The sequence below is a fragment of the Equus asinus genome, chromosome 9 (assembly GCF_041296235.1).
Source record: "Equus asinus isolate D_3611 breed Donkey chromosome 9, EquAss-T2T_v2, whole genome shotgun sequence".
Lineage (NCBI taxonomy): Eukaryota > Metazoa > Chordata > Mammalia > Perissodactyla > Equidae > Equus > Equus asinus.
The window spans coordinates 62,543,955-63,120,670 of record NC_091798.1 but is presented as its reverse complement, the minus strand read 5'-3'; the positions used below and the strand labels follow the sequence as shown (position 1 = coordinate 63,120,670).

Here is a 576,716-nt window from a genome sequence, read left to right as displayed (position 1 = left end):
TAGGGGTTTTATTTTATCTGGATAGGAAATGAAGTTATGAGAGTGGGTGAACCCTCCGAAGGAGAAGCTTTAAATAGGGAAGATCTTTGCAAAAACTGACAGAGGTGATTATCAAAGGTAGAAAAGATTAATTCAGAGAGATTTCAAAAACTCTAGATTAGTAGAGAGTCACAGGAGCCAACTGAACATTTGTCTAAGATGCACACTCACCAGACCGCAAATTGCTGTGTCTGAATTCTGTATGCATCTTTACAGTGATTTTCTTTCCCGATCCTTTTATCTGTTTCCTTTTAATTATATGCTCATTTTGATAGTATTCTAATGTTTGGGGTTCTCTCGTTGTAAGAGATGCTAAGGGTATCTTTTATTGCTCAGAGCATTTATGTTGATGCAAGTGGGAAAGATGAGGTTGCATTTTAAATGCCTATTAATATTTATTATTGTCACAAAGCAAGAATATTCAGCATTATTAATAGCTCTGTCACCTAAAAATCCCCTGGATGTATTATCAGTTATGTTTCCTGAAAGAATTTTTTCAATGTCATATTATGTAGTGTCCCTCACAGAGATCAGTGTTAAAATTTGGAAGGGGGATGATAAAAACTCCCACATAGACATAAAAGATAAAATATACAGGAATAAACTTAACAAGATATATGTGAGTCCTGTTCAGTGACGTGACAGTATACTTGAACACATAGAGAGATATTCCTTGCTCTTGAATAAGATGAATAAAGATCATAAAGATATGAGTTCTTCATAGATTAATTTATAAATGCAATGCAACCCCAATATAACTAGTAACCTTTGTTTTCCCCCTGGAACTAAGTTGATTTCAAACTTGCTATGGAACCCTTTCAGGAGAGGCTTAATGAAGAAGAATTTGAGATGAGATGAGATGAGAAAAACAGGAGAAATGAAGGAGAAGCTACTCCATTCAAAATTTAAACAGAAGTCTCTAGAACGAAAACAGTATGATACTGGCACATGAATGCTTAGTTAGAACTATAGAACAGAACAGAAAATCCAGAAGGAGATGGCTTATGGAAATTGAGTATATGTTGAAGGTGGCATCTCAAAACATTAGAGAATAAATAGACATTTTAGTAAATGATTTGGAACAACAAGACAGCCTGTTGGAAAAAGATACCAAACCTCACATACACAGGAATAAACTGCAAATAGATCAGCGATCTAAATATTAAAATAAAATAAAACTGTAAAAGGACTAGAAGAAAACAGGTAAATTCCTCTGCCCGGAGTACAAGGAAAACTTTCTAACTATGACTCAAAATCTAGATGCAATAAAAGAAACAATTGACAATTTGGACTACATTTAAAAAACAAGGAAATTCTTTTTCACAGCAGAAAAACACCATAAGCAAAATCCAGGACAAATGCAAATTTGGAGAAAAGAGTTGCAATATATAGTACAGGTAAAGAGCTATTATCCCTAATATGGAATAGAATTCTAAAAGGTGGAGAAGAAAAAGAGAAAATATATAGATATACATTTTAGAATATATATTTATATATGTTAGGATATATTAACATATATTTACATAAAAACATGTTTATATATTAGAAAAATAGGCATATGACGTGAGCAGACACAAAAGACCTATACAAACAGCTCTTAAACACAGGAAAAATGCTCAACTTCACTCATAATAAGATAAAGGCAATTTAAATTGAAATACCATTTTTCACCTACCAAGTTGGCAAAATTTTAGAAACTTGACAACACAGAGGCAGTGGCCCTCTCACTCGTCACTGGTGGGAATGCAGAATGTCACAACTGCTCAGGAGGGGAAGAAAGCGTCACAGACATTTGTTCTTCAAACCAGCAATCCAACATCCAGAATTTTCGCCTAAAGTTATACCTACAACAATACAGAAAAAAATGTGCACAAGGTTACTCATTGCCTGTTTGTAGTGGCTAAGCATTAAAAATGCCCACATGCTGTAGATGGGTTGGATAAATGCTGATACAGCCACATAATGGAGTATTATGTTGTGGTTAAAACATTGAAGAAGACCTGTATTAACTTATATGGAGTGATTTTCAGAACATATTGCTAGCTGAAAAAAGCAAAGTACAAGATAGTGTATGTGATGTACACATATGAGGGGGTGTGCGTGTGTGTGTGTGTCTGTGCATGAAGAATAATCAAACTAATGAAATCTGTTATGTGTGGGAAGAAATCTGTCACATATAGAGAATCTGCGGGAACAGAGTGGAAGCTATAGAGAATGGGATAGAATTTCACTGAGTAAGCCATCTTATATAGTTTTGACTTTTGAGCCATGTTAATATTTTATATATTAAATAATAAACAAATAATAAAGGATGGGGGATCCAAGATTTCATACAAACAGAAACAAATGAATCTAACTGTATATCAAATAAATAACATAACTGCACAGAAGAAAATAAAAAAGAATCAAGTAACTTCTAGAGTATGAGGTCCCCAATTGATGCTCTGATAAGAACACAATGTTGTCTATGTCAGATGCCTAAGAAGAAATGTGTGCCCTGAAAATAATCACAAGGAAACAATCAGACAAATCGAAATTGAAGAGCAATTGCAAAACAACTGGTTTGGATTCTTCAAAAAATGTCAATGTCATATAAAGAGAAAAAATTTGAAATACTTGGGCATTGTTCTAGATAAAAAGGAGGCTAAAGAGACATGACAATGAAATGCAATACATGCTCTTAATTGGATCTCAGATTTTAAAAAGGAAAAAAAAACTTTAAAGTTCCTTATTTGGGGCAGTTGGTGAAATTAGAATATGAACCATGCATTAGATAATACTATTATGTAAATATTAAATTTCATTACTGTGACTGTGATCATTGTATTGTGTTTATATGGGATTTGTCCTTTTTTTTTTGGTGAGGAAGCTTGACCCTGAGCTAACATCTGTTGCCAATCTTCCTCTTCTTGCTTGAGGAAGATTGGCCCTGAGCTAACATATGTGCCAATCTTCCTCTATTTTGTATGTGGGACTCCACCACAGCATGGCTTGATAAGCTGTGTGTAGCTCTGTGCCCAGGATCCGAACCCACGAACCCTGGGCTGTTGAAGTGGAGTGTGCAAACTTAACCACTACACCATCAGGCCAGCCTGTGTCCTTTTTTTTAACAGATACACATTCAAGTACTTAGGGGTGAAGTGTTATCATGCCTGTAATTTGTTCTCAAATCCTTTGGCAAATAAATGAATTAATGATTGGATGAATAATGTGTGTGTGTTTATTGCAGAGAGAGAAAGAGAGATGAAGCAAATGTGACAAAACATTAACAATTGGTGAATCTAGGAGAAGGGTATGTGAGTGTTATTGTGTTATTCTTGCCTTTCTTCTTTAAGTTTGAAACTTTTCAAAATAAAAAGCTGGAGGAGAAGAACATACATAGGCCTACGCATTAGGAATAGGCCGATACACAAGAATAGGTGTGTGTATCTAGCCCTGTCCCACTCCTTGCCTGCTTGCGTCAAAGAATATACATCCCCAGCTAACCCTGTGGATGAGTACTGCTGCCTCTGATAACACAGCCTTGACAACAACATAGTTATATTCCATGCTGTCCCAGATTATCTCTACACAGGGAGAGAGAAGGAGATTCATGTGGCCTTAAAAATGTGTGCTACGCTTCATCAAGCAGAGTGATGGACCCACTGCGGAGAAGGCACAGGCCTCCAGCTCTCTTCCGTGAGGCATAATAAGTTTACAACTGTGTGTCCATGTTCTGTTGTAGTAATCAGCAGCCTTTACAAGGGGTATGGAGAAGAAGGAGGAAGAGAAAAATAATTTCTCACCAAGTGTTATTGGTGGGTGGTGAATTACTCAGCATACTTGTTACAACTGCCAGCCTTGGAGATCAACTTAGCCTTGAATTCTTGATCCAACATGGGAAGGATGCTAAGCATCTAATTCAGGCCTTCTATTCCTGCCTATTTGGATTCTGGTGCCAATCCAAAAGTTTGTCCTTTTTTATTTTTTTTAAGAGGAGGAACCAGTTCTTCTCTATTATTAGTTTGAATGGGTCCCCTCTAATCTTGCTCTCAGAAATGGACCAAAGTGAGGATTGGGTCACAAGCCTGATCTGAACTTACATGCGTGAGTGGGGTAGGAAGATGTGTTTTAGTGACAGGTTTCTGGTGTGGGAACAAGACCCCCAGAGATCATGCTTCCTGAAACAGAGCCCTGAGACCTGCCTCAGTCCTGCCTGGACCTCCAGGGAGAGCCAGTCTCGATGTGGCTTTTGGCTAGAGAAGAGGGAACAGCCTGTGCTGGGGAATTTGCTACTTGGAAAGTCTATTTTAAAAAAATGTGGGCTGGTAAATTTTGATGTCTTTACAAGCTTGCATGTAAGATAATTAAACCTAATTTATCTTAAAAAAAAAAAAACTTCATATATCTGACTATAGACTTCAGTTTAAAAATGACACCTAAATAAAATCTTACCCCTCTTAGTTGTTGACTCAATGTTAAACAACTGGAAAGTCAGAGATTCTTTATTCCAGGCCCAAATTTAGTGCAGACTCTCTTATAAGATGGAAAAAATCACTAACTTTATTACGTCCCATCAGGTTATTCAATCATTGGGGAACAACAATCATAACCTTTCTTTCAGATGACTCTTAAGAATAACTAATAAACAGGAAGGAATCTTGCCTGGAAGTTACCAGATATTACGTAAATTCATATTGATCAAAACAATTCAACCAATTTTATCATACTAAGGTTTTAAACTTCTTGGAAATATTATTTTAAAAATCTCCTTGCTGATTTTTTTAAACAAGGAAATTGTCACTTTTAAAGTAGCAAGTTTGAAAGACAATTTTTAGAGTGACAATAGTAGAAGGTGAAAATTAAGTTTCTTATATAGGATTGAGATAATCAAGTGAAAGTTATTCTGATGCTTAGGAGCCCTAAAGAAACTTAAAGAAAAAAAGAGATTTCAAGGACAATTTGGAAACATTTGCAACATGCCTTACTATGCACATTTTATAAGTTTATAAAAATTTCCACAGAAAACAAGTTCCATGAGTGAAGTTAACCTACCAAGATGGTACTTAAAAGAGGAAAGGCTCATCTTTATAACAAAATAAAACTCTTCATTCTCAAGTAGTCAATTAAATAAGGCATAAATGTGGTTTTCCCTTTGGGGGAAGCATGAGGATGACTTTTTCTCCTGCCATACAACTTCTCCATAGCTCTGTACCCTCTTTTGCCTCTAGTCAGATACACATGGTCTTCTTTCTGCCTGGAGCAAGAATCTTCTCTCATTTCTTTATCTAGCTAAGCTTTAATTGTCTATGAGAATGCCACAAAAGTTTTACCTCTATGACACACAAGCCTGTGTTAACTTATCCTCCAATGGGCCACCATCCCAGGGCGTTCTCTCATTCAGAATCTTTCCCACACTATTATAGTTGCCCCTCTGTCTCTCGCCCCCACACGCCCCCACACCCCCCGCCCCGGGTTGTAATTCTCTGCCAGGGAGAGGACACGTCTATCTCATTCAGCGTTATCTCTCCAGCTCCCAGCACAGCGCTGGACATTTGATGTTTAAAACAAAACCAGAAACTTTCTGCTCAGTCATACCGGTTAATCAGGCAGAACTGTTGAGTGTTGTTCTTTTTTGTTTAGCAGCCGTTCTTTGTCCCGGAGCTGAGCTCCCTGCCCTTTTCCCCTCAATCTCATTCTCCACTTGGATAATTTTTATTTAGCCCACATGTCTCAAATTTATAATATGCCCTTTTACGAAGCCTTCCTCGAACTTCTGGTCAGGGTGTGGTACCCCTCCTGTGTGCTGCCCCAGCACTCCACACTTCTCCTGTGACAGCCTTTGCTGTTCAGATTGTGATGCCATTTTGCTTTTCTGCATCTTCCACCAGAATGTCATCCCCATGATGGCAGGGACCATGTCACATTTTTAACCTTTGCATTTTCAGCCTGAGGTATGTGCTGGCATGTAGAGCGCACTTAAGAAATATTTGTTGAGTAAGTAGTATTATATTACTATAATTTTTTAATAATTACGAATGACTTCCTCCTCATCAAGTTCTCATCCTCCTCTCCATCCTTTGTACTACTGCCAGGTTGGCCTTTCTTAAATTCTGCCTTCATCAACTTACTGCTCAAAACCTTTTAATGCCACTTAATTTACTGCGTAATGAAACTGAACTTCTATGTCTAGATGTTAAGGCACTTTTTAAAATAAGGCTGCTTCCTACTATTCTCACCTGAAGTCCCTCAACTTCTTATTCTATCTTCCACTTGAGTTAAGCCAATCACCTTAGTCTAGGTTTATACGACTTTGGACACAACTGCATGTTCATTTGTAATTTTATGATCTACTGTTAGTTCAACCCTAAAAGTGCCTGCTACATCCATAGTTCCCTTCTAAGGGGTTTTACTACAGCCTCCCTTCCAAGGAGTCTTTTTCATAAAGATCACTACGTTGATACACATAAATTTTGCCACCTTGCTGACCCAGCCCTGTGTGTGTGTGTGTGTGTGTGTGTGTGTGTGTGTGTGTGTGTCTCTGTTCATGGAAGGGAGATTGATAACATAACATCCAACTTCTAGATGAGCTAGATTCTAGGAAGTAGCCCTGGGTGCAAGTTCTGACTAATATGGACAATAGCAATCTCGGAACCAATCAGACCAATCTCTTAGGGAAATCTGAGTAAGACAAGTTAGCCAGGAAAATATCCAGACTGATATGGGTAGACCAAGGGAGAAGAAAGAAAATTGGAATAAAGAGGAAGCAGTAGATACACAGAAGAAAAGCAGGCAATGAGCCATGTGAGCAGAGCCCATGAGGCAATAGAAGCTGTGAGTAAGAAGCAGAAAAATATAGAGTGTGAGGTGTTTGGTAGCAGTTGAAAATCAGGAATTAATGACCCTCTACTGGTGTGGAGCAATGACATAGCCCGGTCACAAGTGCTGTGCTGGACTCTGAATCACCTTTCAGTTCCTGACCCATAAGTCAGTTTCCACAAAATTAAACTGTACAACTCATTCTGTTTCCATGATGCCCAGTGTGTGGCCAGCATCTGAATCTTCCCTATTTCCACATGTACTATTATAATAATCATATATTTGATTTAAGATATCCTGAGTGAGTCTCTGTTACTGACACTCTGAAAAACTTGAGATAGATTCATTTTGCCTTTATAAAACAGTGAAATTCAATTTCTTTTGGAAGAATTCCATAAAATTGAAATAACTTTCAACATGTAGACCACAGTATAGTCCCTGTGTTGTGTAGTTTCTGGAAGTGAAATTTTATAAGCTTTTCCATCACTGCAAAGAATGAATGAGCATCATGCTTTGCTAAAAATGGTTTCCCTCTTAACAAGTTTCATACCTATTGAGTCTTTTTTTTTTGTAAAAAGTTGTTGCCGAATTGTGTGAACACTATAATTATATTTCACCATTGACAGGTAAGATTGAATGTTAACTGAAGTAATTCTTTCAAGTACGCTACAAGTACCGCATACTTATTCGAAATTACTTGGCTTATCTGGTCAATACTCTGTAAATTAATTGAGGGAATTGATTCCTAGTTTTCACTGGGGAAAGAAAAACCAAGCAGGCTTACATGAAATAATTGTAGAACAGGAAACCACACGCTGTTGAGAAAAACAGTACAATAGTGTGGAATGAACACTGCACCTGTACCTCTTAATCTTCTCTTCCCTTTTCTCCCCTAACGTCAGATCCCTCGAAACATTATTTCCTTCTATCTCCAGTCTGCATTCAAAGTGCCTCACTTCAAGCCCTCTCTTGCCATCAGCCTGAATCTCTGGGTTCGCCTGCCCTTGTGCCCACCATTCTGCAAGAGCTGGGCTCAGAATAATCCTTCTGAATTTGCCCCTCCTATTACTGGAATTCTGAGCACCACTGAGAAAATACAACAACTGTGAAGGTATGTGCCACTACACGTGTCCTGTTTTCATCCACGGCTTGGTAAACATAATCATGTGATTGGTCAGCTGTCACTCCTACTCCCATTGTTCTTTTTGAGTCCCCTAACTCAGGCCCCTCCTCTTTCAACAAGGACTTTGCTATCCCTTTCATACACACACACTCAAAGTAGAAACCACTCGGCGTGCCGTTCCTCCTGAAACTTCGCCGCCTCTGAACCTGTCGCAGCATTCCGTCCAGTCTCAGAGGCTGAGGACTATCAAAGCGCTATCTCATCAACTCCAGAAGCGAGGGCTGAAAACAAGAGAGTTCTGGGAGTTTTCTGGAATGGGACAATACCTGGGATATTTATTCTTCTCTTGACATTAGTGAAGCCTTTGTTCAGAGACATCAGTGCTCAACAAGCTAAGGACTGATTGCAGTTTTTATTAGTTCCAGGTTATTGGGGATTATCATGAAGGGATTTGTTTTCTATACAGCGATGAATAACTAGAATGAGAGTCAACGATCTGATCCTTTTTTGTTCTTGTTCTCACTGATGACCAGTCCTGGAGAGGCGATCATAAGTTCACAAAAAATAAACAGAACTTTAAAAAATATTGGGGACTAATGTTTTTCAATTAGATGAAATTAGGCTCAGTTTGTTTCATCTCGATTTGATCCCTGAAAATTTTCTGCAAAAGTCCCACTCTAATTTTTAAGAAAGTAAGATACTGTGGCTTAGATAGCTTTAATATTTGCTTTAACCTCAGCAAAGATCACGATATATTATCTTTGAAAATAAAAATATTTTAAAATGATAGAAATGCATTAATTTCTTTATTTAATATAGGTCAAAAGGGAGAATGAAGGAAAACTGCTTTGGTACTACTGTTAACACAAAACAAGACCCAACTCTGTGTTATAATCAACATCTTATTGAGCAATTTAAGCCAATGATTTAAAAGTAACAGATTTTTAAAATTATATAAAACAAATCTTTTATCTTTACCTCCTTCTTCTAATAAGTCATACCTATGACAAGCGCTTGGGACCCTTAATATTCTACAGGGCCTTATTCCCAGATTGTGTAACTCAAAGTTGCCATTTCTACTTAAAGTAAGTGGCAGTTCTAATGTAGTAATAATAGTCACTTCATTGTTATCATTAGTTACTATATATACTATATGTTGCAAAGTATCATTTGTATAATATTAGTAATAATCTTACTTAGAACTTTGTATGTGTCACAATTTCTTAAGAGTTGAGTATGATTTATTCCCATTTTGTAGATGAGAAACTGAAGATTTGAGCAATTAAGTAACAGTAGCTAGTACATTGTTGAGTCAGACTTTAACCCAGGCCAGCCTAACCCAAAACGCTAGCTTTTAATTACTATGCTGTATTTTATCTTACAGGTACGTTACCATTTGTGTTCACATGCAGTAAGAATATCATTTGATGTTGAGAGTCAACATGTAAAGTAGGCATTGTCATCTGTGTTCTACAAATTGAAATTCTCAGTCCCAGAGAGGTTAAGTGACTTTCCCAAAGTTACTTTGCTGGTAAGTGGAAGGGCTGGCCCCTTGATGGCAATTCCACCTACAGACTTTTCTATGAAATGACCTCAAGGCATATAGCATATATGGTTAGAGGCAGAAAGGAGTCTCTCTTTAGTTGTTATACTTTCAATAAATAATCTTAACAACCCTTAAAATATTTTTTCCAAAGTTAGAAATTCTCATAGTTCTGTTTGAGGATAAATTGTGACTGCTAGTGATAATGGATTAAAAATAGAACTGACTGTGTTCTAATGTGTCATCTCCATTTGAGTTTCCAGATACACCTATATATTTTTAGTCTTTTATTTGAACTTCCAATTTTAGAACATTTTCACAGCCTTAAAACCAATTTCTGTAAAAAACGAGCACTGTCCAAAGTGTACTTTATAGATGATCATGCTACATGATATATGGATCATACTCTTTTTACTAACTGATCTTTCTGAAAGGAACTGGTTGTTATGGTTATAACAGAGAGGAAGTGAGAGAGAGAAAGAGATCACTTTAAAAGAAAGTGCTATAGAGTTTTGTTTTGAGTGATAACATTAACAATTTCCTAGCTGACTTATCTCACCATCCTTTCAGGAAACAAAGGATTAAATACACAAGCATGGAAAGTGCTATTTCTTAATTCTTTTGGTATCTGATATATTCCAAATTCCACGGATGTGGAATCTGCCTTTGCTATTCTTTTGTGGGCATACTCTTAAGTAGTTTTAATTAACTGTTACAGGACTAAATTCTGCAAATGTCTGAGAAAGAAGAGAGGGTCTTAAAACCTTCAGCCAGTTCTTCTTTGTTGCCAGGGCATTTGTCTGGTTAGGATTCTGCTGAAGGCTGGTACTTATGTGCAAATCAAAAAGCATGAATTTCAGTTATGCAAATATAATGTCCTTAGACTATTTGATACGTTTACTTGGGACACTGAACACCTGCAGATATGATCACTAAAAGAAAAATTATTCAAAGGAGTTAAGTCTCTGACTTATCTATTTATATATACAAATTTTCAAATATTTAATCAAGATACAAGGAACAGGTAAGCATTCAAATAAGATTTCTTATTCATCCTTGTACCAGGATGTATGATGGAATATAATAAAGTGAAAATAATTATATACCATTCCCCAGAGCTTAATATTAAAAAAAAAAAGGCAAAGACATAAAAATAGCTATTTTATCTCTCCACTGCCTCCCATACCTTTCTTGTTCAGGGGATGGGTGGCTTAGCCCTGAGCTAATATCTGCTGCCAATCCTCCTCTTTTTGCTGAGGAAGATTGGCCCTGAGCTAACATTGGTGCCCATCTTCCTCTATTTTATATGTGGAACGCCTGCCACAGCATGGCTTGATAAGTGGTGCATAGGTCCGCACCTGGGATCTGAACTGGCGAACCCCAGACCACCGAAGCGGAACATGCAAACTTAACCACTGTGCCACCGGGCTGGCCCCCCAATAACTTTCTTTTTGATTAATGGACAGATATTTACTGAGCATTACTATGTACCAGGCACATGCTGGCTACTTTGGAGGACTTTTGGGGGTATTGACGCTAAACAGCTCTCTCACTGTCTGCTGGGAGAGACTGGGATTTGAAGAAATAGCCAAAGAGACGTGGAAAGACCAAAAGAATGGGGATGTGTGTAAAGGATTGGAAGGGCAGATTACTCTAGGAGTTAATGAGAAGAAATGGGTTGGTCTAGGGGCACTGGGACGCTGCTAAGTAGTTGGTAAGAACTGGGGAATATTGGGTTTAAAAGGAATAATAGGGAGGCTTTGAAGTCAGTACAGGGAGAATGAAGAGTAGGGAAGGAATGAAAAGAATGGGGTAAACTAGTGCGAGAGAAAAAAAGACTGTGGAATATTAAAGGACCTGGGAATACAGGAAGAGATTTGGACCTATCTCAAGAAATCCTATAAATAAATCCAACATTTAGCTGAATTTTGCCCTTAAGGCATTTGCCAAATCCTAAACTGTATGGGGGCAAAACTAGAAAGAAACTTGTTACATCATAGATTTTCACAGTTTTATAGGCAAAGGGGAAGAATTTCAGTCCTGGATCTACAAGCAGGACATGGCTGATTAAAAACCCAGGCTTTCAGTGGACAGTTGAGAACCCAGCAGGCCTATGCTCCAGCAGTGAGAGAAAACTGGAAATTGACAAGCCTGAGATTCAGCTTTGGGTCAACTCCCTTTTAGATTGGATTGAGATCATTCTTTAATGCATCTCCAGTAGAAAAGTAAATCTTCACTGAAGATAGATAAAGATATCTACAGCCTATATAATTTTACCAAAAACTTTGGTTGTCTTTCCATGAAAATTACCAGACATACAAGGATTATTATACAAAGATTTGTAAAACCATTATAAAGATGTTGAGGAAAATAGATAAAAGATGAATTTTTCACCAGAGAAAGTATGAAAAATCAAATGGAAATTCTAAAACTGAAAAATAAAATCACTGAAATAAAGAATCCGAAGGCTGGATGTGGGAGAAGATAAGACAGAACAGAAGAAATGGTTAGTAACATAGAAGATGGATCAGTAAAAGAGACCCAAATGGAAGCATTCATAGAACAAGGAACAGAAAATATACATCAAGCCACAGATCCAAGATTTATAAACTCTGAACAAGACAAGGTCCACGAGGAGCACATCTAGTCATATCAGAGTGAAACTGCTGAAAATCAAAGACAAAATATTCTTAAAAGCAACTAGAGAAAAAAAGACACAAGACTTTCAAAGGGCCAATAGTAAGACAAACAGCAATATTTACAATGGCCAAGAGATGGAAACAACCTAAATGCCCACCCACAGATGAATAGATAAAGAAAATACGGTATGTATAAATGCAACGAAATACTATTCAGCCTTAAAAAAGAAGAAAATCTTGACATTTGCAACAACATGGATGGAACTTGAGGGTATTACGCTAAGTGAAATAAGTCAGACATATGGGAAGCTTCCTAACTCAATTTACAAGACCAATATTATCTGGATACCAAAACTAGACAAGGACAGCACAAAAATGGAAAATTACAGGCCAATATCACTGATGAATATAGATGCAAAAATCCTCAACTAAATATTAGCAAATTGAATACAGTATGTTAGAAGGATGATATGCCACAATCAAGTGGGATTTATTCCAGGGATGCAGGGATGGTTCAACATCTTAAATCAATCATTATGATACATCACATTAACAAAATGCAGAATAAAAATCACATGATCATCTCGATAGATGCAGAGAGAGCATTTAACAACATCCAACATCTGTTTATGATAAAAACTCTCAATAAAATAGCTATAGAAGAAAAGTATCTCAACATAATAAAAGCCATAAATGACAAACTGACAGCCAACATCATACTCAATGGAGAAAAACTGAAAGCCATTCCTCTGAGAACAGGAACAAGGCAAGGATGCCCACTCTTGCCACTCTTATTCAACATAGTACTTATATATACTTACATAGTTTTAGCCAGAGCAATTAGGTAAGAAAAAGAAACAAAAGGGATCCAAATTGGAAAGGAAGAAGTGAAACTCTCACTATTTGCAGATGACATGATTCTATATATATAGAAAACTCTAAAGAATCCACCAAAAAACTATTAGAAATAAGCAACAAATACAGCAAAGTTGTAGGATACAAAATCAACATACAAAAATCAGTTGCATTTCTATACACTAATAAAGAACTAGCAGAAAGAGAATCCAAGAATATAATCCCATTTACAATCACAACAAAAAGAATAAAATACCTAGGAATAAATTTAACTAAGGAAGTGAAAGACCTATACACTGAAAATTATAAGACATTATTGACAGAAATGGAAGAAGACAAAGAAATGGAAAGATATTCCATGCTCATGGATTGGAAGAATAAACATAGTTAAAATGTCCATGTTACCTAAAGCAATCTACAGGTTCAATGCAATCCCAATCAGAATCCCAATGACATTTTCACAGAAATAGAACAAAGAATCCTAAAATTTATGTGGAACAACAAAAGACCCTGAATAGCCAAAACAGTCCTGAGAAAAAAGAGCAAAGTTAGAGGTATCACACTCCCTGACTTCAAAATATACTACAAAGCTACAGTAATCAAAACAGCACATCTATAGACAGCTAATCTTTGCCAAAGGAACCAAGAACATACAATGGAGAAAGGAATGTCTCTTCAACAAGTGGTGTTGGGAGAACTGGACAGCCACATGCAAAAGAATTAAAGTAGACCATGATCTTACACTATACACGACAATTAACTCAAAATGGATTAAAGACTTGAACGTAAGACATGAAACCATAAAACTCTTGGAAGAAAATATAGGCAGTACATTCTTTGACATTCATCTTAGCAGTATCTTTTTGAATACTATGTCTTCTCCAGCAGGGGAAACAAGAGAAAAAATAAACAAATGGGACTATGTCAGATTAAAAGCAAAGCAAAGGAAACCATCAACAAAATGAAAAGACAACCCACTAACTGGGAGAAAATATTTGCAAATCATATGTCCGACAAGGGGTTAATTTCTAAAATATATAAAGAACTCATACAACTCAATAACAACAAAATGAACAACCTGATCAAAAAATGGGCAGAGGATCTGAACAGACATTTTTCCAAAGAAGGTATACAGATGGCCAACGGGCACATGAAAAGATGTTCAACATCACTAATTATTAGGGAAATGCAAATCAAAACTGCAATGAGATATCACCTCACACACCTCAGAATGGCTATAATTAAAAAGACAAGAAATAACAAGTGTTGGAGAGGATACAGATGATACACTGCTTGTAGGAATGCAAAATGGTGCAGCCACTATGGGAAACAGTATGGAGATTTCTCAAAATATTAAAAATAGAAATATAGTATGATTCAGTTATTCCACTACTCGGTATTTAGCCAAAGAATATGAAATCAACAATTCAAAAGGATTTATGCACCCCTATGTTCATTGCAGCATTATTCGCAATACCCAAGACATGGAAGCAACCCAAGTGCCCTTCAACAGATGAATGGATAAAGAAAACATGGTAGATATACATATATATAATGGAATACTACTCAGCCATAAAAATGACAAAATTGTGCCATTTGCAACAATACGGATAGACCTTGAGGGTGTTATGCTAAGCGAAACAAGTCACACAGAGAAAGACACATACTGTGTGATTTCGCTCATATGAGGAAGATAAACAAACAAACACATAGGTAAGGAGAACGTATTAGTTGTTAACGGAGGAAAAGGGAGTAGAGGAGGGCAAAAGGGGTGAAGGGAGACGTGTATGGTGACAGATAAAAACTACACAGAAACTGAAATATAATAATGCACACCTGAAATTTACACAACATTAGAAGCCAATGTGACCTCAATAAAAGAAAAAAGAAATGTCAGACAGAGAAAGACAAATACTGTATGATCTCACTCACATGTGGAATCTAAAAAAACAAACAAAAACCAAACTCATTGAAAAAAAGATCAAACTTCTGGTCACCAGAGGCAGAGGGTTGGTGGGGGGAGAGAATTGGGTGAAGGCAGTGAAGAGGTACAAACTTCCAGCCATAAGAGAAATTAGTACTGGGGATGTAATGTACAACATGATGGCTGTAGTTAACACTGCTGTATGGTGTATTTGAAAGTTGCTGAGCGAGTAAATCCTAAAAGTTATCATCACAAGGAAAAAAATTTTTTTGTATCTGTATGAGGCAATGGATGTTAACTAAACTTATTGTGATAGTTATTTCACACTATATGAAAGTCAAGTCATTATGCTGTACACCTGAAACTTGTATAGTGCTGTAGGTCAATCATATCTCAGTGAAAGTGAAAGAAGAAAAGGAATCTTATAATCAGTAAAAATATTCACCAAAAAAATCGTTATATTTTTATCGAAAAATTTCTTTCCAAAAGAATTTTGAAATGAAAAATACAAATTTTTCAAATAAATATTAACAAAAAGAATTCACTGCCAACAGGCCCACATAGAAAGAAATAAAGCAAAAAGATTTCTTCAAGTAACAGGAAAACGATCCTGGATGGAGGCACAGTAGTGAATGAAAGAATGAAGAGCTCCAGGAAGAGAAAGAAGGCAAATCTAAATGAATGTAGATGTTTAAACCAATGATAGTAATGTCTTGTGAGATTTAAAATATATATAAACTGAAAACACATAGCAATAATAGCAAAAAGGTGAAAGGTCGGTAAATGGTTTTAAAGTATTTTTAGGTCCTTTCACTGTCTGAGAGGTGCTAAAATTGCTAACATGTTAGACTCTAATAAATCAAAGTGTCTTTCATACTACCTAGGGTACGTTAAAAGAGTAACCAGTAATGTACAATCAATAAGCTAAGAGGAGGAAAATAGAATGATAAAATAATAGATTAATCCAAAAGAAAGCAAAAAAGAAAAAGCTGATAATACCAAAAAATATTAACATGATAGATTTAACTGAATCACAATTTTATTACATGTAAATGGTCTAGTATTTCCAATTAAAGTTCTAAGGTGCCTAGACTGTGTAAAAATAAAATATTAACTATAACAACCAGGAAACTTGAAAGTAAAAGGATGGAAAATGATATATCATGGAAACACTAACTAAAAGAAAGTTGCAGTAGCTATACTAGTAACCAAAAATATTGACTTTAAGGTAGTGAGTATTACTAGAAATAAAAGGGACAGATTTATTTTTACAAAAGGTCAATTCAGCATGAAGATATTACATTTCTAGATTTGTGCATAACTAAAAGCCTAGCCACAAACTATAGAAAAACAAAATATTACCAGAAATAAAAGAAGTAGATAAATGCAATAATGGGTGGAAATTATATACAAAACTGATAAAACAAGTGGAGACAAATATATCAATGAAAACAAAGACTCAAACTACACGATCAACAAGTTTGATTGTCATAATTACATAAATAATACGCAATTTTCTCAAGTACAGAGAGAATATTTACCAACTTTATCCTTTGACTGGGCCATAAATCAAATTACAGCAAATCTTAGGGGAAAAAAGATTGAAATCATAAGGAGTGTGATTTTTTTGATCTCAGTGGAATTAAGCTGGAAACTAATTTAAAGAAAACTAGAAAATCGTCACCTATTTGAAAACTAAACAATGTATTTCTAAATAACTTATGAGTTAAAGAGAAAATCACACCAGATGCTTGAAAATATCATGAACCAACTGATTTATTCCTAGATATTTGATGTATTTTATAATTTAAAAATTTCACTTTCTAATTGTTCATCTCTATTATATAGAAACACAATTGATTTTCATGTATTGATCTAGAATCCAGCCATCTTGCTAACTTCACCCAATTCTTGTATTTTATCTGTAGATTATTTTAATTTTTTCAACAAGAAAAATTATATTGTCTACAAATTATGACAGTTTTATTTCTTCCTTCCCAACTCATAAATTTTTTATTAATTTTATTGCCTTGTTGTACTGGCTAGGAACTCAGCACAACATTGAATAGAAGTGGTGATAATAGACTTCCTTTACTTGTTCCTGATCCCAGAGAGAAAGTTTAAATTTTTACCAGTAAGTGGGATGTATGCTGTAGGATTTTGTAGATTTTGTCAATCAGATTAAAGAGCTTCCTGTCTATTATGAGTTTGAATTTAATTTGCTATTTTCTTCTCAATTGCTGTCTAAATATTCATTTTCAGCCTTTCTTCTTTTTAAAAATGTTAGAATACAAAAAATGTTCTACATTTAGAAGAGTTTACTCTGAGCTTGCAAGTTCAAGCAATGTACAAAGAGAATATTTTCTCAATAAAAATATTAGATCAAATCATATGAAAGAGCCATTTTTTTATAGGTCAAAGACACTGAATATCAGAAATTTCACAAATTTCAATTAGTTACTATGGCATACTCAGAATAAGCAATTGAAGTTATCAGCTATTTCAAACTTGTTAATTGCAAGATGCAACTTTAAAGAAGATTACAGGAAATTTTGTAGGAAAAAATTTTAAATAATAAGACCATACATTCAAAAAATATTTTTCAGAAAATTGCAGTGACAAGATATTACAAGTTAATTCCATATGATTCAATCTAATATTGTAACTTTCTGTGAAGAGTCATTTGAAGGTATCAACAATTTGGAATTTATTAATTATAAAATGCAACATTTAAGAAATTTCAACAAAATTTTAAAGAGATTTCTTTTTTAAAAATCAGCTTTAAAAAATACATTCTTCAGAAAATAGCAGTGATGTGGTGTTATAGACAGATATGAGTAAATACAGTCCTTGATTATGTACCAAGAATAATCATTCCAATAATATTATTTTTAGTGTTCATATAATCATAATGAAGTTTTTCTGTTTTGTTGTGTGGCCAATGACATTGATCTGCAAGTTGGCTGGCTGAGGTTAAGGTTATAGTTTGCGGAAAGCATACATTTTACCAACTAATGTAGGGAGTTAGTATATCTCACTTGAATGTGAAGAAGATGTATTAGGATTGAATAAACAACTTTTCTCAAGTATTTGAAATAACACTGACTAAAGAACTGTGGCCTTCTAAAAATGTGCCAAAGAGACACTCTCATGGATATGCACAAAGAGACGCGTAAAGGTATTTATTGTAGCATTGTTGGCAAAAAATCTAAAATAATCTGGTTGCAGTTATAAGGATAAATAGACTGTGGTCTTTTTGTATAGTGGAATTTAGAGATTAAAATGAAAGAATTAGATATTCATGTGTAAATCTCAACAGCATAATGTTGAGTGAAAAAAAGTAACAGAAGGATAGGTAGAGTAGGATAACATTTAAACGAAAAATACCTAACAAATATCATTCATTATTTATAAACACAGTTGATTCTAGTTACGCGTGGGAGTTGGGTTCTATAAAGCCATCATGAACACTGAGTTAGCAAATACTGAACCATGGCTCCTAGGGGAAATCCAGGGGTAGGTTCCTGCAAGCCTCTGGTCACAATATTGTCATAAACCAATGAATATATAACTTTGTTTTATGTGTATTTCTGCTTAAAGACATCTGATGTAATATATATTATCAATTCACTGACGTTGAAGTCACAGCCAAAAGCGCCACAACTCATGCCTGAACAAAGCTTATGTAACACACGGATTTTTCTCTGTGAGGCACACTGCAGCCCTCCTGCACTTGGGAACACTGGACAGCACCTCAGCACTACTTGGGGGACATTCTGAACAGTGAAATCACCAACAAAAAGCACAAAAATGCAGAACGTGGCACAAAACAGACCAGAGAAAGGATGCTTGTTTACAGGATGAGAGCTGAAACGAGAAGACAGGGTTGCCCTGATCCATCTCAGCTTAAAGCGTGCATGTCAGGTGACACATTTTTCACTGCCCTGTGCGTGTCTGCAAATGACTGCAGAAGCTTTGTGACTGTTGATTTGGGGGTTACAAATGAGTTTAGCAAGTAGGCAAATTTGCAAATGTAGAATCTACAAATAATGAGGATCAACTGTATATACGTATATAACACAATTACCAAACTATGCGTGAGAACAATAAAAACCAATTTCAGAATAATGCTCTGTGGGAGGAGAGAGGATGGACAGGGATGGGGAGAACCGTAGCATTTGCTTTTTGTTTTTAGTAGACAAAACTGGTGCCTATATGGCTGATCATAGCTGTATGTTATACTCTTGTAGTGATTTTCCACATACTTAAAATATTTCATATTAAAAAATAAGAAATTATGGAAGTGTTATCTGTCTTCATTGTTTTATTTAAAGACTAAAAAAAAGCTTAATTCATAGCTGAATGTCATATGAGATAAAGAATAATTTATGATAAAATTTGTCAAGGATTAAAGTGGATTATTGAGAAAAGATAAGGAAAACCATCTATTGAAGATGATGTCTGAGAACAAGAAAAGCCTAAATCTACAACAGCATTTTAGAAACAGAGGTGGGAATGAATTTGATGAGAAGTTTCCAAATTTGATTGCACTGCAAAAACAACCAGATAACTTTAAAAAATATAGATAGGTCTTTGGGTCCCAACCTTTCAGATTCCAATTCAGAAGTTCTGGAGTCAACCTTTTTGAAAAGCTCTCTAGAGGATTCTGACATACAGTTAGGAGTGAGAACCAACAGACTAGATGTTATCCTTAGACATGGGGCTTCTGCCCTGTAATACTTCAGACGATTTCATGCATGTGGTCCATGATTGATTCCTCCTGGAGCCGTGCAATATGGCAGTCCTGTCAGACGCACGTGCTTTCTCTGTCATATTATCTTTATATTCCTGATTAGAATACTGAGGAATTATGAGATCTAATGACTCACTCAAGAGTGTGAAATATGAAACATGAAATACATACATTTTTAGTTCCATTTTGTCATACCCTTCTTTAAAAAAAATCAACTCCCTTCTTTGGCATAAATGAGCTGCTTAAATCATGCATGTGTGCGTGAAAAAAAACCTCACAAGTGTGGTCTAAAATAGATTTAATGTAATACAAGTTAAAGTCATTAATGGAATCATATTTAGGGACAAATTTATACTTCTAAATCTGAATCCAAATATGTAAAACAAATCAAAGTACAAGTATTTAGGGACAATAAACATCAACAAACTTTTCTGACAAAAATGAATACTAACAGTTACTCTATTAAAATGTCTGTTATTGGTATTTCTTAACTGAACCTTCCTTTTTTTTTTTTTTTAACATATTAAAACAAGAAGCAAATAGGGAAGAGATGTAACTTTAGTTTCATGTCCCTTTTTCTCCCTTTCTCTCCTCCTTTAATTCACTCAGCATCATAGTCCTAACTCTCATGTTGGAAGCTCCTTCTTCAATTCCCTTTTCCCTTGCTATTTGCCTGGCTATGGCCTAGGGCTCAAAGAGGCTGTTTACAGGAGAAAAAAATGTTTAGGTTGCTTTTTTGAAGGTGCAAAAGGATCCCACATTGCTGTAATACTATGTAGGTTATGTTGCTTTCTGAATGGCACAAATAACTTCTTTTATTATGAAAACACTTGAAATACTTTCTGTATATATATTTTTAAATGCACTTTTTATTATTTTTAAGCCACAATTAATTTGCAAATTGGTTAATCAAATTCTGTGTTAGCAAGACTTGCTTATATATCAATGTACATATATAGGAGCATAGGCAAATTCCAGTTAGGATGGACTGGCTTGTTTCAGACCAACTCTCCCATTAAAACAACCAGAAAATCTGGAAAAAATGGAAATTAGCTCTTTGAAGGCACAGAGAGCCACCAGAGTAGTCAAAACTTGAGAATTCAAGACCTGGAGAGAAGGGAAGTATAGAATAATAAGCCTAGCATTTGGTGTTTCTTTTCCCTGAGGATATTTGTCAATTTGCAATAGACATCTGAAGGACTGGGAAGGTGGAGATAAGCGGCAGAGACTGAGAAGATTTGGGACTGAGAAGCTGAGTGGAGCTTTAGACAGTCTTATGGAATTAGGGAGACAAAAACTAGAGTTAGGGCCTGCAAAAGAGGAAAGGCCTTGATAAAGACCCCTAGACTATCAGTTGGGACCACTGAGGGCGACATGCTGGAAGTAAGGTTGAATGGAAATAGACCAATCCTTTACAAAGACCAAAATATAGTCTCCTATGTGTTTCCTATCAGACTGGATTAAGGTGATTTGCCCTCACTCTGACTGCCTGCCAAAATCCAAAGTAAGTACTCTCTGTGGAACATAAAATCATTCAGAGCCTGAAATTTTTTCTACAACTTTCATAGACATTGTCCACCATGTCATAATAATTATAATTTAAAAAATGCCAGGCATACCAGGCAACAAGACCAAATAGTCAAAATCAATAGCAAAAAAGTTGATGATAGGAACAGATCTGCAGGGCATCCAGATATGGTAGTTATGAGACATAGAGTTTAAAATACTTGCCGTTTTTATGCGCAAGAAATAGATGACAAGATGGAGAACATCAACAGAGAACTGGAATTTACAAAAATTCTGCCTTCAATTAAAACACTCATGTATATTTATCCTTTATTTTTCTCTAATATATTTTTCCCCTAAGGAAGGAGAGTATCTAATTCTTAAAATAGAATGCAAAAATAGTTCAATAAAAGCATTACATATACCATATACTTCCAAATGTGTATGTTATTGATTAGTAATCAGACAGATAAAAAATTATTCATTAACTAGCATTGTTCATAATTCCATTATTAATGAAAAATATCTATTTATTTGAGCTGAACTCTCTTTACAAGATTATAGCTTAATCTGCCTGTCAGTCACAGATAAAGTTTTCGGGTTTCAAAATATCAGTTAATTCTCATTGCTTTACATTTCCTAGGAGGAGTCCAGAGTAATTCAATATGTTCTCTGAGTAAAAACTCTCAGATCCTTACTTAACCTAATAAAATCATTATCCTATTAAGTCAGATGACAAGAGCCTAATCAATTAAGTTTCTTAATAGATATTTCCTAGTTACAGATGCATTTTTGAGTATTTTACAAGTTTATTTTTAGGGTAACATATCTATTTTTAAATTAGTTGGATTAATAAAATGTACCCTTATATTCCAGAAATTCTGAGGGGCCAGAGGTGGGAGTGTCAATTAAGGAAAAAGAGAAAATAAATAATATTTATTAATATCTAAACCCTGTAAAATAGGTATTATTTTTTCCATTATACAGTAATGTTCGGAGAAATTAAGTAACATGGTCATGGCCACAGACCTAGTAAATGGCAACATTGGAATGCAAACACAGTTCTATTTGATTTCAAAGCCTATGTTCTTTCAAGTACATTGTGCTTTCGGTCTATAGACATAGATAGTTGGGTGCGCAGATTTATGTCACAATTGGCTAGGATATAATTTTGTTAGAAGTTTAACAGGATTTTTATGTGAAGTCTATTTACTTTCAAATTTGAGTGTGGCCAAAAAGTTCAAAGCTGGATCTCATATTTCAAAGATGTGTACAATTCTACACATAATTTTTGCATCTACTATTTACAATTTTCTCCAAGTAAGTTTAGTACACAATGTTCCAGGCATGTAACTTTAAGTGCATAGGGTACACGTTATTTAAAATAAATTCTGTGAAGTAGAAAAGGAATAAGATACAGGTCTTTATGTAAAGTAAAATGAATGGTTCAATAAATGCCTTACATATACCATTTATTTTCTTATCTATGTTGTGCTTGAGCTAATTCATAATCGGAGGAGAGAGATAAGACTCCTCATTAACTGTTTCCTATCTAGTCAGAATTGAGGACAATGAAGTTGTATTACAGCTAAGAGATGTGTATGTTATATAGTTATCATGCAGACTCTAATTTCCCTTTGCATTAAAGTGCTTTAACATTCTGTTATTTTACATACTCATGAATAGCAATATTAGATCCTTTGACATTCAATGGATAAAAAATAAAAACCAGAGCTTCTCTATATCTTCAGAAGAGACGCAGCCAGTAATGCTCGTACTGAAGCAAGGTGTTCATTTGTTTCTCCCTCTAGTACTCAGCTGCAAATGGATTGATAAGTATTCAGGGTGGGATTTTCGGGCAGGGTCACAGCTGCAAACTTCAGCTCCATTATTTTCCATATCTCCCTATGCTTTTTCCATTTTAACTCCACAATGGCAATGACATGTTTTTTATTCTGTTTGTGGTTAATGTCTATCTCCCTTTCTAGATTATGCCAAAGAACGGGGAATATGTGATTGGTACACAAAAGACACACAGAATTCTTGGTTACAAACAACAGAGGACACTCCAGTTTGTTGAAATAGAAGGGATTTTTGGTAGCTCACCAATCTGCAGGAGGGCTAGAGAACCCAGCCAGGAACAATGGAGGTAGGAAAAATGCCCAGTTCATACCACAGACAGTTCCAATAAACCACCGCGGCTGCAGCCCAAAATTTAGCACTGAGCATGCTTAGATGTGAACACCACAACTTCTACCACAGTGATTCCAGAGGAACCAGCCTCCAAGTCCACTGTGCCTGTCAGAAGATGTATTCTCTCTCTAAGGCCACAGCCTCAAGTTTCTCATTTTAATATTCAAGTCTCCTTCAGGGCCATCTGATTGGTGGCACCTAGGTCACATGGCTGCATTGTAGTTGCATGGCAGTATGGAAGTATAACTTTTAGCTTTTCAGCTTCTTGAGTGGAAGAAGACAAGTTGGAAGAGGGTTGACATGAGTGTTGAATGAGTTCTTGTGCAAGGTGGGTTACGATACCCAATTAGTATTTGTTGGATTTCCTTCACTGTAACTAGGATTTATTTTCTTATTTGAAGCTATATTCTCATGCACTAGAGTAAAAAGAAAAAATGGATATTTTCTTAAAAACCAATTCTGATTGCTTGTTAGTAGCTGGCTTTCCCATGCTCAGTGGGAGAATGTTATGATTGATTGGTGATCTCTTCCTAATATACTGAGGGATCACTAGTGCTCTAAACATATAAGTTTGATAAAACTTCACTGGGGCAAGAATGGGCATGACTGCACAGTATTTATCAATGTAAGGGGCGCATACTTTTGGTTTGCTTCTTACATACACTTGCAGTTTAGCATCAGGGAGCCTTGAAGGTCAATGTGTTACACCAGAAGGGTTGTTACGGGATGCCAAAATTGTCTTAATTCCACTTCAATAATACTTAGCATGAAGACAAGCGTCACTGGCAAAGTCAAAGATTTTATTACAAAATGGCCACTCAGCGTGGAAGATAGTGAGAAACCAGGCAACTCTCCAAAGAGACGAGGTCTTCCATCTACGGTGCTTTTCCAGAAAATGGCCATGTCAGGTGCTGGCCCTTCAGGTTGAATAAATAATGTGCATCCTCTGGAGATTCAATACACTACTAAGTGCACTAGAAGGTTTTCCAAAGATGCCTTCAAAAAACATTTCAAATAGTGCTTCCATAAGTATCTTTCACATTTATAGATAACTTGACACAAAACCTCTATTTCCTTTGGATATTTGTTTTGTGGGCAATGGGTGAACAGAAAGGTAGGCATGTTTGTGTGGAGGAGGGGCGGGGAGGAAGGACGTGCTGCATTTGGGAACAAATAAGAGTGCTGTAGGAAAAAATGTAGTTAGGATACGTATGATCTATGTGTGTCTTTAAAAAAATCACACACAAATATTCATTCCCTAAAACAATGTTCACCTGCTGTCCCTTGGATGACTTCAGCTTAATTTCACACTTAATAATCTTAAACATTAGAGTGCTTAATTACAGCAGTTACTGCTGATTGCTTTGGAAATGAAAAATGGATATCTAATATAAAGTCATTAATATTATACTTGATGGATTGGTGTTATTATTCATAATAATCCAGACTCTTGGGCCCTCATCTGATGTTTTTTCTTTTTTTGAGGAAGATTAGCCCTGAGCTAACATCTGTGCCCATCTTCCTCCATTTTTTTCTACGTGGGATGCCTGCCACAGCACGGCTTGATAAGCAGTGTGCAGGTCCACGCCCGGGATCTGAACTGGCAAACCCTGGGCTGCCAAAGCGGAGCTCGTGGACTTAACCGCTGCACCACTGGGCGGGCTCCTCATTTGATTTTTTAACATGATAGATGAAATACTTATTCTTCAAGGAAACAATTTGGTACATCATAAAGATGCTAATGCATTCAACAAATATTGAATAAGTACCTACTATATGCCAAGGACTGTAGTAGGTGGTGGGGCTACCATAATCAACAAGACAAGTTCCCTCAAGAAGGTCACAGTCTGGTGGACAACACAGGCATAGACACTGCACTAACACAGCATCATAATCAAAATGTGCATATGTGAGCACAGCCTGCTAGTTAGAGAGCTGTTTAGAGGAGGAGACAGTTGAACTGAACCTAGTAGTTTTCCAGGCAGAGAAAGACAAGGTCATTCCAGGCAAGGAAATAAAGGCAAATTGGCATGAAAGAGCATGGTGGATTTGGGGAAAAACATATAATTCTGTGTGGCCAGAACATTGGGTACATGTTGGGGATACACAAGGGATGAGGTTGCAAAGCAGACTGTGTTCAACTTGTGAAGGACATTAAATGTCATATAAAAGAGTTTAGACTTTATCCTTTCACAGTGAGAGCCCAAAGGAGGGTTTTCAAGAGGTGTACTGGCATAACCAGATTTGTATTTCATAAATGGAATTCTGGCAGCCACATGGAGGAGGAAGTGGCAGGGGAAGAGGCCGGAGTAAAGGAAACCAGCTAAGACTCTATTTCAGAAGATCAAGTGAGAGATGATTATCTTGAACCTGTTCCTCCAAGATAGTTTGACAACCACTGGCCCCCAAAAACAATGTTTCTTGATACTTCTGGCTTCTTCCCAGTCTGCGCCCACATATACCAAGTTCCATTTGGGTTTTTGACCTTTGATTCCAGATTCTGCCCCTTTACTCCACTCTTTCTGGCTTCTAAACTCATTCCCCCTGTCAAATTTCTTGTTTCACAGATTTTGTAGTTTAGAGGGCAAGTACCTAGTAAATGCCTGGTGTCTGACCCTGTGAGTCCACATCTTACCTGAACTTGACTTGAACTTACCGGAACTTAACATCCCATTGATGTTGCTATTCCTGTCCCATCAGCCAACTTTGGTCACACCGTTGTGGCCCTTGAAACTAATCTGTGTCGTGTTTCCTGTTTTTTAGAGTCTGAAATTCCATGAATTTTATTGCAAAAACCACTCAACATTGGGCTGGTTGTAAAGGTATTTGATGAGCTTTTCACTCTCCCTACCATCCATGGACATCCTGTCCTGTGGAGTGTTGGAATGACTCTCTCTAAAAACAACCCCAAAAGATTTCTGACTCTACCTATCTCACCTCCTGGTCCACACACTTTAGCAAGGGAGTTTGTTCTCTAAATGTGGTTGACCTCAGAAAGGAATCATCTTCTCTCAGCCACTTCCTCAATACTAATTAGAAAGAAAGGATCAAGGGGTTATGTAGATCTATTTTGAAAACTTGCAACTCCATCCTGACAATTCTCAGACATGGCATCTTATTTCTTTCCCCTAATGACAAACTCAGGCGTACTTGGTTGGTACACCTTCCTGGTGGCAGCCGGAATAGGGCATAGAGAATTCAAACTTAAGCATGGTGTCACCATCTGGTTCTTCTGTGGGTTTGACATGGTCCTATATCATAAGGATAATGGCCACCTGGTTGAGTACACTGCTTGGTGAGTGCCCCATGCAGGCCAAAGTGGTGGACATACAGAGTCTCTGTAAGTTTTATAACTCTTTACCCTCTTGCATTGAAACCTTCTATAAGAAAGGTCTAAGGATGAGTAGGGGATGATTTGAAACAAGATAAGGTTACAGCTACTGGTATGGGACATACTGACTTTGTGACAGTGGAGGGAGAGCTACAAGCCTGGCCACAGGGGAAGGCACATATTAGACCTTGACAGGTACAGAAGGACGACATTAATGATCTTTGTCTTTCAGAACCACCCTGGAGCCTTCCTCCAGAAGGAAAATGCCCTAGTGTACCTCTCTCTGACTTTTACAAACATTTTAAATTTAACTAACTGCTGGGTCTGCCATTCCCTACTAGATGGTTCTGACCTTGATTTAGCTACCATTCCTTTAACCTTACTAAGAAATCTCAGAAACAGCAGGGGAAAGCCCTAGGCTCTGCACTTTCCATGCAAGACCGCTGCCAGCACCTCCAGATCTCTCTACCACTCCCATTGCCATAGCTGATACTGAGTCATTCCATGGGTTGGACTAATCCTACCTCGGTGGTACCAGGGACATATAGGTCAGGTTGGACTCCCTCAGATAGTTCTTCCAAAAACAAGGATTAGACTTAATTACTGTTAGTAAACTTGGAACCCTAAGCTGCCCAGGAGGCCAGATTGGAGGCACTGTCAACCTGTGCCCCTGACTGAAATAGGTCCCACTTTGTAGGCCCCAGTGATTGTAAACAAGAGTTATTTCCCCAGGCCTGTACTTCTTTGTGGAAGCCAGGCATTAACTTGCCTCCCTCCTTTAAGAAGAGTGCTTTCTACCTTAGAGATGGTCATAAGAGACCTGAAAGTGTTTAAAGAAACACCACTTCTAGATCAGGTATCCTTCAGACAACTGCAAAGATCTCTCCAAAATAAGGCTAATTCTAGTTCATCAGGGAAAATTCTTAGATGGAGAACTGACTTATTATTTATGGGCGTGCTCAGGACAGATTTCCCACAATGGGAATCCTTCAGTTACAGAAGACAATACAAATTTTTCCACTGACTTTTGCTGAACTGAGTGACGACACCACTTTTGCACTGGAAGGCATTTGGGTCAGTCTCAATCCACAGACAGGAGTTAGTTTGGATGACAGAATTGTCCTAGACTTCCTTCCTCCTTGCAGGCCAAGATGGAATCTGTCCAAACACTAATACATCCCATTGTATGTGGATTAATGCCTCAGGCCAAGCAATTTAAGGAGAAACCACCTGACTTTCTATGGTAGACACTGATGGTTTATGGGATTTGTGAAGCTAGGTGGGTCAGAGGCCCTGGGGACATGATTGATGTTAGCTACAGAATAGCATCATCCTGTCACTTGAAGTCTTGATGAGAGTAGCCTTAATTAAATGCTATATAAGACTCCTTGACAGATTTGGTCCTAGCCTCTGTCAGTAAGATTAATCAGAGTGGCTGATGGAGTGGCATACTCATGAGAAAATTCACCAAAACCCAAGGCAGCATAGAAATGAATAAGAAGGTATTAGTGGGAGACACTACTCTGTGTGTTCCTTTTGTTTTTCCATGTCTTGTGAGCAGAGATACTATCTTTGTTTCAGATTATCTTTTCAAGGATACTTGTATATGTTTGCACAGCAGACAACCTTGGTAAATAGAGATGATGTCTTCCCTTAGAGCAAAGGGCAGGCAGCTTTACTGTCTATTATAAAAGATTCAAATTCCCTAGGCTCTGGGTTCCCTTCTATCACACCAACCCACTGTGAGTGCCGATGTCACCTGGCCTCCTTTGTGTTGCCCTGTGGGAATCAAGGTTTAGGAAACCAGTGCAAATGCTGATACTCCGGCTACTGCTATGGCCAAGAGAGATGAAGTCCTTTGATCCTAACCCAGGAATTTCACATCTTCCATCAGCATCCATGAAGCTAACTTGTAAGATTATAAGTATGGTAAAATTTCAGACTCTTCATAGCTCTTAACAGCTATCCAATGGCAATTTGGCAAATCCATTATCAAATACTGTGGCTCCCATGAATTCTGTCATTGATCTCCATAATTCTTCCAAAAGTAGAACAATGAATTTTGTAGTTGAAGAACCAAGACAAAGAAATAATTATTTTCAAACTAATATATTTTAAGTGCCAGGAAAGACAGACACCAGGTCATAGATCAATGTAAGGAAATGACAAATGCAGTAATGTTGGAAGCATATCCAAGCTAATAAACTATTTTACAATACCATAGTATTCCAGCTTTTGCAGTCTTCCCTTTTTCTCTTCATGTACTTTTTCTATTTATGCATATAATTCGCATAATGAAGTTGAAAAGGTGTTGGGTGGAATACCAGGAAACCTGAGTTCAGGTACCAGTTTTGCCAATTACTGGCCGTGAGACCTTGGACCAGTTACCTCCCACTTCTCTGGCTACTCCAAACCTTAGATTCTTCATCTTTAAAACGTGAATTACGATAGGCAAAATGAATGGGCTTTGCTAGATGATTTTAAAGTTTTTTTTCCAGTTCTTATTTTCAATGAATGGTAGAAAGAATTTATAGCCAAGATGGGTAATTATGAGTTTTTTTTTTCTTTTTCCTGTTTGCTTTAGCAGAAGGTTCAGACACTGGAATAAAGATTTCCACAACCATCTACTTGTCTTCGTTCTGTGAGCATGATCTGTGTCAACCCTCTTTGAATTAGGGTTTACATTCCAAGGAGGTACCTCCTGTGAAATGAAATGTAAGAGAGGAACATTCTTTGCACAGAAGGTCTTTTCATTTGCTGCCTTCACCACACACAGCCATCTTTCCTTTGGCCAGCATATTACACAAACAGGAAAATTAGTAGATTTCCTACTCAATACATGACAAGACATTGCCAAGGTCATGCTGCCCTTGCCAGGGCTGGCTACAGGAGAAACACACCCATTGGCTTGAACTATCATAGGATTTTTCCTGGGTACATTGCAGTAGCTATAGATAATGAGATGGTCAGTCTCATCTGTTGATTCATTCATCTATCATTTAAAGCTTTTAGGACCTACCATAGCCAGCCACTGGGAATATGTATATTATTAATAGGAACTTGTACCTATCCAAAAGGATCCCACAATGACTTGGCGAGGCAGATCTGCTGACAGATAATTACAGTACATCTGGTACCATGTGAAATTATAGAATGGAGGAGTGATCAGCTCTTCTGTGGAAGTCTTAGAAGACTTCTCAGAGGAAAGAATGCATGAGCTGAGACTTGAAGGCAAAGAATGAGGGAAAGAATGAGAGGATATTCAAGTAAAAGAAAGAGCAAATAAAAAGCAAGAAAGTGAGGTGAACCAAGATAGAAGGTCAGATATTTCAGTATAGTTGCAACATAGCTTTAGGGTTGCAAATAACAGGAGGTGAAGATGGAGAGGCAGGTAGGAGCATTCTGGGACAAGAGGGGAAGAGGGTTTCAAAGACTTGAAACACTAGCCTGTTTATATGCTGAGTAGAAGGAGCCAAAGGAAGGTTAAAGATAGAGGGAGATCATTGCTGAATCAAGATCCAAGAGAAATTAGGAAGAGATGATTTCTAGATGAAAGATGAGTGGAAAGGCTAGTCTGAAATTGAAAGCGGGTCTCTTCTTCCTCCTAGAAAGATGAACAAAGAGAAAATAGATGCAGATGAAAGTAAGCTTGAAAGAGAAGTATGGAAAGCCAAGAACTTAGGCATCATGGCCCTAGGAGCTGGAGAGGAGATAAGGTTCCTGCAATCTGGGTGATCAGCAATTCACATGCTTATTTATTCAGTCATTGCTTCCTTCATTCGTTCAAAAGTATTTACTGCGTACAGAAATACAATGATGAACTAGAAATTGATTCTGCTTCCAAAGAATTTACAATCTAGTTCAGATAAAAGGGCACAAACCTTGGTAGGTAGTAGGTTCTTCATATGTGTTTATAGAATGAATAATAAATAAAATAATAAGTCCCACAAGAAAGGCAGAGATGAAATAGAATTAGAATAGAAGGAGAAAGTAATATTTTCTAGGTCTGTGTGGGTCCTAAAGAATGAGTGGATCTGAATATACAGAGACTAGTAAGAGGTGGGAAGGATCAATCTATGCAAAAGGAACACAAGAGCAAAATTCTGGAGGTAGGAAACGGTAGGAGCTAAGACAGGGAACAGCAAATCTCTCCTGAGGAATGTGCAGCAAAATAAAGTTTGGAAACAATAACACAAGTCTTTCTTTCCTTAAGTTTCCCTTGGCCCCCTACATCAAAATTAGTGGTATTTATTACCTTAGATAGCAGACAAAACACTTTAAAAAGAAACTAGCAGTAAAGTAGAAATAGGTGGTGAGAAATAGGAAGTCAGTCCCTTGAAACTTTCAGAGCCCCAGAGGAGGGCAAATTTTTATACATCCCGGATGGGGTTGGCACTGGTTGTGAATGGATCATTAGACCTGGAAATTCCCAGCAGTTGGGACAAGGAGCACACAGAGTGGTTTGCAAAGACCTGGTGACCAAGGAGGAGAGAGAACATGTACATTTTAGTTGTGGAAGCTGCTGAAAAGGAGCATCTTGTGTTTTCATTTGTGAAATCTGGCATCCCACACGTGAATAAGACATCTCTTTCTAGGTGTTAGGACAATGCAAAACACTCCTTCCACACTAACCTCCAAGTCTGTACCATCTTTGGGGAAAAGGGAAGGATTGAGAGGAAGGAGGGAGACCTAAATTTGATTGAATTTTAATCCAATTAAGCCTAAGAAAAATCCAGAAGGAGCTAAGTTTACTTTGACTGGCATGATGTAGTTTTCTGACATCAGTGGAAATTCCAGTGGAAAAACCTGAGTTACTTATAGGGAAATAAAATTCCATTTTTTTACCTGTAAGTTTAAAACTGTGAAATTCAGTTGCCGTTATAAGTAAATAAAGAAAAGTCATGATTCTAAGCACAAGATCTTGGTTTCTAAATACACATGCTAATGCAAGCAACCAGAGCTTCCTGGAGAAACGACTGATTGAAGATCTGAGTAGGAAGATACAAGGTGAGTCTGGGATATATTGTGTGCTAAAAAGCAAGAAAACTTTCCAGGATTGATGAGCTTGTGTCAAAAGGACACTGGAATCATATTGAGGATCCAAGCTGTGAAAATTCAAGCATCAAAAAGAATAACAATTGAAGTCATTTGAAAGGTATTCTGTACGTGAAGAAAATCCATGAGTTCATAATGATATTCAAAAAGCAGAAACCAAGAAAAAAGTAATTTGTTATCATTTATGGCATCTATTAAGTCAATTTCTTGCTTTGAAAATTGGCAATTAAATGAAAGAGATAAGAATTTATCCCACCTTTCCAATAAGATTTCATAGCAACCAAATGGCCTGAGTTAAACGAGAAACTTCTACTTTACAGAGTAATGACAATTAATTATGTGTAAGGAATGACAAAATTGGCAATTAACTATTTTGAAATCTCTGATGAAATGATTTATTTAAGCAAGGATTATCAATTGCTATTGAAACCATTAGGTGAATTGTTTTTGAGAAACTAGATGTTCTTATGGTGGCAAAGTAATAACCACCAGAGGATTATTTTCTGGTCACAAGGAGAAAAACATAATTTTACCGTGGAAGAATCAAAAGGTTATCCCCTCACTCTAGTGGCCAAACTCTAAACCACTAATCGTATACAAGATAATACTTTCTACTGCCATATGAAGCATCATTACAGTGCAGTCTTGCTGGGAAAGTTTATCTTTAATCTAACCAAATCTTTAGAGTCTCATTTCTAGATTACAGAAAATACAGAGGCTAGGGCATTGCTACCCAAAAGAAATAAAATGTTGCCACATATGTCATTTTAAATTTTCCAGTAACCATACTTAAGAAAGTAAAATGAAACAGTGAAATTACTTTTAGCAATTAATACATTTTATTTAACCGAACATATGTAAAATACTATTTCAACATGTAATCAATAACAAAAATAGCTAATGATAATAATAAAATTATTAATGAGCTAATTTACATTCTTTTTATTTGCACTATGTCTTCTAAATTTGGTGTGGATTTTACAATACAGCACCCCTCAATTCAGACTAATTACACTTCAATGCTCAATAGCTAGTGGCTGCCATATTGGACAGCACAGGGCTAGAGGAATAAGCTAAACACCACCATGATGGTTAGTTTTATATGTCAACTTGACTAGGCTGTAGTACCTAGTTTTCAACCAAACACTAATCCAGGTGCTGCTGGAGGTATTTTATAGATGTGGTTAACATCTACAGTCCATGACTTTAAGGAAAGGAGATTATCCTCAGTAATGTAGGTGGGCCTCATCCAATCAGTTGAAAGGCCTTAAGAGCAAAACTGAGATTTCCTTAAAGAAGCTCTTGCCTAAGAGTTTCTAGCCTGCCAGCCTGCCCTTCAGATTTAAGACTTGCTGGCCCCTTCAATGCTATAAAGCATTCCCAGAATTACATCATTCACACACACAGAGGTGTATAGATATCTATAAGATATCCATCTCTCTAAATATAATCTATATTTACAACTATATATTATAAACCACCTCCAAAGGACATATTGGAGACAAGTGGAAAATTTTGAATATGGACTTAACTAGATGATTAAGAAGATACCATCAATTTTGATAGCTGGATAATGTTAATTTGTCAGTGGAGGAAAAAGTCCATATTTTTTAGAGATGCCTGCTAAAGTATTTAGGGATGCGATGCCATGATGACTCTGGATTATACTCTATTGATCATATCTACATGAAATTATGACTTTTAGTAAAATGAAGGAAATATAGCCAATCTCCATCCTCATTGTCATAAACTACCATATCTCTAGCATAACAAGTAGTAGTTAACAAAGTTTAACCTAATGTTTAACAGAGTTTTGCTGCATGATGAATTGGTTTAAAAAATTAAATGAAAGCAAACCTAAGGCTGTGATGCAGTTAGCTCTCACTAGCTGGGGAACCAGAAGGCATTCTACTTCCAGAGCCTGGAGGGGACAATGACCAGAATCATAGAAGGTGACATGGATGATTCAAAATGTGAGTTTTTCCCATTTGGCCCATGTCTCCACATGACACCCAAGGACGTCATGCCTCAAAATGATGACTCTTTCAAATTAGCTATAAAACCAGTATTTTGGCTTTCTGTATTGTTTTCTTAGGAGTGCAGATGTCCTGGCCAAGTTACAGTATGTTCTTACCAAAATTCTCCCATACAACTGAAACGACAAGATATTTTCCCTTTCATTCCTGTTATTAAATTGTAATGAAGTATTATGGCCTTGCTGTTATGGTTACTGTTATTGCTATGGCGATAGTCTATACATTCCAAAAGAAGAAAAACCACATTAACCCAGTGTATAACATTATTTTTTAAAGATCCTCTGTCAGAAGTAGAAGGCAAACTTATTTTATTATATAAATTCTAAATAAATATTTGTGTATCTACTATGTACTTAGTTCTGTGTGGGATAGGACAATATTTTTCTGTTTTGTGCATAATTTAGTCTACTTACTAGTTTGCATGGCATTTTACAAAGCTCTTTCACATATATCCTATTTGAACCTCATGCAACTGTGTAGAGTTAGCAGGCTAGGTATTATTAACTCCATTTTGCAGAGTGGGAAAGTGGCAGACACCATTAGGTGGCCAGCTGACATCCATTCATCTCAACATCCCATCGTCATTGCTGACAAAATCCTGATTATTTTTGAAAGAGAAACTATCCTGCCTTGGTCTAGGTATTCATTTCCCCCAGCCCTGCTGCCAGGGGTATGTGCTACAGTTCAGGCTCATGACTCATAAAAAAGAAATCTGCTGGAGTTTCTAGGACATCTTTGTTTGTATATTTGTTGGGTTTTGTTTAAAGGAACTGCCCCAGCTATCTCTGTCCTCCACTCTCCTTCCTGCTTTGTACATGAACGTGAGGACTGGAGCTGCCACAGCCGTTATGTGCCCAGTAAGGAAAGGCAAAAACACTAAAAGCAGAAATGTTGGTTCAGCAGCTTATTTTTGGACTTTATTATGTGAGAATACAAACCTGTATGTGATTAAGAGACTACAGTCGAGTCTTCTGTTATCTACAGCCAAGTGCATTCCCAACTGAGGCTGAGACTGAATGTTTAAAGGACATTCCCAAGGTCACATAATCTATAGGGGGCACAGATAAGACTAATTTAAGTCAATTACCCTTTACTCTTTACAAAGCTGTCTCATCCATTCAATGGTTAGCCATAAAAATGTTGAAAAGGTCGGGAGCAACTGCTTTAATATATCCTCCTCATTGCACAGATGAGGAAAATAAAACCCAGACCAAATGAGATACCCGACACAACCACTTATGCGATAAAAAGGTGTGGTAAACTGCACAGTAGCCCCCAAAGATAGCCACATCCTAAGCCCTGGACCCTGTGAATGTTGCCTTATATGGTAAAAGGGGCTTGAGATGAGATTAGGTTAAGGATCTTGAAACAGGGAGAATATTCTGGATTATCCATATGGGCCCTAAATGTAATCACAAGGGTCTTTGTAAGAGGGAGACAAGTAGGTCAAAGGAGAAGTAGGAGATGTGATGATGGAGGCAGGAGGCTGCAGGGATGTGAGTCAAGGGAGGGAGGCGGCCTCCAGAAGCCAGAAAAAGCAAGGCAGCGGATTCTCCCTTTGAGCTTCCAGAAGGAGTCAGCCCCTGACTTTGTCCAGTGAAACTGATTTTGGACTTTCGACCTCCGGAACTGTAAGAGAATAAATTTGTGTTGTTTTAACCCACTAAATTTGTGGTGATTTGTTGCAGCAATCATAGGAAACAATACAGAGGTGTCTTGCTGTTATTACATTTTAGTGCAACAGCTTAGCCTCTCTTAGACCACAGTCTATTCTGAGTTGCATTTGCTTGAGAATAACAAATCTTCGTTTCTTTTAAAAAATATTCTACAGTTCACTTTCCGCTAATTCAGGTTTACCTTCCCCCTGTTTTTTCCCAATCAGTGCTATTTCAGTGTTTTTCTCTGTGACTCTCTAGCTGTACTGTTTAATGAGATGATACAAAATCACCTGAGTTTGTTCTCTGGATATGACATTTTTTTTCATCAGCTAACCATGCCTAAGGCATATTTAATAACTATTTGTATATAATTTAGGAGAACTTGATTAGAAACCAAAATGTGTTTATTCACATTCAAGGTGCATTCATTCATGCATTAATTAAACTAATGTTTTATTAAGGATCCACCAAATGTCATAAAATCAAGCAAAAAGACTCGGGGGACCAAATGCTAACAAAGGTGCTTACCTCATCCCAGAGGCTTCTCAGCCATGAGAGAGACGTGGCCTCTTCAGTTTCATGAGGCTACTGATAGATTTTTTTAAATGAAGACATGAAAAGCGTGTTTTGTTTTCCAAGCTAAATAGTTACATTTAACAAACCAATGCTTTTTACGCACACGAGTCAATGTGATATAGTTATGCTCTCCATGTAATAATGATGGGATTTATAGACTATACTATCCCAGAGTGCTCTGCAAAGCAGTTTGTCCAGTAATGGACCAAGTTTCAAGTTATAGGATGAATGCCGAATGGTTCCAATTCTGTCAGCGTGTCTCTGGCTCTGTATACGCTTATTTGGAGACAAGGTCAAATTTCTAAATTTGCTGCCCTTTGTGAATGTGAAGTCCACGCCAAATGCCCCCGCCTGACCACAGTTATTTACTACCAAATTAGAATAAACTGGATACAGAGTCACCACTCACATAGTTAACTATGTACAAATAGAATTCGAAGTTTATATTCATACCCATAAACTAGTCAAAACCACTAGTTTCTGAGAGGAAATATACATGTGTCCTTTCTGTGTCTTCCATTCCAAAATATTGCTGGAGGATACTTGCTGGTGGATTTTCCAGCATTGCCAGAGATTTAAGAACAAGCAAATCAGGAAGCACTCTGCCTGTGGAACGTCCTGACCCTGAGATTCAGCAAGACTCAAGGGACTGGGTCCGGAGGGTTTGGTCCTCCCCAGATTCTCCCTCAAAGGGAACACTACAAATACTCTAGGTCAATAAATGTCTGGTTTATGGCTTTGGCTATCTGTGTCTAACTGATGACAAGAAGAAAAATACAATTAAAAGACATTTTTGATTCTTTGTCATAATTTTAAAAGTTAGTGATCTTTTTCTTTCACATAGACTATTTTTAGACACAGTTGGCAAGCCATATGGATATATTTCTGGTTCTTTATTTCTAGTAAGGTTTTATTAAAAAAGAGAAACACAGACTAATGCTAGAGCTTTCAAATTACTGCAGATATCAACGCTAGCCATTTAGATGCTCACAGGAGGCCTTCAACACTCTCGTTTGCCCACATGGGGAGAAAATGTATTTTTCCTCTGTAGCACCTTGGATCTACACCTGCCTGTTTGAAATCAGGCATACGAAAGAGGAAGTGCTGATGAATTTGGTGCTGTCTAGACAAGTATACTAATGTGCAGTGTTGGGCTGGTGGTTGCCATGGTAATAAGCAAATAAGCTCTTACAGCTCTGCTAAATAGTGGGTTGTGGATGCTTCCTTTACAATAGGCAATTTTCCCTCCCCTGAAATGGGGATTGCCAAAAACAATCCAACTAACTGTAAGACATGGAATCATGACAGCCAACAATGTTTCGGGTTGTAAGATAAATGCTGCACTCTAATGTTCCTGTCAAAGTAATTCATTTTCTTTGCTATTTGTCAGCATATTAACATGCTCCTCATTATGTAGCGGAGGGGCCTGAGCCCCTTGCTTTGATAAATAATAGCTTTTGAGTCTTTCTCTCATTAGAGTTATGCCCTTCTGTCATTCAACCAATACTTTGGATCTCCTACTCTGTCCCAGGCCCTGCGCTAACCTCTGGGCACACATACTTGCATAAGGGGCTACCTTTTACTTCAAGGGGCTGAGAGTTTAGTGGGTGACAGAGAAGCCAAGCAGTACAAAGCAGATTTGGATAAGTGGTACATGTGACCTGCAAGGTACTTCCAGAACGTGTAGGTATGGCACAGAACTCTGGCCTGGAAAATCAATGAGAGCACCCCAGCGGACATGGAATCTAGCTTGAATATGGATAGGAGGAATGCAAGCAAAGTGGGGAGAAGTATCCTAAGGAGAGGCAATAGGAGATTCGACACCTCAGAGGGAGGGGAGATGAACACTGCATTCCAGTCAGTGAAAGAAATTGAGTGAGGGAGGAATGTAGGGTATAAGAGGCTGTGTGAGGGAGGGGAGGAGAGAGAAGTAAGACTTCAAAGGTAGGTAGAGTTCTCATCATGAAAGCCTAGCTATGTTTACAGTTTTAGACTTCATCCTAAAAGTACTGAGGAGTCAGGGAGGTGTTCAATCAGAGGAGTAACACTTTAGAAAATTCCTTCTAATTGCAGCATGGACAATGGATTGGAATACAGCAAGACTGGAGGCAGGAAGAAAAGTTAAATAGGCTTTGTAGTAACCAACGGCTTGTCAAATTCAAGGGTCTTTTCTAAACTGTCATTATCCTTTCCATTCATGGTGAAGACAGCTGGTGGTCCCCCAATATCCAGCCTTCCCTTATCACACAGGAAGAAGTTGAAATTCAGTTGGTCACGTGGCTGTCCAGCTGAAGATTTACATTTCCCAGATACCCTTATAACCAGGTGTGGCCATGGACTCTAAACTGATGTGTGCAACTTCTAAGGCAGGCCTGTCCCATCCCCCTTTTCCTTTTTCCTGCATGCTTGAATACAAATGTGACTGCAAGAAGTGAAGCAACTTAGACCAAGAGAGGAGAGCCCGGTATCTTAGTCACTTTAGGCTGCTATAACAACGTCCCACAGACTAGGAAGCTTATAAACAACAAAACTTATTTCTCACGGTCCTGGAGGCTAGAAGTCTGAGATCAGGATGCCAGCATGGTCGGGTTCTGGTGAGAGCCCTCTCCTGGGTTGCAGACAGCTGTCTTTTCACTGTATTCTCACGTGGGAGAAAAAGGACAACAGAGCTAACTGGGGTCCCCTTTATTAGGGCACTAATCCTTAATTATCTGTTACCTAATCACCTCCTCAAATCCCCCACCTTCTAACACCATCACATTGGGGCTAAAGATTTCAACATAAAAATTTGAGGAGACACAAACATTCACTCCACTGCACCCAGTGTTAAGGACACAGAGCAGTAAGGTAGAAGGAGACTGGGACTCTGATGACTGTGGACTCACCATACCAGCCCTGAACCATTTACTGCTGCCATTTAAATTTCTTGGTTACAGAATGTCAGCTAGTATCCTGACTAATACACTGTCTTTATGTCATTTGACAGTGTTTTTCCCCACACACTGTCTACTGTCTCTTCTTCATGACAGTTCTCTATCTCTCTATTTATCTATCGTCTCTGTTCTCTTTCTCCTTCTAAAACTACTCTTTATGTAGCAGCTTCCTGGATTCTCTTTGTCTTTCTATCTCCTACTGTGGGTATGATTCAAGGCTGTTCTACACTTCCTCCATTGATGGACTCATGACTTTATTCAGTGTAGAAGGCTTCCAATTTTATATTTTAGCCTGTTCTTTGGCTAGACTCATATTTTCAGATGCCTGCAGCACATTTCCATTTATGTCTCCAGCTATCATTTCCAAATCAACATGTCCCAAACTGAGCTTGTCATCTTCTTCCCCTCACCCACATGATTCTATTTCCCAGGCCTGTCTTTCCTTTCCAAGACAGTATCACCTTTTTTCTACTCTGTCAGCTCTCAGATCTTATGATTAACTTGAACTGCTTCCCCCACCTTCATCTCTCATGTCTAACCTGTCCCTAAGCTTTATTGCTTTGGTTTGTCTCAAATACCGTTTATATTTGTCCTTCCCATCATTGCTGCCACTATTCAATTCAGCCTTTTTAGCTGGGCCCCTAACATTCCTTCTCATCCTTTCCTACCCTGTCTTTAAAGTGTAATACAGTGAACAACTTCCTAAATCACTACTTTTCCCTCTCCCTCCTTAAGAACTGAGGATTAGACTCACACCTGTCCCCTAAGAAAGACTGTGACACAGTAGAAAGAACAGGGGCTTTCCAGGCTGACAAAAAATGGCATGAATTACTAAGCTATTGAATGCTAGATGTGTGACTTGAGCAAATTTCTTTACTGCTCAAAGCTTAAATAGTCACTTGTATGAGACAGAGGTAGGAAGAATTCACACTGGAGATCGCTGTCAGACTTGAGTGGGATGAGTGATCCTTGTGGTGTCTGGCAGGTGGAAGGTGTCAGTAAATGTCATTTCCTCTCTGCATCTCTGCAGTCTAGCGCTGCTCTACACCATGTCTAAATTCCACTCTTATCTGCTTCAGTCTGGCTGACTGTGCTCGGTGCCACCTCTGTGCCTCTGCCCTTACTGTCCCAGCCTTAAGATACATATTTTCCTTCTTTTTTTATTCAACAAATATTTGTTTGTGCTAGGAACCAGGCACTGTTTCTGCCACTTACTTAAACCCTGCTCATCCCTTCTGATGTGGTCAAACTCCACGAAGGCTTCTGCAGATCCATGTCCCCAACAGAACGTTCTTCTCTCCTAACTGCTACTAGCCTAACCCTAGAGGGCCTGGCTGTCATCTGCTTGTTTGCTGGCCATTTGCTCACGTAGTCTATAAGATAGTTGAGAGCTGGAGATTTTGTTAACTACACTCCTTCCCATTCCAGCTGGGTATTCCTTCCCTACTAGGAGCCAATAGACAAATACTGCTGCTGAATAAATTAATTCCACCTCCAATATTTATCTCTTAATAGGGGAACCTCTTTGACTGCTTCAGCTCTTGTTTAGGAAAAGTTCAATTCAAAAGAAGCAAATGTTACAGTCACACTAACAGGTTATACAACAAGCCATCATTATCGGCTTATGTAAATACTGTCAGAGACTAGAACCATCTTTTTAGCCTACCTCCCTACACTGGATATTCATGATAAAGACAATGTCCTGAGAGACTTGAATCCTTTCCTAAATGATCTTTCCTTCAGAGAAGCCAGGCAACCTGCTAACGAGATTTCAGTCAGGAGGCAAGAGTTCTAGACATCGCCTCTGGGGATGGGCTGTCAACAGTCAGACTTTTTTCTCCAAGGAGGTAATGGAAGGTGAAGGAGGGGGAGAAGTGAGGCAGTGTTGTGTAATTTTTCCACCTTCATGCATATAATCTATTTTTCTGTATCTCTTGCTGCCAAGCCAAAGCCCCAAAGGACACTTTATCAAAATGTTATGCTGCTGCCCCACAGCTTCTACTGTACGTCAGGCTTTCTTCACAACCTTCTGACCGGGGCAGCAGTTGCACATACTGGCATGGCCTCAAAGCCTGCAGGTGTGCAGTATCTTAATGCTTCTCAGACTTACAGTCACCGTGGCTTGTCATCATTTCCCCGGAGAACTTGCAAATACTTCAATTCAAACGAAGAGACATTTATGAAGTGCCTATTATGAGCAAAGCATGTTCGAGGTTGTATTTAAAGTTGGGAGTCCTGGGTTCTGGTTCCATCCTACCACTCACTTGAGAAAGCCATTTCTGTTTGGAGGGGCCGTGTTTATTTCACCAGTAAATTGGGAGATTTTTCTTCAGAGTACTATGTTGTATGACACAATGAAGTGCCATTGTTTTTGGAGTATACAAGCAGGACATTAAAATATTACAACCAGGCGTTAAGAACATGGGCTCTGGAATCAGACCACCAAAGTTGGAATATTGGCTCCACCTCTTTCGTCACTGTGTGCACCTGAGCAAATCACTTAACCTCTCTGTGCCTAGACCCCTCGTTGTAAAGTAGACATAGGAAGAGTGCCTTCTTCAGAGGTTTTTAGTAAGGATGGAGAGTGTACACAGAGAACTTAATCCAGAGAGGCGTGAGGGGCCTACTCGGGGTGACAGAAGCAGGCTATATCATGATTGTGGAGGCTGTTATATCACTGTACACATTTGTAAAAACTCATAGAAGTATATACCTAAAAAGGGTGAATTTACCTCGAGAAAAAAAAACCCAGTTTTAAAAATAAAGGCCTACTGTGTGATTCTAATGATACGATATTCTGGAAAAGGTAAAACTATGGAGACAGTAAATAGATGGATGGGTGGCAGGGATTACTTGGGGAGGCAGGGATGGAAAAGTGGAGCACAGGGCATTCTGAGAGCAGCGGATCTATTCTTTACGACGCTGGAACAGTGGCTACATGGCATTGCACAGTTGTCAAAACCCATAGAATTACAAGGAATGAACCCTAATGGAAACTATGGACTTTAGTTAATAATAATGTATCACTTTGGCTGATCAATTGTACCAAACGTAGCACAAGAATGAAAGATGTCAATAATAGGGAAATAGGGGAAATTTCTGTACTTTCCACTCAAACTTTCTGTAAACCTAAAACTACCTTATAAAATAGTCTATTAATTAAAACCAAAGATCTTTAACAGAAACAAGCACTTAGGAAGTTAGATACTATTATTACTATTCCTTCCTTTGAAAACAACAACCAAGGTTTTTTTCTTCAAAATATACCAAGGCACGCAGGCCTGGACTGCATCTTGGATGGAGAAGAGTATACAAATGAGCAACAAAGACTGGCCCCTCCCAATGCAGACTTCTTAAATGTTGATTTTTTTTTTAAGACGAATGTAACTTCATAGATGTCTCTCCTCTCTGAGCGTCTCTCTGAGGTCTGAAGTGCATACAGAAGCTGCTCTTTTCTCCCGAGCTGCTCCCATTCTCCATGATTCAGCCACAGATGCTCTTTCTTATTTCATGATTGTGTCTGCTGTTTTACCAAGGCACTGAAGACATGGAACAGCCAATTAAATATCATCACATTTTCAGTGCCCTTGGGAAAGCCATAGAGGAAACAGACTGTGTTTATATCTCACACCTCTGGGGAGGCTGCATAAGCTGAAAGCAATGTAGGATTTTTCCTTCTCTTATTCTCAAAGAAAAATTAAAAACAAAAAAATCCAAGCCTCACAGCCACCCAAAACAAACAAAAAAAAATGTAGTTTCAAATATAGAAACACTCTCCTTCTTGATGAATATGTATGTGGGAGAATTGTCATAAAGTCTGTGAAAAATCTGGCCAAAGGCTGTTTCCTTTGGGGGGGCTCAGCAGCTCTCAGTACTTAGGGTGATTAGAGCACAGACACCAATGTCAGTGAGCATGCGACCAACCTCTCCTTGGCTCTGTCAGGCAGCTCGTGACCCATAGGTCACTTGCCAATGGAGCACTGGTTGATGAGCTCATAGTGAGAGGTGTGAACACTACCTAAGAGTCAGAAGGTTATAACCCAGGCTCACGTGCTGATAACTCTCTGGGGACCTTACATATGCTACATAACCTCCTTGTGCTTCACTCTCTTCATTGGTGAAATGTGCAGGTTAGACTAGAAAATCTAGACTAGCCCCATCATCCTGTGATTCCAAATTCCTATTGGGGTTTTTCCCAGAGCTGAAATACTGCATTAAAAATACTTCTAAACAATTGATTTATTTATATGTCTATCAATTTCTATTTGTTTTTAACTGTATAAGTAAAACATGAAAATGAATAAGGAAACATAAAAAAAAGAACACTTTTCACTTAAGGCCAGAACCCGTCTGATTACTATCTCCATTACCTTCCCTTCCACCCCTTCCTAGAAATAACCACTATTATTATTCTGCATGAATCCTTACAGATCTTTTCACATCCATACAGATGCAGAGAACATAGGCAGTATTGGTTTTGTTCTTTTATGTAAATAGTATTATACCATTTGTTTCATTCTGCAACTTGCTTTGTCACTCAATAACAGGTCTTAAAGATCTCTCCATAATATGCCTCATTCGTTTTTAATAGCTATGTGTTATTCCACAGTCTGAGAACTGACGTTTATTCATCCATACCCTTACTGGCAGATATTTAGGTCGCTAATACAAACAATGGTACAACCAATGCCTCATGGTGAATGAGTGAGTGTATTTCTACAAGGTAGACATTAAGAGGAATGGCTGAATTAGCTAATTAGTGTCTATTTTAATACATTTACTAAATTGTTCCAGAAAGTGTCTATGTCAAATAACACACCTATAAGGAGCACGTTTTCAGAGGATCATACGCAATAATGGTTAAAAGAACAGGATCTGGAGACAGACCGCATGCATTCAACCCTATGCCACCATTTATAGTTCTGGGGCCTTGGTCAAGAGGCTTTCTTTGTGCCTCAATTTCCACATATGTAAAATAGGGATAAAACGTTATCTACATGGCAAGTTGCTCTGAGGATTAGTAGCACCATCACTGGCACATAGTAACATTAGCTTTAATCATCATTATTTTTACTAGCTTTGCTTTGAGAAACTTCAAGCTACTTAACCAAATGGGTCTGCTGTCCCACTTCCCAAATTACTCCATGAGACAGGATTTTTCCACACCCGGAGGTTAAATGCCTGCTGGGCTCATTTAACTCACACTTCTGAGTCCTCCTCTGAAGTGAAGCCAGCAGGGCCCTGACTGACAGGCCGCCAGAGCCTGTGTGTACAGCAGTCTCTGCTAATGTAAATAGCTAAAATGCAAAGTGCAACATCTAAGAATCTTCAGGGGATTGGAGGACATTCTTAAAGGAGGCTGATTTCATTAATATTTCAGAAGCAAAACACCTCAAACGCAAGCCACGCTGACCCCACATGCAAGGCCATCCCTAGGGGTTGCAGGATGAGCACAAATGGCACAGGGCCACTCCTCCCCAACAGTGCTTTTAGGCAGGTGAAATCAGGTTAAAATGAACACCAAAGACAACTTAGAGGGGAAAAGAAAGGTGAAGAAAACTATTTACAGCTGTAAGGATGTTTGTAAAGAGACAGAAGTTCTGTTTTATCCACTTTGCTTTGTTATCGAAGAGGACCTGAGCGAGAACAGACTACAGGTGGACCAGCTTTGGTTAATTTGCTGAGCACCAGCTGGAGAGGCCTCACTCTGTCTTTTTCCCTTCTCTCTTGCTAGTTGTATGCTCATCCACCTGCCATGGAGGGAGGGGAAATCAAGGTGGAGGTTCTGGAGTGTTCCATGCAGGATGCTGTCTGCCCACATAGATGATCCTGCAGAGGGATACTGAATCTACCGTGTCACCCCTGTTTTCAACGAGATGGAAAATATGAATACAGATTTTTTTTTAACCACATCTTTACAGAAAAGGATACTGACGCCCAGAGAGTTAAGGCCACACAGATAGTGTCAGAGCCACAGTAGGCCCAGGTGTCTTGTCTTGCAGCCCAATGCCCTTTCCGTACATAATAAGCCAACTAGACAAGCAAACTCATATCCTCATATTGAGGTTCCAAAGACATCAATTCATTCTCAGACGGTTTCCTTGAACTTTGTTCTTCCGTATAAAGGACTGTACTTGAAGCAGAATGGGGGGTGATTAAGAACAAATGTTGGGAGTACTTTCAACCTCAGTCTGAATTCCAGAGCTATGCTCTTCACTGCTCTCCACACTGCCTTTACTAGAAGAAACACAGTCCATCCTTAGCTCAAATACCTGACCACTGACAGTGCCCACTGGTACCCAAATAATCACCAGGTTGATTGGCAAGGTATTCAAACTTACCCATTTTATGACATAAAAATGGCAAAAATGAAATGGATTTGATAATTTATTCCAGAGTTAGTGAAAGAACGTTCCAACTTGAGTCTTTGTCTTCTTTTCAGCTTCCCTCTGACAAAAAGAGATGAAATGGTGTATGGATTGGTTGATTGATTATTCATAGTTTCAACATACAGTTGTCTACTGTGTGCTAGATTGTTTTTGTAAGTTTGATACCAACTTTGGTATTTCTTAATTTTAAGTTGCTTTTGTTTCTGTATGTTTCAATTTAGTCTCCTTGTAATTTTACCTCAAATTTTTCTGTTGATAGAAACATGCTAGTTAAATATTGCTGCACAATGACAAAACACAGCTGTAATAGGAATTTCCGCAGAATTCAAAGCGCGTGTGCTGGATTTCCAAATTGAAGCTGGCCTGCAAATTTCCCTGGAAAGCAGGGTTAAGAGTGCCAAGAGTAAGCATGGGAGTCTTTAGTTGAAAATGACCAAGCGTTTGTCACCCCCACATCGTGGGCCATAGAGGTCACCACAACCAAAAGTTTATCTGGGCAGAAACTAGGCCAGACACTGGGGGCATGGAGTACAAAGCAATGTGGTGCTATGTGGTACTGGCTTGCCCATAAGAACAAGTGGTGCTCATTAGAGACAAGAGAGCAGAATCCAAAAGCCAAACTGATAGTTCTTCAGCCCATGTGATGATTTTCCCCTCTAAACTATTGACCTTAAAATTAGTATCATACAACTTAGCACTTAGTGAAAAATGGAACACTCTGAGAAAAAGACTCCTTGACTCACTCTAGGATTCTTTGAATTGAGTTTCACCATGCTCTGGAATATAAACTCCATGAATAGATGGATTTCTGTGTTGTTCATCACTAGATCCCCAGCTTCTAGAAAAGTGAATGGAACATAGTAAGAATTCAATAAAATATTTGTTGAATCGAAACATAAATGAATGCATGTGGGGATTCTTATTGTCCTCTGGATGGCAGCAGAGAGGAGGTGAGTAGCTGACTACCTTCCTGTAGTACACAAAAACAACAGGAAGTGACGGTAGCTACTGTCCCAAGTGGCAGTCCCTTCCAATACCAAGCCTAAAGCCAAGTGTAAAGGACATGAAAAAATGACTCATTTTATCCTCCACTATTTGAATCTACTTTAGAACTAAAACACTCACTTTCAGGCCACAACACTTGAAAATGAAAAAATTACTTAGAGCAGTGGTTCTCAAAAGAGGTCCCCAGAAACAGTAGCATTAGCATCACTGGGAACTTGTTAGAAATCAAACTTTCTGGCATTACATCAGACCTATGAATCAGTGACTCTGGAGGTGGGGCCAGTGATCTGTGTTTTAACAAGCTCTCTAGGTGATTCTGATGCAGGTTGAAGTCTGAAAACCACTGACCTAGCGTGATCCTTTTCCATACTCCACCCCCTCCACCCCCACGGAGTGAGGCTCCTTTCTATTTTATTCCTTTTTACCTCTCTCTATCTATGTGATCTGGAGTTTCCACAGCCAAGTTCCCTCCTCCCGAGTCAGATCTCCTGGTCAAGTCTCATCCTATACATCCTGGAGCATCTGTCCAGCTTTTGCCTGGGAGGAATAGGCTTATGAGGGGACTCTAGATACAAACTTTAGCAAAGATTCATAAGAATCTGGGAGCTAGTAGGGGCTTTGGAAATTGTAAGTTCTGAATCATGCATTTTATATAGGAGGAAAATGAATCTTAAAGAGACTAACTAATTTAGCCAAGACCAAAGACAGTTTAAAGGCTAGAACTCAATCTGGTCACTTGTAGGCAAGCTTCCCCCACCATTACTGCAAAATGTCCCACAGTACCTCACAATTACACTTAAGATGTGTATTTCTAGACCATCCAACACCAACAAGATTACATGGAACATTTTTATGTCACAATGATTCTCACAAAAACCTCTGTATTCATTCCCATTTCCCACTAAGAAAGTTGAAGCAAAATGAAAGGCCACATAGGATAACCAGCCAAAGGATTGATCTTGAAAAATGAATGACCAAGTCAGGAAGAGACTAAATTCTTCTACCTTCTACTCTGTAGCTCTAACGGTGGATCTTGCTGCCCAGGTGCCTCTGCTAAGGTCTACCAGGAGCTGACTCACATAATGTGAATTCTTGGGGCTGAAAATGTGGTTAAAGAGGTCATTCCTTCAAGTGATAGCTAGACAGCATGCTCACTTTTCTCCCACACACTGAAAAGCCTTTATCTAAAGAGCCATTCTGAGCAAAGACGTTTTTCTTTGGCTACTAGACACAGTGCCAGGTAGACTCTAGTTCTAGCTATCCAAAGAAAATCCCAGGCACAACTGAAATATTGCAGCAAAAGATCCATCCATAGAAAGGGAAATGGTAAGTTTAGACAGGACAAATTGCATTCAGAATGAAAGTTTGTGCCAAGTTGAAGAAAGGCAATATTTGAGTCAGAGATGAGAATGTGCCAGGCAGCTGTGTCCCACAGTATCTCTCCTTGCTATTTAGTGTAAATTAGGAAACTAAAGCTCTCTGAGGCCATGAGGGATGAAGCCAGGAGGACAGGTCTTAAAAGGGCAATGCTAATGTGCTCACAGATCTGCTGGGGATCTGGAGCCAGGCACAGACTTGCCCCCTGCTGGCTCACCTCTCTCCTACCCTAGCCTTCTGTACCTGTTGGTATTTATTTTTCCAAGGACTGCAGGAGGAGGTCAAGCCTGGCCATGCTGAAAACAGAATGGTTCCAAGAATCTTGCTGAGAAGTCCAAAAATATCTACCATCCCACGGGCAACTTTATCTGCCCCGTCTTTTTTAATCAGGTCATGCTACTACTAACAGTGCCTGGTAAAGTTTCTTGGGGCTGTGACATAAACCTAAACTAATTCAGGATCAACGCACAAGTCAAGTCATACATTTTTATTAGTATTCTTATTTCTCACCAATTTGGCTTTACAGGATCACCAAAATTTCTTTCAGATTTCAAGTCTTTGGGCTAATTTACAGGGCAGGCAGATACTTTGGAGCCTGACTTATGACTCTCCTATTACATGCAAGTTGCATAATCACGTTGTAAGTGAAAAATGATGTTGTAATGAAATCCTTCTAGGACTTCCAGGAATAAACTTTCTTGGATGGAGTCCAAGATGAAATCACCTTACGCTGAAATCAAGGCTTTGTAGCAACTGTTTCAAGGCACCACTGAGAGTGTGTGTGTACTTGGGAAGTAGGAGACACTCCATTTGTATTCTTTGTCTCCACAAATGATGCCACTGTCTTCTTCAGATTACACTGAAAACCTTGGAGTCCCGTTTGATTGCCTCTTCCCGTCACTCGCATGCAACATTTCACTAAGACTTATCATGCATTTCTTTAGAATATTTTTTTCATTTATACTTCTTGCCCATTCTATTTGTGCTTTAATACCAGGGTTCATCCGTTAGTACTTGGATTACTGCAGAAATCTCCTAGGTACTCTCTGAGAGTCCAATTTCTCCCTCTTTTGATTTGTCCTAAACTCAACTTCCAATCTATAACCAAAGGAAAAATCTCTTTGCTTGTTTTGCAGGGCAGTATCCAACAAGGTTCATATTCCATATTTTTAACTGTATTTCTTATTCAACACCCAGACAATAGATATCATTTAAAAAGAGCAAAGTGAAAAATAGTTGTGTAAAGAAGGAATGGGATAATTCAAATAAAATTGCTTTACATATTCAGAAGCATTAGACCAATGTAAACAATTAAAGAAAAAACCTTTCAGAAACACTTGGGAAACATTTGTAACATGGCTTATACATAATTTTACATTTCGTTGCTCATAAAAACCTTCAATAAGGAATGCTCCAGCAAATGGATCAAGATGGTTCCCTGAGAACACAAAGCTGTGTCCACTCCTGCCCCATATCCCTAGAAATGGCAGCAAAGAATCTTAAACTCCTGAAAGCAAAGGAAAACAAGAAATGATGAGGAATCCCTGAAAGCAAAGAGAGGAGAGAATCACAAAGGAGGAAAGCACAGCCTGGAGTGCGTTTAGAAGGGAACAGCTCTGAGAGTGGGTGGTGCCACAGGCACCTGGAGCCAGAGGCTTAGGGTCCAGGGATTGGGAAGTGTGCCTGGAGCAACTACCATGGTGGTAGCTTTGAGCTCTGCTGTTGCAACAGCCAGATATGCAGTGTTCGCTCTCTAACTTCAGCTTGGGCCAAGCAGTGGCTACAGAGGTCTTAGCCCCCAGGCTAATGCATGGGATGTTTGGGTCAGAAAGGTATGGCAATGACTCTGGTTGCTACTGATACACAAGATGGGGTGCTAAGAGAAACTGATGCCACATACCTGGAGAACTCAATGCAAGATCATCTTCTCAACGAAGGCTTTCTTGATTTCCCCAGAGCTGTGAGGCTCCATTCTTCTCTGTGCTCTTTGTATCTTCTACAGATCTCCCTGATATCAATGATCATATTGCATTTTATTTGATAAAGGAGCCATAACAAACATAACTGTGTCATTTTGTGATTATATTTCAGACCTATAAGAACACAGCAGCTGTTATATTGCTATAGAGAACAACTTGACATGCTTTTCATTAGGTTTCCTTAGACTGTAGTCTAAGAAAGTTTTGTTTTAAATATAGGAGAAAGGCCAATGACAGTAGTTTGTATATAGTAGGTATAAAATAAGTATTGATTAAAGATAATGCTAATCGTGTTACCCAGTAAAATTCTAAATATCCCACAAAAGCCTTTATTAGCAATGGGAACCATAGCCCAGAGAACTGTTATAGACGACATATGTAATATATAATCTACAGGACATTATGCCATTTGAATATCAGGTAAAAACTGAAATGACTGAAACAGTGTGAATAGTTCATCTACACATGATGATTTTCTTAATTACCTTTTCAGCATAAGAACTATTTTTTATATTCCCCTAAACAATTATGGAAACTGCTTGTTTTTTAATAAATTATGAGTGTAATTTTGAGAACATATGTATTTTTATCAATAGAAGTGTATAAAATCATATCATACAAGAAAAAAAACAACCAAGTGAAATTCTTTGTATAAAACTTCCATTGAGAATGAGTTCACTTGGAAATTATAACTTTGGTGAGATATCTATATTTTGGGCAAGAATTGAAACCCCCTGAGGATAGTCAACTTATCCACTCAAAAAACCTGTAAATTTCTCCAATAGTAGGTAGGTTGACAGGTGATGGTGCATGGTGGTGCAGAAAACAGATTGTGATTGAAATGTTTCCAAGAACACAGGTCAGATGGCAGAGAAGCCACAGACATCAATATTTGACATGTACAGTCCTATTCATTGTAATATGTTTCATAAGCAGAAAAGATTGGAAACAACCTAAACACCGGTCATTGGGATCCTGGTTAAGCAACTTATTTAAATTTACAAAATGAAATACTATGTACCCATTAAATACATGATGAATTATTCTTTCACTATAGTATTATGGAAATATTACCATGAGACATTATTGAGTTTAAAAAGCAAAGATCGGAGCAGTATGTGCATGTTACCTTTTACGTAAAAGGAGGGAAATCAAATGCATTTGTATTTACTTGTATGTGTATAAAACACCTTAAGAACATGTATTCTTAGTGTCTGCTCTCACCCCCAAGGGAGTAAAAATTGGTTTTTGCTTGAGGAGAATCTTAATCTTTTTATATATAAAACACAGATATACATAGAGTGTAAAACAGATATACAATCTATCTTTGTATTAAAATTGGGGGGTAATCAGGAAAAATGTAATAAAAGGCTGCTTATGTAAGTGATAACAAAAAAGAAAGGCTAAGAAACACTGTTCTAGAAGGGCACAAGGGAGTGAGTCTAAATGGTTGCTTGAGAGAGTGCAATAATTTACTGGGAGAAGGAAGTGATGAGAATAAGTATGTTCAGTGTGTACTTTTTTCATATTTTGTGATATTAGAACCATGGGAAGATAATGGCTATCAAAATTTAAATTAAAAAATTAAATTTAAAACGAAGGTTATCCATTTTATTTAATGATATGGTATTACTGAATATGAGCTCTTTTAGCAGGCATAACAGTTTATATAATCTTATACTTTTAAAAGTCTAGTCTGGGCAGGGAATTAGTAATTTCACTCAGCTGTCTTGACTGTTCAAAAGGGAAGCTGGTAAAGTACCATTTTATGCAAAACTTTAAAGTCAATTATTGTTATATATTCAAGGGAAACAGTTTTGAAAGACAGGTTAGTGTGGGTACCTGGTTCATACTGAAGGGATAGAGAGTGTGTTCCTCTCCTGGGGGTGTGAAGGACAGCTGGAGTTCTTCCAACATTAAAGTGTTCCTTCCTTCACATCCCAGGACAGGAGAAGCAGCTGTAAGATTTGGAATGGTGGGTGCAATGTGAACAATAAACATCATTAGCAACACCTACATTTGCAAAAAGAAAAATTTTTACATGTACCAATGGCACAACTTACACTACAGAAGAATTTGGCCATGGTAGATACTTGGTGATTTTCCTATAGGAGGGCACACCCAAATGGAAAACTGGCCAAAGAAACACATTGTTGCTGGAATCTCTGCTCCTCCACATTGCAAATCCACAGTAGGGTTGCAGCTCTTTAATGCTGAAGTCACCGGAGGATGAGCAACATTAGACTTGACCTTTACATGTGGATGACAGCATGTAACACTGGGAGCTAGACCACATCTTAAGTGAGGGAATCAGCCTCACCCAGTGTCACAGGCAGCAGCCAATGGCACAGGCTACTATGAGTGATACAGGGTGGCCTGAAAAGATGAGGAGGAGCCTTGGAAGCAGTAAAGAGTTATGGCTCAGCCAAATACTGGTCTTGCAAAAGAGAGGCAATTTTGTCATCAGAGTTCCTATCTCCCTCCAATGATCCCAACTGATATTGATGAAGCTGACTTAATTGCATAGAAATTCTATACAGAGTACATGGATACAAAGCACTGAAAATAATTTTAGAAGTCCACTTAGACCATCCATTATTCCCCAGATATACTCCCAGGTCACATCAAGTGCAGTTCTGATCACAACTGCCTTTTAGAAAAGAATGTGAATACATGTGGTACAGCCTAAACCATAAGTTCTGCTCAACGATGCATAAAAGTGAATGCTAAAAAGCACCATGGGGATCCATAGCCACTCCCTGCCAACTTTGGGTGCACTCCATTGCCTTGAAATATAGAGCTCTCTTGTGAGTTTCTCTATGGACACAGCTAGGAGTTGTTAGAAAGAGAACAGTAGTTAATTCTCACTAACCTTCGTCTTCGTCAGCTCAGGCTGCCGTAACAAAATACCACAGACTGGGTGGCTTACACAACAGAAATTGATTTCCTTACAGTTCTGGAGGCTAGAAGTCTGAGATCAGGGTGCCAGCATGGTCAGGTTCTGGTGGGAAATAAATCATTTCAAACTGTATAATTCAGTGACTTTCAGTACCTTCACAATGTTATGCAACCATCACCACTATCAAATTCCAGAACATTTTTATCACTCCAAAAAAGGAGACCCTGTACCTGTTAAGTAGTCATTCTCCGTTCTCCTTACCCCTGATCCCTGGCACTGGTCTTTTAAAGTTCAGGAAAGAAAGTTATGAAGATGTGCTTTTGCTTTTTACTGAAAAAAAAAAAAACAAAAAAACATGGTGCTATTTTAAGAGCTTCTGGTACCAGTCTCTCAGAGAGCTTAACGTAGAAAACTGAGTCTTTGTCTTATCTCGTCAAGGAAAGGAAAACTTCATAGAAACATGGAGTCAGAGGTCATAGAGAGGATCTCAGTTTCCAGTGTATCTCCAAATCTGTAATATCAAACAGTTAAAAAAAAGTTATAGATGTCATGTCCTCATACACCCCCCTCAATAAAGAAACAGACTTTTGTTGAAATATGTTTAGGAAATTCTAAGTTAAACTGTTGACAGATTTCTTTACTGAGTAAGGAGGATGGTTAGAGCACTGGGAGGGAGGTTTTGTTTTTTATTTTAATTATCAGTGCAGAATACCAGTTGCAACCTGGTGGTTTTTCACAACAAATGGAACAAAATCACAGATGGATTTCATTTTTCAAAAGAAATTGAACCAATAATATAATATCTGTAAATTTCACACAAAATGTGTAGGTTTCTAACTTCACTTAAAAATACTGAGTTAAGTGGCAACTCTGGGTCCATACAACCATTGGCAACAATTGGGTAGAGATGAGAAGGAAGAAGAAGAAGAGCTGTTTGGAAGGATCATGCATATCTGAGTTTGTTACAGCCCGCATCTACTCCTCTTCGCTCATGTGTTAACTGCCTGGCCCCTGATGGCACTTGAATTTGTATCCTCTATTGTAGAACAGCCTTTTCAGACAGATTGCAGCGGCAGATTCTTTTAACCACACTTCAAGCACAAAGCCATCTACAGCAGGCAAACTTGAAGCATCATGCAGGTTTTTTTACCACAATCTTGAACTTTCCATATTCAAAATGAGTGCTGGGCGCTATTGCTGTGGGCCTAGCAACTTGAGTGGGAAGTACAAGGTTTTTGAGTGGTGGACCAATAACTGAACCTATTTTGAAAAGTATACAGAGATTTCTACTTGAGCGTCAGATGGCCATTGTATATTGGTGCACACAAGCTCACTTAGAATTGAATAAGAAATTTGTGAGCGCCATGAGACGGGAACAATTTGAGCAATCATAAATAGTTTACAAAAATTAGTCTATTCGCATGTGGATGTCCCTCTCTCTCGTACAGATACAGATATAGGTATAATTATAGAATCTCCATACTCATACTGGTGAAGGAGGAGAGCCCACTTGGCAACATCAGAGGAAGCAAGTGAAACATAGAGGTTTACCCCAAATTACACATCTGTTCAGAGGACAAACAATAGCTAGAATTTCCTTAAATTCCATCTGTTGACATGCTGCTTGAAATTGTTCTAAAGTTATCTCAAATATACATATCTCTGACTACTCCATTTAAATAAAAAAGCAAAGATTTTTCCAAAATTATTTCATTTACATTTCTTCTCTCCTCTAAAACCCAGTAGCATAGTGGCTCTTAAATTAATAGCTGTTAATCAAGTTTTAACTAAATATCTCCAGTCTCGTCAGCAGTTGCCTACTGCACTGTACTTACTTTATGGTCATACTGTTCTTGGTGTTAAATAAGGTACTGCCAGTGATCCAGTATAATGTCAGGGTTGAAAGCTCAGGCTTCGGTCAGAGAGATCTAGATTGAAACAAGTACGTGGAAAGAGAGAACAAACCGAATCTTGAGGATTCTTCTTAGGAGGAGCATTGGATTTGTTTGGAAGGGGTACTTTGAGAAGTGTTAGGAGCAAAGAGTGAGACAATGAGCATGCCAAAAAACAACAGAAGCAGGGGCAAAGAGAGGAGTTTGTTTCTCTTCTGATAGGAAGAGTGGGTAAAAAGAGGAAGAACTAGCCTAATGTTGACCAAATGCAAGAAATATTTTGTGTGAGTCAATTTTTTATTGGAGAAATATGAATGTGCAGCTAAATCAATGGAGGACAAAGATATAGTGCCAGGAGCCATGGCTACATCATTTGATGGGCTGTTTGACAGGGTCCAGCCGATTAATGCCTAGGGGTGCAGGGTCGCCCCTTGGTGAAGAATAACTGGCCAGCCCCTCACATAGTTCTGAAACCTGTACTGCTTCTAATTGCCCTTCATTCCTTTTCCTTTCTTAACCTCCAGTTTTCACTCCTTTGGGTGGCTGCTTGGGAGGCACTATCTCCCGGGAAAATTAGATATAGTAAGAGAATGTGACCACCTGCAGGTAACTTTCAAGATATTTTTCAGTTAATTAATGGAGGAGCACACAGTCCCATTTGAGACAATCAGAAAGGAATCCTGCCCAGATAAGATGTCAAATTAGGTTTATGGCCTCCATCTGGTTAATGTTTCCTTCTCCCTCCGTTCTTTGTCTAAATATATATATGCATCGTCCTTCTAAGTTTGCTGGTTAATTGGATGATCAAGAAGTATCTATATATTATTCTTGACCTTCTGCTTTCTGTTAAAATGTTATAGAGGTTTTCTCCTAAAAGCAATAAATAAGAAATAATTGATGAGTAGAAGGGCCGAGGGGTGCAGGGATGCCCCTCGGTGAAGAATGGCTGGCCGACACCCCTGATATTTTCTGAATTATATGCATGCTTTCTAGCAAGGTTATGTCTATACTTATTTCTGTTTTTCATTCTTGAAGATAGATAATTTAGCTTAGCTTTTCAGCCCTTTACTTTACTAACAAAATGTTACTTTCTCCAGCAGTGTGCTTAAGGGACTGTTAGCTCCACAATCTAAAAGACAAAGGAATGCTTTCACCCCCTAAAGGGAGCGAAAATGTAAAGATGTTTAACTGCCCGCTGAGAATGCAGATAGCCATGGGGATAAGATACCCTGGAGTCTCCTTTTGTTCCCACTAACCATCTACACTAATGGCGTAAATGATTGAGGGAGGCAGGGATGGCTCCACCAGGATGTAACCAGAAAGACTGCTGTCCTGTCCGGAGGCCTGGACCTTCTCTCTTTGATTTAACTTTACCATGAATTACAACAGGTGTCTAGGTACCTATCTCTTTTAGCTTAGAGACAACAAACACTAGTTAGTTGCGGAGAAGACGATCATTAACCTTATGCTATATAGAATGGAATGCTAATAAATATTCTTGTGCTCGTTTTTTTTTTACTTCCTTATCTCTCCGAGAATATTTGTAGAACCATTTCTGTACTAATCCTGAAAAATATATAAACGACACTTGTGCACAGTAAAGTCGGACTTGCTAACACCAACCCAAGTCTCACGTCCCCTTTATTTTCCCCTCATTGCGCCGACGCCGTCCATCCCTCAGGAACCTGGACTCAGCCGGGGCGGGACCCCGGCAATATAGTACTCATTAGAGTGTCTGTAATTTACTTTGAACTTTCTTCAGCAGAGAGAGTGTGATATTGTGTGTATGCCAGTTAGTTTAAATTTCAATTCTAGAGCCAGACTATTGACCTAATAATGTACCATTCAGGGGTGGGCAGCTAGCTTGTTCCTATAGCTATCCATGTCTCCATCAACATCTGAGGCTTTTTAGCATGACTCTGGAATTAGCACATCAAAAATGGATTTTCTTTGGTGAAATTAACGTTTGAATTGGCATGATGAATTTTTAAAAATGAATTTCATTGGTGAAATTAAAAGGGCTTCATTACATGTAGATTGGTTGAAATATTGTATAAATGGGTTAAATTGTGTCCCTTAAAAAGATATGTTGAAGTCTGAACCCCTGGTACCTCAGAATGTGACCTTATTTGGAAATAGGGTTACTGTAGTTGTAATTGGCTAAGTAAAGTCGTACTGGAGTAGGGTGGGCCATTTCCATTACGATGGGTACCCTTAGAGGAAGAAGAGAGAGAGACACACACACAGGGAGAATGCCAGGTGAAGATGAAAGCAGAGATTGGACTTACACGGCTACAAGCAAAGGAATGCCAAGGATTGAAGGTCACCATCAAAAGCTAGGAAGAGGCAAGATTCTACCTGGAATCTCACAGACAACATGGCCCTGCCGACATCTTGATTTTGGACTTCTAGTCTCCAGAACTATGAGAGAATAAATTTCTGTTGTTTTAAGACATCCAGTTTGTGGTACTTTGTTACTTTGAAATTAATACAACAAGATATAAGATTCAGGAGACAACCAGACCCTGCATGCTTAGGGATAGCATCTGTATTAGTCAGGGTTCTCCAGAGAAACAAAACCAGCAGGGGATGTGTGTGTGTGTGTGTGTGTGTGTAAAGAGATTTATTATAAGAAATTGGCTCAAGCAATTATGGAAGGTTCCAGATTCCAAGATCTGCAGGGTGAGTAGGCATTTGGAGATCCAGAAGGGCTGACGGTTTAAGTTCCAGTCTGAAGGCTGGCAGGTTTGAGACACAGGAAGAGCCAATGTTTCCATTCCAGTCTGAAGGCAGGAAAAAACTGATGTCTTGGCTTGAAAGGTGGTCACGTAAGAATTCTCTTACCCGGCAAAGAGTCAATCTTTTTGTTCTAGTCAGGCCTTCAACTGATTGGATGACGCCCACCCACATTCTAGAGGGCAATCTTCTTTATTCAATCTACCAATTTAAATGTTAATTTATTTTTTTTTATTATTTTTTTTAAAGATTTTATTATTTCCTTTTTCTCCCCAAAGCCCCCTGGTACATAGTTGTATATTCTTTGTTGTGGGTCCTTCTAGTTGTGGCACGTGGGATGCTGCCTCAGCGTGGTCTGATGAGCAGTGCCATGTCCGCGCCCAGGATTCGAACCAACGAAACACTGGGCCGCCTGCAGCAGAGCGCGCGAACCCAACCACTCGGCCACGGGGCCAGCCCCTAAATGTTAATTTAAATATTAATCTCATCTGAAAACACCCTCATGAAACACCTAGAGTAACGTTTGACCAAATATTTGGGCACCCTGTGCCCAGTCAAATTGACACGTAAAATCAACCGTCACAGTGTCCAAGCTTGATCTCTAAGAAGTCCTTTGTCCCACTTTTATTTCAGGAGCATTGATGGTGGCCTGTGCCGCCTCTAAGGGTAACAGAATCTTGTTTCTGGAATGTAATCATATCTGCTTGAGTGAACCTTTTGGTACAAGGTGTCATTGGAGCAACTAAAAAGACAAAGTATGAGAATTTGCCAAATCATAGGTCTGTGAATTGTGTTAGCCCTGCATGCTAATGAATGTTTGTTTGATAAATGTCTGTGTTTGCGGCAGAATTTGAAGTGAGACTTGTTTTCATTTATATCCTGATAGCTCGTTTTGGGAGGAAGTAGTTAACCCTCACTGTTCTCAAACTTCTTCTGTACTACATTAGCTATTGAAAAGAATATGAGCGTCACACATGATCAAATTTCTGGGAAGGGCTCTAGATTTTCACAGGCTGAGAAACTGTCAGTGTTCCAGCCACTTTTACTTGGATGGTGGGGATAAGGCATCTCCAGTTGACATCTAGGTCATATAACTTATTTAATTACAGTGTGACGTTGGGCTATTAACCTTTCCAAGCCTTAAGCGTTTGGTCATCTGTAAACTGTGGAAAATAAAATTACCTACCTCAAGTGCTATTGTGAAAATTAGATGTAATAATACAGGTGACATATTTATAATTCCTGGGATATTTTAAGCACTCATTAAAAGTTGCCATTATTATTTTTTAATCTTAAATGATGTTTGACAGGCCAGAAAAATAACTGAGGAGAGACAAATGGGAGTGATAATAAAACAGACAGAGGGAATAAGGGATGTGTTAGTTTTCTCTTACTACTATAAAAAATTATCATGGATTTTGTGGCTAAAACAGACACAGATTTATTATCTTATAGTTACATATGCCCAAAATCTAGTAGGTTCTCACTGGGCTAGAATCAAGGTGTCTGTAGGCTGCATTCCTCTCCAGGGGATAATCCATTTCCTGCTCATTCAAGCTGTTGGAAGAATTCAGTTTCTTTCAGTTGTAGGACCAAGGTCTCCAGTTTCCTGCTGGCTGTGTACTGAGTTCTGTTCACAGCTTATAGAGGCTACCTGCTTCCTTGACTCATGGCTCCCTTCCTCCATCTTCAAAGACAGCAATGTCTGGCAAGTCCTTCTCACGTCTCATCTCCTGACCCACTCTTTAACTTCCTCTTCCATTTTCAAGGACTTATGTGATTAGATTGGATCCATTCAGATGAATCGGGATAATCTCTCCATTTCAAGGTCCTTATCCTTAATCACACCTGCAAAATCTCTTGTACCATGTACGGTAACCTTCACAGATTTCAGGGGTTAGGATGTGAACAACTTTGAGGGGGCCATTATTGTGCAAGAGGAAAGAGGGAAGGTAGAACCCAGTAACTCCATGAAACCTCTCATCTTCTCCTGATCTAGACATCTTCTCTCGACTCCGTCTCCATCCCTGCCCGACTTTCTCTCCTCAAACCAAGATAGTCAAAGAGTCTCCAGTGGATAGAGACGCATGAGCTTAAGGATCAGACCACTCTATTTGGGTTGGCGATTTTTGTTTTGAGTGATAATACAATCTCATCTCCTCAGGGACTGGGGGATGAAATGTTGATGAGGAGAGTTGGATGTATGAAGAGAATTATCCACTTGTCTCAGAGCCAGGTCTATGTGGGGTATTTGAGTTGTCACAAAGTCTCAAGATATAACATATTGATTTCCAGATATGTGTTAAAGTATAAGCCATGTTTTTGAAAGCTCTCCATATATTGCTGTCCTTATCAGTCCAGATGCTAAAATGAGTCACCTGTACTAACACCACATGTATGCTCCCTGGTAAGATTGAGAACCAAATCTGGAAGAAATTAAAAAAGAATCATTTCACAAGTTCAAGATGGAAAAGAGTAAAATCCTTTACTGATTGAGATCTATGGGTTTTGATTCCTAAAAGAATGTTCCTCTATCTGATGATTTGATCCTAAGAAGCAGTGTTTCCCCATTAGAGTTCTTTCTTGCTTTGTGGAGTTCACAATAGGTCGGAGTCAGGTTAGCCCTGTCTAGGGAGGAATTTTGTGACTTGACGGGCTTTTCTAGACTGGCTTGTTTGGGTCTGCTAACATAGGGGGCCTAATTTTTGGACTACACATTAGAGTTGCAGGTGGCATAAATTTTTGGAGGAAGTCTTCTGAGAACAGCATGGGGCTGGGGGCTGAGGGAAGAGAAATACTTCTCTCTCCAAACACACCCATTCTGAACGACTTGTGAAGCATGGCTCCCTGCTACCTTATGACCCATTTGTAGGGCTGTCTCACTGTGGCCTTGCTTCTGGCCACTTGTCACAGAAGGGAGTACCTCAAAGACTCTGCTCTCTTCTACACTCTCCACTAACAAAGCAATTTACACAGGATGATTTAGATGGATTTGGCACACCAGATATGAAACAATAACCTCTTTTTACTCATAAGTTGACTAAAACGTCTGAAATCACATTCTTAAAGAGTCGTACTTTGGACTCCTAACTCTGTTAAAAGCAAATATCACAGTCAAAGGAAAACAAACTTTGCCAGCCGATTACCTCTTGAATAAGAGAATGATTTTACCAGAACCTTTCTAAAGAGCAGATTTTTATAAGGAGAATTACACAGAAGGAGCAAAAGTGGGGGTGATCAGTGCTTTCCAGAAAAGTGAAATCCTAAGTACCAAAGACAAGGTGCACTACTTCAAAATTTTGCCAAGGGATAATTTTTTCCCTCATTTTGTGACTTTCTTAGCTACAAAAATCCTTAAAATCTTCTCTTCCCAGACTTCCTCTTAACTGTTCAATTTTAAAATAATACTTTTCCTAAAAACATCTTCTAATAATAGGCTTTATGAGATAAATAGAGGTAGAAAAGGCTTTCTACTACATCTGAAGCTGTCATTTTAAAAAAAATGCCATCATTACATTTTTCCTGAATCACTTTTCAGAAATGTATCAGAAAAAAATAAAATTTAGATAACATGGAAAGCTTATTGTGGTTTCCACCACTCAGACTATCCCGCAACAATTTACATAATGGCTCTTAGACACAGAGCTCTGCCAGCTGAAATTCCTCAGGCCAGAAGTTTACTCCCAGTCTCTTTTTTCTCCTCAGTATATCTCCTTATATTATAGATAAAACAGTATTATAATTCAGAAACAGCAGACAGAAACAATCAAGTTAACCCATCACTTCCGGAACATTCAGCTTAACTCTCATTATGCTTCTTACTGGTAGAGGTAATTTCTAATTGGTTGAAGGAACTTCTTTCTTCCTCTTCCAGGTGTGGAAGCCACACTTGGATTTCACTGGCTATCAGTGATGATGAGGCTCAAAGGTAAGAGGAAAGCCTGGGTACCAGTTTATCAACTCTCCTCCCCTTGACCATGAATCCCAAAGCACTTCAGAAGGGCAGGTCATTAGTGTCCAACGAGGCACAATTCCCACCCACAGTCCCAGGATGGGGATTGGTGTTCTTAGGCTCTGAGTACCAAACCCCTCCACTTCCCAAAGCAAAACGAAAGAAAACACAGTCCACCAACATGAGGAGAAATTATTCTACATCATTCTTTTATTTAAAATGTATCTCCAACTACAAAACTTGTGGTCTTGACAAGGCTTGTGACAGTAAGACACAAAGCACGACAGAGACTCACCAGTTTGACTGTTCATATTTTTAATATTAATCAGATCTGTTTATGTACTCATTGTGAAGTAATTACTGTCTGTCAGGCATTGTTCTAAGTGTTTTACAAATATCAACTCAGTTAATCCTCATGAAGAGCCTGTGAGGAAGGAAATATTATTAAATCTAATTTACAGATGAAGAAACTGAGGCACAGAAAGTTAAGTAACTTGTCTGAAGTCACAAAGCTGGTAAGTGGTAGAACCCAGGACGTAAACCTAGGCACTCTGTGCTCTTAACCATTCTACTAAGCTGGCACTCATTCTCTAATAATAAAATAGTGGAGTATGTTGTATAACTTAATATTCCATTACTGAACTCACCATCTTTTCTCAAAACCTGCTCTTACTCCTGTGTCGCTGATTGTGGTTACTGGTATAACCCATCTAAACCAAGCCAGAGACCCTCTTCTTGATTCCCTAAGGATAATCTGTCACTACATCTATCAATTCAGTTTCCTACTTGTCCCTCAGTCTGTCCTTGCTTCCCTATTGCCTCTGCTGTAGCTGTGTCAGCTTTCCCTGGGCCCCTGCAATTACCTTCTTCATGGTTTTCTGCCACTTCTTTCACATCCTTTATCCATTCTTTCTCTAATCATTCTAAAATACAATCTAATCATGCTACTCTGGCTGATAAAAACCCTCTCATGATTTCCTATCCTCTATACCAGTGACTCTCAAAGTGTTTCTCTGTGAACCACCAACATATTAGTTATCCAAAGGATCTTTAAAAACTTAAGATTTGTGGCTGCTGCCCTAGGCCTCTTGAATCAGAATGTCTGCAGATGGGTCCCAGGAGTCTGAATTTTAATAAACTCTTCAGGAGATTTTTACATGCACTAAAGTTAGAGAATCATAGATCTCCTGAATAAATATCAACTTCCGTCACAGGGCACAAAGGTCTTCCAGGATTGGTCCTTGCCCTGTTCTCCAGTCTCGTCTCCTCTTGTGTCTCCCCCTCACTCTGCTCTCCAGCAAAACTCAACTGTTCCATGTCCATCCTATGCCATTCACATTACCCTTTGTGTGTGTAGCTGCCTGTCTGTCCTGTCTTGTGAGCTCTGGCCATCTTCTGAAGTACATCTTCTGCATTGCCTACTCTGTGAGGTCTTCCTTGAATACACCATGCTAAGCAAATTAATCATTTTCTCCTCTCTCCCTTCGATGAAAACTTCCAGATGGCACTGTTGCTATTTGTTTACCTGTCTACCTCTCCTCCTGAGCTGAGAACACCTTGGGGGAAGAAACTGCCTTTTTCAGATTTTATCTCCACTCCTACCTCTACTCCAGGTTCCTACAACGCCTAGAATATAGAGATACTGACCAATATTTGCTAATGAATGCTCTTGAGTTTACAGAGCTCATGGAAGCCCATGGAACAGGTAACTCCACATCAAGATGAAGCAGCAAGAGTGGATATCTTTACAGGTGACATTTGTGTCAAGAAACAGAGCATCATCACACCACATTCCAGTCGTCCTTTTCCTACCTAAAGCCAAAAAAGCCTATAAAACCTTCCCCATTGCCACATTCAGGGTCAGTCAAGGTGAAACATCTTGGCAAAGCTGTGTTTATCACAGTTTCTTTTTCCATGTGGTAAAAATTTTAGACAGAAATTGAAGTAATATTTGAAATATAAGCCTGTGTAGTTAGCACAGAAAACTGCTCTTTAGAAAAAAACTTTGAGCCACTGAAGGCAGGAAGGTTAAAATTGTGTTAGTTAGGCTGATTTTGTAATCACATGACAGAAACCAACTTGAACTAGTTAAGTGAGAAGGAAAATCTTATTTATAACGATGCTAGAGTACTTTACAAAACTCAGGCTTAAGAATGCAGCTAGAGACAATGGGCAACTTGAACCAGGGACCGGAGCACTGTTGAGAATCTCCCCACTTCTCAGCTTTGCTCTATTCATCACTCTTGCTACACAAGATGGAAAGCATGGTTGATATGACTCCTGAGTTTTAGGTCTTATAGTTGTAGATTCTGAAGAGATCCTGACTAAACTCTAAGCAAAGCAGCTCAATGACCAATTTGAGTCAATGTCCAAGTTCCCCCCCTGGCCAATCCAGTGTGACCAGGACCACCAGCAGAGCCACATTGGAATATGGTGCCCCAGCCACAGCTACGAGAAAGGGAGAGAGAAGTGGAGTGGACAATCCCTTAGGTGCCAGCACAGAGAATAACTTCACTGCTATTGGAAGCCAGGAAGATAGTTTAAATTGTGGGTAGCTCAGATTGGAGATATGGAATGGGGACAACTGAACAAGAGGACCCAGGCCAGGCTCAGGCCAGAGACAGTATCAAAATCTCCCCTGGTGAAGGCCTTTACCAGCAAACACCATAGTGAGAAACTGATCATTAAGCCCTAGGTTATCTGTATATTATTTATCATTTGCCTGCTAAAGTTAAATGTTAATATATTCAATAAGAAGTTTGTTTCATAGAGTAGTTTTAGTTTTTAACTAATTCTTGTGTCATCTTTTTTAAAACCCTAAGTAAAGAAACCTTTCAGAAGAGAGCACAGATACAGTGAAAACAGTAAGAGGCTTAGAATCCCATAGGCCTGGCTTCCCGCCTGAGCATGTAGGCTCTGTGACCGTGGAGAAAGTTCTGATTGTCTCTGAGCCTTAGATACTTGATATGTTTTTCTCGATCATGGCATCCTGTTCATGTGTTTTATGTCATTTAGCCCAAGCTGTAATTACTCATTCAGCAAGGATTCTTTGATCCCCTAGTATGTGCCAGACCCTGTGCTAGTAACTTTGGCTATAGCATTGAAGAAAATACAGCTCTCTGCCCTCATGGATCATTCTAGAGGAGAAAATAGTTAATAAACAAAATACATAAGCAAAATTATAATATGTTAAAAAGTAATCAATAATAAGGATAAGTTCAAAACACATTATCAGAAAATATTTGTCTGTGTATTTACTGTCTACCTGACCTCTTAGACTTAAAGTACCTTGAGGGCAGGTATGGTGTCTGATGGCTCCCACTATATACCCAGCACCTAGTCCAGTGTGGTAGATGTTGAAGGAGTATTTGTTGGAGTCATGAAGGATAAAGAGAATAGCATGGAAGTGACTAAATCAAATGCATTAGATGATACTTGTATTAGTCTGTCCATGCTGTCATAACAAAACACCATAGACTGAGTGGCTTAAACAACTGAAATTTATGTTCTCACTTCTGGAGACCAGAAGTCCAGTATCAACAGGTTTCGTTTCTTCTGGGGCCTGTCTTTTTGGCTTGCAGATGGCTACCTTCTTGCTGTGTCCTCACACGGTCATCCCTCTGTCTGTGCATGTTTCTGGTGTCTCTCCTTGTCTATCCAAATTTCCTCTCCTTAGAAGGAAACCAGTCATATTGGATTAGGACCCACCCTAAAGACCTCATTTTAACTTAATTCTTTAAAAACCTTATTTCCAATGATAGTCACATTCTGAGGTCCTGAGATTTAGGACTTCAGGATATGAACGGCAGGTAGCGGGGCACCATGGACACAATTAAGCCTGTAATAGCAGGAATGCAAACCTTTTAAAACTGTTTTTGGTCTTCCTAGCAACTTTTAACATGGCAGGGAGACTTGTGTTACCATTATTTCCAGTACACGGATAAGAATACTGTGGGTAACAGTAGGCAGAATCATGACTCCAAATGAAGTGCCCAAAAACCAAAATCACATACCTACAAGCTGTCCCTTCTATTAATCTCAATGAGATACAATTATGAGCTACTGACGTCCAATTTGGGCCAGGCAGAGCAGGACTGCTGTGGGACAACAGCCCTGAACAATGTAGAATAGTAACCTGTACTTTGGACAATTTAATGGGTATAAAAAAAGGAAAAATGGAGGTTAAGTGCCTTGAAATATAGCTGAATGCCTTGTCATCTGGGATTTTCTTGGCCATTTTTCACTGAGACGGTTCAAATCCAACCAAAGTCATCCCTGACAGATTTTACCCAGAAAACTCTAATTTAAAAAAGTGCTGACATGACCATGGTCATTGGTCTTGAGATGTAGGCAGACCTGATAGCAACACATTCACCTTTTTATAAAGTCCTGCTCCAGCTTTTTCCAAGTACAAATTGGATTCAGCCTTCTTACAGCCACCTAGTTGACTGGCCCAGAAAACACAATTCTGATTACTTCATAGCAGTATTCCCAGAGGTGTCTTGTTAGAGCAATCACAAAACCATTTGAAATCGAAGGGAAAGTCCTGTCAAAGGAACTACTAAAATGGTTGCACTTTGCAAGGCTCACATGGCACAGTCTCATGTAACCCTGAAGAAAAACAGTAACCTTGGAATGGGATCCCAATGGCTATAGGCCTGGGGCGAGGATCAGCTAAGACAACAGGCCTTTGGTTCCAGAAATGTTGTCATGCTTTTGGGTTGAAAGTCAATCTGTTGCCTCTAAATTATGAAACAATGAGATTGCCAGCACCTACCTTTTGTTAGATGCAATCTTTCATTTCAGTCCGTCTCACTCTTAGGTACTGGGTTTCAACAAAAAGTTTATGGCCAGTTGCACACAGCTTACCATCAGTAGGAATGTCTTCCACTTTTTCTTTCCTGCTTCTCATCCTTGTGCCCCAAGATAACTATGTTGCACTACAAAGGAGACAGATTGAGCTCCCGTTCAAATATTGGACTGAATACACGTTTGCCTCCATTGAAATAAAAATTTAGCAGTACAAAATGAATAAACATAGAACAGCAAAGATAACAAGCATGGTGTGCTGATTATCAGTGAATTGATGGATTTCAGACAGTATATGAAAGACAGAAATGGAACGATGTGTATGGCCTATGACACACTCCTGGGATACATGTCAGAGAGAGTCTCCCTTAGATCTCTAGGGGACCTGTGCATGGATGATCTTGGCACATGTACTCAATGGTCATTATGGTAGTGAGGAGCTGGAAGAAACCTAGGGAAATGGATAATTAAAGGGGAGCGAGTACATTCTCTGAAACACTGGACAGCAACAAATAGAAAAGTGAGATACAAAATAAGTGAGAATTTAGTGAGAACAGTCAAAACAGAATAGAAAACAAAATATCACTTGTGTAAATTAAAAACTTTAAAACACAATAGTGCACATTCTAAAAAAAATACATATATATTTTAAGGACATGTCAATACATTACTGTAGAAACCCATGGGGAAAAGGTGGTTGGAGAGGAATGAGAGTGGAGATTGGGGAAGAAGGGAAACAAATCCAACAATAGAAAGTACCCCTCTGAATTACTAATAACAATGCACTCCACATGTGGTACCTGGAGTCCTATACAAAAATATATTGAATGTAGTGGATTGGAGGAAACAGGGAAGGGGAAGTCACATCTCAGAATGCACTAGAAAGGAACCAATCTGTGCCCTATAACATCAAGACGATCCCACACATTAATACTAAGAACTTAGTTGAAGATGCACTCTAACTTTTCATTATAAGCAAGTTTAAACAATTTTAGTTTTTCACCATGATGCGTATGTCACAGAGAAAAAATTAAAATGAAGAAAAAGAGGGGTTGTGATACACAACAAAACTCAACTTGCTCCCTTTTTTGCAAAAAACACAAATAAGGAGAGAATGTCTGAAGGAAATATAAGTTAAGACTTTAACATGCAGAGTGCCTACATTCCTATTTATTCAAAATCTTGACTTTCTCTTCTGTATATACTAAGAAAACCACTCAAAAAACACAAGGAGAGGCTGTGGAGAGCGACCGCCACAGGACAGCCATTCAAGACATTGGTTTGGGCTTCCAGAAACCCAACGAAAACTTGGGTTTCCTAGGATCTGAGTGTTAGTGGATCTTTTATTAACAAAAGTCAAGCCCACCAGCAATATGAACCTTCTACTATGTGAAAGGAAAGCACTGATGAACTGAACCAAGCATTAAATTGGAAAAAATCTAGAACTCCAGTGGAAAAACATCTTTATTGATTCCCCATGTTTGCCCCTGACGTCCCAACAGCAGGTCTCATGATCTTACACAGGAAGTCCAGCTCAGTGAGAGGGTTTGCTTTGCTGTAGGACAGTTGCAGCCAGATCTTCCTGTCTAGATGGAGATACCATCCAAATCCCAGGAAAACAAAACAAAGGGTAAAAAGCCCAGCAGCTGCAAATAATTTCTGCCCAGTCATCAGGATGGCTTTTTGCTTTAATTGCAATTGACATACAAAAGTTCAGAACTAAATAGGGAAATAACACACAAACATTAACTTGGGCAATCCTCAGACAGCTGGTAGATTCTATGTGTGCTGTAAGTTGAGTGAAGAAAATAATTGAGGGCTTTTAAGACAAGAAACAGTGCAGCTGTTTCATTGAGCAAAGAGAAAAAGGGTAAATCCTTAAAGCTCATTTTCTTTCTTCTCTAGGTTATCACTAGGCACTGTCTCAGGGTGGCATTCAAGTATTATTTTAAAAGGTTTCTAGTGAAACTTTATTCTATAGTTTCAAAGCAAAGTGAAGACTATTTACATCAAGAGAGCTATAAACTAAGTTTAGAACATGAAAATAGAGAATTAAAGACAAATAAAAAGATGTAGCAAACATTCATCTTAAGGGTTAAATCTAAGTTGCTGTGATTTCCCACTTAATTTTCCAGGGGACCTGAGCATCTGCAATTCATTTTACACTCTTATAACTGTCATGAGGCATAAAGGGATGCAAGCAGAGTTTTTACAGGGAGGTCTAAGAAACGCAATGACTTTAATCTATGAATTGCTTCAGTTTTTGTGAATAATAATGTAATAATAAATTTTCCAAATAAAAACTCTTGGTTAATCTTAGTTCAAGTGCAGGATGTTGAAGAGAATCCACTTAAACAGCTCTGTTTGTGATGGACAATTTTATTATTTCAAGGGAAAACTTTTTGCTTCTTTCAATGGACGTTTCTGTGATGAACGCTTACACCTAATTCATTCTGATCAGGTTTTCTGTTAGCATAACGTTGAAGGGCTTTCTTTTTCTTTTTTCCTTAGTTTGAGGTCCTGCTGGAACAAGGCTAAATATGATAGGATTTGAGGATTCAGTTGTGATTTTCCTTGAAACGTTATCTTTCAGAGTCAAACCAAATGGAAAACCAGCAGCTTTCCAAAAACACAGACACCTCTGTGTTGAAACATGATTCTCCAATTCCAAAGACAAACCAACCTACTGATTTAAATCAGCTCAGACCTTGGCCCTGCTCTTCACTGTCCTGATGACCCGGGCTGCCTGCATGACTTTTTCAGGCTATGAGACCGTGATCGTTGATGCACAACAGCAGACGGCCCAGTGGGTGTGGACCTGTAGGTCCTGACAAGAGTTGGGTAATCTCAAGGCCAGGATGGGGGAGGCCATTCACATGAATAAAGAACCATCACAATATTTATACAGTTATCACGGCAAATTGAAATCAGCTCTTCTGCAACAACATTGTAAGACATTTATCACCAGGAAAGTTATAACTCAAATTAAGCAGAGGATGCCTAGACCAACAATCTGTGTGAATAGCCTTTAGAATACCATCTGAGTAGAAGGGTCTGGGGAAGAGCTTTCTTTGGCTATCATGCCTTCGAAGCTGCTTTATGTTGCTGATCCTGGGGATGTTGAAGAAATGGTCGTTTTAATTTAGAGACAATCTGATGGGGACCAAAAACAAATCAATTCACTTTCGGCTGTTTTTATTACTCAATGATGTGTGAAACAGATACACTTATTTTACCCTTAAACCTCACTACATCCTTTAGAGATTGAGGATGGAGTGAAGCTCAGGAATAGGGGGTGGTGAAAAACAAGTGAGGGTGGCAGGGGGGAGGGAGGAAGAACGCATGGAGAGGGTACAGACAAACACTGTGCATACTAAGGCTCTCCAGGCTGGGGCAGAGAAACATTTCCTTCTCTTAGGCAGCTTACATTCTAGGTGAGAGTGGCAGAGAAGAAACAACAAATAACTAAACAAGCTAATATCAGATAGTTTCAGCGCTATGAAAAAGAATTGAATAGATGATGTGATAGACAACCCCTGGGTGGTATAATTTGCCAGGCAAAGCAAGAAGGCAGTGGTGCATGAGTGAGGGAGACAATGCTTCAGACGAGGCAGGCAGGGTTGGGTGGGTTGTCTCAGGGTGTCTCAACTTGGGCATTATCGACATTGGGACCAGATAATTCCATGTCACAGGGGCCTGTTCTGTGTCCTGTAAAATGTTTAGCACTGTTCCTGGGTTCTCCCCAATAGATGCCATTAGTACTTCCCAGTTCTGACAACCAAAAAATGTCTCCAGACCCCTCCAAATGTGCCTGGGATATTTGAGACTCTCCAGTAGAGAACGACTAGCTCATGTAGGGCCTTAGATGCAGGAATAATAAGCAAAATATTTAGCAACTCATGTGGCATGAGCACCAGCCAATCAGAATGGGCACTGTCTGTGAATAACCCATAAGGCTGTACCAGTGCATCCTGGATGAATATCAGCCCTGCTATAGCTCATGGTAAGGAGTTTGGATTTTTTTATAACTGTGATAGAAAGCTATAGTAGTGATTTAAGACAGAAAGTGACATAATTTCTTTTATGGTTCCAAAAAACCCACCTTTGCTGCTAAGTAGAGAATAGATTTGGGGGCAGGGCAGCATGAGAGGAAGCAGGGAGACTGGTGGGAGGCTATTGAAGAAATCTATGTGCAAGATGCTCGTGACTTGGACTCGAGTTACAGAGATGGAGATAAATCAAAGTGATCACAATACATTCCAGAGGTGGAAGGCACCTGAAGAATCAAAGACTATAAATAATTTTGACTTAACAATTGAGTGGATGGTAATCATTTACTGAGATGGGGAAGAACAGATTTTAGAGGGAAAATCAAGAATTCTGTTTTAGAGATGTTAAGTTTCAGATGCCTATGAAATATCTAAATGAAGTTGTCCAACAGGTACCAGTACCAGTTGGGTTCTTGAGTCTAGAGGTCTGATAAATGTGATAATCACCAGTGTATACAATATTGGAACAATTAATATCCAGAAGTCTATGTTTACTTGGGTATTCAACACAGGAGAGGGCACCAACCATTCAAATCGGCGTATCTGCTCATTTTCTGAGGAATAACTTACACATTTCATGGCCAGCCTCCCATAACCTCCAATTTCCTCCCTACATTTGACAAAGATCAGCCTCATTTAATTTCAATTAGCGAGTAGACTGACCTTTGTACTTTGTTTTCTACTGAAAACTCTTGTGCAAATACTCCTGTGCACTTTTCAAGGTTTTCCTGATAATGTATAACTGAATGCAAATCTATTAGGCACTGGGGTGGGGATAGGGGCGGGGAGAGGAACACATAGAAGATGTTTGGGTCACAGTATGGTTCCTTGTTCTTAGTCCCAGGCAGCCCAGGAACCCACAATTAAATACCATCTATTTTTTCAATATTCAATACATTTTATAAACATACATTTCACTCAATACTAAATTCTTGATTATACAGTTGCTTTTGGAGGACAAGTCTCACTCCATTAGGTTCAAATATGGTTCTAAGAGATGTCAGCATATACCATCATTAATAATAAATGAAATTTTATATGTAAATAACACATTGTGGTTTTCAAAGCACTTCCTATGCTGATAAAATTTTATTTTCACCACAATTTTGTGACATAGGAAAAGCAGATATTTGCATACCTGTTTTAAGATAAGGAAGCTATTGTTCAACTAGATTAAACGATTTTTCCAGGGGTCCTACAGTGGTAAATGTTAGGAAAATTATTGGAACACAAGTGTGTTGACAACTAATTCCATACTGAAAGAGAAGAAAGTATTCTGCCAGTGTATTCTACAGTGTAACTCACACTATATGACACCAAAAGTGAATTCTTGTTTGACTTTTTCCTGAAGATGATCTGAGCTGGTTCTCAACCCAGGCATATTTTCCTATGTTCCTTCGCTGTAATCTAACTTTTCCATGCTTGATAAAATTCATGTGGCTGCCTTCTGTGTAAAACATGCTATCTTTCCTTCTGCTTTCTTGGCTTGTCTCTGTCCTAGCTAACAACATCTTCCTGAGACTCCTTTGCTGGCATCCTAATTTTTCCCTGATTACTTCAATCCTGTCGTGACTAATACAGCGGCACACACTATAAAAATTAAATTATATTCTCCTCGTTTCCCATGCTTAGTGGGTTTACTCTAGCTTTGTTCTCCATTATTAAAAAAAGTCTCCCTTTTTCTAACCTAAATTTTTCATTCTGCATTGACAAAATTTTCTTTTTACTGATTTCAAAACTAAGATATGATATTGTGGAAATGACATAAAAGCGCAAAGAAAAAAATATAAATTACCCACATTCCCACTAACCAAAGGTCAGTGAAATTTGATTGCTTGATTACTTTTGTTGTTTCTTAAACTGAATGCTTAATTAACAATTTTAAATTATTTCTTATTAATAGTGAAGGGATTCAGGTCTATGAATTTTACTCAACCCTGCAACTCTAGCCACATTTCATAACTTTGGGAGAGAGTGGTAGAAATAAATTCAGAGAGGCAACATGGCAGACTGTGTAGGACCTTGTAGACCATTGTGAAAACTTTAGCTTTTACTGGAATGAAGTTGAGAGCCACAGGAGAGCTCTAGGCAGAGCACTAACACAATTTAATTTAAAGGATCAATTAAATTGCAAAGTAAAAAGTGCCACTTTAGGAATGTGAACAATGCCACAGAAGTACAAAGAAGTCTAAGAAAATTAACATGCAATTAGCCTTCTCTGTCTGTAGGTAATGAGCCCTGTGATTTAACAGAAACCTGTTTTATTGTCTATAATTGCAATAACCAAAGGCTAATAAACATTTAAGTAAATATTAGTTATTACATTTTCATCTGATCCCAGTGTTTTATATCCATAATGTCTAGACTACAAATCTTACACAATGAGTACTCAATAAATACCTGTTGGATTAAAAAAGGAAGGAAGGGAAGGAGAGAGATGAAGGGAGGGAGAGAGTGAGGGAGGAAGGGGGAGAAGGAAGGAGGAAAGGAACAGGAAAATTCTTTAGAATATCTACTTCTACAAGTAGGTAAATACTTGCATTGTTTAGGACAAATAATTAGGCTAATACATCTACTAACTAATCTCAGTATTTAGAGAATACATAATATGATGAGCCTATAATTTAAAAACAAAGAACTGAGAAATCTTTTATTCCTTAAAATTACTCTTAACAACTCACTGAGCTTGCAAGTGTCTGTTCTTATCTGTAAAATATTTGTTTGCCCTGCTTTTCTCACTAATATGGATTAAGAAAGAATAGTTACATTCCTAGGCCCCATCTTCTTATATACACACAGAGAAAGACAAATTCCTGTGAAAAATGAAGATCGTGCAAGAAGATGAACATAGAGCTGAGTTTTTTCCCTTAATCAATGCAGAACAAAAAATGAAGTGTTAATTTGCACATTTGGAGTTGGTTTTGTTATCACTATTTCAAACATCGATTTTTTTACAGTGATGATTGTTTAATGAAAGGACTTGGTATATATTAAAGAGAGCTATTTGATACATTTACAAAATGAAATACTGTATGATCAGCTTCTCTATTAGTGTATTTAGCAGCTCAGGATATCACTGTGACAAATTTGCTTTCGCCAGGTGAAGCAAACCTACTTCTGGCCCAAATGGCTTCTAAGTCTTCACTACCTGAAATCACCAAAAAGAGAACAGAGTTATTTGAACTGAAGTTACAGAAGAAAAATATTTTTGTGTGAATCTCCATTTATCCTTTTATAATGGCTTGCACATCAAATGGATCCCATCTTCACAGCCAAGTTTGCATTTTCTAACACAAATTCTACCCAGAGCCTCAATACCAAGCTGTGTTCTCTCAGCCTTTCCTATCAACGCCAGATAACAGATCTAGCAGTAACAATTCATCTGATAGTTTTGTGATGAACACGTGAGGCACAATTGGATACAGATTGCTCTGCCATCACTGCATTTCCATCCCCACAATTCTAACCATAAAATCCTCTTTTCGTGGATTAAGTAGGCAGTTATGATTTAATGCCTGGGCCACAGCTTTATTTGTCACTTCTTTCTTTCTTTTCACGTATAAGATTGACTTGATTAGTAAGTCTCAGGCAGGCACAATATAATTTATTGTTATCATAGAATGCACATTTACAAAAGAATATAAATTACTCGATTTATTGTAGAATAGAGTGATGTTATATTTTCCATTTCCTTAAATTCAATTATCCTCAGCTGGTCAAACTTATCCAGATTATATCCTGGTTAAACCATCTGCACTTCTGATTGTCCATATACCTCCCTGAATTTTCACTCTGGATACCAGAGAAGAATAGCATTCATTTTAGTCTCTGACATGGAAGCATTTTAAATTTTTATAAATACATATTGAACAAAAAACTCGCCAGCTACTTCTCTAAAAGGGTAAGTTAAATCATCTTTTTCTCTTTTTTCTGTAATGAGAGTTCTTGCAGGGAACATCACAGAGGGTCAATGTGTGGGAATTAATAGGCTGCTGTCGTTATTATGGGAAATTGGTCGAAGGTTGTCCTCACAAACAAAAAGATCTTAAGAACTGAACAACTCGGAAGGACTCATTATACTCATCTTAATTGCCTTTCTCCATGAGAAGAAACTTATGGTAAATTGTAAACTGTATCTAAAGATAAGATTTAAAAAATATGAAAGGTTCTAAGGATAGAAATGCTTGCCAAGTATGGGTTGAGGCATGATGTTGCTTGGAGCTGAGGAACTTGGCCTCTGTGACTGCAGGAGACTCGAAGCTCTCCCAGGAGGTGAGCCCTCTGACGCCATTGGAGTTACTCCCAAAAAAGAAAGCACCATGAGGGAGGGCCCTTGTCTATCTTGTTCACTGCCATAATGCATTGTTAGTATGCCCAGCATTTTAAACACAGGTTTCCAAATATTAAATTTTCATTTCTTACTAGTCCATTATAGCTACTGTTGTGAGTCCCCTGAATGGTCTCCTGTCATTCCCAGCCCCTTCTTGGTCCTGGATGCTTCAGAGGAGCATCACCTGGAAAAGAAGAGCACCTCCAGGACACTGCTCTACCACCACCACCAGTGTCAGCTCTGATTAGTACTCAAGAGATACTGGCAGTGAAGGATTCTAGAAATCATGCATGTACCCACTGTTCTGAATATATCCAGTGCACAGAGCAGTGTCGGCCACATCGTGGCTGCTCAGGAAGTTTTTCTAAGTAAATTGATGAATAAATGACCTATTTACCTTACTTATTTTACGTTTTATTTATACATGTTCCCAGAAACATTACCTATTTTCTAGTTCAACCTTACGAATATCAAATATCTGCATTAGTATCTTCCACATTTCCAATGCCCTTCACCATGACAAACACTGGCTGAGCACCCACTCGGCGGCAGAATCCTTCTGCGCCCTGCAAGGACCCTCCAGGAAGCTGAGTGAGCTGGAGATGTGTTTGGACTTCTTCCCCAAACCACAAACCCCATAAATAATTCACAAATAACAGAGAAAAATAGATGCCAAAGAGATTAATGACTCATAAGCGTGTTACTATTCTTCAGGTTCAACTTGACTTCTTTTTGGCTTTGGTCATAGAGTCTAAAAGTTATTTTCATGACCAGCAAAAGACATAAAAATAGGCACAATCATATGGCAGGTTGCATAAGCTTGAGGAGACCTCTAGGCAGATATGTAGAATTCAAACCCAAAATAACTTATGCTTATTGCCCACCTACCCTGTGCCAAGCACTGTGCTGAGCTGTATACACACAGTGTTTCATTTAGTGCCCAGAACCATCCCATGAGCAAATAGTAGTCTTTGCCCCATTTCACCGATGGCATAACTAAGTTGTGGGGGTGCTAAATAATTTGTCCAAAGGTACACAGCTGATAAGTGACAAGGACAAAATGTAATCTCCTGTCTATCTGCCTCCAGAGTTCAGGTGGTAAGTATGCACCACCTGCCTGGTAAAGATAAAAATCTAGCACACTTTGCTTCTCTGAGATTACAGATTTTATGCTAGAATATCCAATATTTAAATTAGAGTAGTCCTTGCACTTTTTGGGGCCACTTTAGCTTTTCTTCCCAGCTTATGAATTGGTACAAGTTGCTATGGCAACACTCTCCAGCTTTTTCCTTCCCCTCTTCATTCATCATGCTCTTCTCTCTGACTTCCTTATCCAGTCTGGTGTGGCTCCCATAAGTGACTGAATCCACCCTGGCAAGATGGGCCAGGGTCTGCCCAGCCACATTTCAAATGGACATGGATTTACTAGTTGAATCTCCTCACTTCATCCGCCCAGCACCTTGCTCCTTCCCCTGTTCTCCTGATGCCCTTGACTACTGGTATGCTGCATACCTATTATGTCCATATACTGTCTTTACCATCGGATCTTGGCTCATAATCTATGCTTTCCATGTATATGAAAATGATCTCTTCCTCAATTTTCCAAAAGGATATAGATTTGTATCTCTTCTTTGGCTCTGAACTTTCATGGAAAATCTTGAGATAGGATCAAGATATTTTTGTCTCCCCTGCCTTTCCAATACCCTAAATACCTAAAGACTTTATTTGCCACACTCAATTGTAAGTCAACATGGGACTATGTACTACATATCTTTGTATACCGCACGGTATCCAGCCTAGCCATTTGTACCTAATAAGTACTAAATAAGTGAATAAATAAATGAATGGATAGTTCACTGGTGGATGAATAGACTAGAGAAGAACTGATGTAGTGCATAGGTGAAGTAGAATCTAATTTGAGGTACCACTTATTTTTTTCCTTCCGTACATAGTGTCTAAGAAATATTTGCTCATTAAGATTACCAGCATTACTTTGAGTCATTTACTTGGTTTACGTCATTGTTAACATATTAGCTACAATATGTAAGACACCTAATGTATTTCAGACACTAACCTGGTACTCTTTATAATTTTTTATTATTATCCCCAAAAATGTGGAAGGTAAGTGTTAGCATCCCCTTTTTATAGTTGTGTAAAGGCAGGTTAGCAGGTTCAGAGAGGTAAAGTAACTATGGATGGTCTCTTAGGGAATAAGAAGGAGAGATGGATTTGATCCAATGTCACTCTAATTTCAAATCCAGGATTTCACTCATTCTACTGTACCACACAACCTCACTATTGAGAGAGTCTTATAAAAATACTCTTTTTTAAATTTGCAGGTGTTTTCAGGAGATAGAGAACTAGTACATTGTCTTTAATCCATTGCCACAGATTAGTTGACAAGAGCATCAAACTATCTCCTGGCAAAAAGAACGACCTTGTATAAATCAAACTCAGGATGGGTAAATTTTGAGAGGAGAAAAGGAAATTTAAGAAGGTCCAAATAGGTATCTTCCCAGATTAACAGGGGGTGAGTCCATAGTTCCTGGCCCTACGTGACCAAGGTGTAAGACGAGGACCCTGAATGACAAGAGACGTAGAACAGAAGCCAAAAGAAGAAACTAACAGGAGAACAGGATGGGGGGAAGGGACTGGTGCTGAGAACAGGTTTTCCTGCCTCGCAAGGGAGAAGGAGCAATTTCCCAGTTCTACCTTTTTCCCCATCTCTGGCTCCGATTATGGGGATGGTTCTATTCCTGCAAAAGATGAACAGGGTAGAAGAGGCTCCACACTGAAATAACATCAGTTTTAATAAGTTACCTAAGGATGGATGAGAGCAACTTAAATTCAAATCAAGCCCCAGAAGTACTTTAAAAACTAAAAGCATGGCCAGCTTGAATTAAAGGATAAAGGGAATGCAACCATCCTTAGGCATCAAAAAGCAAATTATTTGGTGGTCACTGGTACTTTTAGACGAGTCGACTAACAGAAAAAAAATGAAAATTGCAGTCCCGTGCAAAAGTAGGTACTGGGCTAAGGGATATATTCCCGCCTGAGATCCAAGGATCACCACAAAGAGCTGCCTTAGCATGATGGCTGGTAGGTCTTTAGCTGAAACACTTACTGTCAAAGAGTGTTCTCAGCCCCTTCGCTATGCTTACAGAATACTTCTTTAAGACAGAACATTTCCGTCTTAGGTGATTAGAGAAGCTTGAGAGGCTTAACAGAGCAACTTTCTCTGATAGGAACTTAGGAATATGCCCCAAAGTTATTCTGAGGGAGAGGCCTTTCATTTCTGTAAAAATCTTGCTGTTCTCTTCTATTGATTATTCTCTTGAACTATGTCTATGCATTAATAAAAGCCCTTTTAATTGTAGGCACAGAGAGCCACTCAAGCCAGCTATAGCAGAGGCTACAAATCCAGCTCAATGCCCTCAATCCCTTTGACCATTTCTGGGTGGTTTTATGCTGGTATTGTTGCTATTGCTTTCTGTGGCCTCATTAGTGACTTTTCTTTTGAGGACTCCCCCAGGCTACTGAGGTGTACACACAGGGAGCTGGACATGCCTGGGAGTTTGCATCTCCCCAGGGTGGCTCAAAGCCAAAGACTGATGGGACAGGACAATGAAAGACCAGCTCTCCGGTCTCAGATTGAGAGCTCTGAGGCTGAAGCTACCCTCCATAGACTGCCTGAAATCACAGCTTACTCTCTTCCTCTCTTCCAGTGCTGTCTTCACTTCTTCCGGCTTCTCCTGGAAGTACTTCCTTAATTAATCACTTGCACATGAATCCTCATCTCAGAGTTAGCCTCTAGGGAACCCAACATAAGGCACTAGCCCAAATAAAAAATGGCCGGAGTGGTTTGGATAAGGCTGCAGGAGACAATCACAGACATGGAAACAGAGCACAGGACCATCTTGGGAATTGGAGCTCGAGAGTATCTGGGTCCTAGTGCTTCTCTCCCCAACACACCTCCATGTCGCTCACGTGTAATGGTTTAGCATCTTGTGTGCGCGTGTTTCTCTCGGCATCTACCCCATTCCCCACCCTGCAGATCACCTTGCCAAACTTCAGGCAGCCAGGTCCAAGGATGCTCAGGTCAGAAGTATACGACTGGTCACCTTGGTGTTTCCTTTCATCAGAGGCACAGATACACACACACAAACAAACAAGTTAAAGTTGTAAACTGTCCATGTGAATGAAACTGACTGGGAGTAGAAAAAAGACAGGTTTATGAAATACGGATGCATTGGCATATTACAGATGTACTGTAAATATTGTATACTTGAAAATACGCTAGTAATTATATAGTATGGAAAACTTGTATGAGAATAGAAGTATTTAAGCATGCCAACTTACAAGTTTGACTAGCCTTTCACACAAGTGTAGCTACTTTATATTCTAGATTGGATGATTGAGAAATAATCTGTCTTGCCTAAAAAAGGTATGTTTGTGGCAGATGAGTGGGTGAAGGGTTAATGTTAATTGCAGCCTCTTTTTCAGCCTTACAACAGTGGGAGTGAATATTCTCATGTTTCTTGGGCCTGCCTTATGTTTTGTGGTGCAGATAATCATTGAGACAATTCAGAACTTTGTCTCCCAACCCTTCCCTCTGCTCTTCTGCCAGAAGATGTGACACACTGATCATTAATCACACCTACCCTATGGACAGTTTTCAAACATTTGGGGCCCATGGTAACACCACAACCCAATATATGCCCACACACGCACATACATACAAAACACATAAACACAATCAAAATGAACATTTCGTGAAATAATTCTGTTCTTCCTACCTGTGATGTACTGTTTTCCATTGTTTTCTGTTATAATTGAGTCTATTTCTTTTTTTCTAATGCTAGCAGCAACCAACTAAATTGATTTCAGGGCGCACTAATGGGTTACAACTAATGCCTTAGGGATGTTAAGGGTTCGCATCTAAATGCTAATATTATTAGAAGCATTGCTGCTATAAGTCATTATCATCCACTAACACCTTGTTGTACATCAGTTCATGATTCACGTAATAAATGTGTTTTGAGCACCTGCTCCGTGCAGGGCTTTTTGCTGGGAGCCAAAAAAGATATAAAGATGAAGAAGCACCCACCCTCACCTTTAAAAGCTCACCATCAGGGTCCTAAGTTGCAAGCAACAGGAGCCTCTTCTGGCTGATGTGATATATAGGAGCAATATACTATACCCAGTATATAGTTATAAATGTAACTAGAGAGACAGAGTTTTATACTTACATAGATATAAGTTGATAGCTACATAGCTATATAGTTGATAGTGGCTTTCCCAGGGCTACCAGGAGAGAGAGAGAACCAGGTAGAGAGTAGTTTGACCAAAGCCACAATCATAGTCACACCCAGTAACTGGCACACCAGGCTGTATATTGTATATGGTCAGCACCTTGAGCCAGCCTTGGACCCCAGTCATAATCACTGGCCATCGCTGCCATTGCTGCCCTGGGTTCATGTGGAGGCTCTGGTGGCCCTCCCCAGTCCTAGCTGTAGTCTCCTATCACTGCTTCTCTGAAGCACCAGCTCTTGAATAAAAGTCTTCAGTGATTCTATCTGTTTGAACTTGGGTCGTGTGTCTTTGCATGGTGACTTGGAGCTTAGACTCTGGAGTCAGATTCCTTAAGCTCAAATCTTGGTTCTTCCAATTACTTGCCGTGTGACCATGGGCACCATACTTTCTTTCTCTGTGCTCAGTTTCCTCAAATGTATCAATTTGACAATAGTAGCACCTACTTCACAGGGTTGCTTGAGGATTAAATGAGTTACTACTTGTCAAGTAATTAGAAGTGATGTCTATTACTAAGAGGAGATGGGAAAAGGAATATCTGGAGCTTTCTGACGTTACCATGGGAGATGGGCTTAGCATACAATCAAGACTCAAAAGATAGGGAAATTTCCAAACCACATGATGAACAGTCAAAAAAGAATGGCCAATGTCCATTAAACAGGCTAGTAGAATAGTTTAAAGGATGAGTAGAATGATTAGATACCTGTTCTTGGAGGTCAGGGCTCTGAGGGAGTGAAACCCAGAATGGGATGGAGAGCAGGGACTGTGAAAGTTCTGGAGTTTTGGGGTCCTTGGACTGGGGAAGCCTTCCTACCAGAAATCTCTGAGGATAACTCCAGGGAAAAGGCAGAATGGGGAGAGGAGGTGGGATGAACACCAGAGGCTCCCTCCCTTGACAATTTTGCTGTGGCCTTCTCCTGTTCCTCTCCAGCCTCAGATCGTATGGCCTCCGAGAGCAGTAGTCTTCAAATATTTTTGCTCATATGTCCCCTAAAAGAATTTTGTAAACTGTCTACATCCCACAGATTTTTAAGTTAACATCTAGGATTTTTTATAATAAATTTAAATAGTTGAAAAGGTTGTGATTTCTTTCATATAATACACATGCTTTAAATATATTTTCCTTAAAATTTTGAAGCGCCAGATTTAGCTTTTCCAGTTTATTAAAAATGTCTGCCCTTCTAAGGAAAATGACAAATAAAGTTCTCAGTTTCAAACCAGTTGGGCAAAGCAGACTTAGTTTTTGTCAGAGAAAAAGTGTCCAACTTTGTATTTGAATTGAAATTCATGAGTTAATCTGTGTTCCTGGGTTAACCATTCAACTTCTGAATTCCAATTCTAGAAGCGATAGAGAAGGCATGGAGCCTTGCGTTGAGTTTGGGGCCTGAAGAAATAATGTGTTTCTCCTTTAAGGTTTTTCCACTAGAAGCTGTTGGCCAATTTAGGATAGAACACATTTAGAAGCTAAAGAATGGAAGTTTATTCTGTAAAATGATCCCAGCTTACATACTCACTGGAAAAATCTTCATGTACCCCCTAGAGTGTGTCCTAGTTTAAAAAAAAAAAGAAAATCCTTTTTCTAATGATATCTAACGCAGCACTTTTTATATCATTCTATGCATATTTTCCATTAGGATATGTATACATATAGATAGATCATAAATGTATATGTTTTGTATCTAGAGTTTGAGCCAATCAGGGCCAATGGGTGGAGTGGGTGACGCTCTTCTCCCCACCCCTCCACAACCAAAGAAAAAGGGTCGTTTAGCAAATGGGGCTAATATTTTAGATTACATGTTTATTTCTACTGTCTTTACTAGTCGCTTAACTTCTTAGGGGGCCCTACAATGCCTGTAGTTCCAAATTAATCTCGCCAATATATGGCATTTAATTGTTAAAGGATATGAATATTTTATAAAGTGCTATGCTACTAGAGCAAATATATAAGCCAAAAAGAGGCAAACAGTAAGCTACTAAGGAATTTTGCCAAAGCATGCTAAAGGGGAGAGCCAATGGGTTGGGGAGTCACTGAGTCCTTAGCCCTGCACCTACCCCTCCCACCCCCACACTGCAGTCAGCCTCAGGGCTTCTGGAGTGAACAGCAGCAAACCACCTCTGCAGAGGCCTGGCCTCCGGGCAGCGACCTTTCCTCACCACATGCTCTAAGAAGCTTGCGCTGCCCACAAATATTTAGACACTTTAAGCTGGATTCCCTGATTATTGTCAAATTGATTTTAAATAGAAATCTTCTTTTCTTTTTATTAACATGTGCTTGACTGGCACAGCATTCGATAGGAACTGAGAAATCTGCACAGCAACCCGGACCCATTTCCAGGACAGGCAAAATCCTTAGGGAATTAACTCTGTGTCCTGGAACTCCTACGTTACTCAATTAGTCAAGGCAATTCCTGTGTGGCAAGCAATGTTTTCCACTTCCAGTGCTTCATTTGCCCCCTGAATGATGGGAAACTGAAGTCCTCAGTCAGATAGACTCAAAGCTAAACAAATGAATAAATGAATGAATGAATGAAAACCTATAAATGCAAAGCACCTAACCAAATTCCTTTGGACTAAGTAAGTTTTAGCCCTCTTCTCAAGGGGGCAGATTATGTCTGCTTTTTCCTCTTTCTTGTACTCCTCTGAATTTGTCTTCAGGCAATTATCCAGCAATTGTAAAAACTCGATGAAGTGACCAAAACAAAGTGAAGCTGAGACATGACAAACTTCTGGGGAGATACACCTGGGGTGAGCAAAGCTGAAATCACCATGAACAGCTTTGCAGCTCTCAGGAACAGAGAGAGGCAAGAGCAACGAGGCCTCTGGCCCTCAATCGCCTGCCTCTGATTGAGCAAACATGCTCTGACTGAGCAAGAGCATTAAGGAGACAAGGGGTGGGAAGTAGAGGAGACATAAAATATAGACAACCAGGGCCAGCCCAGTGGCGTAGTAGTTGGGTTCACGAACTCTGCTTCGGCTGCCTGGGGTTCTCAGGTTTGGATCCCGGGTATAGATCTATATACAGCTCTTCAAGCCATGCTGTGGCAGTGTCTCATGTATAAAATAGAGGAAGACAATCTCAGGGGCAATCAAGCAAAAAAAAAAAAGGGGGGGGAAGATTGGCAACAGACGTTAGCTCAGGGCAAATTTGCCTCACACACAAAAAAATATATATATAGACAACCAAATTTAATACTAGACCGTTAATATACAGCCCAAGACTTCTCTTTAAATGGTCAGGTCCTGTAAAGACAAATGACAAATTTCACTCTATCTGTTAATAACACCAAATGAGAACAAATGCAGGCCCCTCCACCTCACCCCAGGTAGAGTAATGGTTCCTTTGTAACTGGTAAATTTAGTTGAACCTCTAACTCTTCTTTCCCACCAACACCCAATATTGTTAAAGATGTATTTTGAGATTTCATTTTCTGAACTTTTTAAAAAACTTTTTAACTAAAAATAAGTTTTACATCAAGTGTTACTGAGAGGTTCTCTAGACTTGATCTTCTGTCTCAAGTGTAAGTAAGCCTTTATATTCTACAAAAGTTGTGACGTTGCCCTGTACACATGGCATGGAGAATGGAAGACCATTATGGAAGGAGGTCAAGGATCCACAGCTAGCTACCTGTTTATTGCCAACCAAGTAGCCACTTTCCTCTTTTCCTTGTAAAGGGTACTCTGATTTGTTTCAGTGTCCACCTCAGGACAGTTGTCCTGATCCCTAGCCTGGGAATATATCTTGATCTGTGTAAGTCATTCATGGCAATCCCAGCCCTCTGGCCTGTGTTGGGTTTAGCCTTGTGTATGTGATGCAGTTCTTGTCAGGGAGATCTGACCAGAAGACAGGAAGTCTTTGAGGGCTTCCAGGAAGGGTTTACTTACTCAAATATCACGTCACAAAGAAGACACAATCCATTTGTCCTGCTGGATGTTGTTGCAACTAGACATGATAGTTGGTACCTGTGCAGTCTTTTGGCATCTATGTGGGGAACCAACCCGACCACAAAGCCAAGGCACCAACCATGGCAGAACAGAAGATGGAAAGAACTTGGATCTTTGATGATGTCATGGGATATTGAACTAAATAATCCAGGCACCGCCCTATCTTGCCCCTTCTTCTCATGTCCTTATTATTTAAACCTTCTGTGGTAGCTTTAGAATATGTCCACAAATCTTTGAATCTCTTCCTCATAAAAAGTAAAGCTTAGATCTCCTCCCTTGAGTGTGAGCTGGACTTAGTGACTCGCTTCTAACAAATAGAATAAAGCAGAAGTGACAGTATCCAATTTCAGAGACTAGGTCTTAAAAGGCTCTATGGCTTCCTCTTCACTTGTTCTCTCAGATCACGTCATGAGGACATCCAAACAGCTAAAGGCCCAGGTGGTGAGGAACTGAGGTCACTTGCCAACAGACATGTAGGTGAGCCATATTGGAAGCAGCACTTCCAGTCCCAGTCAGGCCTTAAGATGAGTGCAGTCTCTGCCTGCATCCTGACTGCAACTTTATGAGACAGCCAGAACAGTCCAACTAAACCACTCCTGAGTGTCTGACTCATGGAAACTATGACATAATATATATTTGTTGTCTTAACCCACTGCATGTTGGGGAGACTGTTACTCAATAGTAGATAACAAAGACACTTTTTAAGATTTGGTTCTCTAACCTTTTCAGACAAAGGTATATTAATTGATAAAATGTTCTAAAAGGTTGTATCTTCAAACCAGAGAATTACAGGGTCATCTATGGGTCCTCTGGTTCATTTTTCTCTCTCTTTAGGAGATTGTATAATGCTCTCTGAGATAAATAGATGTCTTTCTCATAAGGCCTTCCGAAAAAGGAGATAACAGTTGTTCTAGGACTTTACTTTCTCAGCCATCTGGTGAGAGGCTGGAATCCCTCTGGTTATGATTAAAGCAATTGCATCTCATTGTATCTTTAGAATCAAGTAGTGTTTCCCAAACTTTCGTACAGGAAAAGTATTCTGAATAACATTAACAAATATTCTACAAAAAACCGGGGGAGGGTAGAAATTCAAAATATACAGGGAGCGTATTAAAGACTTTGGAGAAGTCTTTCTGCAAAGAAATCTGTTTAACTTTCGTTTCACTCAGAATTTCTCAAATTTAGGTTGACTCTTGACTGTCCCCTCCATGCTCCTTCCCCCCAATAAAAATGACTATGAGCATTTCCTGGGCCATAAATGTTCTGCAGAACATAAGGAAACAAGAATGTGGATGAGAAAGAGCTCATCATAATACACTGAATGACTGTATTAGCATGAATGATCAAAATAATCCAGCACGATACTCAAAATACCACAGCCATCCTACAGAGATACAGTCACATCCATTATCTGAGTAATCCAAAGCGTCTAAGTTTAGACTTAGATTTCGAGTCAGAAAGGGTACAAGTCAAGAATTACCAACATGCAATTAGTAACAAAATAGGACTCATGCAAGTTTACTCAAAAAGACTAGCCCTTTTCTCTAAAGTTCCAAACTTTCAGATTAGTTTCTTCTTTCTCATTAAACAACAAAATTTTTGCCCCTTCCCTTTAAAATTTTTATTTTAATATTTCAGGAGAAAGTTTCCTGTCAAATATTTGGTACAGGGGAAAAGCTTCTTACAGAAATTTCTGAAATATTGATATCTGGTGTCTAAGATCCCAAATTAGCATGCCAACACCAGCTAAAAGATCAAATAATTCACCGACGATGCAGCCAGTACTGCCAAGGAAGCCAAGCCCTCTTGGCAGTACCAGTCTCTAGATTCTGTCCTTCTGTTAAGCCCCAAAGCCAAGTGAACAAAGCCCCACGCTCATGAGTGAATAGGAAGATCACGCACAGCAGCTGATTAGAACCTGCCCTAACCAGAAAAGGTCCTGTAAGGTAACGGCTCTGCCCGGGGCTGGGCCAAATCTGACATGCCCAGAATACCTCTGACTTCTCCTTAGTGTTATCACTTTGAAGGAATTTCTTTGCCTCTTCAAATCAAACCATCAACCCGTTAAGACCAGCAGAAATGGGATCTGTGGAAATGAATATATGCAAGCCCATAGATGAGGAGTCCCACTTTCTCCCTCCATCCTCACGGCTCTCTATCTTTGATTCCTGCTGCTGTCACCATGCCCACCACCCAGAAAGGGAGGCTGCTTTTTTAACTGTGGTTCAAGTGAGGACACAAATGCTTTTCCTTGGTTCCCTCAATACAAATAAGATATGCTGTCATTTAGGAAAGTATCTGGTATCTAAAAAGGGAGCCCCAAGGAAAAGAAATGGAGTAATTATGAAGCAATCTTTGAGTGATCATGTTTTAAAAGGATGGGATTCTGATGCTACAGCAACTGCATGTTGGTCCTATTGGTTGATAAATCTGTTTGGATTCCTTCCTGGTTTCTCGTGTTAGTTAACCTGTCAACTGGCTAACCCATTGCTTATAATCCTTTATTGAGAAAGAGTATTACCATCTGGGCCAAGGATAGAATGACTACGTTCTTTCTCACCCCAACTGTTCAAGTTCCATTTTTTCTCTGATACGAGAGATTCCTTGTCTACAGCTTTTCCAGTTTCCCATATTCAGCTGGTCAGCAAATCCATGAAGGGTATTGCTCAGTCCCAGAATTTCTAAAAGCTTAAGAGTAATTGTACCATTCTTTTTGCTTTGCTTGAGGTAAAGATGGACATTACATGGTAGACTGCATTCATAAAGAGAACCCACAGCTACTAATCTAGAAGCTAGGGAGGATTTGGGTGGTCCCAGAAACCAGAGTGGGTCCATTGAGTAGAGCCACACTGCACCTGAAAAGATCTAGGCTACCTGTTTTCCTCCTCGAGCCAGACATGAGCAGCTCAGAGACTTCTCCTTGACTCTCAAAAGGAAGAAGCTGCGGCTACAGTTCCCTGGTGGGAACCAGCCCACATTGCCTACTTAAGCAATGAGTTGCTCAGTATTTGTTATGTGAGGCCCAAAAGAGGTTTGTCCCAGGTGGGGAGTTCTGCCAGCACAGGTGGCTGAGCAACCTGGAGACAATAGGACTGTCCTGGAAGCACAGAGAACCTCCTGGGGGGACAAGCAGGAACCTCCAGATGAGGGAAGCAGTAACTTCAGCCAGAGTTACCTACACAACTTTGGAGAGGCTGGAGAATGTACCACCCACACAGGCAGATGCTGCTTTGCCTGTGGGAGTTACTGTCCTTGAGGAACATATTCTGGATGGTGACCCAAATTATGGTGAGGTGGGTGGGTAGGAAGAGCATGAGAGGGCCACCTTGAAAAGAAAGAGTACTTTTGTAGGTTTTTTTGGTACTTTTAGTAATTGTTTTTCTAGAAAATAAATGTGGATGTACAGCATTTTTGAAAACTAACTGATAATATTCCCCCCATCCCCTTCCCTATCTTACATTCAGAGCAGCTAGGCTGTGTTCATAACCACAAGGGAGGGAAGTGACAGCAGAAAACAGATGAAAATAACTATTCCAGCCAATCCCCAAGCACAGAGAGAGAGTAGCTGTTTACCGAGTGAAGGAAACAGGACCTTAGACAACATCTCAGAGATGTCCATAGCCCAGCACAGCTTAAACTTAGCAGAGGGCATGAAAGGACCTGGAGGGCCAGGAGCAAAGGAACAAGGGAATCTCAGCATTGACTCACAGAGACTAAGGACAGAGGCCCAGAGAGGAGGATGAGCGTTCCCAGCAGGGAAAGATGCCGCCAAGACAAATGCAGCCTTACCCCCGTCCATACTCCAGTTTGTACTACACATAGACTTTGAAAACTGTAAATCCTGGGGCCAATTGAGGGGAATCAGGGGAATGAGGGAAACTTGATCAAAATTAAGCTTCTGCCATCTCAAAGGAGTAAAATAAAAATCAATTTAAATATGGAGAAAATAAGGTCATACCTGGTTTGAGGTGAGATTATTCCTGCAACAATTACATTTAAAACATAGACTAAAATTGTAATGTCCACTCTTTTTTCAAAAATGTGAAGTGTGCATCTTAGAGTAAAGGAATACTAACCCCTTTCTATCATTTCAATCATATGTTCTAGGCATATGTGAACAGGAGGCTGTGCTAGTTTCCTAGGGTTACCACAACAAAGGACCGCAAACTGGGTGCCCTAAAGCAAAAGAAATCTATTCTCTCATAGTTCTGGAGGCCAGAAGTCAGAAATCAAGGGGTCAACAGAGCCAGGCTCTCTCTGAAGGCCCTAGGAGAGAACCCTTCCTTGCCTCTTCCTAGCTTCTGGTGGTTACTGGTAATCCCTGGCACCTCATGGCTTGTAAACACATCACTGCAATCTTTGCCTTCATCTTTGTCTTCCATGGCATTCTCCTCCATGACTGTCTCTGTCTCTGTCTTTGTGCCTCTTCTACTCTTCTTATAAGGACACAAGTCATATTGGATTAAGGGGTATGATCACGTTAACTAATTACACCTGCAATGACCCCATTTCCACACAAGGTCACATTCTGAGGTTCTGGGGGTGACATGAATTTTGGGGGGAAGTAGTAATCAACCTAGCACAGGATCCATTGCCCCTCTTCCCTCACAGCTGTTCCCAAACGCACAACTAAAAGCCTCTTAATTCCTTGGAGACAGAGAGGAGAGACCAAGTGGCTACTTTGACAGTTTTTCTACTAACGGTACATAGAAAAGTAATGGAAATACAGCAAAGAAAATTAATTACAACCTTACTAGCCATGGCTCCTGTCAAAGTCAGCCACCCCAGGCCCATCCAGGTGCCTCCCTGACTAATCCAAGAGCTGCTTCCATGGACAGAAACCAACTTATTCCCACTGATGGAAGTATTCTTGACTCTGCCCTTGGAAAGCAGCCTTACCCGAGGCCCCCAGAGAACTGTTTCTCCCTCCCTATGGTCCAGAGTCTACCTTCCCTGTCTTCATTTCCTGCTCTGGGATCAATTTCTTTACACGATAATTGACAATAGGACTGCCCACCCCCTTCAGGAGAATAGCACCTTTCACCTGTGGAAGAGAGTGGTCTTACCTGATAAATAAAGGTCTTACTACCATCCATAACATAATTAGAGCAGAGCTTAGAAGTTAAACTTCAGTATATTCTGAGGCTTTTCAGTTTTAAGTGACACCAAAAGTTAAGAATAGGACTTTACTGAGCTAACTTAGCAGATAAATGTAACCTCTAGCAGCCCAGGAGTCACATGTCTTTCTCACTGGAGTGACTCCCACCCTTAGCAGAGTCCTGCATGTACTGTTTGACCATGATTCATTGAATGGATGATTCAAAGTTGAATTGCTCAAGACTTTCAAATGCTTTTTATGGTCTCTTTTCCAGCATAAGGTAAACATTATTCTACTCTCCCTTTTGAATACTAATATCCTATACAAAGCTCTCAACACTTACCTCCCCTCTCCCCCCAAAATCATATATAACCCGAGGGAACAAGCATCAGCTTAAGGCATAGCTATCTAACTGCATACAGAGGAAAAAATGTTAAATATCCCCTTCCCAAAAAAGCAACAAAGTTTTAAGAAACATAGCTCTGGTTAAAGATAAAGCAACCATGTAAACTATAAAATAGAAATCTTGGGTAACTGAAGGACTCATCTTTTTTCCCCAAAGGAAAAATCTCCTTCCAGGTCTCCAACTCTATTAGAAATGTTTAAAAGGTATTTTTTCTTGCTTCTTTATTGCTCACCCTTGTGCCTGATCTCCCCCTCCTCCTGTCCTACCAGTCAGCTTTTCATCTGGGTTCACGCCAGCCTCTCACCCACACCTTTTGCATGGTCACTTTCCCAGGCTCTGATTCATCTCATCATATGTTTCAGACTTAGGTTGGTCAAGGCTGAACTCTGACTTTTGACCAGTTTTGACTTCTCTGTCCTCCCTTTTGAAATGTCCCTTGGGCTGACCTCTGCGCCTGTTTCTGCCTGCCCTGTCTTCTTCACGTAATCTGACCTCAGTGTCTATCTGCCCCTCTGCTTTTTGACTCCTTTCTGGCTCAGCTTTCCCACAGGGTTTCCCCAGGCCCTGTGTCCACCCAGCCCTTCTTAGATTACCAGTGACCCTGGCTTTCACCTCTGAGTCCTCGAAGTAACACCTCTCTCCCTGGTCATCCTCCCTCAGGGAAGTGGACTTGTTTCCCCCTTTACACACCTCACTGGGCTCTCCACGCCCTTGCCCATATTCCTTGTCTGTGATATTGCTCTACAAGAGGGTTATCAGATGGATCACCAGATTACTGAACACTGTTGGATAAGCATTTTATAAACCAAACTATTGAAATCTCACTGTGTACAGTGAGAAGTTATCATCAACAATTGTGTCCTATTTTTATTCTATTTCATAATAGATTATGTACCTATTAATTCAATTTTAAAAATTAATCCTAGCATCCAGACAAATGATATTTGAACTTAAAAAATTTTAAAGCTCTCTTCTTCCTTGAGAAAGAACAGCATGTGTACTGGCTAAGAGTGTGGCTCTGTAAGCACGTGGCCTGTTTGAGTCTTCAGTCTGTCACTCACTATACTGCAACCTCTAGAACAAGTTAACTAATCTATGCCTCATTTCTTTCATCCACATACTGGGTATGATACAATTTCCAACCTGAGAGACCTATTGTAAGGTTTAATATGCCTTCATACATGTAAAGTGCTTACGACAGAATTTAGGGCATAAAAAGCCTTCTGTGAATACTAGTTACCATTATTATCGTTCCTGATTGAGGGTTCAGTTTACTGCAGTCATCAGTTCAGAGGTCATCCATGAACTCTAACACTCTCAGAACCTTTTGGCAAAGCAAGCAAGAAAGATGATGAAGTCTCTATAACAAATATGAAGAAATAAGTTCTTTATTGGGAACAAAAGAGTATAACCCTGCCAACATGCCTTACAATAGCTGGAAAAGCAGCCTGGATCAGTCCATCATTAGAGAGGATCTGATCTTACTGTCTTACTCATAATCTATCAGGGACAGACTCACAGATAGATTTTTTTGGTTTTTTGTCAATGGCACCTAGCAACTACCCTCTCTCTTGGTCTTGGTCTTCTTTCTTTTTCTACTCTTCTCCTCACAACTACTTTCATTCCTGGCAAAGCATCCAATGGTCCTCACATCCTCTGGCATGAAACACCACCTAGCAAACAAGCCAAATTCCTTACCAAGACTGATGCCTTCTCATAGCGAACATTTGATACATTATGTAGGCTTACTGGGCAGGGATTCCCTGTCCCCTTTGGAATGATGGGGTAGCGAAAATACAAGGAGCTTTCGTTCCTTACAGAGACATGAATATCATAACCATAGTACCAATTTCCTCTTAAAGATATTTTAGAGCAATTGGCATTTTTCCCAGATGATACAGTCAATCCTCATTATTTGTGGATTCCGTATTTGTGAATTCACCTCTTGCTAAACTTCATCTGTAACCCCAAAACTATACCTGTAGCACTTTTGTGGTCACTAATGGGCATGAACAGAGTGCCAAAAATTTGATTTGCCCATGTACAAGTTTCCAGCTGAGGTCGAACAAGTCAACGTTCTGTCTTTTTGGTTCAGCTCTCATGCTGTAAATGTGTCCTTTTAGTGATCTATTTAGTATACACGTTTTGCATTTTTGTGCTTTTTTTGGTGATTTCACTGTTTAAAATGGCCCCCAAGTGCAGTGCTGAAGTGCTGTCTAGTGTTCCTAGTACAAGAAAGCAGCAAAGTGCCTTAGGGAGAAAATGCATAAGTTAGAGAAGCTTCCTTCAGCTGACTTATAGTGCCGTTGGCAGGGAGTTCAAAGTTACTGGATCAACCATCACAATATTAAATAAGGTGTCTTTAAACAGAAACACACACAAAACAAGGTTATGTATTGATCAGTTGACAAAAATGCCGTGACCAGGATGCAGAAAACTAACCCTGTATTTCCCTTAGGGGCAATGATTCAGTATTCACTGACTCAGTGTTCATGGCAACTTTATAGAACTTAATCACAACAAATACTGAGCATCAACTGCATATCCAAATCTGAATTAATTCATTCCAAAAAGAATTCTTATTGCTAGGCACTCTCCAAGCATGGTGTGGTAGATTTTGAAAACAAAACAACTCCTCCAAGGTAAATTTACTTGTTACAGAAAGTGAAAAATTGATTTAAGGCAGCCAGCCTTTTGTGACGAGACTGGAGGATTTTTTTTTTTTTTTTTTTTTTTTGAGGAAGACTAGCCCTGGGCTAACATCTGCCAATCCTCCTCTTTTTGCTGAGGAAGACTGGCCCTGAGCTAACATCCGTGCCCATCTTCCTCTAGTTTATATATGGGATGCCTACCACAGCGTGGCTTGCCAAGCGGTGCCTTGTCCGCACTGGGATTGGAACCGGCAAACCCCGGGCTGTTGAAGCGGAACATGCGCACGTAACTGCTGCACCACCAGGCCAGCCCCAAGCCTTTTGTGACAAATATATCTAGTATACCTTACCTGAAAGAGGACTGTGAGATACCAAAAACAAAATTTAGTTTAAGGATGGGAATAAAAGATAAAATAAAACAAAAACCATTATTGAAATACTATTCCCTCCCTCTCCACCTACTGATTTAAATATTGCCCCTCTACCCCATTGCCCCACCAGATAGTTGCCCTCATCTCCCTGCTACAACAAGCTGTAGTAGGCATGAGGTTGTATTGGCAAGGGGATTAGAGTATGTTTGTCTGTCTCCCCATGTTCCAGGCCCATAGGAAAAGAACTCAGTAGACACCTATCTCCCTTCCCTCACAACTTACAGAAGGCTTGAAGGGGAGAGTGTGGCTTTTCCTACCACCCATCACCAGCTACTCCGTCCCAGCAGTGGAGTAGGGGATTCAGAGTTAGAGTATGGGCTCTGGCTCTCTGAGACAGAGAGGAGCAGCAGGTGACTTAGCACAAAAATTGGCAGTATGCAAGACCACGCTTACTTCTGACACTTAATGCAAGGTCAGAGGTCCTCAAGACCACCTTTACTTCTGGCACCAACTGCAAATTTAAGATTCCCCAAGACCACCCTCAGGTTCAATAATTCACTAGAAGAACTCAGATAACTCAGCAAAACCATTATATTCATGGTTACAGCTTATTATCATGAAAGGAGACAGTAAAAATCAGCTAAAGGGAAAGGCACATAGACCAAGGTTCAAGAAAGTTCTAGAAATGAGCTTCCATTTTTCCTCTCCCAATGGAGTAAGGCAGACAGTGCCTATTTCTCCTAGCAATGACGTGTGACAATACACATGGAGGACAGAGTATTAGCAACCAGGGAAGCTCACCCAAGCTTTGATGACCAGAGTTCTTGTTGGGGCTCAGTCATGTAGACATAGTTGACCACCATATTATGCGGCCCAGGGTCCCCACCATAAATCACATTGTTATAGTAGGTTGTCTGCGATGGCCCAAGGCCCCCAAGGAGTGAACAAAGATGCTCTTATTAAGAAGGACTTAGAAGTCACCTCTCAGGAGCCAGGGGAAAAGCCAAATCTTTCTTTGGGCAAGACTAATAGTTTGCTGCACATCCAGTTGGAGTTTTCTGCCCATCCTTCTGTGGATGTGGCAATCGCTACTCATCTCTTCCACAAACCCAAGAGCCATTGTGTTTTGACTGATGGAGAAGGACTCTTGCCTGGTGAACCGGGGTAGGTGAGATGCAGAGGAGGTAAGGCATGAATCTCATAGAAGAGAGGGAGGAGACGCTATGGTGTATCTTTTTTACAATGCTGCTGTAACAAATTAACACAAACTTAGTGGCTGAAAACAACACAAATGTATTCTTTTACAGTTCTGGAGGTCAGAAGCCCAAAATCAGTTTCACCGGGCTAAAATTAAGGTGCTGGCAGGGCTGCTTCTTTCTGAATGCCCTGAAAGGAGAATCTGTTTGCTTGCTCTCTTCAGCTTCCAGTGGCTACTTGGAATCCTTGGCTGCGTCCTCTTCCTCCAAGTTCAAAACACAGCACTCCCATCTGTGTTTGTATCATCACATTGCTTTCTCCTCTGACCCTGACTCCTCCTGTGTCTCTGTTATAAAGACCCTTGTGACAGGGGCCTGTCCGGTGGTGCTGCGGTTAAGTGTACATGTTCCGCTTCTCGGTGGTCCAGGATTCGCCAGTTCAGATCCCAGGTGTGGACATGGCACCACTTAGCAAAAGCCATGCTGCGGTAGGCGTTCCACATATAAACTAGAGGAAGATGGTCATGGATGTTAGCTCAGGGCCAGCCTTCCTCAATAAAAAGAGGAGGATCGGCAGTAGTTAGCTCAGGGCTAGTCTTCCTCAAAAAAAAAAAAAAAAAAAAAAGCCCCTTGTGATTATTCAGGGTAATTTCCCATCTCAAGATCCTTAACTGAATCAAATCTGCCAAGGCCCTTTTACCCTGTAAAGCAACATTCACAGGGCCCAGGGATTAGGACATGGACATATTTGGGGGGGCCATTATTCAGTCTACCATAGATGGGTTGTGTGCCGAAAAGCCTAGGTACCACAAACAAATAGTGTATTTTATCTTTCTTGTATCTCACCCACACTAAGAGATCTGCTATGAGCAGCAAATATTTGTTTCTCAGAAACATATAATAATTTGGAGAAAAAAAATCATTTTCCTTATTAGAAAAAATCCCTTTCTGAGGAGACATATATACAGGGTAAATATTTTAATAACCCTGCATGTCAGCTAGTCCCAAAGATTGAAAGGGCTGGGATAAAACTAAGTAGCTCTGCATAAAGAAGAGAGCATGGGGAGGAATTAGAAACTACCTAGGGGACGGGGGAGAAAGGGCGGATCAGCGGAGAAACCAAAATGATTAATGGGAATTTGCTAAGCAGTGTGTGATGCAAATCTTCTCCCCTGTATCTTCCAGGAAATCTTCAGTAAAATCTACAATGTACGTGTATGTTTTATGAAATGGATTTCTTTATTTGGGTAAGGGGCAAACTCTGATTCCTGCTTCAAAGTTGCTGCTGGGAAAAAACACTATGGGATCCCAACAACCTCTCGGTTACAATGAATAGGTGGACATCAAAATTTCCCTTCCCAAACCAATTGCAAACTGTGAAGGAACAAATCCATGAAAATCTGGGCATTATCAGTCATATTTTCTGGTTCTCTAATTATCTTCTTAGAATCTGGAGTTTAATCCCTAGCATGAAGGCTCAGCGTCATACCTTTTTGCATTAGTTTGCTAGGTCTGCTATTAACACAGCACCATGGAGTGGGTGCTTAAAACAACAGAAATTTACTTTCTCACAATTCTGGAGGCTAGAAGTCCATGATCAAGGTATGGGCAGGGTTGGTTTCTTCTGCAGCCTCCCTCCTTGGCTTGTAGCTGACCGTCTTCTCCCTGTGTCTTCACATGATCTTCCCTCTGTGTGTGTCTCTGTCCTAATTTTCTCTTACAAAGACAGCAGTCATATTGGATTAGGGTGCACTCTAATGACCTCATTTTAACTTAGTTATCCCTTAAAAATCCTATCTCCAAATACAATCACATTCTAAGGTACTTCAACAGACAAACTGGGGGGAGAAACACAATTCAGCCCATAGCACTTTTATAATTAATGAATACAAGGCTGGTATTAGCATTTTAAGACAGGACATCTAGGAACATAATTGATAGCTAAAAGCCTTAGTGATTCTGGCCCAGAGCATAGCATACATGTCTTAAAACTGATTTAAGTGATTGACCTAACAGAATCCAACCAATGGAACGTAAATCGTTAAATTCCATCACCCTCTACATAGAGTCCATCCTGCTTACAGTTGTCCTCCTTCCTGAACATGTTTAACTTTTCCATCAACACAACAATACACTCACTACTGCTTTATCTGCATTTAACACCGTACAGGGACTCAGGATTTGATTCTTGGTACATTCAATCCAACATTTTGTAGAACAGCAAAACTAATTTTTATTATTTTTTTGCTTTTGTGATGAGTACCTGTCTCAGGGTACAAACCCATAAGGGATTATCCTATCCTCATAAAAATAGTTATACTAATTTAGCCTCACAAAAGACATTTTCTCTATTTTCTTATGGTAATCATCTTAGGAAATATTGTTTGCTAGTATTTAATAGCTATTTGTTAAAATTTTAATCCTGACACTTACCGTAAAATGTTCAATATTATTTAATCATTTTTTTTGAGAATAACACCAAATAAGACTAAGACAAAAATGATTCATATTTGCTTCAATTGTGGATATTCTGAATTTTCTCACTTAAAAAAGTCTCATGAGATTTGCATTCCCATCTGATAAGTGAGAGTCATGGTCACATGTGACGGAGTCATTGCTCAGATCCCTGGTGTGGGTTAAAAACAGTCTCTAAAATGGCTCTGTTGCTTTTCCTGGTGTCTTGGCTGCATCATACCACATCTGCAATACTGCAGGTGTCTTTCATTCACTGCAAAGCAGTTTGTGCTATCAAATAACAACAGCATATATGCAGCAAGATCAAAATTCAGCAACAAGGTACAAAATAATTACAAATAAATCTGAAATGATGTAGAAGTTAATATTCTTGTTTAAAGACTTCTAAAACACTAATTTAAAAAAAAAATAGCATCAGATTATGGTACCAAAGAAGCCTTTGAAATAGATGTTTTATTCCAGATTTGGTTAAAAAAAAAAACACAGTCATTACTTGTTTAATTAAGAGGCTGTGCAGACAAGAGAGTACACACATGGAGCCAGGAGTCAGATGCTTGGGGTCAAATCTTGTGTTCATCCCTTCGTAACAGTAAACGTTAGGCAAGATACTGGAACTCTCTCTTTCTCAGTTTCCTCAACTATAAAATGTGCATAAGCGTAGTACTAACTTACTTCATAGGGCTGCTGTGAGATTGAATGAGTTAAAGCACTAAGAATAATACTTGGCACTAGGCCATACTCCATTAACGGGGCTAAAAGTGCTATCCTCTCCTCATCCTTCTCTCCTCTGATCTCGCTTCCGTCCATCACGGCTCTCCCATGTCCTCCTCTTTCTCCACGTTCAGCTTTCTATGCAGCTTTCACAATTGGTTCCCTTTTGCATCTCTGTTCTGTCCCCCCGTGAATTCAATATCACATTAAGAAAGCACCCTGCTATTACTCACTCTTCCACAATAACAATAGCTAACATTTTTCAGTATATACTATGTTCCAGTTATGCTTCCTTCTGTGAAATACATCCTACTCCCCAGAACATCTTCTTCCCTGAACTCCCATTGGAACACACTGTCCAGATTTTCCTTGCCTCTTCTGCCTTTCTCCTAAACACTGGGCTTCCTTGGCATTCCTTCCCCAGTCCTTTCTCACCCTACACACTTTCCCTTGGTGGTGAAGATTGCATACCTTCAAATATCAACTATGTGCTGATTATTTGCAAAGCCATATCTCCAGCTCAAACTTCTCCCTGAGCTCCAGAACCTTCTATTACAGATGTGAACAGAACATCTCAACTTGTATGTCCCACTGTACCGCAAAGCCAGCACAGCAATCTGAATTCATCTTCACCATAAACACTCTCCTCTTCCTGCGTTCCTATATGAGGACATAGTATCATCAAACCCACTGCCTCTCGAGGTGGAACGTGTTACATGCTGGTTTGCAAAAGTACACAGCACAGAAATAGGCTCTGCCCTCATCGAGCTTACTTAGCATCTAACTGGAGGATACAGTAGAGGAGACAAGTAAATAGGCCATACTTAGTTTCTTGTCTTGTGTATTCTGTTCTTGTGATTTTTCCATTAGCTCTTTATAAAACTGATGAACTCTGTCATATTTTGCTACACATATTTTCCTATTCAGTAACTTGCATTTTTTGCATTCAGACTTTATTATTTTTATGTGATCAAATCTAATGAGATTTTCTTTAACGATTTTTTTCCTACCATTTCTAAGCTTGCAAACATTTCCTCTATCAGGAGATCTGATGAATATTCAATTTTTATCTCCCAGTCTTTCTATTTGTTTATGTCTCATTCTTTTGTACTTAGAATTTATTTTAATGAGATACCAGTGAAATTTAATTTACAAAGATTTCCAAATCTTCTTAAGAGATTGGATAAGATATTCTTAGACAGCATTCTCTTTCATTGCTGAAATATTTGAGACCACAAAGTTTTCTGTCTTGAAATTTGAATATTCCTTGGTTTATCAGTACAGCTTTTTTATTTTTTTCTACTTTTTCAACTTGACATCTCTCTCCTATTTTCTCATTCTTCCTTCTCCTTTCTCCTTCTAATTGTATTTGTTCCCACAGCTAAAGTCTTGGATATCTGTTCATATCTTGATTGCATTCTTTGACTCAATTTTGGCCCATAACATCAAAGATACTTTGATTGGGATGACTTCCAAATTGATATTTTAGGCAATGATGTCTCTGAGTTCCAAACCTGGTTCTTCAAGCCCCTTTTCAAATTCAGCAAGAACAAAACTCAACCTACAATCTCCCGCAGTGTTCAACTAGTTCACCCTCCTATTTCTGTATTTATAATAATCCTGTGTTCCATCAAAGTCCTAGTCATATGTATTCACAACCTCAAAGTCATCTTCAACTCTCCTTTACCCCTCTTATTTGGTTAGTTAACAATTTCATCGATATTTCTCTTAAATATTTTTATTATTATCTGTATCTACCCCTACATCTCTATTCTCATAGATTAACACTCTAAGGCAAGAACTATTCCTTGTAAGTTTGTAAAACATCCTAATTGCTCTTCATGTATGTTCTCTCTTTATTCTTCGATGTTTATTATGCACTTCCACCAGAGTAATCATCCTCATGTACAACTCTGTTTATGCTACTTATTTCCAAAATAAAAAAGCTTTAGGGTATAAATGATAAAGTTTAACATTGTTATCCTAGTTTTCAAAGCCTTATATTATCTGATCCTATTTGCTGTAGTTTCTTATTAAGGATCTTTAAAGTAAGGAGAAAAGGACGAGAAGAAAAGATAAAAAGGAATGAGAAGGAAAATGAAAAAGGAAAGAATAATAGAAGAGAGGAAAGTGAAAAAAAGTATTGTTTTTGGAAATGACAGACACCAATCTCAAAACAAATTAACCACAAAAATGAAATTGTTGACACATATAACTAGGAATGTAAGAGCTGAATCTGGCTTCAGGATAGTTGGATCCAGGGTCTTACATGATATCATTGGAACACTGTGTCTCTCTCTATTTCACAGCCCTGTTTTCCACAATATCCGCTTTATTCTAGAGGGTCTCTGTAAAAAGATGGAAAAGATCTGAATAGCTCAGCCAGCCCATTTAGATAGGATCAGCAAATTCCTATCATTAACTCCGATTGACTCACCTTGGATCTTGTGCCCAATTCAGAACCAATCACTGTAACCAAAGATAATTAGTACTTTCATTAAGCAGATCTGGAATACATCCCCGTCCCTGGAGCTAGGGAGTGTGAGCCCCACGGAACCAAGAGGATGAGACTGGGGGAGAGGAGACTATCCAAAGAGATTCTGATATGCATAACACACACTTATGTAAGAAAAATTAAATTTGAAAGAGCTGGTGAGCAGAATAATCTACTAATCTGGAATTGCCAATTCTGCTAATCACCCATTTGGTGAGATCTTGTCAAGTAAATTCAACTTCCTTTGTGCTTTAGTTTCACAACAAAATGGGCACAGAATTTATGCTACCAGCTGCTCGCAAAAAACAAGATCCTCAAATGAACCTTGACAAAGTACTGCCAACATCACAAATGGCAAATGTTTATAGAGTTAAGTATGAGCCTTACACTGAAGTTCTTCACAGTGTTAATTTATACCTGTATGCATCTTTTGATTTTAAAGCCCTTTCACGTTTTCTTGCTCAATTGGAATAACACCACAATGGAATACACAGTTTTCTATTTTACACAGAATGCATTTGTTTCTCAGGCCATAGTAAAAGTTAGTCCCCTGAACACTTCTCAGCTGTTGCGTAGAATTGGTCTTTTCCTCCCTGCCTACTCTCATTCTTTCCAGTAAAGTCACTTGTAAGAAGGCTTATGGAGGTGCCTCAGTACTGCCTCTATCAGGATCCATGTTTTTAAGGGGCTGACATTTGTCCAGAGGGCACTGTATTTCCTCTTTACTCTCCTCCCCAAATAAAAAATAAATTCCCGTTGACCCCCACCACCCCAACCCCCACCGCAAGAGCAGCCACAACTTTCTCCAAAATTATCTTCTCCTGCAGTCATACATCTCCTAGAGTTTTGTAGTCAACCAATTGGGAAGCCAAAACCAAACCAATCAACCAAGAAACATATAAAATTTCCTATAACTAAGAAAAATAAGAAAATACGTCTCCTCACTTTTATTCCAAAATTTTTTCCACAATATCATCTAACTAATGACTTTAACTCTCCTAGGGCAATGGCTATTTGTAAGATTCAGAAATACAGCTTACAGTTTAAATGTTCTCAACAAGAATAACTGACATTTTAAAAGGTATAAATTGAAAGAAATAGTGTATTTCTATGGAAGTCCCTATTTTTGTATTCCTACCTCCACAATATTTCATAGTTGTTTGCACACAGTAGCTACTTTAAAATGCTTTCTTAAAATTAACTAAAACATTATCTTTGGAGATTCTAAATACCAAACTTGATAGAGAAAAAACTCTTTAATTCAGATCTCATTAATTCAGATTTTGTGCTCTTTCAACTAAGAACTGAATTGTCTACCTTAGTACTCTTAATAAGAAATGTGGCATGGTAAATGATGGTCATATTGAACTGAAAGATAGAGGGATATTTATCAACTTTGAAAAAGAGTTTTCAGTTTTATTATTTACATATCAATTATATAACTTAATCATAATAGATATCATTTGTGGGGTGCTAATTGGGAGTGCCAGGAATTATGATAACTACTTTATATTATCTTATTAAATCCTTAAAACAAATCTATGAGGTAATTATTTGAATCCATTCTTTACAGATGCAAAAACTAAAATTCAGAGAGAAACCACACCGGCGGTATCTACAGAGGTCAGAACCCAGCTCCAAACATCTGGCTCTTAACCAGTGCCCTATATATATTCTTTCTTCTTCTTAGAGGTGACCACTCTTCAGAAGAGTGCATTAATGTAGATCGTTTTAAATTATTTTTATACATACCTTAAAGTAAGTCATCTTAGCAAGCAATATTTTGGTAGTATATTTTGTTGTCATGTACCTTTGCAAGTAAACACATTTCTTTCTTGCTGTCTTCTCTATTTGTCTTATGAGTTGCTGAGAGTTTCCTAGACTCTATTTATTACCAGTTAGGATGTTCACACGCTATATTCCATACCTGTGACCCTCACTCACATTTCTCATAATTTCTAATTCAATATTTGCTGCCACCTCAGTTTTCAAGAGCCATATTAAATTCTTGAATATCAAAGTTATATTTGTTTGGAAATATATCTATTAGTCCTAAATTTTAAATAATGAAGATAAATTGCTGTTGAGAGAGGTTGGGAACTAATCGAAGTAAAGAACTAAGAAATACTTAATTTCCCACAAAAGCCTTATTCTAAAAATTTCTCCTTTCCTGTAATGCTATTTCCCTGGTGGGAAGATCAGGTCAATGTGTTCCACATTTTTTGGACAACTTGTATTTTGGATCAGAAATGTATGGCAGTGAACAGCTGTGGAGAAAATAGAATGCAGTGTGCTGGATAAATGCTGGCTAGTTCACACTGAAATGAATTCTTACTATTTTAGAACAACGACCATGCAAAACGTGTGCTTCCAATCTTTGTTGTAACACCACCCTGCCCTTATAGAATGCATATGAGAGATGCCCCGGTGGTATTCGCTTCCATGTCAACAATCGGTAGGCTAGAATCTGTCTGGGATATTTCAATTCTTTCAAGTTCAAAGACCCTTTGTCTTATATGCCCAGTAGAGACAAAAACAAGAGTCTTTCCCAGACAGCTGTGTCTAAGGGCCATGCAAAAGTCAGCGGTAGTCCAAGGCATATCTTCATGGAAAAAATTCCTCAGCACTAAAACAAATACAACACTTCTCTCTCCTGCCCTGTCAGTCTGTCACCTTTCCCAAGCACGGAACAGCTCACTGTAAGTGGACGACATGTTCCCAGCTGCAGCTGACTCATGTCATGACTGTGAATCCAAGGCAGTGTCTTTCCAATGTGGGAAAAATCTGAACTTAATCAATTCCCCATGTAGAAGGCATTTCCAATTTCTCTCATCCTCCCTAGAGAACAAGAAAGCCACCTAACGTGGAGATTTGATGACCTAAACTTGTCCAGCTATGATGTGAAATAAAAGACAAAGACTGTTGGTGAATCTCTTACTAGAATGTTCAAAGAGAAAACACAGAGAACAACAATGAAACCATGGAATCTGGGCGAGAATGCTGAAGTAATGGTAAAGTACATAAAGACAAATAAAGAAAGAACAAAACAAAACAAAACCCTGAAAACCCTTTCTCCCCTCAACCAGCAATTTTCCATAGCAACCTATTCCAATCACAAATAAGAGTGCTGCTGGAAGATCAAGGCTACTGAAAGCATTTTCATTGTCCAGCACAAATGTTCTCATGTTAAATGTGCTAGCAAACAGGCCCCGTGGATGGAACATATGGGCCACACCAGTGAATGAGACATTAAGATTCAAGGTAATTGCAGCTGTGTATCAACAATGGATCAAAACTTTGAACACAAAGGCATTCAAAATTTAAAATCCTAGAAATATTTTTAATCATAAAATCCTTGAGACATACAAAAAGGTCAAGGATATACTATAAAAAGCACTCATTTACCTACCATTTGTGTATCACCCATGAACAAAGAAGTAAAACATTAAGTTGGAATTTAAGTCCCTTTTGTGCCCCTCCCTGACAGCACTATCTTTTCTCTCTGCCATAGGATATCACTACCCTAAATTTGGTGTTTGTCTTTCCCATGAGTGTCTTTATACTTTTACTATCCACATATATACATATCTCAAAAGAATATGTTTGTTTTATACAATTTAAAACTTTAAATAAATTGTATCATACTGTCTGCATCCTTCTTGCTTGAACATTACATTTGTGAGATTTCTCCATGATGATATAAAGGGCCCTGTTTTCTCATTTATTCTCTTAGAGCATTTCATTGCACATACATATAATGATTCATTTCTCCATTCTTCTAGTGATGGACATTTAGGTTGCTTCTAATTTTTTCTGTTGTCAACAATGCTGTTATGATCATTCTTGTATATTTATCTTGGTGTATGTGATTAAGTGTTGCTTTAGGGCAGGAATGAGTAAACTATGCCTGTGGGCTAAATCTGGCCTGCCATCTGTTTTTGTAAATAAAGTTTTATTGGAACATAGCCATGCTTATTTGTTTATATATTGTCTATTGCTGCTTTCACACAATAGTGGCAGAGTTGAGTAGCTGTCACAGAGAATGTATAACTTGTAAAGCTGAAAATATTTATTAGCTGGTCCTTTACAGAAAGTTAGCCAACCCCTACTTTAGGCTATAAATTTAGCAGTGACATGTTTGGGTCAAAGACTACATAAGTATTCAATTTTACAAAATGTTGCCAAATGTTCTCCAAAGTAATATACCAATTTATACTCCCTTCAATAATGTAAAAACATCCCCATTCTCGTTGTTCCTCATCCCCACCAGCACTTGAAATCTCAAAAATTTCCAAATCGTGTCTACTTATCTTGTGATTTCGCTTCAAACATTCTGGAGTTGTTTTAATGGTGCATATCTATATTTGTGAGGTATACCATGTTTCAGGGTAATAATTGAAATGGTAGAGCAATGGTATAACTCCATCTCAAGGTCAGGCCGAGCACAAAAGCGCCAAAGGACATCTTCCCATTTGGTTCCACATAAAATTCCTCCTCCCCAAACCCTACATTCTCTTTTGTGACACCCCATACCCCAGGGCACACTATCTCTAAAGATCTGTCAGTCTGGATCATGTATACCAACTTCTTCTATCGTTCTTAATTTACCACCTGCTGAGTACAACTTCTTACTCCTTCCCTTCACTGACAAATTGTATTACTAAACACAGTTCCAGAGGCTTCTCTTGAGTGGAGAGAAGGGAGGAGAGAAGTCCTACCATTTTCAGTATGGACACCTGGTCTCCACATTGCACCACCTAAGAGCAGTTTCTACCACCTACACATGAGGCCAGCCAGGGAGGCAAGAGTGAGAATATGGTGAAAGAAGAAAGGACTCATCTGTGCCTCTGGCTATTCTGAGGGTGATGCTCCCTGTCAAGATACTTCTAGGATTATCTGGCTTTGATCATGCTCTTTGATGGAAGAAAATCAGCTTTTTAATTTTCTTTATCTTCCCAGGGCCTGAGATATTGTTCTGGAACACAAGGTTGATTTACAAGAGTTTAAATTATTATTATTTCATTTATTTAGTTGGCTATGATAGGGGAAATTCTCTTCCTTGTGGATATTTCTATAACTTGGGTAGGTAACTGAGGTACGAACATAGCAGGGACTAGGCAAGAGATGAGGGAAGAATTTCATATGTGCCAATTGTTGGAACATACCCAGAGCACTGGAATCCAAAGTTATGCCTTGATTTTACAGTAAAGGCTATTGATCTAGGTGAATCTAAGGAGGGAAGAGGAGACAAAAGAGAAGAGGGAAGGAAGAGAGAAAATCATGATGAAAGAAGAGAAAACCAGCATGAAGGAAGTTGAAGAAGAGGGCTAGTAATGAAAGATATGATCTGGTAAATAATGATTAGCCTAATTCTAGCAACAGTGAACTACATGCATGTGTGCCAATCCTTAGACCAAGCGTGCAGAGCGGGGAGCAGGGAGCAATGACCTCTGTCTGGGGGAGTCGAGGAATGTTTTTCAGAATATTTGAGCTGGGTTTTGAAGCATGATGGTGAAAACGGAGAAGGGTGGTCTAGGTAGAAGGATCAACACACGCAAAGGCAGAATGAGGTGGAAACACATGGCATGTTTAGGGGAAATATTTTGAAATAATCACTCCCAGGGGGTGGGAAGTCCCAGTCTCATGTCCTTGAAGTACATGCACAAGGACCTGTGGAAGAATTAGCAAGTTTAGGAGTGGTTAGTGCCAGAGAGGGAGGTATATGCCAGCTAAGGAATTGTGACATGATTCTCTAGGGCCCTGCACATCTCACTAATTTGAATTTAATTAAAATGAATCGACATCTAACTTCCAGCTAGGCACATGATTAAGTCTCTCATGACATTTTTTTGGCTGGAAAAATATGGCCTCTATCATGACGCATTTGATATATCACTTGATCATCTTCAGATATTAAAAGAAGCATCAGGTGGAAGAGGAATCACATTTTTTTCCCAGATCCAGAAGCAGAGCTGGAACCAATAAACTAAAGTTACACAAAAGCAGATTACTGCTCTGGGTCAGAAAAAAGGAAATTTCTAGGCAGTATCTAATTCATTATTAACAATCTAATAATGTGAAATAATTATGTTAATGGGGGAAAGGAACTGTTTCCTTGTTCTTGGTTTGGCAGAAGTTGTCAATGTTATCATGGTTTTAGTAGTGATACATTTTTGATTGACTTTTTCTCTTTTTTTTCTTTTGAGGAAGATTAGCCCTGTGCTAACATGCGCTGCCAATCCTCTGCATTTTTGCTGAGGAATATTGGCCCTGAGCTAACATCTGTGATCATCTTCCTCTATTTTATATGTGGAACGCCTGCCACAGCAGGGCTTGATAAGTGGTGTGTAGGTCCACACCAGGGATCCGAACCAGCGAACCCCAGGCTGCCAAAGTGGAGTGCATGAACTTAACCACTGCACCCCTGGGCCCCCTGCTGATTTTTTTCCTGGCCTCCCCAAACTGTCAAAGAATGGCATTTTTTTAGAATCCCAAATAGACACATTTTAGTATCATTTAAATGACTTGCTCTAACAAATGGCAAATTTTCTATACTTCAAAGTGTCCAGTGTTATATTGGAGAATACTATTTTCTCCTTAGCTCACAAATATATATTGAAGAGGTCAAAGGGAGAAAAAAATAAAGAGATAAAGAAAGAGAACAGGAATGCAAAGCAAGAAATAATAAAAATGGAAAATGGAAAGTGACAGGTTCCCTCCGTGTTACAGTGAGGACAGGGAGGCCATAAGCAGTTAACTGCCTCCAGCGTTTGCACAGAGCTAGAGCCTGGGTCCTCAGATTGTCTGGGGTCTTGCCCTGTGATCATGCTGCACCCACCTCCTGCTAGGAGCAGAGAGAGGGCAAGAATAGGATGTATAATACTTTTTTGAAAAAAGTGTTTTGATGAATATTGGTAACCAATAGGAAAGGTCGATTAAGTGTGGAATGTTGCAGATGATGTAAGGACTAACCTACTGTCAGAAGGAGATTAGAATTCTGTTAAGAAGAAAAAGAGAGTGTATGTGTATTAGTCTGCTAAGGCTGCCGTAACAAAATACCACAGACTGAAGGACTTAAACAGAAGCTTATTTTCTCACAGTTCTGGAGGCTGGGAATCCAAGGTTAAGGTGTCAACAAGATTGGTTTCTTGCCTCTTTCCAGGGCTTGCAGATGGCCAACTTCTTATTGTGTCCTCTCGTCGCCTTTCCTCTGTGTGCACACATCCCTGGCGTCTCTCCCTTTTCTTATAAAGGCACCAGTCCTATTGGATTAGGGCCCCACCCTAATGGCCTCAATTAATCTTAAACCTCCTTCAAGGCCCCATCTCCAAGTTTAGTCACATTAGGGGTTAAAACTTCAATACATAAATTTTGCAGGGACACAATTCAGTCCATAACAGTATGGAACATGCAAGGAGGCAGGCCCAGATAAAAGACAGTAGTGCCAGCATTACTGTTCCAAAGAATTAATTCCAGGGTCTACCTTGCATGCCCCGTGGCAGCATGCTGATGTCCGACACCCTACTTTTGCCTTTGAGAACTTGTCAAAATAACTGTATTTAATTTTTGACTTTAAATCTAGACTCAGCTTTTCAGCTGTTGCCTTTGGAACTCTGAACTGTATTCAAGGACCTGGTACCAACCAGTTTCTAACACATATACTTCATTGCCTTGAACTCTGTCTTGGTCTTGCCCTGTTTTGACCCCTTCCTATACAGTGACTTGAGTATGATTATCTTCCTTTCTAAGCCCCAACCACCTGTGCCTGCCCTCAGGCTTTTGAGGGGGCCCTATCTGCCAGCCTAACTTCTTAGTGGAGGTTAAAATATCTGCCAGCAAGTGTTCCTCCACCCACTAAACTGAAAGGTCGTTGAGACAAGGACTGCATCTCGTTCATATTTGTGTACTCAATACCTACAATAGCGCTTGAGCACATAATTTTCTGAAAAATGTTTTTTTGAATAAATGACAAAGAACAAATCAATTTTCCAATAGAAATACAAGAGGAAGAAGGCTAAATGAATTTGATAGTGAGTTTGGATTTTTTGTTTGCTCTAGAAAGGAGAATGTGTCTCCACATGCATTGATATTCTCCTCTACAATCAGACTTACACTCTGCCTGCCTGACATATAGATGAAAAAAGGAAGCCTAAGTAAAGGGTTATGGTGAGACTCAAACTCCCAGAGCTTCATTCCTCCACTCAACCAGTATTTATTGAGCACCAGTTACAATCCAGAAAGTATCACAGTCTGTATGTATTCGAAGAGGAATACCGTTCTTATACTTCTTGAGGTCATAATCTATTACGGTTAACAGATATAAGTTAATAAAATGATAATAATGCTTGAGTATTTTATTTATATACTATCTCAGTCTTCAAAAAAATGAGAAATTTTACAAAAATTCATGTAATGTAGAAATATAAAATTAATAGTTGAGAGTCAGCAAAAAGGAAAATCTCACATAAATGCATGCCATCTAGGACTCTGTATCTCTAAGTGCTATATGTGAGCAACAAATTGGGCCATAAACTACCTAGCAGCTAATACAGAGACAAAACATTCAGTCACAAGATTTGTGGTAGGAAACACCACTTGTCCTTATGTAGAGACTCATATGTAATTTCTTTCTGTGTCTGTAGTAGGGGAACTCGGTGGAGATTTCCAAGTCAAGATGACATATTAATTACACACTGAAATCCTCACTTCCACTCAAACAACTAGGAATACTAAATAAAATATATTAAACTGCACTTATCTTTATGTATATAGCCTGGATGAAAGGAATAACGAGAAATACCCAGGTGCCAGAAATGTAGTGATTTTGAGCTGAGGTCTGGCAACTCATGGTATGAGAGGCAGATCCTAGCAGCGAACAGAGCCACAGGGAACATATTTCAACATCACCCTGAGGATGAGAGCTGGAGTTACCAATCTCACCCCTCTGGTGAAAACCAGAGTTGGGCTTCCTGGGAGAGAGCAGGATCTGGTAAGCAAATCATCCACTCGAGCCATGGTGGGAAATAGTTTCCCATGTGATTCCAGAATCTTGGATCTACGTCATATGATTGTGATTGGATAGAGATACTGTCTAAGTCCAAAAAGTCCACAGCCAAAGCACAAACATACAAACTTGCCCTGAGACAGTGAAAGTCCCTAGGGAAGGCCACAGATGGAAACCTCCCCGACCCAGGGTATGCAAGAGGGAGCTCAGAGAGGAGATCATGCCCCAGGAAATTGAGCTCACAGACAAGAAAGCCAAAGCATATGGAGATGTTCGCATCAAGAAAACAGACAACTGACATATCTCACAGCAGAGAAATAATAAGACAAGGATAAAGGGATTTTAAAATGAGTACTTTTCATTTTTGAGAAAGATTAGCCCTGAGCTAACATCTGCTGCCAATCCTCCTCTTTTTGCTGAGGAAGACTGGCCCTGAGGTAAAATCCGTGCCCATCTTCCTCTATTTTATGTGGGACGCCTGCTACAGCATGGCTTGACAAGCAGTGCATAGGTCTGCACCCGGGATCTGAACCAGGCCACCGAAGTGGAACGTGTAAACTTAACTGCTGCACCACCAGGCCAGCTCCTAAAATGACTACTTTTAAGAATAAGAAATTCTTTTTGTAAAACAAAAACAGAAAGTTATAAAATAGTACAATGATATTAAAAAGCTCAATAGGAGAATTAAATATTAGATTAAAGCAATTAAAAAGAGAATTAATAAATTTGAAGAGAAACCTAAGGACATTTTCTGGAAGGAAAGAGAGAAAAATAAATTGAGTTGGATTTCTTTTTTTTAATTAAGACATGAAAGAGAGTATGAGAAGATTTAAAAAACATCTAAGAGACATTCCAGCAAAAGATAGTAAAATTGGAAAGAGTCAATATTCAAAAAAATAATAGTTGAGAATTTTCCAGAAGTGAAGAAAGATGTGTCTTCATTTTTAAAATGCCAATTAAGTACACTCACAGTGTAGCTACATTGCAGAATATCAAAGTCAAAGAGAAATTTGCAATTTCCCAGAAAGGAAAAAAAAGAGATTTCTTCCAATGAACAACAATAAGGTGGTGCGGGAGCACACAAATTAAATATATCAGGAATGAAAAGGGGTACCACCATATTTAATTGTGATTTGACAAAATAATATAGATACTTTTAGAATTTAATACCAACAAATTTTAAAATTTAATAAAATGGGAAATAGTCTAGGAAATGTTGAACTACCAATACTAACCCATAAAGGATTTTGCTAATCTCAATAGATCAACATACATTAAAGAAATTGAACAAGCAGTTTACCTCTTCCCTCAAAGCCGGAACACATAGTTTTATCAAATGTAAAAGCACAGATAATTCTTGTCTTATATAAATTCTTCCAGATAATGAAGAAATAAGAAATGCTATCTAATTCATTTTATGATGTTAGCATATTTTTGCCAAACCAAGACAGAGTACAAAAAATAAAATTTTAAGTAAATCTCACTTATGAACATGGATTCAGAAATTTTAATCAAAATATTAGCTAAGCAAGTCTAACTTCAAATTTAAAGATATATATAGCTTTTTGTAACAAAATACAACATGACCAAGTAGGCTTGGAAGTATAGCTCACCACTGAAAGCTTATCAAGGTAAATACATCAGGGAAACACAGAGATTTTAAAAGTTACAAGAAAAGCATAAAGGACAAGGTAAATACAGTTGATGACATCAAAATTTAAAATGATCTCAATAGATCAATAAAATATTTAATAAAAATGCAACAATACTCATTCATGATTCAAAGAAAGAAAAACAATCCAGCAAAATAGTAATAGAAAAGAACTATGATAAGAGGAGCTTTCAAATACGAGTAGCAAACATTTTATGTAATGACAAACTTCAGAAGCATTCTTAAGAAAGCAAGAATAAGAAGGAGATATTTTTCATTATGTATTAAAATTTATGTGCAAAATTGAGGACACATTTTGACTCACACAAGAGTAATGTGATATACTCTGTTTTGTTATGTTTTATATAAAAATATCCTTGTAAATTGTTCAGAAATAAAATATTTGACAAATTCTAATGCTACAATTTTTCTAGTTTACATAAATAAAGCTAATTTTCTCTATCCATAAAAATTTGGACAGCTATCCTATCTAATGCAATAAGAAAAACAAATGAGATATAAAAATGAGAAAAAAGAAACAAAACTGTCATTATTTATAGATGGTATAATTTACTACATAGAAAATCCAAGAAAAACAAAAGGCAATGATTTAAAGCTAAGAAGATAATGCAGCAAAGTTGCTGGATTCAAAATTGATATTCAAACACAGATTTTTACACTTAATAATGAATTAGAAGTTATGGTAGAAAAAAAGTCCCATTCAAAATAGTAACAAAAACTCAAATGCCTAGAATTAAGCCTAATCTAAAATACACAAGTGATTTTTAAACTTGCTAAAATATGCAAAAAGCTATTATACTGAAGATGTCAAGGGGAATTAAGTTATTAGAAAGACAAACCATGTTCATGGATAGGATTCAACATTTTAAAAAATGATGTTCCTCTCCCTAAATAGTTTATAAATTTAACGCAATTCCAATAAAAAATCCCTGCAAGAATTTGCAAAAGACTTGACAAACTGATCATAAAATTCACCTTGGAAAACTGTGTGAATATCAAGAATTTTTTTTTAAGGATACTGTTAGCAGAGAAGTTTGTGCTACACATATCAAGACATTATAAATAGTTTAAAACCACGTTATTTTCACAAGAATATACAAATAAATAATGGGACAGAATAGATAGACCTACGGTAAGTCACAAATCACTGGGCAAGGACACTCTTCAAGGTACTTTTAGTACATTTTGCTTTTCAGAAAGAAAAAAATTATAACCCTATTTCACACAATAAGAAAATCAGATGGGTTAAGGAACTAGACGTGAAAGTTAAAACTGCAAACCTAGTAAAAGACAACATGAGCTTCAGATGGGAAATGTTTTCTTAAGCAAGTCACCAAAAAAAGTATAAAGGAAAGATAAACATATTTGACTAAATAAAATATATAATGGCTGAACATCAAAATATACTCCAACGTACTCTATAAGTTCATTTAGGCAAATTTTAAAAGCAGGCAAAACTAGTCTATAGTGACTGAAATCAGAATAGTGGTTACCTTTGAGGAAGGGATGGGTGGTTGGTAACTGGAGGGGGGTGCAACGCGCCTCTTAGTGCTGGTGAGCTTCTTTCTTCTGCTCTGGGTGATGATTACACGTTTTGAAAATTCATCAGGCTATACATATATGTGTGCACTTTTCTGTATGTGTACTAAATAAATTTAAAATAGACATAGAAATCTAAACATGATTAAAATGCATACACAGTATTGGAGAGTATTTGGAGTGTATATAAAGGAAAGTGAGTATCTAGAATATATTTCTTTTGTAAAATCTCACAAAATCAAATTAAAATATACCAATTTTTTTTACGTGTAGTATTGACATGAATTTTTAAGACCTCAAATGTCAAGAGTTAACAAAGAAATGGGAAAAGTCGTATTCTCATATGAAAACAGTGGAGAAATAAACTGGTTTGAACACATTGAAGAGCAATTTAGCATCATTTCTACTAAAATAGAGAGTTCATATTCCTCACAACTCAGTAACATACACCAAAGAGCAATGTTTTTAAAACTGTATGCTGTGACTCATAAGGTGGTTCTTAAACCAACTTCATGTATTATAACCAGGTTTTTTTTTTCATGAAGTAAAAATAATAAAATATTTGAATAGAATAATACCAAAATGCTGGTCCAGGGACAGCTGCCAGTCCGAGACATGCTCTTCGCTGAACCAAATGAAGAAATAAAAAAGTCAAGTTTTTCATAAAACTAAATTTGTTAATTTAATATTTTAAATTCTGAGATTGTCCTTACAACCTTTTTAGTACAAAAAAGTTCATTCTGTTATAAATTACGGTGACTGTTAATGTTAATGGTGGCTGTAGTTGTTTAATATTCGCACCTAGCGAAATCAAAAGTTGGTGAACCTGTGTGTCGCCAAATTTTTTTTCTGAAATTTCACTCTTCTCTGACATCCCAAAGTCTGAGAATCACCATTCTACTCCATATCTCAGCTGTTGCAAACAGAACAAAGTCACAGACTGAACCTTTCCTATTGTAACTTCCAAACTAATCACTCACTCATTCTTTAACACGTTCAGTGGATGAATGTTGAGGAGGTTGAAGAATATACATCAGTAGCTTGATTTAATTCTACAGTTAAGGCCTTTTAAAACTGTGTGCCATTGTTCTCAAGGACATGGCACTGGAGGTAGATGGATTATTGCAAATCCACCATCACTGTGAAAAACAATCATCTGTATTTGAATATGATAGCACATGAGTACAGTACTAAGTGATCTGAATAGGCAAGAATGTAGAAGATCAAAGGACAGGAAAGGTCTAGAGCCCACTTGAAGTAGCTTGCTGGAGTGGCTGTGACAAACAGGAATGGAACGAGCTTAGTATTCCAAGATGGAATTTACACTTAACTCTGACTCACTCTCATTGTATCTAAATTTAAATTTACAGTTTAGAAACAGATGTCTATACATTGTTTGAAAGTTAAATGCTTTGTAAGTTTTATATAAAAAATGTTAAGCAGTTAGGGGTCTGTAAAGCTGTAGAAGATAAAAAACTGATCCTTCAGTTATGTAAAGAATATAAAGCGATTTTAAAAATCAATCCACAAGCCAAAATAGCCTCCAATATTACCGATTTTTTCAAATTTATTGAGTCATAAAATGTTGACAATAAGCACTCGCATGGCAAAAGTTCTGGCTTGGTCATGTTTTAGATTTCTACCCATTGAAAAGTTGCTTTTCACTTCCAACTATAAACCTAGAGGTCATTTATCTCAATCTTTCCTATTTTGCAGGTAAAGAACTGAGGCCCAAAGAGGCACCATGACTTTCCTACGGCCACACAGTCATTAGGCCAGAACCAAGTCCGGGTGGTTCTCAGTCTGGTGCTGCACTAGCTGCACCGCTTTGTTTCTTACAGATGATCTGTCAGCAGGACAGAAATTACCTCATTCAAGAAGAACGCACCTCACCATTTCAGCCACCAGTGCCCACTGGGTTTAAGTTTGAAAAGGAAAACAAATGTTGGTAATTAGCAACTAAATGTTGTATTTTTGTCCATAAGAAAGCAATAAGTGCTATGCTCCATTGACCTGTGGTCCAGTCAGAAGAGCTTTCTCAATCTGACAGTAGAATGAAATAACATTTGATGGGGGACAATTCTCCCTGAGGTTTACTTTAAATGGTAAAAACATGCTCTAAATATTATAGTTTTATCTATAACATTTTCTGTTCATTTAACTTAACTTTAAAGGGTTTTATATAGTATTTTAGGATTATGAGTTCTATCATATTTCTACAGTGAAAAATACTCTCTTTTATTTACTCTACATTGATGATTTTCAAGTAGCCCTCTAGTTCCTGTGTATAGGTTACAAATCCTACAGTTCAGGAAGCATCGAATACTGCTAATTTCCTAATCTCTCCTGATTCTATAAACTAGAAGTTCCAAATTTGACTGCCCTTAGGGACTAAGCAAAAACATAAATATATGAAGTGACAATTTGGAGTGGTGAGGACTTGTTGAACAGGAGAGTCACCGTGTGACTTTTCCATGTTTTTGTTTTTGTTCTACTTGGATTTTGAAAACATATAGAATTCTAACAGAAGTGTTAGAGAGAGTATCAGTGAGCAATTAGCTAAAATCCTCAGGAAGAACGAGAGACAAACTGAAATGGTCCTTTAGAAATGAAGGCCCTGCTTTCTTAAATTTAGGGCTCCAGTCAAGCATAGAGTCAAGCCCAGAGGCGGCGCGATTCACACTATAGCGGCCTCTATAAGGACCAAGCTCAGGCTGCCTCAATAGTTTAGTGCTGTCTTCATTCCAAATCCACGACTCTTTTGTTCTAGCTTTGACCAATGATAACCAAACTGTGTTTTTAACCACCTACAGTTCTTTTCCTACACTTTATTTTGTTTGAGAAAATCCTTTCACTCATTATCTTTAGCTAAGAAGAGACAATCCTAAACTTATATCATTGAAAAAGAAATCTCTGATACAGGTGGACGAGCCAAAGAAAAGTGATCTATGACATAAAACTGACGCACTCAGAACATTCCTAACATTCTCTAGTCCTAAACTCTCTGTTTTATCTACAAGAGGAGAAAAATCAGTGTGACAGAAGAAATTGTCAAGTACCTTTTTCTTTCTTCTTGAATAAATGTTTCCCTAAATACCCAAAGAATCTCTCAGAGAAACTCTCTGAAGCATAAGCCACAAGCCTGAGACCAAAATATCGTTCCACCAAGAAAGCACAGAACAAGAGATTTTAAAAGAGACCATCAAAATCCAGTTCAGAATGAGAGCAAATGGAGAGAGCAATGGGAGCACTGAAGGCAGTCAATTCAACAAGACTGAACTTCTTCCCTAAGGCCCTTCCTAGAGATCTACGTCTGGGCTTTCAAACAGCCCTGCTGATTTCAGAGTTGTATTTACTACAGAAGTTTCTGTGGCACCCTGCTCAAATTCACAAGTTTCACATAGTTTTGACTCAAGACTAAGAGCTAGTAAGCTTGAAAAAGAGAGGAAAAGGCAGAATGAAGTGATATCTAATGGAAAAATAGAAAATTACGGTAAGAAGTGACCCAGTTGGTTCTACTCCACCATTTTACAGAGACAGAAACTGAGCACTTGGTAGTGACACGCTCCAAGCAAGAATAATGTGAGAAGCAATCTTGGTTTAAATTTTTTTCAGGTCACATCCAGTTCTTTTTCTACCACACAACACTGTATTGGTAAGGACTTTAAAAAAATTTATTGAAGGATTATCGATGCATACAGAAGAGCAAATTAAACGAATGTGCATTTTTAAAAATAATAATAATAAAGCAAGCTCTTGTGAAACCACTACCCAGGTACAGAACTGGAACACTGCCAGTCCTTTGGAAACCCTCAAATTCGGCTCCTTATTGCACCCTCTTTCCTCCCGTCAAAGGAAGCCACTCTCTTGATAACTGTTCACTTACTTTATAGTTTTACTACTTAGATATGTATCCCAAACAACATATTTTTAGTTTTGTTTATTTAATGGAATCACATTATTATATGTAAACTTTTACGTCTGACATTTTTCATCCAATATATATTTGTGAGATTCAACTAGGTTGATATTTAGAGCTATAGCCCATTTTATTGCTGTAAAATATTCTACTGTGTGAATATATTCTATTTCATTAATTCATTCAACTGTTGATAGACAATTGGATGTGTCCAGTTTGGTACTGTTATCCAAAATACTGTTACAAACACTCTTGAACATGTCTCATGACTTACACGTGCAAGAGTTTCTTTAGGGTATATACACACCTGTAGAGAGTATAATTCCCTGTTTGTAGAGTATGCAAATAGTCTACTTAGAATGCTTTCAGGAGGAAAAAAAAATGTGACTCAAACTTAAAATAGCTTAAACAATAAGAACATTTACTATTTTATATAATAAGAAATCTAGACATAAGGAAAATCCAGTGTTGTTTGTTTCAGCTATTCCACTTCTGGGTATTTATCCAAAAACATGAAAACGTTAAGTCACAAGGATACTTCCACACCTACGTTCATTGTGGCATTATTCACAATAGTCAAGACTTGGAAACAACCTAAACGCCCATCAATGGATCAGTGGATAAAGAAGATGTGGTTTACATACACATAGAATACTACTTAGCCAGAAAAAAGATAAAATCTTGCCATTTGTGACAACGTGGATGGACCTTGAGGGTATTACGTTAAGCAAAATAAGTCAGCTAGAGAAAGTCAAATACCATGATTTCACTCCTAAAGGGAAGATAAAAACAACAACAAACAAACACATAGATACAGAGATTCAACTGGTGGTTTCCAGAGGGGAAGGGGGGAGAAAGGAAGGCGAAGGGGATGATAGGGCACACACGTGATGGACGGTGATTAGTTTTTGGGTGGTGAACATGATGTACTCTAAACAAATAAATAAATAAAGATAATGACGTGTATTTTTTTATTGTGGAAAATGAAATTTTAAACATATACATAAGTAGAGAGAAGAGTATAGTGAACAGAATAATAAATCTCATCCCATGTACCCATCTTCTAGCTCCATAATTAACTCATGGCCTAACTCTTTTCATCTATAGCCCATTCACCTCCCTATCCCCACACCCAGATTATTTTGAAGCAAATCCAGCTGTCACGTCATTTCATCTGTAAATATATCAGTTTATATCTTTAAGAGATAAAGACTCTTAAGAAACAAAACCACAATGAAATTATCACATCTAAAAAAAAAAATGTTTCCCAACATCAACAAATACCTGTCAGTATTCAAATATCTCCAATTATCTCATAAAACTGTGTGTGCAGTGTGTGTGTGTGTGTCTTGAGTTGAGATCCAGATAAGTCCCAAACACTGCAATTGGCTGATATGTCTCCTAAGTAGGACCAAATATTCCTGGGAAAAAAAAAAATCAGGGTTCTATAAATGAGGAGGATGGGCAGTTGTGGAAATGGGAGCACAAACTGGAGCCTCCAGGCTAGCAGGTTCCACCCAGGCTGTGGATGGTCTTCTTAAAAGACCCACTGAGTATAGTCAGTGGACACACCTCGAAATGCTGTAGCAGGGCAGTCAGATTACAATCTAATAGAACTTTATCCCTCGAGAAATATTAAAGATTCAGATCTCTTAGGAAAAGCATACTACAAAGAAACAAGGATCATCAAAAACTGAGTGGGGAAGAGCATGGAATGAATGTTAACCCCACTACAGAAGGAATTTGTTTTTAAGAAATCAGCCATTAGCAAGAGATTAATAAAGGTGGCGAAAGACCAAAAAATTATAGTCCCCTGGTGAATGATACCTATTGATTAAAATAAAATTAAAAAGTATAAAAGATAATGGCTTCAACCTCACCACTTCTTTGTAATCAATTTTGATTTAATTTACACTTAGTTTTTTTTTAATTAGGTTGCAAATACTTGAAATAATTGGTATTGAATTTGAAATTGTGATCTTTTTTTTTTTGATGTGGAGTTAAACTGCTCACAGAAAGAGAAGTGATATAGTGCTAATAAGATTTTTTGATGTTTGTTTATTAATACCTCTTCTGCTTCTAAAACTGATTTGCAGCAGCAAAATATAATGTATAAGACTTGATAAGATTATAAAAACATCAGAGCAGAGTAAAAAGGCAAAATTCAAGAAATGAGAGGAGGAGGAAAGAAGCAGAATAAGCAGAAAACATGGGCTAAAGGAAGGAATTAATCAAACAGAAAATGAGGGCGAGAAAATCCTTATAACCGCCATAAAGTAAATCACACTTTAGTTGCATAAAACATTCACTATTTTAAAAATGGTAAAACTTGTAAGTTTGTTGTCCTCTTTCTCCTTTTTTCCAACCTATTTTTTTTCTGTCCGACAGATGCAAGTCAGAGGTGGTAGTTCAATGAGCAAAAAAACTGTTGACTCAGCACAGCTGCTCCAAGGGCTGGGCGAGGGCGGCCGTGCCAAACAAAGAGCTTAGGGCAGTGGTTCTCAACAATTTTGCCCCCCAGGGGACAACTGGTAATGTTTGGAGACATTTTTGTTTGTTGCAACTGGGATAAGTGTACTATTGTCATCTAGAGGGTAGAGGCCAAGGCTGCTGCTTAACATCCTAGAATGAGTGCACAGGACGGCCCCCCAAAATAAAGAATTATCCAGCCCCAAATGTCAATAGCACCAAGTTGAGAGTCCCCACTAGGGTTGGAGATGTAGAACAACTCCAAGGCACCAGCCCGTCAAGCACCATTAACATAAAACAGAATGACTTCTCTCTCCTTTGCCCAACAAATGCTCTCTCAGATTTTCTTTCCTTGTCCTTACTTTCGCCACAATCAAAATGCGTGCTTTAACATCTCGTTTCTGGTTTACTGCAAGCTCCCAGCTGATCTCCTGGCTCACTTCACTTCATGAGCACACAGCTGCCGATTAACTTTTTTTCTAACATTGTAATTTGCTCCCTCTCACCTAAGAATTGCAGTGGCTTCTATTTCGTCTACGATGTCAAAGCTCAAGTCCTCATTCTGACATCAGACTCATCATCCATCATGGCTAATTCTTCACTTTTGTAATCTCACCTTAAATCCCCATCGCTCCTTAAATCCTTTGCTCTGGCCAAGACAGCGAGAGATCTTTTTCCCTCTCATCTCCTTCACCCAGTTCAACCTGCCTCCTGGTTGTCTCTTGCTGGTTTGGTAAAGAATAATTCTGAAAAACCAGATTGTTTTTTAATTGCTTCCATCATGGATAAGCAGGACAATAGCAGAATCTACTACAAAATTCATGAATTGAAAAGAATTTAACTGTGCTCCTTCTAATATGCTATGTCAGAAAACTGTTTTCAATGTTAAAGGCCAAAACAAAAAACATTTTCAGGCAAAAAAAAATTTCAATTAATCATAATGTTTCCATTTTCCAAGAGGTCTAATTAGTGGAGGTTTTTTCCCATGAAAATCTTGGCTTGGAAGCAAGGAAAATTAGGGAGATATCATTCACAGCTTTTTTAGAAATCTGGCAATTTTTTAAATCTTAAAAAAGATACTTCAGGAGGAAAAGGTGGTTTTTTTTCTCTTTTTACATATTGAGCTCTCCTGGCACAAAAAATAAGATCAAAATAAAATATGAAAATTGAATTTACATTTTCCCAGTAAAGTCTATTGAATAAGAGAGTTACTCTCTTATTTCAGATAATGCTAAGTCAATAACATTTCTAGTACGGAAATTGGAAATGTTTGGCCTGAATAAAAGAAACATGGGCACTATTTTAAAATATTTAAGAAGTTGTTATACAGAAAGAGGAATAGATAAACTTTCAAAGTTGCTCACAAGGAGAGAAGCAGGACGACTAAGAGGCAGTTGCAAGAAGTAAGATTTAGGCTTATTATAAGGAAGTCCTGCAGCTACTATTTTGAAGGAGCTTTAGCAATGTCTCAAGACTTCTAGGCCCTCTAGGACCATTTCAACTGACTTCATCTTATCAACAGAGTAACTAAGAGTGGTTTTTCAGGAACTGAGAGCCCCTGTCCAGTTCAGGCCAGTTGAGACCACCAACCCCTCAACTGGGTCTGTGCAGATGAACTTCTTTACATCAAAGGGCTGAAAACTCCACCCTCAGATCATGATAATGCCACTATTTTGTGAACATGTGTCCTGTGAAGAGCCATGAAGCTTGACTATGCTTGTGTAGATCATTAATTACCTCCCCTCTTATTACTTCCAATCATCTATCTCCAGACTTCAAACGCCCTGCCCTTCATCCCATATATTTCACCCCAAGGCCTGGATCAAGGAGGCAGACCTGAGGGCATATGCCCCCTGTCTCCATACAGATCAATCTAGCAATAAAGTTGTTTTTCTCCCCAAAAGCTGATGCCATAATTATTGGCTTTTTTCATGCACGTCGGGTTGGAGAACCCCAATTTTGTGCAGTAATCACTTCAGTTAGGAAAATGTGCCCTGACCAAAAACTGACAGCTCAACTTCAGAATTCTATGCTTGATGTATTATGCCCATAGCACATGCCAGCTCCATTACTTTGTATCCTCAGCCCTCTGGGTGCCAGCTTCTTTCAGGATCCAGGCAGCCCTCAGCCCTACACATCACACTTAAATGTAATTATGCTGCTCCTTTGCTCAACTGCAAGGGTCCCCTACTCTGCAAAACAAAGTTATAACCCCTTAGCACTATTTTCAAGGCCCTTCACAACCCACTTGATATCATCAACCCCACTGTACCACGCCAGGTGGATAAGTAAAGATTTTGATGTAAAATAGGTCAGATTTCTTTTTATTTGTTGTTATTTTTATTATTTTTTTTTTATAAAGTTAAAGGACCGACTTAGGGAAATGTTATAGATACAATGTATCCAGATAGTATAAAGGGATTTAACAAAGACTCCCATAAGATCTTTATGGTCAAGTTAGAGAAATGTGAACCAGATACTAGGACAGTTAGGAAGATAAAAGTGACCATCAAGTACTGATAAATGGATGATTGCCAGCCTAAAGGGATTTCAGGTGGTGGAGCACAGACTGCTTCCTGTCCAATGATGTGGTTAAAAACATCAAACTTACGTTCATCACACTTGCAGATCATGATGCTGAGAGGGAAAGAAAGCAAAGAGAGCGAATGGCAAAAACAGGAGACAAAAAGCTAGGGGGCCAGAGCACTGGATGGAACAAAAGAAGATGAAATTCAACAAATTCAAAAACCAAACTGCAAATGTACAAGACAGGGAGACAGTGATATCGCAGAACGATTTGTGGAAAAGGCATAAATATTTTATTCAATTGCAAGCTTAATATAAGTCAACATGTGACTCTCCCTCCAAAAAAGAAACTAATATGACCTTGGGCTGTATTAATAGACATACAGTAGCTATAATAAAGGAGATAAATGTTCCTCTGTCCTCTACAACCTAAATGGCAAAGGAACTGGTGATATTTAGCCTGAAGAAAAAAGGTGGATTGATTGTTCTCTTTAAATATTTAAAGAGGTGTCATGTAGAAGCAGCCCTCAGAAGTTCAAAATAAAATGGGTAAAATATATGAGGAGATAAATTTGGATTTTCTTCCTGCTAGTGAAAACTGCCATGGGAGAGAATAAGGTCTCCATTACTAGGCTGGACCAGTTTTATACATGCTATAGATTAGATTCAAGTCCTGGAGAGGTGATCAAAATAAACGACTGTTAGGTATTTTGAACTCTGAGATTCTGTGATTTGGGGTAACCCAGAAAGCTGGGGGTCATTGGGTGAAGCCGTGATAGTGGTGGATTGGGCAGCGTGGGGCTGGTAAAGGAAAGGTGCTCCATGCTTGAGAATTACGGAGCAAAACTCTTGCTGTCTCTGAACAAAGTTTTATTAGAGATGAACTGCACTTCCACACTCATCTGATACAAAACCTAATAATAGAATTATAGGAAAAATTCTCTTTCCATTTTATGCTTTATAAAAGCTTAAAAATGTTTCCTCTTCCTAAACCTGCTCTGCAAGATCTCTTTTCTGAGTTATGTAAAATGTAGATTTTTTTTGGCATTTTCCAGGAGTAATTTTTCAACTGTAATAAGTAAAAGCCTAACAATGAATTGTAAAATAAGTCTGGTTCTTAGAACTAAAATTTGCAGTTCTAAATTTTTTCCCTTTCAATTTATTTTTTGTTCCCAAGACATCAAATAGAATAAACCTATCTGCTCACACAGATAGGTCTCCTCTCCTTACATCAATGTCAAAATGATGGTTTTGGTCTGAATGTTTTAGCTCTCAACACTAGTGACAGGCATTTGGTCAACATTCCTTTGGGATTTTCCTGTTCTGGCTTTGTATCAACAATCCACAGACGTGCTCATTCTCCCGGGCTTATGGGGACTTCTGGGCCTCTAGTCTGCATTTACTTTCCATTCTCACCACTTCATCATGCATTTCTTCAAGGCAATACATATATCTAGAACTCTTCTAGCCATATCTCTTATAACTTCATTTGCCTGCCTTGCCTTTCTCTTGAGGTCGTAGTTCTCAAACTTAAGAGTGCATCCCCTGGGGAGCTGGTTAAAAACATGGATTCCAAGAGCCAGTCCTGATGTTCTGATGGTTAAGGTTGGGCAGTCTCACTGCTTCAGCAGCCTGGGTTCAATTCCCTGGCATAGAATCACATCCCCGTCTGTCAGTTGCCATGCTGTGGTGGTGGCTCACATAGAAGAACTAGAAGGACTTACAACTGGAATATACAACCACGTACTGGGGCTTTGGGGAGAAGAAGAAAATAAATGGATTCCAAGATCTCATCCTTGGATGTTCTGCTTTAATAGCTACTTTGAGAGGGGGACACAATTTTTAACAATCCCTGCTTCCCCCAAAGAGGTGGGGCTTTTTAAATTTATTTTTTTACACAGGAGGTCAACAGATTACACTTTGAGAAACAATCTCCAAAGGATTCCAGATTGGTATGGAGAGATGTACAAAGTAGTATGTTTTTCATCAGACCTGAGAAAATTTGCTGATGCTGTACCTCTTTGCAGCAATGACTGGTTAAGTTAAAAGATGTCTCCCTCACCCACAAAGAGAGAGCAATAAATATGGTATCATAAAAATCTGCTATTCAAACAGTGATCTGTGTGGAGCTTGTTAGAAATGCCCCACCCTACACACACTGAATCAGAACCTGCACGCTAATAGGATGTCCAGGCAATTTATATGAACACTAAGATTTGAGAAGCAGCCACTCTAGACCGCATGAAAAAAGTGACAAGTAACATGGGTCATCACATCAGGATTAAATTCAGCTTCAAATAACAGAGAGCAAAATAACAGTAGCTTAAACAAGAGAAATTATTTCCTTCACACACAAAAGTCCAGATGTAGGTGAACTGGGACAGTTATTGTAACTTTTTGCCATGAGGGCCCAGGCTCCTTCTAGACCAGGCAGTTGAACAGATAGGTGAATTATGACAGTTTTCCTGTATCTAGCAATAAAGGATTTACAGAATAAGTGCTTTTTCTAAATCACAAAAACTTACTCTATGGGCTGACAGCAGAACAGTCTAGCTTTCTGCTCTACTGTCTCTTTGTCCTTCTGCTAAGTTAGATTTCCAGACATCAAGACATCACATTCACTTTTCAAGCAGAATCCTAGAGGAAGGGGCAAAAAGTGTGCTATCTAGTGCTGCTAAATTTATCTGGTGCTGCTACAGTCTCAGCATACATCCCATTGATCAGACTGAATCCCAGAGAGACGTAGCTGCAAGGAAGGCTGGGAAATATAGTCTTTATTCTGGGCAGTCATATGCCTGGCTCAAAAGTCTATAATGAAGAATGGAAAAATGGGTATGGGCAACAACTAGGAGTCATATATTTGAGGACAAAGCCATGCATTTCTGAGATTAGTATCGCGAAATAGTCTGCCCTTTCAGAAACTGCTCGACTCAAATAGATAGTTCTAGTTCAAAGCTGAGCCTCTCCAAACTGCGACATTTGGTATAGCAACTTCAGTAACATCCGACTGTATCAATTTTCTTTGCTTTGTCCTGGAGGGGCAAGGTAGTGAGGCTAGAGAGGGAGCAGAAATCCAGGTACTAGAACTGAGGTTTAGAGGAGATGAAGGTGAAAGGAAAGTAGAAGCTACCATCAAAAGGAGACTAGCAACAAGGTGACAAAATCAATCCTTAGGGAGTCAAGCTACAGCTTCTTCAATCCTTTGTGTCCAAGGCAAGGATTGTCCTAAAGGGAGGAGGAGAGACTGCGTGTACTCACAGAGAGGTCTCACTCTGGGGAGCAGGACTGGCTACAAAATTTGTGGGACCCAGTGCAAAAGAAAAGTACAGGGTCTCTTGTTCAAAAACAAGGAAGAAAGTGCAGTTAACGGTACTACAATATAAAGCTTTTTCCTTTAAAAATATTTTATTACTTATAAAATGTAACAGGAGTAATAGCAATTCACAATGAGTAACATAAGTAACAACATAAACTTACAAACTATAAAAAAAATATTTTGGTGCATTATTTTACAATACGATAAATATTTTATTAATGTAGTATCTTGACTGATATAAGATTTGTTGGGTCATTTGTCTGCAAATTCATTTATTAGGTCATCAGAATACTTCATTTCCAACTGATATAATTGAAAGTCACATACGTTGTTCCTGGCAGATAAACAATTGCAAATAATTGCTTATAATATTGTGAGAAATATAAATTGTGAGAAACAGCTTTCAGCTTACACAATTGTTACCAGAGCTATTGAGAGTATTTGATAGACTGTATCAACATTGGGGTAATTTTCTGATAAATTATTTAGAAATATAAATTTTAGTACCTCTAGAGTCAATGGTTCACGCAGAAAAAAATTTTTAAAGATTTAATTCCCCAGACAAATCAGTTTCATGCATCTGAATTTAATTATAAATGTAAATTAGTACAATGGCATTTAAGTGTTTCCTCTAACATTTCCAAAAATGGAGGTTGTAGAAGAAACCAAAAATGGTATCATGAATTTGTAAATATTCAGAACAACTGCTTATACATTCTATCATTGTATTTTCAATTAAAAGGAAAAATCAACTTTAGAATTGTCATCCTCATTAATAATCGGTTCATCTGAAGCTTCGTATGAAGAAAGTGTTCTTTTCCATCAAATAGGACAAGCTCCAAATTTAATTTCTATCTTTAAGCCCGTGGATATGTTTTTTATAATGTTGCAGCAGTTACCAAACCCAAAGATTCTAACTCTTTGAAAAAGAATAACTCTCTAAATGCTTTATTGCAATGTCCATGTGTATCCTTTTACTTTGCAATCATTTACTGGCAAAATTTATTTCCTCGGTGTCACAATTCCAGCGCACAATTTAGAGAATTAAGTTGTGCAGAAGCCCTAGGAACAAGCTCCCAAGATGGACGGCCCAGTCGGCGTCACAGCCCGGTGCCGGTTCTGCCCCGTGCCATACCCTCCTCTTTTCCAACGCCACAGTTCTGCGGTTGCCACCGCAAAACCAGACCCACGTCCCTGCCCGGGCTGCCCTCTCCGGGCCCCAAGGCATCCTGGACCGCCCCAGGCACGCGCATGCGTACAGAGTGATGCTTGGTGTGTACGCTGCTGCCCACTGGCCCCGGTGCCTGCGTGCCTGTGTCCCCCAGTGCACGCCCTGGAGTAGCTCCTCTGCTCGTGCACACGTTCCTTGTCCCACTGGACTCCACTTACAAAACACAAGTTCAAAGGTAAAATTAAAAATGTCCAAACGACAACAGCAGAGCATTAAACCAAGCCCTGGGACTCTTCTAGGAGCCGGGCCGCGTGCGACTGCGTGGATGCACACCCCTGAGGCTGCCCTGCTGGGGAGAGAAGCCTTGCAGTTGCTGGAAATTAAATGGGATGCAGTGATGTTATGCTGTCATCCCAGGACCGCAATAGGAAGAGACACTTCTTTCCTCTGTATTTTACTGTGCTCGATTCCCAAAAATACAGCCCTCAGCATTTCTTTTGATCTTGTAGCGCCAGAAGCAGAAATCTTAATTTATAATTTGCCCTACATGGCAAATTTGCCATCTCTTTTTTTTTTTAATTAATGGTTGAATCTACTTTTCTTTTTAAGATGAAATCCAATGGACCTGTGATGCTGTGCTAGCTCTTATCCACGTGTAATGCTTGTAGGCATTAGGGGGTTTTGAGGAAAAAATAGTTCTTCTACATTTCTGAGCTAACCAAAGCTATTTTTAAATAATACAGGTAGCCACAGTCATTTGACCAGAAGGGAGGCTGGTCAGGGTTTTCATGGCAGCACACTTTATTCGCTCCTCAAAAGTCTTGCACCCTGGGAAAGCAATTCCAACAAGTCTCTCAGCAGCCTGCCGAGCCCTGAGACCCAACCTTTCTGACATCTCTGTGTTCCCCTACACGGCTCATCCAGAGGTCACTCTCCACCTTGCTCTCTTCATTAACTGGAGTGACGGTCATCCCAGCCCCGGCTGGTAACTGCCTTGGTATTGTGCTTATGGTCTGTTATTTTTGTGATCCAGTTTCTCACCTTTAAGGACCTCTCTCCTTTCATTTCTCTTCATAAGCGTAGATCAAAGTTCTGAGTTTTGAATCCTTCATTTGTATTTAGCAAAGAAGGCATATTTATAAGTTATTGAGTATATACTTATATTTAATTTCTCCTTTTTCTATACAAATTACCAAGTTTAATACTATCTACCCCTAATTTGTTATAAGGCAATTTGTTTCTGAAATATTTTCCCAAATCACGTACACACATATCAAGGTATGCATATAGTCCATTTCCATTCTCTATCGCTGAACATCTTTTCCATGCTCTGAATGCTACCTATATTTGTAGGCACTCAGCCAACAAGAATTGAAACATGTGCTGGAAAAACCCTTACCTCTGAGTGTGTTGTCTTGTTTTGCTACAGCTGGCGTGTTCTGCATGGTGTCTTCTTCCCTCAGTCTTTATTTCTGCCAATTATTTTGGGTCCGGTCAAGAGTTTTTACTCTTAATGGCTAACAAAATGTTTGAAAGTGATACAGTTACACTTGCCCCAAAGAAAGCAAGGAAAATATCCTGCTGGATGCCGTATTTACACAAGTTTTAAGGCAGCTCATGTTACTCTCAAAGAAATAGATGTGAAAACATAGGGTGAAGCTCAGCAGACAATTCAGAGATTGGTAGAAATATAGTGACATTAGAATGGCATCATAAACATCTTTGTAGCCTGCGATAATCGACCTGCTATTGTTTGAAAAAAAGAAAACCAGGCCAGAAGCATGTCATAACTTCAAGTCATTTGAAGAGAAGGAAGAGGTATTATTGATATCAAATGTCAGGAATGCAGAGTCTTGACAGCTGTGCCGTCACAACCTTATGTGGCATCGTTAGTGGTCCTACTTCCCCAAACACAACCTCCTTGCCAAATAGGGTGTGTATATATCATACAATAGCATCTCTATGAAAGACTCATAACTATAAGAACTATTGCTATTTAATTTAACCTAATTCTAAAATAATTATTCAGCTAGCATGAGTTGATTATCCTTAAATTCATTTTCCATTTAAATTGTAGTCTCAAGATTATCATATATCTATAAAATAATAGTTGGCAATATCACCTTTGTCAAAACCAAGAGCCTACAATATTTAAGGCACTGGAGAGACAAAAAGGTAGGATATATTGCCTCAGCGCTCAAGGAGTTTACAATCTAGTTTGAGGGAAAGGAAAGTGCCAGTGAGTATGTGTTGAGAACAAAGGCTCCATGAGTTCTGAGGATAGAAAGAATGCCCAAGTAGTCAGGGAAAGATGTAGAGGGCAAGTGGAATTTGGGCTGGATGCTAGTAAGGGTTGGCCTTCCATAAGAGGAGAGAATGATGAAGGTCCCAATGCAGAGGTGTGGAGGAAGGGACACAAATGGAGTTTAGGAAGCAGGGTGAAGAGCGCAAATTAATTGAAGCACTTGTATAGGGCAGTAGTGAGGATGATTGCGTTAGTCAGGAATTGCTTGGTTGCGTACGATAGAAACCCAATTTGAACTAGTTTAATCAAAAAGGGGAAATCAGGATAGCAGAAGGTATTACACAATTCAAGAACAGAAATCTGGCACTGAACCTGGGAACAACTGGAACCAACGACTCGTTGTCTGTCTTCCTGCTCCTCTGGGCTTGTGCTTCATCCTCTCTTCAACCCTGAAGAGAAGCCAAAGTAAGAAACATGAGTGCTAATACTGCACCCAGTACCACATCTTATAGCCTCAGCAATTCAGAGTGAGAGGGGGAGAATGGGCTTTGTTCCCATGTCTAAAATCCTGAGGACATTACTGGCTAGAGTATAGGATCAGTAGATTAACATGGAGACTCCTTCAGGAAGCTGAGGGATTAATGCAAGGGATGCAGGGTAGTTAAGGAAGGGATGTGCTTCTGAGAAAAGTGTTTGAGAAGGAAAATAGTTATATTAAAAAATGTACATGTTACATGTAGAAGTAGTATCCATAAGCATAGAAATTCATACTAAAAATGCCACATTTTGTGTTTCTTACCTTGGAATTACAAATGCTTAAAACCTCACATCAAAATGCCAACCTAAAATAGAATTGATTCATTCCTGTTACTCTTTCCCCAAAATAGTTAATTTCACCTGCAATTATTAGAATGAAATGCACTTACCTTAAGGACTGGCTGCTGTTTGTGTTCTCTGCCAGCGTTTCACCAAATTCACATTCCATCCTCCTGCCTTTCTGTCTTTGTTTAACTAAGGCAGCAGCATATAGAACTCTTTTACAAATTAAGCTGCTCTTTCTTCTAGTTGGAGTGAAACCTTTTTATAACGATAATTGAGGAGAAATGAGCTAACCCTGAAAGTATAGATCAACTATGTTATCTCAGGATTTTATGGTGCATATTATGTTTTGAAGGCTAAGATTGTACTAATTTCATATAATAAGCCATATCATAAGAAATCATTACTGCCTTCATCTGAAAAGGTTGTGTAACAGCTTCTGACTTAAGTAGGAGCTCCAAATATTTCAATGCTGTGGTGAAAAAGTATAGTTGGAAGCGTGATAGAAAAATTGGTCTGTGTTTTATGGCATCCTTGATACTTTAAGAAATGTAGGTTCTACATCCAGTATTCCCTTTGGAACAATTTTGCCATTTGTTTCCTGGAACATTCCTCGTTGCTGCACCCTAGTGCCTTCAATCTAAGTCTGTCCTACCAGGTACCCCAAGGCTAGGTCTCAGCCTCCACAGAGCAGGAACTTCACTGTGTCCTAGCACCTAAAACAGTACCGGGACCATAGGAGGCACAGGCACTCAGTAAATACTGAATAGATGAATGAATTACATAGAGTGTTTGTATTCACAAACACAGATTCATAAACACAGAGTAAAAACATCCCGCAAGTAAAAAGAGCAAGATTAAAATGGAGAGGTCAGTGAGGCAGAGACAAAACATCCTATAATTGCTTCCTTCCTTTAAGAATGTCACTTCATATGCATAAACAGTAAGTTATTCTTCACATACCAAAGCTGAATAGCTTCAGCTCCTTTCATTCCAATTTTGTTGGAGTGCTTGGAGATGAAGCTCAGTCTCTAAAGGACAGAGAAGTTTCTTGCCAAAAGTCAGCCAGATGGCTCGGGACACAACTCTGAAGTCCATTCTGATGTCCAATGTTTCTTTTGATAAATAGCATGATTGTGCTGCCTGGAAAAGTAATTCCTTCTATAAGAAGGTGCTGGCAACAGAGTCATTCTGGACCATAAAAACTGTAAAAGGAAATGATAAGAGTGTCAGCAAATTCAATCAGTAGGATGAGATCAGCTCTCATTGGGTTCCTTGGATAGCCAGACAGCACATAGCAAACTCTGTGAATTAAATCTATCCAAGCCCAAACATCCAGTTTCATGCAGCACACCACATGTCTTTCTGCTACACCCGAGACATTTTCCTAATTAGAGAAAAAGAAGAGCATATGGCGGGAGGGACAGGAAGAGCAGGCACCAGGATTTTGAGGTACCTATGGGGCACTCCAGGGGAGAAATGCATAGCAGATATAAAAGGCTAAAGATCAGTAATGGGCTAAATCATAGTGACATGCATTAAACACTTGCTAGGCTCTGTGCTAAGAGCTTCACCTATGTGACCTCACTTAAACCTTGCAAGAATCCTCTGAGTACGCTCTACTTTAATCCCCATCACACAGATAAGGAAACAGAGGGTTAGAGAGATTAAATAACTTGTTCACAGCTAACAAATGGTAGAATTGAGATCTGAGCCAACGTCTTTCTGAATCCAGAGTCTGCACCCTTAATCCCCACATATACTGCCTTATAGCAGAGGGTTCTAGGCTGAATCTCCTCTTTCTCTGCCTCCCTCACAGCCAAGCCATTGTCTCTCTCCTTCACGTTCAGTTTAATTGGACCTCAACAAAAGCTGTCACTTCCTATCCCAACCACCCTACCTGTTCTTGTTGAGTGTACTGGTTAGGATGTTTTGGGATGCAACCAGCAGAATGCTCAACAGAAAGTAACCTTAATAAAGGGTTTGGTTGTTGTGGTGGTGGTGTTGTTTTCACATAACAGGAAAGCCTGAAGCTGGGCAGGCTTAGTATTTGTTTAGTAGTTCCATAATGTTATCAGAGATCCAGCCTCTTTCCATCTTTCTGCCCTGCCCTCTTCAAAGTGTTGCCTTTGATCCTCCAGCCTGTTGCCCCACGATCATAAGACAGTTGCCGTCCCTCACCCACTTGCACCCAAAGTGAGGAAGGAAGGGACAGGAACACTGCTTGGACATTTTTCCTTTTGTACGAGGCAAGAAATTAATCACATTTCCCTTCGTGTCTCATTGTGAGTGTGTTTTAGGGTCATCTCTAGCTGCAAAGGATGCTAGAGAAGCAAATATCTGGCATTTTTACAGTCTCAGATGTGGATGTCAGGTTAGGACTGACCAACATGAAAGAAGGGAAGGATTGTTGGGTAAACACTTAGAAGGTTCTGCCCCCTGTCTGCTAGTCCAGAGCACCCTTTCTAGCCCTTGCTAGACTGGCCTTTTCTTGCACATGACACTTTGCCAAATTTCCTACTACTTTAAACTCTCTTTCCAGGCCCAGCCTCCTGCCTATCTTGCCTCCTACCTCATTAGTCACTCCTTCTCAGTCTCCTCCCCCAGTACCTCTTCATCATAGGTGAAATAAGAACACTGGACTCATTCTGGATCACACAAGTGCCTCCAGGGACTAGGCCAAAAAAAAAAAAAAATGGTGGGGGAATGAGTTATGGGGAGCACTGAGGACTATGGTAAACTGCAGAATGCATGCCTGTTTAAAAACACTCAAATTCACATTTTAAAAGCTCCGGCCTAAAAAAAACTCATCTGTAGGCCGAATGTATCCTGTGGATCTTCACTTTGCAACATCTGAACGATCTCCAACACTTCAGTTCTAACATTTCTGCATGAGTTTCTCAAAGTAAGTTTAATGCTCACAGAAGCCCATTGACACTCTGAGGCCATAGGTGATACGTGCTTGTATTAGTCTGCTGGGGCTGCCATAACAAGACACCACAGATTGGGTTGCTAAAACAACAGAAATTTATTTTCCCACAGTCCTGAAGGTTAGTAGCACAAGGTCAAGGTGCCAGTAGGGCTGGTTTCTCGTGCAACCTCTCTTCCAGGCTTGCAGAAGGCCACCTCGTCACTGTGTTCTCGCATGGCCTTTCTTCTGTCCATGCATGGAGGGAGCAAGCTCTGGTATCTCTTCCTCTTCTTATAAGGGCACTAGCCCTATAGGATTAGGGCCCCACCCTCATGCTCTCATTTAACCTTTCTTGTCTCCTTATAGACTCTATCTCCAAATATAGTCACACTGGGGATTATGGTTTCAAGATATCAATTTGGGGGGGACATAGTTCAGTCCATAACAGTGCCAGTCACTGCTCACAAAGCTGAAATTTGCCAAGTAGTTTTGGCGGGGGCACTGGACAGAAAAGAGTCGTGAGGACAATCTGACTCATTTTAGAGCCACAACTACAAAGTCAGTCAGGTCATCAGAAGGTGGTGATATAGCACCTTAATGCTTACAGAACCAAATGCTTTCTTCAACCAACCCAGCCTTATAAGAAGGTAAAACGGTTGTCACCCACAAGACGTGATTGGAAAATCACAGGGCAATGTTCCTACTGAAAATGTCCTTAATAGTTCTATCTGAAATTTTATAGTTAGAAATTGATTCATTTAGAATGTTCTGATTTTGTGTTTTCAAGAGACTTTGGTTATAATGCAAATATCTATGGGCAGACTCTTACATTTGTATCAGCTAATGCCTTACGATAGCCAAGGGCAATAAATAAGGAGTAGAGAGAAAAAAGGAGGTGATAGAGAGAAAGTATATAAAAATCTGCAGCGCAGTTGGTTCTAAACACACACACACACACACATACACGCACTAGAGATTTTGATATGTCACCTCCCTTGAGAATCACTTCATAAATTACAGGAAACCAAAATGGGCAGTTTTTATTTTATAATTGAGACTATATATTGAAAATGGAGTATTTTACATGTAAATCCAGACTCTTGTCTTCATTTGAAAAGTCAGAAGATCTGGAAACACCGAGTCTACATTTCTTCATGGTAATCAGTCAGACCTGAGTAGTAGCTACTCCTATTAGATGTGGCATGCACTCTCCCATTTGTCACAGTCCTTAAGCCTATCTATTGTTATCCCTATCACTAAGAGGAATGTCAGCTGCCATTTATTGCTGTGTTTTTACTGGGGCTTTTCTATAATTAAGAAATATTTCTTATAATTATATCTATCTAAGAGTGGAAAATAAAATATTGACTAGGTAGGGCATTTCCAAAGTATGGGGAAAAGCATATGGTAGAGATTTCTGGTGTTCACCAACATCTGTGTTCTCATCTTCTTCCTGGGCCCTGCATTTCCCAGCCCTTTTGGATCTAAACCAATGGAATGTGAGCAAGTGCCACAGTGACACAGGTTGAAAGGGTTTAAAATGGATGTACCTTCTTCATACTTCTCCTCTAGACAAATGCAAAAGACTCAATGGAGGACTAGGTGATGGTGGAGCCACAAAGTGGACGTGGACTGGATCCCTGAATAACAGCCTGGAGCAGAGCCCCCTAACTTACTCTGCTCTGTAACATGAGTGAGAAATGCATTATGTTAAGCCACTGAGATCTGAGGGCTGTTTGTTATAGCAGTGAGCTATCTTGACTGCCTTGACTAAAACAGAACATCCTTTTTTTTTTGTGGAAGTGAAAACTATTTTACAAGTTTAATAAGCAACAAAGTTTGTCTCCTATTGCTTCGTACATTCACATTACCTTTCAGGTCTCTGTAGGCATCTCAACCCCGGAATAAGATAAGATGTGTAGCTAAAATTTTGTCAATTTTGTTCATCTTTTCAAAGAACCAACTCTTAGTTTTGTTAATCTTTTCTATTGTTTTCCTGCTCTCTATTCCATTTATTTCTGCTCTAGTCTTTATTATTTCCTTCCATCCGCTGACTTTGGGCTTAATTTTTCCAGTTCCTTGAGAACTAGAAAGTTAGGCTCTAGTTATGGCATTTATTTGAGATCTTTCAATTTTCTTGACGTATGAATAAGGTGTGGATGAAGAAAGATGGGTTATAACAAAGGCAAATCAAACAAGATTAGTTGCAGGAGTCAAGACTTATAGAAATGAGATGAAGATGTGTGCCTGCAGAGGGTCTGAAGAGACATAAAGAAAATCTATTTCACAATTTTTCTCAGAGCTGACACTGGCTGATTCCTTGAACTCTCCTCCACTCAATGACCTCTCTCTCCCACATACACTGTCTTTCTCTTTTATATTCAATCTATGCACAACATTTGCACTTTTTACTTCTTGATCTTGAAACAACCTTTGGATATTGGAGTTGTTTTATACACTCTCTGTCAACACGAAATGATGAATTTAAGCTTCATGGCATAGCCATTAAGGATGATTATGTCACCCTGCCTCTCCAGCTAAAGAGATTCTCTGTTTGGGAGAAAATGACTGAGGTCCAGAGCGGAAATTTCAGTTGGTTTGAATTAAGGTTTTGGAAACAAAGAAGACACACTCACACAGTCTATGTCAAGGAAAGTGGGTTAATTATAAAAAGAAACAAAAACAGAAATCTCATGGGAATCCAAGAACAGAAACAAGCAAACCCCATGAAGACAAGAGTTGCACTGAGGGAAACTCTAGGAACGTTTGCAGCAAAGTCCACACATCTTCCTTTCTATGGCAATATCACTAAAGGGACTCAGTTACTCTCTATACCTCTGTTTCTTTTGGTACAGATTCTTTCTTTTCAGCTTTATTGCGATATAACTGGCATATAACATTGTGTAAGTTGAAGGTGTACATGTGTTGATTTGATACACGTGTTGAAACGTGATTACCACCGCAGCATTAGCCAACACTTCCGTCACATCATGTAATTACCATTTCTCTGTTGGTACAGATTTTTAATTCTCCTGCATTACTAATTGACTTCCTCAGCATCTACTCTGTAACTTTTTCTACCTCAGTACTGATTCTTTCTTCTACTTACTGATTCTTTCTTCCTTATAAATAACTTCTTTTTGTGCATGACCCCTCACAACTCCTTTTTTATCTCATGACATTTACCTATGTGTGATTTTAGTCTCCCCTCAACTGCACGATCAACTCCTACTGTTACTTGCTTCTGTTTGGCTCAGTCAACCAAGAACAGATAGAGGCCAGGAATTGTGCTACTGAAAATGGCAGCCTGGGGCCACAGGGCTGTGGTCCTAGTAAGCACTGGGACTGACATTATCAAACTATTAAATCCCGATGGATAAGCTTCACAGATCTGTGGCATGTAGTTTTATCAGTGTTTATGTTGAAGCTTATGTGAATAGGCAAGGCAGGATATATGCATTCTTCAGTAAATAATCATAAACATTGGCCACAGCTAAATGTGTGAGAATACATAGTTGTCCCTAGCAGGGCTCAATCTGAAATTAATTTCACAGTACAGCTGCCTATTCCTACCTTCATCTACCAACCTTACCTGCCATGTATACATCCAGTAGTTTTTAAAATACAGGTCATTTTTAACATTTTTTGACAAAGTAATACATGCAAATAGAAATTTTCAATTATACAAGGATACCCTATAAAACATTAGGTCTCCCTGACCTCCTACCCCCGTCTCTTATTCCTTCTCCCTAAAGGTAACCATTGTGCTTCCATGATTTTTATACAAATGCATTCTTATTTAAGTGAGCAATAGTACTGTTAAAGGGAATATAAGGGAGAAAAGCAATCCTACTCAATTTGCTTGGACAAATGTGGGGGATTTATGGCCCTGAAGAATGGGCTCCTTTTCTTCTACCAGGGACACTAATGTGTCTCACTGTCCAGCTAGAAACCTCAAAAGGGAAATTCCGCAGACACAGCTGAGTACCTCCACCATGTCCCAGCAAAGGTTCTCTGTGCAAGGCAGGTAGCACCTATTAGGCTCCCTCCAAAATATGCATGAATTGTTGAATTCAAGCCAGCTTGCAGCCCTTTCAAAGAAATTCCAGATCTTACAGCAAAAACGGCCCCATTATATAAAATTGCTGCAGGAAGAAAAATCTGTCCATTCAGTAAAGGACCCACAGAAGCCCAGCCTGATAAATCAGAATATCACCTAGACCTTTGGTCCTCCCACCATCATTTGTATACCCCACTAAATTTTTCTGTCTCCAAACAACAAATGTTGAAGTTCTAAGTCAAAATAGACTTTGATGCTTTGGGAAATCCCATAAACCTTTTGACGATGAAGACAACATCTCCTTCTCTCTACTCCCATAACACAAAAATCTATGGAATTACTATGACCATCTAAAACCTCTATGGAAACCCTGTCTCGGGTTCATGCCTCCACATAATCCTCTCTCTTGTCTTTTGAGTCCAAGTAATACACTTCTGTTTGCCTCCCTTGTACTCAATTCCCAATTCTGCAATAATTTCTCAGACTGCCCCACAAGAGGAAGTTAATATTATCTTGCCCAAGAAATATCACAACATGTAATTAGCCCTCTAGATGCTGATACCCTGCCACTTCTTAATGATGATCTTGGACAGGGGTCCCCAAATTATAGCCCACAGGTCAAATCTGGTTGTTTACTTATTTATGTAAATAAAACTTTATTGAAACACAATCACACTCCTTTGTTTATGTATTGTCTGTGGCTGCTTTTGTGCTACAATGGCAGCACCGAATAGTCACAACAGACACAGTATGGCCCACAAAGCCTAAAATATTTACTATCTGGCCCTTTACAAAAAAGTGTGTTGACCCCTGGTCTGGGAGGTTAGAGGGACACTCTATCATAAGGGTGCGTTCAGCAATATACCTAAGACATGACCAACAGTGTTCTTAACATAAGAATATTTATTGCTTTCCTAACCTAAAGTCCAGAGTAAGCCAGGTTCCAATTGGTTTATAGATTCAACAGTGACACCAGAGACTCAGGATCTTTACCCTCTTCTACACTGGCATCCTCAGCTGGTTGACTTACCACTTCAGCTACAAGCATTCTCATCAGAGAGCATCCAAAAAAGAAGGAAAGTAAAAGGCAAAAGAGATTTTTTTCTTATGAAATTCTTTTTTCATCAGGAAAGTAAAGCTTTCCCAGAAAACTTTCATAGAAATTCTCTAATTGGGTTGCATGCATAGCCTTAGACCAATCACAGAGGGAACTGAGCTTGTCATGATGGGTTTGGAGCCAAGGTTGTCATGCTTGCTTGCATATTAGAATTACCTGTTGAGTAACCAGCAGATTAAAAAACACCAACATCTGTGCCCCATCTCAGACCAATTATGTCAGAATCTCTGAGGTGGGTCCTAATAGTGACATTTTTCTTTAACTCCCAAGAAGATTTCAACGAATAACCAGGAATGAGAACCACTGGTTAGACTAATTATGATTCATTTCCTGGAGCTAAGCATATAAGCATATTTTGACATGAACAAAAGCAGAGTTAATTTGTCTGGGAAGAAGATTGAACAGCTAATGGCTTTTGGGTAAGCAGCCAATAGTATTTGCCACAGTCGTGTACATGGACACTGAAGTAATTCAGGTAGATGGTGGGACTTAGGGGGAAGAGATGGTGAGCAAGAATCCACCCAGAATCCTCAATGAATGAGGAGGAGCACCCAGAAAGTTTCTGGGCAATAACTCCAAAGAGAGTAGAGCGTCATGAATTACAATGGTGAGGAACATGCGCTGGAGATCACAGGAGCTGGGGAGTATCAAGGGAAGCAAGGAATACAGGAAAGAAAGGAGTGCTGAAGATATAGTTAGTTCAGTATTGGTATGTTGAGGGTAAAGTGTCTATGTTATTTCAAGGTTGAGGTGTCTAAAAACACCCATCAGTCTGGAGTTCAAAAAAGAGTTCTTTACAGGACATTTTTTTGAGAATGGTAGGTAGGGGCTGCTAATATTTTCCCCAGAGAATAGGCATAAACTAGGTATGTCCCAAGAAAACCTTATCTATGGAGATGGTGGAAATCATGAGCCTGGGTGAGGTTGTTCCAGGAGATGTGTAAAATAGAGAGAAAGGTATAGGTCTGCACCCTGGGAAACAAAAAACATACACCGAGTCTGCTGCCGCTTGTTAATAGACTGTAGATGTATAGAATTACCCTGAACTCCTTCTTCTAAAGATAATAGAAATTTGAATGTTTTACTTGACATATTTTAAGCCATGATGCTACAATGAAATCATACTGTTTTAAGCTAATAAGAATAATATAATTGCCAGGACAAAACCAGGTCTTCTGGTTCCAGATCCCTTGGATTGAGTCCTCACTTAATCCAGACTGATTTGCACATGACTGGTAACTGCAGAATCTGAGTGACCTTTTGGTCTCCAATGAAACACCCTGGGAAAACGGTTTGCCTGCACTCAAAAACAGTGACTGCTCTACATCATTGAAGATCTTTTGTCAAGGGAATTCAATTAGCATCAGCCTGAGGTCACCTCAGGACTGCTTAAACTTTTCATCCTGTAAACTCCCCTGGGTTTTCCATGACTCATATCAACTGTCCACAGAAAAATAAGTTCACTTTTCATCTTACAGGTTCTGCAGTAGCTCTGGTCTCTCCCTCAGTATCACATCAAATCTGAAAAGAGGAAGTGCCCGAGGGGAGGCAGTAGGTGGAAAATGCCGGGTCACACATAGTTCACAGCCTTTTCCCCAAGCAGCTATTCAGAGTGCTGGGCTGCAGTCTCTGTGACTTCCTGAGAACAGCCCATGATCTCCCTATGGGTCAACTCCCAGTTTAGAAAACGCTGGGAAAACACTGGACATCTCTTCTGTATGATAACAGACTGTAGGTTCAATAGAATCCAGGAATGCTAAAATAATAACATTTGCCAAATTTGCTGTGTCAATGATTAAAGATATTAGCTTAAATCAATAGGCAAATATTTAATGTTTGCTACTTATTAGTAAAATTAAATATGCTACCTTCATTGAACTATCATAAGCTGAAAATGCCGTTCATTCAGCCTTTAGTTCAACACATACCTGAATGCCTACTATGTGCAAGTCATTGTGCAAGGCCCAAGGTGTGAAACACAATCCCTGCTTTTCAGTAAATTTAAAAGTCTAAAATCTAAATAATACCTTTGTTAAAAAACAAAAGAAGTGATATGTTATTATAATATAGCACAAGGTGTCAGAGTAAGCCCAGCGCTCATGCTAGAATTCAGATGGGTTTGATATCATGGGCCCACCAGGAGTCCACCGCATGAGGCTCTTCCTATAAAGGCATCATGAAGACAGGATCAGGCAGGTAAGCCCAGCCTGGAGGAAATGTCAGAGGGGTGCAATTCTGACAGCCTGTGGCAATTGAATGTTTCCTTTGCCTTTTGAGTAAAAGCAGAAAGAGCCACCTTCACCAACATCTGTAGGCTGTTGGGCCAGACAAGAACACAGCTTGGTACCTTTTTTCCAAAGAGGAATGTCTATTAATATGACCAAATCTCAGACAAATTCAGTCATTCAACAAATATTTATTGAAAGCCTACAAGGTGGCAGAAACAGTCACGGGGTTGTGAGGCCTAAGAAAAATCCGGTAACAAATGAATAATGTACATAAGCCACAAAGTAATCAAGCTGATGTATTCTAAATTAATGAGGCCCTTATTGGAATGGAGTGTCCAATTGATGATAAATTTTTAAAGGATGTGTGAAAGCTAAGGCAGATTCAAAGAAGAATCGTAAGGATGATTAATTGAGAAAGGAAATTAGGTTCTGTGAGGAAAAGTTAAATTAACTCCAGTTACTTAACTTGGAAAAGAGAAGACTAAGGGCTAACTTGAGTACTATCTTTATGATCAGAAAGAATTTTATGCTTTTCTTTTCCTTAAAGGCTTAGACATGAAAAAATGGGATAAAATTAAAGCATTCATTTAGGCATTGATTCAATCAATAAATACACATAATATGGGCACCTGCCTTGTTGCCTAACACAATAGGAGACTGCAGGAGCATGAAGATGAATACAGTATAACGCCGACAATAGAAGGTATTTCATCTAGACATAAGGAGGAACTCCTTTGAACAACCAAGTGATAAATCTCAAGAACTGACTGAAAGAGCATATGTAGTATAAATGCCTAGAGATTGTCAAGAAGAATATTGACTGTTATTCAAGATTATCATGATTGTTATGATCATAGAATTAGATAACTACTGAATTTCTTTTCTAGATCTGTGATACTAAAACCTGTACCCTAGTTTTACAGTCAACAATTTCCTACAAAGCAATGCTAAAAGTGCTACATAACTACAGTATATATCACTGGATTTATATTTGCCCTTTGACTAATAGTATGATTTTATGTCAAATATTCTTATGTTCATATTTTTTTTGCTGAGGAAGATTGACCCTGAGCTGACATCTGTTGCTAATCTTCCACTTTTCTTTTCTTTTCCTTCTTTCTTTTTTTTTTTTTTTTTTGCTGAGGAAGATTGACCCTGAGCTAACATCTACACCAATCTTCCTCTATTTTGTCTGTGGGGCCCCGCCACAGCGTGGTTTGATGAGCAGTGTGTAGGTCCATGCCCAGGATCCAAACCTGCGAACCCCAGGCCACCAGAGCAGAGCATGTGAATTTAACCACTATGCCACAAGGCCAGCCCCTCTTATGTTTATTTATAATTAATCTTTAATTAAAAGCAACACCTAACTCCTTAGATTTAAGGGAAAACATCTGATAATCTCTCTGACAAAGAGTTAAGAATTTAAACTCTAAATCAAGATTATTGTCAATAAACAGATTGCAGCTATAAAATGGGAAGACTGTTCAGAACGTGATAATCAACTCTATTTTAATTTGGGGTTGTCAGGTTGAATTTCCAGTATTACAGACTAGAAAACGGACTACGAAAGCTTAATCAAGTCCTTTTCAAGAAATGTATTTAGGTACATATAACCTTGAAGCATAGAGTCACACCTGGAACATTTGTTGTTTAACTAGAATGCTAGAGAGAATAGAAATATTTGAAGTTGCCTGCTAGGTATTTCTATCCGGAATCCCAGTGACGTTTCAGATTCAATACAACAAGAAAAGAGAGTGAGAAAGTAAGAGAGACAGAGAGACCTTATCTACCTTAACTCAAATCAGTTCCTTATTTTTATTATTGGTATCACCTTCTTCCCAGCGTACATAATACACAATACTCTCTATATTATGTACTCTTCCCATAATACATTATTCTCTTCTACACTTTGCCCCATTTCCTCTAGCGGTAACACTTTGCAAAACTATAGTCTATCAAACCAGGATATTTACATTGAGTCAATTCTCTGGTCTTATTCAGATTTCCCCAGTTTTGCTTGTACTCATTTGTGTGTGTGTGTTTAGTTCTGTACAATTTTATCGCTCATGCAGGTTCCTGTATCCACCATCACAGTCAAGATACTGAACCATCCCATCACTGCGAGGGCTATGTTGCCCTTTTATAAGCACACCTAACTCTCTCCCGTCTCCCTCCTCTATTCCTAACCCCTGGCAGCCACTGATCTGTCCTCGATTTCTAAAATTTTGTCATTTCGAAACTGTTACACAAATGGAATCACACAGTATGTACCCTTCGAGGACTGGGTTTTTTTATTTTTTAGTATAATACTCTAGAGATTCATTCAAGTTATTGCATTTATCAATAGTTTGTTCCTTTCTATTGCTGAGTAGTATTCCATGGTATGTTTTTACCGCAGTTCGTTTAACCATTCACCTGCTGAAGGACATCTGTGCTGATACTAGCTTTGGCTAATCCAAATAAATCTGCAATGGACAGGTTCATTCATGTACAGGTTTTTGTGTGAGTATATATTTTCACTTCCCTGGGATAAATTCCCAGGAATACAATTGCTGGGTCATTTGGTAGTTCAATGTTTAGGTTTTTTTTTTTTAAGAAACTACCAAACTGTGTTCCAGAATGACTGTACCATTTTACAGCCCCACTAGATTTGCATGGGTAATTGAGTTTCTCAGCATTCTTGCCAGCGTTTGGTGTTACCGCTATTTTTTACATTAGCCATTCGGATTGATGAGTGGTGCCATGTGATTAGTTTTATAAAAGAGGGATGAACCTGTGTCTCTAGGAGGTGGGGGGGGGGGGTGGAGGGGAGGAAAGGTGTGGGTAGAAAACACCCATAAAGGAGATAAGATTTGAGTTAGGTTTTTAAAAACTGAGTAGATCTTCAGAAACTAGAAGAGAAAGGAAAGATAGATGTGGGATAGCAAATAAAATGCTCAAAATGGGAGAGATATGAGAGAGCATGAAGAATGGAGAGAAGATGCACAGGGGTGGAGCCCAGAGTGCCGGGAAGGGAATAGGGAAGGGAATCAGTGCCGATGGAAGAAGACTTTTGTGTGTCATGTCAGGGATTTCAGCTGTGCTGCAGGTAAGAGGCGGTCTAGGCTACAATGAGGCAGGCACAGGATTGTTTCCGGTCAGTGTCCATGTGCTCCCACATTGTCTCCCATATCTGTCCCCTCCTCTCCTTTCTTACTGCCACTCTCCTGCCTCAGAGGCTCACCTGGAGAACCCCGCTTCAATCTACCCTATGCTGATGCCGGAGCCGTTGTCCTAAACACTACAGTTCACCGTGTTTGATTTCTCTCCTTGGAAATCCTCACTGACCCTCCTTCTCATGCAGAGCAAACACCAAACTCCTCAGAGCAGAGAGCAGTCCTAGAACAGAGGTGACGTGACCCCCTGCTCCCCTCTAGGAAGGTAAGCACCAGCTTTACGGGACTGATTTCTAGTCCCCATGTGCTAGTGCCTTTTCCAGCTTCCTGGCTGGAAACTCATGTTTCCTCTGCCTCCTTCTGAGCCTGTGGAAATGCTCCTGATCCTTAAAGAGTCAGGCTCAATATGGCTTTCTTTTGTGAAGATCTCCTAATCCCTTCCCCCCCACCCCCTGACTTTATGCTATTACTCTTACTTTAGGATCCCCATCATTTTGCCTATATCATCACTAAAGTATTTATTTCATCCTGCCTTGCATTATGGTTTACAAGCTTCTCTCCTCCGATAGACTGTAAACTGATTCCAGGTGTGGTGATATGGATGTAAAGTACAAACTTGAGTTGTCGGCCATTTATCGAATATCAACACACCTATGTGCCAAGGATTTGGCTGTACCCTGGGGAAGGGATACAAACTCTCGAAGAGTCTGGAATCTAGGAAAGCGATATGATATGTTAAAAATAATAATAACACAGGCCGAATATGATTTGTCTCGAGTACAAATAAAGAGCTATTTTTATTCCATGTATATCTAAAATGTGATTCCGTGTCTAACTTTGTTTCATTTGAGGTTCCCTAGAAAGATTTTCCAACAATAAAAAAACAGAAACAAAAAAAAAAAGTACCAGGCTTGTCAAAAATGTGGCAAAGTCTTTTATTAAATTTTTAGTCTTCGCTTCTGTTTATTTAACTGTAGTGTAAACTTGCTATTTTCTCACAAATAATTAAACATGATAGTGTATTCAAAAGTGTTTCTACACAATGAGGACACTTAGAATAAGAGGAACAAAAAAGAACATGGTATTATAGTTTAAAAACTCCTTGTAACATATTTCTGTGGACCCGAAATCCACTTCCGACAAATTTGTGAAAATGCAGAAAGCGAGCTGCACATCAAGAATGTTGGCAGCTCCAGACATTTTTCAAATACAAGGTCTCAAATGACAAGACTCCCAAGAGGAAGGTCAAGGTGACCACTCTATCTGTTAGATGTGACCAGACTATTTTTTAATAGTTTTCATTAACAATGATAAAAATATAATCAGAAACATTAGAACAAATATATACACGATGATGGGCCAATGAATGTGTTGATCTAACTTGAAATTTGTCAGGAAAACTTGACGTCTCCTGCCCCCTTTTTTTTTCATAATTTACATAAGTTATTCTCTAAATCAAGACCAAGTAAATGTCACCTTTTTCTCTAACAGAATCAGTATTCTATTCCTATAGTGTACTGATGGCACTCAACATGTCTTCAATTTAAAGAAGGGATATGTCATACTGCCCTTTAACGGATATAAGATAAATACCATAAATATGTAGAGGTTACAGGATTGGTGGTTATTCTCTTGCCTGGACACACAATCATTAGGAGCCAAGTGCTAGGACTATCTTTGGAGTTCTCACATGAACTAGATTTTTATTTGTTTTTATTTCCTCAGGTCAAGCAGATATTCTTTAGTTTCAAAAGAAATTCAGAAACACTGAGGTCATGATTTTTATTAACTCCTAAAATCATAGCCAATATTTCAACTGCATCTTTTGATGGACCCTTAATCAGTTTTTAATCACATTCGCCACAAGTACCAGGCACTGTAATCAAAATTTCCCTCTAACTTATTGGACCTGAGAGGAGAATAATCTTTTGGAAATTTCAACACATGCTTAGCTGAACACAGATATTCCCTTGGAGCCAAATTTTATTTTAGCCCTCTTTTCTGATTAGAAAATGAAAATGAAAAATATTTAACCATTAAGTGTATCAAAAAAATTGAATGGCTGTCTGTACCTTCAAGGGGAAGTTTAGCCATTAACAGATCATAGTTACGAATAAAACTGATTCATATAAATGTTTCAACTTTTGTGCTTTTCTCCTTCTCCTTTAATATTGAAGAAAGTCAGAAGGAGACTAGAGGAAGGGAACAAGGAAGAACCTTGGAGGGAAGTCAGAGGGTAGAAAGGGAGCCATGGTGGGGAAAAGCAATCAAAGTTTTTGATGGATCTATGTCATTGTATTAGAGTGTAAGAAGAAAATAAATTCAAACAGGAAAAAAGGAGAGAGACTACAAAACTCTGCCAATGCTTCAATAACTATAAAAATAAGGCTAATACAAATGCTTCCCTTCTGGTTAGTGTTTCGAATTTACAGTGCACTTTCACCATACGCAGTGTTTTCCCTAATCTTCACAATAACTCTTCGAGGTAACAAAAAATTTAGTTTCACGCCACCTAATTCTGCAGCATTCAACCACAGGAATGGCATACCTTCTCTCAGTGGCTCTCTGCATAGAATCTGCATTCTCTGTCTTTAGATATGCAAGCAGAGCAGTGGACTCAAGCAAACATGGCATGAATAAGGTCGGATAAGACTGTATTGATCCGACAAGATCAATACAAGGAAACCATTGTTGGTTTCCTGTGTGTATCTGACCCTACTGCTCAGTGCTTAGATCAGATGATGTCCACATTCTAGAAGCTGCTTCTTTACTCAATGTGACTTCTGATAATGTGGTCAGTGCAAGACGTTCTCCCTTAATGACAAATTTGATGGAATTAAAAGGCAATGCTGGGGGTTTCTCTATGAATAAGACAATTCTGCAGTGTTATCTGACAAATCTTTAATTTTTAATTTAATTTGATCCCAATTAAATCCACATGAATGGAACACTAACTGAAAAACTCTTGCCAAGCTCTTCATCCTATTTGTGAAATTTAAGCCTCCAAACAGCAATTAGTGAGTAGGAAATAAATGATAACAGTTTCTAACAGAGATGGATTTACAAAAACATTTTACATCTTTTGTTAGTTTGTCATCTAGGACATGTTTAGTCTAAAATAAAGCAGAAGCCATGAATATTATCATTGTGGCCTGGGCTCTGGCTACACGAGACACATATGGCCTCAGACAGAGCACATTGAGTCAGCACTGTGGTCTAAAACGAGGAGAAATGAGTCCTAGACTGCAGCTCGTGTCCATGGAGTGGAGCCCCACGTGGACTCAACAGCTAATGGAGTTGAGTCATCAGTGTCTAGGGACTAAGCCAATTATTTCCCAACTGAGGAGCTTTTTCAGGATACAGATTCCCAGACCGTACCCTGAATCTAATATACCACATCTCCTGGAACGGGGCCTACGGATCTGCACTTCTCAAAAGCTTTCCAGTTGATTGGACAATCAGTAAGTTTTGGGAAACAGAGGGCTAAAACTAAAATTATTCTAAGTGGGCATAAAGGGGAGGGAGGAGTTCTCCATCTGCTCACAGACAGAAAAAGCCTCCTTAAACTATTTCTCCAGCATCCAGTGTTGCTAACTAGAAGTCTGATTACAATTTGACTCTGATTCCTTTCTCGGCCATCTGTTTGTTTTATTGATTGATTGATTTTCTCTCTGGAAGCTTTAAAATTTGGAGACCAGAAGTTTCATTAGGATGTAGCTATAAAAGGCCACTCTATTAATCTGAACACTCAAAACCTTCAGCTCAGGGGAAATTCTGCTCTCTCCTTTTCATCTCTTCCATTTTTAAAACAACTCATGTTTTAATTTTTCATTCATTTTCTTCCATCATTTTCTCTTTTTTCTCCAGGTTTTGAAACTTTATTGTCCAGAATACTAATTCAGCCTTTTGCAACATTCATTGTGTTTTTCATACATTGCATTTGATTTTTTCTACTTTGCCACTGAGATTTTTAATTTCTAGAATCAATTTATGTCCTCTAATTTATTCATCTTCATAGGAGCCTTTTCCTCCCCTTCTCCATCTTCCTCCTTCTTTGCCTTTCTTTTAATGGATAATAGCCACTTGATTCTCTCTAAAGATACTTTAAAAGTGTTTTTTGTTAAGTTTTCTTCTCTTCCTTGAATTAGTTCTCTTATAACCTTGAATCAATGGTTCTGTTAGTTCATCTTAGTCCTTCTATTGGTTTCCATCAACTATCTGGTGATATGTGATTGCCCCTTAATAGCTGGCATAAGATTACTTCTGCAGTGATATAATTCTGATGTTCCATCGGGTCTCAACTTTGATTGAAAACCCTGCTCCTAGTCTTTACATAAATGGTTAAGATGCGTCAACTGGACAACATCCCTTAAGGCTTCCTGGCATGGGCTGGTAGGTAAGCTAGGTACCCATCCTCTTGACAACTTAAGAAGATAGGCACTTTGGCCAAGGAGCACTCCAGAGCTTGAACCTCCTGGCAGAGCAATCTGTCCCCTTTTTTCCTCCTTGCCTGTAGTGTCTCAAGTCACCAAATGATCTGCTCTCCTTTTCACTCACACCTCTAAAGGATTTATTTTGGTAATGTCTTTTGGGTTTATCCTGACATTGAATTCCACTTGCACCTGTCCTTTAGGATAGTGGAGGAAGTGAAAGAACTGCACCATTCTGTTGTTCAGATTTCAGCTCCTGTTTAATTGCTCCTACGGTTATTCCTTCTGCCCGCTCTCCTCTATACGGGGTCACTCTGAGCTTTGAGGTTTTCAAGACTGCATCCTTTCTAATTTGCAAAAATTCTCATGAATTTCTGCCTGTTGATAACATTCTTCCTCCTTTTCCAACATTGTTCTCAATATGTATATATATTTTTCAGCCACATAAGGGATTCCGGGGCAAGAGGAAATTTAGATGTGTTCAGTCCAATCTTCTCCTACAATATCTTCTCTTAGATTCCTCCCATATTAAACCACTGACACATTCAACCACAGGAAGTCACAAACACAAACATTAAACCCCATCATTCCTAAAATACATAAGAAACCAGTAAAAAAAAAAAACCCACAAAACTCACAGGCTAACGATATCTGTTTCTTTGTGAAAGCATAAATAGATGAATTATCTTATATTTAGCCATTCTTTTTTTATTTTCTTTTTCAAGAAAAGCAGTTCTATCTGACAAGATATCTTCTTTGGTAAAGAGGAACATCACTATAGTTGATAAAGGATACCATTCAACTACATATAACAGTTTCTATCATTTTCAAAATATTTGGTCTCAGAGAAACCTAAAGTGAATTCATCATCACGGTCCATTGTGTCATATAAGTTTATAATAGGCAGGATGCCTACAAGATATTGCGAAAATCTGCCTTAATCATCAGTCTCTCAGATGGTTATAGACCATCTGTAGTTGCTAGTTACACAAGGAAACTGTCTCTTGCCAAAGCACGGAACACCTGCAGAGGATTACAACCTCCTATTAATCTGCATACATGCTTCCCTCGGACGTTGAATTTTGCAATCACATTATTTGCAATTTATAAATGTCACTCAGACACTTATTATTGCCCATCTGCCCAGAGTGCAGAATCAGGAATCCCTCTGAATTCACACACCAGTTCTATGTGTTCACAGTAACATTAATCATAAGTATACATATCATCCAGTTGTGGCGTAAACTCAAAAGTAAGGGCTTTAGAATCTCCTTATCCTATTTCCAGTTCACTTCTAGAGGGTAAATAGGGAAAGAAAAATGATCTGTGACAAGAACTTGTCTGTCATCCACTCATGACATGGCTTTCAATTTGGCCTTGAGGTGATGGGAGACGACATTCTATGTGGACAAAAGTATAAGGGAGAGAAGCAAAGAGCATCTATAGTAATCGGTAAGTTGTCCAGATCGCCCAGAGTAGCAAACTGAAATGTTTAAAAAGGGGGCCAAAGAGCCATCAAAGTAAGTTAAAAGCATTTCTAAACACCAAGAGATGGAAACAGAGCTGAATTGACAGTGCCAAAAATAGTGATTATTCTTTTCCCTGTGAATTTATAAACATTCTTAAATCAGCCATGTCATAGTAGGCCTCTCCAAAGTTATGGATTAATAGCAAGCCACCACGTAAGTATAAAGGAAAGAATCTGAAGAAAATCAATGCACACGCTAGTGGAAGATCTTACAGCATAAGTACTATGTAGGCAAAACCTGCCTTGGGTCCCAGAGAGCCAGGGGTCTCATAATGTTAAAATGACACATAATCATATGCAAAGACAATTGATTTCATTTTGATGGCCTAAGTTTAAAATATTTTCTGGTGAAGATTGTGTATGTCATGTCACATTGAATTTGGAAAGTGAAGTAATTGTATTATGACCTTTTATTTGTGTATGGGAATGTATTGGACGAAGAAATCTAAAAATGTATGAGGTGTTTCAGGCAGGAAAGTCTGGAGAATAAGGTATCCCTGCTATATTAGTTTGCTAGGGCTGCCTTCCCTCTGTACCCATGTCCAAATTTCCCCTTCTTATAAGGACACCAGTCATATTGGATTAGGGCCCACCCTGATGGCCTTATTTTAACTTACTTACCTCTATAAATATTCTATCTCCAAATATAGTCACATTCTGAGTTACTAGCTGTTAGGACTTCAACACATGAATTTTTGAAAAGACACAATTCAGCCCTTAGCACATGGTATATATCTTTACTAAGTTGTTGTTGTTTTTTTTTTTAAGAGAGCCACAGTGAATGGAGGGGAAAGTCTTACCACTTAATTCCAAATAAATAAGTTCACCAGAGCCCACATAACTGCATTAAATGTCAAGCAAGAGCCCACACTAGATGAAGAAAGGAATTCTAGATATTCTCGACTGGAAAAGAAGTAGTCACAATCTGATGGAGACATGTTGGTCCTTGCACTTGGCTCTTACAGATTCGTACTAACAATGATAATATCCAAAGGTATAGATTGCCCAACAAATTAGAGGGACATTTTTAATTGCAAGTGAACAAATAATCTAGGATTATTTAAGATGAGATCAGAGTGAATTATGTATGAAGCTCCTTTACCGGAAACATGATAAAGTATTCATGGTGATATCATGATATGGCATAACAAATCAATGATATGGTCTATCCTAACTTTTTCTCAGTTTCTGGTATCTGTATATAGATTGATTTTCATTATTAGGATAAGATTATTGATTGAGGCATTTCGCTTTTTTGTTTTTAGGGTTTTTTTCCTAGAGGAACGTCATTGAATAGGATTGAGTAGGAATATGAGTAACATGAAATTTCCCGGCTTTTTGACCCTTTCTAAAAAGTCAGGCAGACCTGCCAAGATAATGAGTGAGGGCTAGCCTATCACTTCATGCAAACATCTTCCATTCCAAATTTTTCACCATGAAACATCCAGGCATTTAAAATAAAAAGCTGTAACAAATCTGCTTCAATCGAGTTTTTTACTTTAGCTTCACATTCCCCGCTCCAGACCTCATCAGCTGTCTGGAAATGCCACCAAACAGTCTAGGTTGAAAAAAGTCAAAAGCATTGATGCTTCTAAGCAAACACACAGTCCTCCCTTCTGACTATCAATAGCAGCTTCAAACACCATGAGGTGATGCTGGGACCCGCTTGATTTACCTTGGGATGTAACCTGTTTTAGCTCTTGTGTTGGCGACTCACTGAACACATCTCTTTTATTAATCCTTGTATCTATTGCTATCAATCAACACTGGGGCTGAAACAGCTTTCCCGAATGTCAGAAATAAACAGTGTTTTCCTGTAAGCTCAGAGGAAAAAAAAAAAGATCAGGGCATTGGATATATAAAACCATATGCTGGATGCGTTTGGCTTAGAAAGCTAAATGTTTTTGAAATCTGTCCTTTAAAAGTTGGAGCCTAGTCTAAAATTTTGCTTGTCCCTACCCAGCTTCTAGGGGACATAATTTGTCTATCCGAGTTCTTTTCAGTTTTCTGGTATCTATATAGAGGTTTATTTTCACTATTAGGACAAGATTATTGGTTAAAATGTTTTTTGTTGCTGGTTTTTGCTTGTACGTTTGTTAATTTGCAAGAGTTCCATTTCCCGTTCATTGGTTTTTCCTGAACAGACCTCTGTCTCTGCTTACCATAGTTCATAACTAGAGTTACTTTGAATCTTCTCTTTAAGTGGGAAGGGAGTTGGGGACTTGGTCTCCCTAAGAAAGAGACAAAATACAAACAAATTTAATAATGAAACCTTCTCTTTGGTATAAATCTTAGAAAAATCTTCATGCGTGTGCTCAGAGACATATAAAAATCCTTAAGAAATATTGTTTGAAGTAGCAATAAATAGGGCAACTGTGTCTGCTGATGGAGAAGTGGTGAATGAACTGTGGGATCTCAAAGCAGTGGACTACTATGTGGCAGTTAAAGGAATGAGGTGGACCTGCACGATGCAGCAGATGTTTACCAGATCTCTGCGTGTGTTTTGTTTTGCTTCTGGCTATCCAGCTTGCAGACCCATTTCTTATTTGAAGGAAATTCTCCTTTCACAAGATAGGAACACTTGGTAGACTTGATGTGTGGCTTGCCCATCCCCTCTATGTTCCCCTGGGTGGGCTAGAAAAACATCCTTTATGCCAAAGCCTTTGGATATTTGGTAAAGGAGATACCAACGTCCAGGACATTTAGAAACAAGTATTAGAACAGTACCTGAAGCATAGTAAGTGCTCGAGAAATGTTAGTTAGTCTTATTATCCATCTATGCAGAAACCTACAGCATTAACTGGGATAACTTTGCACTGGGGAATGTGAAACCCAAACTTTTTGTAATATTCCACTCTGACTCTGAGCGAACACTAATTCCTGGGGGCCCAGAATACACTCTACTTGTCAGAGCGAGGGTGTAGGGAATTTGGATTAAAAAATGGAATGTTGGCAGGCTTATAGGTGGGTCCAGGAGGGCCCTGAATTACACGGCTTTTGGTAAATACAAACTTAGGAGCTGAAGAACTTATACCCTTAATCAATCTTAGAGCCCTCCATATTAGCTTCCTTATTCACAGAGTAAAGAATATAGGAGTAAATAACAAATGAAATATTCTGGGGTCCGGCCCGGTGGCGCAGCGGTTAAGTTCACACGTTCCGCTTTTCGGCGGCCCAGGGTTCGCCGGTTCGGATCCCGGGTGCTGATATGGCACCGCTTGGCAAGCCATGCTGTGGTAGGCATCCCACATATAAAGTAGAGGAAGATGGGCACGGATGTTAGCTCAGGGCCAGGCTTCCTCAGCAAAAAGAGGAGGACTGGCAGTAGTTAGCTCAGGGCTAATCTTCCTCAAAAAGAAAAAAAAAAGAAATATTCTGGAACACCTCCACCTATCACAATATTCAACCAAAAGCCATACTGCAATTCTGGGAGCCGGCCAATGTGGTAACACCAGTGAAGATTTGAAATATATGGGTGGAGATTTCTATTCTGCTGTCGTTTAATTCTCCAGCTTGGTTGGTCAAAGAAAGAGATGGATGGATGCTGGAGAGTAACAGCAAGGGAATATAATCCATGAAGTAAAGCTGCTCGCAGAAGCACTCCATTATCAAATATAAGTGGATTTAAGGATGAGGTTTGAGCAGTTCTGAAAATCCAAGTAAATTGAAAAGAAGATTGCATATACTTATTCCGGTCCAATTGCAAAGCTGTGGTATTGCTGAGCTGGATCTTGGAAGCTATTGCCATCAGACTGTGACTACCCTGGCCCATCTGGCAGAACCATCCCTCTCAAGAGAAAAGGCATCACATATCCCTGGACTGGTGCCATTGCACATTGAGTTTATTTAAAGCCCCCTTGTTCCGAGTCCAGGATCACCAAGAAACTCTGATTCCCAAGTTATTTAACTTTGGGAAAAGAACAGACTGATGACACAAATTTTATTCTTGAAGTCATTGTATTTTTTCCACAATTTCTAACCATGATGAAGCTTCTCCTGGAGGTTTGTCTACAGGGAAGGAGACTGTTGATCATGCTCTCACGTGTACTGCCAGACCACATAGTTGTATTTTCCTTTGTTAATAAATAAATTACCATTCTTGTGTCTACCTCAGTCATGCAAGTATTTTGGTAAGTATGAGTCAGATACTCAGGGCTTGGTTACTCCTGGGAAATACAAGTAATTGGGACTTGAAAAGATGACCAAATCTAGCTGCCCTCTCTTTTAGATGACACGGCATGCAGAAACACATGTCCATTTGGAACATCTTTAAATTTTTTCATTTCCTCCCTCTTCCTTCAGCTGTTAGTAACATTCATTCTGTACCTGAGCTTAAATTTTTATTCCTTCATCCCTATTGCATGATAATTTGATTTCCATTTACACTTCTAGAAACTTTAGTGTGAAGACCTTTGCTGGGAACCCATGGTTTTGTTGATATTGTGGTTGTTGCTGTTTGTCACATGATGGAACATTGGTCAAGGCCCAATTTTTCCTTCTCTATCCAGCTATGTCTAGAAACAATTGTTACTTGATATCCACATCACTAGAAAACTGGCTTCTTTGTGGGTTCATGGGATTTTTTTCCCCACAGATACATATGCTTATTGGTGGCTTTCTCAAGAACTCCTTGCATCTGCCTGATGCCCAAACCTGCTGCCAAAGCCAATACTCTTTATTTCCTGAGTCTTACTTAAATACATTAATCTGGATTAAATCAAGCAGTTTTCTGCTGACCCATCAAAAAGTCAACTCCAGAAATGATTAAACTTTTCTCGAGTCCTCTTACAAACAAGTACTGGGCTGCCCAGAGATTTATCTTGGCAAAACTTCAACACAGCAAAGCTAGGGCATGCTGGGTAGAAACCCCATCACTAATCCTCAAAGAGGTGACTGAGTTTACTTGGTATTCACATTTGGCCTTTGGCCAGACGTGTAGAAAGTTTTCCTTAGTGACAAAATAGAACTAAAGGCATTCAGGAGAGAAAGGGAGAAATGGAGGGGAGGGAGGGGGAAAGGAGAGTAGAAACACATAAATAAGAAATATGTGGCTTTGGACTTATGTGTCAGAACAATGTGTTACACTCAAATCCCAAATATGGGTTGAAATTTGTTTTACATTGTATTATTTTTCTAATTGGCTTGCTGAGAGTGAATTCCCAAAGCGGACCTGCTATATCCTGAGATTTAACAATGGAAGAGGATGGAACTTTTAAAAATTGTTTTAAAAATCATTAGTTCTCCATTTCATGAGTTAGCATCTGAATCATAACAGAATAAATGTCTCACCTAAAAAAAGAGAGATGTGTTAGAATTCCCATATAAGGTTAGTATTTTTGAACTATTTTCAAACCTAGTAGTTGTATCACCTAAGATTGGGTTTAGATTTATTACATTTTGGAAAGTCACTTTTTTCAAAGGTAAAAGGATCTTAAACTAGAGTAGTTAGTAAATAATTATGCTTCTTTTTTTTATGGTTTGGTCTGCTTGGAAGATGTCCCATTTTAAAAATATGCTTCAATTAACTAATCACTTTTGTGTGGAACAACCTAAACATCACAGTGGTTATATCTGAATTTGAACTTATCCATCTGAAAAAAAATTAATTAACATATAGGACATTTTAATTTTTCAGGCCTCCTCGACAGGAAAAATTTGTCCTAAATCAACAAACTAGAAATTTAAAAGAAAATACACAACACACACTTATATAAATATAAAAACAATAACGAAGATGGAATTTACATCTTTAGAAGCCAGCTAGCTCATTTTGCAGATGAGAAAACTGAGATCCAGTGAGTTATAAATAGATGACTTCTGGTTTCAAAATAGTCAAAATATTTTTGTCCTCTTCTTTTAAAAATCACTCTCAAAAAACATAGATAACAAAAAACAGAAACAAAAACTTTAACTTCAGTGCAACTAGGAGATCTCTATAACCCTGAACCAAACGTATGAAAGCAGAGACCGGATGGAGAAATGGTAAATGACGTAGCAGGCAGCAGAAGATTAAATCTACAACAGCATGATACAAATGAGAAACAAGCCCTTCTGATCCTCAGAATCCTGGAAGGTCTCAGGAAATGGTGGCAGCAGTCCTATGGAAGCCAGTTGGAAAGTCTGTTCAAGGAGTGGTGAGAACTTTAGGTTTCCACTTCAGGCAACACACCTTTCCCATCACCAACAAAGTACTGAACAGAGGCTCGAGATGGGGACCCAAGCACAGAGGAGGGGGAGATGTGGTGCCTTGCTGAAAACTGGAGGATTAAATTTTATCTGCATAATAAACAGTGAAACTTCCAGACCCTCTGCCTGCCCCAAGTTAGCATGCTAAAAGCCATTGTGATACCCTTGACGCAGGAAGTTGGAAGATCCTCTTTCTGAGAATTGTTCCAGAATAAAATTCTACAGAAACTCACATCTGGAAGGAAAAGCCTGCTGACCATCTTGATGATATCCACCAGTCTGTAAGCCCCAGCCAAATACACCAATTCCAATCAGTATTTTGCAGCTTCCCTCTTAAATATAAACAGTCAAGAGTGATCAGACATTTGAGAAATGTGAAAGCTGGAGATCAGATCTGGCTTGGTGGGCTTTGTGATAATTATGACAGCCCAAAGAGAAAGCCCAGAGGGAAGCCAACTTCTAGAGGGATGCAGAACCAAGACTGAAAAAATAATTTGGTTCTGATTATATCAGTACCTTGGATCTAGCAGTGCTCAAACAAGAAACACCCTGGACTTTTCAGATATACGAGCCAATAAGTTCCCTTTCTTGCTTAAGCCAGTTTGGATCAGGTTTCTATCACTTGAACTAAAAAATCCTGACTAATACAATCATGCATTTATATATAAGTAGATTCAAGATAAAACTTTACGGTATAATCTCCTTCCTTAGATTATGTAAGCTAAACCTCCCATAGATGTGTCACATCCAAATAGTCTTCCAGCACAAATATATATCATATTAATAGTAGAGCCTAAAAGTTCTTTTTAATCTAATTCCCCAACATCAAGCATACTTAATAAGGAGTGAGAAATGATCAATAAATGTTTATTGAATGATCTGAAAATAACAGACTGAATAAATGAATAAATAATGTAGACCCCTGACCTTGTCTAACATCAATCCACACAATATAGATTCTCTGTATAGATTATCATTAATCCTAATTTAATGATTTCCAGGAATCACTGGAAACTCCTGTCTCCTTCAGTGGAAAGAAAGATATTCAATTAGCTTTATCTAATGCAAATAGGATGTGCCTACAATATTCTTAGTGCTTGGTTAAAGATTGGAAAAAAGCAAGTTAAATTGGCATGGTTCTTGTCACCCAGGAACTCGTCAGTTAGTATGGATGATGCATAGGGAGAGCACTCAGAAAATATGAATATACAACTATATGTACGTTGTTAAACATAATTATTTTTTCAAAAATTCCTCACATGATACCAAATCCCTTCACCATCCTGGGAGTTCTCCTCTAAATATGCACCAATTTGTTTGCACAATAGTAATAATTGAATTAACTTAGTAAGCAATTACTCTGTGCCATGTATTGTGCTAAGTTCTTTATATACGTTACTATTTAACTTCTCATAACAATTGCATATGATAAAACAGAAGATAATTTATCTGAGAGTTTAAAATCATAAGCACTCAAATATCTAATTTATTCATAAAAAAGAAGTTTTTCTCTGATCGTCCATTTTTAGTCGCTCTATGTAATAATAGAAGATCACTTGGCTACAACATGCTGTGCTAAGAGATGGTGTGATCTCCAAGGCTGCAAATGACAGGCAGGTGATGAAGAAACGGACCAGGTGGTGTGGATTATAAAGGATGGTTAGAAAATGATTCTGACGAGGCTCTTTGATGCTGTGAAAATTTCGTAAATCCCTTGGAACAAAATTTATTCACTGGTGAGCAGAAGTGACTCCAGATGTAGGGAGGCAGAGAGCCTTGAAAATGAAGGACGAAACAGCAAGCAGAAGCGCCTGCCTGATCTTTTCAAAAACCTATTGCATCGTCCTCTCCTGTGGCTGCTAGGAACAAGTTTCATGTTTTAAAATAAATTTTGTTTTCAAAAATATTACTACACGCTTTTTTTTTTTTTACCACTTTTTAGGTAATGACTGTGGTTTATAAATTTTGATTTTGCAGTAAAAATTGGTTAGACAAAATATATTAATTATATATAATGTTTACATCATTAAAATGTAGATTGTATGTGATATATATTTTCCTTTTACAGGTAAACAAATGTTTTCGTTCAATGCAAAACATCCACAGATGTGCAATAAATTCTTTAAGTGATTCGCATGACACTTAAGGCAAAAAAAAAGATTCTGTAAGGCATGTATGCGTTTTTTTTCTTGAGAAAGATTAGCCCTGAGCTAACTGCAGTCAATCCTCCTCTTTTTGCTGAGGAAGAGTGGACCTGAGCTAACATCCATGCCCATCTTCCTCTACTTTATATGTGGGATGCCTACCACAGCATGGCGGGCTAAGCGAGTGCCACGTCCGCACCCGGGATCCGAACCGGCAAACCCCGGGCCGCCAAAGCAGAACATGTGCACTTAACCGCTGCGCCACTGGGCCGGCCCCCATGTATGCGTTTTAAATTTATTTTTGCCATATGTGACATCTCATATTATATACCAAAACTATCAGACTAAAATATCTTTTGTAAATTATTGTCTTCTTTTGATGTTAAAATACCCAAATTAAGAAACATTATCGAGAATGGGTCAGGCCCTGACAGTCTAAGTAAATAATCTTTCACTGTAGGTATTAGTATTCACACTTAATTGATGGGAAAACTGGGGCTCAGAGATGTTAAGTAACTTACCCAAAGTCAAACAGATAATAGTTGGCGGATTCAATTTCAAATTCTTGTCTCTGTTATTCCAAAGCCCATGCTATTAACCAGCGTGATATCCGATTCAAAGAGTAACAAGGACCAAACGACCAAACGAAATGCAATCTGACTGGTCTGGCCTGGCCCACATGCAGTACAGCGTATCGTGCCAGGTCAGCAGTGTATAAAGGATACTAGAATAACTCCACGAGCTCAAGGAGTTTTGCCTGTTTTGTTCACTGTTTGTTCCAGAACCTATGACAATTACTAATACATAAGAAGCACTTAATAAATATTTATAGAAGAAATGGAAAAATAATGACTTCCCTTTACTTACTGTTAACACATCCTCATGCTTCACTTGTTCAGCAATGAAGAGATAACAGTGTATTATATTTGCATCTGACTAAAACTCCTGTTTTTTTCTGACAAGCAAATGCTAAGTCACAACTCTTCCATCACGTAATTGTAAGTGTGTTAAAATTAGTATTTATTTATTCATTCAACAAATATTTGTTAGATGCCTACAATATGCTGGCATATCTAGGTATTTGAGATGCGTCAGCAAACAGATCAAAAAACTCTGCTCTCGTGGAACTTGTGTTCTTGAGGGGGAGAAAGACAACAAATAATAAATAATATAGTATTCTGGAAATACTATAGTAAATAATATAGTATTCTGGAAAATAACAAGTGCTAGGTAAAAAGAAAAAGCAGAGCAGGATCAGAAGTGCCAGGGGTTGGGTTAGAAGGTGCCATTGCCAGTATTTAGTAGTGTGCCAGAGTAGACCTACTCAGAAGGTGACACTTGAGCAGAAAGTGGCAGAATTAGGCATGTAGGCGTCTGGGGGAAGAGTGCTCCACGCAGAGGGAAGAGACAACTCAGACCCTAAGGTGGGAATGCGACTGGTGTGTTTGAGCAGCAGCAAGCAGGCCATTGTGACCGGAGCAGAGTGAGCAAGGGGAGCCCAGGAGATGAAGCAGAAGTAGTGGGAGGAGAGGCAGAGCACGCAGGGTCTTGTGGCCACCGTGAGGTTCTGACTTTTACTCTAAATGAAAGGTAGCAGGGTTTTCAGCAGAGGCTGCCAGGCTGAGCGTAGACTAAAGGGGCCAAAAGTAGAAGCAGAAAGACCGTGGCGAGTTTATTGTGGTAATCCAGCCTAGAGATAATAGTGCCTTGAATCAGGGTGGGAACAGTGGTGGTGATGAGATGCAATGAGATTTTGCATATATTTTGAAAGGAGTGTCTGTTATTAATTATATTAAATTCTTTTTGGTGTAACATAATTGGTGTATGATAAAGACAGCATTAAATCAATCATTCATTCATCTATTCAAAAAATTTTACTGATAGATACTAAGCACCAGATGCTGTGGATATAAAGTTAAATAAGATTGGTCTTTGACCTCAATAATTTCGCAGGCTAGGGGCCAGCCCAGTGTTGTAGTGGTTAAGTTCCCACCCTCTGTTTTGGCAGGCCAGGATTTGCTGGTTCAGATCCTGGGCATGGACCTACACACTGCTCATTAAGCCATGCTGAGGTGGCGTTCCACGTAGAAGAACTGGAATGACCCACAACTAGGATATACCACTATGTACTGGGGCTTTGGGGAGAACAAAAAAAGAAAAAGAGGAAGATTGGCAACAGATGTTAGCTCAGGGAAAGTCTTCCTCGCCTAAAAAAAAAGCATACCCTTAAAAAAATAAAATAAAATAAAGCACTACACTGTTTAAAAAAAAAAAAATCCCACAGCCTAGCAAAGGAAACAGACAGGTAAATGAGGAATCACAGAACAGTGTGGTAAGCACCATGAAAAACTGCTAGAGCAGTACAGAGGAGAGACCTCTAAACCAAACTAGAGGTGACAGAAGATTCCCATAGGAGGGGATTCTGAATCGGGGTTTTGAAGATCAAATAGGAAATAGAAAAGGGCCTTCAGTGGCTCATTCAAATTCTAAATCGAAATGCTGACTGAGTCTGGGTCAAAATAGCAGCTTGAGGCACAGCCCTAAAGATCAATTCCTAAATTATATCATTTCACCAAGTAGCCATAACTGTTCCACCGGACATGGCCACTTCACCTAGCTCTGTTTTCTCCACCTTGTCCGTGAAGCCATCTTGAACAATTACTTAAATGTCTTACGGGAATCAAAATGTTCTAGGAAGTTTCTCCGACCTCCCAATGCAGGGAACCTGTCTAAGGGAGAGATTGGTTTGTCATTTCTTAGAAAATTCATGCAGACGCTCATAATTTACCACTGACTTTTTCCTAAGTGCTAACACACCACTTGTTTAATATTCTGTTTTGGGATTTTGCCACTAACTGACATCAGATTCATCAATCTGTAGCTTGCCTGTTTACAGAGGATGAAATCAGGTTGGGAATCATTACCTTCTTTTGAAAATGTTTTAAGGAGGCGATAGTGTTTGAGAATCATTTTCATGCTGAGGGCATTGAGAGGAGAAAGTACAGCCTAAGACAAAGGTTGAAGACAGATAGGGCAAGATAAATGGATGGAAAAGACGGAACATTGGCCTGGGGAAATGGAGTGTTATTTAAGAAGTTTGCATTCAATTAATGAAGGGGAATAATCTAGGTCAGCCTGGGTAACGTCCTTAGAAGTCAAAGATAATGTCCTGGCTCTGACATCTGGTGAAGGGCTTTCTTAGAGCTTGAGATGAAAGCCAGACTTACTGGGGAAGAACTTGGAAACCACTTTTAAATAAAACAAAGGAAATTCTTTTCTATGACATCACACCAATTCTGCCAAATCCCACTTTGCCAATGCTTGTCACAATGTTTACAATTAAGAATTCAAATACATAAAAGTCGTTGGTTCCACTGCAATTCAGCAAGGCTGCCAAGAATCTCGGATAACTCCTTCAAGGGAGAGAAAAAAAAAACATTAAATTCATGACAGACAAAGAATCACAGCTCAGCCCAGATAACAGAGACCAGTGGATTAAAGAAATTGCATTAAATGGGTCAGCTGAGGCCTATCTGATAGCCAAGCTGCTAATTGCTTTTTTCTTTCCTTAATTGTAGAAGTTTGTTTCCAAGTTTTGTTTTGATTCCCTTAGTGCCTACATTAATTTTTCAATCTTAAAATCAAAATACAGACTTAATCCTACTTTTATCAATGTTAAAAGCAGTGCCTGACCAGCTATGAGGGATGGCCAAGGGAGAGACTTCCTTTGATTATCTTTTGGGTAAATTTCACTAAAAAACAAAAAAACAGGAAGAAAGAAAGTAATGCTTGGGCCAAATATCTGATAAGTAGAAAATCCAATATTCTCTGTTCAGCTTTTGCTGGGGAAGCAAGAGGTAGAACTTAGAAATCCTGAAATTGCCAAAATTAAAAGTATGATTAAATTTCTTCTCAACTTAACATTGGAAACGATTTATTATTATGCCAAGACTAGCCAGCCTTGAAAACAAATATGTTTCCTTTAGGGAAAGCAGCTAAGGCAATTAGAACAATATGCCAATTGTTGTAGTTTAGAAATATCATTGAAATGCTCTCTTTCCATTTCAACAGAAAAAAAAATTTTTTAACCAGCATTATTTATGAAACCGCAGCCAAACGGTGTGAATAATTATATGAGTACATATTCCACGGATGGATATTGTCTTCTCTACTATTTCATATGCTCTAAAGCAAGAAATTTTGAAAACTGAGCTACATGAATAGTTTAGATTGAAATGAAATCAAAGGTATGCAAAATTAATCTGATATATTTAATGATGATCATTCTTATTGTGGTTTTATGTTATCAGCAATTATGCACCTCAGATTTAGGCCCCAGGCTCTAGTCTCAGGACCTCTGTGCCCCACAGGGCCTTGGCCATCCTATACCACCATAGCAGGTCTCCAAATGCCATTTTAACTACTTTCCATTCAGGACTCTAGAAGTCCTGACGTCTGAAGAGTCAAGAGAATGAAAATGTAGGTGATAGGTCTGTCTAGGAGTTGGTGATATGGCAAGCACATGCTGGAAGCAGTGTAGAGGGAAGGGGTGAGGGAGCAGGTCAGTCAACCTGGCTGGATAAAAAGGGAAGAGGAAGATGCCAAGGAGGCAGTAAACGTGGAGTTTCTAAGCCTGGACCCTGATACCTTGGGAGAAAACACAAAGCTGCCCCCATTGTGGGTTTTTTTTCCTATCTACTTTCTCCCTGACATTTAGCCTTAACATTAATTACCAGATGCCTTAAAAAGAAGGGATAGCTTATCTCCACATTATTTCACAGACATCTTTTTGATCTTATGCACTACCTAACACCAGGACTTAACATAATGCTTCATGTGCTGTAGAAATTCAATGAACAATTACCGAATACATTACTTGTAATCATTTTTGAAAGAAACTGCTCCGTGTCAGGTGTATATTGCTCACTGATTCACTTAACCGAATAGCCATGGATTACTAAATCTTTGACCCGGGAACAGCCCAGGCATCAAGGGGCAGCAGGGAGAACACGTGCCGAGTCCAGGTCTCGGTTGTTCATCCCGTGTTCTAGGTACACAACAGGTAGAAATCTATTTTTGCCTCAAATCTATTTTTCTCTTAAATAGCTGAGTGAATTTGACCCTAGTAGCAGCTAGCTGCTTGATCTGAAGGCAGACAGTTATTATACTACCTAGGTTTTCTCATCTTTAAAAAGAGGGGCTTGTTCATTTAACTAAACTTTATTAAGTGGGTCCTGCCATCAAAGCAATGTGGTAGACACTTCCGTAGATGAGAAACATGACAGTTTAGTGCTCTGTATTTTCTTCAGGGCTGGGACCATCCAAAATAGGCTGGTATCTATCTTCATCTAAACATCCACAAGGAAGTATATTTAGGAACATCTCTTAATAAACGGTGTTAACAATAAAAGTAATTCTTAACTTCCACTTTCTTTGCCTTAAACGCCTTTGGGGGCTTAGCAAGGACACTGATAAAGCACTTTACATTGCCTAGAGTTAGAAAGCTTTTTATTTCTAGTCTAAATCCTGCCTGCTATAGCTTAAATCCATTTCCTCTTGTTCTGTTCTCATGGAAGACAGAGAAAAACCATTCATCCTCCTCTATATAATAGTCCTTCATGTATTAAAGATTTTAGCCTTCAGTTCTCCAGGTTACATAATGCCAATTCCTTTCATTTTACTCATATATCTTATTTTCTCAAGCTTTTAAATTAATTCCATTGTACTCCTCTTGGACTCTATGGATAATGAAATAGTCATGCAACCCCTTTCAGATTCTAATTGGGTAATATACCTTCAGGGAGGGAAGTATTTTTAAATCTCAAATCAGGATCTCACATGATCTGAGGTTTAAAACATTTTTGGAGAGCAGGAGGAGGCTGGAAGGCACATGTGACATTGGCACGGAAAGCATGGAAAGAAGGGGGAAGGTTCCATTTGGGTGTTATTATTTTATAAAAAGGAAAACTAAGGCATGTGTCACCACAAATAAGGAAAAGATGCAAGATTAAAGTCACAATAAAAATAACCAGCTGCTAATTCCTGGTTTCCTACTAAATTGCTGCCAAGTGACTATGATCTCTAATCATAGCAATCTAGACTGAAGTTAAAAAAAAAAAAATCACATTATCACAACTTAACTGGGCAGTGGGAATTCACTATACACTGTGTTGATATTGTTCTTCTGGAAAGTCTTCCAGTTTTCTCTTCTTTACTTTCTAACTAAGTTTTGCAAAAAGAGTTCCTCTCCACTGATAAATTCTACAGAGAGAAATAAGACCTCTGAGATTCTTAATTTATCAGACCTTACGACATCTAAAATCAATTAGCATTTATAGGAAATATTATTTACCTAAATGTCCATCAATTGATGGACGGAAAAATAAAATATGGTATATCTATATCTATAAAGTGGAATATTATTCAGCCATAAAAAGGAATGAAGTACTGATACATGCTACAGACCATAGATAAACTTTGAAAACTTAAGTGAAAGAAACTAAACATAAAAAGCCACATATTACATGATTCCATTTGTATGAAACATCCAGAACAGACAAATTCATAGAGACAGAAGGCATATCAGTAGTTACCAAGGGCTTTGGGAAGAGGCATGGGAATAACTGCTCGATGGGGGCAGTATCTCAATTTGAGGTGATGAAAAGTACTGGAACTAGATAGGGGTGATGGTTGCACAACATTATGAGTATACTCAATGCCACTGAACTGTACACATTAAAATGGTAAATTTTATGCTATATGTATTTTACCACAATAAAGAAAAAACTATCTGTGTTCTCAGAGACTGTATGTATTAACAGAAAATGAGGCAGAGATAGAGGTGGGACAAAAGAGGACCCTCTTGCAAGTTGGTAATCAGCCAGTTGAGAATTTATTGCGAGCCCACTCAGGGCAAAGTACTGGGCTGGGTGTTGAGACATAGCAGCAAACAGAGACAGACAGTTGAGCATTTCATCCATTCTTCCGTTTCTTCTCTCCTGCCAGAGATACATTTATTCTTAGAGGAAAAATAAGAGAAAGAAGTAATGATTGGACTCTACTGATCCACCAAATATACCTATATATATGAAAATAAACAAGGAAAAATGAAGCAAATAGCTGCTTAAAGACATAAAACCTATTGGATGCTATAACTTTATTGGATGCCATGGAAAGAAGAAGGGAGAGTATATTTGCGTATGATTTCACAGATAGACATCCCTTTAAATATTATATACCATTTATCATAAAGAATAAAACACACAAGATGGTTTGAGTTATTGATCAATAAATACTCGCTCCTTCTACCCTCCCCATCCCTCCACAGACAGGGTGTGTTTCCCTGCCCTGTGCATTCTGGGCTTGGCCATGTGATTGCCTTTAGCCAGTGGAACATCAGAGGATGATGGGCATAGAGGCCTTAAACGTGTTGGCTCAGTTAAGTTTGGCTCTTATGCTTCTGCTCTCTGCCACAAGAATGTGCTCTGAGCGACACTTGTCCAAGAGCAGTGAAAGGCACATAAAGCAGAAAAAACCCAACTAGTAGCCTGAAGAAGAGTTGCTCAATTGTTCTGGACTAGATCAAACTGCAGTCACATATAGACCTTTGAGCATGAAAATAATTTCATGCTGTTGAAGGGAATGAGGTTCTGGAATAGTGATGCAACATTATTGTGGTAATAGCTGATTGATATAACACATACACTGAAATAAATGCATCCATAATTCTCCCACAATATATGATGTTCTAAATACTTAGAAACGTAACCATCAATAATAAATTCATTTTTCTCTCCATATTCTCCTATTCAGTTATAGATTTAGTATTAAAAATTGTCAGCAGTGTAAAACGGAAGTTTAAACTAAGTAATCCAACTTTTATCTATGAGTATATCTGGTAGGATTTGGAAGGATGTATTACTGGGATGTTCAGAAATAGGGAAGCTATAATATTTGCTGCATATATGCTGATATAATCAGGTTCCAATAAACAACTTGATAAAGCAAATTAATCACTAATTTGACATTTTCTTTCTGCAAATTAGCAAGATTAGGTTTCACATTAAATGAAAATGTGTTTGTACTTAAGTACTCCATCAAAGTGGTATCTGTCTTGGCACAGCTAAAGGGATGTAAAGCAAGTAAATCTCCTCACTATATTATTCTTCCATTTCAGACATTTCTGTTCCTAATTTTCATGTTTTCAGGCCCCAAGCAGGGTTCATAGAGCAGTATCACCTTTTTTGTGAAATTTTCCCTATCAAATATTCAAGAAGTTTATAGGGAAAGCATTTGGCACATTCAGAAACCTTATGATGTCATTCTTTAACGTGTGTCCTTCCATTGGTCCAGGGGGAAAATTGAAAACACTATACTGTGACTATCAAGAAGATGTTTATAAAAACATTGAGTCTCTTAAAGCAGTGTAATTCATCTTTAACTTTTCACAGGGCACAGGGTTTTTTCCTAATCAAATGCTAGTTTATCAGATAAACGTTGTTTATAAACTATGATGGAGCATATACTGAAGGTGATTTTCCTCTCATTGGACATTCTCTGCCATTCACAAAAAGTTCATTTGAATGGGAAAAGAATGCAAAATAATACCCAAAGAAGAAGAAAATGAAACAATGTTCATTAAGAAACACAAAAGAGGGGCTGGCCCAGTGGTGCAGCAGTTAAGTTTGCATGTTCCGCTTCGGCAGCCTGGGGTTTGCCATTCGGATCCCAGGTGCAGACCTATGCACCGCTTGTCAAGCCATGCTGTGGTAGCCGTCCCACATATAAAGTAGAGGAAGATGATGTTAGCTCAGGGCCAGTCTTCCTCAGCAAAAAAAAAAAAAAAAAAAGAGGATTGGCGGCAGATGTTAGCTCAGGGTTAATCTTCCAAAAAAGAAAGAAAGAAAGAAACACAAAGTAATTTAATTTTTATGATAATTAGAAGAAATACTTGAGGACAGATAAGTAATAGAGGTAGGCAAAGAGACATAGTATTCTACTTGCCTGAGAAAGCTGAGAGTTAAAAATGACCATGAAAAGACCAAAACACACCCCTAAATAGCCAGAAAAGGAAGTGTACCAGAAACTGTTATTTATTCATTCGTTCAATAAACATCAACCATACACTATATACTTGACTAGAAATTTAAATAAATCAAGGAAGTGAAGATTACAGGTTGTAGGAATTCTGAGAAATTTATGTACTGGGTAGAGTAGAAAAACACATCAAGGAATCACGAGTTCTGCCCTGGAGGAAAGAGTAGTCAGGAAAAACTCCAGTGGCAGGTCCCCAAAACAAATTCATTGCATGTTTCCTTTGACTAAATTAGAGCCATGAAACCTTTCTTTGTATGTCCATGCATTGTAAAGCAGTTGGCCTGGTGATCAGGAAGAAAACATAAAGAAAGCAAGAAAAGAAAGTATTTGAGGAGAATATCAGTTTTACTGTTGTAAAAATTGATAGATGAAATATTTTGCTGTATAAATTCAGAAATGCAGTGGACTCCTAAATACATCAAAAAAAAACTACAAATTTTTAAGGAATTTCTAATATCCATAAGACCAAGTTAATCTTAAGTCTAAATCATTTAAAATGTTTAAATGACTTCCAAAACATTTTTAAAGTTTTTAATCTCTGTGGTAGTCAGAAGTCTAAGTTTGCCCCCAAGATTCCTGGCATCTGGTGTACACACATTTTCTCCCAGTTATTTAATCAAACACTAATCTAGGTGCTGCTGTGAAGGGATTTTGCAGATGCAATTAAAGTCCCAAATCAGTTGACCTTAAATTAGGGAGATTATATGGGTGGGCTGGACCTAATCACATGAACCCTTTAAAAGCAGAGTTTTCTCCCACTGGTCTCAGAAGAGAAAGTCAGAGTTTCAAAGTGTGAGTGAGATTCAGTGAGGGAGAATTTCCCCATTGCTAGCTGAATTCACTTCTTACTGCCGCAGTAACAAATCATGACAAGTTTAGTAGCTTGAAACAGTGAAAATTTATTCCTTTATAGTTCTGTAGGTCAGAAATCCAAAATGAGTCTCGAGAGGCTAAAATTAAGGTGTCCGCAGGCTGGTTCCTTCTGGAGGCTCCAAGAGAGAATGCATGCCTTGCTCTTCCAGCTTCTAGAGGCTGCAGCATTCCTTGGTTCCTGCTGCATCCCCTCCAATCTCTGCCTCTCACTGCCTTCCCTCTTCTCATTGCCTTCTCTCCTATTAGGACCCTTGTGATTACATCAGCCCCATCCAGACAATCCAGGATAATTTTCCATCTCAAGATCCTTAACTTAATCACATCTGCAAAGTCTCCTTTGCCATAGAAGGTAACACATCCACAGTCTTCAGGAATTAGGACATGGAAACCTTTAGGGTGGGAGGTGCATTTATCAGCCTGCCACATTGGCTGTGAAGATGAAAGGAGTTACATGGTATGGAATGTGGGTGGCCCATAGGAGCTAAGAGCAGCCCCCAGCTGATAGCCAGCAAGGAAAGCAGACCTCAGTCCTACAACTGCAAGGAATTGAATTCTGCGAATAAGAATGAGTTTAGAAAGAGATTTTTCCAGAGCCTCCAGAAAAGAACTCATTCAAGCCAATACCTTCATACCAGCCCTGTAATAATCTGAGCAGATAACCCAGGCATGACACGATGGACTTCTAATCAACAGAACAGTAAGCTATTCCACGGGTATTGTTTCAAGCCACTAAATTTGAAGTCATTTGTTGCACAGAAACGGAAGACTAATATAGTCTCATACATTTCAACATCAAAATATTTTGAATATGTTTAAAATACTTCAAATTAGTCACAGTGCTCATGATGCTATGCACTAGTAGCTTTTGAACTTCATCTTCAAGTCTAAAAAATGTGAGTAGCATGGATATGTGCAGGCATTAATATCACCTAATTATTCATGTTCTTTGTTGAGATCAACATAATTATTTTAGTCAACACATACTCTAGCAACATATGAATGAAAGCCTTTGAAACCATAACACTGTTACATAGTTAGGAAAAAGAGACACAAGCAAGGACTTGCAAGAAGACGGCACCATGAGAGCATGAGTGGGTAACCACCCTTCTTGAACTCTATTAAAGTAAATAAAATGAAGCTGATTTAGATACAAAAATCTCATCTATATTACTACTATGGTACTACCACAATCTATACTAAAAACCTCCAATAATATCTTCTCTTCCATATACAACGGAATTTGGACCCAACCACAGCAGAATGCTGAAAACTGAAATCCATCTCCATAATCTTGATCACAGTGCAGTTTTTGTTTTGTTTGTTTAAAGACAGTATCCCTTAAGTAGAAAGGGAAAATACCAACGGCCAGATTGAACCATGGAAAAAAGGGAAAAAAAAGCATCCTCTTGAGTCATGTTTGCATATCCAAGGACAAGCAATGAGGCAGGGTTCAAGAAGGTACTATGCACTGTGCCATCTTTATTTTGTGTGAACCTAACTGGGGTAATCCATCATTATGATCTTGAAAACAAACAAAATTAGAAGATTACTCTTTTCCCATATACTACCCTAATCTCACCCCAAACACACCCCCCCAGAGTGAGACCTGTCTCAAAGCAAATGATTCGTCAGATCTGGAAAGTGTTTAGAAACAGCATACCTGAACCATGGCTATGGGCTGCCTGCTATCCTAGCTCACACATCACTGCCTCCCCTCAATACACACATACAATCTTACCTTCCACCTAAGTTTTAAGGGCAAAATTTAAACAATATCTTAGTAAACCTGATGGAGATTTTACCTACTCTCTGACAAATAGCACATCACGGGTCCCCATTTATGATCCTATCCCCAGTCATCAGGCAACAAGAAGGCTCATTCACGGAAACTGGGACCTACCCTCCCCTAGGTCTTCTAGCTAGATTATCAGTGATGAAGAGAGGGGTCTGAGTATTTGAAGTAACAAGCTCCCCCAGAATCCCAACTCCACTAAGATTCAAGGCAGAGCCTCTCCCGTCAAAAGCAAACCTTGAACTGTGCCTAGGTCAAGGAAATGCCTCCCCTAAGCTTTCTAATCCTTCAAAATAGGATCAATTTGGAGTCCATACACTGGGTCAAAGACCCACTTCCCCATTTCTTGTTGCTTTCATCAACAGGGATCAAGAGAGAGCCTCAAGCACCCAATTGTTCCTGCCCAAAACACTCAGCCTTACTACCGCTTTCTGCCTTGAATCAATCAAGATGAATCTCATTATGGCCTTTAGCCTTGTCTGTTAATCCCTACAGCCCCAGACATCTAGGTCCATCCTCATCTCCTACCTTGCAATCCTCATAAGGCTCTGATAACTCCTCATCTATTTCCTTCTCCCATCCCTCCTAAAATCCTTTCACTAGACTCAGAACTCAATTATTGGCACAATCCCAAGCATCCCCAGCCCCTTCTCTGATACTCTATCTTCTCACTCTAAAGGAAACCTGGCACTGCTCTGAAAACTCTGCTTCCTGCACAGGCCTCTCAAGCAAAGTCTGATTTTCTCCCACAACCCTCATATCACTGAGCCTGAGAAAGAGGTGGATAGCCTCTCTGCTGTTCATTGCTTTCTCATTCCCATTTACCTAAAAACTTCCAGCTTTATATTTCAGAGGATCAGATTATATTATCTCCTCCCCCTCAATATTGCTCCATCAGCAGACCTCCCTCCAGGTTTTTTATTCTCCCTCACTTTTCAAAGACTTTCACTTCTGGCTCATTGTGCTCTTCTGCATGACTGCGCCTTTCTTAATTTTTGGAGATTTGGATATACATGTAGCTAATCCTTCAAATTCCCTGGCTTCTCACTTCCCTGAACTCCTCTTTTCCAGTGATCTCGTCTTCCACATTATTTTAGTCATCTACTCCCATGGTCATACCATAGACTTTGTCATCATAACTTTAACCTCTCCCTAATCATAATTTTGTATATTCTACTGTGGGATAACCATTTCCTTTTGTTTTTCTCACTCAATCTAGCACCCCAACTCCAACAATCCTTTGGCCCCACTAGGACTCCAGACCATTGGTCTTACCAGCATTCCACTGTACCTCATCTCCTTGATATTTTTCTCCTTTTCTTAATCCGCTTTACTCTCATGGCCAGTCATTATAATCCTTCCTGCTATACACCCTTAGCTCCCTTCTCCTCCATCATTATAAACACTTGGCAAATTTCTAACCCAGGTTAAAGCCAACCTTTCAACTCCACATGCTTGCACTTCTGCAGCTGGATGTGGCTGGAGAAAAACAAATTGATCTGACTGGTCTCACTTTAAACTCGTGGTCACAAACCTCAAACAATCCCCTAATGCTCTCTGCCTTTCATACTACACTTTGTTAGCCTGTTCATTTTCTACGCTACTGGAAAACCGTTTTACTTTTTCTGCTTTCTCCTCAAGACTTCACTTAAGCAACACTGAAGACCAAAAAGACAAAGGAACTACAGACATTTCCTCCTGCTCTGTGAATGACAGGCTGGCTGGATATATAGTTTTTGGATCCCATCCCTTTCCCCTCAACTCTCTATAGATATAGTTCCACAATTATTGGTTATTTTAATTTTATAGACCTACTTCCAAAACATCATCAAAACCCAACAACTTCATGAATAAATTGTTTCAAATCCCTAAGGAATAAAATTCCTAAGCTATTTAAACTGTACTAGAGCACTTAAAAAAGAGAAATGCTTCCCAGATTATTTATAAAATTAGTATATCACTGCCACCACAATCCCAAAAAGGCAGCTTCAAAAAAGAAAATATAGGTCAATTTCACTTATCTGGTTTTAGTCATTACAGGAAGGCAGGGATGGATCAAAATTAAGAATTCTATTAATAATATTCATCATATAGTCATCCAAATAAGTAGCAAAAATGCATTTGATAAAATTTAATTTTTTATAAAAATTGGTTTAAAAAATCATCGATTCTTGATTTTTTAAATTTCAGTAAAGTAAAAACTTATAATTATATAATTAACATGATAGCATATATAACCCAAAAGCCAGCATCAGTCTTAATGTTGAGACACTAGAAGCATAACTATTACAGTAAGGAGTAGGGTGAGAAGCTGCCTAATATTACCACTGTAGCTTCACTTTGAGAGAATTCTGAAAACAGAGCACTGGAGTAAGTCTTAGAAATATCAAAAAAAGAAGGCAATGTTATTACTGTTTACAAACATATGATTGTCTCTCTGGAAAGCCAAAGGTAAGCAACTGAAAAAGTACTAGAAGAAAACAAAGTATTCAGCATTTAGCTGGATCCAAAATTAATATACAAAAAACCAATAGCTTCTCATTTTCTTATGAAACATAATGGAAAAAATATATTTAGAATTGAAACAAAAACTACAAAACATCCCAGGGAAATTTAACCAGATATACATAGTCCCTATAAGAAAAAGCATATAAAATTCCACTGAGGGGCATAAAAGAAGACTTGAAAAACTAGTTTCATTTTATTTTTGGATAGAAAGACCCAATAGCTTAAAAGTATTGTTTTTCATCAAATTAATCTATAAATTCAACATTATAAAAATCAATATTCCCCACTGTACTTTTAAAGTTGAGTCCATAAGTTGAGCAAAGGAAAGTGGAAGGCCTCTCAAATATTCAAATATATTGAAGCTATAGTATGAGCACAGAAATACAGCCAGAATTAATACAACAAAATAACCTGACTATCTGGAAATGTCATGTTTGATAAGGGTGGTATTTCAAATCAGTGGAGGGGAAAATGGACTATTGAAGGAAGCAGGTTGTACAATGAGCCAGCCATTTGGAAAGGGATAGCAATTTGGAAAATAATTAAATTGAATCCATACTTTATATCTTGTTACAAAATAAATTCCAGAAGGATGAAAAATTTACATACAAAGCAAAAAAGTAAATTTACAAACAAACTAAAACAATGGTAAATATTTGTTATAAACTTAGAATGCAGGAGGCATTTCTAAGCATGTCATGAAAGCTAGAAACAATAAAATAAATAATGGATAGGTGTATTCACATGAAAATTTGAAAGTTCTGCAAGGCAAAATGTGCCATAAACAAAATGAAGAAAACAGAGGCAATCAGGGAAAAGCATAGACAATACAGAAAAAAGACAAAAATCTAATATCCCTAGTATATATTAACATATATATTGTAATTTACATTAAAATCAGTATTTAAAAAGGCAAATAACCCAATAGGGAAAAAAATGCACATGAAAGGCAACTCATAGAAAAAACACTGTGGGTCAATAAACTTATAAAAAGAAGCTAAATATAACAATTAAACAAATTTAAACTAAAACAGGATTAGCAAAGATTAATGAATGATACTAGCCGGTATTGATGAGTGTCTGGAGAAATGTAGCTTGATACAACTTTACTTGGTAAAGTAATTAAGAACCTATTGATTGGCAAAATATTTATTGGCAATCTGCTAAAATTTTCTAAGTTCAGAATCTTTGAACCAGCAACACCACATATACTAATAAAGAGTACAGAAAACAAAAGAAGAGGAGTGGGGGAAATGGGAACAAGAGATATGGGGAAAGGAGTAAGAGAGGAGAAGGAAGGGGAGGAGGATGAAGAGGAGGAGGAGGGGAAGAAGAGAAGGAGAGGAAACCAAAGGAGGAAAAGGAGAAGGGAGAAGAGGGGTAAATCCCATCCAAATTAAAAAATGAACTTGGAAGAATATACACAAAATGTTAGTGACAGTTACTTCTGGAGCATGAGATTATACGAAATTTAACTTCATTGTTAAATATTTGTGTGGGGTTTAATTTTTAACAAGAATATGTTACTTTTGAAATAATCAAATATTTCAAAGTAAAATGAAAATGCAAGTATGCTTAGAAAGAGAGCATTTCTCCTAAGTTCATTTCTTTGCTACTTTTTTACTGCCAAGTACGTAAGCAGAGCCCCCATACATACAATTTCTGATTTCCATCCCAATGTGACCATTCCATTCCCTCTATTCATGTGCTGCAAAAATAGAGAAGAATGGAATGGTCTCCATCAAAGCTTTACCCATGAACACCCAACAGTGACACAATCTATCTCCCCAAAGTGCTCAGATTGTTGATTTTAAGAGGCATTAGGCAAGAAACATTGGAAAGCTAGTGCTGAGTTATATAAATAATGATCTGAAAGGAATGAAAATGATTATGCTTTGCCAAGTCAGCCATCTAAGAATTCTGTTGGGGAAGCAACAGAAAGTTGTTTATATCAAGACGGTTTTTGATGTTCCCAATAAAACTAAAAATCAAAGAATTTACTTGGACAGGCCTGCTCCTTATTAATACTTTGGAAATGTCTTATCAGCAAAAGGCCTCCTAGGAACTGTTACCCTTGCTCAGTGGAGTGAAAAGAAGGGTTTTTACCTTTTGAACTAAAATTTTTTAATCTTTCCTAGCCTTGGTTCAGTACCATAAAAATTCAGTTTAATATTGACTTCTACATGGTAAACAATATATTAAATGGACTTATACATATTCATTTGTATGCCTTTACATATTTGTATTTTCACAGCATAGGCAATGAAAAGAATGATGAAAGGAACTTGGAAAAATATAGTTTAGTAACCAACTCTCCCAGTCAATACACAAATTATTTCAAAGACAGAATCAAAGTTCCCTGAGGAATAAGCACAGAGATGACTCACAGAAATAGAAGTCAGCACCAACCCATCTTCTGTAACTTGGAAATAGTTTAGGGATGAGTATACTGGATGGACACATCCATACTTTGGATGTCCCTGGCTGTCCTCCATGAAGAAAAGCAACAGCTTGCCTCTTTTCACCCTTCTCATCTTCTGGATGACATCTCTCATAGTTGCTACTTAATTGTACCTCATAGTCACTTAATTCAAATCTCATTTATGAATTTAAATGAAAGTAGTGTTTGTCTTTTGTAATCTGCTTCTAGATTGATCTTCAGGTGAAGTATGTGATCATCTTAAGACAGATCCAAAATTCAAAATGAGGACTCCTCTGTGAGCAAAACTCCACCATGGCTGACCTGGGAAAGAAAGAAATCCTGGTACCAGGTGTTCAAGGGTTAAAATTAGAGGCAGATCATGGCTGAGTATCAACAGAAAGTATACAGAAAAGAAACAACGTTAATTCATGGAATATCTTGATCTCATTCAATTTAGGACAAAAAGGAACCTTAAACTATGGTAGACAATATCAGGGCTCACTAATTTTCAGGTCTACCACCTGGACACAGATGACTACCTCCAGGCACACTTGTGATTGGGTAGGGCCTAATAACTAAATCTGGCCAATGTTATGAACAGAAGTGCTGAGTGCCTCTACCAGGTGGAAATATTTAATCACTGTCATGAGACCCTCCAGTGTTCTCCACCTGCAGCATAGATCATATAAACACATTACAAAATGGCAGTGTCATGAGATGGTGGTACATTCTTCTTCCTGTGCCCCTGAATGACTGTGAAGAACAGAGATCCACTGCTGGACATCATTGAGTGTATTCTTGTTTTAAGCCACTTAAGATTTGAGGGATCTCTTGCAGCTGCATAACTCAACCTGTCTTGACTGACAAACATACTTAATCAATTATCATGGTAATAGATGAAAGATCTTTTTGATGTCATCATTATGGCTAGGAAAGACAAGTAGGGAGCTTAGTACTATTATTTCAAATCTAGAATAAAGTTCATGACATAGTTGGCTACACACATAAATGAGCATAGAAATAAATAGGTGGATAAAAAGAATTTTGTAGGTAATTTACATAAACTAATAATTGGAGGTTTTATCAATTTGCCTTTTATTTCCAAATACTTTGGTTTAATTCTTTTAATGAGTTATATTTAAAGAGAGAGGAGATGGGGATAAAAATATAAATTCATCGTTATCTAGTTAGCAGCATGTATACAGGTAAGAAGAGTGCTTTCTCTCTATTTTAGTAGTGTGAAGGAGATGTCGTTAAATCAACATGACATGTTTATAAGCCACAAGATGTATCAGATAATGTTAGGATACACACTTAGCCTGAGAGAGTTCTGTTCTAATGAGACAATTAGCTAGTGTACTGGATATTTTCTACTTGCTTAATGCAGATCATTCTCTCTCCTCTCTACCCTGCCCATACCCAACAGACTCTCATGTATTTTGGCTTCTGCTTCCATTCAGCCAACAGGGATGCTCAGGCAGAAAATAAAGAGGAAAGAAAATATACTCAGGATATTATTCCCTTAATTCTCTCCTTGGAAAGTCACCTCAACCTGGCTATGTCCTTCAAAAGAAAGACATTGGTTCTCTCAAGGCAGTGTGCCCTACTCTCATCCTTCTGGCTTCCAGTAACCTCACCTTCCCCCTGTCGCCTCCAGCCTAGGGGTGGTAACAGCTCCACTATTCCCAGCTCCAGGTTCATGCACTTGTGGGTCCCCTTGTGGGTCCCCTACACACCACCTAGAAATTTGTAATTAGTCCCTCATCAAATTTCCCAATTTGTATATGTCATTATTTCCTTTTGAGACCCTAACTGATTCAGTTAGCCTGTTACGTACTGTACCAAAAGATTAATGATGATAAACAGTTGTGCCTGAAATAAACAGAGGTCATGCAGATGCAATTAGCAATGAATTACAGTGAGATTTTCCCTACATAGTGAGAAATTACATGAATATTTTAACTACATATATATGCACGTAAGTACAAACATACATATATGTAGTTACATATATATATATATATATATATATATACACACACACATATATTTAGTTGCTCACACAGACACATGCCAGGCCCACTTGAGCATAGAACAGAAAGCTAGGGCAAAGAGCTTGCAGTGTGAATTCACTGTTCTGAGGGGAAGGAAGTGGCCCACATAGATCAAGACACACTGAATATGGTGTTCTGCTGAGAGGACCATCTTCCCAGCAGCTGGAGTTCTCACTGAGCTAATCAAGAAAGACTGCAGGAGTGGGAGCCGCAGCCATTCACAATGTGCCCATCAGGAATGGTCAACAGTTAGAAAGGCCAGAATCAGTGGACTTGCTGAGATACAGCCAGAAGCAGCTGCTCCCGCCAGATATAGTCTTGAGAAATGGTGACATTAGGGTACTTCCAAGAGGGGTCTAGCAAACACTGACAAGTTTTCATATCTGAATATTTACACAATCTTATCTTTCTTATCATCCTCCAATCTTCAATTCTGCTATTTAACCTGTGGATTAGTATATATAAAAAGAGAAAATATAGTTTTAAAAGAACAAATCCACTAAAAACAAAGAACTATCAATTTCTATCACACATTTGGGACAATGGCCAATAGCTGTCATCATAATCTCACTGTTCTAGAGATATATGTTTCCCAAGATTTAGGAAGCAATGAACTATGGGACTAAAAAATTCACACAAAGAGCAGAAATATGAATTCGTTTTATTTACATCACATTATTTTAAAAAGTAATATCCAACACCTTCTAAGAAAACAGGGAATGGACTAAAATTCCACAATTTGTCATAGTTTGATTTCTCTATATTTTTTAAACCTTGGCAATTGACTTGAGGCCCCTTGGAGTGGCTGAACATCCACTGTTCACGTCAACTTTGTGGGAAATAGAGTGCAGTCTACACAAGATTTTCCAGAAGTTGGACTACGCATGAGCCACTTAGTGTATTCATTCATAAAACAGCCTCTAAATTTTCTTCTCTCTCATTAAAAAGGTATTGTTTATAAAGTAACACTCTTGTGGAATTATCTTTAACTTTTTATTTATTTTTCTAGTATAATTCTGATATTAGGTAACAAGCGATATTGAGTCATGCGTATATGTAAAAACCAAACATAACCAAATATGACGGTTATAGCATTACCTCAAGGAGTAAGTGATATAATTATCTGTTTTTGTATTTGTCCTGTTGTGTTGAGGTTCTGAGAGTTGGAAAGGAGAAATAATAAGTGATAAAAGGGAATAAGTATTGAAATATATAAAATTAATTTTGATATCTTACACAATTCTACAACAGATCAGACTTAGTAAAAGAAATGTTTAAGCATGGGTTCTTACTGTCTATTGAGTTGGGGAATAAAGTATTAAGTTTTTTTTGAGGATGATTAGCCCTGAGCTAACATCCACCACCAATCCTCCTCTTTTTGCTGAAGAAGATTGGCCCTGAGCTAACATCTGTGGCCATCTTCCTCTATTTTATATGTGGGACCCCTGCCACAGCATAGCTTGATAAGCAGTGCGTATGCCTGCGTCTGGGATCCAGCCAGTGAACCATGGGCCGCCGAAGCAAGCACATGATCTTAACCGCTGCGCCACTGGGCCAGCCCTATTAAACATTATCTTTGCCATTGAATCACAACACTTGATTTTAAAAAGAGAAAAATAACACAATGTATTATTTATAAAAGAATCCAATTTGTTTTTTCACTACAGCTATCTCTTCGTGTTTTATGTATTAAAATACTTTCGTAAAGAATCTCCCTGAATCTCTACATAAAAACAGCAGCCAACTAGATGGGAAAACAAAACTTCTGCAACAGAACCAGTTGACATAATAGCCCCAAACATCCCCAAATACAAACAGATAACAATACACTAACAACATCCACAAGATTTACATGGCGTCAGTGTCTGTGTGGGAGAACAGAGAAGGAAGCAGCAGGATGTCTGAAGGGTCTGAAAGTGAAAGAGTAAAACAGTGCACAGGTATTCCCACAAAATAACACCAGCCAATTTGAGAACAGCAGCGAAAACTGGAAAGCATTTTGCCCAACCCAATAATGGATGACTGCAAGGGGCCCAGAGTAAAGTCTGAAAAAGACTGATGCGTTCTGGGCCACATGAGTTGTCAAAACCAAACAGCCAAAATTCCCTTTCAAGAGAGAGCCCCACAATGGGAAGAAACTTCTTGGAGAGAAATTAAAATTCAGCAAGAATTTGGACAAAAAAGACAAATGAAAGAGAGGGTCCAGACAAGTAGAGAAGGGAAAAAGAGTTGAGAAATCTCAAAAAGTAAGTGAATTTACTTTTTAATACTTAAAAAAAAATTCTTATTAAAGAAGTGGGAGCACTAAAAAATTAAGAAATCTACCTTGAGCAATGGAGTGACATCTTCTTAAAGTTTAAGAAAACTAGTTTCACGTAAATGTGAGGAACAGAAAAGCACCTAGGTCAAATCCAATACAGAGTTACAGAAAAAAAAGGAGAAGAAAACAGAGAATAACATCCTCTGGACAACGAAAACATTTCATAAAGACATCACCACAAAAACAGATCCAATTATGACCACCTAGATCAAAAGGCACCAAAAGTTAAAAAAAAAATTATGTAAGACTAAAAAGAACCACATAAATCAGAATTTAAAAAACTCAGAAATTAGGTGAAAAATTTAAGGAAAGGATTATAAATTAAAGAAAAAGTAATTTTAGAAATGAAGATTAAACCAGAAGAAACATAAGAGCAAATAAACACAATATATAATACCTGAGAAATGATAGTTGAAAAGAGAACAGAGATAAAAGGAGTCAGAGAGAAAGTAACAAACACCGAAGACAAGCCAGAAAGATCCAACCTATAGTTAATAGGACTCCTTGCATCTTCAAAGCAAAAATAACAAATACAAAAAGATATAATTTGAGAAAACTTTCTTGAATTTAAGAAAAAGAATAAAACTACACACCGTTCATGAGAATAATGACCCAGAATGACTGACTCCAAGAAACATTCTTACAAAATTATGAGACTTTAAAGAAAAAATTCCTTGAGTATCTAGATAAAACAGAGAAAACTTTTAAAGGAAAAATGTAGATTATAAACAAATTTCAACAGCAACGTTTTATACGAGAAGAAAGAGGAATATCCAAGTTATTCAAGGAAAGAAGGTACAAGACCAGGCATTATATCTAGAAAAACTGACTTTCAAGTGTGAAGGCCATATCCAAGCTGTTATCAACATGAACGAATTCAGAAAACTTATTTCCATGACACTGTCCTACAGAAGAATTTTGTATAATCTAAACGTCTAGAAAGACATCCATATAAGGATTGTTGGTGAACATTAAATATACACTTACTTATAGAAATATGATTAAATAAGAATTAAAGGGGAGAAATTAAAGTATGTAATGATTATGTGATTTAACAATGTAGATATACCAAAACTATCTTTTTAATGGGGAGAGCATCTGTTAAAAAAATTTCACTCTTTCCGGAAATCATATGGGTGGTGGTAGTATTAGTATCATCATTCTGAGATTATTGTGTATGGAATGTGGGATGTTCTAATTTTAATCCACTGTGCCCTTGAGATTCAATCCTTAAGAATTTAATGTGGAAAACAGGGTATTCAGATGTATTCTAGAAGATGACATGTAAGAGCCCTAAAGTCTTGAATTTGAATTGGAAGTATCAGAATGAATTCTGTCGCCTGAAAAGGCCTAGAAACAATGACCAATTCATAGCAATGTGCATCTCTGGTCCCAGATTGTGGTCTTGAAATACAATTTCCCACTGAAAGAAACGAGAGGCACTTGGAGAAATGGTTTATTCTAGGTCCAGGCAGGAAATGTACAAGATGGCCCCAGAAAATCTTGTCATATTGTGGTGGGTTGCATAAAGTCTCCCAAAGATATCTAGTCTTAGTCTCTGGAAGCTGTGAATGTTACTTTATATGGCAAAAGGGACTTTGCAGGTGGGCTTAAATTGAAATTCTTGAGATTGGGAGATTATCCTGGATTATCCATGCAGCCCTAAATCTAATCATAAATGTCCTTGCAAGAGGGAGGTTGGACACAGAAGAGAAGCCAATGTGCTAACTGAAGCAAGATGATACAGGGCTGGATTTGAAGATGGAGGAAGGGGACACAAGACATGGAACACAAGGAATTCTTCTAGAAGCTGGAAAATGCAAGATAACAGGTTTGCCAACAGAGCCACTGGAGGGAGAATAGCTCTTCTGACCCCTTGATTTCGGTGCAGTAAAACTGATTTCAGACTTTTGACCTCCAGAACTGTAAAAAATAAACGTGTGTTGTTTCAAGCCACCAAGTTTGTGGCAATTTGTTCTAGCAGCCATAGAAAAACTAAGACCCATACCAAATAGGAAGGTTGTGACCGAAGACTAGAGTCAGGTCAAAGAACACAAAAGCCAATTTGCAGAGGCTCTCACTCGGCAAAATTAGAAAAATTTGAACTTTACTAAGGAGAATAATTACAATAGATTGAAACCCATCAAATATATTTAAATCCATTTGTTCATAATGATATTAAAAACTGGATACCTGTGGAAGATGATAGAGAGCAAAATCTTTATCAGAAAAAATGTCAAGTAAGTGGGAAGAATTAAGTCTTAAGGCATCCTTTACTTTATGAAGTGCATCACTGGATAACCAAATAGTAGATGAGGGGAAGCATCTCTTTATAAAAGTATTTCAGCTAATAAACAGAAAAGAAAAAATAGAATTGAACACTATCATTTGGCAACCTCCAATGTATTAATGGATCTATACATAAGCACCAGTGTCTAGTACCATCACAAAAAAGGAGAGAACCAGGGGCTGGCCCCGAGGCGCAGTGGTTAAGTGTGCACGTTCTGCTTCTCGGCAGCCGGGGTTCACCGGCTCTGATCCCGGGGGCGGGGGCAGGGGCAAGGGGGAATGTGGCGCCGCTTGGCAAGCCATGCTGTGGTAGGCGTCCCACGTATAAAATAGAGGAATATGGGCATGGATGTTAGCTCAGGGCCAGTCTTCCTCAGCAAAAAGAGGAGGATTGGCAGTAGTTAGCTCAGGGCTAAAATTCCTCAAAAAAAAAAAAAGAAAGAAAAAAGGAGAGAATCAAATATTATATGCCTCCTGGTGACAGAATACAGCACCACCTATAGTCCTATCAAGGGGTTTGAACCGGATTTCTCACCAAGCTCTGGATCCAGCTGTCAGTTTGCAGGAAACACATAAGGTAGAGAAACGTGTTGAATTACACCATGAGTCCATAATCAGCAACATCCAAACTATGGGAAACTCTGCAGGTCTTTCCACAGATCTTTCCACAGATGATGTAATAACGAAAAGAAAGGACTGGAGAGGGAATTTGTGAATTAAAAAACTTGAAAGACATATCCAATTTTTTAAAAAGTGAGTATGACTAAGCTACAGTGTCTAGAGATGCACACTAGCAATAAGCTGGTTTTAAAATGCAATAAGTTGGTAATGTCAGATTAATGGCTATTTTTTGTTGGAAGGAGTTGCTTGTGATAAGGTCCAAGCACATGGAAAAAACACGTATTTCTTGACTTGGGGTGATGGTTACAAAGGTGTGTACCTTGTAGCGATCCATTAACTATGTACTGGTTTTATGTGGTTCTCTCTAGGTATGCTGTATTTACTATAAAATGATTTTTAAAAGAAATACAAAGAGCAAGAATGAGCTATAAAGCAACCATAAGTTTTATTATTTATAAGACTGCATTGGAGAAATGGTTGATTCCAGATCCAGGGAAGGAAATATCCAAGATGAAGCCAGAATATCTTGTCATACTGAATAGCAAGACCATTTGAACCACTCCTCCCTACCACCTCGTCACTTTTGAGTAGTAAGTAATATGTTTGAAGTTAAAAATAAGTGAGAAATTAGAAGGAAATATTTACAACATATATAATATACATAGAATTAATACCAAGAGCTCCTAAAAATCAACAAGAAAAACATAACCAACTCAATAGAAAAAGGGAAAATGGTAAGAGAAGGTAATTATATAAACAGCCAATAAATATATGGAAAGACATTTAACCTTGCTAAGTATCAGAATCCAAACAAACCATAAATTAAAACAAAAATAAGGTTGAATTTTTCATCCAAAAATTTAATAGGTTGATAATATCCAGTGTTGGCAGGAATGTGAGCAAATGGGCACTATTATATCCAGTAGCGGGAATGTAGGTTAGCGCAGTCTTTTTGGAGGGTCATAGGGCAGTATCTTCCAAAATTTTAAAGGTGCCTACCCTTTGATCACTTCAAGGTGTCCATTCTTCATGTATACGGATCACTGGAACATTATTTCAAAAGGTGAACAATAGCAAACAGCCTAAATAACTCTCAATAAGAGAATAACTAACTATAAAGCCATTTTATGGGTATAATACAATAGAAAACAAGAATGAGATGGATCTATTTACCTACATGGATTAGCAAAATGTTTTGTGTGAAGAAAAAGCAAATTTCAGAACAACATACACAATATAATGCTCCCCAAAAAGTTCTACATATTTTCACATGTACATATATGTGCAGAGAAAAACTCTGGAAGGCTACGTGGCAAACCCTCAACTCAGGACAGGAAATGGGAAATGATCATGGAGAAGGCCTTTTGTTTTTCTGTTGACTGAATTTATGTATTTCTTGTATGCTTAAAATACAAACAAGAACTACCACTTAAATGCTGGGCAGGAAGCTTCAATTTCTTTTCCTATACTTTTGTAGATTATCATTGTATTATACTTATCATGGAGGTTACTTCCATTTGGTTTACACCTAGGTCGGATTACAACTGGCTTAAAACTAGAGAATAATTTTCCTGAAACATCTGCAACTCGGCGATGCCACGCTCTTAGGGCCCAGGCTGCATGCTGATCACAAACTAACAACCAGCCTATTTCCAGTCCCTACACGCATTTCCTTCAGTGCAAGTCTCATTTCAAATAAACATTAAATAAAAAATGTTTGTGTGCACATATCAAGCACTCAATAGATATTTCATAAAATGGGAAAAATTGTTAAGAACGTCTGGTTTGATATTTTTATTTTTTATACAAGAGAAAACTAAAACCCAGAGAGACAAACTGATTTGCCCAAATTCACATATCCCAACATATTGTCATTAGTTGCTTGAATGTTTATCTCCATGCTGGGACTGTGACTTATTCATCTCAAAACTTCAGCATATAGTACAGCACCAAGTACATGGTAAGCACTCAGTAGAGTTTTGATGAATAAATAGCAAAAGTCTGATTAGGGACAGAGTTAATTGCATTTATTCATCTAACAAATACTCAGTGAACACACTCTATGTGCCAACCACTGTTCTAGTCTTTGGCAAAACTCTATTGGACACTATGGACCTCCTCTCAAGGAATTTATAGTCTACCTTGGGCTGGGGGTGGGGGGATGAATCAGAGAGCAGTAAGTGCTATGTCAAGAACTTTAAAAGGATGCCGGTGTGATGGACACTGAATGATGGCTATATGAAGCTGCGTGGTGAGGCATGGCAAGGTCCGATTGCATAGCTCAGTGGGTTTGGTTTGGTTTTGTTTTGTTTAACTCATCATAATGCCTGGGAGAAAAACTATACTGGTCTACCTGTATAAGATAAATAGAGTTTCTCTGAAAATACAGGCCATTTTAAAAAAATTAATTTCATTACTTATATTTCCCCCTACTCCAGAGATTTTTAAGTTTCTTGTTGATTTGCCTAGGCACTGCTCCTCGGGGAAGCTGTAAATTTATTTGCTTCTCTAGCCTCTGTCAAATAATTAATAACATTTAAACAAACTCTTAACTAAGAACTAGAATTTATAACATAAAGGATTTAAAATGTATATGTGCTTTTGTGACTAAAATAATCACCTTATTTATGTATTGTAATTTTGGGTTTAACGTGTAGTGAGGGCTTCCCCCCCCCCCATAAAAATGGAACAAACTGAGCTTGGCTTATGTAACAAGATTGTAAGTACATCTTTCCCTGTTGCCTAGAAGTCTCAGCTTAGACCCCAAAGCTAAAGACAGTGGGTGTTAGGAGTTCGTATATCTAAACTGAGCTGTCAGACCATTTACACTGAACTCACCATCACACTGGCTCTACACCCATCCACCACCACCTCCCTTCCACCAATCTACCGGAGAAGTTGAGAACAATGGAGAGGTGGCATTGGTGCCAGGTCAAGAGGCTCCAAGGGCCCTAGCACAAGCCTGCAGCTGAGTATGTGGGAAGGAGTTCTTGGGAGAACCTGATCATCTCCCCTGGAACCAGGGGGTCACAGAGCTTGGTTTAGAACTCTCACCTGAAGATGTCAGCTGGCCCTGAGGGAAGGTGAGAAGAGCCCCTGGTGGGAGCAGGCACACATCCGCCAATGACAGGCAAGAGCATTGCCTGCAGGGAACCAGCTCCACCTGAAGCAGGCTGCCATGGACCACCAGAGGCTAGACCTGATGGGAAGTTTGAAAGCATCAGCAAGAAATACATCACCTGCACCAGGGAACTGCAGATGGAAGGTTCCCTACAGTGAAGCTTCCTAAGAAGTCACCAGAGTGGCCTACGAGAGGAAGAGCATTTGGGCAGCTGCCACACAGGGACACTAACACCAGCTTGGTCAGTTTAGACTCGCCTATCTCATTCCCTCTCCACCCTCTTCCCCACCCTCACCATGGAAGGACCAGAAACAACCTTGAGGATAGGGAAGAAGAGGTGGAAAATCCAAGAGGTGTATTCAGCGGGCAAACTTGTGCTCCCCTTGCCTTCTAAGGGTTTCCAAGCCTGGGTCAGGAGCAGGCTGCAAAAGGGGAAAGTTTTTAATTGGGTAAGAGATACATGTTTGAATTTAGACAACACTGAACATTCTAATGTCTGAAAATGAGACAGTCTCTAATTCCTGAATATGACTAGAAAACTATAAGATCTGCCCAAGATAGGTTCCTGGGGTGGAGAAGGCAGATGAGACAGAAAGGGCTCAAGGACAAGGTAAACATAAATAATGTAGTAAAGTTGCTTCCTGCTGGCATCCTAACAATGAAATGTTCATATGGCAACATTTCTGGATCCAGCACAGAAGAGCTACTCTTTCTGTGACTCTCAAGGAAAGAAAATTAACGTAGTGAGGACTGACTCTGTACCCACACTCAGTGTGTGCCCTTTGTCCTTACAACCTAAGAAAGATAAAGTAAGAATTCCTAGGTCCTAAATCTTACAGATGAGGCAACTGAGACTCAGAAAGTTTATGTAAATTTCCCAAGCACACGGCAGATAATAACGGTGGCTATAACATTTGCCGAGCAGGCTGCGCCAGCTCTATGCTGAGAGTTTTTCCTGCATTTCTCATTGAATCCCAACAATACCCTACAGGGTAGGTTCTATTATTGTGCCCAGGACAGGAAGTCAAACTCAGGTCTTCCCTGCCTCCTCCTGCTTCACCATCCTGGGTGCCTGGTGCTCTAGCAAGCCAAAGAGAAGGTTAGCGCAAGAACTCTGCCCTCACAGGCTTCAGCGTATTCTTCAGTGAGGAAAAGTTCTCATAGGCACCCTCAGAGCTAAAGAAAATGTGTTCTAGATTTAATGCCCACTTTTCTTTTCACGTCAGGAGCAGGTAGTTGCAACAAAATTACAGAATAGAGTAGATTTTACTCACTACCCATTTGTAACCCAAAATTACTTGATTCACACCAATAGTCACTGGGCTGTTTCAAAAATACTCATTTTCTCTATTTAAAGCTGTCAGACACAAACTCTTGGGTTGCAGCCTGATGTAAAATTAACTACCAAGCATATTTCTACTGCCAAGAATAAAAACTTAGAACCATAAAATGTGGATGGTTTACTGTGCTATAGTTAACTTTATAGTTAGGATTATTAGTTTCCTTCCTAAGGCTTGGGACATATGGCTCAGTGCCAGGTAGTCACAGAGAAACATTTCTACAAGTCATTGAAACTGTCCTCGCTGGAGAGGAAGGATAGATAATTGCAGTGCACAAGTACACAAACTACACAAGTCAGAAGGACAGTGGAGCAGACAAGAAGATGACCATCCTGGTTTTCTTGGGGTGGTATAGATTGTGGCATTTGTAAATCTTAGATATGATCTGAAACCTACAAAGACACTGTCTGTCATCACTTTATTATTTTTAGCTACAAGGCAAGTTTCATTCTGCTCTGTTTCAGGAAACAAACGGAATTTGTTTTCTGTTTTCTAGGTTCTATTGTAATTAAGAAATCCTACTACACAGAGACTTAAGTTAATTTTTTAGAAGTTAATTTTATAATCAAGACTGTGTCCCCTCCACCCTTTGGCCAAGCTTGTTTTTGGTAAAATGTATTCTCTAGCCAACATCTTTTGTTCCTTTGCTGTGACAGGATTTGTTTTCTAAGTCCTTAGCACATAAGATATAGATACATACCTTTGCTGTTATGGAATTGGTTTTCAAGGTGGGCAATGAGAAAAATAGAGGATTATGAAATGATCCAAAGCAACCAAGAAACTTTGTTGGACTTCTTAAACACTTTCGACTTAGAGTTTGCTCACGTTGTTGTCCCGTTTCTTTCCCCCTCATGATGATTAGTTGTTAACCCATTAAACAAAAAGATTCTGTGTTCTGTCTTTGGGTACAGAAAGCAAAGGAGTGCGGGAAGGACTGCATGTGAGTCCTCAGCCAGAATCATGGAAAGAGGAAACACACACATGATGTGTAGTAGCATCATTAAACGAGACAGGTGTCTACACTCGGGCTGGGCCAGGTTGGAGTGAGGGGAGTGTCCCATCACAGCAGTTACAAGTGTGCCAACAAAGGCCTACCAGCCCTTGTTCTTCCTTCCCTTTTGGAGATGGTGTGGATGGGTTCACATATCAGTAGAGCACCATGCGTACCCAACCCAGCCAGGTCATTTACAGAAAAATGCTTCTAATTGACTTTCTCTGTCTTGAAGGAGATACGGCCAGACCACTTCTCCCTACTCAGAGAGTTTGGTAGAGAATGTCCCCCACGTTTATTCTTCTCTGGTACTGTGGGCCTATCAAACTAAACCAAAAAAGCCCCTTAAACTAAAGAGCTAAAGTGATTCTCCACGACTTGGTGTATTGAACAGTCTCAAAATCAAAGGGTAATGGATACCAGAATTGGAAAGTGGGTAGGAGAAATGATAACTGACTGAGTCGTTGTATAGAGAAGTTCCCTCTACAAGAAGCTTTTTTTAACAGCCCTCCCAAGAGAAAGCCTTCAAGGGGAAAGGAAAAAAAAAAAAAGATTTGTGTACTTCGCACATACACATACTTGGATGTTCATATTTGGGAACATCTTTTGAAAGCTTCATCAAAATGGCCACGGAAACTTGGATAAACACTCACAGTTTTTGAGTAATAACTGCTCCTTCCAAACCAGTCTCAGAAGCAACAGAGTATAGTAATGCAAGGACTAATTCAGCAGTCCATAAAAGCAATTCTGCCTTATGAAGGTGGGTGATACTCATGTATTACAAGAAACAAGGGAACATTCTCTGTTTCTGAAGCATTTATGGTTCATGTGTTAATATTTATACTAACTTGGATTATTCCCTCTTTACTTTCAAGTACATAGTATTATCTAAATTTAGGTCTCTTTTTTTCCTAGTCACATTTTTCTTTGTCACGTTTGCTCTTGGATCAGCATTAATGCTGCAGCACAGAAACACATGCTGTTAATTATATTTTCCTTACTATGTGTTTTGTATTAATTCTTATGATCTTTGTCATGAAAGCCAAGCAAATCAGATTTATATTCATGGAAATATAACAAGAATTCTGGAAATATTTGTAATTGACTCCACATGTTCCACATAAAGCTAGAAGAAAATTTTAAGAGATCACTTAGGGATTTTAGAAATGCAATTTTATGTGGTCTGATATCATTTACTAATTTTCCAGAAGGACAGATTGCCTGAGCAAATGGGTAGTTTCTCTTAGGTCCCTAGAGTTCTCTCTGATAAGACTGAACCCATTCTTGTGTAGGAGAATACACTGTTTACAGATAAAGGGAATTCTGATGTCACTCTTGTGAATGTACCAGAAGACAAATGGCGGATACCACAGAACACCTTGAACAATTCTGGTATCAAGAGGGATAGATGACACCAGAATTCCCACCAACTAAAGGCATAAAAACATCTAGGAAGCATGTAAAAGTAGTCATTATTGTTTCCTAAGTGCACTAGTGATGCAATATGCAACATAAAATAAAATATGCTGAATGTCTGCTTTCTGCACGGTGGATCTACAAGGCATGATCCTGCTCAGTCACTCTTCAATCAGGAAATTATTTTATTATTTGGTCTCCCAAACGTTATTTGCCTGGAGGAAAACTGAAAAAGTTCACATTTAGGCCAGCCCCCTGCTGCTTGGGTGTCCATATTTAAATCACCCAAACTAGGTTCTTGTTTATCTAATTTCTAAACCCCTTCAGAAGCAGGAATCTCATAATCTTCTCATTATACTAAAATGCTTCCTACATGTAAATTTGCTCTTTGGGTTACTGCCAAACTGACTATAGTGAGAGTGGACCTTACTGTGGCAGCAGATAGACTTTGTTAACTAGTAAAGAATTGACAGTGCATGGTAGGGAGCAAGGAGACAGCTGTAGAGAATAAAAAAGAATGGCGGGACTAGCTTATGAGCGCATGGGGCACAGCAGTGCTTCTCAAACTGTGGTCTGCATCAGAATCACCTGGGGGGCTCATTAAACAGATTGTGGACCCGCCCCCAGAGTTTCTAATTGGGTAAGTCTGCTGTAATATAATGCCAGAAAGTTTGCAATTCTAAAAATTTCCCAGTGAAGTTGATATTTCTGGTCTAGGGAACACACTTTGAGAACCACAGGGCCTTCAGCATTTGCTCCTGTAAAAAGCCCTAACTTCCTGAGACACAGGAACGTGTACAATACAAAGACAGAAAAATCTTAGAAAAAAGAGTTTGCTTTCATTTCTCTTAGAAACACTTTTCACAAACCATAAGGATTAGATCTGCAACCACTTGTTTCCCTGATGATGGAGCTAGTTGCTCTGATCCCAAAAGATCTCAAATGGTTACAGCCCAGACTGGAGTGTTATCTCCCTAGGTATTTACATTTCAAGGAGGTTTGAGGCCCAGAACTTGGAGACATCTCTTGGTGGTAAAAGCCAAGAAACACAGGGCATTCTGGCTCCTGGAGCAATTTTATTTATAAACCAAAAGGTTGGAGTAAGTATTCAGCCAGTATGTTTCCAAGGAGACCCTTTCAGGAGGGGGAGGGGCAGCTGCGTCCTTCCCTATTATAAGCAGAGGAAAATCATTTTCCTTGTCTCTCAGCTATGGAGTGTCCAGCCACCCAAGTAGGATATCTGGCCCGACTTTTATCACCTCGCCCCAGAGATGAGTTCTGGGGCAAAAGGGTCTGATGTGCTTAAGAAATCTCTTATCCAGCATGCTTTGTGTACACATTCAGGATAAAATTAATACAAACTAATATTAAAACCCAACCCTAAATCAGCTCTAATGTGATTAGAATGCCTAGCACCTCCTGATAACAGTCAGGACTGCACCCAATTGATTCTGTAAAAGGAATATTAGGAAATTTTATCCAAATGATTTCTATCTGGTGGAATAAATAACCCCATATGTTACAGTTTATTGCCTTTTAGGCCATTAACCAGTTTCTAATCTAACTTAGCAATGTCATGCTAACATTCTGTTATCAAATTTCCTATGGAAACCCAGTTTCTCAAAATGTGCTGGGAATCAGCTTTTCATCTTACTGGTTCCTTTATTAATTGATACGCTGAGTGAAATTATTGACAGGTATTTATATTTGCATGGGTTACACTTTTAACTTTTTGAAAATTATATTGACGGGAGGGTCCAACAACCATCATTCCAACAGAGCCTGTGGCAGCTGGGCCTGCCCCCGGTCTGCGCTGCTGTTGCATCTCTGCTACCTGCTCATGGAAGTATTGTCTCTTCTCTTGACAAAAAATGACTCTGTTCACTTGGGTAAGCACCATCATGCCTCTTCTAATATCAATATCTACCCAATATCTAATATCAATGTCTACCCTGCTTGAAATGGGGGGAAACTTTAACCTTTATATCTGGTGTTTGGCAAAAGGTCCTCCTAGAATTTCTCAGTAGCACAATTCTAGGAATCCTTAGACAGTCACACAAGATTCCACTTAAATGATACCCTCTAGAGTTGTACAATGTGGATGGCTCTGGATTCGCCCCACAGGGTCTTGCCTTTGAAGGACAAGAAAGATCATTAAAACATATTTGTACTTTATCCATAGTCTATAAGCCTGTGGTTATAGAACTACCCACCCATCCAGAGGAAAAAGCTACTCTAGGTCCGCATCTGGAATTATATAACTAATGAAGAAAGAGGTAGTTACAGGCTGCTTAAATGTGTATTATGAGCCTCAGTCTTTTCCATTTGTCTTGCTTTCATGCAGAAAGTCCTTTCCTTTTCCACATAAGTAAATGCATTTAGTCACTTCTTGACTCTCAAGCACTGAAGAAACACAGATGTCCCCAAAGGCAGGGCAAGCTCAGTTGTCTCTACTTATTCCTTTCCAAAGCGCCTTTGCCTCAGAAGCAAATTCTGGCTCTTCCATCCAGCTGTATACATGGTTTGTAGTATAACAGCCCCTGGTAGGAATGATTTTGCTGAATTGTTCTTGGGTGTGAAGCCACCGCAACCATGGAAGTCCTCTTTTGAGAATATCATTTGTTACATCACACAATGCCATCTCCATTAAGACTTCAGGAAATACCTGCCTGTCCTTGGCCTCAGGGATACTTCCGTACCTCCAGAGCCAAAAATATGTTTATATACAACTGACCCCATATACCTGTTTTCTGAATGGCTTCTAGGATATCAGACACAAACTTGAGGCCTTCTGTGGGTCTTTGTAGTTGGCTTTTTTTTTAATGACTGTCATTTCTTGCTCCATCTTAATATCCATGCTTTTGTGTTGCCTTCTTCTCTTTTCCTTTAAAATTATATTATTTTGCTTTCTCTTTGTTCTCATTCTCTCTCTCTCACTCTCTCATATACACACACATACACACATCTATGAACTTAAGATCTTTCTGGAACAATGCAGGCAGTAGAAGAAAGAAATTGTGAATTCTCTAATTCCATGATTTAGTACTTAGACATATATTAACTTATGCCCTCATGACTCCATACATCATTCATCTACGATCCCCACCCCCCATATTTTGCAGGCTTTCTTCTCTTCTTTTATCATGAGCACTAATCAGCTTATCCAATATTCAGTAAATTTTCAAGAAATGCAGTTTTTGATATTAGATAGTTCTTTTGATGTTGTCAAGAAACTGGGACTTATTGTTAAGAGGAGTTGTTTGTTTAGGGGGAGTGGTTTTTTGAATTAGTAGGCAGTAATTTGCATATTCATGTCTCTGAGCAGCAAAAGTAAAATTTATTACTGCAGAATATGTTTCTGATTGTGCTTTAAACTTTCACTGACCACCAGCAGCATATGAAGTACCAGAAACAACAACATTAGACCGAATTACAGCCCAGTGTGCATGCTGCCTAAAATGGTCATTTTCTTACTTTTGTCTAATATAGTTCTATTTATTTGGCTTACCCTGTCAATTTAGGTTTTATTTGTCCTCTCTTATTCATCATTATTTTTAAAGCCCTTTAGATATCACTAAAAATTCTCAAGCAACTCTAGTCGAGTGAAGAAAAGAAAAATCTAATTTGTAGAAAATATCTGAGTCCCAACTTTGTTATAAATTCTGAGATTTATTTCTTTAATAACGTATCAAGACAATTTGAATAATAGCTTTTTTATAGGTTTTAATGTTAAATTCTAGATGTTAAACTTTTTGATTTAATTCTTGTTATTTCCAGGAATTCAAGGAATTTGGAAGTTGTTCCTTCAGGTACATGCCTTACTAATGCATTATAATTTCTTGTGTATCGTGATTACATGTATAAAAGCGAGGACAGGCTGAAGGTTACCCTTTGCTCCAAAAGAGGCTGTGGTCCCGTGTTTCATACTGCACAAACACTGCCTAAATATGTGTTGACTGTGACAGGAAGACATACCTTCCAGGGCCCCCTTCCATCATTCAGTCTCTCCTCTGGCCTCATGATGCTTACACTGTCTGCAACAGCTCTAACTTGCCCTGACCCGCATTCCCTTTCAGCCTCCCGTGATCTTTGGCTCACATGCAGACAACATAAGTGGGAAGCATCACTAACATCAAACGTGGGAAAAGGCGGAGAAACAGCAATCCCTCTTCCTTTATTTAAACTGCACGAAGCTTCACAGATTGATCATATAGAAATAAATCAAACAGCTCCATGGTTAGCTGTAGAAGCCCCCACACCAGGGCAATGGTGTCAAATGTGAAACATAACTCAGCCCCCCCACGCTTGCCCCCACCTGGTGGTATTCCAAACTCTTCCAAGTTCTAGGGTTGGATCAAGAATTCATGCTTGTCACTGGCTATTTCTAAAAGTCCCAGATAAGTTACAGCCATTTGGACATGCCTCCTTCTTTCTTGAGAATCCAGAAAGGAAGTGACCGACATTTAGGACATCGCTCCCTCCCACCCCCACCCCCACCCCCACCCCCTGCCGCCCCTCCAAAGCATCAGGAGAATTTCTATTCTGGCAGTTTCCATTTCCCCTCCTTGTCTCACATTTGTGGCAGTTAGAAACTCATTAAAAAGCTTCTGGTGGGGCGGTCCAGTGGCACAGCAGTTAAGTTCACATGCTCTGTTTCAGAGGCCTGGGGCTTGCTGGTTTGGATCCTGGGTGCAGACCTCTGCACCGCTATCAAGCCATGCTGTGCCAGGCATCCCACATATAACACAGAGGAAGATGAGCATGGATGTTAGCTCATGGCCAGTTTTCCTCAGCAAAAAAGAAGAAGATTGGCGGCAGATGTTAGCTCAGGACTAATCTTCCTCAAAAGAAAAGAAAAGAAAAGGCTTCTGGTTACACCTGGCATAAATAGACCACATGCATTTACCTAGCCTACCCCCCAAACCCTACCAAAATGACATGGAAGGATGAAAAAAACCAAACTATGCCTTGTTTTAGTTTCCTGAAGCTGCTGTAAAAAAAAATCACAAACTTGGTGACTTAAAGCAAAAGAAATTAGTTCCCTCAAAATTCTAGAGGCTAGAAGTCTGAAATCAGTATCACTGGGCAGAAATCAAGGTGTCAGCAGGGCCTCTGGAGGCTCTAGAGGAAACGCCATTCCTTGCCCCCTCCAGCTTCTGATGGCTGCCAGCGTTCCTTGGCTTGGGGCTGCATCACTGTAATCTCTACCTCCAGAGTCACATTTCCTTCTCCTCTTCTGTCTGTAACAAATCTCCCTCTGCCTCCCTCTTGTAATGACACTTGTGACTGCATTTAGGGCCCATCCGGATATCCAGGATAATCTCCCACTTCAAGATTTTTAACTTAACCACACCTGCGAAGTCTTTGCCACATAAGGGAACACTCACAGTTTCCAGAGATTAGGACAAGGATATCTTTTGAGGGGGTCATTATTCAGCTACCACATGCCTGAAAAAATGTGAGGAGAGGAATCAACAGCACCTAAGAAAGCGCAACTTTTTAGAAGATTACATTAGATGCAGCAGTGGGTACAGAATGGGACAGAAGAAGAGAATGCTAACGAAAAAGTGAGCTGGGGCATCTACCCAGCTTCCCTCTCCCAACCCAACAAGACAGCAGAGATTATTCTCTGGAGAAATAATCAGAAAGGCCTCACGGTTATGGCCATCACACAGCATGGAGGAGAAGAGTGTGGCACATGATGCAAACTAGGGGATGAACTCAAAGTCTACATAGTGAGCTAAGAGGCTTGCGAACGCTTTCCTCTGACCCAACCCCAAAATGCCACCATATAGGCCAAAGTCAGAGAACTGAGCGATTCCTTTCTGGAAGAAAATAAACAATTTCAGAGAAATGCACCTCTAAATAATAGCATTTGGGGGTATCTCAATGAAAAGACCAGCTCCTTCCCTTAAGCCCTATGGCAGCAGTTCTCAAATTTCTTGGTTTCAGAATCTCCTCAAACTCATTAAAATTATTGAAGACTCCGAAGTGCTCTTGTTTATGCAAGCTTTAGCTATCTAATGTTAGCATTTTGGAAACTTAAAAAATAGTTACTAATTCATTTCAAAATAACAATAATAAATCTACTATATAACATAAATAACATTTTTATGGAAAATAACTAACATATTTTTATGGAAAATAACTATGTTATCCAAAACCAAAGAAATTTCAGTGGAAGAGTGGTATTTTCGGCAACCTCTTTAAAGTCTGTCATGATAAAATACATCTGGGTTCTCATATCTGCTTCTGCATTTAACCCGTTGTAGCATGTTGTTTTGGTTGAAGCATATGAAGAAAACGTAGCCTCACACCAATACATAGTTGAAAAATGGAAGACTACTTTAATAGCTTTTTGGATAGTTGCAGATTGAAACTACAACACAACTTGAAAGGCAGTTGTTTCTTAAAGGGTAGTTTCAGGGCAGAATCTGAAACCATATCAGTGAACTTTTTGCAATCTGTTACATAAAGTCTGTATTGCACTTTGAATGTATCTTTGACCCACGCTTGACTTTGTAACACCATGCATTTATCATCTGGTAAATCTTTGCTCACTCATTTATACAGATCTTCCAAATCTTGACACATTTTATTATACAATATCAAAAAAATTACATTTGTTAATATTACCACTGATCTCATCAAAAAATTCTGTAAGTATTGGGAAGCTGTCAAGTTTCCAGTGGCCAATACAAGTTTTCCAAGTTCTGATTTTTCTTGAAATGTTGAATTTTATCATTGGCAATAAATATTGTTGCATTTTTTTCCTTAAAGTGACAGGCTCGCTTTATTCATTTTCGAGAAAATGTCTGCCAAATACCCAAGTCTGAATAACCATAGTTTGTCTGTCATTCTTTCAAGTAAACATAATCTCCATGAAAAAAATATGATGACTTCAACTCTCAACCCAAACAATTGTGCTTTTCCTTGAGACAGCCATTGTATTACAGTATGCAGCAGAAGTGCTGTAGGCATACTTGCCGTTTTCTCACCAAAATATTAAAAGATGTGTATTCACTTCATCAGTTTTTCTGCTTCACCAAGGTCAACTGTAAGTGAAACCAGCACAACAGTGTGTGGTGGTAAAAAAATACTGATATAGCTTGGTGCTATTTCCTTTGTTCATGGCAAAGGCTTCAGCAGTTTTATCCATCAATGTTTTGCACCATCAGTGCAAATGTTAACATAGTGAAAAGGAAAATAAAATCTGGTATTAATATGAAAATATTTTTGACCTCATGAACTTCCTGCAAGGTTCTCTGACATCTCAAGTGTCCTTTAACAAGACTTTGAGAACCATCACCCTACAATGAAATGAACAAACCCTGTCTTCACGTTCTGAAAATCCATATTCTTCCATAAAAATATGAAGAGTTAGTTAACAATCAGCTCTGTGTTGGGGGTTTCCAAGACCACCTTTAGGCTCAATGATTCACTAGAAGGACTCACAAGACTAGAAAAGCTGTTACATTCATGGTTGCATTTTATTACAATAAAAGATACAGATTAAAATCAGCAAAGGGAAAAGGTACATGGGGCAAAGTCCAAGAAAAACCAGGCACAAGCTTCCAGATGTCCCTTCCCAGTGGAGTCATATAGGGATATAGTTAATTCTCCCAACAATGAAATGTGACGGTTCATGTAAAGTGTTGCCAACCAGGGAAGCTCACATGAGCCCTGGTGTCCAAGGTTTTTACTGGGGGTCACTCACTTAGGCAAGCAGGTCCTGTCTGACTGACCTCAGCTACTCAGACTTCAGCCTCCCTCCCCAGAGCAAAACCATGCATTCTCCATGAATCATATTGTTAGCATAAACTATAGGATCAAACTGGTATTGTGTGACCCAAGGCCTCAGGCATACAAAAATCAATCTTATCAGCCAGAATATTCCAAGGGCTCAGAATTTATCTGCCAGGGGCCAGCCAAGGGCCAGTCCTGAAGACACGCCTTTCTTTGAAATGTGAAGCGTTTAAGCAGCACAGGTCTGCCAGGTTAACTCTTTCCTGCTCACCCTGCCTCCAACATGAAAGAAAAAGATAAAAACAAAGAGCCGAAAGGAACATAGGAGAGACTGAAACAAAGCAAAAGCAGAGAAAACTTCAAATAAATTATAAATAATATCTTCAGTGAGATAAGAAAAGATATTGCATTCATAAAACCATATGAGGAGGCTAAACAGTGATTAGAGTATAAGAAAGAGCTCTTGGAAGTTAACCATCATAAAACATTCAAAACAAAGAAATCAATCAGACATTGAAAGATACGACACCACCAATAAAATAAAACAAAAGACTTAAGAGTCAGAAAATATGAAAAGAAGGGTAAAAAAAAAACCACACACACATACAAATGCATCTAAGAATTGATCTGGAAAGGCCAATGAGTAGCAGGAGTACTAAAACAAGAGAACAGGAAGGATGGTGGGGAGAAATAGTTCAAATACGTAATGCAAGAGACATTTTTCCAGAACTGAAAGAAAAGAGTCTACAGTCGGAAAGCGTCAACCAGGTGACTGGAACAATGAAAGAATACACATCATTACACAATTTCAGAATGCCAGAGATAATGAGAAGATCCTAAAAGCTTCCAGAGAGCAAAGCCTGTCAATACAAAAGAATAAGAATCAGATTTTGCAACAGCAATACCAAATGCTAGAAGAAAGTGGAGGAGTGCTTCAAAATCGAAGGGAAAATAGTTTTTCTACTTAAAATTCTGTTCCAAGCCAAAATATCAATCAAGTGTGTAGATAAAATAGAGACGGTTTAGACACAAAAGGATTTTTTAAGTGAATGTCCCATGCACCTCTTTGAAGGATATGCCTCAGCAAACAAGACAATCAGTCAAGAAGGAAATTTGTGCATTCCAGGCTCCAACAAAGTAGAGTAAGAGTGCCAGAGAAGAGTCCAGAATGATTTCAAACATCATTCTGTTTTCTATTACAAGTAGGATAACCATACAACCTCTGTTTGCTGGGACAGTACCAGTTTACACAAGTTTATTATAAAACCTCCTTTAACTCTCAAAAGTGTCCAGGTTTGACAATAAAGTATATGGTCACTTTAATTATAAGCCAATACAATTTAACTTAACTAAGACAGCTTAACTAAATTATGCTGCGATAACAAATGACCCTAAAATCTGAGTGGTGACGGCAACAAGAATGGGAAGTAATCCATGGGCTCACGATGAGTGTCTCTTTTCTGCCTCTTCATTACAGGATCAAGGTTAAAGGAGGAGCCCCTAACTGGGACATGTCAATTTTGCAGCAGAAGGAAACGAAAGACTGCAGAACCACATTACGACTCTTAAGGTCTCTGCTCAGAAGTGGCACATATCACTTCTATTTACATGCTATTGGCCAAAGCAAGTTATATGGCCAAATCTGAGACCACTGTGTTTAGAATTAAAAACTTCCTATAGGGGCTGGCCTGGTGGCATAGTGGTTAAGTTTGTGTTCTCCCTTTCGGTGGCCCTGTGTTTGCAGGTTCGGATCCCGGCATGGACCTACCCACTTCTCAAGCCATGCTTTGGCGGCATCCCACATACAAAATAGAGGCAGACTGGCACAGATGTTAGCTCAGGGCCAATCTTCCTCACCAAAACAAAAAACAAAAAAAACCCTACTTCCTGTAGTGTGGGGCCCAGTAAGGAGAGAATCAGTTGGCACTGGTGGGACTAAATTATTTTCTAATAGTAATTTGCTTTACCACAGGTATTTAGAATTATTTAGTTTTAAAATTCTGTACATTTCACTTTAATCAAAATAAAAATTGACTTTAAAGTAGCAATTTATGAAAAGCCCTGACTCTTGTCTAGAGAGCAGTCACTTCGATAGTTGTGCATTAAATCATATAGATCTAATCTTGTTTCGGGGAAGTTATAAGTAGCACCAGAGCTCTCCAAGTGAACAGTCTAGACCACTAGGTAACACTCTACTTGCTCATCATCTACCACCTCACAGGCATAAATTTTCATCACAGTCATGTGGTAACAAATTGACATAAGTCTGCTAATTCATTCATTCCTCCATTCAGCACACATCTACTAAACACTGAGAATCCAAATTCAAATAAGATTTTATAACTGCCTACAAGAAGCCCTAAATCTGTTGAGGAAAAAGCTATGAAAGTACTAATAACACAAGGGAATGTATTCTATCATGTTTTTAACAAAGTACTTTGTGAGCACTGTTGGGTTGACCTTGTTGGTCTGTATTGTACTATCTCCCTCCTGCTATGTCCTAGTTGAGGTACTTAGAAATATTTGTTGATTTTTAAACTACATGGCATTTTTATAAACTGGTTTAAATATCCAAATATTCAGTGATAGACTTTTTCTTAAATTCCATGCTAAGTAATCATCTCATGCCACCTGCCAGAGCATCTTTGTCTGGATTGATAGCCATTGCCTATAGCACAAAGAAAGTGACAATAACACAGAAACACTGTTGTAGAGGATCCCATTTCCCAAGGAAAATCTGATTCCAATTAGATCCATTTACGTAAGAATTCTGGTTAAGGGAACCTACAATTTCACAATTGTAAAAACCCAGATTACCAGCTAACATGTAAATTTAACCTTTCAGTGGTAAGCAGAAAAACAACAACAACAAAGTAGAATGAAAGTGTAGAGCATCTTAAATCAAGGCAGAAGGTGAAGCAGATAAGAACTGGAGTAGGAGAAATGTCAGGCTCACGGTGACGATGCTTCCCTAAAGACGCCTCCTCGTTGGTCCATGCACTGAATCAGTGAGCAATAATTGAGTTCTTTCTCTGGGTTGAACATTCCTAGCTCTGCAGCACATCTCTTCCATCATTCCCTTAACCTCTATTCACTTCACGAAATTGGCCAAGCCTGGTATTCCTAAGAGTAAAGGCAGATCTCAGGCATCACCTCCATAATCTGGGGGACAATATATTTTCTTTAATTTTCCCAAAGCTGTCATCCAAGAGTAGAGAAAGACAAGAAAATATAGGCAAAAGCCTTCTGAGAGCTGTGTTTTATTACCCACTGGGAATAGCTCTACGTGCTTTTCATGCAACATCTCATTTTATCTTCTCAAGGGACCCACGTGAACTTCCTAATCTCTGTCTTACTGACGAAAAAAATTGTCTTCCAGATAAGTTAGTACTTTGCCCAAGTTCACATTACTAGCAACTGGTAGAGCTAGGATTTGAACTCATGTAGACCTCAGAGCCCACGCCCTTAGTCATATACTATACTACCTCGATGGTAGCAAATGTGGAACAAAACGTAGTGATAGAAATTATAGCATAGTGAATATCTTGAGTATGTGCCAGTTTGAAAGTCAGTCTGCCGATAGTTACCAAGGAGCTAGTTGGAAACTTCTGTACTGTTTTATGTGGGACAGCCACCTTTCCTTTCAAACAACCCCGGCAAGAACAACTGGCCAAGTGGCTTGAAAAGAGAAAAACATTAATAAATACTAGTTGGGTGAATTAACTCAACAATCTCAACAAGAACCTATCCAAAATATCTTAAGAGCTAAAATGTTTCCATAGCTGGTTCACAGAGCCAGTATCGCAGCAACGGTTTGTTCCCTTTGGGGAAAAAAGAAGTCTTATCATACAGTAGATCTCGTATGCACATTCACTCCAAGTTAGCATGAAGTTTAAGCAGGAGCATTGTGGGAGAAAATAATGTTGCCTTTTAATTGATAGCTAAAGTGTTTAGTTTTGAAATGTATCATTTCTGTTCAAGTTGTAATTTGAGCAACATACGCTGGCAAATGCTAAAACAAAAATTGTCTTAATTGATTAATAACCATATTTTGTAAAATCAAGTTTTTATTTATATTTTTAATATATTATCAGTAAGGAAGAAGACATATAACAACACACATAACATTCAAAAGTCATTTTTCAGCAGAGATAATCAAGAGATTTGTATTTCAAATGTTACACATATTTCACATATCTAAACCCACCTGTAATTATTCTTTAAAAGAAAAAACGACAGGAAAAAAGGTCAATTTTTAATTTCACAGAACATTAGTGTATACTTTGAAAGTATTGATTTTGCCTCTGACAGAGTTATTTCATTCCATTAGAAAATTATGTCTTAGAGGCTATTAGAAACACAGCAGAATGTTACATGTGCACGATGGCAATTTATTACTGAACTTTCTCAATTGTATTCCCTCTACATTTCCACTTTCCTTTATGCAGACATGCAGACATGCCACACTACAAAGTAATGAAAAGAAATTTTAATTGAATTGAATTAGAAGAATTTTCAGAATCATTATTCAGACCATTGGTATATTTCAAGTTATATTATTTACATATTCTAGGAACAAAACTAAACATAACAGAATTTTCATCAATGTTCATGGATCTACTCATAGAAGTATTCAAACTAGATTATACATAGCAAAATTCTTCAATGTTTACCTTGATTAGGAAGAATCAATATCTCTAAGTTGTTTTTATTTCCCAAATTCAACTAAGGATGGAAATTATGTTATTTTTAGAGGCTGTATTATCCTATCCCAAACATATTGCATGGTATTTTTTAGAATTGCAAAATGGAATAATGAAAAAGAAGTCTTGAGAAACTTAATTATTCTTGGTCTGTTTAATCTGGAAAGAGAAAAGGTAAGGAGAAGGTAAGGAAATCATCTGGGATAATTCATGTACAAACTCTTTTAAACTATACAGCACTATGCAAACTAAGATATTCTTTATTCAGAAATCTTGACATATTTTTCCTTTAATTGGTCAGTATCAAAAAAGGCAAAACATAATTCTTTAGAAATTTGGAACTGAACAGGCCCTAAATACTTTAGTCCTTCTGAAAAAGGTGAGGTGGGCTGTATAACTAGTTGACATCAGAACTAAGACTGTTTCTATAATTTCACTCACTTTTTACTTGACATACTCATTTTTATAATATTTCTGTATTTCTATATTGGTTCTTTCTTTTTTTTAATGTTTTTTAAAATTTTATTATTATTATTTTCTTTATTTTTCTTTATTCCCCCCAAAGCCCCTCAGTACATAGTTGTATATTTTAGTTGTGGCTCCTTCTAGTTTTGGCATGTGGGACGCCACCTCAGCCTGACTTGATGAGCTGTGTTAGATCCACACCCAGGATCTAAACCGGCAAAACCTTAGGCTGCCGAAGCGGAACATGTGAACTTAATCACTTGACCACAGGGCCAGCCCCTGGTTCTTTCTTAATATACACATATTTCGTCACTGAACATATCAGCCACTTCCTTGCCGATTTGAAGATTTTTATAAAAGTGCAGCAAGAAAACATTGAAGAGTTTTTAAAGAGAAAATGACACGACCCAAGTTATGTTTTTAAAAGGTTTGTCCACTGCATGAAGAATGGATTAGAAGTACGCAAGAGCAGATGCCAGGAGACAGGTCGTGTTGAGACAATATAGCTAGGATTAGGGTACGGCTCTACAGATGGAGAGAAGTTGACAAATTTAAGATATATTTGAAAGTACAGTCCCCAAGACTCAGTGACAAATCTGATATGTGATGAGAAAGAAAAAATAACTCTTTGTTTTAACACTTTATCAATTAGGGATAATTTTATTTTGAGTCATTTTTTCTCTACATATGGGGAACTTGTATCTTCACTATATTAATTCAGAGCATACTTGACTTGACCTATAATTCAATTTTCCCCACACTTCACCAATCCATCATACAGTTGATTTCACATGATCAGTGTTACTGTGTTCTTGTTGCCCCACGTCCTAACAGAGGATCTCTCACCATCCTCAAAGGAATTATTGCAAAGGGGCTCTCTCAAAGGCCTGGGGAGACAGAGGTCTCACATAAGCATTAAAACTCCATAGCCTTGACTTAAGAATAGATCACATATAAACAAAAGGTTCTATCTTCACCTTTCCTGGAAGACAGTTCTCTTTGGAGGAAATATAATGGTATGCTGATATTTGGCTATATTTAGAATCCAGTTGATTCTATTTGAATCTGCTCATATTTCATAATTTGTCTGACTTTTTTGTTGTTGTTGAACTGAGTAACCACTAATTTTAACAGTTTTCATAAAGCCCTTCTAAGTGTCAAATTCTAATAGCTTTGATTATGAGTATAATAGAAATTATGTAATGGTATGTAAGATCTTATTAAGAGTAAAGATAACTGTATAACACAAAGTAGTCTTACTTCAGCTCAATAAAAGTTCTACATTATATAAGAAAGTAAACTGTCTCCTTCCAAACAGAATGGAAGATCATAAAATAAGTTGCGAATAGAAAACTCATTTTGTCATAAATTGCCATTTATGTGCTTCAATTATATCTGCTACTAAAATATAAAATTTTAAATATTACACAAGAACTTCATGAAGATTCTTGCCGTGGAAGAAAAATATGATCACTGCTTATCACATTGCATGTGGGTCAACTGAAAATGGAATTTATAATGCTGCCTAAAAAGAGACCAAAAAGACATTCTAAAATACTAATTCTGGTTAGTGGTATTAAAAGTGATATTAATTTTTTATTTATTATACTTTTCAATTTTCACTATTAGTATATAAAACATTTGAGATCAAATCAATGTTATCATATTTAATGTAAAAAATAAAGGACATACATCCTGATTTCAAAACTTACTACAAAGCTATAGTACTTAAGATAGTGTGGTACTGGCACAAGGATAGACCTATAGGTCAATGAAAGAGAATTGAGAGTCCAGAAACAAAACCTTATTTATGATCAATTGGTTTTAACAAAGATACCAAGACAATTCATTGGGGAAAGAAAAGTTTTGCAACAAATGATTCTGGGACAACTGAATATCTACAAGCAAAAGAATGAAATTGGACCCTATCTCACACCATAGCCTCAAAAATGGATCAAAGCCCTAAATGTAAGAGCTAAAACTATAAAAGCTGCTAGAATAAAACCAAGGCATAAGGCCTTGAGACTTTGAATTAGGCAATGGTTTCTTAGCTTTGACACTAAAAGCACAAGAAATTAAAGAAAAATTGATAAGTTGGACTTTTATGAAAATTAAAAATGTTTATGCTTCAAAGGACACCATCAAGAAAGTGAAATGACAACACAGAATGGGAGAAAACATTTGCAAATCATATATCTGATAAGGAATGTGTATCCAGAATATATAAAGAATTCTTACAACTTAACAATAAAAAGACAAACAGTCAAATTTTAAAATGGGAAAAGGTTTTGAATATATCTTTTTGATCCAAAGAAGGTATATGAGTGGCCAATAAACACACAGAAAGATGTTCAACATCATTAGTCGCTAAGCAAATGCAAATCAAAACCACAATGAGATACCAATTCACACCATTAGGATGACTATTATCAAAAAGACAAATGATAACAAGTATTGTCAAGGATGTAAAGAACTTGGAACTCTCATACATCGCTAGTGGGAATGTAAAATGAAACCACCACTCAGAAAAACAGTTTGGCAGTACCTCAAAATATCATACATAGAGTTACTATATAACCAAGCAATTTTGTTCCTAGGTATCTATGTATAAAATTGCAAAAACTTAAGTCCACACAAAAACTTGTACATGAATAGTGGAAACAATCCCAATGTCCATCAATTGATGAAAGGATAAGCAAAATATGGTCTATCATAGAATAGAATACTACTTGGCAATAAAATAGAATGACTATTGATACATACAATGAGGATAAACCTTGAAAACATTACGTTAAATGAAGGAAGCCAGACACAAAAGGCCACATTTTATATGATTCCATTTATATAAAGTGTTCAGAATAGACAAATCTATAGAAACAGAAAGTAGATTAGTGGTTGTCAGAGACTGAGGGAAGATGTGCAGTGGGGGTGGGGAGGAAATATTAATGGGTACAGGGTTTCTTTAGAGAATGATGAAATGTTTTAAAATTAGATTTTGGTGACAGTGTCACAATTTTGTAAGTACAATAAAAACCGTTGAACCATATGTACACTTTAAATAAGTGAATTTTATGGTATGCAAATTATATATCAATAAAGATTTTTTAAAAGAATATTTACAGCAATAGTGTTTGTAACAGTAGAAAACTGAAAATAATCCAAATATCCATAAACAGTAGAAAAGATAAGTAGACTTGTTTATACTCTGCAACATCCACAGCAGTGGAAATGAGTGATCTATATATGTACTAAGAGTATAAATAGAGAAGAATTTCAAAAACATATTGTTGAACAGTAGAAGGAAATTACAGAAGTACGCAGAATGAGTCCATGTGTACAATTCAAATAGGTAAAACTAAACGAAGTAGCTCTTTTCTGACTTGATTACTCACTTAAAGAGAAAAAAATTGTTAACAATTTGGTCATATTATAAAATCTTTAATTTTTAAAGTTAAGGATTATTTTGCCATGAAAGAAGCCTTCCCTAAAAGTAGACATCATCAGTATCTTTACTTCATTCTGTATTTTATTTTACCAAATTCTTATTAGAAGAGAGTTAAAAAGAAAAAGAAATCTCTTGACACCAGAAATGTCAACATAGGTGATGAATAAATATTAAAAGTTACAAAAAACTCCCCCTAAAGACCATGAACAAAAGGGGAAGTCCATATTCGGTCCCACAGTGAGTGATGGCGAGATAAGACAGTGCAATCAAGGACGCAGAACTTCTATTCCAGTTAGTCATGGAAGATTTCATAGAGCCTCAAAATACCTCAAGATCTCCTGTTTTGAATAGAAACAGGTTACGAAATAGAAAACCTTCAAAACTAAGCTGTCTTATTTTGAGGCCGTTTTCTCTTTTTAGAATTCTCTGCTCATATATTTAAAGTCTGATTAAATGAGAAATAAAGCTACAGTGCCCCCATACTTACCAATCTCCTATCCGGTTTACAGATGGTTTAGATGGTATCATTTCTGAAAGAGGAGTGATAGACAAAATCAGTGGAGTCCTGGGTTCCACTAACAGGAGATTCTGATTCAATGAGGTTTATACATCTGTATATTTTGAAAGGCACCATGGGGAATTCTGAGGAAACCACTGAATTAGAGACTTTTTTTTTCTTTTTTTTTAGGAAGATTAGCCCTGAGCTAACATCTGCTGCCAATCCTCCTCTTTTTGCTGAGGAAGACTGGCCCTGAGCTAACATCTGTGCCCATCTTCTTCTACTTTATATGTGAGACGCCTGCCACAGCATGGCTTGACAAGCAGTGCGTAGGTCTACACCCAGGATCCAAACCCGCAAACCCCGGGTCACCGAAGCAGAACGTGCGAACTAAACTGCTGCGCCATGAGGCTGGTCCCTGAACTAGAGACTTCTTAAAGTTTCAGTTCCAGTTTTACATTCTAAAATACAATAACCATGTAAAGCAACTGGTTAACAATATCACAATGGTACTGGGCTGGTCAAGTCATCAAATCACAGGTCTTGGAATATAAACACACTCTGCTTTGTGATAAGCAGAGTAGCTGTTTTATCTAGTGAGAAAAACTGAAACTACATCCCACTAGGAAAGCCCAAAAGGTGTTGGATATAAAATCAGTAACCAGAATTCATTCCTTAAATAATGTACATTCTTCAAGGCTCTTAGTCACAGGTAAAATGAGAAATTATGTGATAAGGAGTTCTCATTCTCTAAGTGTGTGGCAATATTTTTCTTTTATATATGTGTAAACAATCTCTATGCTGTGATTGGGTCTCAGTTTTTACCCAAAAGTTTTCATACTGCTCTGCAAAAATGGGCATTAGGAATCAAGAGAAAATTATCAAGATCCAGATTCCTCTATTTCTTTAACTTGGCAATGAGGCAGTAGCATGGTATGTCAAAAACACCAAGAACTAAGGCACAAATTTAACTCGGCGTACCTTATCCATTTATGCTTATTTAGATAATAGCTCCTCTAGACTTCTCAGAAATTTTAGAAGTCATCTGATTTTTTTTTTTAAAGATTGGCACCTGAGCTAACAACTGTTGCCAATCTTCTTCTTTTTTTTTCCTGCTTTATCTCCCCCAATCCACGCCACCCCCACCGCCCCCCACCCCCGTCCATATATAGTTGTATATCTTAGGTGCAGGTCCTTCTAGTTGTGGCATGTGGGATGCTGCCTCAACGTGGCCTGATGAGCGGTGCCATGTCCGCGCCCAGGATCCGAACCAGCAAAACCCTGGACCACCGCAGTGGAGCGCATGAACTTAACCACTCCATCATGGGTCTGGCCCCTGATTTTTTTCCTAATGGTTGTCTCATATGGTGCTTAAATTCCTTTCAAGGATAGATTCTCTCTTGGGTTTTCCATGGATTTCATTGCCTGCAAATACATGTTGATGCAGAACCAGAGGAGTTACCCAAATAGGATGGAGAGAGGGTCAACCAGTGGTAGTCCAGGCCTGTGACAGAGATGAACCTCTTTTGGTGTCTACCAATTCTCAACCCCAGTCCCAACAAGTTCCTCTCCAGCACAGCAGGTCTGCTTCTGACTGATTCTGCAAGGAGGCACATCACAAAAAGGTTTCCTCTCATCCCCTTATTTCTGCCTTGGACTAAGTTATCAGTTCAGCTCCTTTAACTTTCTTTGGAAAAGAAGTTACATAAATAAGAACTTTCTTCTGGTTAGGACATATTGACTACAAAAGGTTATCTTTGATTCTGAATATACTTTGAGAGAATAAATACTAACAATTAAATACTAAACATCAATATGCCTTTTGTTTTCATTCTTCCAAGAGGAATAAAAAATATCTGATAATAGGAAAACAAACAACTTCATTAAACAATGGACCAAAGAACTCAACAGACATCTCACCAAAGAAGATATGCAGATGGCAAATAAAGCATATGAAAAAATGCTTCACATCATATGTCATCAGGGAAAGGCAAATTAAAACAGCAATGAGATACTACTACATACCTATTAGAATGACCAAAATCTGGAACTCTGACAACACCAAATGCAGGCAAGAATGTGGAGTAACAGGAAGTCTCATTTAGTGCTGGTGGGAATGCAAAATGGTATGGACACATTGGAAGACAGTTTGGTTGTTTCTTACAAAACTAAACACACTCTTACTCTACAATCCAGCAATTGTGCTCCTTGGTATTTATTCAAAGAAGCTGAAAATTTATGTCCACATAAAAACCTTCACACAGATGTTTATATCAGCTTTATTCATAGTTGCCAAAACTTGGAAGCAACCAAGACGTCCCTCAATAGGTGAATGGATAAATAAATTGTGGTACATCCAGACAATGGAATATTATTCAGTGTTAAAAAGAAATGAGCTATCAAGCCATGAAGAGACAAAGAGAAAACTTAAATGCATATTAATGAGTGAAAGAAGCCAATCCGAGAAAGCGACACACTGTATGACTCCAACTATATGACCTTCTGGAAAAAGCCAAACTATGGAGACAGCAAAAAAATCAGGAGTCAAAAGGCAGCGTCAGGGGGACATGAATAGGCAGAGCACAGAGGGTTTTTTAGGACAGTGAAAATAACTGTATAATATTTAATGATGGATATATGTTATTACACATTTGTCCAAAACCACAGAATGTACAACACCAAGAGTGAACCCTAAGGTAAACTATGGACATAGGCTGATTACGATGTGTTAATGCAGGTTCATACTTGGTAAAAAAAAGTGTACCATTCTGGTGAGTGACATTGATAATGGGGGGAGGCTATGCATGTGTAGGAGCAGGGGGTATATGGGATATCACTGAACCTACCTCTCAATTTTATTGTAAACCTAAAATTTTAAAGTTGTCTTTAATAAAAGCAAAAAATAATAATATTATTAAGAGACTAATTTGTCAAAATATTAGTATGTGTTTTTTATTCTTCCATGCATACATATTTTCCCCTCTCCATCCCAAAGAGGTTTCTAAGCTTATGTGTTCCCTTGCCTTGCCTCAAATGTTTTTGTGTCCAAATATAAAACAGAAGCTATTGGGTAGAAGATAATAGTCTCTCCTGGCTTTTATATTCAAAAACTTAAACTCATGGAAGGACTTACTGGTCATTCCAGAGAAAGAGAAGAGGGAGGAGAGAGCTTTGAGTTAAGGGAGGAGGAAGTAGGAGACGTTCTCTTGAAGAGTTGGGGGACCACAGCTCATCTCCACTCACATGCTCTCCCCAAAATGTGACTAGCCCTCTGACGGGTCTTGAAGGTGACCTGTGGAAGACTGATGGGCATAGAATACTAAGAATCATGTCCATGGGCACCTTGGGGAAAGATTTTGTGTCCAGTCTTGGCCCAGAATTGACAATGCTAGCATGTGCCTTAGGAAATGAGCAGTCTAGACTAAAGACTGAGGAACATAATGTTCTGGACTGTGAAGGATCCTTAAAAGCTTTGGTGATCAGGATGGCAGGAAAAGAGGCTTAGTAATGACTGAGACTGAATTTCTTGGGAGTCCACCAAGGTGGGAGCTTGAGAAAATCTGACCTAGAAAAATAAAGGGGATACAGCAGTTTCTTACTGCCTCATGTTATAGAATAAACACTAAATTTTCTACAATAACAATATTTGGTAGAAAACCTCCCTGTATATACTCCTTACCTTTTCAGCCCAAGTTTAGACGACCAGACAGAACACTTCCAGAAAACCACTAATCAATGTTTTCAATTTAAGAAAGGTTGTCTATAGAACCATCAAGATATTTAATACAGTAGCCACAGCACGGACAAGCCTTGCGTACACAATGAAGAGACTAAAATATAATAAGTTGCCCTGAGTTACACGTAAAAGCCAATCACTTCTTCTCACTCACAGTGGAAGAAAACCAAAAAGGAATAAAATATAAAAATGCCAGACTTTCACTTCTAAAAGCATCTTGTGAATAGTACCTGGTAAAGATATAATGTATACTTACCAAACAAAGAAAAGAGTCACTCTAAATGAATTCAGTTAACCCACAACGCAACTATGATTCAAGTATGTTTTTCTTCTTTTGAATACAGAACTTCAGAATTTAAGAAGATACCTGGGTTAATCTCACTGAAATATAATGTTGGGAGTAAAGTAGTTTAAAGTGTTCTAAGAGTGTTTGAGTGTTTTACAGATTTAGTTTTATACAGAAAAATATTTCCTGTTTTTACTTAAAATTTTCCAGTTGAATAAACCTTAACATCTAAATACAAAGCTTTGAAAAATGTTTTCCTTTTGATACAGTAAGCCAACTTCACCCCAGGTGGGCTGCACAAACCCATCCCACAAGGAGTGAAGAAATGCTCCCACAACCTTACCCTGAATTGCTCCTTCACTGGAAGAAAAGTACATATGTATTTAAGTTAACTTCCCTCAAAAAGGAAGCCTATGTGTCTGTGATGAATTACTACTCATATATGCCATCTCTGACTTCCACAGAACCACATGTTCAAATTCCTCACAAATTCCAATGTCACAGAGTATTTCCTATAACTTGATACCAAGCACCAGATATAGGTAAAAATTGCAACACATAATTTTGAGTTAGACTACGGAATAACCATGGACTGTCCCTGGAAAGAAAACAAAGGAATATTCCTAGCTCCAGGCAGAAGAACGTAGGCTTGACAAGAACTACTGAGGTACATATTAGGAGGACATAAAATCCTCTGAATTTCAGGATTGGATTTTTTTTTTATGACTTTAGATACTAATTAGCTTCTGAAAGCTTAGGCAAGTAGACTCCTTGGTAGGACAATTGCAGCCACCAAAAGAAAGAGTGCAAAAAGTATTTGTTGTTCAAATGGTGGGCTTGTTCTGGGAAATTGCATTGATCACAAAGTAGTGGAGGCTGTGGAAAAGAAATTGAACGAGTGACCAAAAGGCATGTCCTAGTAAGACTATAACTAAGACCCTAAGGGTCTTCTCTGATTTCCCATCTGTAAAATGGGCCTAACAGCTCCAGATCTATCTATTTCACAAGCACATATCAAAACCAGTACATAGATATATGCAAGGCTCTGTTCTTATTGCTTAACATTGAAGACTCAGGTCCACTTTTTAGTTCTTTAGTGATATATTTAGGTCACAAACAAGTGATTTCTTGAGTTATTGTAACATAGACAGATTATTTCAGGGATTCAAATCCTATCTTTGCTTAATGATATTCAACAGGTCTTTTTACATACATTTTACCAAACTAGAATCATAAGATCAACAAATTGCCTCTCATTTTCAGCTATAATTAAATAGCAAATGTACCCTGAAACCTTTTGATAGGAAGCAATCACCTTTTAAGAAGTATTATGTGTGTATGTGTGTATATACGTCCGTATTTCCTAGCTCAGCCTCTAGGAGGGCCTAGATTCAATGGCACATCAGTAGCAATGAGTATGTCTGGCACCCAGAACTTGTTTTCTAAATACTACTCTCCACTCCTGGGAACAGGGCTCTGGGGAGAAATGGCTGATTCAAGGGACAGAGTAGGAAAAGTACAAAATGAACTTAGAACATCTCGTTGTTTCAGAAAGTAAGAAATGCTCAAAATATGAACAAAATTGGGACAGTTTGAGCATTAAAATAAATATCATCACTAGATTATAATCCATTGGATAAAATAAGAATCTATGATTGCATGCTGAAATGAAGGAAGAAAGGAAAAGAGGGAGGAGTGGGGAAGGAGAGGAAAGAACTTTTTTGACAGTAGAATGCCAACTAATAATAGTAGAGAAAATAATGGAGTTAGATAAATCCCTATTTTTTAAACATTATAGTACTAATTGATGGATGCATTTCTGAGAGAGCAGTGAGAAGCCAGCTCTCTTCCTCTCTCTCAGGATTTGAATGAGGAAGCATGGAATCCTGGGAGCAACTGGCAGACATATTGTAACATTTTGTAGTGTCTCAACATCCTTTTCAGTTCTCAACTTTGAAATAAAGATGGAACCAATACTATGAAACAAAAAAATGGTGGGAAAATGGGACCTTAATACTATTTTTGAGTTGGAGAATCAAACTAACCTTAAGTCTGCCCTAACTCAAGACTTCCAGTTACATAAATCATTAAATGTCCTGTATTCTTTACCTCAGTTTTCTTGTTACCTGCAAGCAAAGCCCACTTACTGATACAGACTTGTGATTTCAAAGTTTCAGCTTGCCTTTTTACAAGTTTGTTTCCTACGACATAGTTCAATAGAATCTCTCTAAGATCTAGTCATGATCACTACACAGACATTAGACTTTTCAGGGCCTCAGTCTCATTATTTGTTGATGGCTTTGACTGTAATAAATAACGTCAAGTCAATGGAAATACAAAATGCAAAGTTTTAAAATTCAGTAAGTCTCTGAGTTGAGAAGACCTGATTAATGACAGCAACAGTGATTGTGTCAAAATATGATTCTAAGTAGTGTCCCTAAATCCCAGTAGACAGTCTATACTATGCAGCCAAAAGTTTTCTTTCTCTACTTTTTCCCACAAAATTTTCCCACAGATATGCATACCAAAGCTATATCCAAATGTGGAATTGAAGGGTCATTCCGGGGCGGGGGGGGGAGGGGGCGGTGTGTGTGTGTGTATGTGTGTGCGTGCTTTACTTTACTGTGGAAGAGAAATACGGAAGTATATTAATGGCATTCTGGTTTTTTCCAATAGTTACAATGTTCTCTGGAACGACCTCCACAATTTCACCACCCAAGTATTTCCTTCTTTCTTTCTCTCTTTCTATCTCTTCTTCTATTCTCCTTTACTGTGTATTTTTCTTTCCTAAATCTATGACGCTCTTTGGGTCATTCAACAGTTTTCATAATTCTCCTTGAAGATTTTGATCCTTGGAGCACATAGATTCTTTCAGTGCCAATTAATAAATATGTCTTCAGAACAAATTCTCCTTGGTTTAATAAAATGAGAAGCAATAGAAAATGAGAATGACCTAACTGGGAATTAGGCATCATTAAAGAATAGAAGAACAAATAAATCACAAAAATTGTTTAGATATCCAGCCTAAAATCCTGGCTCAGATAACCTGTTGCTGAAATAAGAATAAATTAATTCATTTTATAAATTCAGCTAGCAAGAGATATTTCTCCAAAAAGAAAATGACAAGTTGGCCTTTACATTTTATGAACACATTTTTCTTTCAAAACCAAACAAGGGAAAACTCTTATTCACATTCTTTTGATTAGCTTATTATGTTAAAATAAACAAATATAGTAGGCCATGCATTGAAAAACTTTAAATAATAAGCTTCTCTAGATAAAGAAATGAACCCCCCCAAAACAAGAATTAATTGGCTTTCATACTTATTTTTGCCTTTTTTTTTTAAGTCTTTCTCCCTTGGCTTTAAAAGCTCTTGTTTCCAAGCTCAACTTGAAGGAAACTAGTGAACAATGAAAAATTATTTCACTGTATGCTTAGTAGAACTTGTTGAATTATGCTCAACAAGATTACAACTTCACGTTTTTAATACACAATTTATGGATTCAAGGTGCATAGAGAACTGTCCATTTGATTCAATTAAAGTCAATAAAAATATATAGAGGTCCCAAATATTTCAAGTACTCTGCTCATTAAGTGCTGGTACATTTACCCTTATTATCAGATCTCTTTGAACATAAACAAAAGATTTGATGATTAAACAAATCAACAGGGCCTTTGGTTGTCTGATCTCTAAAACAAGGGAGTTAGACTGAGATTGTTCCTATGATTCACATTCGTGTTGTTTCATTTTCAGGTAAGCAGTGCTGTTGCTCCAGCCTGCACGGTAAATGGTAAATGTCAAAAGTATTTTATGAATTCTGAAAAATAATGGTAAGAGCAGTGGCATAGTTTTTGAATCTTCCAAAGACTCTCATAGAAAAGAAAGAAGAAAGAAAGGGCAACAAAATAGCAAAACCAAAACAAACCATTGACAATTCTTATAGCAAAAGTAGATGACAAGATATTCCCATAAAGCCCGAAAGAGAAACATACGAGGAGAAGCCTCCAAGATCCACAAGAGACCTGCATGTTATCAGCGTCTTTGCGGGAAGAAGCAAAAAGTAATAACAAAGTAGATGAGGAACCTGAGAATGGGAGAGCCCCCCAAAAGTCAATAAGTATTCATTGGAAAGCACTGCAAACCAATTTGAGAATGCAGGCTGAAAATGGCAAAGTTTCTAAATCTAAAACAGGTGAGAGGAAGAAATACCTGGCAAACTTTGAAGAGACTGGAGCAGTCTACAAACTTCCAGAAGTGATCAGCTGGGGCTCTTTTCTGAGACAGAGCTGCCACAGTGAGAGGAAATTGCTGGGAGTAGATCATATAAAGCAGTATAGTGATAACAGAGACAAAGGAAGAGAAAGAGTTTATGGGAACAAGGCAAGAAATCTCAAAGAGTAAGCCACCATATTGCTTAACACTACCTAAAAACAATAGAAGTAGGAACTACATGAGTTAGAAATACTATCCTGATCCATACCTCCCTCTAAAAGTTGAGAAAAGCTAATTTTTCATAAAAATTTAGAAAGACAAGCATTGAGGTCAAATCCCATACCTTATTATAAGGAAAAAGGGGCAAAAAAAACACAATGATGAAAGCATGTCAGAAGAATGTGCCCACATATCAAACCAAAATTACTTCCAAATGGACGAATAGATAGTAAGAAATGGTACAAAATATGAAAGAACAACATCAGAATAAGAAAAAAACCTCAGAAATGAAGTGACAGTGCTCATTAAAGAATTAGAAATAAATTTTTAAAAAAGCATTTCAGTAATGAAGAATAAACTAGAAGGAGCAGAAAAGCAAATAAACATAACATATAATGTCTTAAAATTATAAGGTAAAAAGGAGTATTGTATTAAAAATTAAAAAGGAATAAAGACAAAAATCAAAAAGGAATGATGAAGGGCCAGCTCTGTGGCGAGTCGTTAAGTTAGCGCGCTCCATTGCGGCAACCCAGGGTTCGGATCCTGGGCGCGGACGTGGCACCGCTCGTCAGGCCACATTGAGGCAGTGTCCCACATCCCACAACTAGAAGGACCTGCAACTAAGATATACAACTATGTACAGGGGGGTTTGGGGAGATAAAGCATGAAAAAAAAAAAGAAGATTGGCAACAGTTGTTAGCTCAGGTGCCAATCTTTAAAAAAAAAAAAAAGGAATGACGACAGAGTTAAAAAGGACTTAAAAGAAAGTGACAAATATTGAATATAGACAAAGAAGATCCAATACTGATAATAGGAGTCTGAAAAAAAGAAAACCTAAGCAAGGTTTGAGCACATTTGCTAAAAACTATCAATTCAATAAAACTTCCCTTAAAAATTTCCCTGATACTACATGTTGAAATTTATAATTACCAACACCAAGACATATGCTAGTAAAATGATTAGAATTTAAAGAAAAAAAGAGAGACATCCTTTGGGCATTTAAAAGGATGAGCGAGTAACTTAGAAAGGAAAGAAAATTAGATTTTCATCTAAATAATTGTCATCCTCTGGCAATTTTATTGCTGCAAGAAAATGAAGTAACACACATAGTTAGATATTCTAAGAAAGAATATGTTAGCCAAGGGTTTTGTTCAGCCCAAACTAACTTTCAAATGTAAAGAACTCAAATTAATGTCAATGTGCGAAAACTTAGGGACTAGTGTACCCACGAGCCCTCCTGAGGAATCCACTAGAGAACCAGCTTCAGATAACCGGAATGACCACAGAGAGGCTACCGTAAGACATAGTGGTAAGCATTAAATAGTTTCACGCAGAACTAGAACTAAATGAGGATTGAATGGAGGATAGTACTTAATGGCTGAAAGTTCATACAACATAGATAGTAGAATCATCTAAAAAGGAAGGAAGGGAGGAGGAAGAGCAAGTAGAGCATGTGCAGAGCCAATTTTAACTGTTTGGAGTAATCATATTTGTAGTAGCATTAGCATTGCTATTGTGAGTTTGTCGTAATACAATGTGGGATAAAGCAAGGGAATAATTATGGGATCCTCAGCGTAGAAGAAAGGAAATGCAGGTGTAGTAATGAAGTTAAGAAAAACCCTACAGTACTGAGATATCCCTAGTGCTCAGATCGTGGCAGTGAAACACTCCCACCAAAACAGGGCTTCTTAGGGCATGCCCTCACTAGGGCAATATCACCCCCCAAGGGAGAGAAAATTGGTTCTGGGAAGATGAAAAAATCTTACATTACAATGGTTTGTGGTCTTCCAAAGCTGAACTCTACCTGAAAAAAATTTTATTCTTTAATATTTCATTTCTTTCATTAAGGACATATTCATTTAATTTTAATTTAATTACTTAAAATTTAATTCAATTTTTCTCTTTGGGGTTGTGATAATTTTTTAAAAGGTTGAGAGACACTGTCTCAGAAAAAGGGCTGATTCCAGGACCGGGGAGGAAATATATAAAATAAATCTGGAACATCTCATCATGCCAGAGGGGAGGAAGACATCAAGATCATTAGGGTTACGTCTAAAGGACTCAGGAATCAATCTGAAGAGGTTCCCACCTGCCAAAGATGGACAATTTGAGCTCCAATAAGGATAATAATTGTAATGGATTAAAATTCACCAAATATATTTAAGTCCATAAGTTCATAACGATACCAAAAAGTAGTCAGTGGTCACCTTCAGAGATTGATAGGGAACTAATTGAGTTCTATCTTTCTATTACGCACTATACCACTGGGTAATTATTATTTTGTAAACTCAATGAATTAAGAGATATAGACCTATCACATCACAAAAATAGAGACAAAGAGACATTATGTGCCACCATAGTCTTTCCCACCACCAATTAGAGTCTTACTAAAGGGATTAAACTTGAGTCTCACTAGGCTTCTGGATCCATCTGCCATATTATGCCATGAAATTAAAGTGATTTTTAAAAAATGATGAGTTCTTGTCAAAAGAACACTGGACAGCTTGAAAGTTCGTACTGTCCAAAACTGCATCAATTTGAGCATCAAAATAAATAATGATAGTAATGGATTTTAACTCATTGAATAAAATAACAATCCATGTGTCCTCCTTACTGAGAAAGAAAGAAAGGGAGAGAGAGGGAGGAAGGATGGGCAATATATAATGATATATTTATTCAAAATAAATATCAAAGGAATGATGGAATTAAAAACTGCAGCCATGATAGTAATAATTGAATCAGGCAAGAATCAACAATGGGTGCTAAAACTAATAGGAGAACATTTGCTGAGAAATATGATATTTACATAATCTCAACATATTTCACAAGTACTTACTAATTACAAAGAGGAAAAAAATACATCTTTACAATAGAGAAAACTGACAGACACTGACCGCCTTACTCAACTAATTCAATTTAACATCACCAATAATGGGACAAATTGACATTGTGTGCCTGCTGATACGATATACTGAGCAAAACAAAGTACCGGTGTAATATTACTGCCAAAAATGCGTAAATGGAATTTAATAACAAAGAAATATTAGACTGTTAAGTTGAGGGACATTCAACAACAACAACAACAAAAAAATGGCCTGTACTCTTCAAAAATGTCAAAGTCATAAAAGACAAGGAAACACTTCGGAACTATTCTAGACTGAATAAAACTTAAAAGACATGACAACTAAAGCAACATATAATCCTGGATTTGGTCCATTTGCTAGAAAGGGCATCCATTGGGACAATTAGCAAAATTTAAACAGGGTCTTTAGATCAGCTGGTAAAAGTGTATCAGAGTTAATTTTCTCATTTAGACAGCTGCACTGTGATTGCCTAGGTTGTCCTGTGGTCCTTTGGGAAACTGCATACAAAATACTTCATGGAAAGGATATTTTGCCTGTAACTCACTCTTAGTTGATTCAGAAAAAGGAATAGTATGTGTGTGTGAGTGTGAGTGTGCGTGTGTGTGTGTGAATGTGTGCTTGCAGAGACAGAGACAGAGAATGATAAAGCAAATGATAACAATTGGTAAAACTGGGTAAAGGATATAGGGTGGTTCTTTGACTCTTCTTGTAACTTCTTTGGAAGTTTGATATTACTTCAAAATAAAATGTTAAGAAAAAAATCTCTCTGTTAAACAACTCTTGAGTCAAAGAGGAAACGAAAACCAAAATTGCAGAATATCTTTTTAGAAAATAATAATAAAAACACTATGTTACAACCAATGAAGAGAATCTATGCCCTGAAGTACTTACATTGCTAATAAAAAAGAGAAAATCTAAGCATTACAGTCAAGAAATTAGAAAAGGCAAGCAAAATAAACCCATGAGAAAGCAAAAGAGATCAAATAATAAACACAAAACCAGAAGTTAATGAATTAAAAACCAGAAAATGAGTAGAACTAATAAATAAAGATCAGGTTAACTAAATAAAAACAATAAAATCAGCAACCCAAAAATGAATTTATTCAAGGAAACATGCAAGTTACAAAACAGCACATAGTGTATCTTCTACACTTCTTATGTCCTGCCACACGCCCTCTCGACCCCCCTCTGACTCCAGCCATTGCTGTGGTAACCAGTGCACACGGTGCAGCCTGTCCCTCAGCTCTACCACAGGGTACTCTGGAGCTATGGCCAAGACAAAACAGCCGTCTGAGAGCTTACCAAATTCTCGATTCACTGGCGAAAGATTCAAGGCAAAATTTTACAATGAAGGAGGTGCAACAGTGGGCACATGTCCACAAGGTAATAGAACAATAGAATAGCTTATTAAAAGTTCAGCTACAGTGCCAGTTCTAGGAGGACACTGTGTGGGGTCAGGGGACTGTCCTTCCAGACGTGGTTATACGCATTGACCTGATGTTCAATACAGAAGGCTATGTTGCCTGTAACTGGAATACACGACATGGGTGAAACGGTGCAGGTACAATTGGACTCTCTCACTATCACTTCAAAGGACCCATTTGCTTATTTGTGCTTTCTGTCTCCTCAACCTTATCCTCTACTGGAAAGTTGCTTCCAGAGACTGAACCTGAAGCTTTGACTACCGTGTGGACTTTGTGAAAACAAGCAAAGAAAGGAATCACCATATTGGTGAAGATAATTGACTCTAAGTACCACGAAGAGCTAGGGTTGCCGCTACACAATGGGAGCCAAGAGGAGTATGTTTGAAACCTAGGGAAGCCTCTGGGACATCTGTTGGTGTTTCCATATTCAGTGATAGCTGAAAACCATGACCCAACAAGGGAAAAGCATTAAGGACTTAGACCTTTCAGGAACAAAGATCTGGATCACTACACCTGATAAGTAACCTAGACCCAGTGAAATGTCAGCTGAGGGTGAGGGAAGCCAGAGCAGGTAATAGAAGTGGGAGATGATAAATACCAAGTATAGGCTCAGAACAATTGCAGCAACAGGAACTGTGGCTCTTTCCACTATCTTCTATTAAGTCTTTCAGAAATGCTGGAGCCGGCCACCATGTTGAAGTGATTTAATGGAGGGAGGAGCAAATCTGAACAGTGCAAGGGATGGATTATATTAGATACGTTTTGTGTCCTGACTCACATCTCTCAGCCTCCCTTTTACTCCAGCCATTGCAGTGACAACCAGGTGACAGCATCTTGCCTCAACGGCACATGTATCTCTCTTCTGCTCAAGAATTTCTCTGAATCTGCCAGGTGAGACACTTGCTGGAACCCACTTGACCTGTCTGATGCGTGAAGAAGCCTGAAGTGTGAGGGAATTAACAGTCCATAGAGAAACCCTTGACCACGAGGGCAGGAGCTGAGGGATAATCGCTCTCCTCTTCTGGCTCTCAGGTAGGTAATTCTGAGGCACATTCCTCCCAGCTTCTCAGAGGGTCCCTAGCAGCATCAAGCCCCAGTTACACACAGCAGTGACTAAGTCACTGTCACACATTTGATTGGCCTCCCTCTGTCCCTGTTCACTCATCCCAGTCCATCATTCTCACTCCCTGAAACCACTTCCCAAAATACACTACCTGCTGAAAGCTTTTTTGCAAAGTTTTTTGTGGTAACAACAAACAAAAAAGTATATATAAGCAAAGAAAGAACTAAATACAGTTTATTCTTATTTTCTTCTTTGTGGATTCTTAATGTTATAAATTTTTCACAGTGAGTAAACAGTAAGATTTTCATCCAAAAATGTTATGTAAAACTAGTGCTTTCAAATTTTCTAAGGATTTGATTATAGCACCTTGAATTAATAACAAAGACTTCAGAAACTTGAAGATAAATTAGTACACAAATGTGTTGACACCAGGTTTCTGGGCAAATGGAGTATATTCTCATCTAATTAACCAGATACTTTTTCTCCCGATTTGGTGCTACGATTTGAAAATAACCAAAGTTGTGTCCTTACACGAAAATTATTGTTACTTTTTGAATTATTTGTTCATTTTGAAGAATTGAGCATTTCTGACTTTGAGTCTCAATGAAATTTCAAACTAGTGTAAGCAAACCTTAACCTGGTTCAAAACAGGGATTTTTAAAAATTGGTGCAAAAATAGTCATGGACAGTCTGTTTTATTGTAGAAATGTTCCTTCACTTGTATTTTAGGTTGCTGTGTGAAAACAAGAAACTTCTGAGCTTGCCATGTCAGTTCCCTCCATTCTGTTCCTGTATTTTCCAAGTGCACATATAGGAACACAGTCACAGACACAACCAAAATTATTCTTCAAACAGAAATCATGGATTCAACATAGGGACACAGTGATCAGGACCATTCTGGCAGAGATTCATACTGGGCAAATCACTTCTCAACCGTCCTTCCTCTTCCCATCCCTGCCAAACCGTGCCCTATTCTACACTGTTAAGAGTAAGAGCACCAGGTATTTCCAAACTACAGTCTCCTTCACAGTACCTTGTACAATTTGATCACCAAATTAACTCTTGAAAATGAGTAAATGCCTGTTGTCTCTGCTAGACTGGAACACAATGATGAGAACCATGTCTGTTTGTTCATTGCTGTCTCTGGAGCACCTAGCACAGAGCCAGCACAAAGTAGATACTCAAGTATACTTGTGGACTAGGTGACACGTACACTAAACGCAGCCTTGAAAGAGAGGTCTGCATAGAAATAAAAGAGATAGTACCACTTAATTTTTCTTGGTGAAAACAGAGGTGATTAAATCTGATTGTACGTCACCCCCATCTATTAGCCAGTCAGAATGGTCCTCTAATTCCCTACTCTGGGAATTTTTAGGAGAATAGTAGTTGTCAACACAACATTAAGGAGGAAAAAAACGTCCATTTCAATAAATATTCCTATGCAAAGAAAACAAATTCTAAGTAATCTTCTCTTTAATGTATGAGGTCCTGGTGGATTTAAAAAGAGTCATAACTTGCAAGTGATTTTGTACTACCTTTTTTACCATGTTTGCCAAATTAGTCATTCATTTTGTTTCTCTAGAACAAAACCTTTTGGTCAAAACTTCTTTAGAACAAAACTTTAGAATAATATTTTTTTATTATACATCTCTTAATATATATGTAAATGTATAATGTATAGATGTATAGTTCAATAGCAGATTTTTCCCAAGCAATATTGACAAATCAAACTATATTTTATAAAGACAGTCTGAAAACATAATTGATGCCTTCTACTTAATGCCCAAGTCTCAAAATGTCAACTAGTAGAGACACAGTAGAAACCTCCTCCAGAATGGTCCTGATCACTGTATCCCGATGTTGAATCCGTGGTTTTTGTTTGAAGAATAATTTTGGTTGTGTCTATCACTGTGTTCCTATGCCTCAAAAGTCATAAAAATACAGTTTTTATAATTCTTATAGCCAAGGAACAACCAAATTAAGGTCTCAAATTTTTGTGCTTAATTTCAACTTTCCTTTAGCTGTTGCATATAATGTTGTTCTTCTCATGTGAGTGGAAATAGTCTAAACTTTTGAACAGTCAGTTCAATTTTTTTCTATGAACAGTAGGCTACAATTGGCAGAAATAATCTCAGAGAGAATTTATCTGTGTTTATAATATATCTAATTTTCAACTATACACTTTTAAATTTATTTGACTATTTTTATAGGAATACTACAGTACAAAAGGTAACTATCTTTATTGGAATTTGTAACTTACCAAGTCTGATGCTGGAGACCAATCTCAGGAACAGATATATTGCTTGCATGTTTAGTTATTTCTTTATACAGTGTACTTTTTTTTAATTGAGATCATATTGGTTTATAATGTATAATTTCAGGTGTACACTATTATATATCAGTTTCTGTATAGACTGCATCATGCTCACCACCAATAGTCTAGTTTTTATCTGTCCCCATACACATGTGCCCCTTTACCCCTTTTGCCCACCCCTCCCCACTTCCCCTCTGGTAATCACTAACCCGTTCTGTTTATCCATGTGTTTGTTTATCTTCTACATATGAGTGAAATCATACTGTGTTTGTCTTTCTCCAACTGGCTTATTTCACTTAATATAGTACTTACTATAATATCCTCGAGGTCCATTCATGTTGTTGCAAATGGGACAATTTTGTCTTTTTTATGGCTGAGTAGTATTCCATTGTATATATATACTATATCTTTATCCATTCATCAGTTTATGGGCACTTGAGTTGCTTCCATGTCTTGGCTATTGTGAATAATGCTGTAATGAACACAAGGGTGATTAATCTCTTTGTATTGTTGATTTCATGGTCTTTGGATAAATACCCAGTAGTGGGATAGCTGGATCATATGGTGTTTCTCTTTTTAATTTTTTGAGAAATCTCCATGTTGTTTTACATAGTAGCTGCACCAGTTTGCATTCCCACCAGTAGTGTATGAGGGTTCCCTTTTCTCCACATCTTCTCCAACATTTGTTATTTTTCTTCTTGTTAGTTATAGCCATTCTGACAGGTGTAAGGTGATATCTCACTGTAGTTTTGATTTGCATTTCACTAATAACTAGTAATGATGAACATCTTTTCCTGTGCCTGTTGGCCATCTATACCGTGTATTTCTTGAAGGCAACAGATCATTCACATGGTAACCCCCTTTGCCCTAGTAAATTGCTTTGCACATAGTAGGCACTCAACAAATCTGTTTTGAATTGAATTCAACTTTTTTCTCAAAGTTTAGGTTCCTACCCAAAAATAAACTAACTGTAGTAGAAGTTAGTGCCTCTCCCAGATCCCCTTTCATGTTGATATGCCCATATTCCAGCTTCTGAAGTTGCTAGAGCTAACAGCTTATACCTGTGACCTTCTCCAGAGCATTTCATCAACTGGAGATGCCTGAAAAATTATATCACCATCATCAATGATTGGCTGATATTGGGTATAGACTCTGGTCCTCTTGCCTCAAGGCAGAACACCTCTAGGTTGGACCATTTATGCTCCAGAGCCCTCTGTAAATCAGGCTAAGGCTAGACTTAACCCAAGACTATATCATTGCTCAATTCCTCTTCCTTCCCTATCCCACTTCCTTCATTCCCTTGCAGATTTGTCCTGAAAGCACTTCCTCATTAACTCACACATACCCAAATCTCTGTCTTGGGTATTTTTTTAGAGAATGTCATCTGAGACACAGTCTTTCTCTCTTTCTCTTCTCCTTCCACTAATATGATTCAAACCTTCATAAGTTGGGTATGAGTTTACCTCTGCTTAACTTTGTTTAGTAAGTATTGACTATTGCTGGGTTTCACCAAACAAAGACAAAGCAGTGGTTCATAAAAAGGCAGAGGGTCCAGAACAGGCCTTAGAGGCTGGTCAAGAGAGAATCTTGAAGTTTGGTCCTGTAGTATCAAGATTACTTGAAAATGTAGTTGGCAGTTCTAAACATAACCTAATGTAAGGCTCAACTATACAGGTCTAGATTTCAAAACAAAATTAGCCTCCCAGCTCTGTGGAAAAACTCACATTAAAATGACTTGTCATTCGTTAGTTATAACTTAAGATTGTCCAGTTATTGGAAAGACCAATAAGATAAGAATCTGGTGACCTGGTTACCAATAAATACAGTATTTAGTTGGAGTATTGTACAAAAGTTCATAGTAAACTTTTTGTCACATATATACATAGACCATAAAATTTGATATTCAAATTAATACAAGCTAGAACTTTTTCATGACATCTAGTAAACAGAAGAGTTGAGGTCAAATATAGTTTTTACCAACAACAAGGATGGGAAAGTAAATGACCACCTTCAACAGCCAACTCAATCAGTCGTTTACACTTCCAGTCCTCTCCCAATGTTAATAATCAGATGACTTTAAGCTGCATCTCTATAATTCTCTTGCTCTTCATGGTCTCAAAGTGGATACAGAAGCTCCAAATACCATGTTTCCACCTTACTTCAAAGACAAAAACATAGAGGGGTAGCTTTCTTTCATTGAAGAAGAAATTTTTCCCAGGTGTCCCCAGCACATGTTGCCTGGCCGAAACCAGGTCCCATGAACACTCCTAGGCCGGAGGATGGACCTATTTTGCCTCAGTTCCTTTTCTCTGCCTCAAATCTGAACAAAATGGAGGAGATGATGGAAGAAAAGTTTGAGGCCAGGCAAAAAATAGTTCTGTTATAGTCAACATAAAAAGTCAGAGAATCTCCTTTAGCAAAGCTATTTCTGAGTCTCCTTCTCAAAGTTATAAAGAATCATTTAGCCAAATTCAAGGCTTTTTCATCTCAAATGAGGTTCATTTGGACATTTCTACATGGCTAGTTGTAAGAGAGAGAAATTCATTATAATTCAAAGGTGTAGACAATGGTATCCTGTAACTTTACTCAAATATGGAAAAAGGCCTAAAAATAGAATTGCTTTCCTCTGTACATTTTACAATATTATATTGTGTACTTGTCTACATATAACAGCCACTTGACTCATGTTGTCCACCAAGAGGGGGAATGGGTGCAGAGTTCAGAGCACAGAGAGCCAGACAGATGTCAGCTCAATCTAGCCTCGTTCACTTACCAGCAATGCGAGCCTGGCTTAGTCATTTTGCCTCTGTGTGCATTCACAAAAGGGTACTATCAATCCCTACCTTGCTCTTTTGAAGATGAAGATTATGTCAAAAAAAATGCACAATTTCTGGGCCATAGTAAGTAGTCAACAAATGATATTATTATTATTACTTCAGGAGTCTAAAAGCTGAAACTATGAGAGTCACCTAGCCAATTCCCATTCTGCATTGGCTTCATCCTTTTCTAAACAAGGTTCTTCTAACCTAAAAGTTTCTGAGAAGGTATGATTCACTGGTAAGAATCTAAAAGCCTGAATGATCCCTTCAAAGAAATTTCCCAAAACATGCCTCCTAGAATATTTGTGATTCACTGGACTTTGTTTCTATTATTCCCATGAACTGTAGCATGAAAATACAAAAGTGGCTAATCCAATTTCAGTCCATTTTTCATCACCACTAATGGCTTTCACATATCTATTCCTCTTTCTTGGTCTGAGTGGTATGGTTTTACGTGAATATCTCTTGTTTCAAATGTAAAATAATTGCATGATTATAATAAACATAAGTTCTATCCTGTAAGCCTCCTAGACAGCATCAGTTACCCATGTGGAGAAGGGAACTCAGTATTTGAAAAGCCTTCGTGCATTTCAGAGATGCTATCATCTGTGGTACAAGATATATTTTTATTAGTGAAATTTCTCTAGATGCCTTTTTTTCTCTGCAAAGTTACACTAACCACACATTAGAGTAAATGGCTTTTGTAACCATACTAATAATTTTACAATAGAGTTTAAATTTCTCTTTGCTATTCCAGTTCTTGTACCAAATAAACTATGTCGGGGACTAACAAAACTTGGGCTCTTTAAGTAACTGAGGAATTATATAAGCCAACTCTCAGTTCCTAACCCCATAGCTGTTCTGGATTCATTTGTATGGGTTCATTAGTGGAAAGAATCACAACTCACCCGGCATCGGGTGCCTTCTTTTTGGAACAAATATTTTTGGTTTAGAGAAACAAAATATCATGAAATAAAAACAACAATTTCCTGAAACATTATGAAAAATACATCAAATAAGAAATTAAAATCTCTCTCAAAAAATGGATAAAATTCAAGTAGTTGGATCAATTACATAACCAAATGGAACAATACAGGTAAATACATTGCATGGTGTTATACCAAACAAAATATATATGTCAGTTAGTTTTTGCTGCATAAAAAACAACCACAAAATCTCAATGATAGGCAACAGTGGCACTTATTGCTTGCTCACTGGTCTGCAGGTCAGTTGGGCTTCAACTAAAGGCCCTGCATTGCCAGGCTTGACATGAAACTGTGGGTTGATTCCGAGTCAGTTCTAGATACCAAGTCCATGTCTTTCCTTGTTTCAGGCCCAGCAGATTACCCAGGGCTTATTCTCATGGAGATTGCAGAAGAGCACAAAAGCAAACCCAACTACCTATGCACTTTTCAAATCTTTGCTTGTATCATGTCTACTAAAATCCCCTTAGCCAAAGCAAATCATATGGCCTCACCCAAAATAAAAGGGAGGGAAAGCGTACTCTGCCTTCCATGAGGCCTTGGCAAGAGGGTGCCTGTGTATTACTAGTACAGGGGAGTAAAGATTTGAGTCTCATAATTCAATCTACCATAAGTGTAGTAAGCCCTAAAGTATCTCTGGCACATGTACACAAGGAAACATAGAGAAGGATATTTACATAGCATTGCTCATATGAGCAAAGAGTTAAGTATAATCTAAACGTTCATCAGTAGGGTATGGGAGAAGAAATTGTAGTTCACTCATATAATAAAATTCATATGTTAGTTAAAATTAAATAACTAATGACTTAACATGGCTAAACATAAAAATAGCATTGTTGGGAAAATAAGAATAATACATATAATACTATGTACTATTGACACAAAATACAGAATAGTATATGTCATACGATACCACACATGAAAAAGTTTTAATAAACATAAAGCAATACCACGCATTCTTTAAGGGTATATACATATAATGAAGAATAAAAACATGAATGGAAAAAGCACAATGATTTCGATATAGTGAAATGGAGAAGACATGAAGCTGAAGTTTTAGCTGTAACGGTAAAAATTAACTAAAAAAGAAAAAGAGAGCCTACAAAAAATATGGCAAAATGTGAACATCTCTTAAATGTCAGTGTGTGGTGAGTAAATGGATGCCTATTCTATCTTTTGTGTACTCAAAATTAATTCATAATTAGGAATTATGAAAGATTTTAATTTTTTAAAAAAACAGCATAAAGTCTAACCAATTGCCCATAATACTTCTGGAAAACGTTGTCTCAGGGGAATCATAGATTCGTTGAGCTGAAACAATATCTGAGACAGCCTGAAAACTCTACAAATGCCCTCAGTAATTTGTCCATATATTAACAATTCTCACTGTCTGGGGCTACCTCTCTTTTCACAGGAATGAAAAGGCTTTGTTCAAAACAATTACATAATTTATGAGAAATCTTGATGTTTGGTGACAACTTTGTGGAGTTGACCACACATGCTGAACAATCTGATATTTTCTGGATTTTGTCATATTTATAACTCCCCAGGGATATTTTTAATACATGGAGACTGGAAGTATCTAACAGAATGATAGCCAAATTTGATCATCTTTGTTTTAAGGAGAGCTCTTATTGGGTTGCAAATATAAGCTGAATTAAAATCTGGATGTGTCCACAAAGAGAGAATGCTTTAACCTGAAAATGGAGTATTCTGCCAAATTTCAGCTGAGGAAAGAGAGCTACAAATATTAAATACCTACTACATATGTCAGGCATTTGTTTCACATGTCTTTTCCCACATAATCTTTGCAACAATTCTAAGATAAAGGAATTATTTTCTCCAATGTGGTTGAGAATGACAGGGCAGAGATTTAAGTCCAGATCTCTCTGACACCAGAATCCATTTCCTTCAATCACATTATTCTGCCTTGGTCGAGGTACTTAGAGGAATCTTAAGAGGTTGCCCCATCATCATAAGAACCCTGCTGGAGGGGCCGGCCCTTGGCCGAGTGGTTAAATTCGTGTGCTCTCTGCTTCAGTGGCCCAGGGTTTCACCAGTTCAGGTCCTGGGCACAGACGTGGCACCGCTCATCAAGCCATGCTGAGGCAGCGTCCCACATAGCAGAAATAGGACCTACAACTATGTACTGGGGGACTTTGGGGAGAAGAAGAAAAAAAGAGGAAGATTGGCAACAGATGTTAGCTCAGGGCCAATCTTAAAAAAAAAAAAAAGAAGAAGTGATACGGCAATAGTACATGTGGGTTCGAAAAATTTTGATAAAAAAGAACGCTGCTGGAGAAAATGTCCATCCATGTCATCTACACTTGAAAAACCCTGGGTAAAATAGTAGAATCAATGCATTTGACCTCTAGAATACTCCAGCCTCTTTTTTCTTGACTGATTTAGAAACTTGCCTTTTTCAGGCTTACGTTGCTCTTAGGTCACCCCATTGTTGACCAGACACCCAGCCCAGGCCTATTTCTAATTCAATAAAAGTATCTGTTCCTCCATTCTCACTCTAGGTTGAAATTACCCTACCTTTGTTGTCATAGTCCCAGCTAAGTGTCATAAAAACAATTTTAAAGATTGATTCATACTAACACGTGACCAATGTACCCAGCCCTGGAAGTGTAAAAACAATGTTATTAAACCATGACTTAAAGTGAAGACTAGCTATAATTTCCTTCAAAAGACATAAAATAGTACTACAGTGGAGAGACATATGAAGGTACTCTAAGGCAGCTCTGTGTAATAAATAAACTAATTAAGCTTATTACTTTTATTTAGAAAATGATTACAGTTGTTCATGGATAATTTTAGTGAATTTTGAATTACTGTATCTTAGAATAAATATGGCCAACCAGACAACTCAGTGTGTTCCTTACCCTAGAGAAGCCAAACGAAGATACCAGGTGAGAGCAATGGCCCCACAAGAGCACAATCCCTCTAGATGATAAAATTTTATGTAAGAAGAAGAATGTGCAAAACAGATACTAGTGAGCAGGAAGTTCTTTCTATTTCCCCGGCAGGAACATGTCACAGCCCTGGATTATTCACCCAGTTTCTCACTTTAAGCCCCAGAAGGCACCAGCAACAAGTCTTCTAATCCCATGGAAGAAACTAACATTTTCCCTTCTATGTAGGCTTATTCCAACCACCCAAATAACACAACACACCAGAGGAGCCCTGAATAACAACATGGATTTTAAAAGCCTTCTAAGGCAAATAAGCCCCCTCCTGCTCAGAAAACAAGGCTAAACCCACTGGAAACAAGGATATTACTGAGTACTCTGTGGTCACTACACTCCTTCAACAAGTATTGACTGAGCACCTCCCATGTGCCAGACGTTATCCTAGACCTCAAGGATACAGTAGATGGATGGTAGGCAGCCTCTCAGCCCCTAGTGATCCCTACCCGCTGCTATTCGTGCTGTGTAATCCCCTCCCCTTGAGTGTAGGCTAGACCTAGTGACTCCCTTCTAATGAATAAAAATGGCAAAAGTGATTGGATGTCACTTCCAAGATTAGATTATGAAAATGCTGTGGCTTCTGTCTTGGATCCTTTCTCTCTCTCTCTCTCTTTCTCTCTGATCAATCACCCTGCGGAAAGCCAGCTGACACGTTGAGAGGCAGCCCGGCCCACATGAATTAGCCTGGAGGTAGATTATCCAGGTCTACCAACAACACAGATGTGAGCTTGAGAGCAAATCCTTCAGCCCAACCTCAGGAGAGATCTTGAGCCAGAGGCACCCAGCTACGCCACACCCAGATTCCTGACCCATAGAAACTGTAAGATAATAGATGTTTGCTGTTTTAAGCTACTAAATGTTGGGGTAATTTGTTAAGCAATAATAGAAAACTACGCAATGGTTTATAACACGAACAAGGTCCTGGCCTAAGCGGAGCTTACAACTGAGTGGATAGAGACGGATGATAAACACAGACGTAGATAATATAATTTTGCATAATTTTAAATGCTAAGGATAAAGTAAAACAAAGTAATGGGATAGAGGCTGACTGCATAAACGACTGGAAAAGGAGGGCCTCTCCGCAGAGACTGGAGTGAAGCTGGCCTAAGCATTCGAGGCAAAGGATATGCACTATTGCAATAAATTAAATGAAAAAGTGGATATGAGAATGCAGCAATCTTCTGTTATGCCAAACATGAAAGAAATTTGCAAAAATGCAAAGCAATGCCATTCTTTTCAATAATTTTTTATTTTGAAAAAGTTAATTTTTCATTAAAAATGTTACATGTACAGTGTATTATTTTTGTTTCAAAATGAATTAATAAATAAAATTTTCTGTTTTAATTTCTAATACAGTAAATATAAACAGCTATAACTCACATAAACCAAGTCTTTTGAGGCTTCTCAACAATGTTTAAGAGCATAAACCGGTCCTGAGACCAAATTGAGTAAGAACTGCTAGTGCAGAGTATTATTGGTTGTGATAGGGAGTATAGATTTTATTCTAAAGTGAATGGGACTAAAATCCATCGAAGGATATTTAAGCAAGATGATATGACCTAATTTAAATTTTTATAAGATTATTTTGGGTTTGGTAAGGAGAATGTACTATGTGGGAGAGAAATGTGGAAATCTGTCAGTGCTTGGCAAATAATTACCCACAGATGTCTTCGTGTGGACCTGAAGAGGACAGTTCTGAAACTGAGGGTTGAATTTTTCACATTAGAAAAAGAAATCCCATGTGAAAATAACTGATATCTCTACTATGCAACTGAAGATTTCCTAGTATCATATTAATTAAAAAATATAGAAATAAACAAATCATGATTTAGAATGCATCATGGAATTTCCTTTTCACTTGTTGCTTACGCCCTGGTGGTTTATGTCAAGCCTTAATGTTATACTCTGTGGATTTGACCTCAGCATACCATATAATTTCTAAGCAAAATAATAAAATTATACTTTGGTGACATTGTCTGCAAGATCAAACAATCAGAAAACAGGGCTACCTGCTGGCTGCATTTGGCTTTGCTTTTGCCTTTATGAAATTCATGCTTCTGTAAATTATCAGTAATAGAATTTCACCTGCCTTATAAATGGCACTTTATTTTTTCTTTGAGGAAGATTTGCCCTGAGCTAACATTCATGCCAATCTTCCTCTATTTTTTAGTATGTGGGCCACCAGCACAGCATTGCTGCTAACAGAGCAGTGTAGGTCCACGTCCGGGAACTGAACCCAGGTTGCAGAAGCAGACGGTACCAAATTTAGGCACTAGGCCACCAAGGCTGACCTATAAATAGCACTTTTTGAGATGAATAAAATATCTCCAATAGTGGTGTGCTACAGAAATAGAAAACAAACAAATCAAACAAAAAAACCTCTACTTTTTATTGTTAGGTAAAATGTGTTGGGGTTGTTTTCTGCCAAATATCAACCCATAGAAACAACAGGATCTAGTCTGAAGTTCTATAAAGTAAGAAATTCAATTAAACTGAATTACTATGGGTGTGTTAGATATCTTTACTGAGCTTTTCTGCCTACTCTAAGGAATACCCAATGCTGTCAATGACTAATAAGTTCTAGTTTGATTTTTCTCCCATAAGTAATGTTTCAGGAAATACAGGTAAAATGCTAAGAAAAACAGAAATTTTATGTCTTTCTGAATTATTTGAATTTCTGACCTTGTTCACATCCTTCTTTGTGAAACATTGAGGTAAATGCCTGCCTTGTGTAGCCTAAATACAATACCACATCTTTCTCATTATCCTCACCAATTTCCCCTACTTAACTTTAGAAATGTAAAAAAAAGAACCACAAAACAAAACAACAGAAAAACCTCCAATAATTCTATTTTTTCTGAGTAGAAAAGAAGAAGCTGGATGGCATTAAAGAATAAAATGTAACAGCACAAAGAGAAGTGAAAATCTGCTAAGGATTTGGTGTAATGTGCCTGATTTGGGTTACAGAATACTATTTTAGCCTAAATTGCTCATCCTGGCTTTCAACACTGAGAAAAGCAAGCAGAAGAAAGATCAGATTTTTTTTCATTCTCTTTGGGCCTGTGTCAGGCAAGCAGCTTTAATATATTGACCAGTAGCAGAACAGAAATTATTTTCCTGTACATGTGATTATGAAATCAAATGTGGAGTAAATGCAAACAAACCTGATATTAAAAGGTATAACTTCTAGAAAATGAAAGTGTGATTATTTTTTTAAGCACTCTTTGCAACCTAATGGAAGTTACCAGAGTGAATTTTAAATAGTATGTTTGAAATAGCACTTTATTTGCAGAAATTCATTTCATGCAAATTTTCAAAACTGTATTTAAAGTAAAGCACATCAGAGTTATTAAATTATTTGCATGATAGCTAGTACAAGGAAATCCTGGAACTCAGTTTAATTTCCTTCTACTTCTTTCCAACCCACATCCTTTCTCTCACTCTTATCGATGAGTTCTCAAGACCCGAATGCTGATGCTCTGTAGGGTGGTAATTGCCAGACAAAGCACGAAGGTTTAAACAGAAGAGGCGTTAAGTATGCCAGGGCCAAGCTTAGTGTGACAGCTGCCAGCATCATGTGATTTTAAAAGTTCCAAAAGGCCTCACTCCGCCCCCCCAAAATTTTTGCCCATTCTGCTTCTACCTCAGAGCCAGAAATTTCCATAGTTTCTACTCTTTGACCCAAGGAAGCAGAGACTTTTGCCTAAATACCAATATTATGCAGGAGAGATAGCACAGCAAGGTTTAAGCGGAAGGGAAAAGAATGTACTTACAAAAGTTGTGAGCTTGGCATATTAGTGGCAGACTGTGAAATCCAGGCTAATTCAAGTGGAAATTTCATCTACGATAAATTTGTATGGGTAAAATGACACAGGTGTAGAGTCAGTAAACTGGCACCTTGGTGAATAAGAAGCAAATCAGGGATAGTTCAGAGTTTTGCCCTGGGAGCATCTTAAAGGCTTCATGCAACCTCTTAGTTGATGAAAAAGAAGATGATCTGCTTTGCACTCAAACATTTTGAGATCAAGGCACAGAAGTGAAGTGGAATTGTCCAAAAGGCACATTAAGCGTCTGTAACTTAAGAGAGAAAACAGGACTGGTGATTTAAGATAAAAGAATTACCCACAGTGAGTTGGTGGAGGAGCATGAAGAGGTGACATCACCAGCAAAATAGGTTAAAGAAAGTAGAACAGTGGACATAGCTATGAAGACCAAGAGTAGGCACTGAGCTAGAAAAGGAGCAAGAGAAGGATTTGAGGGTGAAAAGGAAAAGCCAGAAGGATGTAGATAACTAGTGGAAGGAAAGAATTCCAAGAAAAATATGTGTAGACAACAGTGTCAACTGCCAGAGAGAGGAAGCATATTAAAATGACGCTGGGTAGAGCAAGGTGGAGGGCACTGATGAACTTTCACTGCATAGGCTCAGCCAAAAAGTAGGACAGATAGGCTGTGTGTGAGAAGGAAATGGAGGCACTAGGCACAAACCACTGAGTGGCCTTTAAAGGAAGTAGAGAACCAAATGATAGCTCAAGGAAGGAGCAATGTGAAGTGAAGATTTTTCTCAAGGTAGAGGGGATCTAAAGAGAAACTAGATCTTCTCTCCTCCTGGCTCTGAAGATGTTTGTAAAAAGTGAACGTAAGCAGATAAGAACTGTTTCAACCACAGATCCTTCCAGAAAAGGAATCTGGAGAAAATTAACTCCTCATCTAAAGTAACAGATGTTGGCTTCTCCTCCAGATACATTTGTTAAGAAGTGAAGGATGTTTCTCCAAATACTTCCCGCTCCATTCCACCCCATCCCACTCCCACTATGGGGACACTATTTGCTTTCTAGCAGTTTCCCACTCACAGGGTCTCAGCTCACTCCTTTTCTGCACCAGGCTGGGTGGTAAGACCCATTCCCCTCCCTGTTTTCAAATGAACCATCTACTTGCCTCTATACCAGAGTTTCTTAACTTCTGCACTATTGTCATGTTGAACCCATTAGTTTTTTGTTGGGGTGGTGGGAAGGGCTCCTGTGCATTGTAGGATGTTTAGTAGCATCCCCGACCTCTCCACTAGGTGTCAGTAGCATGCTCTCCTACAGTCCTAACAATGAAAAATGTCTTGCCGAATATTCTTCCAGGGGCAAAATACCTCACTCCTTCATTGAGAATCACCGCTATAGACACTTCTCTCCCCTGATCCTCCCTAAAGGCCAATACAGACACCCTCTCCCACCCCACTCCTCCCATAATGCCTGTCTCTGAAACAAGCAAATGACACTTTTTTCTTTCCAAAAATACTTCACTGAAGGTAAAAACCAGCAAGGCTTAACAAATATAATCCTGACAAAATTCCAGTTTCAAGAATAGTAGCAATGTGGCCATGCCCCCAGATTCCAGGAAGTGTGAAGGAAGTGAGGGCTGCCATTTCCATGCCTCCTTCCTGGGCTTCCTTCTTAGCCAAGCATGAGAACTGGCTGCATCCCAGTTGTGGTGAGACTGGATGCTGGACATATCTCCTGATTCACAGTCCTGTTGGACACAGATAGAGGTTTGCATGGCCAGCAGATCCGGTAGATCAGCGTCTTTATTTCATTGTCTGATATTGGCCACATGGTCACCCAAAAATCGGTGTAGTTTCTCTATAGTTTGTTCTTATTCTGTGTACACACACCTCTCCTTCAAATATTCAGATTGCCCAGGTTTCAGTCCATCATTTACTGACCTTGCCTCATATTTAGAGACTAATGGTTCCAAGCCTGGGATCTTAACCGTTCCCTAGACCGTGGGTGAGGAATAGCATTTCCCATTCAATTCCAAGTCTTCCCCCTTGGCCTCAGGGGGCCCTCTGCTAACCTGCACTCACTCCTAAGTCTTCCTGGTGGTCTCCAGGGCTCTGGCCGTGTGAATCTAGCCCCCTCCCCAGTTCCATTTTTCTCTGCACTTTTCATTTGCTTAAGACATCTTTTTATTTGAATGCTGAGCCTAGTTTGACATGTTAGACCTCCAATAAATTCTTCTCACAGTCCAAGAAACATTCTGGGTCCTTAGCTCATTTGAAGAGAAGAAATAACAGACATATCTTGAGTCCTATAAATTATTAATACATTTCTTATGGATTACACTAGCTTTGCCTACTTTTCAAAAGCCTTCCTGAGTCATCATTTATGTGCATTTCTCATCCCTCCAAGGAAGCGGTTGTTTACCAGGTTAAGCCACTCTACACTGACAGCAACACTAACTGATAATTTAGTAGACTTTGGGACACATCCCTGACCTCCTGACCAACAAAAACATTAAAAGCTCTTGCTTCTAAACTAATTGTCCTTTTCTTTTTGGAAATGTATTTGCAGATCTCTTTGGAATTCTTTCTTTGAATGGCTTCATTGGTTGAAATATAAAACAATAGTGATTGATCCTATAAAAAGGAAAGAAGTATGGACTACTATCTTCCTCATGTTTTTATCATATTAAGATGGTTACCATTTATCAAAATCAATCTATTCCTTAGGAACACTCTCCAGTTGGCTCCCAGATCAGTCAACATGCCTGTAAATATTTTGCTTTCAGCCCTCTGCCCTCACATAGGCACCCAGAGGAAAAAATGCCTATTTTTCCAACCACTTTCTGGCTAAATCATTTAGTCTTTGCTCCAAAAAATAAACAGACACTTCCCCTAAGGCTTCCATAAAAAAATCCTTTCCAATTCCTACCAATTCGGTTCTCAAACTGTATAGACTGACAAAGCCACTGACTCTAGCATTTCTCTAACTTGCTTTAAAAAAAAGAACAAAAGGCCCCAAAATGTCAATACAAGAGCCCAGGATATCCATCACTTTACCAATGACTGATAGTACACACACACAATGAGCCCAGCCCCTCCCTTGAGCCAAGACTCTTGAGAATCCAAAGAATGTACACATTGAATTGATCTACTCATGTCACGGATAAAACTGACAGAGGAGAGCCATTAGATCATTCTACTCCCTAACCTGCAAGATGAAGAATTATCGTTTACAACCATAATCTTTCCCCCATTATTGAAAACTCTATGATAAATGGACATTAACTATGTAACAGATATACCTTGAGTCCTATAAATTATTAATACATTTCTGATGGATTATACTAGCTATATTAATAAATAACATTAACTATAACTCTTGGTTTGTATCCAAACTTTTAATTTAACTGACCTAGGAAGGTTGATTGAAATTCCGTTTGGTGTTGTAATTTAAAAACAAGTGAGATGACACCTCTAAGAATACATATGCATCCACTTTTTTGAGTCATTTGAAAAGGATTATAGAAATAAATGAAATGCACAACAAAAACAGTAGAAGTGAGAACTGGTCCCTGTGGGTGTGTGGGGATTGAGAATAAGAGAGGAAGTGATAAATTGGGAAAGGAGAACAGGATGCATCTCTCTTTAGGCCACAGAAAATACCAGAGGAAACTGGGGAAGAGTGTAGGAAGGGTTTTCTCCTACTTCTTTCCTCCCACAGGAAATCACTAATACTTTCTGAGAAAAGGGATAAGCCGTCCAGTTTTTATCCATTAGTGAAACAGCAATTTCTAGACTTAAGCATATTAGAGAGCACTGTCCTTTATAATAACTCAATAAATTTCCTCTAAGAAAGAAAAGGCTTGACAGTAATCCCCATTGTTTCTAAGGTAAACCTACCCTATTTTAAATGCAACTCCAAAAATGTGACTTCTAAAGAGCAGCAAGCAGATTAATACAGAAAATTCTAAGACCCCACTAAAAACACTCCAGTGTAATGTAATCCTTATCCAGAATTAATTGAAGCAAAATGAGCAGCACATAGAAATGTATGCTTTTTAAGAAGCATTTTAAGTTTCAATGTATGACATGCCAGCCTTTCTGAGAACCTTTGATAGAAGCAGCTGAGTGGAGCTATTTGGTGCCCCCATTTCCCTCCTGGCATCCTCCTCTGAATGTCACCACTATGGGAGAAGTAGGTCCTGCTCATAACAGATCCTGGTCTAGTATCCTTAATCCAGAGCGACTCTTTAAGAGGCCAGGTCACTTTCCATGGAGGAAGAGGCTGGGGCATCTCCCTTCCACCCTCTCCTCCCCCATACAGGACCTTACTCCCTGGGCTGTCCCCAGAATTAACCTGGAAGCCTAGAGATCAGAGCAGACAGACAGGTTTTGATTTGGTAAAAATTCCCAGGATCAACCCCCAGGCTAACTTCCATCTCTAGAATTTAACCATCCACCAGGTTTCTCCTCAGTCATTTTCACTAGGTCATGATGAAAAACATTTAGATCTCTAGAATAGTCACAGCTTCTGATTCAGGGGAGGAAATAATGGCATTAAGCATCAAAAGCTGTTTGCAGAGCTTCTGATCTCATCTGCATTCTAGTAATATATGATTCTTTACATAGTTTTGGTTTTTATAACGACTGCAGAGAACTATATAGATTCTGATCTGTTGAACCATTTTGGAATTATTATACAGTCTTTTATAATTATTTAAGGATCTCTTCCTGTATTTAAAGGCTTGAAAACAATAGAGAAATTACATTGTTGACTCTCATGCAATAGCATATATCCAATACAATACCAAGCTGAAATTTGGGGATAGGAAGTGTTGGTTTACATGTGTGTGCTATAACCTGAATGAAATTACCCCTGCATAATTAAAAAGAACATCTAATTTTTGTTACCTTTCAGAATGCAAGGCTCTGGAGGATCTTTCCCTATTTCTGTTTCAGGATCTCTACTCTCCACACACTTGCTAATTTTTTCACCTTGCATTTTTTCTTGACGTATGGGAAAGGTAAGTCCTATCAGGTTAGCATTTTGGCTGCTAGAAAATTAATATCACTATGTAACATATCCATATATTTCCTGCCTGATAATTAAGATCTATATTTTTGAGATCCATGGACTCTCAATACCCCAGAAATACCATATGACATTAAATATTTCTGTGCTCTTCTTTCCCACTATTATGGGCTGAATTGTGTCCCCTCAAAATTCATATGTTGAAGTCCTAACCCCCCATACCTCAGAATGTGACCATATTTGGAGATAGGGTCTTTGCAGTGGTAATTAAGTTAAAATGAGGTCATAAGGGTGAACTCTAATCCAATACGACTGGTATCCTTATAGGAAGAGGAAATTTGGAAACTGACAGGTACAGAGGGAACACAATGTGAAGACACAGGGAGAAGAAGACCATCCACAAGCCAAGGAGAGAGTCCTGGAACAGATCTTTTCCTGGTAACCCTCAGAAAGGAACCAATTTTGCTGACACTTTGATCTCAAACTTCAAGTCTCCAGAACTGTGAGAAAATAAATTTCTGTTGCTTAAGGCACTCAATCTGTGGTACTTTGTTATGGCAGCCCTAGTAAACTAATACACTTACCGAAGGAAGAAGAGTGTAGGAAGTTCTAAGATGCCAAAAGGACAGACTGTAAAACAGTAGGAAATGAGGAAGTTCATTAAGATGACAAGTGGGAGCCAACAGGTTACATAAGGGCACAACTGTTATGCTCTCCCCGTAAAGGAAAGGATTAATTTTAGGTCCTGCTGGACCATGGAAAAGGTGTAAATTAAAGAAAATTATCTCTCCAATCCTAGGTTTAAAGAAAAAAAAACCCATAGAACATTGAAGTATATGAAGATACAAAGTAACAAAAAGAAGTCTGCCATATTGAAAGTATAATAGGGTACTGAGCAAAAACAAGCAGTCCTAATGTTTGAATACCTAAGACAAAAAACAAAGGTGTAAGTCTTTGAAGCTGCGTAGTGGCACATTCCAGGATTCCTTCATAATGCTGAAAAACCCTCACTAACTGACTTACTCACTGGGAAATTATAGTAAAAACAGTCCTAAGATAATTGTAGCACAGTGCAGCTTACGCTGCTAAGAAATAGACTTCAATTAAATTTATAGAATCATTGATAAATGGATTTTCCCCAATATAATTTGTAAATACCTATACATTTCCTTCTAATAAACACTGATACATAAAAGGTAACTTGATACAAGTCATTAATGAATTTTTGCCTTCTTTTTCCCCATTTATAAAATGAAAAATATGTGGGCTATAGCTACATAAATATCTGAGATACTCAGGTTGAATTTTTTATCTTCTTCGATAGGAGCCATCAGAGGTGGCACAAGCAAAGGGAATACTATATATAATAAGTGACTATTTTTTCTCTGGTCATCCTCATTGTATTATCCTGCTCACTGGAGTGCAGAAATGTACCATCTAACGTTTCATAAGAGAGAAAGCATTTTTCTGTCTTTCACGTCATGGATAAGGTTGAATTCTCTTAATCATACATTGTGCTTTTGTCTTAAGCATCAATTCTCCCTTTGGTGTTCTATCCACGAGCCAGAATATTGGGTTGATTATTATCCTGCAAGCACACTCTTTGCCAAGGTTTACCATTATTTTTCATTAGTTTCAATTCTGGAGGGAAGAAAATACAGCCTATATAGATGATGGATGGGGTTAAGGGCCCAAGGACTAACACAATTGTATAAGAAGCTACTGCTGGGTGATATATAGACGTTTTGGAGTAATACACGCTAAAAGTGAGGAGACAGCATGGAGCATTTGGCAGGACAACAGGCAGCCTAAATTACATCATTCATTTAATAGGTCTAACATATGGCAGCTATTAGATCTCCAAAACAAATGTAAGACTAACCAACGCTCTCATAGAAAAGAAGCTTCCATTCTTAATGTTTTTTGTAAAAGGCCTCAGTCCAAGTTGCTGCCAATTCCAAGGCAATAATTTAATATATTTCTAAATGCAATAATAATATAGACCTTGCCAAGAAATTAACAGTTTCACCTGATAACATATAAAATATTAAAGGTTCTTGTTTTAGTCTTTCACAAATTTTTAAAGGAGCTCTGTAGGAACTCAACTGGATAATTTAATGGTTTTAAGCAGCAATTAAATTTTGTAGTATATAAATCAGCTGATAATTGTTTTCAGCATGAAGGATACAAATGCTCTATATTAGAGCTGGCCTTTGCTTAAAGCAAGTGAAACATATCTTCAATTCTGTCATTTTCCAATTAATCTCATTTTTGTGTTGCAAAAAACATAGGAGAAAGCTCCAGTGATCTTTGGGGGACCTAATTTTGCTCTTGTTCTGCATGGTTTTCAAATAGTTACCCTAATCAGGAAGAAGAGAGAGAGTAAAAGAACAAGCCACAACCACTATCACTCTACTAAAATAATCATTGGAACGTTTTTTTTATCATAATTAAGTAAAACCCTTCATCTAGATCCCAGCTCTTCTGGAGAGTACTCTTAAAATCTCAGGCCCTCTGTGAACACCCCAGAAGGGTAAAGGGCCTAGACTTACAGATGAATATAAAACAGCTTTGCACCAAAACTCAAACAGGAGCCCAGAAGTTAGTTCATTCCTCATTGCCTACCTCTGAATTCTATGCTTTACCCATGTCAGTCCCAGGCATGACCCAAGGAACAATGCTCCCTTGTCTCCTGAATTTAATTCCATCCAGTTTAGCCCTTTGCTTCTTTGATCTGACTTCTCCCTCCCATCCTACCTCCCTTTTACCAATTGTCTAAGGCTTTACAATGCACCCTATGGAATATCATGCTTCTGCCCAGAAATTCCAACATCTTAGCATTTTTTAAGAGTACCATTTCTCTACCATCAGTGTCCATTCACCCTTTTTCCAGATTTATTACATCAATTTTCCTCTGGGAAACCAAGTTCTTCCTCATTCTGCCCAAATGTTTATGGTGGAGTTAACTCCACTCCTGTCTCCAGGAGTATGCAAGAATTGAAGCATAATCAATCAAAGAACTATATTATACCACTTCTTCTTACCACTCACCCCCTCTTTGTGGTGATGATGAATTTAGGGATGTACGTGTAAGGCAATCAGATCCAATGGGATGCAAGAAGATGTACTAAAACTACTGACAAACACAAACTGTGTTCCATGGGGCATGACCTGGGAGGATGTAGACTTGGAGTATTGGTAGATGTATTTCCAATATGTGAAACCCAAGGAAGAAGCCACAGCGATTGATCCAGAGCCAAGAGATGGTGCGAGATCATTCTAAGACTTCCATACTGCCATTTACTTCTTACATTAGTATTTAATTATCCCAGAACTTGGATTGTATATCCCTTCAGATCAAGTTCCTAGAAGTTTCTTGGTATCTTCAACAGTGTCTAACATAGTTCTATACTTGCTCTACCAAAAGAAAGAGAACTATAATAGATGTAATAAATAATGTGTACATCTTTGCCCCACATTGCATTCACACCCCAAATTGAGATTAATCTGAGAGATGTAAAGTGCTCTTCCCTCAATGTAATTCTCATAGTGTGAGCATCTCACCACCTGAATGTGATTCCAGAATTTAAAGAAAATTTTAAAAATACAATACTGTCCCTAAACACAGGGCACCTACTTCATATGGAGCTCAACTGAAGATTTAAGAAAGTTTTAGGGTAATTTTTATGTGAATTTTTGCCATAAGTGTTAATTTCATGACCTAACCCCTGAATGATATATGATTCTCCTTTTTGTGACAGGCTAATGCAGACCATGCTCATGCTAAGTTGAGAAGAAGATTGATGTGATTTGAGGGTCTGTAGCAGGAGCTTGATATACATTTCTTGATATCATACTGTAGAAGAAACTTGTCTATATCTCAGAGCCTGAATTCTTTGTCTCCAGAAACTCACTTGGAATGCCCAAAGTGTTGTTACTATGAAAATGATTCTGAGTTTACCTCAGTGAGAGTGACCTGTGGACCTTTGACCATCACTGATTGTTATGAGTCAATGGAGGGGGAGGGGGTTGACACAGAGAGAATTCCCAATAGAAATATGAGATTGTGTAAACCTTTGTGTTCCTATAAAACTTTTTTTTTCCTTCCTAACAAGCCTGTGTGCTTCTCTGAGCCTCATTTTGGTTTCTGCAGAGGAGAGTTGATAAGTAAGAAAACAAGAACCTGAAGGTCCCAGTACCTGGTATCAGAGTGAGACCTCAGAGAGGCATCAGGACTCAGACAGAGATTGACCTTGAGGTACATCTGAGCAGATGGGCCACTGACAGCCTCACACAGATGTCTGTGTCCTAGTATGATACACAAGCACAAAACGCTCCTACCTCCTCTAGCCTGTCATGGAAGAAGAAGCAGAGACAGCTACTTGACCAGAAGGCGACATGCAGACCACTCAATGGAAAGAATGGAAAGAATGTGGAGACCCACACGGACTGATGCCATAGGACAGGTGGGACACAGTATGGTCCAGAGAGCCCAGTGTGGGACACTTCCTGCTGCTTCATGGCCCCTGGTGGCTAGGAATATCTGAGACTGTTTTGGCCCCACTCGCCAGGTCTTCCATGCAGCCACTCCTCCAGGACTACACTCAGGCACCAGGGTTTGGAGCCTCTCTCTGAGGCTTAGCGGGTTCCCCTTCTCCCCCTCCAGCCCAGAGAATCTCACCCTAATCTTGGGGGAAGCCCTTTTCTCTTCCTTCTACTTGTTCTAAAAATTTTATCCGTACTTAAAATACTCTTAGTTCCCTAAGGACTTAGGGCTTTGGAACACAACTCTGGAGAGGCTCTTTCTACACTGACACTTCCCTTCCCTGAGGTGATGAGCTCAGAGCTGACCATCTGCTCCAATGGAGAGAGGAAAGAAGTGCCAAGAGAAATAAAATAATAAATCTCAAACATATCATTTCACCATATTCTCCTCCTGAATTAAATATTTACATCCTTGCAAAGAAAATTTATCCTATATGCAGGTGTTACTCCTCACCCTCACCAAATGCCCCCTTCCAAATAGACACACACTGCAGGCTCAGATCTGGGTCCAGACCCCAGGAAGATGAGAACTGACATGCACAAAGAGGCCCCTGACTGCAGGAATATTTTCCCAAAGGTGAGAGAGCTAAGAATAGACTCTGGGTAAGTTCTTCCCCTTATAATGCTCCTTTTCTGAGATCCCCCGTGAAATTCTCCCATCTCCCATCAATAATCCCTTCACCACCTGCCCCCCAAACTCACCACTTCCACTGAGCTGAGAGGAGGGCTTGGGGGACCCACTTTACCGGTGAAGTGAAAAGCTGTCGTTGACTTAAATAGGCGGCAGGTATGTGAACAGGCTCCTCAACCTGAATCTCCACCATAACGTCTTCATTCCCCAAATCTCTTGTGACAAGACCTCCTTGGCTTGAGAGGTCTGGAGAAAGAAGGGATGGGGGTTCACTGAGCCTAGACTCTTGAAGGTAACAGAGTGGCTCTATTCTCTAGTCCTCTCAGTTTTCTCAATCACTTTCCTCCTCCCTTTATTGAGTCCCCCTTAGCTCCAATGTTAGCAGCTGAGGGTTTCTTTTAAGGCAAAGTCGCCATTAAAATGCTTTTTTTCCGAAGCCAGCCCCATGGCCTAGCGGTTAAGTGCGCGTGCTCCGCTGTGGCGGCCCAGGTTTCACGGGTTCGGATCCTGGGTGCAGACATGGCACTGCTTGTCAGGCCACGTTGAGGTGGCGTCCCACATGCCACAACTAGAAGGAACTGCAATTAAGATATACAACTATGTACTGGGGAAATTTGGGGAGATAAAGCAGAAAAAAAAGATTGGCAACAGTTGTTAGCTCAGGTGCAGATCTTTAAAAAGAAAAAATGCTTGTTTCCTACAAACAAGACAAAATAGGGTTGAGCTTATGCTTCACCAGAATCTTAGAAACATTCACCTTCCAATGCAGAGCAGTGCCTTCTTGAGGCTTGTTAAGGAGTCCTGTCCCCTTCCCCAGGAGAGTGTCTGACTGTGGTCCAGGCCACCACTTCCATCCACAGCACAGAAAGGGGCACCCATTTGGTTGGGCACAAGGATCCTTCTGCCTCGGAAGCCTAGGTCAGGGCATCTCAAAAGAGCTGCCATGATAAGGGCCCATCTGTGCCATCTGGAGGGCCTGAGCCGGAGCTGCTGGAATCGTTCCTTCCTCTCTAGAATCCACTCTCTAAACTCAGTCTGAGAAGGATGCCTTGAAAAGAACACCATGTGCCAGCCTCTTTAACTACTTTCCTGGTATTCATAGACCTCCAATCCATCCATAAACTTTATTAAGATTACATTTGCCCTCTCTTCCTTCTGCCCATCAGCCTCAGGTTGCCCAAATCTTTACAGTATTTTTACAGAACTCTTGTCAGCTTGATCTCACTACAGTCCACTGGTTTTCCTGATATCACTGGTGTCTTTTGAGCATCTATCTTGTCTCTGCACGGAATCACGAGTATTGCCCCCGAAATGACTTGATCCTAATTCTGGAGTGTGTCAGCAATCTGTAGTTCAGAAATGTGCTGCATGAGGAGTCACAGCAATTCCAGACAGGTCTCCATGGGTGTTAGATACAAGTCAGCCCTCAAAGCTGATGTGCCACCAACATAATATTACTTTTCTATAATTCAGCCTAGCTTTTATTTCAAGCTCCATTTCACTGGAAAGGCAAAAGTTCAATCCGTCAGTTTGGCATTTCTCCTTTCCCACTCCCCTTTCCTGGGTTGTTTCTAAGTACCCAGGATTCCACAGTGTCCTACTGTTGGTGACCTACTAAGGCATCTGATATCCTGTCTGCTCCTGTCTCATCACCACTAAGACCCCTGCCACTTCTGTCTACAGGGCCCTGATGAGTTTCTCCTCTGCTTCTGAGCCCTGATTGAGGGACCCAGGAACCTCTGTGAGGACATCTGTGGCTGGCCTGCTGAAACACACCATGTAGTAGTTCTTGTTCTGGATCTATTTCCTTCCCCATGTTTTCTCCTGGAAGGAGGGGCATAGAGCCCTATTCTCGTGGGTCTTGCAAACCTATCTGAGGTTGCACATTCTCCTGAATATTTGGAATGAAGTTTCAGAAACACTGGTCATTCTCTAGTAAGTGCTTAGTCTGAAAGATTATGTAGGGTGGCCATTTTCCACCCACGCATGGAGAAGCAAAGAAAGCTTGTGTGAAAAGAGAAAAGACTGAAGCAGATCTCCATATAGAAGCAGAGAAATAAAGAAAAAGAGCCATAAAATTGCTAACTTGGGTCTTAACGATTTTTCTGGTCATAGTTGTGTCCCTTGTGAAGCCAGAACAAATCTTTGCATTTGGATTCAGTGATATAAACTTGAATCTTTCTACTAAATTTTAATTTGAGTAGGTATCTGTTAAAATGGATTCACATCTTACTTGTAGGTTTGATTTTTTTTAAATTGCGGTAACATTGGTTTCTAAAATTATATAAATTTCAGGTGTACATCATTATATTTTGGTTTCTGTGTAGATTACATCATGTTCACCATCCAAGACTTACAATCCATCACCACACACACGTGCCACACACCCTTTCACTCTCCTCCCTCCCCACTTCTCCTCTGGTAACCACCAATCCAATCTCTGTTTCTATGTATTTGTTTGTCATCGTTTTTATCTTCTACTTATGAATGAGATCACATGGTATCTGACTTTGTCCCTCTGACTTATTTCATTTAGCATAATACTTCAAGGTCCATCGATGTTGTCACAAATAGCCACATTTCATCATTTCTTATGGCTGAGTAGTATTCCATTGTGTATATACACCACATCTTCTTTATCCATTTGTCCCTTGATGGGCAGCTAGGTTGCTTCCAAGCCTTGGCTATTATGAATAATGCTGCAGTGAACATAGGGGTGCATATATCTTTATGCATTTGTGTTTTCACATTCTTTGGATAAATACCCAGCAATGGAGTAGCTGGATCTTATGGTAGTTCTATTCTTAATTTTTTGAGGAATTTCCATACTGTTTTCCACGGCAGCTGCACCAGTAGTGTATGAGGGTTCCCTTCTCTCTACATCCTCTCCAACACTTCTTGTTTCCTGTCTTGTTAATTATACCCATCCTGATGGGAGTGAGGTGATATCTCATTGTTGTTTTGATTTGCATTTCCCTGATAGTTAATGATGTTGAGCATCATTTCATGTGCCTGTTGGCCATCTGTGTATCTTCTTTAGAGAAATGTCTGTTCAGATCTTCTGCCCATTTTTTAATTGGGTTATTATTTTTTGTTGTTGAGATGTATGGGTTCTTTGTATATTTTGGATACTAACGCCTTATCAGATGTATGGTTTGCAAATATTTTCTCCCAATTGTTAGGTTGTCTTTTCACTTTGTTGATGGTTTCCCTTGCTGTGCAGAAGCTTTTTAGTTTGATGTAGTCCCACTTGTTTATTTTTTCTATTGTTTCCCTTGCTGGGTCAGACATGGTACTTGAAAATAAGCTGCTATGGCTGATGTTGAACAGCGTACTGCCTATGTTTTTTTCTATAGGTTTCATGTTTTCAGGTCTTACATTCAGTCTTTAATCCATTTTGAGTTAATTTCTGTGTATATATAAGATCATGGTCTACTTTCATTCTTTTGCATGTGGCTGTCCAGTTTTCCCAACACCATTTATGGAAGAGACTTTCCTTTCTCCATTGTATGTTCTTGGCTTCCTTGTCAAAAATTAGCTGTCTATTGATGTGTGGTTTTATTTCTGGGCTCTCGATTCTGTTCTATTGATCTGTGTGTCTGTTTTTGTGCCAGTACCATGCTGTTTTACCTACAATAGCTTTGTATTATATTTTGAAATCAGGGAGTATGATGCCTCTAGCTTTGTTCTTTTTCCTCAGGATTCCTTTGGCTATTTGAGGTCTTCTGTTGTTCCATATAAATTTTAGGATTCTCTGTTCTATTTCTGTGAAAAATATTGGAATTTTGATAGGGATTGCATGGAATCTGTAGATTGCTTTAGGAAGTATGGACATTTTAACTACATTAATTCTTCCAGTCCAAGAGCACAGAATATCTTTCCATTTCTTTGTCTTCTTCAATTTCTTTCAACAATGTTTTATAGTTTCCAGTGTACAGATCTTTCACCTCTTTGGTTAATGTAGGTTTGATTTTAAAGTCAGTAAGTGAAAAAAATCGCATATAGTAAAATTACCCTTAAAATACCTTACATTGGTTAAAAAGTATATTATGTATTTTTTTCTCTGCAAGATGGTTTTATTGGCTCCCCTAATTTATCACTTATAAATGTTTCACCATTGACTTCAATTAATTCTTCAATTTCTTCTTCAAGAATATAGGTGAATCTATCACCACCAACTTACCTGGTCACCTGAACAATACATTTCTTTCCATTGTCAATGACAAGACTAATTTTAAAATAAAATCATTCATACATCATTTCCATAGATTTTTACCAACCTGCCCTGACCATTGACTGTTTCAATGTCCTGTATTATTTAAACTCTCTCAATCTCTTTCTCTCTTGCTCTCAGTCTTCATTTGGGGAAATTTTGAAGTTGAGTATGTTAATTATGCATATGATGAAATTTGTACTTGCAAACAAGCAAAGGACATTGGAGATCATCTACTTCTAGGACAACTTTTACATTTTGTCAGTGAGGAAACTAAGGCCCAGAGAGCTGATGTCCTCTCAGCCATCAACACAGAGCTTGGCCAACAGTAAGCAGTCAATGTATATTTATTGGATGAGTGGAGAGGTGTCCACAGAGCAGAAACTCATATGTGTGGGAATTTCAGTGACAATACGCTCAGTCCAGAGGGTCCTTGCTAAAATAATCATTTACTTAGGAAAATACTCACAATGTTTTTCTAAGTATTCCACAAATTTGATGCCAGTGGTGTTAAATACATGTATACAAAAGTACGTATACGTATATGTACATAAGTAGTGTATATATGTTTGTTAAATATATGTATACATAATATTTATATATAATAATGTGGAAATCTTATGCCTCAAAATGTTAACACTAAGGTATATAATTTGGAGTGGTTTTTGTTGTTTTCCTTTGGGTTTTTCTTTATTTTCAAGAGTTCTACAGGGAGCATGACATTTTTTAAACTAGAAGAAACAAATAAATAATTTTATTTAAAGGTGAATGGACTTAAAGATGACTTGAATACAAATGGAAGAATTATTGATATAATGTAATTCTTATGAAATTCGATGTGAACAACTCAAGATTATGAAAGCAATTATATTTAGCTTCAATCACAGTTACTAATTGCTCTACTGCTGTTCTCTTGAAACCTGGTGGAAGTGATGTTCAGGCAGTTGGGCCTAAATGGCCTTAAGTTCACAGGTGCTATCTAGTTAAGAAAAAAAAAAATATTTTCCAAAAGTCTCAGGCCGACCACATCCTGGGGTCAGAAATGTTACATTTGGCTTGAAGCTACATGTCATATACTCCTAAGTGAATGAATAAATAAATGTGCAATTAACCAATAAGAATAATAAGAGGTAGACACCACATAGTATGTGACAATATATCAAAGGTTATTGAAAGCAGAACATCTAATCCATCAGTGGTTTTGCTTTTCAAAGCTTCACCCTTCTCTTGTCCTTCTACCTATTCTAATTAATTGAAGTGATTGGATATAACAGTGGAATACTGCGTGTGGTGGGCAGCCTCTAAACTGGTCCCCAGTGATTCCTACCTCCTTGTATTCATGCTCTTCTATAATCCCCTCCCTTTGAGTGTGGGCTGGACTAGTGACTCACTTGTACAAACACAATGTAGCAAAAGGAGAGGATGTCATTCGCAAGATTAGGTTACAAAAGGACTGTGATTTTCGTCTTGGGCACCCTCTCTCACTCTCTCGCTCTGAGAGAAGCCAGCTACCGTGTTGTGAGCTGTTCTATTTCTGTTCCTTGCCTACACAGCAAGGAGCTGATGTCTCCATCCAACAGCCAGAGAGGACCTGAGGGCTACCAACAACCACGTGTGTGAGCCTGGGGAAGCCGATCCTCCCCAGTCGAGGCTTGAGATTAGAGCTCTAACTGACACCTGGATTGCAGCCTTGCAAAGGATCAGAGGCACCCAGTTAAGCCACACCCAGATTCCTGACCCACAGAAACTGTGAGATAATAATGTTTGTTGTTTTAAGCCACTAAATTCTGGGGTAATTTGTTATGCGGCAATAGATAACTAATAGACTGGGGAACAAAAAGAAAGCTTAGACCAACACCATACAATGTAATTTTAAAAAATAATAAGTGGTATAAAAGCCACTTTGAGTACTTGTCACATCATAGTAAAATTCCAAACTCTACAAAATTTCCTTTAATTTATTTAGTGCTTTGAAAAAAATCCAAAATAAATGGCTGATACTTCCTCTGTATTTATCAACAAAGACATTCCTACAGCTCAACCTGTGATTTAAAAGCTTTTTTAAAATGATTAAGTTGCCCTACCTGAACTTTTTTTGTCTCCTTTCTGAGATACACTCCTATCTAATGAGTACTGATCTGTTTTCTTTTAATTTCCTTGAGTTGTTTTCCTTAATATTATAAAATTGAGTCTGTTGTCTCAAACAGTTCATGCTGGAAAGTGATTACAGGCTTACGCAGAACTCTTATTTTTGAGGTTAGAATTCTGCACCTTTTTGGTGTAGGGGGAAGGGTCCGCAGTTTGATGACAATCAGATACTGACAAAACGTCATAGACACGGAGTACAGGAATATCAGGCCCATGGTCCTGGGATCCAGCCTTGACTGCAGGCCAAACTTTTCTGACTTATGCAGAACGGCCTTCCTATCCTTCCAGAGTCATCCAGTGCCAGAACGCTGATGGAGAGTAACAGAAAAGAGGGGAAACTGATTCTCCAAATTCAAAGTTCTCTTGTTATTCTGAACATAGAATGCACAATTCTTCTTAAAACAAATCACTTACGAAGCTCATCAGGGAGAGAGTGATCCCTGTCTTGTGCACACTGGTGAGAACACACTATAGTTGCCCTCGTACCCCGTATTTTCCTGACCAGTAGATTCCAAAATCAGAACCTGTTCTGGTGTTTAAAGTGGCATATTTACCAATGTAACGAAAAGAAGGTGAAAATATGAGATACGATGTTTTCAAACTACATACATCACCTTTTCCCCTAGTAGCCAGCTTATAACTCATAAAACCATTTGCTTTCCTTACCAATCCATAGGTGTCCTCCCTCACCTCCTCCTGTCTCATTTGAACCATTTGAACATCCTCTTTTCTCATGCCTGTATACAAAATGTGAGTTCCCAGCCCTCTCACCTCAAACCAAATGAGCTTAGAGATGTTCCCAAGGGTTCAGTTCTACTTTCCTGGTGTTACCTTCTGAGAGAAGCCCTTACTTCGATTGCAAGAAGAAAGTTCCTGGCAGTTGTCTCTTTTTGTTTTCTACCATCTGTTTTTTCTATCCCTCCTGATCTTCCTTTCTTCATAGCAATCCAATGCATTTTAACCATTGAATTTCATGAGATAAAGTTGCCTATGTGACCAGCACCCCCTCCCACCAACACCCCCTAAAGATTGTTTTAGACGAACAATTATAACATTCAGACTTTTAATCTGGGCATCCGAGAAGGGTTTGAGGTAAATTATTTTGGTAGAAGCACCATGTGGGGCACCTGAGTCTTGCAGTGCAGTACAAGGCTCTGTGTGCATCGTCTCTGCTTCCCAGATTCTATGCTTCTGAGGCTCCTTGGAGAGGGCTGGCTCTGGAATATGCATGGAGCCTTCCACATAAGGCTATAAGATTGCTCAGCTTAAACGATAGCCACTGCCACTACTCTCTCCTTAGAGTCCTACACTGCCTCTTCCGTTTGACAGCTTTCAACCATTTTACAGATCTCACCATCTTCCAGCTTCCCATTTGCCTGAACTCATTGTTGCCTCACTACCTCTAAGCATCATTTAAGAATTTACTAGATATTATAAGTTATTTTATCTATTTTCCTAAAATAACATCTGGTATTTCAAATCACAGCTGTGATGCAAGATGAAAATACAAACTTCATTTTGTTGTGGATATGAATATGAATAAAAATGCTTATAAGTGTAGCTCAAGAATAACCTATTTATAGAAAGTTAATGCCTTTATTATAATAAAGACCTCTTCATAATAACTTAGAAGTCATTCAAAAGTGATCTAAGAATAGGACTTAAGAAACTAATTAAGTTGTGACATCTGGACTGCGTATATCAATCAGCAAGACTAGAGGGAAATGTTGAAAGAGAATGAGATTTTCAGTCAGAAGATTACGGCTCGAATCCCGTCTTTGTTGCTTGGTAGCCATGTGACCTTGAGTAAATGTCTTAACTTTTGAAGTGTATGCACATAATACCTTTTTTAGTAAATTAGTTGTGTTCCCATTTTTTTATGCCTCCCTGTATCTATTCCCTTTGACTTTCAGCTCCTCCCACTAAGAGTGGAGACTATTTCCTCATTCCCTGACTCATGGCTGGCCTTGTACTTTGGCCAATAGGATGCAGCAGAATTAGTGATTTGCTGGTGCCGGGCCTGAGCCTTGAGAGGACTTCATGCCTCTGCTCACTCTCTTGGAACCCTGCAACATCCATGTGAACAACCCCAGGCTAGCCTGCTAGAGACACCCCTGTGGGCTCAGCTGAGAAGACCAAATTCCAGACCTACAAGTGAGGCCATCCCAACTAGTCAGTCCCCAGAAATCTGCCCACTTACTGTAGACTCAAGAGCAAGCCCATTTAAGATCAGCTGAGGCTGGTCTTGACCAGAGGAATCACCCAACTAAGCCACAGACTTGTGAGTTAAATAAATTCTTATTGTTTCAAGCCACTAAGTTCTGGGACAGTTAGCCACCCAGCGATAGCTAACTGATACAGGTACTGCACAGGTTGTTATAAAGATTAAATGAAAAAAAAACCCCAAAACATAATGCACTTATTGCAATATATAGCACACAGCAAATGTTTAATAAATTGTAGCTATTTTTTTTTTCTGCTTTTTCTCCCCGAATCCCCCCAGTACATAGTTGTATATTTTAGTTGTGGGTCCTTCTAGTTGTGGCCGTAGCTATTTTTATCATACCAAAATCATCTGTATTTTTACATTTCTGATGTAATATTTTATAAAAGGGCTTCTTCTAATGTTACTGTTTGAAGTCTGTATTAGCATACAAATGACAGAAATACAAATCAACTTAAACACAACATAAAAGGAGCGGGTTATTAGTGCTGACATCACACAGCACTAGATCCAGACCTCAAACAACATCACCATTTCTCTCCTTTCCTCTCTGTCTCTCACTGTGTAGGCCTCACTCTGACTCTTGTAGACTGGCTTTCTCCACAGGATGATAAAGTTAGCCATCCTCAGCTATCCTTCCAGTTCCAGGAACACAGAGGCAAAAGCTGTTTTTCCCTTTGACTCCCCTACAGGAAAGTCCCTGACAAGGGCTCTCATTGGCCCAGCTTGGGTCATGTGCCATATCTGAACCAACTACAGTGGCCAGGTGGATGAGGCTGTCTGACCCCTTAGGTCTTCTGCTGACCTCTATGAAATGAGAGGGAGCAGAGTCTGCGCTAAAGGAATAGAAAAGGAGAAGAAATGTGCCAGGTTGTAAAAATACTACCACCAGAAGCCTGGAATAATAAAGTACGCTGTTGCCAGCCTCCAATTCATTTTATACACAATTGCTCCTCATTATCCCTGGACTAGATCTTTGGACTTGGAGTCTATAGCCCAGTAAGGCAGAAAATAAACTGCCCTCAAAAACAGAATACAGGGCTCTGTGCTTACGTCTCTCTCCATAATCACTCCTCGTAATCCTCTTAACCATCATGATATGGAGCAGCCCTGGGACCATAAGGGAAATGAAACTAATATATACATATTTTTAAGGGGAGGCACTTTATTACACTTGACTTTCCATTCTCTTACCAAGACGCAAATATTCTCACTGCATTCTAAAAGGGTTTTTGGTGTTCCAGCTACTGAGGTTTTAGAGGCTTAAGTTACCATGGGTGAATTTATACCTAAGCTTTAAAGATGATGCCTCTTGTAAACTGAATCATAGGATCGTAGAGATAGAAGAAAGCTTAGAGATCATTTAAATCTAAATTGGGTGAAAATAGCAAAGACTTCTTGGTTTATAGGCTTTGGGGCCATGGGTGCTGCAATTGTTGCGACTGCTCTTCTAGTTCAATGTGTGACATAGATGCTGTATCTATAAAAATGTAATCCGTGGATAGTGCTAAACTTTGAGAATCTTTTATTCAGTATTGTTATGAAGATTGAATGTCTTATAAAATTTAAAACTAATAAATACACAATCTATAAAATGTATAACAAACTATTGCCATTGCTCAAGAGATCAGTCCAGAAATTATGAATTCCAGCAAAGAACTGAACAGATTAAGATGTATGGTGCCCACTCATTCTGTCTACTTTGTGATGTTCTAATCAGTGTCTCATTTTCATTCAAACTAAAGTGCACACCTTACTGTATGATTTAAAAGAGCTAAACTAGTTAAAGAAATTATTTGGTTGCACCAACCCTTTCCGGGGCATATCAGACTCTGACAGGAATTTACAGATAATTACATTACCTTAGACAGAAGTTGTGTTATGAAAAGACTTAAAATTCAAGGACAAACTATGTATTTTTTGTTGCACATGAGTAACAAAATGCAGAACTGTCTCGTGACTTCCAAGAGGTCTGAGGAATTCTTTAACATTTAATTGTATTTAACTGACCATTCCTTTTACCTCCTTGAATTTAGTTTGCTTGTGACTTTTCACCCATAAAATGTAAAAAACACATGCAGACTGAATCCGCAGAATTAATATGGGTAAGACTGTTAAAATACGTGTGCTCAAAATACCGTATCTTTCTAAAGCTTATTTATATAACGTTTAGCGGAGAGAAAAATGACCAGAGAAACACAGAAGATAACCGCAACATTATATTTAGGCACAAAACAATCAGTATAACAACAGAAAGAAAATGTGGACGTTCCGTTAATTAAATCTTTTCTAGAAAAACGTCTGGGTATAAATAAATATTTATAAATACTAAATTATATATATAAATAATCTCAAATCTTGATTGTCAAGTGAAATGGAAACAGAACTACAAAGTTCAAAGGAGCAAGGAGATCTTCTACAGGTGAAAAAACTTAGGACACTGCTATCTGCTGACAAAACCACATGTAGAATCCAGCCATGGCTCTGGCATTTCAACTCATAGTGGAGCCAATTCACCTACTTATTAAGCTGGTCTGCACAAGATGCAAGCAGAAAGCAGCTTTGTTCTTTTTTCCACTGTCTGTTCAAACCTTCTCTCTGGACTCCTTTTCTACTCTTGAGTGGAGTCTTAGAAAGGTCCCATAGCGCTCTCCATCCCTGTGAGTTCAAGAATAATCTTACTTGGGTATTTTAAGTCCCTTTTGTTTACTGTCAAAATTCAAAAATCTCACCGGATTTAAATCGGATCCCCTGAGGTACCTTCCTAAGATGCAGGCAGCAATGTGGCGTGAGGTTCCCCTACCTTTCTTGCTCCAGCCCTGGCTACGATCACTCCACAAATAAGCAGTAGAGCCAGAATCTGAACCCAGATAGCATGGCTGTGGTCAGTTCTCTTAATCTCTTCTCATTGGCCTCTTGTCATGGCCTGTTTATAGTCTCCCCCACCAGCCCCTGAATGCTGGCAGTCCATCCCTCCAGGCAACCCTGTTGAGCAAGGTCCCCTTTAAAATAACCCCACTTCTGGTCTGAGGGAAACACGCACCTTTGCCACAGCCCTTTTGTGATGGTGGAGGTTGTTCCCACCAAAGCCCTCTCTTTCTTGTGAGCCACAGTCTGTCTTAGTGGGCATCACTGTCCTTGAGTCTCCCAAACTCCAGGGATACATGTGAAGTTCTCATAGCCATTCCCCATGGTGGACGGGTACCTTGCAGCACACCAACGACTCTTTCCCAAACAGTCTTCATCACCAACCCTTCAACTCCAAGCCTGGAGGTGAGAATGGGCTAATACAGGCAGAACTAGTTGCTCAATCATTTAACATGACCTACTTAGGTAATCCCTTTAGGATTTGGAGGTACTTGGTGCCTATTGTGTTTATCTTGGCATTGGGGCTTTGTCCATATCTCTGAGATGAGAAGAATAAAGGTCATATTTAAAATCCTGATACTGCCTCTGTTGAATAAAGACATTGAAAATAAATAACAACACATATTAGGATTATTGGGATAAATTAATATTGAGAAATTTTTAAAGATGCCTTTTCTTAAGGATTCCTGTTAGCTTTATAATGGATTAAGAAAATAACCATAACCTCTCAGAACTGGAAGGGACTTTTAAATTCATTAAACTCTCTGTCAGTTGCTAAGACATTTCCAAGTTCTTACCCATCCATGCTTGAACACCCTAATGATGGAGAAATCACCATCTCTTGAAACAGTTTGTTCCCAACTGGGATTGCTTCCAACCATCAGAAAGTCATTATATGAAACTCAAAACTGTCTCTTTCAGGTTTCCAGCCCCTTGATCTTAATTTGATCCTGTGGGATCAAACAGAACAAGTCTAATCCCTCTCTCACATGATGGACTTCCAAATACATGAAGTCAGTGTCGCTCCATCTCCTAATACTGCATTTTCTAATACCCAGTTCCTTCAGCCACTCCTTTTATAACATAGCTGTTATTGCTCTTGTTATCTTGCTTGCCTCTTTCCTGAACAGTCTCTAGCTTGCCTACACACCCCCTGAGGTATAGCACCTAGCAGTGAAGAGAAGTTCGACCAGCCAGTAGAGAAATGGGGCCATCTCCCCTCTCCTTCACCATGCCACACTTTTTGATTAATGAAACTTAAGCTAACGTTTACTCTGCTAACAGCCATGGTACTCACTGCCAACTACATTTCCTTAAGTCTTTTCCAGATGTCCCACAGCTGAGATATGACTTACCCTGTATATATGCTGTTGATTTTAGGATGCAAGTAGTAGCCTTTACATATGTTTCTCTTTAAAATCATTCTTCTAACACTTACCAAGTTCAACTAACCTAAGAATTTAGGATCCTGATTTAACCATTTAATTTTTTTTCTCCCCAAATTCCCCCAGTACATAGTTGTGTATTTTAGTTGTAGGTCCTTCTAGTTGTGTCATGTGGGACACCGCCTCAGCATGGCCTGATGAGCGGTACCATGTCCACGGCAAGGATCTGAACCGGCGAAACCCTGGGCCACCGAAGCAGAGCGCATGAACTTAACCACTCGGCCATGGGGCCGGCCCCCAACCATTTAATTTATTTTCCTTAACTTCATATCATCTCAAATTTGATGAGTGCCTTCAACATCTTCATCCAAATCCCCAATAAAAAGCTTTAAAGTAAAAGGTCAAAGACATCACTAGAAACATCCCTCCATTTGACATCAATCTATTAAACAGCATCTCCTGGGTAGCTGTTCAAATAATTATCAATATACATAATGACACCTACATTTCACTGCAGCCAGAGGAGTATCATGAGGGAAACTGCCAAGTGCCTTGTTCGAATTCATATTTCTAGGTTCCACACCCTTTCCAGCTCTGGAGGTCTGGACAACTTGTTAAAGAAGAAAGTTTGCTGTGATAGGTGTTGAACCCATTCTGGCTTCTTACAAGTAAGAATGCTGCTTCTAAGGACTTACCAACCATTCGTTTAATAGTTTTTACAGACTTGAAACCATGTTCATTATTATAGACCAGATTTTACTGAAATCACTTCTTCTTCCCCTTTTTGAAAGTTTGAAGGATCAGAATTCTCAAACTTCTCCCATCTTCAGCCCTTCTTGAGCTCTCCATGATGTCTCACAGGTCTCTGACAGAGGTTCTGTGTGCCCAGTTTCAAGTTGCCTCAGTCCTCAGGGATTTAATTTATTCCACTGAGAGACTTCAAATCTCTAATGGCGCAGCTGGAGTTCTCTTTCAAGTGGCTAAAACAAATATTAACATTAATACAACTAAAGCCACTCATTAGAAACCCAGTTGTGGGGTTCTGTGCCATTTGAGCTAAGCTGTACCCCACAGGAGCGCCTGTCTCACAACATCCTCCAATGCTGTCTGCTTCTCCAAAGAAAGACTCTAGCACCAGGAAAGAGCAAAGTTACTAATATGGAAACAGATTTTTCTAAAAATATCCTTGGAAATGTATGAACATGAAACACATACCACATATATTTAGTCATAAAAATAAAACAATGTATTTTTAATCTAGCAACTATTTATTTCAAGATATGTGACTAAGCACTGCAATCAAGTCATACCTGACTTTTAAAAAGAAATTAAGACAGATCAAGCTGTCTAACCCACAAAAGAAGTGTCTATTAATAATTCAACCCCAATTGCTATGTATATTCCTGACAGGCTGGCTCCTGACTAAAAAGTACCAGCTTTATTTTCTTGATTGACTTAGGACATATAGTACTGTGGCACAGGGAGTGTTACCACTCAAAGACATTTTATTCTTGTCTGGCCTGGAATACACAAGATGTTCTTTTGGGTTACTCCAAATAACGTATAGAAACAGGTCTTTCCTAGGCTGCTTGACCAGATTTTTTAAAAAAAAATCAAAGCCTCACCCCTGAAAAACTAGTATGAAAACCAGGTTTATAAAATCCCTAGGGAGGTGCGGTGATTCTACTCAAATATTAATATTCAATCGCTAATTTCACTCCAGTTAAAATGTAACTGTAAACGTTCCTCTATAAAATGTAGTTTTGTGCTTAGCTTGTACTGCCACCTGGTGGTTTGCTGCATGTACTAACATCAGACCCGTTAAGGAATTTCTTGAATTAGCATTCATTTAGCAGTCTCTTTGCAGTCAGTGATAATACTTCCTGTAAGATCTCTAAAACGGTGGTGTAGAAGAGATTTTATATAAAGTCCTTGTTAACCAAGTTAAGACGAACCACATCTTACTCAAGTACATCACTTATACATGAACACGTTAAGCATAATGATTAGTAAATTCATAATAGAAAATCTACAAGAAAAAAAATTTAAGCCCACTCACACATCAAAATAAGAACAAAATGAAATGCCTAGCTTTTAGTTTAAAAAATCAACACATAAATACCAGAAAAACAAACTGGAAATTTAGGGGTTAAATAGTATTATTACAAATAAGTAGTGTTACAAAAATATTTCTCATGGAATTCCTTACAGCTTTGCTACCTCTCGATATGCTTTAGAATTCATGCTTCTCTTTTGTGAAGGGTCTCATGTTGTCTTTGGCTCTACTGGCTTCTCAGTGTTTTATGAACTAACACGAATAGTTTTTTTCTTAAGGGTTTTATTTGTTAGAATTTGGCCAATTGATAGATGAAATTTCTCTTTGATTACCAATTCAAAGACAAAGCAGCTTTAAATTTTGCCAAATCAAGATTATCAATTATTTTCTTACTCCTTCCATTTATTTATTTTTTAAATAAATTTTATTATTTTGAAATTATACTTTCTCATGGTTAAAAGATCAGAAGAATCTCTCTACTACTCATCATTCATTGCAACCAGTTTCTTGGCACCTTTCAGAAACAGCCACTGATTTTCAAGTTTAGGAAGTCCTTTCCACCATCAAACAAATCTTTTTACTTAGCCTTTCTATCATTTGATTTTTTTCCCATTTAATTCTCTAAACTACACAAGTCTTATTTTTCTTTCCAATATCAAGTAAAGCTTTTTTTTCCAAAATGACAAATAACTCCTGCCAGCACTACATGTGGGTTAAGCCTGCCTTCCCTACTGATTTAAGACATAATTAAGATTTAACATATACTAAGAACCGTTTATGAGTTATATCTTCCATTCCATGGATAGGTGAGTGCCTACGCCATTAGCATGCTGACTGAATTATCCTATGAAGTTTGGAATATGTTTTAATCTCTAATATTAGAATATGTTTAATATTTAGGACTAAGGAAGGAGTTAGTCCTCCTTCATTACTCTTCTTTTTCTAAATTGCTCTGGCTATTCTCATCAGTTTCTTATTCCAAAACAACTTCAGAATAATTTTGTCAAGTTCCCAAAGAATTTGACCAAGTTACTTTGAGAAAGAGACTTTGTGAGAATTGCTCCAAATTATAAACTATTTTGGGAAAAATTGTTACCTTTACACATAGGTTGTTAGTACAAAAAGCAAGATTAATGATAAGCCTTTCTGATGTTCTTAAGACGGATGGTTGTTCAAGAAAAAAAATGATGAAGAAACTCAAAAGGTATTTTACGCCTGCAATGTGACAGGAGAGAGATGCAGAGAAATCCCCTAATTCAGAATAATTAAAACTGCTGGATAAACTATTTTAAAATATCATTCTAAATGCATGGCTGAGTTGGTTGAAAAATAAGAGAAGTCTCCAGAGGCCACAAATAAAAGATAACATAAATCCAGAGCAGGTCGGGAGCTGGCAATTTCCTGGGACATCTACTATCCCTAGTGGCCTAGAGCTTAGGTTTCATAGGGCCGTACGGGAGTTAGGAGATAAGCTATGAGGCCTGAGCAAGGTGGGAAGTAGAACTAACGACCCAAGCATAACGTTGTGTCCCCTGAAAGGTAACATCCTCTGTAAGTGAATTAGGTACGTGTGTATGTGAGGTCACCCTACAGAGAGAAACGGTCGAGATCATTAGCCTAGGTATTTTGAAGGACAAAACAGGGAGAAAATTTTCCCTTGAAAATTACTAAAACCAACCTTCCCTCATGTAGCATAGGGTACGTCCTACCCTGTGTGGAGGGGCTAGGATGGTCTGAGTGCTCCCAGGTTAGTGGTGCCCCAAGAATTGAGCAATACCAAACATAAATCCTTTCTAGAGAAACAGGCCCAAATGGTTACCACAACTTAATTTCCCAAGAACACACGCACACAGCTAAAAAAATCACAGACCTATGAGAAAATAGACAAGTGACAATGAGTTGAAACAGAGTTAGACTATGCCAATGGTTGACCTATAGAATATCAAATAAGTGTGTTTAATACATTTTGAGAAATAAAAGAGTACATAACAAAGGAACAAAAGACGTCACAAATAATCTACATCTTTGAAAAAGAACCAAAAAGAAATCCTAGAAAGATAATTTCTAATAAATGACGTTAGAAACTCTAGTGTTAGGATCTGGTTCCAGATGGCAAAGTAAGAGGCTCTTGACCTCACGTGCTCCCACAGACACATGAATCTATAGCTACCCGTGGAAGAATTCAGTCTGAAAGAAATTCAGAAACTACCTAAGTGACTCCTACACATTGGGCAAACAAGAAGAAACACACATCAAAACAAGTAGGAGAGGCTGAGAAACAATCTCACCATAAACCCACCCTGGTGCAGCAACACACAATCAGGAGTGAACTCACAACTCTCAGCTTCTCCCTGAGGATTGAAGGGTTTAGACCCCACATCTGGTGCTCCAACTTTTAAGACATTCACCTGAGACGTGGGCACCCAAAACATCTAATTTTGAAAGCCAACAGGGCTTGCATCCACAGGACCCACAAGGCTCTAGGGAACTATGAGACAATTCTTACAGGTCTGGCACAGACTCACTGTGGCTAACCCCCCGGGGTCCAGCACAGAACCAGCAGACTGAAACAGGCACAGTCTTTTCTTGAAAGAGGGCTGTTTGCATGTCTTAATAGCTATGGCCTGAAGGGTAGGCTTCTAATTTAACACACATCAAGGGCTGACTGCAATACTCTCCAGAGACCAGGAAGGCCAGCAAGTGCCATCTTCATTCTCTCCTTCTGCCTCATTCCAGGTCACTGGTGTCTCCCAGAAAGGAGCTTGTGTACACTTCCGGAGCCCTGGTTTTTGTAGCTGCTGCCCAGGGGATGCCCCTTGATCACCTGACTCTGGTGGCCAGTGGGACTTAACATTCACGGGCCCCATAAGACTGCAACATACAGAGAAACAGTTCTTGGCTAGCTATCCCTTCAGGGCACAATGTAGAAGCAGCCCACAGAAACATCCACCTCCCAGTCTTCCCCTGAAAGAGGTATATTTGCATACTTTAAAAGCTGCTGCCTGAGGGTCCAACTTCCAATCAGCCTGAATCTAAGTGCTGACTGAGATCCTTCCCTTTGGGACACTGACAGGTCTTGGCATACCCTCAACTACTGGGAGCCACCAAGAACAAACAAGGCTGCTTAGACAATTACCAAGGTTTGAGAGACAACCAAGAGTCAGGGCAAGCTTGAATGATAAGGTTCATCTCCTACATGAGGTATCCCCATCAAAACTGGGAGATGTGGCTGTTTTATCTAATGCATAGAAACCAACACAGAGTCAAGAAAAATGAAGAAACAGAGAAATACGTTCCAAATGAAAGAACAAGATAAAAACCTCAGAAAAAGACCTTAATGAAATAGAGATAAGTGATTTACCTGATAAAGAGTTTAAATAATGGTCATAAAGATCCTCACTGAGGCCAAGAGAACAATGCATGAGCAAAGTGAGAATTTCAAGAAAGAAATAGAAAATATAAGAAAGTACGAAACAGAAATCACAGAGCTGAAGAATACAATAACTGAACTGAAAAATTCAACAGAGGGGCTCAACAGTAGACTGGTTGAAGTGGAAGAAAGGATCAGCAACTCAAAGACAGGGAAGTGGAATTTATCCAATCAGAGGAGCAAAAGGCAAAAAGAACAAAGATAGCTTCAGGGACTTATGGAACACCATAAAGCAGACTAATATTTGCATGATAGGGGTCCCAGAAGGAGGAAAGAGAAAGGGGCAGAAATTGCTTTCAAGTAACAGCCGAAAACTTCCTTAACCTGGGGACAGAAACAGACATCCAAATCCAGGACCCAGAGAGTTCCAATAAAATGAACCCAAAGAGATCTACACCAAGACACATTATAATAAAAGCATCAAAAGTTAAAGACAAGGAGAGAATCTTAAAAGCAGCAAGAGAAAAACAACTTGTTTCATATAAGGGAATCCCCATTAGACTATCATCAGAAACTTTGTAAGCCAGACGGGACTGGCACAATATATTTAAAGTGCTTAAAGAAAAAACTGCCAATCAAGAATACTCTGCCCAGCAAAGTTGTCCTTCAGAACTGAAGAACAGATAAAGAGTTATCCAGACAAGCAGAAGCTGAAGGAGCTCATCACTAGATTGGCCTTACAAGAAACGTTAAAGTGATTTCTTTAAGCTGAAAAGAAAGGACACTAACTAGTAACAAGAAAACATATGTAAGTATAAATCTCACTGTTAAAGGTAAATATATATTTAAATTCAGAATAATCTAATGTTGAAATGGTGGTGGGTTAATCACTTATAAATCTACCACGATGGTTAAAAGACAAAACTAGTAAAAATAACTACTATAACCATAATAATTTCTCAATAGATACACAATGTAAAAAGATGTAAATTGTGGCATCAAAAGTATAGAATGTGGGAGGGGGAGATAAAAATGTAGAACTTTTAAGTACATTTGAACTTAAGTTATCAGCTTAAAATAGAGTGCTGTAACTCTAGGATGTTTTATGTAAGCTTCATGGTAACCACAAAGCAAAAACCTACAGTAGATACCCAAAAGATAAAGCGAAAGAAATCTAAGCATACCACTACAGAAAGGCATCAACTCACAAAGGAAGAGAGCAAGAGAAGTAGAAAGAAATAAAGGAATTACAAAATAGCCAGAAAACAATTAACAAACTGGCAATAAGTCCATACCTATCAATAATTACCGTAAATGTAAATGGACTGAATTCTCCAATCAAAAGACATGGAGTGGTTGAATGGATAAAAAATAAGACCCAACTATATGCTGCCTACAAGAGACTCACTTCAGTTAAAGATACACATAGACTGAAAGTGAAGGGATAGACAAAGATATTCCCTAACCTGGGGTAGCTATACTTATATCAGAAAAAATAGACATTAAGCCAAAGACTGTAATAAGAGACAAAGAAGGTCACTATATAATGATAAAGTGGTCAATCCAAAAAAAAGATATAAAAATTGTAAATATTTATACACTAAACATAGGAGCACCTACACATATCAAGCAAATACTAACAGGACTAGAGGAAGTAATAGCATACAATAATAGTAAGGGACTCCAATCTCTCATTTTCATCAATGGACAGATAATCCAGACAGAAAATCAATAAGTTATTGGACTTAAACTATATGTTAGACCAGATGGACTTAATAGACATTTACAAGATATTCCATCCAAAAGCAGCAGAACACACATTCTTCTCAAGCAAACATGGAACACACTCCAGGGTAGATCATATGTTAGGTCACAAAACAAGTCTTAATAAATTTAAGATGATTGAAATCATATCAAGCATCTTTTCCAATCATAATGGTTTGAAACTAGAAATCAATTGCAAAAAGAAAACTGAAAAATTCACAGATATGTGGAGATTAAACAATATGCTACTGAATAACCAATGGTCAAGGAAGAAACCAAAAGATACATCAAAAAATGTCTTGAGACAAATAAAAGGTAACTATAACATACCAATCTTATGTGAGTCAGCAAAAGCAGTTGTAAGAGGGAAGCTCACAGCAACTACTGCCTACATTAAGAAATGAGAAAGATCTCAAATAAACAACTGAATTTTATACCTTAAAGAACTAGAAAAGGAACTAAATGAAGCCAAAAGTTAGTAGAAAGACGGAAATAACAAAGATCAGGGCAGGAATAAATGAAAAAAAGACTAAAAAGGCAATAGAAAAGACCAATGAAACTAAGAGCTGTTTCTTTGAACAGACAGACAAAATTGACAAACCTTTAGCTAGAATCACCAAGGGAAAAAAGAGAGAAGACTCAAATAAATAAAATTAGAAATGAAAGAGATGTAACAACTGATACCACAGAAGTACAAAAGATCTTAAGAGACTACTATGAACAATTATACACCAACAAATTGGACAACGCAGAATAAAGGGATAAATTCAACCTATCAAGACTGAATCATGAAGAAATAGAAAATCTGAACAGGCCAATTACTAGTAAGGAGATTGAATCAGTAATCAAAAACCTCCCAACAAAGAAAATTCCAGGACCAGATGGCTCCAGTGATGAATTCTACATTTAAAGAATTCATACCAATCCTTCTTAAACTCTTCTGAAAAATAGAAGAGGAGGAAGTATTCCCAAAATAATTTTATAAGGCCAGCATTACCCCGATACCAAAACCAGCAAGGACACTACAAGAAAACTACAGGTCAATATCCCTGATGCAAAAACAGATGCAAAATCTTCAACAAAATATTAGGAAACTGACTTCAATAGTATATTAAAAAGATTATTGACCATATCAAGTGGGATTTACTCCAGAGATGCAAGGATGGTTCAATATATGCAAATCAATCAATGTGATATACCACATTAACAAAATGAAGGATAAAAACCATATGATCATCTCAATAGATGCAGAAAAAGCATCTGACAAAATTCAACATCCATTCATAATAACAAAAAACTCTCAACAAAGTGGGTATAGAAGGAACATACCTCAACACAATGATACCGTATACCATATATGACAAGCCCACAACTAACATCATAATCAATAGTGAAAACTGAAAGCTTTTCCTCTAAGATCAAGAACGAGACCAGGATGCCCACTGTTATCACTTTTATTCAACATAGTATTGAAAGCCTCAGCCAGATTAATTAGGTAAGTAAAAGAAATAAAAAGCATCCAAATTTGGAAAAGAAGAAGTAAAACTGTCTCTTTTTGAAGAAGACATGATATTATATATAGAAAATCCTAAAGATTCCACAAAAAAACTGTTAGAAATAATAAATGAATTCAGTAGAGCTTTAGAATACAAAATCAATATATAAAAATCAGTTGTGTTTCTATACACTAATAATGAACTGCCAGAAAAAGAAATTAAGAAAACAATCCCATTTACAATCACATCAAAAAGAATAAAATATCTAGTAATGAACTTAACCGAGGAGGTGTACCTGATACACTCAAAACTATAAGACATTGATGAAAGAAATCGAAGAAGACACAAAGTCAGTAAAGTGACTCCTGGTGGGCCCTCTTGGTAGCTTCAGGATTAGAGCTACTTGACAGGGGAGCAAACCATGCGATTGGAGTTGGAACTTTCAGTCCTACCCACCCTACCCCCATCTCTGGAGAGGAGAAAGGGTCTGGAGGTTTTGTTCGAACATCAATAGCCAATGATTTAATGAATCATGCCTCCTTAAAAACTCCTAAACAACAAGGTTCAGGGAGCTTCTGGGCTGGTTAACACATCCAACTGCTGGGAGGGTGGCATGCCCAGAGAAGGCATAGAAGCTCCACACCCCACCTCCACCCCATACCATGCCCTATGCATCTCTTCCATTTGACTGTTGCTGAGTTGCATTCTCTATAATAGACTGGTAACAGTAAGTAAAGTGTTTTCCTGAGTTCTGTGACTCATTCTAGTGAATTATCAAACCTGAGGTGGAGGGAGAGGGTCACGGAAACCCCCCAATATGCAGCCGGCTGAGCAGAAGTGTGGGCAGTCTGGGCACCCCACTGCAGCTGGCAAATCAAATGGGAGCAGTCTTGTGGGACTGAGCCCTTAACCTGTGAGTTCTGATGCCAACTCTAGGAATTAGTGTCCGAATTAAATCAAATTTTTGGACACACGGTTGATGTCAGAGAATCAGAGAATCGGGTGGTGTCAGGAAAAAAACTAACAATCATGAACAATTTTCTGCCAACAAATTTAAAAACACGGAAGAAACAGGCACAGTTCTAGGAAAGCTAACTTACCAAAACTGACTAAAGAAGAAAAAACCTGAATGGTCCAACGTCCATTACAGAAACTGAATCAGTAATTTAAAAATCTTCCCACAAAAAAAAATACTAGACCCAGATAGCTTTAAAAGTCAGGTTTATTTTAAAAATTAAGAAAAATTAATTCTGACATTATACTAAATTTTTCAGAGAAGAGTAAAAGAGGAAAAGTTCTCTACCTAATTTTGTAAAGCCAGTACAGGCACTCTCCACAGAACATTTCCCTAATTAATGTTTTCCCAGTAAATTACCTCTTGCATTTAATGCTCCAATATCATACAACATTTATATATCTCAAAACAACATTTCAACTGATATTTACACACGAAAAATTATATTTAGGACACCAAAACTCAATACAACATTTTACCAATGACAGACAAAAAAGAAAAAACAAAGTGTGGGAAATGCCTTGAGTAACATTACAAACACAATTGGTAAAATGCCTGGTTCACGTGTCAACAAATCGCAAAGTGAACTGAATATCAACGAAAGGGAGAGTCTACACAAATGCTACCAGTGACAAAAGCAGCATTACAGTAACATCCTCAGTGTGAACCATTCTCTGCCACATTTCCACAGTGCCTTCATATTTCCTATTGCCCTTTTTTTCCCTAATTTTGTAGAATGAGAACCAAAAACGTTGAGAAAGTGTTCAAGAACTTAATGGAGAAGGAAGCAAAGCAAGCAGAAAAGCATCAACAATGAAAGAGAATCTGTTTCTCCTGACAAACCAACTCTTTAACAGCTATGTTGTTCGGTGATCAAGACGCAAAGTTATGAACATTTACAGTCTAATGTTATAGTTTGTTATTTAATAGAGATTTGTTTACTATATCTTACTTTACATTTTAGAAAATTGGTTGGGTTAACAAGTAACCCATCATAATTTTACCATTTAAAACAAAGGGGAGCCAGCCCTGATGGCCTACTGGTTAAAGTTGAGCGCTCTCACTGCTCTGGTGGCCAAGGTTCGGTTCCTGGTCACAGAACCACACCATTCATCTGTCAGTAGCCACGCTGCGGTGGCAGCTGACATAGAAGAACTGGAAAGACCTACAACTAGGATATACAACCATGCACTGGGGCTTTGGGGAGAAAAAGAAGAAGGAGAAAGAGGAAGACTGGCAACAGACGTTAGCTCAGAGCGAATCTTTCTCTGCAAAAAAATGTAAAAATAAATAAATAAAAATAAAGGGAGGCCTGGCCCCATGCCAAGTGGTTAAGTTCGCACACTCTGCTTTGGAAACCCAGGGTTTCACCAGTTCAGTTCCTGGGCGTGGACGTGGCACCACTCATTAAGCCACGCTGAGGTGGCGTCCCACATGCCACAACTAGAAGGACTCACAACTAAAATATACAACTATGGGGGGCCTTGGGGAGAAAAAGAAGAAGGAAAAAAGAAGATTGGGAACAGATGTTAGCTCAGGTGCCAATCTTCAAAATTAACTAATTAATTAATTAAAGGGAAATAAGCTCCCAGTTAATGTTTCTGCACACAACATCTGATTTTCAGAAACAAATTACTAGTATTAAGTAGATATCTGTATAATATTAACATCAAAACTATCAAAGACAATATGAGAGAGACTACCACAGTCCCACCTCATCCATAAACATAAGTGCAATAATTCTAAACAGAATATTTTTTAAAATGACAAGTTTGGTTTCTTCCAGAAATGTAAGATTGGTTCAACATTAGAAAATGTATTAATGCAATTCGCCTCATTAACAAATTACAAGAAAAAATCATGTGGTCATCTCAATAGACACAGAAGAAATATTTAATGAGAGTCAACATTCATTCATGATTAAAAAAAAAAAACCATCATAGAAATAGAAGGAAACTTCCCTAACTCAATAAACAAAAGGAAAAGCATAAAGATGTCATACACATCATATACACATGGTGAAACTTTAAGGGCTTTCCTTTAAAATCATGAACAGGATGCGGATGTTTACTATTATCACTCTATTCAACACTGTGCTAAAAGCCCTAGCCTGGGCATTCTCACACAGAGAGACACATGTAAAAGGCAAAAGAATCAAAAAGGAAGAAATAAAACTTCTGCAGATGATATGATTAAAGAGAAAACCCCCCAATCTACAAATTACTTTAAACTATAAAAACTATTCACATTGTTTAATATCAGTTGGATATTAAATTGGATCCCTAGCACCCACCATAAACAAAAGTCAACCCCTTATCAATTAAGTACTTACAATGCAATGTGCATAGCTTATCTGCAAAGTCTGACTTATGCTCCTGATGAGAAAAATTGGAGTGGGACAAGAAAGAATTGGGTAAGAAAAAGAGCTCACTTCTCACCCTCCACCCCTTACAGGGTGTATTAGTTTTCTCTTGTTGCCATAACAAACTAACACAAATTTAGTGGCTTAAAACAACACAAGTTTATTATCACAGCTCTGTCGGTCAGAAGTCTGGCATGAGTCTCACCAGGTTAAATCAAGGCATCAGCAGGGCTGTGTTCTTTTCTGGAGACAGTAGGGGAGAATCTGCTTCCACGCTCATTCAGGTTGTCGGCAGAATTCAGTTCCATGCAGTCGTAGAATGAAGTCCCTGTTCCTTGCTGGCTGTCAGCTGAGGGCAGTTCCCAGCTTCTAGAGGCTGCCTGTATTCTTTGGCTTCAAAGATCTTCTTCCTCCACCTTCAAAGCTAGCAACGGACGGTTGAGTCCCTCTTCTGCCCTCTCTTCTGCTGAATCTCTGACTCTTCTGCCTTTCTTTTCAAATTTTATCTGCTCATCTCACAGTACCTAACATTAATCACATCTGCAAAGCCCCTTTCAGTGTGTAATGAAACAGGTCTGGGGATTAGGACATGGCCATCTTTGGGCCATCATTAATCTGCCTGCCACCCAGGCAAACCTAGGTTCTTCCATGTTTGTACTAATGCTGCATGTAGCTTGTACCTCCTTATAAAGTGTCTTGACACTAGCAGGCAAGGGTTGGAGGGGAAACTAGGTAGAAAATATCTCTTATCTTTTTCTCCTGTCCTTTTGGCTTTCCTTTTCTTAATTATTGGGTTTTCCTTACCAGGAAGTATAAGGTTGAAGCAGACAGGAAGGTGAAGAATTCAGAGTTGATTTCCTGACACCAACACTAATCCAATAATTGGAACAAACACCTCCCCTCTACTTATTCTTGAACTATCCAGAGTTTAGGGAAGAGATGTAAAGGGGACATAGGAAAGAGCAAGGTGGGAGCAAAAATAACAAGCCATTGAAAGAAAAACCGCAGCATATTCTCCTCTCCTTAAGAACTCAGCCCAAGAAGGTTCCATATCCGGGGTGGTGGTAAACACGAAGAAAAGTCTAGCTCATGAGAGTCATTTATTGGATGCCACTATGCACTATACAGGGCTAGGTGATTCCACAAACCCTTCTTAATTCTTTAAACTAACCTGTGTGGTACATGGGTATAGCTATTATCCTGTAAATGAGGAAGCTTGGGCTCAGAGAGGTGGTCACTTACCTAAGGGAACAGGTTTACAGCTGGATCTAAACCAAGGCCTGCTGGCTGCTCCAACCCAAGGAAATTTCCTCTCCCTGACTTTCCCTAGCAAAAGGCAAGACTGAAGTTTGTCATAATCCCCACACTGTACCCTTCAGTGTCTTCAAATGACGCTCTTGCAAGTGTCCTCCTTCCCCAAACTTTCTCTCCCCCAGATGTTAGTGACTTCCTAATGAAGGTCTTAGAGTTACTCACCTTCTTGTGATCATTACACACTTAATTTTGTATGTCTCCATTGTCCCCAAGTTGATGTTATCATTCAAGCTAGTCCCTGTGTGATGACCACTGGGCTGTGGGCTTGAATTTTCTTTCTTTCTTCCTTCTTTTCTTTCCTTTTTTTCCCTTCCTTCCTTCCCCTTCCTTTCTTCTCTCCCTCCCTCCCTTCCTTTCTTTCAGCAATAAGATTCAAAGAACAAAGAAAGGTACTGGGATGTTGGTCTCTGGATGAGTCTCTGCTAGGACTTGTAGGAGCAAGGAGACGGAAGGAATTATCATACAGCTATCTCCCTGCAGTCTTGTCCCTTCAGTGAGTTCTGGCTATCAGGCAGAAAACCAATTAACACCTCTGCTTTATTTCTGTGATAATAATTAATCAATTCTAAAATTGCAGCATGAAATCCCAACACCTTACCACAGATAGAAAGTCCTGTATGGGCTGGCCCTGTGGCCGAGTGGTTAAGTTCGCGCGCTCCGCTGCAGGCGTCCCAGTGTTTCGTTGGTCCGAATCCTGGGCGCGGACATGGCACTGCTCATCAAACCACGCTGAGGCAGCGTCCCACATACCACAACTAGAAGAACCCACAACGAGAAATATACAACTATGTACTGGGGGGCTTTGGGGAGAAAAAGGAAAAAATAAAATCTTAAAAAAAAAAAAACATATTGGCTAATCTTTAAAAAAAAAAAGAAAGTCCTGTATGATTTGCATCCGCCCATCTCTTCCGCTGCATCTCGTGCCATTCTGCACTCCCCAAGCTGCTCCAGCCACCCTAGCCAAAGCCTGCTGCTGAGCACGCGAGATGTGACTAGTCTGAATGAAATGTGCTGGAAGTATACACTACACGACGGACTGTTAAGGGTTGGTAGGAATAGAAGAATGCAAAATATATCATTAATAACTTTATATTGATTACATGTGGAAATGATAATATTTAACATATGTTAATTAGTTTCTTTTTGGTTTCTTTTTACTTTTATACGTGGCGTTTCGAAAACCGAAAATGACACAGTGGTTCGCAGTATATTTCTATTGGGCAGCGCTGCTCGGTCACGTTTCCCTCGTTTCCTCCTTGGCACGTACACTATCTGGACTTAAAGCGTCCATGCTACCTGTTCAGTGTCCTTCTCGCCCAACTAGAATTAAGACAGGAATCTTGTCTATCTCATTCACCCCTGACTCCCAGACATTTAGGACAGAGCTTGAACATAGTAAGTACTCAATAAATATTTTTTGAAAGACTCTTACTCTTCCTCAGCTGGAGACGGTGAACTCTGTCTGTCCTCCCCCAGAACACGAGGTCTCAAGTCCTTTGGGCTACACCCGCAGCTCAGCGCGGACCATGTGCTCTTGACACTGGGAGGCAGGGTGGGTGGGTATCCACACTCGATGAAACCTCCTTCTCCGCCACAAGAACTGTCACACAACGCAGAGAGGACTCCAGGGGCGGGGCGAACCCTCGCCCCTCACTCCTCTTCCCCTTGGAGACGCGCCGCACGGCCAATCACCGGGCACTTCGCCCTCCCGCCACACGGCGGCGCTCGCGAGGGCGCGGCGGCCGATGGTACCGTCCGCTCTCCCCGCGCCCTCCGCACAGTGGGTCCTTCCAGTTGTAGAAAAGCATTGTGGGAGGGCAGTGCGGCCTCTCCTGCCTCCGCGCACCGGTCGGGATGTGCTGTGCGCGTGGTTCAGGGATGGCGAGTGTTTGTGGGCGCGCTGGGCCTCCGACGGCCAGGACGCCGGGCAGCGACTCGCGCCGTCCGAGCCTGGGGACGCGCCCGCGGCGGCCCTGCTGGCCCGAGGTTCTGGGCCCTGAACACGTTGGGGACAGTGGCCGGGTCTGGCCGCGGCCACGTTGTCCGGGGAACCTCAGCGGGCCCCGGAGCGGCCCCCAGTCTGCGCTCCTGCATCCCCGCGCCGGGAAGTAGGGAGATGGGTTTGAATGCGTTTAAGTTTGTTGGTCACCCCCTGTATGCCGGGGAGTTTTTAATAGAAGCGAGGATTTCGCTCGTGTGCAGGGGAAAGGCCTCACCGTCCGACTGCCTGCGTGCCCGCCCTGCCGCGGTGTGACGTCCGTCGGCGCACAAGGAAAGTGCCTTTCAGGTTTAGATCTTGACAACCGTTTCGAGGCGCAGAACTTGGCAGAAATCGAATGAGTATCACCAACTTTGCAGGTGAGTTTTCATGCTAGTGCAAGAAAGACAAGTCGTCTCCAAGTTTTAAGATTAACTTTTTAAGACGCTTTGTATTTCAATTTTCATTCCTTAGTCGGATTTTGAACCTTAAATGAATATCTGGAGCTGGGATGAGTTCATTATTCCTCTGAGCCGGTTGAGGAAGGGTCAGCAGCTTTGTGCCACATGCAGCCGTCCGCAGCCAGTTTTCATGTAGCCTTTGTGTTGCCCATTCACTTTTGAAACTAGTGAATGTGGTGTCAAAAAAGGCGCAAACTAAACACTTGGCAGCTTTTTTCCTGCCCTTGAATTTGATATCTTTGGTGTAGAAGCTGCATAAGTAACAGTTTATGGTCTTATATTAGTGTGTTTACACAAGTGATCCTGAGTCAACCAACGTTTGTAGTTTCTCTAAACCGGTTTTAATTAATTTTTGTTAAGGTGAAAGATGGCTGCTGGAAGCATAGACTGCTACTTGCCGAGTAGTGTCTGGGAGCACAACGGTGACTGACCTAAGGTAGGTGATATTGAAGGAGAAATTTAGTCACAAAGCAGTTATTTGTAATGGGTGTTTATCACCTTTCTAGATTGGGTGCTTTCTCTAGTGGGTATTTAAATTGGGTATTAATGGTTCATTAATATTAGTATTGCTACATCTGTAGCGAACAGGGTGACTTTAACTGCAAATGGGATAGCCTTACTCAGCTTACTTTTGAAATCTTGATACGTTTCTATGTGTAGTAGCTAAATTTTTTTTTTTTTGAAAATCCAAATCTCTGGCATGTTTTATGTTGAGATTTAAGGCCAAGTCCAGAAATGCATAACTTAATGTGATGCAGAAGTGTGTACTGAGCTTACTACCAAGATCTTAAGATGTGATACAGGTAAATATTTGCTTGTCAAATTGAATGCTTTATTTTTTCTTTTAGGATGTCTTCGGTGAGGAATTTGAAAATTTGATCTTCACAGGAGTTGCTTGGATCATTTAAAGTTTCCAGGAGCCTGAGGTGTATTGAAATTATTGCCCTTGGACAGTCCATAAATACACATTTTAAATGGTGGGGCTATGAATAAATAATTTAATGTGCTTCTTGGAGGTTTGTGTATTAAGTGATTAACTCCCAGAAAATAGCATTATTTCACTGAAAGATCAAAGGAAGGGTTTCTCTCTCCTCCAGCAACGTCAAAATTGTTAAATCTCAGCCATTAAGGTTAATATGATTAATAAGATGATGAACTACAGGCTTATGCTAGGCCCAAGGAGAAGTACCTCATGCATGAAGAACTGGACTGGTTGGTTTCTAGGTCACAGGTGTGCTTGACAGTGTCACTGCGATTTTTTTTTTTTCTTCTTACTAGACTAAACTTAAGTTTGGTATATCTTTTTGCCTTCACTTTGTAGGAAAGAACAAATAGTGTGTTTAGGCATTGAAAAAATTTATTGAAAGCACTGTACCAGGACCTGGGGACACAATGGTGAGCGAGACACGGTTGCTCCCTCTGGAAGCTTACAGTTGGAGATGTCATCACAAATGTAAAACTGCCTTTGTGAGACAAATCCCATGCATGATAGGATTTGACCAAATCAGGGAAACCTGAGAGTGCAGACTTGTGACTAAAGGGTAGGTAGCACTTTTGCAAGGCAAAGTTGGGGGAATGGCATATGCAGAGCCCTAGGGCTAGAAAAAGGATATGACCGTAAGTCTAGATTTACAGCAGTTGTAGTTGCTTTGCCCACTAAGTGCCCTGATTTAGACAAGAGTGCTTAATAAGGCTTGTAAGGTGTCCACTATGGGAGCTCAGAGTGTTAACAAGAGGCTGAACAGGTAAGATGCCAGAACACTTACAGCTGTGTTAAAGTCTGTGCTAGAAATTTACATTTGCAAGAAAGGGGATGCAGGTGAGCCAACTGGAAGCTACTACAGTTGTCTACGCAAGAGATAACCATCTTGGACCAGTGTGAAGATAGATGAACTGAGGACACCGGCTACAGATAATCCTTCCAAGAAATTTAGAATTGGAGAGAGAAATGGTAGCTGGAGAGGGATTTATGGTTGTGAAAGTTGGTTGGTTTATTTTAGATGGTAGTCTTAAAAGTTTAAAACCAAGTGGCAAGGATCTAGCTGGGAGGAAGAGGTTGAATATATTAATACAGGAGAGAGCAGGGGCAGGGAGGCTGAAGGAGCTAGGCTCCGAAGCACAGGTGGAGGGGGAGGAGGAAAGGATGAGGGTTGATGGCAGCCGAGGAGAGGTTTGGTAAGGGGAAGATAAAAGATACCCCGCATGAGTGTTTCTGTTTTCCCTTTTAAGTAGATTGCAAAGTCATCTGCAGAGAGGAAAGGTCTGAAATAGGGGAGAAGTACATAGCCAAGCAGGGTGGAGGGACCATTTGAGGTTGAGGGTCATGAATTTATAAGCTGAGGTCAACTGAAACCCACAGACAGCTTTTTTTTTTCTGAAAGCACAAGACAATGACACTAGAAATTAAAAGCAACACTTACAAACAAAAACTTTTTTACATTAGTAAATAACAAGTGGAACTTAATGCCACAAAATACAGTATTAACAAAGATCCTATTTATATGAATAAAAATATCTGCAGTCTGAAAGGCAAGCCTCAGTCTTCACACATCTGTGCAGTCTGAGATCCACCCAGGATTGGGAAGAACATTTTCATCCCCTTCGGTGTACTATTGCACAGCTAGTCAGCTGCAGACGAGGATTCCAGAACTTTGATCAGAAGCATCTGGTCTTGGTTGTGGTGGACACAAGATACTTGGGGTTTCCAGGAAAGAAAATATGGCATCAAGTGAAAGAGTTTTTACAAGACCACTATCCTTCCAGTTACCAAATCAAAAGGCCCTTCGGCACAAATATGCTGCAGTCAAACCTTAAAAAGAAGCAACAGACTCAATGTTTTCTTTTGAAGAAACTTCTGCAGGTCCAAGGTATCTGAGTAATTGTAATTCACAGTTTCAAAGTAAAGGTGGCACACACACCCTTCCCTTCGCCTGTCCCAAGCCCGTCTTCACTGGAATCAAGTCTCTATCTTCAGGCGTGAAGCTTGGATGGTTTTTATGGTTTTTGCTGTGTGTTTTCCAGCCAGACTGCTTGTAGATGTCTGAGATTTTTCTTCAATCAGGCTATCTTTAGACCCATTTCTTCTCTAGAAGAAAATATATTTGAAAAATATAGAAAGTAAGATTCAGAGAAGAAAATACAGCAAGCCAATTTTATTAATCAGAAATTACTACGTTTCTTACATTTAAGATGTCAAGTTATAAAATAGAAAGGTTCATAATACCGAAAAGCTGTTCAACAAATTTCTATTTAAATAGTTAACAACTATGATAACATGAAGATTATGTATTTAAAATCTTAATCTGACAGTTAACATGCGTAATTTTATTCATGAAAATTAGGCATAAATCTCAATCTATTCCCCCAATTAAGTGTCATTTCCTTTGTAGCCATTTCTCAACCAGGCTCTCAGGCCTCCCACTTTTCCAAGGAGGGGCACAGAGATGAAGAGAATGGGAAGTTGGGGGTAATTTACAATCTTCCCTGATTATATTTTCAATAGTCACTGAATGAAACCCCACAACACAATGCCCTGGGGGCCCCCAGGGGGTTGTGTTTCTAGTTCCAACACAATCACGTGGAGTTAGAGTACCCTGTCAGCTGGGGTGGGGGGACTTAGACTATGAGGGACTCACAACGGGGAAGCACGGAGCCTAGCTACCAGGGCCTGGGCACCACACCCAGGACCTCTGGAATTGGGTCATGTACATCTCCCACAGCCACAGGTAGAGGCCCTGAGAAGGACACTAACAGTGTCCCACACAGTTCCTTCCTCTGCTTAGCTTGCCTGCTCTGACTTCTTTTTAGAGATGGCCCAACCTGTCAGTAGATGTGGCTAACAAGCATGTTTACTTCCCCATAGCATATCCTCACACCTAATGAGCTACACTGTCCAGAATTCTATTATTGTGAGATTCATTTGGGCTGAAAATAAATCACCCATTAAGAAATTATCTTTCATTTCTTCCTATGACTGGCTTAATTTGTTTTACTGGTATGCAAAGAACCACTGATGGAGCAACTCTGCTGAGCATGGGGAGTATGAACCAAGGTGATTTTGGAGCGTGAGGCATTATCGGTTTGGGACAGAAGATTTCTAGAGAGCCAGGGAAGCAGGAGGAGGGGACAGTGCATATGAGGGTTAGCAGGGGAATAGAGACCTAATATATCAGAAGAAGCACCAGAAAAAGAGCTGGGAGGTTACCCAAACAAGCACTACCTTCTTGCAAGTTTGTCTAGGACTCAACCTGTCCCCTCTGCCTGCAAACTTCAAGGAAATCACTAAGTGAATCAAACTCCTTAATCCACCCTATTTTTAATAGCCTTCTGCATGAAAAGGCGAGGTGAGGTGTAGGGAGGCCAGGCCACTGCCAGAACTCCGGCACCATGGCAGAACTCCAGAAACGCAACCTTCCTGCTTCCACGTGCCACTCAAGTCCCTTCTCCACCTGGAAACAAGATCAGTGGTTTTCTTTTGGCACTGAAAATAGAACAAAACCCAAACTCTTTTCCCATGGCATCTAAGGCCCTGCATTATCTGCCCTCCTTCCCCCTCAATCACTGTGCTCAGACCACGTGCCCTCTCAGCTCCTCAAACACCCAGACCCTCTCGAGCCTCAGCATTCCTTCCCATGCTCTTCCCTCTGCTTACATCAGCCTTCCACCTGGTCTCACACGGCTGGCTCCTTCTCGCCTGCGAGGTTTCAGGTTTACATGTCACCTTCTAAGATGGCCTCCTCTGACCACCCTGTCTACCTAAAGTGAGGTCACCTGTTGATTTTCTAATGCATGCCTTTGTTTCTTCATAATGCTTACCCAATTTTTTTATTGTTTTGCCTGTTTACTTCTATATTCTATGTCCAGGCCAGGGGTCAGCAAACATTTTCTGTAAAGGGTCAGATTGTGGACTACCTCCTGTCTCTGTTGTCTAGTCCCCCCGCTTTTTTTTTTCCCCCAAACAACCCTTTAAAAATGTAAAAACCATTACATTATGAGCTCCTGGCCTGTACAAAAACAAGCAGCAGGCTAGACTTAGCCCATGGGCTGTAGTTTGCTGACTGCACAGACCAGTGCCTGTCAGTCCTGAGATGTGCTCAGATATTTGTTGAGTTCAAAATCAAAGGTGCCCCAGAGACAAGGCAGATTCAGCACCACTTATCAGAAGACAAGCCTAGATTCAGCACCATTGATCAGAACAAGTGAGTTGTTCTTGGGTGCAGCAAAGTGAGAGCTACTCTTTCAACAGGTAATGTGTATAATGTAAGATGTTTGAGATTCCTAAGTGATGGTGATTAGTTAGAGAGTAGCTGGAAAAGCAAAAATACAGTACAATTCCTATTTGTACTGAAACCAACTTAAATTTAAGACCAAAAAAAGCTCTGAAAAATAACAGTGCTTATTAATCTTCCTCACAGTAACCCACCCTAATAGGCAGGTTATTATCTACATTGCACACAAATTGAAGCTTAGAAGTTAAACGCTTTGCTCCAAGTCACGTAAGTGGTATGTGGGGAGGAGGAGACACAAACGCAGATCAGTCTGAATGCAAAGTCTAAACTACTAATCACGAATGTAATTTTTAAAAAGTGCTGTTGACTTGAAACAAACTGTTTGGACAACCTATTATCTCTCTCAGATTTATCTAATCAAATATCATGCAGATTGTATGGAACCTGTGGTTAACCACCCGGATCTCCATTCCAGACTGAGGCATTCCTCCTCCCAGCTGTTGGGAGTGTTGGCTGCTGTACAACTCAACACTGAGCCCCTCCCCAGCAACTGCCCTCAACTGAAGAGAGCCATTCAAGGCCATGCCCCCACCAGGGGCTCCCTTTATCCAGTGACTACTCTATGGTGAGTGAGTGTGGAAAGGCCCAACCCCCTTGTCTCCTGGTGGCATGAATTTGAAGGGCCATCTCAGCTCCCAAGTTCCTCATGGGATTAGTGATGCCTTTACTGGGACTACACTACATAGTTCCATTATTGCCTCTGCCCAAACCTACCTTTTACTCCCCTGCAAGTGTTGATCCTAAAAGCGCTTTCCAATAAACTTCCTCTGTGCAAGTCTCCATCTCAGAATCTGTTTCTAGGGAACCTAACCTAAATCGGCATAGGCTTTTTCTGTTCTTGCAGAAGTCATTGACAAAAATGAATCAGGACAAACAAAAGGCAGAGCATGACGGATGCTCTGGAGTCAGGGTTCCTAGTCAGGTTGTCCATGAACTCCCTGAATTTATATACAGAACTGTGTGTGTGCTTACATGCATTTTTATGGGAAAAGACAGTAGTTATAATTGCTTTTCGAACAGATCCGTGATCCAATAAAAGACTGAAAACCACAGCACTGCAAACAATGGGTAGACACTGGTCCATTATAAACATCAACTTTATTTTCAGAGTGGTTATTTAACCAGATGTAACTTCATCCAGCAATGTTACAAAGACTACACTTCTTCTATCTTACTAAAAAATATACCATGAGAGATGGCATCAAACACCTTGCTGAAATGTTTGCCCCAGCGCTCCCCTTATGTATCTAATCCGGCTGAGGGTTACACTGAATTTGTTAAGGCAGTCAGAGCTTTGCTGTGTCCTTAAATTCCATTTTAACTACACTGTTTAAACGTTTCCAGAATGAAAATAATTCTCTTTGATAATAAGACAGAAATAAAGTAGGACTTGAGTAATTCTTCTGTCTACCACCAGTTAACAATAGAACACCTGCCCCCTGTGAGTCTATCACTTTCTCCTTGTTTCTATGGCTCAAAAAATATCTAAAAGTATTTTTTTTTTAATTAGTGAAGGCATTTTTGCTTTATTCTGGTGACAAACAATGTTACAATCTTTGTTATCCTTGGCTTTGCCCCAAGCCTCATATCATTTTAGACCTGGCACTACCTCTAGCTCTCACTCCTAATGTAACTCGGCCAAGGTTGGACCTTGTCTTGATCATGCACCCCTTCCTTCCTTCTTCCACATTTTGTACATGTTGTTTTAAAAAACAGAGTCTCAGAGTGCAGTCAGATTCATTACTATACCTCCCCAAAAGAACTTTCAGAAAAGTGCTTCTTCAACCTGTCATCAGTACAACCCCTTCTTAAAACTTTGTCATCACCAACCTGATGAACGGTGGAGCCACCAGAACCCTGAGCGTCGGAAGAACGGGTCACGGGAAGTGGAGGAACGAGATCTGTTTTTGAACTGCGGAGAGCGAGTTTTAGAATTAATGACTGCGACAGTACCTAGAGTCACAGCTTGAGTTAGAAGAGAGCAATAGGGTGGAAAGCACGTGTTATATATCTTTGTATTCCTTATAGTGCCTACCACAGTGCTTTACACAAAGAGGCATTTAATCACGGTTTCTGAATTAAATTAAGTTGGACAGGTTAAGTAATTTGCCCCAAATCACAGCAAATAAATAGAAGAACCAAGAATAAAACATAGATATGGCTCCTGTGTGCTTTTCCTACCGTGCCGTGTTGTATAAATGGCTTTCTGACTTGTTTCTAGAGAAACACTTATTGGCCATTTATTCTTTTCTATAAACCTACGGAGCTACAGACAGCCAGGTTCTATATTTTATAAACAAAACAAAACAAAACAAAACTCAAACAAAACTGGCCTAATACCTTTCTCCACTGGGCTAGCCCATCTCCCAACTGATTGTTTATCAAAGTTTTGAGCCTTAGTTCAGAGTTTAATGGTTAACAGTCCAACTAGCAATCCCAAGGGCATGAATTTCCATGACTGTAGTGTTTTTACAAATGGATGCATAACTGTTAAGTTAACATATTCATTTAAGATATGGGACCTAGTGTGTCAAGCTAAGATATGGCTGCTCTCCTCAAAAGGAAAAATAGCACAAAGAAACAAACTACTGTAATATCTGATGTTTGCTGTAGTAAAAGAAAAGCCATCAAAAAGAAACTCTTCGTCAGATCAAAAGAAACTCTTTTCTGTCAACCTCCCTCAAATGCGTCTGCATTACTCACAATACCATAGCTCATGGGTTTTTCTTTCCCTTTCTTCTAAAAGCCTCGGCACATAGCTTGGAAGTGCTGTAAATCAGCTTCAGTATGATCCACATCTGTGTTGTCCAGTATGGTAGCCCCTAACCACACATGGCTATTTAAACTTAAACTCATAAAATTACAAGTTTAGTTTCTCAGTCACAGTAGCCACATTTCAAATACTCAATAACCATAGATATAGAACATTTCCATCATCGCAGAAAGTTCTATTGGACTGTGCTTCTCTGGAGCCATGAAGGTGATGATGTCCTCAGGCTTGCCTACTTACTTCACTTCCGAGAGAACGGATCGCTCCCCATCTGAACACTGGGACCTGCGATACTGGCGGTAACTTCGTGGCGAATGAGAATGCCTGATGCGGATTGGGTCACCTTGAGTCCTGGACAAGCAACAAAAAACACAGAAACAAACACACCTGAAGTCAGAACAGGATAATCTGGAGTTCTTCTTTAACATTGAAACCATAAAGGAATAATGACTTTGAGAGTTTCAAAAATTACATGATACCTCTGGGCTTGGAAAGCCCAAATGGCTTAAATTTCACAAGTTTACAATAGAAAACTGCTCCCCTGACCATACGTGAAAGTGAAACTCCTTATAATATTTGTATGTATATGTGTATATGTATATTTTTTTAACTACCAAATATTTATGAAATTATTCCCAATTGTTGAGTTCTCTCCAGAAGTGTGGAAGAAAAAAAATCTTCAATGAAGACAAAATGGTATTCCTACCAAAAAAAAGCTGGTCTTGTCCTAGCTACTAACTAGCCTGTCATTAACAATTCAATCTTTGGCTTAAAGATGAGGGGGTGGGGGTGGAGGTGGGCAGGGTGTGTACCAACCTGCAATTTGACTGGAGAGGGAAGGAGGCCTGGGTTACAGAAGGGAAGTAAAGCAATGAAGCGGGCTCTCACTTTCTCTTAACCAATTATAGCAGGGCAGAAAACAGTAAATAGGTCCTCTGCTGCTGCATCCTACACTGAGGATGACAGGGATCCCATTAGGCTTTCATGAAGCAAGTTCAATGTCCTAGTTCTAGGACAGGGCTTAGATTGGGCTTATATGACAGGGTTTTATGGTCAGCAAATTCTCTTGGTTTTAAAATAATAAAAAGAAATATTGTTGCCAATCAATGAATATCTCAAAAAAAAAACATATTTTAAAGCTAACATTAACCATCAAAAGCCCCATTTGTACCTACCACATACAAATAGGCAGTTAATAGGAGATGACAATGATTATACAAGTACAAAGGAGAATAATTAGCTTTAATACACCCTTCTCTACCCCTCTCCCTGTCGTTATTTTCAATTTTAGTTAAAACATCAAGACAAATGAAAGCACTGCATGGAACACCACTGAAGAGTAAAAATGGATCACTCACTTGTAAGTACTAATAAAACTTGGGTGAAAAGATTTTCAAAGACATACTCACTCTATCTTAGTGTACGGAATCTCTTTTAATTGTTCTTCTGACAATCCAGATGGATCCACAAGTTCCTTTCTAGAAGGGAAAGAGCAAGAAAATTAAAGTTGCCATGCTGGAATAGAGAAATTGACAGGTGCATTTTTTTCTAATCTTGTCCCAAAACACAGTGTTAGTAAAACTAATAGAAATGTAAGCCAGGAACAAAGATTTAAAAACTAGAATGTACTCAAGGAAAAATGGGAGGAAAATGTTCCCTCTAGCTCTTCTACTTTCTTCCAGTTTTTCTATTTCCAGAAGGTAGATGGTGCTCCAGCCATCCTCCATTCCCTACAAAAGATCTGCTCCTATCCCCTGCACTAGGTGTCTTTTTTTCTTCTGAACCTGTTGTCCTTGGTACTTATTTATAAAATATTGGCCTGTCTGAGGCCCACTTAGAGGCAAGGCTAAATGGCCTAGGAGAGGAGATATCAGGGCTGCCTGTAGACTGGCTGTGGGCATGCTAAGGCACCCCCCCTGTGAGCACCATGTTCCACATAATGACGGCAATGAAGACCATTTGACAGGCTTCAGTCTGAGGCTGCCTTTTGGTGTCAGTGGTCTTCCTTATAAATGCCTTAAAACCACATGGGTTTTAAAACGATGAGGATGGGGGCCGGCCCGGTGGTGCAGCGGTTAAGTTTGAACATTCCACTTCGGCGGCTCGGGGTTAACTGGTTTGGATCCCAGGTGCAGACATGGCACCTCTTGGCAAGCCATGCTGTGGCAGGCATCCCACATATAAAAGTAGAGGAAGATGGTCACGGGCGTCAGCTCAGGGCCAGTCTTCCTCAGCAAAAACATAACCCAGTACTCACTGAATATGCTTCCATAACTCTTCTTTTGCTTGGATATCAGGGCTTCTCCTATAAATAAAGAAAACAACACTCATCTCCGCAAACGTGCTTCATCTAACAATCTAATAACTAACTTAAGCAGAGCTACAACATTGTTTCCAGACTGTGAAGTTCTTATTTGCCAGCTGAGACCAGACAAGAAAAGACTGGGCAGGGAGAGCTAACGAGGGATGGTTAGTATAAAGACACCAGATAATCCATCTGCCAGCACCACTTAAGAAAAATCACATAAAAACCAGCCCTAACCAGGGCTTCGTTTGATGATAGAGCTTAGAACTGCAGAAGCAAATCTACACACCCTCCAGTGGTGAATTTACAATGAAGAATGATTTGGGTGGCTTCTGTTTCCCGTCCTTCTAACTATTTCTAAGTAAAGGCAAAAAGAAGAACTCATCCTGATTTTATTAATATGAAAGAGTCCCAACATAATCTATGGCTACCTAGAAGCAGCAACCACAAGGGAAAAGAAAATGGCGGGACAGCCCAGACTGGCAGACTATGTGCCACCAACCCACCTTTCATGTTCCGTCTGATGCCGCATTTCGGGGCCAAAGCATGGGCCCACAAATGCTGGACCTATCTGTGGCTCATGCTGTCACTCTTGATATGCTCTTCTCCATCCCTGACTATAGATCCCACAAATCTCTTCTTCTCCAAGAACGACTAGTAGAAATTATACCACTATCTTTAACTTCCTGGAATGAGAAATCCCAAGTCAGCAGTCATGTCTTCGCACTCCCCATAATAGCAACGAATACTGGAAATCTAGTGTTGCCACAGGATGATTTTTTTTCCTAATGAGAAAATAATAAGGTTTCCTGAGTCCTTTCAAGAGAACTAAGGTCTAATAAAGTCCCAAAGAAAGGACCCAAACCTTAACAATTAAAAGGCCTGGAGCTAAACAAAGCCATCAATATACTCTGTCCTGTGGAATTTTACATCATAACATGTCAGCATTTCTGGGCTCAATATCATTTTCAACATATGATATTATCATTGGTCTCATTTTTCTCAGTTAATAAGGGCACCACCGAGGCATTCTGGCAGGGCTTTCTGAGCCCACAGAATACAATAAGCTACATTATAACAACTGAATTCACTAAGTGTTTTTCCCCTTGTGGAGAAAAAAAAAACTGTCTGTAGATACTTTGCAATCAACTCAAAAGGAGTCAAAACATGGAGGACAAGGGATGAAGCCTTGGTCTCAGACATATAAAATGTGATATTGTAGATTTTAAGAATAAAACTGTATGCTTAAAAAAAATCTTAAGAAATGCTGCTTTGGAAGGATTTCCTGCCTGGAATCTACCTTTCCTACATTTGGCTAGTCTGATTCACCAGACAAGATGTTAACCCATTAAATGATACTGCCAGAGAAGGTGTTAATATTAAAAAGCACTAAGCTATTATTCCATTCCCAGAGAAAGATAGTTCTGTTCTAACTGTACTCCAGCTATATAGTTCCTGCCTCCAAGAATACTCACAGAAAGTCACTCAATAGGCTAAAGTATTAAATAATACCTAGGTTAGGAAGCTCTTTATTTTAGGAAGGCACAAGAGAGAGGCTACCTTTGTTAGGGCAAGCTTTCTCAGCCTCAGCACTACTGACATTTTGGGTCAGATAATTTGTTTTCGTAGGGTGCTGTCTTGTGCATTGTAGGATGATTAATAGCACCTGTGGCCTCTACCCACTTGATGCCAGTAACACTGCCCCAGTGTGACAATCAAAAGTCTTTAGACATTGCCAAATGTCCCCTGGGGGGCAAAACTGCCCCAGCTTGAAAACCAGGTATGACCTGGAAGTAAAGCAGCTAAGGTTGGGTGGAGGAACTGAGCAGCCAAGTTACTGTAAAGATCCATTATGTGGATACTGTAACAGAGAGAATGGAGAGGTGGAGAGAATGACACTGAGGCAGGGATTAAATCTTAAAAGAATGAAGGAAGTGTGGCCTAGGGTACAGTTGATGAAAACTACAAGCAGTGGTATAATTTTATGGCATGAGATTCAAAGCTGAGTGCTTTGAGGAAAGAGGGAGGGAGAATGAGAACAATGAGGGGCAAGGCGGACACGGCCCCCACCACCTCCATACCAGGCCTAGAGGTGAGAGATGGTGAACATGAACAACATGTGAAAACTGATAACAGTGGATATTTCTCAGTGTTGGAATTGCAGGTAATTTTATTTTCATATTTATACTTTTCTATCATGTCTGATTTTTTTTAGCCAAAAGAATTTCTTACCTTAATTATCAGAAAAGAAAAAAACATAAGGTTATTTTCATGATTTAAAAAAATTATTATCGTTGCAATTCCACAGGAAATGCCTTTCATTCCTATCTCAGAAGAATTAACAGAAATGTTATCTTAACCCGAATGAGAACATCAGTCCATCCAGCCATAAATATTGGGCCTAAATAGTCCAGAATTTAGTCTATATGTTTAAATTCTATAGCACCATAATAGTTATATGTTTAACTAAACTAAGTTCTGAAATGGCCAGCAGTTTCAAACAGCTTTAAGGCAGGGAAAAGTTCCAAAACTAAAAAAAATGCTAATTTCATCCTACTGCTAGACCACCTGTGATTTAATGAATGTAAACACAGGCTACATGCTAATGAGGAATATACTATTTCTATGCTTACATCTGCACACATTTAATCAATAATTTAGGATGAATCCATGATCTGCAGCTCAACATCATTTTGTGGGTTTAGAAAGCTGTGGAATTTTAACAGCTCTTTTTCTTAATTAACAGGCCCTTAATTATGCGGATGTTCTACTTGAACTCTTGAAATAAGTTCCTAAGAACAACAGAACCTTGAGTTGTCCATAGGTACGACATATATAAAAAAATACACATGTGGTCCAATATTAGCCCAATATTTTTCAAAAGCATCCCTCGTCCACGCCTTATACCAAGAGTCCACTTTAAATTAATATTCATTTTTCAGGGAAATTAGTTTGATGAGACATCATTTAGAAATCATTTTCCTTTCTTCCAAAACCCTAAAGAACGATACTTCATAAAACCACAAAGGGTTTAAACCCCATCCCTGCACCCAGTGTTCTTCCTCACCTCCAAACACTCCAGTTACATTATCTAGGAAACACTGCACTATACTATATGCGACATCTTATACTAGAGTATATAATACACTACAATTTGTGTACCTTACTATGCTAAAAATAACAAATATGGCAGCATTTGACTTATTATTTTTATGATCTTACTACTGACCACTGCTCTAAAAGGAAATTTAGAGTTGAAGATATGTTACTAAGAAACTGTAAGTTTACAAAACATCTTTATTTAAAGAACCCAAAGCACTTAGCAAATAGCTCAGTAATTTCTCACCATGTTCCTGGGAGGTCAGAATAGATATAATTAGGAGGTATCTGATTCTTCCCCTTTTTCCCTCTCCCCCACTCAGAATTAACGAAGGTTTAGGAAGCCACAGAGCCCAGCAACCCAGCTGCTGAAGATCACTCAGGAGTCACTTCCAGGGGCTTCATGCTAAATCTTTATCTAAGGCACCAGACTTCTGCTTTGTGTTTAACTAGGAATATTCACCCTGACAACCGCATCTTCCACATTATCAATACTTTTCAATAAAAATAATATGACATTATCGCCACCAGAGGGAGCCTGAGCCTTCTTACGTACACAAGTTGAACCTGGGAACTATTGTTTTAGCTTCACTGCCTCTTCCAAAAATCCCAATGAGTAAAGGGTCACCCATATAGAAAAGCAGTTTCATCGAAGCGGATCTTTTTTTCTAATGATAAGTAAACATGAATGTCATGGGAATGCAGCTGAAAAACGTACCACATAGAACTATACACACTTCTCAACGTTTTACTAGGTGAGACCCAATTATATTTCGGCTTAATGTTTTTTAGGAGAAAGGGGTTTTGTATTTTATACTACTGTATGTCTCTAGTATTGAATATGATTTTCTAGCTTATCATTAGGGATTAAAAAACAGAATGAATGAATCATGTATGAATGATGTATCATAACATTCTGACCCTCAGTAGATACTTCCATATGGGCAATTTATAGACACTGCAATAGCAGTTCAAGAATATGGGAGTAATTGAAAGAGAAGTGGTTTACTGTAGATCTGAAATGCTAAATATACTTATAAATATATCTGAAGAACAATGTAAATTACTTTCCTCAGATGTTACTCTAGCCATGTTTCGACTTTTAAAAAACAAGCTCTACTGGTTCCTAGTAGTTAAACTCTCATAGGACCAAATTCTAATTTTTGTGAGTTGGCCCCACCCTACCTTCTTCACTTTTCACCTCCTCCTCATCTCAAGGAAAAAACATCAAATATCTTGTAGTGTTTCTAAAGATTAACTAAGGCCTTACTCCTTACTTAGGAGAACTTACTAATGATAGTGAGTGCAATTGTGAGCACTTATGATATCATAAGCACTTGACATATGTGATCTGACTTAATGTCCAGTAAAATCCCATAAGGATGGTATTATCTGTGCTGTAGCGATGACAATGGAAGCTGGCGGAGATTACATAATAAGCTAAAACTGGGAGGCCCAGAATGTAGGCAGAAGTCTGACAACAGCATCCAACAGATATTTTCTTAATTGTCAACAAACCTCAGGTTTTTAATGTCACAGCTCAAATAAAAGCCAGGGCACAGTTGTCCTTTATAAAGTGACACAACCTCTTGCAGAGTTGTAATACATTTATCCAGTTACTTATTTCCATTTGATCACCCACTAGGCTTCTCAAACCTAACAAAACAAAAATGTTGACAGTCTCCCATCTCAGTAAAATGGCATGGCTACCCACTCCATTGATCAGCCCAAAAGCTAAAATTCATTCAAGATTTCTCTCACACTACGAATCTGTCAGCTTTGCTTCCAAAACACGTATTTATCCTCTTCTCTTCACTCCACCACCATCTTTTCCGAGCTAAAACCATCTCTCACCTGGACTACTGCAAAAGTTTTCTAATTGCTCTTCCTGCTTCCTTTCTCACTCTCTCAATCTGCTTTTTACCAAGCAGCCAGAGCAACTTCCGAATGAACTACTCTTCAAACAGATTCTCTTTTTCTGCACTTAGGTTTTTTTTTAACTGCACTTTGGCCATATCATCCATATAGTTAATCAAGCTCAGTTACGAAGTCATCACAAACATCTGCTAAATCTCCTTATGGTTTGCTTTAAAAATAAATTCCAGGGGCTGGCCCCGTGGCCGAGTGGTTAAGTTTGCGCGCTCTGCGGCAGGCGGCCCAGTGTTTCGTTGGTTCGAATCCTGGGCACAGACATGGCACTGCTCATCAAGCCATGCTGGGGCGGCGTCCCACATGCCACAACTAGAAGAATTCACAACGAAGAATATACAACTATGTACCGGGGGGCTTTGGGGAGAAAGAGGAAAAAATAAAATCTTTAAAAATAAATAAATTCCAAAAAAGATAAACATCAAATTCTTAGCAGGGTTCTCTCATACAACTGCATCGTTCTGAGACAACCTGCTATCTGATCTGGTATTTTAATCATGTCGATATAATTTAAAAGAAAGTTTAAATAAGATTTTAAATTTAAAGTACCATTAGAATCTTTTCTGATTTCAGTTGATCTGATAGAAACGATATCCAATTTAAAGATATTTCTCTACCTCAAAAGAGTATTTCTGAACTTCAGCTTCTGGCCATAATGGAGTAACTGGTATCAGACAAACCTTCTCATCCTCGAAAACTATAAAACAAAGCATACTAAGCAACTGTTTTGCAGACACTGGGCAACAGAGAGCATACGCCTGTGATCTTTGAGAGAAGGGAGGCACAAGGTGAGCTCCCATTTGCTCCAGTTTTCTGCCCTGGGGCACTTGTCCAGTGTGGTGCAGGGAGACAGAACTTAAGAAGCAACACACAAGGCTGTGAAGGCAGAGATCAGAATTTGAGGCTGTTGATGAGGCTGAAATTTACAGTGCAGGATAAAAGAAAAAAGGGGGCTGCTCTGGGGACTCCAGAAGTCCGCATGGGAGGGTTTTCCTTAAGAGGTTGGCTGAGTATGTTCGCTGCACTAAGTCTACACATAAGCAGGGTGAGACTTGGTGAGCCCAACAGAGCAAGCTGCTGCAAGGCTGAGAGCTGAACAGAGACCCCAGAGAGTGTGAAGTGGCAAGAGAACAAGGTCTGTTGCAGCCACGGTAGAGAAGCCAGGCCAAGCACTGCGTGCATTCAACCAAGAGTTCAGAAAGGCCAGGCTTTAGGAATAAGGACCAAGCCTAAAGTAAAGGACATATCCCAGGCTAATGACAAAATCTAAAAGGCCCATCCCATCAAAGCATAAAACCAGCATAAAATAAGATCAAGAGGACCCAACAGTAATTTAGCTGCCTACTGGAACAAAACTGGACAGTCTTCAAAGGAAGACAAAGTAATTCAAGTAATTCAGACCTCCTACACCATATAATCTAAAATTTCCAGCATACAGTGAAAAATTAGTGTACATGCAGAGAGGCAGGAAAACATAACCATAATCTAGGCAAAAAAATAAAAGGAGTCAATAGAAACAGATTTTGAATGACCCAGAGGTAGGAATTAACCAATAGGGACTTTAAAACATCTTTTATAAATATGTACAATTTAAAGAAAAATATGGAACATAATAAATGAATAGATTTGAAACCTCAGCAGAGAAAAGGAAAGTACATAAAGAAATTGAAATTATAGAACAGGAAAGTACAAAGTTCACTGAGTAGGTTTAATAGCAGATTGGACCACAGAAGGGGAAAACAGGGGTTGATGGAGGTGAAAATAGGTCATTAGAAATGATCAAAATTGCAAAGAGAGAGAGAAAAGATTTAAAAAATGAACAGAACCTCAGTTGCCTGTGGGACAATAGCAAATGGTCTAATATACATATAACTGGATGCTCAAAAGGAGAGAAAGAATTTGAAAAATAATGGCCAAAAATTTCCCAAATTTGGTGAAAAACATCAAACTACAGAAAAATAAAAGCTAGTGAAAAAAAGAAATTCCATACAGTGCCTACAGAATGAAGACTGACTTCTTATCAGAAACAACAGAGACCAGAAGACAACAGAACAATCTCTTTAAAATGTGCTAGAAAAAACTATCAACCCAGAATTTTGTAATAGCTAGTGAAAACATCTCTTACAAAAAAGGGTAAAATAAGGACATTTTCATATACAATAAAACTAAGAGAAGTTATTGCCTGCACACCTGTATGATAAGAAATGCTAAAAGAAGGAAGATGGAATGTCAGATCCAGAGGAGAGAATATAGCACTGGCAACAGTAAACATGTGGTAACTGTATTCATTTTCTATTGCTGTTGTAACAAATTACCATAAATTTGGTGGCTTAAAACACACAAATTTATTATCTTACAATTTTGTAGGTCAGAAATCTGACACAGGTTTCAAGGTATTGGCCTAAATCAAGGTGTTCACAGGGCTGCATTTCTTTCTGGAAGCTCTAGGGGAAAATATATTTCCTTGCCTCTCCCAACTTTCAGAGTTAGCCCATGTTCCCTGGCTCATGGCCCCTTACTCTATTCTCAAAGCCAGCAATGGCAGGTTGAGTTCTCAAAATGAATCACTCTGACTCCCTCTTCTGTCCCTTTTCCACTTTTAAGAACCCTTGTGATTACTTTGAGCCCACTTGGATAATTCAGGATAATCTCTCTGGCAGAAGGTCAAAATGATTAACAATCTTAATTCCACCTGCAACTTTAATTCTTCTTTGCCATCTAACATAAAATCACCACGAGTTATGGAGATTAAAATATGGACATATTTAGGGGGCGATTTTCTGCCGAGCGCATTAACTATAAAATGTCTTTCCTCTTTTCTTGATTTTTTTTTAAAAAAACATCTTACTGTTTAAGCAAAGATAATAATATTCTAATGTGGGGCTACTAACATGCAAAAATAAATATGACAATAGCACAAAGGACAAAGAATGGAAAGGAACTATATTTCTCCAAGGTTTCTAAATTTTATGTAAAATGTTATGATATTAATCCTAAACAAATCATGATAAATTAAGGAATCAAACTGTAAGCCATAGAGAAACCACTAAAAATAATAATGATAAAAAATAGTATAGATAGGTAAGACATCAATAGAGAAAGTAAAATGGAGCACCAAAAACATTCAAATAACACAAAGTATAGTAGGAAAGGAGAAACAAACCAACAAAAAATAAATAGAATAAATAGAAAAAAAGAGCAAGATGGTAGACTTAAACTCCAAAATATTAATAACTACATTAACTGTAAATATACTAAACATTCATTTTAAAAGGTAGAGATAGTCAGACTAGATTAAAAAAAAAAAGAACAAGCCCAACTGTATGCTGTCTACAAGAGATGGGCTTCAAATATAAAGACATACTCAGGCTTAAAGTAAGATTAAAAGGATACACCATGTGAGCATAAGAAACATCTAATAGCTATAGACACACACACATACAACACATGTGTGTGTAGTGGACATGAAGAAAGGAGTATTACCAAAACAAAGAGGACACTTCATAATGAGAAAAAGGTCAATTCATCAGGAAGACCAAAAAAACACCACAAGTAAGTATACACCTAATACCAGAGTTTCAAAATAATGTGAAGCAAAAACTGACAGAACTTTAGTGAAACACACAAATCCACAATCATTGTTGGAAATTTTAACATCCCTCTCTCAATAACTGAAAAGAAAAAGAAATCAGAAAAGACATAGACTATCTTAAACAACACTATCAGCTAACTAGATCTACCTGACATTTCTGGACTACACCCAATGACTGAAGATGTTCATTCTTTCCAGGTCCACCAGATCATTCACCACTAAAGACCACATGCCAGGTCTTAAAACAAGTCTCAATAAATTTCAGAGGATTAAATCTTACAGATTTTTTTTTTTTTTACCACAACAGAATTAAATTAGAAACAGTAATGAGATATCTAGAAAATCCCCAAATGTTTGAAAATTAAACAACACACTACTAAAAAATCCATGGTCAAATAAATTACAAGCAAAATTAAAAATTATTTTGAGGGGCTGGCCCCGTGGCCGAGTGGTTGGGTTCGCGCGCTCCGCTGCAGGCGGCCCAGTGTTTCGTCAGTTCGAATCCTGGGCGCGGACATGGCACTGCTCATCAAACCACGCTGAGGCAGCGTCCCATATGCCACAACTACAAGGACCCACAACGAAGAATATACAACTGTGTACTGGGGGGCTTTGGGGAGAAAAAATAAAATAAAATATTTAAAAAAAAAATTTATTTTGAACTGCATGCTAATGAAAACAATGCTTATCAAAATATGTGAGATATAGTTAAAGCAGGGCTTAGAGGGAAACATAACTTTATACTGACAATAAAAAAGAAGAAAGGTTTAAAATCAGAGTCACCTTAAGAAGATGAAAAAAGATGAGCAAATAGAAGACAAAAGAAGTAGGAAGGAAGTAATAAAGAATGGAAATCAATGAAACAGACAAAAGATAACAGAGAAAATAAATAAAACCCTAAGTTGGTTCTCTGAAAAGATTAAGAAAAAAATTAAGAGAACACAAATTGTCAACATCAGGAATGAAAGAAATGATATCACAATAGATGCTAAAAGTATACTAAATAATTATGATGAATAAAGTTTTGCTGACGTTTTTGACAACTTAGATAAAATGAACAAATTCTTTTAAAAACACATATTACCTAAACCTATACCCAACAAGTAGAAAGTCTGAATAGCCCAATATCTGTTAAAAAAAAAAAAAAAAAAAAAGAGTTTGTAAGTTAAAACTTCCCACAAAGAAAATTCCAGGCAGAGATCGTTTCGCTGGTGAATTATATCAAATATTTGAGGAAAGAATCTAGCCAGTACAATAAAGGAAGAAATAAAAATAGAAGGCAAATAAATATTTCCTTTAGAAATAAAGAAAAGCTGTCTCTGTTCACAAACAATGACTACAAAAGTAGAAATTTCAAAAAAGAAAGCTTCTAGAGCTAAGAAGTCAATTTAACAAGGTTGCAGGATGACAAGATACAATATCAGTATTTAAAAAAATCCATTTTACTAAATGCTAACAAATAATTGCAAAATAACATTGTAAAAAGTAAAGTTCAATATCATTAAACTATCAACTATTTAGGATCAAATTTAATAATATAAATACAATAACTGTACTAAAAACTATGAAATATTGCTGAAAGAAGTTAAAGACTTAAACAGATGCATAAGACATTAATTTTCTTAAGACTGATCTACAGATTCAACGTAATCCTAATCTAAAGCCTGTAGTTTTTCGGCGAGGGGAGGTTGGGGAGACTAACAAGTTGATTCAAAAATTTATATAGAACTGCAAAGGACCTAAAATAACTTAAAATTTTTTGAAAAAAAGGACAAAGTTGGAGAATTTACACAGCCTGATTCAAGTTTTACTATAAAGCTACAATAACAAAGACAACATGGTGGCTTAGAGACAGAGGAATAGATCAATGAAACAAAACTGCCCCACATATAAGCAGTCAACTGATTTTCAACAAAGGCCCCAAGGCATTTCAACAAATGGTACTGAAATAACTGGATAAATACCTGGAAGAAAACTTCTCAGTATCTACCTCTACCCCATTAATTCTAGATGGATCACAGACCTAAATATAAGAGCAAAATCTATGAAGCTGCTAGAAAAAGATCTGAGGAAATCTTTCTGGCCTTAGGGTAGGCAAATATTTAAGACGCAAAAAAGCCTAAACTACAAATGAAAAAGAAGATGTATTGGTCTTCATTAAAATTTAAAATGTCTGCTCATCAAAACACAATTTAAGAACATGACAAGGCAAACTGCAGCCAGGAAGAAAGTATTCACAACATCCATATCTGAAAAAGAACTTATATCTAGAATATACAAAGAACCCTACAAAAAAAAAAAAAAACAATTAAAAATGGGCAAAAACTTGAACAGATACTTTACAAATGAAGATATACAAGTAACTAATGAGCACAGGAAAATGTGGTTACCTTCATTAGTCATTAGGGAAATACTAATTAAAACCACAATGGGATACCACTCCAAGCCTACTAGACTTGCTAAAATTAGCAAGACAGACAAAACCAAATATTGGAATGAATGGGGTGGAACTGGAACACTCATACATTGCGAGTAGGGGTGTAAAATGATAACCACCTCTTTGGAAATCATTTTAGTAGTTTCTTATAAAATTAAATATGGTTAGAATTATGCTCAAACCCAGCAATTGCACGCCCAGTTATTTACCCCAAGGCAAAAGATAACATACTCCACAGGTACACTTGTACAGAATGTCTATCGCAGCTTTTAACATAACAGCAAAAACTGGAAACAATCCAAACGCCCATCAAGAAAAGAATAGATAAACTAATTGTGGTATTATTCAAAAATTTTAACTAAGCACTGATACATACAACATGGATTAATCTCAAAAACATTATGTTGAGTGAAAGAAAGCCAGATTTAAAGAGTATTCTTACATTTATACAAAGTTTAGTAAGAGACAAAAACTAACCCATGGTGACAGAAGTCAGACCAGTGGTTGTCTATGGGGCGTGGAGCCTGACAAGAAGGAGCATGAGGGACCTTCTGTTATTCTATATCTTGATTGGGGTGATGCACACACTGTACAAACATTTATCAAAATTCATTGACTTGTACACAAGAACAAGAGTATTTCACTGTATGTAATTTCACCTCAAGTTATCTCAATTAAAAAAGAAGTTTATTCCTTAGGCTGTTATATGAATCTCAGATCATTCAATTAAAATAATTAAATTCCCAGGCCCACATATTTGCCCCACAATATAATGGATATAATTGAATATAATACTCAACAACTTTGGATCATTCTATTTATCAATTTAATTTATAAATGAATTGTTCCATTTATTTACTATTGCTTCCAGTAATATTTTTTGATGTCTTCAAAATTTCTGTATAGAATTTTTCCTAATTTTATTTTACCCTCCCCTTTTTTTAATAAATGAAATTTACTATTGGCATTTAATTGAATTTAGAGTGCTTTAGAAATGATTAGAAAAACTGAATGCTGTTTTTAAGATTTAATACCAAGTCACCAAACCTTGTGCATTACAAGTCCTCCATAGAAAAAGATGCTACATGGAAAGGGAAAAACATGTGGCAAAAGATTTACCTATGACTATGTTGGCACCTGATCTTAGGGTTCTGTGCCTTTTGGGTAAATTGTCTTCAATGAGGTGTTGATTCATCCAGATCTAAAGCTCTCTTGTTTAATGGAGCTAGGAGGAGGCAGTAGCCAAGAGGAAACTTTTCATTAACTTTTGCTTTATTTATTTATTTTTTGTGAAGAAGATTGGCCCTGAGATCTGTTGACAATCCTCCTCTTTTTGCTTGAGGAAGACTGTCATTGAGCTAACATCTGTGCCAATCTTTCCTCTATTTTATGTGGGATGCTGCCACAGTGTGGCTTGACATGCAGTGCTAGGTTCGCACCCGGGATCCAAACCTGAGAACCTCAGGCTGCTGAAGTGCAGCACATGAACTTAACCACTATGCCACCAGGTGGCCCCTAACTTCTTCTTTAAATGGAACATTCTAGTTAGGTTCCAGAACAAAAACATTATGGAATAATGTGTAAATCTATAATGGTCTACACTGTTTAGTGACTACTTGCAAATTTCCTATTACAAAACAAACAGACATCAATCATTATAATGTATTACTGATAGAAACAAAAAGACAAAACAAGCATCTAAGACTGAGAAGCGTCTCTTAGAGGTACAGAGGGTTCTGGGGTGTATCCTCCGGCGTCCTCTCCTGGCTTCTGTTAACCCGAGCTGGCACCCTTCTGCCTGGCTCCCTCACCTACCTCTACAGTTTGTCTTTACATCCATTCTTCAGCGTCCTTCTACTGCCCTGAGACACTTATCCTTCTTTCCATGTGTAAGCAACACCAGACATCTAACCAACCAGTATCACAAAGGGATGGGTAGTTAGTCCCCACTTATTTTAAAAAAGTATGCTTTGGGAAGTGGGGTTGGGAGTCTAAATCTGAATGATTCACACATTAAAAAAAATATATATATAAACTTGATCGGCCCAAAAGAAAATTAATCTGGGGGACTGGCAATCTCATCGTTACGGGGTAATTGTGTTCACACAAGGCATTGCCTAGCAACGGAAGGAGCAGGCAAATCCCACCATTCGGGTGTAATGAATCACTCACAGACTCCTGCTCACAAATGGTAATTTGATGGGAAGATATTCACATCTGGTTTAATCTGGAACAAGACTTCAGAGAATTCTGCAGACTCAAACCGAGAGAAGCAGCAGGTATTTCACCAATACCCAAGCTCCAGAACAAAGACTATTCCTACTTACTCAGTTGAATGATTGCTTTTGTTTAAAAACAAAACAAAACACGGTTTTGATAGCCTTGTTGTTTATGACATTCTGTTTTGGCTATGCTCCAACTTCGATGGCTTCAGCACAGTTAATGAATGTCACAAATATAAAAAGGTAAATATGACAAACAAACAATGGGATAATCATGGTTGAACTAAATTACTTTAGAAGACCTCAAAGAGACAGCCCAATTTGCCCTACAATCCGCAAGCCACTTCAAGCTCAGTGTTTCTGAATCAAAAAAGAGACCACATACGAGCGAGATCTGTGTCTGGATCGTCTGTTGTTGGAGTCCGCCTGGTTTTTTTCCTTTTGTCTCCTTAATACGGCTTCCCACTGAGGCGCTGAATCAACCATATCATTCTCCTGCCGTATTCTGGAAAGAAAAGACCATTCATCTGAAGTCAACATCCACACACAGTGCTTTGTTTCTCGCTTCGTCCTGCATCTGCTTTTAAAAGTTATCAAATAAGTTATTTAAAAGTTATTAAGAAATGAAAAGTTATTTAAGAAGAAGCAACTTCATTAAAATCAGTCAAAGCTAAGAATGTATTAACTGAATTAAAATATCCATAAGTAGATATTATATATTATAATACTTATACATAAATTTTACTATATTATGTAGTTTCAGACTTCTGTCTTTGACTTAAAATTTCCCAAGAAAAAGATGTGTCAAACAAAAATTTACCTAAAACATATTTACGTTTTGACTAAACAGTGGTGTCTGCTATAGATCTAATCTTAAATCATGAAACAAAACCATGTTTTTAAATGTAGTAAAGTAGCAATGAATAATTTTACTTTGAAATGCTGTTAAAAATTCACAGTAATCATCAAAGTTTTCATGGACAATAGGTGCCAGGCACAATTCCCTTGATTTTTTTTTTTGGTGCAGAAGATTGGCCCTGAGCTAAAATCTGTGCCAGTCTTCTTCTACTTTGTATGTGGGACGCCTCCACAGCATGGTTTGATGAGCAGTGTGTAGGTCTGTGCCTGGGATTCAAACCTATGAACGCCAGGCTGCCGAAGCAGAGCACGTGAACTTAACCACTACATCACCAGGTCAGCCCCTAATTCCCATTTTTTAAGATAGAAAACTAGAAAGTACAAAAAGTTAAATATGATGGCATCACGCATTAGCAGCTGAGTAGGCACACACCATTCTGATTCATGCTCACAAGTTGAAGAGGGAATGAAGGTTGAACACTCAGTCTGGTCAGGGGCCAGGCAGGAATGCAAATGAAGGAAATCCAGGGCCGGGGGAAGTGGGGAACATTGGCACCTGCCATGTGAGACCACAAGACAGTGTTACCAAATCCTCTCATTCTTTAAAGATAATCCACAAATCTTGACTTTTAAAGTGAACTCTTTCAATTTTAAGTATTGGCAACCAATTCTGAATGTTAAGATACTGTACGGACCTAATAAAACCTATCTATGGGCCACACGACAGAAGTTTTGGATATCTGTTATATCAAGTCTTTCTAATAATGAGGATAAAGAGTTAGAGAAGGGGGAAGCAAGTGCTTAATTAATGAGTAAATATTGTCTGGAATGCACTGCAATGATGCTGTGAAGCCATGAGTATTCCTTGCAAAAATCAAACACCTGTTATCTGAATATTTGACTCTTAATTTATGTGAGTTCTTCAGAAAACTGTTCCAGCGTGTTCATTTCACATGCTGACGCTCCCAGGGTGTGGGAGAACAGTGTGGAATCACAGGGTAAGCATCCCAGTACTGTGACTGCATGAGCATAACTGCTTGAGAACAAAAATGCAAAGAACAGACAAGTTTGGAGTCATTTCTCTCTCTGAACAGATGTCTTTTGGTTGCCCTGTTACAGCACTTAGTACAGACTGTGGGGTGGATATCTGGATTTGCTCATAAATGCAAATCAGTAGATGGGTGACAAATATTCATTTCACGTATAACTTAACTGGAGACAATGTAAAGCAAATTCAGGTAAAAAAAGAACAGTACCTTATAGGGAAGAAACCATTTAAATCACTCTAGATTAAAGAGGAATTACGTTAAATAAAAAATTATCTGTAACATACTAAGCCTTTGAACTGTGTATACTTCCTTGCTAAAGCTCTCATTTCTAATAGGTTATTTGAAAATGAACAGGATACAGTCGTAGTATGTCTCACAGATTCAAGAACATAGTTCCTTCTCTCACGGCATATACAGAGGAAATTAAAATTGAACATATACTGCTACAAATCTTCCTATTAGAAATACCTGAGGGAAAATATGAGAAGGTATACTGCTTAAGGTCACAATCATCAATTCCCATTTGAAAATGCCACGTAGCATGTACATGTGTCTGTGTGTACACACACATATACACACATACGCATTTTCATAGCCAGAATCTACAACTCTGAGCCATTCTATGTATCATGTGACAGCCAGTAACCCACCAGATCTGCTGTGGGGGAGCAGTTCTGGACACTCCCAGGACCGAGGGATCCAGAGTTAGGAAGAGACAATCAATGGGAAAATGGCAGGTTGGCAAGGAGGTATCTTCCCTCCCACAGAAACCCACACCTCACATTGCCCAGGGACAGACAGAAAACCCAGGCCTCCTAACTCCTAATCCTGCACGCTTTTAGATTCTAGCTTTCATTCTGAACTGAACTGGTGCATAGTTCATGGGCAGGACTAAATTTCACAATTTTATTTTATTTTATTTTTTTAAATATTGGCACCTGAGCTAATAACTGTTGCCAATTTTTTTTTTCCTTCTTGTTCTTCTGCCCAAAGCCCCCTAGTACATAGTTGTATATTCTAGTTGTGAGTGCCTCTGGTTGTGCTAGGTGGGACGCCGCCTCAGCATGGCTTGCTGAGCAGTGCTATGTCCACACCCAGGATCCGAACCGGTGAAATCCTAGGCCACTGAAGTGGAGGGCACAAACTTAACCACTCAGCCACAGGGCCAGCCTAAAATTTCACAATTTTAAATTTAACAGGAAGTCAGCATCTTTAAATATTTTTGAGAGGTCAAGCCTATCAGCAAGGCTGAGGCCTGACTTAGGCAAACATACTTTTCCCAAAGGACAGACATTTAAAAAGGAAGCACAATTAGTGTATGCTCGTTCTCTTCTATTGGGGAATTTAGCTGGTTACCTTCATCCTCCACTTCACCCTGATAATAAAAAATTAAAACTCCTGAGACAAGAGCACACATATTTCCTGTACCTTGCTAGTAATAAGAACTAAATCAGAAAGAATCTCAGACTATGGCACATACCTTTAACTTTTATTTTTCTAATCAAAAAGTCTAAAGTGAGGGCAGTGAAACCCTGTCAGTTAATATCCTTGTGACCCACATGTTCCAAAGACAGATGCCCTCTACTGGTGGTACTGATTCATAAATATTCCAACAAGGTGCATTAAAAATGTAAGTCTCACTGGAGACTCACAACAGAAGCACATCTTCCTGAGTAACGGGTGGTGTGGCTGCCTTAGTCTGTAATGAAGTTTGAAATTACATCCTTACAAAAGGCCTCTGGTTAATGGTGCCTCATTACAAGAATGGAAGTGTCATTTCGCCTATCGAGAAACTGCTCCAGAAAATACACGTGCTGTATGTGGAAAGGAAAAATCCTAGCCCTAGAAGCAAGTATACTGTAACACTCAGTCCTTAAGAGGCAGGAGTTAACTATTTTGTTTATATATGAATGAATAAAGGAAGCTTTAAATGTGAAAGATGTCTCCTATAAGGATTCTGCCTTGTAGGTCTCATTTATTGTTAGATGTGGGATATACAAGCATTGCTTTTTGCTCTTCTCCTGCTATATGTTAATTTTGATGTAGGGATTTACATTATGAAGAATAAAAACACTGCAAGTGTTGGATCCACATACCACCTTTTAAAAAGTCAAAATACGTTCTTATATCACTGATAGAAATGAAAGTCTCAAGGAGAAAAGAAGAGGCCATCGTAATTTACATTGGGGATGTATTCATTTTCAAATGTTGCATTTAAAGGTGAACCTCAAAAATGCTGTTTCTTTCTGATATCCTTTAAATGCAATAACTCTGCATTTATCATATGTTGTCTATTTCCTCATCTACAACTACGGAGAGTTAATACTTGGGTGGGAAGTCTTATCATAACAAGGCTTTTGTTTTTTAACTAACGTATAAGGAAGAGGGTTGTTTCAGAAGAGAGCATATCTCAATGATGTTTCAGAATAGGAGAATTCTAATACATTTCTTCCAAGTCTTACCAAGCTTCAACACCTCACTTTTTCAGACTATCTATGCAATTTAGCTTCTAACTGCATTTGATACTTAAAGTTTGCAAGAGGTTTTGAAGATGAAATGCCATATAATCGTTTGGTAACAATAATGAAGATAAGGACTCTTCCTAGTCTCTTCTTTCCTGTCTTCCCAATTACAATTCTACCTCTCCTGCAAAATTCTTCACCTTACCAAACGAACCCTCGTGGATTTTACTTTGCCCTCTACGTTTATCTGGGCAATTTTGTTCCTAACAAGACCTTCCTTTATATCTGTTCTTAATTCACTTATCAGTCATTGAGATAAAGGCCATGTTTAATGCTAAACCTGAGAAATCGTACGGACCAAGTGTATAATGAAGCTTCAAGATGATACGAGAAATACACGTTGCTCCTGAGTTCTGCCTGGTTCTAGTTCTGCCATTGTCTGACTTAGAGACCCTGCGCACATCACTTATCTTCTTTGGTCAGGCAAAGATCCTTTCTAGCTTTAAAATTCTCTGTTTCTCTATTTGTTTTATTTCCAAGCCAGCCAGACATGAAACAAACCTCTACTCCTCAGCTATAGCACAGCTTTCCAGACAATTACTTCATATGGCCATTCCACTGCTAATATTAAATCTGCAGGTCCCAACTGAGTGTGGACTTGTGTTTCTCATCAACCACACTCATTTTTGGATCACCTGCTATAAACCAATCTTCATTTTTTTTTTCAGTAGTTTTTCTTCCCCAGGGAAATTTATGTTGGTTTCAGGCATCTGTCGACGTACTCCCCGAAGACCAGCAAGCAAAAAATTCATTTGCTTTTCCCACCTTCCCCCACCATCAACAAATTATTCGTATTTGCTCTTAAAGGTGCTTCTGTCTCTTCCACTTACTCCTTATGCCCTCCCTAGTAAAATGGGCTACCTTTGGTGCAATTTCCCTTTCCAACTCTCCTTCTATTTTCATAATTTTTCAACCTGCTTGATCTCACTCCCTAATCTGACAGCATTCCTCAGCGGCTGCAGCTCTGCACTTCCACAGCCATCTCTGCCAACTTTGATTATGCTCTGGAAGCCCTAAATCACCCGTATCAAATGTCTAACTCTTGATGGGACTTATTAAAGTGGAAATCAGAAGCCCTTGCAATCTGTAGCCTGGTGAACACTGTCTGTTTCCATTGGCTTTACATGGATGGCTGTCTCCATAGCCACAATTCTTACCTTGTTTGCAGCCCTACCTAAATCAGGGACAGGGCAGTAGAGAATGCCTGCAAGGAAGCAGTTACCTATTTTCAGGCTATAGAAAAGAAAGGACCACTGGTTTAAGTTTGCTATCACCCAAAACACATTTTTTCCCCAGGGCACGGGGACAATAATGTTCTTTTTTTTTTAAACCACTCTAACAACAACAAAACGGTACCAAAATCATGATCTTCTAAGATTTGCCCTACTCAGATGTATCGCCCCTGTTAGCTGCAGTGCCACAGAGGACAATTTCTTCTTCTTTTTTAGAAAAATAATATAAAAGACCCTGTGAAACATATTTAAAATATTTAAAACCATCTCAATCCACTATTCAGATACAGGTTCTAAAAGACATCTAAAAGGCAGGAAAAAATTCTAACAACATTTGTGGCAGAACAAATTAATGTTAGAAACACTGACTTCTTTTTTTGTTAAAGGGAGCCGGGCCCTGTTTTACAGATAGAACAGGGACTTCAGACAACACTGAGCAGTGCGGACCGTTCTCATTAGTCTAATAGCACCTGCCTATGCAGGGCACTTTCTCCTCTTCAAAGCACATCATTATCTCCGGGATCTTTACAAACCTCCTGTGAGGTGGGCAGGGCAGGTATTATTCCACTTTGCATATGAGAAAACTAAGATTCAGAGGATAAAGTAACCAGCTCCTAGCCACAGACCTCTTCAAAGCAGGGTCAAATTCATAATGCAGGCTCCCTAATTCTTTGTTCTGTGCTCTGCTGCACCTGCATGCACACACACATGTGCACACACACAGCCTCACATACATAACTCATGTGTTTATGAGGCAAACATCCCAGAATAAAATTAGAGAAAGGTCCAAATGGTCCCCTGTTGCCAATTTATTCTAGTCCTGCTCTTACCCCAAGCTTTTCTCATTTCTTACTCTTAATCCTCACCAGGCTCCAAAGTTACTTCCACTTTTATGCTTATGCAAAAAACACCAGACTATTTCTCCGAGTCCCTGACCCCTACCTGCTCCAAATCTCCCACTTCAAAATCCTAAAAGCCTAGCAACACATCAAAGCTAATGACTGAGTAATTCACAGATTCTCCCCAGTGAATGCTCCAAGGACTGCTGATTTTCATGAATAGCACAAAGGATATTTTGCAGACCAGTTTCTTTGAATGTGAAGGATATTTTATATTAAGTTCAAGGCATTTTCAGGGAAAGCTGGTTTGTGAAACGTTTCACTCTGATAAGGGTACTTCCTAGGCCCTCCTTCAACATACACCCTGGGCAAGTCCCGAGCGTGGTCTATAGGCTCAAACCTCTAGACACCAGTTGGCTGACCCTTCTGATCTCAGGTACAAGATTCAAAATTCTAACTAGTGAAAACTAATACAATCTAATATTCACATAGATCATTAACGTCATACTGCCTTGTACTTGGTATTTTCCCAGTCTGATGAATTTAATTGAACCAATTATTTCACAAATCAGTATAGGAAAGTAATTTTAAGCATTTTAGTTTTTAATCCCACCAGTAAACTGAAATATCAATTTCATTTCCCAATATCCACCTGCCCTTCACTATTTAAATCATAATGATCACTTCAGAAGTTTCTGGGGGTCACATAGTCACCCCCTTAAGAACCTGTTAAAAGCTACAGACTCTATCAACAGAAAATTGTACACTTGGAAACACACAGAACTTTACAGACAATTTCATAGGGTTATGAGACCCCTAAAACCCACCCATGGATCAGAGGATAAGAATACCTGGTCTAAAAATAACTAAATATGTACAGATAGGGAAAGTGAGAGAATGGAAGACGGGACTAAAGGAAAAGGGGAAAAAGCTGGAAAGGGGTAAGGAGATGAGGGACAGGCAAAGAAGAGGCCCAATTTCAAACTTAGATACTGAACTGTGTGGTTTTATACCCCAAAGTGCCCTCATCTCTTAGATTTCATTTGATTTTTACAGTAACTCATTCAATAAAAAAGATTATACACCTCACTTTAACGATGAGAAAACTAAGATTTAAACTGGTTACAAGAGTTGCCCAAGGTCAAACACCAGTACCTGGCAGAACCACAACCCTGACCCACAACCTCAGGAGATTGTAACATATCATTGGCTCCTAAGTGGAGACAGAATTCAGAGTAGACAGAAGAAAGGAAGAAAGAGCGGGAAAGAAGCCAAGAAAAGAAGAAGAAAGGAACCGAGTGAGTAAAGATAAAGTGATAGATTTAAAAGGGAGGCCCAAGAATAGAGATGATGAGGAGGAGACAAGTAGAGACACTAGAGGGAAACAAGGATTTTATGTCACCTTAGATGTTATAACAAGAAACTGTGCTGCAACTTCCAGCTAGTTATAAAAAGGGAGTGAAACACTATCTTCTCAAACTTCAATACCTAGAAAACTATAGGATACTCATCCACATTATGAAAACAGTAAAGAAAGAACAACTGACGTGGAAAGCGGGGGAAGACAGGCAGACAATCCCCCGAATCAAGGGGGAGCTGAGGCCTCCTGCGGGTGTAGGAAACAGCATGGGATGAAACCCTGCAGTTAACGCACAGCTGAGAAAAGAGCCCTCACAAATCTGGCCTCGTTGGTTCTGGACACAATGGTGAGAGAAGCAGGTTTATCTACAGTTACATTTTTCTAAAATCGAAACTAAACAAAACAACAATCTTTGTTTCTAACATTAGCATTCCAGGGTTGGTGTGGATTATGATTTTTTTTAATGGTTGTTTAAAGCCCTAACTACTGCTTTAGATAAAGTTGATTTCTAAACATTGTTTTATTAACTTTTCTCTTCACACAAAATGAGAGATGTTTAAAGTGTTATCTCTGGGAACAGCAAAGCAGCTTATGCTCCAATAGGTAGACTTGGTGAGAAAACACTATTTCCAGAGAGGCCTCAAAACCTAACAGGAAAGATTTCCTTATGTTAAAAAAAAAAAAAAAAAAAAAAATCCAGCAAGAAGGAATGGGGCAAAGGGAACAACATCCTGAAGACCACACACACTCTCCAGAAAGTAAACCCAACTCTGTCTGGGCTCCCCCAGAAAGAAACATCGTGGGCTTCAAAACCGTGTGTGAAAAGCAAATCTGCGTGGTCGGCACCCCTCTTTCCTAGGGGCAGGCTCTGGTTGCGAAAGTGCTGAAGCATCCGGGGCTGAATTTAGCGACCTTGCTGGCAGGAAGTAGAGCATCAGCAGGTTCAAGATTCGGTTTGGCTCATTCTAGGGTTACCAGAGTCCTTTAACAAAAGCACAGAGGATGCTGCCGAGAGCTTGGCTGGGTCACACTCTTGGCTGAAGTAAGAAAGGACGAATGAGGTTGAAGACATCCATCCTCTCCCCTAAAAAGGAGTCTTTTGCACAAGTAGGATGTCAGACACCAAGAGACAACCCTTCATCACGGACACAAGACATATTGGGACCATTAGCAGGGCTGTAGTTTAAATATTCAGATCTAGGCATCCTGATGTGGAATGAGTGGGTTCTGGCAAAATTTAGGTCAATGATAGGATAGAAGGGGTTGGCAGTAGCACAGCATAACGGGTAAGTGGCACCCAGAGACAGTGTGATGTGTGTGCACCCTCTTTCCCTGCACAGTGTCACCTGCTGCACCAGAATTTTCAGAAATGGGGATTAGAACTGGAAGACATATTTCTTCCTGTGCCTACTTTTTGCTATGCCCCTGAGAGCTAGCCTCTGGACCTCATCTTTTACAGATAAAGGCAACTTATGTAACCCTAGGGCAGTCTTTCTGCAGGTAAAATAAATGAGTTTGAAAGCCTTTGTGTCAGAGCGTGTTTTGAAAGTGATTTCTCACTAATAGCCTTACAAAGCACACTGGCATTTAAACATTCAGAACCACCATCAGGCTAAAATATACTATTTATACAGTACAAAGAAAGCCGACCTAAAAAATTGCTCATGGGGGCAGGGGAAGAAACTCTTGAGGGAGAAAGCCCCTATAAGAAACACTGAAGCCGGGGCAACTAGATCAGCAAGGAGCTATTTAAGGATTTGTCGGCAACCTTCAAATAGCGTTTCACTTTTAACAGCAAATGTCACCATGAGCACTTCTGGCCCCAAAACACACTGTTTTTAAAAAGACCACCTTCTGACAACTTGAGACTAGAGCATCTCCAAGCACATCTTAGAATACTGCAAGCAAAACAGAAATACATTTGTTAAGATACTAGCTTGATCAATACGCACAAAATACGAGGGGAAAAAGTGGGATTTTTTTTGTTTTTTGCATTGTTTTGTGTTGTTCGTGCAGATACTGAATTTTAGAGCAGGAAGAGGGTACCTGAGGGAGAACTACTCTTCACAATTGGGTTTTTTCAGATGAAGAAACTGAAATCGTTTCCTTGAGAAAGGTGTCCTAACACACTGAGATCTCACCTCTCTCTAGTGTGATTCCAGCCCCTAAGAATGCTCCACACTGAAAGCTTTCCTAAGAAAATGGTCCACTCCTACAATGCTGTCTGGGCTATTATTACAGAGGCTTTGTAGTTAGAGAGGGAGGCCGACTCAACGAGTGCCGAGCACAAGGGCTCCGAGCACTAAAGAATCTTGGAGATTATCTCATCCGACTTCCTCATTTACAGAAGAGAAAAAGACAACCCAGAAAAGTAAGGCAACCAGGCCAGAGTTCCACATCAGGTGACAATGGGTTTCCCAACAGTGGCACTACTGACATTTTTTGGATCACATAGTTCTTTGTTGTAGTGGGCTGTCCTGTGCCTTGTAGGATGTTTAGCAGCATCTCTGGCCAGCAGCAATCCCTCCACCCAACTGTGACAATCAAAAGTGTCTCAAAACATTGCCAACTGTCCTCAGGGAGCGGAGCGGGAGGACAAAATTGCCCCCAGTTGAGAAGCACTGGGTTAGAAACTGGTGCAACCAGCAACCAAATCCTTCACACTCCCAACCTGGGGCTCCTTCACTACGTGAACACTTGTTTTCAAATAAATAGTTTGGAATTAGGAAGAACTGATTAATGCGTTAAGCCATCACTAATACTGATTACATGCTCTTAAAAATAGTCAAAGGTACGAACTAACTGCATTTAACTATCTAATTGCGTGTGCCTGACATGAATATAAACACATATTTGCATGTATATCTACATGAGGCTGAAACTTTGAAATCTATGAAACAATGAATCTCTCATTTTTGGTTGGGCAAAATACAGTAATGTCGTGTTAAAAGATACTTTGGGGAGAATTCCCTCCGCAAATGGTAAAATTTCTTACCACTCAAACAAATTCACTACACATTGTACATAAATATAGATCTTTTTTTTTAATTAACAAGAAGGAAACTCCTCAAGTTGTTTAATCATCTTATAAAGATAAGAAACTCAGTGCAAAGAGCTAAGGTTTCCTAACAATGTGTCAAAATGGTGCCAGATTCCTTAAATACAGATGAGAATATCAGGCTTAAAAGTACATAGAATACACAGCTTCTGTCACCAACAGCAGCCTCTGATTTCGGAGTTCCAGTTAGCTATGATATTCCAATATTACCTGTTTCTCTTTTTCCGGTGTTCTCTGTTAGAGTTTTCTGATTCACTACCGCTGCTTGTGTTACAGCGTGAGCGCGACCTGAAGACAAAATGACAAGAGTAAAAGAAAAAGCCCACATTTGTGACAGATAAAAAATTTCAGAAAGGTTCACATTAGTTCTTTAGAATTAATTTTGCAGCAAAATTTCTAATCCAACCATAAGTAGCTGTATTATCCCTCTCCTAGTCGGTGTTTCTCACTTCAGTCAGACATGAATAAGTCTACAGAAAGGTGAAAGCAGATTAAGGCGAACGTCACCATGCACCCAGACAGGACCACAAAATCAAGCGCTTCCAACAGAACCCTGACAGCGCAAAGCTACAAGCCCCGGTGGTGGACTAAATATGGACACCAAGTCCTGTCAACCCCACCCCACATCAAGAGAAGCAGAGTTTATCCCTGCCTCTTCAATTTGTGCTGGTCCTGTGACTGGTTTTATTAACACAGTGAGGTGGACAGGACACTCTTGCCAGCTCCCGGACTATCACCTTAACAGGGCTGGTAGCTCCTGCTTCCTCACAGCCGCCATCTCAAGAAGCCTAGGCCACCAGGTGGAGAGACCAAGGAGAGAAAGAGAGACCCCAGGCCTCTTACTCATTCTCCCGAGACGCCAAACATAAGAGAGAGAGGCCTCAAATATTCCAGCCTCGCCTGCCATCCAACTGCAGCTCCACGGGGACCAGCAAGACTAGCTACAGAATGGCTTGTTCAGCCAGCAGACCGACAGGAGTCCCCCCTTATCCAGGGTTTCAGTTACCCATGGTCAACTGAAGTCTGAAAATATTAAATGAAAAAGCCCAGAAATAAACAATTCATAAGTTTTAAATTGTGTGCCATTCTGAGTAGTGGAATGAAATCTTGGGCTGTCCCACTCAGTCCTGGTGGGACAGGAATCATCCTTTTGTCCAGCATATCACGCTGTGCACGCTACCTGCCTGTTAGTCACTTAGTAGCCGTCTCAGTTATTAGATCTACTATCGCGGCACTTGAGTTCAGGTAACCCTTACTTTACTTAATAATGTGTAAGAGTAGTGACGCTGACAATTCAGATGTGACAAGGAGAAGCCTAAAAGTGCTTCCTCTAAGTGAAAAGGTGAATGTCCTCGACTTAATAAGGAAAGAAAAAAAAGTACACTGAGGTTGCTAAGATCTATGGTAACTTTTATTACAGTATACTGTTATAATTGTTTGATTTTATTATTAGTTATTGCTGTTAATCTCTTACTGTGCCTAATTTATAAATAAAACTTTATCATAGGTATGTATATATAGGAAAAAACATAGTATAGATAGGATTCAGTACTATCCACAGTTTCAGGCATCCACTGGGGGGTCTTGTAACATATCCCCCATGGATAGGGGGGAAGCACTGTATACAAGATATATATGATCATTGTGGCTTTAAGCCACCAAGTTTTGGGATGGTTTTAACGTAGCAACAGATAACCAAGGCAGCGCCTCTGAGATACAAATGAGCAGAAAAAGAGAGAAATGGCTAAAGATGCTACAGCATGGAAGACTGAGGACAAGCTGAAGCCAAAATGGATGTTTGAAAGTTAAAAAAAAAATTAATACTCTTAAAGCAGCCACTAATAAAAGAAAGAAAAAATTCCGCACTCTTGCTTCAACTCTGAGTGGTGCTAATCTGCCAACCCACCCTCCCTCTCCCTGACCCTCCTCCATTTTTATTTTTTTACCTCCTCCTTTGCTTTAGATCCGAGTCTTCACCACTATTATGGGCTTTCCTATGAAAAACAAATAAACGAAGATATAAAAGAAAATAGAAGATTATCAGTTGGCTAAGAAAAGCCCACCAAAATGAGCTGCACTTCAGTTAATTTCTTTCTGTTACACATTGATTCACCAAACATTTAAATCACACATATATGCCCAGCCCTACGATAGGTCCCAGAAATAGAACATAACACCAACTGGCCTCAAGAAGCCAGCAACCCAGTGGGGGCTGCAAACAGTCTATAAATAACAATGCACAACATGTCTGCTACGTTCCATTCATCCAATGATGGGGTGAGCCTGCAGGTCCTGGGTCTGCAATCCGCCAAGTTCTGCCATACTTGACTGATGTCAGCTCTCACTTGGATGCCCTTTCCAACACTCTGGCCTCCAAGTCCCTTGACCTTTTCTCTAATAACCTCTTCACAATAACTCAGCGACCCACATCATGGTCACACTTTGGACTTTATCATCTGTAACCACCTTCAAACACTTGGCTTTCTGACCACAGTCTCCTCTCCTTCCTATTTACCAATCCTATCCACCTTCACACAGCTTTGAGGGGGCATCCTGGTGAAACGTGCAGGCTCTGGAGCCAGACAACGTGACTCCCATCTCCTCCACTGATGAGCTGTGTGATTTAAACATATTACTTCTCTTCTCAGTCCTCAGTTTTAACAGAACCTCCCACAAAGTGTTGTTATGGGGATAAAATGAATTAATACATTTAAAATGCACAGAGTAGGACCTGGCTCATTGTAAGCTCTTAATAAATGTTAGCTGTTATCATTATTGCATATACAACCACTTCCACTCTACCCTCCTTTGACCTCAACAGGACTACTGGTCTATGGACCTTTCTACTTTCCATCAGCTCTTTTTCTCCTTTCTTCATTCCCTCACTGACTCAGCTTAGATTTCCATCATATCAATAACATGCAGGCCAGTACTCAAAACTTCCTTCAAGTCCCTGCTTTCTGTTCAGTCTTTTTGGCAAGACCCCAAGCGTGGGTGCATCCAACTATCCAGGTTCTCTGGCCCAGACTTCAACAGCTGGCTGAGCAGTGCTGGAGGGAATTACACAAAAGAGCATATGTTATACTACAAACCCATGTTCATAAACCTCAAATGGATCCAACACAGCCCAACAATCATACCACCTTTCTCTGATCTAAGTACTTTCTCTGTTTCTGCAAAGCAGTTTCAAACACTTTTCACCTTGCAACCTTCTGATGCGTCATACCTCCGCTTCAGCAGATGACTTTGTTTTCTCCTTCCAAAGGAAAAAGGAGCCATCAGGTGGCAACCCTTTCATCTTCCTGTTACCAAAAATACGACTTACCAATATCTCCCTCTGTCATTCACAGATCTGTCCTTACAACTAAGGTCAGTCCCTCCACCTGTGCTGTATGGGTCCCATCACCTCTTATCTTCTCAATGACTTTCATTAACTACCCTCCTATCTCTCACATATATTCAACTTGTCCTAATGGAAAATTCTTTTACCAGTTTTTCAGATTGTCAAGTCCTTCCTAGCAGACACTGACTGTGACTCCACACCCCCTTTCATCTACTTCGTCTCTCCTCTCTCCTTCAAAGCCAAACTTTCTAAGAGAGGTGTCTAAGTCCCTTTTCTCCACTTCCTCACCCTCGATTATGAAGTGCCTTTGCACTCTGATTGGGGCAGATGTGACTCTTTAATGCCCTATCATAACTTACGTTCCCCATTTCCCCAATATTCTTATATCAAATAATGTAACATTGATATGTCTCTGTCCTTACACCAAATTTTTGGATAACTATTTAGTATAAACACAGTTATATAAATACTCTTCACAGATGATCCATATAGCATTCAAGGAATACAATTCCATTCTTGTACAGGTTTTACGACTTTCTTAGAGATGATAATTGCCTAGTTTTCTATGTACATATCGGTTGCTTAGTCTTCCTTGTGCTTATCATTATTTCTTCACGCAAACTCTGAGAGAGCTGCAAAACCCCCCCTGAGATGGACGAATACTCAGGTAATCTGAAACTTCCATTTCCATCCCTCTTGGAGCTCTCTCTGCCCTCCTGCTCACATCTGGACCGTCTGCTCTCTACTACTGCTACACAGATGTTGCTTTGATGAATTCCCTTCACCATGATCCAGGGAATTCCTTTTGCTTCTTTGTATGATGGGTCCCATATTTCTAGGTCTCACGGCTTCTTGTCTTGGTTTTGGTGGAACATATCTTCCAGTTGTTAACAGAGAAAATTTGCATGACAGGTATATTTTTTTCAGAGCTGGAATTTCTTTTTTTTTATTTCTCTCTCTCTCTCTAACTAGTTTAAGCTGGTCAGTGGTGGTGTTTTTGGTGGTGTTTTTTTTTTTTTTTTTGGAAGATTGGCCCCTGAGCTAAGATCTGTTGCCAATCTTCCCCTTTTCTTTTTTTCTCCCCAAAGTCTCCCAGTACATAGCTGTAGATTCTAGTTGATCCTTCTAGTTCTTCTATGTGGGATGCCGTCTCAGCAGGGCTTGATGAGCAGTGCTAGGTCCACACGCAGGATCCGAACTGGCAAACCCCAGGCCACCAAAGCAGAGTATGTGAACTTAACCACTTGGTCTTGGGGCCAGCCCCTGGAATTTCTAAAATGTCCTTATTCTATACATGGAATCCTAAACTAAAAATAATCTTCCTTTGGGGTCAGCTTGATGGTGTAGTGGTTAAGTTTGTGCACTCTGCTTCAGTGGCCCAGGGTTCACAGGTTCAGATCTCGGGCAGGGACATACACACCACTCACCAAGCCATGCTGTGGCAGTGTTCCACATACAAAACAGAGGAAAATTGGCATGGCTGTTAGTTCAGCAACAATCTTCCTCAAGCAAAAAGAGGAAGATTGGCGGATGTTAGCTCAGGGCCAATCTTCCTCACCAATAAAAAAAGAAATCTTCCTTCAACATTTTGAAGGCAATGCTTCATTATCTCCTTTCTCTGATATCACTGTTAAGTATTCCAATGTCACCATTCTGATTTGTCACCATTTGTGAACAGACTTTTTTTCTCTCCCACCTTCCAAGTTTTCCAAGTCTTAAAAATTCTCTCTTAATCTAGAATCTTTTGAAATTTAATGATAATGGATCTTGCTATGGATCTAATTTTTCAATCTGTTATGCCAAACACTCTGTGGGTACTCTCTATCTATAAAGTAAGTTCTGGGATATTTTCTTGCAATATTTCTTTCATAGTTTCCTCTCCTACATTTTCTGGGGGCTTTTTTTTCTTTTTTTTTTTTTTCTGCTTTTTCTCCCCAAACTCCTCCCAGTACAAAGTTGTATATTTTAGTTTTGGGTCCTTCTAGTTGTGGCATGTGGGATGCCGCCTCAGCATGGCCTGATGAGTGGTGATGTCCATGTCCAGGATCCAAACCAGTGAAACCCTGGGCCGCCAAAGCAGAGTGCACAAACTTAACTACTTGGCCACGGGGCCGGCCCCTGTGGGCTTTTTTCTTGGAAATTTTATTAGCTGAATGTTTGATATCCAGGTTTGATCCTTTTTATTCGTATTTCCATATATTTGTTTCATTTTATTTTTGTTCTACTTTGGGAAAGACATCCTTAACTTCATCTTCCAAACCCTCCATTGATTATTTTAAATTCTGCCACACAAATTTCAAGTCTAAGAACTTTCATTCACTTTTCCTTGCTATTAAATTTTTCATTTTTCTAAAAATAATAATTATACTTTTTAGAAATTTTTGTTTCTTATATTGTGTGCATTTTCTGTGAGTCCCCCCACCCCAACACACACACACACAGACTCTTTCCTAATTGATTGTTTCGGTCTCTGTCTTTCCACACAGAGGCCATCCTCCAAGGTGACTATGGCGCTCTCTTCATATTTAAGCATTAGGCACTAAAAAGACTGGAACCCTCTGGATGGTGCAGAGCATGTTAACTGGCAGCTTCACTGTAATGTGGAGCAAACTAATGGGGCTAGTCTGAACCACTTCATTGGAGGATCTTTTCCAAATTGGTATCTGTAGGTCTCCTCTTTGTATCTATCTGTCCATTTGCTACAGCGAGATTCTCTAATCTCATTCCTGGGAGATATAAGCCTGGCTTCTAGCATTCTGGGAATAAAGAGAGAAGGGAGCCATTTAGTAAACAAATATTCACTCTCTTGATTTTTCCTAGGGATACAATTTCTCTGTCTCAAGTTAAATAAATGCTGGAGTTTGTCACAGCTCTGTCACTGGCTTTGTCTTCGCATTTCTATACTAGCTATCTACACAGCCTCATCTCTAGTTCAGATTTCAATTAATATTTTTGAGAAATTTTATTTCAGTCCAGACAGCTAATCCAGCTCCTGACTTATCTCCAACAATCCATGTGGATCCTGCACTTGGACTTCTCCAAGGCACCACAAACTCAACATATCAAAAACCAAACTCAGAGTTGTCCCTCTCAAGCCTGTAATGTCCTGGTGATTCTTATTTCAGTGCATCACACACACAAAGTCGTAACTGTACATGTATTTGTGTGATTCGTATATTTCTTCCGGAGATTGTAAGTTCCCAAAGGGTAGACACTTTGTCTAGCGTTGTTTAACACAGTGCCTGGCATGAAGCAGGTACTCAGTAAACATTTTTGAGTGTAAAGATCAATAGGGGCGAAAATAAATTGTAATGTCAGAAGGTACGCTGGCTTTCTTTTTCTGGAACAGAAATGTTTAAACCAGCAGCTTTAGAGTCCCCATGAACCTGGAAAATTATATGATGATTTGTATGTGTATTTAATTACGTATTTTTCCCCTAGGGAATGAATCCAATATTTCATCAGATTCTCAGAGTTTTGTCACCCAAAAAGGTTAAGAATCAGTTTTATGGACTCGGCCAGAATTTGATAGCTGTATCTATCCAATGATAAACAACTGGAAAAATATGAAATTTTGCCATCTTTTGCAAAACATGTTATCCTGGCATCAAATGCAAAATAGACTTTCCTCTTATTAAATTTAAGTCCTTGAGATTCTTCCATACTGATGACAAATCTTGGTTTTAAATGTCAGTTAAACCAGCTAGGGATTGGTACTCCAGGGCAAGGTAAATATGTGTGATGACAAAACAAGACTGAGAAGGACAGGGACATTTATATGGTATTTATAGTGGAAAGAAAACAGAATAAGCTTTAGCTCTTCTATGCCAACACGCAGCAATGGCTAGTCTCCTCAAAACACTCATGCCCAATAAGAGACTTTTCAAGTGACACACAGAACTAGACACAAGGTTCTATGGCTGCTCAGACAAAAAGATTCTCTTTCCTATAAATCAAAATAGACTTTCCTCTGGATGGTGCCAATGAAAGGATCCTGTATCCACTCACCACAATTACTTCTCTGTAAAACACAGGAAGCCAGCAGAAAATGTATCTCATTACAGAAGTCATTAAGTCTGGATTGGGGAATGTATATGCTTCAAACTACTTCAAGCAATTAGTTTGGAAAAAATTAATGTAAATTTTGGTATATTTTAGCAAAACTTGATAAATGCATTTTCAAATATATTAAAACAAAAGGACCATCTGCTCAATATGTGTAATTATTTTATTTAGGGAATGCTAACCAAGAACACTCATAATTAAAGATGAAAAACTATAAAAACCTATTTAATAATAATCATACAGTGCCAAATTCTTAATATATTTAGTTATTCCCACTACCCACACCCTCTCAACATACATATACACACAAATGCACTTTAAAGTGTTTCCCAGTGGTGTTGCCTTGGTTTTAAATGTTGTCCAAGTCGAACCAATTGTTGGTAGGGAAGGAGGGCAGGAAATCATTCTCCTTGCCTTATCTAAATGACAATTCATCATCCCTGCCTTTTTCAGATGTACAGACCTGGATCCAAATCCCAGATGTGTCATAAAGGACAGTTACTGTCATCCCCAAGCCTCAGTTTTCTCAAGTGTAAAAGTGAGATGATAACGCTGGGCCAGGTATTTTTCCATTGGTACTCAGCCCCATCCTGACCCATCTATAGTCTCTCCTGTATTGCCAGGACTGGAAGTCTGAAAATTACATTTTCCTGGACTCCTTCACCAGCTGGGTTCCACTTATGGAAGCAATCAGGAGAGATCTGATGGGAGGAGAAAAGCGGAAGTGATTCTGCTTCTGGCAGTACCTGAGGCATCCACTCTTGCACTCCTGAGAAGTGGGGGTTCCACAGCATTAGCTACAGTGGTGGTACCTCCAGTAGTGGCAGCAAGAGTAGGTCCAACAGTGGTGGTGCCCACAGCAATGTCAGGAGCAAGCACAGGCTCACGAGGGCCACCTCAAAGGCAGAAGCAGCTTCAGGATCTCTGGGTAACACCCCTTCCTTTCTTTTATTCCTCCAGCCCAGGGGCAGTACAGCATCCAGATCTCAGAGTTGCCCCACTCTCTGCCTTTGTTCCTTCAATCCTAGTCATACTGTGCACCAATACCTTGCATTAATCCCTCTCTGCTGGAAATGGCTAGTGACTGAATGATACAAATGCCAATTTCTATAGGGCTATTATAAGGATCAAATGAAATAACATAGAGTAAGCAATTTGCTCAGTACTCGGACCATGATATATGTCAACTACTATTCCATTATCCTATCTAATCACTGCTGGTCATCCTTTAGCTCGCCTTTTCAGTCCTACTAGGTCAGGAGACATAGACCTTTCTCTTCTCAACCATCAAAAGATTTCAGTGAAGTTGGACCTGGGTTGAGACAGCTGGGGAATAAGACTCTGGGAAACTGGCAGAAGTAGAAGAAATCAAAGAGGGATGGACCAGCAAGCGTAAAGAAGGGCAGAGAAGAGAGAAGGGCTTCTGCTTCTAAATCCAGAGTGTATAAAAAGAATGTTGATGGCTATCTGAGAACATGACCTGGACTTCTCATAGTTATAAAAGTCAACTTTAAAATACCACTTATGTAGGTACCCAGAGTAAAACACAGTCCCCATATGTAGGAATGAAATGAATCTCACTGGTAAGTCATTTCTAGGTCTTCCTCTCTTGAATCTGCCACATTGCCCAGCCCGCTTTTCAGAGAAAATCCAAAATTTCTAGATATGGACTTTTTTTTTTTTAAGTAAGTACATCAAATATAATCACACAAACAATCTGACCTGCTGGAGAAAATATAACAGGATTCACTCTCTGTGCTCTGCAATGGGTTTTACTCAAGTTTATGCAACAATATCAGTCTGGAGAGCAGAGCACTCAGCCTCAGCTAAGAAGATTTATCTATAAAAGTAATTTTGTCTTGTCAGGTAGAAACATTTAATATCTTTTATACATCAACATGTATTATTAATATAATATTATATACACTATGTAATATATTACACATACTATATAATATATATGGTTAAAATATATTAAACACATAACATATTTTTTAACTTATCAGCCTTAATTACAATACAGAAAGCAAGTTCCTGTCAATATTTTATGAAATTGTTCTCTGAAACCCTGGCCGTTTAGAAGAAATGCTTCAGGATCTCTAGCTTATTTTATCTCAAATACATACGCTGTTTTCTTGGGGAGACAAATAGTCAAGATATTATGAGAAGAACCTGTGATAAAAATGTAACTGGGATGCAGAGGTTCCACTGAAAATTAAAAACTGAGGGGCTGTGTTCAGCTTACCTTCTCCTCGTTGGCTGCACAGAGTCATTGTCGCTCCCACAGGAGGGGTTCCGGCGGCGCGTGTAGGGGAATTTTGGGGATTTCGTGCGGTCATTGGGAGAGTTGTAGAGTCCACTGGAGTGGAAGAGGAAGGGTCAACAGTGCCCGCAGAGGGCCTGCGGGGGCAACACCCTAACCGGGACCTAGGGAAGTGTCATAACTGCACAGGTGGTACTTTCGGGGGAATACTGGATCGTGGGCACGTGATTCTCTTTGCAGACAAGATTATTGAAAGAAAAGAGAGTAAGATCTGGTAAATGAAATCATAAAAGTCATTATTTTGCCGGAATGGATTTGTCTCACTGGACTTCAATCGTAAGTAATGAACAGACTTGAATGATGGCAATAACAACAATTTGCATTTGTGACAAATTTACCACATGCCAGGTGCTGACTAAGCTAAAGGCTTTCTATTCCTTATCTTAGCTAATCTTCATATCAACCCTAAGCACTGAGGTACAATTATTAGGCCCATTTAACAGAAAAGAAAATTGGAAATACAGAATGTTTAAGTGGCCCAAGTAAAGCAGCTAGGAAGTGGCAGAGCTAGAATTTGAACCTCTGGGTTGTCATACCTGAAACTACCATAACTATAGAGCTGGTGAGTTATAATGCAGGTCTGTCACAGGTTTGGTAGTTGTAAACAGAAAGAAGCTAAACATATATCAATATTTTTAGGAATACAGGTCTTCTGAAATCACCATTCATCACTCATCGTTTTCAACTAAAGTTTTTACAAGAACTACGAAATGGGGGAAATTATCACTAATATGTGATTTAGAGTTTTCAGAAATATGTCATCTTACTCCATACCATCCAAATGACCTTCCAGGCAGTTTCTTAATAGACACTAGTTTTCCCTTCTGTCTCTCCAAGAGACAGTTTCATGTTAGGACACACTCTGCCGACTTCTATTTCGGAAATTCCCAGTCACACTGATTTAGGAATCTGATCGCCTTGTCCACAGCTAGTCGTGACCAGCCACGCAGCAGGTGGATGCCATTATTTAATAAGCTGCAATTGCTAACCCCTTTTCTACTGTTGTCCTTTGCCTAAACAATAATTCCCTTTACCTCTGGGGGCCATTTTCTTCCCACGGTGCGTGAGATTTGCTTCTTTGGGTATCAGGGCTGTTTTCATTCTTTGCTTTCTTAAAGCTTTAATTAAAAAAAACAAAGGTATGGAAAATAAATTAACTAGGAAATAAAAGGAACTCACACACTTATTTCTTCAGTAAAATTATTTAACAAATGTTTAAAAATATGGGTGTGTTTTTATTTATACCCATGACTCATTCCAAAAAGAATACGAATGGCTGCCTAAAAAAATACATGTCACCAGCAAGTACTCTGGGGTCTTTTTCCCCCCTTCTTTCTTTCTAGTTTTACTGCTTTAAGTCAACAGAAGCCAAGTCATCCATTGTTAAGAAACTTTTAAGAGCATCCACCTGAAGGAAACGAAGCAAGGACAGCTGTTAAGCCATGAAAAGAAGCTAATGAGGAAGCAAAGTTGGGGTATCTGAGCTCGTGAGGCTGGCTGCCTCTTTTGAGCAGTGGTCAGAAACCCCCTGGGTCTGGACTTGGGTCTGACTCTGTGCAGGCTGGTTGGCTCTGGGCAGGTTCAGGCTACCCAAACCGACCTTCCGCTGCCCCCAGTTTCCGCCATATCTTGGCTTCATCCTTCCAAATCAGAATGACTTTCAAATGCTATTTCCTGACCTAGTATCATCTTTCTGTCCTAAGAATGTAAATATAACTGAGTTGTTATTCAACACCAACAAATTGTTTTGGAAACACAGAAGAAGGCACTCATCAGAAGCGTTCAGTCACCAGTGGGGGTGGGAGGTTCACCTCTCCCTCACTTCCCTGGGAGTCTCAGCCTCAGAAGAAGATAGAGCTACTTAACTCCTAATCCACTTTTAACCCTGGCTTTTTGAGGAATCCTTTATACAACTGTCCTCAAACATGGTCATAGGAGGGTCCTTTATAACAGCCAACAAAAAAGAGAGAAAAAAATGACAAAGTCATTTCAAAAAAAGAAAAGAAATTTGTACTCTAGCATACTACATCCACACAGGAATTAATATAAGCCTAAAAAATCATGTACTTGCCAAGGCACATAACTCAGAGCATTAGTATATAGTAAGTAGGTTTTATATATCAACAATTCATTATTTTTATAAAGGTTAAAAAAACTTTTGAAGATCAAATTCCCAAAGAAAAAGCCTACTTTCGAAATGAGGTAAAGTAATAAATATCTAAATATTTAACACAATAGTAGAAAGTGTGTGTGTGTTTAATAAATTAGAAAGAAAAATCATAAACAGAAAAGGGAGACTGAGAAATGCAATGGGGAGATGAAAGGGGCATTGGGAGAGCAGGCGAAAGTTAAAGAATAATGAAATCCTGGGTGGCAAATTAATTGCATTCACTCCCGAAGCTATTTCTCATCTCGAGCGTGAGTGGAAAATTTGGCGGCCCTTCAGGTATCAATCCTATCGTCAAGAATGCAGTTGCAAAGGGGATTGAACTCATTCTGTACATTTTAAAAAGGCTTGGGATCTGAATTTCACGGAAGATTACTGTTCTTATGTTAGACTTACCATAAGCATGCCCTGTACATACAGATTAAGCTGACTCTATCCACAGCTGTGAGGCTGGCTAAGGGAAGCAGAGTCAACTAAAGTGTATGCAGAGGCAAAGAACTTGTCATTCCAAAAAGAGAATCTGTAAAGGGTGTATCCTAGACCTAAACAAAAGAAAATGTAGGCAAAACCCTGGGGAAAACATTGCAACTCTGCGAATCTCCGTATCTTAGAATTATCTCGCTGGGAAATTATAAACTATACTCTTCCAAGTAGCCACAATCCTGGCAAATGAAGACACCATTATTTACTAACAAGAGATGCAATAGATGATCTAAGAAGTCTTTCAAGGTCATGTATTTCTGACTGCTTGGACTTCTCCATGATGTGCATGGAACTATGTCCAGAGAGAAAGTGAGTGGATGAAAGCTGCTCGTTGTATGTCTAAAATGCTTTTCTGCGAACATAATTGGAGATAGGAAAAAATGATGCTGAAACAGCGTCTTAACAGAGAACAAGGCTGATCTTTCAGGGAAACAATCCATGCAACATATTAAAAGAAGGTCTTTCCGCTGGGGAATGCTGCTGGGAAAATTGATGCAGAGGACCATGACAACTCTTCATACATATGCAATCACTGACTTCTAAAGCCATGTGCCTCTAAATGCTTCAAACCCTCTTTCCAGGGCACAGTTCAGTGCACCGCTGTAATGAACACAGTACATTAGACATGAATATCATCTACTTTATTTCACAGGTCCCTCTGAATTAGTCCATTATATCATGCCATTTTAAAAATCACATGGAATTTTCACTTTGCTACCACGAATGCAGACCACAGACTATCTAAGAGTTCAGCACGTTGTGACAACAGAAGCATTTCCTTCAAATGAAAGAGGCAGGTTCTGATGTTTTCTATTTTACTGGCATTTTAAAGTATGCTTTGGCACACAGACTATTTTGATCAAAAGTATTAGTTAATTAATCAAAGTGAAAAGATTCTTAACCTTGCCAACAGGAAGAAGCATTTTGGTGACAGCATATAGTGGTGTGTTCTTTCAGTTAACTGACTGACCTTTTTATTGGTGAAGGTGCAATAATTTTAGTTGTTCCTTCATTTTCTCCATTTTCCACATTCACAGTTACCCGATTTATGCTGTTTGATCCTAGGAACAAACAGGGGGAAGGAAAGATGGAAGAAAGGAGACAGTGATCAGAAAAACACAAAGGAGCAAAAACGTTATTTTAAAATGCAATTTTAGGGACATCATGGCACATTTTATTAAGAAATTATAATTCTTAATAAATAATGAATCGTCCAAGAAATCTGAGGTACCATTTTCTGACACGTACTAAATCTTCAACATTACAATGTCCACAGGGGTCTAGGCTATGACATCACTTTAAAATGGGACTTCTGAGACTTTAAGAGTTAACTAAGTTCCCACATCATGGACATTTTTACTCTAGACTGTTAAAATACGAATCTAAGGGATTTGGTGCCGTATATTGGAATGTAAGACATAATAATCAGTCCTTGATAACTTCATTGTGAAGAAGTTACTGTTTCCTGGCATGCCCTGATAGCCCCCATTCCAAATCAAACCAAAAAAAAAATTTCACACCTGAAAATATTCCAACTCATAATGCAAATGGAAAAAAGAATAATATAGATGTGATTTGCATCACTCACATCCAAAAAAAAGTTTCCAAATATGTTTTTTATGCAAACATTCCTAAAAGTCTAAAACTGACTTTTTACAAGCTATTATTCCACAGATTTGCATACATTCTAGATGGACCAGCAGAGGGAGCCCCCAGCAGACACAATGTTGGAAATCATGATCCAAACAGAGATCAGTGAAGCGGCTGGGCCCATCCAGGAAGTCTGGATCCCATTCTCAGACAGAAGTCGATAAGCCTGTGGGAGTGAGATGTGTGGGAGCCCACGACAACTCTTCTCAAGTGGGCTGCACCTCACTCTGGGAGGTACAGGGGAAGCTAGCAATGGGATGCTCGAAGTCCTTGTTCAGTTATGTGTCTTTCTCAGAGAGGCATCTTGCTGGGGTATGTCCACAATTCAGGTCCTTCAATCCAAGGTGTAACCACCACTAACCCCTTAAGTTTTTGAGTCACAAGATGAATTTGTAATACTAATGAGAGCTAATATTTATTGAGCACTTACCATGTGTTGGGTGCTGTCTCAAGCACTTCATGTCTATTTACTCATATAATCCTCAAAATAACCCTATAAGGTAGATACTAACATTATCCCCATTTCTTAAAGAGAAGAAAAACAGGCCTTTCCAAGGTCCCATGGCTCGGGAGTGGGGGGATCATCTCTGAAACCCCGCTGTCTGGCTCCAGAGACTTAGCTCTAAACCACCACAACCCACGGCCTTCCACGTGTCATCTGCGTCCCACCCTCAAAAAGTTCAAAGTCAGTCTCTATTAGGGGTCCACTGGGAGAGACAGACGCTTTGAAGATAAGTGAAAAGAATATCCAAATAAGTGGTTCCAAATAAGAGTTCCAAAAGCTATTATTATAAGGAATTCAACAGGGATTTAATATAAGAATTTTGCTCTTATTTTGGAATCCTGAAATGGAAAGACAAACCCAAAGAGAGATACACATTAAAAGTAAGCTCACATTGCAGCATCATTCAGAATCCAGGCATTAGAAAAGAATAACATTGGGGCCTACGGGCAATTTCATCAGGTATGATAAATGGAACACAACCAACTCCCTTGAACAACCCTGTGTGCTATCAGACATCGGCAGTGGCCAGTCACTGTCTATTTTGCTGTAACGGTTAATAAAAATCACAAGGGCAGATTACCAAAATTGCAGGCAGAGATTTGGGATGGAGCTGCTTCTCAAATGTAGGATTCTATGTGGTATGGCCCTGGGGTAGTGGCAGGAAGGATTCATCCATTTGTGCTCCAAACAGTAGGTATGCCCCAACATTAATATTTTTAGTTGTTCCTAATGAACTTTTTAGAAATGTAGTATTGTTCTCAGCAGGTATTACTAACTTCATGTACCTAGGGCTGTTTTCCCTGGCTCTGGGGAAAAGGAGGCACAGCAGAGGGACCAATACGCAGTGCCAAGAACACCAACTGAAGAAGTGTGAGTAAGGGGGAACGTCACGTTACCCAAAGCCCTGTGCAACTAGTTTAAGAATAAGCCTCGGTTTGCTCCAGTCCTCTCTTTAGACTGACTAGTTTTTTCCTGGTCTAACAACTGATCCCCTTGGGAAAAGTGAGGTTGCTTAATTACTTTCACCTAGTTTCTTTCCATCCGAATCTTCTAAAAAATTAATGAACAGGTAGACAAAAAACTGAGGAATATTTTAAAATAGAAAAATTTCAAACAATGCGTATATATTTTCTTAAGCTAATATTTGGTTATTCACAATATCCAAATCATAATTTTTAAAGATGAAACACCAGATGGATGGTTTTCCGAAAGACTTGCAGAAAAGATATCACGTCCATGCTCTCTCTCCAACACTCACACACAATGCAGCCAGGCTTCTTCAAAATAAACTGGTCAACTGTCAGGACCATTTTACTGCAACAAGAGTCAGAAAACTCTCATCGACGCAGCACAAATGAGATAAGGCGGTGTCAGTAACACAATCTAATTCATGGTCCTTCTATACTCAGAATGGTAAACTACTAACTAAAAATCTGCTTATATGTATTCCCCTTTTCTATGTGAACTGGACAAGCATGGGGTTTAAACATCTTACTAGGAAAACATACTGCGGGGGAAACTACCTAAAAGCATTAACTTACTGGGAGCCCCCCTGAAGTATCCATTCATATAATATTTACACACTATAAATTACTGTTGTCTATTCACGGATGTAGAGTTCTTAAAAAGCCCTACTTAGGCAATACTGATTAGCTTTCTTTATGTTACTAAAGTTTCACTTAAAAGCAATAACTATACTTTCAAAACATTACATTTTAACCATCGTCCTAATTAGGTCAAATTAGTCAGAACTTTATCATACTACCATTTGAGAAGAAAGCTATGCAATTCAGTAAAGCTAGGTTATGTGCTGGTTATTGAAATCTGCAAACGTGAGAAAGATAGGCTATGTGTTATTTAGGTTTACTAACTCCATTTTGATGACATGCATTATTAACCATTTTCCTCTTCCAAACTCTTCCTCCCACCACCATATTAACTTTCAGAATCATCCTTTCTACATTTGCTCGGATTCTTGGGCTACAGAGAAGAGATGGTCTGACAAACCCATCACACTAAAAGGCTCACGTCTTCGTGTATTATTTGCCACAGAATAGTTTCATCTTAAAGAGGAAAAAGAGTAGTCAAACATTAACTAAATAATTAACTGATAACAATGGAATTTCAGGCACTGCTCCAAGAGATATTTTGAGGTTGGAGAAATCTTTTCCCCACTCCTTTTTTCATTGTAATTTAAAACAGACCACCAAAAAAGAATATAATATATAACATATGAACAGTTTAACAAATATTATAAAGTCAACAGCTATTTAACCACTATCCACTTCAAGAAATAAAACACTGAAGGCAATTTTCCTACACTATACAAATCATTCCATTTGGGGCAACTCTTTCTTTTAGATAAAGCCAAACAGTTGTTTTCCATCTTAAATACCTAGAAACAGGAATTATCATGTATACATTTCATAAAATATTTATAATATACACAATAAAATTAGTAATTTTTAAATTATTAATAAGTTAATAAGGCCTCAAAATCTTTTTTTATTGAGGTATAATTAACATATAACATTATATTAGTTTCAGGTATATAACGTAATGATTTGATATTTGTATATGTTGTGAAGTGATCACCACGATAAGTCTAGTTAACATCCGTCATCATACACAGCTACAAAAAATTTTTTTGTGGGGCTGGCCCTGTGGCCGAGTGGTTAAGTTCTCGTGCTCTGCTGCAGGCGGCCCAGTGTTTCGTCAGTTCGAATCCTGGGCGCGGACACGGCACTGCTCATCAAACCACGCTGAGGCGGCATCCCACATGCCACAACTAGAAGGACCCACAACTAAGAATATACAACTATGTACCAGGGGGCTTTGGGGAGAAAATAAAATCTTTAAAAAAAAAAAAATTTTGTGATGAGAACTTTTAAGATTTACTCTTTAGCAACTTTCAAATGTATAATACAATATTATTAACTATAGTCATCATGCTGTACATTATATCCTCAGGGCTTATTTTATAATAATGCCTCAACATCTTAATAAAATGAAGAATACATCACTGTGCTCCTCTCCCCATGACTGCCAGTACAGTGTTTTATATATGGTAGGCACTCAAGGAAGGTCTATTATTATAAAGCAGGTATTTTTTCCTACTATTTTTTCCACTAGAAGAGAAAATTCAGGACAATGATGTTGTGTTTAAAAAGTGTCAAAACTAAGACAAAAACAATCTGGACATGGTTGTATGGGAATGCAGGACAAGAGGACATGCAGACACAGCCTACAGGACTGGGCTACTCGGAGCTTTAAAAGCAGCCTTCTGCTACAGCACACTACTCTTGTAAATGATCGCCACAGATTATCTACAACAAAGATCAGTTACTGACATACTTATCAAAGCTCCTAAGTAAATCTGTATTTTATTTTAGATAAAGTAATATATTAACTTTAACAAGACCACTTAGAATTAATCAGGAGCATCCAATTCATTTTGTGTATTGTTCACATTAAGAAGACAAAGCCCTCTACATTTCAAGAGGCTGGTCACATTTGGAAGAAATGTGACCATCACATTATCAGGGGACTGCTACAGTTTATTAAAGAACCAAATCCAGCTCATGAGCTGGAATTAGTTTTGTTTCTGGACTGTTAGACGCTTAATGAAGGCCCACAATTCCCTATAGTTTAGACAGCACTGTAACGCCAGTGTCCAGTGCTCCACAGTCTCTTTTTGTTCATCTTTTAACATCCTATATGCAAATGCTTCTGGCCTGTGTGCATCAGACCACTACCAGGCTTTTGTGTGGTTTGGCTCTGTTCACGTTTGAGTGCCCTCATCCTAAATGACCCATGCCTTCCCTTCAGAAAGAGTGACTGTCAGAAACATACATAATTTAGCACATTTTTTCCTGTCATGAAATGTTTTATATTTGACAGAACACGCATTAAATTATGTAAAATAAAATTAAACTTTAAAACACATAATTTGGAAAATAGAGGTGTTTCTGAGTCCAATGGCTAATTCTTTTTTTTGGTGAGGAAGATTGGCCCTGAGCTAACATCTGTGCCAATTTTCCTCTATTTGTATGTGGAATGCTGCCACAGCATGGCTTAATGAGCAGTGGATAGGTCCACACCCAGGATCTGAACCCGCAAACCCCAGGCCACTGAAGTGGAGCATGCAAACTTGAGCACTACGCTACCAGGCCAGCCCCTCCAATGGCTAATTCTTTAAAGTTTAAATGCCTGACATTGGCCCACTCATCCCAAAAAGACAGCCAGATCCCTGCTTTTCTTAAGAGTTTCTGCATTCAAAAGTCCCAAGGGTGGTATTTAAGTACGGTTACCTTTTCACCACAAATACACAGATTTTTAAGACAATGATTTTACTACATGTCAACTGCAAGATCAAACAAGGCATTCTGCTAAAAAGCTGGAGGGTAGATTATGAAGAATGGGTGTGGATGAGAAAGATGCTAGGGAAATATGTTTCTGCATGAAAGATCCCTTCCCTGGTTGGTCTGCTTCCAATTTCTCCTTCCCTGATCCAGCACTCTCCTGGATCCCTCTGCTTTCCTTGTTACCAAAATGATCAACTTGGGAGTGTGAGTCAGATGGCAATGAAGGCACTTCATCCTCTGCCCATCTGCCAGAGCTATACACACTGAGACAGAGGTGGGCAGAGACATCCTTCCTTGTGGGTCAGAATGCCAGCTTAAACAAGAAAGGCACTTCTGAGCCTGGGAAGGCATTTGCTCACTCTCTTAGACCCTCAGAGTAGAATGAAAAGGCTCTACTATCTGAAGAACCTGTAGTCTACATCTGTGTGTGCTGGAGGGGCTGCCAGATATGATAACACCAGAGGGACGCCCATAGTTCCTTTCAGCCATCTTAGGCCCAATGTCAATGCCTATCTGGGAATGGTTGGCTGGGATCAAGAGGTGTGGCACATCGCTTAGATACCAAGTTTTTCCTCCTGTGATGAGGACACAGATTGAGGGAAGAGAGTTGAGTGAAGGGTCACACCCTATCCTGGTAGTTCTCTTGTACTGCCCCCAACTTCTCCAACAGGGCCAAGCCATTTAGAGCAACATACAGCAAACCTTCCCCAGTCGTCTTCTCTCGAACAATTTATGCTCACTTGGTCTAGGGAAAGTGGACAGTTCCATACTTGACCCAGAGTTGGTTCTGTTTCAGAGGAGTCTGCTAGACCACTGCTTTACAAGTTTTAATTTGATGCAATTATAATAGTACATAAAGTATACACAAATACAAAGTACATATAATTATACATAAAGATAGCTTTAAAAGGGCTTATTTAGCTAAGGCAAAATTGGGAAAATTTTCCTTTTTTTCTGCTGGCACATTTGAGTTCATAGCTAAGAGAGCTTAACTGAGTGTTCTTTAAATTTTCCTACGCAAGTACTCACTAAAAGAATTTGAGGGCCAGCCCAGTGGCCTAAGGGTTAAATTCGGCAGATTCTGCTCAGAGGCCTAGGTTCTGTTCCCAGGTGTGGACCTACACTACTCATCTGTCAGTGGTCATGCTGTGGTGGCAGCTCACATACAAAAAGAGGAAGATTGGCAGTGGATGTTAGCTCAGGGTGAATCTTCCTCAGCAAAAAAAAAAAAAAAAAGAATTTGAAAAACTATGTACCTCAGCACATTTCTAAGATGATATCTAACATTTTCACCACAAGTTTAAATAGTACCAAAGGATGTCATTTGCAGCATATAGTAAATATTGACAGTGTTAAATGGAACTGTTTCATGACTCTCTTAGATGTATCCACTGTAATAAAATACCACAGAAATTTAATATCTACAGTCATCCATTTTAAAAATACATGAAATGAGTTTAGCAGTTGGAAATTTCAGTGTTCTTTTTTCTCCTTGTAGCTGCATTTCAATTCCTCCTCCTCTGCAAGAATTTATTCCAAAGTAATATGTTTATGCTTGAAAGTTTTTATTCACTCTACCTTACTTCTCTGTGACAAAAAATAGAAGTAACATAAAATAAGTTTTATTTCCCATGACCATAAAGCTCTACATGTTAAAATTTCTTCTAAACTAAGTTATCATTACAATTATTAACAGTATATTATTAGCATACCATACTAATGTTGATAAATAATTATTAAATGTAACACGTAAATTTTTATTGGAAAGTAATCCTAAAAGAGATGAATGGGATAGTTTTGTTTTCCCAATGATTACGTGGATCATCTCCATTCAAGAAGGTTATTTTTTTGGCTAGAATGAAACAGTTTGGCAAGAATTCTATTCCTATTTTTATTTTGATAGGTTCTCAATGCTGAGAAAGCTTGTTCACATAAGTAGAGGTTTATGTAAAGCAACATGTGGATGTTTCAATCAATCCCACATTTCATGTGGGATTTCAAATGTTCTACCAGGTAACAAACCAGTTGGGTCCTCCTTCAATTTTGTTGGAAGTCAAAACAAAAAAATGATTTAGAAAAGGATGTGTCACTTGATAATCAAGGTCATTTACTTTCCTGAGATCAAGCCAGGGGGCTTAACATTTAAGGACAAGGCAGTAGAACAAGATTTCGGATGGGGAGAAGGTCTGCCTTTCTTTTGGAAAACAGAACAAGTTCCATTGGAAAGGGCAGGCTGGAGAGGAGCAAGTCTACCACAACAGGCAGATTCCTTCCAGGAAAGAGAATCTGGAAACTGATTCAGTTAGAACACTGCCTTAGCCCACATAGTCCTGGAAAGGTCTCCTGTATCCCCTCCCCACCAGGAGTTGCATAACCCAGCTTGAAATCTTCTGCCCTACTCTATCCGTCCTTCAAAAACCACTTTCTTCACAATAGCATCATGGATTACCTTTAGCCATAAACAAATTATCCTTCTGGGTACTTAAAACTCTTTCTATGTTCCACTCCATGACACTTGACACACGCTGCCCGCAGTTAAGTACATCTTTTACCTCTCCAGTCTGACAAGTCTGAACGTGTCTCAACAACGTACAAGGGTGAGACTTACACAAACCTGGATTTGTTTCTCAGCTCTGTCAATTTACCCACTGTGTGATCCTGGACAAGTTATTAAACCCCTCTGGGCCTCAATTTTCTCAGCTGTAAGGTGGAGATATCACCAACTACTTATATAGTGGATATGAGGATTACATTAGATAATTTATATGAAGTGCTTAGCGTAGTGCTGGGCATTTAGCAAGTGCTGAATAACTGCTGTGTTATTTTTAGATGACTAAGTTCCTCTCAAATAGGGACAAAGGTTCGCTCACTTTTCTGTGCTCCATACAATAAGGTCTCCACTGCCTGCTTTTCCTAACTGCACCAAGGAATTCTTCAATTTTCAGTGGACATGGATTGAATGTATTGCAATTTAATTCAATTCTGACACTATCTACCTGGAAATAGGTAGGGCTCAGTCCCACAAGACTGCCCCTATTTCAGACACCATTCTCAAGTTCAGGTTGTTATCTGTGCTTCTGGACCAACCCTGACTATAAATCAGAGGCTCCCATCACCTTCTCCTTGGGTTCGATTCATTTGCTAGAGCAACTTACAGAACCTGAAGACACAGTTTACTTACTGGATTGCCAGTTTACTATAAAAGGATATAACTCAGGGACGGCCAGATGGAAGAGATGCACTGAGCAAGGTACATGGGAAGCGGCACAGACCTTCCATGCTCTCTCTCTGCATCTCCAGGAGTTCACCAATCCCTCAGAGCCCCTTCTTTTGGTGGGTTTTATGGAGGCTTCCGCACATAGGCATGAATGATTAAATCATTGGCCATTGGTGCTTGATTCAACCTTCAGTACCTCTCCCCTCCCTGGAAATCATGTAGGACTCAAGTTCTACCCCACCAATCACATGGTTGATTCCCCTGGCAACCAGCCCCATCCTTAGGGGCTTTCCAAAAGTGACCTCATCGACATAAACTCAGGTGTGGTTAAAAGGGGTTTGTTATGAATAACAAAAGACACTTCTTTCACCTTTACAGCTCTCATGCTCAGGAACTTCCAAGGGTTTTAGGAGCTCTGTGCCAGAAACAGGGAGGAAGACCAAATATTTATTTTTTATTATAAATCACAATATCACAGGTCTTATATCAAAGAAGTGCTCAGTAAATTCTTGTTGAATGAGAAGAAAAAGGAAACAAAAGTGTCATTTACGGTAACTCACTAAAACTATGATATTTAACTTGAATATACAATAGGCCTTTAGTTTTGCTTGCTTTTCTAATTTTTGTAGCTATGCATGGAATGCTAAACACTCCTAGGAAGAGGAGAAACATTAACTTTTTAGAGAAAATCTAACCAGACTTGCCATATATTAAGAAACCTTTTACCGAATGAAAATAAATATCAGCTTCAAGGCAATAAAGAAAAAGGTGTCAACAAAGGAAAATAGCCTTGAACACACATCTGGCTGTATGGTCTACCTAACGTTCCTCACAATTATCAGTAACACTGCCACCTCCCCTTTTTGCTAGGTAAAATGTCCCAAAGAGCTTCAACATTTCTCAAAAAAAAAAAAAAATGCCTTGATGTAAAAGCAGGCTGACTTGCTGCTCCTCCATAAATGAGCAGAATGTACTGAAGAAGACCTGCTGAAATGAGTAGATCAGTGAAGTAAAGAAATCACACAATAGTGGAAAAAACAGAGGATGCATATTTTCAAATAATTCTAGGCCTTTCACTTTTTTACTTTCCATTTACCTTCCAAATATGTGCCCTAATATTCCAAAGACCTGGGTTCAAATCCTAATGCTGTTCTTAACTATCTGTGTAACCCTGATTAACTACTTAGGTTTCTGAGCTTCAGTTTCCTCATGTGTAAAACGAGGATACTACCCACCCTCCTCACGGGGTTACCAAAAGGATTACATAAGTAATGTTGTCCACTGTTTAGGGGCAAGGAAACTGGCTCAAATTAGGGACTCATTGTAAAAACACAGCAGGATCTCACAGCCTGGAATTGCTGGCTATGAGGTCTCCTACCCCTACTCTCCTCTCAAATCCGCATGGACCTTCAGTGTTTCTCACAGTGAGCCGCCTCCTCTTTCTCTGCAAACCAGGTTCTGTCTTGAAGTGTGTGCCTGGTACCTGGGCTGTAACAGCAGCCTCAAAAGGAGTGGCTCTTCCCAGCTCAGTGACTCATTCTCTGGGCTCCAATTCCAGCTTCTCTGGGGAAGGAACCTGACTGGGGGGTTTCCGCAGGCACCCCGTTCTCACCCCAGCAGAGAAGGGAGAGGGCGAGGCCACTGTTACAGAGGGCTGTCCCGTCTCCCCATAGGACTCTTCCTCTTGGCATAGCGCATTGTTCAACATGCCAACCAGGGCACCTACTCCAGAGTGTAAGTTGTTCCTTTCTCCCTTGCTTCACCTCCTCTCCCTACACCTACCAAAACAATCCTGAACCCCAGGAACCCCAAACATTTTTCACATTGATGCCAATAAGTAAGGCAGGCGGAGCCACAGAAATCCACCTCAGATTTCTCAGCCTGAAGACAATGCTGGCAGAGAAATCACCACCATGAATCCTGAATCTGATGATAAAACAAAGCTGTGGAATCTCAGATGCCATCTGCCTGAGAGATCTATCTCAGAACAGAAGCTCCAACAGGTGACAGACATACCCTCGAACCCTGTCTATAAAGAAAACGGGGTGAGAAAGCAGGTAAATGTGCCTCAAAGGTTAGTAAAGTTAAGGCAGAGCCTGGGGAACTGAGACCACAAACCAGCCCTATGGTGGAGCCAGTCCACGCACTGATTTCTAAGTATGAGCAGACTCGTGAAGACTGTCTACGGCTATGTTCACACAGAAGTCAACAGGGAGACAAAGCCATGCCAAGCCTGTCCTGAAAGGTCTCTTTTATTTGCCCCCAGGAAAACAGAACTAATTTCTAACTGTGAGTTAACCAAAGAGGTAAAAACCCAGATTCATCCAGTCAATCTGGACTAAAAGAATAATTTGAAAAACTGTACTGAAGCAAAGGTTGTTGCAATTAATTTCCTTCAATGTGTCAATAAGAGTTTCATTTGAACTTAAGTTTTAAAGAACCAGCTATATTTTTGTATTTAAAGCCACACAAAAATATTGTATATTTCCAATGGCAAAAATATATTTTGTAATATGGGAAGATATTTTTCCCAAGTCTGCAAGACTTCTGAAGTGATAGTTTAAAAAAAAAAAAGCAATACTAAAAAAAGCTTTCCAAAATCCTTTCTCATATTTGGTCCTTTCAATTTTATATCAGGTAAACCAGAGAGAAGGAGAGAGAATTTTAGGAAGAAGAGGGATCTTTAAAGTTCATGTACCCAATTCCTTTACTTTATGGATAATGAGATGAAAGCTTAGAATGTTGAATGACATGTTACAGATCACAGCTAAGTTAGACCAGGAATTCAAGTCTACTGAAATCAGGTACAACTTTCTTTTTTCCCTCCCATTGTACTATACATCTTCTCAAGGCAAAGGCTTATGTAATCAGCCAAGAGGAATCTAAGACTCCCTCAGCAGGAGTTCTTACAGTCAGGGTCAAGAGGAAGTAGGATCACCGATTCAGATCATATCTCAGTAGATTCTGTAACTCTGATTTATCACCTGTAGGAGGAGAGTCACAATCACACTTTCTCTAAAACAAAGTTAACACTTAAATTTCCCAGAAATCTTCTCTAAAACCACCCACTTAACAACTCCTGGTCAGAATGCCTTGCTCTAATTCCTTCCTGTGAGAATTTATACAATTTCATCCCTTCCTGTCTTGTCTTCAGCTGACCCAGAGAGGATAAACAAACAAAACTTTCAACATACCATCAAATGCCCAACAGGTGTGAGAGCTATTATGTCACTGTCTTTTTCCAGACATTCCTCACAGCGCCCTGTGATTCTCATCCACATACCCTCCCGGTTCCAGAACTTGCCATACTTGCAAGTCACCTCACGTCTTTGGGCCTCCTTTCCTTACCTACAACACGGAGTGACCATCCTCTACTTCATCTAATCCAAGGGCTCTGGGTCCTGCCATGAGTTTCCCTCCTTGGAAACAAAGTATGCTCTGCATGACCTATAACCATCTTCTATACTTTAAAGCCTGGATTAAAATGTACAAATACAAATGTCTTATGCCCCTCGCCTTGAAGACTTGGTTGTATCTGTTACGATATGGTAGAAATTCCTACCAGATGAATTTTGTATGACGAGTTGTGTATTGTTCCATTACTTTTTGTATAAATTACAATGCATACTTCCTAGCATAATATCAGTGTCCTCATCTTAGCTTTTCAAGAATTTTTCTACTGGAAACTTGAATGTACATTTGAAATCATTTTGTGAATTTAATGCCTTCATGACAATTATCTGTAGGGCTTTTTTTTAAATATAATATGGTAAAACTGCAAATGCTATTAAAGACTACATAGTAAAAATTAATCTCTTTCCCACTCAGGATCGCCAGTTTTTCAGAAACTCTGCCCAGAACCACTACTGTTAGTAGTTTCTCATACTGTCTGCAAGTATACATGTATGCATACCCCCATCTCTGATTTTTGTTTGTATTTTTATATAATGGGACCATATTACATGCTGCTGCCCCTGCTTTTTTTTCTTGCTTATACTATACTCTCAAGATCATCCCATATCAGCACAAATTTATCATGTTCTTTTTTGTTTTTCCTCTCTATCCTGTGAACTCTAATTGACCTGAGTTCAGATTCCAGCTCTGGGGCCCTGGACAAGTCCCAGTCTCTGTCTTCTCACCTGCACAGTGCAAGCATCTTCTAAAAGAAATGAGACGCTATCTGTAGGGTGCCTAGTACAGCGTCAGGCATGCAGAAATGCTCAATGACTATTAGTTATTAACATTCCTCTGCCTGTTGAGCTCTTCAGGGGACCTGGCCTTTCATGGCAGATGTTGTGGGACTGTAGAATCAGACCAACACAAATTCAAATCCTGCCCTCAGGTTTCTTGTAACAGAGACATGGTATTTCCTAGGGGGTACATATATATTATTCTATTAGTCCAGTTCCCTACTAACGGATATTCAGGTAGTTTCCAGACTCTGTGATGACAAACACAGCAATAGGCCTGCTCATTTTGCACAGGCGAAGTTGCTGAACTAATAACCTACGGAGGTTGGGACTTAACTTGTGAAATCCCTGATCCAGAGCCCTGTCTTCTATTTACTCCTCATTCAATAACTCTGGCCCCCTCTTGGAGCCCTTTCAGCTTTGCCCTTTGTTTTCTCTGCTTCCACTGTCTGCTTGACATGAAAAATGCACTCAGGTAGGCCTAGCAGCTAGTTACTCCAAATAGGGAAATACATCTTATATAGAAGATGGAATGATTAACTATGTGAACTTTAAAACTACCGCACAATCTTACATTATTATGAATTCACTGTAAGGAGTTTATCATTCCCAATTCGTAGCCACAGAATATTTCAGTGGGGCTGGAACATGGTAAGCATGGGGTGGGAGGTAAAATCAGAGAAGAAAAATGGCTACTCTGAGAAGCAGGAACACACAAAGCGAGACAACCCCCAGCTCTGGGCTCCTAATACTACCTGCCAACAGCTGCCCTTGGGAACTCAGACCTCCGCACGGACAGGACAGAAGAAACCTACAGAGGGCACTTTTTTGACTTGCCCACTTCCCTTATACCCTGTTTATACCAAATCGTCTAGAATGAAGCAGGGGTACCCAATTTCCTTCTGAAGTCCATTCACTGTACTTGAATGACCCTCACCACCCATCACTCTCAAAAGGTGGCATCTCCTTCATATAATCATACTACCCTTTATATGTGAAGTTGATACTATATGGTAAATGTAATTCAAAGACAGGCAGACTCAGACTGGTCCATACTGTATACAGAAAGACTTCCTTTCGGTTTAGGAGAAAGAAAGAGTTACCAAGCCCTCCATGTGCTCAACACGACGCTCTACCCATTTCAGACACCATCCCCATGACAACAACCCACGAGGCAAGGGTAACATCCCCATTTACAGATGAAGAAATTGAGGCTCAGGCTGGTTAAGTGACTTCATAACATTGCATAGTTAGTACAAGGATGACTGAGACTGAACCTGGATTTATCAGCTGAAGCTCACTCGATCACACTGCCTCAGTCTGACATGCCAGTCTCTATTCATACAGCTTGCCTTTTGTCTACCTTAAAAACATTTAAAAAAATAAATTTCTGATTGCCACAAGCCAAACTGGGCTTCTGCTGACGTCATATCCGACACACTGTGCCAATCAGAGGAAGCGCTCAATAAATGATTCTTACTTTCTGATATTACTGTTTCTCAGCAGCTCAGAGCTATATACTGCATCAAATGAAACTGTACTTCACTCTGTCAAAGCACTTCTCTGTCTCTCCTGCTTTGGGCTGCACCCACGTCAAGTCACCAACAGATGCCGGTCAGCTACCCACACGTGAGTCACTTGCTACAGGTCCAGAGCTGTGTGGCACTGTCATCCCCTGGAGCTGGCCAACTGACCCACTAACTACAAACTGCTTGTGATGGGAATCAGGGAGCACCGGATCCGATTTAGTGACGCCCCCAGGGGAAGCTGGAGAAACGCACAGTGACCCCCAGGGCAGGTGGGTCAGCCATTCCCACCAGCTCTGTCAATCACAGGTTCCAAAGAGGCTGCCATTAAGCCATATGTGGCTCTCAGGAATGTTCAATTTAACACACAGAGACTTTCTTTAAAATGAAATTAATCGCTAATATTTAAAATCCTGGGAAGTTTATATAAATATCCAAATTTCATGTTTCCCTTAAGACCCTGGAAGATTTGGCCACGCTGGGTCTGCCCTCCTGCACAGAAACAACCAGCTTGGCCTGAGCAGTACCTGTCTGCTTGCAGACCGGGCACGAACCATCCTCACTCAGAAGTCATTTTCACAACCCCTCGGGCATTTGTTTGCATCATCTTTCACAGATTCAAAGAGGGAATTCCAAAACGTCACCCGATCTTGCTCTTCAGTTGTCTGAAGACGACGCTGCAACTATTTATCTCTCTGTTCATTAGTGAGCTATCCTTAAGAACTTAAAATGCTTCATCAGACGATCCTAGTATTGTTTATCCACTGCAATGGCTTCACCCATTACTTTTCTTACAGCTAATTACGGATTATAGACAAATATTCTGTCTTTATCGCCTGCTTATAGCGGAGACTCTCTTCTGACAGAAACACCTACGTGAGTTGCCAAGACCTTGTCAGAGAAAGGGCGGTACAAATATGCACTTTTCCTTCCTGCCATCTCGCCTCCTGCTTTACCCCCAAAGCTCCTCGGAGGAGGCCCTGGAGACCTGCAGGAATGCTCTGGCTGCCTGCCCTGGCGCTGAACTCTTTGGGTGGGGCAGCAGGCAGGCTGGGCGCGGGGCTCCTGATCTGGAATGCACTTCCTCATAGAGGTGCCAAGGCCTAACCTCGGCGGATTCTAAACACAATGGGTTTTGAGCTACCAAGGCATTTATTATTGCTGATGGAGAGGTGAAAAAAAAGGCCTTTTAAATTTGCAGAGAACTGAGATGCAGGTTAAGAAGAGTAGTCATCGAGTTTGACTAACTCAGAAGAAATAAAAGAAAGTCTTCTAAAGTAACAAGTCATATACTATAAATTAATGATATAAACTAACAAAAAGCAAAAAAGCAAAAGTCCCCTTTTGGTCACAACTTGTTTTCTTTTTTCTTTTCTTTTTTTTTTTTTTTTTTTTGCTGAGGAAGACTGGCCCTGAGCTAACATCCATGCCAATCTTCCTCTACTTTATACATGGGACGCCTACCACAGCATGGCTTTTGCCAAGCAGTGCCACGTCCGCACCCGGGATTCGAACCAGCAAACCCCAGGCCGCCAAGAAGCAGAACGTGCAAACTTAACCGCTGTGCCACTGGGCCAGCCCATGTTTTCTATTATATATAAACGTTAAATGAGAGGTAAGAATTTATGCTGATAACTCCTGAAACTGTAGTTCTAAAATTGTATCACGGAGAGAGTATCAGCAGAATTTAATTTATGAAAACTAATAGCTGGCCTTATTAGAATTTTAAAAGAAAATCTATCTTCTATTTAAACCATAACTCCATTCCTGCCAAATACAGTACAATATAATAAAATAAACTTTTTCTAGGTCTTAAAATCAGCTTTCTACCATTTTAATTGTCAATATTTTTAAATAAAAATTTAAGTAACTGTGGCAGGGTAATTTAGTAAGGTAATACTTTTGTTTCCACTTGGTCAGTAAAAAGTAATTTTTCAAAAAACAAGAGCTATTGTTCCTTTCCTGCCCAGCCACCCATGAATGAGGATCAGGAATAGGAAGCTTCTCAGGGAGAAAGCTGCTCTGGAGCTGGGAGTGTGGGAGGAAGAAGGGACAGGGCTGGAAGGGCTGCCTGTAGCCGTGGGGAAGGGATGGTGGGGAAGGGACAGAGGCCTGAGTGCTACAGTGACCTAGTGACTTGCAAGCCACTACCTCACAGCCTCCCCCACCCCCACCTCCCAGGTAGCAGAGCCCTAAAGGGGGACTGGTAGCACAGTCTCTCTAGGGAGGCCTGATCCTAAGCACAAGAGGCTCTCAGGCTCAGCAAAGACCCCTCTCACACACGTTCCAGCCCAGCTTCACACAGAACTGCCCACCCTCATGGGGCCTGGAGGGCTGGGACAAGGAACACAGCAGTGACTGACAGAGGGTGAAGCAAACAGGGCCCTCTTCAAATATTCTGCTCTAACTCAGACCCTGCCATGACTTCAGGAGGAAAGGATGGCTGAGATGGGGTCTCTACCAGCTGGGTTCAATTGAGGCTCAAAGCAGAGCACATTTGAATTAGAGGAAAAAGAAAATGTAACTTAACAAAATAGAACAACATTAATCCCTGCCCCTACAACGTCTTTCAGATGTGCAAGACAGCAACCGTAACATCGTATCGCTGGCATTTGCTAGATGGTCCCTCCCCACCCGGGACAATCACACTGTCAAGGGAAGGATCATCTCTGGGTCCCCAGAACACTTCAGAGTTTTGCGGAAGCCAGGCTTGAGAAGTCAGGCTAAAAGTAATGCAAAATCAAAGGAAAATGTGTGCACAGCAAAGTCATAGTTTCTAAACACAGCATTGTTTAATCCTCTTTTTAGAATAAAAATGATGAAAATACACCATTGCTTAAAATATACACAATGAATTAGCATAAATGCTTCAAGATATCACTACTAGGACATTCACTTTAGTTATATTTATAGTCTTCAAATTTTGAAACAGCTTAAATATACAAGAACTAAACATTGGTTGAATAAATTATGTCACATCTATCTATCTTTGCAGCAGAAAATTATACCAATCTTAAAACGGTGCTGTATAAGAACATTTAAAAACTTATTAGAACATATCCATGATATATTATTGAATAAGAAAAGCAAGTTGTAAAACATTACTATATCACTTTTGCAGAAAAGATACACAAATGACTAGAAGGCTATTTAACATAGTGTTAGTACTAGAGAACAGAATTTAATATGAAAGATTTTTTTTCTTTTTGGGAGGGAAGTTTCTAAGTTTCCTAAATTTTCTACAACCACCGTGTGTCTTATAATAACAAAAGCATAACATGTTCTGCATTTTTAAAAGATCCCCCTGATGCTGACAGGCTGTCCTCGAGAAGCCTGAGCTGTGCATTCGTCACACCCTCAAGCCTTGCAGAAGAGGGAGTGAGTTTTAACACAACACAAAGGGATGGGGGGGAGGCGCCGGGGATGTGGACGTGCGTGAAGGCTCCACACAGTCCCGGGCTGCTCTGGGAAAACTGCATTTCGCTGGCTCTGCAGAAGTGAAGAGAAAAACAAAAGCCAAAACCCTTATCCCTAAATTAATCAGCTTCTAGATTTTGGGCTTCCAAGGAGAAAGAGAAAGAGACACACACACACAAGTGTTACAGAAGCAGATATTTTTATAAGAGCATATGAAAAAGAGCAGCAACCTGAGCAGGTTGTAAAAAGCACGTGTGATTCCCACATTTCAAGTGGAATGAAATGTTGATTTGAAGAAAGGAATGCCTTTGATATTCTCAGCCAGTCTCAGAATAATTTCATGAGGCACAGTGTTTCAGAAATAGCATAGGATTTGAAAGTTTGCTTATTAATTATACAATGCTGCACTTGATCCAAATGGGATTTAAGACTGCTCAAATGAAAAGATAAAGACAAAATATTAAGATAAAGGTATTACACATTATGGCTAGAATTTTTGTCCAAAGCCATCTACTTATTATGTAATCTTGGCCAAATTTACCTTTTTAAATCTTAGTTTCCTCATCAGCCAAATGGGAATAATGATAATACTTATGTGGCAAGGTAATCTATTGCAAAATTAAATCATGTCTATTTTTGCCACTGTAGAACCATCAGAAACAAATTAATTTCCTCCCAGCCCAGTGGGAGGAGGGGACCGACAATCAGATTTAATTTGACTTTAGAAAGAGTAGTCAGGTGACATTCTCACAGCCAGCAGTGGTGGAACAAACTCAAACACTTTCTTCACAGGCTTGGCATGAGGATTAAATGAAACAATGCATGTCATAACGCTATGTCAATTGTCATGCAATGTTCAGATGTTAATTATTGTTATTAAAAATTCCACTGACTTCACATAATATGGCAGAAAGACCCAGGAGATCTGGGTTCTCATCCGAGCCCCACCCCTGGCTTGCTGCAGGGACCATGTTTTCCTAATCTGTAAAATGGGAACATACTCTTTGCTTTTGCCCTACCTCACAGAGTTATTTTCAGGCTGAAGTGAGATAATATGCGTGAAAAGTCTGTGGAGCATGTCAAACAATGGTGATCTATAAGTAAGCCACAAACCAAAGTCAGTCACATTCTAAGTAATATTCAAAGTTAGTAATACAGTAAAATTCTGTGAGCTCTGAGCACTGAACATGGAACAGAACTGATTGATTAGGTAGTTTTATGAAAAAAGTCGTCTGTACTAAAAACAAGAAATCTGAATAATCAAATGTCCACTAACAGTAGAATGAATAAAGAAACTGCCATACAATAGAATACTCACAGCAAGAAAAATGAATGCACTTCACGATACATTACATGTAACACTGACATAAAGAAGCAAGACACACGGGGCTGGCCCTGTGGCCGAGGGGTTGGGTTTGCACGCTCCACTTCGGCAGCCCAGGGTTTCACCGGTTCAGATCCTGGGTGCGGACATGGCACTGCTCATCAGGCCATGCTGAGGCGGCATCCCACATGCCACAACTAGAAGGACCCACAACTAAAAATATGCAACTATGTACCGGGGGGCTTTGGGGAGAAAAAGGAAAAATAAAATCTTTAAAAAAAAAAATTTAAAAACAGAAGCAAGACACAAAAGAACATATCATGATTCATTCATATATTGTTAAAAACAGGCAAAATAAACTAGTTTGTTCAGGGAAGGCTACATAAGTAGTAAAATTATAATGAAAAATATGGAAATAATTATCACAAAGTCAGATGGGGGTTGGGGAGGGAGGAGACGGTGAAGATGTGATCAGGCAAATAGGAGGGACTTCTGGGCTGTAGTCCATGTTAAATTTTGTGTGTGTGTATGCATATATTTATATTTACATTTATATGTGTATGTGCATATGTATGTATATATATTTTATGTATTTTTCTACATATATTTCACAAAGAAAGACCAACAATAACAAAAAACCAACTGAATTCTGTACAGATGAAGTTATGTCAACAATGTTCCTTTTCGTTAAAAGACTTTTGCTAAGAGTTTGTTTCAATTCCAATCTTAGACACCACAAACTAAGAAATTACTCAGTTGAGATTTTACTTAATCCCTTCAAAAAGAAAGCATAGTCATCAAGCAGATTATGGTAATTCAAGTTGATTACTTGTCTACTTATTAATAATTTCTAATGATTTGCACATTTTCTGGGTCAAATTAAAAATTCTAGTATTAACAATAAAAACACGACAGGGCTTTAGTCCCACCTGAGCATATCTTGTACCAGCAGCCTAAAAGTAAGCGCAAGTTTACATTGATGACTTGGGGGGCTCCATGACTTACCAGCTGGCTGTGTTTGTGCTATTCTCTTAGGGTAAGTCTTGCTTCGACTTCTTGCCACATTCTGATCTGGCCGGGGAAGTTGAATAGAAAGATCTCGACTCATTTGTAATGCCGTCCTGCCACTTGAAAATACAACATTTTGATTAACACAAGTAAAACCACACAGCCACAAAAATCAAACGATGGCTCATGCAGAATACCTGCAAAGTATGGAGAGAAGAAAAAAACACAGACTCACACAGGCTGTAAGAATACATGGGTTTCCAATTGGTTCTCACAGCAATATCAACCCAAGGAAGCAGTATTAACTTCTAACAGGAAAGATTTAGGTTAGATAGAAGGAGAATCTTTCAGGAGAAGAAATAGGGAAAAAGAGTCTATTAAAAGAGGAGTTAGGTTTAGATTTAAGTACAATGATGGGTGAAAAATAGAGGATGCTGATGGTCTTCCAGCCCTACAACTAAATAATAAAGAAATTATGTTGGGCTAAATGACACAAGGGCAATGATTCTATATAAACCAACATGTCCCTGTGTTGTACTCACACAGCAAGTTGCATAGCATCCCCCATAGGACCCCTAGGTGTGACTTTACTCTGAACCCTGTTGTGGCATAATCAACCACTTACTATGCCACCTCACATGATCAAGTCCACAGGGAGATTCAAAGCAGGCCTAAAACCCCACGCGTGGTGCTGCTTCTCTAGAGTCTGAGGATTCGAGAAGGCGAGCTGTCCCCGGGGAGGGACTAATCTTCTCAAGGAATTGTGTGATTTCATTTGCTGGATTTCAGTGAACATCCATCCTACTAAAAATTTATTTCACAGCTGCTGGCTTTGAGCCAATGAATGACCCCAGCTTTCACACAGGAAAATACTTAGGTACTGGAAAAATGCATGTCTATATGTCTAGTTTGATTCACCACAAGAAGAGCCATCTATGGGAAGGAAATAGCCTTTTAATGGCCCTAAATCCTATTCATCCTACATTTACAGGATAAATATTGGTGAATCTCTCCCGAAAGAGATTAGGTGAAACTCATAAAGCAAAACTCACCTCCTATAGGCTTCTGCGAAAGTTTTCCCTCCTTACTACCCCATCTACCTTTATTGGAAATAAAAAGATGCTTGAAACACTCATAAAAAGTGGCTTCTCATCAGGCTAATTGCAGACACCACTTGAAACGAGCTACTATGAATTAAGATGCCAGGTTCCATCTACGCGTGTACTTTGTGTTCAACAGAACATGGGAACCAGGGGGAGGGACGGGGAAGGATGCAAATTGTAACAGGTTTTCCTTCCCTTGAAATTTATTTTTTTTAGAGGCAGCACATAAGGTAACACAAATAGCAACATCTCTCTCCCAAAAACCTGAAAAAGAATTCCACTGAGAGAGCAAAATTCCATTATCATAAATGGTTTGGAGTATGAATATAAGACAACAGACTTTCTCGGCTATCAGAAAGAATTGGGTACTGAGTACTTCTCTACACAGAAGAAAAATAACTGCCCTAAAAGTATAATCCAATATGTGGACCACTGAGGTATTTTATAGTGAGATTTTACTTTATTACTCAATTTTTCCTCATAGTTTCTCTCCCAGGAATAAAGGAGAAATGAGAAAATCATATCACAAGATTAATAAAACTAAGGTCCAGAAACATAAACCGACCTGCCCCAGCTACAGGGGACCCAGGAGCAGAACAAGCTTTCTGACCTCCAGCTGGTCAGTATGGCACAGCCTCGTGGTGCGGGAGAAGGGACAGAACACTAAGCCATTGGGTTTGAAGTTGCAAACTCAGTTTAAAACATAGTTCTGCCACAACTGTGAGGTCTTCGGCAGATTATTTTTAAAGTCTCCTGGAGCCTCATTTTCCTCATTTATAATATATTTCTACTAGTTCTTACTATTTCCTTGCAGCAGAAACTATCTGACTACTATAGAGACTCAGAGAGTGAAGTGTAAGAGTTCCTACGCTGTCTGGTGGCTCTTCGTAGTGACAGGACAGAGCCTCATTCCCAGGATTACCCACTGCCCTGCCTCCTCACACTCTGGTGCACACACTCCCGTTCTATGCAGAGTGGCACTGCCAGGAGCCCTTCAGCCTCAAAGTGAGGGCACAATGGGCCATCAGTGGGGGAGATGGAAGAGAACAAGATGGGAACACCTGGGTTCAAATCCCAGCTTTGCTACTTTACTTGGGAGTCTTTAATTCAGTCACCCTAAGGTTAAGCGTCTTTATTCAGTTACCTTACTTTTTGGGGCTCAAATTTCTCCTCCGTATAAATGATAAATGAAGACATGATACCTTCTTTGGCAGGTGATTGAGCAGATTAAATACAGTAACACATGTGAAAGCACCTGACACAAAGGGGGTTCTCATGAGAACCTGGCCTCTCTTCCACGCTTTAGGAAAGGTGGAAAGCTCGCGTGATGAAAGTTGTACAAGAAGGGGATTTGGGTTCCCAGGGGGCGTTTCTCAGGCCTAATTCTCATTTCTGGAGTATAAATTTTACACAGCTCACTCATTCATCAAAACCAGGAGTCCCCTCTGAACTTAACAACAGGTAAAAGCAAGGTTAACTTTTAAGGGGCTCAGAGAAAGATATCAATGTATAAAAAAATACTTAATCAATCAAAGATTTAACCAATTTCTATTTCAGCTTAATGGTCTCTGATAATAAGACAACAAAAACAAAAGAATTAGATTATCTGATTTCATCTCAGGCTTTCCCCACAAATCTAATTTTGAATTTTTGAAAGGATTGGCTGTCACATCTCACTAAAAATGTCTAATTTTTTCCATTATCAAGTAATGACTAGTGTTTCTAAAAGATGTCAGAATCTCCATGGTATTTTGCAAGCTCAAAAATGCAGGAAAGAGAGTAACGACTAAAACACTATCTTCCTCCACCACATACACCTACACACACACCCCATTATAAACACATACACAATTATACACACAAATACCCACATTCACACACTGCAGCTACCTGTTTATCCCCCATGCTCTGATGCCTGCACGGTGCAGGAGGGGGCTGTGTGCATTTCCGGAGCTCTGCTTTCATTCCATGATCTCTCCAGAATGTATCAAGAAAGGGGCAGGCATATGATATTTGTTAAAGGCTGGTTATTTTCCCTCTTTTCACAATTAGCAGTCTATGTGCTAGTGACCACCCACCACCCAGCGGTCAGAGACCCAAAGCTGCCTAAGCCTGGCTCTGGGCAGTGGGATGGAACATCTTTCTTCCAAGGGTGGTGTAACATTAGTGCTTCCCACATACAGACATGGAAATTTGGGCTTCATTAAGACTTACTAGGCAGTTAACACCAGCCACGAAATCAGAACAGATTTACCAGAGTCTCCAATTGTGTAAAGGTTACCTTTAATTACTTTCTTGGAAGAAATGATATTTAATATGCAAAATTTAATAACTTTCTAATAATAATTCCCAGTAGCCACAACATTTGCATTTCAATAAATTTAAGAAATTAGGTATGGGTAAATTTGTGGAAGCCAACTACAGCATATGTTAAACAGCATAATTACAATTTTAATAGCATGAACGTTAAGACAGATGCCTTTTCACTAGTTCATTTCAGTGACAAGGAGCTAGATTTACACATTCTCTCTAGAACCCTGGAAACGTTTGATGCCTCAACTAGAAGCCCCAATATACTGACTATTAGCTGTTCGTCTCATATAAAAGTAAATACTCTTTCCTTAAATTCCTGATAACGATATCACTGTCTAGGGTAGAACCTTGAAAACTTGAAGGTTAAATTTTTGATTATCAATGAATACCTTCATACAAATTCCAAGAACATCTATAATACAATAATACTTCAGTTTTGTTTTAAGTCATCAAATAAGCAAATATCCAAGTGAGTAATATGTAAAGATGAATGCACTGAACATTTAATATTAATCACTCTTACTGATTATCTCTGGTTTCAAAATTCAAGACAAAAAAAGATGAGTTATAAAAGAGAGCAATTACAATCTGGCATACAATTGCCCTGCAAACATTTGACTCAGCTTTAGTTTTAAAGGTATGCATTTCATTCAGTGATGGCGCCAAGGGAAAGAATAGAACAGTGTCCCACCCTCCTGAACAGCATTTCTGCACCTGCTTTGGTTTTACAAGGGCCTAGGACCTGCCTCACTGCCTGAATAATACTGTAGCTCTCTCAAGGCAGAGGTGGTTAGATCTGATTCTTTATATCTCTGGGAACCCAATACCATGCCTGGCACATATGAGGTTCTCTCCATGAACAGAACAAATTGAAACCAAACAAAATCTTTTTCAAAACATATAAGACTCCTACTTTTAACACTGGTATTAGAAAAAGACACAAGCATCTGCCTGGCTGCAGGACAATCAGGCTTTTTCTGCAACAGGCTAACAGTTTGCCTAATGGTTAAAAGCATGGGTTCTGGAGTTAGACTGCCAGGGTGTGGATCCCACTTTACTGCTTCCTAGCTGGGTTACCGTGAGAAGAGAGTTGGCCTCTCTGAGCCTTAGATTCCTCACATATTAATGAGGGTACTACTACAGAAGACTGCGATGATTAAATGAAGCAACAAATGGAAACCGTTTAACACAATACCTGGTACTTAGTAATGCTCAATAAAGTTGAGACATAATTGCTAGCATTACTATAGGTAGGTTTAACGGTTCAGGAAACATGATTTGATCCACAATATAAACTATACACTGTGTTACAATAGGGGATCAACTGAATATCCTAAGAATGCCAATCAGCTACTATTGAGAATATTTACTTTGTTTCATAATCACAACATAATTAGAAATAAGTGATAATTGTTTCAAAATGAATTTCTGAAGATAATAAGCTCTACTACATTCTATGGCCCTAAACACAAGTAATGCAGACATTAAATATAATTAAACTTGGAAAATAATTTTTGTTATGAAAGTTTTAATAAACTGTTAAGCTTATGAAATTGATTAGCACTGCGGAAAAATAACAAAAAATTAAATCATAAATTTTAATGAGTATGTATGTATACAGCTGAATATTTGTTTATTCTCTCTCTCTCTCTCACACACACACACACACCCCGCCCCCAAGAAAAAAATGCCATTTACCTATACCGGTGCTTATGACTCATGGATCCAAACTTGCTGAGTCTTCTTGACAATGAATTTGATTCATTTTCTGGCATTCTAATGAATTTTTAACAGAAAATTAGAAAAATACTCATAAATACAGCTACTTATGCAACACTTGTTCAAAAGCTGCAGAGAAAACATAGTGAAACACTAACAGCTAGTCAAAATGCTTTATTTATTCCACATATTGGCAAAAAATAGGAATCAGTTATTTTAAGCTAATATTTGAAACACAACCACACTCTAGGATTTTATATATGTATAATATCAAACTACTCAAACTTTCTGAACACTACTATACACATCACTGCCCTAGGAAGCTTTCGTTGTGAATCAACTTATTTTTTCTACTTAATCATCTTGAGAATTTTGTCACTGTGTTGATTTACCCATGCCAAGGTTTTCATGGCAGTTAATCACATCCGATGTAGTGGTTCACACTTCTTCATACAATATACCATTCAGGGCACCTTCAACAGACACCTCGATGGGGAGCTCCTCAACCCAGCCCCACTGAACTAGAAACAATACTTCAGGCTTTTTGGAGAACATCCCTCTCCCTAATACAAACTGTATAAAAGACATTGGTCATTTTATAAGAATACTTCTCCAACATCATGCTATTTGGGGAAACTGTACTATGCAAATCAAATAGGAAAAAGCAGAAAAGTTAATCTAGTTTTAAATTTAAAAACAAAAAATAAAGCTTAATGTACTACCTGATAAAATATAGTTTTACCTTTACACCATAAGGATGTGAAACAAACAAAAAGTGTCCCCACAATCCTATGGTGAATTCTCCACCCTCATCTTACTTGACCTCCCAGGAGCACACGACACAGTTTCCAGCTCCTTATTCACCATGACATTTTCCTCCCTCATTTCCCATTTTCCCACACACTCTACATTCCCTTCTCATACTCCTTGACTGGCTCTTTCGGTCCTCTAAATGCTGGGAGGGTCCCACAGCTCAGTCCTTGGCTTTCTGCTTCTCTCTCTTCACTTTTTCCATTGCTGACCTCATCTATTCCCCTTTGCCTTAAATACCTACTAAGATTACACGGCCAACCTTGGTCTTTCCAATGAGCCTTGTAAACCCAATTGCCTACTCCACATCTCCACTGAGATGGCTAATGGGCATTACAAATTTAATATGTCCACAGCAGAATGCCTAATTTTCATCAATGTCAAAACTGCACTTTTTACATAAAACTAAAAAAACTGTTCTTGACCCTTTCTTATAGTGTAAGCAAAGAAAATATCTATGTATATGTAAGCATGTATGTATATATATGATTGTATTAATATGAGCCAGAGAATTCGGTGGCTAACAAAAAATTAATAAAAGAGAAACAGTTAAAATGTCTACTTTAGACAGAAGTCTTGTTGCAAAAACAAATACGATTTTCATTCATTAGGACAATGAACAAAGCTTTCACATTAACATACCTAAAAAATGTATGATGTTCTACACTGCACTTCCAAAGATGCTTGCAGGCAGTTTTACTTCGAGCTTCAAAAAAGAATGAGGTTTCATTGCACTGAAGGAAAAAGAGAGAGAGAATATGAATTACTGACCACAACATTCTCCAGATGACAGTCACCCTCTAGGTACCAAAAATTCACGTAAGCAGAAAGAGTACTGTTAACACATCAAACAAAGAATAATTATCTCTTGGTAACTATTTCTGGAGGGTTGCCTTAAAACTACCTTCAATTAATTAAAATTACAAAATATAAGTTCCGTGTAAATCTTAGTGCTATCGCCTTTACTACCTGCTCCTACATCACCCCATGACCATGGATAGTCAGGGTGATGGCAGTGAATGTACAGCCAAGTTTTCCGTTATAAATGGGCACCAAAATAGGAAAAACACTGACCATGTGGCAGTCAATTCCCAATAAAAATAAGATGCCCATAAACCCAGTTCTTAACTGTATCAATTTCAGGGATGCAGAGGCCACACTCAAAGTGATTTCTGAAGCATCTCAAGAGGGGCCACTGGGAGGAGTGACCACCACAGCAGTGAAATCCAGGCAAGTTAAATAATGTTTCTGATTCCAAGTTTCTCCATTCTGCATCAAGTTATTGGGTGAATTAAATGAAATAATATGACAGATGTAAAGTGTCATACAATAGGTATACAAAATATTTTAACTATTATTTCAATCCAAGAGTTACTTAATTATCTATATTTAATACATTAGAAATGCAAGCAATATTAGAGGTAATTCTAATTGTGCAGAAGATACTTCTTTTTTTAAGTGACTGAATAGGAAACCAAGCAACATACAATATAAGTACTAAAATAATAAATCACAAGTGCTGTGAAGTTACATAATTGCTAATTTAGTTTCAAATAAAAACCAAACTCATGTCTCAAGTGCAGGAATGCCCCCGGAATGAGGTTTCCACGGATTCATAAACGTAAAATTGTCAGCGCAGAGGAATAACTGAAATGATTTTCCCTTCCACTTTTAACAAGGACAAAGAATTTACACGCAGGAAATTTCTCCCAAGCCCATCTGGGATGAGGCTGCTCAATGTAGGAGTTTATTTGTAAAATGAAAGGGTGTGATGAAAACAGAGCCAATATATGCATGTTACAGCAAGGCAAGCTGTAATTCCAAAACCTTGCGAGGTGGAGGAAGAAACTTCGCATGATTCCCAGGTTTCTGGCTTGGGTCTGCAAAGTACTAAAATACAGCAAGTGGCAAAAACTGGGGATTTGGTCGGCAAGGGAATGGACAATAAGTTCAGGCTATTTTGATTTTGAGGTGCCTATGGAATTGGAAACTTAAGACACCCCGTGGGCCAGTAAACAAGCAGGTGTAGACCCCAGGAAAGAGGTCATATCAGCTGGCACAGACGATTTCACCCAAGAGTGTAAACTCATGGCTCAGGAAGATCGCACAGAGTGGATAAAGGTGGAATTACAGCGAAGATGCTCGCAAAGATGGAGAGAGAGAGGTCAAAAGGGACCAGGAGGCAATGGTGTCAGAAAGGCTGGGAGAAGAGCTCAATTCTGAAGTGACCCAGAAAGGTCAAAAAGGGTTTGAGGAGAGGCTACTGCATTTCATGATAAGTAATCTTCAGTGACTTTCATGAATGGGGTAGGGATTACATAATTAAAGATGAGGAAGAAACATCAATGTATTCTGAAAGTGTTTTCCCTCAAAAGCAAAACAAATTGTGGGGAGGGGTGGGGGAGGGTACAGAGGAAATCATAGGAGATCCCTGGGGGCGGGGTGGGAAATGAAGTTTCCTGTCAGGAGATGAGAATGCTTAGCGGGGAATTTCTTTTCTTTTACTTTTCTTTTTTAATATATAATAGATATGCTTGGTACAAACACCAAAAGTTACCAAAGCAGATAAACAAAGATAACTACATCTCCCACCGCTGTCCCCAATTCCCCTCCCCGGAGACAACCACTATAAGAGTTTCTTATGTAACAGGTGGGAGTTTTTAAGGTCAGTGCATTATCCCAAAATATAACGCACAGATCATTTATTTTAAAATAATTTTGCTTGTGATTGCATTCTATCAGGATGAACCATTAAGAGAAAGTGAGTACAGGACAGGCTTCCCCCCACACACCACGTTCCTTAGCATGAGCTCCCCCATCTCCCTGTGCTTTTCAACAGCCCAAGCCCTGAGGGCGGCAGGACACACAGGGCATTATCACCGACAGGAAATGGTGGCTGGTGATGTCTACTCTGTGACACAGACACTTTCACATTTTAGCAAGAGCGCCCACAAACAACGTGGACATTTACAAACCTAAATCAAACTTTCAAAAAGTTACTACATATAATCCAGATTTCCAACAGTGGAGAAGAAACAAGCATTCAGTCTTAAAAATAAAATTAAGTGAATCTCCTCAAACTTTTCATGGACTGGTTTCCACTTTATTCTTCACATAAACGTCTCTATTCTTTTGCTTTTCAAATAGAGGCCTGGTCTCAGGATATCTAATTTTTAACACATTTTTTTAAACTACCATCACTTAATGGAAGGATAAAAGGTATTTAAGATCCAACCAGAATTGGGTTTTCTCAAGTTTCCTTGGGTACAAAATACATTAAAGGAAGAAAAGAGCCCCCCACAGGCCTCCTAATTCCTTCTGCCACGTGCGAACAACAAGCATGAACTCATTCCCCATTTATACAGGGCTTGAAGACCAGCAGCTTGTTTTTTATCCCATTGTTAGCAGAATGATCCAAATACTAACAGGAAGGTTACATAACCTAAAAAGAAGCCAGGTATTCTGTATAAATTCTGTATATTTTTGCCACTTACAGCAACTGCTGGCATGAATTAACTGAGGCAATATTTCAAATATCTTTATTCCCCCCACTCTCCTACCCACCAAACCTTTTCCAAACAGACACACCAATCAGCACCTTTCCATTCATTCATGTAAAGACAAGCAGCTGCTCCACTTACGTTCATTCCAACCTACTGCTAAAATACTTTATCCAAGCATCCAATGCTTGCTTTTGACAAAATTACTCCAACACCTTCACAGCTTTGGTCATTTCATGCCAGAAGCAAAGCTATCATCTGAATCTTTTTTATTTCATAAACTGATGAAGCTTAAATTCCCTGTAACTCAGGTATCATGTGGGAGTTTCATTACTCTGTGGATCTCTGGGTTAACTTGGCTAAAACCCCCAATTCCATCACTTGTAAGAATTCAGGACCTGATTGTATTATATCGTCGAATTCCCAACTCCCTCTGGTCTTCTCAGTCTATCTTCCCATCTTTGCTGGCTGTGTTTCTCTTAGTAAGCTTACAAGAAATAAGTCTACTTTAGCCTGGCTTCTCCTAAGAATATTGAGATGATTGACAGGGTCATGGCGGGGCTCCCACAGCAAGCTGCACAGCAGCTTACTCTCCCTGGGCTCACTCAAGCGTCACTGCTCTCCCGAGGCTGACCCTCCTCGTCACACACAGCCCACACTCTGGCTGGTTCCTCCGTTTCCGTCTTGGGAAGCATCCACGACTGGACAGTCCGCCTTCCTCATCCTCCCTAGAATTATGGGGATGAACATCCTCTCAATCCTATTATTGTACATTTGTCCCACCTCCAAGGTCACCAGAAGTAACTCAAAGCACATTGCAAAGGTCAAATATTTAAGAGTAAAAGAAATTAGGACTTCTAACAATACTAAGATGCAATCATCATATAAATACTGGAAAGGCCAATAGGAGAGAGGTTTCTTATCAATGACCTATAGAGCTAGAAGGGTGGCTGAAAAGACGTGTGAAGATTACAAGTCTAAGATATTATGGGATTATTTATTTTTTTTACATTCAATCTCTACAAGATTTATATTTACTTGGCAATTGTTAACTTACTTTAGGCACTACAGGGAAAAAACCAAAATCATCATAGGACTGATAGCAAATGACAGAAATAACTTACTTATTGATAAAGCAAAAGAAGGCAAGTTGTGGAACTGAAAAAATTTTATCCTTCAACTGAAAAGAGATACCAAAGAGAGATCATGAAATGTTAAGCGTTTTGAGAAATTTTATCTTTATAAATGGTGAACTGAATGATTGCAGTTCTAAAAGTTGAACTATGTGCGTGCATGTGATAGAGTGGGCACAATGTCTGTTTTAATGACTTCCCCTGTATTTTCCATTGCTTTCTCTTCTAGGCATCTTGATTTCAAACCTAGCTAATTCAGAGTGAGCCCTGCAACAAAAATTTACCAGTCTTCTTATTACTTGGGAAAGGAATTTCAAAACACTGCATAAAATATTATCTTTCAAGCTTTTTCTTTACATAGTCCTCCCTCAAGAGTGTTTCTTATAACACTAGTGTCTTGTGATATTGGTATAAGAGTTCCATGGTCAAGTAAGTCTGGGAAACACTGGGTTAAACATCAGATCTTTTAATGTACTAACATGCACTGGGAATCTCCAAGAGCTGGGAGGGTATTGGTGTTCCCCTGATTTATATGAGCAAAAAACTCTGTTTCAAAGAAGTGCTTTTTGAGTACTCTGGCTTAGAAAATATTGCACTACTCATAAACACCCCTACACACACAAATACATATTTTGTAAAATTGTTTCTGAAATGCATGTTTTGAATTAAAAATCACCGTGCATTTCAGCAGAACACTTGGAGAATAAAATTAATTTCTATTCCTGCATACATGTTACATTTTACAATAAAAGAACAAAAATAGCAAAAATATTCCAGTACTCTTTTGTCAGCTGTGTGGGTTATGTTCCAAAATATATACTAACTGTGAAAAACCTTTTTACCTCTTTTACAGATGAATAAATTGACTGCTTGATAAATAATTCTATACAACTCTTTCTAGTTCATAGAAACATAAATTATAGGGTAGGAAAGGATGTGTTAGATGGTGCTGCTTCTCCTCTTTTATTTTTTTCTCCCAAAAATTCAAAAAGAAAAAATATCAGGCAAAACATTAGAGAATATTTATATCACGTTTCAGTAAACTTTGAAAACTACTTATTATGTCGAGCTTATTTTGCTTCCTATTTGAAGAAATTCACAGATACAAACCCAGGATTCCAGATGGTTTGCTTTTGTTATTGCTGTTTTTATTCTCTCTCTTCCTCATCTGCTCTTTAGATAAACTATAGCACTTACTAAAATGTCAGCATTTCTCTTATACTTGCAGATTTAATTCTTTAATGATAATTAATCTTTATTCCCAATCTTACAAATGTTAAGAAAATTCAATAAATGTTGTTTAAGCTTGTTAAAATAAAGCCGTATCTGGTAAGATCAACCGATATTCTTTTTTTTTTTTTTTTTTTAAAGATTTTATTTTTTTCCTTTTTCTCCCCAAAGCTCCCCGGTACGTAGTTGTATAGTCTTCGTTGTGGGTCCTTCTAGTTGCGGCATGTGGGACGCTGCCTCAGCGTGGTTTGATGAGCAGTGCCATGTCCGCACCCAGGATTCGAACCAATGAAACACTGGGCCGCCTGCAGCGGAGCGCGCGAACTTAACCACTCGGCCACGGGGCCAGCCCCATCAACCGATATTCTTAACAATTTTTATAGCAAGGTTTAAAAATTTCTTCCAAACAAATGGCCTATGTGTTCAAATTATAGAGGAAGTCAACAAACATACTCGCAAGTGAAGCAAAGGAAAAGCCATGGACCTGGAAGCCCTGGTTCCCCTCCCTGCCTGGGCACAAGCTAGTCACCAGCTGAGACGGTCAAGCACAAGGTGCGCCCGGAGCCCTTTCCTGTGCAAACTTCAGTAGCTCTAAGAGGCATGAGGCCAAGACAGTTCTGATACAGAGACATGTACCAGGTGCCTACTGCACGTCCAACTGTGGACTAGGTGCTTTCAACCTCACAACAACCCTGTAAGACAGATTTTATCACCCTCACTTTATACACAAGGAAATAGGTTAAATGCTATTCAGTGAATTGTCCAAAGGTAGATAAGTGGGAGGTATGTACTTAAACCGGACTATTTGACCCCAAGTCTAGCAGGCCATCACTCAATCTGAAAGACTCCAAACCAAACTGTCACGTGCCATCAGGATCCAAATATTACTAACAAGTCACACTTGGGAATACTTGGGGGGAACATATTAAATCTACAGTTCCAGGTATGCTCATACATTGTAGTTGGAAATGCAAAATGGCACAAAAACTATTGGGGGGGGGGGGGCGGTTGGTGAGGAAATGGCCCTATCTAACAAAACTACACATGCACAGACCCTTTGAACAAGCAATCCCACTCCTGGGAATGTATCCCAAAGATACTCCTCCAACAATATAAAGATACATATGCACAACGTTATTGACTGAAGAAAACTTTATTAAAAACTACCTAAATATCCCAGCATAAGAGATTGGTTGAATAAACTATGGAACTTACATTCAATGGAGTACTACACAGCTGTACCAATGAACGAGAAAGCTGTCAATGAACTGACAGAGATTTCTAGGAGCTATGACTAAGCAAAAGAAAAACAAAGTGCAAAAGCATATATAGTATTCTATCTTTTAGGTAAGGAAGGAAATATGTATGCTGATCTTTACAAAAAGAAACACAGGAAACCCCAGGTCCAGATGGCTTCCCAGGGGAATTCTACCAAACTTTCAGAGAGGATTTAATACGTATCCTTCTCAAGCTAGTCCAAAAAATTAGGGAAGATGGAACACTTCCTAACATTCTACAAGGCCAACATCACTCTGATACCAAAGCCTGACAAGGACAACACAAAAAAGGAAAACTACAGGCCAATGTCGCTGATGAACATAGATGCAAAAATCCTCAACAAAATTTTGGCAACCTGAATTCAGCAATACATCAAAAGTATCATATATCACGATCAAGTAGGTTTCATACCAGGGACACAGAGATGGTTCAACATCCACAAATCAATCAACATGATACACCACATCAACAAATTGAGGAATAAAAAACACATGATCATCTCAATAGATGCAGAGAAAGCATTTGACAAGATCCAACAGCCATTTATGATAAAAACTCTTAACAAAATGGGGATAGAAGGAAATTACCTCAACATAATAAAGGCCATATATAACAAACCCACAGCCAATATCATACTCAATGGGCAGAAACTGAATGCCATCCCTCTGAGAACAGAAACAAGACAAGGGTGCTCACTATCACCACTCTTATTCAACATAATACTGGAGGTTTTGGCCAGAGCAATTAGGCAAGAGAAAGGAAGAAAAGCAATCGAAATAAGGAGTGAAGAAGAGAAACTCTCACTGTTTGCAGATGACATGATCTTATATATAGAAAACCCCAAAGAATCCATCAGAAAACTAATAGAAATAATTAACAACGGCAGTAAAGTTGCAGAGTACACAACTTACAAAAATCAGTTGCTTTTCTATACTCCAATAACAAACTTACAGCAAGAGAACTCAAGAATACAATTCTATTTACAATTGCAACTAAAAGAATAAAGTACCTAGGAATAAATTTAACCAAGGAGGTGAAGGACCTATACAATGAAAACTATAAGATATTACTGAAAGAAATTGATAATGACATAAAGAGATGGAAAGAGAGTCCACGCACATGGATTGGAAGAATAAACGTAGTTAAAATGTCCATACTACCCAAAGCAATCTACAGATTCAATGCAATCCCAATCAGAATCCCAAAGACATTCTTCACGGAAATAGAACAAAGAATCCTAAAATTCATATGGGGCAAGCAAAGACCCTGAATTGCTAAGGCAATCCTGAGAGAAAAAGAACAAAGCTGGAGGCATCACAATCCCTGACTTCAAAATGTACTATAAAGCCATACTGATCAAAATAGCCATGGTACTGATACAAAAACAGGCACACAGATCAATGGAACAGAAGTGAAAGCCCAGAAATAAAACCACACATCTACAAACAGCTAATCTTTGACAAAGGTGCCAAGAACATACAGTGGAGAAAAGCTAGTCTCTTTAATAAATGGTGTTGGGAAAACCAGACAGCCACACGCAAAAGAATGAAGATAGACCATTATCTCACGCCAGACACAAAAATAAACTCAAATTGGATCAAAAATTTGAAGATAAGTCCTGAAACCATAAAACTCCTGGAAGATAATAGAGGTAGTACACTCTTTGACATCAAACTTAAAAGGATCTTTTCGAATACCATGTCTTTCTCAGACAAGGGAAACAAAAGAAAAAATAAACAAGTGGGAGTTCATCAGACTAAAGAGCTTCTCCAAGGCAAAAGCAACTAGAATCAAAACAACGAGACAACACACCAATTGGCAGAAAATATTTTCAAATCATATACCTGACAAGGGGTTAATTTCCATAATATATAAGGAACTCACACAAGTGAACAATAAAAAAACAAACAGCCCAAGCAAAAAATGGGCAGAGGACATGAACAGACATTTTTCCAAAGAAGATACACAGACGGCCAATAAACACATGAAAAGATGTTCAACATCACTAAGCATCAGGGAAATGCAAATCAAAACTACAGTAAGATACCACCTTATGCTTGTTAAAATGGCTATAATCACTAAGACTAAAAATAACAAATGTTGGAGAGGGTATGGAGAAAAGGGAACCCTCAGACATTGCTGGTAAGAATGCAAACTGGTGCAGCTACTATGGAAGACAGTATGGAGACTCCTCAAAAAACTAAAAACAGAACTACCATACGACCCAGCTATCCCACTACTGGGTATCCACCCAAACAATTTGAAATCAACAATCCAAAGTAACTAGGCACCTCTATGTTCATTGCAGCACTATTCACAATAGCCAAGATGTGGAAACAATCCAACTGCCCACTGACTGATGATTGGATAAAGAAGACGTGGTATACATACACAATGGAATACTACTCAGGCATAAAAAAGACAAATTCATACCATTTGTAACAACATGGAAGGACCTGGAGGTAATTATGCTAAGCAAAATAAGCCAGACTGAGAAAGACAAAGACCAGATGATTTCACTCATATGTAGAATTTGAACAAACCCACGGACAAAGAAAATAGTTCAGTGGTTACCAGGGCTAGGGGGTGGGGAATGGGCACAGGGGGTGAAGGGGAGCACTTATGTGGTGACAGTCAAGAAATAATGTACAACTGAAATCTCACATTGATGTAAACTATGATGAACTCAAAAAAAAAAAAGAAAAAGAAACACAGGGAGGATAAACCATAAAACACTTAAGTTGGTTACCTACGAGGAAGGATAGGGTAACAGGACTGAAGGAACATGGGAGTTACTGATACTTCTCTGAGTGTGCCTTTTTTGTGTAGTTTTGACTTTTGGAAGCAGGTTAATCTTCTACATCTTCAAAAAATGAAATTGAATAAGTAAGAATGTGAAGTGGGACTCATAACTTAAAGCGAACTGATGCAAGTAAACCTAACCAGATTTCAAACGAATACCATAACCACAGTAACAGGGAAGGAAGAACCAACCCAAGTAAATCTTGAACACAGGATTTAACTATATGCCCTCAGTCTTCACAAGGTGGTAGGTGAGTGAAAGAACTGCAAACAACTGTCAAATTTAGTGATTTAGCCAAAGCAATTCTGAAACTATTTAAGATGTATTTTAGAATTGAGCAAAAGAGTAAATGTGTTACTGTTGTTGGGAGTCAAGTTTGTCAAGGACATACAAACATGAAATGAGGGAAGGGAAGAAAGAACCCTGAGGGGATGGACAGAAACTGGAGGTATCGTATGAACTCATGATTTCTAAAAAATATGTATAAGTATGTGTCCAAGCACGTTAAATGCACACACATGTTTGTTTGTATGTGTATATATGCATGCATATATTCTCTAGCTCTGTCCACTGAAAAGGTCAAGAGGCAAAGTCACCCCAGTAGCAATGACCACACCTAGCACCCAGATACTGACCCTTCCCCATGAAAAAAAAAAACAGCGTTCCTTGGAGAAATGGCTGAAAACAGGGTGGGTGAAGGGTAGGTACAAGATGTACCTGAAACACCAGATTGTACCAAAAAGGAAGAAAGTGCCAGAAAATGATAGAGGCAGGTCAAAAGGGCACAACAGCCAGATACAAGGGGCTCCCATTGACCAAATCTAGCAGAACTTGAACGCCAACAGTTAGGTACAGTAATGTATCATAAACCACTGAATAAAAACAGGAATTAATAAGTCTGTGCCAATAACAGATAAATAAAAGAGAAGGTGGGGCTCTCGCTTACAGTGGAAAGCCAAGAACTGACTGATAAACACGGAGAGAGTGGGAAAGCTGGAAAATCAGCATTTTGCAAGTATCATAGAAAAAGATTGAATCAGGGAAGAATCCTCAACGAATGTTAGACCTAAAGGGAAATTTTTAAGAGGAAGAGGTATGTGCATTGATTTAAAGTACTTCCCCACAGATCTATAGTGGAGAAATCAGGCAACACTGTGACTGGGTGACCAAACTTAACATAAGCAATGAGACAGATGGTCATCACGCGCCTCGAGATGTGACACCCCTGGAAGGACACAACTTCACCTGTGCCACTTTCCAGCTGAGAACACAGAACCTCAGTCTAATCACAGGGAAACCTCAGACAAACACGAAATGAGAAGCCTTCTATTTTTAAAAAGTGGGGTAGAACTGCATTCTTCAAAATGTCAATGTCAAAAAAGACAAAGAAATCCTACGAAAATGTTCCAGATTAAAGGAGGCTAACTGGATTCTATATTGGAGGGGAAAAATGCTGTAAAGGACATTACTAGGTCAACCAACAAAACTGGAATATAGAAGGTAGATGACAAAAGCACTATATTAACATAAGTTTATTAAGTTGATAACTGTACTGTGGTTACATCAGAGAATATCCCTCTTCTTAGGAAATACACACTGAAGTATTGAGACACATATGACACATGTAACTCCCAAATCATTCAGAAAAGAATTGTGTGTGTGTGTGTGTGTGTAGAAAGAGAACACAAATAATAAAGGAAATGGAGTAAAATGTTAACAAGCCAATCTGAGTAACAATAGGTGAACATGTTGTTATATTTTAATTTTTGAAACTTTTTGTAAATTTGGAATTATTCAAAAGAAAAGATTTTTTAAAAATCTATGTTCCATTTCAAATGTGAAAGGAACCCCTAGCGTACATCAGTGAGGACTCTTGGGCTTGTTGACGAACAGTGACAACTCCTGGCCACCATCACTTCCTGTATATTCTTCTCAAAGCAGGTCTGAGAGTTCGGCCAAGTGGATCTGATTACTCAAGGCTAGAACTGCCAGGAACCTTTTGATTCTACTTCCTGTCATGCTGGGTAAGTTTAGCTGAGGTTAGTTTCATGATGCATTATACATAAAAGAAATCACAGCATCATTTATTCACTCTTTCATTTATTCAACAAATGTGCTTATTACATGCCAACTTCTGGACCTACTGCTGGGGACTGCACTCTCTCCCGTTGAAGAAACCAAGAATTCTGGGTATGATCCTAAACTTGCCCCTATTTTTCCATAAAAATATTCAATCGCCACCAATCAGAAGCAATCTTACCTCCTAAATGCCTCCCACATCTGCCCACTTCTCTCGAACCTTGCAGAGACTACCCTCTTGTCATCTCCCCCTAATCAGTGCGAGGCTCCTAACTTGTCTGCCTCTTCTTACCTCCCTGTTCCACCTGCAGCAAGAGTGCTCTTCCTGAAATGCAAATCAGATCACAATGGGTGAGGCCCAGGGCTTGATATCTCCCAGTTTCCCACCAGTCCTCAAGGCCATCAGCCACGGTTAAGACTGAGCATGTGCACAAAAGTAGGAGAGGCCTTCTCCCAGGAAGGGTAAGACTGAACTAGTGCACTGGAATGCCTCACTTCTCCTAGGCCTTCTACCCTCACCACCAGGGGGGATGGGCACACACGGAAACCCAACCCTTTTTCCCTTCCAACATTCACAGCCTCTCCATCTGCCTAAATCCTCTGGACCTAATCTCATTATGCTCCTTATCTCTGTTTATGTCAGTCACCCCCAAATAACGCTCCACACAACCCCCTAGTCTGTCCCCTTCTCCCACTACTACCCAACTCCTGGAACTGTTCCTTCATGCGCACTGGAATTCATGGCCTATCATCAGCAAAATCCCCTCGCTCCTCAGTCTGTCTCTTACATTGCCTTCACCCTCTTGTGCCAGTAGAAAGCTGGCTCTTCCCTGGGGACACTGTCTCAACTGCAGTCCTCTCAAGCGGTGACCGTGCCTTTTGCACCCACTGTTCTTGTACACTGGGCCTGAGAGTGCAGGAGAACTCTCCTTGCTCCCCATTGATGCTTTCAGATCATTCTCTCTCCTTACCCCCAAAACTCGCAGCTTTGAACCTCATCAGATCACATCATCTGCAATCTCTATGGTGGCTGTCAATCTTAAAGCCATCTCCCTCACATGTCGATGCTACTGCAGTCCCTGTCACTCTCTCCAATACTACTCCTGTGTTAATTATCGGAAATCTCAATATATAATATAAATGATCCCTCCAACACCCAGACATCTCAGTTCTTGAACTTCTCTCCTCCAATGATGTTGACTTCCTCTCTATCCCAGCCGCTCACTCCCATGTTCATATCCCTAGAACACGGCTTCTCAGCTGCGGCACTATTGACATTTGTGGGGGGCCATCCTGTGCCAATTTACAACATATTGTAAAAATGCTGAGCAGCATACCCAGCCTTTACCCTCTAGATGCCATCCTGAGGGTAGCATCCCTGCCCCACCCAGCACCATGACAACCAAAGGTGGAGGCAGGAGGTGAGAGGTAGCTGCCACCAGTTGAAAACCACTGCTCTAGGACTTTGCATTTACAATAACTGAAGCCCCTCCATAACCTCAAAGCCCAGCACCCTACTGTCTGGGCACTACCCTCTCTCCACCTCACTCCCTCCAGTACTCCACCTCCAACAATCTCTCAACTCCACCAGGACCTTCACCCACAGATCCTACCACTACTGTTTCACTGTCCTCATTCACCAACTTATCCAGTTTCATTCCATGGTAAATCACTATAATTGCTCCCCTGCCTCACTGGATGCCCTTGCCCTTCTCTCTCTTTATTACCGTCTTGACAAAAACAGCTCTCCACCTGCTTTGGGCCCGCACCACTGCCACTGAATGCGGGTGGAGAAACACGCACTGGGACTGGGCTCACTTTAAATTCACGACCCTCCATATTACCAAGCTATCATATGATATCAAACCACATGTCCATTTTCTCTCTAAAATTACTATTTCATACCTTCTTCTTCCTTCAGACTCCAACACTTCCTCCCCAACCTCAGTCTCAGCTGATGACCTTTTTACCTAGTTCCCTCAAAATAAAAAGCAGAACAATCATAAGAGAACTATCCACATACCCTAATCTACATTCCCATGCTCCATCTTCCTGCCTGTTAACCACAGATGAACTGTCTTGGCTGCTCTCTAAAACCAATCCCTCCATTTATACACTAGATGTCATCCCCACCATTCATTCCAGCAATTCCCTCTCTCCTACATCATCAAGTTTTCACCATATATTTGATCATTCTCAACAGGGTATAAATGTGCTATTATTCCTTCCAACTTAAAAAACAAAAGAAAAAACATCTCCTCTGCCAGCTATCTTCCTATTTGTTTCTCTTTGTGCCAAAACTCCTCAAAACAGTTGTCTACACTCACCATCTCCAATTCCACTCCTATTACCTCCTTCTGTATTTTTTCTTAATTAATCTGCATCAATTTAGGTGTTCATTCTCTCATTAATGGACTTTTGGGTTTTTTGGGTTTTTTTACTTTCACATAAGTGCTGCAATGAACATACATGTCCCTTGTGATTCTCTAGGGGACACAGACCTAAGAGTAGAATTGCTGGGTTAAAGCTCACTCTTCAATCTACTAAACCTGGTCTTATCAATGACCTCCTACAGTCCTAAATTTAGCAGTCAATTCTCAGTCTTTCTCTTAATTGACATATCAGCATCATCCTCACTCACGTAATACAAAAGTTTTACAAGGCAAAAGTTGAGGACAATTAGTGTTCTTTCTACCTCCCTGGTTGTTCCTTCTCAGCTTCCTTTTCTGGTTCTTTCTCCTCCTATCTAGACACATTCTCCTAGTGACCTCCCACAGTCTCAGGGCTTTGAATACCAGGATATGTCATTCATTCTCAAATCTGAATATTCTCCCCAGACTTTGGTCCCCAACTCCAGACTCATACAACCCACTTCTTAAATGTCTCCACTTAGCTGTATAACAGACATCTCAAACTCAACATGTTAAAAATGGGACTTCTGATCTTCCCCCTAAACCTGCTCTACTCACAGCCTTCCCCACCTCGCTTGATGGCAGCTCCATTCTTCCTGCCCTTCAGGCCAAACACCTCTAAGCCACCAGGACCTCTCTCTCTCATACATCCCCACATCCACAAAACCATGTGGCTAAATCCAGAATCCAACAGCTTCTCACCAATTGCTACCCTGGTCTGGGCCTCTGTCATCTCTTGCCTGGATTTTTGAAATAAGCCTCAGTTGCTGAATGAGTGAACAAGCAACAATCTTTGCTGTCTAGGCATTCAGTGAAAAGCCTCCATTTGATAACAGGCTTTGAAAAAATTTAAACCCCTGATAATAATGACATATTCTTAAAACCAAGAGCTAACACATAAGTGGTGGAACAATAGTGATATTTTCACTAAAATCAGAAATCAGTCAAAGATGCCTTATATTGCTAGATCACCTAACACTCTTCTAGAAGTTCTGACCAACACTATAAAATATGAAACATAAATAACAGAAATGAGGGAACAAATTATTTTTATTTGTGAGTGATACAATTATATACTTATAAAAATTTATGAGAATCAAATTAAGAACCCACGGCTAGAACACAAGAATTCAGCAAAATGGCCAGATTTGAGATGAACATAAAATTCCACAGCTTTCACTTCTACTAGTAAAAATCAGTTACAAGATATAATAGGAGGAAAAAATTCACCCACAATATTAAGAAAAAAAAGTAAAACATAAAAATAAAACACTATCAAAGGCCATATAGGCACATATGAATAACATAATAAAAGGAGCAATGGTTATGATATTAAGTATAAAATCTGTGTACAAAAACCACATAGGGCATGATGTATGTCCATGTATATATACCTATTATACATTTACTCTAATGGGGAACAAATCTGAAAGAGATTGTACCGAAGTAATAATCACTACCTCTGAATTTTAGGTTAAAAGATAATTTTAATTTTCTTCTTTACAGTGTATTTCCCAGATTTTCTACAATCATCATGTAAAGATCTTCCTACAAAAAGTTTAGATTTTTTTATGAAGTATTATTTAAACTACACTACGTATTTTGAAGCTTAAATAAGGCATAAAAATATTTATAATAATTAGCTTCTCAATCTGTCAGAGGGATAAATTTTTACGAAACCAGTATTTAGTTGCAGACACTTATTTGTTGCTCTCTCAAAAATGAATCACTGAACTCTTTAAGGTTATATCTGAGAAAGCTGAGATTGTTATTTATGGATGCAAAGTAATAGATCAACAGATAAACAGTACATGTTAATACATTATTCGTCTTTATTATGATATGTTAACGTGTATGCTGGACACAGTTAACAATAAAAAGTGGATTTGAACAGTGTTTGTGGCTTAGTGTGACACCAGCCATATCTTTTATCTGTAGGACATCGCTGTTCTTTTGGCAACTGAATCTCTGAACTCAGCCCTCACAGCGCTGAACATGCTGAGTTAAGTTTCTGTGACCTCACCAGCCAACCAGAAAACCAGCAGAATAAGCATTTCAACCATTTTTCAAGCTGACTGTGATTATTGTTCCAGGTGATGGGTTTCAGGGGGCTTTTTAATTTAATCTATGATTACAGTTAGGCCTCCATAATAATCAACTTAATTCTACCATGATGTAAATCACTGCCTCACAGAGAAGTACCCTGGTGGAGGAAGGAGAAAGACTCCGCAAAGCAAGAATGCTCAGGAAACGAGTGCTTTGGTTAAATTAATGTGCTATTTAATACATTTTTAGAAAAAACCCCTTTGATTCAGGCCCGAGTTATGCGACCTGCTTTGCCACCTTAAAAAAGATCACTGACACTACGCTTAACGACCAGGAGTATGCAGTACCTGCGGCCACACCCACACAACCACTCCTCTTTAGAGCTGCAGAAGGGACTAGGGCTGAGCTCAGTGTGTACGAAACCAGGTCTTGCCATGGAGACCACCATGAAAAAACCAAGATGAAGGGGCCAGCCCGGTGGTGCACCGGTCAAGTTCACACATTCCTCTTTGGCAGCCCAGGGTTTGCCGGTTGGGATCCTGGGTATAGGCCTACACACTGCTGTATGCTGTGGTAGGCGTCCCACATATAAAGTAGAGGAAGATGGGCACGGATGTTAGCTCAGGGCCAGTCTTCCTCAGAAAAAAGAGGAGGATTGGCAGCAGATGTTAGCTCAGGGCTAATCTTCCTCAAAAAAAATAAATAACATGAAGATATCCATTTTGTTGTTTTCACCTAATAATGAAGAAATCTAAGAAGCTGAAAGTTTAAGTTAGCTGACTAACAAATATTTATCCTGAGGCAGAAGATGACATTTTAAGGCACTGTAATAATAACATAAAAGTAGTTCACCAGAGGACCTCACTCACAAAAATAACCTAGCTATAAGAGGAAAAATGACTCTGAATAGTAGTAATGCTTTCAGGAAAAGTCATCATTTTATCACATTCTTATTAAAAACTTGAAACATTTTTTTCAATGTATTGAACAGACCTTACTCACTGCATTACTAAGTCACATGAAACCAGAGGCAGGATAGGGAGAAAACTGTATAACCCTACTATCTAACTAGCTATTCTACTTTTTGAATAATTTTAATTCGACTTTATATTAAAACATCTTTTAAGACTGATGTGTGTAATTACAGGAGTTGAAGAAAACTGGATTTCCTTCCAACCAGACCATTAAGAACTACTATGAGGTTTTTGGACTATCATTTCTTTAAAAATCTGGAATTTCCCCTCTTTACAAGTTCAAACTCATTTCAAAATCCAACTTTAATTTTATCAATAAATGGCAGCATGTCACACAGTTCAGGGAGGGAGCAGTGTATTTTCTCTAGAAGAACAAATAGTGGCATCAATCAGCTTTTCTGATTTGGCAGCACATAACCTCAGCAGATCAGTCCATTGATCATTTGACAGATGTTTAGTGAGTATCTGCTACATGGGGCCTATGACAGATACTCTGCTCCAGCTGTAGTTGCAACCATGCCTTTCCTATGGATGCATAAGCACAGAGTTTATTTACCTCTTTTTTACAACAAGTATCTCATCAGAAAGTCAATTCAATGCCATTCACTTAGGTTTTTGTTCTGCATAAAATTGGTATCAAAGAGACAGAAGGGGATTCTCCTATTTTCACTCATTTATCCAATAAACTGGATTATAGTCATAGCACTCCAAGGGAGCATTATTTTCACAGGTAGATTAAAGGAAGCTTTCACATCCGTGCTTTCTTTTGCCCAGTTTCCTAACAGCTACCTGTCAAGGCATGAAAGCACCTTCAGACTCTGATAAACTGTACCCATTACCCCAGCACCCCTGGAGGACACTGCCAAGCTGCAGAGAGAAGTTCAGCATTTCTGTACCCCCGCCTTACACTCTCCCTTGAAAGCGTCCAGAATTTCCCATCTGGTTTATCTACCATGCTCAACTAGGGAAGGAACAGAGGTGTGACTTCCCTACAGGTTGTTTAATTTACTTTGGGACAAAATTAGACACTTTTTATCCTGTATACAGGCTGCACCCTTCTGATTATATGAATCCTACCTTCACAGAACGGAAGAACAAATTACACTAATAATGATAATCACCTCCTATTCTCTCCTGTGCCCTAGAAAGTTTTTTCTCCTTTGTTAAAACTAAAATGACATTTCTCCATTATCACCTTACTCATTTCTACTCCTCTTTGCTTTCCTTGAGAAAAACTGTTCACGTGAGTCCATTCACCTGGTTCCATGTGGCTGCAGCTGAAGAAAACACGGCGGTTTTACTTCGCCACGTCTAAGTTATCAATGAGCAGACAAGACTTCCCTTCTCAGTTAAGCTGAGTGCTAAACAAAAACTTACATCTTTTCCCAGTACTCTGAGTTCAAACTGTGTCTCCTTGAAGTGAACCTTTGTAATTCGAGGCCTGAAAAACAAAGCAGACGGTGATGGTGTTGCCGTTTTTAAGAATTAATCTTTCAGAAATTCTGAGAAGTATCCAGTGGAAAAAGACTGGTTCCTACTGGCTCCCTTAGATACTGCTGCAGTAATGGTAGAGAGTTCCCTGTCCATCCTTTCTCTGGACATCCTCCTAAACAAATCTCCCTTCTCATTCCCCTGTGCTTCTCCCCTGAATGCAGACAAGCTTGGAATCCCCAGACCCCGGCAGAGCAGCCTTCCCACTTAGTGTAGTGCTATAGGACCCCCAGTCTCTCTCAGATCCTTTCCCACTCAGAGTTAGAACTCAGAGTAATCCCGGGCCCACAGCCCACCCACACATACTAGAACGGGTAGGAAACCCTACTACCTACAGTTTCCACGGACAAGAGAGTCCAGAATCACAGTACCTGAAATTTACAGAGAAACTATATACTGAGACAACATTGGAAGAAAATTTATACCCAAATTCACTCATATATTGATCAACCACTGGAAAGGTACCTGTTTTCTTTCCCCCAACCCTGTCACTGACACATAAGCCCCACGAGCCCAATACACACAGAGTAGAACTTTAATACCAACTCTGCCCTCAAGTTATACTTACCAGAAATACTTCCCCACTTGCTTTTTATTCTTGTAGACAACTACACCAACTGGAGTTAGTCCCAAAAAATACTCAGATTTGTTTTCTCCCTGCAAAAAACAAACACATGCCTATAACCATGAATTTATTCACATAAAAGCTCTTTGTTAAACTCCAATTGGCCATACAAACATAACTTGTTACATTAACATTGCATCTAGTTTTTGAGAGCCACCAGCTTAGAAAGCTAGCTAAGCTACAATGGTAGCTAACTTGCTTATTTTTTTCAAAGTTTTTAAGAAAATTTTTCTTAGTGCATTCATACTTGTAACTTCAGTTCATTAAAAGAACCTGGACTACCAATCAGGCCACTGACCCACTCACCCCATGTTGCCTCTACAGTAGTGTTCAACCCTGGCCACACATTAATTGGAATCACCTGTGCAGCTTAAAATGTTGATGCCTGGGTGCTACTACCGAAATGAGAATCTGTAACGGGGCCCAGGCATCAAAAACACATAAATGCTCCAGGTGATTCTCCTGTGCAGCCAAGGATTGAGAGCCACTGGGTTCTATCAAGGGTCCCTTCCAAGGGCTCATCTTGACCTCACCCTCTGATGTGGCCCTGAATCACCAGGACTGGTTCACCAACACCCTCTCCAGAAAGTTCAGGCACCGCCTGCACGCACACACTTGGATTTTGTAAGGTCTCTCTCATGTTCCTTCCTACTTCCATTTATGACTTTAAGACTGCTCAAAAATTTAAAATTACAATCTCTCTAGTACAGACTGGAGACCCCTAATTTCTAGCCTATGATAAATCCCAGTTAAGAAAATGGGATTCTGAAATCAAAAAGTCACAGAGTGGGTACCAAGGACATGCACAGAACTGTCCGTTTGTATTAATCTTACTTCTACTCTAAGGTCAAATAATAGCCTGCAAAGTCACATTCCCAAGGAACACAAGACAACTAATACGTTTTGGAAGGATACCACCTGTTGCCCACTTTCAGTACGAAAAAGTCAACCTTAAAGGAATGTATGAAGATTCTAATGAATCCAGTTCATTTGCCACAAATTCCAACTAACCGCAAAAAAAGTGTTTGTCAATCAGGAGAAACATTACCCAAATACAGGAGTATTTTGCAGAAGACTTTCTCTTTATACATTTCCTATAAAATATATTTTTTAAAAAACTGAAAACCTAACAAGATTAATGTGGCTAGAAAAAGATAACTATTCCACAAAGTTTTAGAGGTATTCTTAAAGGACAGTAGTGTGGAGCATTTAATGATCTAATGAGATTCGATTCTAATATATCAGGGAACTACTTCTTCCCCAAAATATGTAACTTTTATTGCCATATTAATGGTACACCCAGGGATGCTTCTAACTCTTTACAAATAATAAGATGATTTCTTGTTTTTTAAGAAACTCTGAGAAGCAAAAGACATATTACAAAATGAATGCATGAATGAGTTACTTGCATTACAGGAAGTTTTATCAGGGTTCCTTAAAAACTGAGTTCCATAATCCAATTGACGTTTACTCTATATATAATCTTTAGCGATTCATTTCATGCAAAGAATAAGGCATCCTGGTTCATTTTCTCAAATAATCGAATTTGACTATCACTAACTAAACTCTTATAAAATGAAAGGCAATGACATTTCAATCTCACTGGCACAGAATAATCAGTAACCTTAGAGAACTGGCTCACAGGTTAAGACCTGAATCCAGAACACTCAACACAGATTTAGTGTAATTGTTCGTTGACTGTATTTGACAAGTTTTCATCAGCCCCTGAAGAAAATCTGCAAAAATATTTCTGTTAATGCAGCGGCAATAACTACAGCAGGCAGTAACCCTAATACTGACAGAAACTGCATGTCCAACAGAACCACCAATAGTTGCACCTATACTGTTGCCTAAAGCCTACTTTACCTGGCAAGTGACTTTAAGAATATATTTCAGCCATAAAAGCTATTTTTGGAAAATCCTCCTGTTTTCTGTCAAATACAATCAATTACACACCAATTTTAAATTGTTTTGACATTTAGCTAAGCCCTTTGGAGCTGTTATCCAGATTGTGTTTTCAAGCCCAGTTAATTGTTTTCTACATGTGGAAATATAATCAGACTTTTATGCAAAACTCATCAGGGTTTAATTCACGCAAGAGATTCTTTATGTTCAAAAAACACAGATGAAAAAGTATCCTCTGCTCCCTGAACGACAGCACTGTAGCTCTCCTTTGGGAGTTTCAGTGACTTTTTAAGAAAAATGTCATCAGTTTAAAATATTTTGTGTTAATTAAATGTTACTCACATAGACGGGATGGAGGTCAACGCCATACATCTCCAGGGACTTGGCAGTCCTCAAGTAATTCAGTTCCGCTTCAGAAGGAGCCTGACCCCTACACCCAGCATAAAAACAAAGAGCCTTACTATACTGGTAGCTACCGCACTTACAGGAAATGTAAACCATCTCCACTATAACCACTGGAAAAATAAATAATCCTTCGTGCTAATGTAAACATAAGTCTCCGTAGTTCCAGAAGCCCCTTGCCTTCTTGGTGACAAAATCTTATACTCTGAGGTGACATTTGTATTAAGTTATTTCGTTTACCAAATTTATTTTTGCTCATTATAGCCAATCCCAGTGTCCCAGCATATATTAAAAATGCTCAGTTTCAGAAACACCCAAAGAGATTATTGAGAATATAAGCACTCAAATTAAAAAGCATACCCTTTACAAGGAATAAAATGTCTCCAAACACCAGCAGCTCTCCATTAGGAGGAAAAGGAATGAGAGCAGCGGTGGGCAGGAGGAAGAGAACGGGCTCCCCACCACCCAACCAGAGTCTCATCAGCATCTCCTGAGCACATTAGTATTTATAAATTGTAAAAATACTTGTCACTTTCTTAACACAAAGTATAGAAATCTTCACTGGTGATAACATACAGAAAACAGCATTCATTCCTTATACAGATGAGTATCTGTCAGGAATCTCCATAGATGAGTGGGGGGGTGGGTGGGGGGGGGGTGTGTGGGTGTGGGTGTGTGTGTGTCAGAGAGACAGAAAGATTTTTAATGGTTATCAAAAGGAGCTGTGAATTTTTAAAAATTAAGAAACACTGCTTTGATGCATTCCCATGTTTCAGCCACGGTACCCTGGAAAACCCAGCACTAGACCATACTTTTAAAACCAGTGAAGAATATTCATCACAATTAGGCACAAGAAAGCTACCAAACCCTGGTCAAGCTTTATTCTCTTAAAAACAACAGTCACACTGTCAACACCATCACATAAAACATATAAGGCCCTTTACCCAAAGCTCCTTGATAATTTCAAAATATAATTGTACTTTGAAATTCCTAGTACAAGTAGTATTCTTAGAATGTGCCAAACACACTGCCCTTCGTAATGTTATAACAGGCACTCTCTTAGCATCCACTTCAGCAAAACCTTAAAATGAAGGGCTCTAGAATCAGGCTGGAGAGCCTTCTGGTGCACGCTAATACAAAATGGAGAGCCCGGTTTCTCTGATTGCAGTTCAGTAATTGACTTCTGCTGCTACTCACTGAAACAGATCCTTTAGGCAAACATTTTTTGTTGACCAGATTAATTCTACCTTTTTTTTCTTAACTATAATAGATCTGAAACCAAGCAAATTGAAGACGGAATGTTACATAAGAGGCAACAAAGCAAAGTTAATCAGTATAGAGGATTTAACCAAAATAACTATAATTAAATTATAACTTCAACGCTGCAGGCCATTAATTGAAAATCTTACTAGGGGAGTATGTATATTATCAGAAGGGCCTAGGGTGTTAACATAATACCCTCTGAGACTCCATAATGGTGTCATCATGATTTCCAGATTTGTTGCTATAGACTAAACAGGAGTGTGCTTATAACTGTGAAGAATTTACATATTCAAGACAGAGCAAATCCAGAATGCATTAAGGCTTTTATGGTCATAAAATACATTTGTAGCTAAAAAAATACATTTCACAAGGTACTGGTGACTGAAAAAATAGAAGACTGCAAAATACAGTATATACAGAATAATTCCACTTTTGTGAAATCATACATAAATCTATACAAAATCAATTTTCTCTATGGGAAATTATGCACAAAGAGGTCTTAAAGGCCATTAACCAAAAATATGTTGACTTTAGGTATTGGGATTTACTCTCTCCTTTATACTTTTTAAATTGTTTGGGTTTCCTATGAGCATTTTAGTATTATAAGCAGAAAAAAATTTAAAAAGAAAAAGAATGCTAGAATGTTCAAGGCATAGGCGATGCATTTATCTTTCTAGAAACTTTTCTTAAGCCTGCCAGTAGCGTAAGATGATGGTTGATGGATGATGCAACATAAGATGTGATCTTTTTTCCCGGCTTTACTGAGATATAATTGACATGTAACACTGTGTAAGTTTAAGATGCACAACATGTTGATATGATACACTTAAGTACTGGACAATGATTACTATGTAGCATTAGCTAACACCTCCATCATGTCACATAATGACCGTTTCTTTTTTATGGTGAGAACATTTAAGGTCTACTCTCTTAGCAACTTTCAAGTACAGGGATGGAATTTGAGGGCATTATGCTAAGTGAAATAAGGCAGAGAAAGACAAACATTGTATGATGTTACTTGTATGTACAATCTAAAAAAGCCAACCTCATAGAAACAGAGACCGGAATGGTGGTCATCGGGGGCTGGAGGGTGTCGGAAATGGAAAGATGTTGGTCAAAGAGTATAAACTTCTAGTTATAAGATGAAGTTCTGGGGATCTAATGTACAGCATGTTGACGATAGTCAATAAAATGTGATTCTTACATTAGAGTTTTATGAATCCTTTCTATGGCTTCTTCGAGTTCTTCCTTCTGATCAGGAACAAACCGGTACTCTGACACATATCCCGCAGTATGCTTATACGGGTCATAATCTCCAAGTTCAGCTAAAAAAGAAATAAATTATAATTTTTTCCATTTTTGGAAGATATTCCTATCATACTTAAACATTTTCTTCAAATACCTTATTAATAAATTCATGTATAAGATAATAACAAAATAATTTTAGTAAAAAACAACTCTGGTGAGCATATATGGATGGTATAAACAAAATCTTGTCTTAAAAACATAAGTTCTATATTTTTGCTTTCTGAAAGACTACAATTATCATTATTTTCACTTCAACTATACTTACCAGTTTATATGAAATAAAATACTGTAAACAGAATTTAGAGTATATATTTTGCAAATGCCAAGATGAAAAACAACCATGACCCCAATACATCCTCTGAGACAATGACACCAAGAAATAGAACATGTGATTCAAAACATATTTGCCCCAAATAATTATCATGGAAATATAATACAATGCTGCACATAACCCCATTACACTTTACACACAGAAGCAAAATGAAACTAGAAAGCTCACTATATTAGGCTCATAAAAATTCTTCTCTCTACATTAATCCAGCTTCCAAGCCCAATCCAGTTCATCTATGTAACATTTTTCCTGGAATATTTTTCCTAGACTGTTTCTGGTCTTCAAATGCCACAAAGGCAAAGAATATGCTGTCTCGTTGCCCCGATACCTAGCTTGATTCTTAGAAGGGTCTCAGCAGTTATAAGTGGAAACAGCCTCAGCCTCAGTGTCTAAAATGAAGGACAAGCTGAAGCTGCCCCACATGGCTGCCATATTGATGCCAAGAGCTCAATGAGTACCACACATGTGCCACATTCTGAACTGGCGTTGCCACCTGATCACATGGAGTCTTCACAACAGCTGCCTGGAAGCAACGTGATCTCTGAGACATAATAGCTTTGAGGGATCAATGAACTCAGGTGGGCTGTAGAATAGAGCAGATTTTCAGACCGTCCATGTCATGAAGAATCAGTATCATTCCTGTGACTAAGACTCCTTGTGACTTACTACAAGGGATATTTAACCAGCTTCATTTTTACCCCTTCTGAAAGGACACTGATTAAAACTTGAGTTACGACTACATTGAACTTTTTTAGCAAAATGTCATTTGACATGAATTTTGCTATATAAATTTGCTTAAAAAGAAAAATTCAAGTATTTTTCTCAAGACATCCGAAGCAAATTTGCTTAAGTGGAACCTACACTGGATGGCATATGCTCCCAGCTGAGCAGCCACGTTGACAGGGCAGGGCAGCCGGCCCTGAAGGACATCTTGCTTCACCTGCAAGAAAAACTGATATCTAAAAAAGAAATGGAAAAAAGAGATTAATGATATCTTATACTATCCAGACCTGAAGTTTCAGACCCTGATAGTCAAGGTAACCACGAATGACCTTTAATGAAAATGAAGCTACTTTCCACTCTTTTATGAGGGGCTGCTGAGTGAACTGGGACTATTTAAACACACTCTATAGAGGCAATACAGGGTAGTGGCTAAAAAGCACAGGTTTTCAAGTTAGACTGGCTGGATTGCATCCCAGCTCCAGTACTCACTACCTCAGCAGCCTTGGGTGGCTGCATAACCTCTCTAAGAGCCAGTATCCTCACCTGCAAAACTGGGATGGTGAAGTATCTACACCTCATAAGGTTGATGTGGTGGTTACACATAAGCTATTCCTATCTTTCTCATCACTGCCACTGCTACTGCTACTACTACTATGACATGATCTCACTGGGAGGAACAATTCACAAGGACCCCACCTATATGGCATGCATTATCTACAGGGTCTAAAATCATAGATCCAGGACAAAAAGGTCATTATGGTGTAATCCCATATCCCAATCCTCCCAGTTAAGACCCTGTCCATTACCTGTGGTTCTGTTCCTTCTATCTGCCTAAAGAAAATATGTCACAATAATAGTGCCGCCCACTGTTCTGAACATTGTAAACATAGTAACTCATTCCAAGTATTTTACATGAAACTTATGGAAGACTTTAAAATGAGGTCAGTACTATTATTATCTCTAGTTTGCAGATGAAGATACAAAGAGATGACTTGTCTGAGATCTCACAACTAGTTAAGTAGCAAAGCCAGAAGTGCAACCCAGGCAATCTGAACCTAGAAGTCTCTTAATGAGGATGCTATGCAACTTTCACTAACTTCTTTTTTTTCCTATTCAGACTGTCACTGAGGTGAGAGAGGCCAGAGGTTTATCAACCAAGACAATGAACCATCAACACCATCCTCAGCCACCATCACTAACACACCTGCATGCGCACACACACATTCTCATGCTTCAGACTGTCCTTTGCGATTTCCCTTTCTTTGTAAGGTGACTTTTTTTTTTTAATGTTTTTGAGGAAGATTATCCCTGAGCTAACATCTGCTGCCAATCCTCCTCTTTTTGCTGAGGAAGACTGGCCCTGAGCTAACATCCACGCCCATCTTCCTCTACTTTATATGTGGGATGCCTGCCACAGCATAGCTTGCCAAACAGCGCCATGTCCACACCCGGGATCCAAACCGGTGAACCCCAGGACGCCGAATTAAACGTGTGAACTTAACCACTGTGCCACCGGGCCAGCCCTGTAAGGTGACTCTTGATGTCATTAGAAAAGGCAGAAAAAAGCAAAGGAAATGAACTACAAAAATCAGCTGTGATAAGTTTCTCTTTTCCAAATGTTCACAACCAAAGCCCTTAGTGAGGGAATCCAAATGTTAGATGCTACTCTGATTATTCCTAGAAGACTGATATCAATTTTGATTGCACCCACAGGCTTAAGTGAAAATCTGCTTAATGTCTTGTGTTTCCCCCTGCGCATTTCACTAAATGGCACCACAGTTCTCCAGACACTAAAGTAAGAAAAATCTAGCAACACTCTGCAACCCAAGGCACCCACATTCAATCATCTGTTATTTTTTGGAATCCATACTTCTCTCCATCTCCTAGTCCAGGTCACTATCCACTGAATTTCTAAAACCTTCACTGCTCTGCCATCATTCATACTGATCTCCCTTCCAACCACCTTCCCAAGAGGTAAAGAGGATTCTTAAGAGGTAAAAACAATCACTTCACTCTCTTGATTAAAAAACAAAACAAAATAAAAAATTTTGCCTTCAGGATAAAAGTTCAAGATCCTTAAGATAGCTTGTAAGACTTGTGCTTACTTCTTGAGCCAAATCTCTTGCCGTTAACCAACAACTACCCCGACTCCTCAACTTGCATTCTCTTTTCCAGCCCCACTTAACTACTTTCCATTCCCCGAATGCTTATCTTGGATATCAAATTCACTTTGTTATAATTATCTGCGCTCCTCTTGAAGAGGAGAAAAGCAGAGTAAAGTGATATTAGCAGAACTTACATGCAAAAGCTTATAAACTAAAGAGACATTTCACTAGAATTCTACTGCTTGCTGGAAGCTTGCATTTAGCTACACTCTCTTGCTGTGTTGTTAACTTGGAATTTATTTTCCTGCAAGTGTATTGATTTTAGGAAATGGGTCACAGATGCATGTTTGTCTTGCTTTATTAAGACTTTTATAACACCTGACTGAATAGTCAAATTCCCTGCCAAATACAGAAACTGAGGAACCTAATCCCACAAGAGTTTGCTTTAAAGAGAAAGGAAAAGAGAGAGGGAGGGAGATGAAAAATCAATGAGAGCTGAAAGAGAAAGACAGATACAAAGAAACAGGAACCATATCCCATTGGTGACTGTGTTCCCAGTATACAGGGCTCAGCACACAGCAGCTGCTCAATAAATATTTGTTGACTCAATGGATGGATATGTGAATAAAGAGAGAAACGGATGAAAATGGAAAAAACTGCACATTCTTTGCTGTCTCTAATAAATTCATGAAGAGAAAAAAAAATGACATCTGTTCAAACTTCCCTGGACAGCCTGCCTTTTAAAGATACCAGAGATCTTCAGGCCAGCCTGGTGGCATAGTGGTTAAGCATGTGCACTCCACCTCGGTAGCCTGGGGTTTGCAGGTTCAGATCCCAGGCATGGACCTACACACCACTCATCAAGCCATGCTATGGCAGCATCCCAAAGAGAAAGACTGGCACAGATGTTAGCTCAGCAACAATCTTCCTCAAGCAAAAAGAGAAAGATTGGCAACAGATATTAGCTCAGAGCCAATCTTCCTCACCAACGCTAAAATCAAAGAAGACAAGAAAACTATTTTTAATTAAGAACTTGATTAATCTTTATCACAGCAAGCATCATATTAGTTTTATATAAGACAAATTTACACTACAGTAAAGTCATATTTTTATATGCTAAACAAACACTTTATCGTAGCTCAGGGCCTACTTTTAATTAACCGTATATAACTTGTTTTGTCCATTTTAGGGAACTTAGAGTATAATGTTTTATTTGAATTACAGATTTAGAATTGCTGAGTCATTCTTTCTGTGTCATTCTGATTGGATGCTTGAGTCCTTGTTTATCTCTGATTTAATTAGGATGACACTAAATCCCAGGTTGCCTAGGACTGCTATAGTTTATCCCTATTATACATGGCTAATTATTAATAACTATTCATCATTTTCCAAATTGTCAGGGTTTGGACAATAAATTATATCATGACTCTAGTTATATTGAATCCCTATTAGAGAAAAAAAAAATGCTGATTAAAAATGATCCACTTAATAAGGAAGACTTCCAGAACACATTCTGGTGCCAAGCAGAGGCTTCATAAAGCAATTACTGGTTATCTTTTCATGTAAATTAACACAGTGGTGTACATGCACTGTCTCCTAAGCTAGACTGTGAACCCTGGGGGAGGAGTGCTCCATCTTCCACCCTATCCCCAGTTATCACAACACTATAACCAGTACAACAAAAGTGAAAGTCTTGAAATATTGGCCTCGTAGTTTTCCATTTATTTGACCTTCACTGAAAAGAGCCAAATTGACACTAAGGATGTAGAAGCTGTTGAGGACCATCAACAATTTAGCAAGCATCAGAGGCAAGAAGAATGGCAAATGAGATTTGCTTAAAGAAGGGGCAGGAAGATCATGTTTTTTTCAAGAACCCAAACAAAAGGTTCCCCTGAGATTCTGTGGCCAAAGACAGTCAAGAATGCTCACACCAAAGAAACTTGAAGTGCACCTTCCAATGATATAAGCCAAAGGAATCTCTAGAAAGAAGAACAAAGCTGGAGGGATCACATTCTCTGATTTCAAACTATACTACAAAGCTATAGTAATCAAACCAGTATAGTACTGGCACAAAAACAGACACATAGATCAATGGAACAGAATAGAAAACCCAGAAATAAATTCACTCTTATATGCTTAATCTATGACAAAGGAGGCAAGAATATATAATGGGGAAAACACAGTCTCTTCAGTAAATGGTGTTGGGAAAACTGGACAGCTACATGCAAAAGAATGAAAACTGAACCACGTTTTTACACCATACAAAAAAATAAAGTCAAAATGGATTAAAGACTTAAATGTAAGACCTGAAACCATAAAACTTCTAGAAGAAAAAACATAGTCAGCTCTTTGACATTGGTCTTAGCAGTATTTTTTTTAATCTGTCTCCTCAGGCAAAGGCAACAAAAGCAAAAATAAACAAATAGGACTACATCAAATTAAAAAGCTTCTACACAGTGAAGGAAATCATCAGCAAAGTGAAAAGGCAAACTATTGAATAGGAGAAGTATTTCCAAATGATATGTGTGATAAGGAGTTAATATCCAAAATACATAAAGAAATCATATAACTCAACATCAAAAAATCAAAGAATCCAGTGACATCAGCATCATGGTGAAGTGAACTGTTCCCTTAGGCTCACTCCACTAAGATACAATGAAAAGGACATTCATTAACAGAAAGGGGACTCACACAACACAATAGATGTGTGAGAGATCCAGGCAGCCATACATCTCAAGGCAAGAGTACTGCATCCCCTGGAAAGCAGTAGAAAGAGGTAAGTGGATCTCCTCCCCATCCCCAGCACAATGAACTAGGGAGTGGGACCTCACACAGTGGCTGGCGTGCAACTCTGACAGGAGATGGGGGAAAACGCAGCCCTCGGCTGGAATGCTTTCACTCTTGGAGTTGCTTCCCAGCCTGTGGGAAAGCTCCACATTGAGGCAGCTAGGTCATTGTGGGGGTATGTCCACGAAGCCGAGCACCTCAGGCAGGCTGCCAGAGAGTGTAGAGCGGAAGTGTGGGCAGGAAGGAAAGAGCTCCCTCCCCTCCATCCCACCTAGCACCACAGCTCGGCTGGTCAGCCAGGGTTAGGCATCCCCACCAGAGCACCTGTACTTGTGTGTGTGAAACAGCAGTGGCCAGACACATAGCACTCTATCAACACAACTTCCAACAGACAGGCACAACCACCAGGGGATGTGGCGGGCTCAGAAAACACAGCTCCTATCCCCCCCAAGTGGTGGCAGATGGAATCTGTGACTAGATATTACAATTATGTGCCAGCAAAAGTCCACCCCATCAAAGAGCATGAAGAGGTATATCAACACTCCAGACAAGAAGAAAAATAACAAGCATCCAGAAAACCATCTTGAACTCACAGAAATTTACAATCTAAATGACAGAGAATTCAAAATAGTTCTCATAAAGAAACTCAACAAGTTACAAGAAAACTCAGAAAGACAGTTCAAAGAACTCAGGAATAAAATTAATGAGCAGAGAGAATTCTTCACAAAAGAGATTGAAACTCAAAGAAAAACATGCTGGAGACCAAAAACACAATGAATGAGATAAAAATATCTAGAATCTTTAAAAAACAGAGCAGACATTATGGAGGACAGACTTAGTAATTTAGAGGACAGAAATATAGAAATGCTTCAGGTGGAGAAGGAGAGAGAACTGAGACTAAAAAGAAATGAAGAAATTCTCTGAGAAATATCCAACTCAATTAGGAAATGCAACATACGGATTATAGGTATTCCACAGGGAGATGTGAGGGAGAAAGGAGGAGAGAGCTTGTTTAAAAGAATAATAGCTGAGAACTTCCCAAATCTGAGGAAGGAGATGGGATTACATGTGAATGAACATAATAGAACTCCTAATAACATCAACGTAAAAAGACCTTCTCCAAGGCATATATCAGTAAAACTGGCAAAAGTCAATGACAAAGAAAAATATTAAGGGCAGCAAGGCAGAAGAAAATAACCTGCAAAGGAACCCCAATCAGGCTTTCAATGGATATCTCAGCAGAAAACTTACAGGCTAGGAGAGAGTGGAATGATATATTCAAAATTCTGAAAGACAAAAACTCCAGCCAAGAATACTCTAACCAGTGAAAATATCCTTCAGATACAACAGAGAAATAAAAAGTTTCCCAGATAAACAAAAGCTGAGGGAGCTCATGGCCACAAGACCCCCACTACAAGAAATGATCAAGAAGGCCCTCATACCTGAAAATAAAAAGAAAGGGTTTACAAAGCCTTCAGCGAGGAGATAAATAGACAGAAAAAAATCAGAAAATTGCAGCTCTCTATCAGAACAGATTAACAAACACTTAATTACAACATTAAAGATAAAGGGAAGGAAAGCATCAAAAATAACAATCATTTCATTTTAATCACAAACTCACAACACAAAATGTAAGTTGTGACAACAATAACTTAGACAGGGAAGAGGAAAGAGATAAAACCTGCTTAGGCTAAGGAGATAAGAGGCTATCAGAAAATGGACTATCTCATCTATGAGATCTTTTATACAAACCTCATGGTAACCACTAAACAAAAAATCAGAACAAAGACACAAATGATAAATAAAGAGAACACTGAGAAAACCATCATAGAAAAATCACCAAACTGAAATCACAGTTGGAAATACAAGGGAAATACAGAACAACTGGAAAACAGGAGATAAAATGGCAGTATTAAGCTCTCAATTATCAATAATCACTCTAAATGTAAATGGATTGAGTTCTCCAATCAAAAGACACAGAGTGGTGGGATGGATTAAAAAACAATATGCTGCCTCCAGGAAACACATCTCAGCTCTAAAGACAAACACAGGATCAGAGTGAAGGGATGGAAGACAATACTCCAAGCAATGGCAAACAAAAGAAAGCAGATGTTGCCATTCTTACATCTGACAAAGTAGACTTCAAGATAAAAAAGGCAATGAGAGACAAAGAGAGGCAGTATATAATGATAAAAGGGACACTTCATCAAGAGGACATAACACATATAAATACATACACAGCTAACACAGGAGCACCAAAGAACATAAAGCAACTATTAACAGACCTAGGAGGAGAAGTAATGACAACACAATAATTGTAGGAGATCGCAACTTCACACTTACATCAATGGATAGATCATCCAGACAGAAAGTCAATAAGAAATAGTGGAATTAAACAAAAAACTAGACCAAATGGACTTAATAGACATATATAGAACACTCCATCCAAAAACGAGAGAATACACATTCTTCTCAAGTGCACATAGAACATTCTCAAAGATAAGCCATATGTTGGGAAACAAGGCAAGCTTCAATAAATTTAAGAAGATCAAAATCATATCAAACATCTTTCTTGACGATAATGCTATGAAACTAGAAATCAACTATAAGAAAAAAGCTGGGAAAATGATAAATATGTGCAAACTAAACAACATGCTACTGAACAACCAACGGATCAATGAAGATATTGAAGGAGAAATCAAAAAATATCTAAAGACAAATGAAAATGAAAATACATCATACCAACTCATACAGAATGCAGCAAAAGCAGTCCTAAGAGGGAAATTCATAGCAATACAGACCTCCTTAACAAACAAGGAAAATCTCAAATAAGCAATCTTAAGCTACACCTAACAGAACTAGAAAAAGAAGAACAAAGTTCAAAGTCAGTAGAAGGAGGAAAATAATAAAAATCAGAGCAAAAGTAAATGAAAGTGAAACCACAAAAACAGTACAAAGATCAATGAAACTTAAGAGCTGGTTCTTTGAGAAGATAAACAAAATTGACAAACTGTTAGCTACGCTCACTAAGAAAAAAAAGAGAGAAGGCTCAAGTAAATAAAATTAGAAATGAAAGAAGAGATATTACAATGGCCACCACAGAAATACAAATGTTTATTAGAGAATACTATGAAAGACTATATGACAACAAATTGGACAACGTGGAAGAAATGGATAAATCCTTAGTCTCATACAATCTCCCAAAACTGAATCAAGAAGAAATAGAGGGGGCTGGCTCCATGGCCGAGTGGTTAACTTCGCGCACTCCGCTGCGGTGGCCCAGGGTTCGGATCCTGGGCGCGGACATGGCACCATTTGTCAGGCCATGTTGAGGTGGTGTCCCACATCCCACAACTAGAAGGATGTGCAACTAAGATATACAACCGTGTACAGAGGAGGTTTGGGGAGATAAAGCAGAAAAAAAAAAAAGAAGATTGGCAACAGTTGTTAGCACAGGTGCCAATCTTTGAAAAAAGAAAAAAAAAAGGAGGATTGGCAACAGTTGTTAGCCCAGGTGCCAATCTTTAAGAAAAAAAAAAGAAGAAGAAGAGATAGAGAATTTGATTAGACCAATCACAAGTAGAGACTGAAACAGTAATCAAAAACTTAAATAAAAGTCCAGGACCAGATGACTTCTCTTGAGAATTCTACCAAACATTCAAAGAAGGCTTCGTACCTATCTTCTCAATCTATTCCAAAAAACTGAAGAAGACAAAACACTTCCTAACTCATTCTATGAGGCCAACATCACCCTGATCCCAAAGCCAGACAAGGACAACACAAAGAAGGAAAATTATAGGCCAAAATCGCAGATGAACACAGATGGAAAAATCCTCAACAAAATATTCACAAACCAAAGACAGAAATACATTAAAAAGGATCACACACCACGAGCAAGTGGGATTTATACCAGGGATGCAAAGATGGTTCAACATCTGCAAATCAATCAATGTGATGCACTACATTAACAAAATGAGGAATAAAAACTACATGATTATCTCAACAGACACAGAGAAAGCATTTGATAAGATCCAACATCCATTTATGATAAAAACTCTCAATAAAATGGGTAAAGAAGGAAAGAACCTCAATATAATAACTGCCATATATGACAAACCCACACCAAACATCATACTCAATGGGAAAAAACTGAAAGCCATCCTTTTGGGAACAAGAACAAGACAAGGATGCCTGCTCTCACCACTCCTATTCAATATACTACTGGAGGTTTTGGCCAGAGCAATTAGGTAAGAAATAAAAGGTATCCAAATTAGAAAGGAAGAAGTGAAACTCTCACTGTTTGCAGATGACATGATTCCATATATAGAAAACCCTAAAGACTCCATTGAAAAACTATTAGAAATAATCAACAACTACAGCAAAGTTGCAGGGTACAAAATCAACTAACAAAAATCAGTTGCATTTCTATACTCTAATAACAAATTAACAGAAAATGAACTGAAGAATAAAATCCCATTTACAATCGCAACAAAAACAATAAAATATCTAGGAATAAATTTAACCAAAGAGGTGAAAAACCTATACAATGAAAACTATAAGACATTATTGAAAGAAACCGATGAAGACATAAAGAAATGGAAAGATATTCCAAGCACATGGATTGGAAGAATACACATAGCTAAAATGTCCATATTACCTAAAGCAATCCACAGATTCAATGCAATCCCACACACAATCCCAATGACACTCTTCATGGAAATAAAACAAAGAATCCTAAAATTCATATGGAGCAACAAAAGATCCTGAATAACTAAAGCAATCCTGAGGGAAAAGAACAAAGCTGAAGGCATCACAATCCCAGACTTAAAAATTTACTACGAAACTATAGTTATGAAAACAATATGGTACTGGTACAAAAACAGACACACAGATCAATGTAACAGAACTGAAAACCCAGAAATAAGACCACATATCTACGGACAGCTAATCTTTGATGAAGGAGCCAAGAACACACAATGGAGAAACGAAAGTCTCTTCAATAAATGGTGTTGAATGCATTTGAATGAAATGCAAATGAATGAAAGTAGACCATTATCTTACTCCATACACAAAAATTAACTCAAAATGGATTAGCGACTTAAAGGTAAGACACGAAACCATAAAGCTCCTAGAATAAAATATAGGCAGTACCCTCTTTAGCATTGGTCTTAGCAGCATCTTTTTGAATACCACATCTACTTTGGCAAGAGAAACAAAAGAAAAAGTAAACAAATGAGACTACATCAGACTAAAGAGCTTCTGCAAGGCAAAGGAAATGAGGAACAAAACAAAAAGACAACTCATCAACTAGGATAAAATATTTGCAAATCATATATCTGACCAGGGGTTAATCTCCGAAATATATAAAGAACTCATACAATTCAACAACAACAACAACAAAAACCCGATCAGAAAATGGGCAGAAGATATAAACAGACATTGTTCCAAAGAAGATATACAGATGGGCAATAGGCACATGAAAAGATGTTCAATATCACTAACCATCAGGGAAATGCAAATCAAAACTACAATGAGATATCACCTTACACCCGTTAAAATGGCTATAATTACCAAGACAAAACATAACACATATTGGAGAAGATGTGGAGAAAAGGGAACCCTTGTAGACTGTTGGTGGGAATGTAAATTGATGCAGCGACTATGGAAAACAGTATGGAAATTTCTCAAAAAAATAAAAATAGAAATATCATATGACCCAGCTATTCCACTACTGGGTATTTATCAAAAGAAATTGAAATCAACAATTTGAAGAGACTCATGCACCCCTATGTTCACTGCAACATTATTCACAATGGCCAAGACATGGAAGCAACCCAAGAGTCCATCAAATGATGAATGGATAAAGAAGATGTGGTATATACATACAATGGAACACTACTCAGCCATAAAAAAGACAAAATCATCCCATTTGCAACAACATGGATAGATCTTGAGGGTATGATGTTAAGTGAAACAAGCCAGACAGAGAAAGACAAACATCACACAATTTCACTCATATGTGGAAGATAAACAAACACATGGACAAAGAGAACAGATAAGTGCTTACCAGAGGGGAAGTGGGTTGGGGGATGGGCACAAAGGGTAAAAGGACACATATACATATGGTGACTGACAAATAATAATGTGCACCTGAAATTTCACAATGTCATAAACTATCATGAGCTCAATAAAATAATAATTAAAAAAAAGAATCCAATCAAAAAATGGGCAGAGGACCTGAACAGACATTTTTCTAAAGAAGACACATGGATGTCCAACAGATACATGAAAAGATGCCCAACATCACTAATGATCAGGGAAATGCAAATTAAAACTACAATGAGATATCACTTCATGCCTATCAAAATGGCCATTATAAAAATGACAATAAATAACAAGTCTTGGCAAGGATGTAGAGAAAAGGGAAACCTTGTAGACTATTGGTGGGAATGTAAATTGATACAGCCACTATGGAAAACAGTACAGAGGTTTCTTAAACAATTAAACAATTTGTTTCTTAAACAATTAAAAATAGAACTACCATATGATCCAGCAATTCCACTTCTGGGTATTTATCCAAAGGAAGCAACAACAACAAAAAGAACCCAGTAATTCGAAAAGATGCATGCACCCAAATGACTGGAGACCCTCCCTGGTAAGGAAACTGAAATATGTGGGGACAAGAAGAAGTTTGATTTCTGGTACCAGCTGAATGTGATACTGAAGAATTATCTAAGAGAAGAGTACCTACCCACATGGAAGGCAGGATTGTTTCCCGCATCCCACCAAGACTGAACAAAGCATTTGATAGGAGCCTAATCAGTTTGGATAAAACTTAAAAGTGAGGCACAAAAGGAAATGTTTAAATAATAACATAATTTTGAACACTATGGGGAAAATGGCAGGTATGGCTTAAGAAGAAGAAAAATAGTAGAGGAAGCAACCACTAATTCTCAAGAGAAAGCGACAAAAGAGATTGGGAATAACACTTGCCTCAGAAGTTTAAAGCCGATGATTAAGATACAGGAATAAATAATAATATCACCTTACATGTGTAAAGTCTTTTAAAGTTCACAAATTTCTTTTACACCCATACTGGAATATGACCTTCACCTCAACTCTGCTGTATTGAGGACCATTATCTTCACTTATGAAGGAGACAGGGACTCCAGAAGTGAATATGTAACTGAAGGTCACTCAACAGTAAAGAAGGTAAAACAGGCTGATCTTCACAAAGTGACAAATATGGATTCTTAAAAAAAAAATAACGGTAATTGACGAGTTTAACGTCATCCACCAAGAAAATACTATAAAATATCATAAAATAAACTAAGAAATAAACACCTGTTTTTAGAAGCTAAAGAACGCTCATTATGATCAAGTTATTTGGAACTACCACTACTTTCGTTTTCAGAAATAGGACTGGAACCCTCTCTCTCTTTGGTCACTACTGAATCTTCTCAATACTCAGTGCACTGGAACACCATGCTCCACATAGTTAGTGAATGAAGGGTAGGCAAGCGAGTGAGTGAATTCTGTCTCTAAGTACAAACTCAAGAAATGCAGGCTAGAGGGAAGAAGTAGGATGATTCACAGTTAAATGAACAACTATACCCAGAAAGTTCTAATTAAAAGATTGACTTTAGCCTGGAAGACCTATCTCAGGGCACCAAGTTGTTCTTTTCCTCAATATAGTAATCAGTAACTTGAAAACATAAAGTAATTACCATTATTTCCATTTTAGCTACCCTTACCATCTACTGCTGGTGGTCTAGTGGTTAAGATTCAGCAGTCTCACCACCAAGGCCTGGGTTCATTTCCAGGCAGGGAACCACACCACAGTCTGCTGGTTGTCATACTGTAGCCGCTGCATGTTGCTGTGATGGTAAAAGCTATGCCACCAGTATTTCAAAGACCAGAGGGTCACTCATGGTGGACAGCTTTCAGCAGAGCTTCCAGATTAAGACAGACAAGGATATGGACCTGACCACTCACTTCTGAAAAGTTGGCCATGAAAACCCCATGAACACCAGTGGGGCATTGTTTGATATAGTGCCAGAAGGCAAGAGCATAGCACAAAAAGACCAGGTAGGGTTCCACTCTGCTGTACACAGGGTTGCTAGGAGTAGGAATCAGCTGGACAGCACTAACAACAACAAACCATCTACTGAACACTTACATTTTTGCATTATGGTAAATACTTTGCATGTATTATCTTATATATTTCTCCCATCATCTTTTTGAAGAACTACTTTAATTCCACTTTACAGATGAGAAAATTGAAATTTTAAAAGGTTACGTAATATTCTCAGGAATACACAATGAGTGAGTGGCAGAGTAAAGATGCAAAACCCCAGCCTCTCCGACTCTAGGCCTGTCTTCTTAAGTAATATGTGTGTTATGCTTATCAAATCTGCAGAGGATACAGAACTATGAATGACAAAGAATATATGGAAGGCTGTCATAATATTTTGAATCAGAACTGAAAATAAGTTTAACAGATGTCATGAGAACATGAATTATTTAAAGGACTGATGAAGAGAAGAGAGATTAGATTTATTCTGCATAGACCTAGAAAGAAAACCTGGTAGTGATGACAGACGTTCCAGGGATTTATTTCTTATTGAATTTCCCAATGCTTTTTGCAAGGTGGTAAGTCTTCCTATCTTAAAAATGTTTACAAAGAAGTTCACTGACTTGTCAGGAATGCTGCATATGAGGGAGGAGGTTAGGATATATGACCTCAGAGTCCCTCAACTTTATTTCAGAAAACATTTTTGAGCACATAGCAGGCACTCCAGGTTGATATGATTCTATTCACTTATATCTTCCATGGTGTAGAACCTTATTTCCCTGTGCATCCCAATCACCTCTAGTTATTTCTCCTAAATACAACGTCCTTCTGGAATACAGCATCTAGTCATATATGTACATGATCATATGTGATCATACATGTACATGAGAAGATTCAATGCAGCATTATCTATAACTTTAAGAAAGGAAACAAGCTGGAGAGCCAACCACAAGGTCATGGTTAAATAAATTATAGAATACTCTGCAGGAGTAAAACAAATGGTTAAATTGTGAAAGAAGTCTGTACAATAGGTATAAAATAGCATGATTATTTTAAAAAACTATATGCATAGAAGAATAAGGAGAAGCATGCTTACTATAGCATTATTTTTCATATCAAAAAAATATAAACAACCTAAAAGCCAATACAGAGTAGGCTGGAACAATTTCCAAAGAAATGAAGCAGGATAAATGTTCAACTCGAAAATGCTGGCCTAAATATCATTTTCCTTTATTAGCATATATTGGCAGATTTTGCTTTTTGGTTTCAGTTTTTGCTTTTGCCAAAATTATGTCATGTAATTGACTCTCTTCTTAAGGTCCATTATACATGGGTAGGTGCAAATCCATGACTTCATCTCTAGGACATACTAAGAATAAGTACATAGTGATACCACATTAAATGCACATTTACCTTATGTAAATTCAACTAAATCTTTTCTGCAAAAAATTATTATAGATCATGGTCGCTAACTGTAAGCCAATTACATTATCTCGTTCTCAGCTAAATGATCTGGTCTAATACTTGAGGAAAAACAGGTTGTACTAAACATATTGTGGGGTTGTACATTACACACAAATCCACGTATTCTATTAATGAGCTGTTAGTAGATTCCAAAGGGAAATTTCTGGTCATCATTAATATTTGGTGAACAGATGTGAAGTAATGCATTATAAAATACTGCTCTTTTTCCCCTTCTTAATACATTATTCCATTTAACGCTTACAAAATCCTTATGAGACAGATACATCTCCAATTTTACAGTTGAGGAAACTGAGGCACAGAGAGGTTACTAACAACCTCAAAATGAAGGACTTTCCTTGTATTTTCACAAAATGTTGTTTCCTTGCAATTCCCTAATGAGTTTTTATACCACTTGGACTCAGTTTCCCCATGAGCTCATGACTCAGAAATCACTCTTGATTGCAAAGACTATTCATGAAGTTCTAATGTAAATACCACCCCTCTCCTCAACATCTCCCCAACACAACAGCCCTTGTCCCATAGAAGTGCACTTGCAGAAAGCCTCAATGGGCAGCCCTGCTTTTCAGAGGGCTTGCTAACAATGTGGCGATGGAAGACGTGAATGCAGACATCAGCACGGTTCTAAAAGTGAGGCCTAATTATAGCACTTCAGAGTGGAACAGGAAAGGTCCAATTAGTCTACCCTCTTCTCACTCTTCTGTGTGCAGTCCAGAACCAAGACAAAAGAAAGTCTAAGGAAAAAGATGAAAGGATGGATAGAATCAAAACCATAGACTGCCTTGGTTATCAGAGATATGATTTCCAATTTTTTGAATAATACATTAGGTTTTACCTAATGATAGGGGTTCACTAGGAAAACTGATCACTTAGAGTTAAGTTACAGAAAACAGTTTTGTTTTCACTACCACGTGCAGTCAGGTCACTAGCGGAATACATGAAAACATAACACTATTGTCTGCTCCTTATAAGCCACTTTCAAATGCTGGCATTAAATATTTTAACAACACAATCAATGCCAATTGGAAAATCTGCCTTAACCAAAATAAACTATTTGATGACAAAGGTGATTAATATATTACAAAACATTAGTTGTCTTCTCTCCCTTAATACTAAAAGCAATTATCTTTTCATTTCCTATAGAGATAAATGAAATCCCCTGACAGCTGATATTTAAGCTGTAACCAATTAAGGAGAAATAACTGGCTCTTCAAATTTATATTTACATATGCAAACCAAGCATCAAAATATCCTTCCTTTAGCAGTTCAAAGGGCTACTTTTATATGACTACAAAGGCTGAATGCATCCTTCACAATAATGATACAGAAATATCCCATCACAGCAGATGCAAAATCTATCATCATGTTACCCAGGTTGATGCCATTGTTCAAACACATCTATCATCAGACAGTGATCTGTCTCACTGAATGCTAGTATAAATTTAAGTCTCACAGGAGATGCATTACAGAACACATGTAGACACATCCAAATGTTTGACCCCAATTTATTTCAAATAAACCCTTTTATATATGCCATACATGTGATGTTCAAAAGCAAAGTCAACACCATACCTGGTTATTTCTTCTTTAAGATTACATGGATCTTCAGCATAGAATTTAATACCAAAATACAAAGTATACGGAGGTCCAGCTAAAACAAGAAATAGAAAATAATTAAATTTCCATTATAAATTAGTCAAAGTAGTAGGGTAATATTACAAAACTATTAAAAATTATACTCACCAAAAATATTTGCAAACCATATATTGGATAAGAGGTTAACATCCAAAATATATGCAGAACTCGTACAACTCAACAGCAAAAAAACAACTGAATTAAAAAATGGGCAAAGGACCAGAATAGACATTTTTCCAATAACAACATACAAATGGTCATACAGATACATGAAAAGGCGCTCAACATCACTAAACAGCAGGGAAATGCAAATCAAAACCACAATGAGATATCACCTCACACCTATAAGAATGGCTATTATCAAAAAGACAAGAGCGCTGGTGAGGATGTGGAGAAAAGGGAACCTTTGTATGCAGTTGGTGGGAATGTAAATTGGTACAGCTATTATATAACTGTACGGAAGTTCCTCAAAAAATTAAAAATAGAGTTACCATATGATCCAGCAATCCCACTACTAGGTATTTATCCAAAAGAAATGAAATCAGGATCTCAAAGAGATATCTGAATTCCCATGTTCACGCAGCATTACTCACAATATCCAAGATATGGAAGCAACCTAAGTGTCCATCAACAAATTAATGGATAAATAAAATGCAAAACACACACACAGGAATATTATTCAGATGTAAAAAAGAAGGAAAGTCTCCTATCTGCAACAACATGGATGAACCTGAAGAATATTATGCTAGGTGAAATAAGCCAGACACAAAAAACAGATACTGCCTATCTCATTTATATGTGGAACCTAAAATAGTCACACACATAGATGCAGAGAATAGAATGATGGTTGCCAGGGTCTGGGGGAGGGGGAATTGGGGAGATGTTGGTCAAAGGGTACAAAGTTTCAATTACGCAAGATGAATGAGTTCTGAGGACCTAATGTACTGCCTGGCGACAACAATTAATACCGTATTATATACTTGAAATTTGCTAAGAGTATAGATCTTAAACTAAATCTTCTCACCACGCCCCTCCCAAAACACACACACACTGGTAACTAAGTAGAGGTGATAGATAAGTTACTTAGCTTAATTGTGGTGATATTTTCACAGTGTATACATATATCAAAACATCAAGTTTTACAGCTGAAATATATGCAATTTTTATATGTTAAAGATAGCTCAATAAAGGTGCTTAAAAATTATACTAAGAATTTCTAAAGACACAAGAAAAAATAAAAATGAGAAAGACAGAGTTCAGATGCATAAGAGTAGGATTTCAACCATGCAGGTAACTATGTGTGTAGGGTCTATGTGCTCATCAACACAGGAAAAAAGACAGGACCAAATACACCAAAATGTTGCCAGTTCTCACCTCTGGTTAGTGAGGTTACACACAATTTTTATTTATAATTTTTCACATTTTCTACAACATATATGTATTTTTTTTCATAATGAAGATTATTGATAAACAAAATAAATGGTTTTCTAACCATCCAACTATCACTAGCTATTGCAAAAAGTACAAAAAAAGTCTGCAAAAAGCCATAAACAACTTAAATGTTGAGGAACAGGTGGACCACTTAGGCCAAGCCCAGCACGTCCACAGGGTACCACGCAACTGTTTAAACGGGCAGAGGGAGAACTTTATGTGCTGAAGGGGGAAGATCACCAATCTGTATTTCTGACTGCAAAATTATGACCCCTTTTGTGAAAAAAAGTTACCTATTAAAATGCGGGGTTTTGGGGGCTGGCCCCATGGCCGAGTGGTTAAGTTCACGCACTCCGCTGCAGGTGGCCCAGTGTTTCGTTGGTTCCAATCCTGGGCGCGGACATGGCACTGCTCATCAAACCAAGCTGAGGCAGCGTCCCACATGCCACAACTAAAAAGACCCACAACGAAGAATATACAACTATGTACCAGGGTGCTTTGGGGAGAAAAAGGGAAAAAAATAAAATCTTTTAAAAAAAAAAATGCGTTTTGTTTTTTCCCCCTAGAATACGTAAGAAATTAGTAATAATGGCAAATTTGGGGAAGAGGGACTGGAAACTTAATTTTTTTCCAGGCTTTACTGAGGTACAATTGACAAATTGTAAGATACTTAAAAAGTGTGTAATGTGACAATTTGACATATGCACACACTGTAACAGGATTCCCTTCATCAAGTTAATTAACACATCCATCCCCTCATCTACTTACTTTTTTTTTCTTGGTGAGAACATTTAAATTTTACTCTCAGCAAAATTGGTAAATTAGAAATTTCTTATCTTTTTAAGAAAAAAAAATCGTCAGTGAGGCTACGTGGTAGGATTAGGGGCAATATTTGTCTCATTCGTAAACTCTTCTGAACTTAAGAATGTGTTCTTACATATTTAAGAAGACATTTCTCATCTCAGTCATTTACCACACAGAGAAGAACTACATGCACAAATACCAAATATATATGTATAACAAAGCATGGAATTGTACCTACACAGGCAAACATAAAATATAATTAAACACTCACATTCTGCAAGAGAACACAAGCCTCTTGGGTGCCAGCCACATTTTATTATGCTTTTACTACAAATGTTTCTATTTCAGAGCATATGACTCTAACCTGCACTGTTTCCAAAACTGCATACTTCTGAGCAGTGTGGTAACTAAATCTTATATTAAATCCGTTTTAAAATGGATTTGTTACCTGGTGCACCAATTAGTAGTCATAGTTTCTAATTTTTTAACAAAAGCTCTCCTACACAAATACAAAAGAAAAGACGCAAAGTATGTACCTCAGTAAGGATACTTCCACATACACATTGTGATCCCAAGGCTCTGACACTGTGTAATTGACAGAAAATAACCCTGGTCTTCCTGTTTTCATTTTTAACTGAGTAAAAGTCACAAATTTAGAAGCTGGGGAAAGGAACTTAAGTTGAACAACAGGTAATAAAGCCATAATGCATTTATAATATACAAACTATGTCATTATTTATTATATGATGACACATTCATGCTATGTTTGTAGAACACCCCAAAACCCCGTTCCTGGCATAGAGAAGACAACCAACACTGGGCCCCGCTCTGCTCTCCTCACCTATGCCTTTCTGTATAAGGCACTCCTTGGCCTCGAGCTTTTTTAAAAACTAAATTTTAAGACAGTTTGTTATAATTTCTTATAATTAGAGTTGATTTCATATGTTCAATCTCTATGTATACTTAATGTGTTTATATTTCTGACAAATACACCCCTGCCTCTACTACTGATGAAGATGTCAGAGAGGCACAGACTATTAAATATTTAGAAGAGCCAGGAAGTCCACCCTCTGCTGATCCATCTCTGTCAATCATGCTCTGTGTTACTGAGCAGATGGGTCCGCCTATGCCCGCAGGCCACTGGGGTTGGCATCGAGGGGGCGGGAGGAGCACACATGCTGCTGAGACCATGCACAAAGGGAAGAAGGCCTGTCCAGACTCCAGAATTGCTTTTATTCCCCGGAACGTGGCAGATTACATCCTACTTACCAGGCACAGCCATTTCAAACATGTGTAGTGATGAGCAGTTAAGCAGAATTTTGAAAAATACACAATTAAAAACATACAGGTTGGGGTAATTTTCTTTAAGGACTTTTGGCCCAAATCAGCCCTCTATTTCCCATTTAGATATAAAATGTTGTGTGTTCTAAATATAAGGCATCATTACCAGTTGATTGCATTTGATAATGTACAAAAATATCTCATAAACATTCAATTCTCAACAACCACCTGGTAACATATGGAAGCAGATGAAGCTTCTAGGAGCAGCTTGCCTAAGATCACAAGGATCAGAAGCAAGTTTGCTAACACCTGAAGGTCAGTACTTTCTGACCTATACTATCAGCCTTCCAAGGAAAAACAAAATTATAATACCTTTAGAGTAAAGCAAAGACTTTCATATACATCACTGTGTTATAGATCAATCTAAGGCTATGGAAATGGACATTTTGGAGCAAGGATAATGTCTACCCAGATACGTTTCAGCTTCCTATTTTAAGACTGACTACAAAAATTAGGCACTGATGAAGCAAATTCTCAATTTATTCAATTATCCAATTTATTCAGGATTTATTATCCTGAATCCATGTTTTTCCAGAGAGTCTACCTTTAAGAAATCCTATATAAAGTAATTTAATATTGTTTCCTTTGAGCAAAAGAATACAGAAGCCAGAAATTGGGAATCCTCTAATCTACCTTTTGTGGAGACTAATTTCAAGACCTTTAATGATAAGAAAGAGTCTCCCATTAATTAGCTCAGGGAAGGGGGCTGGCCCAGTGGTGCAGCGGTTAAGTTAGCATGTTCTGCTTCTCGCCGGCCCGGGGTTTGCCGGTTCAGATCCCGGGTGTGGACACGGCACCGCTTGGCAAAAGCCATGCTGTGGTAGGCATCCCACATATAAAGCAGAGGAAGATGGGCATGGATGTTAGCTCAAGGCCAGTCTTCCTCAGCAAAAAGAGGAGGATTGGCAGCAGTTAGCTCAGGGCTAATCTTCCTCAAAAAAATTTTTTTAAAAAATTAGCTCAGGGATAAATAAATCAAGACTTACCTATGAGAATCCTGGTGACTAGCAAGTACTCTATCATTTTTAGATATTCCTTCTGAATAATCTATTAGAGATTTAAGAGCCATTTTCCTTCATTAATTATCAAACTATTTCATGAGATGAAATATAAAGATTATGTATTCTTCAGTTATATAATCTTTCTTCAGTTGTATTATCAGTGTTTTATTCTTTATACACATCAAAATTTTGATAGGACAACATTTATTTAGGACGAGAAAGCAAGTGCATTATAGATTACAGATTTTTAAATAGAGTATTTCATATCGTAAAAAATAGATACTTCAAATGTGCTTAGGAACACTTCAATATTGCAGCTTAAATAATTCACATTTTTCTTCATCACGTGAATAGAAATCTCAACGTTTTAATAGAAAAATCTGTGAATTTATTTTAAAATAATCATTCCTGAAATTATTCTAATTTTCAAACTGGTATTTTTTAAGTATTTGGTTCAAATGGACAAGATAGATATTTACCGTATTTATTATTATACCTGAACCTTCCAGCAAAGTGCAGATTTTTAGGTCCCAAGGGAGAAGACTTTTTAAATTAGAACTCCTAGCACTTATATGAAGATACCTCATGGGAGTTATCTGCATTTATATCTAATCACATGTAACCTCATACGTCCCCTTGGCTTTCAGTAGGCATCTTCTCACTCGGGAAGAACATGGCACTAGAAGTCAGAAGACCAGGGATCTGGTCAGCCCTCTGCTACCAGCAAGCTTCTTATCCACAGCAAGTCACAAACCCCTTCTGCATTAGGATTTATTCCTGTGTAGGCTGAGTAAGCAGAACTTGATGACGTCTAGGGTATATATTTTGAGGGTTCTTTCTCACTCCACAGGCTACCAGCCCCAGTCTCTGAAATTGCCGCCAAGTCCCATCCAGAAGGCTGGCCCCCTGGCAGCTGTTTGTACTGACTTTGAAAAAGCCAAGACAGGGGCCGGCCCAGTGGCACAGCAATTAAGTGAGTACATTCCGCTTCTCAGCGGCCCGGGGTTCGCTGCTTCAGATCCTGACATGGCACTGCTTGGCACGCCATGCTGTGGTAGGCATCCCACATATAAAGTAGAGGAAGATGGGCACAGATGTTAGCTCAGGGCCAGGCTTCCTCAGCAAAAAGAGGAGGACTGGCAGTAGTTAGCTCAGGGCTAATCTTCCTCAAAAAAAAAAGAAAAGAAAAAGCCAACGCATAGTGGAGTGGACTGAGGTGAGCTGATGACTCAAACTGGGCTGGTCAGACTCACCCTTCCTAGAATTTGGAATTGCAATTCAGAGAGAGCCAGTCAGCCTCTGCTTGTGTGATGTGTAACTTGAAAACTGTGGAGGTTTCCACCACGGACATGGAGAAACAGAGAGAGCCAGTCCAAGGAGAGAAACAAAAATGATGCTGACGTTCAGAGAAACAATACTTGCTGAGTTCCTGATGGTTTTGCAGTTCCTAGTTTCCGATTCCTTTCTGAAGCATAGCTACGTTCCTGCCCTTGGGGCCCGTGCATGAAGCACCATGCGACCAATTTTACCACAAGGAACGAGCCAATACACATGGAAAAAATACAGACTCAGAGTGGGGGTAATAAAGGCCAGAAGAATCCACTAGATCTTATTAGCAATAATTTGCACATTAAAGCAAAACGTTTTAATGAGTAAAAAGTTTCAGTTGGGGATGATGAAAAAGTTTTGGAGATAGTGCCGATCGTTGCACAACAATGTAAATGTACTTAATGCCACTGCACTGTACACTCAAAGATGACTAAAATGATATATTTTGTTATATATTTTACCATAATTTTTTAAAATAATTTTTTAAAAAGTACTCTTTTGCATACTTAAGGACTGTTTATGTGCACACACATGTATGCGCAATTATAAACAAAGGTGTGGGTTATGAAATTAAGGTTATGGAATATAACCTTAATTATACTCTGAGTCACCTAATAAGATTCATACTGATACAACCAAAAGCTATCCCCTGAAAATAGATGGGTCCTTTCTGAAGCCATAGAAATCTTGCAGGACACAAAGGCACTCCTTAATTACTGACTCAGCAAACTGAATAACGTGAATGACAAAAACCACTCCTTAACCTGGGAAATTCAAGCTCTTTAAGAGGTCAGATGTCCACCTCTTTTTCATATCAGTGCCTCTCTGCCCTGTCTGTTTTAAGGTGAAATTTTGAAGATAGGCAAACAGAAAAATCACCAACAAAAGTCAAGGCATACCACAAGCCAAATTCAACACTAAGATCCACTCAGAATTTTTATCAACTAAAATTTAATCAGAATTTGGAGAGCGAGCCTGGCGATACATAAACACCTGTTTCCATATTCTGGTACTCGTGTTAGCGCTCATCCCTGTAGTACTAAAGCCTATTTCTTTGCCAAGCTAATCATGAACATTATATCATTTTCAAGACACTCTTTAACAAAGTTAAAATTAAATACCTACTGTTAATCAGTTCTTTGTGTTCAGCAAGGGTTTTTGCAGGATCCAGCCAATACTGTGTGAAGAAAAAAAGGGTAATTATAGAAATTAGTTGCTTTTCATTGGCCTTCACTTCAAGAATTTGCAAAGTCTAAGTTTAAATCACATTTAAATATTTAATAATAAAGCGTTTAACTTATATACACACAGAAACATACATAAGAGCTTTCTGTGGCTAGCACAGGAAAAGAAAAATGATGTTGATGTTGAGAGAGAAGCAGAGGAGAGAAACAGTAGTTGCTAGGTTCTGGATCGAATTCTCATACTGATTATAAGGGTCAGTAATATCAAGATGATTATGAGTGAGAAAACAATGGCCATGGAGAATGCTCCCCATGTCTCTTTCCAAAGTCCCCATCACAACCCCCTACAGCCATGTCTCCCCCTAAAATGTCCTCACCCTCTTCACTTCCAGTCCTATTTCTTACAGGCATCACTGTTAGATGTTAGGAATAAAGCAAACAAATTAAATCAAATCCTTGTTAAGTATCCAGGCAAGGCAGCTCAGCGCAGCTGCTAAGGGTCCGAGTCCCAGTGCAGACCCGGCTGGATTCCATCCTGGCTCTCCCCTCCCCACCACCACGTAACTTCGAACAAGTTACTGGACGTCTCTGAACCGTCCTCACAGGCCTGCTGTGAGGATGAAATGAGTTAATTCAAGTAAAGTCTTTAGACTAGCCCCTGGCTCATACTAAGTATGCTGCACATGCTAGTGATGATTATTATTAAGGTGTGACAGTCATTCTTAATAAGTGTCTTTACTTAGTCTAAGGTACTTGCTTATTAATTCAAATTAATGTTTAACGAACAGAATTTCAGACAATGAGGAGAGAATTCTGGCCCCAAGGAGAGGCCTTCCTTTAAATCCCACCTTTGTGAAATAAAAATCACTGAAAGGAAAAGAAACATGCCTTCAGCCTTGTCTCTCCATCTGAGGGAAGAGCAAGAGAGAAGCAGACAAAGCACAGACGAGCATCAAGGTTGCCCCAGAAGCACAGGGTCAAAGGGATTCCAGCACCCTGGAGGCTCAGGGGAGGGCAGAGGTGGAACCTCTCTCCCCTGCTGTCCTTCACAAACGGTGGAGACCCAAGGGCCAGGCTAACCAGTTTCCATTTACTCTTGTTCCTGAATGAAGAAGGGACAATTCTCACAACAGGGAGGGAGCAGCCGGCCCACCTTGAGCAATTCATTCCCAGCACTTTCACGACGCCCTGGAGAAAACATCCACACGGCCCTGACACCCCTGGGTCAGGAAGAGTCACAAGAGGAGTCCAAGAGAAACTTCCTGCCCAGGTTCCCCTTCCCCGCCCTTCAGTTAAGGGCAGAAACGCTCTCTGCTATTTAACAGTAGCAGTAATTATAAATAACAATTATAACATTTTATACAATCCTCTTACCTTTATTCCTAATTACATATACTGTAACAGTCATTCATACTAAATCTATGTCAGTCACTTTATCATAAGATTTGATTGCAGTACAAATTCCATTCATGTACGCATAATCTTTACTATTTGCCTCTCACAGAGCAGTTTCAGTTTTTCAACTTTTTATAAAGTAAAGGAATCAATATATATAAGTGTAGCAACTTATAATACAATATTCGTTATTCTGGTCCTTATCACTTCTCAATTTTTTTTTTTCCAAAGATTAGCACCTGAGCTAACATCTGTTGCCAATCTTTTTTTTTTCTTCTTCTTCTTCTTCTCCCCACAGCTCCCCGGTACATGGTTGTATATTCTAGTTGTAGGTCCTTCTGGTTGTGCTATGTGGGATGCCACCTCAGCATGGCTTGTTGAGTGGTGCTAGGTCCATGCCCAGGATCCAAACTGGTGAAACCCTGGGTCACTGAAGCAGGGGGCACAAACTTAACCAACTGGCCTCAGGGCTGGTCCCTCACCTCTCAATTTTAAAGGTCTAGAATCACTCACTTTTAAAGTAAAAAAGATATCTGAAGCAGAGGCTATCATCAGTGAACTGCCTTTGGAGCCCACAGTGGCTTTGGTGTTAAAATAATGGTTCACAGGCAAACACTGATTCATCCAAGGAGAGTAGAAATCACTCCATATGCTAAGCTGTGTGTTGGGCACAGAGCAGACCCTCGCCCCTAGGTATACAAAGCTACAGATGCTTCTCATGGAATGGAAACATTAGGTAGGGGGACTGTTTCTTGCCATTCATTTCACATTAATGATAATCTGTACAATTTTAAAATAAATCTCTTTCCTTGAGAGCAATCAGATTTGTGAAGCAAAAAGTATAATGAAGGTTCTGAGACGAATTAGAATGACAATTTTGCAGCAAAAAAAGGAGAGTCAAGAGTCAGTCAAAGGCTGTTCAATCAGCTCAGTGCACATTAGATATGCTAGGCATCAATCCGGCACTCACCGTGCACAAATCTCATTTGATCCAAATGGAAACCAGGGGTTACAGAGGTCAGATGATGATAAATGCCCTAGAACATAAACAATAAACCCACTTACACTCAACCAAGGGGGAGAAATGACCTTGGAACCAAAGCAGCCATATTATGACAGCACTTGTCATCACTCATTATCAACAAGCAATCAAACACAGCTCATGTCTGATCACCATGAAACTTATCAGGCGTCTATGCCATAACTAAAGAGGAAAAAGGGCACAAGAATTTGCCGATAAACACAGTATCCCAGTTTTAAGGCTTACATCCAGAATATTCTGTGAATATCATTTACTCAACATTTATGGAATACCCACAATACATGTTTTTTTGTGTGTCATGTCAGATCCTGTCCTGGGGAGTGTGGGAAAACAAAGATGACTGAGACCTGCCCTTATCCTCCAGGCATTCAGAGCCTAGCAGGAGACACACAGACACAGAATTACAACACAATGTGGTAAGTGAGATAACAAGGTGCATAAGATATGAGACATCTCATATATTTGAGACAATAAAATTATGTACAAAGAAAATTAGCACTGCGGGGTGAGTGAAGGAAGGTGTCACTGGTAAGAAAACCTTTGAACAGTGTGTTCACACATGAAAACTTTCCCAAAACACAGAAATGGAGGAGAACAGAGCCTTAAATTTTTACAAAAATCCTGTCTACCAGCTAAACTGCTCCTAAAGCAAACGAGTCCATTTTTAAGTGACAACACAGAATGTGATATTCCAAGTCCTATACAGTTGAGTACTATATTGAAGTTAGTTCTGCCCAATAGCTAACAAAGACACAGCTAAATCAATGTTCACAGACTTCCAGAAAGAAAAGTGGTCATTCAGTCTTTCTATCTGCCCTGGTTGGCGGAAAGGGAGGAGCAGAGAACTCAGCATGGTTTACCGCGGTGCTGGGCTATGGAATGGTTTTTCCGAACTGCGCTTTGATGTGAAGCCGTCTTGCCTACCCAGACAGTCACAAGGAGAGACAGCCCTTTCTATCCCATTCTCTCTCAACATTCAGGCAGTTCATTCTCTAGGGAAATCTTTCAAACAATCACTCTCCCTCTCCCCTTTCCCCATCTCCTCTCTCTCTCCTATTTCAAACATATACCTTGTAGTTTATATATCCTAATAAGCTGGATTCGATCCTATTTTGTAGGAAGACAACAATTAACCAAAACAGACCCTGTTCTCTCATCCTGATTTCTACAGGATTCCTAACATAGGAGAAGGTTAACATACTGCAACCCCAGCACCCAATCGCCATGGAGTTGAGATGACAGCCCTCCTCGGCTCTGACCTTTGCCAGGATGCAAGAGGCCAGCAGTTAGATGGCCTTGCCTTCTCAGTCCTGTCAATCTTAGTAACAGCATTTATGTAACCCGGGGAGAAATGACAGACTCAAGTTCCTCCTTACCCTCTGAGGGTCTTGGCTAAACACCCCGAGCGTCTTCCATCCACCTTGGCTGATAATGTCTCAATTTCATCAATTTCCTAGGTAACAGGCTCAGAATTAGATTTTAGAACTCTAACACTGTCCAGTAAATCAATACCCTAGGCTTCAAAAGATATATATTAAATTCAGGGTCCAACCTTTCATTCGACAACTGTGCCTTTGGAGTCTCCTAGAGTTCTAATACTAGAATAAACTCTAAAAAATTTTAGACAAAGGAAGGACAGCATGAAATAATAAAAGCTTTGCTGCATTTTATGTCACACTGGGCATCATGCTGATTCTCCTTTGGAGACTTTAAGAATGCCACAATGATATTTAATAATGTTTCCTATAGACCAAAAAAAGGCTTTAAAAGCACACATAGTTTTCATCAATGTAACAAAACAACCTCTTGATCTAAGGGAATATAGAGTTGAGCATCTGCAAGGGACAATGGAGCAAAAAGATCTCAAAAAATGATAGCACTGTTCATTCCTAGGACTCAACGTAATTTGCACATATGTTCCAAGAAATCGAGGACTGTGGTGATAGCTATTTGTGCTTTTCCCAAAGCCGCTGTAGACAGATCTCAGGCCCTGTAAGCAACACTAACAGGACGTGGTTTTAATTTGTTCCTTGGTATGAATCAGAGAGCCTTAGGACCTCAGGTAAAACCACTGTAACAGAGCTAACTCACAGCAGGGACAAAAACAAGGGCCTGTCACTGGGTGATCTACAGTGTGTGTGTGTGTAGGGGAAAGGCGGGGCAATCATAACTGGGCCCTATTTTTCAGCAAAAGTGAATTCTAATGAATCACTGTTAGACCATCTGGTTCCTCATGAAGTGTCAACTGGCCCCAGGGACTATTCCTCAGTTCTCACCCATGGACCCTGGCACCACTCTAGGAGTCAGAGATAACAACAGTAATAGCCAACATTTATTAAATGCTTGCCATGTGCCAGGCACTGTTGAAGACTTCACATGTATTTACTCAGTTAACCCTCTTAACAACTCTGTAAAGTAGTAACTACTATAATTATCAGTTTACAAATGAGGAAACTGAAACACTGAGTATTTAAACAACTTGCCCAAAAGTATAGAACAGCAGATCCAAAGAACTAAACTCCCTTCCACCTTATGCTCAGGCAAAGCCACCCTCTAGGAGACTGTCTGAATAGGAACGTTTAACCTTATTTTCAAGATTCTGAAACTCAACTACCAAATTCCCTTTTTCCAGCTCACTCAAACAATCTGATCCTACCCAGACACACAATTCAGTGACCCCACTACCTTGTCACTGTCCCTTCTCCCTGCCCCCCACCCAGTCCTCACCTCCCTCACAACCCATTACTAAAGTCATTCACTTGCAGTCATCCTCAATTCCCTGACTTTCACTTGCCTGGATTACTCTCTCCTCTCACTTTCTCACTCTCAGCTGATGATCTTGCTTATTTCTGAAAAAACTGAAACAATCAGAAAAGAACATGCATGCCTTCTCACCACATCTACCAAGCTGCCTGCATCTGTGCTGCCGTCCTGTCTTCTCTCCGATTACCACGGATGAATGTCCATGCTCCACGTAAGCCCATCCCTTCTCATCTACTCAGGAACATGGTTCCAGCAACTTGGGGCTCTCTTTCCCCCACCACCAAAGTTTCCCTTTCTACAAAATCATTTCTGGCAGAATACACGCCTTTATTTGTCCCATATTAAAAGACAAGACGGAAGCCAGCCCCAGTGGCCTAGTGGTTAAGTTCGGTACACTCTACTTTCATGGCCCAGGTTCAGATCCCGGGCATGGACCTGCACCACTGTCTGTTAGGGGTTGTGCAGTGGCAGCCCACATAAAAAGGAAAAAAAGAGGGAGATTAGCAATGGATGTTAGCTCAAGGCCAATCTTCCTCAGCAAAATAAATAAATAAATAAAATTTTAAAACACCTTGACCCCCCCCCCCCATATCTGCCCATTTCATTTCCACGGTGTAAAATAAGTCTCTGAAGAAAAAAAAAAAGTTGTCCTACACTCTGTCTCCTCTCATGTTCTCTTAAACTCACTTCAGTACCTACTGCAATCACTTCCATGTTGTTATATCTAATGATAGATGCAGAGTACTTCATCCACTTCCTTGAAATGCATTTGTCATGTGGTTTCTAGGATACAACTCCCCCTGGCTTCTCCTCCTACCTCATTGGGCACACCTTCACAATCTCCTTTTCTGGTTGCTCATTAGCTCCCTAACCAGGAAAGGATAGACTGCCCGAGGCTCATACCTGACATCAAGGTTCATTGTTTTAAATGCCATCTATCTACTGACTATTCCCAAGTGCCTAGCCAGACCAGAATTGGCCCCTGAATCCAACTGACTACTTGACATCTCCACTTAAATGCCTACTAGAATCTCAAACTTTACATATTCAAAAGAGAAATGATGATTCTACTTGTCCTAGAAAAACCTGTTCTCCTGCAGTCTTCCCCATCTCAGTAAACAGTACAACATTCTTCCATTGGCTTCTGTCAAAACCTCTTTATTGTCTATCTCTTCTATCCATCTGCAAATCCGGTTGGGTCTATGATCAAAATAGAAACAGAATCTAACAAATTCTCACCCCTCCCAGGTCCAAGAGGCCATCACCGTTCACTTGGATTTCTCAAACAACTCCTTTAATGGCATCCTTGCATCTACCTTTGAACTTAGAGGAATTATTTTAAAACATACGTCTATAGGTCAGATCAGTTGACTCTTCTGTTCAACACCCTCTAGTGGTTTCCTTTCTTACTCAAAATAAAACCCAAAGTCCTTATGATAGTCTAAAAGGCCCTACATGATCTGGTCCCACTCCATTCACTCTCTCGTGTGTGTTTCAGAGATGAGGCAGCAGGAAGGCCCTTAAGGAGGGTGTTAATGGAAGTCTCAGGGCCCTCAAGGAGGCAAGAGAAAGCTATCGAAGCAGGAAGAAAGGGGACCTTATTATCTAGAGGCAGAAAGTTTAGCAATGCTGTTGCCTGTGGCAACCTGGAAAATAAAAGATATACCTAATGAACTGGATGATCCAGATAAGGAGATTTCCAGGCAGACTGCTGAAAGTGCCAACTGGCTTCTTTTGCTGCCTATAATGAAATGCAAGAGGAGAGATATAAGCTAAAAAAGAACTGTTAAATATAAAGGAGCCAGGACCTAATGGGTTTGAAAATAAAACTCTCTCATCCCTAGACTTATCAGAAGGCAAATGGTGCTACAATTAAGAAATAGCTTCTGGGCAAAGATTGAATCCGAGTACTGTCAGGAAACCATGAATGTAACTGTAAAACTCTTTATTACATCCTCAAAAAGATTAAATATGATGCCTCAGACCCTTTCAAACTAACAAAAGTCCTCTAAGAATCTTAAGGGCATCGTTCCCCAAGAGCCTTACAAGGAACCTAAGGCATAGAAGAGTTTATTTCAAAGTGATTTGTGAGTGTTGCCTTTGTCTAACAGAGTTGATTATAAATTGATTCATAAGAAATCCATAAAGTTTTTTAGAAGAATTATTACCGCTTAGGCTGAAAAGGATAGAGACATTACACACTGAAAAGAGGCTTTGGGACCCCCAAACTTCATCAGGCAAAGAGCAGGCTGAGCGCACAACTCAGCTGCAAACACATACTACTTTTTATGGAAAGGGAAGGAAAACTCAGAGAACAGAACCAAAAGCCCAGAGGGCAGAGTTAATCATTATAGTGAACAACTCCTAGACAGTAAGACCAAGCTCTAATCAAAGAAATGGCTACACGTGCCTGGCTTGATTTCAGACCTGTCATGGCCTAGTGACTGCTCTGTGCCTCCTGTTCCAAATGAAAGCATGTACACCAGTCATCCTGTCCTGTGTGTGTCCCGTCACTTTATGTTGAATGGGGGAAGGGGGAATACATCTTTCTTACTCCCTTAGTTCACAGGTCTTCAGGTCAAGAGGAACTATACTCAAGGGGTTGACTTGAAGAACAATATACAAAGAGTCTGATTTGATGAGATCCTGGACCTCAAGTCTGAGTTCACTGTCATAATAAATGATATTTGGGGAGACTTTCGGAGGGATGAGTGTGTTTTACATGTAGGAAGAATATATGTAGTTTTTGGCCAGAAGACAGACTCTCATGTTTTAAAGCATGTCTGCAAATTAGTTGACATTCCTCCCATAAAATGGTATAATCCAATCTCTTTTCCCTTTAAATGTGGGCTGGCCTTCTCTTCACTTCAAATCAATCGAATACAGCAGAAGTAACACTGTCTGAGACTTGGCCATAAAAGGTGATACAGCTTTTGCCCCTCCCTCCTTATCTTCCTCTGGATGCTGACCCAGGGAACTCAATTGCTACCCTGTTAGGAAGCCAAGCAACAACACGCAAAGTCCACACATCGGTGTTCCATCCCCAGCCCCTGTCAGTGCCAACACTCACCACCAGACACATGACTTAGACTTTAGTGACTCCAGCCTCTAGCCTTTGAGCTTCTCTAGCTGAGACTAAGTGGTACAGAGATGAGCTGTCCCCATGAACCCCGGTTCAAGTCGCAGATTCATGAGTAAAGTTTGTGTTGCCGTAATTTAAAGCTACTAAATTTGGAGATGGCTTGTTATACAGCAGTGAATAAGAGGAATGCAGCCCATTTCATCAAGATCTCTTTGATTCTCACTCTTTCATTCAACATACTCGCTGTTCCTCCTGTGTTTATGTCACCTGTGAACTTGATCAGCATGCCCTCTATGGCTTCATCCCAGCTACTGGCATAGATATGGTAAGCCCTAGGACACATCTAGAAACCTCCAAGTTGATATCATTCAAAAATCAATTCTGTCTGCTTAAGGGTAATCAAATAAACTTTTTTTTTTTTTCAATTTAACCAACATTCTTCTGTTTAGTCCACAAAGATATTACATAAACTTTTCTGTATATCTTTCTGCATTCCAAATACACTAGTTTTATCACAAACAAAGAGGTCAGTCATAGTTGTTTTGTTAATGGAACCATAGTGGATTATAGGAACACACTATTGTACCTCCTGGGAGCCCACAGATCATCCTGTAAAAATGCCCTCCTGCCAAGTTGTGACTGTCTCTAGAGGGGCTGCCCTACAACTGCATCTCATAGGCTGTTCCTAACCTCTTAGGTCCAGGGCATCTAATAACCAATACATTTGGGTTTCTCCTAAAATGAAAATAGAGTCTTAGGGATGACAGATTCTATAAGAAAAGTGCTGGATTCTATGAGTGAACTCTAAGATATCAATGCTGTACTGCTCAAGAGACTTCAGTTCTTTCGTAAGTTTCATCTACATTTTGGATAACTGAAGTTTCTACCTACACATTTGTAATATCTAGACAAGTGAAGCATCACTGTTTAGACTATGGGATCATTTCCTACTGAAATAAAATCTTAAATCTGACATACTCTGAAACTACAGTAATTAAAATACATAGGTGGTAAAATTAGGTTTTTTTAAAACTCTGTTCTAGTAACTGAATACAAATGTAGCTTTAGCTAACCAGGTAATTTACCACAGAGGAGCCAAGCCAATCCAAGGGGTTGTGAAGTAGGTGTGTAGAACTGGACCCCTGCTCAGCATCACCACACACAGTGGTGCCAAACTCCAGAGTGCCCAAATTACACGGCTAGCACAGCTATACATGGCAATCTGGCCCCTTCTCTTCCCTATTTATAGTCTCTTTCTCCCTAAATGACCTTTAAACCTTAAAAGTCTCACAACTTTAGAAACCTTTTTCTTAGTGCTGTTGAGTCAGTTCTGACTCCTAGCGACCCTATGGACAACAGAGTCAAACCCTGCCTGGTGTTTTTGTGCTATCCTCTCACCTTCTGGCATTATATGAGACAATGCTCCACTGCTGTTCGTAGGGTTTTCATGGCCAATTTTTTTGGAAGTGAGTGGCCAGGTCCTTCTTCCTAGTCTGTATGGTCTGGAAGCTCCACTGAAACCTGTCCACCATGGGTGACTCTGCTGGTATTTGAAACACCAGCAGATAACTTTCAGCATCACAGCACTCCACAGCCACCACAAGAGTATGACAACTGACACATGGGTGGTATGGTTCCCTGACCAGAAACGAACCTGGGCCATGGCAGTGAGAGCACTGAATCTTAACCACTAGACACTAGGGCACCTAGTGACTCCTTAATGTGACTCTGGCCTCTTAGGAGCCCAAACTACTCACCTAACATCTCCACTTGGATGTCCACTGGGCATCTTAAGCTTCACCTATCCAAATCAGAACTATTCCCCATGCCCAAAATCCAGCTCCTCAATCAGATCCTATCACTTCTCAGTTTAAAAATCCCAATAGATTCTCATATACGTAACCTACCATAGGTTCCTGGGCCCTATGTAATGTGGACCCTGCCCACCACTCCCACTTCATCACTCCCTTTATTACTACTATCTAGCATCACGGTCTTTCAGTTCTAGAAACCTCATATTTGTCCTTGCTTTAGGGCCAACTCGACCAGCTGTTCCTTCTGCCTGTCATGCCCTCCCTTCCTGCTAATCAAGTGTCAGTTTAAATATCACCTCAGGGGCCAGCCCCGTGGCTGAGTGGTTAAGTTTGACTCTCTGCTTGCGGCCCAGGGTTTCACCGGTTAGGATCCTGGGCACAGACCTAGCACTGCTCATCAAGCCAGATGAGGTGGCGTGCCACATAGCAGAGCCCAAAGGACCTACAACTAGTATATACAACTATGTACTGGGGGGCTTTGGGGAGAAAAAGAAAAAAAAAAACTGGCAACAGGTGTCAGGTCAGGTGTCAATTTTTTTTTGTTTTGTTTTGTTTGTTTGTTTTTTTGTTTTTTTTTTCCTTTTTCTCCCCAAAGCCCCCCAGTACATAGTTGTGTATTCTTCGTTGTGGGTTCCTCTAGTTGTGGCATGTGGGACGCTGCCTCAGCGTGGTCTGACGAGCAGTGCCATGTCCGCGCCCAGGATTCCAACCGACGAAACACTGGGCCGCCTGCAGCGGAGCGCGCGAACTTAACCACTCGGCCACGGGGCCAGCCCCCAGGTGTCAATTTTTAATAAATAAATAGTCATCTCAGAGAGGCCTTTTCTGACCACCCAACAAAAGCAGCTTCTCAGTGACTTTGGCATATCATCTTATGTCATTTTCAAAGTACTCATCACTACCTGATATTTGAACACATACCTACAGTCTGTCTGTCCCCTGGAATATAAATGCCCTGAGACTAGGGACCTTGTCTCTTGCTGACCCCTAGTTCCTGAGACACAGTGGTCACCTAGTAAATATTCGCTGCATAAGTTAATGGAAATGAGAAATAGCAATGCTCCTCTTTCCTCAGAGTTCCGTGTCAGGGGTGTTGATGAGAGTACAGATATAACACTGAAGAATTTTAAACAAGAAATTACCTCAATAAATATCCTCTACAAAAACATCCTGCAATCAAAAAAACTGTTGGGTATCTTCCAAGAAAAAACTAAGCTCCTACATACCATCAGCTTTTAAAGGACCCACTTTTGTTAAGACATAAAGCAACTTTCAAAATTCACAGTGCAAAAGGAAGAGTAAGTAAGTAATACCTTCTGCTCCCCAAAAAAGCACCTCCCCAAGTTTGAACAATTCCTGGAGCATCATCTCTCTTACTGCAACAGGTCATATAGAAGATAGACAAACTAGTCACTTTAGCTTTCAGTGCATGCAATTTATTTGAAATTTTATAAAATTCAAGACAAAATAATATAAGAAATAATGCAAAAAATACATTTTATCAGTAGGCTACCAGCATATCCCAATCAAATCTCTTTTTATATTCATGGAGAAATCCTCTTAAGATTCAGAATAAGGTTAAATCAAGGTCAACTTACCAGAGGTTTGTATCAAAACTCTAGATTAAAAAAAAATCGTTTCCTATGATAATCAAGAAAATGTCTAAAACCACAGCTTTCCCATTAGCCAATCAATCAGCTGTCTGAAATTCCATCGTTTATAGCTCATTCTGATTTAAACAGGGAGAAGGACAGTTTACTAAAATGTTCATAGTAAAGAAATCAGCAATATTCCTCTCACGTTATCTATATGACTAAGAAAGCGTGGGTCACAGAAAACCTGTTTTATTGCAAAAAGAACAGTTAGCATACACACATACTTTGTTGTATACACAAAATATATGTGGGTATGTATATATAGTGAGGTTTCTCCTTTCTTGATATTTTGTCTTAAAGTATTTGCACCTTTATCATTTTCAACTGTTCCTCCTTTTAATCTATTTTTGATGAAGAAAGGCAGTGAGTGCCATTAATGAAGAAAGAACTTTCAACGCAAGATAGAATTCAGTCCCTCACCTCCCTAAACCTGGAAAACAACCAATTTATGAAAGCCACAAGATAAAATATTTTATTTATACATGACCCATGGAAGACACATTCATGCCTATTGTGATCAATCATCTGAGAGGGAAAAAGAAGAAAAAACAACGATAAGGGGATAAGTTCAAGATGCATCATGGAGCTGACTTTAGACAAATCTAGGTCCTTCAAAAGCATTTTTGAATTCATGTCAAAATCAATACAAAGAACAAAGAAACTGAAGGACAATCAAAGCATGCTCTGTTCCCGGGTGCTCAGGTGTGAGGAAAGCATGTAACACACCAAGTGGCTCTGTGGGTGGCAGTTTGGCAGGCCCCCTCTCAGCACTTCCCGGGGTTTTTTCACACATGTCAGCTGCTGAATCCTCAGGAGGCATCACATAACTGTGCCCAGAAGAGATCAGATCCACCCTAAACAGAAACTGGATCCAGAAAATCATCTCTTCCTTTCTTAACAAAAACTGTTCATCAACTACAGAGAAATAGAAAAACCTACTGTTTTACTAGAAATACAGTTTATTACAAGCAAATTTTTTAAAATCATGGGACCCATAACCATACAGCTACCGGTGACATTACCTGAACTCAAACACCTTCTTCTACCACACACTGTACTATCTCTTACTAGAGAAGAGCATTCTGAACACCACACAGCAGCTGCCAGCACACTAAGACTATCACATATCTATAATTCCTTACAACCTTACAATCCCATACATTGCCAACCTAACTTCCTAACATCTCAGTCAAGTTCTTCTTCTTTTTTTAATATAGGTGAAATCTGGTTAAAATGAACAATAGGAGAGACCTTTCAAAAGAGAGCACAATAAATTCAAAGAACAGCAGGGCAAGGAAGCAGCAGACAGACATGGAAGGCCAGGCCAGGAAGCACCCATCTGGCCTGCCCATTTGTCTAGTTGAAGGTTCTTTCGTTCACTAAAATTACAGATCACTTAGTTGGCAGTGACAGGAGGTGGTAACAGAGTGATGAACAGGACACAATCCCTACCTCAAGGACTTTCCAAGCAAGTGGGGGATCTTATTTAACAGGCAAATACAGCATGTGTTTGTAATGTGTGACAGGAGTAAGCCTAGGGCATTTTGAGAGGGTGAGGGAAAGCTTCGGGAAGAAGGAGACAGAGACATCTCAAGTGGGTGGGAAGGAAAAGCAGGATTTAACCAGGTAAGAATGAGGAGGGGAAGCATACATCACCCTGAGGCCCTATGGAATAGTAAGGAGCTGCAGGTCATTCAGTGTGGCTATCTACTGTACCTGGAGTGTGGGTTTGGGTGGAGCACAAGTCGGGGGACTGAAGAGAAGAGCTGTGTTGCAACAGAAGCTCAAGAGCAACCAAGGACCATATACCTTGAAGGACTTTATAATCCACGGTAAGGAATTTGAGTTTTCCCTTAGGGATCAATTAAAGAATTTTAAGCCACGGTGAAGACATCATTAAAGTTGCCTTTCCGAAAGAAGTTGTAACTGCAATGGGGAAAACATTGAAGGAACAAGAGCAAAGACAGGAAGACCAGTCAGAAAGATTTTACAGAAATCCAAGCGAATGTGCTGGCATCTAAGCTAGAATTCAGAGATGGAGACTGATTCTAGAGAGATTAAAAGATGACCCTAAGTCCTGTTTACAACTGCTGGCCCAGCTTAGTCATCAACAGTGGCCCTTTGACTCTTACAAGTATCCTCGGTTGGACGGTGAGTTACACAGTCACTCTAGCTATTAAGTAGAACTGACAGGACTTGGTGACTGGTTAGCATGAGGGAAAGGAGAGATGACTGAGTTAGGAATGACACCCCAGTGTGAGCAATCGGGATGGTGGTAGCATTCACTAAGGTATTCAAACAGATAAGCAGGCAACTCACGGAAACAGACACGAGGACTTCCGGAGGGAAACAAAGGCAATGGATAGCTTTAAGGGATTTCATTCCCAGATTCTCAACTTCTATGCACACTTTCCTAAAACTGATCTACCTAAGAGCAGCCCCGAGATAAGATGGCATGCCAATTCTACTTTGCACTGCACTCCCCTTTCACAACCCCGTTTCCCAATTTAAAGTAGAAAGGCACCACTTACTCATTTCAATCTCTCTATAGCACACTGCCCCAGGGTTTGAAAAATCCCAGGAGCAGAAACATAGGAATATTTTTAAATACCAGTGTTAGCAAAGTTGCTTATAATAAAGACATCATAAATTGCCTTTCCCTACCTTATACATATTTCTGGTAAGGACTACGCAAGGTGATAGAAGCATGGTATTTGGGCCCACAGTTGGGCTGTTTTGAATTCAGATACATTACAGAGTAGGGCAGCAAAGGGACTGATGATTTTCGTTTAATGATCTTGCAACTTCAATCCTCCAGCTATTATCAAAATTTACATGGCTCACAAGGAAGAATCCCGTAAGAATAAAGCAAATCAAAGCCCTGGTGAGCCTATCTCATCTAAGTGACAAAACACTGTGCCTTATCTGCCTATCCATCTCAGAAATAAAATTCCTCCGTGAAATACTTTTCACAGAACACATGTTAACATTTTCATTTAAATTGACAAATGACAGAAAGCAAGCTGGTTTGGCTGACTGGTTTGATGACTGACTTTGCCAAAGCGTTATATGTTGGACATTTTCCATAAACTGAACGAACTGAATCTGCAGCTCTAAGATTCTAATGAAAATATAAAGTATGTAATTAGATAAAAGCATTTTATCAAAAATCTTGTATTAGCAAATGTATATTAAAATTAACAATTTTTAATTTTCCTAATCCTAACTAAATTGGATTAAATCAGGTGCCGCTAAGTAAAAGGGAAAAAAGCATAATTAATACTCTTTTGATAAGTCATGGTAAAACATTTTTTAATATATTTCCCAGAAATTATAAAATTGAACTATTATGATTAACAATCTTTTACAGATCAGATGGTTTTGAATTCAGTGCGTTCAACTAAACTGAAGGAGAACCCAATGAGCGGTCTGAGAAATCACTGGTCTCAGGAACATAAGACAAAGAGCCGATTTATGGGGGAAGATGATGACAACATTGCATTTAAGGTACTTGATAGATTACTAAAAACAATTTTAGATGACATATCACTATATGATTTTTGGCATATAACTCAGAAGGAATTCAGGGAATTGAGTGATTTTCCTTTATCAAAACTCCTTCTAAGCTAGCCCTGATGGCCTAGTAGTTAAAAGTGCGGCACACTCCCCTTTGGCGGCCCAGCCCGCCAGGCATGGAACTACACCACTCATCTGTCAGTAGCCATGCTGTGGCAGCAGCTCACATAGAAGACCCAGAACTTACCACTGTACACAACTATGTTCTGGGGCTTTCAGGGAGGAGAAAAGAAGGAAGATTGGCAACAGATGTTAGCTTAGGGTAAATCTTCCCCTGCAAAAAAAGGACCAAAAAAACAAAACCACCTCAGAAGATTCTCCTTTAAAAAAAGAATGCCTTCGTTTTCTATCTACCCACTTTTGGAGACAAGGTTACTCAGTGATCCTATCTATAAAAACAAAACATAGAAATAAACTTGCTGCTGAAACCTATCTCACTCCAGAAATATATTATAATCATTCAGGGGCACTTGGATTAACTGAGAAGGAAAAGCCTCATTCGCTTCATTATGACATACATTTCCAATAAATGTTTCCTTTTTATGTTTAATAATTATTAAAATGCATAATATCTTGCTGTTTTAATTGACTGTATGCTTATAACCAGAGTAATAACAACTGCTTTGAAGGCTCAATAATAACTAGAGCCTTAAGGTCACAGGAAATAAACCTTTAAAATTTCTATTTACATGTATGATATTGTTATGGATAAATATATTTTACTAACAAAATTATAATAAGAGAAAAATTTATGAAGAAAGTGGAATAGAAATACAAGTTTAAAGAGATAAAAGGAATAAAAACAGACTTCTGACTTGTTCACGCATATTTTTTAGAGATTGCTAATGAGCACAAAACGGCTGTAATATGCAGATTCACTGGACACATTTACAGTAGTGTGACAGATCTTACAGTGTCAGCCTTTATGACACATCAAAAATTTGCATCTAAATTTATGATAAAATTTTTATTCTCAATCTGAAATGAAACACAGGCATATAGTTTTTTAAAAATCCTGGAAAATCACTGCTCTCAGAAACTTAAGAAAAAAAGCAGGTCTAGAGCGGGAGATGAAGCCTTCAGTTTTGAATATGTAGCATTTGAGGCACCTGAGGGACATCCAAGTCCATAGTAACAGCTAACGCTGATCCTACACCGACTGCAGGGTCTAAAGCGCTAGTCTGAGTGTCCATTACACAGACTCCTTTAATTCTCACCACCTCCCTTTGAAGTTGGTGCTATTACTATCCCCACTTTGTAAATGGGGAAACTGAGGCATAGAGAAGTTAGGAGACTCACCCAACGGCACACAGCTCTCCCTCCAGGCAACCTGGAGGCAGAGTCTATGGTCATGACACAGTATAATGCCTCTTGAGATGTCTGAGTTGGAGATACAAATATGAGGGTCATTTGAGCCTTTAGATTGTAAATTAAGCCATGGAGCAGGCGAGATTCTGAAAGATGAGCGACACATATTCAAGAGTAGGAAAATGAGAGCTTCAGTAGCAGCAGCCCCTATGAAGATGCTGCTGGCACTCCCCCTTCCAGGCCCCTGGACTCTTGAAAAGCCTCCAGCCATAGTTTTTTCCAGGTTTTCCCCAGGTCCCCTTCATATGTTGTCATCAGTCCTCCCAAGCTGCTGCACTGTTTATAATGCTCTTCATAAGTCAAAGGGCTACTGAAGAAAACCCTTCTGCTTCTTATCTTTGCGCTCTGTTCCTCCACCAGATGCTTGAAGATGCCTCAGATAGTAAAAGTTCCAATTCGTAATAATCCAGCATGACAAACTTCCTTTCTTTCTTTGCAACAGGACTTATATCCACTTACACACATCTTAGTCATTACGGGCGTTTGCCAGAACATAAAATTACAGAAAGTGAAATCTCACTCACACTGCAAAATACAATAAATCAGGATACAAAGAAGAACATCGTTATTCACGGCAGAGCCTGCCTATTAGTGCTCAACAGATGAAAATCATTTTTACTCAGTAATACTCAGCATTCGAGGGTGGCGGGGAGGATACTAATGTATACACAGTTTAGTTTATATATATTAAGAAAACTGTCTCAGGGACAAATAGTGCTAGAAGAGGTAGAATTAAACGTGTGAGCCTGAACCCAGTTGGAGCATAAGACAATCAAGGACAAAATCCTGGTAAATATCAACATTGTATGGAACAGGCAGAGGAGAAGTGATCATAAAAAGACTGAATAAGAATAATCAGAAGTAAACTTGAAAAGAGGAAAACAAAGAACAGGCTGTCATAAGAGCAAAATGAGATTTCAAGAAGGACTGAGTCATTAGGGTCAAGGCAACATAAAGGTCAAGAAAGATTAGGGCTGAAAATGTGACTTGGATTTGGCAACTAGAGACCCTGAGGACAGTTTCAGTGGCATGATACGTATCAAAGCTGAACTGTGAGAAGTTGAGGAATGAATGGGATTTGCAAGTGGAGGCAACGAATTGAGACAAGGCTTTCTCGAGTCGAGGAGTGACACAGAGGGAGTCAACTTGCAGTAGCCAGAGGAAAGCATGGGAGTGGGAGAAAAGTGGCTTTAAATGATAGAGACTTGAACATGCCCAAACCCTGAGGGAAGAGAGGGAATGGAGAGGGAGAAGATTAGAGATAGAGAAGTGAGAGGCATTGGGGCTCTTCCATTGTGAGAGAGGAAAGGATGGGTAAGAAGCAACTAAGTGTCTGTGGAGAGTCAAGAAGTTGGAGAGGTACTAATGAGAGATTTTCACATATTGAGGTATATGGGATAACTATTTGGGTTTAAAATTGATTCAGCTTGAACTAAACAGTCTGAGTTATGGCCTATCAAACATACCTGTATATCTGCTTTAACCATTAAAGAATGCACTCTCTTAAGATAAGAATGCATACCTTCCCTCCTATGCCCCTATTGCTAATGCCCTTAATAGTCACTTTCCCAACATCAGGGTCATGTTGACCTGCTAATTTGCAACTGAATAACTCCTTGAAACTCTGAATATGTATCCTGGGTTTATTTAACGTACATTCTTTGTTTTAAAAAGATATAAGATTGTACTGAAAACCATGCTTCTCCAAACACTTTCTTCCTTTCTGGAAAAAGCCTTCCCGGGTTTTAATCCTCAGTTTGGTTTAAGTACCGCTCACCTTTCTCTTATCTATAGAATGGTTATTGGTTATTTTGCATCAACAGTACCATATGATTACTTGTATTGTCTTAGTGAAGCCAAAGAAGAGTTTGCTATGAGAAGAGGACATTCACACACTGGCTGTATCTGCATGCTACACGGTCCCCCTTTTCTCTGACTTACGAAGTCTTGGGGCAGCAGATCCAGCAGCCTGATTCTCAAAGCCAGGTTGAAATCCATACTCTGAGAAAAGCTCTAATTATACAGAACCTTTGCCTTTGAAGGAGTAATTTGTAAAGGAGCCTCAAGTGCTAATGTTAAAATAAGGTATGATTATAACTACTAATTTTAAAACCAGTAGTAATATTGGGATATCACATTTATGCTTATTACTGCTTTCAATATCAACAAAACTCATCTTCAAAAATCTCCGAAGGTGTTTAAGAGTCAAGAGCTTGTTTGATTTTCTCTCTTCCTTGCTCCAGACTGTTTCCTTCTTTCCTCTACTCCACTTTTTTAAAAAAATACAACACCAGTAATATTTTCCTCAAACTGACTTTCAAGAGGAAAGGCCTTCTAACATGCTTAACACCTTATAATCTACAAAGAGCTCTCACGTGTTCTCTAATTTAGTCCTACAACAATCCTGAGTTGGGGAAGCGTAGGCATTATTACCCTCAAGATTCAGAAAAATTAAGTGACTTGACCATTTGTTAGGTGCAAACACAGGACTCAGACCTATCTTGTGACTCCAAAGGTACTTAGCTATCTGTTCCATCACATCACACTCCATTTATAATAACTTCTGAACACCCAAAAGGTGGCTTTTGTTCCTTCCAGCCTCAGAGTAACTTCAAATTCACCCAATTCTTAAAAGCAAACCGTCTACATTGTAATTTTAACTCTCTGCCTATCATCAACAGAACTCACCAGCCCTCGCTCATAATAAGGAACCTAAATAATCTTGAAGCAGCAGCTAATATTGCTCATGGACCTCTCGGGATGCACATGCAGCTCTTATCACAGAAATCCTGAGTATCTGCAGAAGGATATATGCTATTATGACCCAGGGAAAGTAATAGTGTTCCAGGTTTCCGCCTAATGTGGTAAACCCAAACAAGAAAGCCCTCACATTTCCAAGCAGGCCAGATAAAATGCTTCCCACCATAACCACGTGTATTAGTTTCTTATTTGCTACTGTAACAAATTACTATCAACTTGGTGGCTTAAAAACAGAAATTTATTATGTTACAATTTTGAAGGTCAGAAGTCCAAAATGGTCTCACTGGGTGCAACAGACAATGTTTGCATCCTCCCAAAGTTCGTATGTTGAAACCCTAATCTGAATATGATGGTATTTTGGAAGTGGGGCCTTTTGGAAGGAATTAGTTCTGGAAGGTAGAGCCCTCATGAATGGGATTGGTGCCCTTAAAAGAAATGACCAGAGAGCCAGCTAGTTCTCTTTTCACTGTGTGATGTTACAAGCAAAGTCAGCTGTCTGTAACCTGGAAGTGGACTTTCACCAGAACCCAACCAAGCTGGCACCCTGTTCTCAGACTTCCAGCCTCCAGAACTGTGAGAAATAAATGTTTCCTTTTTAAACCACCCAGTCGATGGTAAATTTGTTATAGCAGCCCAAACTGACTAAGACATTGGCTAAAATCAAAGTGTAAACTGTGTTCCTTCTGGAGGATCCAGGGAAGAATCCATTTCCTTGCCTTTTCCAGCTTCTAGAGACTGCCTGCATTCCTCAGATCAAGGTCTCGTTCTAGTAAAGTCATGACTCTGACCTCTGCTTCCACTGGCATATCTGCTTCTCTCTGACTCTCCTGCCTCCCTCTTTCATGTGTAAGGACACTCGTAATTATATTGGTCTCACCTGGATAATCCAGGATACTCTCCCCATCACAAGATCCTTAATTACATCTGCACAGTCACTCACAGGCACTGGGGATCAGGACACGGAGTATTAAGAGAGCTGGTACCCATTCAAAGTAAACATATAGCAAGCTGAGCTGCGAGGTCACATGCCATGGGGAGAATGAGGTGTTCCTGCTGAGCAAGCAACTAAACTGGTGATACGCAGTCCCAGAATGCACTGAAGGGAGAAAACTTTTCTGGAAGTTCTGCTGTTCTAGATTAATGGTCAGTACTTTAAGAGAATTTTAAATATTTACAGCTAATAAGTGGCAGGGTCATTAGACAAATCTAAATCTCTGATTCCCATGTGTGTTCTTGTAATCCCTGTGACAGACTGCCTCCCATCCACCTTAAAGCAAGGGTGGGAATTTTCTCTAAGTCAAACCAAAGCCCTGATATAAAAGAGATACATTCCCTGCACAGACCAGCCTGGATCAAGAAAGAACCTGATGACACAGGCCAGAGCAGAACACAAAGTAGGCTCTGTGCCCAGGCTAAGTGCTTTCCTGTTTGTCTTTAGGAAAAAGAACTGCAAGTATGTGAACCCCATGGTGCATTGTTCAGAGATTATTTTATAAAAGTAAGTCTGAGTTAACACATGCAGTGTTATGTTAATTCAGCCTCAGTAAACATGTCTTCACAAAGTTATTTTCATTTCCTAGAGATTCTTTTACAGACCCTACCTGAGAAGAGAAGAAATTATGGCACCCAGAGTGTTCCAAATCAAGTCAGCAGCACTCCTTAGAGAGAAGCTGGCTCCACCAAGATTTATTTCTGTTAGCAAGGTTTATTGCTGTTATTCTTTACACATAGGTTAATACCTGAATCAATGCATTGGTTACATGAATTTCCCAGGATGTGGTTTCATGCAATGTGTAATTTGGTAAAATTTGTATTTTTTCACTTAATATTCCAGGCAGTAAATTCCCTTTCCTCAGAATTCCTGAGACTGAAAAACAGAGAAAGCTCTAAACATGGCCTGCACATATTAGGCATTCATTAAATAACTACTGACCACATTAAATAATTATTGACTGAATTAGATAACTATCGACCACATGAACGTATAAAATATACAAAGACCTCAGTAAACTTTCTTGCCACAAGGTCAATCTGAGAAGTTTACTTATTGGAAAATGCCATTTAACTCCTCTCAACAAACATATATAAATTACATAGAGAGAGAGAATTCTGTAGTATCCTAAATATGCAAACACTTTCATCTTACATGCATTCAAGTCAAGATATTATAGTGGTTGAAAGGTCTTGGAGACATGAAGACAGGTTTGAATTCTGGTCCTAATACTTGCTGGTTATGTGACCTTGGGAAAGTTGCTTAATCTTTTTAGCTTCCGTTTCTTCATCTCTAATGGCAGGATAATGATATTGAACTTGAACAGTTGTTCTGAGCATGTAATGACAACAGGAACCTGGCACATCGATGACAACGATGGTTATAGGTGATGGTAAAGAAATGTCTAGATCCAAGCCTCTCAGTTACCCTGGTTCTTCAGGACAGACAAGTTCGTTGTCATGTAAGATCTACCTGTCCTAGGGACATGTTCACCAGGCATGTTGCTCTCTAATTCTGTGGGGTAGCCACCTACTTTCTCATGCAACGCACACTAAACCTCCTAGGTGAGAATAAAGCCCTCTGTGACCCTTGCCCCATGGCCCTTCAGCCACTGCCAGTTCAGTTCATTTGCTTATACTTTGACCGCAACTGGCTGACTAGCAGTGCTGCAGGCTGCCCAGTCTATTCCTTCAACCCCAGCCAGAGTTGGGCATGGCCCCAGTGCATGATCCATTGCTGGTGGGAGAGTGGGAGGAACAGCCTAGGGCTTTACATCTATGTGAGCCATTTCTTCTCTTGTCATCTTTCTTTCCTTTTATCCCCAGTTCCTTCTCCCACTTTCTCTCACCTCGAGAGTTAACCCAAGTGGTCCCTCTTAGGGCCTCAAAGTCTTCTCTATGTAGATCTTAATTATACCAAAGATTCTTACACAGGCATTCCCCATTGGAAATAAACTTTTGGGTGTGGAAAAGGGCAAAGCAATACACAAAACCCAAACTAATGTACACTAATTCAGGGCCATTCACGGAAATCATTACTCTCTTTCTAAGACAAAGATTTTTCACCATGTCCTGCACTGTTCTAACATAGGGTTATTCTTTAAATTCTTATTTACCTTAAGTAACAATGGAATATGCAGGGCTGCTCCTACTAATATAGAGAGAGGACAGGGAAACACAATTTGGGGTTTATCAACAATTTTCCCAGAAACTTAAAGTTGTGCCTTGGGTGGGTGCCCTTCTAGAGTGAAAAGCCTGCCTGAGCTTTTCCTGAGGGAGACCCTAAGCTCTGCTCAGTACCCAAGAGAAGAGAATCAGGGGTGGAATTACATGTTCCTACCCAGATACTCCAGCAGCCCTCCAGAACTGGGACACTTTGATGAAATGGTTACCTAGAGGAAGGGCAAATTTTCACGACCTTATTCTCACAGCGTCCTACAATTAAAAGGAATATAAGATAATCAAACAATACATCTGAACATGCAGAGACTAAGCAATGTTTACAAATCATCTCTATTTTATCTGAGTTCATTAGACAGAAAGAAATTTAGGAAGCAAAAAATAGTCTTTTCTTGTAATTTACACATTGATGTTCTTACCACATTAAAAACATCTTAAGCGCATTCTCCTTCTCATTTCGTAATTTGTTTTCTCCTAAAATACTTGTATTATAAACATTATCACAAATGCCAACCCTTAGAAATAAAGGTAAGAGGAAAAAAGCTTTTTGGTCTTAAGCGCTAGAAAACTTTGCATAAACAATCAATACCAACTACTAATTCTTTGGCAGTGATACGGGCAATTGTTTGAAATGAAATTCTCTAGGTTTTCACATTTTTTTCTTTGCAAAGTTTTAAAAAAAAAAGACAGATAAGGTCTATATAATTTTAGCAAGACAGTCAATCTTTCCAGGCAAGGTCTGACATATCAGATAAGATCAGGAAACTGTATTTTTCTCTGCTAGGAAAAAAGTTATTTCAAAAATATGAGTGTAATGCAAGATATCTTCTATAGCCTTCAATTTAATCTTTCAGTATAGATTTACAGCTCTGCTATATTGATTTATGCCCTGTACACGATAGAAGTCAGTGAACTTATGAATATGTCCACTTGCTTTTCTTTGAAGTGCACATTAATGACCGTTGCCTTTAGAAATCTATTCCTTTCTATGGAAAGCTAACCAACACACCCAATTTTTTATTCCTACTTTGTGAAAGCCTTCTGTGAAACAGAATAGGTTATGGAACTAGCTCAAGAAAAATCACAGGTTATCACCATCAATAGCATTCCATTTGCCAGCCTTTTCTCACGCTAGCACATTACTGGGACCAGGGCAGAGAAACTCCACTCAGACAATCATGTCTCTCACTGAACAGACCCCAGATGACCCAGTGGAGGCTGGCAGAACCAATGAAGGTAGAGAAGGAAATCTTTATTTCAACAGGAGTTGAACAGAATGAAAAATAAAAGGTAGGTCAAATAGGGTATTTTTAAGGTACGCATATAAGCACTTTGCATAATAAGATTGTGTCTATCTGAGGTTAAGATCTTTCTTAGACTAAAACAAAAGTCACTAATGAATATCCCTTCATACCTCAAAATCATCACCTTCAAGGTCTTCCCTCTCTTCATCATCCAAGAGATAGCTTTTCAGAACCATGTATTGACATACACACACTAACCAATATGGTGAGCTTCTTAGTAACTCTACCATCCAACCATCCAGGAAAATGTTCTTACTTAAACCCTCCTGAACAATTGACATCAGACACCAGAAGTTTGGTACCATTACTACTCCATCAAGCTCATGAACGAAAACCCCCATTTATTTTATAATTGGTCATCCAACTTCTACAACTTAGATAGGCATCTTTTTACACTGCATGTATTTCTTCTCTTTAATCATTTACTTTCATAAAGTCAATATCTGTCACTTCACGAGACCAGCCACCTGCCTCCTAACACATTAAACAGCTTACTCAGCCCTCATAACAGCACAAATGGAAAGTACTCCTATGATCTGGTTTCAAAATGGAAACCATATAAACTACTGGCAAAGAAGAGTACACACATATAAGTTGTGAACATATAAGATTTTTGGCAAAAGAGGGAAAAAATGAAAGAAATCAGCAAGGGAAAATATGTTTAAGGTTTTCAAAATTATTTTCATTTTATAAAGAATCTAACCACCTAAAACCACATTAGAAAAGGCCAGAGATAGAGTGAAATATTTAATATGAAGTCATTGTACTCACCGTCTGATGGCTTCTATCACAGTAGCGCAGCCCAAAATAATCTATCTCCACAAGGTTTATGTGACGGAACACGTGGTCAAGGACAACAGAACCCTTCGTCGACTTCTGCAAAAATAATTCACAGTTTTATTTTTTTTAACAAGGTGTCTTGTCTTTCTCAGTGGGACACAGTCATAGTTCTCATCTTTTATTAGTTGTGCTCACAACGGGAGCGATTTTATTAGCCCATGGTTCCCTCTAAGTTCCACCTTCATTACAAAGAAAAGAGGGGTTCTAACCAAAGTGTATTAAAAAATTGCTTTGGAAAGCAATTTTAAAACTGTAATGAGTTTTAAATTAATATAAGCTTCTTTTCTTATGGAATTGTAAATTATCTTCAAGACAAAATTTGTCTTCTAATAAACAATCTTTTACATGAAGAGCACCTAATACATTCATCAAAAAAAAAAAAAACACTTTCTTTGGTTAAAATATCACAATTCTTTCACTTTAAAAAGCAATTTTCACCTACAGCATTACTCTCACAACTAATACAGAAGACATATAAAATAAAAATAACAATAGCCAAAGTTTTTATTTTCAATCCTCAACTAATACACTGACATTTATTAAAGTTAAAGCTGCCAAAGTTAACGTTCTGAAAAGCCCTTGTAAAGATATTTTACTTTATCTCTTTCACATAAGCACAGACATAAAGAAAACACTTCCCTCACCAGCTCTGTAAATGCTGACACCTATCTAAAAATCTAATCTCTCTTCTCCCCCTCCCACTATATAGAGATTCTTTAAATTAAGATTCTTATCATATAATGTATTAAATACCAATTATTCACACACACAAGATAAACATTTAACCAGCAAGCACTACTCCACATACATTAATCTTGAAAATAATCCATTTCAATGGTATACATACAGATCCAGACTTTTCTTCTCTTGCCCCGTGATTGGCAGGTTTAACAAAGTACTAAAAGAAATCCCCAAGAAGTCATACACTATGGTAATGAAGCAGGCCTTTGTTCAGTTGCATCTTCCCTCTGAGAATTACCTTTATGTGCTTACTTATGTACGGTGAGTATTCAATATTGAACTATTTTTAGAAAACGGATTTGTAACATACGGGAAATGTTTTGATTAAATGTATTATAAAATGGGTGATAAGAACAGATGCTGGGAGAAGACAGTTCTTGTTACAAATCCCAGAGGTATTTTGTTTTCCTCTAAATTACCTTGGTTAAACTTAATTGGTCTCTTTTTCAAAATCCATTAGATAATTTATAAACAAAAAGCCCTTCCCTGATGGATCTTTAGGTTGTTGGACATTTTCTGCTATAATAACAATGTCACACCCTGTAAATGCCTCTTTGTGCTCATGTACCTGTGTTTTTAGCTAAGGTAAAAATCTGGAAGTGAAATCACTCATTTGAAGGATATGCATACTTAAAATTACAATAAGCACTGCCAAAAAGACCACTACAATTATTCAATGAGAGTACACACCTTGCCAACATTTGGATTGAGCAATTTTTTTCCCAATCAGAACGAACAAAAGAGGTGAAGGGGGAATTGTTTTAAATTGCATTTTCCTGACACTAATAAAAGTAAATGCTCTATCAAGTGTTTACTAACCAATTGTATTTCCCAGCATTTGGGTTAGGCATTCTCTAACCAGAAGTTTATCAGCAAATTCTCTTAAGTGCTTCTATTACTTATACAATTGTATTTAGTATATTTAGCTCTTCACTCCATCTGGAAATTATTTTTGTGCTTGGGATAACGGCCTAACTTTGATTCCAAATGTATAGACAATTGTATTAGCATTTACCAAAAAGGCCATCATTTCCCTTTTGATTTGAAACAACTTTCTCATCTACGAAATGAACCCTCATTCTACTCCATGGATTATTCCTGGACCAATACTCCAAGATTTTCATGAGTTTAGTTTAACATAATTTGTTGATATCCATCATTCTTTTTCAAAATTGTCTTTGCCAATTCTTAGACATTTTCCTCTAGTAGAGGAAGTTTAGAACCAGCTTGCCAACTTAATAAACAATTCTGTTGGGAATCTGACTGGAATTAAATTTAACTGATAGACTACATGATTGGGGGGATCTGATAGGATATTTCCAAAGTAAAACCTACATGGTTTTCTTTTATATCCTTCAAGGAAATTTTATACTTTTTTTCATGTAGGTCTTTTATTATAAAATTCTATTTGGGCATTGTGGCAGGCAGAGTTTACAAAATGCCCCCTCCCCAAAACATCCTGCTCTCACCCCGGGAACCAGTGAGTATGACAAAATATCACTCCTGTGATTGTGTTATGTTCTATGTCACAGTTGGCCTTAATATAGGGAGATGATTGGAGCGGATCTGACCTAACCACTTGAACCCTCACAAACAAAGCACTTTCTTCAACAAAGAGAAAGGCAGAAGAAAAGTCAAAGATATCAAAGCATAAGGAAACTTCACAGGTCCTTGCCTCTTGAAAGTTGGAGCGGGCCATCTACAGAAACTGCTTCAGCAGACAGTGCGAGCAGCCTCAAGGAGCTGAGAGTTGTTCCCAGCTGACAACCAGTAAGGAAATGGGAGCCCAAGTCCTACAGCCAGAAGAACTGGATCTTGCTAACAACCTGGAAGAGTTTGGAAGTGGATTCTTCCTCAGAGCCTTCAGAGAAGAGCCCTGCAGACCAACACCTTGATTTCAGCCTTGGAAGACTGAGCATAGAACCCAGTCACGCCATCATGGACTTTTGATCCACAGAATAGTGAGATAATAAATAGGGGTATATTTAACCACTAATTTGTGGTCATTTGTTATGCAGCAATAGAAAACTAATACAGGCTTATTCTTAGCTATTCTATAGTTTTATCATTATATTATCCTTTGAGTGGCTATTGCTAATGTATTGGGAAGCAACTGATTTTTCTACATTGGTCTATTTCCCAGCCACCTTGCTAAACTCTTATATGGTGAAAAGAGTTTGTCGATGGAGTCTTTTCACCTAACCACATTTTCCACAAATACTAAGTGTTCTAGTTCTTCCTTTTCAACACACCTCCTCCATATTTCTTCTTCTTACTATATCAGCTGGGGCCTCAACAGAGGATGACTGGTAGTTGTGAGAACATCCATCCCTATCTTTTCCTGACTTTAATGTAATCGCTTCTAAAATTTCACCACGAAGTATAATGGTTGCTATAAAGCCCTTTTACATACCCTTTATCAAACAGAAGCCTCCTTTTATTCTTGCTTTTTTGATCTTTTTGTTTTTGTTTTGTTTTAACCTATTTTAATTTTTAATTAAGAATGGGCAATAATTTTATCAACTTCTTTTTGGGAATCTGAGATGATTACATGATTTTTGTCCTTTCATCTATGAGTTACACTTAAAAGAGTTTCTAATGTCAAATATCCTTAATAGAGAATTTCCTATTTTAGTTCTTTCGTTTTTGGTGTATAATATCAAGCCCATCCCTATTTGGAGAGAATCTCTCATTATGTGAGTCTTGTTGGAGACAGGAACCAGACTCCCTAACACCTGGCGACTGGGCCACAACGCATGATCTGGTTTCGGCCAAAGACTTTGACTTCTGAGCAAGTCATGAAAAAAGGAAGAAAGAGTTGAGAATTCATTCATAGCAGTGGCTCCTAACAGCAGGGTGTCCAACAACAGAGGCATTCAGAGGTGGAATCAATTGTGACAAAGAGTGATGGTGACTGATTCCTGAGCATTTGTTCTAAACAGGAGGAGCCAGGCAATCCACCAGCCTCCCTTCCCCTGCCCTGTGGGAGCAGTGAATATGTGTGTTTGGACCCAAGAGCCATGCCAGAGACACAGTAAAAACCCAGAGTAACAATATAGAAAATTGGGTGAAATGGTATACTAAAAATATCATGAATTTATCCTAGAAACATAAGCACAACTGGCAGAGTTCTTGGTTGCAAACAGTAATAGTCTATTCTAAGTAACCATGAAAGAATTCACTGGAAAGACCCTGGGTATCTCGCAGTGCGTATAGCCATTGCCCTGATAGTTACTCAAATTCTCTCCTAATCTCAATATATCCACAGCCACTAAACTTGGAGCAATCCTTAATCTATCACTAACCTCGTTCCATATTTCTCTTGCCCATGTTTTGGGATATAGTTTCACCTTCAATTGTTTTACATTTGCCTTTTGCCTCAAGAATTTTTTATAATTTCTGGCCTACTGAGATCAGTTTTTCTTATTTTACAAGCTGCTGTAGAATATGCACACATATCTTTCCTGTTAGTTCAGAGTATTTCTGGAAGGCTGGCATATGAGCCTAGTGTTCCATCTTGCGTCTGTTCTCACATCCAGGCACAGACAGAGTAACTAGAGCAGGTAGAGCTACACGATTCCACTTGATTTGAACAAAAGAGGTATCAATGAGCTTGAAATTAAAGCATTGAAAGGGGGCAGATTTTATTTTTAATATATAAATCAAAGCTGTCTTTATGAAAAACATTTCATGCCTCTACTTCCAGAGAAATGTTAGTTTTCATAATCTATTCATAAAGCATGAAAAAAGATATAATACTTTACTCATGAAGAATACACAGAAAAGCAAGCTTGGAAAACCAACTCAGTAGTTTGGAAAGTACAAAAATTTCATGCATAGAAGGAATCACTGTTTTCCAAAACTACCATTCCAAAAATACCAGAACATAGTCCGTCAATCCTCTGTGACAGTTTTGCATTTATATCGAATCTGGTGCTGAAAATAGTTTACAAATGTCACCCTTTAGCATATTTGTTAGCCTCACAGAGAAACCACAAGGAAAGCATGCAGCGTTATGCAATGAATCCAGAGCTAACCTAGGAAAAGACACGTCTCATGATTCCCTCTACAGCTTTCTGCACATTACGGGTATGTCTACACATGTACCTGGAGCAGAGCCAGGTGGATCTCAGAAATACTATATTTCTGTCACTACTTCAAGCATACATGTACATGAAAACCTCTTACCTGTCACACTGTAATATGACAAGACTCAGAAGCATGGTGCCATAAGTAAACCCTCTCCTGGGGTGGGGGTGCACATCACCAACCCACCTTTCTGCCAGGCCTGCCCTGACGCCTTCCAATCCCCCTCTCCCAAATTTGTATTCCATTGTTATGCCTTCTGCTCTTATACTTGTGGATAATTTCATTCTTCATGTGGGTTCTTCACAGAGATTGCCTGCGGGTTCTACTTTGCAGTTCAGGTTGAAAGTCTCCAGGTTTAGAAGAAATCACCCTTGAATAAAGAAATTAAGAACTGATAGAGAACCGAGGTGAGAGCCGAAGAACAAACTTCAGCTACACTGGGCAAGGAACAGACCAGTTGCAGGACTTATTACTAGAAAAGGACAAGTAAGTACCATCAAGAATATTATGAAAGAAACATGACTTCATTCATTCAAATATTTATTGAGTACCTATTATATGCCGGCAGATGATTAATCTCTAGAAGATGGGAAAAAATACGTTAATAAAAATGCCAGAGGAGAGCAAGATGCACCCAGAATATAATACAAAGATCCTTGATGGGGAAAGCAGTTGATTGGCCTATCAGAGCCCTAGAGAAGCCCTGGAGCTACACAGTGACTAAGAAACTTCTAGAAAGTGAGATAGAGAGGTACTTGGTTTTTATCAGAGGCTTTTTTTGTACATTTGACAAGTTACCATGCACACATTTTACTTGTGTAAAAATAATTTTAAAAAGGAAAAGTCTGTCAAGCAGAAACTAGTCATTACCTTTTTTGCTCATGAAAGTAGCTGTTTTGTGGATTTGGTTCATGTACTATCAAGTGTAAAGTAAGCAAAACGCATAGAGCCAAGAGAGGACTACGGTGTTGAGCTGTCAATTTGCTGACCATATTTACACATTTACACATTCCCCATTCCTCCCCAAAAAAGTTACTTTAAGACTTCTTAATCTGAATTCTTCCACAGCCCTTTGAGTATGGTAGCTCTACGACAGGCCTCCTACACCAGTGTGGAAGTTACATGTCCCAGGACTTAAAAACACTGAGACAGGGGCTTTACTTCTAAGTTAGATGGTTAGTTTCATTTGAAGTTTAAGGAAATCTTGTTTATTAACTTTCCTTCTTTGAGTACTTAGCAAAGGAAAGACATGAATATGATGGTATTTAGCACAACTCCCAGTTTTTTCTGACCATTTCTAGAACAAGTCTCTGACAAAATCAGGCATTCATCGGGATCCTACAAAATAAGCTATAAGTATGACCACGGCACTTAGCGACATGCCCAAGGGTTTTATGAAAAACGAAGAAATTAAAATATTGTCTTAAACACATAAGGGACCTCTACTAATGAGACTTTTGAGAAAATGAGTTGAGTGCCAGCACAAATATCAGAAACAGAATTCATGAGGTCCCCCTGGGCCTTGGCTTGCCTGTACTGTTTCCTTTATGTGGAATATCTCCTCTGCTCTGTCATCAGCAAAACCCCACTTATCCTTCAAGACCTGGCTCAAGCACTACCTTCTCCATAAAGCCTGTCCTTATCCCCTCAACCTCTGCCTTCACTGAACCTACAAAGTGTCTTATTTCTGCCCATCTCTGAGACTTATATTATTCTGCCTTTATTAAAGCCATTTTATACTTCTCAACTTTTCTACTAAAATTTAGACACTTGAAAGCAGGTGTTAAGCATTACACACCACTGTCCCACCCAGTCCAATAATTTACACATAGTAAGAATTCCCTAAAAGGTCACTGAATTAATATGAAGGGCCAACAAACAAGGAAGAGAGAGATGCAATACTGGAAACATGGTGGCCGAGGAATTAAACCTCTCTTCCTGTCTCTTAATGAAGATTTCTATTTTTCTTGACTAATCAGACCTATGAAAGCAAAGAAAGACGGATGGATTCATTTATCCTGACCTCAGCATATCAACTGATTCAAAGCTGCTTAGTTTACTTTTAATTTAAAAAACATACATTTGTTTCAGTGTTAATGTAATTCCATAGACTTAACAGACTTTAAAGTATCTTATATTTGAAATTTATAACATACCAAAAAATAAAAGCGCCTGACATTAAATTTTTATATATAAAACAGAGACGTATAGTGATTTCTTTATGCAATAAAATAAATTGATAGGAATTTGGTTTTTCAACATGAGGAAAACAAAAAAGATTGGCAATGAGACAGTTAAGAAAATAAATAAAGGAAGCATTTGACTTTTGAGAACTTCATTCAGAAAAACTTATTCTAATGTTACAATATATTAATTTACCTTTCAAGTGAGAGTAAATAAATGCCTGTAAAATATTTCTGGATTGTGAATTATATGCCACTTAAATCTCAGCAAATAGACATAGATTACTTTCATTACTGACATACTAGCCACATTCTGGAAAGAACAGAGCTACAAGAGGCTTATAATCTTAGAGAAACACTCCCAAGTAAGACAAGTTTATTTGAAAATACCATCGAGGCTTTCAAATCAGAACAAAGAATTCTTCGAATGAGTAATAACACCTTTGCAGATTAACATGACGTTACAAACCAGAAAGGCAGGTTTTTGCCAGCTGCACAGAATGATAACTATTACATTTGAGACAAACAGTTTACTCCTTCAGAAAGGGCAAATGAACCCTTCAAAAATTGTTTGAAGTTATGCCTTTAAAATTTCACTATATTTTTATTTGGTATATTTAACATAATAGAGTCCAAGTTCTCTCAGAAAACATGAACCATGTTAAATTTTTTCGCTCAGGCCCATTAGGATAAGCTGAAGTAGGGGCACAAAGGAGACGTTCCTCAGGCACCAATGGAAATTGCTTCACAGACCAAGAACTGTTAACCACTATCTGATGGTTTTGAATATGTTACTTTCAACCTCTAGGCGAGGTTATTTGTAAAGAAAATCCTCATTTAGTCATTTAAAAAGTGTTTACTTCTCATATATCAGAGTTTGTTCACACTGATAAGCTTTTCTAAACTTTCATTTAATGTTTCAGCTATCTATTGCTGTGTAACAAATCACCTCGAAACTTAGTGGCTTAAAGCAACAACCATAATTTGCTCATGATTCTACAATTTGGGCAGGGCTCAGAAGGGACAGCAAGTGTCTGCTCCGTCTGGTGTTGGCTAGAGGTTCACATGGGCTCCAGCACTCAAGATGGCTTCATTCACATGTTGACATTTCACCTGGAGCGACTAGAATGGCTAGCTGCTGGCTGGGCCTCTCTCCCTCGTCCCTCATCATCTAGGGCCTCTCTCTCCAGCAGGGTAGTCTGGTTTCATTCCCCGGTGTCTGAGGGCTCCAAAGTAAAAGTAGAAGCTGCCAAGCTTCTTAAGGCCCAGACCTGGCACAGCATCATTCTCGCTACACTCTGTTGGTCAAAGCAAGTCACAGGGTCAGCCTAGATGTAAAGGGAAGGGAAAGAGATTCTCTTTTTTTTTGTTGTTTGTTTGTTTTAAGATTTTAGTTTTTCTTTTTCTCCCCAAAGCCTCCTGGCACATAGTTGTGTATTTTTAGTTGTGGGTCCTTCTAGTTGTGGCATGTGGGATGCTGCCTCAGCATGGTTTGATGAGCGGTGCCATGTCCGCACCCAGGATTCGAACTGGCAAAACCCTGGGCCGCCGAAGCAGAGCATGCAAACTTAACCACTCAGCCACAGGGCCAGCCCCTCTACCTCTTGATAAGAGGAATGACAAACATATAGGGAGTGACTGGAAGAACTGTTGGTGGCCATCTTTACAGACAACATACCACATCTCATTTCCAGATTTTTCTCTCTAAACCTGTTACATTCTTTATGATGTTTTCCTCTGCTCAACTTATCTTCACTGTAAAGTTTCAAATTACAGTAACAGAGAGTAAATCTTGAGCATCTACGTTTACAGAATTATGTTAGATGCTTTCATATGCTTTGCCTCATTTAATCTCCACAAGGGTTGTGCAAAAGTTTTTAAAAAAACAATTTTTATTTCCATTTTACAAAGGAAGTCACAGAGGCTGAGAGCAGATAAGCAGTTTGACTACGGTCCCACAGAAATAAACAGTAAAGGCAGGGTTCCAACCCAGAAATATCTGACTAAAAGCCTCAGCTCATTCTCTTACACCAGTGGTTCTCAAAGCAGGGTCTGGGAGGACCCAGAGACTCTTTCGGTAGTCCATGAGGTCAAAACTGTATAGCTAACATTATTAATTTGTTGTTTGTCATTTTTGCTCTCCTCTCACAAGTACACAGTTTCTCAAAGGTTACATGGCACTTGATATCACAACAGACAATGCGTAAGGCAGACATGAGAATCCAACTGTCTTCTATTAAGCCAGATACTAAAGAAATTTGCAAAAATGTAAAAACTGTCACTCTTCTCACTAAAATTGTTTTGTTTTATAAATACAGCTACTTTTATAAAAATGTTATTTACATTGACATGTAACGGCTTTTTTACAATGAGTTTTTAAAAAATGAATTAGTTTTAATTTCTCAGTTTTAATTTACAATATGGTAAATATACATAGACATAACCCACAGAAACAAAAGTGCTTTGAAGTCCTCAGTAATTTTAAAGAGTAAGGGGATCCTGAGCCTAAAAAGCTTGAGACTTGCTCTTCTATACTAAAGACAAGGGTACGTTCTTGATGAAACATATCGTAAAATAGACAACGTTTTTGATTCTTATCCAAAGAGTCTTGTCAAGCCTTCTTCCTTTTATAGATGAGGAAACTGAGACCGGAGAGATGAGTGACTTGCCCACAGGTCACCGGGCTAGCTAACTGAAGGTCTAGGAACAGAAGCAAAGCAACATCGTGGCCACTAGACAAACATCTGCCTCTCCCAGTTTCTTACAAATCTTGTTACAACAGGAGCTCACAAAAGTCTTGTCAGTAATAAAATAAAACCAAAAGAGAAAACCAAGCAGTCCACAAGGAATCTCAGAAATCAAATACTAGATAGCAGCACTGACAAGAGAAATCAGAATTTCCACAATGGCGAGCTATTTTCAAGACTAACATAAAGCATACTCTTTGGTTTCATCAAGTTTGCATTAAAAAATTAAGTTCCAATAAAAATAAGTGCCTGAAACACAAGTCAAATTTTTCTCTCTCTCTTATACGTCTTGGACATCTTCTAAATGTTTCAAATGCACGAATGTTATAAACCTAAAAAATTAATATTTCTAAACGCAATGTGGTATCCTGGATTAGATTCTGCAAGAAAAAAAGGAAGTTAGTAGGAAAACTGTTGAAATCCAAAAATAATTTGTAGTTTAGTTACTTGCATTATATACAATATATGGATTATATAATTTCCTAGTTTTGACAAATATAACATGATTATATAATATATTAACATTAAGAGAAGCTGAGTGAAAGGTATTCAGGAACTCAATCTTTGCAACTCTTCTGTAAGTCTAATTTGATTTTATTTCAAATAAAAAGTTTTTAGAAATTAACCTTTGGGCTAAAAAAGTCTCATAGGTAAGAAGAGACACATAAAGTGAACAGAAACCCTGCCATATCCATCCTATTCATTATGGTCAGAGAATAAAATCAATAGTGAAACACTGGGCAATATAAGACATTTTTACAACTGCAGCCTTTTTTTTTTTCATTTTTTAAGGAAAAAGAAAAATGGGTTATATATCCTTAAAATGAAATCTCTGAGAATTCATTAATAGCCCTGCTTTATTCAGGACATTTAAAGGATTACTTTTTAAGCTCATATCCCTTACAGAGAAGAAGATGTGTTAAGCCAAGGATTGTGTTTTATAAACATAATCTCTCACTTAAGATATAATCATTTGAACTTTAATCTGAATAACAAAAAGACTATATTTCAAAACTTTAAATGTACTGTGTTTAACATTAACAATTATAACTTCAGGGCCAGCCCTGTGGCCGAGTAATTAAGTTCACATGCTCCGCTTTGGTGGCCCAGGGTTTTGACGGTTCGGATCCTGGGCGTAGACCTAGCACCACTCACCAAGCCATGCTGAGGTGGCGTCTCACATAGTAGAGCCAGAACATACAACTAGAATATACAACTACGTCCTGGGGGGCTCTTGGGAGAAGAAGAAGAAAAAAGAAAAAGATTGGCAGCAAGGGCCAGCCCAGCAGCTCAGCAGTTAAGTTTGCACATTCTGCTTCAGTGGGCTGGGATTCACAGGGTCGGATCCCAGGCATGGACCTACACACTGCTTGTAAAGCATGCTGTGGCAGGTGTCCCACGTATAAAGTAGAGGAAGATAGGCACAGATGTTAGCTCAGGGCCAGTCTTCCTCAGCAAAAAGAGGAGGATTGGCAGCAGATGTTAGCTGAGGACTAACCTTCCTCAAAAAAAAAAAAAAGATTGGCAACAGATGTTAGCTCAGGTGTCAATCTTTGAAAAAAAATTATAACTTCATACTAAAAATAACATTCTATTTTATACAGAAGGTTTCAGTTTTAAAAATCCATTCACTTCATACCCATAGTTTTTTTAAGGTGTGATGTAGTAAAGACTGCTGAAAACTTTTTGACTCGATTCCCATCAAGAGGTGGGTCTAATGCCCCTCCTCCATTCTTGACTAGCCTATGATTGCTTTCACCAATACAGTATTGCACAAGTGATGCTCAGCCAGTTCCGGCATAGCTTTTTTTTGTAGAGGAAGATTTGCCCTAAGCTAACATCTGTTGCCAATCTGCCAATCTTTCTCCTTTCTTTTTCTTTTTCTTCCTCCCCCCTCACCAACCCCAAAGCCCCAGTATATAGTTGTGTATAGTTGTAAATTCTTCTGGTTCCTCTCTGTGAGCCCCTGCCACAGCATGGCTACTGACAGATGAGTGGTATGTTTCCACACCCAGGAACTGAACCTGGGCTGCCAAAGCAGAGCACGCCAAATTTTAACCACTAGGCCATCAGGGCTGGCTCCCAGCATAGCTTTTGAAACGACTGGCTGCTTCCTCATTGGTGTCTTGGAACTCTGAGCCACCATGAAAGAAGTCTAAGCATCCTGCTAAAGAGACTATGTTGAGAGACTCTGAGTCTCCATAAAGAGGAGTGTGGCTCAGCTGAGCCCAACCTTTCAGAATTTCTGCCAAGATGCCAGACCTGTGAATGAAGAGATCCTAGGCCCTCCAGAACAGTCTGATCAACACCAACAAGTGTCCCCAGTCAACATCACATGGAGAAAAATTGCCCAGCTCACTCAATGTCTTAATAAGATAGCTGCTGTTTCAAGCCACTAAATTTTGGGTAGTTTGTTATACAACTAAACAACCATAGATAATTAGATTAATGGTAACACTCAATTGTCCTCAGCCTAGAAATGCAGGTACCCATGAAGAAGAGTCAAAACACATACCAAACACTGTTTATAACACTGTTTATAACTCTGTCTTCTCATTACAAGTTCAGAAGGTAAAACATACATTAGATGGGAAGCCATAAAATTTTCCAGTTAAAAGCTATTTCACATCTGCTTTGGGGCCAGCCCGGTGGTGTAGTGGTTAAGTTTGCAAGCTCTGCTTCAGTGGCCCAGGGTTCACAGGTTCAGATCCCAGGCACAGACCGACACACCACTCACTGAGCCATGCTGTGGCAGTGTCCCACATACAAAAAACTGGAGGAAGACTGGCACAGATGTTAGCTCAGTAGTGACAATATTTCCCAAGCAAAAAGAGGAAGATTGGCAACAGACGTTAGTTTAGGGCCAAACTTCCTCACACACACACACACAAAAAAGCTATTTCATAACCTCATTTAATGTCCCTGTACTATAGCTTCCTTCCACCCTTGTTTCTGGCATTCCAGTATCCCTGGGTATCCTGGCACTAGCTTGTTATCTGCAACTCTTAAGACTCTCCATTGTTAACATAAGTATTTGATTTCCTTACCTAGAAATTCCCTCTTGGTATAAATGGGATTTTTTTCCAGAGTGGTAGTCCTAGGGGGTAAGACACAGCCCATGTTCCCAGACTCCTGTGCTATTTCAAGATGTTATCATGATTAAGCCCTTATTTTGCTAGAATTTTTTTCAGGATTGGGAACCCGAGTTTTGTATTTTTTAATCTTGTACAACATCCATCTATATGATACAAAAATACACATTTAAGAACACTGCAATTGTGAGAAAGCCGATAAAATGCAGTAAAATATAAACTCCCTCACCCAAAACACAATATATGTTCAGACAGAGTAGCTGACCCTTCTTCTGTCAGATGACAACTCCATTACAACTGAGCCATACATGCAGCTGTGACTCCTTAGGTACAATCTGAGTGACATCAGATTTAAAATGCATAGCCCCAACATGAACAATGATTTTTACTTTAATCTCTCAAATACTTAAAGAGGCCAAAGAAATTAGTCCCTCCCTCTCTTCCTTCCTTCCTGAATAATTGAAAAATTCCATTGAAAAGCCATTAGGGTCCCTTCATCTTCCTCAATATTTGTTAGAGGTGGACAGCAGGCTCGGGGCTGAGCAAGGTGGTTATCTGATGGGGTTTGAGGTTGAGCCAAACAAGTGTCCAGACAAGGATGGCTGGTGAGGAAGCAGTGGCCAGGCAGAGCTGGGAGACTGGTTACACAGAGAGGGATTAAACAATAAGTAAATATATTGAGAAAAATAGGAGCCAGGTTTCTCCTGTTAGAGAAGGGAGCTACAAATGTGAAAACAGAAAAAACAAGAATGAACCTCGTGGACATGGAGGTACTCGTGTGAGTACATGATTTAATACGTTTAGATAAACACACGTGTGTATACACACCCCAACTCTCTATGTCTGCCCACTGAGCAGGCATGGGAGAAATGACACCTCAAGAGCAATGACCACACCTAGTGCCCAGGTCTTTTGTTTCTAAATATCATTCTCCTCTCCTTAGAAAACAGTCTGATTCAAGGCTGAGATAGGAAAGTAAAAGGCCTGAAATAATTTTTTGTACCAAAAAGGAAAGGAGTGTTCAAAGAATGATAGAGATCTTTCAAAAGAACACAGGAGCAAGCCGAAAGGCACTTCTACTGGTCAAATCTGAGACAATGTGAGCATGAGAATAAATGCAAGTACTGGATTATAACCCCCTGAGAGGAACCTTTGAGTCCAGGTTAATGTAAATATATAAATGAATAAACAGAGAAAAAACAAAGTGCTTCCTTATGATAAACATGCCAACTAATAAATGTAGAAGGAATAACTGAACTCGAAAACAACCATCATAATTATAATTGATTCAGTTGAGAATCATCAGTGATGCTAAAACAAGTGGGTAAAAGAGGAAGAATGGGCTATTTACAAGGTCTTGGAATATCTCCACACAAAATACTTATTATGCATTACAAAGGATAAAAGAGACACTTTTTTTTTTTTTTGAGGAAGATTAGCCCTGAGCTAACTACTGCCAGTCCTCCTCTTTTTTTGCTGAGGAAGACTGGTCCTGAGCTAACATCCATGCCCATCTTCCTCTACTTTATATGTAGGATGCTTACCGCAGCATGGCGTGCCAAGCAGTGCCATGTCCTCACCCAGGATCTGAAACAGCAAACCCCAGGCCGCCAAGAAGCGGAATGTGTGTACTTAACCACTGTGCCACCAGGCCAGCCCCAAAGAGAAACTTTATACTGGAAAAACCCGGCAGTTTCTACCTTAACCAAGCCATTTAAGTTAATTTCACCAGTAGTGGGACAAAGAGACATCATGTAGCACTTGAAAGGATGCAACAAACACAGATGCAGCATCACTTCTGTGGTTTTCCTGCCAAAACCTGAATTTATTAATGAGAAAGCATCAGACAAGTCCAAATTGAAGGACACTGTACAAAACAGTCAGCTTAGCCTCTTTGAAAATAGTAAGGTCATGAAAATACTGTAACTGTTCTAGATTGAAGAAGACAACATGTTAACAAAATGCAATGAATAATCTGGATTGGATTATTTTGCTCTAAAGGACAATACTGGGACAACTGACCAAATTTGAATGGGGTCTGTGGATTAGCTGGCCACACAGCATCTAATTTCCTGATGCTGACAGTTGTGCCATGATTATGTAGTATAGGGTCCCTGTTCGTAGGTAATAAGCACTAAAGCATTCAGGGTTAATGAGTCTCACGTTTTCAACCCACTCATAAACGGTTCAGTTAGAGAGAAAAAAATAATGATAAAGCCTGGGTGGTAAAATGTAAACTACTGCATCTGTGGGTGAAGAGTGTACAAGAGTTCTTTGTATTGTTTTTGCAACTCATCTGTAAGTTTGAAATTATTTCAAAATACAAAGTTCAAGAAAATCTCTCAACCCCTCCCATTCGAGGCTCCCCAAAAGTTCCAGGCCTCTCTCACTCTTCCACTCAATGGAACTCTTGGTCTCCCTGCATCTTGGTCCCATGGTACCTTCTTCCCAACCCTGCTTGGCTCTCTCAGTCCCTTTGTCTTTTCTTCAGGGATGAGGGAGAGGGCGAGAAGCGATGATAAAGTAGGAGGAGAAGGTTGCAAATGCCCTCCAGATCAGTAGTCTGTATTCTATCATACAACATAATACGGGATTCCACCGAAAGTCTGAGTTTTATGACACATTGTAATTTTTCCTCTTAACACAAAAGCCCCCAAAAGTGACCCAAGAAACATTCCAGTAAAGTCATTTCAATATTTGTAACTATTCTTACTCTCTTTTTTAATGTTAAAATACTCTTCCTACAAAAAAGTGGTTTTTCAAAATTGGGTAGTCGTAGGGCAAGGTGTCTACTTTCCTCCTGAGCAATTCTCAGGGAACAGCCTAGGAAGTTAGGTTCTCTCACCTGAAAGGTAAGAGCCGCAGAAGCAGAGGCTGAAGGAGACATATCTGAGTCCAGGGTGGCCAAGCACGGACAGGACAAGCTGCTTTCTCAATCTTTATTTCCTTCTGAGTACTTGAAACAAAATCTACAAATCAGAAGACCATGTGTCACTCAGTAGCCGACATAGCGATGTGACAATCAGGAAATGTTCCCTTCTGCCTCCTCTAGCAACCCGAAGCACAAGGCAAAAATCAGCTGGGGCATCCCGGCAGCTGCCCTGTCGAGCGGGAATGAGCTTGCCAGTTTATAAGCCCCCCCACGCCCTGTAATCTTCAACTCTGCCTGGTCCACACAAGCATCCGAGTTGTACCCCCACATTAACAGGGACAAAAAAGCTACAGGTAAGTGACCTTGAGTTTCCCGAGAGGTTTTGAGAGATAGGATCAAAGGGATTACAGATCATAGAGGCTTCTGGGTGTTACTGTCTTGCCGGTAGCAGGAGAGATACACATGAAACTCATAATTACAAGCTAGTTTATGTCTGGGTGCTAGACAGAGAGAGTTCACAAAGCTTAGGATCAGAGAAGTGGCAACATGACAAGAGGTACTGGAGAATCTTCAAGAAAGAGATACTCCTCTGCGCAGAACTGGACCAGAAGATGGACGGGCATTAGGCAGCTATAAAGGAGGTAGCAGTGGAAGTGAAGAGACCCTGAAAAGATGACGTCCACAAGCATATGCCTGACCTGCTTTTCTTCCCACCTTCTCTTCTCTCCACTTCTCTATTGTGACCAAGGTGAGCATTTTGTGCAAGTGATGTGTACCTTAAGGAAGCTCATAATCCAAAACATTTCCCAACAGGAATAAAAGAAAAGCAGGAGGACGTACTCTTAGAGCACATAAATCGACAACAATGGACTTAATTACTATTTTGTTTTGTAAAAATAATACTGCATTATGATTTATAATATTTGGCACAATGCTCTTTCCTAAATTAACAGCACAACTCCCCATGATAGGTATGCAGTTATTTGAACAGTGTTCACTATGTGTAAGTTCTGCTTCAAGTTACTGATTTGAGGGAACACGTCTGCCCTGGCACTAACACACTACAAACAACAGAATATTTGGGGGATACTTTTCCCCCTCAAACAAAAAGAGCTTTTTAAAATATAATAGCAAATGTTAAAGTAATAGTACAGTAGTTGCTAAAATTTGCTACAGAAGTTCCAATGCACAGGGATTTTCAACCAATATTGAAGATGGTGGATATTTCTCTTTGCCAGGTAAAGCAGGCTCACAATGTGGCTAAAGCATAAACACTGTTCACAATTCACTCAGCCTGCCATAAAATTATGTGACTTTCGATGAATTTTTTTAGTTTGCGGGGGAATTCCAAATTTAAAAGATATAGTGAGGCTTCGTTAATATTTTATTATTTCATAGCATTTCAAAGTCACATAAGTCAAAATTACGTAAAATAATAAAATTGATAATACTAACATTTATTGGCACATATTAATAATTTACATATACTAACCCACTCAATCCTCATAGCAGCCCCATGAGTTGGAGATGATGATAATAATAATAGCTAACACTGGGTATTTCTCACAAGTCAGGCACTGTTCTAAGAGCACTGCATCTTTCCACAAAAGTGAAACTCATTTAACCTTCATATCAGCTCAAGGACATAGGCATTATTATTATCCTCATTTCTGAGATGAGATAATCGGACCCTTTGGGTTAAGGAGTTCTCCCAAGGGCACAGAGACAGCAAATGGCAGACCCAGGATTAAAACCTAGGCATCTGGCTCTAGAATCTGTTCCCAAGCACTGTCACGCTGTACTGGGAAAACTAGAGAATGGGTCTGAGACCAGAGTTCTCTCAAAACTCCTAGGGAGAGTGCTCTTAAAATCTCTATGTCACGGAGCCGGCCCCGTGGCCTAGTGGTTAAGTTTGGCATGTCCCGCTTTGGCAGCCTGGGTTCAGTTCCTGGGCACAGACCTACATCACTCGTTGGCAGCCACACTGTGGTGGCAACCCACATACAACATAGAGGAAGATTGGCACAGATGTTAGCTCAGGGCCAATTTTCCTGAACAACAACAAAAAAAAAATCTCTACAACAGAGCCAGAGGACCCACCTGGGTTAACCACAGATTTTAAAGCTCCCGAATGTGACCTGGCCAGAAATCTAAGTTGGTTCTACTTGGGAAGATACTGTGGCTGGTCCCTGGAGGGGCTGTCCGATCCTTCTCAACCCAGCAGACCTGAAGGGTGACTGTGCTAGTGAGTTAGACTGCTCCTGAGAACCAAGGAGGTTCCTCCCCACAGCTCACTGATAGGTCCCAGTTTGATGGCTTATACTCATCCATTATAAAACACACACAGGTGTTTTCATCTTCCAGTACTTGAGGATTTACCACTGCCCTAGAGTCTGCTTAGCCTGCCTGAGGAATAGGCACCCATTAAAAGCAGAGAAAAATTACAACCTATGGTCACCACTAAGAACATTCAGCATTTTAAATCAGAATGATCAAAACAGACATCATAAGCAAAAACATCAGAGACATGGAAGACATAACCAGAAGATGCAGAAAACAGGTTTTCCTGGAGGAGAGAGAGTAACAAATGGAGAAGAAATAATTGGAAGGGAAGCAAGGAGGGACAAAACAAAAGAAAACCTCTCTGAGCTGAAAGAAGGGATCATTCTTTAGAGTGAAAGAGTTCACAGCTAGCTCAGGCAGCATTAAGGAGGAAAAAGAGACACATGCCTAGGCTTGTGAAATATTTAAACTGAGAACGGAAGTCATCTGCAACCACATAACTCAATATGTGCATTAACATGACTTTACCACTCAACTGTCTGCATTAATATGACTTTACTATTTCAGGAAACTCTCACCCAGGAAGATGAATTACAAATACTTCTGTTTGTCTCAGGAACTTTACAAAAACCCATTTATCTGAACAATAGCCAGTTCCACTATCCTTACTAGAGTAAACACCCCCTGCTCAGCCCACCAGTCTTAAATTATTTTATCAAAAATTTTGTCTAATTCCATGTCCTTTCACTGAATAACGTGCCTCAAACCAGACCCCAACAAACCTCATGAAGTCCCCATCTCTGCCCTCCCTCCTCGGAGACACTCAGTCAATATCATGGTCTCCCTTACTGCAGTAAGCAATAAACTTACCTTTGCTTTAACTACAGGTTATTCTGCAATCTTTTCAGAGTCAGCAGTCAGAGACTCTAAAGATTAAGAGGAAATCGTATAGTCATTCAAACAAATTGAACCGAGAACTTACAGAGGAAAAAGAATCAGATTAGCATCATATTTCTCGACTGTGACACTGGAAACTAGAGCACTATTAGTGAGTACTAAGAGAAGTCAAGATATTCTTCACCTGTCAGAGCAGACAAAAATCCTTCTTTGAACACACGAGAAGAGAAATAAGAAACTACTTAACCAATAAACCCAATCGGAGGCAATCTTTAAGGATATGCTCTAACTAGACAAAGATCTCAAGATATGGAAAACTAAGAACAAGGAAAAGTAGCACAAAGCAACTGGATGAAGCTAATATGACTAGGATTTATAATTTAAATGTTTATCAAGGAGAAGAGGATACAATAAGAGAAAACAATAGACAAGAAAAAAATTCTGATCTAGGTAAAACCCAAGGGGAGGAAAGTTATTTTTATTTATTAATATAGTATTTAATTATAGCGGCTCTGAAAGTATCCAGGGGGAAAGTAGCCACAAGTAGGATGGAAAAGCAAAGAACTTTCATGCTAATGATGAGGTGAGGAGAGCACTGAAGAGAAATTTGGCCATGTAGCAAAAGAAAGGATGAGAAGAGTGAATAACAAAGTACAATAAACAATAAATAAAAAATAGATGTTAACTAAGACTTAATATGGTGATCATTCAGCAATGTATACAAATATTGAATCATTATGTTGCAAACGTGAAATTAATGTAATGTCAATTATACCTAAATTTAAAAAAATAAATAGAAAAAATAGATGAAAAGAATGAAGACAAAAGTAGCATTTATGATGATAAATGTGAGTGGTGGAGGAGTTACAACAACCTTTTTGAAAAGTAATCAGACAGTAGCTATTACACATATCCTTAAAACTAGCTATCTCACTTTGCGGAATCTAAAAAGCATCCGCTTCCCCCCACCCCCCACCACCTTAATGGAAGTAAAAGCATCAGCTATACAGCCAAATAGGTTCATTTCAGCACGATTTGATGGTACTGAAATAAAATTCCCCAACTTGTATGGCCATCAATAGAAGAATTATTGAATAAACTGAGAATTATTTGATAGTCATCTAAACTATGAGAAATAATGCAACAATTAAAAATAGTTGGATAAATATGTGCCAAGTTGAAGTGATGCCCATAAGGTATTTCAGTCACAGAAGTAGAATAGTGTTTTAAATGGGTGATGTGGAATTACTAACTTTTTCTTTATATATCTCAGTATTTTTTTTTTTTTTACTTTACAACAGCATATTTTACTTTTTCAATTTCAAATTCTGTAATTTCAAAAACACCTAAAAAAAAAAAGTGGTGGGGAGGTCATTCTGAGGCAGGAGAATAGCATAAATCAGTGTTCAGAGGCAGCTGAAGGTGAGTCGGGGACCTGGATCCCCACTCCACTCCTGACTCACTGTGCAACCTCAGATGGGCTGCTTAACCACTCGGGTTCCCAGTTTCTTCGTTTGTTATGTGGGATAACTGAGCTTCAATAAATCTAACCTAAGAAATTTGCCCCAGAGTCGATTAATAACTAGAGTGGAGATTAGAATCCACTTCTACACTACCTGCTCAATATTTATCATGCTCACTGACTTAATATGTCATTCACCCTCATACACTGCTGGGGAGAATGTGAACTGTTGCAGCCACTATGGAAAACAGTACGGAGATTCCTCAAAAAATTAAGAATAGATCTACATATGATCTAGCTATTCCACTTCTGGGTATTTATCCAAAGATTAAGAAAACACTAATTCAAAATGATATTTGCACCCCTATGTTCACTGTGGCATTATTCACAATAGCCAAGACACAGAAACAACCTAAGTGTCCAACAATGGATGAGTGGATAAAAAAGATGTGGTATATACATACACAATGGAATACTACTCAGCCACAAAAAAAAGATGAAATCTTGCCATTTGCAACTACATGGATGGACCTTGAGAGAATTATGCTAAGCAAAATAAGTCAGATGGAGAAAGCCAAATGCTGTACGATTTTACTCATATGTGGAAGATTTAAAAAAAAAAAAAAGATATGGAGAATAGATTAGTGGTTACCAGAGGGGGAAGGGAAGGAAGGAGGACGAAAGAAGTAAAAGGGCACATGTGTACGGTGACTGATGGTAATTAATCTTTGGGTGGTGAACACAATGTCGTCTACACAGAAATTGCAATATTATGTGCAACTGCAATTATGTACACCTGAATTTTACATAATGTTATAAACCAATGCTACATCAATTTAAAAAAAGGGGAGAGATGAACAGGAGTCAGCTGAGAAATAGATGGCAACAATCCTTAGAAGATTCTAAAATGTCATCATGCCACATACTGGTGTAGGTTGCCATCCTGTGGATTTCAATGTGACATCTTCACATGTGGAATAATCTGAGATTTTTAGCTGGCATCACTAAAAAGTATGTTTTTCTTTAACATCAACTCAGGCAACGTTTTGTTGTTCCAGTGGCTAATTATCTAATTGTTGACTTATTCAAGCTTCTGATTTCTGCTGTTTCATCTCATTTTACTTGATTTTTTAAATGGACAGTTCTAGTGGACAAGAGAAGAAAGATGGAAGTGATGATCTTTCATTTATTCTAACATTGTTACCTACTTGCTTGTATAGAAGTGAGTGGAGAAGTTTTAAAAGAGTTGGCAAAAATACATAAATAAATAAATAAAGGTTAACATTTTGTAAGTAATCAACGTTCCCCTACAAAGTTGCAGGAAAATCAAATGTTAATCATTCAAACTACATTATACCATTGACTAATTGACTCCTAAAATTTTTATACTTACTCATTAATCCTCAAGTAGGAAAATACCTAATAAATCTTCTCAATTCCTCAGGTTTTTTGGTGAAACAGTTAACACCTTAGAAGGAAACACAAATGTACTAGAAAAATTTGTCATCTAAAGTCTATACGATGAATTATTTTTATAATGTGAATCACCAAGTCCTCAATCACAGGTTTTGAAAACTTAGATTTTTCTTGGCACTTATTAAACAAAGTTCATCCAGTTTCTCCATTCTAAGGGAGTTTAACCAAAATGTACAGTAAAATGTTGACAAAGGCCAAGACGTATGGTCTTTGTTTCAGAGCAACTTGCATGACATGCATTAAACTCGCTGAGAGCTATGCAGTTCAGTACAGTAGCCACTAGCCACTAGCTACATGTCACTATGGAGTCCTTGACATGTGTCTGGTCCAAATTGAGATGTGCTGCAAATGTAAAATACACACTGGATTTTGAAGGCAGTATGAGAAACAGAATAATTTTTATATTGATTACATGTTGAAACAATATTTTAGATACACTGGGCTAAATAAAATATCATTAAATTTTTTTAATGTCCTACTAGAAAATTAAAAATTACCTATGTCGTTCACATTATATTTTTATTGGACAGCACCATACTGAAGTTTTTCTTGCTAAGGGAATACAAGTGCTGATAGCTAGCTGCCTGGTTGGAAAGAGTTCTGATAGCCCTGATTACTAATTCTTTTATTACAGACTCTTGGCTCTGCTCTTAAACAGCTAGGTGACCTGGAACTGCCACTTAACCTCTCTGGCCCTAAATCCCCATCTGTAAATCTAGAGAACATCTGATACCAAGGCACCATTTTAAACAATGAAGACACCGAGACCACATTTCCTGCCTTCCAGTTCATTGCTCTTTTCGCTGCACAACTGCGCCACACCCCCTTCCTGATTTTATCTGTTCAGTGACCCCACAGATACATCTCTAATCCTAGAGATGGGCCTGAAAATATGTGTCACTCTTTACAGGAAAAGGAGAGTGTGGATGGATCTGAGCAAACCTATCCCACCAAGGGGGAAACACTTTCAGTGCCCCCGCCCCCCTCTTCAGCTGAAGGTACCAGGACTTTCCCACAGTAGGTGGCCCGTGGGGTTATTTGCAACATCAAAGGGACGCAGAGTACTGGGCATCTTCACAACTCTAGACCAGGCTGTGTGACCTAAGGCAAGTCTGCTGAATTACGATCAAACTCAGTCTCCCTATTTGCAAAATGCATTAATAATACCTACCCAGCCCACATCACAGGCTGGCTTGGAAGAGCAAATAAAACATACCTGGAAGCTCTCTTTAGAAGCACAAAGCCCCACGTACATGGTTACGGTCTCATTCCTATCATCAAACGCCAGCAAGCGCACAATCACAGCATGTTTTACACTAACCAGGCTCCGCAGCACTGACCAGTAAAGGCATACTTCTATAATTTGCTAAATTCATTTATTTTTTAGGGAGAAAAAATAAGAGTATGTGTAGTTTTCATATTTTTTACGTTTTAAAAAAAACCCAGCAACATGCAGAGTAAATGACAGCTTCTATCCATCCCATATTTATTACACACCAGGCATTGTTCTACATTCTTATCAGATTCAATCAGAACAATCTGTTACAGAAGAGGAAACTGAGGCACAGAGAGTAACTGGCTCAATGCCTTAAATGTGTTAAAAGACCAGATTTAAACGCAGGCCACATGGCTATGCAGCCCATGCTCGCAACTGTGCCAGCCTGCCCCTAATGTGCAGAGCACATTCTCTCCATATAAAAAAGAAAGGATAATACTTTTGGGTCTGTGTATCAATATATGTTAACATATGCATATTTTATACAGATTTGGAAGAAATTACTAATAGTGATTACCTTTGAAGAGAGCAGTTAGCAGGAAGGGACGTGGACAGGGTGAGAGGCTCTTATTCTTCATTTTATAAACTCCTGGACTGGTTCAATTTTCTGACCTTGTGCATCTTGTTTACATGAACAGACTTAAGTAAGGAAAGTCATCTTCAACATGCTAAGAAGCTACTTTTCTATTCTTGCAAATCCTTAAACCAACAGTGAGAAAGGCATGGACTCTGTCAAGCAAACAGCAGCCCAAATTCCGGTTCCTGCTACTTAATACTCAAGTGAATTTGGAAAAGTTCCTTAACTCTCCGTGCTCAGCTTCTTCTAGATGGAAAAAGTCCACCTTCCTCACAGGCTGGTTGTGAAAACAGACGCATGCCAAGAACTCAGTTCCAAACTGGTGCCCTGCCATCACTCAAAAACATTACTTCCACTCTGCCCCCACCCCCCGCCCCCCTTACAACTACTCAGATCTGCTAGTTTACACAGAAACCTATGGAGAAGTGCTGACCTGCTACACCAGACAAACGGCCCCAAACTGGTGGATAGACTCCATTTCCTGGGCTTCTGGTTTATAACCAGCAGTGGGCACACGCCCTTGGAGATCCCCGAGCACTAGAGAAGTGAGGGCTCTCTGGGGTTTCAGAGGGTTGGAGTGTCCTGCTTCCCATGGGATGTTGCATCAAAGAAATACTGAGCATCGGAGGCCAGAGCAGCTGAGGGCACCAGGCAAGGGCCACCTGAGCAGGGCCCTCTGGGTCCTGCTGCTGCATCCCAATGTGTCTGTGATCAAAGTTGTCAGCCTCCATTCTGGCACTGGGTCAAGAGATCCTCACAAGTACAGCCAATGGAGCTGGGAGGCAAGGAGTCTCGTCTCAGCCCCCAGGGGTAAGCACCCACCCGTTCCCAACCAACATGGGCAGCAGCAGCAGCTGGGGAGCTACTACCCCAACACAGGATATGCTCTCCATGGCACCCATAGGGTCCCCGCTTCTGGTGCATGTGAGAACGACCTGGACTGCTCTTTTTTAAACTACTGATCTCTTACTTTCCACCCTGTGCTGTCCGGGTGATTGCCAAGGGCAGCCAGACATTAGAATCATAGCAAGTATTTCTTATTAAGGAACAGGACTGCTACAAAGCAGCTTCCCTTCAAAACAGGTAAACTGGGAATGGAAACTGAAGGAACCTAGGGGATCTGGTCTGTGGGAGCAGGAAGAAAAGCAAAGGGCATTTGCAAGCTCCACCTCTAACTTCAAGGAGATGGGTACAACCTTATGGAAGTCCTGCCTCTGAAGTTCCAACTCCAAAATCTTAAGAAGGATAGGGAGAAGAGTAAAACAGTCTGTTTGTTTCTAGTTCTCTATTCCAAACTATCTTGTCAACCTTCTTTATTCTACTCTAACCATTCTTGCTGAAACACAGCCTTAGGTGGCGTAGTACTACTTCTGTTATCTGGATTAATAACCTGGCGTGGGGACCACCCAGGACCTTGACTTCTCTTTTGTCACTGCCCATTTCAGAGCGTGCAAAGGTCTAGCATGAAATAACCGATCATTGATTTTTATTTTTAAAAGACTGATAAAACCCTGGGCTAAAAGAGATATATGGCACTGACGCTCCTGAATGATACCCCAGACCCTCTCTGGAGTCACTCTCCCACTTCCCAATCTAGGCACACTTTTCTTTTCTGTCTCTGGTTTTCTTTCTTTTCTCTCTTCCTTTGTGCATTCTTTCTTTCCTAAGTCTTATATTTGACTGACACCCCCCCAAGTTACATTTTATGCCCCACTGATGGTAACCTCTGTTAGTCTGAGAACAGTACAGTTAAAAGTAGTTAAAAACAGTAGAGTTAAAATATACATAGATATGGTGGAACTATGGCTTTTAAAAAATTGATTGTATTTTCCAAAAAGCACATTGCTATTTGTATAGTTTTGCTTATGTACTTCGTGGCTATTTACAAATACCAAAAAGCTTTCTTCCTTCACTGTTTTAAAAGCAACACAACATACCCATCAAGAGATTAGTGTCCAAGGTTTGGAGAAAGGTTCTTCAGAGACTCAGATCAGACACACACAGGGTGTACAGAAAACAGGGAGATGGTGGGTATTGATATTTAAGCATAACTCGTAGTTTTTCTCAATACTATAGAGCCCCCAATGCCTGTAAATCCTAAGAATACTGAAATCATTAGTAGCCACTTTGCTAACCAAAAGCTTGGTAACTGCAGGATTATTTTTTCTCCATCAGTTTAAAATGGAGGCCCTGCCTCAGGGCTTAAAGTGCATCCATTTGGGAACACTCCTCTGGCTAAGGAGCTTCGTCCCTGAGCAGGTTTCATTTCTCAGGCAAGACCCCTAATTCCTCCTGGTTCTGTTGGGCCCTCCCCTCTAGGAAATATACTGAGGAGGGGGGAGATGATAAGAAGGGGGGAAGGGGAAATGGTAGGAATGTGCATGTCAATGCTGCTGACCCTACCAGCCAATTAAGGAGATGCACTGCTGGTCTCCACGGGAAGCTGCAGCCCGCGTCAGAAGGAAGGATAATGGTTGTGACACCAAGCCCCAGGAGATGGGGTGTGGATGAATATTAAACAAACACACACACAGACAGACAAAGCAGACACAATCCAGGATGCTCTGTTTACAGTCACTATTCTCAGAAATGGATAGCTTGGCCACGAGAGGAGAATGTGTCCTCCCAAAATGGCTCCACTTCCTCTGGTCCTCTTTTCTTTCCTCACACTCTCCTCCTAAGGCATTGTATGACAGTCTCTCTCTCTGACTGTACATACTGACAGCAGATCTGATGCCATGCTTTCCAGGACACATGTCACCAGCTCTCCTTTTGCATAAATGCTTCTCTGGCAACCCAGCTGTCTGCCAGGGCCTCTGATTAGCCAGGAGGGATATCACATTGGATTATACTTTGTTCACACTGATGCTGTTACCATCAGTTTCCTCTGTAAATAAACAAAACAGCTTGCTCAGCACCCACTTCAGGTCACCTCAAGGTCTGCAATGCATGATGAACAGTGAGATGAAGAAAATGAAAAGCAAAATATGAGTATGGGTGTTTTCATAGACACCCCACTGGGTAAAGCCAAACATTAAACTTTGGTAGAGAAAAGAGCTGCAAAAAACATTTGTGACAAACTTTAAGAAACTTATTACCAAACCCTGGCCCAGAATGGGATAAAATTTCACCATGAAAATCATTTTTACTCCCATTAAGTTAATGTAGCATAATAATAACTACTCTGTCAATTAGAGCAAAGAAGGCAAGAGGCTTTGCAATGACTGGGCACAAGGAGTCCTGGACACAGGATGCCTCGTCAGGACCCAGCCAAGCCTCTGCAGAGAACACACACAGACAGCAGGGAGCTCTCCACCACTGAAAGGCAAAAACCAAAGGCCCCTCCACTACAGTCTGACTACATGCAAGCAGCAAACTTACAGAGGGACACAGTGTTAATGACCCTCCTTCTTGAGCAGTCAGAAATCTTTTCAGTCTTTTAAGAGGAAGACATAATCTACTGTCTTTTAACAGGAAAAGGTAAGCCTAATGTAGATTTATAGGCAGAAAATATCACTACTACCTTTATTTTTTTTAATCTAGTATTATTTTTTACCAGTTCTATACAATCAAGGGAAATGACGAATATGGGAAAATCATTCAAGTAGGTTTAGGTGCTTCTAGATATTCAACTCCATTAACCCAGACAAACAAATTGGCTTTTCCAAATAGTTCATTTTACCCAGCCAGCAAGACATTGTGATGACTGGGACAAGATTCCTGGACACAGCTCTGTCCGTGGCTCACCATCTCCACCACCACCCGTTCCAAGCCACCTAGACTACTGAGACTGCCTCCTGATTGATCTTCCCAAATCCGCCTTCGCTCTGTCTCCACACAGCAGCCAAAGTGAGTCTCTTAAGACATAAACTTGGCTTTGACACCTTCTTATGTGAAATTCTTCAAAGGAGTCCCAATATTTTAAAGACAAAAACCAAATTTCCTTCACCTTGAGCTGTGTCCTCCCCTATAATCTAGTCCTGATGGTCACAGCCCATGTTTCTCTCCCCTGCTCTTAAAGTCCAGCCACATTGGACTTCTTTCCATCGAAACCTTGCACTTGCTATTCCTTTGTCTAGAAACAGCACCCTCTCCTAGTCTTTCTTAATCCATCAGGTATCACTCCTCAATGTCCTCAAAGTTGCATTTCCTAACTCCCCATACTAGGGAAGGAAAGGTTCCCTGGAGGAAATGAGTCTTAACAAATGAGGAGGATTTAGATGAGTGGAAAGAAAAGGGAAGAGCCTTCCAGGTAAGAGGAAAACATGAGTGAAGACACGGTACGGGATTAGAAAGCAGACGACATCAGTAGTTCAAGAGCTACGTAAAATCCAGAGACCACACATTGTAAATTAAGACCTAAAATGGATTGGGGGAGGCGGGAGGGAGAGGCAGTAGTGGAAATCCTTGCATACTCCTAGCAAAAGTAGAGTTTGGGCTAGAATCTCCTCAATGACAGAAATGTACTAATAAGCTAAGTAACCAAAACAAACTGAAGGGAACATGATGTGGGGTTGGTGAGCCGAGGAGTCGAAAGAAAGATTTCTTAGACTCTTAAGATCTGGCAGTAGTGCTCTTTTATTTAGAGAATAGTGTAGCATGGGGACAGAACCCATGGGCAGTCAGAGCTTCTGCTGCTGCTTCTGCTGCCCCCGCTGGCATGGGGACAGGACCCATGGGCAGGCAGAGCTGGTGCGTGGGGACAGGACCCACGGGCAGTCAGAGCTCCTGCTGCTGCCCTGAGTTAAGGGTTAGGGCTAAATTTAAGGCATAGATATGTGAGTCATCTCTTTACGAAGACAAAGGAAAGAACATGAAAAAAAGTTAAAATGGTATCAGTGCAGGTGGGGTCTGGTCATTGGGTGATCCCATGACTTTTAGACAATAATCAAATCGGATTAAGTAAAGGTCAGAAGCCACCACCCTAAATCAGTTACATGAGATTGCCAGACAGCAATCAACTTAAGTTCTTGCCTTCCCCATTAAGAGTTTCTAGGGATAAGGTCATCTCTCTTCTTCTTCCTGGTATAGAGAAGGAGGCACCTTTTACAGATAGAGATTTACCTTACAAATGTAAATGTGTCCCAACAAGGGCAAGTTCCATTCCCCAGAGCCTCCTTCCCTGTCCCAGTTTATCAAAAGCAATCAGCCCAAAACAATCCCGATGCCAAAGAGTCATACCTTGGGGTGGCCAATTTCAGGTCCCTACAAGCTCATCCCCCTCTTCCTTCACAAATGCAAATGTCTCTCAAAAGGGCAAGCAAAATTCCAGTCCTCGGAGCCTGCTTCTCATCTGTAGTTTTAAAAGTAACCAGCCTAAAATCCTCATCAGAACTGAGACTGTATAGCCTGTCCTTTTGGAAGATGGATGTCATCAACCTTCAAACTGGTGTGACTCTCTTCCCTAAACATATTCCTGTAGTAGTCTCTAGAGCTGCTTGCCAAATATCCCAGTGGTAGTGATGAGGATCAAGGCTGCCCCAGGGAGAGAAACCCAACGTGTCCTTCATACTGATCTATATCACCCTCCCGGAAGCATAGGACTTCCTGACCTGATTCGATGTGATTCCTATCCAAAGCTATAGGACCACCCAATAACCAGACCCCACCTGCACTGATACCATTTTAATGATTTTTTTCATCATCTTTGTCTTGTAAAGAAATAATTCACATACCTATGACTTATAAACTTAGCCCTACCCTCACCCCATTGCAGCTCTTTGCTGCTCATGGGTCCTGTCCCCATGCTACTCCATGCTATTCTCTGAGTAAAAGAGCACTACTGCCAGACCTTGAGAGTCCAAGAAATCTTTCTTTCGACTCCTCAGCTCGCCAAGCCCGCATCAGTAGGACAGCACTTTCTAGTCCCCTAGTAGTTAGGTGGAGCCCTATGATTAAAACTCACTACTGAGCTGGGCCAAATCTGACCTGCCCCCTAAACTCTGATCAGAACAAAGGCACACCATTGTTTTACAGATTATGTATGGCAGAGTCAAACAGTTGTGAGAGAGACCTCATGACCCAAAATATTTCCTACCTGATCCTTTACAGAAAAGGTTTGCCAACCCCTGCTCTAGAAAATCAGGCAACTTTCCCCTCCAAACCTATTAGTGCATTGGCAAGCATGGAGCAGGCACTCAGCAACCTTTTGTTAAATAAAAGAAAGTGATGGGGAGGGGAAAGAATGAATGGAAAAGAGGAAATAGATGCAAGAGATGCTGGAGGGGAAATCAACAGGCCTGGTGACCCGGTTTAGGTGCCAGGGACAAGAGGAGGAATCACACAACAAAAGCATTTCAAATGTAGCTGTGTTCCTTGGTCAAAGGGTGAGATTCTAATCATCAAACCATAAATACAGGTTCTGCATCAGGGTGAGTTTCCCATTGATGGCTTTAAAATGAAGGTGTCAGTCCCCTTGGCAAGGTCAGTCAATGCCTGACCGCAAAGCCACCGTTAACAAATTGACTTCCTTTTGGGACTAAAACATATGTTGGAGATTCAAAGTTTGATAACCATAGATAACATGTTTAAATCTGAGTGGCTAACAACAGAGGAACAGATAATATATTTAAACAAATTTATAAATTTTAAATACTTAAATTTCGTAAGCAAATAGAAAATCTGAGACACGATGGAGGAGATCCTCTAATGATTAGCAAATCTCTCTCTCTGGGTTAACAAATGAGAAAGTAGGGCCCAGACTGGTTAACCATTCACATGAAGTCAACGAGCTGATTAAGAGAAGAAGGCTAGACAGAACCCAGAACTCCTGACCAGGGCCCAGCGCTCTTCCCATGTATCAGTGCTCACAGCAGCAGGAGGTCAGGAGGGAGGTCCTGCCGACTAAGAGCTCTCTCAGTGAAGTGTTGGGGACGGAAAGAGCATGGGGCGGGAGGGAAACGAAGAACTGCCCAGTGAGGAACTCCAATGGGGACTCCTGACCCTTATTTAACTTGATCTTTCTGCAGCACTTGGTTCTCAAAATTTAGGATGTATCACAATCAGCTGGTGGCCTGGTTAAAACAGATGGCTGGCCCCACTCCCAGAGTGGCGCCTAATTCTAATTCAGTCAGTCTGGAGTGGGCCCAAGAATCTGCATTTTTAACAAGTTCCCAGGTGACTCTGATGCTGTGGAACCACTGCTGTGGCATTTGACCATGACCCATCCTGTGGCTTTCCTGACATCTCTCTTTCCTGGCTCTTCACCTCTCTCTCCGGCCACTAGTTTGAAAAACTTGTCTATGAAAAGAAGACGGGGAAACAGGGTGGTGTATGGTGCAAGTTCAAGGAAGATGAGAGACTTGAGCTTGCTCACATGGGAGGAAAGAGCCACTGTCAGTGAGGGAGCAACAGAAGATGGGACAGGAAAGGATGGCAGGTGTCAGTGCAGACAGAAGGGGACAGGATCTACCCAGACACTAACGATGAGCTCAGTGCTCAAGAGGTCAAGCAAGGAACAACTTAACAAGTGCACCAGGATGAGTGTCTCAAAGTGAATGCTATCCTCGTAAAGCAACTCCTGTGATTATTATGCTGTTTTGCTAATAGGGCAGACATGTCAAAATAGTTTAGTGCTTCCTCTAGAATTGCCTTCTGAGAATATAGCACATTCTTTAAATATCCCCAACACTTGCAAATTGCTAGTTGAGGGTGCCTATAAATAGGGAAAAATCCAAAACTTATTTGAAGACTAGTCTTTTTTTATTTTTTTTTTTAAAGATTGGCACCTGGGCTAACGTCTGTTGCCAATGTTTTTTTTCACTTCTTCTTCTCCCCAAAGCCCCCCAGTACATAGTTGTATATCCTAGTTGTGAGTGCCTCTGGTTGTGCTATGGGGGACACCGCCTCAGCATAGCTTGATGAGTGGTGCCATGTCCACGTCCAGGATCTGAACCAGCGAAACCCTGCGCTGCCAAAGTGGAGCACGTAAACCCAACCACTCGGCCATGGGGCCGGCCCCATCTGAAGACTAGCCTTAATAAAGGTGCTAAGTGCACTGAATAACACAATACTTTCTCCTTAAAAAAGAAGATATAAATTTAAAGTGAGACCGATTTTTTAAATTGTATTATATGATCAAAGTGGCTCATAAGAATTCCAGAAGAAAAGTTCCAAAGTTTTTTAAGCAATAATGGGAGTACCATTAACATATGCACAAAGTCTGAGAAATAGGAATAAATACTTAAGTTTTGATATATTTTCTTTTTTTTTTTTGAGGAAGATTAGCCCTCATCTAACTACTGCCAATCCTCCTCTTTTTGCTGAGGAAGACTGGCCCGGAGCTAACATCCATGACCATCTTCCTCTACTTTACACGTAGGACACCTACCACAGCACGGCTTTTGCCAAGCGGTGCCATGTCTGCACCCAGGATCAAAACCAGTGAACCCCAGGTCGCCGAGAAGTGGAATGTGCACACTTAACCGCTGTGTCACCAGGTCAGCCCCTGATATATTTTCTTAAAATTGGTCTCATAATTTCATAACTGCAAGATTGATATTTAAGTCATCAAACAAAAAATATACACATACTAAAGAACAGACAATAGAGACTTGACTCACCATCACCTTCCTCCTGATATAAGCCTCCAATAAAACCAACAGCGTTGAGGCACCCAAGCCAGGTCATCACATCCCCGCCTCTGGAAAAAGGGTTCCTGAGTGGTGACCCAGATGCTGGGGTGGGGGAGACATTGGCATGATTCTCCCAAAGCTGGAAGCTTCAGCTCTGTAATCGGACAGACCCGGCTCAAATCCCAGCTCCACCACTTAAGTAAGCAGACAAGCAACCTTCCAAAGCTCACAATTTCCCATTTAAAGGCAGAACTGGCAGTACAAACTGCCTCACAGGACTGCTTTGAGAATTAAATGACAAGATTCTGTACTGTGCTTGGCGGGCACATGCTGACTGATCATAAGGGTGTCTTTCATGCTGGCTATCATTGTGGTCATGCTAATGGATCTGCTAAGGTCAGGATGCCCCTGTGGAGCCTGAATGTGCCCCATGCTCCATCCTCCTCCTTCCTATCACAAAGACTAGCACCAGCTCCAGAAACTTGGAAGACTCAATGAGCACTTTTACAAATCCTACTTCTTCCAAACAGGATTTAGAATCAACTAAGGCCTCCATTCCACAGCATCATCGGAGTCCCTGCTCCCTGGGGAGTCATCAGGGGCTTGCCTACAGGCATCTTCTCCCTGAAGCTCTCCCCAGCCAGTGCACCTGAGCCATTGCCTCTCTCATGCAGATCTGCTTCATCTGCCCCATCTTTCTAGTGTATAAGTTACTGAGCACTTAAGGCGGCGGACACTGTTCTAAAGCACTTTACAGGGATCATTTCATTTCCAAAACAACCCTTTGAGGGTGGAACCACTGTTCTCCCAATTTTCAGAGGAGGAAAAACTGAGACACAGAGAGGTTAAATAACTTGCTCAAGGTCACAAAGCCAACAAGCCACGAAGCCAGGATTCAAACACAAGCCATGTCACTCAGAGCCCATGCTCCTAACCATACACCTCCTCATACGAATGCACGACCAGATTTCAACAATCCCAACTCACAAGCATTCCAGAGTTGCCTGACCACACCAGGCAAATGTCCCCTTGGCAATGACCCCGACCTTCATCCTCAGGTTTTTATTTCCCAGTATGAAATAATGACAGCGCATCTTCGAGTTTTGTTTTTAAGAAAACCACCTCAACTTACTACTTCTCCCACTCCCTGTAAAAGGCCTAAATTGACTGGCCTCTCCCCAAGGCAGGACCATGTGCTTGTTTCAGTTCCTCAGTGAGAAGGAAGCTTATTCAGTTCATTTTTCCCATGTGTTACTATAATAGAGCAGGAGCCTTGTAAAGCACTAACAACCAGAAAATGGAAAACACATAATATAGAGACAGCATTCCTGGAAACACACTACACTTCCATTGGGGATTCTTCAACTGCTACATGATTTACATGGCTGCAGTGTTACCAAAAATCACATTACTATTTTAGATAAAGAAATCAACAATCAAATATGAAGTATCCACCAAATATAAGGAGATGTGAGTGTGCAAAGGCTGTGATCTAGTTCGGGTTTGCGGGTCTCTGTATCGGCCCTACTCTATGCCTGTCAAGTTGCCAAGATACAGAAAGTATTTTAAAGCTTATCTTCTCCTTTCATTTTGACAGCTTTAGAACAAAACAAAATATTTCTTAACGCCTGTATTAGTTTCCTAGAGCTGTCGTAACAAAGTACCACAAACTCAGCGACTTGAACAACAGTAACTTATTGTCTCATAGTTCTGGAGTCTAGAAGTCCAAGATGAAGGTGTCAGCAGGGGTGGTTCCTACTGGAGGCTCTGAGAGAGAATGTGTTCCAGGCCTCTCTCCTAGCTTCTGGTAGCCACAGCCCTTCCTTGGCTTACAAGCCATCTGGCCTTCTCCCCATGTCTTCACATGGGCTTCTCTCTGTTTATGACTCCCTCTGTCCAAACTTCCTTCTTTTTCTAAGGACACAGTCACACTGGATTAGCACCCATCCTAATGACCTCATCTTAACTTGACCATCTGCAAAGACTCTATTTCCAATTAAGGCCACATTCACAGGTACTGGGGGTTAGGACGTAAGCATCTTTTGCAGGGACACAATTCAACCCACTACAAGGCGTAACAGGAAAGTCCGTTTTAGATAGCTTCCTTCAATAAGAAGAAATTCTCTAATTCTCACATAAAGATTAAATAGTAATAAACACAGATCCCTGCTCCGACTATAACAATTTTTTTAAATGCTGTATATATAACAGCATGTTAAGGTTTTATTTTTGCCTTTTACCTTTACTAGTTCTGATATAACTACATGTGCACTTCTGCCCATTTTATTTTGTCATGCGACTTGTTTACAAATGATCCACTTAAAATGATGTGTATTGTACTCCTACATCTACTCCCTGGATAAAGATCTAATTTAGACAGCAAGCCCAAAACATTCCCTCAGCCCTAATATAATCTGAAAAACTGTTCATAAATAAGTATCCATTTACACATACCCGAGGCCCTTCACACCTACTGTTCACTCTGCAAGCATATTTCTACCTCTCCATCAGACAGCCAGACGGTCTGCTCTCTTACTTCATTCAGGTTTCTGTTCAAATGTTATCTCATCTGAAAGGTCATCCCCAACCACTGCTCTAAAATAGCAACTCCCCACATCCCATCACTCTTATCCCCTTCACCTGACTTTTTCTTAACATTTACTGTTTTCCATTGTGTAACTGGTCTCCTCCCACCAGAATGTAAGCCTCATGGGAATGGAGACTTTGTTTTAGTTCACTGCTCTGTCTCCTGAGCCTGGTACATAGGGCACTCAATAAATTTTAGTTGAATTTGTTCAGTGAACCTTTATTAAGTTCCAAAAATCACACAGGTAATTCATTGTGTTCAATTATAATGCATGAGCCTTCCTACCTGAAACTGATACAAATGTGGCTTACTTTCCTCACAACCAATTCTTGAAGGAATAAGTTCACAAAAACACATATTTTGTGTGTGCATAGAAAATTATTTTAATAGCAGAGGTCACCAAATGTAGCTCGAAAGTATTTGACGCTTTAGCTGTCAACTGAAATATCACAGTAATAGGATTCCCTAATACCTAGTTCATAACCTCACAAATTAGCAGGCCACGTAAATCATTATAAACAACTTTGTTCATGGCTCACATTCAACAATCTGAAAGGAAGTAATTTTAAATGTTAAAAGCTATATTGTGCATCCTTAAGTACATGCCTTGAAAAAATAGGACACTCCAGGGCCAGCCCTGGTGCCCTAGTGGTTAATGGTTAAGTTCAGGGTGCTCCACTTCAGCGGCCCAGGTTCAGTTCCCAGGTATGGACCCACACCACTAGTCTGTCAGTAGCCATGCTGTGGCAGCAGCTCACTACAAAAAGAGGAAGACTGGCAGAGGATGTTAGCTCAAGGTGAATCTGCCTCAGCCAAAAAAAAAAAAATAGGACACTAAAGATAGAGCCCTGTATCTTAAAAAAAAGTGAAAAATATTTTGCGCAGTAATCCAAAATTCTGTATATCAGCTTAGGTGAAGACAGTATAATAGTATTAAGTATGCAAATTAAAAATGGTGAAATTCCTTCAATATCTCTATCTAAAGCCAAATATCAATTTCATCTTACAGAATCAAACCAAAATAATTCAGAAAACATTATGCAAGATTATCTGCAATTAGGAACTATAAAATTGAGAAATACATTCTTGGAAGACACCTAAAAACTGTTAAACACTTCACTTTTTAAAACGATAAGTTAATAAGTAAAGTAACCCTTTTCATTAAAGACCATTTCATCCCAGGTACTGGGCAACGACGAGAAACACTACACACAATGTGCAATAAGACAACCATGCTTCCTGAAGATAATAAATGCTGTCCCAGCTGGCTCACCAATTTCCTTTCCTTCCCTCTCTTTGTTTCTTTTTCCTATTCTTTCTCCTTCTATTTCTCTTTCCACTGAATTGTGGACATATGAAATACACCTCATCACTGGTCTTTCCTGATAACTTTTCTAAAGCATTTACTGCCACATGTTTACAGAAACTGTGCTCAGCCCAGTGCCATGGGGTGGGTTTGAGACACAGTCCTGAGTGGGTGTTGGCAGTGGGTTTTATGGAGTTGCAATAGCACCAGACACACTTCCCAGGCCCTTTTATCAGCCAGGCTAATTTCCCCAGGGGCTGTGTTAGGTACCAGTTTAATCCAATACATGTGAAAAGAATTAGAGCTGGAGGTGTTTACTCTTCCCTGGCATGCTGAGCTACAGCAGCCAGCAGTGGGGGCAGCCGGCTCCACGGCCACCTGGGTTGAAGGAGTGAGGACGCCACATCCGAAGGAGTGGTCTTGAGGGGAGAGCAGTCACCAAGACACGGATTAGCTTGTAGGCTTCCAGTTAGCAGACTGGCATACAAAAGAGGAAAATTCGGTGCACACAGACACTCAAGTCGTGTAGTAAACTGAAAAACTTCAGAGGCATTCAGTCCCAAGGGCGCATGTCAGCAGTCCATCTTGTCAGCACAAACAAATTTCTCCTAACCCAGAAGAGAAAAATCATCTAAAAAACGCACAAGGTATTTAGACAGAATAGTTTCTAAACAGGTTTGTTAGAGGATTTCTATAATGTTTAAGTGTTTTTAAACAAAAGTGTCATATTCAGAACACGGCCTGTAGGAATAGATTCCATTTTAAAGCACCTGAATACAACACACAAATAAGAATCTGGGATCAGTAGGCAGTTGACTTTACAGACAAGTACTTTCCTTAACAGTCTTTGACATTAAGGGTTCTCAGGTGCTTTCAAGCATTAATTGATTCCATCCTCCCAACAGCCCCGGAAAAATCACTTGGTAAAATTTAGCCTTGTAATTTCAAATATGTCCAGATTCCTAAGAGGCAGCCAAAATGAATTTCTTATCCTCTGTGTTTAAAAGGAAATACAATAGGGAGGCAATGTGGCACAGTGGTTAAGAATTCAAACTCCAGACTGCCTGAGTTTAAATCTTAATTCTGATACTTACTAACTATTTGACATTGGGGAAGTCAATTGAAGGGTCTGGAAGATGGCAACAACAACATCTACATTGCAGGGATGAAATGGGTTGATATACATACAAAGGACTTAAAGTGCCTGGCATATACAGCAGGCACTCACGTTTAGCCATGTTGTCACTGCCATCATCGCCACCACCACAGCCATCATCATCATTCCAAGAAAGGTTAAGAGCTCAGGTTCTGGAGTCAGACCTGGCTCTGAGCCCAGCTTACCCAACTGAACCTTCAACTCATCTATAAAATGAGTAGGACATAGTATCTAAAAAGGACAAATAGCCCAATATTTTCAACAAATAAATAGCAAATCAGAGAAAGAGAACCTACAGTTTTGAAAACACACACAACTACCAATTTCAACATACAGCTCTTATTTGTATTCTGATCCAAACTATTAAAAGGTAAACAATTTATCACACTTATAAAACAACTGGAAATGTTAACACTGACTGGATATTTGATATTAAGGAATTACTGTTAAAGTTTTGGCAAGATAATAGGATTACGGTTATGTTATATAAAAAGAGCTTCTATCTTCTTAAGCCATGCGCTCCAATACCAAAGTTAGTAGCCACATGCGGCTATTTAACTTTAAATTAATTAGAATTAAATAAAAATAAAATTTTAATTTTTCAGTCTCACTAGCCACCTTTCAAGTGCTCAACAGCTACATGCGGCTAGTGGCTACAGATATAGAATATTTCTGTCATCACAGAAAATTCTGTTGGACAGCACTGGGCTAGAGATACACACCTACTGAAACATTTATGGATGAAATGACATGATGACTGGGATTTGCTTCAAAATAAAATAGGAAAAGTGGATGAGGTAAAACTAGTTATGATTGTGGAAGGGAGGATAGGTATGAGGGGACTTCATTAAAGTACTCTGGCTGATGGTCACCTTTATGAGTCGAGATGGCTAAGTTGTAGTCGCCAGTTACCCAAACACTAATCTAGCTGTTGCTGTGAACATAGTCTGTAGATGTGACTAAAGTCTATCATCAACTTACTTTAAGAAAGAGAGATTATTCTAGATAATCTGGGTGGGTCCGATTCAATCAGTTGTAAGGCCTTAAAAGCACAATTGAGGATGCCTACAAGAAGTTCCACCTGTCGACAGCAGCTCAGCTCACATCCGAGATCCAGCCTACCCTTCTACAGATTTCAGACTTTCCTAGTCAGTCCCCACAATCGCTTAAGTCAATTCCTTGCAATAAATCTCTTTAATAATCAATTCCTTGCAATAAATCTCTCTTAACACACATATTCCACTGGTTCCGTTTCTCTGGGGAACCCTAACTGATACAGTCTACTTCTGTAGTGTTTGATTTTTTTAAAACATATCCACTTCACAGGGCCACTGTAAAATAACTATAAATATCTTAACATGGTATGTGCCACAAAAGTCTCAATACATGGTAACAATTATAATACTGTTTCCTCATTTGCACCAGTACTATCTTATTTGCCAAAATTTGCAGTTTCTGAAACACAAAGTACTCACATGCTATGATGACTGGTATTACTACTTTCATTTCAATCTCATTTTACCTGGCTCACATGACAATAGGCTCCTGCAGGGACAAGGATGGAACGGCTCAAAGCTCTGGATGTCCAGAGGGGCCCTTAAACGCAGTTCTTGAATTAAAAGAATCAAACCAAATTAAACTGACACATAAACAAAATATCTAGAGCTGAGGAAAAGGTTTTGTGCCATTAAGTTTCTACGACTTATATACAAAAGTGAAGAACTGTAACAACCTAAATATCCAACAATAGGGAAATGATTATATAAAACTGTAGTACATTTGGATATAGTGTGGCTAATATTATATTTAATGACATTTGGAAATGCTTAAGACAATGCTAATTTTTAAAAAGTAGGCTATAGTACTCTATACGTGATAAGATCAATTATGTATAGATCAATTTTTTAAACATATTAGATTCTAAGTAAATATACAAAATGTTAACCATGGCTATCCCTGGGTACAGAGAATGCAGAATGATTTTCATTTTTTGTATCACAGTATAATTTATATAGAGATCTTAATATAGTTTGATAAGTTTTGACAAATATACCCCTGTAACCCACAGCCCAATAAAAGAAGAGAATATTTCCATCACCCTGGAAAGTTCCCTAGTGCCCCTTCATAGCCAATATGTACACACATCCCAGGCAACCTAGGATGATTTTTATTTTCTTGTCATACCCGTCTGCATTTTCCAAATTTTTCCAAAATAAACATTTATCTATTTTATAATTTAAACAGTTTTGCTTTTTTTTTTTTTAATTTTAAAGATGGCATACAGTTCATTGATTTCACTGATAAGGACAAGGGAGATCAACTCATTTGCCCAGAAATCTTAGATTACTAGAAATATTAGGAACTAGCTGTAACACTCCACAATTATTTCTGCTTTCTTTTTCCAAGATTTCCCATCTTTTTGCATGCCAAATCATTTAGTCACACAGATATAACGATGTGTTGTATTTTCAAACACATCTGGTAGAAAAGATCCTTTAAAGTTACATAAATTGTATACTTTTACCTAACAAAAGAAACCAAGAGAGAATTTAAGATGCTAAAATGTTATAAATAAACAGAAACTGAAAGAAGTCAAACTGTGAGAATAGATACTTCCTTATGGTTTTCATGAAAATGTTAGCCCCAGAGATTCATCAACAGAGACATGACAGCTGCATACTATACTGCAGAAATGTACAAGACTAGCAACACTTTATAATGTTATTTTACAGTCATAATCGAAAATAAAACCAGTGAAACAACACTTTCAAATCATCACTCTCCTGTTCCATCAGTTAACAGTAAGTTTTAGCCACAGAAACCCTCTCTGAGATTTCTCAGGTCATAACTTTGAAAGGAGAGCTGTAGCTATATGAATTCTTAAATCCCCAGTGCTCCATAGAGCTTTCCAAACATCAAGGAGGATCTGAGGGTGAATGCCCAGTATTTGCCATTTTGACAGTTAAGAGTCCAGATAGCCAGCTATGTATCTGACCCTAACCCCAAACAAAAGTTGGGCACAAAACCGGTAAACCAACAGTGTCCTGGGCCACAACATAGGTAGAACCACTAAAATCTATGCACAGTCCTGTGAGGAAACACTAAGTAAACAGGGAAGCAACTGAAAGCTACAAGTAGTATCAGCTAGCCAACAAGTGAGCTGGAATAACCAAAGGATAGTTGGATATAGACACACGTTTACCAGTGTTGTCAAAGTGCAATCCATTAAGGGGATCTACAAGGTCAAAACAGTGTTTGTAACAATACTAAGACATTATTTGCCTGTTTCACTGTGTTGACATTTGCACTGAGGGTGGAAAAGCAATGAGGGGGGAAAAGGATGAGGAAAACTCAGAAGGAATTGGCTCAATTTTTAAAAACTGAACAATGTTCTGGTAATTCCCCAGGCAGTGTGGATAATTCATATCCACTTATCAAAATGCAGAATTTAGGCAAGGACTAACATTTTGACTACAGATTTTTCACTCCCCCACCAATTCCATCTCCTACAGGCACAGCTTTCCATGCATCCTGGAGCCATTACATAGGTTCACCCAAGAACAGGTGGTTGCTGTGTCGCTATCAAACATGCTGTTGGACTTTCATGCAGCTTTTAATTATTCATCTTGTGAGTGGTTTCTCTTCTTCCTCCCTTTCGCTGACTGACATTTAGGCATCCATTTGAACATAATTGAATAACTATGGAATAGAGTAGTGGCAGAAAGACTGAACCAGTAGAAATTTAGAGAAAATCTGAAGTCTAAGAAGCTGGGCAGCCAAAGGCCATAGTCTTAGTCTCCAATCAGAGTGGGGCATAGCCAAGGGGCGGCCTCTGCCTCCCACCCCAGCACTCTGAAGAGAAAACCCGAGTATCATCGTCTCTCCAGGCTAGTCACCCAGCCACAGGTACCCCTCCTTGAACCCTCCAACTTACTGCTTGCTGCCAGAGCATCTTCCCAGCACCCAAACCCCACACTTCTCCTCTAACAAAAACTCTTAAAAGCTCCCCCCAACTTCTTACCACATCTGCACTATTTAGGTTAATACTTGAGGTCCTCCATTTTCTGGCTCAACTTATCCTTCCATGTTTCTCTCTCGATATGCCCTTACATCAATCAAAGTGAAATACTCATTATTAAGCCAACACATGCCACATTTTTTACCACCTTTATTCATGTCACTCCCTCCACCTGAAGTGCCTCATCCTCACTCTAGCCTCTGCCTGTTGAAATCCTTACCCCTCTTTCAAGGTCCTCCCCAAGTTACCTCCATCATGAAACCTTTTGTGAAACATCCCACCTTTGTCCATTTACCGTATTGTGCCTGTATCAGAATTAAATGATATACATATATTCTTTTCCCAGTAGCTTATAACTGCCTCAAAAGCCATAGCTTTCATGTTTTATTTATTTCTCTTTATATCTCTAGGAACACATTCCACATAAATTGCTAAGAAAAATCATTTCCAGATGTGATCAATAATAATGTGACCAAATCCTATTTTATGGGAAGCCATTTTGTTAGAAAATGTGATTTAAAAACACGGTAGTTCTGAATGTTTCTTGGCTACAGACAAAACCTAAAACATCTGGGAAGTCCCATGAGTCCCTGCAGGGGAAGCGGGAAGTCAGCTAGAGGAGGCAGGTGTGGGAGGGGGGTCGAGTGTGAGGGAGACCTGCAAAGTGAGACAGTATGTGATGAGTGACGTGCCAGTGATACTAATGAAGCATTCAGGTGTTCTGTGGAAAAAGAAAATGTACCTCAATATGAGCTCCCAAACATATATTAGGGATTCCATCTGTCCATTCAGAACCACACACATGCAAATCAAAAACGTGTTTCAAGGTTTCCCCAAACAAGCTATCTATTCCCTGTAGAGAATCATGCTAGATGCTCGCCCCACTCAATAATGTTACCAAGCACAATACTCACACCACACGCCAGGCCTGACGCTGAGGATTTTTAAATGAAGGAGATGTGACTGAGACAGGGTCCAAATTCACATAAATAGCTGCAGTCCAGTTAACAAGGACTATGGGGAGACAGAAAGAGTGTGCAGAGGATTCTGGGAAGTAACTGGAGTGCTGAGAGGAGAACCAGGGAGCTCGTGTCACAGACCCCAACAGAGAAGAAAGTTTCAGGAAAGCAGGCGTGGCAACAACTTCAAGTGACACTGCAGAGCACAGATCTAGCATCTGGAGGTCACTAATGACACAGAAGGAGCAGTTTCAGAAGACTGGCAGGCGTGGGAGTCAGATTGAAGAGAGCTGACGAATGGTGAAACTTGTCGAAACGGGAAAAGAAGAGAATACGGCCATCATTTTATGGGGATGCAAAGTCAAGAAAACATTTTACTTCAGGACAGGAGAGATTTGGCAAAGCCCTGATAGAGGAAGATGGGGTTTGGATAACCAGCTGGGGAGGTGAACCTTAGGAAGGAGCAGGCCTCTGCTCTGAGATGAGGGAAGAGATGAAGAATAGGCGCAGCCCCTGAAGAGTGTGAAGATGGAGGGGAGGGGAGGGAAGCACAGGGCGTTATGCAGCACTGCCTCTAGGTTCTCCTCCTGTGAGAGCTGGGGTCCTCTGCTGAGGCTGGCAGGGGTGCCAGGGGGTGAAAAAGTCTGTAACAGCCACTGCAGTGGAAGAGAGAGCTATATAAGAGTGAACAAAAGGACTGCCATACACGTATGAACTTCCCAATAAGACTGAGAAGTTACACTGACATCTGTTAGAAGACAGACGATCTTCTCCAGCAACAGTGCGGTAGGAGTAGCAAAGAATGAACATGGCTTCATATCCAGCATAGAGCTAGCCACTGTGAGTGTGGCAGGAAAAGAAAGAGAAAAATGGAAGACACTGGAGGAAGTGTCCAGGTCATTCCTGATCACCGGGTCCAAAATTGAATGGAAAAAAGAAATAAAGCCTAGAAGAAGCTGACAGGGGAAGAATGGGTAGGCAGAGAGGCTGACTAAATAAATGAGCTGGAGAGAGGACAGGATAGGAAGCTCAGGGCAAAGAGGGATTTATGATTTAAAAGATTTTGCAAAGTAGACACATTTCAGGTGATGACAAGGCCCAGGGTGTAGCCATGTCAGTGGGCTGCTACAAAGAATAGTGGTCAAGGTCACAGGGTCAAGGCAGCAGACAGTCTGAGGGATGGGAGGTCGCATGATATAGAGCAGCCTCTCCAACAGGACTTTTGCAGCGACAGAAATACTCTAGGTGATCCAATGCAGCAGTCACTAGCCACATGTGGCCACAGAGCACTTGAAACGTGCCAAGTACAACCAAGGAAGTGAATTCAACTAGTTAATTCAACTTAAATAAGCACATCGCTTATTTATGGCTAGAAGCTACCACACTAAATAACACAGATGTAGAGCAATGGTTCTCAACTTTGTGCAATGGAGTCACCTAGGGAGACTTAAAGTATAGTTGCCTGAGCCCCACTCCCCAGAGATTATGATTTAATTAGTTGGGTATGTGTCCTAGGCATCGGCTTTTTTTTGGGGGGGGGGGGTGAGGAAGATTGACCCTGAGCTACATCTGTGCCAATCTTCCTCTATTTTGTATGTGGGATGCTGCCACAGTGTGGCTTGATGAGCGGTGTGTAGGTCCATGCCCAAAGTGGCGCGCACAAACTTAACCTCTGCACCACTGGACCAGGTCCAAGCATCAGCATTTTTTAAAGTTCCCAGGTACAGCCAAGTTTGGAAACCAGTGGTGTAGCAGTTAAGAACCTGGACTCTGGAGCCAGGTTACATGAGTTCAAAACCCAGAACTGCTGATTTTGAGTTCTGTGACTTTGAGCAAATAGCCTCATCTATAAAATTGGGATAATGACCTACCTACCTCATGGGGCTAAAATGACTTATATATAAAAGTGCTTTATAATAGTGTCTGGCACGTAAGAAGAGCTCCTTCAACATTAGTTATTATTTCAATTCCAAATGGATATTGGAGTTAACAAGGCTGACAGCTACAGAGGAAAACAGTGGATGTGAGTTGCCAAAAGCCTAACTCTGGTTGAGGAGGGACCTAGAAGTCAGAAATTGACAAAGTTAACAGCAAAGAGGAGAGAACAATAAATAAAGGGAAGAGAAACCACCTGGAGGGGGCAATGATAAGGCAAGAAAACCCAGACCAGAGCCAGCCCTGATGGTCTAGTGGTTAAAGTTCAGGGCTCTCTGCTTCAGCATCCCAGGCTTGGTTCCCGGTCACAGAAGCACACCACTTGTCTGTCAGTAGCCACACTGTGGTGGCAGCTCACACAGAAAAACTAGAAGGACTTAGAACTAGAATACAACAACTATGTACTGGGCTTTGGGGCAGGGGAAAAAAAAAAGAAGAGGAAGATTGGCAACGGATGTTAGCCCAGGACAAATCTCTCCCAGCAAAAAAAAAAGGAAAGAAAAAAAACACAGGCCCTACTCCCCAGCAAAGTGATACATTGCAGAAGGTATGTGTTAGGAGAAAGCCAAATTTTAGTCAGGGTAAAGACTTCCTAAGAAACAGCCACCTCTCCACAGATTAACAGGAAATACTCTATGATTCATAATTTATCTAGTTCAAACCTGGCTTAATTGATGTTGAAGTCTTTACAAAGCATATGCCAAGACTCTTCTAGCAAACCTGTTGTATTTACATTTTTAACTATGTCTTTTCTAAGTCTCAGAGAACACTAATGCCATTAATATATTACCTTCAAGCAAGAAAAATGACTACTACATGTGACTAAGGAAAGAAGGATTTTTTAAAGATTTTATTTTTTTCCTTTTTCTCCCCAAAGCCCCCCCGGTACATAGTTGTATATTCTTCATTGTGGGTCCTTCTAGTTGTGGCATGTGGGACGCTGCCTCAGCGCGGTTTGATGAGCAGTGCCATGTCCGTACCCAGGATTGGAACCAACAAAACACTGGGCCGCCTGCAGCGGAGCGCACGAACTTAACCACTCGGCCACGGGGCCAGCCCAAGAAGGATTTTTTAAAGTTTTATTTGAGAACAGGTACCAAAACAAACAAAAGAAGAGGGAAAAGAAACCTAAAACGTGACCAGAAAGATATGGGAGGAAGGGAAATCTGACCAACAACAAATTCCTTAGGTTGTAGGGTTTTTTCTTACTTCTCCAGAATTTCACTTAAAGACATTAATTTAATGAACACAAATTTATACTCAAATTTCATTGTCACTACCAGATAATCTATTTCATCACCTTGCAAATGCAAATAAGAAGTAATATTCAATTATTTGCAACTAGTAAGGTAAGTTACTAGAAGCTGAAAGCTATTTCAAAGATAGTTTCTACACAACTTAAGTGTCTGAAATTAAGCAATGCAATGCATGCAGATCAAGTATTTCAGATGCCGCCACTATGTTTAGATTTCTACCCAGATAAAAATTGTCTGGAATTTCTTTACAAGCTAGTTACTTCTCATGAGAAAAAGAAACACCTACAACCTCTTTTCTACAAGCATGTCTCACACTTGAAAATGATGTTTCACATGCTTATGGAGTGCTAAATGTGTTTATGTATCGACACAAGTTGAGTTTCACAGTTGAAATACAATTTCCAACATGATGAAGTTCATTTCTGGTTCCTCATTAGGAGCCAGGTTTGAGAGCGTTAAGAATGCGTGATGGGCCAGCCCCGTGGCCGAGTGGTTAAGTTCGCGTACTCCACTCTGGTGGCCCAGGGTGTCACTGGTTCAGATCCCAGGCGTGGACGTGGCCCCGCTCATCAGGCCATGTTGAGGTGGCGTCCCACACAGCACAACCAGAGGCACTCACAACTAGAATACACAACTATATAGCAGGGGGCTTTGGGGAGAAGAAGGGGGAACAAAAAGATTGACAACAGATGTTAGCTCAGGTACCAATCTTTTAAAAAAAAAAAAAAGAAAAGAATGTGTGAAAACAAAAACACTCTTCCAAACCTTCTCCTAACACAACTACAAGCCCCGCAGGACCACCTTTTACAAAAGACCCCCACCCATGGAGAATTCCACTCCTTCGCCTGTTAGCCCTTAACTACCCCCTAGGGATGCTCTCTTAGAGCTATACTAAGATCTTGGAGCTGGAAACAAAAGCATAACCGTTACACATTCTATTTGCTCTGACACCCTCAGAGAGCAATGCTTACCTTTTTACTTCTCAAAAGTTAGAGCTCCACTAAGTCCTAGGGACCTAAAATACCACTGTCTACCAGTCCAGGTAAAGTTTACTGTGGTCAAGTGATTCATGGTGTTTTGGCCTCTTCCATCTCACAGTGGGGCCAACAAATTCATGGACCCACCCTACGGTTATTTTGCAGTTTCTGAATGTATTATTGGAGTAAACATACTCAATCACTGAGAACATTCCCACAATGGCTCCCTGACTGTGGTCTGTGATGATAGGAATGACCAAGTGAAAGACCCTGAACTCTCTCTCCCTACCAGGATAGCAAACCTGAAGAAACACCACATCCATGGGAAAACTCTAGAAATTAATACCACCATCAAAAACTTGAAATTTTCAAGGATAGTAATTCCTATTACATTTCTGTTTAATTTCTCTCTGATCTGTACAGAAAGCAGATAGATCTTGGAGAATGGCTATGGGTTATCATAAACCCATTCAGGCAGTGGTTCCAATGTGGCCAATTTACCAAATTAGGTACCTTTTTCTGGAGCACATCTAGCCCCTGACACCTAATATGAAGCTACTAATCTGGAAAACACTTTCCCAATAAGCAAGGAACACAAGAAGCCATTTGCTTTTATTTTGGAAGGTCAAGAATACCTTTCACATTCTTGCCTGAGGCTGAGATCTTGCTAGGCTTCACATCCTACAGACCATCCTACTGGATGGATCCAGTGGTCTGGAACATGTTGGAATACCTGCTACTAAATGAAATGCAAGCTGCTGAGCCTTGAATTGCTTACTACTAAAAAAGAGGCACAACAGTTATGTGTCTCTTTGCATTTTAAAGACAATATGTAACACATTTAAACATGCTATGCTGAATCCCTTACTAGCTAGTCTGTAGGCTGAGTAGGGCCCAGGGCAAGAGATGGTTATGCAGCATGTCTGGTCTGCAGCACGAACTGCTATGCCACAGCAGCAGATCCAATTAGTTGAATTCAATAGGATCCAGAGAATCACAGCACAAACATCTAAGGTTCTGGAACAAAGCCATGCCCTCTTCTGCAGACAACTGTCCTTTTAAGAAATGACTCCTGGCTTGCAACTAGGCCTTAGCAGAGCCTGACTAAAGGATATCAAGTAACCATGTGACCCAAGCTGCCCATGATGATCTGAATGTTATCTGACCCTCCAGGTCATAAGGTTGGGCCTGTGCAAAAGCAATCCATCACCAAAAAGCAATGGTCTACAAGAGATCAGGCTCAAGCATGTCTACAAGGCACACGAAATTGCATGAGCAGATGGCTCAGATACCTCTACTGTATTTCCATACCTACAGCCTCATGGAGAGTTTCTTACGACCAGCTGACTGAGAGGGAAACTTGGGCCTGGTCTGGAGATGTCTGTATGATATCAGGCACCCAGCAAAGGTGGCCTGCTGCAGCCTTACAACTCCAGTAAAGAGTGGCCCTGTGGGCCGGCCCCATGGTGTAGTGGTTAAGTTCAGCACACTCTGCTTCATGGCCCAGGTTCATGGGTTCAGATCCCAGGCATGAACCTACACCACTCATGAGCCATGCTATGGCAGCATCCCACATACAAAAAAGAAGAAGACTGGCGGAGCTATTAGCTCAGGGCAAATCTTCCTCAACACAACAAAAAAAAAAGAGTGGCCCTGAAATATTTCATGAAGAGAAATAGTCCCAGCAGACAGAACTGTGATTACTGCATTTGCTTGTCTACTGTATCTACACTGAGAAATGACCAGAATTACGGATCTACACTGGGTCATGGGCAAAGGCTAATGGTTAACCTGGATGGGTCAAGGATTTGGTAAGAAATAATACTGGAAGAGAGGGTACAAGGGGATCTAGGGAAGATGTATATGGATGGACCTCTCAGAGTGAGCACTGTGTGTGAAAAATATTTTTGTCCCATGTGAATGTACACCAAAGGCCTTCCACTGCAAAGGGGCCTCTCAAACACCAGGTGAACTAAATTACAAATCTGTGCATGTCAGTTAGCCTCTTTCACCAGCCACCCCAGTGATTCCTCATTAGACCAAACAGAAGTGACCATGGTGGCAGCAGCAGAGGCTATATATGGATTCAATATTAAGGACTTCTCACAAAGGCTAACCTGGCTCCAACCAACAACGGTACCGAATCTGCCAATAGCAAAAACCAGTCCTCAGTGCCCAAGATGGCAACATTCCCTGGAGGATTAGCCAGCCACTTGGGGCAGATGGACCACACTGGACCCTTTCTACCGAGGAGGAGGTAATGATTTGTCCTCACTGTATATGTCCAACTCACTTAAATACACATGTACCCATGTAATTTGCTTTCTTCATTTCTCCTTTCTCCATCCATTTCAAGAAGGACTGAGCATGGTGGTTAACTTTACAGTTTAGTTTCTAGGTTACAGAATATTCCTATAGAATTGTAAATAAATTAGAAGAGATCATTTCACCCAGAGGCAGATATAGTAACTGTCACCCAGCAATGAAGTTCTTAATCCGAGATCCTGATGTGAGTCCAAGATTAATCATTAGGAGAACTACCTCCTTGCAATTATACGGGGGAAAAAATCACCTGTTAGAATAGCAAAAGTTTAAAAGACTGATAACACCAAATATCAGCAAGGATGCGGAGCAAGTGGAATTCTCACATATTGCTAGTTGGTGTGTAAACTGGCAAAGCCACTTTGGAAAACTTTCATCAGTATCTTCTGAAGCTAAACATATAACTACCCTATGATGCAGTAATTCTACTTCTAGCTATACATGTAGGAGAAAAGGGTGCATAGGTTCACAAAAAGATATGCACAAGAATGCTCAAAACAGCTTTATTTGTAATAGCTAAATAGTGTCCATCAACAGTTAAATGGATAAATTGTATTCATACAATGGAATACCATGCAGAAACTGAAAAAAAGGACTTCTGCTACAGGCAATAACATCAAAGAATTCCAAAGCATTATGCTAAGTGAAAGAAGCCAGACACAAAAGAGTATATATTGTATTATTCCATTTACACAATGCCATAAACAGGCCAAATTCATGTACAGTGCTAAAAGTCAGAACAGTGATTTAGCTCTGGGTGGGTGATGGAGGGGGGAGGGAGTTACTGTTTGAAAAGGGACACAAGGGAGCCACCTGGGGTACTGAAAATATTCTGTAGCTTGTTCTTTCTGGATGGTGTTCACACAATTGTATCTACATGTAAAAATTCACCCAGCCGTATATTTAAGAATGGTGTGCTTTACTGTATGTTACACCTCAATAAAATTGTTTTTAAAAAATTTATGAATATATATATTACTTAGAAGAGAATCTGGAGTGGGTTCCTTTTTTTCCCCAGGTTCTGTAATAGGTCAGTGATCCAGCAAAGCTAAAGAATACCAGATAAGTAATTCAACAAATTTTCAGTGGAGTGCTTGCTTAGAGAAACTTCCATCTTCCTACATATCCAGAGGCACCCAATTATCTAACGTAGCTGATTTCAAAAGCTTTCACTTCCTTATACTCTCTAATCTTAACACTGATGGAACAAAAATTATTGATTGAGTTTTGAACCTGAAACAACTTACTTCCTGTTTCAGTTTCAAGAAATAGGAAAAATGTCCTTGAAAGCCTTGAATAGGTTATTTTAAATATGTCATATATCATATACTACTTTAAGTTCCCCTAAACGATTATGATATAACATCTTCACTTTCCATCTCAACATACCATGTTTCAAATCTCAAAATATCCATTTGAACTCTATAATCACTGAAATATACATTTTTTTTAAAACACTGTTTATGCAGGCTACAGATCCAATAAAAATCCAATACATTTGTAAAAGTAATTATCAGAGAAAATAAAAGATGCTGATTCTAAAATTGTAATAAGAGACATTTTTTTCTTCTTGATAAGCCAAGCCATCAAGGTAAACTAATTTACATTCTTGGGCTTGTTGGCAATACCAAACCAAACGGGCTAGGCTACCATTAGACTAAGGATCCTGTTTTAGATTTATAAAACAAACAGACCATTAATTTTAAAAGTCAACCAAACCATTGACCTCAGTTTGCTAAGGTTAATGTAGACACTGCTGACAATTAAACCTTCGGGAACAAACGATAAGTCTCCAGCATTCAACCTAAGTTCCCCCAAGCAATCATTAACAACGGTCTTTACCCCTCTCTTTAAAGCATTACCACCATCCTTAAGACAACACATCATTTTTTTAATAGTAAATGCAGTAAAAACGATACCAAGTCTGAGGGCTTATCCCAAATCGGATCTAATGGCTTATGATATTTTCTAAGAGCAATAGATGGCTTTATCTGTATCTTTGATTATTCTCATAGTCTAAAACTTTAAATATTAGGTTTACAGTTTAAAATTAAACTGTTACATAGCAGCCATATGCGCATTCAGCAGTTTCTATCAAAATTGCATGTTAGTGCTTTCCCCTACTTCAATCACAGGCTCATTCACCACTGAAACTAATTATGCTGTAGTTGCATAAGTTTTTAGAGTGGAACTTTCAAAAAGATATTCAATAGTGAAGTGTACTTTTCAAAAACCAAATTCAACATAGATTCCAGGAAAGGTAATAATGAACTTGTGCCAGTATTATTATGCATTTATTTAGTATATGTAGAACATTTATAATGTTCACATTAGTTACAAAGCTTAAATTTCAGTTGTATTGTATTGATCTGGAATTGCTAACATCAGTAACATTGGCATTATTGCCAAATTCCTACTCAACAGACACCATGGTAGGAGCGCATTCTCACTGAAAGTAAGACAAATGGTGTGAGAAACTCAAAGGAGGGGGGCTTTTTTCATAAGTATTGTACTCAAAAGAAAATCACACTATAGATATGCAGTTTTCCCCCTACCAAATTTATCTGATTTTTTAAAGAAGGCTTTCTCTCTAAATCCTGATTCTGAGGAAATACTTGAACATTCTTTCACCAGACTTTAAGTACTTTTCTGTAGTAATTACTGCATCAAATAAATTTGTAACACAAATATTTCCCAATTCATAATTTCTGTCTCTATCTAAGGTGAAATATAATCCCTAAGTCTAGCTTCATTTCTTAAATTGGACATAAAGTGTAAAATAAATATGCAGCATATGTATATTAAGTCTAAATGTAATTTAATATATATACCCTTAATTCATAGAACTCTTAGTACCTAACGTGAGCATACAATACTATGTGCTAGAGTAAAATAAATGAAACAAAGAATTAGATAAATATCCAGAAAAACAAAATTAAAAATACCTATTTCTCAATTACGAAGAACTTTGTCTGTCTATATTACTTTATTTCCAAAGCCTAGTTTGGTTCCTGGCAAAAAGCAGATATTTAATAAATGCTTGTTAAATTATGAATGAATATTCCAGACAAAAATATAGGATGGCAATAGGCCTGAAGTGTGCAGAAGATTCATGAATTCTATGCTTCACTTTGGGTCCAAATATTATCTTCCCCAAAAGTTGTGCACAGAAAAAAAATTTTATGTAAATATTTTAACAATAAAGTATTTCTGATTTACTATCAACTTACCTCCATATTAAACTACTGACTTTTTAAATAAACAATTTTAGAATAGTTTTAGATTTATAGAAAAGTGGCAAAGAAGAGTTCCCATACACCTGGTACCCAGTTTCCTCTATGAACATCTGACATTATTGGGGTACACCTGTTACAACTAAGGAGTCAACACTGACACATTACCATAAACAAACTTCCACATTTTAATAGGATTTCACCAGTTTTTCCCTGATGTCCAAGACTCTATCCAGAATACCATATTACATTTCCTTAGCCTCCTCTGGTCTGTGACAGTTTCTCAGACTTTCCTTAAGTTCGATGACCATGACAGTTCTGAGAAGTACTGAGTTGAGGAATATCCCTAAATCTGGGTTTGTCTTACATTTTTCTCATAAGGCTTTGATCTTGAAAACAACAGATTTCAAAATGTTCAGCTCAAAGATTTCTGACGGAACAAAGTACAAGGCAAAAATTTTGGCCTTTCTCTCCCCATTTATTGAACAAAAAAATGCACGATTCTGGGAAGAAGTAAACTGCAAGTTTAAAATCTGGACTGCAGATAGAGAACCTAAGCAACTGGAAACTAAAGTTCAACAATGTCCCTGGGGGACAAATCAAAAAGACCCTGGGGAATGTGAGCCTGAGAAAGACTAAGTGCAAGGACACATTTAGGGAAAGCTGGGAGAAACTAAGCTGGCATCTACTATGTCCCAGGCAGCACTTCAAAGTTAGAGTTCAACTACAGAAATCGTACTGACTCTTGTCTCCCCTGTACTCCCAACTTTTGCCCACTCTTTTTTCTTGATTCCAGTTTTATTCATTGTAGTGTATTTATCCTTTTTTTAAAGTTGTCTCTAATCATTTTTAGTAAAAGAAAAGAAAGTAGTCAGGTCTCAGTAGGAAACAGCATTACCAACAGAATAACTGAGGAGAGTTTAATCACAGAGCTGTCTACAAAGGCGTGGGCAGCGAAACCAACCTGAGATGGTATAGTACACTGGGGCTAGAAACCATGGAGGGCTGTTCCACACCAGACCTGGAAGAGCAAGGGAGGAAAGCACTGCCAGAACCCAGAGGGAACAGTGAATGGGAAGGGCCACCTGTCAGAAGATTGGGGAACAGACATCCCACACCTCGCCCTCCTCCTGCCCTCCAACCCTACTAGTGCCTCTCATTGGATGGAACCAAGGAGACCGGAAGTCAAAGGACTGATGTTGCCCACATAGGTCACCGTCCCAGGGCACAGAGCAGGGTAGATTAGGATGAAGAATGGATCTGGAGGGGCAAATGAAAGATACTGCAGTTCAGGAAGGAGAACAAGACAAGCTCACAGCCTTCATATGGCTATCTGCATTCTGATATTTGTTTGTGTGTCTTATCACCCCTACTGTACTGTGAACTCCTTGAAGGCAGGGATAGTGGTTTTCAGAAAGAATCTTAAGTCCTGCACACAAACCTCCTAGTAGGCACACCTGGTATATCTGAAAGAGATGGACAGGCCCACCTCAGCCACTGGTCAGGGTGGAACTTGAGTCCATCACAGCACGACTCTGCTGCAGGGATAACTCACACACAGGGCACACCACTGAGCCTGACCCTGACAGAGTGCTCAGAAACAGAGGCAGGTGAGGATAGCCCTCCCTCGTTAGAGAAAGGGCCCATCAGGACTTGCTCTGTAACTACAGAGAGGCTCCAAGATCTCTTCAACAACCAGACTGATGACTCACTTCTGCCCGACACCCTTACGTCAACACAGGACAGAGCTGCACCCATGGTCGTGGGCAAGAGCCTCTGTTTTAACAAGTAAAAACCTAACCATTGGATCATCTTGCCCAATACTTCATAAGCTCCAGTGCTGGACCTTGAATCTACTCTTGATAAACTCAGAACAAAACAAAACTTCATTTACATTTCACTCCATTTCTTCAAATAATTTCTCTTGCTTAAGAGCATACAAAACCTTTTGTCTCCAAGATCTTTAATCAGTCACTAGTGCTTCTATGTTTATGTAAACACTCAATTTATCTTCCTTATCACCCACCATTTGCATAAATCTCCCTGAGTAAAGGTCCTAAGCTCCCATACAGCCCTGCCCTGCCCTGCCCTCCCCTCCTGCCTTGGTGCCCTTGCCTTCTTTCTCTAAGGGATTTACCACTCCACATTCCCCATCTGGTATGGTTCCATCACCAGCTCCTTCCAGGACAGGGAGAGGCCTATTTCTTCCGACTTCCTACCACACCAGCACCTTATGGAGCAACATGGTAAATGCTTAACAAATTCATCAACTGAATGTGCTGTGTACAGATGCCTCTGCATTTAATAAAAACATCCATTCTTCTTTTCAGAAATACAATAAAAATATGAAAGGTTGGAGGGCCACAGGAATGACATTTACATTTCATTATGATTGTGCTGCCAATGAAGGCCCAAGCAGCTGTTTTAACAAACCGTGAACTGCCTGCTCCATCAAATAAAGAAAACCAAATACCATCCCCCAGAATCAAATCTTTGCAGTGGTGTGGCAATGAACTAGGATGTTTACCTTACCACGAATACAAAGCAGATGATTTAATATTGTTATTTATAAAAGAAGATGATCAACAATTGTATTTAACTTATCAAAATGGGTTGGTACAGAGACTACTTTGGAGGAAAAAACAGCTCATAAAGCTTATGGTACAAAATTTAAAAGCAGCAAAGGAACAATGAATATTTTTTGTAGCTTTTAAGTCTTTTGTTAATCTTATTACACTCAATGAATATTATCTTTAAAGATATGAAATGTAAACTTTGAAAACAGATTGGGCTTTCAACTGGAAGTCTTCATGCCTATCTCATCTCTCTGCTTCTACTTGTAAAATAGTTCTATTCCTCCCCATCTTTGTCTTAGAGCATCAGTTCTCTCTTGATTGAGACCATTCCTTCCACAGTACGGTTGATACTGCTGCCTTACCCCTCCTCTGGTACCTGCCCCATCTGTTGTCTCCTCTTCTCTATCACCATCTCGTTCCCACTGACTTGCTCTTTCTTTCTAGTCTATATATGTGTGAACACACACACACACACCCCCCTTACTCAAATCTGTAAATAATATGAACCTCCCTGGCCGCTCCATAAGTCCCTCCAGCTACTACCCATTGCTTTTCTTCTCTCACTTGAAAGAGACTGCTGGTGTTCTGCCCTCCTTCATCTCTATCCTTGACCCCGCCTTCTCTTGAGTTAAGGCCCGACACCACTATTCTACAGTACCTGTTCTCCCAAAGGACATCTATTTCTTACAGGTGCTAAATCCACTGAATTCATTTCAGCCCATGTCTTGCTGGATATCTCTGCCTGTTTCATACCATTCACACCATCAACCTCTCTTCCCATGACTACTATAATGTCACTCTTCCTTTTTTGGTTCTTTTCAAGCTCTCTGACCATTCCTGCTTACTGTCCACTTCTTAAACCTTGCTGTCCCTAATGGTTCTATCTTTTGTTACTGCCTCTGTCATTCTGCCTTCTCACCCCTGTGTCTCCAGTTCTCTTCCATGCCCCCAACCTCCTTGCCCTCATTCTCACCCTCCCAGCTCTCCTTTAAGCATTCTTACCCACTTCCACAGTTGTAACTCTCACCTTTCACTGAAGGCTCCAAAGCCCTTTCTCCAGTACAGACCTATATTTAGATGGCTGCTTGTTGTCCACTGTGTTTCAGACTCAACACAAATGCCCCAAAGGTAACCCAGTCACCATTAGTCTGTCAAGCCAGCAATCTCAAGTCTCCTAACCTCTTCCTTCCTCCTCATTTCCAACATCCAGTCATCACCAAATATTGCAAGTTTTATCTCCTAAGTATTTTTAAAACCCATTCCTTCCTTTCCACACTGACTTTCCTAGTACTAGTTCTTATTATCTCTCACCTGGACCACTGCAAAGCCTCTTAACAGAGCTTCCTGCTTCTAGTAAGAACCTCCTTAATTTCACTTCCCTGACACAGCCCTGCAAGAGCTACTGAAAACACAAATGCCTATCACTAACCTAGTCAAAACCCTTAAAAAGCCCTCGCGTTAACTGTGCATACAGAGCGTAAAGGTTCTCCCTTTCCAAGCCCATCTACTTCTCCAGCCTCATGTCCCACCTATTCTATACTTGTCTTCACTCTCTAGTAACATAGAGCTAATTACTGTCACCTGCCTGCATTCCCCCTGTTATCTCACACCTCTGTGTCTTTGCTCATGCTGTTTGATCTCCTTGGAATTCTCCTCATACCTTTCCTTCCCTGAAAAAGTCATATTCACTCTTCTGGTCTCAGATGACATCTCCTCCAGGAATCCTCCTTGGCCTCATTAAGTGAAGTCACCGGTTGTATGCTGCCTCCAACAGCCTGTAAGATGCCAGAGGGCAGGGACCACGTCCTGTTCAGTGTTGTACCTGGTGCACAACATAGCACAGAGGCGCAGGAAATATTGCTGGGTCAAGGAATCTTAACAAAAGTAATTGGATTTATTAAAGCAAAAGTTACTAAGATTAAAAACATTTTATGGGTATTCTGAATACCATCTAGATTTGGATCACATTACTGATAAAGAAAGAAGACCTATAGAAAAATTCTTGAAGGAGGCAGAAGCTTTGATGAGCCATGAGAATACTATCTTTTCCCTCATTATGACTGTCAATAAAACAATACTAAAAATCAAGTTAGTATATTTCATTGTTTCCATTCCAATAGATTTTCAAAGGAAGGTTATTTCTCTTGTAGATGTTCTTCTGCTCAGGGACTTGAAGAAATAGATGCATAATCAGATCTAGACATAGAATTTCTTTAGTGAATGAATTAGAAAACTTACGAATGTATTTGGGAGTTTATTTGAAATAGCGATAAATCTTGTGACTATTTTCAAATGTTGTGTTTATATCAAATGATTTATGATAACCTGATCCTAGTTTAATGTCAAACAATGTGGCTCATGAAATGACTTCCAAAAAAGCTAAATTAATTCATTCACATATGTTTCACTACTTGATAGAGAGGCTGATGCCTCACAGTACTTACGAGTATCTACATGGCACTGAATAGACCATTTATAAAGTTGGGGCTCTATCACCACTTATTTATATAACGAACACCGTGTGCTATTGCTGGTACATTTTTTATATTCACTTACTTAATATTTACAAAAATCTTCAAATAGTTGCTTTATCTCCATTGTATAACTGAAGATATGTTGAGAAATTACCAGCCTGCCTCTGGTCATTTCCGGGAGGCAGCAGGAATGCTGTGAGGGAGACAGAGCAGCTTATTATCTGGGAGTCCCCAGTTTCACCTGGGCACAGACTGCTTGGCCCCACTTTAGCCTGGAGCAAAAGCCACTGAAGCTTGGGGAAGACTCCCAGGCCTCCTAGCTCTGAATTCATCTCTGACGAACACCCCAAGGCACCAACCTGCTCCCGATGCTCCCCAACTCTGGCTTGTAGGTCTCCAGAACTATTTCTACCCTTGTAGCAATCCTGTGCTCCTGCTTTATCCACTTTGTTTCTCTACAGAACTGGTAACTTCTCCATCTTTCAGGAATTATTCCAGTTTAGTTTGTTAATGGCATTCTATATCTTTCTTGAAGTTTTAAGGATATTTTTTCCTTAAAAATTTTTTTTTCTGTCATTTTTGTAGCACTCATAAGCATGGAGATGGTGACGGATCTGCTCAGTTTACCATATTTATAAAATGTCCTCCTAATCAAATGAGACATTTTTGACTGATGATAACCAATCCAGTTATCAATTTGATCTAGATTAAATAAAAATATTCATGGATTTTTAGAAAAAAGTTGATTTTTAAAGTTATAAATGCTCAAGTTAGAAGAGAGTTATGGTTCTCCATAGGATATAATAGTCACTCAATAGTGCTCTGTTTTCCTGAGGAGATACATGATTTAGTCACTGACATCCATGATGGGTGATGTGGCAAAGTAAATAAAATGTCTCTCAGGTTTAAAAGGAAAAAAAAGTGAGTCATGCTCCAAAAGTTCATAAGCTGGTTGTTTAGAACACAGATTTCTTTTTCTATCACAGACAGTTTTATTCATTCATGCAACACCTATCATGCCCTAACCACTATTTTAAATGGTGGAGATACTGTAAGAAATATAACAGACAGGGTTCCTATCTACTGTAGTTTCTGTAATTTAGGAAAACTTTGGTATAAACAATGCATATTGTGTGTATTTACATATTAAGACTTTTTATTGACACCTTTTGTTGACACCCTAGCAGCCATTAGTTGGTATTTCAAGTACTGTTATCAAGAGTTCACACTCCTGCCGAGCCCTTTAAATATTATCTTAAAATGCAACAAAAGGTTTATTAATTAGCAAAGGAGCTGTTAGAAATAATTTTCATTTATGAAACGAGTGGAGTCGAAGATATGTGGTTTCTTAAGATAGTACAGACTCCACAATCTTTGCAAAAACAAGACATAAAAAATCCAGCAAGGCCAAAACCCTGGCACGGGCAGTGCTCAAGATCCGGAGCGCTTCGGTCTGCTTCTCTCCACTCCATGGGAGATGCTGTTGCATGACCTGAGGCACGGACAGCTGGCTGCTCTGCTCATCGGAACTCCATCACATAATTATCAGGAAGGAAAGAAGCAGCGGGGTCAGGGAAGGCCCTTTCAGGAGGGGTCATCTGAGCTGAGCGTGCACTAGTCGTGAGAGGGGAGAAACTTCCAGGCAGAGGAACTACGAGTGCAAAGACCCTAAAGCAGAAAAGTACAGGATGCATTTGAGAAATGAAAGACCTGTGTGACCAGGAATGGTGTACAGAGGAGAGTCATACGAGATGAGACTGGAAAGAATGGGAAAGAGGCAGATCACACCTTATGCATCTTACAGGTCTTGTAGGTCACGGGAAGGAGTCTGGATTTTATTCAAAGTGTAATGGAAGCCACTGAAGAATTTTAAGAAGCTGCCCAACTCCCAATTCACATGTTATAAAAATCACTCTGGTTACTAAGTGAAGAAATGAACTGTAATGGTGAAGGAAGGAAGTAGAGGAGACAGGTGGGAGATTAGTACAGCAGTTCAGGTAAGAGATGATGGCACCTGACAAAGGGGTACAAGTGGAGGTGGAGAGAGGTGGACAGGAATTTCGGAAGTAGAAGTGACAGGACTTGGCAGCCCTCGATTGCTTACTGAACCCTTAAAATCCTTGACATAACATCAATATTTCTATTCTACTCTTTTCTAGAGCAATACAGAATTTAATAACAAGGAATAATAATATCTGTTCTGAAAAATATACTCAGATATAAATTCAGAGCCCAAGAATACAGATCCTCACACTGCAGGCCGAGTAAGAGACTCAGGGACTCCTGCTCCATCCATCTGCCCAATAAAGGAGGGAGAGTGGGGATGCCCCCACTTCCAGTCTGCTGGCTGTGGTTCCCTCGGCCTGGGGCAAACATTGGTCAGGTCACAGTGACAGATGGGACGGAAGGATGGAGAGCTGACAAGACAAGCAGTTCCTGCAGTGTTCATCCCCAGGGTCCCCTCAGGCCAGCTCCTTGTCACCACAGTTCCCCTTTCTTTTTTTTCCTCAGACCCTGTGAACCAATCTACATGCTTCCTTTTCCACTGCCATCACTGGCTGCTCCAATGTGGTCTGCTCTTCCCCTGTTGCACAATCTAGAATTGAATTCCTTTTCATATATATGTCAAGTGTGCAGAAACCAGGAGCCTCTTATATCTTATGTCCATTAAAACAATAAAAAAAGCTAATTTATTGAGCACTCATTGTTATATGCCACATACTGTCTTACAGCTTTCAATGTAATAACTCACTCATCCTCATAAAAATCCTATCCCCATTTTATAGAAGGGCAAACTGAGATACAAAGAAGGTAAGAAACTTGCCCAGCTGGCAAGGAGCAGCACCAGGATTAGAACCCAGGCAGTCCGGCCACGGTCCCCATGCTCTTAACCACTTGAGCTATACTGCCACTGGAGTCCAGCTTCAAAGTCATGTTCTTCAGGAATAAAATGAAACAAGCACATCATCAACCACAGAAAGGTCCAGGATCCCATTTAAAGATAGCATCTAGCTTTTAAGTTTTAATGAAGAAATGCTGAAGTGAATGTTTATATGGTTTCTATAGTGCTGAAATTACATGAGTTTATTTTCTTCAAGTTTTGGATCACTTCCAGAAAATCAGATTAACATGTGAAGAAGAGAAAAACATCCATTTTCCACTTAATATGTAGTCAAAGAGAACAACTCATGTACACACTTGTCAGTTCTGCCAGAGTGCAACCCTGCAGGGCAGGAAGCACCCGTCTTCTGCAAGAACTTCCCACAAAGAGAATCAGTAGTGTGGAGTGAGCACTCAGTTCACAAATAAATGGCATTCTTCAAATGTCAGAAGCATCCCCATGGAATACCTCAGGTCCCCAACAAGACTATTAAACTGGTGTTATCAACTGTAAGCCAGAAAGAAAGGAGTTCATCTACGCTGACAGTGATTGGGAGTGGAAACAAAAAGGCTGAGAATGTTCTCATTATCCAAGAGTTCCCTGGTTTAACCTTCTAACAATGAAGAGAAGTGTTTCCTAAGGTTAGAATTCAGAGCCATGGGACCCTCATCACGCAGAGCTCCAGACCAAAACAACAACAACCAAGTTTTAAGAAGTATAAGCATTCAGGGGAATGGATACTTTGACAGTTAAAGATAATGAGAAGGGGTAAAATATTTTAAATAAAAATGATTGATACTATAAAACCTCACACTAGTCTGGTCACCTAGGTTTACAACAATAAGAGTTATAAACACCACTCAGAGGCAGCAATATTTTGCCACCTAGGCCTTCATGGTGCATCTCAAAACAGTTCCACCAAGGGGCCGGGCCCGTGGCCAAGTGGTTAAGTTTGTGCGCTCCGCTTCGGCGGCCCCAGCTTTCGCCGGTTCGGATCCCGGGAGCAGACATGGCACCGCTCATCAAACCACGCTGAGGAGACATCCCACATGCCCCAACTAGAAGGACCCACAACTAAAAATACACAACTATGTACCAGGAGGCTTCGGGGAGAAAAAGGAAAAATAAAATCTTTGGGGAAAAAAACAGTTCCACCAAAGTAACCCCAGTAGCAGAGCCCTGTAAACACACATCGCTGGTGCTGGGGCTCCCCACAAATGTGAGCTTTCTCTAGAGTCCTACCTGGTCTTTTTTTCTTTAAAAATGCATGCAGATTTTGGATTCTATTCCACAAAAGATCTGTTTTGTTTTTTTTTTTTTTTTTGCAAGGTAATTTAAAATAGGACTTTTCTATCAGGCAAAACTGGTACCCCAAGAAAATAAGCCAAGTTTATCCTATGGCTTTTCGCATCTCCCCACCACCGAGAATGGCTATATCCAAAACTCTGAGTTTCAGACCAATGCCTTATGCAGGAAACCACCACGTGATATTCAATACCCAGGTTCTGTCAGCAGAGTGGTAACTCTCAACTCTATCTGCAGGTTATAATCCCCTGGGAAGCTTTTGAAAAGTACCAATGCCTAGGCTCTACTCCACACCCACTGAACCAGAATCTCAGGTGGGAGGAAGAGACCATCATGTTTGGTTGTTGCTTTTGGCTCCACCGCATGACTTTAATAGGCAGACAGGCTTGAGAACCACCACTTCGAGGATGCTAAAGAAATATTAAGGTCCCAAGGGATGGCAAACACCAAAGCCAACTCATGGGGTCAACCCTCTTGCCCCTTCTTCCTAACAACTCCTTGGAGACACAGATTGTAATTAGGTAACAACTCTCCCCCTTCCCCTGCTGAAGTGGTGTCAAAAAAAAGAAGGTTTAAATGAGATCCAGAGTCTCACAACATAATACCAAAATGTCCAGGTTTCAATCAAAAAATCACACATTATACCAACAACCAGGAAGATCTCAAACTGAAAAAAGACAATCAACAGATTTCAACATCAAGATGACAGAGATGTTAGAACTATCTGACAAGGATTTTAATGCAGTCATGACAAAAATTCTTCAAGGAGCAATTAGGAACACGCTAAATAAACGTTCCTCAGGCCCTTGAAGTAGGTTCATCGTTGGCCCAACAGGATTGTGCAGGTCTGGGCTAGTGCAGGTCGGGAAGCTTATTTGGTGGAGCAATTCCACTGGACATAACCCAGCTGTACACTGGCCTGTGGTCTCCTAGTGCCTGTTCACTGTAATTCACCTTTGCCTTGATGGATCCAATCTGACTTTCTGAATGAGACTGTTAAATAACTCAAAGGTGAGAAGTGCTAGAGGGAAGCTACACCCCTGGAGACTGACTGATTGACAAAGTCCGTCTCTCCAGGGCGTTGGGCTAGGAAGAACGGACAAGAGGACTGACCCCAGGGGTTGGCTTTGACTTAACATGGAAAGCCAAAAAAAATCGATAAATTGAATTTCATCAAAATTAATAATTTCTGGATGATCTCCAGAGAAATATGCTGAGTGAAAAAAGCCAACCCAAAAGGTATGATTCCACTAATACAACACTCTTGAAATGATAAAGTATAGAAATAAAGAAGAGATTAGTGGTTGCCAGTTTAAGAAGAGTTGAAAGAGGTAGAGACGTGGATGTGGCTATAAAAGGGCAAATGAGGAACGACTGTGGTGATGGAAATGTTCTGTGTCTTGACTACATCAGTGTCAACATCCCGGTTGTGATACTGTACTATAGTTTTGCAGGAAGTTGTCTTTGAGAGAAATTGGTTAAAGGGACATAAGATCTCTCTGCATTATTTCTTACAACTACATGTGAATTATCTCTAAACAAAAAGTTCAATTAAAAAGAAAAAGGCTACTGGCCCACTGCACAGTGACCACAGCATACAGCAAACAGCCAGGACTTGGAAGTGACCTTTATTTGTGTTCCAGGTTTTTATTTACTGGCCATTTTTAGCTCTAGCATTTCATCCATGATTTATGAGTCCCAGCAACCTAATTTTATTCAGTAAAGAAGGGGCACCCTGTAGCCTTGCCAGGTCCAATTATTTCCTTGGTGACAGTCAATATAATATTAGCTGTGAAGCCTACAGCACACCACAGCCCAGAGTGGCCACTTCCTATGCTGCTACTTGCTTTGTTCTCTTCCACCTCTTCAGAGAAAGATGCTAAAATGCTTAAATGCCCCTCTGTCCAGTGCCACAACCTTTCCAGTGCTGTCTTTCAGACTAACATCTTCATAACACAGCATCCTTTTTTTCATTGGAAAAACAAAATCACTACTGCTAACTCCTCATCTTTCTTATGATAACAAACCCAATTCTCAGAGGGAACAAAAGAAGATATTACTCTACAGTGTATTTAGGACAAGAAGAATTCCTCTGTGACTCAGTTCACATTTGGAAGACTGTGAATCTACAATTACCAGGCCCAAAAATAACAGCAACGATCCTCTCTTCCCCACCCCAAGTAAGTGTCCACGTACCTCATCTGCAGGGAGAAACTTATTTCAACACAGAAACATGAAAACCTATCCTGAATTGAAAGCTCTCCAGAGAGGGAAAAACTACCATCTATCCTGATACTTATTTTGATATTTCACAACCTTCATTTGTCAAGCCATGCTACCTTCGGCATCACGTCTTGGTAAAAATTATGTGTTTCCTCTCATGATTGTAGGAATTGATTTGTGCAATATCTTAGTCACTCCTAAGAATGCCCTGTTGTCTAGGTCAGAGAGCACACAGCATTGAACTTATACAAACTGAACAAGATCCATTTGAGAGGGAGAGACAAGGAAATTCCACAGGCCAAGCCTGTTCCCTCAGTCTCAGCTCCTGGATGCCTCTTAGGTGCGCTTCAAACCACCAACTGTGGTCCTAGTGGTTCAAGTGCATTTTTTTGTACAACACAAAGCCTCTAAATATAAGCCTTAGTCATTGTCTGATGCTCAGTTGAACATACAGTAATTGTTCCAAATGAAGAGGAAACATGGGCTGATGTTAACGGCTAATGGGGCAGTGTCCATGGTGGAGCCTTCCTAAAGGGTTTAAGTCGAATTTTAACCAGCATTATTTTTATATCAGCGGCTGAATTTAGAAACCATTCCACTGTGATGTGCTCCCCAGCTCCCCCTAATCCTTACCTGTTCTCCTGTGCATTGGGTGTATACAGGTATGCATGTACACAAATACCTATACAAAGGTGGCAAAGCACACTGGGCTAGCACAAAACTAGTGCTTCCTCACTGTCTCTGCAGATACTCACTCTCTGAGGGACAAGCAACTGGGGAGGCCAACACAGCCCACAGGCTTTCAGTGGGCACCAAGGGAGGTAAAAGAACATATACTTCTCCCCTCAAACATTTAGTATTTTACTCTTAAAATGAATGATTAGAAGTTTATGCACTTCCTTTTATGTAATAGACCCATAAGAGAGTTAGCAGTGCCAAAATATTTTCCCTACCTGTTCTGAACACTTAAAATTCCTTTATTACAAAACTACGCCTTGTATCTCACAAATAAATTTAGAGCATAACATCAAAATACTTTTGAAAAAAGGGTGAAGGTCTGAAATAATCTTTCGTAAAGACAGGTTTTAATGAAACTAAAGGTGAGGGACACAAAGGCCAGACTGAAGGCTGAAGAAATAAATGCCTGGGAAGAGGAACAGAGCCGTTAGCAGGAGACGCATCTGAGACAACACACAGTGACCATCCTGGGAGTCTGCCCATAATTAAGAGTTAAGAGAGAAACACTGAGATGTTCACATGCCTGATCATTCTCGTTTGTAAAGGAAGTCTCACCAGCAGCAAACGGCATGAAAAAACCATCTACTCTCAGATGAAACTCAGTCATTCTAAAAAGCTACGGCAGCATTTCCCATTCTACCTTACGGAGACCTTCATCTCAGGCTCACCCAAAGACACAATACATTCTCCAGCATTTCTTATGAGAGTTGTCAAGATAACTGCTTAATGGAAGCTGTCCAAATCTAGAACTAATCACTTTTGCCAAAATACAATCAGTTACAGTAATTCTACAAGACCTAAGAAAGGCAATCTGAGCTGCCTTTTGCTCAAAGCACTGACCTAGTCAAATTCAAGAAAACTATTTTAAGGAAATTGAAAGCAATACAATTTCTCGATTTTATGGTCTTAGGTAGGAGGATAAAATTTAGTGTCAAAATTGAATCTATTCTTCCAAGTAGATTAATCATCATTACTTAAAGGAAAAGCACTATGCGATCAAAAGCGTCCCCCCAGCAGAGAGAGCTCAGCCCCAGATCCAGAGGATAGTGCAAGAGCCAGGCACCAGACTAGAGTAGCTAAGAGGGTCTCACAGCAAGTTAAGAAACTCAGCACAAATCTAAGTTACCAAATCCTGAGGAAAAAGCCAGTTAGATTAAGAAGTGACTGAAAACACCGTGGATCAGTAAGAAAATTATCCACGAGGTACCTAATTATCTATATTTAAATACATTGCTTCCTCTCTCCCTTAATCAATAAAACTATAATTCTATTAAAATAATGTTGTTTTTCATTAACAAAATATTACTTAGTTGTTATAACTTTATTCATAATATTCTGTAAAATAATGTTAAAGTAACTATAAAAGATAGGAATCAACAGTAGATGCACGGGGCCGACTGGCGGCTCAGTGGTTAAGTTCCCATGTTCCTCTTCGGTGGCCCAGGGTTCGCAGGTTCGGATCCCGGGTGTGGACATGGCACCACTTGGCAAGCCATGCTGTGGCAGGCATCCCACACATAAAGTAGAGGAAGATGGGCATGGATGTTAGCTCAGGGCCAGTCTTCCTCAAAATAAATAAATAAATAAATAAAGTGTTTGGCTTGCTTTTTTCTCATCCATAATGCAATCACTTGAAAATTCTTTGACCAAAGGATAAATCTGTGGGAACTCACAAAAAAAGTCCTCCCTAATAATTGGCATACTCAAGTAAGTTCCCAGAGAATAACCTCAAAAACAGAAAAAAAACAAAAGAGACTCTAGTTTCAGACAGTTTAACATACACTCTTTCAAACTTTGAAAAAACAGTTGTTCTCTGGTTACATATGTATTACAAAGCACAGGAAAAAGACTGAAATATCCCCAATTTTCTGATGCTGGCGTAATGTCAGTACCAAAACTGGTCAGAGAAGCCATCCACCCACACATACACACAGACACGTACACACAACTCAAAGAGAAAGGAGAGGGAAGCACAAATCTCATTCACCTAGAGGACACTGATGTTTTGAAAAACTCCCCCAGACCATTCTGATCCTCTCTCCGGTTGAGAGCTAGTATATGTTAACAATCCTTCACAAATCCCTTACCTAAAACTCATGAGGCCAGATGTGTTTCAAGATTCAAAAACTTTTCAGAAAGGCACTACTGGACATATCCAATATATTTCACACACCTTCCGAGAGTCTGGGGCAACTATGATATTTCTGCAGCAAAAATGCATAAATAGCTACACTCATGTGATAAATAAAGGCTTTAAATTGCCTCACATCATAGTCAGGTTTTTTTCTTCAAATATACCTAAGTCAGGTCAGGTTATTAAAATCAAATGAGTTATGAAAAAAATCTAAGTTTTCAGGACATTTTGGATTTCAGAATTGTGAAGAAGAAATTGTTGACCTGTTACAGAACATTCTGTAAGTAATAATGATAATTACTAATACTTCACTGAGTGTGTACTATGAGAGATGATGCACTTGGCATACATTATCTCTAACTCTTTCTGCCAATCTGCAAGGTTTTACAAATGAGGTTCAGAGAGGTTAAGCAACTTGCCCAAAGCCAGCTATTGAAAGAACCAGGACTTGAACCAAGATCTGTTCATACTCCACCCACTATGCTATAACCTAGTCAAGTTCTTGACTGCAAGCTACAGAAACTAACTCTAGCAAACCTAAGCAGATACGCAATTTTCTGGAAGCATATTGATAGCTCACAGAATGGATGGGAAACAGAGAGAACCGAGCTTACAAAAGGAGCAAAAGCTAAGGAAGGCCAAGTTGCAGAAGCCAAGACCAAAGTCAAGTCTTGAAGTTAGGATGCTGCTATTGGCATTTCCACCACTACTGCTGCCTCTCTCCTGCTGGTGCAGGACACACACCACTACTGCAGCTAGACTCTTGCCAAGCAGGCACAGCCATGAAAACTTTCTAAACTGACCCTCTGTCTTTGCAAGATTCAAAGTTCCAGCACCTTGGTTAAGCCTCAGCCACATGCCTCCATGCTTTCACGGTGTGAAAAAGGCAGTATGTCCCACCAATTCCACACCAAGGAAGGGCTCTTTGCCAAAGTGAAGGAGAGTCAGGAGATGGGGCAACTGCCCCCTAAAAGGGGGATGAAATGCAGCCATTCTAAGTAAAATATTTGCAAATCATAAACAATGGCATGCAGTAAAGTAGGACTTCTTCCAAAAACGAAATTTTTTTAACTTTAAGAAATTTATAATATGGCGATTCATATCAAATTTTAAAAAAATAAAAGAAGAAATCAATTGGTGCTTCAAAAAGGTTTTTGATATAATTTAATATCCATTCTTCATTTTTAAACTTTTAGTAAGGAAGAGAAAGCTCTTTCTTCAACCTGATATTCCTCACCTCAATCTAATCATATTTAAAAGAGCAACACAAAAAGCATTTCAAGTAGTCACTACCATTTCTCCCTGTCATTCCAAAGTTCTAACCAATGGTCGTCAGAAAAGAAGGGAAGCAACTACCAGAAAGTTGGGAGCAAACCATCATTATTTGGCAGATGACAGGATTGTATACCTGTACCAAGAATGAAGGCTGCAAACCAGAGTAGAGGCTAAAATCTACACTTGGGAGTGGCCCTTAGATGAATCTTGTGTGAGTCAAGCACCTGGCTACTCAGAGAAATTCTGATCCAGTAGAGTAATTCAAATGCAGCTATTCAGAGCGGGTGTTAAATATTTCATATTATAATGCAGGAGTATCTCTTAAAGAATAACTATGACATCTTTTAATTGTTTTGGTTTCTTTTTACCCCATCAGACTTGGTTGATGCCCACGGACTCAGCAAAAGAGGAAAGAAGAGGAGACTCTCACCTGAGGGTGCGGGAGGGGCGGCAGATAAAAGAAAGTATTCAGGAAGCAGGTGTGCATGATACCTAGTTGTCAAATTTCCTTTCCTGCCTTCTAATTCTTTTAGGTTATACTCAAACCTGAAAAAAAAATTAATAATTAAAAAATGGTTACACCCGCCCCAGACTTAAATTAGAAGTAATAAGGTAGAAAAGGCAAAATGCTTTAGGGCAAAGCAGAGACTTGCAGAAACATGACAAAGCAGTTTTAAGAAGCCAGAAGTGACTCTGGGAGAAGCTGGAAAGAAAAGTCCAGAGCAAGAAGTGATAAATGCCAGTCAAGACAAGTCAATCTCCAGGACCAGATGATTTCCCTGGTGAATTCTACCAAACATTTAAAGAAGAATTAATGCCAAACCTTCTCAAACTCTTCCAAAAAAACTAAGGAGGAGGGAACACTTCCAAACTCATTTTAGAGAGAGGCCAGCATTACCCTGATAGTAAAGCCAGATAAAGACACTTCAAGAAAAGAAAACTATAGATCAATATCTCTGATGAATATAGATGCCAATAATTCTCAAAATACTAACAAACTGAATTCAACAGCAGGTTAAAAGGATCATACACTGTAATTAAGTGAGATTTATCCTTGGGATGCAAGGATAGTTCAACATATGCAAATCAATAAACATGATATACCACATTAACAGAATGAAACATTAAAATCATATGATCATTTCAATAGATGCAGAAAAAACATCTCACAAAATACAACATCCTTTCATGATAAAGCAGCTTGATAAAATGTGTATAAGAAGGAATATACCTCAACATAATAAAGGCAATATATGACAATTCCACACCTATCATCCTTCTCAATAGTGAAAGGGTGAAAGCTTTTCCTCCAAGATCAGGAACAAGACAAGGGTGCCTACTCTCACCATTCCTATTCAACATGGTACTGGAAGTCCTAGCCAGAGCAATCAGGCAAGAAGAAGAAAAAAACAGCATTCAAATTGGAAAGGAAGAAGTAAAATTGTCTTTGTTTGCAAATGATGTATATTCTATGGAGAAAGTTCTAAAGATTCCACAAAAGAAAACTGTTACAACTAATCAACAGATTCAGTAAAGTTACAGGATACAAAATCAACATAGAAAAATCAGTTGCATTTCTACACACTAACAATGAAATATCTGAAAAAGAAAAAAGAAAACAATCCCACTCACAATGGCATTAAAAATAATTAAATACTTAGGAATAAATTTAACCAAGGAAGAGAAAGATCTGTACACTGAAAACTACAAAACTTTGATAAAAGATATTGAAGACATAAATAAACAGAAAGATATCCACATCATATATTAGAAGAGTTAATATTTTGTTTTATTTTGTTTTTTAAAGATTTTATTTTTCCTTTTTCTCCCCAAAGTCCCCTGGTACATAGTTGTATATTTTTAGTTGTGGGTCCTTGTAGTTATGGCGTGTGGGATGCCGCCTCAGCATGGCTTGATAACCAGTGCCATGTCCGTGCCCAGGATCTGAACCGGCAAAACCCTGGGCTGCTGAAGCAGAGCATGCGAACTTAACCACTCGGCCACAGGGCTGGCCCTGACTTAATATTGTTAAAATGTCCATACTACCCAAAGCCATCTATAGATTCAATGCAATTCATTTCAAAATTCTACTGGCAGGGGCTGGCCCCGTGGCTGAGTGGTTAAGTTCGCATGCTCCGCTGCAGGTGGCCCAGTGTTTCGTTGGTTCGAATCCTGGGTGCAGACATGGCACTGCTCATCAAACCATGCTGAGGCAGCGTCCCACATGCCACAACTAGAAGGACCCACAATGAAGAACGTACAACTATGTACCGGGGGGCTTTGGGGAAAAAAAGGAAAAACATAAAATCTTTAAAAAAAAAAAAATTCTACTGGTATTTTTCACAAAGATAAAAAAAAACAATTCTAAAATTTGTATGGAACCACAAAACACCCCAAATAGCCTAAACAATCCTGAGAAAGAACAAAGCTGGAGGCATCATGCTTCCTGATTTCAAACTATATTACAAAGCTATAGTAATCAAAACAGTATGATACTGGCATAAAAATAAACACATAGACCAATGGAACAGAATAGAGAGCCTGTAAATAAACCCACACATTTACAGTCAATTAATTTACAACAAAGGAGCCAAGAATATACATGGGAAAATGACAGTCTCTTCAATAAATGGTGTTGGGAAAACTGGACAGCCACATGCAAAAGGAAACTGGACGACTATCTTAGACCATACACAAAAATTAACCAAAATGGATTAAAAGACTTGAATGTAAAACCTGAAACCATAAAACTCCTAAAAGAAAACACAGGCAGTAAGCTCCTTGACATCAGTCTTGGTGATGATTTTTTGGATTTCACATGAAAAGCAGAGGTAACCAAAGCAAAAATAAAGAAATATAACTATATCAAACTAAAAAGCTTCTGCACAGCAAAGGAAACCATCCACAAAATGAAAAGGCAACTTACCAAATGAGAGAAAATATTTGCAAATCATACATCTGATAAATGGGTTAAAATCCAAACTACATAAAAGACTCATACCACTCAATAGCAAAAAGAATCTGATTAAATAATGGGCAGAGGGGGCCGGCCCCATGGCCCAAGTGGCTAAGTTCGCACACTCCGCTTCGGCAGCCCAGGGTTTCGCCAGTTCGGATCCTGGGCACAGACCTAGCAACGTTCATCAAGCCATGCTGAGGCGGTGTCCCACATCACAGAACCAGACGGACCTACAACTAGAATATTCAGCTATGTACTGGGGGGGCTTTCGGGAAAAGAGGAAGAAAAAAATAATAATAAGATTGGCAACAGATGTTAGCTCAGGTGCCAATCTTTGGGGAAAAAAAATGGGCAAAGTACTTGAATAGACATTTTTCCAAAGAAGAAACAAAGATGGCCAACAGGTACATGAAAACGTATTCAACATCACTAATCATCAGGGAAATAGAAATCAAAACCAGAAAGAGATATGACCTTACACCTATTAGAATGGCTATCATCAAGAAGATAAGAGACAACAAGTGTTCATGAGGATGTGGAGAAAAGAGAATCCTAGTGCACTGTTGGTGGGAACATAATTGGTTCAGCCACTATGGAAAACAGCAAGGAGGTTCCTCAAAAAATTAAAACTAGAACTACCATATGGTCCAGCAATTCCATGTCTGGGTATTTATCCAAAGGAAATGAAAACACTAATTCGAAAAGATATCTGCACCCCCATGTTCACTGCAGCATTATTCACAATAGCCAAGACTTGGAAACAACCTAAGTGTCCATCAACAGATGAATGGATAAAGAAGATGTGGCGCATATATACAATGGAATATTATTCTGCCATAAAGAAAGAAGGAAATCTTGTCATTTGTGACAACACGGATGGACCTTGAGGGCATTATGCTAAGTGAAATAAGTCAGACAGAGAAAGGCAAATACTGTATGATCTTACTTATATGTGGAATCAAAAAAAACAACAAAACAAAACAAACCAAAAAAAAAAACCAAACTCATAGATACAGAGAAAAGACTGGTGGTTGCCAGAGGCAAGGGATGGCGGGTAGGTGAAACGGGTAAAGGTGGTCAAAAGATACAAACTTCCAGTTATAAAATAAATAAGAGGTAGGTAAGAAAATAAAAGGAGAGGTAATGTACAGCATGGTAACTATAGTTAACCATACCATACTGTACGGTTACTGTATACAGTAGGTACATATATACTGTATATATGTACTGTATATTCAAAATTTGCTAAGAGAATAAATCTTAAGTCTCATCACAAGGAAAAAAATTGTAACTGTGTGGTGATGGATGTTTACAAGACCTACTGGGGTGATCGTTTCGCAATATATACATATATCAAATCATTATACTGTATACCTGAAATACGTTATATCAATTACATCTCAATTAAAAAAATTAGAACTTCTTTAACCTGAGTTTAAAGGCAAAAAAAAAATGGTAAATATATGTTTCCAATTAATATGGCAGACCAAGACTAAATTTACTATAAAAAAAATAATTAAAAGATTACCCTGTTGTGAAATGAATTGTCAAGTAAAATCCCCATTTAGAGCCTGAGAAACTTCACCCACAGCCAAATTTCCGCCACAGCCAAATATGGATTTCTCCTTCTATGGAAGCAGATGGGGGGGAAGGAATGTACTTCCCAGAAGATAATTTTGATATCTGCATATTCAAACTAAGGAAAAATGACTAATCTGTCAAAACCCTGATTGAAGCGCCTTTGTTTATTAAAAAAGCAAAAGAAAAGTCATAATGGGATTTTGCTGGGCTTGCAGACATTTCAATATGGGCAGTAAATAAATTTTTCCCTAGGCCTCAATATATGCTGGGAAAAATAATACAAAGAGCTGCCCCCATCCATTGGCTAGAGTGGTACCTCTGAAATTCCCTGTGGTCAGTCTTGACCATTGGTATGACGTCAAGACCCCACAACTCACTGAGGTTTCCCACCTTCAGCAAGAGGCTGGAAATAGCACATTGGATCCCTAGATATGGTTTTGGGGCTTAACTCACAAGAGCCCTTGTCAGCAGAGGCCACCTTCCTCTAAACCCTGCCAGGTACCTCCTCTGCAGTTTACAGCTTGAGTGTGTGACCTGTCCTGGCCAATGGGACCTGCAAGAAAGGAAATGTGATGGAGATGTGATGGCTTGCAGGAAAAACACTCCTTTCTGATAAAAAGAGACATACCTGTACATCAGGGCCCCAGGAAGAAGCACATAGTGGACTCAACTTAGGTAATTTGGGAAAGTCTAATAAAGGATACTGTAAAGTATGGGTATGGTATAAGAGAACCAGACAGAGTGTGGAATCCCAGAGTTGGTAACAAGCTTTTATCTGCCCCAAGCAACCATGAGAAAAAGACCAAGAAAGCCACAGAAAGCCAATCCAGAGCCTGCACTGTTGACTTCTGAACCAAGCCTGAACTACCAAACTCCAGACTTGTTATTTCAGCAGAAAAATAAACCCGTTACCTAAAGCCAAAAACATTATCAATTGAAAAAAATCCATTGACCAGTCTCTGTCTTTTCATTCACTGAAATTATCTCCTCATTGATATTAAAATTATAGTCTGAGAGAGGGGAGGAAGCCCAAATCTGGAAGATTTTCAGAGAGGCCCCAATAGACCAAAGGACACAAAACTCAAAAGAGAGAAACACAAATGGATAACATCCAACCTCATCGATTAATTTTTTAAATGCAAATTTATGTCTCAAATCTTGAAACATATGACTCAGAGGATGATGAGGTTCCAGTCTCACAAGCTCCTGGCGGACGTTCAAACTGGTAGAATTTCCGCATATAATGTGGGCAACATGTATTAATTTCTTTGTAACTAGGATATTACCCCTTTCTCCAAGTTTTACTGTCTCAGAAATATTTAAGTTGTGAGTTCATTGTTAGCCAGATAATTAACTTTTTAATATGGCTTAATTACTCTTTTCAATTACACTTATTTCTAGCTACTTTAATAAACACTTCAACCTTACCATTTTATATTTCTAAAAGGCATAATGGAACAAAATGATGCCTTGCATCCTCTCAGCCTGTTACTCATGTCTTTAATAAGCACATCTGTTTGCATTAAGACCTAACGAAGGCACTGTCACCCACCAAGGGCATCATATATTAAATCATGGAAACCTATAGTGAAGAAATAAACAACCTCTGAAGTACTAGCCTCATAAACCCAGCCCTTTATGGGTATGGCTCAAATCTTACATAAAATATCATTACAGCAAATTACTCCTGTCTGATCCTAAATTATTTCCAATGGGACATCAAACCTTCAACAATAAATTTTATTAACTTAAAAATTAATGTTGATTTTGATAGATTTTAAAAGGCTGACACATCTATAGTAATTATTTTAAGGAAGACAGAGATTTCCAAGTTCATCTATATGGCCCAGTATTGATTTAAAAGGATGCTCAGGGAATGGGGTTTTCTGGGTAACTGAATTTTCCAGGTTGTTGTAATCCAATAAATGATTGCTGGATTTAACTGTCAGGCTCTGATCTGTGAAAGATGGAAAAGATTGGACTGAGCACTAACTTCAGGATATACTGTAGAAACAGTTTTAAAATGAATCTCTGATATCAACTTTCTTTTTTAATCCTATGTCTAAGATCATAAATAGAGAATACATCTCAAAATTAAGGTTATAGATTCCAGCTACTTTGATTGGATACTAAAGGAAAAGACTATACACATGAGACTGGAAGACTCAGTAGATGGGGAGGTTCAGTGCGAAGGGAAAGTGATTCTCCTACGAGAATGCAAATCAATTGAATTGAGGGAAAATAACCCAACAAAATGGCGCTCAGTCCTTTCTCTTCTACCACACTCAACATTCACCTTACCATTGACAGAGACTACCAGTGGATCCCTGCTTTAGCTAAGAAGACTATGAAGAGAAAAAGAACATGAAAAAAAGAGCAAACCGCCGCCTGGATATCTTGAGTATGTGTCCACCTGGAAAGCTCAGATATGCCCCAAAAGATATTGATTCTGGCACAACACAAGGCTGACATAAGGGAAGCGATATTGTAGAAAAGAAATCATATTATAACTTTGAATGACCCCTGATTAACTAACCCAGACATGCTCTGTAGATTTTATGTACCCTCCCAGCTGCTATAAATTGATAACTTTGTTCTTCTGAGCTCCTTAGGAATGTGATGACCCCCAGGCAGAGAGTCTGTGCTGATGGCCATCATCAATGACAACTGAAAGATCAGGTTACAGGGCATTGCTCCGGTCTCTGCATATCCAGTAAAACAAAAGACTATCAGGAACTGAGACCAGATGTCTGCCCCACCTGGAGATCAGATGGAGGCCCTACTGGGATTAGGTCTATTTTTCAGGGACTGTTAAAATTTAGGTTGTCTATACTTCTTATCCTTCTGGTCAGACATTTGCTCATAAAATATGCTTTTAGATGTTGCAAAGCTGTTGAGCAAGATACAAAATGCTAATAATACAAAAATGTCAACATGAAGCTGGGAACAAGAGAATATTTCCAAATGAGTGCTAAACAGTTTCATTCCTCTAACCCAGATCTATGCCCCAATTCAGCAGGAAGTAGCTACATCGGGTTGTTGCCCCAAATCCCTCAAGAATGAGGAATACCAAAGAACAGGAGGGATTGAAACTGGCAAAGAGTTAGCCACTGATGATTAAGTAGCTAGGAACTAAAGGTTTTTTCCCTTTTTGCAATTATTGATTATAGCTTTCAGCTGTTTAACCCACCCATTGTTAACTGTGCTGTTTAGGCAATACGCTATCTGACTCCCACTGGGTTCCTATAGATGGCATCTCCCTGGAGCCTGGATCACCATGGTAATGGGTGTGTGAGCTGTTTTTCGGGAATTAGAACCCATTTGTCCACTCCAGGCTAGCTGACACCACCAACTCATCAAATGGGCCCATCCAGATGTCCACTAGGCAACCTTTTGAAGTCAAGAGGCTAAAAACCCCACCCTCAGATCATGCTCACACTGCCATTTTGTGAGCATGCATCCTATGAAGAGGCATGGAGTCTGACTACGCTTGTGCACATCATCAATTAATCACCTATCTCCACATTTCAGACCACTTTGCCCTCCCATCCCATAAATATCCCTGAGTCCCTATTTTTGGGGAAGTGGATTTGAGACTCATTCTCTTGCTTCCTCACATGGCTGCCTTATGATTAAACTCTCTGCTGCAATCTCGCCTTCTTGGTGTTTGACTTTCTAGGCAGCGGGCAAAAACAAACCTGGCACAGTAACTATATGAGCCTCACATCCAATATGGAAACCGAAAGCCCAGAGGAGAGATCTCCCTTCCCACTGGGACCAATGAGCACATAAAAGTGCCGAGATTCTGCAAAGACATAGCCATCTGTGGGAGGAAGGCCTGAAGGCTGCCTGCCCTTCAGCTCTGTCAGCTAGTAGCTCCTAAGGGACTGATTTAGGATCTGTGTGCTCAGGGTGAAGCTCTCTGAATCTAAGGCCCTCAATGGCCTCTCCACTCGGACTCTGCCTGATAACTCTGTTCAAAAAGGTCCCCAGGCTGACTCTGAAGGCTGCTGACTTGGCCAGATCCAGCTTTAACCAGGGATTAGGCAGATGCATGAACTCCTGGTGCCTAGTGCTGATCATGTCCAACACACGTGCCGTCTCTGAGCCCATCAGGACCACTATCCCAACAGGCCGCCCCAGCTTCCCTCAGGGCTTCAAAGCCTTTCCATCATTTTAAGTATCTCAAAGGTAAAGAATCGCCACTAAAAAGCAAGTGTCGGGGGCTGGCCCAGTGACGCAGTGACTAAATTCATGTGCTCTGTTTCCATGGCGGCCCAGGGTTCATGGGTTCAGATCCCTGGCACAGACCTACACACCACTCATCAGGCCATGCTGATACACATACAAAACAGAGGAAGACTGGCACAGATGTTAGTTCAGGACATTCTTCCTCAAGCCAAAAGAGAAAGATTGGCAGCAGGTGTTAACTCAGGGCCAATCTTCCTCACCAAAAAAAGTCAAGTGTCAGACTTCATCTGGAATGGACTATTAATAGTTTCTTACCAGGAGGCAATATTATAAAGAAATTGTGTAAATAATTTGCAAGTTTTCCCTTGAGTTGCAAAATAATATTTACATTTATCACAAAGTCCTCCAAAGTGCAGATTTGGAAAGTTTCTACATCTTCATATAAACATTATCTGTAAATGAGATTTTATATGAAACAGTTCTGTAAACTGTATGTTTTATTAAAATGCTAAGGCATTATTATACAACCACATTAAGATAAAAATTAGAAATTCAGATTACCCTAAGAGATTTATTCAGAACTCATGAAATACATTCTTAATCTTCCACCTTCTCTACTTAAAAGGAAATGTAAAAGTTGCCCACCAAATTTTTGACAACAATAATAATAATAAAGGAAAAATGAAGTAAACTATCTCAATCTCCTCTCACCATACAGTCTGGGAGAAAGAAATTTTAAGATACTAAACCCCAAGAGCTGCTCTCTAGGAGCCAAGACAGAGAGGAGACTTAGAAATTCAAGTTCTTTCAGCAGAAATTCACAGATCATTAAATTAATTCAAAACCCAACAGGGCAACAAACTAACAACTTATCCTTACTGTATCTGGTTACAGCCTGAGAATTTTCACAAAAATAAGTCTCCTTTCTTCCCACAATTTAAAAGGCAAGCAGTTGAAGGTCACAGTTGAAAAGTGCAGTGCAGAACTGATGTCAGAGTCCAGCCTTAAATACACGGATCTAAGGGAGGTGAGGTGGAGGGGAGGGGCCTGAAAAGGCTAAATCAAACAGAGATGGAAGGACCCACCTTGTCTTGGGGTTCCTGGCTCTCAGGTCCTGGGGTATAGCTGAATCACCAGAGGGAAATTTTTTAACTTTATCCAAGCTCAGATCCCACCCAGACCACTTGAATCAGAACCACTGGTTGTTTTTGTTTTGTTTTGTTTTTGTTGAGGAAGATTCACCCTGAGCTAACATCTGTGCCCATCTTCCTCTATTTTGTATGTGGAACGCTGCCACAGCATGGCTTGATGAGGAGTGTAAGCAGTGTATAGGTCCGTGCCCAGGATCAGAACCTAGGAACCCTGGGTCACCAAAGCAGAGCGCACAAGCTAACCACTAAGCCACCAGGCCGGCCCCTCTCTGGTTGTTTTTAAAGCTCCCCCAGGTGACTAATGTGCATTGAGGGATCAAGATCACTCGCTTGAGAAAGAGAGGGAAAAGGCAGGTAGGGAGAGGAACAGACAGCCAGTGTACAAGACACCTCAAGTCCACAGGCTGCCCTGACGTTAAGACGCCGCTCTGTAGCCCACCTCAGCATCAGAGGGATCTCTCCAAGACCTGGTCATGACTGTGTGCAGGGCCAGCTCTGGAGCTCTTCTCTCCCTGCGCCCTATCACTGTATTTTTAGGTGCTATGCAGAACAGCTGTCTTTAATCTTCCAAAGGGCATCTTGGTTGGACCCAAGAAAACAGAGCGGGACTGTGGAAACACTGCTGGTTCAAGGTCTCATGAGCCAGCTGGGCAAGGGAGTTGCCAGGCCCAATACTCTCCCCTTTGAGCCCCCTGCTATGAGTTCTCAGACGTAAACATGCACTTGAGAGTAAATTATTATAGTTTTCAAGGTTCTGAAGCAGCTGGACTCTTAAATTAACTTAATGAGCTGTGAACTTATGCTAAAGTAACTTCTTATCCCAGAAGAGAACTGTTGGACATGAAAAAAAGACAAATGTCTGGGGCTTAGCAGGAGGTTCAGAGCACAAGAGTGGGGAAAAAATAAAGTACAGTAATTTAAAACCAAAGCTCTAACATTTTCTAACATGAGAAATTGATTTCCTTCAAAATTTGTATTTCCCTGTATTAGAGTAGATTCATATTGGCATTTTTAGAGCACTTTAAAAGATATAATGAACTTTATAAAACTGACACTGTGTAATAAGCACTTAATATATATTATCTCATTTGACCCTCACAGCAGTGCTCGATTTAGCAGTAGGTGTTATCACCCCTGCTTCACAAAGGAAGAGACTGAAGGATACTTGGAGGCTAAGCAACCAGTCCAACTTCACACAGTCAGGAGGCGACAGGGGTCAAGATACAAAACCAGGTCTGTCTGACTCCAAATTTTCAATAACTAAGCTCCAGTAAAGGAATTCTGCATCTCTCTCTGCTTAAATGATATGAAAAAACACCACTGTTAGAAAACCATTTCACACTTTTACACATAAAGGCTTTCTCTACATTGGCTTAATAAGCAGTTTCTTCCAGATACATACTAGAGTTCCTATGACATAGAATATGTCATATTGAGTTTTTATTTTAAACAATACTGGACAACTATAGGACATTAGAGGACAAGTATAGGGCACTACTGCTATTTAACAAATTACCCCAAATCTTACTGGCTTAAAGAAACAAACATTTACTATCTCACAGTGTCTGAGAGTCGGGAATCTAGGAGCAGTTAAACTAAGCTGGGTGGTTCTAGTTCATAGTCTTTTACGAGGCTGTAGCCAGGGCTAAAGCCAACTGAAGGCCTGACTCAGGCTGAAGGACCAGATTCCAAAATGGCTCACCAACCTGGTTGTTGGCAAAAGAATTTTCTTTTAAAAGTATTTATTTTATAAACAATTGATAGATTTGATCTGAAAACAGAAATAATTTTTACCAAAACAAAATAATCCTCACATATTATACATGTATTTTATATATTTCAAAAATGTGCAGAGTACCTCTTAAACACCAACTACGGATTCTTAGTGCTGTGTCTGGTGTTGTTAAGGGTACCAAGCGCATGTAATATGAGGCTGGATGAAATATGGATATATATGTAGAGAAGAGAACCATTACTATAATGAAGTAATTTGAAACATTAAAGAGACACAAAAAATTCAAATAACCAATAAACATTAAAAAACACTCAATCTTAACAGTAATCAAAAAAAATATAAACAGAACTTCACATTTTCCTTAACAAATTGACAAGGATTTTTTTTGTGTATGCGTGTGTGTGAGGAAGATTGTCCCTGAGCTAACATCTATGCCAATCTTCCTCTATTTTGTATGCGGGAAGCCACCACGGCATGGCTTGATGAGCGATATATAGGTCCACACCTGGGATCCAAACCTGCAAAGCCCAGGCCACCAAAGCAGAGGGCACAAACTTCACCACCACACCACCAGGCCAGCCCCTGACAAGGATATTTTATAGGTTAGTATTCTTTGCTCATGAAAATCTGGGTGTATAAAGTGAAATAATAATGACAATAACAGCAGCAGCTAGGGTGCATTCTCAATTTTCATAACGCCCTGTAAGGAAGGTATGAAAGCAATGAAGGGACAGGGATTAAGTCAACCCTCACCACAGCTGGCAAGCGGCAGATCCAGACTGACCACAGTTCTCCTAACTCAATAACCTAAGCATTAGCCATTATTCTACAGTGCAGCTTATCTAGAAGATATTTGGCCCTATGAAACAAGAGCCTCAGAAATCTCCAAGCATTTGGATCCAGAAATCCCCCTTCTAGAGTGCACAGGCTGGAGACAATCATAAACTAGGCCACTAAGCTAAGGAACGCACGCGGCCTGCTCACACAATGGTGTGTAAAGCAAACCGGCCAGAGCAGAATATTTAGACAGAAGAGGATCATACAGCTTTCAAGATGGAAGCTGGTTTTAGAGATTACTTAGTCCAACCCATTCACTGCACAGGGATAATTACTCAACATGAAAAAAATCTAACTTTTCCCCAAAGTGGGGAGACACAAGGGGAATTTTTTAATAAAAAATGGCTTTCCCCTTCTTTTTCCCAGGCCTGCCCAATTTCTATCCTCAGGAGTTAATGAGAGGGGGATCTATCAGCCTCTGCAATAAACAGCCCCATAATAAATGCATTTTTAAAATTGGGTTTTTCTTTCCTTCATATATGGTCCTTCCAGTAGGCCCATCTTTGCTACAGACTTGGAAATCAGATCAACTAACCTATGTGAGTGTTCAGAAAATCAGATTGTTGATTTGAATTCATAGGCTCTGAGTGAAATATATCTGGACATGGGCTTCCAGGCAGCTCATCCAGTGTCCCAGAGAGCTTCTTCCCTCACTGTCAGAACGTTTTCCAGAAGAAAGAAGCTTTTAGGAGCCTATCCTCAAAAAGAAAGGGAAGTATGACAGTACACGTTGATTAGAGCCAGTCAGAGAAATGAGTTTAGAACATATGAAAAAGAGGTGTTCCTAAAATAAGTATCTACTGTGAGCCCACTATGTGCCAGACATTGTAGTAGGTGTTGAGGACAAATCTAAAAAAAATTCCTGCCTTCATGAAGCATACATTCTACTAGAGAAGACAAGCAACAAACAAAATCAGTAAATACGTTATACAGTTTGTTAGAAGGTGGTAAGTATGATGAAGATAAATAAAGCAGAAGGGCCTTAGGGAAAGTGTGTGCAGAGGGGTCAAGGAAGACCTCAAAAAGAAGACATCTGAGCAGAGATACGAAGGAGTGAGGGTAAGCCATGCAGAATTCTGAAGGAAGAGCATTCTCAGCAGAAGGAACAGCAGGTGGTAGGGCCTCAAGGCAGAAATAGGCTGCATGTGTGAGAAACAAATAAAACTTTATTCCTGACAACTTCATGAATGTTAAGCCTTAGAACTCAGAGTACTAAAGATTAATCATTTTATTGTCTTTTAAGAATTCTCTCGGGGCCGGCCCCGTGGCTGAGTTGTCTGCTTCCAGGGCCCAGGGTTTCACCAGTTCGGATCCTGGGCGCAGACCCAGCACCACTCATCAAGCCATGCTGAGGAGGTGTCCTACATAGCAGAACCAGAAGGACCTACAACTAGAATATACAACTATGTACTGGGGGGCTTTGGGGAGAAAAAGGGGAAAACGATTGGCAACAGATGTTAGCTCAGGGCCAATCTTTAACAAAAAGAATTCTCTTAGGGGCCAGCCCCGTGGCAGAGTGGTTAGGTTCGCACACTCCACTTCAGTGGCCCAGGATTTCACCAGTTCAGATCCTGGGCGCGGATACAGCACCACTCATCAGGCCATGCTGAGGCGGTGTCCCACATGCCATAACTAGAAGGACCCACAACTAAAATACGCAACTATGTACTAGGGGGATTTGTGGAGAAAAAGCAGGAAAAAAGAAAAGATTGGCAACAGTTGTTGGTTTAGGAGCCAATCTTTAAAAAAAAAACAAAGAAAGAAAGAATTCTCTTAAAAAATAAAATAAAAACCTAAAGTCTTTCATGCTTTAAAAACTTTAAGTGGCCATCCAAAACAGAAAATACTGTGGTTTGAGGGCATGTTTCTCTAGAAAATGGACACCCTTTAATGAGCTCATTTAAATAAAACTGCTGACTTTTGATCTCAGATGGGTTACGTTCAAGACACCAGCTGAAGGTAGAGCTATAACTAAGCCAATCAGCCATCTTCAGGAATGGGCCTCAGTACGTGGGCAGGATTCAAGAGGTGGACCAGTATACAGGTGAGAGAGAAAAGCAAGAGACAGTCAATCAACAGAAATGGAATTCTGAATCCACCATCTTCCCAATTCCCCAACCAGGTACTCCCACCCCCACCCAAATCAAACTTTCCACACCACTCAGTTTCCATCGATATTCCTCTTGACACACCCTCCCTCACTTACGATGGTAATCCATCACTAGCTCTTTGATTTATCCTCCTGACTGAGCTCCAGCCACACGGGGTTCTTTCTGTTTCTGTTTCAGTGGCTTTTCACAGGCTGTCCCCTCTGCCTAGAACTTCTGCCTCCACATCACTCCCACTCAACCGAAATATGACTCCCTCAGGAGAGCTTCCCTCTCACTCCATCAGAGTCCCTGTTGTACACTCTCCTGTCACTGCCAACATTTCCTCCCCACACCTGCGTGAGCACACTCCTGCTCCCCTACTAAGCTGCAAACTCCTCGCTCGTAGGGACTGTGTGAATTGGCCTCACCAATGCATCCAGGGCCCCGCCCAGTGCCTGACACCCGGAAGGTTCTCAAAATATATTTGTTCAATGAATGACTGTCCAAAACATCCTTACTATCTTCTTTTCTACTCCACTCCACAGTCAAATCCTGGATCTCATCACCTCACCACTAACTGCTTTCCCAGATTCCAGGCTCCCCTCGTTCCAATCCAGCCTTCAGCGGTTAACTGCCAGTTTACCTTCCTAAAATACCACCGGGACTCTCCTCTGCTTTGACTTATCACACAGCGGGTCTTAACTCCTCTTCATGGTTTTCAAGTCCTTTCCTTGTCACATAACACCAACTGGATGCAATTTGCTTTTCCCCTTTGCCTCTGGGTTCAGCCAGCCCCCTCACTGTCCCAGGAGTTCCAGTGGGCAACTCCTACTTTCTGTATATCTAAAGCCTACTTATCCTTAAACGTAAAACTCAAGATGTACCTCTCCAGGAGACCCTCATGTTTCACACTTCAATATCACACTTCCAGTCCTAGTCTAGATTTAGCTGCTCTCATAATTTCACGTATGTTCATTTTGTATCCCCTACAACAGGCTGACCAGTGTCAAGAAAGAGGGGAAAGTATTAACACGTACTGAACATCACTGGGTGTCAGTTATTACATGAGATATAAAATATCTGGGTGCACAGTAAGTACCATTAAAACTTATTGAATTGACTGGCTCACATGTTCATAGCGGTTACCTTTAAGGGCATATGGTCTTACTCTATGGAGTAGCCTTAAAGAAGAAAAGAATAAAATTTTTTAAAAGGAGTAATTTAAAAATCAAAATGCTCATGAGTTTGAGAAAGAACAAACAGCTTCACTCTCCTTTCCCTACCAAATCAATCACCCAAGTTGCTGAAAACAGGAAATTTAATTGCTTTTCCTGGGCCCTGTCCACTCTATGAGGGAAACTGAAAAAGCCATAGTAATCTGTGAAGCCTGAGTAATGCAAAGTTGACTGTGGTTCCAGACTAGCTAAACCACAGACATGATCTCCAGGCTTGAAAACTAGCACCTGTCACCACAGCCACCTTAGACACAACCTATCAGACCATCAGAGCAAGAAGGAAGCTCGGCTATTTATCCTAATGTTCAAATGTTTGCATCGAACATACTTAACATATTCACTACCCTCTGCAGAACCCTTTCCTCATTCTTTATTCAGTTAAGAACCAAAACTTCCTCCATAGAGAAAACTATATCTCAGTCAAGGCTGTCTCGTTAATTTGGGACAGTTTTTTAAAATGTTATCCCTGTATGTACTGACACAACCAGATATACCAGAATCATGCAATAGCAAATATACACATGGATTATGTATGCTTTATTCTCAGTGCAGAAGTTTTAATTTATAGGGAAGTGTAAAAATCTATTACTAGCATTATAAAAATTACAGATGTTCCTAACCATATGGCTTCTTACTAGCACTTACTCCTTTTTCTGCCTGCAATAGGAATCTAACACAATCTAAGACAAGAAATGCTGGGGCCAGCCCCATGGCATAGTGGTTAAGTTCACTGTAACTCCGCTTCAGCAGCCCGGGGTTTGTGAGTCCAGATTCCAGGCATGGACCTACACCACTCATCAGCCATGCTGAGGTGGCAACCCACATTCAAAACAGAGGAAGACTGGCACAGATGTTAGCTCAGGGCTAATCTTCCCGAAGCAAAAAAAGAGGAAGATTGACAGTGGATGTTAGCTTAGGGCGAATCTTCCCCACCAAAAAAAAGAAACAAAACAAATGCAGCCAAACTGACCCAAGTAGTGTCAATGAATCTTCCATGGAGAAGAGAATAGCCAAATGAGACCCAAACTCTTCGAAAGATGCACGAAGACTCAAAATACACCAGTCAGCCTAAGCCATCTTTGCTCATCATTTTTGGTTGAACATGCTTAGAAAACTAGAAACTTGCCATGTGTAATAAGCCATGGATTCCACTTAGAGCAGAATTTATTAAACGTGGAGGGAAATGGTGCATTTTGTTGTCACTTTGCTATCCCAACCTCAGGGAGAAAACACAAACTATCTAACTATTTGAGGACGAAAGTGGAAACATATACCGGTAAAAGCACAACAGAGGTGTGCCTGCCTTCCACTTTGTGCTGAAATCCACAGCAGTCTCCGTCGGGACCATGGCTTTGGTCAACTCAGCAGTGACTGACTGCAGCAGTGGAAAAGCATAGGGAAGACCCAGCAAACCGTAAGAAATTTGGCACATAAATCACCAGCCCTCCACTGGGAAAAAATGCCCTGCGTCGTTTTCAACTTTTCAATGACACCAGATGGGAAGCATTTTAAAACACAAATCAATTTACAATGAAACTTTTCAAAAATTTTTGGACTAAAGCAAAGTACATCTTATTGAATATGCACACCTGTTTTCAGTAGCCCCAATTTTCATACTTTGAGAAAATGTTTCAAGACATAAATACTGCTCATCTTTTGAAAACAATCTAAAAGGAAGACAAATCGTTTCCCAGAGAGCAGTTAATCACGTATTTACTCTTAAACACCACTGACCCAAATACTAAAATGGTATTTAAGTGAAGGTCACTTCTCTTTCCCCCTTTGGTACACTTGCGCGTGCATGCACACACAAACACACACACACACAAATGGCTCAGCATTTTCAAGTAGGAGGAAAACTCAAGGATTTTTAACTGAAAAACAGGGACCCCAGGATTTTTCACCACCACTCACAAAGGAAATCTGTGACCTAAGGGGGATTGATCTGCTGTCTGCCTGGGGTCTGGTTTCCATTATAGCTGTTCATCGGAAGTCGCCATCATGCCTGTGTCAATACCGATGTTTCCATGACACTGTCACAGCCTGCTCTCCCCGGGTACATGTAATGGCTTAAAGGCAGTCTAAGGGAAAGTTCTTCAGGGTTTGTGGGATAAAGATGCTAGAAAATAATGATTTATCAAGGTTCTCATGATCCTCAAAAAAAGGTTATTCAGATTCTTAAGAAAGTGAAATCATAATCAATTCATGTCTTCATCACTGAAATTAACAGAAGAATTGCAAGTCTTCATTTCTGACTCATAATTTATTCCTACAAGGAATTTTAATAAGTAAATCCTGCCAGGTTTTCAAATCTGAGCTGCATTTTTGAAACACATCATCAAGTGATCAAGGTTATCTAAATTGAACTTAGCTCTTTCTGCTCAGGCAGGCAAGCTGACCAGGCCATTCTTGACTACTATGCCACCAGAAATGCAAAGGGATTTGTTTTCAATTATGACCTTCAAAAATTTGAAAAGCTGTGCATGAAGGTCAACATACAAGAGAGAGAGGAAGCTGGTGGTTGTTTTTAAAGTAATCTCTGTCCAACCCAATAAACCAGTTTTCTAGTCAGAAAATGCAAATAAAAATAATAAAAAGCATTTTAAGGAAAACTGTACTTTATCTCACCGTTTAGAACTAAGGACATTCTAAGTCATCATTTTACCTTTTTGTTAATCTCCCATATGGCTTATCATTATACGGCTACATAATAATAACAGCTAATATTTATTTGGTATTTTTCATGTTCTCACATGTTAGGCACTATTCTAAGCCCTGACATGCATTATTTCAGTCAACCCCCATACCAATCTATGAAATATACAGTATTATTATCCTCATTTCACTGACAATGAAACTAAGGCAGAGTTAAATAACTTGCCAAAATTCACTAGTTAGTAAATGATAGAGCCACAAAATAATAATTTTTAACACTTCATAGCACTCTAAAATTCTGCAAGAGTTTTTTCAGCCATTGTCTCCTTTGAGCCTTACAACCTCTGTGATGTTGATGGGATAATAGAAGGATCAGTTTAATTTCACAAATGGAAAAACTAAGGCTCCAAAATACTGACTTTTCCAAGCTAGGAAATGAAGGAGCTGGAACACCAAGCCAGATTTTCTGAGTCTCTATTTTCTCCTTCTCCCACTACACAAGCTGCCTTTCTTATTGGAGACACTCAATGAAAGTATTTTCATCAAGCATTGATTATTTCTCAAAGCATAATCCTAGAATTCTCAAAGCATAATTCTAGCTCCAGATGGTTAAAAATGCATCTGATTCACCTTTTATCCCCAGTGTCAAGTACAGTGCCTGGCACACAGCAGACTGCAAGTCTAGAGTATTCCCAGGACACTCCTCATCTTCCTCTACCAAACTCATTCCTCTGTCTCTATTCATGCTACCTTGCTGTCCTGGACTCTCTTCTGAGCTACAGTCCATCCTTATAAGTCACCACTTTGAGGAGGCCAAAGTCTATATAAGTCCACAATCTCTTTTCCACAATCCAAAATCCGAAAAGATATGAAAACTGAACACTTTAAGTTTGATGCTAAATCCCATTTGATGACTATGGTAGTCCATCTTCAAGATAGCTCCCAGTGATCCCACCTCCGAGGATTCATACTCTTATATAGTCCCTTGTCACACCAAGGTTGGTTGGCGTGACCAACAAAATACTGCAGAAGTAACAGGATATTATAAAAGACTGTGGCTTTCTGCTTGGGCTTTCTCTCTCTAGAGGATCACCTGCTTTAGAGGGAAGCACCTGCCAAGTTGCGAGGACACTCAGGAGCCTATGAAGAGGCCCATGTGGTGAGGAACTGAGGCCTGCAACATGCACATGAGTGAGCTTGGAGGCAGATCCACCATCCCCAGAAGACAGATGCCTCAGGGACAGCTTTAGCGCAACCTCATGAGACCCTGAACCAGAATCATCCAGCTAAGTTGCTCCTGGATTCCTGACCCAGAGAATCTGTAGGTGATAAATGTTTGTTCTTTTAAGCTGCTAAATTTTGGATGTAATCCACCACATAGCAATAGATACTTTCCACCTAAAAGTTACATTTCATACGGGCAAGAGTCCTCCCTCTATTTCATCATCCCCACCAGAAACCCTAGACGCTACTGGGCATACAACAATCTCTGAAAAAATTCTTGTAGAACTGAGTTCACAAATCCATATCTACAATTATAGACACATAGCATTGGTCCAAACCCTCACACTCAAAACCTATTTATCTTCAAATAACTGACCCAGAACATGATATAAAAACAGTGTCTGACAGAAAAAGAAGTTGACTCTCTCTGAGGAATTCTGGAAAATTTGTACATCCTCCAAGTGCCCTTCTAAACAAAAGCAGAAGCAGGAAATAATCATTATCAGTGGAAAAGATCTATTAGCCTCCTGATGATTGGCCTATCTGAAACCTTTCAACGAAAGAGCAATTTTACCTTTCTGCTTTTCTGTCTCACATCCTCCCTTGGGCAATAAGGGTCACTAATCAGTTTTTAATTTTCTTTCCTGGAGAGAGATTCAGAATTGAGCTGTAAGAACTCAGGGTAAAGGCTTTATAAAATAAAGACCAATGAAGAACTCTGAATAATATGAATTCTAAAACCAGGGTACTTAATAAATTATTCTAGACTTTTTGGATAAATAAGCATTTCTCCAAAAAGCCAAAAAATTAAAATGCAATGCAGTAAGTATTGTTCTGAAAAGAAATTCCACATAAGCAATCTCTTTTCTAAATCAGGAGGGGGAAAGGGTCCCTGGGACATAAGGGTCTCTCCTTCATATAATCTACCCAGAAAGAGTTCCACAAATCCAAATGCCAAGACTGCAGAAGGTCATCAGGCCAGATCATAGGCCTATGAAGACTTAGGAGGAAGGACAGGCAGAAGTTGGGAGCATGGGAGATGGGATTGGCAGTAAACCTAACAGGTTTTCAGTAAATTCTGACTTCTTCCACTATAATCAGCTCTCAGCCCCTCCTCCTTTGGAAGCTGCAAAGAAACTGAGGGTGGGTGAGCAATGAGAAAATGACCAGAAGGGAAACCAAGAGACAGAGGTTCTAGACCATGTGCTGGGCTCTGGCATGTCACTGCCCCTCACTGGGTCTCTGTTCCATCACCCATAGAATGGGAGGGGTGGACTGGATGATTCTGAATGTTCATGCCACGTCTAACTTTCTATCATAAGGGAAATCCAGTCTGCTGTAACTTACGTCATCTCTTCCACATTCTCCCCCTGGTGTCTGCTGCATTCTCAGGGAGCAACATGGAGCTGAATTAACTGAGGACATGTGACCATGCACAGATTTGGTGCAGAGAATCAGACAGGTAAACTATTGGACAAAAGAATGAGTGGCTGGCAGGAAAAAGCAATGACAAGTAGAAACGAGTTTGTATGGAACATTTTGTCGTGCAATGGCATTATTTAGATTGTAGAGGCTTGAGATTTTCTTCATAGAAGGAGCTGCCTGTAGCCTGTATATCCACTGGGATTTTTCAAGGGTTTGAATACTACTCAGTTCTAAAACGTGCAATCTGGAGAAAATTGTAAAGCTTATATTATGCCAGTTTCAATACTACTAAGATTTGCTACAGTTTCCCTCAGTCATCCCTCAGGGGATGTCAGTCCAATTCCATAAAGCCATACTTGCTTCCTAGGCTTTAACCTGCAATCCTGCTGGGAATCTTGAAGTTCATGGTTGAAAGGAAGTCCCGGGAGTGGGGGAAGGGGCGTGTGTACAGAAGTGGTCTTCTAGTCATCCACCTTATTTTCCTGGGAGGAAAACACTGCACGTCATGCTGCTCAGGACAAATCTCTAGCAATTTCTCAGTATGTTTCAAGGTAATACATGAAAACCACATACCTATTTAAATGGTATTAACTTTTCCAACATGCTACACCTTCACCTATCAAAACTAACAGTTTTTCATAAAACATATGCAAAGACCCTTTTACCAGCCCTCCACCAAGTGATTTACAGAAAAAGTCTACCAAAGGCAAATCCTTTACACAATGTAAATAGCAACACTCAAAGCTGGTACACAAAAGTTTTTGGAAATCTAAATATTCAACCAAGGTTTCAAGTTACAAAAGCAATAGAAAGGGCAGGACTGAAACAATCCTATCAGTCCTTCTTCAAATATGGCAAATATTTACTGAACACCACTAGGAACCTTGTACGTTCTTGAGCATTTAACAGTGGATAAAACATACAATGTTTTACTGCCCCAGGGAGTCTACAAGAAATTTTTCTCAAAATATTAAATGTCAAGCATTTTTTTTTAATAGGAGTGTTTTCTCTGCTGAGTTATACACACTTACCTTACCAAAGAACTAATGAAAACAAGATGCATAAAGAAAGGATGTATATCAATAGAATAGAATTTAGAGTCCAGAAATTAATCCTCACATTTATTGTCACTTGATTTTTAATAACAGTGTGAAGACAATTCAATGGGAAAAAGAATAGTCTTTTCAATAAATGAGCTGGGACAGTGGATATCCACATGCAAAAGAATGAAGAATGGATTATAGACCTAAACTTAAGAGCTAAAGCTATAAAACTCATAGAAAAAAACATAGGAGTAAATCTTCATGACCTTGGATTAGGCAATAGTTTCTCAGATATGACCCGAAAAACACAGGAAACGAAAGAAAAAACAGATAAATTGGGCTCCATCAAAATTAAAAACTTTTGTGCATGAAAAGACACTGTCAAGAAAGTTAAAAAAAAAAAAAAACAGCCCACAGAATGGGAGCAAATATTTCCAATCAAATATCTGATAAGGGACTTGCATACAGAAAATATGTATATATTTTAAACTCTTAATAATAAAAAGACAATCCCATTTTAAAAAATGGCAAAGATAGACATTTTTCCAAAGAAGATATACAAATGGCCAATACGCACACAAAAAGATGCTCATCATCATTACTCCTCAGGAAATTGAAAATCAAAACCATACTAAGATACCACTGCACATCCAATAAGATAGTTATAATCAAAAAGACAGATTATAACAAGTGTTGGTGAAAATGTGGGGAAACTGGGACCTTTATGCATTGCTGGTTGACACGTAAGATGGTGCAGCTGCTGTGGAAAACAGTTTGTCACTTCCTCACACTGCTCAACCTATAACCCAGCAATTCTACTGCTAGGTAAATATGCAAGAGAAATTAAAACATATGTCCACACATAAACTTGTACATGAATCTTCATAGTGACATGACTTATAATAGCCAAAGTCCATTAACTAATGAATGGATAAATAAATATGGTATATGCATACAACACAATTTTATTCAGCAATAAAATGGCACGAAATACTGATACATAGTGATTGAACCTTGAAAACACTATGCAAAGTGAAGAAAGCCAGTCACAAAAGACCACATATCATACAAATCTATTTATATGAAATTTCCAGAATATGCAAATCTACAGACACAGAAAGATTAGTGGTGGCCAAGAGGTGGGGACCAGGGGAGTTGGAAGGAAATGGTAAGTGACTGCTAAGAGGTATGAGGTTTCTTTCTGCAGTGATGAAATGCTCTAAAATTGATTATGGTGATGGCCGCACAACTTTGTGATAAATGAAAAACCACTGAATTACACACTTTAAATGAGTGAATTGAATGGTATGTGACTTACATGTTAAGAAAGCTGTTTTTAAAAATTAAATAAAAATTAAGAAGTCAAGCAGGTGCACTGTTTATACCCAGGGAACCTAGAAAGTAAAGAGGAGAAAGATGTCTTTTCTTTCCCAGATTCACTAGTTTATGTCAATCTGGAAGTACCTTTTCTTACTCAGATTCATTCATCCAGTCAACATTCATTCATTGACACCTACTACTCCTTAGGAACCGGGCTCAATTGGAGATCCCTTAAAAAAGACCTAGTTCCCTCCTGGAAGGCTTTCCATGTCTACTAACAACAGCTACCACACCCATTAGGGTGGATGGAGCTAAGGGTTTCATGTATGGTACCTCAGGATAAGGTGGAGAGCCTCACCCTAACTTTACAGACGAGGAAGCAGACTCAGAGGGTAAGTGATGTGGCCAAGTTTACAGCATGAATAAATGGGAGAGAGAGTTAAAGCCAGATTTTTCTATGACCAAGACCGTGCCTTCTTCACCTTACTAAATTCCTCCCAGGGTGATAAGGCAGGAAAGAATAGAAACTACTGCAATGAACTGCAGGTTTGATTAGGGTCAGAAGAAGGCGTTTCCAGAACTCTACCAAGAAGTCTTCAAACAAGGTGATACCTAAGCAGAACCCTGCTGGATGAGGGCTGATACTTCACTCAGACAAGAGGAGGTGGGGTGGGGCTTTCCAGGCAGAGAAAAAGACACAGGTGAGAGGGAATGTGGACAATTTAGACTACAAAGCAGCTCAGTCTGGCTAGAATACATTAACAGGTACAAGGAAGTGGTGGGAGAAAGGACAGGAAGAGGTGGGGTCTGCTGAGTGGCACCACCATGCTAAGGAATTTACAACTAAGCTGCAGAGGTTGAGGAGCCACTGAAGTACTCTAAACAGAGGGTAAGAAGACACTCTAGATGCCGTCACAGGGGGTTAACACTGGAGGCAGGGCCAGCGGTTAAAAGGCTACTGCAACTGTCCAGTTGAGAACTGAGAACGGTCTAAATTAGGGCAGTAGCAAGGAGAGGAGAGAAGAAACAAATCTAGAAGACATTTAGGAGGCAGGAATTCCAAGACCTGGAAGGATGTGGAAATTTAAGGGGAGCACATGTGCCAGAATCCTGAGCTGAGGGGTAGGTGGACACTGTTGGTGGCCAACCGCACCCACAGCTCCCTCCTTCCTTCCTGACTGAACCCCTCCGCCATGCCTCAGCCATTGCCTCAGGGAAACTTACTCAACCCCTACCCAGTCCCAGCGAGGATCTGTTGCCCTAAAGGTGATCCCATTGCCATTATGGTTCAAGAAAGGTCAGAAGACTCACTCTGCTAACAGACAGAAGGGAAAGTCGGCTGGGGGACTTCTAGAGAAAGTGTCTTCTCTCCTACAAAAGAGAAGAGATATTCCTATCTCGCACATTGCCATGTAAGAATATCATCTCCAAGACCATTTAGCCATCTGCTTCCACCTACAGATGACCCTAACTCCCAAGACGGCAGAGCACAGAAGAGACAGAGAACTTAGGGCCTTGATGTCATCAACCTACCCCAAACTCCTCTCCTGGCTCCTGGATTCCCTGATGGGCGAGCACATAAACTTCCTCATGTTAAAGCAGTTTGCAGTGGGACCTCTGTCAGCAGGAATCAAAGCATTTGAAAGGATAAAGATGGAGTCTGGCCTCATTGGCCAAACTAAGCAGCACAGGAAGAGAAGGCCTGGAGGGAGCAGAGGGGGTAGGGATGGCAGGCTTAGGCATCTAGTGTGATATCCAGTAGGCAATCAGAAATAGAAATCAGATAAGAGGAAGGAAGTCTGGACTAGTGTACAGATCTGGAGTGTCAGCATTCCACTGTTAGCTGAAGCAATATGAGCAGATACAGAGATCCGACAAGTCACTGGTACACATGAATTTCCAACCACCACTGCTCCCCTACTTCTAACACCCAGCACGCCCCTCAGAGAACCAGCATCACTTTGGGCAGGAGTAGGGGGTTAGCTATCCAAAAGTGGAATTCAGAAAGAAATTTATAGCAAATAACAGATCCTATGTGCCTAAAATTCTTTTATCAAACTCTTACTATCCTCCTATGAGACAGGAATCACGCCCCTCAGCTTACAGATGAGGAAACGGAGACTAGTTCAAAGACAAGTCAGTGGGCCAGTCTCAAGGCAGACCAGGTTTGAACACAGGGCAGGGACGGGGAGAAGAGGGAAACTGAAGGTGACAGCACCCCAGTTAGAAGGCTGGTTTGGGTGCAAGGTGTGAGGGCCTGGACTAAGTTGAAAGCAGTGAGGATGGTAGAGAAAAAAAACAATTTTGAGACGTAACAATTAACGCAGCTGCGGCTCCAAGACTGACTCTCAAGCACAGCTCTAAATGAAGGGCGAGGTGGGACCTGAGTGGTTTAAAAACTCAAACCTGTCTCTGGGCTAGCTGAGGGACCTGTCTCTCACTAATGTCACTGTTTGTATGAAAAGTTGTATTCTAAGCAAGGTACTTTCCAACCAACTTCGGGAACACCATCCCCACAAAGTTGGGAACTCTTGGTATTACTAACTGTGCTTTCTCATGTGCCCAGAAAGGGTCGTTTCTTCTTTTTTTTTTTTTAGGAAGATTAGCCCTGCGCTAACATCTGCCACCAATCCTCCTCTTTTTGGGGAGGAAGACTGGCCCTGAGCTAACATCTGTGCCCATCTTCCTCTACTTTATATGTGGGACGCCTACCACAGCATGGCTTCATGAGTGGTGCCATGTCCACACCCGGGATCCAAACCGGCGAATCCTGGGCCACCGAAGCAGAACTTGCAAACTTAATCGCTGGGTCACTGGGCAGGCCCAAAAGGGTCATTTCTAAACTCTCTGTTGCTGCATTGGGTTCCCTCCTTGGCCTTGGTCCTGCCATCTGACCTTTCAGTCGTTGTCCATGGGGGCAAGTGCTCAGCAACTCTTGGTCTTCGGTCTTCCTTGCCTGCCCCCATCTTCCTCCTGCTAACCTCTTGGCAAGTCAATATCCTTGGAAACAAATTTCTCACACCTTTGGAAGCCACTGCCAGGTCCTTTCACATCTTCAGGAGAGGCTCTGGAGGAGCCAGCTCAGCCCTTGGGGAACCTCTTAACAAGAGTGTTTAGTTTCAGAGAAATGGATTAACAATAGACAGCATTAGGAAGAATGGCTGTTTCACTGAAAAAAACAAAACAAAAAAAAAAAACAGGAAATACATACATGGCTCAGAGGGCATAGGAATGCAATCCACATTTTTGAGAATGGTACAGACTCTCCATATTGTAGTTAAAGGCTTTTTGAGTCACAAACTAAACTGACTGGTTCCTGACCTTAACACACCTAGCCTATACCCGCAACAAGCGATAACAGATGCCTGGTTAATCTTAGCATAGGAGAATCAGAAACAAACCCTGTGATCCAGAAGCAAATGGCACTCACTCATTACAAGCCAAAGTAGGCTGACCAAGAGTGTTATATACAAGCTTTACTTGTAGCTAAATATCAGAAACAAAGAACCGCCAAAGCAGTCAATCTCAGAGAGGCTGGAAGGGCACAGCAAATCTGATCTGACTTTTCATGTTTATAACAGGCCTGCAGAAAAATACACTGTGCATCAGAATGAAAAACTTATAATTTACCATAAAAACCCAATATTTAACTTATTGACACTATCTTTTCCATTTAAGCCTTAGAGCAGTGTCAGGTGAGGTTTGTGCAGCTTCAAGACTTAAATGGCTGATAGAGCAAGATTAAAAATTACACCGATGGTCCCTGATTGTGTGAAGCCACACTGTGAAGCCAAGTGACACTTTACATAATAGGCGGTTTACACAATAGGAGACAAGGAAGAAAAGTAACTAGAATATGACGATCTATTATACATTCTTGAAATATGCCCTTCTTCCAAAAGATTCTCAAATTGTAAAAGGAAAGTTATATTTTTTAAAAAGAGAGAGAAAGACTTAGTTACCTCTATAATACAAAAATGAGGGGACTCCTGTTTTCTGAAAAGCTGCTAGCCAGCTCTTGAGTGTGCTGCATGCATTCAGTCCACTGCACCATCTCATTTTCTACCCACCGTCAATATAAAAATTAGAGTATCTTGGCAACATACTTTTCACAGTGAGATTCATTTTATTCTAGGATCTTTTCTAGTAAAAACGAAATGGCACAGGAACCTCATTATCCAGAAGATTTTCAATATGGCCTATTCCAACCGTAACCCTCCACTCATTCCTCTATTCAAATTACAGTTAATAAGCATCTATTACACAAGGTGTACAGCTCTCGCCGCTGAGGATCAAGGCAGGGGCTTACAGCCTGCTGGAGGAGACACAGGTATCTAGAAATAATACTTGTAATGAGACAGGTGCTGTTACAAGGATGTGTGGAAGGCCCTGACGATCGCTTAACTCTGCCTGGGCAGGCTAAGTTGAAGGCTTCCCAGCAGATAGGACACTTGATTCAAGTCTTAAAGGATGGTTCAGATGAGTGTGTGCTTAAGGAAAGGCAAAAGGGTACACACCATTCTGCGGGAACCCCATGCATAAAGGGATAAAAGAGTCTGGTATGTTTGGGAGACTGAGCAGATCTGCATGACCACAGAGCAAGTCATTTGGGTAGGCAGGCCTAGATCAGCTAGGGTGCTATCTGTAGACAGGAATGAGGCACTAAAAGTAGGAGGAGAGAATGAGGAAAGGAGGAGAAAGAATAAAGTTAATATTTTCTGGGTGCTTACCACATGCAAGGCACTGTGGACATATGAAGTAGGTACTATTTTGTCCCCATTTTACAGATGGGGAAGTTGAGACTCAGAGAAGATAAGTATCTTTCTGAAGACCCCACAGCTAGTAAGTAATCAGGGGAGCCAAAATTTAAACCCAGGTGGTCTGACGCCAGAGCCCATGCTTTTTTTTTTTTTTTTTTTTAAGGTCGGCACCTGAGCTAACAACTGTTGCCAATCTTTTTTTTTTTCCTGCTTTTTTTCCCCAAATCCTCCCAGTACATAGTTGTATATTTTAGTTGTGGGTCCTTCTAGTTGTGGCATGTGGGATGCTGCCTCAGCGCGGCCTGACAAGCAGTGCCCTGTCCACACCCAGAATCCGAACCAGATAAACCTTGGGCCGCCAAAGCCGAGCACGGGAACTGAATGACTCGACCACAGGGCTGGCCCAAGAGCCCATGCTTTTAATCACTTCATAATATTGCTCCTAGTATAACGATATTAAGTTAAACACACAGATATCATATTATCTTCACTGACATGTAAGGTTACATGACTCACCCCTCCAAAAGAGAAAAAGGCAGGCATCCAAAAGTTAGCCTGCATCCAGTGCGGAAGGCTGAGCATCAATTACATAAGAATAAAGGAAGCTGCGATCCTCTATGGCAGTGGTTCTCACCGTGATTTTGCCCATCGGGGGACATTTGGCAACATCTGGGGATATTTTTTGGTTGTCACAACTGGGCAAGAGGTGCTACTGGCGTCTCTGGGTAGAGGCTAGGAAGGCTGCTAAGTATCCTACAATGGACAGGACAGCCTTCCACAACAAAGAACTGTCTGGCCCTCTCTGAGATACAACCTGACAAAAACTACTGAAGAAAAGATGGTTTCCCCTCTTGTGTGTAAGCGTCTTAATAAAAATAACAAACCACTGTCCATGTGGCTAATCCAAAGTTGAGCTGATTTTTGTCCCAGTAATTTAGATTTAACTTTATCATCGATCAGAATGTTTATGTCCTCCCAAAATTCACATGCGGGAAACTTAACTCCCAAACTGACAGTATTAGGAGGTGGGGCTTTTGGAGGTGATTATTAGTCTTCCTATTAAAGAGGGCCAATAGAGCTCCCAGCCCCTTCTGCCATGTGAGGATACAAGAAGAAAGTGTTCGACCCAGAAGAGGGCCTCACTTGTCCATGCTGGCACCCTGATCTTAGACTTCCAGCCTCTATGAGAAATTTCTCTTGTTTATAAGTTGCCCAGTCTGTGGTTATTTTGTTATAGCAACCTGAACAGACTAAGATACCACCCATGCTCAAAAGCAACAAAAGTTCTGCAGTAGTTAAGTTTGGTTTAAAGTTTGTTCGAGCTTAACATTGTAGAATTCAAGAACAATTATATTAACGGGGCTGTAAAAAGTGTGGTCCACCAGCAACTAAGAAAATTATAAATACCTGGAGAAGGGCAGCTATTAGCAAGCTGCTGGAGGTAACAAACAATGCTTTCCCCCTTAAATTACTTCCAAACCATGGATGATGAAAGGTATCTTTAATACTTCTATTCAAGAAAAAAAACTTCTTGTAAAATTGAGGGGGCATTTCAGGTCTGAGGATCTATGTATAACACGGTGACTACAGTTGATAGTGCTGTATTATATAACTGAAATTTGCTAAGAGATTAGAACTTAAGTGTTCTCAACACAACATAAAGATAAATCCGTGAGGTGATAGATGTGTTAACTAACTTGATGGTGGGATGGGGTGAATCCTTTCACAGTGTGTATCAAATCATCATGTTGTATACTTTAATTATGTTACAATTTTATTTGTCAATTATACCTCAAGCTGAAAAAATACTTTGAACCATTTTTTAAAAACAAAAAAATTTGAGGGCGCATTTATATACTAGGTCATCTACATGGCCACAACGTGGATATCGTATTTGAATTTCAGAAACTTAGATACAGGGTGGAGGAGTATTTCTATCCCGGTCACATCTAATTTACTAATCAATCAAGACCTGCAGCCACTCTGACATTAACAGAAACGTTGGTGTATGATTACTTGCTTCAACCTATTTTTATAAGGTCCGTGACTCTACCTTTGATATCAAAAAGATACAGGTATTCACATATACATTAATATGATTTGTGAAAAGCTATTGCGTTTCACTTTTTTCCCTATCTTCTTAGACGTTTTCTTTACCAGTCCAAATGGAATGAAAATTCTAGGTGAGATGCATATAATTTAAGTTCCCACCTGCTAATTGTCTGTCTAGTTTATTAGGAAGCTTCTGATCAAAGCATCAAAACTGACACAGAATATTCCTTCAGGAACCTCAAGATGATTAGGAAGTAACTTCATTTAAAAGTTAATGGGTGAACTGTACACTTTGTGTGAATTGTACAGTACATCTCAATAAAGCTGTTAAAAATGTTAATGGAATTTCCATCTTGCTGTCATATTGGTTTCATTAATTTAGCCAAATACATCAAGGGGAAAATGAACACCTCAGTGTTTATTACATTACTACTCAGAGGACTAAAATCTTGCTACAATGAAAATACTAATCTAGTTCATATTTGCAGCAGGAATTTTGAGGACTAAATTTGTATTCAAATCTTGTGATTTTTTTCCCCCTGAAAATCTTTTGCTAATCAAATGACAATCCATAAAAGTAGTCCTAGCCACACTCAAGGTTTGCTTTCTAAGAGAACAAAAAGAAAGATCTCTACCTCCCCAGGCACAGAACACTACAAAGGACATAACAAAAGTTTCCCTGAGCAAACATTGCTCAAAAAACCGAGAGACCAACCACAGCAGAAATTCCTACTTAAATAAACAATAGAGATAGCAGCAAAGAACAAACAGCCCAACAGCTATTGTGGGGCTCAACACACAACCAACAGCGTTCAGCTGATATAAACTTACGTTTTTACATCTTGGCTAGGGCCTGAACTATGAACTGCGTGCAAAAGACTTTCTGCTTGTCAAGGTGAGGTCAGGTCTAAAGCAAGTTAAGAAAGCATGTTTCTACCTAACGTTAGTATGAATGCAAAGACATCCTTTTTTATTTTTTCTAATTATTTTTTAAACAGAAAATTATTTTCCACTTACACGCTACTCTTCTTAAATATAAGAAGTGTAATTATTGTCTTCAGGCTGAAAGGCTTTTCATGGGAAGCCAATTTTTTTTCTGAAGTCCATGGAAAAACTTTGATCTAAGTTGCAGAAAATCACTTCATAACTAACTTGTCAGTGCGTAATCTGGCGCTTAAATAAATCCAAGGAGTGTTTTAAAATGGCACACAGGAAAAAACGTTTTACCAAGATTCTCTCATATTGCTTCTACTTAAATTTACCACTAATCTGTTTTAACTCACAATGCATTATTATAACAGTAACACAAGCAAATTCTCAACTATTTAGGAATTGGTAAAATTTCTTCCATTATGGGATGAGATATGTGGTAATTTCAACACAAAATTAGCTGTCTTCATTTCATTTGAGATAGAATTCAAAAAAGGATCATCTCAAAATAAGTGTTAGGAAATACTTTTGAAAGATAAAAAGACTTTTCTATTTTAATTTCAGGGGAAAAAATGGGCTAATTGATGTCGCATGCTTAACTTTGATTTTAACTAGTGATAATCAAAATTATCAAGTATACTATGGGGGGGGAACACCATAATAGTAGTTATTGGCTCTTAACTTTGAAGTAATTGTTTACTATTTCATTTATAAACTAAAGCAGGAGTTAAAGAAAATGCCAAGTATGTAGAGAACGATAATATACACATTTTCATTGTGTTTGAATACTATCTACATGTGAGATGCCGTTCATACACTATTCCATTTATAAATATACATTTGTTTAATTTAGTACCTACCACAAGTAATAGGTGCTTAACAGGCATTTTACAGTAGCACAGTGGTTACAGATAATGAGGTTAACTTGAGCAAACAACATCTATGATACACATATGGCCATCAAAATAATTGCGGCATGCTTTTGTGACACCGAAAGGGGCGAACAGCGTTGCAAAATGATTGTTTCCAACAAAAGCCTGCTTAAATTATTGTTTAGTTGAATGGCATATATCCAAAATAACAGCATTATCAAGTTGCTTTTGCCTTTGAATCACTCACCAATTTTCAACCTATTTGCAAAACAAGATAAGCACCATCAGGTTATAAAAAGTAATTATGGATCAGAATTTCTGATTCATGTTTCTTTGACAAAATTATTCCATTTGATCCCAAGTCTTGGCTGCTCTCTTGACAGAATAATGTACATGCTCCACAGCTGACAGCGTAAGGCTTTCATGACTAAATAGGAAGCTCACACTCCAGATGACTTTAGACTTTGCACATCAGAAAGATTTCTTTGTTGTTTTAGTATCAGATCGTCAGTTATCTTTTTTAACTGTTTTTAAGTCAGAAAATCTATGTATTATCAAAAATTTATGATGTCTTTGTGATTTCTGCTTATTTGCACAGTACACCAAAGAATGTTATATCACGTTGCAAAGTAAGTTCTTTTCCTGATTTCATTTAGGGGGGGAGGGGAGTGTTTTGGAAGAAAAAAGTTGAAAATATAAAATGAACACTCTCCCCCAAAAAAGTCTTTTATTGGTCTTGAAAGGAAACACCAAACGAGAACCTGACTGACTTGTGCTTGTTATAATTACTGAGGAAAAAATACGCAAAACAATTTCCTAAAGGAAAGGGTTAACTTTATCTTGTGGCTTTAATTGCTCATTTTTGCCCCTTTCTCCTGCAAAAGAGTGACACCTGTGAAATTAGAATTCTGTACACCTAGAATGGTAATATCACAGCTGAAGCTTCTGACCAGGAATAGTCTAGTATGCATAAAGCTATGTAAAAACTGATTCACACAAGGAAATGCCCAGGGCCTACGCCATTAGGGTTAACTGCTGAGATGTCAAGACTAGGACAGGACACTTGGCAGCTTGAACTCGATTTCTCAGACTGCCAGCTCTACGGGGGGTGAACGGGGGGAAAGGGAAGCGGTTTCCCTTCATCAGATTTAGCTGTTATCTAAAAATGCCTCAGTGATTTCAAACCGAAGGAGAAAGGGAAACAAAACAACAAAAAGTTCCCAATTCTACTCACCCCTGGGGAGTTAGGTTTTTGCAAGAGCAAAACAAGCGCGCAGGCGCGTGCGTCAGGTTGTCAACTATAAACAGAACTCATCAAAATTAAGGAAGTGGATCTCTACAACCTCCCACAGCCTTTTTGTTTGGGTTCTCTAAGTTAATAGTAGTAATTGCATTTTAATGACCTACAAACAGACGCAAAGTTATTACCGAGTCGCTTTGAGAGACGTTTACTTAAATGTGGGGATAAAACCGGTTCGCTTGTGGAAAGCGAAATTATTTTCCGTCCAAACGTAGCAATACCCAACCACAAACCGAGGCGACACAATCACAACTACCCGGTAAAGGTGTTTCAACGAGTGAACTATTTTCCTTCCCCAAGGACACTATCGAGATAAAAGCCTTCAACAAAGCCGAGGGACGCGTGCCTTCGGCGCTGTCGGCAGCCTGTCTATACCACTCTGCGCCTCTTCAGGAGCTGCCAGGGCCTGAACTGCTTTGGGAAGGCTTTGGGTCTCAATCGCAGGATCGTGGATTGCAGCTGAGAGTTGGAGGTGGCAAACTTACTTTCCTTTAGGAAGGGACTCAAAGTTACCCCACCCTGACACGTCCCGTCTACCTGGGCGCAGAAGGCAGCTGCGCTCCTTCCCACGACGCCGTGACAGCCCTCAAACAAAGCCGCAGACCCTCGAGCCCGCCCGGCTGCCGACCCCGGAACGCGCCCCGGCCCGCGCCCGCGCCCGCGCCTACCTTGATGCCCTGCTGCTGGGAGGTAAGGGTTAACTTGGATTCATCCAGGAGCAAAACTTCGCAGTAAAATTCTTCCGGAACAGCGCAGAAACAGCCCATGTCGGCTGTGGCGTCTCCAGCCAGGCGAGAAAACGGCGACCCAGGCACTGAGCCGTCCCCTCCCCTCAAGCGAGAGGCATTAATTCATTGTCCGCGCCGCGGCTAGGGCGTGAGGAGCAGTTCCCGGCGGGGCCAGGGCCGCGCGGGCGGGAGCTAAGGAGGGCGGAGAAGCAGGGAGAGTCAGCGCCCGGGAGCGGCCGGGGAAGCGCCGGCGGAACTGGGCGCGGAGGGCGGCGGCGCGTCCCCGCGCATCCTGCGGCTCCGGCTCCTCCGAAGGCGGGGGCGCCGCGGCCCCTTCCGCAGTCCTGGGGACGACAAAAGTCGCCTGGCAAAGGGGGCAAGGGACAAGAAAAGGGAGGGACGAGAGCTCGAGGCCCTCCCCGCCCTTGTAAGCCCCGAGAGCTCCGCAGCCCCCTCCACCCGCGCCCACCGGAGCGCGGCCGCGACGCCCCGGGAGTCCCTAGCGGGCGCGCACTCCAGCTCCGACCCCACCCCGCAGCCCCCCCAGTCGGGTCCGAATCGGGAGCGCTCGGCTGTTCCTTTGTGTCAGGGGTGCCCACGACGTCGCAGCCCCACCGCAGAGGCAGTGACGAGGGTCGTCACTCAGTCTGCTACCCAGCCCGCGGACCCCGAGAAGTCCGAGGAGGGTCGGAAAGGGCAGCGGGCTCTTTACCGAGACTGGCGAGCGGAGGTCAGCTCATCGCGGGGCGCGGCTCCCGTCTGGGGACCCCCGAGCTCATCACCGGGCGCTGTGTGTGGCCAAGTTCAAGCTCTCCCTCCGAGAATGCCCTGCAGCGGCGGCGAGTGCTGCTTTTCCAGGAGATTCAGAGAAGCAGGGAGTCGTAGGACTTGCAGGCAGGCGCCGCGGCGGGGGGGGCGGGGTTGTGCCCTGGGCGCGCCGGGCTCCAGGGAAAGTTCTCTTGGTGGCGCCCCGGGCGGGAGCAGCCCAGGTGCAGCTGGCCTGAGCCCGGGCGTCTGCAAAAAGCCCCGGAGCTAAGCGAGGGCCCGGTGCCCTGAAAGGGAGCGCCTCTTCTGGGCGGGGTCTCAGCTGGGGGCGGAGGGTGGGGCGGGGGTGGTCAAACGGCGAGGTGCGGGCAGGTCCGCACGAGAACCGGCGCGGCGCCCGGGCCGTCGGGAGCCCTGGCCCGCCTCGCCGTGCCCGTTTCCCGGGAGACAGAAGGCTGGCTCGGGGAGGGCAGGGCGCAGTTCTGCTCGAACCCTGGCGTGCCGCACTCTCAGTCCCACGCCCTCCGCGCGGCCGGCCGGGTCCAGGGCCGGCGGGCACAATAGCTCTGAGGCTGCAGTGACCCCTGGTGGGTCCTCGTGTCCGTGCACAGGCAGCCGAGGCCGAGCTGCGGTTGAGGCAAGGCCCGGCTGGCCTCCGGAGCAGGTGCAATGTGCGCTCTCCAGCTGGGAACCGGCAGCGAGTTAATGCGAGTCGCGTTAGAGAGGACCCAAGGGGAGGACCCGGAACAGGGTTGACAGTAGGCCTCCCAGAAAACTTCTCTACTTTACATGAGTATTAGGGAGAGCAAGGCATAGTTGGCATCGGACATAGTTGTGAGTTCTCCCACTTATAAGCTAGGTAGCCAAAGCTCAAAAACTTTTCTTAAAATTTAGTAGGTTAATAATAATAAGCATGCGCAGCACAGTAGAATGGAAATGAACTATTTGCAAATTTGGAGGGAGTTTCCTTCCGTAGTGATTTGCCACAAACGACCTTGTGTTGGCCTCTTCCTTGCTATCGCAGCCCCATCTGAACATGAATGAGCACAACTCCGAAAGTTCGGTATAAACTCTCCATGTTTGGTATGAACGTTACCTAAAGCTATGAATCAAACCGTATTTTACCTTCCAAGCTTTCTGTGAACTGGAGGCAGATTTTGAATTTTTAATCAAATTCTGTGTTCAACTTTGGGTTGTATTATCAAAGTTTTGCCTGACATGAGCTGATACCCTATGATTCTGGATTTTAGCGTCTTTACTTGTAGAGGCTTTCCTTTTCTGTAAAGTAACACTCCTGACATAAATTACCCGATGTGACTGAAAGATTTTGTAACAGGTTTTCATTATCACATTACCCAACAGAGCCACCTTAGCTTGCAAAAACAAAAGATAAGGTCCAAGTGTAAGCATTTGTTTCCCATTTTTGCGTTTTGCTGCCACCTGTTTTATGTCCTTTGATTTTGGTTTTTTGTTTTCGTTTCGCCTCCAACGGTAATGGAAAGGCTGAGGGTTTGGGGTGGGGCAGGGATTCTATTCCAGGCTCCTCACGAGGTAAAGTACAAAGCTATGAAGCCCGTACATACACCAGGCTTTTCTGAGTGAAGCATTTTCTTTTCCATTTCTTTATCAGGGACTGGAGAAGAGAAAAATAAACTCATTTAACACAAAATTGGAGTTCCCTAGAGATAATCAGAAGATTCCATGGGTTGTTGGGTTTTTTTTCTTAACAGGGTTATTGAGCTATAACTGGCATACAATAAACTGCATTTAAGTCCCTAAGCGCCCTGCTGTTGGCGTGTCTGTGTTCAGTTTGATGTGGCCCCAGCTCACCCTTCAGAGGGACATTCCAAGCCCTATAGTCCACTTGACTCTAACGAACGCTAGAGTTTCTCCTTTTCTTGTTCTTCCCTTAGGGTTAAATTTTGCCAAAATCCAGCAAGCAGTTCCTCCTCTCTTACCTCTCCTGGTTGAAAGAGAAGATGCCACAGAGTCATGATAGAAGAACATTTTAGGAGTGCCATGTGCTGGAACATTGTAAATACATTTTTCACTTAACCTTCTGAACAATCATGTAAGGTGCTATTACCACACCAATTTTGCAGTTGAAGAAACTGAGGCACAAAGAGTTTCTCTCAATTGTAGTATGTTGTGGAGCCAGGACTTGATACATGCAGTAGACCTCTGTACCTAAACTTTTAACCACACACTTGACAGCCTCCCACAGCCTCCAGCTCCATCCAGTATCCTGGGCTGGGGTGGGGAGCACCTGAAGCTTTTGCCACCCACACTCAGGGTGGCTGTGCCCTTAGAAGTTATCTCTCAGTGCCCTTCAGAATGCTAGAGCTCCAGTAGTTAGAGACGTGGTCCCCAAGTTCTCTTCAAAAGTCCCCTGTCATTAAATATTTATAAAGATTTTTGATTATTAAAGTTACAAATAAATTTCCTGTCATAGGCATGACAAAAATGCGCAAGGTTTTTAAACTTATTGAAAAGAATATAAATTCTTAGGTGATTAGTTCACCGTCATTTTTCTACACCATCTTTGGCTTCTAGCCCTAGCTATGTCCATTTGAACACCAAATTGGAGGGAGGGATGGAAGCAAGGAGGAAAAGATGAAAGGGGAGGGGAGAGAAGAAAAGAACTAGGAACTTGTCGGAGGAAAATGTCATTGGACAGGAGAAAGTATCTTTCAGTGATTCACAGCAGGTGCTTAGATTTCATCTACAGCATGTAATTCTTAGAGTTCACTTTAAAAAAAAAAAAAAAGTCTATGTCACTTTCTCCCAGAGGCCTGCTGACCAATAACGACTCGTTCTGGATCCACCCTTCAGACTTTCCTGGGCCTTCTGCCCCTGAGAGCAGGCACTGCTTGTAAACAATTTGATAAGTTTTGACATATGTGTGCACCCATGAAACCATCATGACAATCAAGCTAGTAAAATATTCATCACCTCCTAAAGCTTCCTCCTGTACCTTTGTAATCTGTCCCTCTCACTCCTCACCACACCTCACCTCCCAGGAAACCACAGATCTGCTTTCTGTAACTACAGATTATCTGCATTTTTAGAATTTTATATAAATGGAATCATAGTGTCCACTTGTTTTTTTGGTCCAGTTTGGTTCATTCAGCATAATTATTTTGAGATTTATCCATGTTGTTGTGTACATCAATAGTTCTTTCCTTTGCCTTGCTCAGTAGTATTCCTTTATGTATATTTATACCACAATTTGTTTATCCATTTGTGTGGTTTCCAGTTTTTGACTAGTATAAATATTACAAATCCTGCTTCGAGGATTAGATTAGTCAACTTGGTTTGCATAACAAAATTCCATAGACTGGGCGGCTTAAACAGCAGACACTTATTTCTCACAGTTCTGGAAGCTGAAGGACCAAGATCAGGGTGCCAGCGTGGTCACTTTCTGGTGAGATCTCTGTTCCTGGCTTATGGTGGCTGCCATCCCACTGTGGTAACATGACCTCTTCTTTGTTCAGAGGTGTGTGGGAGAGCATGAGGAGGAACTCTTCTGTTAAGATACTAAACCTATCCTATTAAGGCCTCATTCCTATGACCTCATTTAACCTTAATTACCTCCATAGAGGCCCTATCTCCAAATACAATCACATTTGGGGATTGGCTTCAACAAATAAATTTGGAGGGGATGAGGGCAGCCCTGTGGCATGGTGGTTAGGTTCAACGTGCTCAGCTTTGGCAGACCAGGTGCATGGGTTCAGATCCTGGGCACAGACCTATACCACTCGTCAGCCTTGCTGTGGTGGCAACTCACGTATAAAGTGAAGGAAGATTGGCACGGATGTTAACTTAGGGCTAATGTTCCTCAAGCAAAAAAAAAAAAGAAAAAAGGCAGATTGGCAATAGATGTTAGCTCAGAGCTAATCTTCCTCAGCAAAAAAAAAAAAAAAAAAAATTTGGAGGGAACACAATTCAGCCTATAACAAGGATCCATATCTTTGTATGGACATTTGCTTTTATTTCTTTTTAAATAAAAAAGAATTGAATGATTGGATCAGAAGATATACAAATGGCAAATAAGCTCATGAAAAGATACTCAACATCATTAGTCATGAGGGAAACGCAAATTAAAATCACCTTAAGATACCATTACAGATCTAATAGAATGGCTACCACACCACAGTACCAAGTGTTGGTGAGGGTGAGGAACAATTTGAATTCTCATACACTGCTGGCACCAGTGTAAGATGGTACAACCACTTTGGATCACACTTTGGCAGTTTCTTAAGAAGTTGAACATACACCTTCCACGGGATTTTGGAGGAAAACTTTCTGCCTAACCAGAGAAACAAATTAACAAGATACTATTCAAACACATTTTTTTCCAGGAAGATCGTATAGATTTTCAACATGTGCATAACATAATACAGTCTGTTTAAAACCTTGTGTCAAAGCCTTTGATCTCTTTTCAGAGATTTTTTAAAAAATATTTTCTTTGGTCAAGATGACATTTTGTCATAATAAGCCTATGTAGATGAGTCAAATGACAAACAAATTCAGAGGAGATAGAATTCTATGGAAATATGTAGACCATCTGTGAAGGACTGAAGGAACCCTCCTCCTGCAGGAAGTGATTTCACTTTACATGAAACAGGCCCCAACCCCTGGCTGAAACATGCACTTCAAAATGCCAGACAGAATTCTTTATAGAGCACCATATTCTTCTCAGGAAGATGTGTTTAAACAACCCATGTCTTCTGTCATCTTTTTATAATTTTGCATTTTCCAAACCTCAGAACGTTAACTTGTAATTTGAAAAAGGAAAAACATTGACAGTAAATAAGTCAATAATTTAATTACTTAAACACCCAAGGGCAACGCAGCGGAATCACCAGGAAAACTTGTTAAAACACAGATCGCTGGCCCCACCCCCAGAGTTTTGGATTCAGCAGGCCTGGAGCAGGGCCTGAGGATTTGCATTTCTAAGCTCCCAGGTGATGCTGATACTGCTGGTTGGGAACCACGCTGTGAGAACCACTGCTCTAGAGATTATCTTTCCAAAAATTAATGAAAATTGCTCCTAATTAACTATGAATAATTTTTTAAAAGGGTGGGAGGTCTGTTCTTGACCAGGAGCCTCCCTATTCCTCTACCCCATCCATCATTACCTCATTAATGCCTGTCCAGGAAGAGTTTTGAAGACCCTGCCGAGTAGGTTACATCAGAAAGAGTAGTTTTTAAGGAAGGGAGATAGCCCTGTTTTAGTTTCATTATATTACCGCCTAGTCTCTTCAGACACTTTACTCTTTTTCTAACATAGTATGTGCCCAGGCACATCCAGTTTTTAAGACCATCCTGCCTTCTGACTCACTTCATATGTATGTCGTTAATCGGCTATCCTCTCTTCTAAGTACTGAGGCCTTAGATCCCAATTTTTGAAATACCTCAAGGGTGTTACCCACACTTCAAGGGAAGTCATCTCCCAAGATGGCAATCTAAGCTGTTTATTCATTCTTGGGCTCTCCATATAAATATTCTGTGGGATTTCCTGAGAATTCTTATTTTGCACTGTTTTTAATCCTTGTTGGTGAACGCATTGCTATGGTTTGTATTTAGGATAAATGGTTTGGAACTTTGGCTTTGAAATACTCTGGTATCCCCTTCTCTGTTCAAATGGAAACTACCAAGAAATGGGGGCAGGGGAGTTAGCTGATAAGTCTAGTCCCTTTGGAAACATTTTTGAGTTTTTTAAACGACAGATTAATATCCTTTCCCTACTTGTTTGGGAGAGAGTCCAAAGATGGGCAAGGGTGGGTGAAATGGGTATTTTTTACACATCGTTGGTGGAACTGTACATTGATTCAGGCTTTCTGGAGTGCAATCTGTCATAAATACAATAATTTAAATATGCATACCCTGTGACCCAGAAATTCAATATCTAGGAATTTATCTTTATCAAATAATAGACACAGATGTATGTAAAAGATATTTACTACAGCATGTTTATAATATTGGAGCTTTTTAATAGGGAGTTAAGTTAATTCTAGCGTATGCACATAAAGAGTACTCAGCAGCTGTTAGAAAAGATGAGATGGATGTATACACACTGACATGGAAAGTGACCTAAGGTAAACGGCAAGGTAAAAAAGAGCAGCTCATATAATAGGGCAAATAGAAAGGTCCATTTTTATTTGTTTTTAAAGGAAAATTTGAACTTTTTAGAATGAGCACGAATTGAAAATGAAAATAGATTTTTTTATTAAACAAAAGAATACTATCAAATTTCTGGTTAATGAAATGGACCTTCATTTAAAAGTTAATTCCTTTTCTAGAATTTAACCTGGGTTCTAATGTGTTGATTATTTTACCTGGTTCCCCATCAAAGGATGGGGAAAGTAGCTTCTAGCTATCCTGCAATTATTCTGATTTTAAGTCAGACTAGCCATGTGACCTTAAAGAAGCCCTGTCATCCCTCTGTGCCTCAGCACGCTCTTCTATAAAATAAGAGACCTGGGGCTTGTATTCTGGTGCTTCTAGATCTTCGTGCTCAGCATGCTGCTTTCCCATCCCTTTCTTCTGGAAACAACACTTTGCTCTTCCTATAAAAGTGGTATCCAAGGGAAGGAGCAACCCAGTGTAACATCTGGCAAAGAAACATCTGGAGTAGATGACCTCTGTATTCATGTCTAGCCTTCTGAATATGATGTTAAGTTGCCCAGAAAAACTGAAAACAGTCAGTTCATAGGTGGTTGATGGACAGGACTAGAATGGAGACTTAACATTTTATTGTGTTCCTTTTTGTACATTTGGAGTTTTGTGTACAGTTATTCTATACAGGTGTTACCTAGTCATTACATAAATATTTTAAAGTCATTTTTAAAAAGGCAAAGTATAGGGGCCACCTGGTGGCACAGTGGTTAAGTTCGCACACTCCGCTTCTATGGCCTGGATTCACAGGTTCAGATCCTGGGTGCAGGCTTATCATGGTGGAGCCATGCTGTGGCAGCACCCCACATAAAATAGAGGAAGATTGGCATAGATGTTAGCTCAGTGACAATCTTCCTCAAGCAAAAAGAGGAAGATTGGCAACAGCTCAGGGTCAATCTTCCTCAAAAAAAAAAAAGGCAAACTATGGTTTATGATCTCATCTTTTTTTTTTTTTGAGGAAGGTTAGCCTTGAGCTAACTACTGCCAATTTTCCTCTTTTTGCTGAGGAAGACTGGCCCTGAGCTAACATCCATGCCCATCTTCCTCTATTTTATACGTGGGACGCCTACCACAGCATGGCTTTTGCCAAGCGGTGCCACGTCCATACCCAGGACCTGAACCAGCAAACCCCAGGCCGCGGAGAAGCAGAACGTGCAAGAACTTTACTGCAGCACGGGGCCAGCCCCTGATCTCATCTTTTTTAGTGGGCATGCAGACAGTAAGGACTGGATTTATATATGTGAAAATATCAACAGTGATTTTCTCTTTGAGGTAGTACCATGAGTGAATTTTGTTTTCTATGATTTTATTTATTTTTATAAATTTTCTTCCATGAATATCACTCCTGTGGCCCAATAAATCTTTTTGATTTTAAGCATTAATCTTATAAAATAAACAAGGTAAAATAAAGAACACTAGAAGGCCAAATGAGCACATCAAAACAAGAGGGGGCAAAGTTGCCACAAAATCTCTATTAGCAATCATGTCACCTGGCACAGACAGTGCTCCGTGGATGGCCTGTGAATCGCTGACTTTCAGCCCCTGAATCCTCACGCCCTCTCCCATTCTGAGCTGTTTTCTCAGCTTAAAAGCCCTTCTCTTTCCAACACCTCCACCTGCTGCCCCATTTTCATCTCGGTAGGTCCCACTTGCTGCTCAGGTATCCACTTTGCTGTCTCTCCTCTAGGAAGCTCCCTTGACTCCCAGGGCTGGGTTGGGTCGTGATCCAATCTGCACTATTACCCCCCTTACTAGACTGTAGTTCCTGAAATCAGGGCCGTGTTGGACTCTTCACTGTTGTACCTCAAGTACCTGGCACAGTGCTTGACAGACAATAGACTCTCAGTAAATATGTGTTGAATGAATGAGGGAGATCACGTGTACAAGCTTCATTTTAGGCATCCTAGGTGCACATTTCCTTTGAGCACCCTTAACTGGACTCTAGCTTGGTTCTCTTCTAGAAAACTCTTACTTTGCCAGCTATCCATCCTCTTAACTGAAAGCACCTTTTGTTGATATGGTAGTAAAGAGCTGGAGTAAGCATACAACCATAGCTGTATATTGAAATATGCGCTTTACCCTGAGGCTTCTCATTGCCCTTCTCGTGTGTTACTGGGTTCTGTGGTTGGCACTTGGATCTCAGAAGTTTTGTGAGACATTCCCTTATTTTCTGTAGGAATTAACTTGGATGAGTAATTAGGGCAATAATAAACACTTCAGACCTTCTTTGGGCAAACTTACAAACCAGAGTTTACACTCAAGATGTGTTGAATAAATACCAAATGCTGTTAAAGGGAGCACTTGAGCTGATATCCAAGATGATACTGATGAAAGAGTTGCAATAATCTGTTTGTTTAGAAGTCTTTGTTGAGTTGCCCAAAATGAGGAGCGATCTCTAAAACTTCGTTTAATCTGGGTTTAGAACATGCTTTATTGATGTTATGATTATAGTTGGTGGTGGTGCTGATATTATAAAACAGTGGCAAGTAATACAATTACATAAGACCTGTACCATGTGAAATCTGGAAGAAACTTTAACGATCACCTAATCCCACCCCTTAATTATCTTATAGATGAAGGTATTGAGACACAAAGAGAAGAAATATCTAGCTCTTGGCAGAGCTGGGTTTGACCACAGGACTCCTGCCCTTAAGTCTTTATTAATTTTTTTCATTTATAATTCACTCCTTTTGACATAACACCACCCAAAACTCTAGGAAAGTCTGAAATTAATTTAAGCTTTGATGTATAGTCATATAATGTGTATATCAGTAGTGTAGATCTGCATATGCTTAGTCCAGGTTGTAGGTAGGATAAAGCAATATTTAAGAGGGGCTATATCTCCAACCATAATCAAATTACTATATTTCATTGAATCTAAGATGCCACCGATTACATTAGTAGCTTATTTTACTTACCACTAAGGAAGAAAGAAAAACACTTCCAATTAATTGAAGACACCATCAGTTACAGAAGTACTCCAATTTCAGAAATATTAACATGTGAAAAAAAAAGGTCATCTTGAAAATTGAGGAAGTATGGTGTTAATTAGGATCATGTTTATATTACTCTTTTCTGCTAAAATAATTGATTTAATGTTACTAATGTCTCCATATTAATACCATGTTCATTGGTAAATATAACTGAAGGATACGGGTACAAATATTTTTATGTAACAGATGTATATAAGAAAGAATGCATGTATATAATTTTTGGTAAATCAAGCGATAATCAGGATGCTTTTGGAAACCCAACTTAAACCAACCTTTAAAATAGAGTTTATTGCCTCACTGACTACAAATTTCAAGCATGATCCCAGAACAGTCTCTGATTCTCTTGTGTCCTTTCACCTCTACCACCTCCATGTACTGGTCTTGAACTCAACCTAGCTTCTCTTGAAGCATTCATATGTTGGAGCTGTTCCAGGACTCACATCTACTGTCCACACCACACAGAGCAAAGGGAGCCAACCATCCTAACTTTCTTAGTCGGAGGCCCAGGGTTCACTCCGATGGACCAGCTTGAGTCACAAGCAGTTCAGTGGAATCATTAGGAGCATAGATTCCAGAGCCAAACTGCTTGAGTGCAGAATCCAACCCAGCTCACTATTTACCAACTCTGCACCTCAGAGCAGTATAGACAGGGGGTTATAATAGCCCCTACCTCATGCAGTTGTTGTGAAGATTGAATGGACTAATGCAGTACTTAGAACAGTGCCTGGCACTTAAGAAACGCTGTGAAAGTGGATGATGATGATGATGATGATGATGATGTCGTCCATCCCTGAAGCAATCACCATGGTTACAGGGGGACTGTACTGAATGGCTTAGCCTAGGTTAAAAGGCGCCTCCAGAGTGACAGGGAGAATTTGCTTCTCTGGAATCACATGGGTCCCCAAATAGGGGCACTGAGAAGGAATAAGTAGGCAACTGCGGCATAGAAATCAAGCAAGAGTAACCAACAAGTATCCACTACACAAATCATGGTTTAAATATGCAGGTTTGTTTGAAAAATCATACTCTAAAATGAAGACCATGTATTCTAGGTAAATAATCATCTGTGTCTTATATATTTGACAAATATATATTTTCACATACCAACTTTTCATGTTATATAAATTATGCGTTTTAAAAGTGCTACTTATGGGCGGGGCCCTGGCCGAGTGGTTAAGTTTGGCGTTCCGCTGAGGCGGCCCAGGGTTTCGCTGGTTCAGATCCTGGGCGGGGACATGGCACCACTCATCAGGCCATGCTGAGGCAGCGTCCCACGTGCCACAACTAGAAGGACCCACAACTAAAATAGACAACTATGTACTGGGGGGATTTGGGGAGAAAAAGCAGAAAGAAAAAAAATAGATTGGCAACAGTGGTTAGCTCCTGTGCAAATCTTTAAAAAAATAAAAAATAAAAAAAAAATAAAAGGGCTACTCAGACTCCCCTTCTCCTCACATACTTCCTTCATTTTACTACTCGGTCAGTATACATTGACCATCCACTGTGTACAAGGCTTAACATTGAACACACTGGACACAGTCTCTGCCCTCATGGAGTTTGCAGTCCTATAGAATGATAACTCTTAGCAAGTATTAATCTTCCTTTAGCTAGATCACTATGATATCAAGTAAAAGTGCAAATGGACCCTAGAAAAACATGTGGATATTTTGGTTGAGCAGATTATTTTTTACTAGAGTATTGTAATTATGAGTGTATTTTGTGTGTCCGTCTCCCCTGTTAGATTCTGAGCTGCATGAAGTTTTTCGTTTGTAACACCTGGCACATCATACATATCCACAGATTTTAATTAATTAATTTAGTGCATACTCCAAAAAAGTAGTATGCACGGCTGGAGTGGGTAGGAGGAAGGTAGGAAGAGGCCATTCCTGAGTATTTATCCAAAAGATACTTCTGATTTTGCAATTTATAACTTAAAGTTTACCTTCCTGTTATCTATATATCAAAGCAAAATGCAGCATATAATTTACCTCTGAAACTAAACCCAAATTTTTAGCTGGGCATTTTCCCCCAAATTCCCTGCCATACAGGTCTGGCCATGTGGCCCAGACCTGGCTGATGAGACGTAAGTGTTGAGTATTAAATGGTACTTCCTGAGAGTTTTTTAAAAGTCTTCCTGAAAGTCTTTAAAAAGAAGGAGGGAGACATGCAACATCTCTGTCCTCCCCTCTGGTGGCTGGAATTTGAATGTAATGGCTGGGGCACAAATAGCCGTCTTAACACAATGGAGGGGGCACAGGGAAGGAGCCTGTCCCCTGCAAGTGTGGAAGCTGCACACCAGCCTTGGGCAGCCTGTCTCTGGGCTTCTTTAGGAGGAAGGAAGAAAGAAACATCCACCTGTTCAAACCCCTGTTGTTTGTTTTTTGGGTTTGTTTGTTTGGTTGGTTGTTGATTGTTTTTTGTTACAGGTGAGTAAATGTAATCGTAATTGAAACCCACACCCACTATTTAACTGTGTGATAACGGGTACCAAATAAACAATCTATATCTCTTTTTTTTAAGGACCACTTGCTTATTTGCTATATCCTGCTCCTTGGAAATAAGTTTTATCTAGTATTGAATGAAAATATTTAACTTCTCTGATTCTGTGTGTCCTTAAAATTAGTAAATTCCATTTCTTTGAAAATCTATAACTCAGACTTCTTAATTCAGAAAGAACTAGGAGGAAAAGAAGGATTTCTTCTCCTGCAAAAGTCACCGTGGCCACCTCCGATAGCAGCGTGTCCTGTCCTTGCCCCTCCTTTGGCCTCTCTGGGCTTGGGGAAGCAGAAGGGGAACACAAAGAAAAGTGGTGTCAGAGGATGTTCCGGAGTGGCTTGTTGTTCCTCAGAAGTTATTGTAATTAGCTTTTTAAAATCCACAGCCCTTTTCTCCAGGTTCTGTTACATAATTAACCTTCACTTGAGCTTCTAAACCCTGTGACAGAGTCAGGACCTGTGTTATTATCCTGACAGTCGTGAGGTTGAGTAAACTAGAGCTCAGAGAGTTGAGAGGAATTCCCTAGCAAGTGGTGTTGCACCCAGGCTCTTTTCTTCCAGTAGGGCATGCTCTTGTTGCCCACACACTCATAGCTCTGAGCCAATAGAGTAATTTCTCCTTTGTTCAGTAAAGGTGAAAGAAAACAACGATATACTTAGCCCCCTCAGTCTGATTTAACAAAGGCTCTCATGGGACCGTCTGAGGTTAGACAGTCGATATCCATCCTATTTTTCCTTTTTTGGTTTTCAGATTTTGCGAGCAGCCTTTGGTAGAAGAATTGGGGGTGGAGGGGATTAAGGCACAGCAGGACAGCCTTATTGATATTTCAGTCTCTTCCTAGACTGAGCTCCTGAATGACCGAGGACCCTGCATGCTGGGCTGGCAGACCCCCTGACTGATTGAACCTGCCAGCATCCTTCAGCTGGCACCCTAGCAGACATATGGTGTCAGGGTCAATATTTACCTTCATTTGATGCATGCAGTGCTTCATCTGTTTATTTATTTATTCAGCAGACAATTAGGCTTCATGGAGCAAAATCCCTTTGTTGTCTACCTGGGTTACTGAATATCAGAACCGTGGAAAACAGCTTTCAGACAAGACCATCAAACACTTAGTGTGCAATGTTTTGCATACAGTTGCTTCTCCTATGAGAGGAAATATGAATACACACATATATACACACATATATATGCAAAAATAAATATTGGGAATATTATATATAATATGTAATATATGATATATGTAGTTGAGACTATTAATAATATATCACATATATTATTTTAGAAACATTATATAATATCCTTTTAAATTTAGACATACATCATGTCAATGTGTTGTTGGCGTTTTGGGTAACTTTAAGAGGCTTTTGTGACAGAAAAGATTATTCAGGAACTTTGTTGTTTGATTTTTTTTAAATAAGTAGTGTATTGAAGTTAAAAATGAAAAGTCTAGGTCTTTCTTGAGCTTTTAGGTCACTTACAAATCTTATTCTGTTCATAAAACTAACAAATTTTAACAATCACTTTTAAGGAAGTTTGATTCATGTATTAATTTAATATACAACAATTAATAAAAAATACCCTCAAACATTTTATTTTTATTTCTTTTCCTTCTTCTCCCCAAAGCCCCCCAGTACATAGTTGTATATTCTAGTTGTAGGTCCTTCTAGTTGTGCTATGTGGGACACCGCCTCAGCATGGCCTGATGAGCAGTGCTGGGTCTGTGCCCAGGATCGAAACAGACGAAACCCTGGGCCACCGAAGCAGAGCGCACGAACTTAACCGCTCGGCCACAGGGCCAGCCCCTACCCTCAAACATTTTAAACTGCATTTATACATTTTATTTTCATCTTAAATATTTCAATTATCTAAAGAACAAACAAAACCTTTTAAGAACCTAAATTACTCTTATACATGGATATTAAGCATGTTTTTTAAATGTTGTAAAATTCTTAATCCTGTTTTTAAACTTACTAAGATATCCTTATATTTTCTAAATTATAGTCACAAGTTTAAGTTATTCAGCTATAAATTTATATTGGAAACAAGGCTGCTTGTTCACTCTAGCAGGCTCAATTCTCCTAAATGTTACAAATACTTAAAGTACAAAATATGCATAGATCTCCTAACAAAAATTATTGATTCCCTGGGTTTGCCTCTATACTTAATTCTAAATCTTCTTGAGATTAAAAGATGCTTAGAAACTAAGGAAATAGGGGCCAGCCGGGTGGTATAGTGGTTAAGTTTGCACGCTCCTCTTTCGCTGCCCAGAATTTGGATCTTGGGTGTGGACCTACACATCACTTTTCAAGCCATGCTGTGGCAGGCGGCCGACATATAAAGCAGAGGAAGATGGGCATGGATGTTAGCTCAGAGCTAATCTTCCTCCAAAAAAAACCCCCAAACCTAAGGAAATAATGTCATCCCAAATAATTTTGGCGTTATAGTCTTATAATAACATTTCTTCAAGATCATAGATGTTAATTGGGACATGAGGTTAGGGGGTGGAAATATGCAGCACCATTTTCCTCCCCACCCCTATGGTCAGTAAGCCCCTTCTCACAGTCACTATGTCGACTCCAAGTGACTGGGTTTAAGTCTCTCCTGACCCACAGGAGCCTGGGACAGCCTGTAGTAGGATGTGCTAAAATCTTTTCTCCCTTGACCTCCTGTTCCCACCCCTGGCACTTGAGCCAGTAACCCAGGAGAAGGCTTCTTTCTCTGCTTCAATTCATAACCTATCCAAATAATCACAAGGTTCTTCCTATTTCATCTACAACCTCCCAAATCTCTCTCAAATCTGGCCCTCCTCTCCTTCCCCACAGCTGTTGCCTGAGTTCAGGGTTCATCATTCTTCTTGCTTCTGGTTACTCGGTAGCCCCCTCGCCAGTCACCTGTTCCAGGGCCTCTACCACAAGCCCTCTCTTTCAATCATGATGATAACAACTCCCCCGCCACCACTATCCACCACCGCTGCCATTTACCAATGTCTTCTGCACACCAGGCAACAAGCTAGATGATCTACCTGTGTTATCCCACTGGCTTTCACCAGAGCCCTGCATCAAACAAATTATTAGCCTCATTTTAAGATGAGTAAATTGAGGCTCAAAGAGGGTAAGTCACTTTTTCAAGGTCACACAGCTAGTATGTAGATAAATCAGGATTTAAACACAATGCTCGGCAGTTCCCCAAACAAGTCTTGTCTCCCTTCTCTACCTATAACACTCCTACTATTTTTCAAAACTCTATTCGTGGATCTCTTCCTCTGAGAAGACTGCCCCGCTCCTGACCCTGGTCTGATTTCGGTATCTCAGCCTTGGTTTTCCATGGTACTTTCTACGTTCCTTTATCAGAGCAATAAGCATACTTCACTGTAAATGATTCACTTATACTTCTTTACCTTTCCAGTGTCAAGGAAAATACACACAATAAATAAATGGGGGGAGCGGGAATGGGGATTGAAGGAATCAAGCAAACAGCTCCTCGTGTGACTCAAGCACAGATTTTAGAGACCAAAAGACTCCATCGCTTACTAGCACAGTGACCTTGGGCAAGTCATTTAACCTCTCTGATCTTATCTCAATGATTAAATGAGAATAATAATTCTTCTTCCTGGATTTTGTGAGAATAGAATTAAAATATACATAGCACTAGGCATACTCTTGATACGTGAACAAAAAATTATAGCTGCCATTATGATATTGCTATGGTTATTGACTACCAAAGAAGTTGTTTCTGAGTAGGTGGTGTGAAAGAGCTAGAGTATAAAAGTAAAGGATCCCACAGGCGGGAGTCAATCCACTCTAGGGACCAGCTGTAACTCTGATTTAAAAATCTGCTTCCCAGCTCTATACACAGCTTCCCCTCAGCCCAGTCAGAGGAAGTTGAAAGCTCCCCTTTTTCATGGTTCATTCTAATTGAAATCAACATTTCAGACATTTACTGAGCACCCACTGCATGCCAAACACCGAGCCTTGTAGAGGATATAGTAGTGAGAGAACAGGCATCTCCCCCCAGGAGTTGGTTCTGGTTCTCCTAGGGAAAAGACCAACTAACTAATGCACACTTGGTGCAGACGAGGATGAGGGCCATCACTGGCCCCTGTGGACCTGGGAACACACAAAGGGGTGAAAAAGAAGAGACAATCAGTGCAATCAGATGGGTAATTCATCCGCCCAAGGCAAGTATGGTTTGTGGAAAGCCCAAAGCAGATAGCCTATGAACTACTAAGATTTTGGGCCAATCTAAAGAGCTCTTAACATGTAAACTTTACGTGTTTGGGTAACACGGATTGACGTAAATCAAACCAGCTTCTGCCCCTCCATACAGCGACTTCTGTGTAGGTCAGGAATCGAATTGTTACAGAACTTGAATCTCTGTTCTACTTTATGCTCTTCTAAACACTTCTTTGTGGATTATTTCATTGGAATCTCATAACTGAACATGACACTCCATACTTTCTCCTCCCAAGCCAGTTACTACAGTTTACATACAGTTTATGTAAATGATTGCCTGTGATGTATGATGTGACAGGCCTGGGAGACACAGATTCCAAAAGCTCTCCATCTTCCAGAAATTTCACCATCAGTAATACATTCATTTGGGTTAACAACTGACTCCAGAAAGGTCATGTGTTAAGTTGGCTGTCTTGAATATTTTGGTGTGATCTAGTTAATTATCTTCTTTAATAACTAGAAGAAAGTACAGAATAGCAAATTTGCATTGAACACCTACTATGTGACAGACTCAAGGTTAGAGGCTGGGACACAATAAGGAATAGGATGTAATCCCTGCCCTCAGTGGCTCACAACTTAATGCCTGGACACTTCCCATGCCTGCGGCACTGCTGGAAGGAGCCAGGTTTGCTGAGGCCCTACAGTAGAGATTCTGGATAATTCAGGATAGCATGAGGGCCCAGACCCAAAAGGTAAGAGAATGATCTTAGTATAAATTTTAGCTATTTTACAATTTGATCTGGGGTGGCCTTGTTTCCTGGACTTCCCTAGTCTGCCCTCTCCTCTGCCTCCTAAGGCATCTGCAGTATACCATCCCAGTCTGGAGTATTCACTTAGGTGGCCTGTCAACTTCGCATCCTGCCTCGATAGTACGCACTCCTCTGAGGCCTGCAGCACCAATGTCAGGCCCCCATTTTCTTCACAGCCAGTTACTTCATCTCCCTGCCTTCAGCCCTTGACTATCCACCACTCTTTCTCCTCTGTAGCCAGAGCGTCCTTCTGAAACACTAAATCTGATCTTCATCACCTTCTAGGTCTGATCTTCCCACTCCCCAAGTAAAACTCTGCCAGGGTTTCTCCTGCATATATGAGTTCCCCAGAACATGTACAGTTTGTGCCCTGTGTACTTTTCTCTACAAACCCCCATGCACTTGTGAGTTCAAGCCAAAATGAATCACAAGCCAAAGGAGAATAGGTGTACTTTTATTTTTAATAAATGTCACCAGATTTCTTTTCTCAAAGTTGTAACAACTCTCTCTCTCCATTGTCACTAGCTCCTTTTTAATTTTGCCATCCTGATGTGTAAAACATAGCATCTCGTTGTTTATTTGGGTTTTTTTTTCTTTGTTGGGTAGAGAGAGAGGAGAGGGGGGAGGAGAAGAAGCGGGAGAGATAAGAGGAGAGAGAGAGGAGAGAGGGGAGAGTCACTGTTGTTTAAATGGGTATTTTCCCCTGACCTCCAGTGAAGCTGAGCTTATTTGTAGATATTTATTGACGTAGGAATTCCTCCTATATAATTTGCCTATTCATAATCCTTGCTCAATTTTTACTGAGTGTTTTCCCTTTTCTTATTAACTTGTATAAGCTCTTTGTGATACTAACTTTTTAATTTTCTAGTAAAATAATAGTGTTTTTATGCCCCAGGCACTGTTTCCCCAGTCAATTGTAGGTCTTTCGATTTTGTTCATGTTATATTTTCTAAATATAAATTTATAAATGTTTTATGAATAATGGATAAATAAATGAGTGAAAGAGTTGAATGAATGAATGAAATGTATAAATTTTATCTGCCCCTAAAGACTGGCTCTGTGATCAGGGGCTGTTTCATCATAGAATTCCTTTGTCTTCTCTTGTGCCCCTTAATCTCCTGCTCCTTCCAACCACCACTCTCTGCCTTTTGTTTGGCCTGGTAGTAGGTATACCAGAGACACTTAACAAATGCTTTCAGCATGAGAAGAATGCCTTTCTCTTCCTCAAGTGTTGGGCTTTGGAAAAGGCTCAGGAAACACACACTCAAGGAGGGAACAGGAAATGCTTCTTGTTTCATGAATTGTGTGGAGGGAACAGTTATTAGTTACCTTAAAATGATACACCTAGCACTTAGCAACATAAAAGATCTTGGAAATGAGACATTAAAATTTTAGTGTTATTTCTTTAATATACCGGATCCTTCTGGGAGGACTTTAAAATCCCTTCTGGCTTATTTATGAAGCACCAACCAGCCTACAGGACTCTAGAAAATTTCTTCCCTGTTCCAACTTTCACAAAAGGGAGCAGAATCCATGACAATTGGGCAAAGCAGAATGGCAGAAAAATACTAAACCAGAATCAGAGAGATTTCATCCCAAGCATGGATTAGATAATTTTCCTTTAATTTTATGCTATGCGTTTGAATTTATGCCAGTATACCCCAGTGTATTCAAGATTAAATTATTCCCTCAAGATCCCCACCCCATTCCTTCTGCTACAAAACAGCCTCTACTGCTCTTTTCTTGCATGCTCCCCCTACCGAAGTTTTCCTTTAATAGTCCTTTCTCTTGAATGACTCATAAATTAAAATCAGTGCATTTGGGACACTTTGTGTGTTACTTGCAGATAAAACACTTAAGTGTTTCATTTGGAATCAAACACAGTTTCCTGAGGAAATAACTGAAATCACAGAATTGTTGAATAAGCTGATAAGCAAAATCAGGTCGCCGGGCAAAAGTCATGTCTTTTCGAACAAAGACTCTAAAGCAGCTTTAAAAAGACACACAAACAGAAAGGCCTCGGTCCAGAAATCACTTAGTTTAGGCCCTAAATTCCAGGCTGTAGGCAATGGAAAAATAAAGGTTTCAATAAAAATGAAAAGCAGGACCAGGTTCAGCAAACTCATCAGGAATAGCTACAAAAGCCCCTTCCCCGGAGATGGATTCATGACATCCGGCTTCAGTGGTTCACCTGTCTCCTGGCTGGAAGCAGAGGTCCAGGCAAGATGATCAAAACACTGGGCCATAACTTATTCTAGCCCGAGGATGAACATTGACATCAGACTTTCGTGAGCCTTGAGCAGGATCGATTCGTTCCTTATTTAATGAATATTTAGAGAGCACATACTCTACCAGCAATACGCTAGGTCCTTGGGGCGGGGTTTGAGGGTGGGGGTAGCCAAGTCAAATGCCCACAGAAGCCAGGCAGATAGCATAAATGAGGCAGGCCAGGTGGGAATTGTGACTTGTGGTAGACTGAAGAGCAGAGGCTCCATTTAAAAGAGGCTGCCTTTATTCGGCTCCATTGATTATTTCCAGAAGGGAACAGGAGATCAGTATCGCCATGTTTTCCAGTTTTCAAAAAAAGAAGGCTCAAGTCCCAATTTTGTTGTGAAATGTCTTCTTTTTGAAAATTGGCAGCTAATTACAGTTTTTTATTAAATGCTGTGTCGGCAAAGCAAAACCAAATTTGCAGGGCCAAATTTGACAAGAACAGCCAGCTTACAACCTCTGACATAGAACGTTATATAGTATTTCACAACACAGGCAGTGAATTTTAAAAAATGTTGCTATTTCCCTCTCCCACTCCCCTCTACTTTTGGAAATATCTGAAATATGGGACAGCTACTCTTAAAATATGTCTGGCATAAAACAAGGTTTTTTTCATGGTTGGAGTACGATACTGGAAATCTCTCCCCACCCTACGCCCCTCCCACCATGTGGAATATCTAGGATTTCCTATGCAATGACTGAAAAGATAGGAACCTTTCTAATCAAGTGTCCTTGTCATCTACACATCATTGGTCCTCTGATTAACTTTTTTCCCCCAGAGCTGTCTCAAAATCTAGATGCCACCTCTTTGCATATTCTGAAACTCAAGCCCTCCTGGAACTGCAAGTCCTCACTGATTTTTACCAAGGGGAAGATAACTTTTTTCCTTTCCTTTTGCCACCTTCTCTCTCTCTACTCCTGGAAAGTCTCCTTCTCTTTGTCTGCAGCCCCAGCCAGAGTGATGCACCCACCCTGGCACTAATGCTAGCCCGTACTGAAACTGTGTGCAAATTAGGAAAAGAGACCCTTGACTCGAGGCATTTTGCCAACACTTGTTGGAATATACAAATCTCTGACTCCTTCATGAATGGGCTCCCTTAGAGTTGTGCAGTACACAATCACACAACCATAGGGATGGCCTTGTGCCCAACCCCTCCCGGAGCATTTTCTCTCTAATCCATCCTCAAATTCCTTTTCTTTTGGCACCTCATAAACACATGGTCCTTGGTTTTCAACTTTCTGTTTTCACAGTTAATCAACCAGTCAGTAATGAAGGACCTAAACTGTGTGCTCCACTCCCACCCCCAGGTCTGGATCTTAAAGAATTGACAGGCAGAGCCACCTTTACTGGGCTATGTGAGAGGGATGCTGTGAACAAACTGGAACAGAGGGGGATAAGTACGTGGCATGCGGCTGCTTCCCAGGGATTCTTGAGTCCAGCCTTCAGAAAAGAGACTGAAAGTTGGAAGCCACAACTGCAAACTAGTTCAATCTACACTAAGACATATTTTTGTTTGTTTTTGTTTTTGCATGCATATTGTTTTCTTTTTGGTTGTTGTTTTCTTAAAGATTGGGACCTGAGCTAACATCTGTTGCCAATCATCTTTTTTTTTCTTCTCCCCAAAGCCCCCTTGTACATAGTTGTATATTCTATTTGTGAGAGCCTCTGGTTGTGCTATGTGGGATGCCACCTCAGCATGGCCTGATGAGCAGTGCCATGTCTGAGCCCAGGATCTGAACCAATGAAACCCTGGGCCCCCGAAGTGGAGCACGCGAATTTAACCACTCACCCACAGAACCGACCCCCCGTATTGTTTTCTAAGGTTTGGATTTTAATGCATTTAGGACTTTAACCACTCGTCTCAATTGTCTTACATACCACGTGAATTAAGAAGTAGATTCAGCTGTTAAGACAAAGACCCAAAGTAACAGTGACTTAAATGAAATGAATTTGTTTTTCTCTCGTGTAATACAGTTCTAGCATAAACAGTACAGACCTAGGATGACAGATCCATGTTGCAAGGGACCCAGCCCCCTTCTATGTTACGTTCTAAGTTTGTCCGTCCCTAAGGCACTGTCCTCATCTGAGTGGTCCAACATGGCTGACTACCACCATGTACAGGTTCCTGTTGATGAGAAAAAGAGGAGGGGAAGCGGAGGGTGTGCCCATTCTCCAAAATGGCACAACCCAGATTTCTGCTCATATCTCATTGGCCAGAACTTAATCATGTGATGTCTTAGTCTGCTTAAGCTGCCATAACAAAGTACCACAGCCTGCGTGGCTTAAACAACAGAAAATTTTTTCTCACAGTTCTGAAGGCTGGGAAGTCCAAGATCAAGGTGCCGGCTGATTTGCTTTCTAATAAGGGCTCTCCTCCTGGCTTGCAGACAGTCACCTTCTTGCTGTGTCCTCACATGGGGGGGTGAGGCGGGAAGAAATCTCTTCTTCTTGTAAGGCCCCAGTCCTATTGGATTAGGGCCCCACCCTTATGACCTCATTTAACCTTAATTACCTCCTAAAGACCCTATCTCCAGATACAGCTGCATTGGGGGAGGGGGGTGGTTAGGCTTCAGCATACGAATTGAGTGGGGACCCAAGTCAGTCCATAGCACATGGCCTCACCTAGTTGCAAAGAAGCCTGGAAGGCACAGTGTGCATTCTGAGCAGGATTCTGTTACTAATATTGGGGGTCCATTAGTAGTTTCTCATAGAACCCAACTTTTTACCTTCTAGGCATTTCCTTTGGCAACACTGTTTTAGTATCCGTTATTTTATTTGCAGTTTTCTGAATCACAGCACCACAATCCTACTATATTCAGAAATAAATCTACTATAAAGGCCAACATAAACGATGTGTTTATTGCCCACCACAGCACTCCCCAGTGCTGTAAATGAATGTTAATTTAGCATCTCGGAGAACAAAAATGACCAGCGAGCTAATGTTAATTGTATAAAACCGTTTTAATTTAATAAAACTATGTAAAACAAAGGAAAGCAGTGCCATCTTTTGTTTTTCAACCAGTGACTGGCTCAGCTTCTGCTCTGTAGCCTTGTCACCTGACAGAAATGAGGCAAAGCTCAGAGACTCCTCGCTTGCTGCAGACAGCAGAACACATCCTGCAAAATCGGATTTTAAAAATATGCAAATTAAGGTCAAACAGCCCCACATCTGAGATTTAATGGTTAATCTGTTCAGACAGCTGCTTCTTGGCCATTAAATTATAAGGTGACTGAGTTCATTAAGATTTTCACACACAACTAACTCCTCAAATTGTATTCCATACTTCTCTAAGATTTTCATAGGCAAACCTAGTCAGATGAGCTATGGTTATAGCAGAAAGAGCCAATCTGTCGCCATTTGTTTTCCAGTAGACAAAGAGGCATTATTTTCAGGTTGATTAAAACTGGTCACTCAAGCCAAATTCCAGGATGAGGTCATGAAGATCAGTCACTGGGAGTTTATTGCCAAAGGCAACTGGGAAAAGAGTCCAGTTTTCTTTGCTGAAAGACATATTGCCAAAAATTCAAATTAAATTTTAAAATTAAGTTACCTTTATCCATCTTATTTTGCACACATTAAAAATAATGAAGACAAATACAGTCCTTAAACACTGAACAAGTATGGACTTTGTTTAATATTTACAAATCACTGGGTTAGATCAGGCATCGTTTATTATTATTGCTATTCTCTTTCCTCTGCTCTGACGATCTTCTCTCTTTCCTCTTCTTCTCTTTCCTCTTTTCTGAAATCTTATTTGTTGTATAAAACTACATATATAAGCAAAATAGTGTGGAACATGCTTCATTCTGCTCATACGATTTATTTAATATTATTTTGTTATTAAATATGAGAGCATTTTAATAAGTGATAACTTTACCACTCAAAGTTTCTCATATGCAGTATAATCTACTTTATTTCCACAGAACTGTCTAGCCAATGAATTAAAATTACTGTGAATTTGAGAAAAGATTCATAGTTGCGAGAGGTGGAGGGTAGGCGGGTAGGCAAAATGGTTGAAGAGAGTCAAAAGGTACGAACTTCTAGTTATAAAATAAATAAGTCATGGAGATGAAATATGTAGCATGCTGACTATAGTTAACAATACTGTATTGCATATTTGAAAGTTGCTAAGAGAGTAGATCTTAAAATTTCTCACCACAAGAAAAAAAATTCTGTACCTATGCATATTGACAAATGTTAACTAGACTTATTGTGGTGATCATTTTGCAATATATGCAAATATGGAATCATTATGTTGTATACCTGAAACTAATACAATGTATGTCAATTATATCTCAATTAAAAAACAAAGAAAAATATAGACAAAAATAAAACTTTCCTTGACCCTCCACAAAATAATAAGTAAAATTACTGTAAATTCTTAGGACAACTCTGAGTCTTGGACAGTGTGCATGTTCTGATAAAATCTCACAAACTGACAACAAATAGGGAAATGGCTCTTCTACCAAATGAGAATTCTTAATTGCAAAGTATTTTTAAGGGCAATTTACTCTTAATATAGCACATATAATATAAAAACAGGGAGCAGAATGAACTAGTATTGTTTGAACAATAAACACTAGCCATTAACACAAAATAATTTATTGCTAAAACCAGAAGTTGAAGGATCTTAGAATAAATTATTAATTTATGTGCTCTTGATTTGAAAAAAAAAGTGATCCGCTTTGGACTAAACTGCCTTTTCTAACCAGTAAGGCACTAAAATTCACAGAGCAAAAAATTACTTTCAGGCATAATTAATAAGAAAATTATACCTTGAATTATCACGAATTCAAAATGAAATAATTGTGAAACTTAAATGAATTCAATTGGTTCTTGGAATATACCCAAAGGAAATAAGCTTTAAAAAGTTTGAAAAAGTCTTATCTACAGGCTTTTTTATTTATAAGTAAAAAAAACTGTTAGTAATCTAAATATCTTTTTATAGGTATGGTTGTAGAGTCATTTAAAACTGCACTCAAAAGAATATGAAATAACATGGAAAATAGTTATGATAGAATGTTAAGTATAAAAAGGCAAATCCTTAGATTTTTTTCTTTCAAAGGAATGAATTACTGGGCAGGAAAATAATATTGGTTGTCCTTGACAGAAATTGAGAAAGATCCATGTTTGATGCCTCCTGGTCTAATGCTGTAATTTTAATAGTGAAATACAGCATTGCACACGGCAATTCCACTTGCCTCCGGTGACGCATTTACTTGAAATCCATACATATTAACTACTTCTCCTTCCAGTTTCTCCCCAGCATCCCAGGAGTAACAGGTTTATTGAATGTGCTGGCTCCACGGGGAGCAGCAGGAAGCGCCTTCATTTTTCTCCCACTTTGATCTGCGGATACCTCCTGTCAGATCCCCCTTCTCAGCTGCTGGGTGATAGCTGAAGCAGATTCCATAGAGTTGCAGTCCCTTTCAGATATTAAAAGGTTTTATTTTCAGACACAGTACTAACAAGTCCTGTGTGATAAAAATGAAAACTTTTATTTCTGCAGGTTCTCCCTGCCACCATCCACAGACTAGCAGTGGGGAAGAGGCACGGTCGACTTTGTATCTTCACAATTCCCTGACTTGGCCCCTCTACTTTCCCTCTCCCGTTCACTGTGCACCCTTTGGTTCCTCCAGGGTTGGAGGAGACGGCAGGGAGAAGACAGCTAAGGCGGCAAACAGGTCTGACCCGATGGGTGTTGTAACCAGGTGTTAGTGACCCCTGCATGGCAGATGCACCAAAGCTGGCTCTTTCTCTTTGGGGGATTCTTTGCGGTCTCCGCCCTCAGATACATCCATCACTATATGTACTTTGATGTGGGCAATTCACTCTCCAGATGGCTGCTTACTCCCACTACCCCAGATCCTGTTTCCAATGGAATGCCCACACTGGCCGCTGGCCCAGGGAATCTCCTGCACCTTGAGGGAAGACAGCCAACACTCCCTCAATTGCAGCCACTCACCTTGCCCTGATTCAGGGGCAGGTCCAGAGAACCTTGAACCTTGGAAGATGTCAGGCAGGAGTCAGGCCCCAGACCCTCCAAACTCTGGAAGTCATATGTCAAAATCTCCTGTGAATTCTCTCACCAGGCTCCACTCCAGCACCATTTCTTCCAAAGGGCTTACAGAGCCCCGTCACTTGGCTTGAAGTGGGAGAGGGTAGCAGCCTCTCTCTCCCACCGGGAGAGGAGAAGCCATACCACAGAGCTCAGCACCCACTAGATTTCCAAGAAATCCTCCCTCTCAGTCCTTCACTAAACCTAGAAGAGGGAGCAGAACCAGTTTTGAGTCACCTCTTATCAAGCCCTATTGAGATAGTCTAGGACGTCTCTTTAGAAAATGGAGGTACTTGTCATATACTGTTCTTAACTTTGTGGCCTCAATTTAAATTAAGAAAAATCCTGTTTTACTGTAATTAATAAATAATTTTCCTCTTCTGCCTCTGCTTGATTCCAATGGATTACCCTAAAAATCAAATGGCAAGTCAGTTTCAATTACTTCTGGTTTTGTGCTCAATCACTCCAAGATCCAAGAGGCCTTCTAAAATAGACTATATGAATGCTCAGGTCAGTCTGTTTTCTGCAGTGACTCATAACTGGGATTCAGACAGGACCAGGCTTGTCTGCTGAACTGGTAGGGCAGGACTGCCAGAGGGTTTGCTTTGTCTTGTTGCTTGGAAAGGAAAAAGGCAGGGTGCCCAAGTCCTAGAGGGAAGGAGATGTCGGGGAACATGGTGGAGCCTCAGTGATGTTCCCTTGGCAGGGCCCACAGACTTGGGGTTGAGTCTATGGACAGTGGGAGGCAGGCAGACACTGAAGGAGCTGTTTTCATAAGGGACTCTGCGTGACACTGTGAGACATGAGGGTGTAGGCAGTGCTGCTTCTATGCCCAGGTAAGGAAAGGGCATCTTCTCCCCAGTTAGGCACAGAGCACAGTGTGCCTTCCGAAGAGGGCAGCATGGCCAGTGATTTGCAGCTTCAGGGCTCAGGGGGCAGCACCTTCTGGACATCAGGAGAGTCTCAGTGGGCATTCATGACAGTGGCAGTGGATGTCAACAAGCTAGTTCCTGGCAAACTCCCCAAGGGAAGTTAAACTATGTATCGTCTATGTGCTTCAACCAGCTCCAAGTCCAGGTTCTCTGGATGATATCCAGTCCCTCTCCAAAGGTAGCTCTTTATGTTTAACCAAGTCAACGCTATGTGCTAACCCCATATGAAATAGTGGAGAGAGAACAGAATAACTTCAGTAAGAACTCCTATTTGGGAAAGGAGGGAGCACAATAGTCCCTGGACTATAGCATATATTCTCTCCTGCTGGACAGGAATAGCAAGGACTGCATACCACGGTAGTCCTTGGTCTAGCTGCCAGCTGCTCCAGTTTCTGATTTTGGGGGGAAAATCTCCTTTGCTCATCAATTTCCATGATCACTTTCTGCTTTCTGAAAATCTCCCTTTCTAATAACCCAGAACCACAATGGAAATTAAGGCTGTTCTAGTGGCTATACTTCTTTCTGATATGACTTTCTATTGGCATGAATTCTGGAGACTCAAAGATATTGAGAGCCATTCTTAGGGGTTTTCTGACCATGTATCTATCTCCTTAAAAAAACAGTAGGCTTCAATTCCATGGGCTCCAATGCCTTAGATCCATTCGAGTCATGGACTTTGGACATAGAACCTGGCCTTTGAACTTCTTTATCCTGCCAATAGGCCTGGGTGCCTGTGCAAGTTTTGTGGGACCCTTTTGGCCTCTGCCCCCAAGCAATTTAAAGCAATAGAGGTAGGGCAGCAACCATTAATCTGCCCCTTGTCTCTAGGCACATCCAAGCTGACATTCACAGTGAGTGATTGTCCCTGTTGCAAAGGGCAGGAGCTGCTTGAAAGGGCTCAGGGAGTTAAGTATCTCCCAAGTTCCACAGAATCCCAAACTATGGCTCTCGCCTCTCTGCTTTTGCTTGCACCAACATTAGATTGGAGAGAGAAGTTGGTTTTTTTCCCCAGATATTTTAGGGTCTATATCCAAGTTAAGCACTATAGATAGAATAGGCTCTCTTAGCAAAGTTGGGTTTTCTTCTCCCTCTGTCAAAGGGCCATTTATTGGGTCACTGATATTAATTGGGTGTCTAATTAGTGTTTACTATACTAGCTTACAGTTACAATTTATGTGCTAAGTGTAAAGGTACATCATGTTCAGGGTCAACCAAATAATTTGGAAAGTCCAGTAGAAAATGAAAATGCAGGGCTCCTTGTTCAAAAGCCCAAGAAGAAAGTGCCATTAAAGGTACTAAAATGTAAAGCTTTTTCTTTTCTTCTGTGGTCTCTCTCTCAACTTGTCCTATGTTTTTAGTTTTCTATTTAATATCATTCTAAGTAAAGAAAAATTAAAATTTTAAATTATTAGCATGAATTTTACCATTCATTTTTATATTATGTGGTGCTAGTTTTAAATGCAAATATAAGAACATTTAACTTGTATATGAAATCACTGAAATTACACTATTTGTATTTTGTAGCCCATCCGTGCATAGACACTTTTGTCTTACCAGAACTGTGGAAACACTACACAAAACTAACTCAACTGTTTTTATTTTGCTTCTTGATACGTGCATATTCTATTAACATTCTCTACCTTTGGCTTAGTGTTGAAGGAAGGAGGATGGAAAAGAGTAGGAACCATTGGTTGCCCTCTCTTTCTCTTTTCTTCTATGTCATAACTTTCAATGTTCATGGTTGGCAATACAGGGAAATAAGAAAGATTTGATAGAGTTCCTTGGTTGTTCATATTTCTTGGAATACCATTGCCTTCTTTGTACATTCAAAGCAAGTTTTGGTTTGAACAGAAAACATGGCCTCCTAGACTGTCAATGTCATTATTTACTCAGTTGTACATGTACCATGCTTACTTTGTCCTTGCTTTGAGCATTGCTCAACTCCCAAGCAGAGTGAGTCCACCAGAAATCTGTGCTCATGGGTCATTACAGACACTATGTGCAAACAAGGCAACAAGGAACGGAGGACACACATGTTGCACATATCTCCTCTGCTCTTGTGGGTGCTCTTTTGTTCTATCACAGTTTATTTACAATACATAAATTCAAAGATAAAAGTATTAAGAATTTCAACATGGCAGCAGTACAATGTTAAACGAGCAGAGCATTAAACCAAGCTTAGAGGGATCTCGTCAAGATGGCGGTGTAAGCAGACTCTGAACTCATCTCCTCCCATGAACACAACCAGGTTACAACTATTTTTGTAAAAATTACCCTGGATTGAAAACTGAAAACTGGATAAAAAGAACCCCCAAAACAAGGGACAGTCCTGACTAAGGCAGAAGAGGCAGAAATTCCTGCTGGAGAGGAAAAAAGCCACGTTTGGGAGCAGCAGAGCTTCTCAGCTGGCCAGGCGGGAGCCACCCTAAGGTATGCAGCCCTCCCTTGAGGAGTGAGGTCCGGAGTAGGTCCAATACTGCTATAAGCATCCTTCAGACTCAGCCCCACTGAGACTGCGGTATTACTGGCTGGCTTTGCTGGCGATTAACTGCAGTGAGGATACCCCCAGAAAAGCTATCGGCTAAAAGCCAAAAAGACCCGGGTCTTAAAGGGCCCACGCACAAATTCACTCACTACTGCAACCTAAAATTACCAGAGAGAAGGCTAACAGTCCTTTGGTGAAAAAAGACTCACCTGGTGGGCTCTGGGGGCATCTTGGTGAGAGGAGGGACCTCTCCGGAGACTGAGACATTGGTGGGGGCCATTGTTCTGAACTGGTCTAGGTGTGCTGACACGGACCCGGGTGGGCACCATTGAGGTTCATCCCTTGGCCTGTTAGCCCAGGGGTCTGCCACGCCCACTAGGGCACAGTTTAATCCAGTTCAGCCAGGGCAGGCAACCCGCCCTAGGGACTGGCCCCACCTAACAGCAAGCCCTCAGGCTACTTTTCAGCCTGCATTGACTGGGTGCCTTGATCCTCTACAGGCAGGCAAGGGTGTTTGCCTCTGTGGGGCAGGGCCTGTGTGTGGACCAGGTAAACTGTGGGGGGCACTGGTGGAGAGGTGGGGGCCTCTGCAGTGCGGCATTGGGATACACTCCATGGGGTTGAGAAGTTTGCACAGACCAGGACTGTGTTGACCCTGCGTGTGGTCCTGTAGGGGTGAAGCTTTCAGTGCAGAAGACGTGTGCTTCACAAATAGCCATAAAGAGGATCAGCTCCACCTTCCAAAGCCTGAAACAATTGAGCGCTCCCATGCCTAGGGCCAGCCCCACTCAGCTGCACTCCTAAGAGAACTGACAACAGCCTTGTAGGCCTGAGGCCTATCACAACTGTAAGCCCCTGAGCTTAGCAACCAGCTACACTGGGTACCAACCCAATTAAGAGGAAAACTGCAATAGGAGTGTGCTGATAGACTTTGTAGCCAACAGTGCTGAGGCTCCCCAAACCGGATTTACAAACAGCTGGCCAGGGAAGGAAAGACTAGACTCCCTGGGTACCTGCAGTGGGAGCAACCCTGCCACAGCACAAGTAGCACACAAAAGGGTCACTCCTGGATCTTCTGGACTGGTGATGAGAGGGAAGCACACTGCTGGGCCTCAGAAGGCATCTCATACATAAGTCCACTTCTCCAAGATCAGGAGACATAGCCAACTCACCTAATACATAGAAATAAGCACAGAGAAAGAGGCATAATGAGGAGACAAAGGAATACTTTCCAAGCAAGGGAACAGGACAAAACCCCAGAAACAGGACTAAATGAAACAGAAACAAGCGACCTACTCAACAAAGAGTTCACGCAAAATATCATGAGGATGCTCACAGATATTGGAAGAAGACTGGATGAACCCAGTGAGCTCATCAGCAAAGAACTGGAAGATTTTTTTTTTTTTTAAGATTTTATTTTTTCCTTTTTCTCCCCAAAGCCCCCCGGTACATAGTTGTGTATTCTTTGTTGTGGGTTCTTCTAGTTGTGGCATGTGGGATGCTGCCTCAGCGTGGTCTGATGAGCAGTGCCATGTCCGCGCCCAGGATTCGAACTAACGAAACACTGGGCCGCCTGCAGCGGAGCGCGCAAACTTAACCACTCGGCCACGGGGCCAGCCCCTGGAAGATATTTTTAAAAACCAATCAGAAATGAAGAACACAATGCTGGAAATGAAAAATTCACGAGAGGGACTCAATAGCAGAGTAGAGGATGCAGAAGAATGGATCAGTGAGCTAGACAAAAGACTAGAGGAAATCACGCAAGCAGAACAGAAAAAAGAAAAAAGAATTAGACAGAACGAGAACAGTCTAAGGGAACTCTGGGACAATATCAAGCTTGCTAACATTCGGATTGTAGGTGTCCCAGAAGGAGAAGAGAGAGACAAAGGGGCAGAAAATTTATTTGAAGAAATAATAGATGAAAATTTTCCTAACCTGAGGAAGGAAACAGACATCCAAGTTCAGGAAGCACAGAGAGCTCCAAACAAGATAAGACCAAAGAGGCCCACACCAAGACATATTATAATTAAAATGTCCAAAATTAAAGACAAAGAGAGAATCCTAAAAGCAGCAAGAGAAAGGCCACAAGTGACATACAAAGGGAAGTCCATCAGGCTGACAGCGGACTTCTCAGCCAAGAGCCTACAGGCAAGAAGAGAATGGCACGACATATTTAAAGTGCTAAAAGGAAAAAACCTACAACCAAGAATACTCTATCCATCAAGGCTGTCATTCAGAATGGAAGGAGAGATAAAGAGCTTCCCAGACAAGCAAAAATTAAAGGAGTTTATCACCAAGAAACCAGTTCTACCAGAAATGCTGAAGGGACTTATTTAAGTGGGAAAGCAATGACCACAAATAGAGATTTAAAAAACTATCAAAAAAAACAAAACAACAACAACAAAAAAACAGGCAATAAAATCACTTCTAAAGGTAAAAATATAGTAAAGGTAGCAGATCAACTACCTGTGAAGATAATGTGAAGGTTAAAAGACAAATGTACTACAATCACCTGTTTCAATGATAAGAGGGTAATGGATAGACACACACTAGAGACTATATATGATTTGAAAAACATAAAATGTGGGAGGAGGGGAGTGAAAAAGTAGAGCTTTTAGAAAGAGGTCAAGCTAAAGAGTCTATCAACTTGATATAGACTGTTATATACATAGAATATTAAATAGGATCCTCATGGTAATCACAAATCAGAAACCTATAATAAGCAAGCAAAAAAGTAAGACAAAAGAAATCAAACATATTACTAAAGATAGCCATCAAACCACAAGGGAAGAGAGCAAGAGAAAAAGAAAGGAACAGAGAAGAACTACTAAAACACCCAGGGAAAAAAGTAACAAAATGGCAGTGAATACATATTTATCAATAGCTACTTTAAACGTCAATGAACTAAGTGCTCCAATCAAATGCCATAGGGTGGCCAATTGGATAAAAAAACAAGACCCATGTATGTGCTGCATACAAGAGACACACTTCTGACCTACAGATACTCACAAACTGAAAGTGAAAGGATGGGAAAAGATATTCCATGCAAATGGCAAAGAAAAGAAAGCAGGGGTAGCAATAATTATATCAGACAAAATAGACTTTAAAACAAAAACTGTAACAAGAGACAAAGACAGGCACTACATAATGATAAAGGGAAAATCCAACACGAAAATATAACACTTGTAAATATCTATGCACCCAACATAGGAACACCTAAATATATAAAGCAGTTATTAACAGACATAAAAGAAGAAAGACAGAACACAATAATAGTAGGGGACTTTAACACTCCACTTACACCAACGGATAGGTCATCCAAACAGAAGATCAATAAGGAAACATTGGCCTTAAAGGACACATTAGACCACATGGACTTAGTAGATATATACAGAACATTCCATCCAAAAACCACAGAATATACATTCTTTTCAAATGCACATGGAACATTATCCAGGATTGATCACATATTGGGCCACAAAACAAGTCTCAATAAATTTAAGGTCGAAATAATACCATGCATCTTTTCTGACCACAAAGGAATGAAACTAGAAATCAACTACAAGAAGAAAACCAGAAAAGCCACAAAAATGTGGAGATTAAACAAAATGCTACTGAACAACAATTGGGTCAATGACGAAATCAAAGGAGAAATGAAAAAATTCCAGGAGACAAATGAAAATGAAAATATGACATGCCAAAATCTGTGGGATACAGCAAAAGCGGTTCTAAGAGGGAAGTTTATAGCAATTCAGGCCTACCTCAACAAAGAAGAAAAATCCCAAATAGACAATCTAAAAGTGCATCTCAAGGTACTGGAAAAAGAACAACAAACAAAGCCCAAAATCAGCAGAAGGAATGAAATAATAAAAATCAGAGCAGAAATAAACGATATAGAGACTAGAAAAACAATATAAAAAATTAATGAAACCAAGAGCTGGTTCTTTGAAAAGATAAACAAAATTGACAAACCTTCAGCTAGACTCACCAAGAAAAAAAGACAGAAGGCTCAAATAAATAAAATCAGAAATGAAAGAGGAGGGATTACATCGGACACCTCAGAAATACAAAAGATAATAAGAGAATACTATGAAAAGCTATACGCCAACAAATTGGATAATCTAGAAGAAGTGGATAAATTCTTAGAAACATACAACCTTCCAAAACTGGATCAAGAAGTAGAAAATTTGAATAGACCTATCACCAGTAAGGAGATTGAAACAGCAATCAAAAACCTCCCAAAAAATAAAAGTCCAGGACCAGATGGCTTCCCTGGTGAATTCTACCAAACATTCAAAGAAGACTTAATACCTATCCTTCTCAAACTCTTCCAAAAAATTGAAGAGGAGGGGAGTCTTCCTAACTCCTTCTATGAAGCCAACATCATGCTGATACCAAAACCAGACAAGGACAACACAAAAAAAGAAAATTACAGGCCAATATCACTGATGAGAAATGATGTAAAAATCCTCAACAAAATACTAGCAAATTGAATACAACAATACATTAAAAGATCATACATCGTGATCAAGTGGGTTTTATTCCAGGGATGCAGGGATGGTTCAACGTCTGCAAATCTATCAACGTGATACACCACATTAACAAAATGAAGAATAAAAATCACATGATCATCTCAATAGATGCAGAGAAAGCATTTGACAAGATACAGCATCCATTTATGATAAAAACTCTAAATAAAATGGGTATAGAAGGAAAATACCTCAACATAATAAAGGCCATATATGACAAACCCACAGCAAATATCATTCTCAATGGAGAAAAACTGAAAGCTATCCCTCTAAGAACAGGAACCAGACAAGGATGCCCCCTGTCACCACTCTTATTTAACATAGTATTGGAAGTCCTGGCCAGGGCAATCAGGCAAGAAAAAAAAATAAAAGGGACCCACATTGGAAAAGAAGAAGTGAAACTGTCACTCTTTGCAGACAACATGATTTTATATCTAGCAAACCCTAAAGATTCCACTGAAAAACTTTTAGAAACAATAGAGGAATACATATCATATATAGTCTCTTGTTTAGTGTGTGTCTATCCATTACCCTCTTATCATTGAAATAGGAGATTTTAGTACATTTGTCTTTTAACCTTCATATTATCTTCACAGGTAGTTGATCTGCTACCTTTACTATATTTTTACCTTTAGAAGTGATTTTATTGCCTGGTTTTTTGTTGTCGTTGTTTTGTAACTATGTTACCTATAGCTGCAAGGGAATCTGTAAAGGTGTATATTTTAGCTTTTCAGTCTCTTTAGTAGAGAAAAGCAAGGGAAAAGGGGTTTGTGAAAGACTCTTAGACAAGCCGTCCATAGTGTCCACTACAGTCCCCTCCTTTGGCAGATAACATTCACACATTTCCTTATTTTCATATATTTATATTCATGTGGAATACATTTACTTCTTCCCCCAAGGAATACAATTCTTGTTACTACATTCGGATCAAAGTCCACTGTCTCTGTGTGATATCCCATTCGCTTCAACAGTTCTGGCTGTGGTTCCAAGTGACCTGCAAACTTAAATTTTAAAATTAAAGATATCTGCTTCATAAACACCTTGTATACAATGGTAGGGGAAGAAACAAGATAATTACAATTAAAAACTCCCACTTGGAAAGGTGCAGGTGTGAAACCACAGCCCATATTGTATCCTGCCGGATGGAGAGAATGAGGGCCTTGTGCTTAGGCAATGGAGTTTCTTTCCTCAGACTCTGGCTCTGCCCTCTGGGGAAATCCTCTTCATTTATTTTTATTTGCCTCCTGGTTATACATTTTGAAGAAGACATTCCCTGTTGACTGCCTCCCATGGCCACATCTGACATGAGCATTTAGGAAGATACTTCTCCTAGATGCTTCTCAGCTTTTGCACCATCTTTCTACAGGTTCGAATTCAGTCTCAGAAGCCAGTTAGTGACAAGTTGTCAACAGTCTTGACTTTGTTTTTGTTTAATTGTTTTGTTCTGTTGTTGCTGTTTTTCCAGTAGAATTTCACCATAAAATAACTAGTCTTCTGTGTTAGTTATCTCTCATTTGCCCCTCCAGAACTAATCTCTACTCATCTCAACCATGCTCTGTGCTCTGGGAAGCTGACCTATATGCATGGCCTCAATGATTCTCTTCATCCCTGGCTTTCTGTTGGGTTTGGCCAACGGGGGAGATCCTGTAGGAGATCACAGGGAGAGAGGAGAATGAGATCAGGGTATTTTTTCCCTCAGATCTCTTTCTGCTGGGTTGCCATGGGCCTACCAAAGGTCATAGCTCCCGCCAAGTGGCCCTCTCTGAATTCTGATAACTGATCCCTCTCCTTGCTCTTCAGATTCAAGAGTGGCAGTAGCTCCCTACTATTACTCAACCTGGGGTGCCACACTATCCTTTGTGGTTTCTCTACACCCTTCCCACATCTTTGTCAATAGTCCTTTTTTAAATTCTCTCCTCAAATTGCCCAAATTCAGTACTACTACAACTTCCAGTTTATTTACTCTGATCAAATATTTATGTAGGTATATATGTTTTGGGAGATTGCATACTGGCATGAAAAGTTGCTTAGCTATTTGAGAAACTTGAATCTTATCTTATTTGTGGATGGAGAATCAACCCAATTGTGAATTACCATTATTATACACCTGAATGTATTATTATACAGCTGAAGGTCATACAACTGTTTGAAAATGATAGAATAAGAATCCAATGAGGTAAATGATATACCATGTAAATTCATGGGTGGTTTCAGAAATTGGTGAGGGATTGGTGTACAATTATTACTTCCATTTTACAATTGGGGAGAGTGAAGTCCAGAAAGGTCCAGAGACCTAGCCATGGTCAAACAATTAATGAGCAGCAGAGCAGGGATTGAGCACAAGACGTCTGGCTCCAAAGTCTGGGCTCTTAACTTCATCTACCAATCAGGTCAGTACCTGGAAATAGTTGGACCTCAGGCACAAATCTTGGAAACCTCAGATCCTAAAATTTGAAACCACATGATTTCCTGTAAATTCTCATAGTTAAATAAATAGATCATTTTGGAGCTGGGAAACAAACTTAGATCTTTTGACAACCACAAGATTCTATGACTCTTAGAAACTAGCCACAGGTTGAGTTAGTTTCTCTTTTATATTTTTCTTAACACTGTGAACACACCCCTGTTATAGCTTTTATTACAGTGTTGTAATTGTTATGTGTCTATCTTGTGGTCTGTGAGCTCTTCAAAGAAAAAATTATATCTTATTCATCTTCACTAATGGTCTGTATTATGGGCCATTTAAGGAAAGACCAATTAATATCTAATCTATAAATATCCATCTAATTATATCTTAATTTAGCCATCCATCCAGCTAGCCACAAGGTAGGTGAACTTCTATTGGGTTTATTGTCATTAGCTGTTACATATTTTAGGACCCAATTAGAATTTTTAGTCTTATCAATATTGAGACAAATACTAAGATTTAATGTAGACATACATAAAAAACTAAAAGCTAAGCAACAAGAGATAAAAAATAACAATGAACAACAACAAAAGAAACAAAACCTGGTCCCTAAATTAAGCTTTTAAAAACATGAATCAAAGAAGGAATTTATTAATCACATCCTAAGAATGTTAGGGTTGGGGGCTGGCCTGGTGGTGCAGCACTTAAGTTCACACGTTCTGCTTTGGCTGCTTGGGGTTTGTCTGTTCGGATCCCGGGTGCAGACCTATGTACTGCTTGTCCAGCCATGCTGTGGCAGGCTTCCCACATATAAAGTAGAGGAAGATGGGCATGATGTTAGCTCAGGACTAATCTTCCTCAGTAGAAAAATAGTAATAATAAAATAAAGAAACTTTGCTTTGGAACAAAAGAGAATGTTAGGGTTTATATTCAGCTGAGAAGGCTCTTTTAAGGCTCTACACCCAGACTGGGGACGCACACAGCGTCCATGATCACTTTATTTGGAAGCTGCAGAGTCAGTGCAATGAGAGATAACAGAGAAACTCCTACTTGGTTGCTTTCTGCTCCAAGTTGGAAAATTGAGTTTCCATAAACTTTCTGCTGCATTATTCTATGTGGCAAGTTCTTCCTCTGCTTCTCCAAACAGGAGAAAGATTATTGAGAGGTTTGCCTTATCTCATTTTCTCTTCCTTCAGCATTTAAATGGGTGCAGGGAGTGTCAGAAGAGGGGTTTGTCTGGGCATAGTTATTGTGATTGCTCTGTGTTGCCTTATTTTCTTTATCTTGTCCTTGGGAGAAATGGCGTGGACGCTGGGCACTGCTAAAAGTATGTCTGTCCCCCAAATTCCCTCCATCGGGCTTGACAAATGAGCTCAAGCCATATGCTTATTCAATCTGTCCCAGGCATGGAGGAGCATTCATTCAACAATATTCATTCATTCAGCAAATGCTATCTGAATGCCTACTTTGTGCCAAACACCACAGCAGGGATAAGATTAGTGACATAGTCCCTATTCTCAGTAGTTTAAAATCTGTTAGGGAGCCGAGATGATTTCACTTGGAACAAACAGAAAATACAGAAGCGAGTATAATATATAATAACATTTTTAAAGATTGGCACCTGAGCTAACATCTGTTGCCAACCTTTTTTTTTCTTTTCTTTTCTTTTTATTCTCCCCAAAGCCCCCCAGGGTGTAGTTGTATATTCTAGTTGTAGGTCCTTCAAGTTGTGCTACGTGGGGCACCGCCTCTGCATGGCTTGATGAGCAGTGCTAGGTCCACGATCGGGATTGGAACTGGCGAAACCCTGAGCTGCTGAAGTGGAGAGTGCAAACGTAATCACTCGTCCACAGGGCTTGCCCCTATAATAACTTTTTTAATTTAAAGTTTTAATTTTGAAATAATTATAGGTTTACATGCGTTTGTTAGAAAAACGCTTTACACAGTTTTCTCCCAGTGGTAATATCTTACAAAACTGTAATACAATATCACAGCCAGGATATTGACATTGATACAGTCAAGATACAAAACATTTCCATCACTTCCCTGAATACAAGTTTCACTCAAGTTGCCTTTTATAAACACAAACATTTTCCTTTTGTTACCACTCCCTCCTTAACTTCTGGCAACCACCAATCTGTAATCTGTTTCTATAAATATGTCATTTCAAAGGAATCATATAATATGTAACAACTTAAGATTGGATTTTTTCACTCAACATAATTCTCTGGCGATTCATCCAAGTTGTCATGTCTACTAATGGTTTTTTCTTTTTCTTGCTGAGTCGTATTGCACAGTATGGATTATCACTCTTTGTTTAACCATTCACCCGTTGAAGGACATTTCGGTTGTTTCCAGTTTAAGGCTACAATGTATAAAGTTATTATAAAAGTTCATGTACAAGTATTTTTTTGTGAACATTCTTTCATTTCTCTGGGATAAATACCCAGGAGTTTGATTACTTAGTTATATGGTAGCTCCATGTTTAGTTTTTTAAGAAACTGCCAAATTGTTTTCCAGAGTAGCTGTACCACTTTACATTCTCATCAACAACATATGAGTGATCCACTTTCCGCATCCTCACCAGCATTTGGTGTTGTCACTATTTTTTATGTTAGCCATTCTAGTAGGTATGTAGTGATATCTCATTGTAGTTTTAATTTTTATTTCCCTAATGGCCAATAATGTTGAACATCTTTTCATGTGCTTTTTTGCCACTTGTATATTATTTGGTGAAAATTCTCTTCATGTCTTTGCTAATGTTCTGAATGGACCATTTGCTTTTTACTTTTGAGTTTTGAGAGTTCTTTCCATATTCTAGATACTAGTGCTCTGTTTGAATATGTGGTTTGCAGATATTTTCTCTCAGTGTGAAACGTCTTTTATCCTCTTACCAGGGTCTTTCACAGGGTAAAATTTTTAATTTTGATGAAGTCCAATTTATTAACTTTTTTTGATTTATAGAGGTTGTATTTTTGGTGTCAATTCTAAGAGCTAATTTTTTTTTTTTTTTTGAGGAAGATTAGCCTTGAGCTAACATCTGCTGCCAATCTTCCTCTTTTTGCTAAGGAAGACTGGCCCTGAGCTAACATCCGTGCCCATCTTCCTCTACTTTATATGTGGGATGCCTGCCACAGCATGGCTTGCTAAGCGGTGCCATGTCCACACCCAGGATCTGAACCAGCAAACCCCAGGCCACCAAAGCAGAATGTGCGAACTTAACTGCTGCGTCACCAGCCCAGCCCCTAAGAGCTTTTTGAATTATTTGTACCCCTTTGTCAAGAAACAGTTAGGCGTATTTGTGAAGGTCTGTTTCTGGGTTCTCTATTCTGTTCCACTGATCTGTGTGTTTATCCCGCTTCCAATATCATACAGTCTTGGTTACTGCAGTTTTATAATAAGTCTTAAAATTGAGTAGATGGTTCCTCCCATTTATTCTTCTTTTTCAGAATTATTTTAGCTATTTAAAGGAATGAGAGTTCCTTTACCTGTTCATATAAATTTTGCAATAATTTTGTCTTTATATACAAAATCTTGCTGGGATTTTGATAGGAATTGTGTTAAATATGTATATCAATAGGAGAGATTTGACATTTTTTTATGTTGTCTTCTAATCCATGAACATGATTAAAAGTGTCTATTCACATTTTGCTAGATTTACATCTAAGTAAGTATTTCCATTTTTTTAGCAATTATAAATGGCACTGCATTTTTTAGTTTTCATTTTCACATGCTTGCTGCAACGAATGGCCTCATCACTGCTGAGTAATGGTGAAAGTCCTCTCTTCTAAGCTTCCTCTGAGACCACTCCAGGCGAAGGGAGAGGGATGGAATCCCAGGCTCCCTACTTGGCCTCCTCTGACACCACCTCACTTGGAGAGATGGGTGTCTCATTACAGCCTCACAGTTGTGGAAGTCTGGCTCCCTATTTGGTCTTTGCTGGCATAGGTGGGAGTGAAGCCACAGTGTTTTCTGTGGTGTTTGGCTGGAGTAAAGCTGTTATTGTCTTAAAGTTTTCTGTCTTGCCAGCTTTTCCCTTTTTTGGTCCCTTGGATAAAGAGTCCTTTGGATATAGGCTTTTGTTGGGGCTTTTTTTTTTTTTTTGTCTGCCTATTTGGCATTTCTGAGTTGATTGCTTCTTTGACTCCAAGTGTGGGATATATGAGACAAAAAGAAAGCCCAGGGAACTCACCACTGTGTTGTTCTTTGTGTGCCCAAGTCTTTAGCTGCTCTGCCTTTTTCTCTCTAATTTTCAGTCTTCTTGTGTTTGTTTTATATATAATGTTCAGGATTGATCTGTTAGTGGAAGACAGAATACACTAAAGCAGGGAAAATGAAATCAGTGCCTAGCTATAGAAGGCTTGCTTATTCATTTTTACATTCAATTCATTCATTCAAAAAAGGTTTATTACATGCTATATTCTGCATGTAAGGATTCTACTAGAGAAACAGAATGAGCAGGAGATATATATATATGGTCATGTGCTGCTTAAGGACACTTTGATCAACGATGGAGCACATATACAAAGGTTGTCCCATAAGATTAGTACAATATAACCTATGTGTGTAGTAGGCTATACCATCTAGGTTTGTGTAAGTACACCCTATGATGTTCATACAATGATTAAATTGCCTAATGACGCATTTCTTAGAACGCGTCCCCATTGTTAAGCGATGCATACATATACACAAAAAGGATCTTTGCAAATATGTATATATATATATATATATATATACACAAAAAGGGTCTTTGCAGAGGTAATAAAGTTAAGGTGAGGTCATATTGGATTAGAGTGGGCCCTAAATCCAATGTCCTTATGAGCAGTGGGGAATAGAGACACAGGGTAGAAGGCTGCATGTAAATGGAAACAGAGATTGCAGTGATGCATCTAAAAGCCAAGGAATGCCAAGGATTGCCAGCAACCACCAGAAGTCAGAAGAGGCATGGAAGGATTCTTCCCAAGAGCCTTTGGTGGGAGCATGGCCCTGCTGTCACCTTGGTTTTAGACTTCTGGCCTCCAGAACTGTGAGAAAATAAATTTCTGTGGTTTTAAACCACACAGTTTATGATCATTTGTTTTGGCAGCCTCAGGAAACTCATGCAGAAACCAAGATCAGTGAGCAGTGTGAAAGATGGGAGAAGATCCAAAAATGGCGATAAAACTAAGGACTAGGAATGAGGTGGAAATGCCCAGAGCAGGTTTAGGTAGAAGCGATGAATCTTCTTGGTAGAGAGAGAGAGAACTACAGTGTTGGTGACTTGCATTATTGTCCTGGCATGTGGGTGTGACAGAAAGGCTTAGGAGTCATTTTATAATACAGGAGACATCAACAAGAACGGAAATGGAAAAGGGGTATCTGGTTTAAGGAAATAGGAGACCCTAAAATCCTCTTTAATGTCCTGATTCTTGGAGTTAGAAGTGGGAGACAATTCAAAAATTATGTAGTCCATCTCCTCATTTTACAGGTGAGGAAACTGCAGTCCAGAGAGATAGCTTTTGTGCCTCAGGCTTTTTGAACTGAAGGTGTCTTCTGTAACTGTGGCAGGTGATTTTGTGTGTTGCAGCTGATGCTAATCCCTTTCAATCATCAGGTTTCTAATTAATTTTTTTCTGTCCTTCAAGGAAAGTATCCATCAGGCTTATTTGTTAAAAGAAAAACGGAGAATGTGGGGGCTAATATGCTAAAATATGAAAGCTCTAATTAGAGAAAGGAAGAAGAGCCATAAAGGATAAATTTCATGATAGTAATTTGGGGTCACCATCTAGAACCCGGACTCCCTTTGGGATGGATAGGGTCACATGCAGGGTATTTAACTTAACTCTTAGAGCTTAGAAACAAGGACAGGTCTGGCACTACTGAAGTTTCCAATCAGAAAATGGCCACTGTAGTGGCACATCAATTTAACGATAATTAGATTTGCCCCAAATTAGATGTTTTCATGATTCACTTCTGACATCCTTGCTGGGACTTTGGCAGCAGACAACTGGCAGGGCCCCATGGGGGACCATTAGAGAGTAGCATCTGTGGTGGCAACAAGAGGGCACAAACCCCCAATCCACCAAAGGAGACAGCTCCCAGCTGGGGCCAGTCTGCCAATGCAGGTGGGGTTTTGGGAGCCTAAAACCAAAGCTGTTTATTAAATAGCTAAGAAAGAATAGAAATGACCCTTTGAAATATTGGTCATCTCTCAAGGTGTATTTTTGATCTCCTAAAACTGACTGATCTGTCCCTCCACCATCTTTTTCTTTCTTTAGTTTTTTACATTCAGGAGGATAGGATATTCTGCCCTGATACAAACCTGCACTGACTGACTGATCTGGTATATCCAATGCTCAAAGAGATTCTGCTAAAAAAGCAGCTCTAGATTGGAGGCTATTATCCCAATCTTGTTTCAATCAAGGTGTCCTTGATTTTTGCTTTGAATTTCAGTCTCTCCAATTGGAGTTTTTGAAAAAGAAAGAGAAAAAATAATAGGCTTGTGGGAGGTGTGCTCAGGCTGACCATCTGCCAGAGAAGGCTGCCAGCTTTCTGCATCCCGGTGGCTCCAACAAAGGTGGGGCTCTGAGGCTTTGAGGGAAGGAAGGAAGGTGAGGATGAGGGGTTTTCTAAGACCACTCATTAACTGGGTTGGTTGGAGGAGGAAAATCTCTAAATGGAACAAAGTAAAGAAGTGCCCCAAGAAGCATCAAAAATTCAGTCAGGCACACAGGCCAAAAACAAAGGCAATATTCTATTCTATTTTTAAACTTTTCTTTTTCAGTGTAAGATGTGCAAATTAGAAGATAATGGACGCAATTATTAAGATCACTCATTCAACCACTCCTGTGCCAATACATTGCTCTCAATTCATGCTTTTCTAGATGTCTCAAGATTAAAACCAATTTGAATCTCATTTTGTACTTTTGTGCTTGAAGATATCATTCAAGTACTTAGAACTTTAACTTACAGAGCCGTAAGTTGAAGAGGAAAAATAAAAACAATGATTATTTTTATTGCAAGTTACCAATAACTATTTTAATGATGAAGTGGAAAAGATGGAAACAAGAAATCCGTCTGATTTGACAAAATTTACTCTCTCTTAAGAAAAAGTAAAATGAGACACATTCAACTAGTCAAACATCTGACAGGATCTGGCAACACCTGAATACATTTTACCGACCCAGGGGGCAACTGCCACATTCATCACAGCCAGAACGCTTAATATAATAGAAGGTGATTTATGGTTACCAGTTAGAAATAGCTCATGAAATAATGGAATGATAAGGCCATTTAGGGAAAATCAAAATTGCCCAGTAGATTTACAATAGCTACTCTGCTTAACTTTCAATATATATGTATAAGGAGACCACTAATATTTGTCATTTAAATGAAGGACTAAATTATGTTTAATGTGGTTTATTTTCCAGTGCCTTACCTGATTTATCCTAACCCATACAATCACAGCATTTGTCATAAATTTTACAGAAAGTACTAATCTTTTTCTGTTGAGAAAAGATTTAAATGTACAACAGAATGGAGCTGAAGAGGCTGATCAGTTTTACAAATCAAAATAACACCTTGTAGGGGCTGGCCCGGTGGTGCAGCGGTTAAGTTCGCACATTCCACTTCTCGGCGGCCTGGGGTTCGCCGGTTCGGATCCCAGGTGCAGACATGGCAACGCTTGGCAAAAGCCATACTGTGGTAGGCGTCCCACGTATAAAATGGAGCAAGATTGGCATGGATGTTAGCTCAGGGCCAGTCTTCCTCAGCAAAAAGAGGAAGATTGGCAGTAGTTAGCTCAGGGCTGATCTTCCTCAAAAAGAAAAAAAATTACCTTGTAAAGCTAAAGAGCATGTGCCTCCACAGCTGAGTTGTATCGAATCCTGTAGCACAAGAGACAGAACGTTGCTGGCCTGCAAGGTACTTCATCCGAGCTTTAGGGAAGTCACTTCAACTAGGATCTATGGTTCTTCCTAATAAAGGGAAGTCAAGCAGATACAAAGAGGAATGCTTGTCTGAAGAACGTGCCTCTGGCATTTAATCCACTAAATTATCCCATAAAGTTTTTCTTTGCTCTTTTTAGTAGATGCTTTTGGGACACATCGATATGATTTGTGAGTACTTGAAGAGATTCAGGAAATGCCAGAAAGTGCCCTGATTACCTACCTATAGGTATTTTTCTTGTCTCTGAAGTGAAGGAGATTACACTCACCAAAATAAAGTTTGTCAGATCAGTTAGACCCTTCTCTACTGGTGTGTTCTGTGGCCTCAAAACCATCTGCCGCAGCCTTAGGTTTGTGCCCACATCACTCTGGCTTTGGCATCAGCTTACCTGTAGTGTTTCTCTCTCTAGATTACTACTCTGCAAATACCAATGGGTGCCTGCAGCTTGGCTTCAAGGACCAGTGGTTATGTGGAATAAGAGTATCCTAAAATGTCTAAAGCTATGAGACCAGTGCTCAGAGCATGATCCTGTTTCCAGAACATTAAGGCCCTGGCCTCTGACCCTGGTCCAAGGCAGGGTCACTCCCAAAAAGAGTGGCAAGACAACTGGGTTAAATGCAGAAGCAAGTCCCAACCTCTGGCCCATAAGCTCCGGGGGGACACCCATGTTCTGTGCTACCACAGTTCCCTGTATATGACTTTTAGACTGCACTTATTTTTTTTAATCAATTTTATAGATGCATAATTGATGTACAACAAATTTCGACATATTTAAACTCTAGAATTTGATGAATTTTGTCTGATAGATACATCTGTGAAACCATCACCATAATCAAGATTGTAAACATATTCATCACCTCTTGCCCCCTCAGCCCCACCTCCCTCCACAAGCAACCACCGATCTGCTTTCTGTCACTATAGATTAGTTTGCATTTTCTAGAATTCTATACAAATGGAATTATAGAGTATGTTCTCTCTTCCCTCTGGCCTCTTTGACTCAGCACAATTATTTTGAGATGTATCTACATTGTAGTATAAGGCAATTGTTCATTCCTTTTTATTTCTGGGTAGCATTACATTGTATGGATATACCACAATTTGTTTATGCATTTACCTATTGATAAACATTGGCGTTGTTTCCAGTTTGGAAGTATATGCTGTGAATTTTCATGTACAAGTCTTTTTTATGGATATATGCTTTCATTTCTCTTGGGTAAATACCTAAGAGTGGGATGGTTGGATCATATGATAGTGTATATTTAACATTTTAAGAAACTGCCACTATTTTCCAAAGTGATTATTATAACATTTTAGATTCCTACCAGCAGGTTATGAGAGTTCCTTGTGAATTCCTTCACATCCTTGCCAACATTTAGTATGGTCAGTGTATTAGTTCCTATGGCTGCTGAAACAAACTCCCATGAACTTGGTGATTTAAAACAACAGAAATTTATTCTCTTACAGTTATAAAGGCCAGAAGTCCAAAATCAGTGTCACTGGGCTGAAATCAAGGTATCAGTGGGACCATATTCCTTCAGGAGGCTCTCAGGAGAATCTGTTCCTTGCCTCTTCCAGCTCCTGGTTGTGGCCAGCATTCCGTGACCTGGGCTGCATCAGTCCAGTCTCTGCTTCTGTGGTCACATGTCCTCCTCCTCTTCTGTCTGTGAAATCTCTCTCTGCCTCTCTTATAAAAAGACTTGTGATGGCATTCAGGGTCCACCTGGATAATCTCATTTCAAGATCCTTAACTCAATCATATCTCCAAAGACATCTCCCCTTGTTTTGGCCTTATAAGGTATCAGTCTTAGATTTCATGGATTAGGACATGGAGATCTTTGGGAAGAGGGCATTTTTCAGCCTACCACACCCAGTCTTTTTAATTTTAGCCTTTCTAACAGGTTTGTAGGGGTACGGCTTTACTTGTATTTCCTTAAAGTCTAATGATGCTGATCATATTTTCATGTGCTTATTTATATCTGCATATCTTCTTTGGTGAAGTATGTGTTCAAATCTTTTGCCAATTTTTTAATTGGGTCATTTTCTTATTTTTGAGTTTCGAGAGTTTTTTATACTCTCTGCATACAAGTTGTTTATCAGATATATAATTTATAGTGTTTCCTCCAATATGTGGTTTGTTTTTCATTCTCTTAACAGTGCCTTCCTTGATACCATTTCTTGATTTGTATCATGATTTATCCTTTTTAGACTTTCTAGACTGAGCCCCTTAAGGGCATGGACTATAACTTATTCCCTTTATGTCCTCAGCACCCAGTACAATGCCTGACATGTGAGAGATCCTCACTGAATGTTTATTTTTCTTCTCCTCTCTTCACTGCTCTTCCTTTTCATAGGATCACATTCAAAAAGCAAAATTTCTCATATTATTAACAAAATGTCACTGTGGTCTAAATAGTGTGTAGCTTATTTTATTTTTTTATTGAGACACAATTCACAAGCCATAAAATTCACCCTTTTTTTTCCCTGCATTTTCTCCCCAAATCCCTCCAGCACCTAGTTGTATATTTTAGTTGTCAGTTCTTCTAGTTGTGGCATGTGGGACACTGCCTTAGCATGGCCTGATGAGCGGTGCCATGTCAGTGCCCAGGATCCGAAGCAGCGAAACCCTGGGCCACTGAAACAGAGTACGCGAACTTAACCATTCGGCCACGGGGCCAGCCCCAAAATTCACCCTTTTAAAGTGTACAGTTCAGTAGTTGTTAGTATAGTCATAAGGTGTATAACCATCACTACTATTTAATTCTAGAACATTTTCATCACCCCAAAAAAAACCCATACCCATTAGAAGTCATGCCTCATTCTTTTCTGCCTGCACCCCCACCATCCTTGGCAACCACTAATCTACTTTCTACCTCTATGGTGTTGTCTATTCCAGACATTTCACATAAATTAAATCTCATGATCAGCCATCTGCAAGCCGGAGACCCAGAAAAGTCAATGGTGTAGTTCAGTCTGAGTCTGAAGGCCTGAGAACCAGGGGAGTCGGTACAATTCTCAGTCCAAGGGCAGGAGAAGACCAGCTCATGCAGTCAAGCAGAAGAGCTAAATCTGTCTTCCTCCGCCTTTTTGTTCTATTCAGGCTCTCAATGGATTGGATGATCCCCACCCACACTGGGAAGGGCAATCTTCTTTACTCAGTCTACCAATCCAAATGCTGATCTCACCTGGAAACACTTTCACAGACACATCCAGAAATAGTGTTTAGCACCCCATGATCCAGTCAAGTTGACACATAAAATTAACCATATAAAGATTATCCATTTGAATCATGTATTAGTACTTGATTCCTTTCTATGACTAAATAATATTCCATTATATGAATATACCATATTTTGCTTATCCATTCATCAGTTGATGGACATTTGGGTTGTTTCAACTTTTTGGCTACTATGCATAATGATGCTATAAGCATTTATGTAGAAATTTTTGCTTTAACATATATTTTTAATTCTCCTGGGTATATACCTAGAATTAGAATTGTTGGATCATACAGTAACGCTATATTAAACATTTTGAGGAAATTCCAACTGTTTTCCAAAACAGCTGTACCATTTTACATTGCTATCAGAAATGTATGAGGGTTCTAATTTCTCTGCATTCTCTCCAACAGTTATTGTTACCTATCTTTTTTTATTATGGCCATCCTAGTGGGTATGAAGTGGGTTTGATTTGCATTTCCCTGATGACTAATGATATTGAGCATCTTTTCATGTGTTTATTGGTCAATAGCTAATTTAAAGTCTTTATCTAGTGATTTCAACATCTGAGCTTCCCCAGGGACAGTTCCTATGAATTGCTTTTTTTCTCCCCTATTTATGGGACATAGTTTCTTGTTTCTTTGCATATCTTGTTCTTTTTTTAAAAAAAACTGGACATTTAAATAATAAATTGTGGAAACTCTGGAAATCAGATTCTCTTCCTTTCCCAGAGTTTGTTGTTGTTGCTGTTTGTTTTAGTGACTTTTCTGAATGATAAAGTCTGTGTTCTTTGTCATGTGTGGCTGCTGAAGTCCCTGCTCAGTTAGCTTAGTGATTAGGTAATGACTGGGCAGAGATTTCCTTAAATACCTAGAACCAAGAAGTCTTTTAGTCTTTGCCAAGGGGCCCTGTGTGTGTGTTGGAGCATGCCTTCAACACTCAGTCAGGAAGTTAAGTCTGCCTTAGCCTTTGCTTTCTACTGGCACAAACCCTCAAGGTCATCCAGAGGTGAGAGCTTAGGGCCTTCTCAGGTCTTTCCTCAGCATGCACAGAGTCCTAGGCATACACAGCCCTATGGATGCACTTGCCTTTCTAGATTCCTAGGAATATGTTATAGCTTTTCACATTCCCTATGGACATCTCATTCCTCATCTTTTCCTTTTAAACTTTTTGGTTAGCCTATTGTTTATCTCAACTTTGTCTGTCACCCCTGGCAGTCACCAAGTTAAACAATTGTCACTAATTGTTTTGACAAACAGCCCTGGGAAAAAGGCTTTTCCCACTAGGTAAGCTCCGCTCTGAGTCATATCAGATAAAGACCACCTTGCAAGTAGGGTCTTCCAGGGAACAACCAGACAAGTCAAACAATGACAGTTCTCTGGGATTGAGACTTTGAAGGAGGCCCAACTCCATTCTGCAACCTCCAGTGGCTGCCAGGTTGCCAGTTTTCAACATGATTGCCCACTATTGGTTTTCAAGGCTACCATGGTGCTAGAGAGGAGGGATGGGAACAGAGCAAGATAAAATGCCACAAATCTCACTGTTTTTACTGCGATTCACTAATTTTTCCTGAACAAACACTTGTCAGATTGCTGAAAGCCTTTGGATAATATCTAGAGTTCTGAAAAAGTTGACCTTGATGATTTTGCCAATTTTCTTATTGCTTTTATGAAGAATTGGTGTAAGTCCTTACTCTTCCATTTTCTCTGACATCACTCCTCTGTAGCTTATTTAAGGCAACATATTTTGCCACTCAAATGGCTGTATCCACTTACTATATTTTTGCATGGCTAACTCCTACTCATCCTTAAGACTAAGCTCAAGGGTTATTTCCTTAAGCAATGCAACACTTCCTGCAAATTAAATCTGACACAGAAGCTCATTAAGTGAATCAAACGCCATCCCAGCTGCTCTTGTTCAATGAGTATATAAGGAGAACTGGATCCATGCCAGGTCAGAACTCACTTTTTCCCAGTTCTCTCCATCTCCTCTCCACAGTAGCCTTTGAAGCACTGTCTCTGAGAGCCTGAGGCTCTGCAGATCATAGGATGAAACTCTAAGCTAAAAGGATGCTTGATGAGGATTTCAAAAAGCAGATTCAAGCAGTAGATGGTCAATTGGACTAGATAGCATCTAGATCCCTTCTAACCAGAAATTATATGTTTTCTTGAATGAAAAGGATGAACAATTACTCTGATGATTCACTAACAAGACCATAATGCTTTTTAGAAAATTTTAGAAACATGTAAATTACTGATACATACCCCCCCAAAAGAATAGTCACCACCTATTAGAAATAGGAATACAAGAAAAGTTTTCTTAATCTATTATGAAGACTCTTGGGGAGAAATGTTGGCTAAATGAATTTTGAACTATTGGCACAGGCCTATTGATCCCCCACCACTGCTTCAAATCTCATCTTAGTTTTCAAATTTAGTCAATTAGTATACACCAACCTGAACATCCCCTGGGATATGTGAGCCCATTTTGGAGCCCATAGCATTAAATTAAAAAAAAAAAGTGGTCTGTAATGTTATTTCTAAGTGAATTTATAGCATTTTTAATGTATGTAATTAAGAAAATTGGGTATTAATTTGTTTTATATAATTTATTATATAACGTAACACATTTATAGACTGATACAACATGTGTGGTAGAGAGAAAAACTCATTGGCAAAGCAAGACCAATAAATACTTGTTGATTATGATACTACTGATATTTCAAACAGCTCTATTCATATACTATTTAGACAAAATAACAAAAAAAATGTAGACTTATGGGATTATTATGAAAGTCATTCATTCATACCTAAAGTTCTAAAGCAAAGCAAAGAGAAATCAAAGCTGACTGATTATCCTGTGAAGTTTATCACTGAAGAACTGTAGCCCAGGTGATTCAAAAGAGAGTAAAATACTCTTCTCCTAATAACAGGTAGTTTTGCTTGAATGATTCAGACAATTTTATTGATATTTCAACTAGCACTAGCCATAGAATTATTTAAGTAAAAGTTTTTCAATTAGAACTTCTAACTGAGGCATTCAAGACAAAAGATATGACATTCCAAAGCAAAGTGAAAATTGTTTGCCTGTACATTTTTTGAATAATTTTATATTTTGAAATAGTTTGACTCAAAAGAAATTGCAAGAATAGGTTAGAGGTTCCCATGTACTCTTCACCCAGCTTTATCCAATGTTAATGTCTTTTTTTTTTTTTTTTTTGAGGAAGATTAACCCTGAGCTAACTACTGCCAGTCCTCCTCTTTTTTGCTGAGGAAGCCTGGCCCTGAGCTAACATCTGTGCCCATCTTCCTCTACTTTATACGTGGGATGCCTACCACAGCATGGCGTGCCAAGCAGTGCCATGTCCACACCCGGGATCCGGGCTGGCGAACCCTAGGTTGCGGAGAAGCGGAACGTGTGAACTTAACCACTGCGCCACCGGGCCGGCCCCCAATGTTAATGTCTTACATAGCCGTATACAAGTCAAAACTAGAGTTGCAAAACTCCTCATTCACGCTGAGCAAATAAAAGCATCGGGCTGCTAGAGATCAAAATAAAGGATTTTTGAAGGGTGATATTTCTTTGGAAAGAACTCAGGGTGTGCTGTGTGTCTCCCCTAATCCCCCATCCTCAAGTGGCTGCAGATCTATAACAAATGAGTATTTTCTATTATTTCCAAGTGGCCCCAACTGTCTGAAAAACTACAGGGGGGAAAAAGAGCCCTTAAAGTAACCATATGAGTTCTTGGTTTGGTTGTGGTTGTTTATTTCCTTAAAGATTGGCAGCTTTTACTGTTCTCTAATTCAAGGAGAATATTCAACAATAACAAAAAGTTATTGTTTCCAGGTAACTGAGATATAAGAGTTTAAAGGCAAATTTTCTTCCTCTTTAAATATCTCATGAGCACATCTCTAATTTTATTTCTACTTTTGCGGCTCTCTCATCCCAACTTCATTTTAGCAAAATTACTGTCAAACAGCTACTTAAGAGAGAAGAGGAACCGCAGTCAGGTGTCCATGGTAGTTTCTGTCTATGTGAACCCAGATCAAATGCCTGCCTATCTGTCCCCTGGGAAGTCATAGTTTTATCACCAAGCTCTCCTTTGTACCTCACCTCCCAGCTCAGCACTTGGCCGGTCTGCCTCCTACCAACTCCGCGTCACCCACATTCCCCGCACTCAACCGAACCTCTTCTTTCTATCTTCTTTTTCAGGTTTGGATTATTCCTGGGACTTTTGTTATCCCTCAAATCTTAGACTTAGTCCACTGAATATAGAGCATGTTTAATTCGAAATCCAATACCTTCGTCTTTTTCCTTTTGGGGAAAAAGCTTAATCCGTTTCCTTCTTATGTTAATGTTGTTGATCTGTTTTCTACTTATCTCTGTATCTCCCACTTTACCTAGCACAGTGCCCTGAACATAATAGGAACTCAGTGAATGTCTACTGAGTGGATGGATTCCTTCCATGAAGAAAGGGGCTGAAAGGATGACTAATGAAGGCAATTAGCCAGATAATTAAAAAACATTTTTCTCTAATATTTGGACATTTCAGCCAGTGTTTCATTAATTATGCAGATAATTACTTTAGTATACTACATCACTCTTTGCACATGTGTGGGACCCAATATTTGTATACACATACAGCCCTACAAAAAGTAGGTAACCCCAGTTGGATAAAAAATCATATTCATAAAAAGTATCTAAATGAATACAAGAGATACTCTTACCAGTATGATTTCCAGGGAGTGAGGAAAGGGAATTGTTGAATCAATAAGGCCATTGAACTTGTACTTTTTACTGTGCACACTTCTGTACTGTTTTAATTTTTTATGAGCATGTATTACTTTTCAGTATTAATTTTTAAGATTATATTAACTAGACAGGAAACTAAGCAGAGGTACTGTGGTCCTGAACTTTTCAGCATATATCTTTCATTGACTCATAGTAGGGGATCCAAAATCAAATGCTTCCAGGGCACACGCAGGTAATATAAGGAAGCAAATCGGACTGCACAAGGATTGTGACAAATGGGGCAGTGCCCACCCTTTCTAAAGTGGCCACATGCTACCCAATTCTAGCCAATGGTTTCCATGCAGGAATACAGATCCAATGTTGTCATATCACCCAATTTTCAATGAAATTGGAAGTCTGGAGATTTTTTTTAGTGAAATTTCCTGATTTTTAAATGAAAGCAATTGATTTTAAAGTTTTGTAGTTTAAGATGCACACCAGACAAAACATCTCTATGGCCCAAATCCAACCTGTGGATTATCAGTTTTTAAACTTTGATTTAGGCAGTAGTCTAGAGTAGTTTGTTGTCTAAATAGATAAAGATGTTTTGAGAAATTTACTCATCCCTTGCCTATTTTTCCTCCTATCCAAAATGTCAGCTAATATTCTTGAGCCTACCAAGGGGTCTAGGTATTTACATGACGACTGAGCAGTAGGATCCAGAAACTGTCAAGCCTCTGCAGGCTTGTGAACTGATTCCCAATCAGCACAGCATTCTGGGGCCAGTCATATAGAATAAGGTCTAGGGTGCAGTAGCAGTGTTTCTTGAGAGAGCTGTGAAGGCCAAGAGCTGAAATACGGTTAATAGAAAAGAATCAAATTGGTGGCAAGGACTAGTCTTCAAATCCTAGAGTTATGACCAATTGGATTATAAACTCTAAAATAGTCATGAAGGCTAAATTTAGGATATGCCCAATGTGACCTTTGGGTCTGAGTAGGGGTCAAGACAAATGAAAAGCACGTATTCCTGCATAACAACGTTCGGAGGGTAGACACATAAGTAGCAAGATGGGGTTCCTCCCAACTTGAGGCCTAGTACTCAAGATTGAACTATAAGGGAAGTGGAGTCTCATTTTCCACTTAAATCATTTGTAATACCATTCAATAAAGACCACAAAGATAGTGCAGTTACTGGGCAAATAAATTCTGTCAAGCCACTTGCTCAATTAAGGTATCATGCCGTGTATTGTATGCTTACACATAATATCTACCATGCCAATTACCAGCACTCACTATTGAAAATATAGCTGCAAACTAAGAAATAAATGAACATTAGGCAACAAAAGCCTCCAGAACATCCAAAATCACTCTCATAAGATGAGGCAAAAGGATCACAAAGCTGATTACAGGGGCACCTCTGTCTCCGCACAGCACATGTTGACGCTGCTTGGCTCACAACACTGCGGAAATGGGCTCTCTGGTGCTCTGGTGAAAGTAGTTTGGAAGCAGCAAATAAACACAACATAGCATTTGGTACGCACTCTGTAAGTTTATCAAGTGATAAATGTGAGTTCTGGAAATAAAACACAGCTGAAATTATCAGCCAACTGCCTGACAGGGAGAGAGAAGGCAGATATCCTGAGATGCTGACACAGAACTCAAAATAACATCACAGTCTGAAGATATGCCAGGTAGGAATAAAGCTCCCGAGAGCATCACTCTAAATGGCACAACGCAAAACTGCTGTTCCACCCTGGTTGAGAGCGTCCGCTCTGGAGCCAGGATGCCTGGGATCCATTGCTACCAACTGTCTGGGTAAACGTGGACAAGCAGTTTTATCTCACTTAACTTGCCTTTCCTCATCTATAAAAACTGTCTGCCTTGTAGGGTTGTGAGGATCCAATAAATTAACACTTGTAAAAAAAATCTTAGAAGGTGCCGGGTACATAAAAAATACTCAGTAAGGTTATCTATAGATAAAGATACTATGTCATCATGAAAAAGAATAGATTATGTTCAGGACAATCTAATTAATAAGGCAGGAAGTACATAACAAAGGTGTGAAAGTCCTTCTTCCAAAATTATTAAAACAAAAAGTTTTGGTTTGAAGAAAGCTAATTTTTTAACTATCTGGAAAAGTCTTGTGAAAAACCTCATTGACCAGCGTGTTGGCATAACTCGGCACAGTGCTGTACGCAGCACCGGAAGCAGATCGCCTGACTTGAGTCTCTTCTCTGTCAAGTACGAGCTGTGTGGCACTGGCAAGTCACTTAAGAGTGCTTCAGTTTTCTTGTCTATAAAATTAAGATAATAGTAGAGTTGTTATTAAAACTATGTTATGATTTTCGTCAGCCCTGTGTACAATTGCCTCCATGGGCCCCTTCTTCCAAAAAATAATATTAAAAATTGTATTTTATGACTGCATTAGTATAAAGACATATATAATTCAGTCTGGATTTCTTACTATATATTCAGCCAGCCCTGGTGGTCTAGTGGTTAAGATTCAGCGCTCTCACTACTAGGCCCTGATTTCGTTTCCCAGTCAGGGAACCACACCACCTGCCTGTCGGTTGTCATACTGTAGTGGCTGTGTGTTGCTGTGATGCTGAAAGCTATGCCACCAGTATTTCAAATACCAGGGGCGGCACCCATGGTGGACAGGTTTCAGTGGAGCTTCTAGGCTAGACAGACTAGGAAGAAGGACCTGGCTACCCACTTCCGAAAAAACTGGCCATGAAAACCCTATGAATAGCAGCAGAGCATTGTCTGATATAGCGCCGGAAGGGGAAAGGATGGCGCAAAAAAACCAGTCAAGGTTCCACTTGGCTGTCCACAAGGTCACTAGGAGTTGGAATGGACGCTGGGGCACTAACAAAAAATATGTATATTGTATTCATTTGTTTTCTCCCAACTCTGCAAGAAGTTAAAATGAAAACATTTTTTCATAGACCCTAGGCACTGTGCCTACCCGAGAAGTCAGCCTGGTCGGTATGAGAACTAAATTACTTAGTGCTTGTAAAGTACTTGGAACAGTGCCTGACACCGTAGTAAGCACTATATGAATGTTTGTTAATTAAATAAAAACTTAAAGTGTCAGACGAGCCAGATGTTACTTCCTTCCAAACTTCCTTGCTGCTCCCCCTGCCATGCTGATAAGTAAATTCTGGTTCAAAATAGGATTAAAAACTTTCCTATCACTAACCTATAGTTAGCAAAGCAACTCTGAAACTATAAAGGCTTCAGAACAATGAATTAAGAGCACAAATTGTGTTTCATTAAATCCCATTTTGTTAAAATTAAGCAGAGGTACGGAGCATTGTTTTCGCCTCCTCCTCCACTCAGCACAGCTTCAGAGGCACTGAGCAGGATGCTACTCAAGGTCACTCGGTCTGAAATGGTACAATTTGCTTTCTGGTTTCCAGCCTTCATTATCAGAAACAATAGCCCCAATTAATGTACCCTGTATATATGACTAAGAATGAAAAACTTGAGAGAAACTATAAGGTTTTTTTCTCCCTCGCAGATTAAAACACACAAAAAAAGAATGTTATAAGATACAGCGGTCATTCTTTTCAAGAGTTACGTTCACATTAAATGCATAACAGACAACTGAATTTTCCTTATGGTAATTCATTCCATCGTATAGGAAGGCGAAAAGACAAATTCTGCCCTCTGTTAACTTCCTCAAGATCAGAAAAACGTGTCATTGCCTTTATTTCCCCTCTCAAGGACTAACGTGGGCTTAGAACATAGTCAACAGTTTGTCCTCATCCTTGGCCATTTGACTCAAATGGACCCTCACCCACATATAAAACAAGACTAAAACAGCAACGACCATTTAAATTTGGGTTCAAAATGCCCTAGCTACACTTTTATCTTGATTTCGACTTCCTTGTGTTTCTCTTGTCTCCCCTGCTTCAAAGCCTGACTCCTTGCCCAGCTCTGGCCTCCATGTTTGCCCATGGATTCGGTGTTCACCCTCACTTCCCCGTGGGCTGACGACCTAACTCACTCGTTGGACAGTCATAACCTACCCCTCTCACCAGGGTTGGCTACATAAATTGTGGCGCCCAGAGCAAAATGAAAATGTGGGACCTCTTGTTTAAAAAGCAGAAGAAAAAGCTTTTTTTCCCTTTTTTGCATTCTCTCTCTCAACTTGTCGTGATTTTTTAATTTGCTATTTGATGGTCACTCCCTTGTGTGTGAGGATGCTTGCAGGATGAGTAAGACTCAGTCCTACAACTTAACACGTGGCAGATGTGAGCAAATCATGCTGGCCCCAACTCTTCCTGCCTCGCACCCCTGCAGCCAGGGGTGTAGGGTGCCAGTGGTTGCTCGGGTTGGGGTTGGGGAATGGGGTTGCTGGCAGCTGAGATCCCATATTCCTGGAAGGCAGGAGGTATGGGAAGGAAGATTGCTTGTGAGCCAAGGCCTCAAGCCCCTGGTTCATGCTCCATTGCCCCATCTGACTTCACTTATAAAACATAAATTCAAAAATAAAATTACTAAAAATTTCAAGATGGTGATCACAGAGCATTAAACTTCCAGAGTGGAGTCTTTCGGAGCAGAGAGCCCTATGCAACCTCACTGGCAGCATACTCATGAAGCATGAGCCCTGTGTGCCACCTTTGAATCTTTAATGCACACTTAGGAGCTCAAAATCCAATCCCTACTTGGGCCTCTTGGCCAGAGCCCAAGTCCTCTGTGAGGCAGTTTGAGTCAGATGCTGTCCTTCTCAAACAACGTCAACTGATGACCAGAATTCCAGAATGCAGCCAAGTTATTCCTTGTGTTTCTTGCTTTACTCTGTGTATCTGGCTTCGCTGGATCCACATACTCAACGTGAACAAGTACCTCAAAACAAGAAATGAGTGAGCTGCACTTTTCTCAGGCCAGGCTCTGCTTCCCTCTCTGGAAGCATTTCCAAGTGTCTGAGCTCCTAAGAGGACTGTTGGACCAGATCCCATTACAGGCATAAAACTAACAGGATACCCTTCATTGAAGACCTTTTTCTTTTTCTTCTTTTTCCCTTCCTTATCTTTCTCTAGCTCCATACTCTTACTCATATTTCAAGTTAGACTGTGTTGAGTATAGGAAGTCACTGTTTGTTATTAAAAGAGACATTCTGACCCAGCCATGACAAGATAGAGAATTAAACAAAACCCATTGTAATGCCCGTCAGAGTAATCTGAGTAAGCTCTAGGGGTTTTACGGTAACCAGCCATGTGCTTCTGGCTGCCAGCTCCTAGATTAAATTTCTCCGCTACCAGTAAATGTTGGAGAAATCTTTGCCAATTCTTTGGAGAAATTAAAACAAGATGCACTCAGATCAGATATACCATATTTGTTTTAGATGAATTTATAGTTGCTTTATCTTGAGCATTTTAAAAAATCTGTTAGACTCAAAAGAGTTTGAATTTAAATATGAAAGTTATGGTTGTCTTTAGCTAATTCAGTCAATGCCTTATCCTTTTATCAATCGCATCAGATGAAATCATATTACTTCTCATTCCATATCATAGTTTTAAAATGAAAAAGATCTTGAAATCATCTCATCTACTCATTTCATTTTACAGATGAGGAAACTGAGACCCAGAGAGGTTAAGCCCAGAGTCATGCACAGCATATTAGGTGTGTCAAGAGCACAGCTGGAACTGGCTTCTGGCTTCCTGCCAGCCCTGCCCTGATTCTATAGCACAATGACTCAAAGAATCAGAAGAAATATAGAAATGTTATTTGGATATATAGAAAGTTACTTTCTGATTTAATGGCAAAAACATTAGCCTCAAATAAATAATTTAAAACTCTTGTTATGTAAAAATTGAAAGGCCAACTGCAAACTGGGAAACATTCAAAATTTGCAACACACTAACCATATTGTTTTTATTCAATTAAAAAGCACTTACGTGCTTCCGTCCTTACAAATCAATAAGCCTTAGCATTTGAGCTTATCCAGAATCTTGCTCGTTTGTTCCTTTCCAGGATCCCATGTAATGATTGTTTGGGGTCAATGAAACGCTGGTGTTACTTTTGATAATCATGTACTAGAATGACTTTCACTAAGTATGACTTTAGCAAAAATGACCAAAATAAGGTTTGATTTTTAATTCATGTCAAATATATTGCATCAGATGCTAAAGAAGGAGTTGGGCAATGGCCATAGAGCTGGGCATAGCTGGCCTGAAACATGGCCTGGGGTCCAGGCACACTGGGCTGGACTCATCCTGACCCAGTTGCTGTTCTCAAGAGAAAGAAGTGACTCTTTTTCTAGCCCCATAATACCTACCCTGGCTGAATGATGATGGAGAAGTATGCCAATTAGGATGCAGCTGTTGTGAAGTCTGGAGGGGTCTAGAAAGCCATTGCCCATGCTATTCAGCAGCAAGAAATCCCTCTGTGGCTTGGAAGCCTCCCCTGTTCCAGCAAAGGAAGCTCTTCCTGGTCTGAGAAGTCTTTGACAACAGTGAAGAGAGGCCCAGGAGAAAAGTATCCATGAGAGGATTGTTTCCAGAAAAAAAGAAATGCAAGAAGCTCAAAGAACACCTGGATAGGGCTGGAGATTGGGAGTATCCCATGGATGCTTGGCTAAGCTGGCCTCCTTCATTTGCCGGAGGACATGGTGAATGCCCCCTGATTTGGTGGCGTGCCTGATCTGTCACTGGCACTGAAGCCTTTTGAGCCATTTGGATATAAGATACCACATGACAAATGCCTATCTATCTTACCATGTTTCCCATCACCCAGAAGCAGCCGGCCCAATAGAATGGTGGGATGGCCCATTGAAAACTAGTTTACATTGTCA

The 576,716-nt window shown here is 39.4% G+C and overlaps 2 protein-coding genes and 1 non-coding gene across 7 annotated transcripts; 2 read left to right on the top strand and 1 right to left on the bottom strand.

Annotated features, from left to right (window-relative positions):
* The first annotated feature begins 267,426 nt into the window (after positions 1–267,426).
* On the top strand, positions 267,427–269,712 carry LOC106832316 (uncharacterized). The gene is made up of 3 exons (XM_044780100.2): positions 267,427–268,616; positions 269,058–269,133; positions 269,546–269,712. Exon 1 carries the CDS (start codon positions 267,832–267,834, stop codon positions 268,510–268,512), a length of 681 nt encoding a protein of 226 aa, XP_044636035.1. The 5' UTR covers positions 267,427–267,831; the 3' UTR covers positions 268,513–268,616; positions 269,058–269,133; positions 269,546–269,712.
* LOC123289992 (small nucleolar RNA SNORA13) lies at positions 268,832–268,965 on the top strand. Its single transcript, XR_006534274.1, has one exon. It is a non-coding gene; the product is annotated as a small nucleolar RNA SNORA13 (small nucleolar RNA).
* Positions 269,713–270,034: 322 nt separating the features above from the next.
* On the bottom strand, positions 270,035–518,974 carry EPB41L4A (erythrocyte membrane protein band 4.1 like 4A). Of its 5 annotated transcripts, XM_044780099.2 has the most exons (23): positions 517,881–518,140; positions 416,161–416,265; positions 391,401–391,452; positions 384,307–384,385; positions 368,425–368,522; positions 367,129–367,249; positions 364,602–364,689; positions 362,298–362,386; positions 361,616–361,679; positions 343,427–343,518; positions 341,954–342,031; positions 336,837–336,958; positions 316,609–316,699; positions 314,023–314,106; positions 312,911–313,024; positions 305,204–305,251; positions 303,468–303,545; positions 292,725–292,844; positions 279,013–279,060; positions 278,165–278,233; positions 276,996–277,106; positions 275,816–275,897; positions 270,035–271,782 (listed from the first exon to the last, which is right to left on the bottom strand). In XM_044780099.2, the coding sequence occupies exons 1-23, from the start codon at positions 517,977–517,979 to the stop codon at positions 271,654–271,656; spliced, it is 2,061 nt and encodes a 686-aa protein (XP_044636034.1). In that variant the 5' UTR covers positions 517,980–518,140; the 3' UTR covers positions 270,035–271,653. The 5 variants fall into 5 exon arrangements, with proteins under 5 accessions (XP_044636034.1, XP_070373706.1, XP_070373707.1 ...); XM_070517605.1 differs by lacking the exon at positions 314,023–314,106 and having other exon boundaries at positions 517,881–518,974; XM_070517606.1 differs by lacking the exon at positions 275,816–275,897.
* Positions 518,975–576,716: the final 57,742 nt, after the last annotated feature.

Bases quoted from the DNA above. Each gene is read 5' to 3' on its own strand.
- LOC106832316 (XM_044780100.2), top strand. From the start codon at position 267,832: ATGAAACCTCCTTCTCCGCCACAAGAACTGTCACACAACGCAGAGAGG.
- EPB41L4A (XM_044780099.2), bottom strand. From the start codon at position 517,979: ATGGGCTGTTTCTGCGCTGTTCCGGAAGAATTTTACTGCGAAGTTTTG. The intron at 313,025-314,022 runs GTAAAGGGAATT...CTTCCACTCCAG, and splicing joins GAAGAAAATGGCCCCCAGAG to TGGACTCTACAACTCTCCCA. The intron at 305,252-312,910 runs GTAAGCTGAACA...TGTTTTTCATAG, and splicing joins GTGCAGCCAACGAGGAGAAG to GAAAGCCCATAATAGTGGTG.